This window comes from Canis aureus, chromosome 32 (genome assembly GCF_053574225.1).
Source record: "Canis aureus isolate CA01 chromosome 32, VMU_Caureus_v.1.0, whole genome shotgun sequence".
NCBI lineage: Eukaryota > Metazoa > Chordata > Mammalia > Carnivora > Canidae > Canis > Canis aureus.
In genome coordinates, this window is record NC_135642.1 from 31,749,740 (window position 1) to 32,326,455 (window position 576,716).

The 576,716-nt window shown below is 43.5% G+C and overlaps 1 protein-coding gene, 3 long non-coding RNA genes and 2 pseudogenes across 15 annotated transcripts; 3 read left to right on the forward strand and 3 right to left on the reverse strand.

Moving 5' to 3' along the window:
• The first annotated feature begins 3,436 nt into the window (after positions 1–3,436).
• Positions 3,437–5,467, forward strand: LOC144302880 (protein disulfide-isomerase A6 pseudogene; annotated as a pseudogene).
• Positions 5,468–40,037: 34,570 nt separating this feature from the next.
• TLN2 (talin 2) lies at positions 40,038–466,815 on the forward strand. 5 transcript variants are annotated; one of them, XM_077881335.1, is made up of 59 exons: positions 40,038–40,178; positions 112,377–112,466; positions 214,962–215,039; positions 273,367–273,538; positions 275,337–275,434; positions 276,637–276,766; positions 278,032–278,184; positions 279,988–280,130; positions 281,705–281,832; positions 295,878–295,941; positions 296,978–297,082; positions 311,713–311,868; positions 316,242–316,343; positions 317,307–317,383; positions 320,091–320,271; positions 321,134–321,247; positions 323,389–323,497; positions 324,205–324,413; positions 324,997–325,095; positions 328,901–329,068; positions 330,256–330,550; positions 331,877–332,043; positions 335,448–335,576; positions 336,729–336,842; positions 339,125–339,238; positions 342,185–342,319; positions 344,379–344,507; positions 346,685–346,787; positions 356,462–356,670; positions 357,773–357,892; positions 358,878–359,075; positions 360,154–360,293; positions 367,096–367,189; positions 369,293–369,382; positions 371,988–372,110; positions 373,418–373,561; positions 375,168–375,329; positions 381,331–381,471; positions 381,931–382,112; positions 383,205–383,337; positions 385,863–385,964; positions 391,029–391,199; positions 399,869–400,015; positions 404,401–404,502; positions 406,931–407,050; positions 414,136–414,282; positions 420,275–420,441; positions 421,332–421,515; positions 424,825–424,950; positions 425,157–425,273; positions 427,567–427,752; positions 431,700–431,807; positions 442,932–443,037; positions 443,893–444,017; positions 455,475–455,600; positions 457,849–457,911; positions 458,006–458,188; positions 461,189–461,314; positions 462,792–466,815. In XM_077881335.1, exons 4-59 carry the CDS (start codon positions 273,403–273,405, stop codon positions 462,918–462,920), a joined length of 7,629 nt encoding a protein of 2,542 aa, XP_077737461.1. In that variant the 5' UTR covers positions 40,038–40,178; positions 112,377–112,466; positions 214,962–215,039; positions 273,367–273,402; the 3' UTR covers positions 462,921–466,815. The 5 variants fall into 5 exon arrangements, with proteins under 5 accessions (XP_077737461.1, XP_077737467.1, XP_077737462.1 ...); XM_077881336.1 differs by lacking the exon at positions 40,038–40,178 and adding an exon at positions 41,436–41,475; XM_077881341.1 differs by lacking the exon at positions 406,931–407,050.
• A 26,294-nt stretch (positions 466,816–493,109) lies between these two features.
• LOC144303335 (uncharacterized) lies at positions 493,110–510,910 on the reverse strand. Of its 5 annotated transcripts, none has more exons than XR_013370409.1 (5): positions 510,811–510,910; positions 510,530–510,691; positions 509,146–509,297; positions 507,090–507,226; positions 493,110–494,359 (listed from the first exon to the last, which is right to left on the reverse strand). It is a non-coding gene; the product is annotated as an uncharacterized LOC144303335 (long non-coding RNA). The 5 variants fall into 5 exon arrangements; XR_013370412.1 differs by having other exon boundaries at positions 507,090–507,229; XR_013370411.1 differs by having other exon boundaries at positions 509,146–509,750.
• On the forward strand, positions 503,876–510,790 carry LOC144303334 (uncharacterized). 4 transcript variants are annotated; one of them, XR_013370407.1, is made up of 4 exons: positions 503,876–506,006; positions 507,018–508,752; positions 509,082–509,316; positions 509,395–510,790. It is a non-coding gene; the product is annotated as an uncharacterized LOC144303334 (long non-coding RNA). The 4 variants fall into 4 exon arrangements; XR_013370406.1 differs by having other exon boundaries at positions 509,399–510,790; XR_013370408.1 differs by having other exon boundaries at positions 503,880–506,006; positions 507,018–507,419; positions 508,686–508,752; positions 509,082–510,790.
• A 15,356-nt stretch (positions 510,911–526,266) lies between the features above and the next one.
• Positions 526,267–538,012, reverse strand: LOC144303336 (uncharacterized). Its single transcript, XR_013370414.1, has 4 exons — positions 537,790–538,012; positions 533,426–533,569; positions 530,608–530,785; positions 526,267–528,899 (listed from the first exon to the last, which is right to left on the reverse strand). It is a non-coding gene; the product is annotated as an uncharacterized LOC144303336 (long non-coding RNA).
• A 6,530-nt stretch (positions 538,013–544,542) lies between these two features.
• On the reverse strand, positions 544,543–544,939 carry LOC144302881 (histone H3.3A-like; annotated as a pseudogene).
• Positions 544,940–576,716: the final 31,777 nt, after the last annotated feature.

Consider the following 576,716-nt stretch of genomic DNA (forward strand, 5'->3'; position numbering starts at 1 on the left):
CCACTGATGATCTCTGAAGAGTTTCTGGTTGCAAATTACTGCCTGGTTTTACTTCAACATCACAGGAATCACAGAACTCAGAGCTTGAAAAAGATGGATTAACCATCTAGTTCAAGCACCTTATTTTAGAGACAAGCTACGACGCAGAAACTCCATCTGACTTCTCTTTGCTTTGTGCAAGGCTCCTGGCACAGACTAGGTGATCCGTAAGTACATGTGAGACAGAACTGAGTTCATTTCCCTGCTGAAAATTTAGTCAGTGCAAGGCAGGGACCCTATTGCCCTGCATTGTGAGATGGAAGGAGAAAAACAAAGGACCTGGGATTAAAGTGTGCAGGGGCTTTGCAGCAGTGCCTTTTAGATAGCATAGTTCAATTGCATTATTCTACATGTAAAATAATACATATTTGTATATGTATGTGTGCGAAGTGTGAGTGTGTGTGTGTATTTTAGCAAGAGGTTAGTGGTGAGGAACAAACAAGGCAGTCCTAATTCTTGCTGGTTATGCATCCTAACTGTGACTTTTCAGCTATTTTGGTTTAGAGGCACAGTAATTCTTTAAAAAAAAAAATCCCTCAGTTGAAAGTTAAATAATTTTTTACCGAAATATGACATTATATGTATTATGTATGCATGCATGCATATATATATCTATCCCATATAATTTGCATTTTTATGGTAAAAGACTGGCCTCACTAGCTGCAAAATTAACATTGAGTTTTATTCCAGTGCTTCAACATCCTCTTGCCTAGCTACTTCCTCAAATGACCTAGATACATTTTGATCCCTGGATGGGGATAGCATGCTGCCCTGGGGAGGATTCGGTATTAGAAATTATTCAGGAGGTCTGGGCTGCTTGTCAAGAGTCTGCTGTTCTTTACTTATGGACTTTGGTTTTCTCATTGGCGTTGGGGCAGGCAGGAGATATGTGCACTAGACTTATTTTATAAATACATATGTAAGTCTTGTTATCTGGCAAAAACTTTTCTAAGTGCTTGTGAATATTAACGTATTTAATCCTCACAACCACCCTATGAGTTACTAGTACTATCCCTATTTTATAGATGAAGCTAAATAATTTGTTCAAATTCTACAGCACTTGAGGAACTCCTAGAAGAGCCCTCTGCCAAGATCAGAATCACTCTGAAACAAAATAAAACTTACCTGGTGGCCTTTCTCTGTTGATGGGTGCTCTCAACTTTTAGGGGTCATACATTCCTTTCAGAATTTGATGACAGCTATAGATCCTTTCCTTGGAAAATAAACATGTGTTGATGATTAATCTACATCCCAAAGCCATCCATGGAACCCAGGTTAAAAACACCTAATATAGGGGCCCCTGTGTGGCTCAATTGGTTAAGTGTCTAGCTCTTGATTTTGGCTCAGGTCATGATCTCAGGGTGGTGAGATAGAGCCCCATATGGGGCTCTGCGCTCAGCAGGGAGCCTGCTCAAGATTCTCTCTCTCTCTCTCCCTCTGCCCCTTCCTCTGCTCGTGCTCTCTCTCTCTCTCTCTCAAATAAATAAATAAATAAAATTTGTTTAAAGCCTTAATATAGTAGAGGAATGCATCAGCACTTTCTTCAGCAACTTATTTCCCATGGGAGCCCCAAACCATAGAGACAGATGTTCCGGAATCTACTATCTACTTTTTGTGCCACATGTCCCGTCTTTTTCAATGACTCTAGATTAGAAATCATCTAGGCAGAGGTAATCTAGTGGTTATTTATGGAGGCCGGGATTCTTGGGTACTTTCACATTCTGCATGATGTATTTCTGCAATATTTAAATATTTCCCTAGAAGCATGTATCACTTTTATAATCAGAAATGGTATGAAATATTTTTAATAAAAAAATCACAAAATTTTCATTATGGATATAATAAAAATATGCAAAATTGTGTACATAGAAGAATATTCATCACTGTGTTGCCTGCAATCCTCCTAAAGGAGAGACTAAATAAACAATGGGGCTTTCTTCAATGCATTGCTGTGTGGCTTCCAAAAAAATCCTGTAAGGTAGCTCTAAATGAATGAACCTCAAGACCTACCATCTGGAGAATAAAGCAAGATTAGAATGGTGTACAGTGTGCTACAATTTCATGGAGGCAAGAGAAAGGAATGCTGTTCGATGCATCTAATGCTTCTGGAAGGATCAGTAAAACCTGGTGAATTCACTGTCTCTGGAAAGTTAGAGCAGAAATGAAGACTTCCTTTCACTCCATGCCCTTTCCTGGTTTTTAACTTTGTTCCATTTATGTATTACCCATTCAGTAAAATACTGTAAAAAAGAATGTGAAAGGTCATGGAGATGCCACTACCTAAGAGGTGTCTTCCCACCATAGGACCTGGCACTGTCTGTCCTTCTGCCTGGAATGACCCTTTCTATCCTCTCTCCCCCTTTGGATGTGAGTTTAGTTGAAAGTTTCTCATTAAAGTCTTCCCTGACCTTCCCAACAAGGTCAAACATCCATCTGTCTGCTTTTGTAATACCATGTGCCTTTCTATCCAAACACTTCTCAGTTGTAGTTTTCCATATATTTCTGTGATTATTTGATCCACGTTTGTCTCTTCCTTCTAGGCTTAAGCTCCTTAAGAAAAGGGTTTTGGGTTTTGCTCGTCAGTATATCCATAAAATTTGGGACATAGTAGTGGACCTGATGTACTGGTACATAGTAGGGTAAATAGTGAATGAGTAGGTGAGCATACATCCCCATCACCAAGTCCACCTACTTTCCTGTCAAGAGGTCAAAGGTCTTCTTAAACACCTAAGAACCTGGACCTCACAATTTCTTCAAGCTGTTCATTATACCTTTAGATACCTCTCACTCTTGGAAATTTCAATCCCATTTGTTCATATTGAGCTAAAATGAATCTTTGTGGCTTCTACCCACTGTATTTAATTCTACCCTTAGCAACACATAGAATGGAACTAATTCCTCTATATGATGATTTTTCAAATATTTGAGCACTTACAGTCTTCTTTTTACCTAACTACACATTTTCAGATTTTTTAAAGATTTTATTTATTTATTCATGAGAGACCCAGAGAGAGAGGCAGAGACAGATAGAGGGAGAAGCAGGCTCCTTGCAGGGAGCCCGACACGGGACTCGATCCCGCGCTCCAGGATCATGCCCTGGGCCCAAGGCAGGCGCCAAACTGCTGAGCCACCCAGGGATCCCCAATTTTCAGTTTTTTCAGCCATTCCTAGCTATAACTTCCTTGAGGGCAAGGAGAGTTTCATATTCATCTCTGTATCTCTAGCCCTCAGCTCAGCTATATTATTTTAACAGAGTCCATTTTTTTTTATAAGCATCGCTTACATTACTCACCTCTGAACATGCTGTACTTTGCCTATGTTCCTCTTACAGTACTGACTAAAATTCTGGACAAATATTGCAGCTTTGGTCTTGCTAGCATACTTCCTTTCTTTCATGGTTCATATCTCTAGTAATGCTGAGATCCCATAAGTTTTGGGGGCAGCCATTGATGACACATAATGAGTCCTGTTTATGAGGGTTTCTTTTTTCCTTCTTTGTAGAGCTCCTGTCTGTACCTTAGAGCATTGCTATGTGTGTGACCTTATGTATTAAAACACTGAACTCGAGTTCAGGCGACAGCTGGACTATGCAGCGGCCCAGGCGCTCGGCATGGCTCACCTGGTGCTGGAAATTTACCGTCGTGCTATTCAAAAAAGCTCCATTTGGAATCTTCCAGATACTATCTACAAAACATGTAAATGTGACTGTGATGATGCACATGCACTGCCTTAGAACACAGGGCAGTTTCACAGTTTATTGCATCAATAGATAAAAAGAAATACGATCATCTTCGTAGATGCTAAAAAGGAAGTAACAGGTCTGATGAGCTGCACCTTCTTCCGAGCAGCAAACGGTCTTTAGTCCTCCAGTGATGATGTGATTGAACTAACACCATCAAATTTCAACCGGAAAGTTACTAGTAGAACTCTAGGCTCCGTGGTGGCCACTGCCAGAGGTTGACACCAGAATGGAAGTAGCAACGGCATTAAAAGATGTTGTCAAAGTCGGTGCAGTGGAGGCAGATAAACGCCAGTCTCTGGGAGGTCAATATGGCATTCAGGGATTTCCTGCCATTAAGATTTTTGGATCCAACAAAAACAGACCAGAAGATTATCAGGGGAGCAGACCTGGAGAAGCCGCCACCGAAGCCGCTCTTGGGCTCTGCGCCAGCTGGTGAGGGACCGCCTTGCGGGGGGGGGGGGGGGTACAGCTCTGGAAAACCAGGTAGGAGTGAAAGTTCTAATACGAAGGACGTGATCGAGCTGCAGTAAGAACGTCCTCGATAATGCCGATGTTTGGATGGTTGAATTCTACGCTCCTTGGCGTGGACACTGCAGAAGCCTCGGCCCGAATGGGCTGCTGCAGCCACAGAGGTGAAGAGCAGATGGGGGGGGGGGGGTGGCCTCGCCGCTGCGGAGGCCACGGGGGTAACCAGCCTCCAGCCAGCCGATGCGGGCTCAGGGCATTCCCTACAATCGAGGTATTTCAGAAGGGACAGTCCCCCGTGGACTATGATGGGGGACCCACACGATCCGACCTCGGGTCCCGGGCCCCGGATTCGTTGTCTGAGACCACGAGATGCGCTGCCTGAGATGTCAACGAGGACATCGCTGAGACCCGCGAGGAGCATCAGGGTGTCGGCCGGGCGGCCCCACATTCTGGACACCCGAGCTGCTGGCAGAAATTCTTACTTAGAAGTTCTTTTGAAGCTGGCAGGCAAATACAAAAAGAAAATGTGGGGGTGGCTGTGGGCAGAAGCTGGAGCCCAGGAGGAACTTGAAAATGCACTGGGGATCGGAGGGCTTGGATACCCTGCCACGGAGTCATTGACGCCCGCAAGATGAAAGTTGCTCTTCTAAAAGGATCTTTCAGCGAGCAAGGCACTAAGGAGTTTCTCTTTGGGGCGTGGATCGACAGCTCCCGGCGGAGGTGGGGCTTTCCCCGCCATCAGCACCCGAGAGCCTTGGGACCGCAAGGACCGCGAGCTTCCCGTGGAAGACGACACTGACCTCAGGGACGTGGAGCTGGACAATCTGGAAAGACGTGAGCTGTGAGAGGCTTGGCACAGACTTCAGTTTTCTTTTCTTGGGAGCGGATCTCCCCAGCGATGAAGGAACATTCTCCACACTCAGATAAGTCTACCAGTGGCCTTTTGAACCAAGAAGCAGCATTTGATTGGTCCTGTGAAAACACTGCAACAGTGAACTTTGCAGCTCAAGAAAACAATGAAAAATTCTATGAATTGTTGTAGCCAGCGAATTGGGTTGTATTCTATCAAGTAATATTTTGAGGAAAACTCGTGGGCTGTTGACATACTTTTCCCTCCCTCTGACTGCTGCTTGAATGTTCTTGGAGGGTGTTTCTTATATTATCAAGTTTTTTAGTGTGATTCTTTCATTTGAATATTAATGCCTTTTTTCCATTAAAAAATAAAATAATATTTTGGATAATGCAAAAAACAAAAACAAAAACAAAACCCCAAAAAACCACTGCACTCAACTGTTAATATTATATTGTTGGTTTGTTTCTCAGACTTTCCAAAGCCAGACCAGCAGCTTGGTGAAACACTATGAGTTCCATGCCAAGAAGGATAATGCACTTTGAAAATATATCTGCTTGGTGTACCTGGGTGGCAAAGTTGGTCAAGCGCCTAACTCTTGATTTCAGCTCAAGTCTTGATCTCAGGGTCATGAGCTTAAGCCCCACACTAGTGGAGTCTACTTAAAAAAAAAAAAAAAAAGATACTTCCATCTGGTGTGGCAAATACTACCCGAGGCTGACTCATGATATTTCCCTCTACCCCATCTTTACCCAATGAGTATCTTCAGAGAAGAAAGAGAGTGTTTGAGTTGCAAGTGAGAATTTTTCAAAAGGCCAACCTCTTTAATCCTTAACTGTCACTAGATCCACTCTTGAGGGCTCTCATAATGCTGAATCTAAGCTCTTAGAGCTAGAGGCTCCTGGGTAAATGTGAGCATGGGCACATCATTGCTAATGTGCACAATGTTTGGCAGAATGCCATCAGGCCAATACATTGAATGTAGCTTCTCTGTCTTTTAGCCAAGAACAAGAGGAGAACCAGTCAATCTCCAACATCATAATAATTCCTCTATGGGGAACATGTTCTGACCTGGTAAAGGGATGCATGCAATGATTTAGTTTCTTTTTCCCATATTCAGCTTTCATGAGCTATATGACAAATGGGTAAAGGATCAGAGCATGCTGAGAACTAATGAACCAGAGGGAGAAATTCATTTAATGACTTAAGTGTGCTTTATCTAATGTGAAATGTAGGTCAATTCACTGTAAATTTATTCATGGGGATTATTTGTCCTTAGCCTGATTACATGGCATGTATTATAAGATTTTGGCCTTGTGTGAAACAGAACAGACCCTGCTTGTCCCTCCCCATCCTTCTCCACCCCTCCCCCTCCCACCCTTTCCCCCTCCCCACAGGTGGCAGGCATCTAGCCACATCCATCAGTGCTTGTCTCAGGAGAAAAGACTGCATTTCAAACTATTCAAAAAATTGATTTGGGGCTCTTTATTACATTTTTTGAGACACTGGAAAAATCTAAAGCCTGAACACCTACACAGAAATTCAGATCTATTGCTGAGTTAGCAGCCAATATAAAGATCAAGCAAAAAGAGGGGTATTTCAGCACTATGTGGGGCTAACTGACTATGTGTTGCAGACAAATTCATCAAACACAGCAATCAGGGAACACATTTTATGAAGTTTAGCTAGCAACTCTTTCTTAATTCTAGTTTTAGAAAGCCAAGACAGCAATCTTACAGGGCTTATTGTCATTATCATCACCAGCATCAGCATCATCATCATCATCATTATTTTATAAACTGAAAATTAGTAACTGAACAGGCCAGTTTGTATTAGTGTGCCGTTAGCTTCACTAGCTCCTTTACCTCTGAGAATCAAAAAGAATCTTCAGTCCTTGGTCCTAAAAGACAGTCCAGTAAAGCAATTTCATTAAAGATTTGAACAAAGGCTTAAGACATTTATTCGTTCAAAACAGATGTCCACGAGATCCGCCTTTTGAAAGGAAGAAATTTGTGGGGCTTAATTCACATTAATATAATTTGTGGTTTAGTGTAGCAATGTGAAAATCCTGTAGTTGTCAAAAAAAGAATCACTTTTCCGCCTTGAGAAAGAGAAAAATGGAATTTAAACTTTTTTTCCTTTTCTAATTTAAGCTTAGGGTTAATTTGACAAGGATGATGCAGGGAAATACTAAGAAACGTTAACTTGGCATTGTGCACTTAGCAAGTAAAGCCAAAAATTTCATACTTTTCCCCAAACCAATTTCATCTCCAAGATAAAGAGTGATGCCTTTTTATGATTCCATAAATTTCAATGAGTTTTACAGAAAAGAATATTACTTTTTGTTTTTTTGTCTCTCTAGTAAAAGAACAAAACTGTGAACTGAGGTTAAATGAGCTCTCCTTGTCTTCCCTGTGGAGTATTTGTATAAAGCCATGGAGAACTCTAGCAAAGTCTCCAAAGTTACTCCTTAAGTCCCATAAAAAGATGATATCAAATCGGATTGTTCCTGGAAGACTTGGCCTTGGAATATAAGTAATAGTAATGCCCTATATTTGTTTGAAACATCACAGTTCATAAGGTACTCTCACTCATACTGTTTCATCTGATCCTCATACTCTCCTGGTGATTTTCAGCAGAGTTTGGTCTTCTAAGGGGGTTAAAGTTCTGTAGCCACCTGGAAAGATCAAATCACACACATCTACTTGACATTTCCTGACTATAAAATACAGAACGAGTGGTTTGGGGTCTCTGTAAATAAGTTAACTTATGTTTAGAGAGTGGGGTATAACAAAACATTCCCTGACTTTAAGCCCAATAATGGGTACTAAGCCTGGGGGTCTCATGTCTCCCACCCCACCTCACTTGGGGGCATGGATTTATGGAGCGGAACGGTTAGCAGAGTTGCCAACCATGTTCAGATGCTTATTCTTTCCCTCTCCATTCCACCAAGCATCTGTTGCAGCAGGCAGGGTCCAGGCAGGAAAACAGAAACCATGCTAGGTATTTAAATAGAGGGGCTTCAATATGGGAAATTGTTTACATAAGTGATAGAAATGTTTAGAAGAAGAAAGTTGAGAAGCCAAACAAAAGATAGTGAAGCAAACTAGAGGTTCCCAATTTCTGGAAGCCTCTACCACTCCTTGACTAAGGGAAAACAGAAAGGGGAGGTATCACCAGAACCCAGGGGCTGGGATCATTAGAGTTAAACTGGGATGAGGTGGGCCAGTTCATCAGGAAATGGAGCCATAAAGATGCCACCCAAGAAAAAAAGGAGAGGAAGAAATACCCTACCCTGTCCTTCCTGCCCTCTGGTCTCCAGTAGCACCTCACATTGGTGGAACACACTTGGAAGATGCAGCCTGTGGGGTTTGGCCCCACTGCCCAAGGCAGAGAGCAGGTTGAGGGGTGAGAAATGGAGCTGAAGGCAAACAGAATCAGGGCCAGTGTAATAACAAAATTTCTCTTTGTGCCAATTGTAGCCTTGAATTCCTGTTAAATGTGCATATGTTGTGACATCATTGTATGTATTACCATGATTCAAGTCAAATAATTTGCCCAAGATCATACAAGTCAAGTGTTGCAGCCAGATCTTTTGATTCTTAGGTCCAGTGCTTTTGCCACTACCCCTGCCTGTTTCCTTCTATATAACTATACTGGAAGGGGCTAGGATAATTCGAGGGTTTAAAAACACTTTCATAGGGACGCCTAGTGGCTCAGCGGTTGAGCGTCTGCCTCTGCCTTCGGCTCAGGTCATGATCCCAGGGTCCTGGAGTAGAGTCCCATATCAGGTTCCTGGCAGGGAGCCTGCCTCTCTCTGCCTGTGTCTCTGCCTCTTTCTTTGTGTCTCTCATGAATAAATAAATAAAATCTTTAAAAAAATAATTAAAAAATAAAAACACTTTCATAGACTCTTAGGTTGGAACTAGCTCAGGGCATTTCAAACTATGTGTTCCAGAGCTCGGAGCTCCACAGAATCCCAAACTTCACCCCTCACTTCAAACTGTTTATCAATTTAATGTTATGCATGAGGGTTCCACTAAGATTTTTTTAAGATTTATTTATTTATTTATGATAGACAGAGAGAGAGAGAGAGAGAGAGAAGGCAGAGACACAGGAGGAGGGAGAAGCAGGCTCCATGCTGGGAGCCCGATGTGGGACTCTATCCCGGGACTCCAGGATCGTGCCCTGGGCCAAAGGCAGGCACTAAACCACTGAGCCACCCAGGGATCCCCGATTCCACTAAGATTTAAAGAAAGTGATACTGCTCAAAGAAAAACATAAAATTGTTCTAGTCTATCTCCCTCAAGTGAAGTAACTGAGGGAGTTAAATGAAATCACAGAGGGTCTTGCTAACAGTAGACTTGAACCCAAACTTACACACAGGTTTTCTGGCTTGTCACTTATCATTCTTGTCAGTGAACCATGCTGGGTGTGCTATAACCAGCTGCTAAGACAGAGTGACAGTGGAGTGAGGGAAAAGGGAGGAGTGATAGGGAAAGGCAGAAGAAATATAGAGACTACTCAGAAGAAGATGATCCAAGGCAAAAACAAAATGAAATCCACTTGAGAATGATGCTTAAAGGATTTAAAGCCATTGTGTTTTGCACATGGGGCAAAACCAAGGATATTCTGTTGAAAATGAGATCCGTTCACAGAAGGGCTAAGAGAAATCAAGGATAGTTGCCAGAAAGTGGAAACAATCCAAATGTGCATCAGCTGGTGAATGGCTAACTTGAAGAATACCCATACAATAGAATACCAATCAGCAGTAAAGGTGCAGGTGCATATTGCGACATGGATGCATCTCATCTACGTTATGCCGAGTGAAGGAAGCCAGACACGAACGACCACATATTGTTTGATTCCGTTTACATGAAATGTCCAAAATACACAAATCTATCAAGACAGAAAACAGATTAGTTGTTGTCTGGGAGTGGGGGTGAGTACAGGGAATGGCTGCAAATGCGCATGAGGTTTCTTTCAGGGGTGAATGGAAAATGTTCTCATACTAGATTGTGGTGACGGTTGCACAACTTCGTAAATCTACTAAAAATCATTGAATTGCACATTTAAAATGAGTGAATTTTATGGTATGCTAATTTTACTTCAATAAACTGCTATTGTTTTTTACAAGATAAAGCAAGGGCTGACTCTAATCTGTTGTCTTGAAGGTACAAAAACTAACCTCCAAAAATCTCATGAGGAAAGAAAAAAATTTTTTGCAGATTTTATTTATTTATTCACGGGAGACACACAGAGAGAGGCAGAGACACAGGCAGAGGGCAAAGCAGGCTCCCCGCTGAGCAGGGAGCCCTTATGTGGGACTCCATTCCAGGACTCCAGGATCACGACCTGAGCAAAAAGCAGACGCTCAACCACTAAGCCACCCAGGCACCCAAGGGAAGAAAAGCTTTCATCAGCTGCTCAGGTAAATGAGGCATGGCTGTTCTTACATTCCTGGGTTGGGTCATAGAGGGCACCAACCATTATTCTGAGCCCCAGAATGGCTCTGTCAGGTAGCACAGTCCTTCCCTGAGATTGCCCAGCACTGCCATTTCCTGGGCTTACAGGTTCTCAAAGCCACATCGCTGCAGATTTGGGGTGAATACAACATGAGCAGTAAAAAAAATTCTTCTCACACCAGAGCACTTGGCACCCCTCATTGTAACGATCTGATTAGGAGCCTACGTTCCTCTCGAGGCTGTCAACTTCATGAGAAAAAGGACAGCAAGCATCTTGTTCACTACTTTCTCCCACCACAGAACACAGGCTTCTCATGGTTCGTTCTAAATAACTATTTGTGAAAAGAATTTAAAAATTATTGGGAACGCTCTAAATAAATAGAGAAACTGGTTCAATGGCCATGGATTAATCCAACAAACATGTAATGGGAACACGACTATACTTAATTCCCACAATATTCCTGTTAGGTAGGTGTTAGGACACCATTCCTTACTGAGGAGCTGAAGTTCAGGAAAGTTAGGTTACTGGTTCAAGGTGGCCAAGAGTGATTTCAAACCAAAGTCTCCTGAAGCTAGATGCAGGGCAGTTTCTTTAAACTTGAGTTTCATAAAAGCAGAATTAGGCTCCTGTTTTTCCATCATATAATGCTTTAGATTTCTTTGATGATTTGTATCAGACATACCCAAAAGGACCATTTGTTTAAAGTTTGATACTTTTTTTATAAAAGATTTTATTTATTTATTCATGAGAGATAGAGAAAGAGAAAGAGAGAGAGAGGCAGAGACACAGGCAGAGGGAGAAGCAGGCTCCACGCAGGGAGCCCGATGTGGGACTCGATCCGGGGTCTCCAGGATCAGGCCCTGGGCTGAAGGCTAAACACTAAACAGCGCTCAACCACTGAACCAGCCAGGCTGCCCTAAAGTTTGATACTTTTAATCAAGATATGCCCATAGCTGCTCAATTATTTTAAAAAAATGTATTGATAAATAGAACCAAAAGGTGGACTGTACCACAAAGGTATCAATCAGTTAAGTAGCTATCAATGAAAGACAGTTTTTATATGTCAGTAATACGTCCCAGAAATGGGATGAACTAAAAATGACTGCATATGAAAGCCTGAGCTTTGCTTAATATCTCTAAAAATTTATTAAATTCTCCAATGGGAAGAGAATTATCTACTCTGGATACTTGACTGATCAACTTTTAGTAAAAGTATATGACAGACCTTACACGGATCACAGACATGGGTGAAGAAATTCAGGCTTCCAAAGGGAGTTATTACAACTTTGGAGATTATTCCTTCTGACTGTCCCCTCTTGGTGCATGGTCATCACCATGCTGCAGAGGGGAATCATTCCCTCCTTGACTCCATATTCTCACCTTCCAGGGTTAGCTGCTTACTCACAGGTGGTGACGGATACATTTCTAGAATCTTCTCTTACTCTCCTCCCTTCCACCTCCTTCTCTTTATCTGTTGATTATCTCCAGAGTCCATTCTTTAGTCTTTAGGTAAGTTGTCCAGGAATAATGAGACTCTTTGATATTACTACTCTTACTTGATAAGGAAGACGAAAAGCATAATCAACCACGTATACCTACAGGAAGAATGAGGCCCCCGGTGTCACATATAGTGTCAGAGGCCACACCGGAGTTGGTCCCTAGTCTCCAGAGTGCTGGTTCCAGCTTTCCTTTCCTCCTATGCTCTTTCTTAGCAAAAGTAAATAGTTGATTAAAGGCCTAGATGCCAGGGTGCTTGGGTGGCTCATTTCGTTAAGCGTCTGCCTTCAGCTCATGTCCGGATCCCAGGGTTCTGGGATCAAGCCCCACATCAGGCTCCCTGCTCAGTGGGGAGCCTGCTTCTTCCTCTTCCTCTGCCTCTCCCCACCACTTGTTTTCTCTCTGTGTCAAAGAAATAAATATGATATTAAAAACAAAGAAAAATGCCTAGCTGCTCAGGGCTCAGGAAGACTTATAAATCTGGTTCTGACCCATTTCAAAATGTATTTCCAATAAGATTATCCCTATTTTTCGTGTCTCAAAAAAAAAAAAAAAAAAAAAGACCAGAAAAAATGGTCTTATGACCAGTCCACTTTGGACCTCAAAACATTTAGGCAAGCCTAGATTATTAATTCAAACCCAGATATATCATATTGTATTTTTATATGTAATCCATGTTTCTTTGGAGAATTCAAAAATTGTACTTTCCTCCTTCACCATCAGTCTTGTCACAAGGGCCAACATTTTTTTAAAAAATATTCCCAATCATTTTTCTAGTGTGATCATTGGTAAAAGGTTTTAAAAATCACCATAAATGATCTCAGACCTAGAAATGGAAAGTAAGGGTCTGAGAAAACCTCCCAAAGCCATTCCATGTCTCTGATGCTCCTGTGGTCCCTCTCTGAATGGCTCTTCCACCTTGCCACAGTAACCCCACACAACAAAGGAGTCTTTCCCTTCTGATTCCTTGATTTCTGGCATTCATATCCTTCCCATGCTAAATAGGGAATTGCAAGAATGATGGGGTCTGCCTTCGAAGGCAATGTTCTTAAAAGGCACTGTGGCTTCTGTCTTACTCTCTTGTATGGCTTGCTCTGGGGGAAGACCGCTGCCAAATTGCGAGGACACTCAAGCAGTCCTGTGGAGAGGTCCACGTGGCAAGGAACTAAGGCTTCCTGCCAACAACCAGCACTAACCTGTCAGGCACATGAAGGAGCACCTTTGGAAGCTGCATCAAGCCCTTAGAAGACTCAGCTCTGGCAGACCTCTTGACTGCCACCTCATGAAAGCCCCTGAGCCAGACCACCCAGCTAAGCTTCTCTGGATTCCCGACCCACAGAAACTGTGAGATAATAGATATTTACTGTTTTAAGCCACAAGTCATCTGAATATGTGACTAATAATATGATAGATTTTGTCAGAAAATTAACCACTAGATTCTACTGGCTGAACACGCTCTCAGGTTAGGGAGATGGGAGGTTGCCGTGAGAAAGACAAGACCAGTACATTCTATGTCACTGATCAGCTTTTTAAGAGTGTAAATCTGTTCTTTCATTTTAGGGGCTTAGTCTTTGCTCTCTTCTACTTTCCATGAGCAGGATCTAAGCAGGCTAATGTTCTTTGAGGGGGGGCACACCTTACCCGGATGTAGAGCTACTCAAGTATCACTGGAAAAGTACTTGAGTGGGAATGAGGGGCAGAGTCATTTTCTTTCTTTTGCTCAAAAAAAAAAAAAAAAAAAAAAAGACTCTAATTCCAGAACCCACCATAAAATAAAATCAGCTTTGTCTTCATAAGGACCCTAGTGTCTTAAAAAAAAAATGTTCCAAATAGTAACAGTGGTGAGAAATGAGATCCTGTCATGGGATCTTTGTGGATAAAACTAGACGTACACACAAACACACTCAGGAAATTAATAGCCAATTTTCCAAGAGGAAAGGTTAATTGTGGAGACTATTTCAAGGACCAGTCCTGGGAATTGTGATACATTGGACAAAAGGAAAATGGGATTGCAAGTGAGCAGATAAAATATTTGAGTGTAGCTAATTTTAATTATAAAATTAAAAAGTTCAAGGATTTCCAAGTTTTAGTGCGCATAAGAATCACTTGGCAGGTGCAGGGGGCAGGGAGGCTTGTGTACAATTCAGACCATAGTTCCTCAACCCCAGAGATTCTGATTTAGTAGGCCTAGGATTGAGTCCAGGAATCTGTGATTTTTTTTTTTTTAATAGGTTCTACACTGGGTCTGAGCTGAGAACTGAGCTGAGATCAAGAATTGGAAGCTTAACCAACTGATCCACCCAGGCACCCCCAGGAAGGTGGTTTTAATAGGCATAGTGAGCTGTCTCTACTTGTGAAAGGTCTGCAGACTACACATTTAGAAAAATTGAGGTAATATACATAAAATGCTATAATCAAATATTGTATTGGTTAAAACCACGAAAGTTCAAGAAGTCAGAAATACTAGGCAAGGGTTGGAGAGCAAATAAGCCAGTGAAATGTCACACAGACAAGTGCCCATCAGACATTTCCAGCAGATATTTCAATTGTTCTCAACTCCTAGGTACTGCCTATCTTCTAAAATGGAACCATGTTTGATTTTTAAAGTCTAATCATTGTACAGTGACAATCAGGGTGTTTTAAAATAAGTTTACCTTAAGGGAAGTTAATAAATGTTTCCATAGATTTCAATGAAATAGCTTTTATTTTGAAATAGCATTTGACTTGCTAGTTCTAAAATAAAAAAGGAGAAATGTTAAAACCTACTTTAAGTAGAAAATTAACTTTATAAGTAAACATCTTTAATAGGAAGAGGATGTGGAATATAATTACAAAAATCCTGTTTTGCATGTGATTGGCAGAAATAGCTTTACTAGTTATTAGTAACACATGCAGTTTGGAGAAGAAAACCGCAAGGACATATGGGTATGGCACAGCTTCACTGTTCTCAGCATGGGCAATCAAGTATTTCCAGTCATTTCCACAGGTGACACATTGACAATTGGATTTGTGGAGCAGTGACCCAATTCAGTCATTCAGAGAGTTAAAAAACACAAACATGTCACAACACAGGCAAAAAATAGAAAAATGACAGTCTGTGGGATACAAGCATGAGAAAAGGAATAAGTTTTAGGACTGAAGGGAATCACAGGGGACCCTATAATCAGCTTGGGAGCCCCAAGTCCAGCACCTTCATTTTATGGTGGGAAATGGAGTCATGAACAGATGGAAGCTTGTCTTTGACCTCATGATGTCCTAGTGGAACTCAGACCTCCCAGCTTCCAGCTCAGTGGTCCAAGGATTACTTGGTTTATAATGATGATGGAGTCAGCTCTCACCTGCCCAAGTAGGCAGCCTCTGGGCATCATTATTGCCTCCCAGGGTGCAACTGGTGCCCTGTTGACGGGGTGCTGCCTAGAGTAGTTATTTATAAAAATCATATCTGTCATTTTATACTTATAGGAACACCTTTGCTATTTTTTTGAGTGACTTTCTATGATTATAAATCTAAAAATAAAATATTATATTTTGTAATTATACTACTTTTTAGCAATCATCATATTATGAGGGTTCTCAATGCACCAGGTCCATTGGTTCACTGTTTTCCAGGATGAGATATTGCCTATTTTGATCCTCTTTATGTCCCCAGCCTTTAGCACTGTGCAGGGCACACAGCAGGAACTCAATAAATTTGTGTTGAGGGATCCCTGGGTGGTTCAGCGATTTAGTGCCTGCCTTTGGCCCAAGGTGTGATCCTGGAGTCCTAGGATCAAGTCCCGCATTCGGCTCCCTGCATGGAGCCTGCTTCTCCCTCTGCCTGTGTCTCTGCCTCTCTCTCTCTCTCTGTGTGTGTCTCTCATGAATAAATAAATAAAATCTTTAAAAAAAAACAATAAATTTGTGTTGAATAAATTAATTAGTAAAATATATCATAGTTCTACTTATTCTTCATTGTGGCACATTGAGACTGAGTCCAGTTTTTTTGCAATTATAAATAATGCTGCAGTGAACGTTCTTTGATGGATCTTTGCATCTACTCCTTGTTATTACCTTATGATAAATTCCTAGAGGTGGAACTACTAGATCAAAGGCTTTGGATATGTATTACCAAATTGCCCTTCAGAAAAATGGGTCATTCCTCCATCCTGCCATCAACTTATTCTTTTCTTTCCTTTTCTTTTTTTTTTTCACTTTTGTAAATCTATTTCATTGCTGTTTTATTTTTTTATTTATTTTTTATTGGTGTTCAATTTACCAACATACAGAATAACCCCCAGTGCCCGTCACCCATTCACTCCCACCCCCTGCACTCCTCCCCTTCTACCACCCCTAGTTCGTTTCCCAGAGTTAGCAGTCTTTACGTTCTGTCTCCCTTTCTGATATTTCCCACACATTTCTTCTCCCTTCCCTTATATTCCCTTTCACTATTATTTATATTCCCCAAATGAATGAGAACATATAATGTTTGTCCTTCTCCGACTGACTTACTTCACTCAGCATAATACCCTCCAGTTCCATCCACGTTGAAGCAAATGGTGGGTATTTGTCATTTCTAATGGCTGAGGAATATTCCATTGTATACATAAGCCACATCTTCTTTATCCATTCATCTTTCGATGGACACCAAGGCTCCTTCCACAGCTTGGCTATTGTGGCCATTGCTGCTATAAACATCGGGGTGCAGGTGTCCCGGCGTTTCATTGCATCTGTATCTTTGGGTAAATCCCCAACAGTGCAATTGCTGGGTCGTAGGGCAGGTCTATTTTTAACTCTTTGAGGAACCTCCACACAGTTTTCCAGAGTGGCTGCACCAGTTCACATTCCCACCAAGAGTGTAAGAGGGTTCCCTTTTCTCTGCATCCTCTCCAACATTTGTGGTTTCCTGCCTTGTTAATTTTCCCCATTCTCACTGGTATGAGGTGGTATCTCTTTGTGGTTTTGATTTGTATTTCCCTGATGGCAAGTGATGCAGAGCATTTTCTCATGTGCATGTTGGCCATGTCTATGTCTTCCTCTGTGAGATTTCTGTTCATATCTTTTGCCCATTTCATGATTGGATTGTTTCTTTGGTGTTGAGTTTAAGAAGTTCTTTATAGATCTTGGAAACTAGCCCTTTATCTGATAGGTCATTTGCAAATATCTTCTCCCATCCTGTAGGTTGTCTTTTAGTTTTGTTGACTGTATCCTTTGCTGTGCAAAAGCTTCTTATCTTGGTGAAGTCCCAATAGTTCATTTTTGCTTTTGTTTCTTTTGCCTTCGTGGATGTATCTTGCAAGAAGTTACTGTGGCTGAGTTCAAAAAGGGTGTTGCCTGTATTCTTCTCTAGGATTTTGATGGAATCTTGTCTCACATTTAGATCTTTCATCCATTTTGAGTTTATCTTTGTGTATAGTGCAAGAGACTGGTCTAGTTTCATCTTCTGCATGTGGATGTCCAATTTTCCCAGCACCATTTATTGAAGAGACTGTCTTTCTTCCAATGAATAGTCTTTCCTCCTTTATCAAATATTAGTTGACCATAAAGTTCAGGGTCCACTTCTGGGTTCTCTATTCTGTTCCATTGATCTATGTGTCTGTTTTTGTGCCAATACCACACTGTCTTGATGACCACAGCTTTGTAGTACAACCTGAAATCTGGCATTGTGATGCCCCCAATATGGTTTTCTTTTTTAAAATTCCCCTGGCTATCCGGGGTCTTTTCTGATTCTACACAAATCTTAAAATAATTTGTTCTAAGTCTCTGAAGAAAGTCCATGGTATTTTGATAGGGATTGCATTAAACGTGTAAATTGTCCTGGGTAACATTGACAGTTTCACAATATTAATTCTGCCAATCCATGAGCATGGAATATTTTTCTATCTCTTTGTGTCTTCCTCAATTTCTTTCAGAAGTGTTCTATAGTTTTGAAGGTATAGATCCTTTACCTCTTTGGTGAGGTTTATTCCTAGGTATCTTATGCTTTTGGGTGCAATTGTAAATGGGATTGACTCCTTAATTTCTCTTTCTTCAGTCTCATTGTTAGTGTATAGAAATACCACTGATTTCTGGGCATTGATTTTGTATCTTGCCACGCTACCGAATTGCTGTATGAGTTCTACCAATCTTGGGGTGGAGACTTTTGGGTTTTCTATGTAGAGTATCATGTCATCGGTGAAGAGGGAGAGTTTGACTTCTTCTTTGCCAATTTTTTTTATAAAGTTTTTTTTTAATTTTTATTTATTTATGATAGTCACAGAGAGAGAGAGAGAGAGAGAGAGAGGCAGAGACACACAGGCAGAGGGAGAAGCAGGCTCCATGCACCGGGAGCCCGACGTGGGATTCGATCCCGGGTCTCCAGGATCGCGCCCTGGGCCAAAGGCAGGCGCTAAACCGCTGCGCCACCCAGGGATCCCTTCTTTGCCAATTTGAATGCCTTTAATGTCTTTTTGTTGTCTGATTGCTGAGGCTAGGACTTCCAGTACTATGTTGAATAGCAGTGGTGAGAGTGGACATCCCTGTCTTGTTCCTGATCTTAGGGGAAAGGCTCCCAGTGCTTCCCCATTGAGAATGATATTTGCTGTGGGCTTTTCGTAGATGGCTTTTAAGATGTTGAGGAATGTTCCCTCTATCCCTACACTCTGAAGAGTTTTGATCAGAAATGGATGCTGTATTTTGTCAAATGCTTTCTCTGCATCTAATGAGAGGATCATATGGTTCTTGGTTTTTCTCTTGCTGATATGATGAATCACATTGATTGTTTTATGGGTGTTGAACCAGCCTTGTGTCCCAGGGATAAATTCTACTTGGTCATGGTGAATAATTTTCTTAATGTATTGTTGGATCCTATTGGCCAGTATCTTGTTGAGAATTTTTGCATCCATGTTCATCAGGGATATTGGTCTGTAATTCTCCTTTTTGGTAGGGTCTTTGTCTGGTTTTGGAATTAAGGTGATGCTGGCCTCATAGAACGAATTTGGAAGTACTCCATCTCTTTCTATCTTTCCAAACAGCTTTAGGAGAATAGGTATGGTTTCTTCTTTAAACGTTTGATAGAATTCCCCTGGGAAGCCATCTGGCCCTGGACTCTTGTGTCTTGGAAGGTTTTTGATGACTGCTTCAATTTCCTCCCTGGTTATTGGCCTGTTCAGGTTTTCTATTTCTTCCTGTTTCAGTTTTAGTAGTTTGTGGCTTTCCAGGAATGCGTCCATTTCTTCTAGATTGCCTAATTTATTGGCGTATAGCTGTTCATAATATGTTTTTAAAATCGTTTGTATTTCCTTGGTGTTGGTAGTGATCTCTCCTTTCTCATTCATGATTTTATTAACTTGAGTCTTCTCTCTCTTCTTTTTAATAAGGCTGGCTAATGGTTTATCTATCTTATTAATTCTTTCAAAGAACCAACTCCTGGTTCTGTTGATCTGTTCCACAGTTCTTCTGGTCTCGATTTCATTGAGTTCTGCTCGAATCTTTATTAACTCTCGTCTTCTCCTGGGTGTAGGATCTATCTGCTGGTTTTTCTCTAGCTCCTTTATGTGTAAGGTTAGCTTTTGTATTTGAGTTCTTTCCAGTTTTTGAATGGATGCTTGTATTGCGATGTATTTCCCCCTTAGGACTGCTTTTGCTGCATCCCAAATATTTTGAATGGTTGTATCTTCATTCTCATTAGTTTCCATGAATCTTTTTAATTCTTCCTTAATTTCCTGGTTGACCCTTTCATCTTTTAGCAGGATGGTCCTTAACCTCCACGTGTTTGAGGTCCTTCCAAACTTCTTGTTGTGATTTAGTTCTAATTTCAAGGCATTATGGTCGGAGAATATGCAGGGGACGATCCCAATCTTTTGGTATCGGTTCAGACCCGATTTGTGACCCAGTATGTGGTCTATTCTGGAGAAAGTTCCATGTGCACTTGAGAAGAATGTGTACTCAGTTGGGTTTGGATGTAAAGTTCTGTAGATATCTGTGAAATCCATCTGGTCCAGTGTATCATTTAAAGCTCTCGTTTCTTTGGAGATGTTGTGCTTAGAAGACCTATCGAGTATAGAAAGAGCTAGATTGAAGTCACCAAGTAGAAGTGTATTATTATCTAAGTATTTCTTCACTTTGGTTATTAATTGATTTATATATTTGGCAGCTCCCACATTCGGGGCATATATATTGAGGATTGTTAAGTCCTCTTGTTGGATAGATCCTTTAAGTATGATATAGTGTCCCTCTTCATCTCTCACTACAGTCTTTGGGGTAAATTTTAGTTTATCTGATATAAGGATGGCTACCCCTGCTTTCTTTTGAGGACCATTCGAATGGTAAATGGTTCTCCAACCTTTTATTTTCAGGCTGTAGGTGTCCTTCTGTTTAAAATGAGTCTCTTGTAGACAGCAAATAGATGGGTCCTGCTTTTTTATCCAGTCTGAGACCCTGCGCCTTTTGATGGGGTCATTAAGCCTGTTCACGTTCAGAGTTACTATTAACAGATATGAGTTTAGTGTCATCATGATATCTATTCAGTCCTTGTTTTTGTGGATTGTTCCACTGAACTTCTTCTTAAAGGGGAATTTTAAGAGTCCCCCTTAAAATTTCTTGTAGAGCTGGTTTGGAGGTCACATATTCTTTCAGTTCCTGCCTGTCTTGGAAGCTCTTTATCTCTCCTTCCATTTTGAATGAGAGCCTTGCTGGATAAAGTATTCTTGGTTGCATGTTCTTCTCATTTAGGACCCTGAATATATCCTGCCAGCCCTTTCTGGCCTGCCAGGTCTCTGTGGAGAGGTCTGCTGTTACCCTAATACTCCTCCCCATAAAAGTCAGGGATTTCTTGTCTCTTGCTGCTTTAAGGATCTTCTCTTTATCTTTGGAATTTGCAAGCTTCACTATTAAATGTTGAGGTGTTGAACGGTTTTTATTGATTTTAGGGGGGGATCTCTCTATTTCCTGGATCTGAATGCCTGTTTCCCTTCCCAGATTAGGAAAGTTTTCAGCTAGAATTTGTTCAAATACATATTCTGGCCCTCTGGCCCTTTCGGCGCCCTCGGGAACACCAATTAAACGTAGGTTTCTCTTCCTCAGGCTGTTGTTTATTTCCCTTAATCTATCTTCATGGTCTTTTAATTGTTTGTCTCTTTTTTCCTCAGTTTCCCTCTTTGCCATCAACTTGTCTTCTATGTCACTCACTCGTTCTTCCACCTCGTTAACCCTCGTTGTTACGACTTCTAGTTTGGATTGCATCTCATTCAATTGATTTTTAATTTCTGCCTGATTAGCTCTAAATTCTGCAGTCATGAAGTCTCTTGAGTCCTTTATGCTTTTTTCTAGAGCCACCAGTAGCTGTATAATAGTGCTTCTGAATTTGCTTTCTGACATTGAATTGTAATCCAGATTTTGTAACTCTGTGGGAGAGAGGACTGTTTCTGATTCTTTCTTTTGAGGTGAGGTTTTCCTTCTAGTCATTTTGCTCAGTGCAGAGTGGCCAAAAAGCAAGTTGTATTGGGAAAAGGAGAAAAAGAGAGGAGAGAAAGAAGGAAAGAAAAGAGAAAGAGAAAAAGAAAGAAAAAAAGAAAAAAGAAGAAGAAAAAGAGAAAGAAAAAGAAAGAAAGGGAAAAAAAAGGGTGGGGGAAGCAAGCAAATCAAAAAGCAAAACAAAACAAAACAAAAGAAAAAACAAAAAACCACGGGGGATTATCTTCTGATTCTGTGTACTTTAAGTCCCTTGGCTTCTCCTGGAAGTTGTCCGTCTAGCTGGTCTTCTGGGGGAGGGGCCTGTTGTGCTGATTTTCAGGTGTTAGCACTTGGGGGAGCTGCTCTGCCCCTGCCTGGTGCAGGGCTCAGTGGGGGTTGTTCACCCCGTGAGGCCCCAGGAGGAACAACCGCAGTGGCGGGGCCAGCTCTGGAGCCCTGGAGTCAGCCCCTGCAGTAGCTCCGGAGCTCTCGGTCTGCAGGGCCTGGAGGCTCCGGGGCGGGGCCGCTGATCTGCTCAGCTCCGGGCAGGCGCGTCCTTGCGGTCCTGGGCCCTCCCGGCCTCTGCCTGTCCCGGAGGAGGCTGGATCCTGGGCTATGTCCCGGCGCCCAGTGCTCCCGGTCTGCGCTGTTGGATTCGCGCTCCTGGGCCGCGCAACCCCCTCCGCGGAGCCGCCGCCAGAGCCCCCCCACCCCGAGCTGCTCCCGAGGCCCGCTGCCCCCTCCGCACGGAGCCTCTTCCTGTGCCCGAGCCCCTCGGAGCTGCTCCCGCCCCGCAGCCCCCCCCGCGGAGCCACCCCCGAGCGCCGCCTCCCCGAGCTGCTCCCGCCCCGCAGCCCCCTCCGCGGAGCCTCTTCCTCCGCCCGAGCCCCTTGGAGCTGCTCCGGGTCCCGCCGCCCGCGCTGCAGCCCTTAGGGAGCTCGGCGCATCTCCCGGGGCGCAGGTGTCTGTTAGTGTCCCCGGGAGCCCGAGGGCATCCCCGCCCTCCTGGGTCCTGCTCCAACTCCCTGCGAGCCCCTTTCCGCCCGGGAAGGTTGGTGCAGCTCCTGCTCCTCCGGGACGGGGCTCTCCTGTTCTGGGGACACTCGCCCCGGCCTCAGCCCGGCTCCTCGCGGGCCCCTCCCCCTTGGAGGCCTTTTGTTCCTTTATTTCTTTTCCCCCGTCTTCCTACCTTGGTAGAAGCGCGAACTCTTCTCACTGTAGCATTCCAGCTGGTCTCTCTTTAATTCTCAGGCCGAATTCATAGATTTTCAGGATAATTTGAAGGTTTTCTAGGTAATTTGGTTGGGACAGGTGATTTGGGGACCCTCCTCTTCCACCATCTTGCCCTTCCCCCCTTCTTTTCTTTTTTAACAATGAAAATTTTTCTTCTATTTCACACATTTTTAGACATTTCAATTCCAGTATAGTTAACACATAGTGTTATATTAGTTTCAGATGTACAATACAGTGATTCAACAATTCTGTGCATTACTCAGTGCTGGTCAAGCTGAGTGTATTCTTAATCCCCTTCACCTGTTTCACCTACCCCCACCCCCCCCCCCATAACCATATGTTTGCTTTCTATAGTTAAGAGTCCGTTTCTTAGTTTGTCTTTCTCTTTTTCAGTCTGTTTTTTCTCTTTCACTCGTTTTATTTCTTAAATTCCACATATGAGTGAGATCACAAGGTATTTGTCTTTCTCCAATTGGCTTATTTTGCTTAGCATAATACTTTTTAGATTTATCCATGTTGTTGTGAATGGCAAGATGTCATTCTTTTTGTGGCTGAATAATATTTGTAAATATATGTATATATATATACACACATATATATCGTATCTTCTTTATCCATTCATCTATCAGTGGACACCTAGGTTGCTTCCATAATTCAGCTGTTTTAAATAATGCTGCAATAAACATAGGGGTGCATGTATCCCTTTGACTTAGTGTTTTTGTATTCTTTGAGTAAATATTCAGTAGTGTGATCACTGGATCATAGGGCAGTTCCATTTAAAAAATTTTTTTAAGATTTATTTATTTATTTATCTGAGGGAGGGCGGAGCAGAAGGAGAGAGAAAATCTCAAGCAGACTCCCTGTTGAGTGCAGAGCCCGATGCAGGAGCCTAATCTCACAACCCATGAGATCATGACCTGAGGTGAAATCACGAGTCAGATGTTTAACTGCTGAGCCATGCAGGTGTCCCTATTTTTAATTTTTTAAGGAACCTCCATATTGTCTTCCATAATGGCTGCATCAGTTTGCATTCTCACCAACAATGCCCAGGGTTCCCTTTTCTCCGTGTCCTCTCCAACACTTGTTGTTTCTTGTGTTTTTGGTTTTCTCCATTCTGACAGGTGTGAGGTGATATCTCATTGTAGTTTTGATTTGCACTTCTCTGATGTAAGTGATGTTGAGCATCTTTTCAGGCATCTGTTGGCTGGCCATCTGGTTGTCTTCTTTGGAGAACTGTCTTGTCTTCTGCCCATTTTTAAATTGGATTATTTGTGTTTTTTTGGTGTTGATTTGTGTAAGTTCTTTATATGTTTTGGATACTAATCCTTTATCAGTTATGTCACTTAAAAATATCTTTTCCTGTTGAGTAGCTTGCCTTTTAGTTTTTTTGAGTGTTTCCTTTGCTGTGCAGAAGCTTTTTATTTTGATGTAGTCTCATTAGATTAGTTTTCCTTTTGTTTCCCTTGCCTCAGGAGACTTATTTAGGAAAATGTTGGTATGACTGATGTTGGAGAAATTACTGTCTGTGCTCTCTTCTAGAATTTTTATGGTTTCAGATCTCACATTTAGTCCTTACTCCATTTTGAGTTTATTTTGTGTATCATATAGGAAAGGGGTCAAGTTTCATTCTTTTGCATGTAGCTCTCCAGTTTTCCCAGCACCATTTGCTGAAGAGACTCTTTTTTTCCGTTGTATGTTTTTGCCTCCTTTGTTAAAGATTAATTAGCCATAAATATTGTGGATTTGTTTCTGGACTTTCTATTTGGTTTTTATTGATCTATGGGTCTATTTTTCTGCCAGTACCGTACTATTTTACTTATTACAGGTTTGTAATATAACTTGAAATCTGGAATTCTGATACTTCCAGCTTTGTTTTTCTTTTTTCAAGATTGCCTTGGGTATTTGGGGTCCTTTTTGCCTCCATACAAATTTAGGATTGTTTGTTCTAGTTCTGTGAAAAATCCTGTTGGTATTTTCAGTGGGATTGCTTTAAATCTGTAGATTGCTTTGGATAATATAGTATAGTAGAGTAGATATTTTGTATAGTATAGTATAGACAGTATAGACATTTTGTATAGACATTTTGATAGTATAGACATTTTGACAATATTTTTCCTTCTAATCCATAAGTATGGGAGGTTTTTCCATTTCTTTGTGTCATCTTCAATATTTTTTATTAGTTTTTAGTTTTCAGAGTATAGGTCTTTCACCTTCTTGGTTAAGCTTATTCCTAGGTATTTTATTATTTTTGGTGCAATTGTAAATGGGATTATTTTTTAATTTCTCTTTTTGCTCCTTCACTATTAATATATAGAAGTGCAATGGACTTCTGTACATTGATTTTTGTATCCTGTGAGCTTACTGAATTCATTTATCAATTCTAGCAGTTTTTTGGTGGACTCTTTAGGATTTTCTGCATATAGTACCATGTTGTATGCAAATAGTTAAAGTTTTATTTCTTTCCTATCAACTTGGATGCCTTTTATTTCTTTTTGTTGTCTGATTACTGTGGCTAGCACGTCTAATATTATGTTGAATAAAAGTGGGAAGAGTGAGCATCTTTGTCTTGTTCCTGACCATAGGGGAAACTCTCAGTTTTCCCGCATTGAATATGATGTTAGCCGTGGGTTTTTCATATATGGCCTTTATTATGTTAAGGTATGTTCTCTCTAAGCCTACTTTGTTGAGGGTTTGTTTTTTTTTTTTTAACATGAATGGATGTTTTACTTTGTCAAATGCTTTTTCTGCATCAATTGAAATGATCATATGGTTTTTATCTTTTCTCTTATTGATGTGATGTATCATGTTGATTGATTTGTGAATATTGAATCACCCTTGCATCCCAGGAATAAATCCCACTTGATTATGGTTAATGATTTTTTTAATGTATTGTTGGATTCTGTTTGCTAGTATTTTGTTGAAGATTTTTGCATCTATGTTCATCAGAGATATTGGCCTGTAGTTATCTTTTTTGTAGTGTCTTTATCTGGTTTGAGTATCATGGCCTCATAGAATTAATTTGGAAGCTCTCCTTCCTTTTCTATTTTTTGGAGTAGTTGAGAAAGGCTAGGTATTAATTCCAACAATGAAGATTTTTTTTTCCTAAGAATCAAAGTTAGTGATGGCAAAACATTTTTAAGCACTCTGTTCATTGTGATCGAATAAAAATAGTTTTTGAACACTTTCTGTCTGTACTGTATTAAATCATACCAGAAATTTATCTAGAGGTGAAAGTGTGCTGAAGGCATTGCTAAATTGCTTATATTCCTTGGGTTCGTTCTGCCTTGTAAGTTTAATAAGGGGGAAAATGTGGTTTTTGCTAGAGAGAGAGCAAGTAATTCAACATTGGCTATTGCAGACCACTGTAGGATGAAGTGATGCAAGACGGGAGGCTTGGGTGGGGGGGAAAGCTGTGGCCTGGGGGAACTCTGCAGTGGTCCCATGCACATACATGTATCAACATGGGATGATCTCGAAGCATAATATCAAGATGGGGAGGGGGAAATACATATTTTTTGAGATGCATAAAAATGGAAACAATGCACATTAAGCACATCAGAATGGTTGCCTAAATGGAAGGAAGGAAGTTGTCCACGGGATCAAATGTGAGAGGGACCATGCCCAGACCAACGATGCTGCTAACATGTCACAAACTGAGTTCATGCAGAGAGAAGTAAGAAAGAAGGTAGGATGATGAATCACTAAATTCTACACCTGAAACTAATATCACACTGTACGTTACCTAACTGGAATTTCAATAAAAACTTGAAAAACACAGAAAAAGAAAGAAAGATGGAAGGAAGTGGAGGGAGGGGGTGGGGGGGAATGAGGGCTACGAAGCCCTCTGAGCTCTGATTCTGTCAGTAACTCAGGGTGAACTGCCCTCAAGTTCCCCACCCCTTCTGGGCCTCTGATGTGTCATACTGTGGAAGGAGTAGATGTTTACCAAGGTTTTGGCCATATCATGCTGTGGTTCAAAGCCCATGCAGGACACCGAAGCTGTGGCCTAGACTCTCACAGGTAAATGCAGGTGTAGCGTTTTCCTGTACATCCTGACAAACCCTACAAACAGAAAGCATTGATTGATTTGTAAAATAAACCATGTGCTTTACATAATACTTCTAGCACAGACTTCCATAATATTATAAGCAGATGTGAGCCGTTTATTAAATTTACAAACAGCAAAGTCCCATAATGACGGACCTCCCCAAGACGGCCAGCTCTGCCTTGGCAGAGTTCCAGCAGGAAATTTTCTGGTGTCGACCGTTCTTCTTTCCTCTTGGAGCCACACAGTATCAGACAATGTTTGAATTATTTAAATATGCTCGAAGTCTGCAGTTCATTGTCTTATCATTTCAAAGGACTATGCTTCTATAAATCATATATTGAATGTCTGAGATTCTAACCAAAAAAAAAAATGAAGGAAAAAAATTAGACACACATATTTCTGGCTATCCAAGGATAGTGTATAGCAGAAAGGAAATGGTATTGCATAACAAATGCAAGTATTCGTTTGAAAGGTTTATGTGAATGCAAGATGATATAATGCAGTCAGTTGGCTCCAAACGTAAAGCTGTGTGTGTGGCTGTGTGTGTGTAGATTCTAAATTAATCTAGTTAAAATGATACAACATCCTCATAAGAGCAAGGACAAAGTAAATGTATTAGAACATGTGGGAAACCAGGGGTTGCCTAAAGCAATTTTCCCCTTTATTATAGAAGGGAACAGCAAGCTTTACTGAGAGCCTTGACACCATCTATGCTGATGGATCCCAGACCATCACTGTGTGATCACTTTCCTCCTGGTTTCCATTTGAAAGAGGAAGCAGTTTGAAATCCAAGGTTTTTTTCTCTGGCTTTAGAAACACCAGGAGACCAGCCAACTTTTAAATTTTCTGTTAGTCTTAGTCAAGTTATGTAGGACCCAGTCTCTCCACTCTGGTGCTGCCAGGAATTAGGCATTCATATGAAAAGAGATGAGCAGGAACAAAACACTCCTGGTGCCTGACCGATGGAGAACATTTTCTCTGTCCTTGGCGTTGCCAGTGGAGATTTGGAACCCAGAAGAAACACTGTCAGTTTCAGTATTTGTGGAGACAAAGAACAGGGCTTCTCCTGGAATGGGCTTCTCTCCCACCTTGGTTGCTGTGGGCCGTGTGGACTTCAGTTTATTTCAGCCCACCTTGCATGGGGGTGTGATGGGTACATGAGGCTGAATAGAACATAGTTATGACCCCCAGAAAGACTCCAAGACTCTGAGATTCACATGCAGGAGTTTCTGGAGGATGGTGTCAGGCACCACACCTGTGAAGAAGTGGGGAAAGCAGGATACACAGAGGAAGAAGCTCATCTGTGATGTAGTGACAAAAGGACCTTGGGTATCCCAAGGGAAGCTCTGCTGCTGGGGCAGTACTTCAGAGTTGTCCCCCCTTGGCCTTTATCACCCCCCCTCCCCCATCAACCATCTAGTCATCAGATACTAGCTGCGTCCATCTCCTTGAGTCACATACTTCCTTCAAACCAGGAGGGGTGGAGAGAGACTCAGATGAGAGGCCTCAGTCACCAAAGCTCTCAGCAGCTGGGAGAAGTGCCTCCATGGATCCACCACAGCAATCACTACAAAGTACAGGATGCATTTCAGCCATTAAGATGCTCATGCGCTAGTTGAGGGAACAAGGATATGTTAACTACAGTACAAGGCAGCGAATTATAAGTGTCACATGTATGTCAGTCATACAGATGCATAGAGAAATGATAGGAAGCCAGAAGTGGAATTATGGATTATTTGACTCAAAGTGCTCAATTTGTAAATGAGAGTACTCTAATATTAAAAGCAAAAGGACATGTCCAAGGTCATGTGTCTACTGGGAAGTCACTGGGCTTCCTGATTCCCATTTCAATCTTCACTGTCCTCCTCAGTAAACAGTTCCTTTTGGAACCTAGTTACTTTTAACAGGGCTTATCTGTGTAATCTTGAATAGAACCAGGTAAGGTAGAAAACAGAACCCTTGAAATAGGTCCTCTGATGCACTAAGAATTGAATTCAAACAAATATCTTTGATTATAATCTGAAAAATGGCCAGTCAAGACACAGGCCTAGAAAGATTCCCCTCAGATTATAAGTAATTTCACATTTCATCACTTTTCTGTCCATTTGTGGTGATGTGGGAGGCCACTATCGTTCCTGAAGGAAAGACCAGTCCTGGCTATGCTTATTTTGTGGAAATGAGACATGGTTTCTGAGTCTTTTCCCTCAAAATACCAAAGAGCATATGGGTAAGAAACCACCAGAGTCAACACCAGACCACACTGGTGATATTTTGCCTCTGTTAGGGTTATTGGGTAAACCATAACTGCAGTCTATTATAGTGTTCACTGTTTTCCTAAGACAGCATGGCCTGCTAAAGTTCTCCTTTTATTCTAGAACCTTCCAGTTCTTACCTCTTCATATAATCATCAGACATGTAGAGTGCATTGCGGGGTGGAGAGGACAGAAGGGCAGCTTAGATAACACTGAACTGGGTTAATTTTAAAGATCTGGGTTCCTTCATAAGTGACTAGTTGTTCATTTTTTTGGATCATTCCTTCAATAGCTCAGCACCTACTTTGTACTAAGTATGATTGTAAGAACTGAAGACTTGGAGTTGAGGAAGACATGATTTCTCAGGAACCAAGCCATCAGGAAGCTTGATCTGGTGGACAAGACATCTATAAAAATGAACCAAGAATAAATGCGATGATTTAAAACACAGTGGAAGAATCACTAGTGGGATGGCGCTAGAGATGTCTGTGTTGCAAAGGGTTCCAGTCGTTTATTTTGCTTAGTGTAACATACCATTTAGTTTGAACTCCACCCATTATTTGTTTATTCATGCTGGAAATTTACTGGAAGCTTTCCATGTGCTTCACACAGTGCTAGACACTAAAAATATAACTACTAGGAATGACCCAGCACTATTTGCTAGGAAGTTCTTAACATTGAAGAGTTTTAATTAATTAAAACATTAATCTGGTTTGTCTTGCTTTGTTTTCTGAAGCACACACATGTCAAGGGAACCCAAGCATCCCATCCATTTCATACTACGTCCCAGTCCAGTCACTTGGGTAGATCAGAGCTTGGCTTTTCCCTAATTCCAAGTTCCTGCATCTCTTGCTCCAACATCTCATCTACTTTTGACTCTTCTGACTTGGGACATGCTCCCAGTTCTTTTCTACTGAGTCATTCTAGTGGTCATTCTAGTCTTCTTACTTCCCTAGAATCTGAGTTTCTCAATACAGTGTGGAAATAAACAAAAATATTCCATTCCTAGACAGTTTTTCCCTCTAGCCCTCTTCCATGGTTTAGTCACAAGTCTCCTTTCCCTAACCCATCCTGGGGGAAACTCCTGGTCCCAGCCCCTTTCAGCGTCTCTGCCTATTTCCTGGTCCCCACCAAGAGCATGGAGGGAGCATACCCAAACTCACCTTTAATACTTTGGAGCTTTTCCCTTCATAAATGGCTCATTATCCAGCCTAAAGCCAATGCAGTGATTTTGTGAGGCCTTGAGGGTGAACTGGGGTGAAGCTGCCACCCTGACTCAGACTGTGGTTGTTATCCAGGTGTGCCTGTGGAGGTAGATGTTCCCAGCTGCATGTGCTGGTGGCCCTCCTCACTTCCCTTCCAATCTCCTCTTGGTGCCTTGGGGCTCCCTTCCTATTTCTTGTTGGGCCATCCACACTGCTGCTACATCTCTCAATACCATTCATCCTCTGGAAAGTCTCTCTCCACCAATCGATTATTGCCCATTGCTACTTACCCTTTTCCTCAGCCACTTCTCAGGAGGCCTTGAGCCCCGTACAACATGCATTCTCTCTCCCACACTGGCTCTGCTTTTGCTCCTGCATGATGGATCGCACTCTCACTGGCACATCTTGTCAGCCATCATGGGTCACAACTTTGCCAGAACACAAAAAGAATGGCTGAAGCAGGGCATGGTGGGGTATAAGGCAGTTGTAGCTGGACACACTAGACTCAACAGCAAGTAGAGTGCTGTTTGGCAAGGACAGCCCCTGCTGCAAAGTGTGCTGATGGTCATTGTCAAGAGGGCTCTCCCTGTGATTTGCAAGCCAAGTATGGAGAGATGCGTACGTCCTCATAGTATAGTGTAATGGACTGCGGTTCTTAAGGAAGCCCTTCAGAGACAAACTGCTATAATGAAGCAGCTCTGCTAGACCATGTTCAATGGGCACAGATGTGAGACTCAGAATCCTCCATACTTAGGATAGGGGTTCCCCAAATGTGGTCTCTGGACCAACTGCATCATTATCATCTGGGATACTTTTAAAGGAAAAGACTTAATATATCTGAATCTCTCGGAGCAGGGCATTTGAATGAGCTGCCTGGTGAGTCTAAGTTTGAGACTTAGAGGCACACTTCCTTTTTGAGAAATACCCAATATTTAGAAAGCCACACAGTGGTTCTCTGCTTGATCTCATCTGCAATTCTGAGGATATTCATCTCCCTGGAGATTTCCTCTCCAGAGCGGACTGTTTCTATCTTTCTAACATTCTATAAATGGAATAATTCTATATTTAATTTCAGATTGGGTGAGAATATTTCTTCCTGAAGATATGAATGGGCCTATCATGCAAATGAGGAAAGTTCCCAATACATTATATTTAGGACATTGTATAACTGTAGAACTGCCTTCCTCCAAGTGACAGTATTAGCTGCTCGTAAATGGACCTAGACTTTTAAAATCGTTTTTTAAAAGATCTTATTTATTTATTTATTTGAGAAAGAGAAAGACAGAGAGAGAGAGAGAGAGAGAGAGAGAGAGCTCCAGTGGGGAGACGGGCAGAGGGAGAGGAAGAAGCAGACTCCCCATTGAGCTAGAGTGCCCAACCCAGGGTTTGAGCCTAGGACCCTGAGATCATGACCTGAGCAGAAGGCAGACACTTAACCATGCTGCTTAAGGGACTGACCACCTAGGCACCCCTAGACTTTTTATTTTTTTATTATTTTTTTTAATTTATTTTTTATTGGTGTTCAATTTACTAACATACAGAATAACACCCAGTGCCCGTCACCCATTCACTCCCACCCCCCGCCCTCCTCCCCTTCTACCACCCCTAGTTCGTTTCCCAGAGTTAGCAGTCTTTACGTTCTGTCTCCCTTTCTGATATTTCCCACACATTTCTTCTCCATTCCCTTATATTCCCTTTCACTATTATTTATATTCCCCAAATGAATGAGAACATATAATGTTTGTCCTTCTCCGACTGACTTACTTCACTCAGCTAGACTTTTTAAATCTTAAAAAGAAACAAGCAAAAACCTTTTGAAAGAATGGGCTTTCACTTTTCATATGAAAGGAACTTAGAGTGATTTGGAACCTTTTTAAATGCTGATTCTTGTGATGATGTTATTTCCATGAGCTTCATTGGAAATATCCCAGTTCAGTGAATTCTAAGATCTCATTAACTTTTCCACGGAAAGAAGGTATTTCTCAGCAACTATATAGTTTCACACAGTAATGCTAGAACTAGAAAATCCCCATTTTGTAGTCCTTAATGAGTCATTGATCCAGGCAACATTCATCAGTAAAGGAAACAATTGATAAAAGGCTGACGGGAACTTCATGACATTGGAATCAGGTTGGCACCATTGGTCAATTTCAGCTTCACTGAAATGTGGGCTACCTGACATTATGTGCCCCTTGATGTAATGTAGTAGGAGACATACAGTACTAGCTATGAAATATGCTTCTCCAAAAGTTAAACCAGAGTCTCATTTAGTTGATAGAAATAATTTCCAAGAAACATCTTCCAAGTTTACAAGAAATAGGGGATAGAGGACCAAGTTAAATAATGCCACAACGGAGCAACAGATACATCCAGAGTACAGAACATTCCAAAGGACAATTGAGCAGTTTTCTTCAAGTCAGTGCCATGGAAAACATAAAGATGGGCAACTCTAAAAGTCTACATGAAATGAAACATGGGGGGAAAAATCTGATGTTTGGCATTTTTAAGACATTAGAGAAATCTGAGTACAGAGTGGGCACTAGGTGGTACCATGGAATTATTATTATCGCTAATTCTTTTAGGCATTATTGTTAATTCTTTTAGGCATCTATCAGGCTATTATTGTTAACTCTATAATTGCAGTGTGCTTATATAAGAAAATGTCCATAAGATTTAAAGAGTAGAATGTTTTCAGTGGTTAGGGATGAAATGACATGATGTCTGAAATTTGTTTTACAATACGCCAAAAAAAAAAAAAAAAAAGGATAGCTAAAGCAAGCAGTAATATTTTGGGATTGTTGAAAAGGGGATATCGGGTACATGGGGTTCATTATGCAATTCTACTTTTGCTATATTTTTAAATATTTTCATGATAGCATATTAGAATAAAAAACTCCACGTCCCAAGAACAAAGAAAGTAAGCAGCAGAATAGTATGCCACTATTTGTGGACAGAAGTGAACATATGTCTGTGCTATAGACATAGAATACCTTGGAAGGATACCCAGGAAACTGGCAAAAGTGATTGCCTCTGGAGAGAACTGGGTGACTGAGGACAGGGATGGAAGAGAGACTATTCAAATAACTTTTTGAAGAGAGGATGGAGAATTACATACAGAGAGAAACTGGTTTTATGAACTTGGCCCTTGTAAGTCTGGTTTTATTCCTCCTAACATCCTAGTCATCTATTGTTTGTAAACTGGGCATTTATACTCTGTGGGCCATATTCACCTTAAAAAGTTAATTTATGTCAATGACGGAGAAATTTATTTAATAAACATTTGTTCAGTGCCTGCTGCATTGGGTGCTGGGTCCTAGGGGACAAAAAGATGAGTCAGACACGGCATCATCAAAATGATAGGGTTTAACATCAATTCACTAATGCTTTTTTATTTTAGGCATAAAAAGAAGGAACCTCAGAACAGCCAATTCTTTTATTTTGACAGTCTTTCTGACTCATTAAGAAATCTATTTAGCTGTGCCAAGTTCTAAGGATAATGAAGAAAGATTTGCATCAGTCAGTAATGTGGCTGAAATCCAGTGAAATGCAGAAAGCTGATGTGTTGGGTACTCTGTATTTAGGTACTATAGTAATAAGGGTCATTCAACAAAAGTTAGAATGTCATGGAGTAGAATTAGAAAGTTAAGTGATATTAAAATACTCCTTTATCCCACTGATTATGTAGAGTCCTTTTTTTTCCATAGTAGCCTGTGGTTCTGAACTACACATGAATACATTAAAAAAGATAAAAACCCTTTAATTTCATAGGAGGCCAAAATGATCTTTTTGCAAATAATCTTTCTGATATTAGGGAAGATGTTATTCCCTTGTTCCTATTTTATCTTTAGGTAGAAAAATTAAGCTAATTGAGTTGGTGCTGGAGGTTTTTGTTTTTGTTTTTTTTTTTTTTTTTTTTAATTTTTATTTATTTGTGATAGTCACAGAGAGAGAGAATGAGGCAGAGACACAGGCAGAGGGAGAAGCAGGCTCCATGCACCGGGAGCCCGACGTGGGATTCGATCCCGGGTCTCCAGGATCGCGCCCTGGGCCAAAGGCAGGCGCCAAACCGCTGCGCCACCCAGGGATCCCTTTTGTTTTGTTTTAATTTTATTCAAATTGTACTGGGGCAAATATTTAAAGAATAGTCCTAAGTGTTGATGCATTACAAATCATCTGAATGGTTATTTCCTTCCTTTTCCATCTCTTCCAGTTCCCTTCCAACTTAGTTACCTTTTGCATGGCTCTGTACCATGCCAGCTTTACAGTTTTGGTAATTATGGTTCTGACTATGCTGAAAAATCTGAGTTTATTAATATAAAAATAGAAAAATGTGATAGTGCCAAAAGTCTGACAAATCTCAATAGATCACCTTTTGGGGCAAAGTGAGGACAATAAATCTTCCTAACCTGAAGGAGATAGATCCAGCAGGGAGTAAAAGTATATTCAAAATAATGAGACAAATAATGTATAAGCCAGTTCACCAGAACTCCTGCTTTGTAGTTGACCTTATAAAGGTTTAGTTGGCTACCAGATGATCCCAGCTTGAAATCCTAAGACATCTGCTTCAGGCTGCTCTGGGCAACAGAACATAGGACTACAGGATCACAGCTACTTCTCGGTGCCTAGGACTGGTCTTGTCAGGAAAAAAAAAACATCTTTTTGGGGTGTATTCTAAACGTCTGGAACTTTATTTCTGAGGAAAGTGACTGGATGAAAGAAGACCTTTAAAGACCTCTTATCAACAGAATCAGTTTGAATATCTTGTGTACCCTGTCTCATCTTTCCAACCCTTCTGAAAGGCAAGGGTTGTATTTTATTCAGTTGGATTCTGCACAGCTGAGAAGAGTGTTTTGGTCATAATGGGTCCAGACCCTAGTTCAATGAATATTTGTTAAATTGATTTGAAGAAATAAGCAAGTAAAAATTGTGGTGTATTTATTTTTTTAAAATTTATTTATCTGTGATGTAGACACAAAGTCATGCTTATCTCTCTGAAGTCATATTAAAATTATGTAAGTTATTTCTATGTGTACTCACTATATTTCAATACATTCAATTCTGTAATAAAAACAATGACTTAGATACAATTTAATCATCTTATTTGTTTAAAGCAAGCCTATTCCATTCGATTTTGGAAGATTTAGGATGATATTTCCTACATGATGATAAATGTTATTTTTATTTAAAAAATGCTTTAGGTAAACTACACCAAAGTAGAGCTTGAACTTAGCACCCCAAGATCAAGAGTCGTGTGCTCTACTGACTGAGATGGCCAAGTGCCCCATTATATTATTTTTAAATAAACATTGGTCTGATACCTAAACAAAATACTTTGAAAGAGTTATATTAATACATCTGCAGAGACAAGGAAGCCAATTTTATTGAACATGTTTCAGTGGTAGAGGGGCAATTTGTTATGAGCACAGATTAAAATTTTTTAATTTAAAAGTCTGTAATACCTTGATATTGTGGAATATTTCATGAAAACATGTTTATATAACTTTTTTAAAAACCCCAAATGGCCAGAGACCTAAAAGTTATATATTTACCAAAAAGTCTTGATGATCCACAATAAAAATATTGTTAACCACAGCATAACCTTAAACATGTTTTCTCCAATCTATGAGCAAGCAAGCAAAAGAGAAACATCCTGCCTCACATGTTTATACTATTGTATTTAAAGATAAATCCAAGTTAGTACAATAATAACAATTATTGGTATTCTTCTAAATAGTGCATTTCTTCAGGGACATTAAAAAAATTTATCTATCCATTCTAGAAAAAGAGAGTGAGAGCAGGAGGATGGGCAGAGGGAGAGGAGAGAGAAAGAGAGAGAGAGAGAGAGAGAGAGAGAGAATCACTAAGCAGACTCTCTGCTAAGCACAGAACCCATCGCAAAACCCCAAGACAACGAGCCCAGCTGAAACCAAGAGTCGATCGCTCAAATGATTGTGCAGGCGTCCCTTCAGGGACATTTAAAGAACCTTTCATAGAGTGTTCTATATGCCATGGGAAAAGAAAAGTTATTATCAAGCATATCCTAATGGGTATACTAATAACAACATTTTCCTGAGTCTATGTAAGCAAATTCCTCTAAAAAAAATAATAATTTTGGGGGAATGCCTGAGTGGCTCAGTCAGTTAAGCATCTCCCTTGGCTCAGATCATGATTCAAGATCCTGAGATCGAGCCCCACATTGGGCTCCCTGCTCAGGAATCTGCTTCTACCTCTTCCTCTGCCCTCCTCCCATCCACCACCTCCAGCTTATGCTCTCTCTCTCTCTCAAATAAATAAAATCTTTTTTAAAAAAAAAGATATTTAGAAAAATGGAGAAAGGAAGAAAAAATAAAAAGAAGAAAAAGAGAGGGAAAAAGGACATTCGAATCTGCATTTTATCACTCCATACTGAATAGCGAAGAATGAGGTGAGACCCTATGCTTACAGGTAACTAAAAAACGGAAACATGAATTCTTGCAAAGGGTCATACATCTGCCTCTCAAATAAAATGAAAATAACTTTATTGATTATATGCTATATTGAAACTGAGATAATATTCCCTGAATTATTATTGGGTAATAGACTATCCTAGAACTTATAATAAGAAAAGAAATGGAGAGATTTCTGTAAACCTGAAGATGTCAAATGCGAATAGAGGCTTGAGTGTCTTGTTTTCATCTCTGATTCTGAGTAATAGGCAATTTTTAGAAAATATAGTTCCCATACCCACCTTGCTCCTGAGAATGGATACAATTTTGAGAAAGGGAAAAATTTTGTGAACTGTTGATGTATGTATGTATCAAGAATGCCCTAGAAAATATCTTAACATAGCACAAATTTTGATCATATAAACAACAGTGGAAAACAATATTTAGTGAAATTTCTTTTAGCTCTTCAATATAGACACAATTGGTATGCACATGTGCAGATAGGTTGTCAGGAGGTTAAGGCAAATTGTGCAATGAGAGGAGGGTAATAATTTCTTAGCTTTTGGCTCTGTAGCTCCGAGTGATGCCTGGTTTGGGATTTTACAGATTTTACAGTTCTAGCTTTGGGAAAAAATGGATTTTAGTTCCAGATGTATTTGTAAGTCAGTTGGAAGCTTTCTCTTTGATTTACTTTCCCAAATGCTGAACTCTATTCACAGAAAATGAATATTTTTTCAGTTCCTAATTATTTGCTTGGCAGAAAGTGGGACAATATGAAGGCTTGGTAAATTGCATAGATGGAATGAGTTTTACCTTGGGTCCTAGATAACTCTAAGATAACTGCCACCGTGTTTCCCTCTGCTGGGTGGAGACAAAGCCCAAGAATGCAAACTCGTTAAAAGAAGTATTAGTCTGCTCTATACTGAACTATGATCACTGTGACTGGTATAGACAGAGACTACTAGTAGCTGACTCTAAATTTAGAAATAACTGTCTTTTCAGGTCTAGGGTGGGGGAGTCTCAATTTTAAAGCGCTTACTGTAGGTTACTGGTAAAGTAAATTTTACCTCTATTGGGGAATCTGTTGAAAAACAATGCTAGGCAATAGACTGGTTAGAGTTGGTTTTTCTAAAGAAATAGTACATGGCTTTGAGATCATAAGAGAGGCTAGAGAAAATGAGAAATTATAAAGATAAGTGAAGTATCCAAAGTCATTTGGTTAGAAGCCAGGACTAACTAAGGCAAAGAATTCTAGGATTGATGTTCCTTCTCATTGGGAGATGGGGTTTCAGTGATCTTAGCCACAAATTAGTACTAATTGGATTAGTAATGACAGATATTCAGACACCTGCACCTCACTGCTTGAAATGTAGATTTGGCTGTCATTTTGAAGAGTAAGATTACTGAATTAAACCAGGGTTATGACTCTACAAGCTCTTAGCATCCCAGGATTATCCTGGCAGTCTAATAGCAGAGATAACTTTTCAAACATCTTAGGAACTAGCTAAGTTGACACTGAACAAACATGCTATTTTCATAAAATGAGAATTTATTGAGCACCCACTCTGAGTCAGGACCTCTTTTAGGCATAGAGATCCAGGTAAGCTCCGCATCTGATGGAACTTAACTTCTAATATTAAATGGCATTTCATTTGCAGGCAGTGGAAGGACACAGGATACTCTGAGAAGGATGAATTAAGTCATGTAAAAAATTCAAATCTAAGTTGGGGGAAGAAGACTGATTTCGAGACACTTGATGGGATACCATCGGGTGCTATCACCAAGGACTAAGTGGACGGGAAACGTAACTTTAGTTGCAAACAATTTTTCTTTCAGTGTTGATGAGCTTGTGTAAACCTGGCCTTTGAACTATAAAAATCTGGTTGCTTCTTGTCAGTGAACCAAGGGACAATTTAGGTGGCATTAACTCAATGAGCTTATTGCTAATCTCTTGCAGGAATCAATACACATTTACTTTTTAGCCATCCCGAGTGACCTGCTGTTATCACCAGTTATTGCTAGACTGGTGACCATTGAGAAGGTGTGAACAGAAACATTTCACCCGCGTGATTAGAAAGTCTGGGCCCTGCCACTTTTAGGGCTTTCTCAAGTTGCCAATTCAGTGGTTCTGATTGTGCTTTTTGATTTTAAAGTCTGTTCTCTGCAAGAAGTTACAAAGCTGTACTCTGATAATACATACATAATCAGCGTATTATGTATTATTCACTGTGGTCATAATGAAACCAAACTCCTCAGCCCAGACAAGAACAGGCTGTTGTTCTTATGGGATATCCAGCCTTATCCAATGTCCCAATAGACTTCCGGACGATAGTTTCAATTTACAAAATCAACTCGCTTTCCAGTGCATAGCAACACCAGTTTCATGCTCTGAGAAAACGTTCGGAAGTGGCTGTAGTTCCATTTGTGACTAATCTGGAGAAACTGCTATTTCTCGGGCAGAGGGGTCCATCCTAGTTATTTTGTATTGAGCTGGAAAAAACTTCAAGGTCTTTTACTTAAAAAAAAAAAAAATTTTTTTTTTAAAAACTACAAAAATCAGGTGTTCCTGACAGAAAAATCAGAAACTACAACTAAGCAGGAAAAGAAAAATCACCCACACTGCCACCCATCAGAGAGAGCTAGTTAACATCTGTCCAGTCTTGTCGCCTGTCTCCATCACAGTTCAAAAGATGAGATCGTAGGGTACACAGTACTCTGTGATTTGTCGCCTTGTCCCCCAAAGAGCCATCGTGTTGTTCAACGTCACGTCATCCTACACGTCCTGACACCTGCATATATGTAACAGGCGTGTAATTGACTTTATTCAAGGGTATGGTAAGCAGGAGACAAATGGTCCTTATTAATTGAATAATTAGTTAATTAATTGAATAGAGGGCCCCCGCTGCCCCTTCCTTAGTGACCCCGAAACCCTAAGTGACCTCTGACCACCAATTTCAGGGTCGCGGGGGCAGCGCGCGCGGGCGGGGCAGGGGGCGATGGCACCGCCGCTGGAGCGCACCGGCCCCACGTCCCCGAACTCCGCGGCTCGCTTCGGGGTGGCCAGGGCTCCGCGGGCGGCGCGCTGCGCTCCGGGGACCCCAATCCAGGGACGCCGCGCCCCCACCCCACTCTCCCTCGCATCTGAGCCCGAGTTCGGGGGGGCCGGGGTCACTCTGCGCCCCCTCCCCCCCACGACAGCGCGGCCGGCGGGCCGCCTGCCCCCGCGGACCCTCTCGGCCCAGGGCGGCGGGACAGAGACCCAGAGCGGCCCGGGCCGGCGCAGCCCGGGTGCCGCACGGCGCCGCTGCTGGACCGGAGCCGCGCGGGGCCGCGCCGTCCCCGAGTGATGACGCGCTTCCTGCCCTCCCGGCGCTCGCGGGCCGTGCGCTCGCGCTCGCCCTCGGCTCTTGTTCCGCGCCCGGAGCCAGCGGCGGCGGCAGCGGCTGAGGCGGCTGCGGGAGCGGAGCGGTCGCCGGGCGCGCGGGGGGACGCCGGCTGCACTCCGGGGCAGGCGCTCTGCAATGAGACAGTAAATGCATCCCCCGGTAAGGCGCACGGCTCACTCGGGTTTCCCTCTTCCTCCAGCTGCATGCACGTTGCATGGATTTCTCGTGTCTTTTCCCTCCCCTGTACAGAAGGAAAATGTGGGTGGTTTTTTTTTCCTCCCTTTTGCATCTCGTGAGTGATGCCAATGCAGAAAAAAACCCGCAAAGCTCCCAGATTTGATCTCCTAGGAGGGCTTTTTGCAAAAATAATAATAATAATAATAATGCTAATAAAAATAAAATTAAATTAATGCACCTGTCTATTGCACATGTATGTTTCACTGCACTCGACCCGGGCGCAGCGGTTTGCAAGCAGGCTGGCAGCCGGCGCCCGAGAGCGGATTCCTGGCGGCGGGCAGCCCGTCCCCTCCGGGGCTCCCGCCGGGTTTCCGGTAACTGGGCTTTGAAAGGCGGCCCCGCCTGCACGGAGTGTCCCCTCGGCCCCGGCCGGGCCCCCGCGCCCGCAGAGTTGGCGCGGGCGGAGCGGCTTCATTCCAACGCTGGCCGCCGCGACTCCAGCGCCACTTTGCAAACAAGTCTCCGGCCGCGGCTCGCGGCGAAGACAGCCCGCGGGTGCGGACGGAGCTGGTGCGGAGCTCGTGCGGCCGCGGACCCTCCGAGCTGCCGACTCCGCGACTCCCCCTCGGCGGCCTCGCCACCGGCACAGCTGCTGGCTGCGGAGGGGCCCGGGCAGCGCCCCCCCAGAGCGAGAGCGGGCTTCGGCTTCAGCGGCGCTGGCCTCGCGCCGCCCGTTCCTTCCTCGGCTCCGCCAGCGCCAGTTGCGCGCCCCCGGGGAGCCGGGGAGCCGGGGCGCCCGGACGCCGGGCATGTCGGGGTTCCCCGCGGGGCCCGAGGAGCGACGTTCGAGGGCGCCATATTTTCCGTGGGTCTTGGCTGCGGGGGCTCCGGGGACAGCGCGGGGTCCCGGCCCCGGCCGCGGCGGCGGAGGGGGCTCGGCCGGGAAAGTTTGCGCGCCGAGGCAGGCGCGGAGGCGGCCGCGCAGGGCGCACGCGGAGCCGGCCCAGGGGAGGCGCGCGGCGGCAGCGCGTGGCAGGCGGGCCGGGCCCGCGGGGGGGGGGCGGGCGAGCCGCCGTCAGGGGCTCCCGGTCCCGCCGGGACGCGGCGCGCGGGCTCCCGGGCGCACGGAACACGCCCCTCGCCCGCTCCGCCCGGGCCGTGCGCTCGGCGGCGTCCCCGGGCCGGCTCCTCCCGCGCGCCCCGCCGGAGCCGATCCCCGCGGGAGGGGAGGCGGGAGCGGCCCGGGGCTGTCGCCGCGACGCCCGCTCTCGGAGGCCAGGTAAGGGGCGGCGGGCGGCGGGCGGGCGGCGTTTCCCGAAGTTGGGGCTCGGGTGGGGCTCGGGGAAACTCGAACGGGCGCGTCCGCGGCGAGTGGAGGGCGGGAGGGGCATGCAGTCCGAGCCCGCGCCCCGAGGTAGCGGCCAGCGGCCGGGGACGCCGGGGGGCGGGCGCGCGGGCGCCTGGCGCTGCCGAGACGCGGGGGCAGGAGCGGGAGCAGCGGGCCCCGAGCGCGCCGACACGCGGCGCCCCGCCCCCTGCTCGGCTCTCACGGCGGCCGCGCGTGCCGGGCTGAGGCGTCCGTGCCGCTGCGCGCCCTCCCCGCGGCTCCCGGCTCCCGGCTCCCGGCTCCCGAGCCTGCGGCCGGCGGCTTCCCGGGACGGCGCTGCGGGCTTGCTCGGCGACGTGCGGTCGCCCGCGGCCTCCGCTCCGTGAGGGGCACAGGAAGGGCGTGTTTGCCGACCCGCCGTCACCCGCGCGCGGAGACCTGCCGGCCCCGCTCCCTGGCGTCCCGCCGAGGCGGTGCCGTCCTGTCGAGGTCACGTCAGCCCTCGGGGCTTCGTCGCCGGAGAGGCTGCGGGGGCCACCGGGAGGGGGCTCGGACGCCTTCCTCTGAGGCGCGCCCTGGGAGCGAGGGACCGCGCCGCCCCTTCGCCAGCCCCCCTCAGCCGGTGCCTCCGGGCCGAGGGCCCCCACTGCGCGTCGGAGGTTTGTCTTCCGTGATTGCAGATCTGGGGTGTCGGCGCCAACCCTGGGGGTGCGGGTGGGTGTCCCAAGGGGCCTTGACGGCTCCCTGCGTGAACGCTCCTTCTTTTTTCTTTTCTTTTCCCATTGAGCCCTGGAATAGTGGAAAACACCCAAGAGCCCAAGATACATTTATCCGAAATTAACATAACTAATTTAGGAGAGAATCAAATCAGTTGCAGAAAAGCATTTATTTCATAAAGTTCCCAGTCTTTAGCGGTGGTACCTTGAATCGCAAGAAACACAGGGTTCTTCAGATTGGGGAAGTCACTGAATTTTCTCTGCCTTGGTACTTGGTACCCACTTGGGTTATTAAGGATATACAAAATAGTGTTAATTAAAGTGTCTTTTTTTTTTTTGACATTAATGTTGTGCTTCTACTTCAATCAGAAAGCAGATTTTTAAGACTTAACTCTGTTAAATGAGTTACTGGCTTAGGCGAATAGGTGTGCCTTGAATTCACTAGTGCTAAACCTATTGTTTAGGGTTTTTCAAACCAAACGCTGTTTTTTTTCCTAGAGTATTTTTACAGGAAGTTGGGTTTTACAAAGAGGAGTGTGTGTGTGTGTGTGTGTGTGTGTGTGAGAGAGAGAGAGAGAGAGAGACAGAGACTGTGATGGGTAGAGATAGAGATTTCTAATCCAGGTTCTGTTTTGTACCTCAAAATTACACTGATTCCCATCTTCCTGCACCCCTCACTCACAGCAGATAATTAGTTCCCAAGAGCAGTTAAGGGAGGTTACGGATGGTGAACCATCTAAATTTTTACCAACTATGCTCGGAAAAAAAAAAAAAAAGTCTATACATCTAAAAATGTATTTATTCGTTTTAGCATAATGCTTTGTAACTACATATATTTCACATTGTGTGCATGTACTACATGTTGTATGATAAAAATTAAATTTAAAAAATCGCTGTCTTAAAAAATCTGAAATAAAAACTTAAGAGAAGTTGCAGACCCTTCAATCTTCATTCCCAAGTTTACTACTTTCATGTTTATGATTTCTTATGCCTCTCTTAACAAGGTGTTATAAATTGTGCTTTGTTGCCTCTTGCCTGATTCATATTATAACTTCGTGACTTGATCAAAGGTCTTGCATTTTTGTTGTTGTTGTTGTTAAGAAGGTTTTATAACTTCAAAAGATTAGAAAACGTCTGTGCTATTTGGAGAGTTGCCTGTCAGTTTACCCCACTGTGTGGTGTGTATGTTGTGGTGTGTGTGTGGCCCGTCCAAACTCTTGGGACAGTGTCTGAAACTTATGATCCATGACAGATATTATTGATTCAGAACTTTTGAGTCATGATGTTTTCTAGGAGATTTTAGGTGGAGTTTGGCCAATACAGGAAGTACTAAAAAAGAGTTAAATAATTCAAAGTCAGTTTTATTGGGTACAAAAAATTTTAAAGACAAGAAGGAAAACTTAATAAGCAGGGCCAGAATTACAGCTTAACTTAAGCAACTGGTGCCTTTTTAATTACAGTACTTTCCCCCAGAACTTCTTAATCCTATTATTTTTATATTTAATAAGGAGACTAGTTAAAACATAAGCCAAACAGAACTATTACAAATAATGGGGATAAGTGGTGGGTTCAACCAGATGTTTTGCCTGAAGTTAAAAGAGTTAAGGAATCTGAACTCTGTCAAACTCCCCCTGCAAGCCCTCCCTACAGGCCCCTCCTCAGTAAGCAGGGGATTTTAAGGGGCAAAAAATCTTGAAGGGGGTGGAGACAGAAAACCAAAAAAGAAATGACGAAATGCTGAAGGTAGGCTTCTCCTGACATCACCATCCTGACAACCTTTGGCTCTGTGGCAGGTGCCATTTGAATGACAACTGGTAAACAAGGCTGGGTACAAAATGCTTTGGTTGTAAGAGCCTTTCTTTATCGTCAGCCGGAACTCTGAATTAAGACTGGGCTCATTTGCCACCCATTTCACAGCGGATTTTCAGAGTCAATGCCAAGAACATGATTTTTTCCCTTAACCAACAATGTAATTTCAGCTAAAGTGATGCTGTTCTGAATATGTAGGAAAAATAATGAATATTTGTATTTCCTTTTTACTCTTCTAGCTTCAATCTTTTTTTTTTTTTTTTTTAAGATTTTTATTTATTTATTCATGAGAGACACACGGAGAGAGGTAGAGACATAGGCAGAGAGAGAAACCGGCTCCCCAGCTGTGAACCTGATGTGGGACTCTGTCCCGGGAACCCGGGATCATACCCTGAGCTGAAGGCAGACGCTCAACCGCTGAGCCACCCAGGTGTCCCAACTTCTAGTTTCAATCTTAACAAAATTCTCTAAGTCTCCTATTCACTTAGTCAGCAATTGTTTTGAGGACTTACTATGCACTTCATGCTAAGAAGACATCCCCTGTCCTAATCTCACATGCTGAGTTCCTAGGGAGTGATATTCATTTGTACTTTACATATCTAATAGATGAGGGGGGGTGGTGAGTATGTGATTAAATAGTATTTGAAGGACAACATAATAAACAAAGGATATGAACAGTCAGTTCCCAAAAGAAGAGAGATAAATGGTCAATAAACATGTGAAAAGATTCTTAACCTCCACAATGGTCAGGGTAATGCAAATTTAAAACACATTACTTTTCTGTCCACTCAGTTAACCCACTTTTTAAAAAATCGGTAACATCTTCTGTTAGATGTGTGTGGGGGCAACTCATAGACTCTTGGGAGTTTGAATTGCCAAAAAACTTAGGGAAAGCAGACAATTTCTCTTTAAGTTTGGAATGAACTATATGCCCCAGCAATCCCATATTTGGAGGCCTGGTTTACAGAAAGAAAAACATCAACATACAAAGATCTGTGTGTAAAGATGTTTATTGTGGGGTTATTCAAGTAAATAAGCAATATGAAATGTCCATCACTAGGATAAATAAATAGGGTTTATTTTGGATTATTTTGCAAGGGATATCCATGATGTATTAAATGTAAATAAAATCAAGTTATAGAGTATCAGATGTAGTATGATCCTATTTCTGATTTGAAAAAGCCCTATTATAGAACACTGGAGAAAGATATGGAAGGACACATAAAGCTTGAGATTGTTTAAAATTGGCAGTGGGAAAGGGGGAAGGGTGATTCATGTGTTTCATATACACCTTGATTGGTTTACTTAAACAAAAACTTTTCTATATGGAAGCACTTTAAAATAGTATTTGGTTCATGGATATGAAACTTTATTGAGACCCTTTTGGAAACAACACCACACCTGCTTTCTCTGATGCTTTCTGCAGCAATCTTTAATCTCTTTGGAAACTTTCAGTTAATTATCTTTTGATATTCTGAGATTTCTCAGTTTTGAGTCAATGCTTTCATTGTAAAGGATGGCTTTAGAAAAAGCTGTTTGTTTACTTTATCCCCCAGGAGAGAAGTGAGAATAAGAGATCAAGAAAGCTCTTAGCAAGCACTTTCCTTTTCCTTGACTTTCTCTGAATCCGACTCAGGGAAGGTCTGGCCAATTGCACAGTCTTCTCAGATAGCAGCAGCCTCTCCTCAAGCTTGGTTTTCCTGTCCGAGGCTCAGAGAGGTACTGTCTAATGGCTCTGCTGGCATTTGAACTCCCGTCTCCTTCTACAAGATCTCCAGCTTGCTGACTGCTCTGTACCATTTATAATCTTACCTTCTAGTGTGATTTTTGAAACTTGATAGAATTTTTTTTTTGAAACTTGATAGAATTTATGAATTCTTGGCAGTTAGCACTAAAATCAAACTTCGAAAAACAGTGGAAACTCCATCCACGTTTTAAGAAGTCCGTGCTACGTGACCTTGTGAGTCCTAGTGGGAGACTCAGAGTCTCAACCCACTGCAAGCCAGGGCTCTGCTGCACAATTTGAAAATCATGGTTTTAGATACCACCAGTGGTTCCCCAGCTAGAATGCATCAGAATCACTTCCAGGGCTTGTTAAAAGCCAGATTGTTGGGCCAGGGTTTTAGACTCTGTAAGTCTTGGGTGGAGTTTGTTAATTTGCATTTTTAATAAGTTCCCGGGTAATGCTGATCTTGGTGATCATGGACCATACTTTGAGAATTGCTGGTTTTGAGAAACCAGCTTCCTGTTTTACAGATCTTGTGTTCTTGTCCAGCCAGGGGATTAAAGTTAGAATGCCAGTTAGGGCAATTTAACTCACTTTTATCAATTTTACCAAGCAGAGAGAAATAAATATTTGGGTTATGTTATTTGAATGTTGTCTACATCTCTTGTACGTGTTTGGGGATTTAATGATGGATAGATGCATGTTTACTCCACAGTGAAAGTCAGAGTTCATTAGTATTGTTTTAATATTCTGTAATGGAGTCTCAAGCGAGAATGAAGAGGACTGTTAGCGATTGTTTCATTTTTGGTTTTTGGTTTTCAGCATGCATGCATATGGAAGATTTGAAGCCATTGATTTCTTTTAACAAAAGTTGGCTACATGTCAAGGGCATTGTGAAGAAAATGGTGACCAGATGATAAATGTTGCTTAAATTGTATTGTAATCTGGTCATTAGTGCATTTTTTTTTTTTTTTGGAGGAAATTAAGTGCAGTAGCCATTAATTTCAACAAGTGTTTATTTCACTGTTGCCAGAGGGGACATATTTCTAACAGTGCTTATCAGTGGCACATACATACTGTGCTGTCCTCAGGGACCCTTACTTTTGTATAAGTTCATAGAGGCTCAGATGACCCAAAGCTCAAGAAGTTTCCCTGAAAGGCTCCCTTCTCCACCGATCCCCTAATTCTAAAATTCTTTTTTTTTTTAACATTTCTTTTTTTTTTTAATTTTTATTTATTTATGATAGTCAGAGAGAGAGAGGCAGAGACATAGGCAGAGGGAGAAGCAGGCTCCATGCACCGGCAACCCGATGTGGGACTCGATCCCGGGTCTCCAGGATCAAGCCCTGGGCCAAAGGCAGGCGCCAAACCGCTGCGCCACCCAGGGATCCTAAAATTCTTTAGCAGATAAACATTTGTTCTGTTTTTAGCCCCTTAATTTTAATGCTTTTTATTCTCTAATGATTTCACATGTAAGTTATAATAAGCAAAGCAAAATTGGTAGTAGAGTGTATGAAAAAAAGTGAAATGAGAGAGAACTTTTCATGAAACAGACCTTGACCTTAAGCTTATAGAATGAATCTCTTTTGTAGGATTTTCCACCCTGACTCTGTGTTGGGATCCCTTGGGGATTCTGATGCTTTGGTTTGGGTGGGGAGTTGGCATTTATGGGTGAGTTCTCCAGGTAATTCTGATATGTAGCTAAGGTAGAGAGCCTGGATCTATAGTCCTCTGCCTCATGTTGCTTCATTTTTTGAAGACTGTTCATCTGGCCCATAGTTCTTCCTCCCTTTGACTGACTGACTGTCCTTCCTTCCCTCCCTTTTTCTCTGTCTGCATTCTTTCCTTCCCTGAATGGAATAAACCAAATGACTTTTTCTGGGTGGTGGGATTATAAATGTTTAAAATTCCTAAAAATTACTTTTTTTGGTATTTTCCAAATTTTCTCTGTATTGAGGGTATGTTTCTTTTATAATCAGAAAACTTTAATAAAAATCGTATTAGTGGTTGGATTTTGGTTTTATACATATGAATTTACATTCCTCTATAATGATCAAATAACAAAGCTGTAACATCTCTGTATATACAGCAGTGAATGCAGTGTGCTTCCCCTTCTGTAATCCTTAGCTTGCTTTTGTTCAGATATTTTGGGATTATAGGTGTGACTTAATTCAGTTTTATATTATATAGCTTAATTTACAGGAAAGACTTAGAATTGAATTTTATAAGCCTGTTTTAAAACATTTTTCCTGCTTAATTTTAGATGCTTTATTAGTTTTTCTGATAATCAGAATTTTTAAACAGTGAGTCCTGTGGTACCATCAGCATTTTGGGTGACTTGAAATCTATAGAGATTGTCCACTCAACTCAGTCCCTTGGCCACCTCTCATTGTTACCTTTTCCTCTACCCTACTTCAGCCATCTCTTCCATGGTTATTTCTAGACAGAGGGTATTTAGCATCTTCTAGAGACATTTTTGTGTAGCATAGGTTGAAGGGAGGAAGGGGCACTACTGGCATTTAATCCCTAGAGGCCAAGGATGCTGCTATATGTCTTACAATGTATAGGACTGCCCCCACAACAAATAATTCTCCAGCCTAGAAGATCAGCCATGCCAGTGTTAAGAAACCCTTAGTGTCCTTGTTTTTTGTTTTTGTTTTTGTATTTTTTTTTTTTTTAAAAACACCGGTCCACAAGGGAGAGAGATTTGGTGTGATGATCCAGCATGAAAATATGCACACACAGCTGGAACAAGTTTCCTCAAACGTTATTTACCCTTACTAGGTATAATGTACTCTTAGACTTTTTATTTTGTTCAATTAAAAAATGCTCATCATAACCCACTAAATTGATTTCACTTCCCACTAGCTCTTGGTTTGAAAAACACGGTTTTAGACTTTGTCATTACCAGTAACTGCACCTCCAGCAAAATCTTCACAAGCATTCCAGTGTGACCCTCACTTGTTTTTCATCTTACTCGCTTTAGTACCCAGTTCCACCTAGCCTTCACCCTACAAGGGCCTCTGACCTGGTGACCCTTCCACTTTTCATTGACCATATCCCTCTCTCCTCCCCTGAGTTCCCCCCGCCCACAGCTCAGGTGCTCTAACACACCCTCAACTCCCTTGACCCTTTCTCCTTTCATCTAACTCTCTTGGGAAAACCCCTCCGTCCACCTACCATGCTCCTGCCTGAGGCCTAGGAACCGGCTAGAGAAAACACCTGGCCATCTGTATCGTCTCTCTCTTTTGATTTATAACTATAGATCTCAAGGGGGACTGTTGGTACACTGGAATGCACTATTGTACCCCACCATATTTCTGTCCCCACCCCCCTTTCAGCTGATGACTTGGCTTATTTCAGGGAGAAAAACAAGCAATTACGAGTTTCATCCTCCTCCTTCCTATTAAATCTGCTAGCCTATCTACAACTGTAGCCACACAGCATTGTATCCACAGAGCTTTTTAACCACATGTGCAATGGATCCTGTACTCATGCATGTATCTCCTTTCCCTTCTGCATAATCGTCTTTCCTTCTCGGATGGATAATCCCTCCTGAGAGAGATGCTGTAGTAGTAGTCCTCATATTAAGGAAAAAAAGCAACAACACAGCACACTCATGACCCCGTCCCCCCAATCAGTGACTCTTGCAGCTGCGGAGGTAACATTGGAGCCAACTGGTAAATGAAATGCACCCTACTCTCCTTAATAGTAAACCTTTCTGGAAGAATTGGCATACATTCTGCCCCATTTCTCCCTGCTCATTCTGTCTTGAACCCACTCCAATTTGGCTTTTGCCCCATCCTTCACTGAAGCCACGCTTCTTCAGGTACCAGTGGTATCTGGTGGCCAGCTCTTCCCTATCACCTTCTACAGCCTCTCAGCAGCGGTTAACCAGCTGATGGCTCTCTAGGACCTTTCTTCACCTGGCTTCCGTGCCACCGTCCTCATCAGGTTCTCCTGATGCCCTGGCTGCTCCGCCTCCAGCTCTCCTGCTGGATCTCCTCATCCTGGCTCCTGAAGGTTGGGGGCACTCCCTCACACTTCATTTCATTTACCAGTTGGCTCCAATGTCACCTTCGCAGAGGTCTCCCTGGCATCTCCTAGCCCTTGCTCTCAAGCCTCTTCCTTTTTTGTTTTCATATCATTTATCATTCCCTGATATTACATACATGATTCATTTATTGTCTACCCCGCGGCTCTAGAATATAAGCTCCATGAGAGAAACTACCTGGCACCGTGTCCCCATGTGTCTGAAGCAATGGCTGGCACGTAGGAGTTACAAAAAAATGTTAATGAGTAATTGATGAAGAAAACTTGCTGGTTATGGAGGTTAGCCTTAGATGAGGAAAAAGAAATCTTTTCCAGATTTGAGCTAAGGAAGAGAGTAATATAGATGTGGAAAAACAGTGTCTCTTGGGACCAGTATTTTTTTTAGGTCAAGTGTTAAGAGTTAGAGGTTCCAGGAATGAGTGAATGCAGCCCATCCTTGCTAACTACTTGTTGAGTGATAGAAGGCGAGGATAGCTAGCTGCAGACAAATGGTTGCCTCTCATTTTTATCTCTGAAGGAGGGGCACTTAAGCAGTCAGCTTGGTAACTTTTGTCACTGAGTTGGACACAGTAAATTCACTTGTCTCAAGTACTTATTGACCTCGATGTTCTGGTGGATTGCTTTGGTGCATCACTCATCCCCAGAGTCCACTTGACTGCATGGAGAGAGGTCTCCTTTCTCTCCTGCCGTGTTTGAGCCCCTGGCAGACTGAATTTTCCTGCAGATCGGTGGCGATGTTCCCTGGTTCCCTCAATGCTGCTCTCTCAAGCACCCAGTTTAGGGAGTCCCAAAGCTTCGTGTACTTAAATGACAATCCCTGTCTTCTCTTTTTGCATTGCTGCAAGACCACCCATAATTACGTCATACTTGGGCTAGGACCTAGGTTGTTGTAAGTAAAGATACTTCCTGAGTATGGCCCGAGGTCATGCCTGGCAAATCTTCCCAGAGGAGTGTGGATTATTCCTGGGTTTGAGAGATTACATCAAGGGCACTTTAAGAGGCTTAATTTTCTCCTTGAAGGGCTTTCTATGGGACTCAGCACCTGTCACTCCCGGGCCCTCCCCAGCAGGGTTAAAGGGTAAGGCATCAGCCAGGGCAGCCTGAAGAGCAAGCACAAAGCAGGTGGGTTTAGTACATCCGAGAAGGAAGGGCAGATGTCTTCATGGGAGATCTTAGAGTCATTCCAGAGAAGTTAATTGCTTAAAAACTGGGAGGCCTGAATGGTTCTAGGTCAGCCTCTCCCTTTGACAGGGAAAGAACTGAAGCCCAGAAGGATGAGAATTACTGGGGCCGCTTCGCAAAGCTGGCACTGAAATTCCATGTTCCTGACCACCACCAGGTGCTTTTCCTTTTCTTGGGATATCTGGTGGGACCCTGACCATAATTGGTGGCTGTGGTTCTCAGTCATGTGTGTGCTTCCAAATCACCAGGGAAGCTCTTAAAAATGCTATTCCTTAAAAGGTATAATGCTAAGTGAAGCCAGTCATTCAGAGAAAAACCAATGCCATATGATTTCGCTCACATGTGGAATTTAAGAAACAAAACAACAAAGAGGCCAACAAAAAACTCTACTCTTAACTCTAGAGATTGGACTGGTGGTGCAGCGGGGCAGACGGGTGGGGGTAGAGGATGGATGAACTAGGTAATGGGCATTAAGAGCACACTTATCCCGACTGAGCACCGAGTAATATATAGAATTTTTGAATTGCTATATCGTACACCTGAAACTAATATAACTCTGTGTTCATTATACTGGAATTAACACTATTCCTAAACCCACCCAACTCACTGAATTGGAATCCCTGAGAGCGAGACCTAGGGACCTATGGTTTTTTAAAAATTACTCTAGGGAGACACCTAAGAGAGGTTGCCCGAGAGGGTGTGTAGGAGGTAGTCCCCCCGTAGGCCTTGCACACTGGATAGACACAGCTCCCTTTTGGTGCAGGACAACCATCCCAGCAGGATCAGGCTGCTGCTAACTCTCCCATACCCCCTCCGGTTACTGGGAAAGACCCTTTGGGTTCCAGGTTTTTTTTTTTTTTTAAGATTTTATTTATTCATGAGACACACAAAGGCAGAGACCTAGGAAGAGAGAGGAGCAGGCTTCCTGCGGGGAGCCTGATGTGAGACTCCATCCCAGGACTGTGGGATCATGACCTGAGCTGAAGGCAGACAGATGCTCAACCACTGAGCCACCCAGGCGCCCCTAGGGTTCCAGTTTTAATGCACATAAAAAAGGTCTTTTATTTTCTTTGAGGGCATCTCCGCAATGTGTTAGGTCCTACTAACAGGGAGAAAGAAAGGTGCGTTCAGTTTGAGGAACTCACCTCCTTGAGGGCCATTAGGGTCCTTTTGATCCGGATCTCTAGGTGCCTGAGTGCCAAGGGCGGCTTGCCAGCTCTCAGACCAGCTGGTGCCTGATGCGGACGGTGGGTGCCCCCCTGACAGAAGGAAGAGGGGAGTGTGAGTCTGCTGAGCAGGGATGGGTTTGGACAGTTTTACGAGGATGTTAAATCATTTGCTGGTTCTTGCTGGTAAACTTGCAGATGTTTTGGAGCTCTAATTTTGTGAGGGTTGCTACAGGCTCAAGACTCCACAGCAGAGCCTGCACTGATTGCCACCTCCCACCCTCCCCACCCCCCACCCCCACCCCTGAGCTGGCTCTCTCACTAAGTTGACAAGTAGTTCACATGGAGCTTTATGAATGTACTTGGTGATACTAGAACAAATCCTGTGGAATCTGAAACGACACATCAGGGGCCCGAGTGTCCCCCACAGAAGGAACAGCAGAAGGGCACTTTCCTCTTGAATTGCAAGCTGACAGATTGAGTTTGTTAGGGCTGCTGTAATGCAGTACCACAGATCCGCAGCTTCTACAACAGAAATTTATTGTCTCAGTTCTGGAAACTAGAAGTCCAAGATCCAGATGTGGGCAGGGTTGGTTTCTTTCGAGGGCTATCAAGGAAGCTCATCTGTGCCAGGCCTTTATCCTTGGCTCGTGGATGTCTTCTTCTTGTGCCTGTTTTCTGTGTCCATGTTTCTCCTTCTAAGAAGGACATCAGTCATAACGGATTAGGCACCCCCCCCCCCTTTTAATGTCTTCATTTTAACTCGACTACCTCTGTAAAGGTCCTGTTTCTACAGAAGGTCACATTCGGAGGTCCTGGGGAGTTAGGACTCCAATATACCATTTTTGAGGGGACACGAGTCCATGCACATCACAGGTTGTCAAACTGACCCGTGTCTTAATTAAAATCTGATGTGGAGTGCTTCTTATTGAAGCTACCTTTTTAGGTGAAGGGGACCCTTGTTGGTAATTGTTGTAGAAGTCTGTATCCACCAGTTTTACTACCACCAGTTTTACTGGGTAGTAAAACTTGTCTGTGTGGTCCAAGGTAACAGCCCTATGAAGTGGGTGCTGTTTCTACTTTGAGGAAGCTGAGGTGTTCCAAGGTTTATATGCCAAATACTGGGTAAGTTTGACTTAAGCTCAGATTTTCTACTGAGGATAGGTTTCTCCCATAACATCTGTGATTCTCAAACCTTGCTCTGTGTGAGACTCTTCTGGGAAGCTTGCTAAAATACAGGGTTAGGAGACCCTCTGAAATACTACTGAATCAGAAGCTGAGGTTGCAACCAAGAAATCTCTATTTTTATTAAGTTTCCCATGGAGATTTTGATGCATTCCAAAATGTGAGAATGAGTGCTACCCTACAATAGACATAATATTTTAGGGAGGAATAACCCACCCTCACCATCAAGTGCCCATTTGAGTTTTCGGCAGCTGACTTTCATGGGAGGCCCTAGGAGGCATCATGGAAAGGTACTCCTTGGACCAGGGGACGCTGAGAGCCCCGGAGGATGTCCTTTCATAATTACCCCTGCCACCATACGGATGTGTATGGTTGGAGCACTTTGGTTGTCTGGGCCATGCTAGTTGTCCCTCAGCTAGTGGGAAATAAAGCTAGCTCAGAACTTTCCGTGCCACATAAACCACAGTGGGGAAAGGGTGGGAGATAAGCTGAGAACATGCATCCTTAGCAGAGCAAATATAAAACTGGCAGTAGGACAAGGCAAGAAAAAGTTGTCATTATTAAGTATTTGTGATTATAAAACGTATTCGTGTTAACTAAAAACATGCTGGAGCATGTGGGTGAATCACCTGAAGAGATGTTAAAACATGGATTCCTAGGCCCCAGCCCCAGAGATTTGTTTCTAATTCTGAACTGCTGGTCTGTGGACCACACTTAGAGCAGGCAACTGCTCATTAATGAAAGACTGTCACTGTGTGGTTTCATCTGCTGCTACTACAATGACCAGCCTCTCTGCATAGTGAGAACATTTAGAAGCCTGGGCCATTGCCTGCATATTATAACCCATACTCAGGATCAATGTCCAAGTTACGTTACCATCTTAACTTCATTTTAGTGATTACATAACAAGACACACGCTCCCTTTGCTAGGGCTATATCTCTTAGGATATCCTTAGCACCACCCTCAGAATTACCTGGGACTAAGTTTAAACACTGTAGCTGCAGTCCCTAGAGATTCTAATTTGGTAGGTTTGTGTGGTGTCCAAGAATGTGGAGTTTTTATAATCAGAAGGTTGTTAGGTATACTGAAGTTTTGAGTGCCATTGAGCTAAGGCTTGGAAATCAGCTCTGCTTTAAACCAGCCCCGTAATAAAGGTGTAAACACTGTTTGATTGCATTGTTCCCATTTTCTGGCTAGGAATGCTGTTGTTTGGTCTCAAGTTACAAGGACCTAATTCTGCAGTGGAGATGTAATTTGAATAGATTGTTAGAGTTCTGTTTGAATAATCACCCCCTCCCTTTTTGACATAAGCTCACGCAGTTCATTTTAAGGTAAGTCTTAAAACAAAAGTTGTGTTCTTTGTCCAGGTAAATTCCTTTGGAACATTGATAGTATGTGAAATTTATTACAGACTTTTGGAGTTAATTCAAGGGGGCTTTGTGGTTTTAAACTGCTCAGTTAAGGATGACCTTTGGTAGAAATAGGTTTATGTTCTTAGGCTCTGTGTGCATATTAAAAAATTTTTTTTGGTACACTTGAAGGCGAGAGTTGGGAGAAGGAAAACTCTTTTATTAGTAAAGGAGATTCAATTGCATGGACTAATAGATCTTGGTACTCGATGCTCCCTAACAGATGTTTCTGCAAATTGATCCTCCCCACCCCCACCCCAACAAGATTCTCAATTCTTCTTTCTGGAAGAATGGCAACCTTGACTTTTAGAAAGAGGAGCTAAAATTAATTTTGTTTCATTGGACCATGCATGCCAGTCACTTTCTGTCATGTATTCTTGAAAAGTTAGAAATAAACTATTTTGAAAACCACAGCAGGAACTGCGTGTATTTCTTAAAATCAATACAGCTGTACACCTAAAAAGGATGACATTGACTATGGGTAACCTGACTCAAAAAATGTACCAGGGGAACTTGTCGTGCTAGCCTCCTTTTTGTGAATTAGTTTGCTAAGTAAAGATTTCTTTTGTGATGCAAATGATTCCCGTAGGACCCTCCTTTGTTTCTTAGTTGTTTGAAAACTATTCTGTGTGCTTTCTCTCTGTTGGTGTTCAGTGGGGTGGGAGGAGTGGAATTGGCGCAGGGCTGCTGAGGAATGGATTTGGTCTCTCATTCATTCCTCCAGATCGTTTTCTTCTTAGCTCCACAGCCAGCACGTGGTAGGAGTTCACAGAAGTTTGGGGGATGGATTAAACCATCACGTTGCTGGAGAAACTGAAGTGTGGAGAGAATGGGGTCAAGTGGCTTGTCCACATTGGAGAACAAGGTGGCAGGAACCGAAGAATCCTTCATGCCTTCTGTGATCCCCTTTTCACTATCTTTTCTCCGACTTATATCTTAAAAATTCATAATTTATTAGTTGAGAGTCTTTTAAACCAGGGAGCGCCTGCTTGTTATGGTTTCGGAGGCAGCCTGTTATCAAGGATAAGCCCTGGCTTTGAAGACATTCATCTACTTGGCAAATGTTTTTCTGAGTGTCTATGAGCTGCATGGTTGATACAGCCTGGAACAAAACAGACCTGGGCCCTGTCCTCACGGAAAGCAGGATCTGGCAGGGTATATGTCAGCAGGAGGCATTAAAACAAACCAGAACGGGGTTGAGTGTAGCGAAGGGTCATTGATAGTGTGACCTTGGGCAAGTCACCCAATCTCTGTAAACCTTGGTGTCCTCAGTAAAACAGACAAATCAAGGATTTGGTGCAAGGATTCAGTGAGCTGAGGAGTGTAAAGCAGACTGTGTGTTTCTGGTCCCATGGTAATTATCTGTCATTTAAATTGTTAAAGAGGTTGAGTATGGATGTATGTTTTTTTTGCCTCTCTGCCGCATTGGCCCTTATAGACGACCTCGAGACAGGAGTTGGATGTATTTATTTTTCTTTCTGTTTTGGATCATCTTCACAACAATGGGGAGATGTATTGGAGGGCTGTGCTGGTTGGTTTTGCCCATTGACTGATAAAGTTGAGGTCCAGCCAGGGAGTGGAGTTACGATTTAGAGGTGTGCTGCTATAGTGTGCCCTCAGGCTTTCTTTGGTCCCTGGGGGGCCTTACAAAGTCCTTTTCTAAGTGTACCAGGACTTGGGAGAGTTTGGGAGAACTGTCACCTCTCTCAGTGTATCTATAGGACCCCCAGAAGCAGGAATTAGTTTAGTGGATTTTAAGGAGCCTTAACAGAACAAAGGAAAAGGAAGCAAGGGCTTCCACAGGCTGTGAGAGCTTTAAATGAGAGATGCAGATGAGCTAGACCAGGTTCCCCCAAATTTCTCTGATAATAAAACTCACCCGAGCGCTTGTTACATTTCCAGTTCACCAGGCCTCCACTCATCTGGGCTGGGGCTCTGGAATCTGTGCATTTAATAGTTACCCATCTGATTCTTAGCGGGGATGTTTGGGAAACACCCGCTTAGATCGTAAATTTCCTTGTCCTTGCTATTTAAAGTTGGTTCATGGACCAGCAACATCCGTTCCACCTGGGAACTTGTTGATACTCTCCGGCTCTACCCAGATCTGCTGACTCAGAATCGGGATATTAATAAGACCCCAGGGTGAGTGTGCACACACAATAAATTTGAGGAAAATAAGGGCTTGTGTAGAAGGGCAGGGACACCTGTTAACATTTTAAACCAGAGAGGTGGTGGTGGGCCAGAGATTTGACTTCGTTTTCTGATTCCAGTTTGAATGCTCATCCCACAGCCTCTGGACTCCGTTCTTACTGACTCAGGGCCTGTCTCCAGCCTGCTGTCAGGAGCCCTCACTGTCCTGCTAATATTGCATCTGGGAAGAATGATGCCTGGGGACAGGAGAGCACTGCTGGGACTTCCCAAGTGTGTCATAATTCTTGGCGTCCATTAACCCTGTCAGGATACCTTCTTAGGGCCCCAGGGAGAAGACTGAGGTCCAAATGTAAAAGTCCGTGATTGTAAGTTTGGAGACCTGTCGGGTTTTGCATCATACCAGTGGTGGGTGCCTGCAAAAAATTGTTTTATCTCCATCCAAGGAAGGATCAGCTGGAGTGCAATTTTTCTAATGCTCCTCCAGACTCTTAAATCCTCCCTCTCCAAGCACAATGTCAGAGCAAATACCCTCCGAGGCACTTGCCAAATGGCTTGAAATAAGCGTCCACGCACATTTCCGAAAAGACAATTAGAAGCTTATTTGAGGAACTAAAGTCCTGCTGTGCTAGACATTATAGTCAGAGAGAGCTCAGTGCCAGTTGGGGAAACTCTCTATCTCATCCCAGCCCTGCTCTGAGAAGCTGAGTTTGGGAATTGGACAGGACTCCAGGCTTGGGAGAGGAGGATAGGGAGGAGGCAAAGGAGGATGGACAGGCCCCATAGAGGAACAGTGGCCGTGTCTCCTCCCCGGAGAATTGGAATTCTTACATATACAATCGAGTGGAAAAGTGAAGGTCGTCATGAATTCATCCACACTTGAATCCTGTTACTAGTTAGTACTGGTGTTGTGGCCTGGAAGACTCTTTAGGAAACTGAGCTCTGGAGAGATCAGGAACTCTGCCCAAATTCACACATTGGGCTTGTGGCAAAGCCTGGGTCAGGATCCAGGGATCTTGGTTTGTCCTCTATGCTGTCTCTGTGCTCTGCTCCCTTCCCTCTGGGAGGGAAGATGGGAAGACTATGAAACTTTACAATAATTGGATCCAGATGTGGTGGCCCTGCCCCTCCTTTAAAACTAGCATAATGCGGGCATCCCGGGTGGCTCAGTGGCTTAGCACTGCAGTCAGCCCAGGGCGTGATCCTGGAGACCTGGAATCGAGTCTCATGTCGGGCTCCCTGCAGGGAGCCTGCTTCTCCCTCTGCCTGTGTCTCTGCCTCTCTCTGTGTCTCTCATGAATAAATAAATAAAAAGATTTTTAAAAACCTAGCATAATGCTTTTTTGTTTTTTAATGGAATAGACTATTTTAATCTGCTGGTTTCACTTGCTAGCCTACCTTCCTCATAAAGGTCAGGAAAGAAGAATCACAAGCTGGTAAATATCCCCCTCGTCGGGGATGCTACACCAGGTCGTTTCTCTTGGCATGAGGCATCAGCTCACATGATTTACAGCACCCAGGATGAGGGAAACCTCCTTACTGGACATGGGTAGAATGTTTCTGTTCAAAGTCGGGGCATGGATTTATATGCTCTTGTCAATGTCCACAGGGACAGATGCATACTAAATTTTTAAAATTAAATTGTGAGAAGGCTGAAACTTTACCAGGACTTTTTAGCTTGAGTCAGGGACCCTAAATGGTCTCAGTGCAGAGGCAGGGGGAGGATGTAGCTGTTTCTGTGATGCCTCACTGCTTGTGTGGAAAAATCCGAAGCCTGTAATCATTTATGCCACACGGTGTAGCAATCCATTACACATTGCCTTGGTTTAAGATAGTTTAATGTGTGTGCCCATTTTATTTTGTCCAGTAGATTGAGTTTTGAGGTCAACCCAGACATTTTTTGGTCCACCAGCCCAGGAGCACGTTATTAGGTGATCAGGGCATCCGGGTGTAGTGGTCAAAGGAGGTGCCTTGTGAAGGTCAGACTTGATGTAGAGGCTGAGGGCTCTGAATTTTGGCGTTCCACCATGTTGTGTTGGCTGTGTCAGCCAGGCCATTACAACTGCTTCTTACTAATATGTCATATTGGTTGAGCTCAGTGAAGTCTTAACAAAACACACAATTTGTTGAGAAATTAAATACTTTTAGATTATAATAGAAGCAAGCAGTCAGTGGTGTCAGAGGTTTAATTTGCCTTGAAAACTGGAGAGAAATCCCATGCTTTAATATCAGTGATAGAATAACAGTGTTCCATGGGAATTGGGTTTGAGAACCATTGGGCTTGGCCTTGCCACAGTCAGTCCAATAAGAAGCCAGGGCCTGGCTCTGTTCTTCAACTGGTGGCTAAGGTGCTGTCTTCATCAGGTTACCCAAAGAGTGTTCTCGGGATCAGCAGCCTCAGCATCACCTGAGAACTTAAAAGAAAGGCAGCCCCATCTTCCACTCACCGAATCATAATTCTGGGGTAAGGGAATACAGAATCAAGCAAGTTCTCCAGAGTATTCTAATGCACACCAAAGTTTGAGAACCAGTACTGTACAGTTCATAAGCACCAAAAGCTGTTTGAATGTGCATTCTGTTGGGTCATTTCCCAAAGTATTTCATGTTGGGTTGGCTTCTTGTTCTGGTAACTCAGGCCAAGTGGATGGGGTAAATAAAATTGGATTTCCATTAGTGCTCAGTAATAATTAACAACAGCCAGCCCTACTGTCTGGTTGGATAGGACAGTCCAGCTCACCTCAGACTGGGCTCTGCAAAAAGCACTTTCTGGTTGTGACTTGAGAAGGAGTCCATTTAAGAACACTTACTCTCTCTCCAAAAAAAAAAAAAAAAAAAAAAAAAAGAAAAAAAAATTATCTCAAGGATGCCTTTCACAGTCACGTTCCTGTCAGGGATAGACAGAGATGGACAGATCTCAGGGAGGAAAAGGTGGAAGAGATGCCAAAACTGGCTGAGGGCCTTGCAAAGAGACGAGTTTCCTGCTGAGGGAATATCATAGCAAAGTGGCAGGGCTAAAACAGCCGATGTTTTTCACCTGTGTTTCTGTTGGCTGTGTGATAGCAGAAATGTTTGATGAGCATTCTTCTCTTGAAAGGACTTTTTTATCCTAACAGTTGAAACACAGCTCTTTGAGAAACATTTCCTCCATAAGGAAATGTTTCCACCTGAAACAAAATGAATGTGGAGATAGTACTGACTTTGAGGTAGAAGAGCAGAGCTAAAGGTTTCCATTCATTCATGCCTTGCTCTGTGCTAGGGAATGTACTGAGCAGAGTAAGACAGGATTCCGCTCCGATGGGGTTCACGCAGAGGGAGAAGGAGGGGTGGCTGCTAGGCTTTCCTGGCAGAGGGCACAGTAGGTACTGAGGGCTAGAGCCAGCCAGTTAAGGGGCTCTGTGACCTGCTGGGAGTGTGTCCCTGGAATTTGTGGTACTTGGGGACGTGTGGAGGCTGATCTAATGACTGTCCCCAGGCTACATTCAGAGGACCAAGTTCCATCTTTTCTTTCAGTATCTTAGTGAATTGTGGGCGCTCCTTCCCTGCCCATAGGATAAATCACATCCTAAAACCATAATTATACCCCTTTTAGTTGAAAACAGCTTAAAAATAACTTTAGGGAGGTCAGGTCTGCATGGAGGTTGGGGTGATTTTTTGAGGAATATTGGGGAAATATAATTAAAAGCAAAATATTTTCCCAGCCTAGAACACTTCTCCACAAAGGCAAAAGAAAAAGAAAACAATTTATTATTGAATACGCATTAAACCAGAATCTGATGAACATCACAGGCAGCCTGCTGCAAGGATTGCAAAGCTATAGATTGTAAAGATGGAAAGAAATCTCATTCTTTTATATAGCTCAGTGGATAACAGTGCATTATATTCATGTCTTCAAGATCAAATTGCTAAATTTATCCTGTTTTTACTAACTGGAGGTAGGGCTTGCAATTTAGAATAATGTGGCTACTGAAGCTAGGCCCTGGCCCTCGCAGGAAACTGGGGGATAGAGCCTTATCTTCCTTGATGATTGCATTTCAAAGAGGTGCTTCTTAGGTAGTTGCAAAAGAGGCTTATTTGATTTGCATTTGACCTTCCAGCAACAGCCCTGTTCCTATGCCCTAGTGAGAGTGGCTTAATTATCCTGGAATCAGAGTTTGCCCTTAGCTGGTAGGGGTTCCTAGCTTTGGCTGTAGACATTGCCCTTAGACAATTGTCGTTCCCCTCTGGCTTCAAAATTCTCATCTGAAAATAGAAGTTGTTGGACTTCTCTGATGAAGTGACTTGGAGGCTCTGCCTCTTTTCCCGTTTCCCAAGCTACCATTTCTTCTGTCCCCATGCCCAGAGCATCCTGGCCAGGCAGCAGCTGCAGCCTGGCTCAGAAATCTAACCAGCCTCTCTATATGCTAATTATCAAGTTACAAAACGACTTTTGGAGCTCAGGGTGGGGAATGAATTGGAGATGGCATCAGGTCTAGGGGTGCCTGTTGGCAAGGCCACCTGCTTCTCCTCCCAGGCGGGAAGGTCTCCGGATAATTCTGCACCTGACAGTTGCTATCTGATTTCTCGCTCTTTGTATTGGGCTCACCCTTGCCTCTATGAATTAGTTAAACTTGCTCACTTTGTCTCCCTCCCTCCCACCTGCCCTACTAGCTTCCTTCCACACCTTTGTCTCTTCTCTCCATCTCCAATCAGAATCAGGAAGAACCTTTGTTTCTCATCAGTTTAGTGCATGGGCTTTCTGTAAAGTGGCAAAGCTTTATATGCTTTGCAGACCAGGCATGTTATACTTCCTCTAATGTCTGAAGAAGCTTAGAAAATTGCTTTAGCATGGCCTTATTAAGGGCTCTCCAAGAAACTGAGTTAAATGACAATATTCGTGTATAGAAATTTCCTCTTGGATATTGTTAAAGTTACTTGATAACTCTTCAATTTCTGGATCAGAAAATTGTTTTCCCTGTTTATTCAGCCCTACTGTGGGAACCTCAGACTTGGCATCTGGGTTGTGGAAGAACTGAATCCAGTCTAGATGGACATTTGTGAATTTAGAGCTAAGGAAAGCTTCTGCGTTGGCCAAAGAAACTGAGTCTTGGCCACAACGGTGCCAGTGGGCAGTGAGGTGGCACCACTGTTTAATGGGACAAAAATATAAAAACTAGGGTTATCAGACTTTTCCATCTACTTTCATTTTCAGACCAATGTGTGGTTGTTCTTGTGCCTTGGCTTTGTCATCTCTGGTTACCTACATTCTGGCCTTCTTGGATTCTACTTGGTATTCAGCATAGAGAGGACACAGCATGACTACCCTTCTATCCTTGGATCTTGATGATGTGGTCTGGTGAGAAAGGAATGGTCTCCCAAGAAGTTGCGGGGCCTTGGAGCAAGTTCCCCATGGTGGCCAATCTTGAATTCTTTAGATTTTAAGTCCACTTAATGTTATGTCCCCCTCAAGATGATGGCAACCAAATGAGACAGTGGCTATTCTATATTCAGTGTAGTGCCTGGCCCCAGTAGGTGCTCTGCAAATTTGCTTCCATACCCTTTTTCTTGGAGAGCCCACCCCTATCCTGGTTGTACCTGGCAGACTCATTCATCTTTGAGAAAGGACATATTACAGTGATACGCTCTTCTAGAATCAGAAAGCCCATCAGCATTCACAGCAGCAGCAGGAACAGATCCCTCATGCTTTTGTCCTTTGAAAGCCTTCATACCTCCTGATGATTAAGGAAAGAAAGCTTTTGGTGTTGGAGTAGTTTGGAAAGACGTATTAAATCTGTCTGATTGTCGTAGCCACTGGCCGCAAAGGGGTGTTGAACACTTGAAATGTGGCTATTACGGCTAAGGAACTGCATCTCTGATTTTTAAAAATTCATTTAAATTTAAATTTAAAACCAGGTTTGGTTATTGGGAAACTTTTAAGTGTGTTTGGAATAACTTGGGTACAGCTTTTTCAGCTGTAAATGTTATGAAATCGAAATACAGCTCAAGCATTTCCAGTGAAGATTAAACATCCAAATTGAGATGTGTGCTCTAAATGTAAGAGGCACAGCAGATTTCAAAGCCTTGGCATAAGAAGAATGTGAAATACTTCACTAATGACTTTATTTTTTAGTTTCTTTTTTTTTACTTCACTAATGACTTAAAAAATTTTTTTAATATGTATTTTTAAAGATTTCTTTATTTCAGTTTGTGTGTGTGTGTGTGTGTGTGTGTGTGTCATGCACGCGTGCACAGGGGAAGGAGCGGGCGGGGGGGGGGTGCGGGGGAAGACTCTTCATTGTACCCGGAGCCTCTATGCAGTGCTCTATCTCCCCACCTGCCCACCTGGAGATCATGACCTGAGCTGAAAACAAGAATCAGACACTTAACTGACTGAGCCATCCAGGTGCCCCTCATTAATGATTTTTATACAGATTCAATTTCATTTGAAATGATAATATTTTGAACATATTGGATCAAATAATATATATTTCTAAAAAGCAAGATCACTTTTTTCCTAAGAAGTAAAAAAATGTGGCTACTAGAAAATTTTAAATTGCCTATATGAGTCATGTTATGTTTGTATTGGATGGTGCTATCTTAGGTTTTAGCATATCTGAAATTGGCTTGAAGGGCCCCAGGAAGCTGCTGTGTCTCAAGTTCCTGGAGAGAGTGATGCTTTCTGAGCCTTCTTCCGTGGCTTGCTTACATAAGGAGCAGAGCTGGCCACTTACAGATACAGACCGTTGGACATCCTCCCCATCTTAATTCAGTGCCCTCCTGGGGCCAAGTTGAAGAGAACATTCTTTTCTATAAAGGTTGGACCATTCTAGGAGGAAGCCTAAATTCTTTATTTCCTCACAGTTCCAGGGGCTCCTCTTTTCCATCAGCTCTCTTTCCTAAAAGATGGGCCTACATCAGGGCTCTTTGAGGTCCTTGTTGATCTAATTTAGTTTCATTTTGTTTTTTTCTTAGGCCCTCAGTTGAGGAACAACAGTAAAAGCGATGAGCTTGATCAAAGTGGGAAATTTAAATGCTGACTCACTCTATGCCAGACATGCTCAAAGTCATGTGGTCCAGACTTCCACCCATTCACAGGGAAGTCATGGGCCAGGGGAGGTACTCTGGCAACTAGCTGAATTGTATTTAAAAGGTTTTTAAATGCTTGTTTTAAAAGGTCCTGAAGTTTGAATTGATTACATATTTTCTTTTCTCTTTTTTTTAAAGACTTATTTATGACAGGCACATAGAGAGAGGCAGAGACACAGGCAGAGGGAGAAGCAGGCTCCCTGCAGGGAGCCTGGTATGTGGTACTCGATCCCAGGACCCTGGGATCATAACCTGAGCCGAAGGAGACACTCAACTGCTGAGCCACCCAGGTGCCCTTGATTACATATTTTCAATTGAATTTCGTATCACTTTTGATGAAATTGGTTAACCAGTCTTGATTTTTAAAAATTAGTTGTCATTCCGACACATTTTTTGAGCACCCTGTGTAGGGGGTGGAGAAGGGTGTAAAATGCCATTTCCTGGAGGGGGAGATTACAACTATACCTATACCTGCATATGGAGGAAAACAAGGTAAGCTTGCATGTGAAACTGACAGTGAATGTTAGTCATTCTAAAGATTTAGAAGAAGGAGTGATTGCCGTCTGTGATCAGGGAAGGTTTTGGGGATTCATTCTTTGCATCAGACTTAGCTATCAGGGGTTTTCTGAAAGTAGAGCCCATGCGTCACCTGCATTAGGGATAAATGTTAAAAGTGTAGATGTCTGAGATGGAGGTGAGGCCTATGATTGTGAATTTTAACTCCTCCCCAGTTGGATGCACTTACAGGAGCATGGTTCAGATTATTTCTAGTCCCAAAAGATTAAAAGCAGTTAGTTGCTATTAATTTAAAATGGTAGTTTTGAGGGTGCCTGTGTGACTCAGTGGGTTAAGTGGCATCTGACTCTTGATTTCAGTTCAGGTCAGAGGTCTCAGGGTCATGAGATCAAGTGTGCCTGCATAGTTGGGCTCTGTGCTCAGCAGGGAGTCTGCTTGAGATTCTCTCTTTCCGTCTGCTCCTCCCCCCTTTAAATAAATAAAATCTTTAAAAAAAAAAAAAAAGCAATGTTTGTCTTCTCTCAAATGATCTGAGCAGTAGGTCATTGACCCTGCAGCTTTTCAGAGCATGATAATCAGAGTTAGGAGGCATTCTGGAGGTCTCCAAATGGAAGGTACCAGGAATTCCTTCTCTTGAGAGTTGTTGTCGTCTTCTTACTATTGTCTGTCCTTGGTGATCCTGTCCCTGCTACCTCACAGCAATAGAGAAATGCCTGCCACAGAGAAGCCCCATGTCCCACTCCCATCCTCCATGCCATCTTTCATCCAGGCTACAGATAGTTGCTTTTATTCAATCGTCTTCAACAACTCGTGGTTTCTGGACGTTTTTCCTTTCTTTCTGTGGGCCACTGGTTTTCAACCCTGGCTGAGAAAGCAGTTCTCAAGTCAGCTGTAGAAACTTGTAAACTGGCAGTGCCTGAACCCACTCCTAGAGACTGATTTAGAGGGTCCAGAGTAGAGTGTGGGCACTGTTCTCAAAACCAGTATCAAATCACCACCCAGCCAGTCATACAAGCCCACAGTCAGCTGTCCTCAGAGGGCTTCTGGTTGTCTGCCCAGTGCAGAGCAGCATGGGCTGGACCTCTTTCACCAGCAAGAGGAGGAGGTTGTCCTAAGGCAGCCCAGGGTCACATTAGCTCTTAGAAAGTCACCCAGAGGGAATGGCTTGTATCTCCTTGTCACCAGCACCCAGCCCAGCTCCTGACCTGTACCTGCAAATGTGTATGAGTACATAGATGGTCCCTGAAACCGCAAATCTTCTCCACATGAACTGTCAGTAAAAATCAGGTTTTTCTTCATATACACTGTGAAATTGATTTTTCTAAGACCTCAAACTCAGACCTTTCGCTTGGTAATGGTCCCCCTCTGTCACAGCTGAACTTGCTGTTAATTATAACAAGATGTTATCTTAGTAGCAGAATGGGTAGAAACAAAGAGAGCACTACCAGCTGGATCTGAGTCCCGGTTCTACTGAGGCTACTTTGAGACGTTGGATAAAATTCTTAACTGGCCATGCCTGGCTTTGCTCATCTGTAAAATGGGGATAACAACTGTAACAGCCTCAGTGGGTTATGGTGGGATTAAAGGAGATGATGCATGCAAGGCACTCAGCTTGGCCTAGAGTACATGCTCAAGGACTGTTTCCCATAAGCCTAAAGATGGTGGAGACTGGGAGTTGTGGGAGCCCACTTACGGGCTTCTGTCCTGGTTTGCTATGCCCTCCTCACTTCCCTCGTGATGGCCTGGATCAGGCTTCTTCTCGGAGGTGCCTGGAATTGTGTGTGTGGCTCTAGGGAGGGGAGATGGGTGGGAAGTTGGGGGTTGAAGGCCTTAGATGGGCTTAGTCCTGTCCTCCTTGAGTGAGGCCTGTAGGGTGTGGACTCATGCTGGCAGCAGATGACAGGGGGCTGCCCCTGAACCAGCCACACTGGTGGTCGTGATCCACCCCTGTGCTTCTCTAGCTGTATAGCTGGCTTCCTCCTGGGGACCAGCCACTGAGTCTCAGCTGTGACTGTGTATTAGGCTCACCTGGGACCTTCTAAACCACATCAGTACCCAGCCCTGCCTGAGGCCAGTTAATCAGTAACTTCTGCAGCCCAGACATCCCTATTTATCTTAAAAGATCCCGTGGTTATTTCTAATGTGCAGGTGGGAACATGGTGCTGTAGGGCAGAGTGAATGCTAAAGACTCCTGGCGGTCTTGAGCCTTTGGGTGGGATGTGTGTCTGCTGGGGTGCTGGTGAGTCCCCTCACAGCGGTGGTAAGTGGCATTGACTTTAGTCTCATTCCCGTCACGAGACAAACCCTTCTATGCATCCCTGGGACTGAGTGGATATTCATAGGGAAGGGTTGGATTTCACAGGGGATGTTCCCCAGGAGAACTGGGGGAGACCAGCATACAGGTCTCTCAGCCCGTTAGTGGTTTAGGGAGGAAAGGTGTTTAATTTGATATGTGTCTTCTTCCATAGATAGGACAATGTACTCGTGCTTTGTTGCAAAAGGGTGGGAGTTTTGCACAGGATATGTCCCCTTTTGGGCTTAATTAAGCCTCACGAAAATGCTCCATGCACCAGGGTCAGGTGCTCGGCCAGCTTTCCTTGTGCTGCTCTCACTTAGTATAGAGCATTTGCATCATTGTTTGTAGTAACAGCTGTTGGAGTTAATTTGGCCTCACAGTTTTGGGGAGAACTTACTCATCACCCCCATCTGATAAAGTATAGTTTGTGGAGAGCCTTCAGCCCCGATGGGTGTTAGAACTCTGGGGAGGTCTGAGCAACCCCCAGCCTTCTGTTTGTATCTTCAGGTTCCCCTCAGGTCTCTTGACCTATTAACTACCTCTTCCCTGGGTGAGGTGGGGAGGATTTGTTACAGGAACTGGTTTTCTCCAGCGCTTGGAAAGGCTTTATGAAAACACAGTCCAGCCATGCACATTTATATGGATATGTCTGTTGTAGTAGGACCCTGCTTGGTGAAGGCTCTGGAGACACTGCTGTGGTGTCTTACAAGTGCCTCCTGCTGTCACTTGCATGCTCTTTCATGCTTTTGTATGGGGCTGCCAAAGACCCATGCCTGCATGATGACTTCAGGTGGGGGAAAAGGTACAACCTGAAATGGTTCACATTTCCTTCTCCACCCGCCCTACCCCGTTTCATTTTACTTTTTAGTAAACACTAACTTACTAGATCCTGAGGTAGATAGCTTGGGAGGTATAGAGGAATAAAGCTTTTGCTACCTTCCTGGGGCCCTGAGCTCATCTGGGAGCTGGGCATGGACCTCAGCACTGGAGCTTTGGAAGGGGAGGTGAGTCAGGTCTGGGAGAGGGAGGGACACGAGCTGTGGGCTGGGATTGGGATGGAAGGAGACAAGGGAATGTGGACAATAACCTTTAAGACCTGGATACACCTCAGACAGGCTGGAGAATTTTGTGATAATGGGGACTAAGCCTCAAATGTAGAAATTTGCCTAAAGTCACTGCTAGTGAGATTGTTGGCATTCCTGGTCAGTGGACGCTAGAGGCAAGCTGGCCATTCAGTTCTTTCTTCTGTGATTTCCAGTTGGTATATAGCTTCATGTTGGTGTTTGTTGGCTCCCCCCACCCTGGCACCCCCCGTACTAGCAAATGCTTTTCTGGAAGGCCCTGCATTGGGGTGAGGGTTGGGGACACAGAACTGACCACAGTGCCAACTCTCTAGGGGCTGGGAATCCAAAGTTTGCTGGGCCCGCTGGGGTCTGGGAGCATGTGGGTCAGAACCATTTTGTGTGCTTGGTAAAATGGCAGATTCTTTACCTCACCCTGAGCTACTAAATCTGTATTTGCATCAAGCCTCTCAGACACTGTCTCTTTGTAGCTTAGCATGAATGTTTGAAAAGCGTTGCTCTGGAGGTGTTGCCGCCACATTGGTGAGAAATGGCGGGGACTCAGGTTAACGGTAGCAAAAAGGCTAGAAGGGGGAGTGGGGGCTGGTTTGTAGGGTTTTTTATGAGGCAGGGTCCAGAGCACTTGTGAGTGAGTGGAGGTGGTCCTCAAGCCACAGCTGTTGGCTTAGATGCTTCGGAGGGCAGAACCTGGAAAGACAGGGGAAAGGTCCGTGTCTGCTAGCCTGCTGTAGTCCGTGAGTGCTAGGAATTAGAGGTCTGAAGAGAAAGGCTGGGATAATGTGTCTCCTTGGAACTGTGATGGTGGAAGCCATTTGTAGGCTCTGCTAGATTTATCACCAAGCTCATCAAGAAGCTCTGTCCAAGGATGCCTGAGTGGCTCAGCGGTTGAGCATCTGCCTTCAGCTCAGGGCATGATCCTGGGGTCCTGGGATTGAATCCTGCATCGAGCTCCCTGCGAGGAGCCTGCTTCTCCCTCTGCCTATGCCTTTCTGTATTTCTCATGAATAAATACTTAAAAAAAAGTTCTGTCCATATGCAGTTCCCTTGCTTTCATCCTCCTTGTTCAAGCTTTTGCTACCTTGACCTTGCTGTAGTCCCCATTCTGAGATACCACTTATTGAATGACTTGGGGTGAGCCTCTCAAGTGGGAGTTGATGGTGATAGGAAGAGGTAGCAGAAGGGAAAGTCGGGGTCGGAGTTGGGCAGATCTTGGACAGGAGGTCAGGGCACAGGTAGGTAAGATCAGCCTGACATTCTTGCCTCCCTCCCGTTGGCAGTGGGTCCAGTCCTACGGGTGCCAAGACTGTGTTCCTCATTTGTCCAGAGGTGTCTGTCCCATTGCTCACTGAGCTAGCTGCTGCCACTGTTATTAAATTGATTTAACTTGGGGTTTCTCAACCTTGGTACAATTGTCATCTTGTGTTGATAAATTTCATCTGGTGGAGAGTCAGTCCTGTGCACTTGTGAGATGTTGAGCAGCATCTGTGGCCTCCACTCACTAGTAGGTAGTAGCACCCTCCTCCCCCATATGAGGCAATCATGTGACTTCAGGCTTTGCAAAACCACCTCAGTTGAGAACTTTCCTTTCTTTTTCTTTCTTTTTTTTTTTTTTTTAAGATTTTATTTATTCATGAGAGAGACACAGATAGAGGCACAGATACAGAGGGAGAAGCAGGCTCCATCCAGGGAGCCTGATGTGAGACTCGATCCGGGGTCTCCAGGATCAAGCCCTCCGCTGAAGGTGGCGTTAAACCGCTGAGCCACCCGGGCTGCCCTAGTTGAGAACTTTCAATTAAATTAACCATGACTGTCCTTCATCTGTTCTGAGCACAGTGAACATCCTCAGCCCCCACTCCCTTTCTAGTAGAAACTGCAAGTCTGGTCTGCAGAGACATGTCAGCAAGGTAAATCGTACACTTCTCGGAGAGCTGTAATAGTTTGGGGAATCTTGGTATAACAGGTGTGAGTCTGGCAACAGGTGTTCACTCTACTCCTTATCCTGGAATCCAATTCATGGTGTTGCTGTTGAACTTGAGTTTTATTATTATTGCTTATGCTAACTGTTCAGAGGACAACATCCTGCTGCATCTAGAAAACAAGTCTTTTTGTTTTTTTTAAAATATCAATTGTTTCTTTTTTTAATTTTTATTTATTTATGATAGTCACAGAAAGAGAGAGAGAGAGAGAGAGAGAGAGAGAGAGAGAGGCAGAGACCTAGGCAGAGGGAGAAGCAGAGAGAGAGAGAGAGAGAGGGGCAGAGACATAGGCAGAGGGAGAAGCAGGCTCCATGCACCGGGAGCCCGACGTGGGATTCGATCCCGGGTCTCCAGGATCATGCCCTGGGCCAAAGGCAGGCGCTAAACCGCTGCGCCACCCAGGGATCCCTAGAAAACAAGTCTTAAGTCTTGCTTCCCTTCCTCACTTTTGCGTCTTACATGGTTTCCTTTTTTTGTAATGTAATGCCAAATTAAAAGTGCACCAAGCATTTGGAGCTCTTTTCCAGTAGGAGCTCTCCATCGGTGCTCCCTTAGCACAGCATTCATGTACCTCAGAGACCCTGCCTCTTCCCTCAGCCGCCCTGCTTTATTCTCCGGGCCAAAGTCAGGAGGACTTGCTCGGACTTGCAGGTCAAGTCAGACTGGCCCTTCGAGATTTCTGGCCTTTCCTTTGCTTCCGGACAACACCCTTGGGATCCGGATCCCTGGTGAGCCCTGCCCTGCCTCTGTGCCCACACTCTGGCAACTTCCTTTCCCCGCCCACTGGAACTGGCCAGATATCATGTAGATCAGATCTTGGCTTTGGGGTTTCTTCCTTGGAAAGTCTTCCTGGCTCCCTGTAATGTTGCCCCCCCCCGCCGCCCCCCATCTGCATTCATTGTCCTTCCAACAATTAAAATGGCCAGTTCCTTGCCTTTGAAGCTCCCTAATGGTTTTTTCTAGACCCTCGCCCTGTGGTGGATTCTTGGGAGGTAATAACCTCTGTAGGAGGACTGACAGGTGTTGTCTCTCATTGCAGCATGAGCTTGCCTTTTGGAAGAGAGGACCCACAGGACCCAGAAGTGGGAGAGCTATCAGGACCCTCAGCCTCCTGTTTTTTGTATATTCATCTCCACCCCTCCCCTTTGCTCCAGTCCCATTCTAATGGTCTCTAGTTTCTTCAGATTATTTTCACAGCCTGTTACCAAGAAAGGATGGGACATTCATTGCTTACTTAAAAGACAAAGTTTAATTCATCAGTGTTACCCTTCCTGGGTGGATGGGCATATTTATAGATTTCAGGAATTAGGTGGAGGGGAATGGATGGAATCCCATTAGACCATGGTGGCTTTAACTCCAGACAATTTGCAACTCAAATGTGATTAATGGGCACAACGAAGTGTTATAGCCAGAAAATGCCTTCTGTTTGTTTGTCTTCATGGTTGCAAAGACCTTTCCTTCTTTACTTGGTTTCTGTGGTCTGTGTTTAGTGTGGGCCTAATGTTTGTGCTTTAGAATTGAGGAACAGGAGAAGCAGAATTGTAAACATGGTTCAAGGAAGAAAAAGCACAAGAGGCCAACCTCCCTTGGCTGCTGGCCATTTCAAGGGCAGTTGCACCCCTTGCCCTCTATACTGGAGTAGTTAAGCTTGGCTTTCCATATTCACAGGAGAATCTCTTGAGGTTCTTTCCAACTTCTGAATATGGGAATACTTTTGAGAAGAGTTAAAACTCTATAAAAAGTCAACGTGTACTCATTCCTCTAAAAGGATAGCATTTGAAACCTGGCAAGTACCTCTGGGAAAGGTGGTGATCTATTAATGAATATGCCAGGTGTCCTATGTCCTGTGTTAAGCTGCAAGTATAAGAGTTCTGAGTGCACCTGTCCTGGAGGCAATGTTCTAATGTGTCCTTTGAATTATTAGTAATAGGAATTTGGTATGCATGGATTCCTGATCCTGGCTAATCTTCAAGAATCACCTTGGAGAGCTCCGAAAATGCAGACTTCTGAAACACCTGGAGTCATTGAACCAAAGCCTTTTGGAGTGTGATCTGGAACCCTGTTTTTATTTTTACCTCCTCAATGTATTAAGTTTTTTCTTTTTACACCCCTAACTACTTCCTGGGATACTCGAGACTCCCCAGCATGATTCTTAAATAATGTGAAATTGGATGCCAGTCTTTTTTATTTATTTTTTTAAACTTGAAGTATAATTGACATAACATGATTAGTTTCAGGTATAAAACCTAATGATTCGATATTTGTATTGTGAAATGAACACAAGTAGTTAACATCTATTGCTATAGTATTTTTTTCTCTTACCAAAACTTTTAAGATCTATTCTTAGCAACTGTCGAATATATAATAAGGATTATTAACTATAGTCACCATACTGTATGTTCCATCCCCATGACTTAATTATAGTTAGAGGTTTGTACTTTTTGACTTTCACCCATTTCACTCACCTCCTCACACTTTTGCCTCTGGCAATGGAAATTGTTTTCTGTATCTGAGTTCTATGGGGGGGCGTTGTGTGTGTTTAAGATTCCACATATAAGTGAGATCATATAGTATTTGTCTTTCTCTGACTTAGTTCACTTGGCATGATGCCCTCAAAGGTCCATCCATGTAGTGAAAATTGGCAAGGTTTCCTTTTTGATGAATAATATTCCTCTAGGTATAGTATTTTATTTATTCCTTCTTTCACAGGACCCTCCTCTTTTATTTATTTTTTTGAGAATGTGCGCATGCAAGTGGGGTGGGAGTGGGGGCACCAGGAGCAGAGGGAGAGAGAAAATCTTAAGCGGGCCCCACAGTCAGTGTAGAGCTTAACACAGGGCTGAGTCACCTGACCCTGAGATCATGACCTGAGCCGAAATTGAGTTGGATGCTTAACCCACTGAGCCACCCAGGCACCACCTCCCTTTTTTTTTTTCCTTAAAGCTTCTCAGCGGAGACTTGTGTCTTATGGTGGCACTGTGATAGCTTGTTAATTTTTGACAGGTTGCCAGCCTGCCCTTGAATACTCTGACCTGGGGATTGAGGGAGTCCTAAGCATCTATTCTGGGGCCTGGTGATCTGTGATGGGACTGTTTTAGGGAGGGGGTGGAGAAGGTACCTGATAGTGGCGAATGGGGGAGGGCTGTGTGGGCATGATAGTCTCACGTGGCGTATCTGAACTGGCTGTACTAGGCAGCCAGGAAGCCAGACTAATCCACTGGTTTGTGAAAATGCCTGAACCCTTCCCTTTAGGTGCTTGAAAGATCAAAAGTCTTAAAGTTTATAAGAACCACATGTGTTATGATAGCTTATAGCTAATGTTGTGTTGTGGTTTCTGGCAAGTGTGACTTAATTAAGAATGCCACTCCCCACCCCCACCCCACATCATACTCAAGAACTATCTGGACTGTCTAGTGTTAATTTTTTGGCTATGCCAGATTCCTAGTTCATTGGGGGAACTGCTTTGTGGCTAGTATCTTTACACTAACCACAAAGCTAGAGAAAGAAAGTAACTTCATTTGTATTTTAACTGTAAATTCCTAAATTCTTGCACACAGCAATATCAAAAATACCAAAAACATTCTAGAAGCAAATATAACTAGATGGTGGAGTGTTTGCCCCTATGTTCAACTTCCTTGGCAGGATGATTCCAGCCCATAATTTGGATATTTCTCCTGAGAAGTAGTTTATTTTACAAGTGAATCATTTAAGGTTATGGTTAAGATTTTTACAAAATTAATATAAATGCAGAAATTTCCTGAAACCTGGCACCAACCTATTTTTCTTAAAAATAGGTTTTGATTTTAGGATTACTTAAACTTAATGATTCTGAAAAGCTAACTTGCTCTAGCTGTGTTTGAGCTCTTTAGAAGGATGCAGGTTAAACAGGTCTTAGGGACTATGTTTACATATTCTGAACACTTTCATTAGACTTGTAGTATAAGCACAGATTTATACTGTTGGTGTGTTTCAAAGAGAATCCTGTTACAGTTGGAATTTGGAAGTTTAAACAACTATTGTTTCTTCCATTTCTTAAATGGAAAGCAAATTTCTAAGGGTTTGAATATACTATATTGTTTTATATCTATTTTACTGGGTCATTCACAGTCCAATTCAAAGCATAGAAAGTAACTGGCAAAACCAACTCAGCTGCTGTTTCTTATATCCAAACTCTCCCTGCTTAGAGAATGTTAGCCCCAATATAGTACTTTAGCTGTTATTTCTTTCCTAATACATCTGTCTTTTAAATGGCACTTAATCTGGATTACTTGGAAGTAGCAATCTGTATGGGGCAGTAAGTTTGAGTTAATGATTTACACCCACATTTTAGGACATGATGGCTTTACTTCTGCAGGAATTTCTATGTATACAAAAGAGTACCCATCCTCATTGTTTGAGATATAGCTGAACTAGGAGGGATCTATTGAGCATCTCCCGGTGCCCTGTGTTATATTTAATCCTAAGTGGATCCTGAACAAAATACAAAACATGGCTCAATACTTAAAGTCAACCAGTGAGACTGTTAGAAGGAACAGTTTTGAGATCATGTAGGAGCATGAATAATTCAGGTTAAGTTGCTTGGGACAGTTACTGAGTGATAATCCATTTTAATCGTTGGAGAACTCAGTTTGGTCTGGAAGTCTCAAAGGCTTCCTGGAAGAGACCAAGTTATAAAGCAGGGGGAACACCCCAAAATTTTTTTAACTACAATGATTTGGATAATCATGAAGGAGGAACTGAGAGATTGGATACCTTTCTCTGGGATTTTGTGGAGAAGTAGTAGCCTTAAGCAGCATGTTGACCCTGAAGGCCCAGGGAGTAAGGCCTGAGGGAAAACCGATCCTTCCTCTGTGGGGTTACTTGGGTTTAGCAGAGGACAGTGTCTACCCAGAGTCTCCTGGATTCCTGTTCACAAGCCTGAGGGGGACACAGGGCAGTGTATGTGCAGCTTTCTCCCTTGGAAGAGGGAAGTTGGCTTACGTGTGTGTGTGTGTGTGTGTATGTATATATACATACATACATACATATGTGTGTGTGTGTGTGTGTGTATGTATAAGACCTAGTTCAATAGCATTAGGGTATGCATCTGAGATCAGAATAGCACAGCCCTACGGGTAAACACCTAATTAGGCCCAACACTCTCCTCTACATATTTGTGGATATAATTTGACTGCACACTGATGACATATTAAACCCGAAGCTAGATAATTACATAATTAGACAATTGAAACATGTGACTTATCCCCAGGATACCAGAATAACCCCTCTGGGGTTGAATAACCACGATTCTGACTATACTGCTCGTGTTTGGCTTCCCAGGGTTTGTGCCCAGAAGGACCCCATGTGGTCTCAGACTCTGGAATTTTGAAACCAAACATTGACAAGTGGCTGGAGTCTGGTTTAAAGTTGGATGCTGAAGGAGTGTATAGAAGTCGGCAAATGCAGATTTATGCAGCTTTTTAAAGCTTTCCCTGTTGGGGAAATGTTCCAAGGGGAGAACAGGAAAATTGCATCAGATGGTCCTTAAATATATAAGTAAATTATTTGACTTGAAAGACCTGAAGCTTAAGCATATGCAGTTCTATGACCCCTTGGTTGTTTTACTGTTTGCTAGATTTCATCTCCGATGAACAAAATGTCAGAGATAAAAGTGCACAGTAGGTAAACTCTCCTGGGCATTGGTTCTTGGGTGTGACCCCAGACCCATCCCTTGCTATGGGGGGAACACTTAGGGAACACACACAGGAGGGGACACAACAAAATCACTGTTGATTCTTTTTTTTTTTTTTTTTTAATTTTTAAAATTTATTCATGAAAGACACAGGCAGAGACATAGGCAGAGGGAGAAGCAGGCTCCCTCTGGGGAGGCTGATGTAGGACTCAATCTGAGGACCTGGGATCACGACATGAGCTAAAGGTAGACACAACCACTGAGCCACCCAGGCATCCCTCACTTGTTGATTCTGAATACTGGCGGGTCTCCTTCTGGTGTTCTGTCAGCTGGGCCATGTGCATTCAATGTTTATGTACAGTTAAATTTTTTTAATAGTGTCATTATTAGACTTACCATAAGACAATATTTGGAAAAGTACAATCAGCATGATGGGGGAGATTATCCTCCTTTTGAAGAGAAAATGACTCAGTGTGACGGGAGGGGGGGGAAACCCTAAAGGACTGTTAGGAGCTGTGGAAGGCTACAATCCACTGTGAAACTGAGTGCATTTTATAAATTGAACCATCCTGCACAAAAATGGGAATGAGCTACTTGTCTTCTGTCTCCTATTTCTGGAAAACTGGCGTTTTCTACAGAGATCAACTAGTTTGTCTCCTTTCCCCACCATTTACTGAGCACCTACTATGTACCATGTACCACCGTGCTTCAGTCACACTTCTTTTGGGCTGGAAGTCTGAATCTCACGTATGTACACCATGTATACATGTGTGAGAGCACTTTGAAAACAGTCCTGCTGATGTGTGTTACAAGTCTTTGTTTTACTTTCAAATGTCTTGTGGCTTAGGTTCTAAGAGGCTGGGAGAGTGCGGGAGGTGTTCTAGTGAGCTTTTACCATGTTGCTGGCAACTTACTAGACATAGTTTAGTGCCTTCAAATACTTGTATTTAAAACTAGTACTTGGCTAATGTAACGAAATGAGTAAGTTCCTTTGGCTTGTTCACTAGAATGTGTATCTCGAACTCTTGGACTCCTTAGGAGACATGCTGACTCCAGGAATCACTCGCACAACTGGCCGGGGGAGGGAAGTGTCTGGGTTCTGTTTTACTCAGCACCAAGGAGAAGCTTTGCTGGGCAGGCATTTGGGAGTTCTCGTCCAGATGTGTGTGACATAATTTCTGAAATAGACCACAGCTTATGTCACTTGGTTTCTATTTTCAGATTGTTATGTCGAAAGAGGCATGGGGAAACAGGCCCCAAATAAATTAGAGGGACAGAAGTGGTGAGCTGTGTACTCCTGGGCTGAGGAACTCCGTGTCCCCACCTGGTCCTGTAGGTTTAAACTTCAGAGATTGAATGGTGTTTTTTGGGGAAAAAGACTGCAGTTCTCACAAGGCTGTGGCCTGGACAGTTCGTTCAGAGGCTGTCACCTGTAGCTGTCGGCCACAGAGACCCAGGGGGTAATCTTGACACAGAAGCCAAAGGCTTTTTGCTTTGTAACTTCTTGTTATGTATCTTTATTAAATTGACTCCAAGGCTGTAATAACTCTTGGGACTGATTTTTCTCTGTGCTCCAGGAGGACTGACTCCTCCCAAGTCTAGAACTTAAAAGGGCCTGAGTACCAAAGGACAAATGTTCTGTGCCAGTGACTGTCACCTACGCAGTTCTCTAAGGGCACAGCCTCCTTTTCTAGTCTTGGTATTACCAACCTGAACTATTTTTTGGAATTTATGCTCAAGCTCTCTTGGTTAGAGACTCCGTGTTAGCTGCTTGCTTGAGGGTCCACTCCCAGAGTGAATTGTGTGTTCTCCTTTCGAGTCAAAGTTGCCAGGGTCTTTGCTCAGCAATGGCCTCTGTACCTGAGGGCCCCAGGTCTGGTAGGAGGGATATTTTCTCTTCCTCATAGCTCTAGCCCTGGTTACTTGAAGCTTGAGTGACGCTGGTCTCCTGGTTTCTCTTCCCTCCTCAATAACTTGTACTTCAGGTTTATCTGTCCTTCCCAGTTCTTTTTTTTTTTTTTTTTTTTTAAAGATTTTATTTATTTATTCATAGAGACACAGCTAGAGAGAGAGGCAGAGACACAGGCAGAGGGAGAAGCAGGCTCCATGCACCGGGAACCCGACGTGGGATTCGATCCTGGGTCTCCAAGATCGCGCCCTGGGCCAAACAAAGGCAGGCGCCAAACCGCTGCGCCACCCAGGGATCCCTGTCCTTCCCAGTTCTTAATACAACTTTAATTTTTGCATTAGGTAAATTATGCATGGGGTGAAAACTTTAAACAGTAGAAAGGGGTATGCAGTGGAAAGTCTCTGTCCAACCTCTGTCTCTTAGAAATCAAGGTTTCTTCCTGAAGACTATCTGTGTTAGCAGTGTCTTAGACTGCTTCTGAAAAAATATCATGAATATTCCCTCCCCTTTACCTTCGCTACCTTTTTCCATCCTCAACATGAGTGAGGTGCTCATTATACTCTAATAAAATTCTTTTAAACTTGTAAAGTTTTTGTATTGGTATAGATCAAATTCATTCTTGAACTGCAGTGTTAGATTCCATTGGATTTCTTAACCAGCTTCCTTCCTATCAACTGACCTTGACTTCTTGGTCTCTCGTTTTGCTCAGTGCTGTAGATAGAAATGCATGTATTTGTTCATAAGTGTGTCTGTACCTGTGGGATAAATTCCTGGAAGTGCCATGGTTGAGTCTGAGGTTACGTTCGTCCTTAATTTGATACTGCCAAACTTCCTCCAAAGAAGTATCAATTGTCTCATCAGCAGGGTGTGAGATTACTGGTTTCCTGACTTCTTACCAGTGTGGTTTATTAGCACACTTTTTAATATTGGCCCATCTGCTAGATAATGATGATTCCTCAAGTGACTGTGCGTGAGGTTGAACCTGTTTTCACATGATTAAAGTCCTTTTGTATTTTTTCCTAATCTCTCAGTTGTTTGCCCATTTGTCAGTGTTGTTGGGTCTGTCTTGCTGGTTTCCATTTGCTTTTTTATATTGTTTGGAAATCAGTGTTCTGTTACATGTGCAAAGACTTCCTCCATTTGACTGTTAGCCTTTTCCCTGCAGAAAACTTAATTTTTATATGTAGCTAAGTTTACTTTATGGCATTGGGGTTTTGTATCCTACTTCATGGTATTGTTTTTGTCTGCCTTCTCCACTCTGTGAGGATGTTTCTTGTGCCTAATGGCTTCAACTTATAGATACACATCTCTTCTGACTTCCCAGCATGCTTTACATCACAAATCTGCCAAACTCTTTGACCTTCAGTTCTAATTTAATTGTCTGCCTCATCAATAGATGAATAAATGATCTTTGAATTTATTGAATCGGTGTTCCCTGCAGGTTCCAGGCACTGTGATACGTGTTGAATACTCGGTGAACACACTGGACATCTGAAAGCCTAGTGAAGATGTGAGATTCACTCTAAGTCCTTGCAAAACCGGGATGAAGGATGACTGTCCTATAGGATTGGAAGTCCTACTTTGATCTGAGATGGTCACGAAAGTGATCAGGGAAGGCTTTCTTGAGAGAAGGCATCTAAATGGTAAACCTACAGCTTACGTGGGAGTTGTCCAGAATTTAGGGGTAGGTAACAGAGTGTCCATGAAGAGGAACCAGAGAGCCTTCCATGTTGAGGGAGCTGCGAAATAAGGCTCTGGGGTAGATGATGGAGTGGCAAGGAGCTTACAGTGTTAGAGAAACCTGCAAAAGTCAGTTTTGCTGGACCACACCCCTGGGAGGAGGCTCGAGGGACTTGAAGGAGTCAGGTTATTGGCGGGGAGGGTGTTTTAGGTTGTATGTGGATTTGGTCATTTGCTCCACAATTCTTAGACTCTGTGACATCTCTTTCATGTAATATTCTCTAACATTTCAATAGAATCCTCAACACATTTGTTCAATGAACTTGTATCAAGTTGGCTTTTTGATGTTTGCATGGTTTTGTTTCATCTTTTATTGATCATAAATCGCTAAGAAAAATGCTATCATTTTTCTATCATGTTCCTAACAGAACATCTCCTCTTAGATGCAGGAGTATTTTCTGGTGAGCAAGTTCATCAACAGCAGCATTAGGAATTAAGCAGATACTTGAGTGGGTTTCATTTGGAGTTTTACTACCTAGCCATTAAATTGGCTGTTGAGAGCCCTGAGGTGAGCAGCTGAGGCCAAATCCCAGATGGGCTTATGTGCTCAGGGGTATAGTGATGATTAGTAATGTACCAGGAGGGAAGGTTCTTGTCATGGTGCTATTTGATCTAGAACAGTGTAAAGAAAGGTGCTCTTCTGTCTTGCTCCTAGATGTGTTGGTACAATACCCATGGGTGAGGGTCATAGACTTAGACTTTTGGCTTGGGAGCATGGGAGCCATCTACTTATTGACATGTGCTTTTAATCCCAGTCTCTGCCTAAGGATACTAAAGCCTCTGTTTTAGGTCAGGTTTACTCCCCCCTCCCCCCCTCACCATATAACTACATATTTTGAAAAAGTATGAGGATTTGTGTGTGTTTGGGTCCAACAGCTTGACACAGTAACTGCCCCCCCCCCCCGGGCATCCTAAACTATAATTTCTTCTTAAAGTTATCAGAGTTAATAGCATCTGCAAACGTGTCGATTAACACAGTTAAATCATTTATGCTACAGCTGGCAGTGCTGGCATTGACTTATAGGTGTGCTGGTAAGAGGAGCACCAGACCTCTGTAGTTTACCTGCTTTGCCACCCCTGTCTCTGGTGGGAGCTGCCTGGGTACCAATAGCTCATGAGGAAGGCAGGCATAGGAGAGGATGTAGTAGGATGAGCTCAGGGCCAGAAAGGATTCTGAGAACCATTGCAGGCCAGTCTTGGTCAGAAAGTCAAACTTAGTTCCAGGATGTTGGCAGTGAGCCATTGTTGGCTACTCTAGAATTAATCAACTACATGACTTAATCTAGTACTAGTTATAATTAATTCATGGAAAAAAGGGGGCTCTGGAGGGAGGCAACCAGACCTCCTTGCTTTTTGTACATTGAGCAGGATATTTAAATGAAAGTTATCCCATTTTACCCTCTGGAATTGTGTATGTTCTTAGAGGTGAAAGACCACCTTTTTCTGTAAAGCAAAGTCTAAGAGCTCTTCCTATAATAATTTCCTTTGGCCTTACTTCTGTCCAGAGAGAGAAGCATAGTTTTATGTACTAAAGTTTGGCTCTAAACTCCTACCATACTTTGAAACATTGATCTCCTCACTTCTGGGCCTTTGCATTTATTATTTGTTCCACACAGTTTGGTACATGATTGATCAGCCCTGTTTTACCATATAGTGGGGACAGGAGAGAAATGGGTGCGGAGCCAGCTTTCACCTTCTTTAGTTCCAAGCCTGGGAGTGGGGATGATTGCAAGGTTAGTAAGACCTTTTATAAAGCCATAAGAACAGTGCCTTGAGGAGTACATGGAAGTTTCACAAGGTATAGTTGTACTGTTCTTGAGTTCCCCTGTGAAAGGTACTCACTCCAGTGATCCCAAGAGCTTCAGAAAGAGTGTGCCTCCCTGGAGAATCTCTTCTTCATAATGGGACTTCCCCCTCTGGGGAGGGAGGATCCCCTGAGTGGTCAGGGCTGAATAGTCAAGTTCTCCCAACAGCTGTGCCAGCACATGTTGGATGTGGTTGAAGTCCTGCTTGCTACTCTAAATTTTTCTTTTGTGTTGAAGAGGACTTAAAACAGCATGGCTGCAATTTAGATGAGGCTGTTTGTAATACAGCTTTTATTTTTTAAAGTTAATCAGAAATCATATGTGGTATGTATTAGATATGTGTATTTATGTATAACCTATATAATCTATTTAAGTTAGGATCAGGGATAGTAAATCCTCTGGCCACGTGGTGTCACTTTGTCTTGTGCCCGCACTCAACAGTGCTAGAAGAAGAGGACCCTTTGCTACTGTTCCAAGTGACAGGCAGCCATTGCCAGTCAGTGGGAGTTACTGTGTGTGACAAAAACATTTTTCATCCTGGATCCAGATTGATCCTGAGGTGCAGGATACTTGACCTGTTACCCAGTTTTTACTGGTTGGATACGCATGCCACCAGCCTTTGGAAGCCTCAGTAGGAACACAAGGATACATTTCTGGTGAATGACCAAAGTCCATGAAATCTCATTGTAAAAACAGAAACCTCTTGCTCATGTTGGTCTTTTACCCTTTGGGAGTAAGTTGTCCTGTAAAAACACTGAGATATTTTGGCTTTCATTCCAGTGAACTTGGAATCAAGAAAAGTTGCCTTTGAGATGAAGTCAGAAGCCATTAGTTAGGGGACAGTGAGGTGTTTTGTCTGTTTCTCTTCCCGCTCTCTGAAGGCTAACCATGATCAAGGCTCTTCTAGGGATGGGAGCTCCTTGTGCTACAGTGGGAGCTCTGAAACCATGCAAGGCAGGACTCTTAGGTGCAGGACTTCTGGATTTGAAATCTGGGCAGGATAACCTTGTTGGTCCCTTCATTTACCTGGTTCTGACAAGTTCATGTGACTCTTGCAATAGAAAATCCTAAAGAACCCACCATGTGCCAGACATTGTGCTGTCTGTCCTAGGTTGATTCTTTATGTTATGCCTTTGCTCACCTATCTCCTTCATCTCCGGGCCTTCCTGTTCTGCACGTCTCCATTTAGGCCCCTCATGAGCTTGATTCTCCTGGTCTGTGAGTGGTAGTATGTGTCTTAGGCTTTAGCATCTAATGCTGAAACAAAACATTACATTTATGGTACATTTTGCAGTTAAACTTGAGATAGGGACCAAGTTGTCCCTGATTCTTTAGTATTTTCCCTTCTGGCTTCTCAGAGGCCTGACCATATGGGTAGGTTGTGCTCCTTGGGTGAAGTGCACCTTGAACTTGGTAAGAGCAGCATTCTGTCCATAGATCCATAAATACAACTGATAGGCAAGCATTTTTTTCTGTAAGTAGACCCTTAGCCTAGGGTCTAGTAGACTGGCCCTAATGCCCAAGAATGAGGACGACAGTGCTGGCTATCCTTCTCTGGGGAGTGTTTCCACGGTAACTTCTGGTTTCTCCCAGACCCCATCCCCTCTGCCATCCCTGGCTTGCCCTTGGTTATGGCCTCCTGGATCACCATGTCAAGAATTATTGACCACCTTGCTTCTACTTATGATTGATCCTTCCCTTCTAAAATGGAGCTGTCCTGCAAAGCAGTGTATGATATTGGAGGACGTCTCCTAGTCCTTCATCAGTTCAGCTTCTTGAGGCTGTTTAAATCCTTTCTAGATTCTCCCCATGTGGTGCTCAGCAAATGTTGAAAGCACAAATGAATGACTCTTATAGCAAATAAAGCAGTCTATGAAACAAGGCTATTTCTATCTTCTGGAAAATGGCCCATGGAAACAAAGCCAGGTTCTGGCTGTAGTCACGTTGGTGTATAATAGGTAGCTTGTTAGAGTACTTTCTCTTATCCTGTCCATTTCATATTCATGCTCTGTGACCATGTTTCCTGATGTGTGCTCTGTTGGACTAGTCATGCGTCAGACGTTGGTAAGTACAAAAGGGTTCTAATACAAGCAGGCATGGATGTGTCACAAGCTATGAAGTTGAAGCTTCATGGACCTCTCTCTTACGAAGTCTACTTCCAGTGACCTCCACCTAATTTTTTTTTTTTTTTTTTTGCATAGAGAGAGCTTTCTAAGTTGGTTGAGTTTCAAGTAGACATACTTATGAATACAAGTATTAAACACTGAGCTAAATTATAATTAGGCTTTAAAAAACGCTGCAGAGCTTGTTGTCACTCTTAATGTGTGAATGTCTGAGGACTATAGTACAGTTTCCTGAACTTGGATTTATAGAATTCTTTTTTGCAGGACTCCTAGTGCTCCCTCACTTCTCAGAATGAGGCATATATTAAGTACTCTGTGAATCAGAAAATTAGGGAATTAACTTCTCAGCTGGCTCATACCAGCTCATGTGAGCTGACTGTATCTATTCTAAACTGGGTATTTAGTGACATGATTTTTTGATATCTTGAGTTGGTACGGTGAAAGCTTTTATACCACAGAAATTTGTCAACTTGCCTATAGTCAGGAACTGACTTTGAGGTGAATTTTTTTTTTTTTCTGGTCCTTGGGCCAGTTCATCAAGAGGTGATACATGTTCACACTAGGAACATGTGTGACTTTAGAAATCTTTAAACAACTATTTGTGTGAAAGGCTGCTAAGATAGAATCGACCTACTGAAGTACTTCTGTTCTTAAAAATGGGTATGAGATTTCCTACTTTACAGAAACAAAGTGTTCCTCATTGAAAATGAGCTTAGGGGCAGCCCCGGTGGCACAGCGGTTTAGTGCTGCATTCAGCACAGGGCCTGATCCTGGAAACCTGGGATTGAGTCCTATGTCTGGCTCCTTGCAGGGAGCCTGCTTCTCCCTCTGCCTGTGTCTCTGCCTCTGTGTCTCTCATGAATAAAATCTTAAAAAAAAAAAAAAAAAAAAAAAAGCTTAAATATTTGAAAGACATGTACTTAAGCTTTGAGATCAAAATAAAACCTTTGCTACTAAAAATTACTATGGACTCAAGGAGCTTAAAGTAACACATTTATTTTCTTAAGGTTCTGGAGGTCCAAATTCTTGAAATCAAGGTGTCCATATGGCTGTGCTCCTTCTGGAGACTTGAGGAAATTCTTCTGGAGGTCCAAAGTCTTGAAATCAAGGTGTCCAGATGGCTGTGCTCCTTCTGGAGACTGGAGGAAATTCTATTTCCTCACCCTAAGTAGCTTTCAGGAATGCCACTGGCATTCCTTGGCTTGTGGCTCCATCTTCCGAGCTAGCAGCATAGCGTTCTCCAAGCTTACTCTGACCTCTGCTTGCAATGTCACATGCCCCTCCTTCTGACCTTGACCTTTCTTTCAAGGCCCTTAATTCTACAGAGTCCCTTTTGACATGTAAGGTAAAATATTCAGTGGTTCCATTGGGTGGTGGGGCTGATATCTTTGAGGGGCTGAAACTCAGCCTACCACAGTTAATTAATAACAAATTTTTTATATTCTCTAAAAAGCCAGTTTAATAAATGCCTTCTAGGGTGGGGGGTGGGGGTAACTGGGTGATGGGCACTGGGGGGGGGGGCACTTGATGGGATGAGCACTGGGTGTTATTCTATATGTTGGCAAATTGAACACCAATAAAAAAATAAATTTATAAAAATTAAAAAAAAATAAATGCCTTCTAGTATTTCTTCTACTTGCAGTGTTGGGTTTCTGTCCATGCCCTTCCTGCTTCTTTAACTGGTTCTACTATTTTGTCATTAAAATTTCTGTTGGACAGTGACTTTATTAGTAAAAGTTTCACATCCTTTGTCAAAATGTTAAAACTTGGGCAAAAGGAAGATATGTTGGGCTAGGAACGAGCTCTTTATTAAAGCTTTAACAGAGGGTTTTTCTGTTCAGTCTTTATTCTCCCCTACCTCAAAAGATATCTGAACAGAATCCACTAACATTCCTAACTCCCAAACCCCAAAGTTATGGGGCGTTGGGAGGAAAAGATACTTGGGTTTGATTGCACTGTCCTCATTTTTCCTAGATTCATTTGCTGGTTGGAGAGTCTGGGGATCAGTTTATAGGGTGCCTGTAAAGTGGGAATCCAGTCTCTAGCAGTTTATCTATAGGTGTCAACAAAGCTCACCATTCACTTAAGAAACCTTTGAGAGGCTATTGATGTGAGTCTTGGATCTTAATAGCGAATGGTTTGATAGAGCAAGGTGAAGGAGAGACTGAGTTGGCATGGCCAAAGAGGGATGAGGATGAAGGTGGGGGGTGGGGTATATGGAGAAGTGGATGAGGTTAGAAAAATTGTAGGTGCTACTGAGATGAGAAGATGAGGTAGTCTGAGAAGTGGCCTTTGCCTTGAATGACAGAAGGTCTTAGATTCCCTTGCTGTGTCTGAACCTAAAAAAACAGAAAAAACCCCCACATGAACCACGTCTTCAGATGGCCTTGCCCCATGGATGGTATGGTTCTTGGGAAAGGTTAAGTTTCATAAAGACATAGTAATAGTAGTCTTTTGTTTTTTTTTTTTTTTTTTAAGAGTTTATTTATTCATGAGAGACAGAAAGAGAGGCAGAGACACAGGCAGAGGGAGAAGCAAGCTCCATGCAAGGAGCCCAACATGGGACCCGATCTCAGGTCCCTAGGATCACACCCTGGGCCAAAGGCAGGCACTAAATCACTGAGCCACCCAGACTGCCCAGTCTTCTAGTTTTATAAGGCCTTTTTCTAGGAGCTTTTGTCAGTTCTCAAATTTCTGAACATACCAATCATAATTTACTCCATAAAATGCAGTAATGCAGACTTAGGAGATTTTTATTCCATTGATCCTTCTACTTGACAAAGGACCATCATTTCTTAGTCACCTTTATTTTGTATCCATTACCAACACTAACATAAGGCTATCAGTAACTAGTTAAGTCAACAGTTCTTAACAGCGGTGTCCTGACTAATATGGCACAACCAGTTGTGCAGTGATTTGCTACTAATGACTGATTAAAGAGACTAAACTTATTGATGACCTATTGGAAAATAGGAAGCAAGGTGATTGCTATGAGATTGTCTTTCTCTAGTATGGCTTTGGATATGCTTTGAGTGGGGCAGAAGGTGTAGAATCAGAACCAGCTGCTGCTGGGAGTGTACTTGGTGCCAGATCTGTGCATGGGGACAGGGACAGGGGGCTGTGCATCGTTGCCTGGCATCTGCAGTGTATGTGTTTTGGTGTGTGGGCTGAGAACACACTGGGGCTAAGTGAGGAACTACAAAGTACAAGGAACTGTAGTTTGGGCTTCAACAAATTTCTAGTTACCAGTGTCATGTCAATGGTCACAGTTACCAGGAGAATGCTTGGTGTTGGCTGTACAGGTCAACAGCTGAAGGAGTTCTGGGATGGAGAGTGCATGCCAGGCTTAGGGAAGCCAGGGTCAGGGAGGCCTTATTGGAGAAACTGACCTTTAGCAGTAAAACTAGATGTGTTAAAATACACAGGAGGCAGTGCCTGCCAGTGGGACTTAGCTGATGACCCTGGCAAACAGTTCTTATCTCCACCCTTTAGGTTGGAACTACCTGTGAGCTTTCCAAAAGCGCAGAGACCTACAGCTCTACCTTTTGGAGGTCTTGATTGTGCATCGGCAAATAACTTCTTCTTTTCCCACTGCAGGTGATTCTGGTGTTTATGCTGGAGTTGATTCCATGTTACTTTGAGGCTAGGGGAGGAATAGAAAGTGATCACAGTTTGATCACTGGCCTTCCTGTGGAACAAGCAGAATTTGTCATGTACATGCACATGTGCACAGACACACACCCTTATGTAGCATTTGTTTGAATATAATCAGGTCTTACACATATAAATGTAGCCCTCTAAGAAGTAAATGCTCAGATATTTAATGTAATAGTTGAGTGGTCAAGTGTCTTATTGAGTTCTGCAAACAACAGGTGTCCTGGTCTTTTCCTGTTCAGGATGCTTAGCTGTGAAGCCTGAAACTCTTAATAGGCACTGGGGAGTCTTTTAAAGAGTGCTTAACTTGTCTCCCAGCAGGCTCAGGTATTTCTTGGATCTTCTTGTGTTTCGGTTTTTTTTTTTTTTTTTTTTTTTTTTTTTTGTGCTTCGATGAATACCTTGTATTCTTGAACCTGCTGGAAAACCAGCTGGAGCTTGGAAGGAAAAACCTTGCTTAACCTATAGAAGGAACACTAGCTGAGGAGTAGCAAGAGCTGGGTTCTAGTCACAGTTGATAATACATTTTACATTTCTGGGCTTCATTTTTCCTGATGATCCCTAAGATTTTTAAAGCTATATTTTCAGACCCATGAGTTTATATCATTAGATCTAACCACTGTCCAATTATTCTCTCTACTACATAGAAGTTGCACTAGGGGCTATTGAGCCTTCAAAGACTTATAAGACCTCCTAGTTTCAAAGGATATTCTAGGGATCCCTGGGTGGCGCAGCGGTTTGGCGCCTGCCTTTGGCCCAGGGCGCGATCCTGGAGACCTGGGATCGAATCCCACGTCGGGCTCCCGGTGCATGGAGCCTGCTTCTCCCTCTGCCTGTGTCTCTGCGCCTCTCTCTCTCTCTGTGTGTAACTATCATAAAAAAACAAACAAACAAACAAACAAACAAAAAAAAAAACAAAGGATATTCTACAGAAGATAATAAGCCAGTGATAGTTAAATAACATAAGACTAGCCCTTAAAGTCCGTTAAAGAGCAAACTAAAATAATTAGATGAATGGGGTTGATTAGGGTTTCTCAGATTCTTCTCTCCATTCTGCAAGATGGTAATAGGTTTTTCTTCACAAACTGTTCTAGATCAGTTGAGTCCAGAAAATGTTGAGTCAAGCAAAATTAAACAGTTTACTGAATACCTTCTCAGAATCTTCAGTCTCTATAATGAATGCACATCTGCATAATCTTTGGTTTCCTAGACTTTTTGTACAAGAACCCCTTAATTTTTTTTTTTTTTTAAAGATCCTAGACTACTCATTCAGTTGAATGCAATTTGGGAAGTTGGTATCAATGATAAGTGTCTTAGGAATTTAAAGTGGGGAGAGGTGGCTTCAAGCTGGATAGCCAGGGAGGGTTTTAAGGAGATGGGGAGATTTGGGCAGAGTCTGGAGCACTGGGCTGGATTTGCATAGCTGCTGAGGATGGATGCATATCTGGCAACAGCCAGTGGCGGTGTTGGCCGGACAAGTAAGTGCATGGACACCTGAGACTTTCTCTTCAGTGGATCAGTCTCTCTTCTCAGAAGTGTTCCTCTGGCAGATTCTCCAGTTCGCCAGTGCCAGATCCCCTGAGGGCTTTAGGGGAACTTGGTTCCTACTACCTCTCATTACAATGCCTTTCTACTTTTGCCTCTGCTGTATCCAATAGAAATGAGCTGATTTCTAGCCTCACAATTTTCTAACATGCTACCATGGAGGGGCTCATGGTCCCAGTATAGAACTTGGCTACTCCTTACAGTGGGCCAGGGCTGAGCTGCCCCAAGTTGCCTGGGGGTGCCCTTCCCCAGAGCCACTAAAGCAGAAAACCTTGGAGAGGGGCCCGAGGAATCTGTATTTTTAATAAGCCCCAAGACTATGGATTTAGGATATGAAACTGCAGCTAACCCAGCCTCGCTCTGCTTGGGTCCAGGAAGCCTGCATAGACTCTCGCACTGTACGTTATTAGATTCCATCAGACCCCTTGAATCTAGGGTTACCCTGGGGAAAGCTTGGAAAATCAGGGTGCTGTGGACTCTAGGTCCTCAGCAGTGTAAGCTAGAGTTCCCATTAGGCCCAAATTTCTTGAAATGACTATATCCCCGTCTTTGTAGAATTAGCTAGCAGTTACTGAATTGAATCACCAATTGAATCACAAATGGGATTCTAGAAATGCATGATCTTGATAGAGCCATCTGGGGAGGGAAAAATCAGGCTTGCACAGGGCAGAGTCCAAGGGGCCTGGTCTCCTCATTCCATTTATTCTGTGGGTGTTCGTTCTTCCCTTCAGTTCCCTTCAGTTTCCTCAATCACGTAGCGCTTACAAAACCCAGGTGGAAAAATGCCTTCCAGAGAGCTGACAGGTTGATTATTCGTGATGAAGGGCTAGAGCACTTGAAATGCATGGCAGGAAAAGACATTTGTTTCAGTCACGTGGTACAGCTTATTTTAATCAGAGATGCTTTTTATTTTTTAAAGGAAAGCATGGGTATTTAATGGAGAGAAAAATAATAGTTATTTCTGTTATTTGCTTTGGTTGTTAGGAAGAATAATTCAGGAAGAGGTCTTGAGACTTACCACTCCTGTATCCCAAATCTGAAGCAAGGAAGTACTTTAAAAGCCCAACACCAGAACCCAAGTTCTGACCTCACTTAAAATGTCAAAATGCAATGTGTCCTATTAGCAGATGAGAAAGAGAATGCTCCATCTTACAATTCTTTTTGTCTATGGGGCTGCTTTTTCCCCCCAGGGGGAAAGGGCATTCTTCATCTAGTTTTGCAGGGCAACTGGCTTCTTATTCTTTTTATATTCCTTGGTGGTATCTCAGCTTTGCAGTTTTAGGGGAAATTGGCTTTTGATGTGTAGCAAAAATGATAACCGATTTTAATATAAAATACTGAATGCTGGGTATTAAACTGTATGGCAGTAGGAAAAAGAGTGTCACAGAGCATTAGTTTTCAAGGCTTGAAATGAAGTGGCTTACCTTATCAAGAGAAGCCTTAGAGGGACGCCTGAGTAGCTCAGCAATTGAGCCTCTTCCTTCAGCTCAAAGTGTGATCCTGGAGTCCCGGTATAGAGGCCCACATGGGGCTCCCTGTGGGGAGCCTACTTCTCCCTCTGCCTATGACTCTACCTCTCTGTCTCTCATCAGTAAATAAATTCTTATTTTTTTTTTAAATAAAGAAGCCTGAGAGAGAGGCCACCTCTTAAAGGAGGGGCCCAGATGGATGGTGGGAGATGAATGCAGAGGTGCCTGGTGCCGTGGTTTCTCATAAGGAATCTAAGGAAATCTTACCTATAACTGAATCCTTTGCTTCTGAAAGATGGTCTGCGCCAGCCTTCTCCTTGCTGCCACCCCTGCCAGGAGCCTAGAACTTGAAGGAGGTGCTTGATCAGCCAGAAAAAGGTGAGCTGGCCAGAGGCAAGGGAGTTGATAAATCACAGCACCTGCTCTATCGGGACCAGTCCAGTGCCAAAAGCCACTGGCCTTGTTTTCTTTAAAAACAAAAACAACAGAACCTTGGCCCAAACTGTGCATAGAAAGGACAAGAGAAAGTAATAAAGTGGCTGTATTTTCTAGGTTTAGTATTCACAATCCAATGTGTGTTGTTCCTTAAATTTCTGTCTTTATTTTCTTTTTCTTTCTCTTTTATTTTCTCTTTTTTAAAAGACTTTATTTATTCATGAGAAACAGAGAGAGAGAGGCAGAGACACAGGCAGAGGGAGAAGCAGGCTCCATGCAGGGAGCCCGATGTGGGACTCGATCCCAGGACCCCAGGATCACGCCCTGAGTTGAAGGCAGACGCTCAACCACTGAGCGGCCCAGGTGTCCCTGTCTTTATTTTCTTTACACAACACTCGCACCTTGGCTTCTTACTTGCAGTTTCGTCTGTCCTGATGGTAAAAAGATTGGGGTTCCCTGTCAAGGTCTGCCACACAGTTACATTGTGTGCTGCTGCTCATGAACCTTTCAGTGGCCCCAGCTACTTCTGTAACTGGATCTCGAGTCCCCTTGCTAACTGTCGTCTTCCATTGTCTAGTAGAATCTTTGCTCAGGCCAGCCCAGCTGACCTCCCACTGTATCTTGGGAGTCCTTGCCTTTCAGCTTTTACTCTGAAAACTCCCCTTGACTGGAATGTTCTTCTTACCAACCAGATCCTACTCTCAGCCAGAGTGGAGACAGGTAACTGGCATCACTCGGGTATACCACAGCTGATGGAACAGGCCATCCAGAAGCTGGTAGTATGCAAATCACTGTGTATGCAAGACAGGTTTCATGGTGAACTTGGGAGCAGGTTCAATTTGTGTATAAATAGCATAGATAGATCCCTACAGAATATATCGTTGGGAATTCAGCTTTTGCTCCACCTAACCTTATTTTGTGAGCAATCCCCTACATCATTATAAAGTCTTCATGACACTTGATCTTTTTAGGCTCAAATCTTTCTTCTCACTGTTGTATGTGGTGTGAGGATCCCTTCCTTGAGCATGGCCTGGGATTCTTGCCAAACCCAAGGATGGCTGCACCCCAATGCAGGCCAAGAGTAGAATCAGGATAGAAATGGGAATCCCTGGTACGATAATGAGGCACTGAAGGTTAGAAGTCTCCTTTCAGACTATCCTTTCTGATACCCCAAGCCTGCTGCACCCCACTCTGCATCTGCCCACTGGCTGTGAGGAGCACCTGTGCTCATTTAGCCATCTGGTCAGGCCAGGGGCAGGGTGGGCAAATAAGAGCTGAGGAGAATCTGGGTTCTTGTTTGTTGGTTTGTTTCTAAAGATTTTATTTCTTCATTTGAGAGCGAGCACAAGAGCTCTCATGTGAGCACAAGCTATGGGGAGAGGGAGAGGGAAAGGGAAAAGCAGGCTCCCTGCTGAGAGCAGGGCTGGATCCTAGGATGTAGACATGATGACTTGAGCTGAAGGCAGATGCTTAACCAATTGAACCACTCAGGTGCCCTAGATTCTGGGTTCTTTTTTTTTTTTTTTAATTTTTATTTATTTATGATAGTCACACACACACACACACACACACACACACACACACACACACACAGAGAGGCAGAGACACAGGCAGAGGGAGAACAGGCTCCGTGCACCGGGAGCCCGTCGTGGGACCCGATCCCGGGTCTCCAGGATTGCGCCCTGGGCCAAAGGCAGGCGCCAAACTGCTGTGCCACCCAGGGATCCCCCAGATTCTGGGTTCTTAAGAGGAATGGTCTACACAGTGCTGATAGTCCAGGGACTGACCAATGCTGAGCCAGGGAACCTTTGCTGCTGCCTCCAGCCAGTCCTAGAACCCTTTCAAAGGTTCGTGGGCTTCCACAATACTTTCTAGCCTTTGATGCTGTCTGTATTTCTCTTTCTACTTGGACATGCCAGAACAATATACGAAGTTCTCAAGTCTTGTTTTGGATCAACATCTTCCCCCAACCCCCTGGCCAAGGCTGGTGACCGGCAGCTTGAGGTCTGATATCTATATGAAGTGACCCCTGGTCTGGGTTCCCCAGAGTCACTGTGTGTGTGTGCTTGCGTGTGCGCGTGTGCACACATGTGCGCGCATGTGCACACATGTGCGCGCATGTGCCCAGGGGTCTCTGTGGGAATGAGTGAGGAAGAGCTCAATCTTGGTTTCGGAGACCTTAAAGTTTTTTCTCTTTGTCTTTCATTCTTTCATCCATGGTTGTGCTTTTTTTTCTTCGAAGGCCACTTCTGGGTCCCAAGGCCTGGTTGCTGCTTTGTTCCAACGTAAAAAGATGGTGTGGGGCTGTGAGCCTTAGCCTCTACCAGTCCCAGAGACCTCCCTGAGGCCTGTGGAGGTGAGCTCTCTGTGCTCTTTGGGCTCTGTTGTGGGAAGGTTTCGAGGGGATGTTGAAGCCTGGGCCTAGGATGGTGACAAGTCCTTAGAACACACAGGGGGAGAAGGAAAAGTGTGGAAAGAGGGGTGCTTCTGCAGGACACCCTGAGGCCTGGGTGGGTAGGACCGGGTGGGCAGAAGAACCAGCCTCCAAGCAGCAAGTGTGCTTCTTCCTTGTCTGTCTTTTCATCTGTGTCTTGCTGATCTGCTTTCCTCAGAAACAGGGAGATTGTTAGCAGCAGGTACCTGTTCCATGAAGGTAGAGATGAATCAGATCTGTGAGAGGGAAAAACCTAGCTAAACTGCAAATGGGAAGAAAATTGGCTAGTGGGGGGAAAAAAAGAAAAAAGGTGGTAAAATACACATAACCTAAAACATAGCTCTTGAGCCATCAAGTACATTCCCCAGGTTGGGCACCACTATCCATCTCAAGAACTTTCTCCTCCCAAACAAACACCGTACCTGGTACATGCTAAGTCCTTATTCCCACTGTCCCTTTGCCCCTGGCAACCACCATTCTACTCTCTGTTGCTATGAATTTGTGTATTCTGTACCTCATTAGGAGGAATTATAAAATATTTGTCCTTTTTGTGTCTGTCTTGCGTTTTTAAGTTGACATTTTTCTTGGTATTTTAAGTAAGCACTCCCGAGTAGAGGAGAGGAGAATGGGCTTTTCTCTCCCGTGGAGCCAGTCCTCCCCCTCCCTCTTGCCCATCCTTGTCCAAAGTGGCAAGGCCAGTGTTCTTCCTTAGCTAATCCTCTGTGTGGAATGAGCTGACAGCTGGGGGCTCCCAAAATTTGCTTCCAGCTGTTCTCAGGCTTCAGTGTTTTCTCTAGAATGTTGAACTGAGGTTGCCAGATTAAATACAGTCTTCTCGGCTGAATTTAAATCTGGATAACAGCACACACAAAAAAATTCAGTATAAATATGTCCCATATATTGCATGGAGCATACTTAGAAATTACTTGTGGCTTTTCTGCAATTGAAATTGAACTGGATATCTTGTATTTTTATCTGTCCCAATCTGGGCAACCCAGTGAACACAAAATAGAATGACTCATCAGTGAAAGGCCATATCGTTGGCTACAAAGATCTCAGAAGATGGGTGGATTTGATGGCAGGTTAAGAGATAAAGATGATTTGGTCTGTGATAGAATGTAAAGAAAAAAACTAGGATCCCAAAAGTTGTATTTTAAACTGTATAGACTTTATCAGTTACATCTGCAGACAGGCACTACTTACCTGCTGGTCAAAATATGGTCTGTATATGGCGGTACCAGAAGTAGGAGCCTTCATGTAAGGGCACTTATTCCTGGGCAGATGCCAGGATACCTGCTAGCATGGATCCAGGGGGAGTATTTGAAGGGTTCCCCAGAGCCAAGCTGTGTGTCCGCCCTGGCCGTGGTTTCTCTTGTTGACTGATGGAGCCAGCTGTTTTATGTTGTGTGAAAAATCGAAACTTGATGCCTAGTTTCCCTCTTGTCCCTTGCTGTTCAGCAGCGAAGGGTCCTCAGATTTATTCTTGTGGTACTTTGAATCAGCTTTCCAAGTGTGGATTCAACAAAAATGCAACTGATGATGAGTGTTTGCCTTGAGTAAGTCAGGCTGACGCTGAATCATTCCTTTTCTTTTTTCTGCGTGGCTGTTTTTGCTTGCCCTCCCCCTTGGATTTGGGTTCCTGGGGCTGGATGGCTTTTTTCCTTGGTGTTTTGGAGCAGAGAAAATAATCGTCTTCAGGGTTTGCAAACAGTGTGAGACCTTCCTGTAGTTGCTGGTGGGGAGGTGGAGAAAATCAGTGTTTGGCTCTGTTCTCCAGAGGCCAGGCCCATCTGCAGATGGGGGGGGGGGTCCCTGGTCCCTGGCAGCTGGCAGCCTGTGGGCAGGTGGAGGGGGCTGAGGCTCCTGAGGCTCAAGGGATGTGGGTGTACCCTTACTGGGTTCACAGCAAAGACCTACACGATTTATTTTGGGGTTTTGAAGCCCTAGCAGTTTGTGGCTCATTTTGGCCTCTTTCTTCCCCAAGGGACTACGTGATATTTAATGACTCAACTCTGATTGTACTCCGGACGTTTCCTTTCCACTGAGGTCAGTTTATAGAGCTGTCTTCAAGCAAACATTTGTGCAAGGGGAGGCAGAAATAGAAGAAAGAAGAGAAGCTCTGGGGCCCCAAAAGTGGGCTTCAACTGCTGACCCCATGTGCTGGGGATGCCCTGACATTTTAATGTACAGTGTACTGCCAGCTTCAGGCTTCCTGGAGGAATCTGGTTGGCAATGCTGACTGGCACTTGGGGGCCTACTGTCTTCAGGGCTGCTTGTTCTCTGGCTAGGTGCCCCAGCAAGGACTTGGGGACCCCGCAGGGGGACACCTTCATATAGGGTATGGGATCATTCTTAGGTCTGGTTAGGGGTGAGGTGTCCGGCAGGAGCCTCAGAGTGAGTATTTTAGAAGTTGCTGGGTCTGTACCACTACCTCCATTGATCTCCTCCTGCTTTCCCTCTGTAGGGCTTGAGCTTGACACTGGGAGACCAGGGCTGGGGCAGGAGCACATGTTGAGTTCTGAGCACTGAGGCCCAGCTCCTTAGTTTGGCTCAGATCCTGGAAGGCTGGTTTCCTTTATTCAGCACTTTAGAGGAAGAGTAGCTCAAGTAGCCTAGAAAAGACCAAATTCCTTGGGATAAAGGTGTGAGGAGATGGCTTGTAGAGCATTCTTCCCAGGGCCCTGCCTTCCTCTGACCATGTGAGATGGAGGTGGGGGGGGGGGGGCGGGGAGAAGAGATAGGTGCTAGCATCTTGTTTTCTCCCTCTCCCCCCAGACAGATTGATTTGCTGCCTCTGCTCTTCCTGAGGGGCTGACAGCATCAAACATGCTGGGGGAAATCGTTGACATTGGGGGTAATGTGTAGGCAGTTAAGTCTGTTACTAAGCACAAAGAATTTGAGCAAAGGAGAGAGACAAATAACTGGTATTAAAGAAAACAGTCGTATTTGCTGCTTTTCTTTGAGGGTCTGTCATGGGCAAAGGGATGTGGCACCTGCTGAGAGAAATTGGGAAGCATTGAGATGGTGAGTCTGCCTGCAGGAGTCTGTGAGGAGATGAGGAAACCAAATCCCTGCAATTTGCAGGTCAGGGAAGAGTCCCCAGCAGGGAGGGGGAGTGAGAGAGGCCTGAGGAGCTCAGAGGGGTTCATGGAAGTGTGGCTTCAGCTGAGCCTGGAGTTGTGTCAAATGTCTGAAAGCAAATGAGGGCATTCCTGGGGTGCCTGGGTGGCTCAGTTGGTTAAGCATCTGCCTGCAGCTCAGGTCAGGATCCTGGGATTGAGCACTGCATTGTGCTCCGTGCTTGGTGGGGAAGTCAGCTGCTCCCTCTGCCCCTCTTCCTGCTTATGCTCTCTCTCCCCCAATCCCCTCTCTTTCTCTCCAATAAATACATAAAAAATCTTAAAAGGATGTTCTGGGTGGCAGAGACTGAAGGAACAAGGACCAGAAGGTGGGAGGGCACAGGGGTAGAGCACTGGGTAGCCCAAAGGTTGTTAAAGGACTGGGACCCACTGTGAACTGATGGTGTGGGATTTTTTTATTTCACTTGTATGACTTGACTAGTGCCAGGTTGGATGTTGGTTGGTAACTTCAAAAAAGGTAAATCTCTACCTCTTACTTCTTGCCTCCACTCTTCAGCCTCTGCAGTTAACACTGCAGGAGAATACCTGCCCGGAAGGCCTCCAGCAACCCATTAGTGGCCAAATCTCACTGCTTAATCTCCGGCTGCCCTGCAGATTTTGCCATCCTTTTAACACCCTCTCCATTTTGCCTCTAGAACACCTAACTCCTGTGACCTGCCTTTTTCTGGGACCTTTCCTTCTTGGCCATCATGCTTGTCTCCTGCATGTGTCTGCAATTCCCCAGGCTCTGTCCTCCAAGCCACCTCTCTTCCTCTCCCTGCTCCCTGTGCCGAGGGCTTTACCCCAGGTTCATGGGGATCCTTGTTGACTAACTGCTCTTTGGCAAGCTCCCGGAGCCATACCACTGTCACCAACCCAGCTCCTGGAAGTTAGGGTTCTGCAATTGTGAGCCTCTGAGATGCAAAGAACTGAAGATAGTTCCACAAGTATCTAAGTAAACACCCTCTGGATATAAGCTCCAAGGGAGACCAGTAATAGCCTGGGATCATCTATTCCGTATCTGCTTCCCCTCCAGCCTTCTGTTTCCAAGAGCCTCTTCCCTTGAAAACTCTGAATGAGCTCTAAATATCCGGGAAGGCTGACACCCTACTGTCCTTTTTGGTAACTTGAAATTGACAACATTCTAGAGCATCATACTTCCTAGCCATGTGATGAGAGGCCAATGAGCATCTGCTGGATTTCCAGAGCTGCAGTGGGAGCAGCCTCTACCACACAGGGGGCAGATGTGCTCCTGAGTGGATCCTCCCCACTGCTTAGAATGTGGGGCTGGGCCCCAGGGATTTGAGTGTTCTCTGGGTCCACATCTTGCATAGGCGACTTTGAATTTGACACCTCTGTCACATAGCCAGTGCCTGGAAACCCTGAAACTATTCCTGGTATTCATAATTCACATCGGGTAGGCTTAGGTGGTATTTATAGCACTCCCCAAGACAAGTTACTGCCAGAGGAGGTAGTGACACTTATCAGGTGCAGCGTAGGAGACACAAGGCTGAATACATGCTTTTTCTGGCTAATTTTAGATTCCCAGTGGTTGGGGATGGGAACAAGGGCTTATCACATAGTCCGTATGCTTTGAGGCTCTGATTGCCCTGAGAGACTGGAGGTCCAGATACTTGTGGCCATTTCTGTTCCTAGGGCTTGCTGTCTTTTCTGTGTGTGCCTCCCTGTTCAGGTTCTCCCTGGCTCTGCCCTTTCTTGCTCTGCTACAGGGAAGTATGTGTACGGGGCTTGATGGGCTAGCATTAGGCCACAAAACTGTGGGATGGGGACTCGGAGTGGGACAGAAGTTTAACCAGTAGGACATTGTGCCTTATAAACTGTTGTACAACCTGTGAATGTTGGATAAACTGTTGAGCTTGCCTATGTACCGTAGTGTGTAGTAAAGGGGATCTCCTTGTTTCCTGGAGATTTTTGAGCTGCCTATACTTTTAAGGCAGAAGCGCGTGGCTGCAGAGGTGCTGGACCCCGTCTTCCTTGGGGGTCAGCCCTTGATGGCAGAAGAGCCTCTTCAAATGAACTGCCTCTATGGGGGCTGTGGCTCCAACACAGGGAGAGATTTTGCTGCGAGCAAGGTGTACCAGAATATGGAGGGTCAGGAGGCCGCCTGGTGTGTGTTGGTGCTTTCTACCATCCGTCCCTCTGTTACAAAGTCCTGACAAGCTGAGCTCCTTGACAGGCCAAGTGCTTTCATAAATGTTTGTGTGGACCAGCTGCCAGGTGGAGGAACCCAGGGAGAGTGGCCAAGTTTCGTTTTGCCTCCTCCCCTGCTTTCTATAGGTGGGCCTCTCGTTTGCCATCTCCCGCTTTGGGCACCCAGGACAGATTTTTCTGGGGTAGTTTTCTTTTGTGTGGCTTGTAATGACTTGAGCTACCTGTCTTGGTATAAATAAATAGCCATAACTTGGAAGCAGGTCTGTGAGAAAAAGCTGGGGGTTTGGGGGAACCCCTCTCCTCAAAGGATGGCGATGGGACAGTCAGATCTGATTCACTCTTCCTCACCAACAGTTGTTGGGCCTTGGCTTTCCCTCCTTGGGATTTGGAGAGATTCAGAGGAGGGAACAATGGAACCTTTATTGGCTGCCGGCTCCCAGAGCAGCCCCTGCTGTGGCCGTGCTGGCATTGCCCTCGGAGCAAGGGCTTGCGTAGGGATGGTGAGTGGGGACAAAGCTTGCTTTTGTGCCCGGGCCTTTCTCCGGTTTCTCTGCGCTCTGAGAATCAGGCAGTGTCCTCTTCCCGCCTCTCCCCTGATTCCTTGAGATGGGTGTTGGAAACGGTAAGTTCGCAGTCTTTCAGGTTGGGGTCCTTCTGTGCTTGTCATTTCTCCTTGTGGGTTGGGTATAATGAGAAGGGACACATTGGTTGTCAAGAGACGTGTCTGGTTGGTCCTGGTTTTTCTCTACCACTTGTGGGACGCCTCTGAAACCTCTGGGGGGGAAGGGTTGTACACGGTTAAGTGTGGGGTTGAGGGGCGCCTGGGTAGCACAGTTGGTTAAGCATCTGACTCTTGATTTTTGGCTCAGCTCATAATCTCAGGGCCCTGGGATCGAGCCCCATGTTGGGCTCTGTGATCAGTGGGAAGTCTACTGAAGATTCTCCCTCTCCCTCTGCCAAATGCCCCTTCTGTGCCCCCCTGCCTGTGTTCTCTCTCTCCAATCTTAAAAAAAAAAAGAAAAAAAAAAAAAAGACATGGGATTGATGGAGAGTTGATTGGTCCTCTCAGGCATCCAGACCTGCTCAGCCTGGGGCATTTCTTCTTTCTTGTTCTCTTCTCTCCTGCCCCCTTGCCTGGTGACAGGGGATGTGATGAGAGGCTATGGTGGCTAAACCACTGAAGAAGAGTCTAACTCAAATGGTCACCTGGCACAGCTACTTTGGCAAGCATTGGGTCTGGCTTCAAAAAAACAAAACAGTTTAATTGCTCTTTCTACCTTACAGGGCAGAAAAATAATAGGATAACAAAATATGAATGTGTGCTATTCAAAAAAGGCAAAGTATTTTTTTAAATCAGTAACTTGACCTTCCTACTATTCCTTAAGCCTTGACTCTTGTTTGAAATTGATTTGCCTCAGAGGGACCTCTTTTAGAGTTTGTTAGAAGCTCTGATGGAGATTGCTGGCCCACGAGTGGCCTGGTCAGCACAGAAAAGGGAAAATACAAGTGTTGGCTAGACCCTCTCTGGGTTAATGAAGTAAGGGCATAGGATACTTTGCTTGGTGGGAGTCAGGAAGGAGAGCTGATGCGTATTGTTAAGACTAAATCACGGAAGGAGCACTGTTGAGTATGGTTTCACAGAAGGCCTCGGGAGAGAGCCAGGTGGCAGGTACTGCTGGTGGGCTCTGTGCCGTCCACAGCAGATCCTCCCTTGGCTTCTCTCTCCTGAGAGGTCTGTGGGCGGTCCAGTTAAGGGAAGCCATGGAGTTGGCTGGTTGCTCCATGTGTTAGGGGTGTCTGCTTTAGAATCTACCCCTGCCAGTGTCTTCCAGGTGTTGAGCCAGTGACTCTCCTTCCTGGGACCCTGTGGGTGGAGCTTCCTAGTCTGGGATTTTGCAGGCATGGATGTTGGAGAGGTAGCACACCTTAGGGATACAGGAAAGTCTGCTGAGCCACAGGGGCTGCTGTTTTTTTAGGAGGAGGGTGGGGTAGTGCTGTAGGCTGAATAATGAGAGAGTGGGAGGGAATGGCCTTGAGCTGGGGGTGTGGCTCCTGCCAGCTGGTCTTGGCCTCCCTGGTAGGACTGTAAAACACAAAGCTAGCTTGGTGCAAGGCTTCGGTGGGAATGGGAACCACATGGAGGCTGCAGGCTGGACTGCATCCTCTGGTTTCTCTTTCCCCTTTGCATTGCTTTGTGTCTCATCTTTAATTGAAATGCCCTTGTTAGGAAATCTAGCTCTGGTGAAAAGCTATCCTGACCGCAGAGCAGCCACCCCCAGAGTAGGGAGGAGGATGTGGAAGGAGACACTAAAACAACTTGAGACTCCCAAGAATTGCCTTTTTGTTGTACAGTTGGGCTGTTGGCTGTGGCCATGGGCCCTGTGGCTGGTTGGGAGTATTTATTCCCCTTCAGAATAGGGGTGCCTCTTGCCTCTCCCCCAGCCCCGTAGCTCTGGTAACCCTTTTCTGTATTTCCGTTGATGTTTTTGTATCCTCTTAACAGCCTCCAATGTTAAGTGAGTAAAAAAGATAAGACTCTGCTAATATTTAATAAACTACTTAAAACTGTCCCTCTCAGAAACCGGGCTAAAGCCACCTATTCCCTTCTTTCTGACCCCGCCTCTGGTGGCTGAGGGATAATGAGATGCTCACTGGTGTGTCCCTCTGAATCCTTTCTTTCCTTCATCTCCTCTTTCCTTCCGAACAAATCACAGCTCTCTTTTTTCAGATATGGATGCTGAGAACTAGTGCTAGTGATTGACCAATCCTGTGAGTATAGGCAGTGGCCTTCCTGGGATTTTCCTGCCATTGCGTTCCAGCACTCAGTGCTTCTCCTGGTTGACATGCAACCCGTAGTGGCTAAACAAGAAGTGTTGAACATCTCAATATCTGTCTTCTGAGTTCTTAGAACAATTCTTCATTTCCTGATACTACTTTCCTTGTAAATGTGTAACTATACAGAAAGTAAAGTTAACTTCATGGAGTTTTGTGATCAGGAAGTTAGTTACATTTCATCCTTTGGTCAGTGTGATTGTACTTAAGTTCAAGTTCTCTCTGACTTGAAAGATGTGTTTAGCTGCAAGCGTTCCTCAGTCTACGAGGGAACCCAGATACTTGGCTGTGAGTAAATAATTAGAAACTGGGTATTGTGGAGGATCACTTTTATTCTTGTTAGCAGCCAAATATCAGGCATTCTTGGAAGGTCTGATGAAATGCTCATTTTAAATGCAAATTGTTTGCACAGTTAGAAGGAAAATGGAATCATTCTGGCTCCCAGCACTCAGCATTTTTGCCATTCCTTCTGATGGCTGAGGGGAGGGCTTGTGACTAAGTCCTTCAGCATTTTTATTATGATTTCGGATTTGTGTTTGCTGAGAGGAAGCCTTGCTCTGGAACATTAACCTTCTTTTGCCATCGTGGTGTTTGTACTGGTCTCGCTCTCCCCCTCCACAATCTCTGGATTACCTTTCTCATTTGGTTTATGGATGTTGGATGTACTAGGAAATTCATAGTGGTGTTTGTCCTTTTGTTCGAGGTGAATGAAATGTGTTCAACACTTTGGCTCCTGGGCTGTGTGTCTTTTAGTCTTACAAGTTTGGCTTCCCTCTTGTTTCTTCTTCTGGATGCCTTCTCCCATTTTTCCGGTTAGCCTACTACTCTGTCCTCACTTGAGATCTGGAGAACCCTTGGCCTTGGATGGCCATAGGAGGATGCCTATGCAGCATGGCTTGGTGGATGGTTCATTGTCCTGGACTGTGTGAAGAACACATGCACAGTGCTGAGCTTTGGGAGTCCGTTAAAGATGTTAATCTTCTCCCCACATCAGACAGGTTAAATTCCTTTTTCTGAAAGGGAGACTTTTACTTGGAAAACAACTTCTGTGTTCTTGAGTTCTAGAAGCCATTGGGCTTCTATATGGAGAGGCCCAGCCTCTGAGATAATTCCATGGGAGGTGTGTGCCTTCAGCTAGAGCCAGTGGACAGGTTTTGGGAATGACAAGGTAGTAGCATGTTTTCTCCATCCATAAAACAGTGACTTGATACTGAGTCTACTTCCTAAGCTGGGGTGGCAGGCTGATTTGTGGTTGCTAAGAATTATGAAAATGCAAAAACCATATACATCATTGAGTGCAGTTGTACCCCATGTGATTTCTTTTTAATTTTATTGTAAAGCTGTCTCACTTTGTTGCTTACACATTTTTGCAAAGCAGAAGATAGAATGTGAAATGCAGTTTCCATATTAGTCCTCAGTTTGTTGACTGCAACGAATCATTTTTAGAATTAGAAGGAGCTCTTCAGGTCCAGGAGCTCTCTGCTTTTCATTTCTGTGAACTGGGAGATCACCAGGGACTTTTTTTGGTGGGTGGTGATAAAGAGAAGCCAGTTGTTTTAAACAGCATTGCTCCTCCTCTCAGTGGAAGTGAGATAGGGCTGAGAGAAGACTGGTGGGGAAATGTCCCTGATCAAAGGTTATACCGTAAGAGACCGTGAATAGCTCCAGGCTTGAACTGCCATACTTACTGGAAGGCTTTGAGAAGTAATAGTTGAATCCAGTTTAGAAGTTGCAAAATCTGGGATCCCTGGGTGGCTCAGCAGTTTGGTGCCTGCCTTTGGCCCAGGGCGCGATCCTGGAGTCCCGGGATCGAGTCCCACGTTGGGCTCCCGGCATGGAGCTTGCTTCTCCCTCCTCCTGTGTCTCTGCCTCTCTCTCTCTCTCTCTCTGTCTATCATAAATAAAGAAATCTTAAAAAAAAAAAAAAAAAGTTGCAAAATCTCTGCAATGTGCCAACATTGTCATTGTTGAGTCACCATGAACTGGAGACCTAGGAATTCAGGTGCTATGTCCGGACCAAGCAGCCTACTAGGGGAAGAATTAGGACTTAGGACTTTTTTTTTTTTTAATTTATTATTTATGATAGTCACACAGAGAGAGAGAGAGAGGCAGAGACACAGGCAGAGGGAGAAGCAGGCTCCACACACCGGGAGCCTGACGTGGGATTCGATCCCGGGTCTCCAGGATTGCGCCCTGGGCCAAAGGCAGGCGCCAAACCGCTGCGCCACCCAGGGATCCCAGGACTTAGGACTTTGCCCAAGTATTTTTCCTGCTTCCTGTATTTGAATAAGGGTTCTGAGCTTCCATGCCATTGGCATTTGTGTTAGGTGATTCTGTTGTGGAGGCTGCCTTGTGTGTCCTAGAACGTTTAGCACCATGGCCTCTACCCACTAGATGCCAGTAGCATACATTGCTGCCCTCCCCTCCCTGGCCCCCCGATTCGGTTGTGACAGCCAAAAAATGTCTCCAGACATTGCCAAATATCCCCCATTGATGGAGAATTCTTCCTGGTTGAAAGCAGTGTTTTAGTTGTAGATGATGACCCTGGGAATTCATAAACACAACTCTTAGATAGCTTGAACCCCATCCTTTTTTGCTTGGAAATGTGAAATACACAGCTAAAATACTGTTTACTAGGGCTCTTACAGTAGATAAAACTGACTCAAAGGCCATTTACAGGAAAGTGATAAACATAGTTCTGAACTGAAATGCATTGTGTTTGGGATGACCGCTTGCCCTCAAGCAGATTTGATTGTGGTTTTCTCTTCAGGTTTTGGATTTGAAGGACTTGTCTTTACTAAGCAGCCTGTACTTTTGGAGCTAATGGTTGTGCTTAGGAAAATGTGTATAGTGAGTAGGGGAGAAAGCAAAATGCTCTGAGGCCAAGAAGATTTTGGCAATCTGAAGATGGTGATGGATTGGTCTCCCACTTTGCAGACCTTGGGGGTAAGCTTGGAAGAGTGCCCTTAACAACCTTAACTTCTCTAAATAGAGAGCAGGTGTGAGGGGCAGATGTTGAAGTAGACCATGGCTTTATGAAGTTAGGAGTTGCTGTGAATCAATAGATGCAAAGAGCTAGAGAGCCAATTGAGAGCCCAGAGACTTGGATACTATACCTGGGGCCTACCTTCCACTTTTTTGGTCAAGATGCCAAACAATTGGGCAGTAGGTTCCTCAGCCTTAAAAGGAATGGCAGAGTCAAGATTCCTGCTTCCTGGAGTGCCTGGGTGGCTCAGTTCGTTAGGCATCTGCCTTCAGCTCAGGTCATGACCCAGAGTCCTGGAATCAAGCCCTTCATTGGGCTCCCTGTTAAGTGAGAAGCCTGCTTCTCCCTCTTTCACTCTCCCTGGTTTTGTGTGTGTGTATGTGTGTGTGCGCGCGCGCATGCTCATAGGCTTGCAGGCAGCCTGCGCACGGGCAGGCTTGCTCTCTGTCAAATCTTAAAAAAAAAAAAAAAAAAAAAAATTGCTGCTTCCTGGATGGGGGTGAACTTCTGAGTGGTGAAGCAGAGTATATGAGACCACAGAATAAACCTAAGACTCTACTAGAGCCCTTGTTTTGCTCAGGAAACTTGGAAGAAGCAAGAAACAAGGTTACTTTTGAATGAAAGCAAGCATGCACTATTGAATGAGTGCAAAATTTTCACAATCTGAATTTAAGCTGGATCATTGAACTTCATAAATGAAGGCAATTTCATGCTTATTGTGAGTCCCTTCTCAATGCCAGGTGATCTCCCTCCTCCTCCTGTTTTGGTGAAATTTTGGCAGAGTTTGCTAAGTCATGGGCCCAGGAATCTCCAAAAATTACTTTTGCATCTAAAATTTCTAGAGGGAACAAAAGAAATCTTTGGTGTAGAATCTGGGATAAGTTCACATGCTCAACAACAGAGGACTTTAGGGAAAAGGGACCATGATAATAAAGGTTGTCTAACCTTTAAGAATTCAGGCACTTCAAAGTTGTTGACTTTCCTATGTTTTGGCTTAATGGAAAAGCTTTTTGGTTTGCATTTTGGAGTGTGAACCTGTAACCAACACTGCAAAGGGGATGGACCTAGTGCTGTTGTGGGATGCTGAGGATTTAAACACATTACCTGAAAGTTCACCTAATCTACAAAATGTGCCAGAAGAGATAGCCTGCTGTTATAAGCATATTTGAAATGCCTCTAACTGAATGGTGACAACAGGTTTGGCCTGTGGAGTCAATGTCAAAAGTTAAAACTACTGACTGGGGGAATTACCTAGCTAGGGGAAGTTAGAAGAGTAAGACACTCCAGTCAATTTTTGTTTCTGAAGTTATTTAATGTTACAAAGGAGGCTTTTTCTTTTCTTTCTGTTTCTTTTTTTTTTTTTTTTTTTTATGTTGATGTTCGTGACCATTCTTTAGAAATTTAACGTCAAAGGCTTCAGACAGAGCCCACATCCCCAAGCTGTTGGGTTTCTGGAGCTGCCTGGCAGACACCAAGGAATGAAGAACACCTACGAATAAAGCAGTTGTTGAGTAAAACTGCTCCTGTAACCATTTGTCAGCATTACCTTATGTGAGGCAACTCTACTTATATGACGTAATAAAGATAATTTATAATGTCTTCATGAAGGCAGGAGTGGGTGGTAGTGGGGTTTTTCTTTGTCTTGTCTTGGCATGTAATTGAAACAGCCTGGATCAAATGAGAAACACTTGTGTTCGGCGGGGGAAAAGATTCCAGAGGCTTCTTGACCGGGATCCTACATTGCTTCCTTATTTTACTTGGAGCATGTAAGCAGACTTCTCATCTGGGATGAGCATGAACAACATTGCCATTTCTGTCTGTTCATAACTAAATGCATTTTAGGACCAAGGGAACGGTCTAAATTCGAGACCCATGTGACACACCCAGTGAATCAGAAGAACTGTGGAGGTTGAGCTGTCTCAAGAAATCCATGACTACGGAGGGAATTTATAAATGCCATTGGTTTAACAATGCTACTTACCCAGGAGCTGGGTCCTTCGTAAAGAAGTGTGCCTGTGCATTCCAAAGTCACATGCTTTCTCAGTACGTCCCAGAGGAACATGGGGACAGGGTTTGCAGAAGTGCTGTTGTTCAGCCCTTGGGGAAATAGAGCCTGAACAGGATGGACTGATGGGATTGAATACTTGTGTTGGTGTAGAGGGGGGTAGGGGGAGAGGAATCTAAACAAACAAATATCCTCTTGTTCAGATTGTCAGCATGCTTGGTTTGATTCTAAAATTGGCTCCCTGAGATCCACCCATAAGAACCCTTGAAACACTAAGGCATAGTCATTTCATAAGCATCTGAGTCCTCACTGTTGGCCAAGATTTATGTTGGATGCTTTTAGAGTACAGAGGTAAAGGTGGTGGCATCCTGACCTGCCAGGAACTCACTCAGGGAGGTGAAAGGCACACAGAAGCTAGCTGTCCAGTGTAAGATCTCCCACAGTGAGACAGAAGCCTAGGACATGAAGGGGAAGGAAAGACTAGTTTTGATGGGGAGCATCAGAAGGGTTCTTGTAGAGGCTAGGGGTGGGGAATGTGAGCTGGATTTTGGGGGGGAAGGTAGATTTATATCCAGTGATTCTGGTTGGACTTTCCTGGACAGAGGGACTTGGGCCTAGCCCCCAAAGTGGGTGAGTGGAAGGAGGACGTGGTCGGATGGGGAGGATTCCAGATATACTCTAGAGACTGTTTTGTGGTTCATGGAGGTGTGTCTATGTGTGTCTATGGGAAGGGCCTGAGTCCAGGGAAATCAGGTAGGAGTTTGATTGTGCAGGATCTTCTATCCCAGGGTGAGAAAATTGAACTGTATCCTGAATGTGGTGGGGAACATACTCAGGGGAGAAGGGAGAAAGGAGGTCGAAAACGCAATGCTACAGGCAGACCAAAGGTACAGGAAAGAAGAAAATGAACACCTTCGAGTGTACATTTGGGTCTTTCTTCTGCTGTCAGACTGATTTTGGGGAAAGCCAGGCTGCTCACATAAGCTGGACTTTTGGGAAGACGGACTGTTGGATTTTTTTTTTTCTTGTATCTTTATTACAGTTGTAAGTTTTCAAACTTGAATGTGGAATCACAAAGTTAAACTGTACTCAGAAGAGGTCCAGTCCTATTCTTCTTCCTCCCAAACTCTTATTCTTCTTGTCTGCGAAGTCCTCCATACAGAATCCTTGCTCCCTCTTTTTACTATTCCCTCACTCTGAGCTTGACTGGGTGCACCATGTACGGTGCTAGGGATGCTTCTAGGAAAGGGCAGTCCTTATTCTATGGGAGCTCCAGGTGAGACAGGAAAGAAGCAGGGGTTCTGGAACAGTATGAAGGGTGCCCTGGTGGGGATTTCCCAAAACCTGCACAAGAAATTACAGGAGAGTGTATGAGGGGGTGCTGGTTGGGATGGAGTGCTGGAGAAGACCACCAGCTGTGGGAGATGATGCAGATTGTGGCTTATTTAAAAAATCTTTTTTACTTTTACATGGGGCCTAAAGTTTCCTTCTAATAGCTTAGCCTTGGAGTATGGCCAGTGTTTTGGGGCTTTTTGGGGGTCATTTTTTTAATCCCTCAACCACTACCCCAGCCCTAGATTGGGGCAGAACATAGGCTGTTGTGTTGTGGGAGTTATTCTAAGGATCATAATCCATATATGTCAAGTATTGCCTATGGAATAGAATTGTCCTGGAATTACTTTGCTATTTTAAAAATGTATGTAGGAGATAGTGGGATTAATTAAAAATTTATTTTAGAGCATTTTTGCCTTACTCTTCTATCTCCAAGGATACCAGAAGTACAGCTTTGTGTGTGTGTGTGTGTGTGTGTGTGTACGCACGCGTGTGTGTGCATTTGTAAGGAAGAATCTTCAAAACTTTTTAACCTTAAAAGGAACTGCTGCCTTCTAGCACTGAGCACAGTGCCTGTCCTCTGGGTGGGTCATAAAAGGGACAAACACAAGGGCTATAGGAACAGAGCTACGTTCATGCATCCTACCCACCCCTTGGGGACTCTGTACCATCCCATCAGCTGGGGCATGTAGGGAGAGGCACCATGTGGCCTTTTCCTGCTTGTGTTCTTGAAGGCATGTGGAAATCACTAGGAATAACAGTTGATCCCAGTCCGATGCCCTTGCAGAAATGCAGGGCTGTCATTGGAGGGTCTACTTGCAGTCCTGGCCCAGGCCTTGATTTAAAGGAACTAGCTGTTAGATGTAGTGACTAACCCCAGGGTCATGCTCCTTACCGTGAATGTCAGCCCCCCTCTTGGCTGAGGAGGCTTGTCCGCAGATTGTCTGGGTTAAACATCAAAAAGCTACCTCTGGATCTGTTTCCTGGTTTGGCTATACTCCCACATGGGTCCCATTGGGTGGAAACAGTGACTGTGCCTGTAAGTGAGCCCTCTGAATTTGAGAAGGATCCCACTTTACAGTCTCAGTGGGAAAGGGCCATGAGATCATTTTGTTCCCTTGTTAGTTGCTGAAATCCTTTGTCCTTCTGGAATTGGCAGGCCTTTACTTTTCCTGAACTCTCAGCAATGGTTTCCCTGGAAGCTATTGTTTTGAATCCATCAAGAAGAATGTTGGGCTTGTATGGATGTGTGTCCACACACACATACACAGATTCGCATCTATGCATATGCATACACAGGAAAGATATGCCTGTCTTGTGTTCGAGAGATGGCAGGTACCAGTGGAATGTTTTACTTTGAAGAAAGTGACCTATTAAAGAGTGAGTTCTGTAGTCTTTGGCTTTTGCTTTGCTTTTTAAAACTACAGATGCGAGGGATCCCTGGGTGGCTCAGTGGTTTAATGCTTGCCTTCGGCCCAGGGTGTGATCCTGGAGCCTGAGATCGAGTCCCACACCGGGCCCCCTGCATGGAGCCTGCTTCTCCCTCTGCCTGTATCTCTGCCCCACCCCCCTCTCTGTCTCTCATGAATAAATAAATAAAATCTTAAAAAAATAAAAACTACAGATGTGAGTGAGAAGAGATTCCTAATGGGGGTGAGAGACTACAGCACTTCCTTTATTAAACGCGAGCTACAGTGCCATCTGCCCAGGGTATATGTTCAGGTGGTCCAAAACTAGTTAAAATGTTGGATGTCACAATGCCAATGTTTGGCTATTTTTATTTTTTTAAGATTTTATTTATTCATGAGAGACACAGAGAGAGAGAGAGAGGCAGAGACACAGGCAGAGGGAGAAGCAGGCTTCTAGCAGGGAGCCCAACGTGGGACTCGATCCCGCGTTCCAGGATCGTGCCCTGGGCCCAAGGCAGGTGCTAAACCTCTGAGCCACCCAGGGATCCCCAATGTTTGGCTATTATAACCAAAAAAATAAAAGTGACAGCTTTATCTGCTGGGGAGATGACAAAACAGGGCTCGTTTCTGAATTGCGTGCTCTCCTTATTTGGCCAAGATGATATTGGTGTGTCGGAAGGGCTAGGATTTGAGACCCTGCTGTTCATGTCTCCAAACCCTTCATCTATTTTTGTAATGAGTGGGTGACTTGACCACTTCTTGAATGAGCAGAATTCTCCCGAGGAAGGTAATAAATTGATGAGACACCTGGAGAACACGTAAGAACCCTGGCCTTTGTATCCAGCTGAGGAGGGAGTAGTCAAGTGTTCCTCTAAACTTGCCCACACCTCTGGGCCTTCACTCCCTTCTCAGCTGGAGCTGGTTCATGGTGACAGAATGTGCCACGGGAAATTGGCTTGCAGAGCCTAAAAGAGGAAAGACCACTGGGCTTGCAGAAACCCAACACCAAGCTCCCAGAGTGACAGGCAGCACTGGAGGTCAGCGTGGCCTCAGCCCCAGAACTCAGGACTGTCCCAGGGCGTGGACATTTAAAAATGGAAATGTATTTATAGACGGTGTCCCCGGGGCCAGAATTTTAACTGTTCCTGTGTGAGCCCCACCCTTTCACAAGAACAGACCTCATTTCACAGGCTTACTGGCCTGTCTCAAATGGGGGCTGGAAGTCCTTGTCGTTGACCTGACCCCAACTCCCCTACCCCCCAAAAAGAAAAAAGGAAAAATTGCTTTGTGACCTACACATAGAAGAGCACATAAAATGTCGAGGTACAACTTGAAGAGTAAAATGAACATCTGTGAAGCCAACAACCAGGTTAAGAAATCAATGTTACAAATATAGACCAGGATCCCCTATCACCTCAGATGTGACAAGTGTCTTAACTTTTTATTTTGACCTATTTGCTTTCTTTACTGTTAGTACCTATATATGCATTCCTAAATAATGTGTATTTCTGTTCCCTGATGTTCATTCTTGGTTTTGAAAACTCAACCACCAAATCAATCAGGAACATAGCTTTTGGGAAGCTTCCAGGTGAAACTGCTCGGCAAAGCATCCCCAGAGGAGCAGAGCCTCTGAGTGTTGGGAGCATTGCTCGCTGTGGGTCTTTCTCCACGAAAGTGCTACTAGAAACCAACTTCCTCAGTTGTCCCTGCTCTCGTGTATTTCTTTGTAAGTGGGGTTGTCATTCACACCCCGGTTTATAAAGGAGTGGTAGAAAGTTCGGAGAGAATTATAAAACATTTTAATTCAGCAGGGGTCCTCAGCTAGATGTACATAGAGCAACTTATGAACTCATTGAAACTGTATGCATTATCCTCCCTTGGGTGAAAGAGTCCGTGATCCTTCTAGAGAAGTTTGTGGATTCTCCTCCTCTGTAAGGATCAGGAATAATGTAGCAATTGCGTTAGGTTTGTGTTTTTTGTTTTTTAAATGGATGCTGGAGCTGTTGAAGATTCTTGAAATATATTGGGTTGGCTTGTGTGTCTACATTGACTTTTTACATCTGAGCGTGCCTGAGTGTTGAAAGGAAAATGAGCGGTTCGTTATACCGTGGATTGTCCGGGGTGGAATTCTTGAGCATGCTGCCGGTGGCCTTGCAGGCCTTACATTCTCTCTGAAACCTGCATCTCTTTTTCTTGACCCAGAGTAACGAACTAGAATGCCAAAATGGGGGAAAAATTGGGATGGTTGCTGTAGTTTCAAAACAAATGACCTCACTGCCTAAGTTCCAATTGATGCAAGAGAAACCCTAACTTTTGCCTTATAAATAATGGACTCTGGGGAAATACATCCAAAATACCCATTTAGTGAGGGTGGGGGCACATGTATCACTGCTCAAGCTCACTCCCTAGAAACAGAATACAACTATTGTTATTACCAACTTCCTAGTTATTTCCTTAAGAGATACGGCAATTTAAACTTACAATGACTGACATTCACGTCTTCAAAGTAGGGGGGTAATTAGGCTTTTGTGAGCTAACTTGTGTGAGGTACTTTCAGCTTTGTTTCAGCACCTTAGCTGAGGGACACAGGAGTTTTACTCCATTCATTTTCTTTTTTATGGACGAGTTGACTCCTGGTCTGCAAAGTTAGGTGTGATGTGTCCATGTATGCATTGACTTGTCAGGGTCGGCTGGAACTAAAACCCCAGGGAAAGAGCTATTTAGATGATTACGGTTTAATATATAATTAGATGAAGGTTGATTTTTAAAAATGTAATCAGGAGACTCATTTCCTAGAGAATTAGCATTTTGATCATATTTTGACAAAATGACCATTGGCAACAGTCTTAGCCCACCCATTTTTGAAATGCCCTGCTTAGGGCAGTCTGGGTGGCTCAGTGGTTTAAGCGCCTGCCTTTGGCCCAGGGCATGATCCTGGAGTCCTGGGATCGAGTCCCATGTCAGGCTCCCTGCATGGAGCCTGCTTCTCCCTCTGCCTGTGTCTCTGTCTCTCTCTCTCTGTGTCTATCATGAATAAATAAATAAAATCTTAAAAAAAAAAAAAAAAAAAGCCCTGCTTAGAGTCTCAGCATTTCCTGGGTGGTTTCTGGTCTCTTGGGTCTGTAAACCTGATGGTATGGGAAAAGAGCTTTGGATTTGGCCTTGTGTTCCTTATGTCTCATAAATTGAGACTTTTTAGGTGTTAAGTTTTTTGTTTTTTTTTTAAACCAAGTTTTTAGACTTCTCATACTCCAGTGTGAAAGCTTTTAAGTTTTGTTTTTGAAGAAAACCAGGAGTTTCACTTTGGCTGTTGGAAGTCTTTAGGGAGTGTGGGGGGAGAATTTAGGGGAGGGGTTAACATTTGGAAATGCAGGCTGCTCTGTCTGGTTTCATCCATTAAGAGCCAGACAGAGTAAGAGTAACATTTAGAAACTGAGTTTTATTAAGGAAAGTAATTTACAGGTAAATTTAAGCTTTATAGACTTGGGTCTGCAATTCCATTCCTAGGGTTACCATTACTTGCTGCTAATTTTGGGCAAGGCAGCTCCTCTCTGAGTCTTGATTTTTCCTCCTCTGTAAAGACAGGAAGGGTCCAGTGACCTCCAAGGACTCTGGACAGTCGTCTGCCAGGGCCCCCCGTATTGGGGGGATTTGCAGAGAGGCTGCTTTAGAGCTGCTGGAGGTAGAATGGTGCCCCTCCCGAGACTGAGGGCAGAGCAGTTACCAGCTGTACAACTGCACAGTGCCTGAAGACCACTTGCCTCAGGTTTTCCTTTTCTAACCACTTTCTCATCTGAACCCCTGTCCTTCAGTGTTGGGAGAATATTGTGCACCCACTAACATGGCCATCTGCATTGACACATGTCCTTTGTCTCCTCTTTGCCAGCGCACTGCTGTAGGGTAACACCTGGATTGGGTTCCCAGACCCTTGGATGTCTTGCTGCCCACAAATTCCTGGATCAACTTGTTGAAAACTGTGAGTAATCTCCATGTTTCTACTTTGCAAGCAACTGTAGATATGTGGATCTGAGGGCTGGAGGGCTGTGGTCAGTAATCCCAGCATCCAGCCAGATCCGCCTGAGGGACTGCCTTTTTCCCACCCAGCTCCAGGAGCCTTCGAAATGGCAGCTGTGACCACAGACATGACCTTTCTGCCCCCAGCAGTCATAAAGGTAGAGGAGCCTTCTGATTCTGCCTCCTTGGAGCTGTTTTGTTTTACCACCAGCACCAAATATTGATTCTCCATCTTTACTAACCTATAGGAACAGATTCTTTATGGGGGCAAATGCAGGTGCTGTTTCTCTGCCTGACCTCTTCTCCCCTGTGTTCTTCCTCATTCATGTCTTATTCTCGTATTACCCTCCCTTTTAGAGAGGCCGTAGCTGACTTATTTAAAGACAACTCCTCCCCACTATTCTCTCTCTCTTTCTTTCTTTTAGATCCTTGCCTATGTTTGTCTTGGCACTTAAAAGAGGATTGGTCTCTTCAGTTATTTGATAGACTATACATTCATTCTTGAAACGAATATTTGAGTTTCTCATATGGGCACCAGTGATAAGTTGCTTCTGTTTTCTGCATTTGTTTCCTCAACAGCAAAAGGAGGGAGAGGACTGTCACCTGGCACACGGAGTGGTTGTAGATACGATGCTCTTAGAGTATGATGTGCACATCCCAGGCGCTCGTTGGAGAGCTATCTGAAGTGTCCTTTTCTACCTGTTTCTGGCTGCATCCCCTCTAGCTGGGCTCTTTTCTTTTGTTTGAGGCCAATTTCTTTGTAGAAATGAACCTCTCGAGGACAGGGATTATGCTTCATCTATCTTTGTATTCCCAGGGCGCAGCTCTCAGCTTTGAGCTCAAAAAACATTTGTTAAATGAACCCCACAAAGTAATTTTTTCTTCCATTTGCTTATCTAGAGTAACCTATCTGAAGAGCCATGAATTGATAGGCACTGCTGATGAATCCCAGAGCAAACACTAGAGTGGTAACAGTGGTCATATTGGTCTCTGGTAATTAGAAGCCTTCACAAGTAAATACAATGGTAGGCGTTTCCTGGCCTTTTGTGGACTTGAGAAGATCTCTCTGGGGTCTGCAATTATTTGTGGTAATGGGAGAGAGCAAATGGGGCGGAAGACGTTGGATAAGTATCTTAAAAAAACATTCTTTCCTCCAACAGGTTTTTATTTCTTAAAATATTTTTTTACTTGACAAAGTTCTAATAGTAATTTACAATCTGTTATTTTAAAAGAAGAGGAGGGGGCGGCCCCGGTGGCGCAGGGGTTTAGCACTGGTGATCCTGGGGCGTGATCCTGGCGTGATCCTGGAGACCCGGGATCCAGTCCCACCTTGGGCTCCCCGCATGGAGCCTGCTTCTCCCTCTGTCTGTGTCTCAGCGCCACCCCCCCCCCCCCCGAGTAAATAAATAAATCTTTAAAAAAAAAAATAAGAGGAAGGGGAAGATACCTAAACAGGGACCTGCTGATCCTTTGTTTTGATAGTCCTCATATTGGCCACATCTGCCATGGACTGTAGCCTTCTGCGCCTGTGTTGTATTCCAGATTTGAGACTTGTCCTCCTCTTTGTACCAGACTGTACTTTTTTTTTTTTTTTTTAATCACAATGTGACAAATCTTAGGATGCTAGGGGACAGAGCTACAGGCTTTTCCTCCCTTCAAATGTAGTATTAAACAGTACTCGGATATTTACTTGCCATCCTTCCTGCCTCAAGACACAGGATCCTGTCATGTCTGCCATTCAGAATTTCCCACCCTAAAGCCAGTGTTGCTTACAGGGCAGTTGGGGTTTGGGGGCGAGCAATTATTTTCCCTGCAGCCTATGGTTAAGCGCCCATAGGTACTCCTATTCTAGCAAACAGATTTTATTTTCTAAATGGAATTTAGAAAAATACCATTTTATTACCTTGTCTGAAATTGTGGATCCATGATGACATCCGATCACCATTCTTGTTTACATTTGGGGTCCTCCAAGGCATATTTCTTTTTATTAAAAAAAGAAAGGCAATGATTTCTGATTAAAGGAATGACTAATTGGGAATCTGCCAGCTTTTACTTCTTTCTCCTTGCAAATAGAGTGCTTACTGGCTTAAAAAACAAATGATATTGTTAGCTCTCTTTGCTTCTTGAGAGAAGAAAAACATTTTTCAAGGTGGTATCAGGAATCTACATAAAATCCTAATTGTGGTCCTTTGTGGGAAAGCAGTTTAGTTAATAAGAACACTGTTCTGCATAATGCTTTAAAAATGAATGTATTATAGACATTGATTCCATGCTAATAAAAATCTATCCTGTATTTAACAACTGTATGTTTCTTTGTTAACACCTTATCTTTAAAAAAAAAATTTTTTTTTTTTAAAGATTTTTGACATAGAGCACCAATGGGGAAGCTAGAGGGAAAAGAGAGAAGGAGACTCCTCGGTGAGCAGGGAGCCCGATGTGGGGCTCAATCCCAGGACCCCAAGATCACAACCTGAGCCAAAGCCAGATGCTTAACTGACTGAGCCACTCAGGTGCCCCTTGTAAAAAAAAAAAAAAAAAAATTTTTTTTTTATGTGACCTTTCTTTCTCCAGTTGCTGGCTGGGCTTCTTGCCCTCTGTCACCCCATTTACTTATTTACTAGGTAATATTGCAAAGAGCATTTTTATAATACATCCTTGAAGACCAGAGAGGCATTGTTATAGGATATCAAGGTCAAAAGATACCTTTTTTTTTTTTTTTTAGATAGACACCTTTGAAAAATTCACCTTTCAAGAGATGATTTAATTTATATTTCTAATGATTGTGTAGAGGTCCTCATGAACACAGAATGTGGATCCTAAACAATTTTTGTCATTTTGAAAGCTAAATAAATACAAAAAGCCTTCCAAAATATGCCCATGCCAGATCTGGGCATTCATAGGGCTTTGAACAAAGTCTCTAACCAGCTGGGGTTTATCAAGATGTCTTTGCTGATTCTGCAGTTCAGCCTTCAAGGGCTTATTACAGAGGCCCTCTAAGCTTGCCTGGTGTCCCCTCTGATGGTTCCTTTTCTCTGCATCCTACCTGTTCTTGTTTATACCCATTGGTGCTGAGTATTGATAAATGGTCAGGGGTGACTACTTCTGCTCCCACATGTTTGAGAGGGAAAATATGGCTCAGGCTGGAGGTTGCTCCTTGCTGCTCACAGTGACCTTGGCCGATTCCTTCCCCTCTGTCCTTGCTCCAGAGGGAAACTCCTTGACATGTTTGCTGTGGCCACCCTGGGAAGCCTCTGTCTGGGGTCTCCTGAGACCCAGAATTACTGACATTTGTTAAAAGCACAGTTTTCCATGGCAAAGTCATGGTCCCACTTTGTCAGGCAGCAGGCATCCGTGGTAGATCTCCTCTTTAACACAGGTGGATGATGACAAAGAGAGAAGGCTGAGACAATTCCCTGGGGGATGGGTTTTGCTGACTGGGCCACCCTAAAACAGGCTTTTTCCCTTTGTATAGCAGCCGGTTCCCTGTCCATTCCTGCACTTAGACCTCTTTGGGGCCAGCTCCACTTCTTGTGTGCAAGTCCCCGATGTATATATACTCTTGCCTTTAAAAAGTGTTATTCTCTATCTCTAGATGAATCTTCTGGGAGGCTTACTTGGTGGGCTTCTGTTTTGAGTAGATGCAGTGAAGATCATCAAAAGCAATTCTTTGCTCCTAGATCTGCCTTGACCTTGTTCCCTGGGAACTGCTCTCCCTGAGGGTATACATTCTGCCGCTGATAGTAAGTAAGAATGAAGAAGTGGAAGCTCAGTCTGTGCTCTAAGAAAACCATCTTGACAATGGCCACAAGGCTTGGCACCAGCCTTACTAATGAGACTTCATTGTTGTCAGGACAGTAGCTGCCTCCCCCAGATGTTTTGTTCAATAGAAATATTTCCATGATAACAAATGCCCTCAAACGCCCTTTTGAGAGTAGAGGCAATCCGTTAAGTAGCTGCGGCTCTGTAGCCAGAGCGCATCACTGCACCCATGGATTACATTTGGCAGCATGTCGTTTGGCCAGCTGCATGGCTCCCACGAGACGAACGGGTGGTTGAATGGAGAAGATGTTAGGGAAAGTAATGAGGTGGGAGGACAGAGGGCCGGTGACCTCTGTGCTGCAGCTGAATTTCCAGGGCTGGGTTTGAGCTTTGCTGTTTTGAGTTTGCAGGCCAGCTGCTGCTGCTTGGACCTGCAGTGGTGAGGATGACTCAGAAATCTGGAAGGAGGCCATGGTGATTTCACGACAGGATCAGAGGCAGCCCTATAGCCCTCCGGGGTGGGCGTGGTTGCTGGGGGGGAAAGCTTCTGACCGAGGAGTAATTTGGATGCTAGTGCTCTAGGTCACTGGGATCTGTCAATTAGTAACTTGGGACATACTCTATTTTTATTACGGAAAAAAGAACTCTGGTGGCAAAATATTATACAAAACAATAGCAGATGATATCGAGTAAGTTCAGTCTGTTATGGAGGTCATTCATTTGGTGAATTAATTACCTTTAGAAATCCTTTGTTTAAAGGGCCAAGTTTTCCCCCAGGGGTGCCTTGGGGCTTCTGGGAAGTCAAGAGGTAGTTTTTAAGCTACACTAGTTACATTTCTGAGAAAAGATGAAAACTCGCTCATGTCCAGATGAGGGAATAAGGTCTGGATCAGTTTTCCACTGCTGCTGTCAGAGGACCACACAGACTTAGTGATTTAAGACGTCACTGATAAATTACCAGATTTCTAATCTGCAGAATTATGTGTCTCACTGGGCTAAAATTAAGATGTGGGCACGGCTGTCCTTCTGGGGGCTGTAGGGGAGAATCCATTCCTTTGCCTCTTCTAGCTTCTGCAGGCCACATGCTTTGCTTGGCTGGTGACCTCATTGCTCCAACTTCAAATCCAGCTACGTAATATCTCCCTCTGACCACAGCTGAGAGATGTTCTCTGGAATTTACTGATTCCATTGAGACCATCTGGATAATCCAGGAAACTCACCAGCTCAAGGTCCTCAAGCATATCTGTGAAGCGAAGTCCATTTTGCCATGGAATGTAACATTGTTACAGGCCCTGCAGATGAGGGTATAGACCTCTTTGGGGGGCCTTTCTGTCTTCCACAGGTGTCTGTCACAGGGTCAAACAAATGTGGTTTCTTGGGCTTGCCGGGGAGGTTAGTGGCAGAGGTCGGTTCAAAGACATAGGTGTTCTGATGGGGATCAGGGCCCAAGTCTTGTCCTTCCTGCTGTTTGCTGCACTGTGTGATGCCCTGTGGAGGTGGAATGGTTTCTCTCACAGGCTGTACTGTTCATTACAGCCATTTCGTCCCTAGGTAAGAAGCTGTGGGGCTGAGGAGAACAAAAAGAGCCATCCTTTCCTAATGAGGATAAAAAGGGTAGAAGCATGAGAGTTGGAGGTCGGGGGCTACCGTTTGAGTTCTGCACCGCTTACAGGAGAGAGTAGGGTGTTGCATCGATGGAACAGACACAAGTGAGCTGTCTTAAATGAAACGGGTGGGGTTTGTGGGGTTCAGTGTAGTTGCTTATTGCAGCTAACCTTTATTGAGTGTTGTATACCTGGGAGAGCATACCAGGGACCCCCCAGTCCGTGCTCACTTGTGCTTCCTCTTCGAAAAGCAGCTCTGGGGGATATTTCTTTATGGTTCCAGCACTTCTCTGCGTATCAAAACCGGACCAGCTCTTTGCTTATACTTTCTGTGGAGACCTCACACTGGAAGCTCTGGTTTGCTCACCGCCCCACAGCTTCCTGGCTCAGTCCTTATATCTCAATTTCTAATTCCTAGGAGATGACTCTAAATGGCTGAGCTTGAGCCAGTTGGCTTGGAGGGTGGAAGAGGAGCACAGTCACTTGGTTCTGTAGATGAGTAAATAGTGATAGAAAAGTGTAGTATGGGGAAGGGTCCTTGCCTTATTTGATAGACGTAACCATAGAAACACTTTGTGATATGAATGTGTTGTTTTGAAGGATTTGCTTTTGAAATAACTTCAAACTGAGAGAGAAGTTGCAAGAATACAGAGAATTCTCATGTAGCCTAAACATAGATGATCAATTACAAATATTTTGCCGCATTTACTTTATCATTCCTTTATCACTTGTATTTCCTGAGTCATTTGAAAGTTACATCATCCTACTTCATTCCTAAATACTTCATGTTTTCCCTGTTAACAAGAACCTTTCTTTTTATTACCAGTTCAGTTTGTAAAAACAGGACTTTAACATTGATCTACTGTTACCAGATATACAGTCCATTTCTAAATTTTGCCAGTTAACACAATAATGTCCTCTACAGCAATTATTCCCCTCAACCTAGGGTTCAACCCAGGATTCTGCAAACTGTGTGCAGTTGTAATCTCTCTTTGTTCACTGGGAAGTTCCTCTGCCCCCCCCCTTTTTTTTTTCCTTTCATGACATTGACATTTTTGAAGAACGTGGGCAGATTATTTTATAGCAGTTTGGATTTGTATAATTCCTCACTTGATTTCTCATGATGAAATGTATTTTTGTCAGGAGGGCTGTGTAAATCACACTTTGCCTCTTAGTACATCACATTGGGAGGCATGTAATGTTCTTTTGTCCCGATATTGGTCACATTAGCTTTGCTCCTGTGGTTAATGTGGTATTGAACTTGTGTAATTCAGTCTGTGTTCTAGAGCAGTTGAGCGTTTGAATCTGGGCATTTAAAGAGGACCTTCTTTAAATACATCTAGTTTGCAAGTGCTTTTAGTTCTTTAGTGGGGTTTTCCTGCAGTGGGGCAACCTTTTTCCTTGTAAGGTGTGCACTTGAATATAGTTAGAAGAGCTGATGTCTTCAGAGCCCACAGCTTGTTGTGAGGAAACAATTGCCCGAGGTTATAACATTATCTATGCTCCTGTGGCAAGGGTGAGGTCCATCGCAGAAGTAGAAGCACAATTGTGGTGCTTCTCTTTTGACTGCATCTGACTGTCTTGGCTGTCTGAATTACCTAGGAACAGAATGATTTGGACACAGAACTCTTCCTCTTGCATACTTGACAGGTCTATATTGCTAAAGATGACGGTCCAGGTGCTGCCACTGTTTCTTTCCTGTAGATCTCTTACCTTGAGATGCTGATGGCAGGCTGGCCTAATGTGGTTTGGTCAGCTTGCATGTTGCTCCCATTTCAGCCGGTAAGACCCATGATGTTTGCTTTTACACTGATGATGCGTTCCCTTTATAAATGTGACTTCTCAGGACTCTGGAGGCTGCTGTGTGGGAAGGATGTGTGCTTCTCAGAGCCCTGAAAACTTTGTTTGATTTTGGAAAGTTTTATCCTGGATCGGTGCTTCTCAAACTTCTTCCAGTTTCACTGTTTGATGTTGGACATTTATTGGACCAACATCTGTTGGACATTCAACCTTGTTGACCTCTAGAGCTGTTGTTCCCACTTGTTGCTACAGAAACAAACAAAATGACTGCATGCAATCCACTTTAAGATTAATAGGGAAAATGGTACTTTTTATAAATAAAGGATCAAAAATACCCAAGAGCCACAGTGTATTCTGACGATCCTCATGTACTACTACTAAAAAAAAAAAAAAAAAAAGGTAAAAAGGAGAACATAAAGGAGTAGGACTTGAGCAATATCCTTGAGGTCAGGGGCTTTAAATTAAAGGGACCATTACTAAGATTTAATGGATTTATGGGTTCATTTGTTTCTCAAGTTTTTTTTGTTTTGCTTTGTCTGTTTTTTTTTTTTTTTTTTTTTTTTTTTTTTTTTTTTTTTTTTTAGATCTGAACAGTTTTAATGCCTGTAGTTTTTCATGGGGGTTATCTCTGCGTGACTTGGGGCGGGTTTGTCAGTGTCCTCAGCAGAATCAGTGGTGACAGCGGGCCTTCAGCACATACCAAAGACAGCTGCTTGGAGAATTAAAGAGGCCTGGGCATATATTCCCAGAGTTTGTGCTTGTGCTTGAATTAGAGTAAGAATTACAGGCAGCCTTAGAAAAACTAGATGTGGAAGCATTCTATCTTTCCCAAAAAGATGTTAATAATTTAATTCCTTATCTTTTGCCTTGGTATCCACAAGTGCTTCTCATACACAGCAAGGGCTGTGTATGTTCTTAATTATTAAAGATGCTGGTATGTCATCTGCTTTTCTACCTTTGGAGTTTTTGCATGAGGAGGGGACTTAGGTCAAATGTGTACTACTTTTTAAATTTTTTTAATGTTAAGTCTTCTGTGTGGAATACAGAAATACTGAATAGAGTTTGGTGCTGGTACTGGATGAGGGGGAGTGGCTGTTCGGGAGGATGTGGGGAGGGAAGTGGAGGTTGATGGAATATGAGTAAGATGTTCAGGAAATGCAAAAAAAAAAAAGAGGAGCTAGGCTAAACAAAAAGTAATGATGATGATAATATGTGGTACCTGATGATAATGGAGTGGTACCTCTTTTACTTCAGTGTCTTCTGACAAGGAGGAATTCAGAATTGAGTGAATGTTCCAAATAATTGAGGTTTCCCCCGATATAGGCAAAACCATTTTTCTTATAAAATGTCTGAAGTCTGTTATATATTTTCCCACTTTGAAAAGTAGGAGATAAGTATGATTTACCTTTTCCTTATGACTCAGAATTCTCTGCTGGGCCAAAATAGTAGCTCTCTCTCAGACAGTGGGCATGGGTTGCTGCCCTCTGATGTGTCCTATCTCGTTTGACCATCTGAGTCTGCTTTTTGGAAGCCTTATAGTTGTGCTGTTCAGAGAGGACCATGGTTTTCAGGCAGGATATAAAGTTGCCAGGATATATCTGATAACCAAGTTGATTCTGCACTCAGAGAGATTGCCCTCTTGTGACTTCACACACATAGGCCTAATATTGTGTGTTGACTTAGTGCTTAAGATTGTTTTCTGGTTGCTCAGGGCTGGTGGCTTTTATTTGCCCTGGTCATAAACCATAGAAAAATGACAAAACGGAGAGGCCCATTCATTGAAGGATGCTTATTACTTACATTTCCCAAGAATGGGGATAAGCACACCATGTAGGAAGCATTAGCATGGTCAGGAGGCAGAAGAAAAGAGTGTGGAGAAAGCAGTGCCTTTACTGGGGTTTCCATAAGAAAGGCAGGGCAGGGGAGTTTCTGGGTGACTCAGTTGGTTAAGCATCTGCCTTATGCTCAGGTCTGGTCCTAGGGTTCCTGGGATCAAGCTCCATATCAGGCTCCCTGCTCATTGGGAAGTCGGCTTTTCCCTCTGCCCCTCCCCCCAGGCTTGTGCTCTCTTGCTCTCTCACTCACTCTCTCAAATAGATAAATATTATTTATTTTTTTATTATTATTTATCTTAAAAGAAAAAGGCAGGGCAAGGGAAGAATTTAAAGATTGGCTAGTTTGAATAATCCTAGTGGGGTTTGGGCTAAATAGGGGTTGTGTCTTGGTGCCTTATGCCTGGTCCTGGACAACTTAGGACAGGGGAAGTGGGGCTTGGTGCCTGAGAGTTGGATAAAGGGGATGCCAGGGATTGGGGACTAGACTCTGGAATGGTTGCTTTTTTTCTGGCTAAGCCCTTTGCTGTCTCTAAGAATTGCTTAGTCCTGGGAGGGACAGGCCTTCCCTGAGTCTAGAAGGCGGTCTCCAAATGCCAGAGTATTAAGAATATAGAAAAGAGAGTTAATATAATTGGCTCTGTAATGAATGGATGCCACATTCGTGAATCCAGGAGGTAAGAAAGCATGGTGAGAGAACAGTGAGTGGCCTTGTAACAGATGGGTTGAGGTTGATGACTGTCTTAACTTGCAGATTGTCAGATTCCTTTGGGGTCCTTAACATCCTCTGATCTAACTCTGTGGTGCTTGGAGGCTTAAGGACAGTGGGAACCACACTTCGCTACTCCTTTCTGATAGAAGTATTTTCATCAGTGAAGGGATTTCCTCCATTCTTTGCCTTATTGAGTAATGAATTTGAGTTGAATGAAGCCTCATTTCATTAAAGAAAAGTAAGCAAATAACTGGTCTTTGAGTATTGAGGGAAACGGGAGGCTGTGCTGGTGGGGAATTTGTTTTTCCTCTCAATTGTTAGGTGTGTGTATATTTCAGTAATGTACCAAATGTCTAGGTCATTTTATGAATAGGCTATTAGTCAGATGTACCTTATAACTTTTGTTTAACATGTAATACATGGTATTACAGATAAAATAGAAAATTCATATTGATAAAAGAAAATAAAACTATCCCATAATCCTACCATCTGGAGAGATCTTCTGTTTTAAAAATAATTCCTCAATATGTACGTTCTTTTTGTTATTTTTTTTTTAAGAACCTCCCCCTCCCAGCCCCCACCTTATAGCTTGAAACTTTCCAAACACTGAGGTTATTTTATTTTACATTAATTTAAATAATTGCCTTCTGTTACGGTGGAATTCTTATAATTAGGGAACTTTATAATGCTGACAGCTCTAATGACCTAAGGGAAGGTGTTTGAGGTGGTGCTTTGAAACAAGTGTAAGAGTCGAAGACGAAGTCCTGGCCACCTTCCCACTATATTATGGTGGAGAACTTGGGATGTTCATGAGGCCTTCTTGTAAGGGATTGGGAGGATTGGAAATCTGGAAATAACTTACTAGCATTTGATTTGTGCTCCCTTCTGCCTTCTTTGGGACGTGGAGTAGGATGTTGTAGTTTATAGCTGAAAGGGCAGATAATGGGTATAAATCATGATCTGGGAAGTATAGTCCACGAGCAGCTGTTGGCCAGCTGCTGCACTGGTAACTAAGCAAACAGTAAACTTTCATCTTAGAACCTTAAATTGTGTCAGAAGCCATGCTGCCACACAGTTGTCATGCAGATCTGGGTTCACATCTTTCCTATATCCTCTAATGGCTTTGTGAGGACAGGCCAGTTACAAAACTCCTGAATTTGTTTCCTCACCTATAAAATGCTGGTAACTTACCTACCTTATAGGATTATTGTGAGAAGGGCATTAAACAAAATAATGCAAGTGAAACACCTAGTACCATACCTAGCTCCTAATACTCATGTAGTAAGTTACTGTCTTCCCCTCTCCCACACCTTCCCTTACTGATTTTTAGGATGGTAGCAGGGTTCGAGCAGGTTATTGTCAGGAGTGAATTTCTTCTAGGCATGCCTTATAAAAAGGTAACCCAGATCTACACAACCACAGCCCCTTTTATTTTCCATATGATAAGTTGGTCCAACAAAGGCCAGGCAAAAAAGTCTAAGTAAACACTGACCCTCCATGTCTAAAAGAAGGGGAGGACCCTGGTGAAGAAGGTTGTTTTCTATCTATCTGAATCAGGGATGCAGCCTTTCTGCTCTCTGGGTGATACTGGGATTCCTTTATTTCAAAGAAAAATTGAAGCCAAAGGACAGGAGACGTGCCAAGAGGTTTCATGTGCAGTTTCATATTTAGTGCTTTTAGCATCTTGAATTGTTCCAAGGATTCCGAATGCCCTGAGCTGGTATGTTCCCTTGGAGTGGGCACCGCCAAGGGGGCACTGTAATCTTTTACTCCCGTCTGACTTTGCCCCGGGCTGAGGTCCTGCGTGGCCCTTGGTGAAATTCAGTTACTCCGTCTGCTTAAAGCTGGACCTCAGCTGGCAGGGTCTTGCAGGGGGGGTGGGGGTCGGGGGGTGGTGGTTAAACAAAAGCACGAGCCCCTCCAGAAGTAGATTAGGTAGGTGTCCATTCGAGCAGGGGATTTGTGCATGTTAATTCTCAGAGCAGATATCTGGCTGAGAAAGGACTGGGTGACCTTATTTAGGAAAAAGGCTACACTTGGCTAACCTTTATTCCCTGGAGAAGGAAAAAAATCATTACATGGCAGAGGTTCAGGCCCCATGGGGGATTTTGTGGACGATTCTCCATTTCAAGAGTCTTATTTCCATAGATGTGATAAAATTATCAGGAACTTCTGCTTGTCCCCACTGTATATGCTTTCAGTCAGAAAAAAGAAAACTCTTCATATTTCTTGCATAGTCTAGGCTTTTGTCCCTTTCCAGCTGTAGCACTTAAGGATATTTTTTGTAAAAGGAAGAGGGAAAAAAAGACAATTATTTGAAAAGACCTTGCCCTGTACGCCCTTCCCACTCCCACGCTTAATACCGGTAAGTGGGGAGTAGCTTCTAAGCAGATGCTCTTAGACAGCTGCACAAGTGACACAGGGCCCCTTAGAGCCTGTCAGTTCAGCTCCTCCTCCAAGTGTAGCTCTGATGCTGCCCCCTCCTGATGCTGCTGTCCCAGGCCACCCCACCCCCAGCTTAGCCCTGTCTCTCTCTGTTCCTGTAAGCTGTTCACATCTAATGCCGAGAAGCAAGCAGAGTAAGGGAGAGCGTGCTCTTGTGGACTCAGAAGACCTGAGTCCAAAGGCCGGCTTTACCACCTTCCAGCTGTGCAACTGGGCTGAGCTGAATTTCTTTCACTGCATTTGGGATTATGCTTTGTGATGCCTTCTCCATCTCGTCTCGCAGCTAGACAAGACAACTAAACTCCTGGAAGACAGGATGTTGTTCATCCTGTTATTTCCAGTCATTTATCTAGTCATTCATTTCTTTATACGATTACCCTCCTAGGACCTAAGAATAGAGATGAACATGATACGTTGTGGCACGTGGTAGGAATTACAAGCTGTTCCTTTTTTTTTTGTTTTGTTTTGTTTAGTTTTTTCCTATATCTCCTGCAATACAAATAGGTAGTTAAGAAAGCTTTGGATCTTTCTCCCCAGACATTCAGAAACAAGGAGCAGTGCATGGCCCTGGCTGTTGACTTGAAGTGTAACACTTCTGAAACCAGTGTTAGGAAAGCATTTTACTGAGAAAAGGTTATTTCCAAGTTTAGAGGTCAAGAGAGAACTCTCTGTTTAAAATTTTCCTGCCCTCTGCTAGCTAAGACCAGGATAAACAAGGACTAGAAGGGCATCAGGGCATATAACTTTTAGTAAGATGGGTAGAAACTGAGAGCAAGAGTCTGAATACATGGAAAAGTACTTGAAATACTTTGATAAATGGAAAGTGGATATAGACAATTTCAGAGTGATGGTATTTCAAATGGGCTCAGTTTTATCACCTTATTCCACCTGGAGAGGGTAAACTGTTATTACTCTTCATTTTCCAGAAGAAACTTTGTGTGGGAAAGCCCTGAAGGACCACATTCCACTTGATCCCTTTTATTAACAAAATTGTACTTCGCAGTCAGGTGGGGTGTGGCTGGGGAGCCCTTTCAAGATTGGAGCCTGGAGGCTTTGGGCTGGTTAATTGCATGTTTGCCTTTTGGCTTCTTTCCAGTCTTTCATCATGGATAACCCCTTATCTATAATTTTTAGACAAAAAACAAAAAAAACAAAAAAACCCAAATCTGCCTTTCCTCTTTGTGTTTTATGAAGCTAAACGGATGGTGATAATAATCTAAGCACTGGGTTTGGGAAGTAATTATGGTGGATGAAAAGGGTCAGGATGGATTCTCCTACAGAGGTCAGCCTGTGGAGGCTGCATCCAGGCATCATGGTTGAGCAATCTGGCCAGCTTAGCTGGCTGTCCACGTCCTGACTCCTCTCCCCCCAGATATCTTCCAAGGCTGCTGGCTTTACCTGTCTACAGAGAGGATAGGCCTGTTTGCTGGAATTGGAGATATGCTGGGTGGCCTAATCTGAGAATGCCGGATTGACTATGGCTCATCACACCTGGATGCACCTTGCCACCACCTATATAGCTGAAATGAAATGACAAGGATTAAAAAAAAAAAAAAAAAAAAAAAAAAGAAAGAAAAACGACAAGGATGGCGTTTAAGATAAGTATTGGAATTTGTGTCACTCAGAGCCCCGTGCATGACTAGGGTGGTCATTCCGGGCTGAGTACTAGTGACTCCTGACCCTCACTACTCAGAGTGGAGGCCCTGGGTCCAGCAGCATGTGTATCACCTGGGAACTCATTTAAAATGCAGGCTTTTGGGGCAGCCCTGGTGGCTCAGCGGTTTAGCGCTGCCTTCAGCCCAGGGACTGATCCTGGAGACCAGGATCGAGTCCCACGTCGGGCTCCCTGCATGGAGTCTGCAGTCCCTCTGCTGGTATCTCTGCCTCTCTTTCTTCTCTCTGTGTCTCTCATAAATAAATAAAAATATTTTTTTTTAAAAATGCAGGCTTTCTGGCTCCACCTGAGCTTCCTACATTAGAACCTGCCATTTAACAGGTCTGCAGGGGATGTGTGTGTACATTAAGGTTTGATAACCTCTGCTCCCATACGGTATTGTGGTAGGATTAGTGTTCCTGGAAACGTGATGCTGACTATATGCACTTTGCTCTTCTACCACTACTTTCCCTCCTAAGGATTGGGCTGTAATTTGCATAGGTCAGTTTTAAAAAATTAACATTAGTGAATCCTCTCTTCTGGATTAGGACTTTTAGTTGCTTTGCCTTCTATTGTCTGGCACATGCACATAATGTGTTTCAGTTAAACATATGTAAGCTGTAAAACAAACTGTGTTCTACAGCCAAATAGAGAGGATTGTACTCTATCTTCATGATCTCTGCTTCTGTTTCATGGGCTTTGAGGTTGCCTTTGGCTGTGTCTCCCTCTCCCCAGATGATGATTTGCTCATTTTTTTTGGGGGGGGGGGTTAGGAGTCCCCTCACATGTGTGTGTGTCACTGCATTTGCCGCAGTGTGTTGAAATTCTTGTTTACATTTCTGACCTCTCTGGAGATGAGGCTCTTGTATTATTTACAATACCTTGTGTCTAGGGCATCCTTGAAGCATAGTAGGGATTTAACTAAATGTTTACTAGCGAAATGAGTGGTATCAATGATTAAGATCTCCCCATATACTTTTTTTTTTTTTTTTTTTTTTTAAGAAGAGAGAAGGGGAGAGAGAGGCAGTGAAGAGAGGATCTCAGGCCGATTCCCCACTGAGCAAGGAGCCTTGACATGGGCCTTGATCCCATAGTGCTGAGATCATGACCCGAGCCTAAACCAAGAGTCAGATGCTTAACCAATTGAGACATCCTCGTGCCCCTAAGGCTTCCCAGTATGGGAGTGTAGATTATATCTGTGTATTTGCATATTCTCCATTGTTCCCTCCCCCAAGAAATCTAGGGGTAGAGAGTGAGGGTTACTTTCTGTTAAAACTGTAGTACTTGATTCAAGAAGTTTAAATTTATGAAGGGGAAACAAGATTAGGCTAAATGGATGGATCTTCTGTTAGATGGTAAAAATGGCTATTTAAGACCTCTCTGGGTGACTTGCATGCCTGTTGATATTTTTCTCCACGACCTGTGGAACTTGTCATCTTATGGATGCAGAGTTCCTGCTTCCCTTAGATGGAAAGCAGTTTCCAGGTCCAGCAGTTTCTCTGATGGATGACCTTAGGAAAAGGTTCCTTAGAGTTCTGTTCTTATATTGCAGTCACTCAAAACTCAGCTAGCTATGGGTCATTCAGAGATAACTAGAGTTCCATGATAGTGATTTTTTTTTTCCTAAGCATGATTTTATGTGAAGAGATTCCACTCTGTTTAATATAACGTTAAGCAATTTATAATTGAAAATACTGATTTATCGAAAATTGTAAAACAAAACCAAATAAACGTGTTCCATTGCCTGAAAGTTCTTTCCTTGGTGATGGGGTTGTGGGTACATTTCTGTGTTAGACAGCATTCTGGCTCCTCAGTGCTGATCTCTGAGCACTGAGGGTCTTTTACAACTGTTTGAGGACTAAGGAAAGGCCCAAGTTCCTGTCTTGAGAGCTCCATCTAGAATTACATGGCAGTTACATTTAAGAATGAAATTTCGGTTTTTAAGGTAAATGTTCTGATACTTCAGTCTAACCTGAATGGGTTTTTCTAAAGATCTGTTTTTAGGCTTAGGATATGTTTGCATTTCTTGTGCACAGTGGGGGCAGCCCCTAGCATCACCCACTGACGCAGTCTGTGAGGTTGTTAAGACTTGGTGTCTTTGAGGTCATGAAAAGGCTCATAGGCTATTTATTTTTATACTTGGAGTAACTATTTGAAATGGCTTAGAAGCTTATAAACCCTGTGTGGTGGAAGTGAAAGGCATCTTTGGGTTTCCAAGGAGCTGGGATACTGTGAAGCAGTATCAGTGATAGCAAATAAGACTATGGTGGAGAATGAGAAGTTGAAACCACAAAGCTGCCAGTATCATTGTGGAGTGAGATGTTTCACATTGACCGAACTTTCTAAATAACAGGTTCTTAACGTTGAAAGCTCTTAAACTAATTTTATTTAAAAGCTTTATACATCTATCTAAATATTTCTTGAGCTTCTTTGAAAAATTGTGCTAGACAGTGCTTTTCCTGATGATTCAGAATCCTTATCACTTCATGCTAATGTGATGTACCCAGTAAGTGATTGGAGTACAATTCTTTGATCCTACAAAGCATGCCCCGAGCCTTTTACGTAGTTGGAGTGCTAACTCTTGGAGCTCTCTTAAGCTCCCTGGTTGTTACTGGTCTGTTCACCCACTGTCAACTTGTCTTTCTTTTCTTGTCTTCTTAGTGGCTACTTGTTTGGCAGTCAGGCCACTTGGCAAGTTTGTGGGAATTAGGCATATGTAATGATCAAAAGTTATGAATTCAGCCAAGAGGGACAGGTTTACATTAGAAAGTGTAGGGGCTGTCAGGTGATCTCTTCATATGCCAGAAGAAATTTTTAAAACCAGGTTCTGGGTTGGTGAATGTGTCCCAGAGAGCTGGGATAGCCACCAGTCTCACCTATATTCAAGCATCTATCACTGGAGTGTGAAGTAATCTTCACCCTTAAAATTGGTGACATGTTGTCCACAAAACCTTCTGACTAGTAGGATTTTTTTCCCCTTAAATAGGAGTTCTTTTTATGGATAAATATTACTCCTCAGGGATGCCTGAGTGACTTAATGGTTGAACGTCTGCCTTTGGCCTAGGTCATAATCCTGGGGTCCTGGGATTGAGTCCTGCATCAGGCTCCCCGCAGGGGGCCCTGCTTCCCCCTCTGCCTATGTCTCTGCCACTGTGTGTCTCATGCATAAATAAAATCTTAAGAAAAATTACTAATCCATTACATTTTAGGAAGGGTGGGGAGGGCAGTATACAGAGGGCATGAAAAATTGTTAAAAGAAGTTTGGCAAAACTTTGAAAGGAATGGATCTACTCAGGAGAGCTGTGTAAGGGTTATTGTTAAGCAGAGCAGAGATCTGTTGATGGGATGTAGTGGAGTCTGAAGCCATTAATGATTAAGTGACCAGCGCAAGACAGAGGATTTGATTTTTGCCATTTGAAACATTGTAGAAATAACTTGACCAGTTTTTTTTTTTTGTTTTTTTTTTCCCCCCTGGGCCTGCAATCTGTCTTTATGCTTCCTGGGACATTATTTTACTTACTACCAAAAAAAGGGAAGAGAAGTAGCCTGGATAGGACTTGAAACCAGGGCTCCTTTAAGCAAACATATTTTGCAATTGAGAAGAAGGTGGTACAAAAATGTCAACTAATTAGGTGTAGTTGGCCAGAATTTGCCATTCCTTACACATTCTTTCTCAAATTTTTTTGGAAATGACAATTCCAGTGAGAATCAGAAGGAATGTTCAAAATGGATGGGGGCCATTGGTGGGTTGTTTTCGTTTTTGTTCTTTAATATCTAAAATGAATGCAACAGAATCTTCCTGGCCAAAATGGCTCTACAGACCACATGGGGGAACAAGTATTCATTGTCTCTCATGTGCTCAGTGTATAGGCATTGTGGCTGGCCTCCATACCACAAAACAAGGAGACCCTGTTGTCAGGGATTAAGCAGGGGTCCAGTTGGGCAGGGCAGTGTGACGTACCTTTGGACTGGTGGTGCTCAAACAGGCAGGCTCATAGTGGTAAACCCTAAAGTGAGGGAAGAAGAAAAAGGTTTTTGTTGACTAAAATGCCCTTGAAATGGCCAGGAAAGACCAGGGATGTCTGCTCTGCCCATCTGAAGCCCCATCAGTACTGACTTGGAGTTTGAGGCACAACATGAAATTCCTTATTGAGGAAGTACTATTAGTAAAGGAGTTTGTGAGTTAAAAATAGACCTGCCCTAGGACCCAGCAATTGCACTGCTGGGGATTTACCCCAAAGATACAGATGCAATGAAACGCCGGGACACCTGCACCCCGATGTTTCTAGTAGCAATGTCCACAATAGCCAAACTATGGAAGGAGCCTCGGTGTCCATCGAAAGATGAATGGATAAAGACGATGTGGTCTATGTATACAATGGAATATTCCTAAGCCATTAGAAATGACAAATACCCACCATTTGCTTCAACATGGATGGAACTAGAGGGTATTATGCTGAGTGAAGTAAGTCAATCGGAGAAGGACAAACAGTGTATGTTCTCATTCATTTGGGGAATATAAATAATAGTGAAAGGGAATATAAGGGAAGGGAGAAGAAATGGGTAGGAAATATCAGAAAGGGAGACAGAACATAAAGACTCCTAACTCTGGGAAACGAACTAGGGGTGGTGGAAGGGGAGGTAGGCGGGGTATGGAGGTGACTGGGTGGTGGGCACTGAGGGGGCACTTGACGGGATGAGTACTGGGTGTTGTTCTGTATGTTGGCAAATTGAACACCAATAAAAAATAAATTTATTATTAAAAAAATAATAAAGGAGTTTGTGCCTCAATGGAGAACCTTTCCCCTGCTATTTAATATGCATGCTCTTCTTGAGCAGTTAAAGATGCAGAAGATAGATGCCATTTTTTAAAAAATATTTCACAGGCTGCTCTTGGCCATCTTTTCTGAACACATAGGCCCTGCCACAGTCCATATGTCAGCACGATTTTGATGGTGAGATTTTTGGTAACCTGAAGGGGCTTGCAGGCTTGCCAGAGCACTTCTGTCCCTGACTAACCAGTGCCACTGAAAAAGGGAGGTCATGCAAGTTTGGAGTTTAGAAATAGTCTGCTTAAAGGTGCAATATGCTGTGGGGCATGTTACAGACCCTTCCAATGAGCATAAGACAAATGACCTTGTTCAAAAGGCTATTGGGACAGGTAAACCTCTCTCAGTGCACTGTTTAAATAAAGGAGGAGGTTTTGTCTCTGCTCCTTGCTTTGATTTGGCTGAAGGAAATGGGTTGGGCCATCTGGGCACATTCAGAGTTTATATATACATCCCTTCTATTCTCCTTTGTCCTGAGCAAGTTGCATATGTCTCTTTGGCCTGGGTTTGTCAAGCCTCCCCTGAAGACTTGGGTGGATGGACACCCATGACTGACCATTGGGAACTTCCATGAATTACGTCCCTGCTGGGCCTGTACTGAAGGGGCTACCCTCCCACGAGGTTGCTGGATACCACCCTTAGTTTTGTTTGGTTGGCTGTTGCAGAAATGAAGCTTGTACTTCCATTGCTCCAGAAAAGCCTTAATTATTGATTGGAGCTTTTCATGATTCAGGATCGTAAGGCCACCTGCTATGGCAGAAGTGACTTTAAGTGATTCTTGGGAAGGAAAAAACAGTTTAGAGGGATACATTTACACTGATGGGAGTGAACCTCTGGAAAGTGGTTGTTTCTTTAATTGGATGTAGTTAAACCAGCAGGATTTTATAGTAGAAATGATTTTATGCTATACCTAATGAAGGCTCACTGATCTTTAAATATTTTTAATTTTGAAGGTCTGTTTTGAAGGAATCTTTTTTTTTTTTTTTGAGTCTCATAAAGGTTTATGACGATTTTTTTTTTTTTTGAGATTATTTCTCAGAGGGCTTATGAGTGGGCATTATTTTCGTAGAGGGTCAAGTATTAAGATACTAACAGAAAACCAACTAAGCATAGTTTGGGCATAATAGGGCCAGTTGAAACACAGCGTGACACAGGGGCATGCCTTTGTGATCTTTATTGCTTGGTTTTGTCCTCTGCCTATAGTGGGCCTGGACCAGTGACAGGTTCTTAAAGAACATGCTCGTCTAATGCATGAATTAAAGACCTTGCCACCACTTTCTTCAGCTGAATGAAGCTTTACAGAATCTGGGGGCCTTACTCCTGATGACCAATTGGCTACTTCCTTCTTATTTTTTAAAACAAAATAGTCATTGTTTTTCTAGGAAAAGGCATTATAGCTTGAAGTTACCAAATTTGACAGCTTTTCTTAAATTCCTTCAAAACACGGAGTTGCCAAAACAAATGCTTCCTCTTCTGAGGATATGGATTTAATTTTTAGGCTTTGAAGTTTCTGAGGAGGAAGGCTGTCTTTGACAGTAAGGGAAAAGCCATGGTTAAGGAGTTAGCCAGGATGGCAATCTTGTGCCAGCACTTCGTGTCTGACCTTGAATGAGATGCTCTAGGCTCTGACCTTTGGGTTCATTGCCAGATGTACCAGGCTTGGGGAGATACAGGTTTACCTTAAACCATGGATTTCAAAAAGGAATCCACTGTACTTAGGACTCTAAAATTGGTTACCACTACTGTATCAAACTATAAAGACTTAAGTTGCACATATGTTGCTTGGCTTCTGGCCCATCTGGAGGAGGAAAGAGGGATGTGGCTGTGGATCTAGTTTGGAGATGGAATTTGGAGACATGAACACACAGACACATAGGCATGCCATGAGAACTGCCACTTGAACAAATGCAAGTCAGTGTGAAATATAGAGGCTGGGTGATAAATGGTCTTGGACTTCTGTTTGCATGTCATCTGTCTCCCTTCTTACTTTTGAATATTTGGTAACAATTTTGAGACTAATTCTTTCATTTTAGTTGTCATGGAGTTCAGAGATGGGCCAAAGGAAAATAATTTTGTCAAGTCCAGAAGGTTTTGACTTTACAGCTCTGTTGGCTGTGTTACTAAATACGACTTAATGAGCTGGACACTTGGATCTGTACTGCCTCGATTTGTGTGGCCAGTTTTTGAACTCTGCTGCAGTAGAGTTAACAAACACCCTCCATAGTAATTTTTAAAAAATGTTACTTTTTAAATTTCAGAAGTAATGGGTATTTACTAAAGATATAATTTATGAGATGGACATAAAAATCGCCCCCTAAGAGTGAAACAGGATGACCCTCCTCAGAATTGACCCTGAATTCTAATCTCTAGCACTAAGATCTGAGCTAACCATCCAGACACCTGACCTCAACAAGGTCTTACCACATATCTTGGTGTGGTTTATAGTTGTTCCACACTGAGCTTGAATCTTGTACTTAATGAAACTTGTGGCACTGACTTCCCTATTTAATCCAAATGTGCTTTTTATACATTGAGAGGCTTCTTAAGTGATTAGTGGATTCACTCAATACCGCCACCTTCTAAAGCTCCTTAGGAAAGTGATTTTCTTTCTGTGGGGTGAAAAGGAAATTACAATGGCCACCCTCCTATTTAGCCTTTCCCTTCTTGGAAATTCCCAGGCACCCTGGCGGCCATGAGTGTACTCTTGGCTGCATTCTGTGGAGTTCCCGTGGTATGCCCTGCTCTGTTTCCTCTCCTGGCTCTTCTCCAGCTGAGGCCTTTCTAGAAAGATTTTTTTTCCCTTTCTTTGAGTTTATTTTCATCTCCTTTTATTGGTTCCTTCACTGTCTTGTGAGCTTGTCCAAGAACAAGGAAGAATAAGGAAGCCTTCTAGGAGCCAAATGGTCCTCCTGTAGCAGAGCTGACACTGTTTTCCCAGTTATTCTTGTCTCTTGACAACCTCCTTCTGATTAATGGTTTTCAGTAAGCTATACGTATCAAAGATATCAAAGACTGCAGGATCCAGGGATGCCTGGATGGCTCAGTGGTTAGGCTCTGCTTTTGGCTCAGGGCCTAATCCTGGAGTTCAGGGATCGAGTCCCACATCGGGCTCCCTGAGGGTAGTCTGCTTCTCCCTCTGCCTATGTCTCTGCCTCTCTCTCTGCCTCTCTCTCTCTCTTGTGTCTCATCAATGAATGAATGAATAAATAAATAAAACCCAGGATCTGAACTGGGGAAAAGAATACCTGGTTTGGGTTCCACCTTTGCCTATTTCTTAATCTGTTCTTTTTTTTTTTTTTTTTTTTTAGGAGGAAGGCAATGGTGGGGTGGGGGGGCGGGGGGGAGAGAATCTCAAGCAGACCTTGTACCGAGCATGGACCCTGACCTGGGGCTCAATCTCACAACCCTGAGATCATGACCTGAGCTGAAACCAAGAGTTGGATGCTTGACTGACTGAGTCACCCAGGCACCCCTTGATCTATTGTTCATTTTTGAACCTTTTATCCATCAGTAGAATCCACTGTATGTATAAGTCATGAGATAACTGTACATTGTAAATTAATTTGCAGAGATTTAGTGCTTACCAATTTTTCTTTGTTGGCATATAAGGTAGTAGCTCTAGTTTCATTTGTTATATTCTGATAGGTCCTTCAAGTAAATGGAGTTAGATATTTGTGGATTGGAAGACTTAAGATTGTCAAGATATCCTTCCTCCAAAGTGACCTAAAGGGTCAGTGCACTCTAAATCAAAATCCCAAAGGGGATTTTAAAATTTTTACTGAGACTTAAATGAGCTGATGCTAAAATTTACAGGGAAAAGCAAAGGACTCAAAGTAGCAAAAATAAATTTAGAAAGAAAACCTAGCTGGAGAGCTTATTCTACCTTATTTCAAGGTTTGCTCTAAAGCAACAGGAATCAGGACTGTGGCATGGTATCAGGGCAGATATCTTAGATTCGTGGAACAGGCCAGAGAGGTCCAGAAATGGATCCACACATACAAGGTCACGGATTTAAATTAAAGGGGCCATAGTAATTAAGTGGAGAATGGTTGCACTTTTGAACATGTGATGCTGGAACACTTGGGCATCCATATGGAAGAAAGGCACCTTGATCCTTAGATTATAGGATATTAAAAAAAACTCCAGATTGATCGTAGACTTAAAAATTCTGATAGTTCTTCCTCGCTATTTGATGTAATCATCATGAGGAAGGAATAGTGTGCTAAGTGCTGAGAGGTTAATGAAGGAAGAAATGTTTTTTCTTTTTCTTTCTTTTCTTTCTTTCTTTCTTTTTTTTTTTCTCTGAACCATTGTTAACCCGGCCCTCTTTTGATTAATAACCTAACAAAACCAAAAAGCCATGTTTCTTGGTGACCCCTTCAGAAGATAGATTTTCCTTTTCCCACTTCTTTGTCTCTTCCTCTTATTTTGCTGGTGAATCTTACTTTAGCTTATGCATAATGTTCAGGAAAATGCTAATGTGCTAATGTCATTTTAGCACATAAGTGAAATGAATGACTCCTTTTATTACTTTTTTTTTAAGTAGGCTCCATGCCTAGCACAGAGTCCATCCTGGGGCTTGAACTCATAACCGTGAGATTGAGACCTGAGCTGAGATCACGAGGCAGATGCTTAACCAACTGAGCCACCCAGGTGCCCCTCAGGAAAAGTTATCTTAAACCTGTATTAAAATGAACTAGGAAATCCTGTCATTTAAACAATCCTGTGGCATCATGTTAATAAGCAAGGAATCCTTCTGTTTAGCCAGTGTTTTTCCAGCTGTTCTGTCCCAAGGTTGTACTTGGCTGGAACCCTCCTGCGCTCTAACTATGGAACAGGGAGCATGCTGGTGGGCAAGTCTTGACTTAGATCTCAGTTTCTGTGGTCAGTTTCCCTGGTGGCCTTAAGCTGCAGCACTTCCTGGACTTCTGATGACTACAGTGTAAATGGTAGCTGAAACTTCACACCTGTATCTGTCTTCCACGTGCTGAGTTAGAGATTGCTTTGTGACATCAGTAGGGAGCCAAAGTAAGGAATTCATGACCATTAGCTGAGGAAGGGTGAAAGAATTTCCCCCCCAAATCCAGTCTGTGCCCTGCAGTGTGGAGCACCATCTGCCTCTGGAGTGGGGGAGAGCTCAGTGCTTTGGGTAGTCTGAACTCGGTTCTGAGGTTAACTAAAGGTCATTGAATGCCTTGAAGCCAATTACATGATAGCTAAGTCAGTGACAGACCAAGGATCATTATTTTGTTCTTCTAATTGAACACATATCCAGAGAACATTTCTTTTTTGCCAGGCATTGTTCTAGGCTTGGAGAAAGCACTGTTTCAAGTAAGACCCGTGAAGATTGGACTCTAATGGAGTCCACGTTCCAGGAGTACAAAGGCTTCCTGGTACTCTCCTCACTTGTTTCTTGAAGCACTCAGCTCAAATTCAATCAATCAAACATGGTATCTCCAGGAGGAAGGGACCTCTCTGTCCTCTGAAGTCATTTGTGTTCACTGTAGGTGCTAAGAGTATGAAAATTGTTAAAGCACCTCATCTAGTGGCCACCTACAAAAGGGCTTAGGATACCCTCCAGGAAACTGGACATGTCATACTGTTTTTTAAGGGTGGTAGAAGGACAGGCCTCCCCAGAGGTGCCATATGAGTTAGGAAATATCCTACAAATATTGGGTAAAGGTACCTTTGCATGGTATAATCACATGAATCCCACTACAAACATCCAGCCGATATACCCAGCTCTTCAGAGTAACGTTTTGAATTCCTAATAACTGTGCTGAACCTAAGTAAAATGAGGGCCCTCTTGCCAGCAGACCTTTTTGTTTATTTCTGGAGTGGTTTTTTTTTTTTTTTTTTAAAGATTTTATTTATTTATTCATGAGAGAGACAGAGAGGGAGAAAGACAGAGACACAGGCAGAGGGAGGAGCAGGCTCCATGCAGGGAGCCTAACGCGGGACTCGATGATTTCGGGTCTCCAGGATCAGACCCTGGGCTGAAGGCGGCGCTAAACTGCTGAGCCGCTTGGCTGCCCCTCTGGAGTGTTTTTAATGAGAAAGCTCTCCCAAAGATTGGGGGAATTTTATATTGGCAACGTATTTGAAACAGGTGACATTGTCTCCTGAGCTCTCTGGGGTCTTGGATGCTTTGATAGGCAGGAGCAGACCTTCCTCTATAGTTGTAAATACCTACCTACATAGCTTGGGGTGACAGTCTGGAGCTCCCAGTTAAAGAAGCTGATTCTACTCCCATTGTAGAACAGAAAAACATCCTTTGGAAATCCTGTATGAGTAGAATGGCATTTCAGTTAGGATATTAGTCTTCCTAGAAATTATACCAGGAAAGTAGAATGCTTCCTCTTAGGCTCCTCCCTCTCTCGTCCCTGGCTTTTGGCTTGTGTATGGATCTGTCATTTTAGCACATAAGTGAAATGTTTGAACTACAAATTATTTTTTGTATTTACTGATGACAAATGCTTAAATCTTGCCACTTGTTTTTAGCTTAAAAATACTTGCTGAGCTGTGTTTAAGTGACTTAAGGGTTAGGAGGGAACTTAAAACTGTTGAATTCAGTGTTTCCTAAGTAACTGATGCATGAATTGGTCTAAAATTCAACCTGGGAAAAAAATACATTTTCTTTTAAGATAAATTTATTCAAATAATTGCCTTTTATTGAAAAATGTTATCCTTCCTATTCTTTAGGTTTTAAAATGGCTGTTTTTGATGAAATGGTGGCATAAGGTGGTTTTTTCAGGGAAGGACCTCAAAGACAAAATTCAATCAGTCCAGTTTGGGAAGGAGTGGGGATTTCCTGCCCTGGAATACCAAAGTCTGGTAATCACTCATTGAGTTGAAAACCTTATTTGACCTTTGAGTTGTCCTCTTATTACCAAGTCCCCATTGATAGGGGTGTTGGCCACCCCAAGGCTGGTCCTCCTTTCCCCAGCTATAGCTTCGGTTGGAGAATTGGTGTTCTGTGGAACTTTCATAATCTTAACTCAGGCAAATTCTTGGGAGCCAGAGCACAAGCAGGTGAGGAAATGCAGGGTGGGCTTTGGGTCAGCTGTTTGATTCCCATGGCCAAAGCACAAATTGCCCGTGAGCTTGAGTTAGTGCCACCACTTAATTGCATGGTAATTAAATGCTAACATGGTTGATCAGAGGAACTGTGTAATTGAAGCATAATGAAATGTGGCATGCTTAGTAAGCAATTGAGTTGTCTTCCTAAGGATGTAGCCTGCACTAGGCAAGAGAAGCACGGATGTCTTTAACAAGTTGTGTGTTTTTTTGTTTTAATTTTTTTTGGAGTTCTGCCCTTTTGTCTCCTAAGGAAGATAAATAAGGTATTTGTTTAAAGTAAGGAACTCAACCCTTTATCTATCATACCTGAAAACCAGATTAATAATTAAAAAAAAAATTTTTTTTTAAGGATTTTTTCTATTTATTCATGAGAGACCCTGAGAGAGGCAGAGACATAGGCAGAGGGAGAAGCAGGCTCCATGCAAGGAGCCCGATATGGGACTTGATCAGGACTCTAGGATCATGCCCTCAGCTGAAGGCAGGTGCCCAACTGCTGAGCCACCCAGGCATCCCCAGATTCATAATTTTATATGAAATTTATGTTTCATAAAAAATTGAGGCCTTTCCCATGCATCATTGACCACAGGACCCCTGGCATGTGTGGGGGTGTTGGGGGATTGGGTTGCTGGGCCTCTTCCCACGTCTGTGCCTGGGATACCCTCCCTCTACTCTGCCTTTTATTGCTTGAGGTCCCTTGAGAGAGAGAGAGAGAGAGAGAGAGAGAGAGAAACCAGTGGCTTTGGATGGATTGTCCACATCCTGTTGTTCCTTAATCAGAAAAGGAAATGTTAAGGCTAGGGTTTCATTAGAGGCGTTAGTTTCAAATTAATTCTGTGTTTAAAAATCTTATTTTTGTAAGCCATGTGAAAAAAGCTATTCTTAGCACATAGGAAAAAATTTTAAGATTGGAATCCTCCCAGTAGTCTATACTTCCATTCTTCTTGATATAGTCACTGGCAGCTTTAGTTGAGCGATGTCCAAAATGAGCTGGTAAGATGTGGTCCTAGAGCCCCATATGGCCTGTTTGAGTGTCCTGCTCTTGGATAGGTGCAGCCTGTTTGTTGGGGTCAACCCTCGAGATCCACCAGAGCACGTTCTCTACTGAGGATCTCTGGGGAGTGGGTTCAGAAGTACCGGCCCCAGAGCTTCAGGTTCAGTTAGACTTGGGTACTCCTTAGTAGCTTTGTGTCTTTGAGCAAATCAGTTAATCTCTTTGAGGTTCGGTTTCTTAAGCTGTAAAATGGGTATTAATGCTTTCCTTAGGCAAGAGTTGAGATAATGAAGTTAATGAGATGATCTGAAAAGGAGTCTGTGATGATTACATAGGGATAATATATGGCTCTTGCCTGTCACATAGTGACACTTTGAATTGGGCCCAGGACCTAGCATTTCACTTAAGTTGTAAATTTTGCTTGCTGTAATCCGGGGTTCCACTTGAAACCTCTGTTCCTTTTTCTCCTTAACCTGTGCCTGGTGGTCATTTGCTTATTCTAGACTGATGCTGTGGAATGGTGACTTGCAGCTTGCTGCTGTAAAGGTAGACCATGAGTACCGGGGGTCACCAAGAAAGGCCTCTCTCTCTTCCACTGGATGCCTCCAGGCCCTTGAACAACAATAGAATGTATATTCTGGACACAAAGGAAAATATATATAGAATCCAAGCACATGGTATAAAGTTGACACCATGTGCTCTATGTAAGTCCTGAAAAAGTTTAAGGGGTAAAAGTCAAAAGTGCATGGTTTGTCCCTGGGCTTCTTGGCTCCAGATACATTGTATTTACAATTCTAAAGCACTCTGGCCCCTTCCCACAATATCAGAAGAGATCTTAATTTGTGATGTCTTTCCTGCCTAGTGCTAGGCTTTTCCTTTTCTCCTCATTTAGGAGCTACCTCTAGCCACTGCCCCTCCCCTTGTGGTTGTCCTATGTCTGGATCACATGATGACGCAGCTACGAGCAGCACTTGGTATCAATGTTAAATGAACATGGCAAAAAAAAAAATATATATATATACAGGCACTTGAGGAATCTGTTGGTCGTTGTTTATGGTTTAGGAATGTTTCTAAGTTAAGGGCTGATGAGAAACCAGGAATTATCCTATATTTTGTCACAAAAATCCAGCACCCAGCCCAGCCCCAAAAGAGTTGGGCTTGGCTCCAAACTGTGCACTGGAGGCTTGTGAAAATTTCTTGGGATTATCTTTTTTTTCTTAATAACATTTGGATTTTACATTCCATCCCGTAGTGGATTCTACTGTAATGTAAAAACGATATTTTTCTTCCTAAATACTTGAAGAGGATCGACTTGCCTGGAAAAGGTATCACATTCATCCCGCAGCTCCCTTCCTTGTTGTGAACCCCTGTGGGACTACCCTCAACCTGGGCAGCAGAGTCTTGTCTGCCACTGGCAGGAGGTTTTGTGCCAGGATGTAGCCATACTTCGTGGAGTTCACCTCTGAACATTAACGATTAACCTCAATTTCATTGATTGACCATTATGGAATTTCTAGAGATTAATGTAGCTAAGTCAGTGTGAGGCTGTTTATCTTCAAACCAGTCTTTTGAGCTAGAGTGGAATAAGCAACACTGTTTTCCTAGACTTCTTTGTGAAAACAAAAAACAGGTCTTCAGATGATCTCTTAGGGTGTCTTTCTGAGAAGCTACCATCTTAAAATAGTGGTGACTGTGGTTGGTTTTGCACCATCTGTGAGGGGGCTCTGACTTACCTCCCTCCTTGTGGGGCCCTGAGATTTAGTGTCTGGTTTTGGCTGATACCTGAAGGGATACTCTTCGTTGACTACTAAGCTTTTATCCTAGGTCAGAACTAAGTGGGAAGTTAGTACTGTTGGGATGGCTTGTACACATTTGCTGCATCACACACCCATTTGGCCCCTTGATGTCTCCACATGGTTTGAGTCTGTCATAGCAGTGACCAGTCTTAGTCTTTCAATGGTGAAACAGCTAGATTTCATTGAAGGAACTTATAGGGCCCTCTGGCTGAGTTCTGCCTCTTGTCTTTGGATTATTTCTGGGCCTCTCCTGGCTCAGAAGTATCTGTTGGTTGGAAGGAAAAAACCCTTGGTTTTCCTTTTTTTTTAAAAGATTTTATTTATTTATTCATAGACACACAGAGAGAGAGAGGCAGAGACACAGGGAGAGGGGGAAGCAGGCTCCATGCAGGGAGTCCGATGTGGGACTCGATCCCGGGTCTCCAGGATCACACCCCAGGCTGCAGGCGGCACCAAACCGCTGCGCCACCAGGGCTGCCCTGCCCAGGGTTTTCTATGTTGAACCTTTTCTTTAAAGATCGATCTATCTATCTATCTATCTATCTATCTATCTATCTATCTATCTATCTATTTATGATAGACCCAGAGAGAGAGAGAGGGGCAGAGACACAGGAGGAGGGAGAAGCAGGCTCCATGCCGGGAGCCTGACACGGGACTCGATCCCGGGACTCCAGGATCATGCCCTGGGCCAAAGGCAGGCGCCGAACCACTGAGCCACCCAGGGATCCCCCTTTTCTTTATTTTTGATGACCTATTGATCATGATAACTTTTTCTAGAAAGACCACGTAAGTGTCATAGAAACCTAGATTGCTATAGAGGCTTTTCATGACAAAATCAGCCATTTTGTCTTCCTGGTCAAGATGTTTATTACTATACTTAACTATGGATGATAATTGCTCAGAGACACAACTTTGCCTTTCAGGATTTATATATATTTTTTTCTTCTAATGGTTGACTTTTGAAGCTCTGTAATTGCGTTGGCTTGGTAGACATAGAAGCAATTATTGATAATTCTTGGGCTCCTTTACACGATAGTAAATAAACAGAACCAGGAGATACTCGACTATGTGTGATTTGTCCACAGTGGTTCAATTTCTCGATAGAGACCCCATGCTACCAAAATCCTCTGTATTGCACACCAGGTTTGGGTCAGGGTGTTTAGGGAAAAGGCACTCTGGACATCTGAGGACCTGCTTTGCTGTTCTCTTATATGTGTTTTTCCATGCGTCTGGCCTGGAAAATTTAATGCTCAGTCTCACTTAAATCTTCTTCCAGCCCTCATTTCAAGGCCCTCTCTTATGGGCTGAATGTTTATGCCCCCCTCGTCCTCTACTTTCTATGTTGAAATCCTAATCCCAATGTGATGATATTAGGAGGTGAGGCCTCTAGGATGTAATAGGTCATGAGGGTGGAGCCCTCAGGAATAGGATTAGTACCTTCTAAAGGAGGCCTGAGAAAACTCACCCCTTTTTCCACGTGAGGACACAGCAGAAAGACAACCATCTGTGCGGAAGCATAACCTCACCAGTCACCAAGTCTGCTAATACTTACCAGCCACCAGAACTGAGAGAGGGAAATTTCTGTTGGTTTATATGCCACCCAGTCAGTGGTATTAGAGCAGCTTGAATGGACTAAGATGGCCTCTAAGACTCTTTGTGCCCAAAGGGGTACCATATAAATCCAGTTGGCCACCAGAGTCCTTGTCCACAAGGATGAGCTTAAGTTCTCCTATTCTTGGCTCCTCTCCCTGTATCCCCCCCTGTGCAGCCAAAGTACCCTTCTCTTCTACTCCATAGGCCTTTGTGCCTTTGCTAGATTTTTCCTTTGCTTGTTGTGTTTATCCACCTGTTAGAGGGCATAGGTGTGTACCTCATCCCCCAAAGCCCAGCTTCTGTGAGTCTTCCTTTGCAGAGCCTCTTCTGGTCCACTTAATACCTGCTTTCAGGTGGAAGGTTGTATCTTCCTCGAGCTTCTGTGACGTATTGTCTCACCACAATGCTGGTGTCCCTTGGCTTTGTCAGAGAGCTCTTGGCTCTGTTCCAAGTGGTGGGTTTCCTACATCTCAGGCTGGGGGCAGGGCAGTGGAGGGAGTGCATCTGGTAGCTGTGTAGCCCTAGGTTTACTTCTCCCGATCCTGAGTTCTCTGTCCTTAGGGCAACTGGAGTGCTCACAGACTTGCCCATCAGTGAAATGGCCCTTTACTCTTTTCTTGTGTGGTGGTCTTGGGAATGAAAGTGAGGCATAACAGACATAAAGGGTCTGGTGGAGTGCTGGTAACATGGGAAGTATGTGATAAATGCCAGTTCTTTGCCTAGTGCCCAATCTAAATAGGACTTAGAAGAAACTCTGTGAAATTGGTGCTCAGTAAATACTGAGGAGCAAACCCTCCTAGAGCCTGGATGGTGTTTTGCACCTACAGATTCAAGTGGCATAGAAGCCTGTATCTAGCCTGTTGGAACTATGACTGGCTCTCTTTCCCTGATGTTTGTCTTTCCAGATCTCTCACATGTTAACCCCCCCCCCCCCACCACAACTGAAGCAAAAGAGAGAAGGACAACCCCTTCTTAGAGAGTGGGCAGAAATTCCAATTTCAATTTACCTGTGATTTGGAGAATGTAACTTTCCATTTTCTAATTCAGTCTATATGCACAGCACACGCAATGACTTGCCCCTGTTCCTCTTGTCACAAGTCTCTTGAAGGGTATTAGCCTACTATGTACACAGCTCCAACTTTTTCTCACTTCGTTTAAGTAATTCATTCCCCAGAGGCTCTTTTGAGAGCAAAACTTTTTGAATAGACGGAGTGAGGTTTTGCCCCATTCCATTATTTAGGTAGTGTTAGGAAAAAAATAACTAAAACTTCATCCATTGTGTCAGTGAAATATAATTCTTTTAAAACGGTCAAAGGTGTGATGCCTTCATCAAAGCTTCCCCGTGATCTCTCTTGGGAAATACATATATGTTTGGAACAAAGTTTTAAGGTGGCATTTCTTTTTCTCAAAGATCTTTGATAACTTGTGTTAGATGAAGTTAAGAGTGCTAGTGAAGAGCACCTGGGTGGCTCATTGGTTGAGTGTCTGCCTTTGGCTCAGGGCAGGATCCCAGGGTCCTGGAATTGAGCCCCACATCAGGCCCCCAGTGGGAAACCTGCTTCTCCCTTTGTCTATGTCTGCCTCTCTCTCTCTGTATCTCTCATGAATAAATAAATCTTAAAAAATAAAAAGTGGTAATGAATTCAGGGTAGTCACTAGCCTGTAAATGCAATCTGACCTTGAGGTACTTTGAAGAGATTGTAGTGGTTCCTAGGCATTTGACAGAAGGAAGAAGACTGAGATTGTACCAGTCGTTTTGGTGGATTACTTCAAATCAGGGAAGTAAATTTTGTGTCAGGTTGTGATTATCACTGAAGTGTTAAAGACTTGGAGAGGAGTATGTTGTCTTTAATCTATCGGCAGCCCCTAAAGTGAGTATTTGACAGATACCGTCACTAAATAACTGGCATAACTACTGAGAAGAGTTAAGTCAGTTGTTATCTTTATCCTGTTGGGATACGGAATTACCAAACTGGGGAGGCACCAACTTTACCTAAAGAAAGTGAATCAGCAATGTGCATTTTTCTTAAAGACCTCGTTTTCATCGAGGGGAACAGAAAAAAGTAAGGTTGGAATGTTGTGCTGTTGTGCAGGTTGGAATGTTGTGCTGTGGTGCACAGGTGTGGATCTGGTAATGTAATAGCATGTGTGGTTTTTGAAACTCCACCCCCCCTCCCCCCCACGTGTTGCCTCATCTGCCCAATGAAATGAACTCCAGGTCTGAGGCCCATCCTAATGCTAATATTTTATCATGGGGGGCTTCTCTGATTTTTGTGACCTTCTATTTAAATCAGTATGGTAGATGGCTGTTCCCAGCCATGTCTTCCAATATAATTTTAATCCCTGACAAAAGGGAATTGATTGCATTAGTTAGCTGTTGCAAACTTTAGTTGAGCAATGTCTTTGAGATTCATCCATGTCTATGTTACTATCAAAAGTTTGTTCATCTTTGTTGCAGGAGAGCAGTTCATTGTGTGCATATGCTGCGATCGATGCATTTTATTGCGGGTGGAAATTCTTGTAGTTATCAGATTGCATACCTGTGTACATGAATTTGTTCTTTTCCCTTTTCTTGGAGAGGTGACTACTGCAAGGTCCTATTTGTCCAGTTTAGTTTACTTTCTGATAAATAATCTCACTTAAAGAAGGGATGCTGGAGGTTTGTAAGATTGTTAAGTATGTAGACGTTATACTTAGGCCTATTACCTGTGTAGACATGCTACCAATGACTAATCAATATTACAGAGAAAACAGCCATATGGTTTTTGTTTTTTAATTTTATCTAATTTTAACTGCCTTGTATACACATCTGTGTTCTCCTATCAGGCTCTGAATTCTTTGGCAGTGGATAGATGGTAAAAGAGAAGCAAATCCAGGAGGACACAGCTGCATTCCTCCTGAAGGCCCTCTTTGCCTTTCCTTCATGTGTGTTGGTTCTGCCTCATACCAGCTACACTTGCCCTCTGTCCGTCCCATGCAGTGCCTGCCTGAAACCCTTGCTGGTAACCTGCAAGGGTCCTGAGCTGGGGAACAGAGCTCTGCCATGACAGGACTGTGGCTCAGAGGTCACCAACAGTCGAATAGGAGAATCCTCAAACTGAAGACATATGAATTCAACTATGGAAACAGAGGTTTAGAAAGTTAAAGTGACTTATCCAAGGAGAGCCCATGTCTTAGTCTGTTTCACTTGTACTTGTCTTTTATTACTTATTGACTAAAGATAAGGCTGTATTGAAAGAGGGCTTTAAAAAGAAAAAAGGGCTTTATGTGCTCATAATTGATTCTTGGTTTTACCAAATGAAAGCTTTTATTGTTGTCTTGCTGAAAAATCTACTTTAACTATATAGCTAACATATGGTATTATATTAGTTTCAGGTGTCCAATATAGTGATTCAACAATTCTGTACCTTACTCAGTGCTCATCGTAAGTGTATTCTTAATCCCTTTCACCTGTTTCACACCCCACCCACCTTCCCTGTGGTACCCATCAGGTCTCTGGAGTTTGTTTCTAGGTTTGTCTCTCTCTCTCTCTCTCTCTCTCTCTCTGTTTTCCTTTGCTCATTTGTTTCTAACATTCCACATATGAGTGAAGTCATATGGTATTTGTCTTTCTCTGATTGGCATATTTTGCTTAGCATAATACTCTAGCTCTGTGCATGTCTCTGCAAATGACAAGATTTCCTTCTTTTTTATGGCTAATACTCCTGTGTGTATGTGTGTGCACGCGTGTGTGTATACCACATTTTCATTATCCATTCATCTTTTAATGAACACTTAGGTTGTTTCCATATCTTGGCTGTTGTAAATAATGCTGCAATAAACATAGGGGGTGTACCTATCCCTTTGAATTCGTGTTCTTGTATTCTTTAGGTAAATAACCCAGTAGTGCAATTACTGGATCAAAGGGTAGTTCCATTTTTTTTCTTGAGGAACCTCCATACTGTGAAGAGAACCTCCACAGTGCCTACACCAGTTTACATTCCCACCAACAGTGCATGAGGGTTCTTTTTTCACTGAATCCTCGCCAACACCTGTTGTTTTTTGTTTTTGATTTTAACCATTCTGACAGGTGTGATACCTCTTTGTAGTTTTGATGTATATTTCCCTGACAATGAGTGATGCTGAGCCGCTTTTCATGTGTCTGTTGACCATCTGTAATGAGAGCTTTTAAATTGGGTTTGGAATAATGAGTGATTTTTCTGTTCTCTCCTCTGGGCAAATGACACACAGCATCCTGCCCTCCTGGGTTTATGTTCTCAGTGTTTTCCTGTGGGCTGTCCATTTATTTTGATCCTGCTCACATAATATGAACATCTAGTGAGGAGTTGTGCTGCTCTTCCTGAAGAATTCTAAATTTCACTTGAGATTGGCTTTGACTCCCACAAGGTAAAATTTGCCTGTTGGAGGAGGGAAGATGTTCACTGCACAGAGCTGTTGATGACCTATGGTTCTCTCTGTTCCTTTGATATCAACTTTGAGTGCTTGCTTGCTTGTAGACAGCTGCCCCAGTCTGCCTTTCTCTTTTTGCCTCTTATTTCTTGCTCTGATTGAAGGCTGGTGTCCTTCTGCCTTTCATGCCATCAGTCCCTGCCTGCCTGGCTAATTGGACAGGAGCTGTGGCAGGCAGGTGATCAATCCTGTTACTACTCATTTGCCTTACACTATGCAATCATTCTGACCAGCTTGCCTAGCATCCTTTTGATAGTTTTTGAGCTTTTTGTTGGGAATTGAAGATAGGTGAGGTAAGCAATTAGTGATAATGAAGAAGAATTTTATTTCCAGAAACTTGGTCCTGAGTTGTATTGCAAAGATGTGGAATAAAGAGAAAGGGTACTGTGGGTTTCATGTGGACCATCAAGTGATGGTATTGCTCTGGGATGCTGGAGCTTGGAAGATAGTGTGAAACCACCCTTCCCATTCACCATGTGGACAGCTTCTCACTGGTACTATTTCACTAGAGATCGGTCACGGCGGATGAGTGAGTTAGTCAGATTTTGATGGAGGGGAATGTTTCTGCAGCCAAGGGCATCTAGAAGTTATGTTACCAATTTGGAGTATAGTGACCTCCCTCTTTCTCAGATTCTTTACCTTCAGTGTCTCCCACCCCCCACCCCCATTGTTGTGTCTGTGCCTAACCTCTTCGAATTTACTGCTCAGAAAGCTCAGCCCTCTCCATTTGTCCTGTTTTTGTTTTGTTTTTAACATCCTGAGCTGTGCTCAGTGGGAAATGATGGTAAAATTTGAAGTATTCTATTTGAAATAAAATGGGTGGTTCATGTTTTTATTTGAAAAATGATTGTTGAGTCCATATAGAAACAAAGCTACCGCAAACAAAAATATTGTTTCCCTTTGTCAATTTGTAGGGGTTTTGGTTGTTTACCCCTACCCCCTTTCATAGGGCACTGGAGAAAAATGAGGTGGTGGTGGGTGTTTTGTAATGAATCTGACTAATTATTCCCTACTCCAACATTTTAATTTGGGGCCTATTTACTTTTTAGCAAAAAACAACTTTGCCCTGGAGGTTGTTGGGATATTCTACTTATATTCTAATTTGGTTAGAAAGTCAAACATATTGTTAGTGTTATTATGAGAAAAGTAAGAGCTTCCTGTCTTAGAAAATTTCCCACTGTGAAAAACAAACACACATGTTAACTCTTCTTTGGGACCTACTGATTTGATGGTAAAAAGATTGACTGGATATGTTGAGCAAATTGCTGAAACCATTACAAGAGACTCCACAGCCTTCTCCCCGGTCTCCTACATATGCACTTCATTTTCCTGCACATAGTACTTAAGCTTGAGCCATTGAAGCTTCTGTTTCCAGCCTCATCTGGAAAATGGGAGTGATGATTTTCCCTCTTGATGAGGTTGCTATGTGAGAGTGGTACACAGAACACTTAAATTGGTCCAGAACATAGTGAATACTCATTGTCTTCTGAGTTGCTTGTACCTGAGGCACGAGGTTGGATATAGGGCTTGGGGAGGTAGAAAGAGCATGGCTTTTGAAGACAAATGTACTTGTGTTCAGATTTCAGGTCACTAGCTAACATATTGAGTAAGATATTGAGTAAGAGCTGAAGCTTGTTTGAGCCTCAGGTTCTTAACATTATTACATTCCTATCTATCTCATGAGAGTGTTCTGAGAACCAGTTGGGATAATTCAGGCAGAAGTACAGTGCACAGTGCAGAGGTGCTGTGAGTGTTGCCTTTTTAGTGTGGGATAGAAGTATAGGATAAAAGAATTAATACTGGTTAAGATTTATTGAGCACTTTTGCCACACAAAGTTCTAAGTGGGGTTAGAAATATTAAGTTTCATAGAGATTTTCAGAGGTATTTTTCCTAGTATTCCCATCTTACAGATAAACTGAGGCATTAAATGGTGAAGCAACTTGGCCAAGGTCATAGAGCTGTTAGTGTCCAAGCCTGGTGAGCTCAGCCTGCAGGCTCCAGAGCCCCCAGTATTGACCACAGCCTGTATAACCCTGTTAAACCCTAGTCTCCTGACTTTGCTTTTTATATAAACAGAAGACATCACTGCAACACTTGAGTTAGCTGGCCTAGCACCCTTGGGTGGGGGGAAAGTATTTCTCACTTAAATTTGTAAATATCTCATAAATATTAACAGGAACCAAGTGAAGGAGGTCTTGGTCTGACCCCAGTTGGTTTTTCTGTTATTGCTCACACCCTTAGTTTAAGCTCCTTCCCTAGTGGCTCATTAAGTGAGACACTGAGGGAATTTGCTTCCTGTGCTTTTTCAATTTAAATCATTAGCAAGAGATGATGATAGCATATGAAATAAGCTTAACCTTGGAAGTTCTGCCTCTTTGCAAATCAAGGAAAATTGGAAATCAAGGACTCCAGCATTCTTCTATCGTCATAGGCTGGCTGATGGATGGTACACCAGCTGCTAGGATCAGGCCAGAAAGCAAAAGTGATGGGGAGAAAAAGGAAAAGTGGGTCCAGTCGGACTATAATTTATTGCAGCTAATTTGTTTGATGGTTGAAAACTATAAAACTGGCTATATAATTTTTAATAAAGTATTTCTGGAAGAGAATGTATTATGCATATGTGAAATTAAAATAGTACTTCCAAGAAAATATTCCTAAAGTTCCTAAAGTCTTTTAGTTACTCTCTAAAAAAGGAGGAAACAAAGTTTGAGCTAAGAACTGAGGAATATATGCCATCTTTTTTTGGGCAGGGGGGGAATCTGAAATCTTTACCATAGTAGAGTTGTAGGTCTCCCAAAATTATATTCATTAATTGTCCCTTCTGGAGAGGAATGGGAATGTCTAGCTCCTGGCATTTTGGAAGAACCTGAAATTTCCCTCTGAAGTTTGTTGAAGGCACAAGACCTGAGTAGGTAATGTGTGTACAAGTGTATGTGTATATATAGCACTCACACCAACTTACTGAAGTGGCTTAAAAAAAAAAAAAAAAAAAAAGACCCTCAAAACTTCCACCTTGAATAAAAAGGGAACAGAATTGTGTATCGCTTTAGTCCTATCCCTTTGTTGGCAGTGGGATAATAAAATCTTTCTCTGAAACATGAATGAATTATAGCCATAGTGCAGGGACCAAGGGGGTGGATGGAAAGCTGACCATATATGTTAAGTGGGAAAAGGAACATTTAAGAAGTTTGGTATTTATTTAGTAGTTTATTTAAAAGTCCATCAATTTTAGAAGTTGCTCTTACTAGTGGATATGTAGCATGGAATTGGACGACATCACAGCCTGCCATTCTGAGCCTGTCTTTGTTCATAACAAAATTGTTAGAAATACCCACCTCATAGAGAAGGTGTGCAGAAGCCACTGGGTTGATACGGGAGAAGAGTTCAAATTGTACCTGACATACACAGGTGTTCAGTTAGTAGCAGTAGCCATTGTCATGGAAAATGCTTGAAGTCACGGTCAGATTGTTTACTGGAGTTGCTTTGATAGAGGTGGGGAGCAGGAGCAGGATTCTGTTTGAATTTTTTTCACCAGCAAATTATACCTAAATTAGCTGGAAAATTAGAAAGATTAAAAAGAATCTGAGGGGGGCGGGTAGAGGGTGATGGCTTTTTTTCACTCCTGCTAGGTGAATTTGTTGTCAAACTCTGTCTGACCTCTGTGCTCCGGAGCCAAAATACATTACATGATGATCATGTAAAGTTTGGGATAAAGAGGAACTGTGGCTTTATTGCTTTGCTGGGCAAAGGAGGCTGGGCCAGGCTAAGGCCTTCAGAACAAGCCCACCCCAGGAATGGGCTGGGGCTAGGGGGTGATTAGAGGGAAAAACAGGATTTGGCTGATTTTGACATCAATTGTGTATGTTCTGTCAACCTTGTTTGTCATGTTTTCAGGATGGTACTAGGTTCCTTTAAAACAAAACAGTAAAAAACTGAGAGGAGGGGGGAGGTTGGCAGAAGAGCAGAAAAAGGGCTAAAATTGAGCTTTGCTGAAGCATTAGTGCAGCCATTTTGATTTTTTTTGTTCAGCTTTATATGCTTTTAAGCAGTTTCAATTTTGCTGGAGGAGATTTTAATTTTGTATGGAGTTGATTCTTGAGAGTAGTGTATATGTTTAATTCTTTACCTACTTTGTCCTCACCAGGTTGAAGGATTAAATTAGATTCCTTGCCTTGGTGGCCTGGTTGGGAGGAAGGAGAGAGAGCATTGCCCTTGAAGTCCTCACCTTCTTTTTGCTGTCATTCCTTTGTGCCTGACACAAGTTGAGAGTGAAGTATGTCTGGTTCTTTGAAATCTGGGCCAAGGGTGTAGGAACAGCACACCTGAAGCTCAAAGGGAGAGGTGGCCATAAGTGGTTTTTCTGTGCCCTGTAGATGACATCCCACCTTTGTTTCCCTGTGGCCGACTTTTTCATGTCTGTGCAGGAGATTTGAGGAGAGTAAAGAACTGGGGCCCCAGGAGCGAGGTAAGTGTGGCCCCTTATGGACATGTCACTCACGGGTTGACATTGGGCTCTAAGCCAAATGGTGAGACTCTTATGGATTAAAGAAAGGGCGTCTGAGTGTCTGACTTCTCTGTTTTATGAGAAGAAAGATATCAAGAATTAGAGAACCTATGTCGGTAAATCCTGGGAGAAAATTTTTTGGGGGAGACAAACTATACAGCTGGTTGGTTTCTGTATTTCATCAAGGGGTTAGTTTCCTAATAAAGTTTTAGGTTGTGGTGGTTGCTTACCAAGTTCTCATAAATGAGAAATGGGGTCAGCATGCCATGGTGTTGCCCAGTCAGTTGTGTGGTCAGGTCTGTACCGATTCCTAGCAGCTAGACCCAGCACCCTCCTTCACGCTCCATGGGCTTCCTGTAGTTATCTGTTTCTGATGCAGCTGGGGGTGAAAAGCTTTTTTGCAGTTTTGTTTTGCAGGAGTGGGATTTTTTTTTTCTTTTTAAAATTACTTTTTTATTTTTATTTTTTATTTTAAAGCAAATCAGTGACTTGTTAACCTCTGGGGCTTTCTAAGAATGTTCTTCTGTTTGGCAGGTTTCCTTGCTAGTTTATTCTGCCTTTTTTTTTGTTGTATTTTCCTGCAGCTGACATTTTCAGGACAGAATGACTCCCCAATGTCAATTTCAGAGTTCAAAAGCCAGAGAAGAAAATTGCATCTTCTTCCTCTGATGTGCAATTAACTTTGACTTTGACAAAGATTCCCTCCACCCTGCTGGGATGTGGGAGAATGTTATAAAGGATTTGGAAACTGTTAACAAAATGAATGGTCTGCCCTGAAATTGCTTTCACACACACATAATCCCCGCCCACCCGCCTCCAAAAAACACACACAGACACACAATTCCATGGATCCCAGGGCTGGGATAAGCCTTCAGAAGTTATCTACAGTTTAGGTCTTACCTTCTTTAAGTATGCCAGTTTCTCAGAACCAGAAATTTATAAAGTGTATCATTGCGCAGCTGTTTCAGTAGAGCCCTCAAGCCAGCAACAAGGGGCAGTCTGTCTCAGAATAAACTAGACTGGTCCATTGCAGTGCAGTTGGGAGAGATTGAGTGTTCAGCTGACACGTGTCTTAACATTCTCAGTGAGGTATGGACAAGGGTATATGTTATCCTGTACTTCTGTAACTATGAAGCCCTGAAATAAACACTTTAGATACCTCTGCCTCTTCCCACACCTCATCCTGCCACCTGATGGAGAGGTTAGTGTTCTACTTCCATACTGGCAAATAGCTGCATGATCTTAAGTCGTAGTCTGTTTTTTTTTTTTTTTTAAAGAATTATTTATTTATTCATGAGAAACACACAGAGAGAGAGAGAGAGGCAGAGACAGGCAGAGGGAGAAGCAGGCTTCATGCAGGGAGCCCGATGTGGGACTCGATCCCGTGTCTCCAGGATCACACCCTGGGCTGCAGGCGGCGCTAAACCGCTGTGCCACCGGGGCTGTCCCGTAGTCTGTTTTATTAGCAGCCAGCATTTTGAGACCAGGGTGCTATGCTAAGTGTACTACATGAACTGTCTCAGTGGATCCTCAAGAACTCTGAAGTTCAAGTTCAAGGTTATACCTTGTTTTTAGGGATGAGCAAACTGGGACTTAGAGCAGGTTATGGAGTTGGGACCTCACACCCCAGTCTACAGATTCTGAAGCTGTTTGTAAAATAGAAATCTGCAACACTGTTAATGTAGGACATGTAATAATTCTAAACTTGGTTGCCCTTAATAATTTCTCAGATATAGAGAAAGTAACTGAATGTCAGAGGGATAAATGGACAACACTATGGCATGATGGGAGAATTTCACACACCTTTCTTAGTAATTGAAATATCAGACAAAAGAGTAGACGTAGAAACTTAATGTAGCAGCATGTGTAGAACACACCTCCTATAAATGGAGCATACTTCTTAAAGCACACATGGAAAGCGACCATGTGTACCCTAAAATTAATTTTAAAGAGTATATATAGACTTTAAAAAATTAAAACCAGTTATAAATTAAAGATAAAAGGCAAGTTATCTAGTGCTCTAGGATTGTGAGATAACCTTCAGTTCCTTTGCCATATTGAGCATACAGATCTCAGCTGGGAAGAGCTCACAGTCTTGGGCGGTGACCTGGAGGCATAGCAGTAGGTGAGTGAGTCCACCATGCAAACCCCAACCCCTGCCACCCATGGTTACTGGGGATTAGACGCTGTTCCTATTTCCTTTCTGATGGTGTAGGGTTGTTTGACACAGAGACCACTCTTTGCTTCCCAGTTAGGCATTTTGTAAATATATATCCTACCTTGGCAGTCCCTTAAGAGGGAAAGTCCTTAAAACCACTTGAGACACCTTATTTATGAGAATTTGGGGGCTATTCCCAGCATTCCTGTGCCCTGATAACATAGCCTTTTCAATGTGGGGGAATTAAAGTGTCTTATTGGTACGTAAATTAAAATCCTTGCCTTAAAAAAAAAAAAAACTGAATAGGAAGAAGCTTTGTAAATGGAGGATTTTATACTTCACAAGTTTTTAACATAAAAGTTCTCATCCTCATAGGGATACGTGTAGGAAGTGGTTTTGACTTCCTCATTGGATCTCAGTGGTGATGAAGCAGAGTGGCATAGAGAGTGACCCCAGGCTAGAGAGCCAAGGAGAGCTGTTCTCCTGGGATAAAAGCCAGTTGATTTTCTCTGAACCTCAGACAGGACTTAAGACACCTCAAAATAAACTCATAAGAATAGATAAAATGATGTAACTTAGACAGCTCTGTGCCTGGCGTAGTGTCAGGCTGATACCTGTTGACATTATAGTCCCCTATGCTTTTATTCAGACTTCCGGCTTTAGAACTGACAATCTGTTGGGTTGCTTTCATACATGTGTTCTTTGTTTGCTTTTATCCATTTGTACATATGTTTGAAACTCTGATAAGATTTGGAAATTCTAGTCCATTTCTACTGCTCATGAGTCTCCAAGCAGGTGAATAGAGTGGAGTTTAGAATCAAAATGTGTTAAGTTAGAAAGGGTTTTTCTTCATTTTGTACTAAAGGAGGAAAAGAGGCCCTCAATGCAAATGATTGACCTCAAGTCATAAAGTTAGCTAATAGAGAGTAATGATGTTGTAGCCCTCACTCTTGTTGCCACTGGTATTTGTGTGCAATTAGTTCATGCCACAAATCTTTACAAGATTGCTGTTGCTCTTTCAGTTTTACATGTAAGGCAGCTGAGGCTTAGGGAATGTAAGGCGCTTCCTCAAGGTAGCATGGCTCTGTTCAGTCTGGCTGTAGATCTTGCCCTCTTAGCCAGAGCGTGTACTGCCCTGCATACCAAAGGATATGTTTGATTTGCTTCTTGAAACTAAATTGCTGAAGCCAGCCCTGGTGACAGATCTTCTGGCGCAAAATGAGGGTGATGTGTAAAATGTTCTGAGGACTTCCTGAAATGTTTACCAGTCTTTCAGAGGTGATTTAAAAGCCGCATGGGATTAGCTTGTACATATGAATTAATGTGACTTGGTTCTACTAGAATTGATGGAATATATCCCCATGTTCACTTTGGTAATGGTAGTGGGGTCATTGACTAGATGCTTAGGGATGTCCCCAGCCTCCCTCCCTAGTGATATTTTCTCAGGTCATTGCAAGGTTAGTACCATTTCTTTGCTGTGGTAATGTCAGAGTTCAGTTTGATCTTTTACTCCGGTATCTGAAATCTGAAAATTGGCTGCAATCAGCATTCTCTTGTCAGTTTTAACTTGCTGTACTTTGCTTGTATTATACATTTAGTAACAGTGTGTCACTTGTGCCCCGTGGAATTGGTTTGCAGCAGAACGGAGACTGGCTGGATGCCGCCCTCCTGCATCAGCTCCCCGCGCCCCTCCCTCTAGTTCTGGCCACCTTTGTCAGTATCCTTCCCCTGACATCCTGCCGAGGCTTTCTGATCCTCTCTGCTGTCAGGACTTTTTGTGGCGTGGTGTTGGATCTATACCTGTGCTACTGGTGAGAACTGCCAGGTGACCAGCTAAAGGGGAGCAATTAGGCATTACTGCGGGGAGTAGGCATGAAGGATAGGCAAGAATGGCAATGATGGGCTTGCTCATGTAGAACGTGCATTATTTTTTCTTGCTTAGAGGATACTCCACAAACCCCATAAACGGTATTTAAGGAAATGAGTCAGTATTTGCTTTTCTAATGACTGAAAAATACTGGTGCATTGCCTTTAGATATATAGGTGTGCCCATGTATAGCCATCACTCTTGGGCACTCTGGCTCACTGTATGCACACAGGCATTCCTGGGGCTGTGCTTCTGCATCTCATCGGGGTCTCCTTTGTGGCTCAATGAAGCCAACACCAGGACCCAACAGCGGCCTCTGTTGTGGGTTGGCCTGGCTCATTACAGTGATCTCAGGGAACTTTCCTGTGGTGGTTTAATGGACTTTCTTTGTTGGGCAGGATCCCTCAGATCCTAAAGGAAAGGATCCTCCAAATGGATCCTTCCACCTCCAAATGGAAGCAAAAACTTAAAATTTCAGATGCTATCAGCTCAGGATGCTGGCCCAAATGGATCTCTCATGGATTCTGTCCCAAGCAATTTCTAGTTCTTTTGGGAAGTTTGATAATGTTGTTTCTGTGTAAAGGGAATGGAAGGTTTACAGAAGCCAGCTCCTATAATCCGGGAGCTTATCCTGCATGTGTACAGAGGAAACCACATTTAACAGAAAGTTAGGCCGTAGAGTTCCCAAGCCATAAGTATCCTGTGTGGGTACTGCAGTATGTGTGTATATATATCAACAGATGGCTTGTATAGAGTCTGTTAGTCTATTCGTGCATCTACAGTGTACACACTTGCATAAACATACAGGTACATGCACACTGGATACCAAAGAGATACTGAGCCATGAGCTTCCCTTTAATGTTTGGGAAGTCTTCAAGGGAAAATTCTAGGGATATGGCCATTGGGAGCATGTGTTGGGATTTTGGACCCGTGGGTGAGGAGTGCATACTGCAGCTTGTGGAACTGGGGAAGCTATCAGGTCTTTCCAGTTACCTTTGAGTTCTCCAGAATCATTTTAGGTGATGATTATATGGCAAGGTTTGGTCTTTTCTGGAATATGCCAAATGTCCATGTGGTGCCCACTATAGGGCCCTGGCTGGTTAAACTGGTAACTTTGTCCTTGTACTGCTGGGGTTGGGGATAAAATTCCCCATGTTCTGCCTCAAGAAACTATTGGCCTAGGGGCGCATGGGTGGCTCAGTTGGTTAAGCATCTGCCTTCAGCTTAGGCCATGATCCAAAGTCCCAGGATCCAGCCTGTGTTGAGCTCTCTGCTCAGTGGGGAGCCTGCTTCTCCTTCTCACTCTGCCTACTTGTGTGCATGCATTCTCTTTCTCTCTGCTAATAAATAAATTAAATCTTAAAAAGAAAAAAAAAACACATTGGCTTGTATTGTGGGTGCTAAAACAAACCTTGCTTAATGAAAAGCCCACCTGGCTTATCACCTGTTCTAAGTACAGGTGTTTGAGCACAGCAGGAGGGTCACTGGACTCTTAGATTAGTAAAAACAACATATCCATCACTGACAAAAATGACTTCACATCCTTGGGGAAAGAGTGGTGAGTCAGTCCCAAAGATGAACACATAGTTTGGGAACTTTGCAGAAAACTTCTTCCATCTTATTCCCACAGTTGAGACAGGAAGATTCTAACAGATTTTATTTTCACCTGGAGTTTATGGAGATTTATAGCTGAATACAGTAAGGCTTTAACTCAGTTTCTGGGCTGATTTTTAGGTGGTGGTTTTTAACCACTGCCAGCCTTTTTTTCTCAAAGAGAAATATGTGGTTTTTGTTAGGTTTGTCTTTGTAAAAGTAGAAGATGATTATTACTAAAGTAATATGAAATTGGAAGAATAAAATAGTTACTCCAAAACCCACAGTGGTTTGCCATTTTGACAGATCTCCTTCTAGTCTTTTTCTCTGCAATTTAAAAAATTTATAATTTTTCTAGATTATAAAAACGTGTATAAGATATAACATATTTTAGACATGACATGTGTGTATTTACTTTGGAGTAATACATGCTTTTAATGCTTTTCCTTAAGTTATTTTTTTAAAGGTTTATTTATTCATTTATTTATGATAGACAGAGAGAGAGAGAGAGAGAGAGAGAGAGAGGAAGAGACACAGGAGGAAGGGGAAGCAGGCTCCATGCCGGGAGCCCAATGTGGGACTTGATCCCGGGACTCCAGGATAGTGCCCTGGGCCAAAGGCAGGCGCTAAACTGCTGAGCCACCCAGGGATCCCTCCTTAAGTTATTTTTATTTTATTTTTTATTTTTATCTTTTTTAAGTTTAATCTGTATACCCAGTGGGGCTTGAACTCATGACCCTGAAATCAAGAGTTGCATTCTAACTTGATTGAGCCAGCCAGGAGCCCTCGTGAGTTTTTTTTTTTTTTTTAAAGTAGATATTTGTATACTTGGAGTAAAATTGTAAATTTAAAATACAGTTTACGTTTTTATATTTTATTTTACAAATAGTATTGGCAATGCTTATGTTACTTCAAATCCTGTAAATGTGGTTTAAATTGATACATAATTTAAATGGATATATCAAAATTGACCTCATCTTTTCTATATTTGTAGTAGTGGGAAATTATCTTGATGCTGTGGTAGCTTTCAAAGATAATATCCTAGAAGTAAAAAACTGACCCTCAAACCAAATTAAGGTGTTTAAATTATTCAGGTTGAGTCCATTTAAATAGATAGTAAGAAGCAAGGGGAAGGATTAGGTTAATACACATAGGTCCAGCAGAAGAGGTAGGCCACATTATTTGTATCCTGGCTTGGCAGTGTTCATATATCCTGTTTATTGGCCACCATACCTTTCTCTGCTGATGAAGTAATTATAAGGATGAGATCTGAGAATAAGGGGACCCAGGAGACAGAAGGTATCTGGAGCCTATACACTTGATCTGTTTCAGAAATGCAGCAGCGGGCGCAGCCCTGGTGGCTCAAAGGTTTAGCACCGCCTTCAGCCCAGGGCGGAATCCTGGAGTCCTGGGATTGAGTCCCATGTTGGGCTCCTGCATGGAGCCTGCTTCCTCTGCCTATGTCTCTGAGCTGCCCTGCCCGCCCCCCCCCCTGCCATGAATAAATAAAATCTTAAAAAAAAATGCAGGAGCAAGTGTTCTGGCCACAGGTGTCTCTTATCAAAGCTCCTCTTGAACATTAAAGAGCTTTTCTTTTTCGTAATGGATGATTTGGGCCAGAATGGGTATCAACAGTGCGTGGCCAATTTTGGGTGCTAATGAGTACTGGGTGACCAATTGCTTATTCTGTCCCTTTATAGCACCTCCTTTATAGCTACCATGTGTCACAAGCTTTGTGCTGGTTTAGGCTCAGTAAGTTATGTATCTTGTAAGTTTCATCCATTCATTCTCCTGCTTAGCAGAACTGAAAAGCCTGGCCAACACACATTGTACTTGTTTCCATTTTTTTCATGATTATAGATAATACTTCGACAGACCCCTTTGTACATAAAATTTTTTCAGTGTTCTGGGACAGATAACTAAAAGTGGAATTAAGTGGGCTGAAGGAATGTTTTTAGGCCTTTTAATAGGTACTGTCAGATTACTACTAGAGAGAGATGTAAGGGAGAATGGGCTACAACTTAACACATACATTGGTTTCTTTATGTCATCCCATCTCCAATCTCTGCTTTTCTCATTATTTTGTAATTTTATACTTTTAGAGGAAATGCTAGAGGGGTGGGACGGTGGGGGGAGGGCAGAGAAGGAGTGGGGGGAGAGAGAAATCTTAAGCAGACTCTGTGCCCAGTGCAGAGCCCGAAGCTGGGCTCCATCTCACAACTCTGAGATCATGACCTAAGCCAAATTCAAGGGTCTGACGCTTAACTGACTGAGCTACCCAGGTGCCTCTCACTTGGTTGTTCTTAAGTTTTTTTTATCTGAATAAGCAAGCAGTACGTGCATGGAGGGGGAGATATTTGGGGCCAGTAATTATCCTTCCTACCTCTGTCAGGCACCTTATGTGTCCCTCTAGAGACCATCTATGTGTAGACAATCATGCATGTGTGTATATGTGTATATATTACAACTGTATGTATTTTAAAGCACAAGTGATAGCATTTTCTGCTTACTTTTTAGTGTTTTGCTCTGTATTTTGTAGCTCTTTGCATAGAAGTACTTGTAGAACTGCTAGGTGTTGCTGTAGTTTTATGGTTGCTTATTCTTTTTCTTTGGATGCATCATAACTTCCCTAGTTCCCTGTTGATACATTTTCAGGTCTCTAATATTTATTTTGTGATTCTTAATATCCATGAACAAGTAGGATTTGGCATACATGAGAACTTTTCTATACAATAAAAATCCTAAAAGTAGGATTGTAAATTTTTACAGCTTGATAGACACTGCCAAATTTCTCTCCTTGGAGGAAAGATGTAAGAGAAGTCTGATTTCCCCAATCCTGTATCCATAGTGTTGGACATTTTGATCTTTGTCTTTTCAACAGATGAAAAAGTGTCTTGCTGTAGTTTTAGTATTTTTAATTTTTTAAAGATTTTATTTATTTGATAGGCAGAGACACAGGTGGAGGGAGGAGCAGGCTCCATGCAGGGAGCCCGACGTGAGACTCGATCCCAGGTCTCTAGGATCACGCCCTGGGCTGAAGGCAGCGCTAAGCCTTTAAGCCACCAGGGCTGCCCTTGCTGTAGTTTTAATTTGAATTTCTCTCATAAATGGGGTTGACTATCTTTTTATTTCTTGAAGAACTCCTTTTCTGACCTTTCTTGTTCATACTTCTGTGCCTTTTTTTTTTGTTAGGTAGTTGGTCTATTTCTTGTCCGTTTGTTAGAGGTCTTAATAAAAAAGTCCTTTTTTAGAGTAGCAAGTAACTTTTTCTAGTTTATCATTGGTCTTTGAACTAATGTATATTGTGTATTGCCATGCATATTTTTTGGACATACTTATTAGAGCAGGAGCCAGGGGGAGGGGCAGAAGGAGAAGCAGACTCCCCACTGAGCAGGGAGCCTGATGCAGGGCTTAATCCAGGAACCCTGTGATCATGACCTAAGCCAAAGGCAGATGCCAGCTGAATTTATCCATCTTATATGGCTTCTGGTTTTTGTATTTTACTGGGCCTTCCCCACTCACTTGTAAGCATGAGAGGTCCCCCAGTGCTATTATGGATTTGCTTTTCATCTCTGAATCATTATCTCCAAGCTTGAAGGGGTTCAGGAGTCTATTTTGGGTGGAGCTTCAGAGGAGTTCCCTGAAGCCTGTCCATTTGGGTATCTGTTGTTTGAGAGTAGTGTGGATGTTCTCCAGATGATGAATGACCCAAGTTATATAATAGAAGGATCTAAGCTACTTAGAATAGTATTTACTGGTAATAGTTTGAATTTGAAGCTAAATGAACTTTAATCAGGCTATTGGGATGATAGATGGTGGTCATGCAGAGCTCCCAGCCAGCTGCTCAACACAGCCCCTTACAATGTGATATGTGATTGTCCCTATTGGCAGTTGTGGTCTCCTGGGAAGTAAGACACAGAACAGCCCCTGAAATACGCTACAAAAAAACCCAAATCTTTTTCTCTCCTCTCCTCTCCTCTCCTCTCCTCTCCTCTCCTCTCCTCTCCTCTCCTCTCCTCTCCTCTCCTCTCCTCTCCCCTCCCCTCCCCTCCCCTCCCCTCCCCTCCCCTCCCCTCCCCTCCCCTCCCCTCCCCTCCCCTCCCCTCCCCTCCCCTCCCCTCCCCTCCCCTCCCCTCCCCTCCCCTCCCCTCCCCTCCCCTCCCCTCCCCTCCCCTCCCCTCCCCTCCCCTCCCCTCTTCTTTCTTTAGTTCTTTTCGTTTTTTGAAAAATATTACTCTTGGGCAGCCCCAGTGGCGCAGTGGTTTGGCGCCGTCTGCAGCCCCGGGCGTGATCCTGGAGACCCGGGATCGAGTCCCACGTCAGGCTCTCTGCATGGTGCCTGCTTCTCCCTCTGCCTGTGTCTCTGCCTCTCTCTCTGTGTCTCTATGAATAAATAAAATAATAATAATAATAATAATAATAATAAAACAAACTTCTTAAAAAAAAGAAAAGAAAAATATTACTCTTGCTTCACATAGCAAATAGTGATTTGGCAACAGGACCGTGCTTCCCTCTTCTTTGGTTTGTGTGAATTTGATGCCTTGATTGAGTTGAAGAAGCCTAAATATGAAGTCATTGTTGCTTACCTGCTGTATGACCTTGGGCAAACACACTCAACTTCCCTGATGGGTTCTTCCTCAGAAAATTGGAAATTTTGATGTTTCATTGTTGTGAAGATAAGATTAATGAGTCTGATGGTTCGCCTTGAACTGTACCTGGGCCAGGTGGGCAGTTGGCCTCAAATATTTATGTGTGCAGAGACCCATAGGGAAGGGATTATTAACCATGTGACTTGAGCCCAGGAACATGCATTTTTAATATTGGTGTGATTCTGAAGCAGATGATCTGTGACCCACACTTTGAGAAATTCCAGATTTGAGTCAGGGAAAGCTGATGGGGTTGTATTCCTTTGATGATATCTGCTATCCCTTCCCTTGTTCCTGACAGTGATCTATTTGGAGCTGGCTTTCACGTAATTATAGGAGCCCTAATTCAAATTTCTAGACTCTAAGGATCATTTTATTATATATTTATATATATATATATATAATTTTATATATAATGCATATATATATTTAGAGAGACTAAGATAATTAGCTGATTTTTGTTCTGAGAATATTCTTCTCCCCTTATTATTTTACAAAAAAGTTTGCCTCCTGTGGGCAATGCTTGGAGGATTTGTATCATGACCGTATTTGTTTTTATGGGTGTTTGCTGATACTAGCACCAGGATTATCGACTATCCTGGCACTCTGCCCAGGGAGCGAAGTTGGTCTTTATGTCTTGCAATCTGTGGTCAGTGGTTAAGAAAGACCCCATGCAGCAAGACCTGTGAATTACTACGAGTTAGTCATAGGACAAACATCCCATTCTGGTAGCTTTGGGGCTTAGGTGATTGACTCCTGTCTGCTCATGTCATGAACCAAAGAGGTTTGCTGTTGGTTTTAATTAATGGGAGCTGGGTCATTTGGCTTTGGGATAGTGGATGCAGGGCTTCCCAGATGTTAGTGTGGACATTAATCACCAGGGATTAAAATGCAGGCTTTGATTTAGCAGGTCCAGGCTAAATCAGGGGTCTGCATTTCTAAGCTGCTTCAGGTGGGAGATCCAAGGACCTCACTTTGAATAATAGGAATTAGGAGTCAGAGCTAGACTTAAAGCCTGGCTCTGCCTACGTGGCTGTGCTACCTATATGCTTTTTCCCCCCCTTCCTTGTATGTTAGGAACAATGAAATTAAGTAGGATAATCTATATAAAACAGGTAGACAAATGTTAGTCTCCTCCAACTGGACAATAGTTTAGGGAGAAAAAACACTAATAATTGGGTCATTACTGAAATGTATCACAGCATTACATTTTAGGAAGATGATTAGGAAGAAGTAAGAAAGAACAATAATTGGGTCATTACCAAAAGGAATCATAACAGTAAATTTTGACATAACAGTCGAATCGGGAAGTTTACTCTCTGAATAGATTTAAATAACCACAAGAAATATCTTGAGTATTAGGTGATGCCTGTGGTCAGGATATTTTTCCACTTAACACCTGTTTGTTTATCCTGTTCTGAGATCTGAGAAAAAATTAGCTGCATAAATAAACACCCTGAATCGGCCAGTGTAATCTAGCCATGCTCATTTGGTCAGAGTAGACATTAATGAGGATTAGGAATATGAGATATCCTGACTTGGTATGAAGAAACTGACTTGTGATTTATTTTTTGATACCCTCTTTTCTTGGAATCGTTTGCAATTTTGATAGAGTCAATCTTTTGTATTGTTTCTACTACTATATAGGGTTTAGGAGACATGAGTTCTAAACCTATCTCTACCACATTGGCTCTGTGGCCTTGGCAAGTCCCACAGCTCTGGGCTTTAGTTTTATCCTTTACTCCATAGATGCTCCAGGAAGGCAGAAGCTTGTTGGCCAGCCCATTTGACTGGTTGGTATTGTGCAGAGTGGGAACTCAGCAACTGTCTGTGGTGTGAGTGAGGGAATTGGTCAAACCAATTTAATGTGCATTTAATCCCCCTGGAATCCTATTCAGTGTCTGAACCAGTAAGGTTTGGGGTAAGGCCTTAGATGCTGCATTTGTAACCAGTACTAGGTGATGCCAATGTTGGTTTGTGCATCACCCTTTGAGTAGCAAGATGTTTCTAGCTGAAATAATGTATTCTATGGTACATGCAGATCTTCGTAATGTCTTCCTGAAGGTCAGTATCTAAATACAACTTGTTCACTGAAACTGACCAATAAGTTGTGCTCTCTGGCTGTCCTGGCTGGAGAACTGTCTGGTTCAGCTTCAGCCTTGGCTTTCATGTCTCTGACCATTTATTTAGTTCAGATTTCCTTAGAACATGGTGCTCCCAACAGCAGCACCTGGAAACTTGTTAGAGATGCAGGTTCTGTGACCCTACCCCGACCTTACCGAATCAGAAAACTCAGAGTGGAGTCAGCAATCGGTGTATTGGAACCTCCTTTCCAGGGGATTTTAATGTTTGAGAACTACTTTCTTACCTGAAAACCTATCAGCAAGTTTTGTGGCACTGTCGTGTGCTAATATTGGGTATTAAGGCATTTCTTTTGTTTGGCTTGTTGGGGCATGGCAATATTTTGAAACCCAACAAAAGTTGATAGAAAGATTTTAGTTAGTGAACTTCCCTGGATGAGTGGAAGGTACCCAAAGATGGCTCTTAGAAGCCACACTGCTATGCATACATTGTTAACATGACTTTGGCCTGATTTTCCCTGCCATTCTGGGAATTAGGAAACATGGCTGCCCATTGGAATCACCTGTGGAGTTTTTAAAAGGATGCTCAGGTCCTACCAGAGGTTCTGGGGTGTAGCCCAGGCAGCAGAATTTTTAAAAGCTTGCTGGGTGATTCTAATGAGTACATCACTTGACTCCCCCCACCCCCCCGTAGGTTTTTAATTTATTTTTTATTTACACACAATAACTCTGTTGTGTGTATGTATGGGTTTTGACAAATGTATAAAGTCATGAAATCACCACCACGATCGATTCCTAGTATTTGGTTTTTGTAAATGTGCTTATGGACTTTTCCTCCTTAAAATGACAAACTGAATACACATGACCTTCCCTTGGTTTCTATTATTGTTACTGTTTTCTTGTTGTTGATTGCTGTTTCTTTGGGAATCGCACATCTTAAAATTCATGTTAAGTTTCAAAACTTACTTTCTTTTTTTTTTTTTTAAGATTTTTATTTATTTATTCATGAGACATAGAGAGAGGCAGAGACACAGGCAGAGGGAGAAGCAGGCTCCATGCAGGGAGCCCGATGTGGGACTCGATCCCAGGTCTCCAGGACCACACCCTGGGCCGAAGGTGGCACTAAACTGCTGAGCCACCTGGGCTGCCCGTTTCAAAACTTGCTTAACGCTCATTTGCTCTGTAGTTTGAAGACCCTCTTTTTATTATTATTATTATTATTATTATTTATGAGAGAGAGAGAGAGAGAGAGAGAGGGGCAGAGACACAGGCAAAGGGAGAAGCAGGCTCCCTGTGGGGAGCCTGATGTGAGGCGCAATCGTGGAACCTGGGATCATGCCCTGAGCTGAAGGCAGACACTCAACCGCTCACTGAGCCACCCAGGTGTCCCCCCCAAAAAAGATTTTATTTGACAGAGCATAAGTGGAGACAGAAGGAGAGGGAGAAGCAGGTTCCCCACTAAGCAGGGAGGCCCATTGTGGGGCTTAATTCCAGGATCATGGGATCACGATCTGACCCGAAGACACATGCTTAACCAACTGAGCCCCCCCAGACGCGACGCCCCTTGAAGATACTCTTAATTAGTGGTTTGCAGTGTTGGGAAGCATGCATAACTACAAGTGCCCAGGCCACAATCCATACCAGTTAAACCACAATATGTAGGGTGGGGCCCAGGCATTGGCCTATTTATTTATTTATTTATTTATTTATTTATTTATTTATTTTTATGATAGTCACAGAGAGAGAGAGAGAGAGAGAGGCAGAGACATAGGCAGAGGGAGAAGCAGGCTCCATGCACTGGGAGCCCGATGTGGGATTCGATCCGGGGTCTCCAGGATCGCGCCCTGGGCCAAAGGCAGGTGCTAAACCGCTGCGCCACCCAGGGATCCCAGCATTGGCCTTTTAAAAGCTGCCCAGGTGTTGCTAATGGACAGGAGGCCTGGAACCACTTTTCTGTGATTCTCCCTTAAAATACCTATGTGTCAAAGATCATGGGTTCTTGTTAAGATAGCCTTTTCTCAGCCATGGGTGCTTCTGATACTTCATTTTTATTCTTATGGGGCACCCTATTTGGGTGCCTTTTATTTATTTATTTATTTATTTATTTATTTATTTTTTGGGTGCCTTTTAGAAAAGAATTCAAGGAAAATGACTTACTGATTAAAGAGGCTACTTGAATACTCACAAATTTTGTATTTTTGCCTCCTTGTGGTGAATGACCATTGGCCTGTACAGTACATTTGTTGTCTTCCCTCTGGGCCATCTGAGCAGCGTAACAGTCATGTGGATGTCTGAGCAGCAGTGGTCTGGAGGTGGCCTCAGTGCTGTCATTATGGGGGAGGAGGGAAGTGATGGATGGATACTCTCTTGCTAGCGCTTTATCAAGTCTGTAGAATACTTTCCTGACCAATCTATTTCCAATAATAGATGCCTGTGATGTTGCTTTTAAAAGATATTTTCTAAATAAGCAGTATTGAAGGAACCCCCTTCATCTCTAGGACTGATAGTTCCTTGATTTTCAAGGGGTGAGGGGTTCATCTTCATACAATGCTTACTTAATCAATCCATAGGTTGAACTAGTTTACCTGAGTTGAGAAGACCTCAACTCCTGGAAGGTAGAGTAATAATGCCATGCTTTATATAAACTTCTGAAAGATTATCATCTCACTGGAGGCTTGAAACTAACCCATTTCCTAGATGAAGCAACTGAGCCTCAAAAGATGAAACAACTGAGCCTCAAAAAAACTGAGCTGATTGACTTGCTCAGTCCCTCAGCTGGGCCTCACTCCTAGCCCACAGTCCTGGATGGTTTACCCGGTGGTGAGGCTCATCCAAGTGGCTAGCTGCTGCATCAGAAGGGCCCAAAGGGGAGTTTTAAAGGGGTAGTTCTAACCACTTCAAGCCTGATAGATGGCCCGGCTCTTGTGCTTTGGGGATTTTTTGGTCTTAAGAGCCCAGTTCAGATGTTCAATCAGGGCACCCTTTCCTTAGAATGGTGTTTGGGAGGCTACTTAAATGTCTTCACTTTCTCTCTCTACTGCAACTCTGCTTTTCCCAGGCCTTGAAGAACACCAGCCTTGTTTTGGTTGTTACCCTTTGAAGACTACCTCCCTACTTTTACCAAGAGTTTAAGGATAACAGTAATGAGCGGCCGTGTGGTATTGAGCAGTGATAACATTTCTACTCCACTAGCCTTAACTATTTGTAGTTTCCCACTGCAAGGTATCATTTTCCGTATTTTGCATTAGATGTAACAATTCATCCAGAGCCTCAGAAGTGTGAGATTGGAGCTCGTCTTTGTCAGAAGAATAAACTGGTGGCAAATTTTGCAATAGAAAAGTCTCTTCAGGAACATGTACATACAGAAGCAAATTCTGTCTCTTGTGGCTTGAGGGGCCTTGAGAAGGTCCTTCCTCCTTGGTTTTAGATTTGGGGTCTTAGTTTGTACATGTGGAACTGTGTGGATGTAGAAATCAATCTGTAAGAGACAAAGAGAGCTGAGTTGTACCTGTAAATGAAAAGATTAAATCCTACCCTCTGACCCCTTTCTGTGTGAAGTAAAATATCCCTATTTGACAGACTTAGGCCATTTGTGAATCAATAAACCTAGTGCTGTCACTCTAAGAGATATTAGAACTTCTGAGAACTAATGGAATGCTTCAAAAAAAAAAAATCTAGGGGAAGATCTCTCTGATTTGATTTACTCTGGAAAGAAGGTGAGTGCTTTGTAACATGCTGATTACCATAATAAAACATTTTTATTTTTTAGGAGAACATAAAATGACAATAGGCCTTAAAGTACAGTATCCTGTCACTTGCCTCCACAGGGGAATTAAGGATGGTTTAGTCATGATTTGCAAAGAGAATACCAGTGGAATCTAAATTTTAAGGCTAACCTCCTAGTAGAAACTATAGCTTACTTGCAGGGAAAGATTGGATTTCCTCTCCCTGGTACCCTGCCACTCACTCCTCCACCACAACCTGAGTCAAATGGCAAGTAGACTACTTCCCAGGCAGTGCTGGCAGACGAACTTTCTCATTTGCATGTTTCTACGGGTGTAGGATTTTGGACATGAACAGGGTTGTCCTTTTCTATATGTGCCAAGAATGGGTGGGATTTGTACCTGGACCAGCACACTGTGCTTTGAATAATCGTGGTAACAGTGGTGTTTCTACCACATGTACCGCTGAGTCAGGTGTGGAAAAGGACTGTGCATGTGTGTGGGCTGATAGTTCACCTTTAGTAGGGAGGGACAGCTGGAGGGGTTAGAAGTCTGCATTTCATTTCAGACAAGGGCTTGGCAGACAATGTGATAAAAGTCAGCATTTCACGGTGGAAGGCAGGAGCAGGGTGAATACAAGCCTGTCTATCAATCCTGTGAACCACCTGTGAAACTGGAAGGAGGGAGTCCTAGTGGATGGTGGGTGATGAACCCAGGGGTTCCTTCTCTCAGTGGGTGACATCTCAGCACCGTCTGGCCATGAAACTGTTTGGAGAGATTTTTAAAAGTTGAAGGTATGCTCCCTGCTATCCATCTGGCCATCATCTCAACGTTTCACTGGCTTGTTTTATTCCATAAACCTTACATGAAGACCTATGTGTCAGGCCCATTGTTAGACATGGGACACTAAAAAAAAAATGAGCAAAAGTAAATATTCGGACTTAACTACTAGACCTTTAACTGCTTACTATGCAGATACATACAAATGGGCATGCTCACACTCAGTCCAAATGAACTCATATGCCCTGGATTTCCACTAAATGTAAACAACAGCAAAAAATTAAAAAGTGAGTAAATGTTTCTCAAGGATCACTCTATAATGGTGGGAGTGGGGTACCTAAGAACCAATGACTATAAAATGATGTGGTGGGTGTGAGAGAAAGATACATACAAGCATCATGGGACTGCAAAGCCATGGTATCTGACCCTTTCTAGGATGGGATAGGTTATCACAAGGGCTTTCAGAGTGAGATAAGGAAAGGAATGTTAGCCAGGCTGCTTGGGATGCTGGCCGGTGGTGGTAAGGAGGGAAGACCTTCAGTCAAAGGATAGGAGGTAGGAGAACATGTGCAGAAGGCTGGGAGGTAACGGTAGAACCTCAAAATGTTCCATGTCCATGGAGAGTTAGGATGCTGACAAACCAGAGAGCTAAGCAAAACCCAGAGTGTGGCAGGCCTTTCTGCCTGGGGGCAGCACTTTGGATTTGATCGTGAAAGGGTTTAGACAGTGACTTCCAGGGGCACAGTGCATGATCTAGTTGGACAGACAAAATTCACATACCCCTAGGGAAAATCACCAGTGAGTTCAATACCAAGATACATTCGCTTGTCCCTAATGGGATGTATGGAGGAAGAGAGGGATTCAGAGATCTTTTGCTGATCCCTGGGATGTGGAAACTCTGGATGTTTGCTGTGGTAACTGTTGATGATGGAGACAGATGCTGTTCTTATTCAGGTGAGGGGAGATTGGCAGGTTTCAGGAACCAAGCCATAAACTGATGAAGTCAGAATTATTAGGTTGACTCACATTTTTGCCCAAGCTTGTTGACATAATTTGATGATGCTTTTTTAGTGCTGGAGGCCAGGGGCAGCAGTGAGAAGTAGGTAGAGGGAATACAGATACATTAAGAATCTACCTGCACAGAAGACTTTCATAGCTATGCTATAGTGATGTTTTATTGAACTGTTATCCATGCTTTTGTGGATGTTTAAAATTTTCCATAATTGAAAAAATGGGAAAAATAATAGCTTCACTGGTTTTGGTGAGGATTCGGTAAGAGCTAATGAGATTGAAGGTCTGGCATAGTGCTGTGCTTGCAAAGTGTTGACCGTTGCTATTACTGGCCACTATCTTGGCCAAATTCCACTTTTCCTTCCCCACTCTGTTATTTCTTGCTCTTGACTTTCTTGGCCCTTTCTCTTGTTTCTGGCCTGGAATTTGCCCCATGGATTTTAAACAGTTGGGCTTTTCTGGTTTTGTCGCGGATGGTTCTCACAAGGACATGCCTGTATCTCTTTTTCTCTGCCTCATCTTGCTCAGGGAAACATGTCTGCGGACCACCCCAGTGCTAGGGTCCACCCAGGGGGCCTGCTTGACTGGTACCTTGCCCACATACCTCCTTGTGTATCATGTGCGTGAGGAGTGGGGGAGGGGCCGTGATGGGAAGAGAATGAGCCAGACACAGCACAACAGATAATACCCCCCTTTATACATTGGTTGTCATCTTGAAATGTTGGGTTAAAAATGAGACTTTATTATAGTGTCATGTTTTTGTTTATACATGTCTATAAAGTCTGTGACTCTGTGGCTGTAGACATGATTAAATAAATATTTCTTGTAACTTAAGCGATGCTTGTTTCCATTTTGTATTGAACCTTTATCAGTGACTTTCAACCTTCTTAAGCCTTTACTGCTGGCTATTCTAGCTGCTTTGATAAGTCGCAGATTATTCGTAAACAATTTTGTTTACTACACTAAGTGAAAAGATTATTTAGAGGAACTGGGTGATGAATTTTTCCATAACAAACAGAATGCTTAAGACTTGTGAAGTACCAGACATTGTGGTAGGCTCTTTTCACTCGTTGATCTGTAAGATCCTTTGGGGTTTAAAAAAATTATTTTATTTTTTAGAGAGCAAGAGTGTGTGGGGAAGGGGCAGAGGGAGAATCCTATGCAGGCTTCCTTCTCCACTCAGGGCTTGATGCAGGCTCGATCTCATGACCCTGAGATCATGACCTGAGCTGAAATCAAGAGTTGGGTGCTCAACTGACTGAGCCATCCAGGCACTCCTGTAAGATGTCCTTTTGAAGTAAATGTTCTCTCTGTTTTTACTTTTTCAGTGTCATGCATCAAACATATTCTAGGATTCTTTTGGTCGTCAGAAAAAGAAAACCTACCCCGTACTGGTTTAAACAATAAAGGGAATTTAGTGGTTCTCGTAATTAAGAAACCTAGCTGTGGGATGGGCTTCAGGTATGGTTTGATCCAGAGATGCATGTTAGTATTATATCTAGATCCATGTCTCTAGCATTTTCTTGGCTCTACTTTCTGCTATATTTTGGCCTCACCTGCAAACGAGCTGTCTACAACTCATGGAAGCAAAAATACCCTCAAGAGTTCTAGGTCTTAGGAATGAAGACCGTCAGCCCTGGAAGACCATCAGCCCTGGAAGAGCCCACCAACTTTGAAACAGTAGAAGTCTTGAAATGTATTAAACTTGGATGTTGAAGTTGTGCGTCTGCTCTCTACCAAATATTGTGCCGAGGGAAATGGACGTCGCTGCTGGGCTTGACCCTAGGATGTGTATTCTGAAGCTGAGGAAGTAAAGTCAGCATTCTGAAGAAGCACAAATATAAGCAGGGACTGTGAAGAGGAAATGAGTACTTGGAGACCATCCATAGGTGTCCACTGCTTTCCCCAAAGCAGTATTTGATAAACTTCACCCTCAATGTTCCTGAGGAAGCCTTGGGTTGTGGTCTTTTGCACGTTACTGTCTAGGAGCATGACTTTGTCCCCATCATCTCATTGTTCAGGAACTCCCTATACTCTGTAGTAACGTGGTTGGACTATATTTATCCAATATTTATCAAATGCCTCTTCTTTCTGGCTTTATGTCAGGGGCTGTGGTTATCATTCTATACAGTATAGACATGGCCTCTGCCCTTATGGAGCCTATTGACTAGTGGAATGGTCAAGCATTAGTTACATGATGGAAAATGGAACCTCTGATACATGCCTGGACCTTAGGAAATAGTTACTGAACCAATGAAGCAGTTACACAAATGCATAATGTTCAGTTCTTCTATGAGCAACCATGAGGACTGTACTGAATGAGAAGAGAACCCAGGATGGGGTTTTGGGAATGTGTGTGTGCAGAGGTTGGGGCTGATATAAAGGGCAGCGTGGACTTTGAGTTTGTCTAGCCCTGAAGGACTCTGATGTCCTGCCAGCCCTAACATTCTCAGAGTAATGAGGCATCATTTCAGGCCCCTCTATGATCCTTGTCTCTTAAAAGAAAATCAAACCCTGAGGGGAAGTTATCTGTAGTGTTCTGTGTAGTTGTTAGAGTTGATTATGCCCCACTTGAACCCTCTCTTAATTCCTTAAATACTCTAGGTTTTAAATTCCTTAACAATGTTTCTTGAAGAGTGCATAAAGATGCAGTGTGGATATGTATACACTGGCATATTAGTCATGAGAAAGAAGGAAATCTTGCTCTTAGTGCTAATATGGATGAGTCTTGGGGGCATTATGCTAAGTAAAATAAGTCAGAGAAAGACACATACTGTCCAATCTCACTTATGTGCAGAATCTAATAAAGGTGAACTAGAAACAAAGTAGAATGGTGGTCACCAGGGACTGGGAGGTAGAAGAAGTGGGGAGATGTTAGTCACAGGATACCTTATAAGAGGAATGAGTTTTGGACATCTAATGTACAACATAGTGATTAGAGATAACACTGCAATAATGAATTTTGAAAAAATGTTCTTGTTTTTCTAGATCATCTAAAAATATGGAAAAGTTGTAGAAGGTGGAAAGTTCTGCCCAGGGAAGGTATGTACTAGGTGCCCCAAGCCCAGCTTGGTGTGGCTTCTCTAGTCCCCACTTCTCTAGTCCCCACTGTGTCCTTGAGCTTATGGCACCTTGTGCTTCCTGCCTTCCCTGGGGCATCTGTGTTCTAAGCATCTTTCATGGTCTGTCCACCTATTGTAAGCAGTGAGAACTGGGAAGGAAGGCTTCTGGTTTACCATGTAAGTCCCATAGCCTTGCAAGTATTCTAGGCTCTTACCTGCTTTGGGACATCTTTCATTTCCTGGAGCCATCTTTCCTAAGTTAACCTTCCACCCTCTGATCTTACATTTTTTGGGGGACAAAAACCTTTAAAAAGCAAGTTTCAGTAGAGTTACCAAAAAACCAAAACAAAACAAAACAAAAAACCTCAGTGGAGATTTAGAGGTGACTGTAGGGAGTGGCTCACTATGCGTGTTATGGCTTTTCTTTTATTGGCTGATGCATATGGGAAAATTGTGGGGTAAAGAACAGTATAGTACATTTCTTTGCCCTTCCTTCCATAAATTGCTTGCTGAAATAACGATTGAGGTACTGGAAAAAGTCCACATTCTTGTGTGGAGGAGGAAAAGGGGAAAAAGGCAGATGAACAGAGTTAGAGATATTTCTAGTGGAGCAACGTCTTTGTAACCTTGTATTGGCATAGCAGAGGTTGCAAATATTTGGCAAATTGGGAATTTTTTTTTTTTTCAAGTAACTCAATAAGGGACGGTGGTGGTCTATTCCTGGACGTTGGCCTTCATGAAATCCATATTGCTGTGTGCACCTCACCTGGTTTGGTGTATTGACAGTGACTTATTTTGACTAGGTGCTCAAATACTTGTTGGAGTTACCCAGAATATCAGCTTGAAGCTATGAGTGTTTATGCCCTAGATTGATCCTGTAGCTCTCAACATGCTTTGGAAAGAACACTCCAGAGGCATGACTGTATCTGTGAATTCCAGGTCTGTGGATTTTGTTTCCTTTCTATATTCTGCTGATCCTGTGAAGTAACAGAGCCAGATATGCAGGACATTGGGTGGGGTGGAACATACTGGAAGCTTGATGAAGGGGTTTGTAGGGGAAAGGAGGGTAGCTGGGCAGCTGTTTCTGCTTTTGGCAGAAGAGCAAGTCCCCTGATAGGTGTGGCCAGTCTGACTGGCAGACAGTGTGAGGAGACAGGTAGGCACTGAGTTCAGTCCTCACCAGCATTGAAGGGAGTGCTTGTCTGACCTTTCGTGGCCAAAAGAAGCAGTTGCTGCAAACCACATGGCTTTATTGAAATATTCTTACTGGAGACTGCTCTTATAGTTGACCTACCTCTGTGTTGGAGTCATGGAATGGATTTCAAAATGTGGACAGCTTTAGGGGTGGTTGATATGTGTTTCCCTTGATGGGATAGAGTTCACCCCTCTGCTTTTGTCCTATTAATTTTGGTTCTTTGCTATCTCCCCGGCTCACATCTGTGGGACAAATTTTTGAAAGGAGAAATAGGGAGGTAGTGGCTAGACTGTTTTGTCAGGAGACAGTCTTTCTGACATCACTTTGTCCTAAGGTTTGCTCTTTCCGTCCAAGCACAAGGATAGGATAGAGGGCCCCTCGGCACTCAGCTAGGGAGAGTTGGAGCCAGAGATGGCCAGTGTGGATGGAAGAGCAAAGCCAGGTCCCTGGCACAGGGCCAGAGCAGAGTCCCTTAGAGCAGGGGTGGTACTTTGGCAGCCGTCTCTCATGGCCACATGGCTAACAACAAAGCACAATTTTTAGAGCATTTACAGACATGAGCATCTAGAACTAAATTCCTTGTAGTAATATGATATGCAGAGATCATGAGAAGACCTACACTTCAATGGACAAGCTTTTGATCTGTTGTATCACAATTCCTTTACCAGCCCCTGCAGACAGTCTGTGAACCTCTTCAGAATCTATTTAGGGCCTAGGAAGAGGACAGTGTTATCCAGGAAGAGAGAAGATAAAGAAACAGTTATAGAAAGAATGACTCTGGCTCTTTATCACAAAAACCACGGGTTGCTCAGGGGACCACTGACAAAGTCTCAATCATTGTAGATATGTGTACTTATAAGGTAAGGCTTTACAGATCATAGATAGTCATCTAAATTTTGTCAGGTAGCCCTTCCATTTCTATAACCTGTTGAAAAATATGTTCGGGTGCTATTAATATAGCTCCCAACTGGGACGTCAGAACCTGTGTGCAGGTAGAGCTGTCATGCCACACACAGCAGGGTTGGACTTTGAATGGCCAGGGTAACATCAATTCTGCGGCTGTATTGACATCTTTGTTGTTTGTGTGTGAAGACCCACACACATACCCCAATGCTCCCACTAACTTGACCTTTTCCTATATTCCTTTTGTCATCCTCAATGAAAATGGCACTTGGTCCTGACATCATTTTTCAATTTACTCGTTGTCTCCTAACCATTTTTGTGATGGGGATAAATCTCAATCTGTTTATTTCATGTTCCTCATTTGAATCTTATTGAGTATCCCGAGGCCCTCTAAAGGGACCTGCAGTACAAATATTAAAAGGGGACATAAAGACTTGAGATGATCAGAGCCTGTTGTTTGTCAATGCCTTGGGTTGTGTCTCTATGTCTCTTACTCTGATGTTGCCCCTAAGATGATTTTATACACATTCTGAAAGGTACAAGACTCTACTTCTTAAAACTCAGAGTCAGTCTGCAGCTTCTTTGGAAGGACTTCAGTTATCTGTAGATGGGAAGACTGCCTGATAAATTTCTGATCTTCATCCAGCTGTTACTGCCAGTCTGGTTGTGAAATGTGACAGGACCATGGCCAACTGTGTAATGTTGAAATATGTTCCATTTGAAATTCCTTTCTATCCTCTGCATTGCTATGTGAATTAAGAGAGTATGACTGGCAGTGATCAGAGGCTTAAATCACATTTTGAATTTGCCTAAAGAGGATTTGTTGGGTTTTTCTACTAGTCACAAGACATTGGGCGAGGGGCCATTTACAAGGGATTGCAACTGTATGGAGAGCTTACAATCCAGTGCAAGACTTTGTGAAAGGATACTTAAAGTATAAGGTAGAATGTGGATGACAACTAGTATCGATAATGTACTCTACATGGCAGCTCAGAGGAGACAAGAAAGCCATGGTCCTCAGTGTCTGCCTTCAGAGAGACTAAGGATTCCCGCCTGGATCTAGAACCAGATAAAATATGAGCAGCACAGTGCAAGGGAAGAACATTTTAGGCAGGATAAATGACACATGTAGTGTGGAGGTGGGAGTGGATGAGGTATGTTTGGGGACCCTGTATAGACTCTTGAAACAGTGGATTTATGTGATAAGAGAAAAGGGGAAGATGAGTTTGAAAGGTAGGAGTGGGCATGTATCCTGCTGCTTGGGACAATAGAAAATCCAGTTTAGCTTAAACAGTAAGAGAGAACATGTTGGTTCATTAACAGAGAAATGGCTCTCTTTTCAGGTTGCAGGCATGGTTGGTTGTCTGAGGTCTGTTTTCCTCTCCGTAGGTGCCTGGATGTTCATAATCTGGCTGCCAGCAGCAACCAAGGCTATATGCTTCTTTGTTCACATCCATAACAATCAAAAGACCTGAGCTTTGCTCTGGCCGGTCCAGTCTTAACCATCATGGCAGCCAGGGAATGCCATGTGCTTAGGTCTGGGTTTCTGCTCATCCCACAATGAGGTTGTGCTGATTGGTTTATGCCAGGAAGGGTCAACCTCTAGAGCTCAGTTTTGGGCCAACACCACCAAGGACTGACTGCAAGTCAGTCCTATGGCTGCAATGTAGTGATTTCTCAAAAGACAATCTAGAAAGGAAGAAGAGGCTGGAGGAAAGGTTGACAATGAAAAAAAATGTCAATTCCAGCTTTAAATTATGGGCAACTTTGAATTCTAGGATAAATGATCTCTAGTTGAATCTAGGCTTTATTCTATACACAGATCCTCTTGGGCTATTTGTCTTGGTTCTTGATGAGTAGAATGTTTAATTATAATCTGCTCATGCCCAGAAAATTTGGTAACCAATTTTTCTTCTTGTTCCCATCATCTGTTTTTGCTCCTTGCAAGGACTGTGGGTGCTCAGTGAGCTGACTTGTTTGAAACTTTATAGAGTGCCAGACTTGAAGGTCTCTGCAGAAGTATGTCTCTCTACAGTAGGCTCTCTAAGAGAGCTACTCCACTCACTTAAGATGGCTCTTTTTGAAAGTTATTCAGTTGAGTCTATCTGTTCACTTTAACATGAATCACAAGTTAGGTAGAATTGTTGAAGTTTACAAGTGCCCTTCAGAACTGAGTATACCTATTATGTGCCAGAAATGTGCAGGTCACTGGGAATGAACCCAGGTATGGCACATAGTCCCTACCCTTAATCTCCCAATCTGGTTGGTTAAACCAGTAAATCCAGAATTCTCATTTTATATGGTGCATGTCCAATGCAGCATGCTATGGAAGCTGAGAGAAAGAATGTTTCTCTCATTTGGAGGCAAAGCAGATGACATTTCCTAAGTTAACTAGGATGTTTAAAATGGGTTTCAAAGTTAGGGCTAGGCAATGGTTAGGTGTTTAGAACAGAGGGAGGGGATTGTGATAGATAAAGGATATGTTGATGTATTATCAGAGAGTCCTAGGTGGTGTGTTTGGTGGCCGGGGCTATAATTCTTTTAAAAAAAAAAAAAAAAAAAAAAACAGGAGGAGGAAAGAAAATGCAGACTCTCGACTCCTCCATCCAAGATTCTAATCTGCAAGTCAGGAAGTGGTCTGGGAATCCCATTTTCATTTCCAACTCCTTGGGTGGTTCTGATCGTGGTGGTCTGAGGAGTACTGGTCTAGAGTGTATTGTGGGGGTGCAGGGCTGCAAATGTAGGCTGGGGAAGGGGAAGAGCAGGAGTCCCAAGTGGACAGAGAGGATGGAGGAGAATTTCTAGGTCTGGTGTTCAATAGGATCCTGGAGGAAGTTGAAGGCATTTGGGAACAGAGCATATTTAGAGCAGGATATAATATCTTGGGCATATCTTTGCACAATTGAGCTAAAACATCTTGCCAGAATGAAGACTAGTGAAATAATTATTTGGCTGTAAAATGCCACTGAGAATTCAGGTTCCAAATTTTAAGTGCAAATTCTTGGTCTGCTAGTCTGTGTCCCAGTTGGGAATTACTTATCCTTGTTCTGTTAGCACAATGATTTTGTAATGCTCTTGAGTAATCTTGGAGGCCATTCTACAGATTATTTGATTTATTACTTAAAAATAAGATTGACTCAAGACTGAGTAAATGTGTGGTACTGATTCCACATGGGGGGAGGCAGTTGAGGGAGATGTGTAGCATTTATATAGTTAAAGTATTTGCAGTCCACATAAATTGGGTGAATCTCTTCTTAGAATCATTGAGACTTAGACATTTATTTTTTTTAGGACTTATTTGAGAGAGAAGAGAGAGCTTGAGCATGCTGGGGGAGGGGCAGAGAGAGGAGGAGAGAAAATCTCAAGCAGACTCCCTGTAGAGTGGGAAGCCTGATAAGGGGCTCATAGAGGGGAAGTCCTATGACCCTAAGATCATGACCTGAGCTGAAATCAAGAGTAGGACACTCAATCAACTGAGCCACCCCTTAGTAAGATGTTTTATTTGTCTTCCTCAGGGTAGCTTTAAGAACCTTCTCATGTGTTCCTGACTTACCCTGAAAGCTTGCAGGGAGTGAGCTGGGTCCTCCATCTCTTGGGCACTAGATTTCTAGATGGCTTATTTCCTATGCCATGATGATTTTTACTTGGCGTTAAAACAGAAACAAGATTTTAGACTGGCTCTGTGCTTTACATTTATTGTTGGAATTAACCCAGTTACCGTTCTAAGCTCCATGGGAATGGAAGTCCCACTTCTCAGTATAACTTAAAACTATTTGGTTTCTTCAATTGTGTTTAATAAGAATTCATTAGTTAAATTTGAACTTAAAGGCCACCAAGAAACAAAGTATGAGGCACTCCTTCCTTGGCAATTATTTGTCTTAGGCATGAAAGTATACCTTGAGAGAAGGTGGAGGAAGTTACATGTAAAAACATGTATGTTGATAGCAGTTCCTCACAGGACTTCTCAATGCTGGCACTGTTGACACTTGGGGCAAGATCATTCTTTGTGGTTAGAGGGTGTCTTGTATATTATTGGGTGTTTTGCAACATCTCTGGCCTCAACCCACTAGACCCAGTTGTGACAGTCCACATTTGTCTGCAGATATTGCTAAATGTGCCCCAGAAGGAAAATCGCCGCTGGTCAAGAACCACCAAGTTAACAGACAAGAAAACTTTCCTGGATATCTCTCTCCTCGGCTCTTAATCAAATTTTTGAGAATTTTGTTGTAACTATTAAGCCATATATAGTTGATTATCAATATACACAGATTCTATACTTGCAGATTTGTATACTTGCTAAAATTGATCGGTAAGCATAAAATCCTTACTCCAGGCACTTTTACAGCCTTGGACACACATGTGTGCAGAGATGCAAAAAATTATAGAGTCACCTCATGCACCCATTCCCAGCTGAAGTCAAACAAGGTGATGCTACTTATTGCAGCTGTCTTGACTGTCCTTTCCATGGCCTATTGAGTGCCACATTTTTCAGATTTTTTGTGCTTTTTATTAGTGGTTTTGCTTTTAAAAATGGCCCCCTAGTATACTGCTGTGTAGTGTTCATAAGTGTAAGAAGACTATTACGTGCTTTGCAGAGAAAATACATGTGTTGGATAACTTCCCTCAGGCCTGAGTTATAGTGCTGTTGGCCATGAGTTCCACATTAATGATAGATCTTTCTAGCTGTCTTTTTTTTTTCCTAGCTGTCTTTAAACAGAAATACACACCAGACGACAAGACTATTTCTTTTTTTTTTTTTGACAAGACTATTTCTTAATCAGTATTTTGCCTTGGAGGAACCTGACCCTATATTTCGCCTTGGAGGCAAATACAGTCCAGTATTTGCCAATTCAGAGTTAGTGGTAACTTCGTAAGAATGTAACTAACCACTGCAAATAATGGGGTTCGACTATCCTAGTATTTACCTAGCCTACATTGCCAAAGCCTACATTTTAGGGATGCAATGTGTGAACGTATTAAGCTGTGTTGTTTTTTTTTTTTTTTTTTTTTTTTTTTTTTTGTAAAACTGACAGCTGCATTATGAAAAACTTACAAAATAAATAATTGCTGAGCCAGTGGCTATCAGTATTTTTAAAACCATTGCATACCTTGTGGAAAAAGGTTGTACCAATTTATTGTGCCACAAGAAATTTACTTTTCTATCCAATGTCCTTTTCAGTACATCTTATCCAGCATTATTTCTGCATTTGTCTTATTTTAAAAATGACAGAATTGTTGAAAACTCAAATCCTACAGATACTTTAAAAAAGAATGTAAAAGTCTAATTGTTACTTTTCCCACTTTTTCCTCAAGAATGTTAAGAATTTGATAAGTCATTTCAAGCCTTTTAAGAAAATGCACATAAAAAGAAATACTTTATATATCCATAATTTAACATGGAAGAGGCTGAGTATTTGCTTTCTGTATACTGTTTGCATTATGCTTTGGTTAACTTCATATAATTTAGGCACAAAAATATTTTCTTGCTATTTTGAGCACTTAAGTTGTCGGCGGGAGAAACAACACAAATGATGCTTCCCAATAGCTGTTGTTTAATTTTTGAGCTAAGTGACTATTAGCTTGTGATAAATATCTTTTACTCTAATTTTTGTTTTTGCCCATAACCTAAGTGACAGAACACAAACCAGATGCCATCTTGCAATTTTATTTTCTCTCACTAGGCTTGACAGAGGATTTAAAAGAATTGAGCTTCCTGATAGAAAAGTGGTTAATAAATGAATGCGTACAGGTAAACATTATCCACGATCAGTCAAGATGCTTAGTATAAGTTGCTGCAGCAGATGTTCCTGGAATGATTTCAGTGTGAAGAACACATTTGTGATAGTGAGTCTGGAACCCTTGTCCTTACCAGGACTGGAGGACATGTGAGAGATGTGCTGTTGATCCCTCTTGTGTCAGTCACAAAGGGACTGTTTGGAGTGAGGAAGGATCCTATGGATGAGTTGATCTGGGGTGGGGGAAGTGAGACCTCCTTGTGCCAGCTTTTGATAGTAGATAGAGGATTTTGTGGGATTTTCTTTGTTTTTGTTTTTAAAGATTTTGTTTATTCGTGAGAGAGAGAGGCAGAGACACAGGCAGAGGGAGAGCAGGCTCCCTCTGGAGAGCCTGATGTGGGACTAGATCCCAGGACCTCTGGGATCATGACCTGAGCCCATGGCAGATGCTCTACCACTGAGCCACCCAGGCGCCCCTAGATAGGGGATTTTGATTGCATTTTAAAACCCTGTATCTGTTAGAAAGCCATAGTTCTCACTTAGGATGATTTAAAGAGGTACACAGTAAAAATGCTCCTGGAAAAGAAAGACTAAAACATGAGTAACTTTGATTGATGGAAAAACTCAGCAAAATTGCAGACCTTCGAAATCAGAGGCATATTCTGTTTCCAGGATGGTGGGACATGAGAAATTGTACAGTTTTTGGGTTACCTGTTAAATACTTAGAAAAAAAGATAAAATAAGACGTATGACTTTACTAAGTTCGGGAAGGATTATTTTCTGGAAAGAAAGGAAAAGATGTCGGTTATACCTGAGTGTCAGTTTCTTAACCTAACGGTGAGACACGCCTAGGTCCATAGGATTGTTTTCCAATAAGGAAGTATCCCTTACGTGATAATTTTGCACCTCAATTCCAAATTCCACACTCCAGCAAGATTACAGTAGGTCTCCTTAGAAATACGGAGAAAGCTTAAGGGTTTAGCAGACGTGGATTTTTTAAAAAACTCTTTCATAAAGCATTAGCGATGAAAAATTCACAGAATTTAAATGCTGTTCCCATTAAAAAAAAAAAAATCCCCAAAAAGCCCTTCCATATATTAGAAATTACAAGGTCTTTTCCCTCTGAGATTCTTAGTTTACCCTTGGGATGATATTTTTTGTTGACTGTTGCAGGCATTCAGATAATCATCAAAAGCCTAGAGGCACACCCTTTGAAGTGCATAGTTTCTCTTTCAGAATGTCTATGGGAGAGCCACTAAGAATGTTTAAAGTAAAATATTTCAGATAATTATCCACATTGCTCAGACTTATTCCTGAAAAATAGCAAGTAAACTTTACTGCTTAACTCTAATTTGAATGTTTATGGAAGGACTGAGTTGAAGTGTTCTTTTAAATTAACCTTTCTTGGGTAAACTTCTATAAAAAATGTCATTAACAATATTTGGATTAACTTGTGATGACAAATTTAAATATTATTCAAAACTTTAGAGTAAAAAGTAGTGAAGTTAATTGAATTCCCCCCTCAAAAAACCCTTTGTAAATAGCGTCTCTGTAGCCTGTCTTTGTGTTTAGAAAACTGAAGGTGTGACTTTGGTGTTGCTCTATCTGTGAACTTGTGTCTTCTGGGCTTTGTAAATATAAATTATCTTTTTCATATTTTCTGGTTTAATAGTTTGTTGTTTTAACTTTTCTCTCTCTTATCCACCTGACATTTGTTTTTGTGTCTCACAGAGGTAAAGCGGTAACTTCATTTTTGTTTTTGTGGATATTCACTTTTGTGCATACTTACTTTTCCTATTATAATGGATCAAACAGTTGGCTCTTTCCATACTGATTTAAAATCTAGGGGCAGCCTGGGGGGCTCAGCAGTTTAGCGCTGCCTTCAGCCCAGGGTGCGATCCTGGAGACCTGGGATTGAGTCCCACGTCTAGCTCCCTGAGTGGAGCCTGCTTCTCCCTCTGCCTGTGTCTCTGCCTCTCTCTCTCTCTGTGCGTCTCTCATAAATAAATAAAATCTTAAAAAAATAAAAATAAAATCTAATCTAATGGTTTGCTCTACAGTAGTCTAAATGATACATTGATTGTATCCTAAATATATGTTCGCTTACTGCACTCTTTATCCTATTAAATGATCTATTTCTGTGATGACAACAGTTTTTAGTTACTGTAGCTTTACAATATTTAGCCTTGTTTGGATAGATTTCCCTTCATTGTTCTTCTTTATTTTTTATTTATTTTTTTAAAGATTTTATTTACTCAGAGACACAGAGAGAGGCAGAGACATAGGCAGAGGAGAAGCAGGCTCCTTTCAGGGAGCCTGAGGGTGGGACTCGATTCCAGGACCCTGGGGTCACGACTTGAGCCAAAGGCAGACATTCAACCACTGAGCCACCCAGGTGCCCCTCATTGTTCCTTTTTAAAAACATTTTTCAGTCATGTTGAAGCTTTCTCTTCCAGCTCAACTTTAGAATCAGATTTGTAAGTTCTACAGAATACCCTGTTGCAACGTGAGTTGCATTGTGTTGATTTTATAAACTGTAATGGAAGGAGAATTGCCATCTTAAAATGTTGGGTCTTCCTGTCTGGGCAATGGTAGTGCTGTTACTTGGATCTTCTGTGTTCTTCAGTAAAACTTAAGACTGATTTGACATATTTATGTTTAGGTTTATTTCTAGATATTTACTTTTTCTCCATCACCCCCTTCCTTACCCCTTTTTGGGATTTTTAGATTTTTAAGTAATCTCTATACCTAACATGGGGCTCTAACTCCCAACCCTGAGATCAAGAATAACGTGGTCTATAGACTGAGCCAGCCAGGTGCCTCTGGAATTTTTTTTTAACGACATTTTTGAGCATTTTTCAGTTTACTCTTTCTGACCATCTGCAATCCACTGAGATTCTAGGCAAATTGACATTTCCTTTTCAAAAAAAAAAAGGAAAAATTATACTGCCTTTTCCTAACATTTTAACATTTTCTTAGATTTCCCTGGGTTAGAGGATGAAGTAAAATGTTCAATAGTAATAGGCATCCTTGTTACCATCCTGACTTTAATGGAACTTATAATTTGCTATTTATTCATTCATACATTCCTGATTTACTTTTCTATGTAAGAATATATTTGCTTTTTATAAGAAAGTGTTAAATATAATGGGGGGTCATACACAAAAGTGTTAATGATTCCTTAAGGTTCTACTTGTTTTTTTTTTTTCTCACCTTTATGAGGTAGGAGTATGTTGAGGCATTTGGGGACTCCCTAGAACACAGGACCTCTGCAGAAATCCTAGGAGTACACTTTGGACAAGACTGACTTACTTTATTTATTTATTTTTTATATAAATTTATTTTTTATTGGTGTTCAATTTGCCAACATACAGAACAACACCCAGTGCTCATCCTGTCAAGTGCCCCCCTCAGTGCCCGTCACCCAGTCACCCCCCCCCCCCACCTCCCCTTCCACTACCCCTAGTTCGTTTCCCAGAGTTAGGAGTCTCTCATGTTCTGTCTCCCTTTCTGATATTTCCCACTCATTTTTTCTCCTTTCCCCTTTATTCCCTTTCACTATTTTTTATATTCCCCAAATGAATGAGACCATATAATGTTTGTCCTTCTCCGATTGACTTATTTCACTCAGCTTAATACCCTCCAGTTCCATCCACGTTGAAGCAAATGGTGGGTATTTGTCGTTTCCAATGGCTGAGTAATATTCCATTGTATACATAAGCCACATCTTCTTTATCCATTCATCTTTCGATGGACACCGAGGCTCCTTCCACAGTTTGGCTATTGTGGCCATTGCTGCTATAAACATCAGGGTGCAGGTGTCCCAGCGTTTCGTTGCATCTGTATCTTTGGGGTAAATCCCCAATAGTGCAATTGCTGGGTCGTAGGGCAGCTCTATTTTTAACTCTTTGAGGAACCTCCACACAGTTTTCCAGAGTGACTGCACCAGTTCACATTCCCACCAACAGTGTAAGAGGGTTCCCCTTTCTCCACATCCTCTCCAACATTTGTTGTTTCCTGTCTTGTTAATTTTCCCCATTCTCACTGATTTAAATGAACCTGTTGGCCTTCTGAAGCAGACTGTGGGTGGAATACAGTGATTTAGCCAGTCACGATAACCCAGACTGGGGTGGAGTCTTGGGCTCTGGAAGTCCTGTTTTCCTTAGGGCAGATGGAGTCACATTCTAGATGTGCCCTGAGAACACATTGGTAGGGTTGAAATTCAGAAAACTCTCACTTAGTAGTCAGATGTAAAGGGACTTTGGGGGTTTCTCAGGAGCAGGGCATTTAGAGATGGAAAAGGAGAAAAGAATAGCATACAAGATGTGAGATGTGATGCCCCAGGGCTCTGACACTTTCAGGTGGTGGTGGAAGGGGGGCAGAGGAGTCCATATCTTTGTTGCCCGGAGATCCGCTGGCAGAGTAAGTTTCCATTAGGTAAACTTCAAATTACCGTGTGTGCCTGAAAGCCATAAGTCCTTAATACATTTAAAAGAAGGGTTTTCCAGCTGTGATTCCTGGAGCTTTTTGTGTGTTGGGCAGAGGCCCCTCAGGAGCCGGCAGGACCCTGGGATTCCCATTCCCCCCATTTAAACCAGAGCAGCTCTGCTTTCATGATCCTGCATGGCTTATCAGGTTTCTGAGTAAAATAACATTAGAAGACAAAACTTAGCTGCTTAAAAAAATAATAATAACAATAAATTGAAAGCCATCATAATTCATCTTAGTAATTAAAACCATGTTTGTATACTACTATTGATCTTGCCTATGTTAACCACTGGCCTTTTATGTTTCAATTGCATTTCTTAAGGAAGATTTCCTTGCAGACGCAATTTAGAAATGATTTCTCTTTACATGGACTTCATAGTGATTAGGATGTGCAGGCGTGATTGGGTCAGTTGTGTACATGTCATATTTCCTCTGATAATGTTAAACTTCTTAAGGACCTGCTTATGTTGTATTTATGTTTTTCATCCCACCCATCCCACCCCAGTCTCTGATGGCCTATTCATACTGGCTCAGGATGTAGCTCCGGATTGCATGCAGACTGTTGTGGGTAGACAATCCCCTTTCTCTTCTACTAATGATGTGAGCAACAAGGAGACTAGGAGAAGCTCAGAGGCAGGACTTTTCCAGCAGCCTGACTTGGCTCTTGTCTTTGAGAGTGCAGGCAAGTTAAGAGAGCTCTAAGTAGCCTCCTTTGGGGATTGCTGTATTTTACTCGGATCACCAAAAATCGAAACAGGCTGGCTTGCCAGCAGAGCCTCTCCCAGTTATGCGTGGGCTAGAGTTGAAGGAATTGAGGCCAGCGGATGTGGACTGAGCCCAGAGGAATTGTGGTAATGAAGCCTGGCTTCACAGGGAGATTAGTAATGTGGTCCTCACTGTTGACCTACGCCCTTCCTGCTCCTCGTGGGCAAAGTGCAGGCCTTTCTCTTCTAAGGAGCTCTCTCTGGCAAAAGCTCTATCTGGTCCAAAGCGAGCTTTGCTGTCTGTTCTTCAGAAAGACCGTGTGTATTCTCTCATGAGCAGTCATGCTACCATATTTTGCAATTACCCTCCAAGGATTTTTACCTGTTATACCAGCTCTGAGAAGACACTATTATAACAGTGCCAGACCTATATCAGGTGCTTATTTTAGGCAAGGAGGTTTGGTTGTGATAGAAACCTATTCACCAATTTGATAAACAGGGAAGGTGTTAGTGTGTCTTGAAGATCTCCCAGGATGGGAAATGAAGAGCACAAGGGTTCATGGGAATTGGGCTGGGCGACCATCAAGGTGCTCTCCTGGGCTCCTGCATCCCTGGTTCCTGTGTTGAGGTATCCTTCATCTCCTTGACATCCATATGAACTTTGGGATGGTCGGTTTGCCCCCTATGGTTTCCTAGCCCCAGGCTTTCTGACATCATCATCTTCCATCCTCCCAGCTAGAGTTCCACCACCTAGAGTGGCTTAGAGTTACTGGAGAATCCCATTGGCCAAAATTGGCCCCTTTGAACCAAGCCACAAGAGCATGAGGTCCCTGTCCCGACCAAAATTGCTTCCTTTTTTTTTTTTTTTTAAAGTTTTTTTTTTAATTTTTATTTATTTATGATAGTCACAGAGAGAGAGAGAGAGGCAGAGACATAGTCAGAGGGAGAAGCAGGCTCCATGCACCGGGAGCCCGATGTGGGACTCGATCCCGGGTCTCCAGGATCGCGCCCTGGGCCAAAGGCAGGCGCCAAACCGCTGCGCCACCCAGGGATCCCCCCAAAATTGCTTCCTTAGGGTCAGAGCTCCAACCCTGCCCAGACAGCTTTGGTGGAGGCAAGATGAGAGGTGGATCCCATAGCACCTACGGCTTCCCCTTCAAGCTACACACATCACAAAACAGGTTTCATTCCACTTGCTAAATAATGAAGTGATTCATTCTTTTTCCCAATTCTAATCTACTACTTTGAGATGAAATTTTCCTGTACCTGTCTCTCATTGTATGAGTGAATCATTCTGGATTATGTTTACCAGCAGTCTGGCAGGTGACCCCTACTCTGCTCCTCAGCCCTTCTTCGGGGTTGGTGGACTGTATAACAAAGGCCAAATAGCATCACAGTGTTGCCATTCCTGCTGGGAGGCAGAGTAAGGAGCAGCAGTCCCACCAGGAGCAGCATTTTCAAAGATCCGAGGGATGGGGATTGGAGGCCTCCTTCACCCCTTCCAGCTAGCTGAGTGTGTGGAGCTGCAGCCTGGACCTCAGGGCCAGGAGGCAGTGAGATGCTGTGTGCACAGCCTGGGGAGCAGTCCCTTGGGCTTGCATGGCTCTTTCAGAGAGTAAATACGATTTGCTTTTCCATTTATATAAAATGTCCCTGCTTCCCACTCTTCTATAGAGCAGGAAATGAAAAATCATTCTAAAACGAGAGAAGAAAAGAACTAGCAAGGCTGATTCACAAAACTCTGTTTCTCACTGTGCCGTGCACTGTAGCTTCAGCAGACCCATGTGTTATTTTTGAGTGGCGGGAATAATAGGGCTTACACCTAATCAAGGAAGAGAATTCCAAACAAAAGCTTGGGTGGGGTTTCCTGGGCAGGAGTATGATATTGTAATAAATGGGCCACAGTTGTGCAGTCCAATCTCTGGTCTGATTATACAAATTATAGCAGGGGCCCTGTTTTCAAAGGAATGTAACACACCCCATGGAGGCCCCTCCTCAGTGGGTGTGTCCACATTTCCTCAAGTGCTCTCCTTCACAGTAATGCTTTCACCAGAGGAGCCCAGAGCCTCCTGTGGAATAATTAGGATGCCTTCATTAGGGTCTCTGCCATGGGACCATTTTACAGGTGAGTTTGCCTTATGTTAAAGTCCTTTAGGGAATCCTGTGGCTAAATTCTCCACTCCTGTCTTACTGAACAAAAAGTGCATACAGGGCTCTGACATTCCAGGAACAATTGCCAACATTTCCAAGCGCTAATGAGCCAGGCACTTGATACGGGGTAGAGGAAAATGTTGGGATCAAAAGTCTCTTTTCTTGCAAAAGGGGGTATCCATTTCTGTGACTATGTCCGGAGGCCTGCTGCTGTCCTCTGTCTTCAGATCGCCACTCCTGGCTCATGTTCTGGAATATTCCTGACCCCCTGGGCTGGCTCAGCCTTGGTGAGCTGCTTTGAGAGTTCCCTCAAGTGCCAAGTTCCTGTTCCTTCAGGAACCCTGTCCTGGTTGATCTCCCTGGCAGCCCTTCCCCCTTTTCTCTTGCCTCTCAGTCTTCAGAAGGAAACATTCTTTCCCTTGAGAAAGCTTTCCTGGCTGTCCCTCCTCTCCTGAGTCCCAAGTCTGTTAGATGCCCCAGGTTTACCTTTTTTTTTTTTTTTTTTTTTTAAGATTTTATTTTTTTTGATAGCACAAGCATGGGGGAGCAGCAGGCAGAGGGAGAGGGAGAAGCAGACTTCCCGCTGAGCAAGGAGCTAAATGTGGGGCTCCATCCCAGGACCCCAGGTACATGACCTGAGCCAAAGGCAGACACCGGTGGGTTTATCTTTTTTAGCTCTTACCACTCACTGTTGGATGAAGGCTTTGCTACTTTTTCTTCTTGAATTTCAACCCTCCTGGAGGCCAAGGCCGTGTCTTAATCTGATGCAAATTCTTGATACCTGGCATATAGTAGGTACACCTGAATGGTTTGAAGTTGTCTTTTCTTAAACTAGCTGTGTGCTCTAATTTTATTTTTATCTATAGCCAATTTATGCCTCCTATCATGTAAATACCTTGCTATTACATGTTTGTCTACTTAGAATCTTAAATCGTTTTACTCTAAACCATTTTGGTTTGCTCTTTCTTACCCATGTGTCTTCCTGCCTTATCTGATTAACTTCATGCTGGGAGCAGAGTGATTATGCTGCAAGGCGTGGCTGAGATTGGCCTCTCTGTCTAGGTTGTAGCCCTCTTTTTTAACATGGGAATTCTTAGGGTCACAGAAGAATAGTGAGGGCAAAATGCAATTAACCCAGGTGGTGGTGCTTGCCCCCAAGTGCCATGCTGACTGCGCCTTCACGCCTCCTCTTGCACATCATGCCCCATTTCCATTGACCCTCTGCTGAGTTAGGCATCTGTCATCCTTTCAGAGTCCAGCCCTCCTGGCCTCCTATGGGAAGCCTTCTGTGGTTCCTTCAGGGTACCCCACCAGTGTCCCGGCCAGGATCCCTGCAGAGGAACACTTTGGATGAACACTGCAATGTGCATCACATTTTATTGACCTCATTAGTTGGTGGGTCTCCCCTCTCCTGTCACTGAGAGACTTGTTCTATGGCAAAGCCCTAGGCTTACTCCTTTTTTTTTTTTTTTTTTTTTTAGATTTTATTTATTTATTCATGATAGACACAGAGAAAGAGAGAGAGGCAGAGACACAGGCAGAGAGAGAAGCAGGCTCCATGCTGGGAGCCCGATGTGGGACTTGATCCCGGGACTCCAGGATCGCGCCCTGGGCCAAAGGCAGGCGCCAAACCGCTGAGCCACCCAGGGATCCCCCCTAGGCTTACTCTTTTTCTTATTTCCCAGTGCCTAGCTGATGCCATACATGTAATTCCTGCTTGCCTAGCCATTGTAAGAGTCCCTAAGCAGCTTTTAATTAAAAACGAACAAACAAACAAAAAATGTGCGTCGCCTCATTGGTGGTGTTTCAACTTTCAAAATTATTGCTCATGTCCCATGGGGCTTTAAACAGTGTGTGTCAGATTTTACAGGTGAGGGATGGAGACTAAGGGCTCAGAAGCTGGAGCTACATGTTTTGTATGAGGCAAGATGATGACAGACTTGGTCCTTCAGAGGCCTTGTCTGGGCTTTTCTCTGTATGAGATGGACCTCTGGATACTTGCTGTGTCATAGAGTGGTAGGGGTCAGCCAGCTCAGGCTTTTGGTTTCCACATGGGGTTCCAACCCCTGTGCTGGTCTTGCAGGCAGTGGGAGGGACCCTCAGAACCTTCTTTGGGAAGGGCTGAATGGGCCTTTGCCTGTGGTGGCAGCAATGCTCATTTCAATCTGGAAACCAAGATTTTATACGTGGATAAAGAAGTTCTGCACGTTAGCCCCTGCTGCACTCTATACCTTATAGCTTTCCTTACAAATCATTCTTCTGGGTGGTTTTTCCTGACCACATTAGATTTATCATGCTGTGGAAGATGCTACATGCCTCCCCGTCGACACACATGTTCTCCAAAACTCTTACGATACTTGTTTCTTGCCTGTGCACATAGCCCCAAGGAGGGGAGAGGTGCAGCCAGGGATCTACGAACATGTGTGTCTACTTGCTGGAGACTGGCTAGCAGTGATCTCAGACAAGCTGTTAATAAGTGTGGAAACCCTGCAGGGCCATATGCTGCCCTGCTAACCACTCAGGTGCAAACTTTCCCTTGACTTGCCCGGGTGAGCAAAGTTCATAACTAATTTGAGAAGCATTAACAATACTCACTTGGGATAGTGAAAGATTAGTTTGGAATAATGGAAAGTTCACCTGATTTAGAGAATTCTAGGGAAAGTGTGAAAACATTGAAGCATTTACATAATGAATTGCATCAGATGACAGATGATGTGCCTAAAAGAGCTTTTTGAAATACAGTCTGTGACAGAAATTTGACATTATTGCCCAATAGTGGGTTTTGGGGGGATCTATGCTAATGGATATTTGAGAACAATTAACATAGCACTTCTAAATAAGTGCTTCTGATTGATTGTTTGGGGTGAGGGGCACTGTCTGGCAACAGTTGCACCCTTAAATTCTTCCCATAGCCATGTGTTAATCTGAATGAATTTGAACTTGTTTTGATTACTCTTGTTTGCCAGGCAGACCACACCAGACTTGGTGTGGCTGCTGCTGCTAATGTGGCAAAGAGATGACTAAACGTTGAATACCCTCACATATTCATATTCACATAATGAATCAGCCCACACTAAAACTGCCTTGCGGCTTAAAGCTGCGAGAATCGGAATGTCTATGTGCAGCAATATCAGCCACCTTTCAAGAACAGCAACATGTAGTTCCTGCCCACAAGAAGTTGACAGTCCACTGCAGAGGACAAAAACACTGACTCTTGGGCTCAGCAGAGCATCGTCAAGTCCTGGGCTTCACAGTGAGACAGCCTTATTTTTTCCTGCTGTGGGAGTGAGGTTGCTACTTGACATACTTAAGCCTCAGTTTCCTTTGTGAAAGATTGATGATGACCGGAGCCACCACCTCTGGGTTATTGCGAGGGAAGGGGAGATGACATGCACAAACTCTCAGGTCTAAGTGGTCATTGTTGACTTGGTGTGGCTGCTGCTGCTAATGTGATAAAGAGATGACTAAAATAGAGCACAGCAGATGTTTGAGGAGGCCAGGTAAGTGTTCCATGAAAAGAGAGGTGGGAGCCCATAGCTCCTGGTAGGGTGTAAGAGCCAAGAAGGCCAGGCCACCAGGGAAAGGGTTAGCAAGGAGGCTCCAGGTAGTGAGGTGTTCAAGGCTTCTCTATTCATGCCTTCTGCAGACACTGATGGAACCCCAGGATGTGCCAGAGACTTTGTTAGGCTCTGGGGTTACAGGAGTGACTCGTGAAGAGATGAAATCCCATGCCCTCTTGGAACGCACATCGTAGTGGGAGAGAGAAGTGAAACACACACCAGTGTATGTAGAAGCACTGACAGGAAGGGTGTAAGGCAGATGCTGGGAGCATGATGGAATTATATGGGCCAGAAGGGTAGTACATGGGGGATGGGGAAGTAGCCATGGAGGCAGAGGAGGGAAGTCAATGAACTTTGGCCAAGGGCTCAATGCCAGTCATTCTGGACAAGTCAGCAGCCATAGGAATTTTTTTTTTTTCTCCCCTAAGTTCATTTTGTTCTCAACTCTAATTGTGATGCATATTCATTACAGAAGATGCATGAAAGAATTCAAAGTAAAAGAGAGAAAAACCCTTGGCTCCACCATTCAGATTTGTATTTTGATTAACTTCCTGTCCTGTTTTTCCTGGTGAGAGATTGGTTGGTTGGTTTATTTCTTGGGTTGACATAGCCAGGATCATGCTGTAAGTACAATTTTGCTTTCTGTTTTCTCCACTTATGGAGTAAGCAGTTTCTCAAGTTCTCATAAACAGTATTTTTCTGGCCATGTAATACCCAGTCAAGAAAATAAAACACCATTAACTTAGCGCTTTCCTTGGATCATGAAATTGTTTTCAAGTTCTTAGTAGCGTAAAGAGCGAATGTTTAGCATCTTTATATTTGAAAACATTTCTGCATCTAAGGTGATTCTGTGAGGATAGATCTCCCACCTTGCTCTTACTGGTTCAGTGGACTTGGCATTTTTAAGATGTTTGAAACACATTGTCAAAGTATTTTCCTTAAAGGTAGCCCTTAGGGGAAAGGTTGTAAACCTTTGTCCTAGAGACTCAATGGAACTGTGGAGGGGAGGGTGGATTTGGGCTGAAAGAGGTTGGAGTCCTAGTGGTTAGCAGATAATGCCTCCCCTGGGGTGGTGGTATTTCTGACAAAGAGTGTCAGGATCTTTCTTGAATACTGTGTGACTTTATAGGGGGATCATAAACTCTGGCAAGAGTCTGAGCTGGTTTGTAGCTGAAGAGGACACGTTTGGTTTAAGACCTCTGGAACTCCCTCTTGTCCCATGTAGTTCTTATGATGTGACTACTCAGTTGTCACTGTTGTCTATTGAATTGAGTTCTCTGAGCCCTTGATCTAGGACATGAGCATTTATATATACCTAGTTACTGTTTAATTAAACTCTGTAAGGTATAGGGGCCAAGGGAAAGGGGGCTGGCAGTGCCTAAGGCTTGGGGCCCTTGCTGTTGTGGGGCTGGGGCAGGCCTGGTAGCGCTGCGGGGTGGTAAGGAGTGGGCTGGAGGGGAAGGGACATCCTTCATGGCCCATAGGGAGGCAGAGTAGAGTGTGGGCATGGGGCTGAAGACCTGGGCTTCAGAGTTGGCTCAGTTAATGGTACTGGCTCTTCCACTGACTGGCCAAGTGACTTGGTGCAAATTACGCAAGCCACTCTATGCCCCAGTTTCCTCAGGAGCCATACCAACCAGAGCATTTTCTTCTTAGGAGCTACACTGAGCAAGTGTTTTCAGGCCTATATATGTAAGAGGTGGCAATTTAAAGAAAATGCAGAGAATGATGAAATCAAAACTCAGACCAAGTAGTTACTTCCTAATGGTGTTGAAAGCATTTAATGAAGCCCATGGGAGATCCATAGTAAATGACAGGAAAGGTGGTTGATGATGACTGTCTCTTATCAGAGAGCCCACAAGGTGTTGGGGTTATTCTCACAGACCCTTTGAGAAGAGTTGTTTTTTTGGGTGGTGGTTTGCCCTATGAAAGACCAAAACACTCTATATCATGCCCCAGAGCTAGTTGTGTGGAAGAAATCCATGGCCTTCAAGGCTGACCACCTGTCCCCAGCTCCATCTTCCTCAGCTCTTCAGGGACAAGGAAGATGTCCTTGTCCTAGGTGTCCTTGACCTAGCCATTCTGAGATGCTGGGGCTGGATAAGCCCAGTGTTAGACCATGTAATAGTTCCCTACAGTTGACTTAACAAGTTACCACAAACTGGATGACTCGTGTGTGTGGGATAGTATTTTTTCCTCTGCCCCTGTGATTTGTTAGTGGAGACCCCCTGTAATAAAAGATTAAAAAGAGAAAAACAAGTTTATTAGCCTGTATACTTCATGTATATGTGAGAGATACATAAGGGGTAAAATTGAGTAAACTATAAGAGGTAGTTTAGAATTCAGGCTTAAACATCATGTTAATAAGGAAAGGGAGGGGGATGTAGGCCTCTTAGAAGAATAAGTGATTTTTAGGAAAGAGGAATGGGCCCTTTGAAGAATAGATGGGATTTTTTTGTCAGAATTTGGGTGTGGTGTTGACTTCTAGTCTCTTTTCTTGAATAAGCCAACCTTCCCTAGTTGATAAAACTCCTGGGGAGGAGATTTATATAATTGAATTTCTTTAGGATATTTTGTTTATTTAGGGAGATAAGAGGAGTTGACAGAAAGCCTCTCCTTGTATTTACTGTTTTTCACTTGCCTATAGCCCAAGTGCATATTTTGGGGTGGCATATTTTGCTACATTTCATTTACAACAACAGAAATTTATTCTCTCACAGTTCTGGGGGTCAGAAGTCCAAAATCAGGGTATTGGCAGAGCCATGCTCCCTTCAAAGGCTCTAGTGGAGAATCATTCCTGATTTCTCCTCTTAACTTCTTGTGGGCCCCTCGATCCAAACCTATACCTCTGTCTTCATATGGACTGACGTTCACCTTGTCTTTTGTAGTTCTTACAAGGACACTTCTCATTGGATTTCAGACTTACTCATGTAATCTAGGATGATCTATTCTCATATCTTCAATATCAAGATGTAAATGTATAAAATTTTTCCAAATCTGGTCACATTCACAGGTTTCAGAGATTATGACATGGCCATATCTTTTGGCGACAGTGGGTGTGTGCGTGTGGGGTGGTGGGGGCACTATTCAACCATTACAGGCTAGAGATTGAGTCTGTGTCCTTATGGGAGGACCAGAAAGTCTGCTCTAACATCGTCCTGTGTATCTCAAAGTCATGGACACTTGGAGCCAGGCACCTCTGGCCTGAGCTTTTTGGTTCTAGAGCCTCAACTCCTTTCTAGGAGAAGCCAGGAGATTGAGAAAGTTTTCTCTAGAGGCAGGAACATTTGTCCAAGCATTTGGTCCCCAGGATTGCTAGGACATTAGGATTGTTGTCTCAGGCACACTATAGTGCCCAGACTTTCTTGAAGGGGTAGCATCTGGAGTTTACATGTGAAGTTGGTACAGTCTTTAGAAATCATTGCTACTTATGGAAGCAGGTGAACTTCATGATAGTTACTGTAGCTACAGTTCAATTTTTATGGTAAAGGGCAATGACTGTGAATTACAAAGTCTGTGGCACATGAGAAATCTGGTGATTGTGAGGGTTAGGTACAGCTGAATTTCTGTTACCACAATTCCTTAGGTAAACACACTACATAAGTATATGCAAACAGTAGAATTCAAATGAGAAGTTGTTATTGGTCATTGTGGAGGTCAGTTTTGGGTTATATCTCAGAGTTAAGCTAAAGCTAGTCCTCCTGGCTTTAAAGTTATAGTGGATGGAATGATAATTGTGACTTTTCCTTTCTGCTTTCTTCAGGTCAAAGCACTGTTAAATTCTTCAGTGATAATTGTTCTTTCTTTCTTCTTCCCCACATTCCTTCTTCCTGTGATCTCCCCCTTGTCTTTCCTCTTTTCAAGACTCCAGAGCTATTGAAAATGTTAACAGGATTCCACTCTTGATAGGAGGTTGTTTCCAGAGTGATTTCAGGGTGGTTCATCTAAAACCTTAGGTGGTTTTTCCAGATTGATCTTCTTGGACCACACTCCTCCTTTTCCTCCCATGGGGAAGGGTGCCAGACTATTCCCTGGCTCTTTACCAAGTGTGTCAACAGTTGGTTTCTAGTTCACCAAGAACAGAATAATCTTGGGTAAACATGGCTGTTGGAAAAAAGCAAATATTAGTCTTGGCAATTGTAGTCTCTCGAGTGTTTGGCCCCTCATGTTAGTGGACAAAAGAGAGTTACACTAGAGAATGTGGCATCAAATATCACATCTGTTTAAAGGATATTGGTAGAAATATATAAAAGACTTGAAAAAGACCATGTCAGTTCTTTATCTTTTTCTCTTTCATTGTCTCTCCTTGTCTCCCTTTCTTCCCTTCCCTCCCTCTCTACAATATTTGAAAATACCTTTAACACTTAATTCTACTTGCTTAAACCAGGTCTTCTACTTTAACTTTCTGACATTGTTTTAGGCCAGATAATTCTTTATTGTGTGGGGCTCTTCTGTATATTGCAGCCTGTTGAACAATGGCCTTGATCTCTAACCATCTGATGCCAGTTAGCACCCCTCCCTAGATGTGACCACCAAATTTTTTTCCGAACAATGGCAGCAATTTTCCCCAGAGCCTAATTACTCAAGGGTGAAAAACACTGGCCTACGACCATTCTCCCCAGAGTGGTAGCATAAAATGCCCTGAGTTTGGGGACAGAGGGTGTCTGTCTGTCTGGAGGGGTGGTGTTTGGGTCCATTGCTGTTACTTCTTGAGAGTTTACCTTCTAACCCAGCTCAATGGGGTCATGATGTGGGTCTCAAAAGTGAGGGCTATTGGTGATTAGCAAGTCAACATTTTGCTATTAACTTTTATTTATTTTATTTTATTTTTATTTTATTTTTTTTTAGATTTTATTTTTTTAATTTTTATTTATTTATGATAGTCATAGAGAGAGAGAGAGAGAGAGGCAGAGACACAGGCAGAGGGAGAAGCAGGCTCCATGCACCGGGAGCCCGACATGGGATTCGATCCCGGGTCTCCAGGATTGCGCTCTGAGCCAAAGGCAGGCACCACACCGCTGCGCCACCCAGGGATCCCCTGCTATTAACTTTTAGAGTAGATAGTCTGTATTTTTTTTTCCTGGATTATTGCCATTTTTCTGGTGGTTTTAAAATGGGGATGCCAATCACAGTGATAGTGCTCCAGAGATGGGCCTGACACTTGGCACCTTTCTATTGCTTGATTCCTTAACTGGACATCAAAGCATGACAGAAGTTTATTGTCCATCATACCTGCGAATCAGTCAAACTTAGTTCGTGTCATCAGAGGGGAAGGTGCCAAATTTTGATGTCAAGGTGACACCCTGTTTGGGAAGGTGTAGTCCCTGGACATTCTCAAGTATGACTGCATGTACGTACAGTCAGCAAGTCTTGCTTCTTGAGAAAACTTGAAATACTTTATCCCAGTGCAACTGTTAGAAGAACTACCTTTAAAGCCTGAAGCATCTTCGTCAGACTTTCAGAGTTAGGAGTTTGTGCAGAAATGTCATTGTCCTAACACAATTAGGTTCAAAACAATGTGTTCACATGTTGAACACATGTTTGCTCATGTGTTGCTTCCAATTTGTTTTCTAATTGGAAATGGTGGTCATCTGCAGAAGTAGGAAAAACAGCGGGCACCCCCATGTGCCCATCATCCAGCTCCTGTGGTTAATACAGGATCCATTTTGTTTTGTTGAGAACCCCTCCTTCTCCACTCAATTATCTTTTAAAATATTTATTTGAGAGAGCTATCGAGAGGGAGAGAGATCACAGAAGCAGAGGAAGAAGCAGACTTAGCACTGAGCAGGGAGCTTGATGTAGGGCATGATCCCAGGACCCAGGGATGGTGACCTGAGCCTAAGGTAGCTGTTTAACTGACTGAGCCACCCAGGCGCCCCATCCACTGGATTATTATTATTTTTTTAAATATTTTATTTATTTATTCACAAGAGACATAGAGAGAGGCAGGGACACAGGCAGAGGGAGGAGCAGGCTCCACGCAGGGAGCCTGATGTGGGACTCGATCCCGGGTCTCCAGGGTCACCCCCTGGGCTGAAGACAGTGCCAAACTGCTGAGCCACCCGGGCTGCCCTCCACTGGATTATTTTGAAGTAAATCCTCAACCTAGCATTTTGTCTGTGTGTGTATGTATATATGTTTCAGTATGCAGCTCTAAGACGTTGAGGTTCTTTTCTAAAGTGTAATTATGATCCTTAAAAATAAATGAACCAGTATTAAGCCTAACAAATGCTTCATACTAAATCTCTCTTCCACTTGGTTGATAAGTTGCTCAGGTCTCTCTTAGTACTCTCTATCCCTCTCCATTGAGTCACAATATCCCAGGGTGGGACAGACTGCTGCCTTTCATTCTTTTTGTGTCCTCATCCTCTAAGGTGTGTGGATGCTGCTTCTGTTGCCTAGCACTTGATAGGAACATAACAGGTACCTGTTTTTCTTCTAGTTCTGTAAGTTCAATTCCTCCTCTTAGGTTCTCAGGCACAGCCCTTTTCTCAAAGGAAATACTCAGGTGGCAGGTGCCTTCTATTGCCTGGAAGCTTCTCCCCACATATGTGCCCTTAGCTGGGCTACTGACAGCCCCCTCCCCTCCCGAAAATGAAGCCTTTGTAACCCACTCTCTGCCAGACTTTTCATGCCAGTCTATGTGGTACCAGTCAGAGGTCTGGGAAGTCCCTGAAAAGTTAGTATCTGATGACTGCATTCTGTCAGTGACAAAGTTGTGCCCAAATGCTGCTTGCCAGCGCTTTCATTCCAAGCTCCTTTGACAGCCCCAGGCTTTCCTGCCCTGTGGCCCCCCGACTCCCCAGTGTCACCTCACAGCTGCCCTCCTGTTGTGTCCATCTATTCGTTCTAGCTACGTGTGTCTCTCCTGGCCAGCCCTGGCTTCACCAAGAAGCTGCTCTGTGCCCTCCTCAGTCTCTTTCTCTCTCTTTCCTCAAAGCTATTGTTCATTCTGTACAAGATTCCACTGTACATTAGACATTCTTCTCCTCCTGCTTATACCGTCAACAAGTGCACACCAGCCCTTGGCTCGAGTTCACAGGGCTTTCTGGGCCCCAGTGTGTCTTTTTTGGATGCCTCCTCCTGGGAGCATTGGCAGGCTTTACATCTGGGCCCAGCTGTGCAGATGCATAGGGCTCTGGTCCTTGCTGCTGGAACAGCTTTACTCTCTGGGACAGCACAGAGTTTTGTCCACCTGCTCAAGGGCAAAATCATGCCCATGGGCAAGAATCCTACAGCTGAGGCAGGATATCTCCAGACACCCTGGCTGCAGTGCTCTTGCCCCTGTACCCATTAACATCCCAGCTCCTAAAGTGACTCTTGACTGGCTCTCTGTTCCTGCCTTACCCTCCAGTTTTCACAGCCCCCCCCCCCCCCAATGAGGTGTGGTTTGTCCAGAAATTGTGCCCCTTGACGTGGTTTGTCAACCTGATGGTACCCCAGTTTATATGTCTCTTGCCTGCTCTTGGACCTCACTATAACCTCCTTATTGAAACTCCATCTGCTTTGTCTTTGGACTCTGTTAGGCTCTCGTGCTTTTACTTCTTCCTCTACTAGGCCTGTGAGGAACTCAAGCTCCCTGATGCCCTGAGCCTTGGAGAATGAAGGCTGCACAGCCACCTCTGGGGACCTACCAGAGATACACACGCTATGACCACCACCTCTGCTCCACCCTCTTGCTATGTGGTGTCCTTTCAGGGGCCTCTGGTTCATGGATGCTTGGGGGCTTCCAGGATGTTTGCAGACTTATCTCTTTGCTTTAAGCCCCTTTATGCTAACCCCTCCCATCTCTCCTGGAAAATATAGGTCCCCTAGTTGCCACCTGTTAGGCTTCCCTCCTCTGTTGCTGCCAATGTCCAGGCTTGGGGAAGTGGTCTCAGGTGTGAGTGTCTCCCCCTTACCATCTCTATAAGGTTCCCTTTCTCCAAGAATCCCACTTCTCTTCTGGGCTGTGGTTTCCTGGCCTTTCAGTCTACAGCTTGCTGGAATTCCCACATCTTATAACAACAAAACTGTCCCTAAACCCCGAGAGGTATTCATTACTAACCCTGTGTCCAGATGAGGAGGCTTTGAGGGGAAGTAGCTGCCCAGGCTCCTAGACTGCTGGTTAGTGCTGGCACTGGGGAGGGAGCGCAGCTGCCTACCTGCCTGGCTCCCTGGCTCCCTGCTCAGGTCCTCAGCTTCCAGTCAGAGCTACCAGAAGGACACAGCCTTGCTAGGATTTTCCGTTGGCTGGAGCCAGGGCTAAGGAGCGAGTGATGAGACCAAATGTAACTGAAGTGACTGCCTGTCTGAGAGTGATTCCACACTTAAGCTCTTGACTCCCTGGTACTTCGGGGACTGTCTTCTGGGCTCCACTGTGACTTCTTCAGAGGCTGCCTCTCCATTTTTCTGTTGCTCCGAACACTCTATACGTGGTTGGTGCCTACTGATCGGCTCCTTACCTAGGAATTTTTAGCTTCTAACTTCCACTTGGCTTTTGAAAAACACTGATTTCCATCTGTGGATAATGAACACTTGACATTTGTGCTTCGTTGAGGTGTAATCATTCCACATATGAATTTGACTTTGTATATAATTTAGTATTTTTGAAATTAGGACCTATCACCACTGGATTATAGAACCATGTAGTATATTATCCATGGCATTATATATTTGCAGAAAGAGGGTGTTATAATTGTAGATGTACAAATATGACTATATTATGGATCCTCATCCTAGCTATGTCATGGAAATTGTTTTAATCACCCTATTTTTTTTTTTTTAAGATTTTATTTATTCATGAAAGACAGAGGCAGAGGGAGAAACAGGCTCCCCGCGGGGAGCTTGATGTGTAGGATTCGATCCCAGGACCCCGGGATCACGAGCTGAGCTGAAGACAGACGCTCAACCACTGAGCCACCCAGGCATCCCTCACTCTCTTCTAACTGGTAGTTTTCTTTCCTAAAAACACAGTCCTAGCTCCCTTTCCACATGTGTTCCCTTCTGCCCCCAACTCTTAAAATTGTAGAATGATATGACCAGAAAATTGAGGATTCAGGTGAGTTGGTTTAGTGTTTCTGAAATGAAGGGTCATCCAGTTTATAATTTGTGTTGGGCTGGCCTAGTTCTGTAAAACTCAAAAATATTTGAGAAAAACATATGAAATAAAAGCATTGTTATTTTTATTACATTCAGCCAACATAAATTGTTAAATTGCTATAAAAGTTCCCAAATGTGTATTCTCCATTTCTGTACTTCATACCAGTCCCATACTGGTGGGCAGACCATCCTTTGGGTACCACTGGGCTAAATAATGGAGGTTTTGCTTAGTTCATCTATTTCCATGGAGTCATAGAGAAAAGAAAAAAGATCCAACTTACTCTGATCACTGCTGACAATTAGGGAAACATAGTTGGGAGGCACTGTAAATTCTGACCTTCAGAGGTGAGGCATAATGTTTGATTTTTCATTAAAAAAAAAAAAAAAAATCAGAGGTGCCCAGGTGGTGTAGTCAGTTAAGCATTCAACTCTTGGTCTCAGCTCAGGTTGTGATCTTGGGGTCCTGGGATCAAGCTCAAATCAGGCTCAGTGCTCAACGTGGAGTCTACTTGGGATTCTCTCTCCCTCTTCCTCTGTCCTCACACTCATGCATGCATGCTCTCTCTCTCTCTCAGATAAGTAAAACTTAAAAAAAGTTCAATCTTCAGGTAAGTCAGATGTTCATGATTTTATCCACTGGAAATCAGTAGAAGGCAGGTGAGTGGCTCTCCTCCTGATTGATGAAGAATGCCCAGCCCACCCATGTCTTAAAGTAGAAATGTGGGTCTGTATATTTTCTCAGCTGCATAGAGTGTAATTCTAATACCCAATGTCTTAACAGCCAAAAGAAATGTTATCATATTCTGATTGTGAGATAAAAAATATGGACTAGGAATTGCTTTTTTAAATAGCACAGCATTTAAATGTTTTGATTCACATTTTGAAGGGGTCTATCTGATGATTACATGGTATTTTATGCTCAAGGTAGCTGGAACGGTCTTATTGGAATACTTAAATATTTAAATCTTAATAAGAATTGGTAGGAACCATTAGGAGAAGTATACAAGATAATTAAAAACAAGTCCAAGTGAATTAAACTTAGCTTTAGGGCTGTATTCAAACAACACTAGTTGTGCTAGGTTAACCTGAAACATATTTACACCATTATGGAAAGGAATTAGAGCCTAGAGAAACACTCTATTAGAAAGGTGACTTAAAAATTTAAATTTTCGGGATCCCTGGGTGGCGCAGCGGTTTGGCGCCTGCCTTTGGCCCAGGGCGCGATCCTGGAGACCCAGGATCGAATCCCACATCGGGCTCCCGGTGCATGGAGCCTGCTTCTCCCTCTCCCTCTGCCTGTGTCTCTGCCTCTCTCTCTCTCTGTGTGTGACTGTCATAAATAAATAAAAAATTAAAAAAAAAAAATTTAAATTTTCTAATAGCCACATTTTAAAAAGGTGAAATTAAATTTATTTTACCCATTACATAAAAATGTTAAGATTTCAGAAGACCTAAGAATTATTAATGAAGTATTTTACTTCTTTGTACTAAGACTTAAGAATCTCTGGATTTTTTTTTTTTTTTTTTTTTTAAGATTTTACTTATTCATTGAGAGACACAGAGTGAGAGAGAGGCAGAGGCATAGGGAGAAGCAGGCTCCATGCAGGGAGCCTGATGAGGGACTCGATCCTGGGACTCCAGGATCACACCCTGGGCCGAAGGCCGGCACCAAACCGCTGAGCCACCCAGGGATCCCCAAATTTCTGGACTTTATACTCACTGCACATACTGATATGGAGTAGGTATACTGCCAGTACTCTTCAGCTTTGTGTGTCTAGTAGCTATAATACTGGGTAGTACAGATACAGGGAATGAGAGTCCACAGTGAGGTAGACCAGATGTACAATGCCCTGAGTAGTTTTATATTTGAATTATGAGTTGGTTCCAAGTAACTTTATTAAATATTTTTATTCATGAGAGACACAGAGAGAGAGGCAGAGACATAGGCAGAGAGAGAAGCAGGCTCCCTGTGAAGAGCCTGATGCAGGACTCGATCCCAGGACCTGGGGATCACAACCTGAGCCAAAGACAGACGCTCAACCCCTGAGCCACCCAGGTGTCCCCAAAGTAATTTTTTTTAATGAGTTTAGTTACCTTAAAGGGGATGTCAGTGGACCCCTCTGGGGAGTCATCCTTCCACAGAGGCCTTGTTCTTTCACCCCAGGGAAGGGGAGAGAGCATGAGAATTGCTTTTACTCATTCCGTAAGGACAGAGACAAGAGACTCAAGCAGGATTCTACTTTTTTTTTTTCCCCCAAGAGATTGAGGAAGAAAAAGGAAGGTTTGTTTTATTTTTTTTTTAAATGTAAGGGTAATATGGAAGAAACCTGGACTTTGTGAAAAAGAACAAATACATATTCTAGTAGCAAAGAGCAAGGAAAGGCTAAGTTACTCTGGTTAATGAAGCCAGTCCTGGGAATGACAGAGAAACATGTAAGAGTAGAAAGTCCTAGTTGTGTCCATGCAGATCATGTGGAAGCGGCAGAGGCCTCATGTCCTGGTTTCCTCCTTGGTAGCGGCGATCTCTGGGCAGAGAGGGGTGGGGCATGATGTCCTGCCCACCCTCAGCCAGCCAGCTCCTGTGCTGCCAGCAATCCTAACTCAGGCCAGCTGAATCCCTATTAGGTCATCTGTGTCTTGCTATGTGCAACTGGGAATGAGGTGGCTGTGACTTCCATAGGCATAACTGGAATTTTTTTCTAAGTGACAATAGCTTTATTCATTTTCTGATTAAAAGTACTAGTTTTATAAAACCAAGAAGTTGAGGGATCCCTGGGTGGCACAGCGGTTTAGTGCCTGACTTTGGCCCAGGGCGCGATCCTGGAGACCCGGGATCAAATTCCACGTCAGGCTCCCGGTGCATGGAGCCTGCTTCTCCCTCTGCCTATGTCTCTGCCTCTCTCTCTCTCTCTCTCTCTCTCTCTCTGTGACTATCATAAATAAATAAAAATTAAAAAAAAAAAACAAAAACAAAACAAAACCAAGAAGTTGAAATGGTATAGTGCTTGGTATTTGCTTCAAATGATTGGCCAGTGAGGGTGATTGACACAGAGAGGGGAAAAGCTCTGAATGAAATGAGTGCCTTTCAGTTACTGTGGAATCAGAGGGATGTGTTCTTAGAGGTTTGTTATAATACTCTGTATTTCGTGGGTGTTCAAACTTTTTAGCAGGAAGTTTTCAGTATTTAGATGGTGCGTGAAGTTGGAAAGAAAAGATCTGAAACTCCATTACTCAAAAATCACATTTAATTTGAAGACATTATTTTAAAACCACATACTATAATTCTGAATGGTGAAAGTGTCCTGAGAGGAATACAGGAAGGCTATGAGTCTTTGTTTTCTTTTATTTTATGTTTTTAAGAGTTTATTTATTTATTCATGAGAGAGAGAGAGAGAGAGAGAGAGAGAGGCAGACACAGGCAGAGGGAGAAGCAGGCGCCATGCAGGGAGCCCAATGCAGGACTCGATCCTGGGTCTCCAGGATCACGCCCTGGACTGAAGGTGGATCACGCCCTGGACTGAAGGTGGCACTAAACCACTGAGCCACCCGGGATTCCCTCTTGATTTTATTTTTAAAAAATCTCTACACTCAGTGGAGGGCTTGAATTTACAACTCGGAGGTCAAGAGTTGCATGCTCCATCAACTGAGCCAGTCAGATACCCCGTGAGCCTTGATTCTTGATCTCAGAGATTTTATGCCAGTTAGAGAGCCAGGAGGTGTCACGGGAAGGCAAAGAAAGTTGGCATTTACTGCAGGAATGTCTGTCCCCAGCCTTATGCTTCTGTGGCCCTTGGGTTGGCTTGTGAGGGAAGTTCTCCACTCTGCCTTTTGCACAGGAGTGAGGTAAGGCTCAGAGGATGCACACTGCCCATGTTCATGCCACATGAGTATTACGGAACTGGGACGCCACTGGCCCTGGGTGACTCAGCACCAGGCTCTGTACTGAGCATTGGAGTATACCTTATCTTTCACAGTGGTAGAACCCTGTAGAACCTGTAGAACCCTGTAGTAGAGTGAGTCCAACCTGACATAATGAATTGCCAAATGACACTGAGAAATCTACAAGATTCATGGAAATTGAGAGGAAAAGCAAGAGTAGGGGGAGGCCCTGGGGAAGGAAGGTCTTTTGGGACAGGAAGGAGACCTGGCTAAGAAGAATTTGGATACGTTCTGAGAAGAGGAGGAAATTTAAATGACCAAAGAACTGTTTGTTGGGGGGAAGGGAGGGTGTTTGGGTTTTGAATGAAATGTACCATAACGAATATGAAAAGAATCTCTGGCCAGATGAGGAAAGATAAGGATTTAATTTTTTGAAAAATAGGTCAGGTGGCAATTCATGGAGATCCGAGTGAACATAGTAAGAGATGTTAGGGGAGCAGAAGTGCTTTTGAAAGATGAAGTTTGAGGGATACAACAGCTACTAATCAGAGGCAAGTGATGATAGGTTCTTACTTATTAAAAAAAAAAAAAGTGTCCCTGATTTTCACATTGTGTATACCTGAGTAGCTAATTTGCTCTTGATGAACCAAAACATCCACCCAAATGACCTGATGTTCTTGTTTGTGGTCCTTATTTTATGTTACCCAGAGGCTGATGAAATTTCACAGCACACCTTGATTCTTGCCATTGCTTTTATGTTGTCATATGTTGGCTCACAGCACCCAGGCAACCAGGCTTTGAGGGCTGGAGGAATGAGCCATTCTGCATGTTCATAGGAGTTCAGCATGTCTCCTAAATAGGATGCCTATTCCTTCTCCTGGCTACAGCCTTGGGATATTCTATTACACTTGATGGGTTTTCCACTGCAGAGGAAAACCAGATGGCTTAGGGAAGTCACATTTTCTCTTTGTGTCCTTTAGTTGATTGCTACGCTATAGAAGCAGTCCTTAAGGTGCTAGTATGATGAAATAACCCTCAAATTACAGGCTGAGGTGGCAGTGGTAATAAAAGGAGGGAGAATCCAACTTCTTAGGATCAGTTCTTGCAGGTTAGAACACTACATAGGCAGCCCCTGCTCAACCTCACTACTCTGATACCTACAAGTAATGTATAGGTGATCTCAGGTTCTTTATCACTGTTTCTAACACCTGACCCCCCTTAGTCCCACCCTGAGTCTGTCCCTGGGCTCTTCCCTACAGTGTTGAGGGCCTCTGTAAGGATTTCCCTGGCTTTTGTGCTGGATTGAGGGAGGGGGAGGTGCAGGTGGTGTATAGAGAACCAACACTCACCTTCTTTTCTTGCCTTAAAAAAAATTTTTTTTAATTTGCTTTTTCATAAACTTTTTTTTTTTTCTAGAGCCCTTTTAGGTTCATAGCAAAATGGAGCAGAAAGTATGCAGTTCCCATATATCTACCCTCCACACACATAACACAGCCTCCCCAACTACCAGGATCCCTTACCAAAGGGTACATCTGTCAGAATCAGTGGACCTACATGGATACATCCTAAAGTCCATACTTCACATTAGGGTTCACTGTTCTACATTGAACATGTATTGTACATTCTGTGAGCTCTGACAAATGTATAATCACATGTATCCACTATTAGAGTATCATACAGAGGAATTTCACTGCCCTAAAAACTCTGTGCTCCATCTGTTCATCCCTCCCTATTTCCCAGTCTCTGGCAACCACAGGTCTTTTTACTGTCTCCATAGTTGTACCTTTTCTAGAATGTCCTATGGTTGGAATCCTATAGTATGTAGCTTATTCACATTGGCTTTCCACTTGGTAATATGCATTTAAGTTTCCTCCGAGTCTTATTCATGGCTTGATAGCCCATTTCTCTTTAATGTGGAATAATATTCCACTGTATGGTTTCCTCTTCTTGATATCTTCACTATAGCTTTTTGCCCCACCCTTCTAAGAAATGTTCAGATAGCTGATTACTTTGGCCTCTTGTACATCTGGTTCTGCTGTTGGTACTCTGCATGGTTTCATGCTCTCCTACAGGGTCCACGTTAGAGTGACTGAGAAAACAAATTTGTTTTAGGGGTTAGGGATGGGATCGTAGCTTGTAGAGGGTTATCCTCATTCTCTGATTGTTAAACCTCATAATTGTTAAATTATTGTTAAATTCTCTGATTGTTAAACCTCACCTTTGTTTGTTTTTGGGATAGGAAAAAGGGAATAATTACAAAATAGTACAGTTCCCTGATTGACACCAGGTCAAACAGGAGAGAGGCTTACTCAAAGGTTTGTGGCATAAGAGTGAGTCCTCAGCCAATCTCTGGTATTAAAAAAAGGAAAAAGGGGCTTTATCTGGGACCTTGACTTTGAGGTGTAGGCATGGAGGGTGATCACAGAACAAGGCAGCCCCTTCTCTTCTGTACATGTATGAATATACACATATACAGGCACACACATGTGCAGACCCCTGACTCTACCCTGACTGCATGGATGTACCCCAGCCTTTTAAAGCCCAGTGTCTTAGGGTTATTAATCCTATAAGATGTATTTGTTGATTCAGGTGTTAGGAGCTCTGCTGTAGCCAAGGTCAGGACCATGGGGGAAGCCACAGTTCTTGCCTCTAAGAGGTCACAATATAATGATTTCAATATAACATGGATAAGTACAGAGAGAGAGAGAGTTGTGGTTGATGAAGTCTCCCCAGAGTAGGTGGAACTTGAGGGGCAGCCAGGTGAGTAGAGGGTGGAGAGAGCACATTTTAGGCTTGGGATACTAGAGGTCAAAGGCCACTTGAGGGGAAGCAGCTCAGAGGGTGCAGGCTTCTAGAAGGAGCGCTTACTTTTAGGACAGGTGAGGTAGGAGGTGAGGAAGTAGGCCCTGAAGGTTTCTGCAGCCTGAGCTGAGTATACAACTCTAGTGCTTGTCCCAGCTGGTTTACTTTGGGGCAGGGAGAGAGCTGGCATGCGGGTGTAGGGGCGGTCCGGGAGACACTGGGCAGGCCCGCTACAAAAGCATAGCCCAGCTGAGATCAGGAACTGCCAGAACAACACCTGGCCATGTAGCAGAAGTGGGAGTAGGGAAGGGTCCAATAAGTTTGACTTTTAACAGTGACCGAGGAGGAACTAGGTCAGTATTTCCCTATTCTTTTTTTCTTCCCTCTTCCTTAAAGAGAAAACACAGTTGTTAGAAATTTTTCTAAAGTACCTTGACCGATTTTGTCATAGTGCATTGAGCTTGGCAAAAACATTGAAGTTTTTATTTGTTCATTTGAAGATACTGTAACATCTCTGGATTATTTTCAAAATCACATTCAGACCCTTGAAATTCATAACATAGGATATTTCTTGATGTCTGTATTCCATGCTCAGTTGCTTTTTCCCAGAAAATTGGTGATAAAAGCTTTTTGGTGTGTGGTTGCAGCCTTCTGGAAGATAAATGTGTTTGTTCTTCCTTTCCCCAAAGGAGACTCTCTTCATAGCTTTGATTAATTGGAATTTGTAGTCATTTGAATGTTAGTTAATTGGGCTTTTATTGAGAACAATTGGCTGTAACCATATACTGAATGAGGTAGTCTAGAGACAAAAATTTCCTTCTAATCCAAAAGTCATTTGGAAAAATACATTTTTGGGGGGTGAGGTGGGGTGCAGGAGATGATGGTGGAAATGAAATGGGGGAAAATAAAACTTTCTGAGAAAAAGAAATAGGAAGTTTGAGCATTTTAAAGTCAATCTCAAGTGGAAAACTGTACAGTGCATATCTTGGCCAGTTGATAAAATGGTGAGTTCATGGTACACTTACATAAGCTCTCTTACTCCTCTCTTCACATAGTCCAATATTGGTGGGACACCTTTGTACTCAACCTGCTTACTACATTCTAGTTACTCATATTATTCGTTTTGTCTGATTCTAAGTGTCTTTAAATTTTTGAGAGAAGAACAGTGAATGACAGAACAAGAAGGAATTCATGGCATCAGGTTTTTCTATGTGTGATAAATGTATAGAGGGAGTGAGGCAACGTAGTATAATCCTAGCACTTCTCCGGCCCTTATAGTAAACACATGTTTTCCTGTGCTTTGCGTTAACACCATTTGCATCAATAACTGATCTTTTAAGGGCATCATGCTTAGTCATGCAATTGTGAATGTAGTAGAGCAGAGTAAGCCTTCAATAATCATTTGCATAAAAATCTAATTATAACATTTTCCTAACTGTTGTGTGAGGTACTTATCCCAGGACACACAGACCGTGGGAGTAAAGGAATCTGTACAGATAAGGTTGGAGCTACCTATTCACAGTCAATATTAACACATCGAAGGGTCCCAAATGTTCTGCATTGGAGAAACTAATGTTTAAACCAACCTTTCTCGGGATTCTTGGGTGGCGCATTGGTTTAGTGCCTGCCTTTGGCCCAGGGCGTGATCCTGGACACCCGGGATCGAATCCCATGTCGGGCTCCCGGTGCATGGAGCCTGCTTCTCCCTCTGCCTGTGTCTCTGCCTCTCTCTCTCTCTCTGTGTGCCTATCATAAAAAAAAAAAAATAAAAAAATAAAAAAAAAAAACAAAAAAAAACCAACCTTTCTCATATTTATATTGAGAAGCTTTTTTTGCATGTAACATCCCTGACTTCCTAGTTTGCTGGAATACTGCTTTGGGAGGAATACAAAGAGATTTCTGGAGTTTTTCTCTTTGCACAGAGCAAAGTAGCTTATCATTTCTCATCTCTGAATGCCTTGGGTATTGATGCTTTGAGCTTGTGCTTTGTTGAGTGTCTTTTGACACCAGCACCCAGCCTCTGCTGGAAAGTCAGCAGGGAGGAGGCCAGGAAAATAGAATTGGACACTTCCCTTTAGAGTCACATACCTCCTGACAGAGATGACTCTAACATGGAGCTGTACTTAGACTGGAAAAGTTCTCATGGTTTCAGAAAAAAAGCAGGACAAATCCTTGGCAAGTGGTAGGTGTTGTAGGAAATGGGGAGAATTTTGTTTTCAGAATTTCCCTTGTTTTTTCTTGTCTGTATTTTAGGGCTCCTGAAGAACTTTTTGTTTTATTTGCTTCTTGGATTTTGATTTGAGGAATTACTAATCAATGTGTCCAATGTTAGTATTACTTCAAGCTAAAAGTAATACAGTTACCTTATGAACAGTACCTGGGTTAGGGTTGCCACCCCTACCTCCAGTCAAAAATCTGCATGTGATTTTTGCCTACCCCCAGATTTAACCATGGACAGCCTACTGTTGACTAGAGGCCTCACTGATATCATAAACAGTCAATTGATACATAGTCTATATGTTACATGTATTACATGCTACATCCTTACAATAAAGTGAGAGAAAAAAATCATAAGAGCAAATATACTTAGAGTACTGTATTGCACCTATAAAAAAGAAAATACACATATGTGGACCCACATAGTTCAAACCCATGTTCTTCAAGGGTCAACTGTATACTCTTCTCCTAGCACTTTTGTTAACTTTGAGATGTGTTCATATGAACCTATTTCCTGATTTTCATGCTCATGTAGATGGTGTTAAGGGAAAGCTTAGGTTGTTACACTATTCCCTGTCTTTGTTGTTGTTGTTTTAAGATTTATTTATCTGAGAAAGAGAGCATGAGCAGTAGGGCGAGAGGAAGAGAATATTCAAGCAGACTCCATGCTGAATGCAGAACTGGATGTGGGACTCACTCTCAGGACCCTGAGATCTCAACCTGAACTGAAACTGAGAGTTGGATGCTCAATCAACTGAGCCACCCAGGCACCCCACTATTCTCTGTCTTTTAATGAAATGTTAGGATGGGAATTATCTTAGCTGCTTCAGATCTATACCCATAGTAAGATTTCAGCCATAAGCTTTGTGAGGGCTCTTCATGGGAGGCAGCTTTGCCTTGGCAGATCCCCTTCACCTCAACCCTACATTCCTGTGTGCATTATGCTGAGTAAAATGTGAAAAACAAGTGGTCCTAAAACCCTCATAGTGAAAAAAGTACCTTGAATGGGCTCGATTAGATTACTTAATATACGTTTTATTTCTTTAATGCTGTTAAGAGGATAATCAATATTGGATATGCCATTTTCGGGGCACTTTGCTCTAGGCACTGAGTTAAGAACTTTATCTGTATATGCCCATTTCATTTCTACATTTGAAATATCTAAGAAATAGTATCTCTGCTCTGGTGATGAGTGACTGAGGACTCCCAAGAGGTGTGTTTAAGCTTCTTGGAGCAAGTAGCAAGTGGTCTGTGATACAGAATCAGTTAAGTCCAGCCCTAGAGTCCTGCTGTTGGTGACAAGTCAGTAGCTTTTGCTGCCTTTTGGTCGCATCTACTTACGCCCCTCTCAGAATACTCGGAAAAGGTACAATGTGGGAGCTGCCATATGATGTATCAGATGATGATTCAAAGACTATTTTAAGGCAGAGGTCCTTAAATAATATGCTTCTGCTACCTTTAAAATAAGTTTCTATTTAATTTGAAGGGTCTTATTCATGTTAAAAATCACTTTAATAGGTAAGTGTCCTATGTAGATACATATTATGTTTCCAAGTCCTTTTAGGCACCTTATTGTGATCAGGCAACAGACAATGAGTTTCTTCCATGGACCATTCCCATTACTGCTCCCACTGAATTGGAGCTCAAGCAAGCAAGACTATGTTTTATTCTTGAGCATTGCTGGATTGCTTTAGATACACTATCTTTAATCCTCACAACGGCTCTTGTGCTGGGCATTATTACAGAGCAGGAAATGGAGGCACAGAGAGGTTAAGGCACATCAAAGCCAAATGACTAGTAAATGACAGATCCAGAATCACTCACCTTAGCCATTGTGCTCCTTTATTTTTCTTTTTTAAAGTTTATTTATTTATTCATGAGAGACACAGAGAGAGGCAGAGACACAGACAGAGGGAGAAGCAGGCCCCATGCAGGGAGCCTGACGTGGGACTCGATCTTGGGTCTCCAGGATCACACCCTGGGCTGAAGGCGGCGCTAAACCGCTGAGCCACCAGAGCTGCCCACATTGTGCTCCTTTAAATGCAGGAGGAGGAGCACAAATTTTGTCTCAAATCCTGATGTGTCTCAGCCCCAGATGTGAACTTGTCTGGCTCCCCATCCCCCTGCCCCCAACCATCCTTTTAGAAAGATGCCCTGGGACTGAGGAGGGGGTGAGGAGAGTGGATGGCACTGGGTGGCTTGTATGTTTGTCTGAGTTATGCCCTGGAGACCCAAATACTTACTTAAGTATCATGATAACTCATTTCTGAGATTGGATAGAGATTCTTGTCCTTTTGTGTACTTTCTAGGGACATTGTTTTTGGGAGAGAGGGAGCCTCTAGGAGATGGAGGAGGATTAATTAGATTTGTACTTTACATCCAATGCACCTGTAAAGGGATTTGTATGTCTACAAGGGATTATAGCTTTTTAACCAGGTTTATAATTATGGTATTAGGAGGATCCATGCATTATATGGAACTTCTCAACCTTTAAAAATAGGGCAATGAGAAGAATAAATTTGTTTGCTGGAGATAAATTGAACATAATGGTTCCATAATGGGAAGACATTACTGTATTTTATAGTCTAAATAGAAAAGAAGGCTTTTCATAGATAAACTAATCCAATAAAAATAAATCAATGATATGGTTAAAACATTATAGTGGAGCATAGTTTAACCATAGAAATGGCCCATCTGGACAAGCATGTCCCATTTGTTTTTATTCTTATTCAAATACTCTTTTCATCAGTTCTCTTATTAGGAATGAATCTACCTGTCTCTTGAAATAGTTTTGCCTTTGTTATACTAGCTTTGAGTCTGTTGCTTCAGTTACTTCAGCTGTAGGTCATAAGCATTACATGACATTGTGTGTGATAAATCACCATTCATGTGATTACAGGGTTTACTCTTCTGTTTTCAAATGGAATGGGATGATTGAAAAGATAAAAAATAAAAAGCAGCACTGTATTATGTGGAACTCGTTTGGTCACAAGAAACCAACTGAATTGAGCTGCTACCTTAAAGCTGGTGTGTGTGTGTGCGCGGGGAGGGGGGGGCGGCATTTATAATAAAGATGCAGGTGTGTCTTAGAACACAAATGCAAGGTTAAAATGGCTCTAGGAAATGAACAGGAGCTGGAGATGAAGAAGGGAACTCTCATCAGTGTTCATTACAAGCACATTTGTGATACAAATGTCAATAAGATGAGAGGAAAGCTGGCAAAAGGCAAGTAGAAATCTATGTAATACTTGAGCATGGGATTAGGATACAGCTCCATTCTTTGGAAAAATCATGCTCTTTATAAGAAATTGAACAGTATAAGAAGTCAAAATCCTTTAAAATTCTGATAATCAGGGGTGATCATAATTATTTTGATAAACATCCCTCTAAGTCTTAGGACATCTGGGAAAACACACACACAAATGAAATCACTGTGCATGGTCCTTTACCTATTTTATTCTTGTGGCATCTTATCAGTAAGTACAAATCTCCATCAGTATTTCCAGTGTCTGTATTGTTTATTTCACGTCTCCTCTATTTGTGAACTTTGAGGGCACTGATTCATTTTCCCCTCATAATTACAAATACTATGGAAAAAAAAAATTACAAATACTATGTATGTCCATTTTTCTGCTTACACAATTAACTATGTAGGGTAAATTCTTAGAGTTATTAGCATTGCTGTATCAAAGAATGTATCATTTTACATGTAGACAAAGTAACATAAGTGGTATGCTACCTCATGAGCTACATCTGAAATATTGGTTATTGTCAGTCTTTGACATCTTTATCAGTCTGATAGGTTAAAAAAATCTCCATTTTCTAAAGGTGTTCTTTAAGTTGTATTTTTTGTTAGTGTAGTTGATTATCTTTTCATATGTTTATTGCTATTATAATTCTTAAATTTGTTTTTTAAAGATTTTATTTATTTATTCATGAGAGACACACAGAGAGAAGCAGAGACACAGGCAAAGGGAGAAGCAGGCTCCTTGCAGGGAGCCCGATGTGGGACTTGATTCCGGGTCTCCAGGATCACGCCCTGGGCCGAAGGCAGGTGCTCAACGGCTGAGCCACCCAGGGATCCCCTGCTATTATAATTCTTATGGAAGGTTTATTGACTGTCCATCTCAAGGAGAGTATTTTCTTACTGCTTGATTTTTTTTTTTTTTGGCTAAATATGGATAATAACCTTTATGTCTGCTGTATAAATATTTTACCTAATTTCTTATTTCACCTTTTATTGGAGCTGTCACCTTTTGTTCTTTTAGTTTTGACTTAATTTTGCCATTCATAAATTTGAGATTTTTTTTCATAATTTGGAGATTTTAAAAAGGTAGCCAAAGGGACACCTGGGTGGCTCAGTGGTTGAGCATCTGCCTGTGGCTCAGGGTGTGATCCTGGAGTCCCAGGATTGAGTCCCACATTGGACTCTCTGCATGGAGCCTGTTTCTCCTCTCTCTGCCTGTGTCTCTGCCTGTCTTTCTGTGTCTCTCATGAATAAATAAATAAAATCCTAAAAAAAAAAAAAAGGGTAGCCAAATGTCTCAGTCCTTCATGGTTTCAGAGTTTTGTTTTGTTTTTAAGATTGTATTTATTTGAGATAGAGAGTGAGAAGAGAGCACAAGAAGGGGGCAGAGGGAGAGAGGGAAGCGGACTAGACTGCCCACTGAGCAGGGAGCCCAACGTGGGGGCTTGATCCCAGGACCCTGGGATCATGACCAGAGCTGAAGGCAGAAGCTCAACCGACTGAGCCACCCAGGTGCCCCATGGTTTCAGTTTTTGATGTCAAGTTCATTTTTTATTTATTCTTTAAAAGATTTTATTTTTAAGCAATCTCTATGCCCAATGTGGGGCTTGAACAACCCCAAGATTAAGAATCATGAAACTTTACCGACTAAACCAGCATGTTTAGAAAGCCCTTTTCTGTGTATTATAAAATTAATGGTATATTCTTTTAGTACTCATCTGATTCTATTCTGAGTTTATTTTTTCATAGGTAGAGATCTAGATTTTTCCCTCCTCATTAGCTAAACATTTATGAACCGGTCTCACACACTTACCCAGACAGATGATTCCATGTCCTTGGTCTATTCATGTGGATACTTGGTTCTGTATATGGGTATTCTGTTTCATTGATATGTATGTTGTCACTGAGATATCTATTAACTGTGGCTGAGACGTTTTTGCGGTTGATGGTGGTGCTTCTGTTTTAAATTGGGTTTCCAAGTGCTAATAATGGTCAGTTGTGAATGGCTCAGAGAACTGGGAATGAGATGAGATCACTTGAAGCAAGAAGGGGCTGCTTCGCAGACACATTAGAGGAACTAAGTTAGGAAAAGGGTGAATGAGATAAGAGCTCATATAAGCTAATTTATAAAGACTGAGAGTGCCTTGTTTTTGTTTTAAACACTGGGGGGATGGGGGCAAGTGGGTGGGGAAATGTATCTTTGTTTAAATTCTAAGCCATTAAGCATTTCTACCACAGGGAAGGGAAAAAATGTGTTTTTGCCTCTTTGCCAAAAGTAACATAATTTTGGTCTTTGAAATAACTGTCTTGGGACCTCAATTCCCTGTTGGTAAAGAGAATTCCCAGCCCATGTGTTGTAGCGGAAATTCATTGTTTCCTGAGTTACTTCCTTTCATGCTTAGTATGGAGGGAAATGGCCAAATGTATAGATGAACATTTTTTATTCTCCTAAAACTGACATCTATAACATTACTTGATCCTGATAAATTTTTTTTTTGATCCTGATAATTTTTATTATTGTTTTAGGTATTGCTGCTGAAGGCTTCTCAGATGCTTTAGGATATCTTCAGGGAAATCAACTCTTTACGTAAACTGAGAATTCAGGTGAGTCCTTGAAAAAAATGTATCTTAGCAATTAGCCACTCCCTGAATTGATAAAATGTAAGTGTTGAAACATTGTCACTTACTGTCTCATTTGACATATTCTGAGGCAGGCATGTAGCCACCTAGTCTTGCCACTTACATTGCTATTTATTTTTTCCACCTAGTCATTGGGTGAGTGAATACAGGGGCCAGCAAGATAGGATGAGAGGCTGTCTTTTAGCCTTATTGCATAAATTCATATTTATTCACACTATTTATAAACTTTTCATTTTTGAGGTGTTGGATAAGGAATTAATGTAGAAAATTTTAGTAGTCTTTGCCTTGTGAAACTGCTTGGTGGTTCTTGGAGACCTCCATGGATGGCACACAATTGCTCTACCATGAGATAAACTTTGGTTTATAGGTTTGGGTTTCTCCCTTTGATTGTCCTGGGTGGGGCTGCATGATGCCAAGTAGCGTGTGTGACGTACTGTTGGCAGGGGACAGAGGTGATCTTCTGCAGGTCCTTAGTATGCCTGGATTGACATTTGACAGGTTAAGGGTTGGTTTATGCCGCTATACTCAACAACTCTATTGTGGCTCACCAGGCTTCCCATTTCTGTTCCTGACCAGCTGCACAACTGGGGACAGGTTGATCTTTGCCAATTTTGTACAGTCATCTGTGAAACGTATGCTGACCCAACCTACTCGTTTCCTTTTAGATTTTATAAAACAGGAAAAAAATGTCACGATCAATTTTTAATACATATTTTTGGCTATGTGTATGCAAAGTTGATGATTACTCAAGCTGGATGAGTGCATGAAACTTCACTATATTTATATCCTATTCTTTCTATTTTGTGTTTAGAATTTTTCATAATTAAAGATTTAAAAAAATAACTATCATCTAACATTTCATGAAAGAAGTATTTTAATACTGGAAGAGTAGGAATGTCATAAATTTAGATTACACGTTTTTAGCATTATGAAAATGCTCTTCCTTTGCCACCTCTTTCTCATTTCTCTGCTGACCAGGGACTGTTGGCCATGAACTAGCCAGACTGGCCTGATGACTGACATTTGGGACAGATTGGCATGTATGACTGACTGCTAAGGGTTCTTCTGCCTCTGAAATTGTGTCATTCCTTTGCAGCAGGATAGAAATGTACTCTGGTTATACATCAGCTATCTCTAGAAAATGCTGACAACTAGTCTAGTTGAAATGAGAGGTCAGAGGTCGAACAGATGAGAAGGAATTGTTCTGTTGGGAAACCCCCCAAAAAAGTGGCTTATTTACATGAACAGGAGATTGAACTGTGAGCCACCTTGTAGCCAATGTAGAAATAAACATGATAGTGTTTTAAGATGTTGAGTAAAAGGGTATAGAATCCTCCCTTCACACCAGTATGGGCAGCCTCTGGCCAGGTGGTATCTTTTTTTTTTTTTTTTTTTTTAGGTGGTATCTAATAGATAAGCATGCACCTGCGATGTGAGGACACTGGGAGCTAGGGATGGGGTGGGTGGATGCCTGACTCCAGGGAGGCCCGTGTAAACATTGTGTGTGAGGAGCGTAGAGCTGGGTGGGAGTGGAGGGGTATGGCTGAAAGTTCTGAGCTGAGAGCAAGGGGATGACATGTACACAGGGTAGGGAAGAGGAAGGGATCTGTCTGGCCCAGGAACCATTTGGTTGTCTTGGTGTGCCTCTTATCCTATGGGGAATTACTGGGGGCACTAGGCGGTCCTGTTTGTCTAAAGGGCCTGGGCACAGTGGGCAGGAAGCATTTCAGATCCAAAAACAGTGTGCCAAGTGCATTCTTATGCCATGGGTCCATACAGAATGGGAAACTATACTTTGCACTTACATCTCCATGGGGTGTAGGGATGTGTATGGGGGCAGCACGGGTGGAAGACTGAATTACTAGGACAGGAAAATAATGTGGGGAAGGAGCAACAATAACGCCTATGTCAAGAGGCCCACATAATCCTGGCTGCTTTGGAAAGTTCTGTGAAATTATACTGTGGCTTACATTGTTTGGAACACGGTGGTTCAGTCCTTTGGAATTGCTCCTCCAGTGATTTCTGGCTTTCCTTTAACGTTCCTATTTTCTGGAAACTTGAATGAAATTTGACAGACTTACCTTGTATTCCCTTCTGTCAACCCCACTTTCGGTTTACTGCTTGATTTGTATGGTTTAATTGGGTTGCTTCCTGGGGATATTTACTTCACTGCCCTTTTTAGGAAAAAATTAAAACAACAACAGAAGAAACATTTGTCTTAAATGTATAATAATATGAAAAATTACCTGAAATCTTGACACTTCTGCAAGTGTCTACAGTCAATGAATAAATGCAAGCAGGATCTTTTATTTTGATATAAACCAGAGAGAAGAGAATTGCTTTAAGGGACACGAGTCTGGCTGAGTCTAAATACAACTTAATCAAAAATACAATCAATCAATCATGTTCTGAGTATTTCAGAAGGCCAGGCACTGCTGGGTGAGATCTTGTAGGGATGAACAATTAAGAATTGGAGACAGCCATGTTTCATAGGAATAAACATGTGCTTTTTTAGAGGGTTGTTTGCACAAGAGAGAAGAGATTGATAAAGTATAGAGGAAGAGGGACATATATGATAAATGAGTTGTTGAATGTGTTACTTAATGACTTGTGATATATTCCGGATTTAAGAATAAGTATAATACTCTGAATTTACCTCCATTTTCCCTTCAGGCTTGTAAGAGAAATATTTAAAAACTATTTTTAAATGAAAAACATTGTCTTTTACTCTCTGAGAATTTTGAATTCCCAGTGCTGTTTTAGGGGGACGGCCTTGAATCTATAAAATTCAAAGCAGGATCTATCTATATAGCTATTTGTCATTCTGTATCAGTCCCTTAAAAGCTATGACATCAGGGAAGGTGCATTCTTATGCTTATTTTTCTTCATTAAAAATGTAATGTTAGGCACTTGTGTCTTCCTGCCATCCTCCATTAGCCAGATTCTCTGCTTGTTTTTTTTTTTATATATATTAAAACAGCATTTATTTGTTAATGTAACATAGGAAATTAAAGCAAGTTACACTACCTTTAAAAACACAGCTAATGCATTTTAAGAGAAACCCATCCCTCCCACCCCCCAGCCCCACATGAATTAAGAATCTAAGAGAAGGAATAACCATAAAACAAAGTGTTGTGGAATCCTTCATTCAAGAATGCTTGCATAATGATTAGGTTAATATTGCCTTCTTGCAAAATTTCTCTTTTCTATTAAAATGTTTTTGTAGCCTTGACTGTTTATTACAAAAAAATTTCAGTACAAAAGTTGGTGCTATGAGGGGATTACTCCGCTTGTTGATGGAAGGTACAGGCACTTGCTCTCCCCCCATGGGGCCCCTGAGTGGCTGGGAGTCCTAATTAGCATCATCCTAATTAGCATCACATCCTTGATCAGGATTCCCTGACATGTACTAGGCTCTTCATTCTACTGTCTGTGCTTAGTAAATGTTTCAGAACAACAACAATTTCCAGATTGTTTTTCATAATTAAACTTAGGAATACATGGGTATAATAGAATGAGCTGTTTCCTTACACTTTTTGGCTAATTATGCTCATCAGTTAATTTCTTTCAAAGTTAGCCCTGTGGAGAGCTCAAGATTTGAGCCCTTTCTCAGAATTGATTGGGTTTCATGGACTTAAGGGCTCTGGAATATTTGTGTCTGTATTTAAATACTCTCCTATAGAACACAAACCTTTAAAAATTCCATATTTTTGCTGCAACGTCTCATATTCTGAAGACCTATAATGATCATCAAAGCTGTTCTGTTTACAACAAATTAGAATTAGACAGCTTTCCAGAACCATAAAATGACTAGTTGACTTGCAGAGTTTACACATGACTTTAAAACAAAGCAAGCACACCGTAAGGCCAGCTGCCATGGTCTGAACACAGCATGGTAAGGCCTGGTATGAGCAGAGAAAAACCCTACTGCTGTGATCTAAGTAATAGTCTTAGGATCTTTCATTTAAAACAATGTAAGTCAAAGTAATGCATGCAAAGAGTTAAAAAATAGAAAATACTACAGAACAGCTCCAAATGAAAAGCAGCAAGGGTTTTACCCCACCTCTTCCTTCACTTAGTCTTCCTTTTCAGAGGCAACCACCTCCTCCCTGTAGATCATTTTCACCTTTGTGACTTGCACATGTATGAATATTAGGCTTGCAGTGCCATTTCCCATGTTATCAGTTTTAAGAGCTGTTTATGGTGTCTTGTTGTGATTGCTGATGAGCTCACCCTGACCAGCCCGTTTCCCTTCCTCCCTGCAGCCGATTCACATTTTCAGTCCTAAAGCTGCTGCTTCTCTGCACCTCAGTTGGCCTCCTTCGTTGTTGTTCTGTCTCTTACATAGCCTGTTTCTTGTTTACCCCCCACACCTCTCAAAGGCAGCTGTACCTTTGATTTTCTTATTTTTTTTTAAAGATCCATTTACTTGCTTTAGAGGGAGAGAGAGCATGCAAGCAAAAGGGAGGGGCAGAGGGACAGTGAGAGAGAGGGGCAGAAACGCACACTGTGCTGAGTATAGAGCCTGAAGTGGGGCTCCATCCCACCACCTCCATCATGACCTGAGCCGACACCAAGAGACAGAGGCTTAACCCGACTGAACCACCCAGGCGCCCATGTACCTTTTGATTTTCTAATGCTCAGGGTTGGTGATACTTAGTATTCTGTTGTTAAGCGAGGGCTTCCGTGATTTACCTATGACTTGATTCTGAATGTGAAATCCAAGAAGCAGCATTTATGCTCTTGCAATCAGGGTAGCAGCTATTGCCGTCACAACCCAGTATGTGGTGAGATTATAGCTCTTCCTCTCTAAGCCTAATGACCCGCACCTCTGGCACCTCTGTGGAGCGCGTTTGAATGGATTCTCCATTTTATGTGGTGGCATTGGCTGTCTTGGGCTCAGCCTCAACTTTTCCTAGCCTCTCGGTCTTCCCATTCTTCCTGGAAACCTGCTTTAGGTTTGGAGGTCTTACGCCCACAGTCCCCTGCCTTCCAATTTCCATCAGAACCGTCTGATCTCAAGGTATGCTTTCTGCTTCTAAGCAAATGTTCATGGCCCGGGAAGCTTACCACTGTTAATTAATACTGTTGGAAAAATAGCCTCAGGCTCTGATGTCTTTGAAGGGTCAGTAACCTAGTGTTTAAAATTAGCCATCCTTAAAAAAAAATTTAAAAAAATAAAATATAAACTAAACTAAACTAAAATAAATAAAATTAGCCATCCTTTATGGAGGACCTGATATGTTAGACACCTAGGTATCAGAGACCTGGAGTCTGATGAAATCCTCATACCAGCCCTATGGGAGAGACAGGGCTGTTGGCAGGGCCTCTATAAAGAAGTTGAAATCTGGATCAGAGACTCCTTGAAGGCCTCCACTGGGAAGTGGTTCTTAGATCCTGGGGTGAGTTGGGGGCATGATACCAGCTGTGGTTTCATCGATGAGAAAAAACTTGTCCTTTTCTGCAACCTCTTCCACTTTCCCCTGACCCCCTCTGGAGACCATTGCTGCTGCTCTAAGGAAAATCAGCTCTGCTTAATTCTGGCCAAGAACTCATTATGCAGAATTCTGGAATTAGAAATGGGGCTATCCTTACCTACTCAGGTGTTCTGTTTGTGACTCTGAAATGAGAAATGGGGCTTCATACTCAACTCTGTTGTTAAGAAGGGAAAAGGAGCTTTGATCCTTTGAGTTGGTCATCTGCTTTCTAGGCAGATAGCCCATGAATGAGTTGGGTGGAGTTACTCTTTGTTACCTCTGTTAGGTCCTGGTGGTGACGCCCACTGCCTAAGTGCAAATAGTGCTTATTTTCCAAACCATCTTGACCTATGAAGTTAATGCTCCCAAGTAAGTAGTGAATGTAAGGAAAATCTTTATAGAGCGGTGGCGCCTAGTTTACTTATGGACGAGATAGTTGGCCTTAATGAAGCCGAATCTTAATGTATAGATTGGAGTCAACATGGACTTTGTGACTGTGGTTACCAGGAGCAATTTCCTACATTAAAAGTTAGTAGTGATAAGCAGTCCAGGGTTACCCTGCTAAGGACTTGGAACAACCTAATTCTGTGTTCGATATTTGTAATTTTTATATTTATTGATTATTAGAACTGTGATATGGTGGTAATCAAGTAAGGTTGTAATAAGTAGGAGACATTTTGGTTCCCTTAAACAAAGATCACTAATCTTCAGTTGTATCGGTCCTGTGACACTTGTGTAAAAGTGATTTGGCGGGGCAGGGGCACTGGGGTGGCTCACTTGGTTAAGCATCTGCCTTTGACTCAGGATCCTGAGAATGAGCCCTGTATTGGGCTCCCTGCTCAGCTGGGAGGCTGCTTTTCCCTCTCCCTCTGCAGCTACCCTCTCTTTTGTGTTCTCGCTTGCGCTCTCTCAAATGAATAAATAAAATATCTTTTTTTTAAAAAAGTGATTTAGGGGGCTAAATCTGCTTGGGCAATTTAAATCTTGATCAAAATTTTCTCCCATGGTTAGGAATGCAGCTTCTAGAACAGTGGGACAGAACCCAACCCTTTAGTAAGAGAAGGGAATAAGATTTAAAATGCTTTTTAAAATTACTTGATGCCAAATATTCCCCAGACTAGTTGCATATTCTTCCATTTACTTACCTCTAAGTAGTGAAAATGACTCCCATCTCCCCTGTAGAAGAACTTTGGCTCCAGGCACTGGGGTCATGCAGGATGCTCAATTTATTTTGCTGGCTCTTTGGAAAGTTTGATGCAGGCCAGGGGCATGAACTGTGTGAAAGTGAGGCCCTGGTCCCCTCCATTGGCCACTATTCTCAGAAGTTTGTATTCAGAGGAAGCATATTCAATACTTTGAACTAGGAAGGACAGAAATACAAATCAGCACCAGAGCATATATAATGAGGTGGGCCTTGTTGTGTTTGGTCTACACGTTTCATGGATGCAGCATCTGACCTATGAGCAGAAGAGGAGCAAGTTTAGAGGAAGGAGATATTTCTAAGGGGGTAGAATAGATTTCCAAGAGAAAGTAGCATTTATTTCTGGGTTAATTGGTTTTAGTTTTGCTACTTCTAACAGAATAGACTATTAACCACAGTGGGTTGTATACGATAGAAGTTGGTGTTTTCTTGCTTAGAATGAGGTCCTAAGGTGGGGTTTGTGTGAACTTGGACTCCTTGCAGGGTGAGTAAAATTTCACATTTCACTTGGGGTAAACTTCGTTTTTTTGTTTTGTTTTGTTTTGTTTGTTTTGTTTTTCATTTTAACAATACAAAAAGTAAGGGCAAACTTTTAAAATCAGTGCTTAAAGCAAAAATCCCTTATAGACAAAATTGATCCGAAACATCTCTTGGGAAGATGTCACATGAGGGACTAGTATTCTCTCTCCTAGTTATTCCAACAGAATGGGCTTTTCTCTCTCTGTAAGAGCTTGCTGCTAAGTAGTTGGCACCTGTATTTAAGGGCCATGTTAAAAACTATAGAATGACTTTCAGTATCCAGATAGGACCCTTCTTCCCCAGGCTTACTCTGTTTCTGAAAAATTCTTATGCCCCTCCCATGGTCTTTCTGGGGCTTGCTTGCTCACTGAGAAGAGTGGGAGTGGAACTGCCTGCCAGATTGATTATTCATACCTTTTCTCATGGAAGCTTTCAAAACACATTCAGAGGTGAAGAGAATTTGATAGTCAAATATGTGTCCACCACCAAGGTTCAACAAGGATTAATCTTAGTTTTGTTTCGTCTCTGCCCTTCTTTCTTCCCACTCATTTTGAAGCATATCTTTGCTATTTTTTCTTCTATCAGTATTTTAGTATAGGACTTAAAAGATAGGACTTACTCTGTATCACTATAAAAACATAAAAATTGTCAGTATTTCCTTAATATCATTAAATAGCAAATTACTGTTTGTGTTTTCACAGATGTCCTACATACTTTTGTTTCTTTGAATCAGGATTCAAATACGGCTTATACATAGCAACTGACAGGTCTTTAATCTCCTTTTAATCTGTACTGACCCCTCCCCCCTCTCCATGATTTGTTTCTTTAAGAAACTGGATTATTTGTCCTTTAGAGCAGAGAATCTCAAATGGGAGTGATCTCCCTCCCCTATCTAGGGACATTTGACAATGTTGGGAAATACTTTAAGTTGTTACAACATAGAGAGTTGGCATCTAGTGGGTAGAAGGTGAGAATGCTGCTAAAATCCTACCATATGCAGGTCAGGCTCCCCACAGCAAAGAAATAACTGGTCTAAAATGTTGATAGTGCTGAGATTGAGAAACTATGCCGTAGAATTTCCCATAGTGTGAATTTTGATGATTTCTTCCCCCTGGTGCCATTAAACGTGTTTCTCTGTTACTTTCATTTTCTATGATGTGTTAAAAGCTTGAGTTTTGGTCAGATTCAGATCTGGATTTTTTTTTTTTCTTTTTAGTCAAGGCTACTTCATATGCAGGCAGTGTCTTTCCATTAAATACAAAATCACTGCTGGTCTCTCTTTTTGTGATATTGGTCTTTCTTTGATCATTGCCTATATCTTTTTGTTCGTTAGTGATTGTAGAGTAGTGATTGGCAGTTCTCTTATTCCTTCCTCATTTCTCTTTTCTTTTCTTTTCTTTTCTTTTCTTTTCTTTTCTTTTCTTTTCTTTTCTTTTCTTTTCTTTTCTTTTCTTTTCTTTTCTTTTCTTTTCTTTTCTTTTCTTTTCTCTTTTCAAGATTTTTATTTATTTATTTATGAGAGACACACAGAGGCAGAGACACAGGCAGAGGGAGAAGTAGGCTCCATGCAGGTAGTCTGACATGGGACTCGATTCCGGGTCTCCAGGATCAACGCCCTGGGCTGAAGGGGGTGCTAAACTGCTGAGCCACCCAGGCTGCCCCTCCTTCCTCATTTCTATATGAGAATACTTAAATAAACAGAAGTTTAATGTTAATTATTTGTTAACCTTGAGGTTCATATAGGAAAGGATAAATACTTGATGTTTTTCCTGTTTTCAAAACAATGAGTTCCCTGGTGGCATCCTTTGAAAGTGATCACTGAAGTTTTATTTTTTTGTTTTTTCTTTTTTTTTTCTGTGTAAATACAATTGGTGCATTTCAAATCTTTTTTTTATTTATTTATTTTTTATTTATTTATGATAGTCACACAGAGAGAGGGAGAGGGGGAGAGAGAGAGAGAGAGAGAGAGGGAGGCAGAGACACAGGCAGAGGGAGAAGCAGGCTCCATGCACCGGGAGCCCGACATGGGATTCGATCCCGGGTCTCCAGGATCGCGCCCTGGGCCAAAGGCAGGGGCTAAACCGCTGTGCCACCCAGGGATCCCTGCATTTCAAATCTTATTGGTACTGAAATTGTCCCATATTTGGTCAATAGAAACTAATTCAAGATGGCTCCCAAGTCCTTTGGACAAGATGTTTTTGGAGGAGGTGGGTATTCTTTTTGTTGTGACATAATGTCACAGGCTTGTCTTAACCCATTTCTTATTTCAGACTTAGATCTACTACTTCTCCAGGGAACCCTGGTTCCTTTGAGTATTTAGAAGGCACAGTGCGAAACTAGGAATGTTTATTGTCATTGGATTCATCATTGTTTCTAGATCTTTTCAGTGGACCAAACTAGGGAATATGTATATATATGTGCATTTGTATTTATGTGTATGTTATATATAAAGACAAAACCAATTATTAGTGCATATGGATACTTCTAAGTAACATTCAGATATATAGGGTTTTACTTAATCAATTTTATAGCAGTGTTCTTTGTTTCACCCCAGTTCTCACTGATATCATATTTTTGCATTTGCTTTATCTCATGCTGTATACACAATAGACCTAGTTGTAAAGATGTCTAGAATAGTTATGTGTGATTGTGCCACCAACTAGATATATAAGTTAGGCTCATTGTTTGGTTTTAGTTTTGGTTTTTAGAGATTCCCTTTTTCAGTTGAATATTGTGCAATATTGTCATGGTTTCCAAGTCTCATCTATAATATGAGGCATATTCAGAGGTGTTTCGTTTTACCCCTGTTGTCTTGCCATCCCATTTCCTCTCTTCCCACATGTAGCATTTGAAAAAAAATCTGGTTTATCCTTGTATTGGTTTTTGATATCAGGAAATATGTGTGTGCTTTCATATTTACATATCCCTCCCTTTTCTAGTACACCATAGTATTCTGTACACTTTTATTTACTTTTTTTTTTCCACTTAATCTTCCCTGGTTCTTGTCCATGGTGATGCACAAAGATCACAAAGATCATGGATTCATACTCCTTTGCACAGCTGCATAGCCTGCCATTGTGTGGGTTTACTCTGACATACTCAGCCTGCCCTATTGGTGGACATGCTTTTTTTCATCTTTTACTTATTACTAGGAATAGTGCTGTGTGGAATAGCTTTGGGAACTCTTTTTCTTTTTCTTTTCTTTTTTCTTTCTTTCAGATTTTATTAATTTATTAGAGAAAGAGAGCATGAGCAAGCAGAGCAGCAGGCAGAGGGAGAGGGAGAAGCAGGCTCCTTGTGGAGCAGGGAGCCCAATGTGGGGCTAGATCCCAGGACCCTGGGATCATGACCTGAGATGAAGGCAGACATTTAACCAACTGAGCCACCTAGACACCCCACCTTAAGCACTCTTAAAAATCATTTGTCTTTTCCAATGTTATGGAAGTTAAATGGATGTATAGTAGGACTCTTCTAATGAAGAAAGTAAAGGATGTCTGCAACTGTTGGGATGAACTGAGCTTTGGGATAGGAAAGGGAAGTTAGGTTTGGGACAAATGGAGAAGAACTTTTGAGTGGAGTAGACTTTCTGTTTTCATGTAGAAGAAAATCAGTCTTAGGAAGGTTGATGGAATGCAGATTTCCACACATTGCATTGCCAGGCCAAGGACTTTTGATCTTCTACTTCAGGGCAGGAGTTGGCAATCTTTTCCAGCAAAGGACCCAGGCTATAAATATTTTAAGTTACCATCGATGTTGCAACTACTGAAGTCTGCTGTTGGAGTGTGAAAAGCAGCCATAAACAATTCATAAATAAATGAGTGTGACTGTGTTCCAATCAAACTAGATTTACGGGCACTGAAATTTGGATTTCATGCTGTAAATCATGTATTATGAAGTAGAATTCTTAATCTTTCCCCTCAACTATTTAAACATGTAAAAATCAATCAGAACTTACTGGCCATGATTTGCCAAGCTTTGCTGTGGGCATTGGGGAGCCATAGAACATTCTTGAGCACAAGAAGGACCTACTCAAAAGGATTATTACCAGTGGATTAAAGAGGGCTCCATCAGAGGCAAGGAGTCCAGGCTGCCCAGGGAGGCTGTAGTTGTTCTCAATGTGTATGTAATTGGAATGTGTCTATGGGAGCAGATTTCTTTTCTATTACCTGAAATTAAAGAGTTATTGAGAAGTGATGATCTCATTATATGGTTTGATAGGAAACTTGCATTTATTTATAAAATCTGTATTCTCCAATCTTCCATTGGTTATATACAAATAGAGTACCAAACTCGCCATTCCACATTGTGAGGGCTTAGGGCAGAATCGTCTCATTCCTATCCCCATTTTCCACCCTCACTCTGTTGAGAAACCCGATTCAGCCCATTTACCAAGGAGTCTTTTGTGTCAGCTGTCTTGCACCTCTCGTTTCCTACGACATTTGGCAGCTAACTATTGAGAAAACAGCCTTTAGTTTGTGGGAGGAAAATCAAAAATGATATAAATGAAAAAAATGCATTTTCATATAATGGAAATTATTAGAACAACTTTTAAAATGTCACTGAAGATTAATGCAGACAAGAAGGAGCTGAATATATTAGAAAGTAGGTCAAGTTATCTCATGTTTATGAATGAGGTGAATTAGAGTGCAGGTTTAGGTTTATAAAATTGTGTGATACTATGGTTTATATGAATTACCCTAGCCCAAATGATATTATAGCAAAATATTAAAATAAATTGAGTTTGTTTCTTTATCCTTTGTGGCTAAGTATTTTATACCTAATATTTTATGAATTTAATAAACTAGTAAAAGTGATGAGCTTCTTGTTATTGCTCACATTTCCTGTACTAGACTCAGAGTCTACTCTAGGGAGTTACTGCTGAAGTAGATGTAATCCAGGGGATGAGTGCTTCCAGAATCACTGGAAGGTGTGGAGGAGGAATGGCTCTAGGGTAAGCCTCTAGGATACCCACACCCAGAACCATTTTCTCTTACCAGAATCGAGAAAACTGCCATGGCTGCTGTTGTAGGAAACTGTTGAATTAGAAACCCACTATTTGAGCTACTAGCTCCTGTACTATGCCTCCTCTGCCAAGAGACCTTGCTTTTTTGTGGATACCCTTACATTCTACCTTTTTGCCCCATGACTCAGTTCCAAATCAAAGTTCCCATGAGCCCATCTCATCAGTGGAGAGTCTGTCCCATTGGATTCCATAGCAGCAAAGGAGTCTGGGCAATATGTAGTATTTAGCTGTCCAGCCTCTCCATGCTACAGGCCAGCCAATCTCCTGTATTTGCCTCGATTTTCATTTTCAGGAAATATCACTTCAGATTGGCATGCTACCACACTTAGGAATTTGAAGGACAGAATATCAGAATCTCCCTTACTTGGATACATAGGACACATTTTGATAGATTTGCATAGTGATAATAATAATGGGAATAACAAGTGCCACACCAGTGTTACTAGATCTTTAATTTGTATCCGTTAACAGTGTTAATGATGATAGAGAATTTGGTAAGGAGACATTTGCTAAGTTGGAAAGATCTTCTGGGGGGTTGGAATTACTGTAATACTGGGAAGGGAGAACCTGTGGATTACCAGTAAAAAGTTCAATGATGGTGGAATCCAGGCCTAGAACACATATTGTCTCCATGAATGATAAGTAGGTCAAAATAGTATCCTGATCATCCCTTACTTGAGCGTTGGTTGCACTAACCCAAGCATGAGGTCAGTGGTTAGGCTTTTGTTGACCACAGTGTTGGCCAGTGTTGGATGCTGAGCTGTGGCTCGGTGTGGAGGCATCACCACACTGCCCTCTGCTACCTTCTCATCTCCTGTTGCATTTTCCATGTGGTTAGGCTACCTCTGTTTCTGCACAGCTATAATTTTGTCATCCTTGTCTGAGTGTCCTTTGGATGTTGCTTTTCTTTTTGTATTTGTAGGGTTTATTCTGCCTTTTGAGCACCCTGGGATTTCTCTCAAGATTCTCTTTTCTTTCTCTGGGGACTAGATCTTTCTTAGTGCTTAATAGTCATCAGAGCCATTGTGGGGTCACAGAAGTCTTGGTGGCTTTTTATTTGTCACTCAGACATCTAGGGCTCCTCCTGAGACTTGAAAGGCTGATGGCAGGGCAGCCCATCTGTGTGACTCCTCCTCCTTAATGAGATTACCTTAATGAGATGCTATTTCAGTGATGGTTTTCCCTTAAGTGGCCTTAATTCCATTGCCTGCGCATGTTTTTTTCTTGACTCTATCTCTCCTTTGACTTCTCCGTAGGACCTAATGTAAAGTGGGTAGCAGTAATTGGGAGCATATTGGCCTCATCCAGTAAGCCTCCAGAGTGGTCACATATTAGTGGAGTTTTAGGAAAACATGGGGAATAATAAAAGGTACAAAAATATCCTTCTACACCGTTGTGTACCAAGTGAGTGTCCATAAGTGTTTCTCATTTGATTTTTTACCTCTAATTTGGTTTTCATGCCTTTGGATTTATTTGACCTGTTGGTGGAACTAACCTGACTCCCTCTGGGCCCTGAGTGCATGAGTGTGCATATGTCTCTCCTGTCCCTGGGTGGGCCCACTGTCCCTTCTTCCTGAGTTTACTATCAGCACTCCATAGGCACTGGTCCTTAAATAGTAAGTAAAGTGGAATTGCATCCTGCTATGACATGTGACCACAAGAACCACTATCTGAACAGCTGTGAGCAAGTATGTCTTTCTTCTTCCTCTGTAAAGTCTAGCCTCAAGGACCTTGATCTTGAGCTGCTCATAATTTTGTGCAAACCCTGTCTGACATTTTTGTTGAGCCCTAGCCCAGGATTTGAGTGACCTGTAATACTTCTATATATTTGAAGATTGGTGGTTTCTTTTTTTTTTTTTTTTTAGATTGGTGGTTTCTTAAAAAAATATATTTTATTTATTTGAGAGAGAGAGAGAGAACGTAAATGGTGGTGTGGGGGTGCAGAAGGATGAGGGAGAAGCAGGCTCCCCATTGAGCAGGGAGCCTGATGTGAGACTCAATTCCAGGACTCCAGGATCATGACCTGAGCCAAAAGCAGATGCTCAACCCAGTGAACCACCCAGGTGCCCCATGAAAATTGGTGTTTTGTGTTAAAAATTAGTTTGAGCTATCCTCCCCCCTTCTAACCAACTCATCCAACAAGCATTTATTGAACCTCTACAAAATGCCAGGCATTCTGCTGAATGTTGGGGCATTGTTGCCAGAGGTAGAGATGGAAAATACTGAATATAGTTGGTGCAGAGGGTTTAAGATAGAGTTGAAAGTAGATCTTGTAATACCTTGTAAGGGATGTGGACTTTTTCTAAGGACAGTCCAAATCCTTTAAATGGCCATAGCTGAGTAGGATATAGTCTGATAACTTTGGGAAAGGCTGCCAAGTGAGATGTGGAATGTGTATTCAAGAGCAGTAAGAGGAAAAGTGGGGGGCCCAGTGGGAAGCTATTGCAGTAATTTGAGCAGGAATGATGGTATTCTGGGGTGTAGGAGACGAGGACAGATTTGAGAGATTCTTAGAAGGTAGTGATCAGGAATTGGTAATTGTCCATTGTGGGAGTGTAGGAGAGGCTCATGTCAAGCATGACTCTCTTTGCTGTGGCTTTGGCAGTTGGATGGATGTTGGTTCTATTGAGATCGGGAACACAGGAAGGAGGAGCAAGTTTGGGAGGGGTGGTGGCAGGGAAGAAGAGATGAGTTGATTTTTGGGTAAGATGAAATTAATATATGCTCGTGAAAGGGCTTGAAGACATGATAGACTTGAATAAAGAGCATAGAAGGCAGATCTGTAGATCTGGTGGATGCAAGTCCTAAGAGCAGATGAGATCCACCAGGTGAGGGTGTACAGGAGAAGGGGCTAGGAGAGAACTCACAGGCCATGAGATTAAAGCAAGGGTGAGAGCTTGTGGAAGAGACTGAGCCAGGAGTGGGTCAGACAGATTGGGAGAATCTGCTAGAGTGGCCAGTGTTGTCCAGGGTGGTGCACACAGATAAGAACCGGAGAAGGAATGCCTGAAGCCCCGTGGCAGGACTCAGCAGAAGTCAGATGAGGAATACAGTGAGTAATTAGAGGTCTGAGTGTAGAGAACTCTTGCAGGAAGGGTGGCTGTGTGAGCGGATGAGGCAGTGCAGTAAGCCTGCAGGGCTTGAGGGCATGTGGCTTTAGGAGTGAATAGTTAAAGAAGAATGCCCCTCATGTGCTTCGTTCTTGTCATGCTTATTGCTCTGTTACATATCTTTTTCTTTTTAATACTTGGAAAGCTCCTTTAAATAGTCCCAAAGTTGCAGAAATGCTGGAAGTACAGCACAAAGAATGGTCCCTCGAACCATCCGATTGGAAGTTGCTGACCTAATGCACCATCACTTCCAATTATTTTTACTGTAAAAGGACATCTTTGAACCTGACCATAGTACAATCATCAAAATTGCTACCATGTAATCTTGGGCACCCTTCACTTTTCCCACACATCCCTTGCACATTCCTTATAGCTGGAGGATCACATTCAGAATCATTTGCTGCAGTTACTTGTCTCACGTCTTTTGTCTTCATTAGTCAGGACAGTCCATGAGTCTTTTCTTGGTTTTCATGACCTAGATCCTTTTGAAGATGAAAGCCCAGTTATTTTGTAGTGTAACCCTACATTTGGGTTGTGTCTTGACTCATGATTAAATTCATGTTTTACCTCTTTGGCAAGAGAATCATAACAATGAGGCTGTATGGTTTTTGCATCCTCTCATGTGTGCAATCTAGATGTGTCTCATGATTGATTATGATCACATCACCCCATGATTCAGGTGCTGTTGGCCAGGTTTCCTCTCTGAAGAGGTTTATCCCCCCTGTTTTCAGGAGATACTTTGGAACTAACAATGTAGCTTTCTCATTCTTTATCTAACTTTGATTTTATTTATGCATGGATTTATATTGGTATGGGCTCATGTTTTCATACTGCATTCATCAAATCATGACTATCATTCTGGTGTTTAAATTGTTCTTGATTTAGCCAGTAGGAGCCCCCTCAAACTGGTTTCTGTGTCCTTTTGACCCATCCCCATCATTCTTTGGGCAATTCTGGACTTAATAGGAGATGCCACACTTACCTTTCCTCATCCCTGTATTCAGGCCTTTCTTGATGGAGCCTGAGTAGTTTTTATTAGAGAAGGGTACTTTGAAGCCAAGATCTAGGCTCTAAGTGTGTTCCTTGATACTGGGATATCCTCAATCCCAGGCCGCCTCAGTGGATAGAGCTATAGAATGCATTAGGTTCTTGTTATTCACAGTAATTATGTCCTACAGTGTCTCATGGATCCCTGAATTAGCGAGCATGGAGCCATTGCTCCTAGGGGAAATACAGGCTTGCCAGCCTCTGGTCACAATATTACCTTGTTTTAGATGTGTTTCTTTCTTTCTTTCTTTCTTTTTTTTTTTTTAAAGATTAATTTATTTATTTATTCATGGTAGAAAAAGGGGGGGGGGGACACAGGCAGAGGGAGAAGCAGGCTCCATGTCGGGAGCCCGACGCAGAACTCGATCTCGGGACTCCAGGATTGTGCCCTGGGCTGAAGGCAGGCGCCAAACCGCTGAGCCACCCAGGGATCCCCCGATGTGTTTCTTTTTAAAGATACCATATTTAGTATATATTGGTGATTCACTAACATTGAACTCAGTGGTCAACAGCACCTAGGCCTGAATGAAGCTTATCTAGCTTATCTAACATACACATTTTTTCACAGAGGCACATCATAGCCTCTCTGGGTTTAGGAACACTACAGACGGTGCTCCACTATGTTTGGGCCATTTTAAACAGCTAAGTCATCAACAAGACTGCAAAAGTCATGACATTAAATACACTGCAAAAAAAGGATATTTGTTAGGCTGACAGCCGAAATGGCAATAATGTCCTCTTGTTAGACCTCAGCTGGAACTTGTACACAAGATGACTTCATTTTTGCCACTTTTTTGTGTCCACAAATAACCAGGAGAGTGCTGTTGGGATTACAAATAGACTTTAGCAAGTAGGTGAATTTGCAGATACAGAATCTGCAAATAATGGGGATTTACTGTGTACCTGTCTTTGCATGCATGTGTTACCACTAACCACACACAGCTGTGTCTGTGTCTGTCTGCATGTGTGTCTGTTCATCTGTTTGTCTTGAAAACCATGAATTCACGCCAATACTTGAAATTCCAGTATAACTCCATGGGTTCTCTTGAAGTTTTTCTCTGTTCTAGGCCACCATGGCACCCCCATCCCCACACCCCCACAAACTCCTTTGCTGCCACCTACCTTATTCTTTCCCACATGACTTTAAAGCTGATTTCTTCTGGACAGGAAGGCTGGGAGCAAGAAGGGGAGTGGATGTAATTATATCTTATTATTTCCATTTATAGTCTACATGCCAATTTAAGGTAGGCTGATATTAAAATATTTATGAGGCCTCCTTTTCATCTTCTAAGTAGAAATAATGCAAATAACAGCAAATTTGGGGGAAAATTATTTTAAAGCTATTGAGTGGTGAAAGAACCCAAAACTGACTTTATGTATTGACTTAAAGCAGTGCCATCTCCTCTGGTGCAGAGAAACACCTCTTGACATTCTAGGCTCAGGTATGAATGGTGGGGGTAGCTACTCCAGAGCTTCAGGAGTATGTCCTGCCTGAGAGATCCACTCTCTCAAGCCACTTGGAGGTGTCTGCCTCCCTCAAAATTGCTGTCACTAAAGCCTGGCATACAAAATGACTGGTATATGTTGGTGACATTGTTTGACTACATCCCGCCAAGTGGTTGCCCAGTCTTTGAAGGCCTCTCCTTGTCTTACAATGTTCTTGATTCTTTCCCTTGAGTTTTTCTCGAAGCTCATCCCCCTCCTCCCTGTGGGAGCCTTCCAGGCTCTCACTAACCACAGAGGGATCATTCTTGAAAGAGCATCTGAAGGGTTGGTAGAGTTTTTGTAATTTAGTACCTAGCATCAACTTTGGAGCTGAATAAAGTGGCTTTGGATTTCCAGCTATACCACTTTCTGGCTGCATGGTCAGGAGCAATTCTTGGACCTTATCCCAGTTTAATAATCTGTGAAATGGAAATAAGCAATGCCTATCTCACATGATTTTGGGAGGATTAAATGAGGTGTGTTTTGAAAGAACTTAGCACAGGGGCTGTACTTAGTCAATGTTAGCAAAGATGTTGATGGTGGATCATTATTGTTCTGGTACTGGGTATGTCATCATCTTTTCTGGAGTATAGGCCTTTTCTCCAGCTTGGTGATGAACTCCTCATTGGGTTAGCAATCTGGTCTCCTACTTAGTGCATATATCTAACCATCTGCCCCGTGTGTCACCTACTCCCCTCCAATCTAGCACAGTGCTATGCACCTGGTAGGCTGTAGCTAACTTTTGATTGGTCATTGAACAATCCTTCTTCATGCTCAAAGCTCTCTACCTGACCTAGTCTTGCTAGTAGAGCAGTTTGCTTCCCTTTTATCAGAGTGCTGGGAGATGCTGATTATTTTTTCCAACTTTTTTTCTTTTTTTTGATTAAGAATCAATACTCTGTATGATGTGGTCAATGTCATGGTCTGCTGCTGGCAAGAAGTGGTGTTTTCCAGGCTTTCTCTTTAGCATAAGCACTGTCTTCATCCCTGTTGGACTCTCAGGCTCTATTTACACAAAGAAGTGGCTGCACAATTACTGTCTGTTTTTACCCTTGAGAAACGATGGCAACCAATGCCAAGAAGTTCTTAACCAGGTCAGCAGTGTGTTGTGTTTTATCTTCCAGCCCTGGGTCTTTATGGCAAATCTGGATTGGGTTTTGTAAAACTGCAGCAGCCTGAGATGTAGTGGGCAATGAATCTCCCTGCTCCTGAGACTTTTCCCCCCTCCTTTCCACCGGAAAAAGCACTTTGTTAAAAATAAGTATGCTCTTCGAAACGTCTTCTCGCTCTTTAGGACAGACTTACACACTTAATAGGTGGTATCTACTGGGTTGATTTTTTTTTTTTTTTATCAATATCTATTCTGTCTTGCTGGGATGATTTTCTATTATGTAGAAATGTCGGTAGAGGAAGGAGCCAGCATCTGCTTTGACTGTTTAGCTCAAAATGATATTGTAAGGCTTATTACCCACTTTCTTTCTTGAAGATTTGAAATCTATTGTCTGAGGTGGAACTGGAAAGAAATGTATAGCTTTGGAAGAGAAATGACCAGTATTCAGGACTGTGTAGATGGTAGCAGGGAATACAGATAATAGTAAAGAGCCAAAGCTCAGGGCTCGGATTTCTGAGTTTATGTCCTGCCTCTGCCAATTCATTAGTTCTATGACCCTGGGTAATGAATTTGTTCTCTCTTTCCCTCAGTTTATTCACATATAAAATGGATTTGATGGTTTTATTTTAGTACTTCATAGGGTTGTTGTAGGATAATTATATGATGAAACACATAAAATGAAGAATATGATAATAAATGTATATCATTGTTCCTATCAACGTACTTTGGTGCTTTTCCTTATGGTCTGTACTACAAGGAAAGGGCAGAAATTAAAATTTCACCTTCATGAATATTTATAATGGTCAACTTATGCTCCAGTTCTCTTAAAGTAAGGAAAGCGGTGTATAGTAAGTGTGGTATGGACAAGGGGTCCTGTGTCCTACAAAACTACTTGGAGCTGACATGGAATTCACACATTGCTGGCAGGAATGTAAAATGGTACAATCTATTGGGAAAAGGAGTGAGCAGTTTTTTCTGTTATTCATGTCCTGTACTCAGATTTTAAAAATCTCTTAATTCATGACTTTCATCATAAATGTGATGGTATGAGGTGTGATATAACTTAATTGCTTTTCAGAGGAACAATTTGCCCAGTACCACTTTTGAAGAAACTAATGCCTATCTTATGTTCCAGATATTCAACCCTTGGTGTTTACCCAAGAGAAATGTAAGCTATGTCCTTACAAAAGACTGGTATGCAGATTTCAAAGGCAAGACATTGGGCACATGCACCTGTTACTATGAGCTTTATTGATAATAGTCCCAAATTGGAAACCTCAAATGTTCATCTACATGTGACAGGATCAGTAAATTGTGCTATATCCCTTCAAGGAAATATGATTCCATGATAAAAAGAAATGAACTATTGACATGGATGGCTGAAAATAATGACACTGTGTGAATAAAGCCAGACCAAAAAAGTACATGCTACATTCATGTAAGATCCTAGTTACTGCAAGCTAATGTATGATGAGAGAAAACAGATTCCTAGTTGCCGGAGTATAGCAGAAAGGGACAGTTGGGACTGAGGGCTTACCAGGGGGGTACAGGAAAACTTTGTAAAAGTTTTTTTTTTTTTTTTTTAAACTTTGTAAAAGTTATGGATATGTTCATTATCTTGATAGTCCCGATCATCTCATAAGTGTATACCTGCATAAAAATTCATATCCTTTAAATATGTATGTTTTATTGCCAATAATGCTTTAATAAAAATGTTTTTAAGAATTGGGCCTAATATATGGAATAACCAATACATTTGCTCAGCTCCCATAGCATGACATTTATTGGCTAGCTTAAAGAACATTTGCTAAATTGGGGCATGTGGCTGGCTCAGTTGGTGGAGCAGGTGACTCTTGATCTCAGGGTGTTGAGTTTGAGCCCCATGTTGGGTGTGGAAAGTAAAAAAAAAAAGGGGGGGGGGGAGGATGCCTGGTTTAGTTGGTTAAGTATCTGACTCTTGATTTTGATTTTAGCTCAGGTCATGATCTCAGGGTCATAAGATTAAGCCCCAAGTCAGGCTCTGTGCTTGGGCAGGGAGCCTCCTTGACGTTTTCCCTTTCTCTCTGCCCTCTTTGTTTTCTCTCTCTACAAAAACAAAATAAAATAAAACAAAACAAAAGCCAAAACAAAACAGAGGTTTAAAAAAAGATCATTTGCCAAATAGTTCATAAGCTGTTTTGTTTTCTTTTGTAATTCATAGTGCTTTATTAGAATTTTTTGGAACAATATGCCAAAAAATTTGAATTGATAATTTTGCTGTCTTTTGATCAAATCCCCTGTGCCAGGTAAAAACATTTGCATTACTGCATTGACCTTATAATTAGCCATTACAGCATCTAAATGTTGTAAAATTTCTGCACAGGCTTTTGGTTTTGCTGCTTAGAATTCTAAAATAGCTTCTCATTCTGGCTTTTTTTTTTTTCCCCCTCTTCTCTCCACCCCACCACCCTATCACCTTGCTACTCAAATTGAAGAACATTTCCTCCTCCAATGTACAAAGGGATGCAAAGGAAACCACCTTATTTACTTCATATGACCAGACTTAAAATTTAGCTTGTCAAAATTAGTTTAATTACACTTGTAATTAAGTTGGCAAAAGTCTGTTGTTAAAGGTGAGGATCATAAAATGTTTTAACGTTTAAATGTGGTTTTAAAAAAATACATGTCTTTTTTTTTTTTTTTTTAAGATTTTATTTATTCATGAGAGACACAGAGAAAGAGGCAGAGACCTAGGCAGAGAGAGAAGTGGGCTCCATGCAGGGAGCCCGATGTGAGACTCCATCCTGGGACTCCAGGATCACGCCCTGAGCCACAGGCAGATGCTCAATCACTGAGCCACCCAGGCCTCCCACAAATACCTGTCTTTAAGAAACTTCTCGGGACACTTGGGTGGCTCAGCAGTTGAGTGTCTGCCTTTGGCTCAGGGCGTGATCCCGGGTTCGGGGATCGAGTCCCACATCGGGCTCCCTGCAAGGAGTCTGCTTTTCCCTCTATGTCTCTGTGTCTCTGTGTCTGTCTCTGTCTCTGTCTCTCTCTCTCTCTCTCAAATAAATAAATAAATAAATAAATAAATAAATAAATAAATAAATAAAATCTTAAAAATAAAACTTTTCTGATGTGTGTATAACTGGAGTTCTGTAGCATCTTTCCATCATGAGCCACTCCCACACTATGGAGTTCATCATCTGCAATTTGGGATTCTTTATTATTTTGTTATTGGAGAATGATTGACCTACAATGTTAGTTTCAAGTGTACAGCATATTATGTCTGTCTCCTAATTCACTTTATTTTATTTTGCCCATCCCCAAACTCACTTCCCCTCTGGCTGTCATTAGTTTGTTGGTCTCTGTATTTAAGTCTGTTGGATTTTTTGCCGCCTTGTCTTTGTTTTTAGATTCCACATGTAAGTGAAGTCAGTCCTGTGGTATTTGTCTTTCTATGACTTACTTCACTTAGCATAATAATCCTGTAGGTCCATCCATGTTGTATATGGCAAGATTTCTTTATGTTTTGGCTGAGTAATATTCTTTGTGTGTGTGTGTGTGTGTGTGTGTGTGTGTGTGTGTGTGTGGATTCTTTTTTTAAAAAAGAGAGTGATTGAGAATTGTTAGAGATGTAAGAAGAGTATAGATTGCTTTTGTATTTGAGAACATTCTCTCAATTTGTTGAGAATTGTCTGGCACTCGCCTCCTCTGGCAGCATTGGTCTTTTTTAGCAATTCACCAAACATTTTATTGAATTTTTATTCAAACAGCAATTCTTTCCTTTAGTGCTCATATTTCATTGTTCCATATCATATTTAGATTATAAATATATAATAAAAATGGCTTGAACATATTTAAGAACATTCTGTATGGGCCTACCCCTCAATGATAGATAAAGCATACCCCTCTTAGAGCTGCTTTAATTTGGCATGTTTTTTAAATTGACCAGGAGACTGTCCACTGTATATACACATGATAGCAAACTGTAGATCACTTCTAAAGCCAGAATTTAAAGACAGTAAAATTCTATAACATTTCGGTGGATTTTCTTTCAGTTTCTTATGTATATGTGCATCTTTGTATGCAGCTTATTACATTATTTTGTTTAGTTCCTGAAATCAGTGATGAATGTCCTCAAAAATAAATACTTGTCTTATCTCTGTTTCATTTCAGTAGACTCCTAGAAATGAAAGTATCAGTTTAAACAGTGTGACCATATTGAAAACCCTTAAAGAAGCTCGTCATACTGACTGCCAAACAAAACAAAACAAAACAAAACAAAAAATATATATACCTCCTATGGAAGGAAATGTGTATTTCACTGTTTCTTTCCAAAATGATGAGTGTTCATATCCTGGCTAACATGGTAGAGAATATTTTGTTTGGATGTATATTTTGAAGTTATTATTGAAGATGAATCCCCCCGCTTTATTTTCTTGCCACTTATGGTCTTCTGTGAAAAATCTGTCAGTGTCCTTTAACCATTTTATATTAGGATATTTCATTTTCTGAGCTTTTTAAAGGCTCTAGCCAATATCTCCCTGATAGTAACTTTTTGTCAAGCTATAGATATGTTTTCAAAGTTCATTGTCTCTCTTTGTACTTAGCAATGTTTTTACTTTTTATATTGTATAAAATAAAATAATTTGTGATTTCTTCTCTTGCATTATTTTTAATTTTTAGACCTTTCCTAGTCTGTCTCAGGTAAATGATGTAAATCTTACTGTTTTATGCTTTTATTTTTGAAAATACAGCTCTCAATTCATATAAATCTTTATTGCAGTGTAAAATATGAAGCATGATTTAACTTTTTTTTCCAGATCAATTTGCCCAGCACCACTTTTTGATGATCCTCATTTCTTGATAGGGTTCTGATGAAGGTTTTTTCACCTAGAAACATACTATATGCAGTAGACATTGTGTCTGTTTTATTTATCTATTTGTCTTATACCAGCACAAGAATGTAGTCAATTTATGTTTTTATTTTATTTTTTGAGGATGTAATAATTTTAGCTTTATTGTTGATATTAGTATTGGGTGACCAAGGTAACATTTTCTTGCAACATTTTTGTTACTATTTTCAGTACAGTTTCTTTGGAAGTAACTATTTCTAGATAGGTAGTAGCCCAGACTTTGGGTGATTTGTAGGTTTTTCCCACATTTTCATCTCCCTGGGTAATATCACTGGGAATCTTGTGTAAGTTTGAGGGCCTTTGCTGTCCCATCTCCCACCTGAACTTCTGTCGATTATGTTCTTAACATCCTTAACCTCAACCTTTACTCAAAAAGATGCTTTTTGCTATTGCTCTTTGGTCTAGCCTGAGTTGCCTCATTAATCTTATTTTCATAGAAAGCACTTGATGAATAATAATTACTTTGTCAGAAGACAGTGTTGAGATTGCAGGTTCCTATGGCCTTGTGTGGTCATTGCCATCTGGACTAGTTGTGGCAGAGTAGAATTGTCACTCAACTGGGTGTCTTCACATGGTATTTTTAACTTCTCAGAAAAGGAGACTTGACCATGTAGTACACTATATGCCTGTAAAATGTCTCTGTCGAGGTGCAGAGTTGAAAGTAAGGCTTCATGAAGCTCTGATTGTTTAGACTGTCGATTTATAAATCACATTGCACAGGTATTATCAGGAGCGGGGTCAGCTGCTTTCTTTCCAGACTGTCAACGTCATGCATTTGGAGAAAGTTGTACAGCAGCTGAAATATGTCAGAGTAGAAGGCAGAAGTTAGCCGGGCCAGCTGCTTTTGCCACCTCTGTGTTATGGGTGAGATTGGAGGATCTGCCTGAAGGTGACTCCAGTAACTTGCAGCCCATCCTTGGCATGTTCTCCCTCTGGAACCATCCCCTGAATTCCTTTGGGGGATCACTTCCAGGTTTTGACTTCTCAGTCTACCGTCTCCAATAGTTAAATGATACAGACATTTCACCTCCCTAATCCATTATGTAGAGGTACCCACTTATCATTGACTTCACGTTTATAGAGAGCTGATGGAAGGCTTGAAGAAAGAAGAAATAGAACTATACCACAAGCAGGGAGATGCACTGGCTTCTCTCCCCTTCGTCATGCCTCTGCGAGCAGCCCTGTGTGGGCTGTCACACCTGGATCAGAGAGGCCGCCTGCCATAGCCACAGCCCTGGCTGCCACGTGGCACCTCTGACTGCTGAACTGCCTGTCTGTTTGAAGTGTCTGTCACACTGAGCGGCTCTCCACTGGGGTTTCCTTTCATTTTAGTTTGCTAGAACTTGGAAATCAAATGCCTGGGGGGAGTGGAGTAGATTTTAGTGCTGAAGATATAAAGGAAGAAACTGATTCCTTCTATTTAGAGGAAGCATAATCTAGCATTTCCATACGACACTAGGAACAGAGTTGGTAGTCTTACGGATAAAAAGTCTTCTCTGAAAAGGCAGGAGAAACTTTGAGGAGGTCAGCTAATCCAGGCTGATTGTCTCCAATGATTCTTCAGATAGGCATCTCCCTCTTCAGTTAACAACAAAATGGATCATAGTTGCCCAATACCTTGAGAAACATTTTTGCAGACTTATATTTAACTTGAAACTTAACTTGAAAGATTCCTCTCCACATTTTGTTTAGATATTCTGACTTATATCCAACCTCAAGGACTACTTTCTAGTACAAGATTTGAAAAATGCTTACAGTTCATTCATTTCTCTTCCCACTCCCTAGCCTTCCCCACTGCCCCCATGGCCTAAAGACAGGCCCGTGGACACGGGCACCTTTTACTGTGAGTTTTTGATGGAGACCGTGGATCCCCAACATTGAGAGAAGACTCAGTAGGAGCCTCCTGTTCAGAGGGCTGGGATGTGACCTTTGTGAACTGGTTGTGTGTTACAGTGCTGTGTATGCATATTGAGGGGCAGGGTTCTCATGGAGGCAGAAACTTCCCCTGAAGTCTAGGGTGCTGGTGCTGCTTGTGTTGAGGGAGTTTGAGTCTCCACCTGCCACTGGAGGAACAGCAGAGTGCAGTGAGCTGGGTGAGTGAGACATTGAGCAGTTCCCTTCTTGCAAACACTGTATGTAATGATCAAGGTGGTGGTTGGTTAAGCCCAGGGAACTTGAAGATGTGAAAGGTTTTCTGAAGCTTTTTGGTTGATTATTCTCCTGATGTGTTCAGTTTTCAGAGTGAAACATCATGCTGAAGACACTGAAAACCTTTCCCAGCTTTTTATGTGTAGAGAAGGAAGGTTTCAGTTAGAAAATGTGCATGAAAATGGCTTCCCTGGACTTGCTATGAAATCTGTGAGTTAAACCCTCAGCATATAAACTAGTTGACAGTATTAAACAGTTGAACTTTTAATTTTTGCAGAAGAACCCAGAAAAACAAATGAGCTGTGGCTTATACTATGACCTGTTCCCTGTTCTCAGTTTGGATTGTAATGTTGCCTGAATGCTGAAATGTTTGATTTTTAAACTGTGCAGCATAGCAACGAGTCTAGGTAAACATGTAGTATGTATTGCCAGTGAATCTTCATTGGGTTAAAGGTGTGAGGAGGGAGGCGGTGCTGTGTGTTTTTCCTGATAAATATCATTTAATTTCCATATTTGGCTCCAGCAACACACCTCTGTTACGTTAGAGAAGAGTGAGAGAGAAATGGACACCGCTGGTGTTGCTTTACTCATAGTTGTGGCTTTTCTTAGCTCATCCTTGGTTTTCTTAAGATGAGGTCACTCACATGCCACACTATTCATTTATCATGGATATGTATATAATATTTTGTATTTTCATATTTCTGCCAAAAGTATTTTTATATCAAAATGGGAGTTGTCCTAAGACTTCAACTTGACTGTTCATTAATTACTGTAGTGGGTTGAATAGAGTCCCCTCCAAATTCATATCTACCTGAAAACACAAAATGTAACCTTAATGGCAAACAGTCTTTGTAGATGGAGTTACTTAAGGTTGGAGATGAGGTCATACTCGATTAATCCAGTGATTGGTGTCCTTATAAAAAGAGGCAGGACACAGAAGAATGCCACGTGAAGATAGCTCAGAGACAAGGAGTGGTTCTCCTTAGAGTCTTCAGGACACCCCCACCCGACCCCAGCAGCTCTTGATTCCAGATCTAGCTTCTGTAGTTATGGAAGAATAAACTATTGTTTTTTTTTTTTTAAACTATTGTTTTAAAATACACATTAAGTGGTAATTTTTTTTTTTTTTTTTATGGCAGCTCTAGGGAACTAATACAGCAACCAATGCAGAATGACCGAGACTGAAGACCCTACCACTTACTGAGCTTTTAGCTAAAGGTGCTCTGATTTGAGCAAGGTTTTAAACTACAGTGTGTATAATCAAGGCAGGAAAATTTTCCATATGCTAGAAGCTCGTTTGGTGTACCTTCCATTTTCATGTGGTCAACATAGCGTAAAAGGTAATTTACTAGAATCTCTGTTGAAGGAACTTCCATGGTCTTGTTAATCATGACCTTTGGAATTTGTGGGGAGGGATGCCTGCTACCAGTGTTCTACCAAAATGAATTTTCAGTTCCTTAAACCTGCTTCATGGAGCACCGTAGGATTTCAGGAATTGATTGGGTCTCTATAAAGTACTGATTTATTCACATGATCAGTGCTTGAGGACTCTGGTTAGAGGGTCAACAAATTGCAAACCCTGCAAAAGGTGCAGGTTGATGCTGTGGAGTGATGTCCTTTTTGAGTCTTCAGTGAGAAAGACAACATCTGAGACACAGTTTGCTGCCCCACACTAGTAGGCGAGGAAAAAGGAAAGTCAATACACAGTTACTGGGAGCAAGGGTAACAGTGTCTTTAAAAGAAGAAAGGACTCATCTGGTCAGTAGAGATAAAAATGTGGTATCTTGCTGACACTGATTCAACCACCCTGTATGCCCCCAGCCCCATATTCTCAAATGTATTTTGGAAGCTTAAATTGTCATAGGTTAGGTTCTCCTGCTGTGAAACTCAGCTATGCAGCTGCTGTATGTTCACCTGAAGTGGTTGTGGAGGTACTTAAATAATGGCAAAGTGTTAGTGAGATGATGCAGTCTTGTACTTCAACATGATCTACTTTGGTTGCATTCATTGGGACAATAGCCTTCTTATTTTCTGTGAAGATCACCCTGACCACAGAGGAATTGGCTCAATATAACAAAACCTCATGCTTCCATTATTAGGCGTTCGAAAGGAATGACTACATTTGGAAATTTCAGCACATAAAATTTCTAGCTAATTCTATAAGGCAGCCTCTCACCAATGAGAGTCAGGATGTAAAGCCAGTTTGGAATGGAGAATTGCTCTCTGCGTAGTTTCAGATAGCATGTATGCACATTCAGGAAAAGCTTACTGTTGTCCAGAAGAAAACCTCCTCTGTCATCCTTCCTAGGAGGCACCACATATGAGCCAGGCTTTTCTTGGTCTGTTTGGGGTAACCTCTGGAGTGTTAATGTCCTTCCTATGCTCCCCTCTGTCCTTTAGATGTAAACCCTACCAGGCATTAGTGACTTTATTTAATCTAGTGTCCTGGGTGTTCCCGTGATTTGGAGGTATTAGTATTCTGAATTCAGAAATGATGATTAGTCTTAATTTGGAAACTGAGAATCAGAAAGTTAAAAAAAAAATTACTTCAGCTTATACAATTAAAATGAATAAGGACTTATTAAACAGCACAGAAGGAAAGGAATAGAAGAGTGTGTGAGTGAATGTGTGTGTGTGTGTGTGTGTGTGTGTGTGTGTAAATATAGGGGAATTTTTCTCTGACGGTTTCTGATTTCAACCATTGGCAACTTTTAGAGGACTCTTCTAGGTCCAGAGGGATTGGGGTTAGGAGATAGCTAGCAGCCAGTCTCCGTTCAGTCTGGCCTGTCAGGATGAGGGCTGAAGAGTGATATGTTTTTCCTTATCTGTTAAACAGGTGCGCCTTCATATGCACAAAGGGAATGCAGAGAAAGTCATGGCTCCTTTCTTCTTTTCAGCAATATAATTAATAAAAAACACAGATTAAATAGTGTAAAATTAGGTAATTTGTTTACTCAAGAATTTTATGTATCTTGTTCTTAAAGTGCAGACAAGTAGTGTTTTGTAATCCCCATCTAACACATACACTCACTGAGTTGTCTAATATATACATTGATTTTTTTTCTGCGTGTGTCAGTGATAAAAGAGACAAAAGCTTCCTTAGTTCTGCACTGTATCATGACTAATCTAACTTTATCTTAATAAAACGAGATGTAGTTTGGGTTTCTCTTGGGCCAGTTCTGTATCCTTAATAACCCCATAAGCTGTCCACATAGCATCCATCACTGCCCAGACCAATTGCTGGGAGGCCTTCGATGTTGCCCATTGCCTCTGTGTACCCTGCACAGCTGGCCCTGAGTGCCAGCAAGCCTTTTTCCAGCTGACAGGACTAATCAGGATGATCAATATGGCCTTACCTCCTCATGGCACAATCACTAAGTGGATTTGCTTTACTTAGTATCCATATGGAGTGACTGTTTGAATGGGCATTGGAGATTTTAACTGAGCCTTCTGCTGATAAACCCATGCCAGGATGGGAAAGAATGAAACATTACCATGCCAATGGAAGCACCCCTCTTGGAGACAGAGTATCCCAAATCAGGTGAGTGTAGGTAAATACTACAGCGCTGTAGAATGTTTTCCAGAGAGTTTTTCATGACTACAGATGAAGGGGGCTATTGGTTTGAACACATGGGGAAAATAATTTGTTTTCATTGAAAATCTCATAGCTTGTAAACCCAAAGAAAGCCTCTCTTCCATGGTTCACCCAGTGATTGACTAATAGTCCCATTTACCAAAACCAAGTGTAAATTTTTAAATGAGTTTTTGCTGGCTATGTCGTTTTAAGAAAATGGTTGTAAGTCCACTCTGTGGTTCATACATGAAATACTAGATGTGGAATGTAAATGTATCTTAAGTGTAAGTCATAGCCAATCCACACCAATACACTTAAGTTTAGACCATTAGCTGTGAGGTTACTGCTAATACTGATGTGGAAAAAAATTCAGAATACATTTTCTTCTAGTCCTTTGTTGCTTAAAAAGTTGACTGTCATCATTAGGTAGCTTTTCATTAGATTTAGAACCTTTAGTTTTTGCTTTTGAGTTCATATGTTTCATTTGGGGGTGAGAAGATAGCTGGTAAGAGAGTAAAATAGGGAAGAGAAATATGGACTCTAATTTTTGGAAGTACTGTTGATTTGTCATTCCCTCAAAGAGTTGACCCATCAAGTTCATTGCTAATGTTAGATCTGCCCTTAGTTCATCTTTATTGGGTATATTATTATAATTTTCCTGTCAACTGTATAATGGCTGAGATTCTGGATTTCCACTGTTGCCCTAACCACAGCAGTGAGTAAGGAATATGATATCTCAACAGGAGCCTGAGGATATATCTTAAGGGCCCTACTCCAAGTGGTTTTATAATAGAACTACATGAGAATTTTGTATTCTACTTGGATATAATATATTGGTGTTGGTTTTAAATGGCTAGTTTAACCTTCCTTAGATCCAGGAAGATTGACCCTGTTGGGCCTGCAATTTTATATACTTTTTGCAAAGGGTTTTATATTTATTTATTTGTTCCCAGATATGAAAAAAGTAGTCTTCGATGGCTTGCAATATTACTTCTCTGATGTATTTAAAAGTTACTGTGGTGGGATCCCTGGGTGGCTCAGTGGTTTGGCTTCTGCCTTTGGCCCAGGGTGTGATCCTGGAGTCCGGGGATCGAGCCCCATATTGGGCTCCCTGCATGGAGCCTGCTTCTTCCTCTGCCTGTGTCTCTGCTTCTCTCTGTGTCATTCATAATAAAAAAATAAAATCTTAAAAAAAAAAAAGTTACTGTGACGCTATAGGAAGTTTGTTGCTTCTCACCTCATAAAATAAGCTATCTTGAATGAATCGTCCTTTCTGTGCACAGAAGGATGGAATGTTTTGGCCTGGGAAGGGCTAGAAGTAGGAAGGTCTCAAACGTGGTGTAGGCTATGTCAGGGTGCTGTTGTGTTGCTTTGTCTCAGACACTGGTCTCTTGAAAAGCATATGGTTTTTCTCTTGGGGGGTGGTGAGAGAGGAGATAAAATATCACAGTTAAGAGGGAAGAACAGAAATGGAAGAAATGGGTAAGCTTTGACAGTTTCCCTCTGCTGCTTTGTCAAGCTTAGAGCACCAGAGTGCTGACAATTCCTCAGCAGTCCTATGTGTAATGTCAAAAGTGTGTGTGCGTGGGCAGTTATATACATAAACACATGATGAGAGGAAAGGCAAGAAGAGGACTGACTTCAAAAAAAAAAAAAAAGTTGGAGACTAGAAATATACCACGTTAATGTGACATGTACTGACCAAATAGGAAAAAAACAAAAACAAAAACTAAAAAACAAAACACACAGCACAGCTAAGAAAGATGAAGCCCATTTCAGAGGCTGTTGCCTTGAACTGCTGGAGCAGTGACCAGAAAGTTCCTGGTTCCAATAACACTCTAGATTTCCCTTTTTTTGGCTGCCTAAGGGGGATTATTGTCAAGTTTGGGGAATAATTAGAAAATGCAGGAGTGTGTATTGTCCTTCTGCTGGTCGTCAAGGTTGATGTGGGGGTACCAGTGAGGCAATATTGGGAAAACCCATCTGCAGATGTCATTGCTTACATCTTGCAAACCATGTAAAGCCCCTGGGACTTAGCTTTTGACTAGCAGATGTGCATATTGGCCTTCAGACTGACTCGGGCCCCTGACCTACTTTTCTGGTTACACAGGCCTAAATGAACGTGTTAGGAAAGCTTTTCCAAGTTGGAGTCATCCTAATCACAACTGGAACTCTTCAAAGTGCTGACTGTGGTGGCGCCCCTTTCAGTGAGGTATGGCCAGGCTTTGGTGGCTGCCTTGTAAGCTGAGGACTTCTCACTATGAGAGACCTAATTATACATTATTCATCCATGTAATTGAATTAAAGGTGAAGAGGGCATAGGCTGTGGTTAGGACAAGGACTGGGAGGAAATGCCTTTTGCCATGAGCTGATTTTAGAGGTTTCAGCATCCATTCCATTAGAGTGCAGTGTGCTGGAGAGCCAGGAGGAAGCCAAGCAGCTCCTGGGAGCAGCTAGGCTCCTGTGCCCTGGTAAGGGCAGGGAGAGGACAGGAACTCCCATAGCATATGTTTTAGGGGTGGTTGGGAGGAACTTGGGCTAAAGCTGATGGGCAAGGAGGAATTTTAAATACAGCCACCTGTCTTCTCAAAGTTTAGGACTCTTTCAAATCCAGCCAATCTGGGTTTCCGTGTCATCAGCCTGGCTTTCAGGCTGTGCTCTGCTGAAGTCATTTTGCTGGAGAGATGCAGAGATCCAAGTGTGTGCAGATGAGAATGGATCTGGAGGAAAGATGGTAGGCCACTCATCTATGAATGTACAATAGAGGGAGGCCAAGGACATGGAAGCTCTAGGGAGGGTAGACCTGCATCCCCCATGAAATCCATTTACATTTGGTGCTGGACAATGGGCAGATACCACATTTTTTCCACAGCCAGAGGGTGAGTTTGAGAGCACATGTCATCCTACAGCCCTTGCCTTCTAATCATTCATTCTCATGGTCTTCAAGCATTTGGAATAATAGTTTATATAAATGTACAAGGGAGGCAATTAGCACATAAAAGACCTTTTAACAGGAGCTGGTCAAGCATTGTGTCAGTTACTCGATACACATAGTTTTTCAGAGTAAAAATTCAGTGTAATATCTGATAGAATTGTGTCTTCTGTGGCTTAGGAAAATACAATTTTGTTACTTTTCATCCATTTGAATGGACAATTTAAAAAAGGGTGCTTAAAGTCCACTTTGCTGGGATGATAATCTAGTTTGACATTTATCAACACCTCCCCCATGGAAGTTAACAGTCAAAAGCCTGGGCAGGCCAAAGCATTGTGGACTGCAGTGTGGAAAATACATGAACATAATCACGACTACCCTTTATTATTTTCTTCTCTAATTCTAAAATCTGAGTCCTTTGAGACAACTGAACACAAGTACCTGAGGCCAAAGTCCACTTTCTCCCTGCTACCGGCAAGCTTGACAGCCAGGTTTTGTACCTCCACGTAAGCACTGGATGTTGGCAGGCCATTCTGAGATCACCTTGTCCTTACACAGAAGGAGAGGGAGACTTGGATAATAAATGTCTTGTCCAAGGACACACAGTTCTTAGCGGCCCATGTCCTGCGAAGTCAGATGAGAGCTTTTAGTTGGATCAGGTATCTGTGACTACTGGCATGAAGTTGGCATAGAGAGGAAACTAAAGATGTCATGAATTGTGTTTGGTACTGAATGGCAGACACATAGGGGAAAGGCTTCAGGAGTGTGGGATTTAGTTTCAGCACAAGGACAAATACCAATACAAATACAAATACCAATACTTTCTTCTTGGCAGATACTCAATTTTATTAAAAGTATTTTAAACTCTGCCCTACTAAAATAAGATTGCGGGCTTGTTTTTTGAGGGTTGAAAGGAAGGACTAAGGTGAGTGCTGGTGGTAAAAGAAGCAAAGAATGTCTCATTTTATGAGATGCTTATGCCAGCCACGCCTTTAATACACATGCCTTTTAAAATTTCATTATCACCAAAGGCTAATGCAGTTCTAGTAGTTAGATCATTTTGTTTCTTGGCAAAAGAGAATTCTTAAGGGGATGATCCATCGTCTGGATGTGCAAGAAGAAAGGTTATATGTTAAACTCTCTATATCATTCTGCCCTTTGGTAGGATGCAGTTGTACCCCAGATACTTCAGTTGCTCTCATCATGAGAATTTATAGGTATGCCATTTCTGTCTGGATTTCTCTTTGTCCCTCCTGATAGAGGGAGTTGATGAATTTTGGGAGCCAGCCAAGCAGGGAATTAGGTAAGCAAAGTCTTTATTTCTGCTTTTACCTTTTATTCATAGAATAGTAACGTTTGATAGTTGCAATTATACTTGAGATAAGTGAAGAGGCTTGCCACATACAGAATCATATTGTAAAACATTGATTTTGCTTTTTAGAGGGTAGCAGAAATTGAACTGCTGTTGCATCAGAGACCTTATTTTATCTTATTTTATTATTATTTTTTTAGAGACCTTATTTTAAAAATAGAGCCATACTGAACACATGCAAAGGGTTTTGTCTCTTAGCTATGCCAGAATTACCTCTGTTTATTTGAATTTTAAAAATGGGTTATTTTGCCGTTGCAGTATCACCAAGTACATTAATTTTCTTTGCCTTTTCCAATTTCTCCAAGGTTTTATTTATTTATTTTTAAGAAAGCATCTTGTTAAAACTTCCAGAATGAATTATTTTTATTAGGCAGTTTTCGGCTTGCTTATTTGCCCCTCCAATTCTCTCCATGTAGAGATGGCATTTTTTTTCTGTGGCTTATGTCCAGTGAAGCTTGGAAGTATTTAGCATTGGATTTAATCCATTAAGATTCTGACTGTATTGTGACTTTAGTTTTCAATAGAGTAAATTACAAAAAGGATGAAATCATACATGAGCTATCAACATGGAAAGTGAGCATTCTTCTTTTCTATAGTCCTGATGTAGAAGTCAGCATTTCACATTTGTTCCATAATACATAATACTAAGCCTCTTTCTACTGAGAAATTTAACAAAGATGCTAATTGATAGTCATTGTTCTATTTAAGTCTCATGTTGCAGATACTTAGTCTTGGTAACAAGGTGAGAACTGTAATTTTTCACGCTTATACTGATAATTCACTGTATACTTCTGGGGTAAGAGGAAAATTATTGTAGTTTTCAAACTGTTCACATACCCACTGAGGCATCCTTGGCCTTTGAAAGCAACACATTGGGATTTGACTGCATTGTTATTCTGAAGTAGCTTATATAAGTAAAATACCAAGTAGACAATGCTGTTGAAACAGGAACAAAAGTTGAAATAATACTTAGCACATCATGTACAGTAAGCTTTCAATAAGTATTTGTTGAATTAAATGTAATTATTATAATTATGTACGAATTATCGTAGAGGTCATATGCTGTCTCCAAATCTGTCCTAAAAGATTTTTCTAAGAAAGTTCTGGATATTAAGTAAAGTCTTGCTGTTTATTGTAGTTAAGATCCAGGATTAGAAGAAGGGTTGGATGTTTCTGTGCTCTAAATATGAGGAAAGAGCAAATGGGAAATTGACCTCCCACTCATAAACCCTTGTTCATTGAGGCTAAGTAGACATTAAGTGACCCGGGTATAAGAGGTGTTTGGTATTTTAGAGCTCTTCAGAGGAGTTTTTATTTGGTAACCTCTTAGAGGGCCAGTCAACTGGTAAGACCAAAGTTCTTATAGAATCAGAGCACAGTCCTGGGTGTCCTAAGAAGAATTGGTCCTAAAATAATCGGATTCCATGGTACCATCTTCTCTCTGGAATTCCATGTCTTGATCACCTGCATGGTTTCCCCCAGACGATCCTGGTTACATAACTCTAGTATTATGTAACTTTCAGTTTTACATTTCCCAGATTTGATAGTGGACCAAAATTTAGGTAGACTTCATCTAGACTCTACTGCTTCCTTGGTGTCACCAACTGTTTGTGGTCCCTGGATGGCATAAATGAGATAAATATTATATGCCTAGCACATCATGGATGATCAGTACATGGTGTTTCTCTCTCTGTGTGAGATGGTGCTTCTCCTTGACCACATGTGACTCTTGCTGAGATTATACCAATTTTAAGGGCTGGCTTCTTCTTAGAAAAGAACCCTGAACCTGAGCTTCAGGACTGGTGTTACCAGTCATGACTTTTGTTTTTAAAGTTTCCTATTTTTTTTTTTTTTTTTGGCCTGTCGTCCTATATTGATATCTACTAGTTTTGTGGAGTTTCTATTTTCCCCAAACGAGGCATTTTCTGAAGTTTTCCTGAAATTCTGAGAGAGATCAGCATGAGGCTAAGCTATAAGCTGAGGGCCACAGTTTTATTTGGATTGCAAGATCGTGGCTCAGAGCAGATCTTCTCAAAATGTTGTTTCCCCTAAGAATAAGGGATATATTGATTCTGTATATTTTCTGCTCACCCTCTCACATCTTTCCAAATATGTTTTTGAGTACATTGTGCTTTCCTTCACTTTCGTAGTGTTTGGAGAACACAATAAAAGGTAAATATTAAGCTATTAAAAAATAAAGATCCAGGCAGCTGATAAAACAGAGTTCTAACCCACGTAAGCCTTGGAAAAGTCCCTTAGAAAACACATGAACATTCCTACTGAGGATGCATAGGCCATTTTAACACCTCCTTATTCTTAATTCAGAGATCTCTTCTTTCTGTATCTTTGAGGAAATTTACTATTTATTTGGTGAGGTGATAGCCCTTTGTATGACATGGAGATTTGTCAGGATGGTCAAAATTAAATCTAGTGTCACAGAAGTGGCCCTGTTGGAATATTTTATTAGCTCTGTTGGCTCCAGCATATTTGACTTTTTTTTTAAGGACTTACGTCATTAACTGCTTAACTCCTAGAGATTGAAACACTTTCTGGGAAACCATCCTTACTTCTAAGCTAGTTGATTAGGTCTTAGGGTTAGGGACTGTGACTTAGGTATTTATATATTAGGGTTAGCAGAGTGCAGGCTGTATTACTGGTATTCAGTACTGTTTATTTCATTGATGTTGATAGTTTTAAGGTGGTATTCCTTAAGCTGAAATCTTCTTTCTCCTTGGCTAGTCATTTGAAAATCCCAGAGCACTGAACTCCATCCCAGTGCTCAAAACACTGAATTTCTGTAATTACTGAAGGGAATTTCAGATGCATCAAGGAAAGTTCAGTTGCTGTCCTCTCTTCTTGTGTATATAAATTAAACTTAGATATGGAATTCTCTGGCTTTTCCCTCACCTCCACCATTCAGTGAAAGTGAAGAGAAAGCTCTTTCTTAGGTTTGAAAGCTGATAGTGAAGTGCATGGCTTGCTCAGTCCCTAGAGCATATAACTCTTGATTTATGGGTTGTGAGTTTGAGCCCCACTTTGATGTAAAGCCTACTAAAATAAATAAATAAATAAATAAATAAATAAATAAATAAATAACTGATAAAAGACTAAATTTGGATCCTTTCCTCAAACTATACATAAAAAATTTAAAATGGATCAAAGATTCTAAGTTGTAGGAGCTATAAGACTACAAAACTCTTAGAAGGAAATATAGGTGTGTAAATCTTTATGACCTTGAATTGGGCAATGATTTCTTAATTATGACACCAAAAGTATAAGCAATGAAAGGAAAAAATGGACTTGATCAAAACTGAAAGAACATTAGGGCATGAAAGGACAGTCAAGTAAGTGAAGAGACCATGTAAAGAATAGGAGAAAATGTTTGCAAATTATATGGAAAAAAAACTCTGATGATGTAACAACAAAAAGGGAAATAATCTTTAAGATGAATAAAGAATTAGAATAACTATTTCCAAAGAAGATATTCAAATGATCAATAAGCACATTAAAGAATGTTCAAAATCATTAGTCTCGGGGAAATGCAAATCAAAACCATAATAAGAAACCACCTCACCTTATAGAGTGGTCATAATAAAAATGACAATGACAAGTGTTGGGGAGAATTTGGAGAAACTGGAATCCTACAGATGTCTGGAGGAAATGTAAAAGGTGCAGCTCCTTTGGAAAAAGAGGCAGTTTCTCAAAAGATGAAACAAAGAATTACCATATGACCCAGCATTTCCACTCTGGTATATGCTCAAAAGAAGAGAACTTTGAGAATTGCATCTCATGAAAAAATTTTTTGAAGATTTAATTTTTTAGAAAAATTTGAGATTTATAATAAAACTGAGAGGAAGGTACAGAGATTTTCCATGTACTCCCTGTTCCCACACGTGCACAACCCCCCTCAGTTACCAACATCATCTAATAAAATAGTATGTGCATAGCCTTTTTTACTACAGATAAACTACATCATAATCATCCAAAATCCATAGTTTAAAGAGTCACTTTGGTGTACATTAAATCAGTTTAGATAAATATATAATGACATATATCCATCACTATAATATACAGAATAGTTTCACTGCCCTAAAAGCTCTTTGCTCTACCTACTTAACTCCACCCTTGCAACCACTGATCTTTTTATTGTATCCTTAGTATTATGTTTTCCAGAATGTCATATAGTTGGAATCACATGATATGTAGCATTTTCAGTTTGGCTTTTTTTCACTTAGTAATATGCATTTAAAGTTCTTCCATGTCTTTTCATGGCTTGATAGCTTATTTCTTTTTAGTGTTAGATGATAATTCATCATCTAAATGTACTGCAGTTTACTAATACATTCATCTACAGAAGGCACATCTTGGTTGTTTTCACGTTTTGGCAATTATGAATAAAGCTTTTAACAGGTTTTTTATGTGGATATAAGTTTTCAACTCCTGTGGGTAAGTGTGCAGGTTCATATGTGGACATAAGTTTTCAAGTCCTTTGGGTAAATACCAAGGAGTATGATTGCTACATCGAATGATAAAAGTATATTTAATTTTGGAAGAAACCACCAAACTGTCTTCCAAATTGGCTGTACCATTTTGCATTCTCTCCAGTGTGGGGATAAGAGTTGTTGTTTTTCCACATGCTCACAAGTTTTGTCAGTGTTCTAGTTATTGGCTAACCTAATATGTATGTAGATATGTATCTTGTTTCAACTTAGATTTCCCTGATGACCTATACTGTGGAGCGTCTTTCTTTTCTTTTCTTTTCTTTTCTTTTCTTTTCTTTTCTTTTCTTTTCTTTTCTTTTCTTTTCTTTTCTTTTCTTTTCTTTTCTTTTCAAGATTTATTTATTTTTGAGGGGTTGGGGAAGGGGCAAAGGGAGAGGGAGAGAATCTGAAATGGAAAGTCGGACACTTAACCAACTGAGCTACCCGGACATCCCTGTGGAGTGTCTTCATGTGTTTATTTGCCATCTATAGATCTTCTGAGATGTCTGTTAAGGGCTTTGACCTATTTTTAAATGAAGCTGTTTGTTACTGAGTTTTAAGAGTTACTTGTATATTTTGGATAATAGTCTTTATCAGATGAGTTTTTGGCCAATATTTTCTCCCAATCTGTGGTTAGTCTTCTTAGTCTCTTGATACTGTCTTTGAACAGAAGTTAGGAAATTTTATGAAATCTAGCTTTTCAATAACTTTTTTCATATGTCATGTCCTTGATGTACCTAAAAAGGCATCACCATATTCAAGGTCATCTAGGTTTTCTCCTATGTTCTAGGAGTAGTTTAGTTTTATTTTAGATTTAGGTCTGTGATAATATTTTGAGTGAAGTCTTGTTAAGGTTATATTGTCTATTATCTAGATTTTTTTTTTAATGTGGTTATCTAGCTGTACCAAAACCATTTGTTAAGAAACTATCTTTACTTCATTGTATTGCTTTTGGTCCTTTGTCCAAAGATCAGTAGATTATATCCATGGAGGTCTATTTTGGGGCTCCTTCTGTTCCACTGGTCTATGTGTATATATACTGTGAAAGGATCCTGGGTTAATTAGATAAATATATAATGATATATATCCATCATTATAATATACAGAATAGTTTCACTGCCCTAAAAGCTCTTTGCTCTACCTACTTAACTACACCCTTGCAACACCTCGATCACTTCACATATTTACCTTTTACCTTTTTTCCCCTTTCTTCTTTTTCTTTTTCTTTTCTTTTTTTTTGGTAAGGACATTTAAGTTCTACTTCCTAAGCAAATTTCAATTAAGCAATACAGTGTTATCAACTATAGCCACACTTAGACTCTAAGACAGTATTCTTCTTTAACAGAATATTTGTCCCTTTTTTTTACCAGCCTCTCCCTAATTGCCCTGCCCCCAGCCCCTGGCAGCTACTTTTCTACTGTGTTTGTAAAGTTTGACTTTTTTCCCCCTTATTCTATGTGTAAGTGAGATCATGTGATATTTGTCTTTATCTGTCTGGTTTATTTCACTTAGCATAATGTTCTTTTGGTTCATCTATGCTTTCACAAATGACAGGATTTCCTTCTTTTTAAAGGTCAAATAATATTCCATTCTATACATAGATGCACCGTATTTTCTCTATCCCTTTATGAACACTGGAGTTGTTTCCATACCATGGCTATTGTGAATAATGGTGCAATGAACATGGGGATGCTATAGTCAGTCTTAAAGTCAAGTGTTTCTTTAATAGTGTATTGGCTACTCTGGGTCCTTTGCCACTCCACAAGACTTTAGAATCACTTTGTTGATATCCATAAAGTAACTTGATGGAGCTTTGATTGAGATTGCTTTGAACCTATAGACCAGGTGGGACAGAACTGACACCTTGATAATATTGAGTCTTTTGGGGCAGCCTGGGTGGCTCAGTGGTTTAGTGCTGCCTTCAGCCCAGGGCCTGATCCTGGAGACCTGGGATCGAGTCCCACGTTAGGCTCCCTGTATAGAGCCTGCTTCTCCCTCTGCCTTGTGTCTCTGTCTGTCATGAATAAATAAATAAAATCTTTGAAAAAAGGAAAAAAATATTGAGTCTTTCCAGGAACATTGATTATCTCTCCTTCTATTTACTTCTTTGATTTCCTTCACCTGATTTTTGTACTTCTTTTCCTACAGATCTTTGTTAGATTTATACCTGAGTATTTCATTTAGGGGAGGTGCTAATGTCTATGGTATTGTGTTTTTAGTATTAGTTTCCACTTGTTCTTTGTTGGTATACAGGCAAGCAGTTGACTTTTTATATTAGCCTTGTATCCTACAACCTTGCTGTAATTATGAGTTCCAGGTTTTTTCTGCTAGCTCTTTTGGATTTCCTACATAGTGGATTATGTCGTCTGCAAACAGTTTTATTTCTTCCTTCCCAGTCTGTATACTTTGTTTCCTTCTCTTACCTTATTTATTGCATTAGCAAGAGCTTTCAGTGCAGTGTTGAAAGGAGTGGTCAAAGACGATATCCTTGTTTTTTACGTGATCTTAGTAGGAAAGCTTCAAGTTTCTCACCATTAAGTATGATGTTAGCTGTAGGTTTTTTTGTAGATAATCTTTATCCAGTTGAGGAAGTTCTATTATTACTGCCTGACAGTTTCTATTGTGAATGGGTATTGGAGTTTGTCAAAGGCTTTTTCTGCATGTATTAACATAATCAGGTGATTTTTCTTTTTTGGTTTGTGAACTAGCCTAATAGAAAGCAAGACAGTTGAGAAGGGCCAACCAAGCATTTTGAGAGCTCAGTGAGGTCTTGACAGCGCCCTCCCTGGATTTTGGTTTTATAATCATCTCACCAGAGTTTCACTCTTTCTCACCAACCCAGTCAGGCTGGTAGAACTTAGCCTTAAGAGCATCTATCTCAGAGGAAGAGTTCCACAGACTTAAAGGCTCTGATCACAGATGAAGGTACTCAAACAGCCACTCTTTAGTCATCTGAGCCTGAGTTTGTTTTGACAGGAATTTTTTGTTTTTCTTACTGCTCTCTGTGGATGTATCTCAAAGCAACTTAATATTTGTTGGGGTGGGGGTGGGAATCTGCATTTAGTTGATGCGTGACCTGGTGATTTGCGTTCTACCGTTAACCTTTTTTTGCCTTCTGATTTTTATGTACCATATAACTAAATCAATAAAGAGAATGGAAAAATAGCTCTGTTTAACATTTCAGGGGTGATGGAGTAATGTTGTCTATAAATATTTATATATTCCTGAGAAGATGCCTTTTTCTTCTGACATTTAGACTGACTCATGGAGAGATTCACCACTGGGGAGGAAAGAGAATAAAGAAACTTTTTTTTTTCCTCAGTAAATTTATACGTGTCTTTCAAAGATAAACAGAAGAAAATTCAAAAGGATTTTTCATTATAATAGGTTGTTTTTTTTTTTTTTTTCTGGAGCATTGAAATATTTAGCCAGTCTTTTCTCATCTAGGATAGTAACTGGGGAGACATGAATGTGTAATTGAATGCTTCCCCAAATCCAAATAGATGAGTTTGGCTTCTAGCTTCTTGTGTGTCCCACAGCTTCCCTTCTATCCAGCTTACCCTCTCTCTCTCTGCACCTGGTCTCTCCTGCTTTCCTTATGCCTCCTTTCTCCTGGTCTTGGCTTCATTCCTGTCTGCCTGAGTCACTGCCTCCCACATTACTGGTTTGTCAGCCTCAGTAATGGATAGAGACTCTCTGGGCAGCCCAAAACCCAGCCCCAGTAAGTGCTCACCTGCCTTTCCTGGGGAGGGTAGAAGCCTGGTCAGGGAGCCTTGGATGCAAAGCTGTGCTTCCTTGCTTGGAAGCTCCTTGAGCATGCTTTCTGCATTTCAGAAATCTGTCAGGCAAAGAGAAAGCTATGCTCCTTTATTTGGCTTGAGTTTCTGCAGCCTGGTATGGAGAAAGTGGTTATATACCTCCTCATCAGAGATAGGTCTTCAGTGACTAGAAACTAGGAGGTTGATTTTTACAAACATACAAAGTTTGGGGAGTAAAAGTCTTTTTGAAATGTGGGGCCATAATATTTTAAAATTGAGACCAACCCTGAGAAAGTTGACATCCACTGAAATAATGGAGCAGACTGAGCACTCTTCTGCTGGGGCCGGGGGGTGGGGGGGTGTTCTCATGACCTTCTTTGGTGCAGGGGACCCAGAGTTAAAATGTAGTAGTCCTCTGAGGACTTTATGACAAAAAGTGGGACCCACCATGTGAAATTTTAAGAGGGCTTGCTCAATGAATTCTTACTAAGTCTTATTTAAGCCTTCTATAGCACAAATAATCATCTATCATCTTTTCAAGTTGAGAGTTTTATAGTGAAGTATCTTTAGTAGTCAAGTATATGTATATGTGTGTGTATATATGTGCATGTGTGCATACATATATGCACACATGACGGTAATGATAAAATCTGTCCACTCTAGGTGGTGATGTGAGGACCCACAAGATTACAGCAAATGCTGCCCTTAACCACCAGTAACAAGTGGTTAATGGTTAGAAATCCTGGTTAGAAGTTACATGTACTTTCTTCTTCTTGCATATGAATTTAAATTTATTCTCTCAGCTTTCAGGACAACCCTGTTTTGAGGCTTTCAGTTGTTATAGGCAAATAATTAACATAGGTCATAGCAGTGTCATGCAGATGACTTGTTGCCACCATGTTGGGTGGCACTAAAGTTGGACAGCTCTTGCTTGTGCTGTGGTTTCTTCTTATTCTGATGGTATCTTACCCATTTAGATGTTGCCTAGGAATATTCAGAAGGATCCAGACTAATCCTGGAGCCCTTCAGAAGCCTTAGGGATTCCCAGCCACGCAAATTCTTTGAGCCCTGACATCATCCTGGAATCACTGAGGCACTAGAAAAACTTTTGTGATCAGGGTGACATTGGCCCTTATTACAGATTCATTCCCCTATTTTGCTTGTTGGGGTCCTCCCTGTACAAGGAGTAGCATCTGGTCTAGTGAATGGTAACTCAATGAGTATATATGGGTGAATAAATGAATGATTGCATTCTATAAGAAACAAGCATTTTGTACACTATTTCACTTTAAGTAGTTGGCTTCCTGCTGTCCTGAGAAGCAGTCAGGACTGAAACCTATGGCCTCTTTTTTTAAATCAGTTCTACGGAAGATTTTAGAACTAGAGTACCCATAATATCTCTCTGGTTTAAAGTTTTTGCACATCTAAAACCTGAGTCATAAATTATCCCACTGACCTCCTTTTAAGCAAAGAAGAAGAAAAGGAATAGCATAAGCAGGACATGTTAGGCTGGTTTTCAGGGAAGAGCCATGACATTACCTTTCCTACTCTCTCTGCTGGCTTGACAACTGTCAGTTACTTGATTTTCTATCATCTTGGGGTAAAGAAAAACCTTTCAGATTCTGTATTTTAGTTTTTTCCAAACAGGTCGTGAAGCATTAACAATAATGGTAGCAGCATATACTGTGGTTTAGCTTTGCTAATAATAAGATCTTTGCTATGTGTTAAGTGAGTTTTGCAAGGACTGAGACATAGTGTGTTTATGCATAACTCTGGAATCATCAGGTCACACAGGCCCTATGTTATGGTACTGCTGTTCAGACAGTGGCCTCCCAATCCAAATTTGTGTTCTGACTCCCAGTCCAAAAGTGTTGTTGTTGTTGGGGTTTTGTTTTTGTTTTTTAACAGAGCTATAATTTCTTTTAGATACTTGTTCCTCTGTAATAAAAAGGAAAGAAATCAGGTGGAGGAATTGCATCCACCTATTTATCAAATAATTGCTGAAAATCTGTGCAGTGTTGAGAAAAGTAAATAATTGTGGGCTCTGGGGACGCCTGGGTGGCTCAGCAGTTAAGCATCTGCCTTCGGCTCAGGGTGTGATCCTGGAGTTCCAGGATCAAGTCCCACATCAAGCTCCCTGCATGGAGCCTGCTTCTCCCTCTGCCTGTGTCTCTGCCTCTGTCTCTCTCTCTCTCTCTGTCTCTAATGAATAAATAAATAAAATCTTTAAGAAAAATAATTGTGGGCTCTCAAGAAGCTTGCCATTACATAGGGAAAGTAGGCTCAGAAACAGTTACTCAGTGTTGAGATTTTATGGAATACCTACTCATCTGACAGGCCCTGTACTAGGCCCTGGGGTCACCAAGTCCTGGGTGGTGAGTACTATCTGTGAGGGAGTAGAAGGATGTGACAAACTGAGTCATGAACAAAGGGTAGAACTCCCCCCAGGTGGAAGGGTAATTTTTTCTGAAGCCATCTGGAATGCTGCCCTTCTCCTTCATCTATCCAGTCCTGTCCATTGTGTAAGACTGAACTTCTATCTCCTCTTCAGCCTGATGTTATTCTTACCTGACTCGACCCAAAGTTTGACTCTTCCTCCCATGGATCCTTTTGGTTCTCTTGCCATTGAGTCTACATTCCCTGCCATCCCCCCACCCCTGGTAATTTCTACATGCAATGTGGGGCTCAAACTCATGACCCTGAGATCAAGAGGCCTATATTCTCCTGACTGAGCCAGCCAGGTACCCCGCTACATTCTTTTTTGGAATATTGTGAATTTCCTGGCATCAAAAGGCCCAGGGAGCTTCCTGTTTCTTTATACAAGGGAAAGGATGATCTTACAAGGAAGAGAACCATTCCGTTTCATTAGAATTAGAGTAACTGAAAGTTGTCTTGTGTTGTAGTTGGATTTATTTATTTATTTTTTGAAGATTTTATTTATTCATGAGAGACACAGAGAGGCAGAGACATAGGCAGAGAGAGAAACAGGCTCCCTGCGGGGAGCCCCATGTGGAACTTGACTCCAGGACCCCGGGATCACAACCTGAGCCAAAGGCAGACACTCAACCACTGAGCCACCCAGGTGCCCCCAAAGTGGATTTATTTAATTCAAAGAAAAGTGTGTATGATGACTAAAGCTGAAATCAGTCAAACTCAAAAGATGTTTCACCACGCTAATAAAATGCTTATAGAGTCTCATCCATGCCTGCCTCTCAGGATGCTAGGTACTACACATTTTCTGTCATACCATCCTACAATGACCAGCGTTCTCTACACTGCAGTCTTGTTTTGTTTGGTAGTAATGAAGCAAGGCCCTGAACCCTGGACGTAGATATACCCAGATTAGAGCCCTCCACAGCCCCTCCATGGCTTAGTACTATTTTAACTGTGGACAGAAAGTATCCATATGCATATGCCTGTGTGTTTTGCCTACACCAATATCTGCATCTATGCCTACATGTACATGTTAATAAGTACAGCATATATATAATTTCCCTGCAGATAATAACACATATTTGACTACACTGTTAGTCAGTTTGTGTCAAAATTGTACTGATTTCCTATAGTTAAGAAAATTATACTAATTAAAATCTGAATTGAACCATAATTAGCCTGATGTATTAGTTTACTGAGGCAGCCATAACAAAGAACTGCGAACTGGTGGCTTAACCAACGAAAATGTATTGCCTCTCAGTTGTGGAGGCTAGAGGTCCCTGATCAAGGCATCCTTCTGAGGGCTATGAGGGGAGGGTCTGTTCCAGGCCCCTCTCCTTGGCTTGACCACCATTTGGTACCAGTGTCTGCTCCCATTGCCTTTCTTCTATGCGTGTCTGTGGGTACACATTTCCCCTCTATAAGGACACCAGTCATTTTGAATTAGAACCCATCCTAATGGCCTTATTTTATCTTGATTATCTACCCTAAATACCCTATGCCAGCAAGGTCCCCTTCTGAGGTTCTAGAGGTTAAGACTTTGACATATGAATATTAGGAGGGTGGGGGGAAGGAAACCGTGCCAGCAATAACACTATGTTAGGTATCATATTTGATGAGTATCAATTTTACAAGCCATCGCTGGCATGACAAAATATTGTGGCATAATCCCTATAGATAAACACTTTCAAAGTCAGAAAATTATTTCATCTTGCCATTTCTTTAAGGATCCTTATCCTTTATTATTATTTCTTCTTCTTCTTCTTCTTCTTCTTCTTCTTCTTCTTCTTCTTCTTCTTCTTATTATTATTATTATTATTATTATTATTATTTATTTTGGTCTCTGCATTTCTTTTATTTTTCCAGGCTATATCTTAAATTTTATGTTTTCCAAGAATTAGTCCAGGTTGTAGAGAATAAGTGCAATACTATCTCAAAATAGTACTTGAAAATATTTTGTTACATTCAACTGTGCTGTTAAGAGTTGACCATTCAGTGTCCTCTCCATGGGATATGTTTGTTTCTTCCCCATGTTCTTGATGAAGTACTATTTATGGATACAGACCTAAATTTGATTTGGTTTTATTATTTGGAAATGTAAGTCTTATCCATAACTCACTGATAAAATTGGCCAAGACTTTTGATTTGGGTTTAGTAAGTATAGGAAAATGGTACCCTGTCAGAGTACTTGAATTTAGTTAATATCTTCTTTGTAATTCTGACTTGATCCACTAAGCAGTTCTAAAAACTTGAGTTTACAGAAAACAGAGCATTGATATTTGATATTTACTATATGTATATGTCTACTATTTTCTTTAGTAGAGTCTAATCCAATCATTTCTTCTGTCATTTCTGTTAGCAATCTATTTTGAAATTTATGTTAAGCATCTGTCTTTCCTCTGCCTCTTTTCTGTAAATCTGGTTTATTGCTATGACAAATGTTTTTCCCCTATTCATGCTTGTTGTCAGTTCTTTTGATATGGTCCCTTGCAGCCTGAGCCCTTGCTAGCAGAATCGTTCTGTAGGCTACATTGAACTATAAAATATAGATTGATTATTGGCTTTCTTGGTTGTTAATGCATATTCATTTATCTAACCCATAAATCAATCTGCTAATATCTGTAGATTCAGATTTTTTTTATTAGCGTAATATCTTCTGGGTTGCTCCTTAAAAATACTGATGATTCCTTTAAAAAAAAACGAGCTTAAAGTGTGAAAGAATAAAAGTTTTTAAATAGAAAAATCATACTGCAGTCTTACTTTCTAATGGTGAAAACTTACAAGTCGCTGATATATACAAAATCAAAGATACAGCTGAGTAAATTATGATGACTTGCATTGCAATATTATGTATCTATTTTAAAAAGTTTCTAAATATTGTACAATCCTGTGGGAAAAAAATTATAATGTAATTACAATGAGGGAAACATCAGAATACAGAATTACATAGAGCATGTCATCTCAACTACATGAAATAATGCATAAACAGTGGAAGATGTGTCAAAGTGTTAGCAATGCTTATGTTTGGGTAGGGTAGGATCATTCAATGAAGCCTGGATAAGACAAATTTGAGTTTAAACCTCCCCTTCTCCTGGATGTGCCTGTTACTTAGGAGACATAACCTTCTAAGCTGGATTGAGTAACTTGTCAGAATGGGACACATGAAAATTCAATTAATAAAAACCTTACAATATATATATTTCACCCATTTTACTGTTCTCTTAACACAAGCACTATGTTCATTTTTTCCATGTTTCTTCCTGTTTAAACACAGTAGGAGACAGAGCCCCCAGTACAGTGTCCTGGTCACCTTATCTGGGCGAAGTCTTTGCTCCTTAGCATAGTGTGATGTTGAAAATTCAGCGACTTGACAAACAGAAAGGGTTTTTTATTATTATTATTTTAAATATTGGAGTTCAATTTGCCAACATACAGCATAACACCCAGTGCTCATCCTGTCAAGTGCACAGAAAGGGTTTAGAATACATGCAGGCACATAATTGTTTTATATGTTTGCTGCTACTAATTAAGAAATTGAAAAATAGATGTTTTAACTCCTACACTGAGAAGGGTAAGCCACAGTAAAGATTTACATACCCTGCAGACGGCTGGACTTGATGACTTCTGTGTCTGAGATCAGGGATACCACAGGCTAGATTTAGTTTAACGGAGATGTTGCAATTTTCAGATATAAAATGGAGGTGATCTTGGAATGAGTGGCCACAGAAAATAAGGCTAATCTGGAAAATCTAATCTAGTGTGTGAATGCTGGATTGGTACTGTGGTGGACTCTGAATCTCCAGAAATATACATTTCAATGAAGTTCCTTGCTTTGCTTCAGTTCTCCGGGCAAGCGCTAGATTTTTAGGTCTGGACTCTAACAGAAATGCCCTTCTGATTTATAGTTAATGGATTAACAGATAAGCCTCAAGAATATGTTCTTTTAAAAAAAAAAGATTTTATTTATTCATGAGAGACACAAAGAGGCAGAGACACAGGCAGAGGGAGAAGCAGGCTCCATGCAGGTTGCTGACATGGGACTAGATCCGGGGTCCCCAGGATCAGGCCCTGGGCTGAAGCGGCGCTAACCCGCTGAGCCACCCGGGCTGCCCCAAGAATATGTTCTTAATATTAATTTTTCTCCTTAGCATTCACCGTTGCCAAAAACCATACACTATTGCCTCTTTCAGTGATGTATGTTGCTGTGAGTTTGCAGTCTTGAATTCACTGGTCAGAGGTGGATGCTGAAAACCTTTGTAGTGAAAGGGATTTGGAAATAGGAAGTAGGAAATTTCTCCATTTCTTAATTGAAACCAAATATGACAGTGACCCTGTTGCTGCACAGCCCAAGCCCACACGGCTTTGGCAGATAGTCCTCAGTCCAGTGGATGCTTTCTTAGCATCAAAAAACAGAAGCAAGGGATGCCTGGGTGGCTCAGTGGTTGGGCGCCTGCCTTTGACTCAGGTCGTGATCCCAGTATCTGGGGTCGAGTCCCGCATCGGGCTCCCTGCAAGGAGCCTGCTTCTCCCTTTGCATGTGTCTCTCATGAATAAATAAATAAATCTTTAAAAAACAAAAACAAAACAGAAGCAGGAGGAAGGTGACCTGAGAAGGAACTTGGAGTTCTTTTCACTCATTCTTCCAGGGTCAGTTTACAAAACACTGAATATTGTTTTTCCAGATCATTGTAGAACAAAGCTCTTTATTTTTTCCCAAGTAAAATCCAGTCCTTCTGTACCCATCCCCATGGCATGTGCCATATAGTGACCATGCTTATGTTTATCAGCATCAGCAGTAGTAGCCTGGAGAATCTGCTTTTATGGGATTTTTATAGGCTTGTCACCAGGGGTCAAGAAAAGCAAATAATGGGAGGAGTTTATTACCAGTTATCCAAACAAAGAGTAAATAATTCACAGTTCTTCTGGTCTTGACCTTCACTTTCATTTTTCTTCTGGTTTTCTTTGGACTTGACCTTTTATTTTTCTGCCCTCTGTATTTTTGTGAATAGCCTCAAATCATTTGAATGAGTTAAAGTTCAAAATAAAAAATTTGAAATCAGAATTCAGTTTGCAACCTACTTCTTTAACTTGTGAGAGGAAGCAAATAACAGGGCTGCAAGGTGGACTCCAGAGGGACTAAGATGTGGGGATGATTTATTCTGCTGTCTCAGCAACCACAGGGGAAAAGTGTGACATTGCCAGAAAGCAGGCACAACCTTCTTAGTGGTCTGAGGGAAACCAAGATATATTCCACAGGAAAACTCCTCCCAGATTTTCTGTCTGTGAAATGGGGATGCAAAAAATAAAAATAAAAAAAAAATCTGTTTTACTTTGTAAGCTGTTATGTACATCAAGTGAGAAAGATGTCTGTGGCAGGGCCATAGAACTCTTCAATGCCAGATAAACACTAGATGTAGCATCTCTTGTCATTTCAGGGGGGACTTGAGCCCTGGAGGGCGGGCACTGGAGCACGGGTTACAGGTGAGTGCTCCATCGAGTTTAGGAGAAGAGAGGGATCCTGCACTGAGGGAGAGGGGTTAGAAAGACTAGTTTCAGAAAACCAAGCTTGATGCAGGGCTTGCAGGGTGGGTAACTGGGAAGACCAAGATGGGTGGTGCATTTCAGACAGAGGTAGCCACAAAGGCTCAAATAATGGAGGCAATTTTGCAGAAGTTGAAACCACACTGTTCCATTAAAATGGTGAGTTCTTACAGCATGAATGAGGGAAGGCAAGTGGGTGGATGGGAGGCCATGACCCTGGGGTTGAGCGATTTGAACCTGATTACCTGTACATTTCAATTTGGTGTCTATTAAAATCATCTCTCGGCACAATTATAACACTACAAACACGTAGGTGTCTCCTCCCCTTCCTTTTAGCAGGTTTTCTTCCCAATTCTTTGCTCACTGCTCTTTATCAGAGTTCTGAATTAGTCTGCAGGAACTCTCTACCTCCTCAGAATTTCCTGAGGAAAATGAGGCATCATATCATCTTTAATAAGAGTCAGCTCTCAATTTGTCTGGAAGTTCTGAAATGTAACATTGTAAGACAGTGATAAGTGATAAATCTAAATGTCCGCTTATATAGCAAGGTGTAACCGTCAGTGCATCCTTATGACCAATGATAGACCTAATGATGGAATTTCATATGCCTGTGCCAAGAGCTGAGTATGGGTGGAGGGTGAGTTGGAGGGATCCCTGGTGGGCTCTAGTCATATCACATATGTAGCCAACTATTGTGGCAGCATGGGAAGGTCAGATTATGGTTTCTAGCAGTGTGACCTTGGGAAGGTCACTTAATCTCAGGATTATAGTTTCTTCATCTGACGGTGGGAAAACAGTGTCAAAGATCTTTTCCCGTCATTCTGTACTTCATCTTGTGGGCACTGCCTTCAGCTTTGTTCTTGGAGGTAGAACTGCTGACTTGCTTCTCCATCCATGCATTAAACACATCCTGAGGCCCTCTCTGCAGCAGCAGGTACTTTACAGTGAGCAATGCACATAGTCCGTCCCTGCCCTCAGGGTACCTTCGAGAGTTCTTGACTGATGGTAGGTAGCCTTGCTTCTTTCTTGAGGTTCCCTTTTGCCAGGCTGGGGAACTTCATCTCGTAAGCCATGAGTTTAAGCTGCTGTGATCTGTGAAACAGATTGTTGATGAGTAGAAATAATAGGGCCTGCTGGATGTTTGCCTTCCATTCATCTTTTTAAAAAAAATTTATTCATGAGAGACCCTGAGAGAGAGGCAGGGACATAGGCAGAGCGAGGGAGCCTGCTCACGACTCAGTCCCGGGACCCTGGGATCACGACCTGAGCCAAAGGCAGACGCTCAACCACTGAGCTACCATTAGTCATGCTATTCGTGTGGGTAATTAATTGCTAATGACTAATTTAGGAAAAAATCTGTTTAAGTCTTACCCTGCAGTACCTGTTAATTCCACAAACATTGATGAAGCATCCGCTTTGTGGTGGGCATTATACTTGGGCCTTGAGATTCAAAGTTGGCTGTGATGATACAGTCCTTACCTTAGAAGGACAGGGAAGGAGACCCGTCACCACAGATGTCCTCCTGATACCATTGTATGTGTGTCTTGGGGTGAGTGTCCTGAGGACAGGTGAGAACACTGCAGTAGCCCTGGGTTAAGGGGCAAATGGGGTGTTGGCAAAGCAGCTCTGGATGCCGACAGCTTGGCTGGAATTTTTATTGACTTGCCGGACCTGCTGCTGAGTTCACACCTGTGTGGGTGGTTAATCATTTCCCCTGTTCCTGTATCACCTGACCTTTTAACGGTTATTTCTAGTTGAAGTATGCAAAGTCAAGAGATTGTCCTGGCTTTCCATGCCTCTGTGAGGGAGAACTGAAGAGAGATCCTTGTGTGAATGTTCTCTCTGCTTTTCTCCCCATTCTGGCTGCAAAGGGGGAGCATACTCATTCTGGTCTTTTTCTATGTGGGCGGTTATGGGGGGTTAGGGGAGTAGCCCCTCTAATCAGACTCTGCCTTCTGAGCTCTCACTACTTGGGAAGAGGGAGGCATGAGGGGCCCAGTGAGAGGAGAGGCAGATTTTAAGGAAGGCCTGTGGCTCCCTGATAAAGCTGGATGCAGGTGAGATGACAATAGGAAGGAAGCTCTGCCCTCTCTCCTCCTCATTCCTCCCTAAATGAAAAAGCTTGCTCCCAGAGAACAGTTGATTTGACTCGCTTCTAGATGGTCACACATAGACACCTGGATGTGCCTGGTGGGCTCAGCATTATATACGGAAAAGTTCTGTATGTGTGAGCTCAGCCCCAGTGTACCTGAGCACAGACAGCCCAGGAAAGCAAGATGAAGGGTGAGACCCTGACTTTTGCTTTTGAGGCACCTTTGTATAGCTGTGACCCCATCATGTGATGAGTTTTACTTGTTGGCTGAGCTGTTTACCTTCCTCCCTTGCATAAGAGCAGGTAAGGAGTGGAGAGAAGGAAAGCTCTTCACTGGGCATTTCTCCAGGAGAGCAAAATTGTTTACTGGAGATTGAGGTGAATAATAGGCCCGTGTTTTATACTGACTTTTGGTTATAAAATGTGTTCTGTTACCACGGCTATATTTTGCCTGCTGAGGGGAGAACAGATGTAAAGAAGCAGGGGCAGGTATAACCATCGTTATTGGATGCAGAGGTCTTCCAGTGGGTGAGAATGGAGCCAGTGGATGGAGGTAGAGAGGGGAGAGGGATGATGGGCAGTTCTTACTCTTCAAGGTCTGGGGTCCCAGTGACGCATGGTAGCCTGGCCCACTTGTCCTGTCAGCTAAACACGATACCTCTGCTCTGTAGGGGAGTGTGCAGGGTCCCTATGGCCCCTCTCCTGGGATGCTCCAGGGCAGGGGTCTACTTTGATGCTAGCCCTGATCCATACCATAGGGTTCAATTCTCTCCGTTAGGCTCTTGGATTAAGGGAATCGGACTGATGTCCAGAAGGACAGCCTGAGTGCAGGAGTTCTTGTCCCACAAACACATTTGGCTTCATGGCTCATCCTTGGATACTTCTGCTTCTACAAAACAAACAAACAAAAAAACATTGAATGACTTGAATAAGGATGAACACAGGAACTGTACAGGGAACAGGGTTACCAGAAGGGGTGTGCTGTTTAGACAAGAATCTTGACCGTCTTTGCTCCCTAATGTCTGTGATAATGTCTACTACATAATAGATGTAAACAGTAAATTGAATTTTGCAGCTTAGATGGTGGCTAAATAGAATATGTTGGTTCCAGTGTATCTCCAACCCAACCCCTGTGGCTAAGACGAAAAATAACAAACTCTTACCTGGCACTTTCTTTGTGCTTTGGCATGTGTCAATAGATTTCTTTGGTAACCTTACTACAGGTTAGGTCTATTACTATCTCCCATTTCACGGAGGAAGAAACTGAGGCAGACTGCAGTTAAGGAACCAGTACAGAGCCATGAGCTAGTAAGGCAGGAGTAGAGTTGGAGCACCTCACCGACCTCACTGGTCAGGGCAGAGATCCGCGGGGTGGTTGCTCATCTTAACCAATAGTGGACATTTCTTGGGCAAGGAGGAGGCCTTGGCTGAGCTGGGCTAGTTTGTTCCAGGGTGGAGTGGCCTGAGCTTAGGCAGCCTGCACTGCTGCCACCATCCTGAGCTGTTTACAGCTCCTTGGGACCAAAAAGTATTGACTTTAAAAGGAAAAATGTCTGGGTTTTACCACCGGTTCCATTGGCTCATCTGCCACAATGGATGGCACAGGCAGATTTTGTGTTGGCCCCAGGTGACCTTCACTCATAAAATCCGGACCAAAATGGTTAGAATGAGAAGAAATTATGAAAAGGAAGATGTTGTATGTTTTATGAATTTTATACCCTTTTACCCTTTCCTCTTTAGGAAACCAAAACCACAACAAAAAAGGACTTAAGATCCAGCAAGATAGCATGCATTCAGATTGGGGTAATAGAAAAACAAGGATAGGATCATAAAATAGAGAAAGGGGTTAGACTATAAAACAGTCGGCTTAAGCCTTCTTGCAGCCAAACCAAAAAAGGAAACCTATTCCTCTGTCCTAGGCTCCCTGCCTGTAGAGGCAGCAGTTAGCCAAAAGGGTTTAGGATACAGGGAAGTAGAAGTAAGGCTCAGTTTGCCGCCTACACCACTGCCCTGAGAACATCTTGCTGGAGAGGGAGTGGGGTGTTAGTCTTTATCATGGCGTGTCGTCTGAGCTACGTGATTTTCTCAGGGCTTTTGTGGATATAAAGTGAGACTTCTCGTGAGAGCTGAAAACACTCATTTTTTATTCGACGTATCTAGGTTCCTATATGCTTTGATCCTATGATCTTTTTGCCATTAGTTTAGGACTGTTAATTTCAGCGCGTGTCTGTTTTGCAAGTATCTCACTGTGTTGTGTGTGGAGCTAGAAACAGCTCAGTGCCGTGTTGTGTTCCCTATGGAATAAGGTTAAATCACCATGTATTTTGATTTCAGACCTCATTGACAGTTGCCTGTATGGATGATGATCTTGCATAATAAAAATAAAAATACCTCGTCTTTTGCATACACACAAATAGATAACCTGAGAGTTGATAAGACATTTTTTATGTACCTTATTTACATGTTTCTGACATTCCCACAAAGGAAATCATTGGTCTTATTTCGTGTTCCATATTGGGAACACTGGGAGCCAGGAGTAAGAAGAAGAAACTGGAGCCTTTTAGTCTTTGACCACCAAGCAGATGCTGTATGCTGTGAGAGTGATTTTGGTTGGTTGGTTTTGCTGTACAATATGTACCATGTTGCAACATTTGAGGTGGTAGAAAAGTTGAGAATATGAGTCTCACAGTGAATCTCCTGTGTCCCTCCTTATGTTGAATGTCTACCTTGAGCTAAGGATAGTTGTCTCCGTGGCTTCACCTGTGAGAGGTTGGGATTAGAGCAGAAGGGAATCCTTTGGGAATAGTTGGCTAAGCATCAGTGTCCACTGGGAAACTCCTTTCATGGGGAGCCAGTTGTCCCCTGCTCTTTGAAGAGCAAAAAGAGGAGAGATAACAGGCCTGAAGGTCCACGGCATCGGCAGGTCTGGGAATGAACCTGAACTGCAGACTCCTTCCTAGTCCAGTGCCCTTCCCTTGAACTGAGACTTGCCTGCTCCTCTTCTCTCTCACAGGCCGAGAATGGAGATAATGCATGCTGGGCAACTGCCTCCAGGAAGGGCACTTAGCTGTCTTGGGACTGCCTTTTGGGCCCTCATCTGGTGGAAGCCGTGTCTGTACAGATGCTATGTAGATAAGGAATTTGTAGCAACCACGTCATACATACTTCTGGATAAAGAGCCTTAAGGGCATAATTCAGAGCTGCTGCCTTTTCCTCTGCTCCTTCCAGTAGGCCTCCCCCAGAGACAGAGAGACAAGTCTGTACTTGCTAGGCTGGCCCTCTCCTCCTCTCTCTCCTAAACTTGCTACTCTGGCTTCCCCCCTTTGCTAGCTGCTTCTTAACTGAGCTACCAGAGACCTCTGTGCCAGATTTAGTGATATCCCCATCCTCATCTTCCTTGAGCTATGATCATCACTTAGCACAGGTGTGCTTGGCACACCTTCTTCCGGGCCCATGGTCTCTTGGTTCTGTTTCTTCACCTACCAATGGGCCTCCTTGCCAGTCCCTTTTGTCCTGAATTTAAAACATTGTTACAGGACTCTGTCCTCAGGTTTCTGTCTTGAGCACATCCCTAGGTGATCTTTCTAGTCCCAAGGAGTTAGATAGGATGAGCTCCCCCTACCCATTATGTGTCCTGCTTAGTCTTTGACCCTGTTCTACCTCTTCACCGAACATATCCTAAAGAAACTCATTAGAGAATTTTCACCCCAAACCTGCATCTCCAGCAGCTTCCTACACATCAGTCAGTGGCTTCTTCATTTTTCCAGTTGTTTTGGATAGAGATTTTACTTCACGGCTTCTCCTATGTTCTTTGTTGACCTAGGTTTTGTCCAGTCTTGCTTGTGTCTGCTCCCTGCTGCTCTATCTGCCTCTTTCTCCTCACTCCCCGTGTGTCTTCTGTTTCCTTCTGAGCTCTAATGTTTACTGTCTTGCTGTTATAGTCTCCTTTCAGCCCCTGTCATGGCTCCGTATTTCCCTTTGATGGAATCCTGCTTGGCTTGGCTTGAAGGACCATTAATTTGCTCTGCAGAAAGCCCAGTTATTAGCCTGGGAAGGGCAGCCTTCATGCAGGGACACTTACAATACTTCCCCTTCCCAAGGAATGGAGGAGATGAAGCACCCTATTCTCTCTGGTGCATTCTATAAATGGCACCCATGACAGAGTTCCAGGGCCTTTATCACTGTTACTAGCAGCCATGCTCATGAATCTCAGTGGTTCAGGAAACCCTACAGCTGTCACCAGCCCCAGGGGGACAAACTATTCCATGCAGTGATCTCTACATTAAACTTGTCAATTTATATCTAGAGTTTAAATTTTTTTCCCAAATTGGGGAGTTAGTTGGTTAAGCATGCCAAAAACAGAGTGGGGTAGACCCTTTCCTATATGGCTGTAAGAGTCCTTGATGTTATAGGTGGAAAATGACTGGATATTTTGAGCTCTTCTGCTAGGTCAGCAATCTAGCCACTACCCAGGCCATAGTGAATTGATTCAGTGTGGGGAAGATTCCCAGTGAACACTGCTGTTGTTTATTGAGAACTGTATCTTGATATTTTTCAAGAAGTATTTTCACAGGCTAGTCATTCAAACATAAGTAGAGGTCAAAATGACTTTATAGTTGGACGGCCTAAATGATTGCTCTGCGTGTCTTTATGTATAGCAGCCTGCCTGGGGACACCAGAATATCTGTTTAAAAATGTCCTCTGTATCCATTGGACCGGCAATCAATCAAGCATGTGAAGAAGTGATGCCCCAGAGGCACCCGCTCCCTGGGCTGGTCAGCCTGTGGCCCTCTCTGCCTCTTAGCTAGCTCATTGCTTCTTCACATTTATGTTCTTAAGTGGGAAGGGACTATCAAGGCAGCTGGGGTTCATGTTCACTGCTTGTGGGTTCTCTAAGAAAAGTTAAAGGATGAGAACTTGAAATTCCTGTGGATTTGTGTTCTCTCTGTAGTCCTGGGGTTCTAATAGGTGCTGACTGTGAAGTGCATTATTCTGTTTGCCACAATGACAGTCAGCCGGTGAGTCTGTGACTGTGAGTTTCTCAGATGCAGAGAAGAATCCTCCCTCTTGCCTCGTGCCTGAGGAACATGCATTTGATTGAGGCTGGCTTGGGTTGAGGGCAGGCAAAGATTCTGGCTACAGAATAAGTCAAAATAAGCCATTAGCCACCAACTCAAAGGAAATGAACTAAATTTTGGACTTAGGTTTTAAAAAGAAGTCATTTATGAAATAAAACCTAGGCTAGACCTGTGTACTTTCTAAAGTAGGATGTTGGGCTCCTATTGATAAACCTTTAGGGTTTAATTCTTTTAGGGGTTATACAGGGCTGTTACCATTGGGGCTTCTTTACTTGTGGGGAAACTGAAGAGTGGCCAGAGGGCCTTGCTTGGATTTACATAGGGTCCTGGTGTTGGAGTTGGGCCCAGATCCAAGTCTTCTGATACGAAGAGTAGTAGAACACTTTTACCCTGAGGAGCATCTATCTGTCCCTGTCCCCAGGAGTTGTGGGGAGAGAAACAGTGCATTGAGGCTGCTAACAGAAGCATCTTTAGGGGGTAGCTGTGGTACCCAAGGCTCTCTGCTTCTCACACTGAGGACGCCTTGTTGGAAACCCAAAGTAGGTAGGCACCATTGAGAAGGGGTCTTTTTTTTTTTTTAATTATTTATTTATTTATTTATGATAGAGAGAGAGAGAGAGAGGCAGAGACATAGGCAGAGGGAGAAGCAGGCTCCATGCACCAGGAGCCCGACGTGGGATTCGATCCCGGGTCTCCAGGATCATGCCCTGGGCCAAAGGCAGGCGCTAAACCGCTGCGCCACCCAGGGATCCCGAGAAGGGGTCTTGGTGAACTTCCACAGATTCTTTTTCCCTAGAGACTCGACTTGCTACTCTGTGATAGTGTCAACCCTGAGACTAGATGCTCTTGTCTTATTTAAAAATTTTTGAAATCATTTAATTTGTGCTTCTATCCAAAGCATTCTCTTTAATAGCTAGCTTATTCTTTCAATTATTTAAAGCTGATTTAGAATCTAGCAGTGTTTTTCAAGACTATTATGAATATCATGGTTTGTCTCTTTGTGTTTTCCAGACATTCTAAGTGAGAATCTTCAAACCATTTAGGAAAATGGTGGCCCTGTCCTTAAAGATTTGTGTCCGCCACTGCAATGTGGTGAAGACCATGCAGTTTGAACCATCTACGGCTGTGTATGATGCATGTCGAGTCATTCGAGAACGGGTACCTGAGGCACAAACTGGCCAAGGTAGGCCAAGGTTATTCACTGGCTTATTGAAAAGTGTTTGTATGTTCTTTGCTTAGTAGCTAAAGAAATGGCTGCTCTTAGTGGTACTCAGGGCCACTAGTATATATGTTTCAAATGAAGTATCTTCTTAGCCTGAGCAGTACATACTTCCTGAGTGAGTCTTGTGATGTCAATGGCCACAGCTGCCACTGAATCATCATTGTCACACCCCTCATCATGACCCTTCCATACATCAGCATCGATCTCTATAGTTTACAAGACACTTTTTTGATAAGTCACTTCATTTGCCCTATAACATACAAATGAAGCTACTCTCAACAGTTACTGTGTTTGTCTCTCCTTCACTCTGTTTTCCGCATATGCAGCCTGAAGAAGGCTGGAACTGACATCAGGGCTCAGGGCAAGCCTTACATTTCAATTACTTTGAAGGGGCTATTTTATAAACTTGATCTCAAACCTGAAAGGGAGTAGGGAGCATCTATGTTTTGTTTCTTATTTCTTTAAACCACTGAGCACGTTTAATCCGAATTTGAAGAAAAGCCATGCATACAATTTTTATTTCTCAATTCCTTCTCTCTACATTTCCTTCCTTTATTTAGTGTTTGGTGCTTGAGAAATTGGGTTACTCCCAAATTAATAAGCCTTTATTATGAAAATGGGATAAAACTTAAAAATTGGAAGCATGAAAATCAAATATTCAAAGATAGAGATAAACATTGATCTTCTCAAAGATGTCACAAAACTGCCAAACTTGTGGCCTAAAAGCATTGTTTATGTTATTTAAAAACATTGTTATTTCTAGATTACCCAAAAATAAAAATAAAGTCACCCCACATTCCCAACCTTTCTTCAAATTCTGGTTCTCCAGTCATTTCTGGTGCCTAGCTCTGGTGAAGATCAAAACCTTTACAGATCTTGAAGTTGTTTTTCTAAGAAACAACAGGAGCTCAGACCATCATCTGGGCCTCTGAGGTTACCTTGAATCACATTCAGAAAGACAGAAGTCTTTATTTTACTGATTTAATTACAGTCTTTGAAGACATATTTATTTAAGTAGTCTCAGCATCCATCTTGGGGCTCAAACTCATGACCCCGAGATCAAGAGTTGCATGCTCTATTAACTGAGCCAGCCAGGAGCCCCAAAATAGAAATCTTTAGACAGGAAATGGTACTGGTTTCCTCTTGCCACCATGCTCTTGTACTTCCTGATCAGATTAAGGGATTTCTATGGAGAACAGAGTTCTATTTTCCAACTGTATTCATAATTTAGTGGGATGGGGGACAGAGGCTTCATCTCACTGGGCCCTCCTGCTTACCTTTAGTAATGCTGTGTTAGGATGATGATGGAATTATTTAAAGTGTAAAGGCTCCATTGGCCTTCTTTGGCTGAGTGGCATTGGGCTTAATTGGTTACTTCCTTAGTTTCTCCATGGTCGTCTTGTCCTCCTTCACAGGTTCTCTGCCAGGTTTTTATATAGCAAGTGAAAGGGAACAAAGCTCAATTCAGAAATTAGAAATTTGGACCATTCTGTTCTTGATGTTTCTCTAAACTGTAGACACAGCTGCTGCCCACTGGTTTTAAGAATCACGAACCTTCTCTGTGGGTGTTGATGTTGCAGCTCAGGCTTCATTCCTCCTCTTGTGCTTTAGCCCCTTGGCTTGTTCATGTTGTCAAAACGAAACCTGTCTGGTGCAGAAGAATACCGACAGCCTGCCAAGTCAGCAGACTCAGGGTTTGAAGCTGGCGATGGCATCAGCGGCACTCTGTCTTTTATCCTCTCTTCTCTTTATCTTCCAGCTTCTGATTATGGGCTGTTTCTTTCTGATGAAGACCCTAGGAAAGGGATTTGGCTGGAAGCCGGCAGAACACTGGATTATTACATGTTGCGAAATGGGGTATGTTGTAGATTTTTTTCTTTTTTTTGGTCACTTGGTCTGTGGGCCTTCTATAGAAGCCAACATAGTAGTATTATACCTCAGAGAAAAAGGGAGACCCAACAGTCTATTCTGCATCAAGGGTCCCTTATTCATAGTTTTGACATGGTTGACTTTGTAAGGGCTGTTCAGGTAGTAATAGAAACTATCAGTAGTCCAAATTCTTGAAGCCCCACAGAGTAATTAAAGCAGCTTGGGGCTGGCTCTTCGTACATGCCTTGGTTGGGCTTGGTAGTTAGGAAATAAGATAGTGTCCTTCTGTAAGGATATAGGAAGTATCCTGGAGACTAATGATAAAAAGAAAGGGTAGATTAGAGGGAAAACAAAGAATTCCTAAAGGTAGTCAGAGATTAAATATTCATCAGTTTTGTTTTTGTAAAAGAAGGTCCATATTAGATGTAAGCTTGATAACAATCAGTTCAAGTGACAACAAAAAAATGGTTGTGTTTGGAATTTAGAGGTAGCGAGTAAAAAAGTGTTGTATATTCTGTTCAGCTTAACCTCAAAGATACTGGCTTTTAGTATATGGAATGCATGTATCAGATGGGTCACTATTCCATAAAGTGAGAATGAATTATGTGGTACCAATTAATTTTCCATTCATAAATCTATTGTTAGATGTAATTTAAAAAAAAAAGTCTCCTCTTTAAAAGTAACTTCCAACCTACTACCCCCATTTGATCTTGCCATTACTATAAAAACCATTTTGTGGCAAATCCCCACTCTAAAGAATTACAGGGGGGTATTATTTATTCCTCCATGACATAGATATTAAAAATTGCTTCTAACAGTGAGATAACTGGAGGAGTACACCACCGTCTTCTTCAGTGGCAAGTAAGACTTTTCCTCTGCTAGTCCTCATCAAAGCAGATCATCTACAGTCTTTTAGGAAGGCATAAGCTACTTTAAGCTTACAGAGATTAGTTTTCAAGAATTGTAAGCTATAAACAGTACTTCTTTGGGGGCAATGCCACCATCATATTTTAGGAGAGCTTGTTGGAGGCAGTTATTTAGCACTGGAGTTTATATATTAGTGACAAAAATCTCACGAGAACTTGGAGGAATTCAGAGTATGCTAGGGAAAATTCATTCTTTAAAGAACAGTGTCCAAATTAATGACCTGGTTTCCTAAGTCATGTGAAAAGTTTCTGTGGTTTCCCTAGGATATTTTGGAATATAAAAAGAAACAGAGACCTCAGAAAATCCGGATGCTGGATGGATCTGTGAAAACAGTGATGGTGGATGACTCCAAGACTGTTGGGGAACTCCTGGTTACTATTTGCAGCAGGATAGGTGAGTGTTCACATGCAGAAGTTCTGGTTCTGGTTTTGTCGTTAATTCCATGCCTGATCTTTTTTTCACCCCCATTTGACGACTTGCCAATCCTGAATGTGTCCTAGTTATTGATTTCTATCCAGTCCTAAGACAGTGTTGCTATTCCTTAGATAATGCAAACCCACTAACTGGTGTTGTAAACACTTGAACCATCTCGCTGAGTTGAAATTGAGAATTTTATTTCCCTTTCAAAAACAAAAGGAATTTTAAAAAATATTTATTTACTTTAGAGAGAGCACGTGTGTGCATGCACACGAGAGTAGGCATGAATGGATAGAAGGGAAAGGCAGTGAGAGAATATCTCAACAGACTCCCCACTGAGTTCAGTGCCTGATACAGGGCTGGATCTCAGGACCCTGAGATTCTGACCTGACCCAAAATCAAGAGTTAGACACTTAGCCAACTGAGCCACCCAGGCACCCCCCAAGAGGAATTTTTTAATTAAAAATAATATGATTTGAATCATATAATTCTAGTTTCCCTTCCATGGCTGAGATTCTCTATAAGCATCAATGACATCCAGTATTTCCTTGAAGACTGATAGGGATAGCCCGTACAGTTTTTAAATTTTTTTTTTATTTATTTATGATAGTCACAGAGAGAGAGAGAGGCAGAGACATAGGCAGAGGGAGAAGCAGCTCCATGCACTGGGAGCCCGACGTGGGATTCGATCCCGGGTCTCCAGGATCGCGCCCTGGGCCAAAGGCAGGCGCTAAACCGCTGCGCCACCCAGGGATCCCGCCTGTACAGTTTTGATTGCTACACAACTTTTCTTCTCGTAGCTTCTATTAATATCCACAAAAGAATAAGTCTGTCTCCTTTCTGCATGAAGCCCTTCAAATATTTGGAGAAAGTATCCTGCCCTGTCTTAGTCTTCTCTCTACCCAAAGGAAGACCAGTTGCTTTAGCCACTTGATTGACACAGTCTTGCCTTGTTCTTCATGGTCTAGACTGCTTATTTCTTGGAAATTAGAATTGAATGTGACATTTTCAATGTGGCTTCATTAGCTGAAAAACCTTCTTTTTGGCCAGAGTTATTTAATGTATACTCTGTGGATGGCCCCTGACCCTGAGCTTAGTAAAGCCTCTTTCTGTCCTTCACTACCAGGGACTCCGAGGAGGAGTCCCCGCAGGCACCCAGCGGGAAGGAGTGACAGCAGCATAATCGCTGTCCTAAATCCTAAATTACAAATTTATAAATTATCCTAAATTTATATTTTTAGGAATAACGAACTATGAAGAGTACTCTTTAATCCAAGAAACGATTGAAGAAAAGAAGGAGGAAGGGACGGGTACGCTAAAGAAAGACCGGACACTGTTGCGAGATGAGAGGAAAATGGAGAAGTTGAAGGCCAAGCTCCACACGGATGACGACCGTGAGTGTCTGTGAAGGGAGCGTCGCCCAGTGTGGGCGTGGTCAAGCCTCACTGCCCTTCCTTCACCTACATGACTCTGGGTGGGATTTTTCCCTTTGCTGTTGCTTCGTTCCATCTGTAAATACTTTAGTCTGTGACATGGATGGGCTTTTAAGGGAGGGAAGTGACCAGAGTGTCATTTCACACCTAAGAAAGTTATCTCTTAATGTGAAATATACAAATTATGTTCACAATGTCTTTTACAAAAGCTAATAATTCATTTAAACTGGGGTCCAAAAAAGACTGGACAGTGTAACAATTATTTTCATCTCAAACTTCTCCATCTCTCCCCCCACCCCTTGGAATTTCTGGGAAGAAGAAAACAGATTGTTATTTGTATCAAGTTTTCTACAGTCTGGATTTTATTGATTGTGGTATCCTCTGACATGGACTTCTCTCTCTCTTAATTCCTGAGATCTGGAAACTTGATCAGATTCATATGTATGTGTATACTTTGCAAGTGAAGACTCCTCCTTATGTGGTGGTGTGTACTTCCATCAGAGAGTTGTACTTGGTTGTTTCCTTTTTTGTGATATTAACAGCTATTAATGACCATTGCCCAGATCCATAATTTCCTGAGAGATTACAAAATGGTAATATCATTATAGGAGAGTCCTCTTCTGTGACTACACAGTTAATATTTGGAAAAGCCAGTATGTACACCCTGTGTATCCCCCAAGTATCCTATGTGCACCTGATTGCCCCACATCTCCTTCCTCCCTTCCTCCTCCCCCAATCAAGGATCTTACTTCATGCACAGTTCCTATAGACCTTCCCAGGCTCGCTTGCTCGCTCTTTATTCTTGCTGCTGCATTGGGAAGATGTCATCATTGTCATTATGTTTATTGATCTTCAGTGCGGCTTTCATTTCCTCTGACCCTTTCTCCATTCTTTTTTTTTTTTTTCTGCCTCATTTGATTTCGAGTTACGTACTTATTTCCAAGTGAGACAATGGTAGACAAATCCCAAGGATTTTTATAATGTGCATGATACTCTCCCAGGTACCGTGGGAGATGAGATCACTCCCACACATTCCCTGTGCTAAAGTTGCTTAGAATCCAGTGAGGGTTATAATACTTACTCATAATGTGTGTGTGTGCTAAGCTCGGGGATGGGAATGAGAGCTGTGGAAAGTGTAGAGGGGTGGTCCATTTCTGTGTGCCCAGATAACAGGTGAGCGTTTTCTGAATGAGATCCAAGCAGGGCCACGGGTAGGGTTCTTCCTCCCCTGATCCCTTAGTTCCTGTTATATATATCCACCTCACCCCCACTGCCATCGTCCCTATCCAGTTACTTTTATTTTCCTTCCTTTTCCTTTTACAGGTGGTGGCAACTCAATATGCTCAGTTTATAAATTATTTCACCTAATGAGACTGAAGTATCTACTGTTGCCTTAAAGGAAAATGCTAACTTAGTTGTCTTGGCATAAAGCATTGATTTTCTTATTCCCCCCCCCCCCCCCCCCCCCATGTTACAAGTTGACTGTGGGGCTTTAACAAACCTTTAGGAATGGCTGGAAATTTTCCCTCAGTTTTTTTTTGTTTTTGTTTTTGTTTTTGTTTTGTTGTTGTTGTTGTTTGGGGGTGTATCATATGGTACACGATAGTATATGTGAAACTATTTTGCAGAATTAAAAAGCACAGTTCTAATATAAGTAACTAACTGAATATCAGCATTCCAGAAATCCACTTCTCTTTTGATAAACCCCTTCAAACCAAGAGGAAGAATAAATAGAGTTCTTTCATCTGCCTTATTGTGTTGCAGTAAATTGGCTGGATCACAGCCGAACATTCAGAGAACAAGGAGTAGATGAACATGAAACATTGCTGCTTAGACGGAAGTTCTTCTACTCTGATCAGAATGTGGACTCGAGAGACCCCGTGCAGCTGAACTTGCTTTATGTTCAGGTACAGCATTTAATGCTCAGTGAGGGTGGAGAGAATTCAGGAAGCTCCTGGCTGTGGCTTGTGATGAGCTGGAGCTCAGCTCCAGCTTCTGTGGTGTTTGTGATCTACAGTTAGCTTCCAGGGGGCGCTGTTGAGGGATTCCTCAAGTGTTTGGTTGTGGTACACATTGATGCTCCACAGCGAAAGAGAACCTTTCTCTGGCCTCCCAGATTGGGACCTGGTGGCCAGTACTAACTCTTTGCCTGACTTGGAGACATTTGACTGGCTCACCACTGCAGTAAAGCTTTCTTAGCTAATATCTTAGGATACAAGTGAATATTGGTCAGAAAATCCATATTTCTCATTACCTGAAAGATAGTCTCTTCATAACCTTTTATGTCTTCACCATTAGCCTACTGTTGAGACTCAGACAAGTCATTTAACTTCTCAGAATTCGCAGTTTCCCAATATGTAAGATGTTGACTTCATATCAGACTGTCCTCAGTCTTTTCTTCGGCTCGAGGAAAACCTGATCTTTCTTTTTTCATTGTTTTCTTCCCTCCTTCCCTTTCCTCTCCTTCCATTTACCTAGTTATCTACCCATAGAAATAATGCAGGAGGTCACTAAAATGTTGTCATGGCATCATCTGTGTTTGTAAATAAAGTTTTATTGAAACAGCTCATTTGTTTGTGTTACACATTGGTAAACCCCTTCCATATCATGTAACTGCTTACATATTGCCCGTGGCTCTTTTCCTCTTTCAGTGGCAGAGTTGAGTAGTTGTGACAGAGACCATATGCCCCACAAGGTCTAATAAGTTTATACTGTCTGGCCTTTCACAGGACAAATTAGCTAACCTCTGAGTCCGTGGGTACCAGAATGCCATGGAGGGAGGGGGCTGGGAGGCAGAAAGGAGGAGAACAAGGCACCAAGAAAATGCTTGTTGGTTTAAGACTCAGAGCCATAGCTTAGAGTATCTGCTGGTGAGTGGTCTGGGAATCATTTAACTAGAGAAAGAAAAGACAAGAATAAAATAGCAACAGCAGTGCTGGATCAGGAACTGAGAGAAGAACTTCAGACACGGCGAGTTCCTGATTCTAGGACTATGCATTTTGTCTATTTCGCTTAAATGGGTGTAGTGTTGAGTTACTATCTCTCTCCCCCTGCCACCACATTACATTACATTGGCCTTTATCTTGGGATGGGGATTGGATTGATTTTACCTCTAGGTAATTTTTCTGTTAGCTTTAATGATTTAGGGCCATAAAAAGTATATTGTGAATCACAAGGATTTCCCTTTGCCTCTTTATTTTTCATGATCACTTCTAACTTCCTTGATGATATTAAAGCTTTAGTTTTCTCTGGATACTGCTGATGTTTTCTATCTATAGGCAGTTTGAGGAAAGGACTTGTTTTCCCTTTGCCTCACTCCTCCTGTGCCACAATCACCCGCAGTGTCCTGGCTGTGTCCTATTTGGCTGGCTCTCTCCCTTGCCACACAGAGGGGATGCACTCAGATGCAGGAATGTGTCCCTGGAGAGTATGCATGGCTCCCCCAAGCTCCTGATGCTTTTTGCTTCCTCTTGTCTTTCAGGCTCGGGATGACATCCTGAATGGCTCCCACCCCGTCTCCTTCGAGAAAGCTTGTGAGTTTGGAGGATTTCAAGCCCAGATACAATTTGGACCTCACGTGGAACATAAACACAAACCTGGATTCTTAGAGTAAATAACCTCTTGGGGTTTTTTTCCTCTTTTCTCCTCACTATTTATTTTTGAGCCAGCTACATAAAATACATACCCTAGCTTCAGTCAGTTGTAGGGTTGTTAATTTTGCCTCAGTTGAGTAGATGATCACATCTGTGGATGTTGGAGATAGCAAAGAGGCCTGGAAATTCAATGCTGGAATGACTGTGATGATTACTCCTCCAAGTTCTGGCAGAAGGTGATTCCATGGAGACCACAATCTTTAGCATCCTGCTAAGACATTGTCTCTCTGTCCTGGGATATCTCTGGAGTTGAGGAACTCAGGACCTCCGTCTTGTGAAATCTCTTCCCATTAGAACATTCCTTCTTCATATGAGGCCAGATTTTCTCATCTTTAATTTCTTTTCAATATTCTCCTATATTAGAACATCAGAGCATAAAAGAGCTTCACCTTCTTTATTACGATCTTAAGACTTCTTCATTGCTCTGAAAGTGCATCTGGTCTTTGGTTCTCTTGCATACATCTGGTCTTTGGTTCTCTTGCATAAAATGATGGAGTGTTTTGGGAGAGAGCTCAATATTTGGAGATTTGAGAGAAAACAAACCTACAGATAAATCATGGCCTCACAGAACATGGACCTTAGGGCTGGATTTCCTAGAAATACATAGCAGACAGGCCAAACCACACATAGACTCCTTTTGTTAAAAGTCCTCTTGCCTTCTGTTTTGTTCAGCTTCTCCAAGAGTTTGATGTATTTCTTCCTCTGGTAACATTCCTTTACCTGCTCCCCACCCCAACCCCCTACCCCTGGCACTTTTTTCTCTTCTGCTTCCTCTTAGAGCAGATGAAACATTTGGCTAAGCCCCCTCCACCACTCCTCACAAATACTCAGTGTCTTGACATGATCAGTATCCTGCTATCACTTAAAGTACAACTTGTAGAAGCTTTGATAGTGGGACCTGACCTGAAGGCCAGTTAGGAGCCAACATCACTTTTCTATAGGATATGCCAACATAGGATGTGTTGAGTAGGGCATCCATTGCATTACGTCCAAGTGTATTGAGGGGAGAGGATCACATAAGTGCTTCTATGGTCCTTGGCCCCACTTTTACTCTGGTGGGAAGTAATTGGGACCAGCATATGTCCTAGAGTAAGAAGAAAATCTGACTTCTTTCCTGGTAGTAGAGATGCTTGGCCAACATGGTGTTGGTTCTAAACTGAGTTGTGACCAAAAATTCTCTACCCTGTGGCTAATGAATCCCAAGGAGACTTTCCAAAGTGATGCTTTAGTCTAGAGTATACTGTGCAGTGACCTTGTGTCTGAGAATGACTCTACACATGTCCTGTCACTGACTTTGTTTATATCCTCCAAATAAATCATGTGGCCAAATGTTCCTCAGGACCCATTTCTACCCAATCAGTCTGGTTTCCTTCCTTCAGGAACCATGGGAAGTTGGCCTTTCTCTTTTCTGTGATACCCGAGATGACTTACTTGTATGGGGATTACAAACGGTATCATAGCATTGATATTACTATTACAGTATCTTCTGCAGTTTGGGGCCTATGGAATGCTGCACACCTACACTCCACTAAAGATGCCCCTTGTTTTAACTCTGGTAGGCAAGATTACATAATCGTATTCAGTCAGTTTCCTTTTTTTCTGAGATTATAATATGAAGCTCGTGCCTCTAGTGGTATGTGTATCCTTATGCAGGTTCCAAATTAAAACAAGCTTATGCCTAGTGGCAATTATTTTTCCTTATGAATATGATTTACTTTTTAATTAGACCAAATCTAGTCTAGGTAACGAGGCATTTTCATTTTATGTAGATGTTTAATTGTATACATTATTGCATGTATTGTACAGGTAAAATTTCCGGAGGATATTCATCTCCTCTTAATTAAAACAAAACGACGGGGTCACATTTCCCTGACTACATATTGGAAATTCAGAATCTGTTCAGGGATAATAAGCCGGAGCCGTCCCTGGTGACTGGCTGGGCCATGTTTGCCAGCCCTTGTTTTCCTCCAGCTAGCTTTCATATGTGCTATCCACTTGAATGAATTCAGAGTTTAAGAGAAAAAAAAAAAAGTAGAGAGGTTAGACTTGTCACAGAACCAGGTTGAAGATACAGCCAGGCCACAATATCACTTGCATAGCTTCTGGATGAGGTACATTCGCGAGTACGTGTCTTACTTGTTTGAAAATTTGTATAGCACTTTTGCTCAAGTCTGCCTATTGTGGACATTTCTATAAGGCCTTCCACATCCTTCTACAGACCCTTTAATGGTTTCTGGACTCAGTACCACCGAGGTGAAAGTATTTATTTAGAACAATGAAAATCAAAGACTATATAAGATTTTCAGAGTTTTCAGAGATTTAAGGATTATTGACTGTTCCCTGTCTACTCTATATGGGGAAAATAGGTGTGAGAGAGACAGAGATGGAAATAAGGTACAGAACCAGAAGAAAGAGCTAGGAGCCAGAAAACAGCCAGTTCTCCCAAATCTAGTCTGATGTACTCGATCTGCATGACACTTTCCTTCAAGTCCTCTGCGAAGAGTTTCAGAAAGGAATATTTCATCGGAGCATGAAATATGCACAACACAATCCAGTAATTATGTATATACTTCCTGCTCTTCTAAGTTCAGAAAATGATTGCAGAAAGCCTGCTGCATGGTGTTCTTTAACTCTGTGAGGACTTCATGTGTATGGAGATGGAGAGGTGGAGTAGGAGGGACAGAGAGAGAGAGAAGCAGAGTCCCTGCTGAGCAAAGGAGCCTGATGCCAGGGCTCCATCCCAGGACCCTGAAATTATGACCTCCTTTGAAGGCAAATGCTTAACCAACTGAGCCCCCCTTTAAAGGCACCCTTAAATCTAACTATTAATAAGGATTCTTGTATTGTCTAGCTCTATAGTATTTCTAAAAGACATACTTTTATTTTAAGGACACAGGAAACTTTAAAGACACATAGAAAATGATGTCCCAGGAAACTGGTTAAAACTGGAGAGGCTGTATTTAATGTCACACAAAGTAGGCTGTAAGACGAAGAAAACCTAAGTAAAAACAGAGAAGGTCATTACAAAGATAGACTCATTTGCCGGGATGATAAATTGTGAACCTGTGTGCACCTGACATTACTTAAGAATATTTAAAGGAAAGATAGAGTATAAGGAGAACTTCAGATATGAAATTTCAGTGGAATAATTTAACATATTTTCCTCAATGATGAGAAGAACAAGATGAAAACAAAGAAAGAAATTGTTTTAGTCAAAAGAAAGTAATGAAATTGAAATCATAAAATTAACACAACCCAAAGCTGCTGTTTGGAAAAATAAATCTGTAAATCTCTGGTAAGTTTGATCAAGAAAAACACAAGCAGAAAAAGGCAAAGAGTAATAAGCATTATTGGTAATGAAAATGGGGCAGAACTTCAGATAAAGAGATTTTAAAAATCATAAGAGAATGAAATGAAAGCTTGAAGCCAAAAAAATTGAAAATTAAAAATGGGTGATGAGAAAATCTGAGTAGATCTCTAATCTTGAAAGAAATTGCCTTATCAGTTTGAAATAAACCGCACAAAACAACAAATGAAAACTTAGGTCCAAGTTATTTTAGAGAATAGAAAGAAAATTTTAAAAACCCCTCCTCAACTTAATTTGGAACTAGTAGAATCAAATACCAAAATTGAATATAGATGTGGAAAACTTTTAAACTGGATAGAGATGCCCTCCCCCAAATCAATAAAACATTAACAGAATCCAACATGACATGTATTTAGATGTAGCTGCAAGTTAGAACTAGTATCTTCTAAGGATATAACATTTATTGAACAATTTATGGCATGCCTTCTAGGCACTGGAGTTGGAATAATGTAAAAATACAATTATTTCTGCCCTTGTGAAACCTACATTCTAGTACAGAGGAGCAGATAATAAGTAAACATAAAGAAAAAGATGAATAATTTCAGAATTAGAAAAATGGAACTGTCATTATTTAAAGATGATAGGATTATCTGCATATGTAATCCACTCAATCTACAGAGAAAGTTCTTAGAGCTAATAAGAGTAAAGTCCCTGGAAAAAAGGTAAATATATAACTGCTTATCATTACCTAGTTCCAAACAATAGTATTCGTACTCACCTACAGGACTGTAGAACAAAATTACATGTACATATACTATTTTAAAGTTATATATAAAATCATGTATTATATTTTAAGTTTAAAAAGGTAGACCTTTTGTAACCAAAAGTATGATTTATCTATGAATAGAGGTATCTAAAAAAAACTCTAGGATCTAACCAATGAAATGATAAAATTCATTGAAGAGAATAAATGAAGTGGTTTGTTACATTAATTTAAATTGATATTTTTGTTCCATTAAATACCTAGAAGTGGGATTGTTGAATTGGAATAGGTGAAGGGGATTAAAGGTACACAAACTTTGTTACAAAGTAAATAGGTCATGGGAATAAAATGTATAGCATAGGGAAATATAGTCAATGATATTGTAATAACTTTGGTGACAGATTATCTTATTGCAGGGGTCATTTTGTAATGTATAAAAATATCAAATCACTATGATGTATATCTGAAACTAATAGGACATTGTATGTTATACTTCAGTAAGTAAAAACTTATGTATATTTCAATAAAACTGCTAAAAAATTAATATGCATTAGGACTCAAGAATGACCAAGGTTAATTGAAGGACTCACCCAAATACCCCATTTCTTACAAAGCTATAGTAATTAAAATACTCTATTACTGATACTGGGTGATAAGAGTTCTAAAGGTTGATAAACATCTTTATTAAAATTAAAATAATAGGAAAAATATATTACCAAATTGAGTGAAGCTCCAGAGTGTGGGAAGAAGAAATTTGCATGTTTGCAATATATACTATGAAGAACTACTATTCAGAAATAATTAAAAAGAAAAAAAAGGGGAAGGGCCTGGGTACCTCAGTCGGTTAAGTGGCTGACTCTTGTTTTTGGCTCAGGTTGTCATCTTAGTATCATCATCAAATTCTGCACCAGGCATGGAGCCTCCTTAAGACTCTCCCTCTGGAAAAAAATAAAAATAAAAGATTCTCCCTCTGGCACTCCCTACCGCCTGCCCCTGTGCACGTGTGCAGGTTGCACACGCTCTCAGAAAAACAAAACTGAGAAAATGACCACCCAGGATAGCAACAGGTACTTACGAGGAAATTCAACTGGCTTATGAAGATATGGAAAAATATTCAGCCTCATAAGTAAACCAAATGCAAAATCAATAAGAATGTAGCATTTCATGTCTATTAGATGGGCACAAATTTAAATATATGAAAACATCAAAGTACTTTACAGAGGAAACAAGACATTTCAGAGAATGAATTCGGTAAATTTAAAAATACAAAGAAATAATAGATTTATAGGTACAAGGAGAAGTAGGACCATAATCAAACATGCATGGAAACTATAAGAAAGTGCAGTTAAGGAGAGAAAGAAGGATGGTATGTGATTTCAGCTAAATCTCTAATCTATTTCTTTAAAAATAAATAGCAATCATAAAGCAAATATGACAATATGTATTTCCAAGGTTTTCTACAATTAACAATTTTTTAGAAACCGTCACAAAGAGTACATGTGAGGTGAGAAAGCTTGTTTGTATTCACTGAATCTGGATCTCTGACATCTGGCAAAGCAAAATTACCAGGCCTTGAGGTTCAGACAGCAAGAGTTCATGGCTCTGCTGCAGGGGAGGTGACCCAGTGGTTGGATGCAGGCAGGTGGGGAGCGGGCTAGGACCTCTCTCAGCCTTGATGACCATAGCCCCTAGTCCTTTCGACATGTGCCTGGGATGTACCTACTGAAAGAACAAAGCAACCCAATCTATGAACCTCTGTTGAAGAATTCAGAGTGGACTTGGAAGTTTTTCACCACAAACTTAACACAATTAAGTCAACAAAGCTTTTGACGCAGTAGTAGGGGGCCTCGAGTCAGTTTTTCTCTTGGCATTTATTCAAACTCCTATTCCTCCTTTGGAGTTAGTCTTCAGAATAATTTGGCTATAGATCGTGTTTTCAAACTAATGGTGAAGGAGGCATTTCAGCTTGTGTGTTTCATCAGCTCTGCCTTAACCTCCTGTTCCTCACCCCTACCACCACCTCCACCACCCCCACCCCGTGGGGCTCCCATCAGTTTGAGGAGGTCATGGCCATCCAGTGGTACCTTCACTTTACCTGCTAGCAGCAGCCTCCTTATGTTGGTGCCTACCTCCCTAGTTATTTTCAGACTCCAGAACTTTCAAACCAGGTACCACTGAACTGATCTCATTCCATGTGCCTCTTAAGCCCTTCGATGGGTTCCTGTCTTTAGATAAAAGGGCACTGGGATTGGTTCTGGAGCACAGAACTGCTGTGTGGGTGAGGTTAGGTCCTCAAACCATTTCCTGAGCTTCTCCCATGCTGTCGTCTTTACTTTCCACCTCTTCCCCCCACTAAGTGCTTTCCAGCTCAACAGATGTTTCCTTTCTCCCACTTCTTCACCGCAGTTAGCCAGGTCTTAACCAGTACCCTCAGTCATGCAGGTATGTTCATCTTTGCATCTGGCTTCTAATTCAAGTGTGTCTAATCCATCATTTGAGCTTTCAGCTCAGTGTTGCTAGTGGTTCTCCAACGTCAGCATACATCAGAGTCATCCAGAGAGCTTGATAATACTGCAGTGCCTCATCTCCAGAGCCTCTCATTCAGCTGGTCTAGGACAAAGGCTAAAGCTTGGCACTTCTGACACATTCCCAGGTGGTACTAATGCTGCTGGGCCTCGGAGCCACATTTTAAGAACCTTACGTGATACAAAATTTGAGATGTTATTGTTGGTCATTTGGTGACTGTCCATGAAGGCTGGACTAAGGAAATCTGGGTGTTCCGGTATCCTGTGGCTGATAATGTCCCTGCTGTACCTCACTACCTACCTCCCTTCTAAGCTTCCACCCTTGCTGGATAAACACCTGATTCCTTTGTTGCTCCATTTATGAGCAATAACACTCCTAGGAAGGAGGCCTATGTTCTTTTTTTTTCTTTTTAGCTTTTTTTTTTTTTTAAAGATTTATTTATTCATGAGAGACACAGGCAGAGGGAGAAGCAGGCTCCATGCAGGGAGCCTGACGTGGGACTCGATCCCAGGTCTCCAGGATCACACCCTGGGCTGAAGGCGGCGCTAAACCCCCGAGCCACACAGGCTGCCCCCTATGTTCTTTTTAGACTCTCACACCAGCTCAGAGAAGTGGTGACTTGCCTGTGGACATGTACTTGTGGCAATTCTGGGATGGATGAGAAGTAGTTCACATTTCCCCCAAATCACAGCTGACTCTCATGTAGTTGTATACTTCTTGCTAGAGTATAGAACATTTATAGGACCCTTTAAAAAAATATTTTATTTATTTATTCATGAGAGAGACAGAGAGAGAGAGAGAGAGGCAGAGACACAGGCAGAGGGAGAAGCAGGCTCCATGCAAGAAGCCCGATGTGGGACTCGATCCCAGGACTCCAGGATCATGCCCTGGGCCGAAGGTGGCGCTAAACTGCTCAGCCACCCGGGCTGCCCTATAGGACCCTTCTTTTGGAATTACTTGAACAAACAGCTTTAATTTTATAAAAGAAAATGAGGTTTCGTGAACATCTAGATTTGAATCAAAACCCTGAACCCCCAAACGTGTTAAGTTCTCCTCTCATTTAATGGCTTCTGGGTATTTTTTTAAAAGTTGACACTCTTTAATTTTTACCATTATCTGATTGGATATTTCTCTTGTCCTAATCTTTGTTCCAAGGTTCTGAAATACTGATCACATATTATGTCTTTTGACTAAAGGGTAGTTCGGAGGGACCAGAGTGTTGAATAGGTAGGAGCATGGTCTCTGGAGACCATAGATGAGGCTTAAGTTGATGGTTGTGATTGTGGGCAATATAGTGTCACTGAACCTCATGTTCTTTGTACAAAATGGGATATTTTCTTGCATGGGCTTTTGCCAGAATTTAATTGACTTATACATGTAAAGCACCCGAAAGAGTGTTTGACTTTCAATAAACAGCTGTTGATAGCAGAAAGTCTCTATCAACATGGTTTCGACTGTCGATAATCCAAAAAGACATTTAAAGTACAGAATCCATGGGGCACCTGGGTGGCTCAGTCAGATGAGTGGCTCAGGTCATTTTAGGGTCCTGGGATAAAGCCCTGTGTTGGGCTCCATGCTCAGCAGAGAGTCTGCTTCAGGATTCTCTCTTCCTCCCTTTGACCCTCCCTCTGCTTGCACACACTCACTCGCTTTCAATTCTTAGACATCATGGATTCTGTATTTTTTTTTTAATCTCTGAAACACTATAATTAAACTTTCAACCTAACATTTACTTACTCATCTTTTGATGAAACACCGAAGATTTTTCTTGGTGTAGATCCCCTGGTTGGGGTTCTGTATTCTTTTCCTTGTATGAACCACATTATCTAGGAGAGAATTTAAAGACCATCCTGGAGCAATCTGAGGGTGAGCTATTTTTAGATTTTCATGATTTTTTTTCTTTTTAGTATTTTATAGTTGTCTCACATCTAATAACTTTTGGAAATATTTATCTTAAGCATTCAGTAGCTTTCTTTTTGTACTCTGTTAGCGGTTTATGGGCTCTGTTGGTTTATTACATTATTATGTGATGCATGGCCAACAGCAAAAGTGGAGAACAAATACAGCTGACTTGGCGAGAACAGAAGTGGGGCTCGTGAGAGAAGAATTTACTGGCTGTAAATTTTCAACTTCCCTAGGATCTTCGGGTATAAGAAGAGCTTGGACTCGCCTGCCCTTTTAGTGAAGAGGAAGATCTGTTCTTACACTGCTCAGAAAAGGTGCTATTAAAAGGCTGGTGGTAGCCTTTGGTGGAGGAGACTCCTTCCCTTTTAAAGTGGGAATACTGAAGGAGGCAATGGGAGGGACTTTGCTTGGCCAGAGCTTGCTTAATTAAGAGAGAAATTTCCAATCAGGTTTGACATTCTGACCCATTTTCTCAAAGAAGGCTGACAGATTTCACTTGTATGCCTGTCCCAGATGCTTAAGAGCTTTCCAGGCTTGGGGTTGGTAATCAAAACAACAAGTGAGCTGGAACTGCTGCATTGCTGGCTGGCAGGCAGTGATGACAGGCTGCATGCTCCTTCCAGCTTCAAGCTGACACTGTGCACTTTGCTGATTTATTGGGGAAAAATACATGCCACACATGGGCACACATACACTTCATATTTTAAAATACTGTACGATAAACGCCCAAATCAACTCCTGTGACATCAAGAGTAACACCTCTAGTGCAAGCTTTTGGAAGTTGTTTTTTGTACCTGCTGAAAAATGGGAGGGTTAATTTGCAGAGTTGGGATAGAAGGCAGCTTGTTGCCACACAGAACTTTCTTGCCATTAATGCCCAACATATTCTAACCCTGCCTGGTCCCTAGACCCTGTCATCTGGCAAGGTCCCCCTTGGTTGGTAGCCTAGCACATACTGTCCAGTGGCCCACTTGTGATGCTTTTTCACTATCATTTTCAGTGTGCTTTGGGGGAAAACTTCTGAAACATCTGGGCTGTCAGGTGGGTCTGCTCTTGTTCTGGGAGGTCAGAGGCTCCGGGTACTAACAAGTCCCATGACCTCAGCTACGTTACTTATTTCTCTGTGACTCTGTTTGTTTGTTGTGGCATTGGTGCCTTCCAGTGACCAATTCCATTTTTGTCCATGGAGTCACTTAATCATAGAAATCCACTGTGCTGCTGCTTAGATATTTCTTAGACCCTATCTCTCCTGCCTCTTGAGAAATCCGGATTGTTCTGCCACTAGACCCCTGAAATTCCAGAAAATGTACTTACAACTTTTGTTAATAGAAATAGTTTGCAAGTTGACCAGACTCCATTTTTCAAGTGTTAATGTAGTCAGAATCTGGCCTTACCCTACCTCCCCTCTACTTTTTTGCTGGGGTATTTGAAAACAAATTCCAGGCAGTGTATTATTTCATCTATAGATACTTCAGTATGTTTTCCTGACAAATAAAAAAAATTTTTTTTAAATTTCTAACCTATGCAACCACAAATCTGTCCTAACACCTAACAAAATTAACAGTAAATCTGTAATACCACCTAATATCCAGTCTGTTAAATTCATCCCCCACCCCCACTGGTCTCTCAAAAATACCAGTTTTACTTAATATCAGGATTTAAGCAAGGCCTACAAATTTTTTTTTGGTTGACACTTTTTTTTTTTTTAAAGAAAAGTTTTATTGAGATGCAGTGCGCATACCTTATAATTTACCCATTTATGATGTATGATTCCTTTTTTTAGTGTATTCACAAGATTGAGCAGCCATCACACAATCTAATTTCACTATTTATTTATTTATTTATTTATTTATTACAATCTAATTTTAGAGTACTTTTTTCCCTCCTGATATAAGCCTTGTGTCTGTTAGCAGCCACTCCTCAGTAACCCCACGCCCATCCCCAGCCTGTGCAAGCACTGATCCTAGCTATCTCTATAGATTTGCTTATTTTGTACTTTTCGTATAAGTGGAGTCACACAATTTATGGTCTCTTTTGATGAGTTTCTTTCACTTAACAGTGTTTCCATGTTGGAGTTTATATCATACTTCATTCTTTTTTATTGCTGAGTAATGCTCTATTGTATGGATCAACTACATTTTATATACCCATTCATCAGTTGACTGGACATTTGCACTGTCTATCTTTTGGCTATTAGGAATACTATTATAAACACTCATGTACAAATGTTTGGACATGTTTTCGTTTTTCCTGGATATGAGCCCAGGAGTAGAATTGCTGTTTAGTATTTTGAGGAACTACCAGGTTGTTTTCCACGGCAGCTGCACCATTTTCCATTCCCACCAGCAATGTATGACAATTCCAATTCCTCCATATCCTCACCAGCACTTGTTGTGCATCTTTTGTATTGTAGCCTTAGTGGGTGTGTGGTATCATACTGTAACTTTTCTTTGAATTGCTCTGTTGATTACTAAAGTTATATTTTCATGTGCTTTTGGCCAATTGTATTTCTTTGGAAAAAGGTTTCTATAGATAACCTCAACCCCCTTTTATTTTTTTTTTAATTTTTATTTATTTATGATAGTCACATATTGAGAGAGAGAGAGAGAGAGAGAGAGGCAGAGACATAGGCAGAGGGAGAAGCAGGCTCCCATGCACCGGGAGCCCGATGTGGGATTCGATCCCGGGTCTCCAGGATCGCGCCCTGGGCCAAAGGCAGGCGCTAAACCGCTGCGCCACCCAGGGATCCTCCAACCCCCTTTTAAAATTGTATTGTCTTTTCATTGCTAAGTTGTAAGTTCATACATATTCAGAACGTAGGTCCCTTATCAGATACTTAATTTGCAACATTTTCTCCCATTCTCTGAGCTGCTTCTTCACTTTCTTGGTGATATCACTTGGAGTTCCAAATTTTTCATTCTGATATAGTCCTACTTATTTTTTCTTTTGCTGCATGTACTTTGGTATTATATCTAAAGTGTTGGCCTGACTCCAGGTCATAGAGATTTACTCCTGTATTCTAAGAGTTTTACAGTTTTAGCTTAAATATAGGTCTCTAATACATTTTGAGTTAATTTTTGTGTTTGGTGTGAAGTAGAGGATCCAATTTCATTGTTTTGCTCGTGGATATCCAGTTGTCTCAGCATCATTTGTTAAAAGGACTATTCTTTTCCCATTGAAAATCAACTCATTGTTAAGTTAAAGATTAATTTCTAGACTCTTGATTCTATTCCACTAAACTGTCTATTCTTATGTCAGTATTCCACTGTCTTTATTACTGTAGTTTTGTAGTAAATACGTTTTTTTGAAACTCGATTAACCTGTTACTGTTTCCTCTTTTTCACATCTAACACCAAGCCATTTATTTGTGAGGAACTTGGGCTATTTTTATAGAAATGACCTACCATTGTATCCTGATGGTGTCACTTAACATGTTCTTCTCTCTCTTTATAAACTAATATTTAGATCTAGCATCTTAATTAAATTCAGGTTAAATTATATATTTTTTATTGCCAAGAATACTTCCTGGAGAGTGCTCTATACTTTCTATTGCATTAGTTAGGAGGCATATGTTGTCGGGGTTATCCCACTTTTATTAATAGTAAAATTGATTAAGTGGGTTTGAATCAGACTGAACTATTACTATAAAGTTCTCCATTAACTTGTCACTTAATTGGTTTTAGCAACTACTCAGGCATATTTTGATCTATTGCTTATTTCAATAGGAGCTATAAAATGATGACTTTGGACTCCTTTTATTCCTTCTGTATTTGTTAACTTTGTTAGTTTCCATTTATCAGTTTCCAGTTGGGATTGGTGGCCTAGCCACCTGCTAAGGTGGCCCATGATTACTTTAAAGGACTTTTATGGGATTTTATATGTCTGTGTTTTTACCCATTGCAGTCGTCATTCTTTCTGATACTTTAATTACCCCATCACAAGAAATTAACTATATGATGTGTAGGATTTTCTTGGAAATAATCCAGTGCAGGGGATAGGGTGAAGGAGTAGATGAGTCAGGAATGGCTGTGCATTAAAATTGTTGGAGCTGGATGGTGGGTTCATTATATTGTTCTCTCTTCCTTTGTATAAGGTTTAAAAAAAAAATCATCCTGTTATTGGCCAGTGATTACCCCCTTGATGCCAGTCTAGTGTCATTTTGATAGCTTCTTTGATCTCAGGCATAAGAAGCCCCAAGAACATTTGATACATTTCCTGCCCCAGAGTTAGAATCAATCACTTCTCCAGGGATCCCTGATTCCTTTTTAGTGGGAAATGGTATTCAGAGGCTGACTGAGGCCCTGACAATGCCACCAGATGGTCCTTGCCCTTAGCTTCCTCAGTAGACACACTAAAAAATGTGTTCCAGGAAAAGAATGAATCAGACATTCAGGTCAGTATTTCCAATTCAAACGAAAGACTACAAGGTTTACATTTTTTTTTTGCTTTATTTTAATCTATTTCATGCTAAAAAGTTTGATTTCTAATAGCTAAAATTATTACGCATTTAATTTACTCTATTTATGACATCCTACTTCTATATAATGTAATAACCTAATTTTATAGTATGTGTGTATTTATATGTTTAGAGAGAAGAGGGTATAGTTTTAAAATAATGTTATCAATATTTGATATGTCTTCTCTGGTTTATTTTATCTTTAAGACATATCTCACTAGGGATGTACAGTGAAAAGAGTTTTTCAAAGTTATTTGAAATCATTTTTCTTCTGTGGTTATGCAATCAACTTGATACACTGCTAAGTTCATTTGTTTCAGTTTGCTTTAGATTTTTAGGTGTTGAGTTTTTCCCCTCTGTGATTTCAGAGTGGCTCTAAAGTGATAACTGTAACACAGGGGATATCCAGAGGTTTTGTTTCTGTCCTTGTTCCCTTCTTTCTTTTTCCCAAAAAGAATCATTTAAATTAGTACTAGATGTATATTTGTATTGTTTTAAAAATGCATATATGTTTTTAAAGATTTACTTATGTATTTTAGAAAGAGCCTGCACACATGCGTGTGCAAGATTAGGGGGAAGAGCAAAGGGAGACAGTCTTCAGACTCCTCTCTGAGCATGGAATCTGACATGGGGCCCCATCTCATGATCCATGAGATCATGACCTGAGCTGAAACCAAGAATCAGATGCTTAAGTGACTGAGCCACCCTTGCACCCCTAAAAATGTGTATTAGCCATATAAAATGAAAAACACTTTCCTCCCTTTATCACAAAGGATAGCATACTGTACACTCTTTTATCTTTTGCTTTGGTACTTTACAGCGAATCATGGAAGTTCTTTCTTCTTTGTTAGTTTGATCCTTTTTGTCAGACTGGTTTTATATTTGTGTCCTATTTTTTAAGTGTATGGTGGGATGTGGCAGTCTGTTTTTAATTGTTCCATAAAATACTGGGAGAGTTAGTGACTTCACTGAGTTGTACAAAAAGTCTCTTCTTTCCTCCTCATCATAGAGTAAATGGCTTTTCTTTTTTATTTTCTCTCTCAGTCTAAAGGAATTCCTGCCCAAAGAATACATCAAGCAGAGAGGAGCTGAAAAGAGAATATTTCAGGTATTGGAAATGTACAGAACTTTATTATTCTCCTCACTCCCTAGCCTCATCTATTAGTATGAGAAGGGCCTCAGCACATGATAGTTTCATATCCCATGCATGTACTCTGCTTATATAATAAATGATTAGTGACTCAAGAGTAAAGAAGCTGACAGTTCTACTTTGGGCAGATTTATTATCTTAATCCATACCTTCTTGCTAAAGGTTACTTAGTCCTTCTGAGAAAAATGTGCATACATTTAATTTCAAAGGCATTATATCTTGGTAGTGTCAAAACAAGGTGATTTGCTATTAAAATGCCCTGTAAAAGCAGCTACAAGTAGCTTCTTTGTCCTGATATTTGTTTTTTTGAAGCTTAGAATTTGGAAACTGGTGTCTTTTTTTTAAAATTCAGGGGTTTTTCCCTAAAAGGCAGAGAGTTTTCTCTTCCAGGCAAACAGTAAGAAAAGCCCTATCATCAACTTTGCCATAAAACTATCACTCCTGTGAATCCAAAATATTAAAGTCTCCTTTGTTATTGAAATGTAAGTATAAGTTGAAGTAGAAATTTCATGTGTTTAAAATGCACACAGTCTTTTTTCTAAGCACTCTGACATGCGGGCATTTATATATCCTGCTCTTTGAAAAGCCATATATTTTGGATGGATGTTAGAATGATGCCTCTCCTGGAGAACACTGTTTTAGATCTCATTGAGAGCATTGGTCCTGAACCTTTAGGGATATGGAGTTCTTCCAAAAGTGAATTGCCCCTTTGGACTCTGGTCTACCATGCTGCACAGCAGGAATTGTTGCATATGGGTGTAAAATCTCTAGGGAGTTTGGACTCCTGTTTTAGTTAAGAAGCCCTGCATTCAACCTTTCTCTATGCTCTGATCCTTGGTCAGCTGGTACATGTGTCACAGAGGGGTCTCTCCAACACAAGCATTGATGATTGATCATTCATAGCAACTATACGTGCCATGTATCATAACCACCTCTGCCAAGTCCACCTGCTGGCAGAACTGCAATAACTGGTCCTTGCTGCTGTCACTTGTAGGAGCATAAGAACTGTGGAGAGATGAGCGAAATAGAAGCCAAGGTCAAGTATGTCAAACTCGCCAGATCCCTCCGGACATATGGTGTGTCCTTTTTCCTGGTGAAGGTAAGTTGGGCAGGGTGCAGAGGATGTTTGCCTCTGCCACCTCTTCTATTAAAGTGTTTGCTGTCAAACTTGCTCTGTTGTCCCGAGACCCCTAGCATTTGCAGAGGCAGCATCTGGCCAGTGGTCACTTGAGTTTAACCATGGGACAGACATGAAGCATGTAAGCTATAAGGCTGGTGAGTGATCCTGGCCACCCGTTGGGCCTCCAGGCATTTGTGTCTTGTCTTGGCACACTGTCGCTGCTATAAAGTCACTGAAGGACTGCATTTATGTCTACTTGTTATCACTTTACTCTGAAAATGTTTCACTTAAGATTAATGAGAGTGCTCTGGACTAAGTGAAGGCTGTTGATCACTGCATATCGAATTGAATCGATGTAGTAAATGCAGCACGCACTTTGTATACTTTTAGGTGGGCTTTGGGATTTTCTGTGGCCTTCAGATCTGATTTCATGGGAATTGTTTGCCTTCCTACTAGAGGGAAAGAGATGGGTCTTTGAAATTCAAGACCAAGGCCCTTGATGGGTATGTTCTTAGGTGGACTGATAAGTACTCTCATTAGCTTCATTTGTACACCTTGACCTCACACACTCTATTTTAGTCATCTCACTAATAGGTTTCATTGATTTCCACTTGTTTTGCTGTGACTCTTGGCTCCTTGCCTCTTGCCCTTGGCCCTGAAAGAAAACTCCACCATGTGGTGAAGTTTCTCATGTTACTTAAGGCAGAGGAGAGTGTTACCAACTGTGCTCTAGCTGTCTCCAGGAACAGAAATCCCAAGGCCAGAGTTTGGGTGGTTTAAGAAGATTACTTTCCTCACTGCTAAAGAGAACTAGAGAAAAAGAAAGTTATTCTGTCCCCTAGGATGTTTATGGGGGAAGAGATACTTTTCTTGACTCTACTCCTCATTGGAAAAAGCTGCTTCATTTGGGATGAGGAGCAACAAAGATAGTACACTGAAGAAGGGGACACACTTCATGCTGATGAGTTACTTAAGCCAGGTAGCTCTTAGTTTTACACCCAGAAATGCTGGGACTCTTGCAAATGATGAAAGCATAGGTGAATCACTTTGTTACTCAGAAAAATCTTTTGGAAGTTGAATTTTTCACATTTAGTGTGAGTCTTAAAGTATCAGTGAATTTTTGAATGGGGCTGATGTCTTGTAGGTACAATGGCTCCATTTCTCTGGAATGACTCTGCTGCCTTAGCTGAAGTGAGCCCATCTAAACTGTAGTCACCTGCTTTCATCGTCCTAGTTTACCCACCCTCACCATGAGCCGATGGTGAGATCTGCTTGTTTTAGAAGAAAAACACTGCTTTCCATTTATTATTATTCCAAAGAACGGTAGATGGCAGATGAATTGCAGTACCTATAGGGACAAAGATTAAACAAATTCTGAGCATGTCCAATGCTTTGGTCTCAGTTTCCATGCTTTCTTTCTTGAGTTTTTCTGTAGTCCTTTATGTATGAAATTCATCTCTTGTATTCATATTGTTTTCCACTAATACCATCACACATGATACAGTCAGTTTCAGTGATGTGCATATAGGTCAATAAATTTATAGAGCACAGATCTTCTGGTTATTGCAAAGTTTTGTAGATTTGGTTAAATGAAAACTTCTTTTACAAAAGTATTTAAGGCAAAATAAAGTAATGAAAATTTCCTTTCTTCCTCCCTTCTTTCCTTTTCTTTTTTCCATCTCTCTCTCTTTCTCTCTCTCTTTCTCTTTTTAACTTGCATGCCTTTGAAGAAAAGCCAGGATCAACTTTCATATATGTATTAGATGTATATGTTTTGGTTTTCCTTAGTGGTTTTTTTTTTTTTTTTTTTTTTTTTTTGGTTACTTGATGAAAGTGAGCACCCTGCTCACTTTAATTTTTTGCTCAGTGGTCTTACTTATATACATTTTATTTTAACGTTGATTTTGATAGGAGCACCTGGGTGGCTCAGTTGGTTGAGCATCTCTTGATCTCAGTTCAGGTTATAATCTTGGGATCATGAGATCAAGCTCTGCTGGTCTGGAGCCTACTGAGGATTCTCTCTCCCTCTCCTTTTTCCCCTTACATCTCCCACATGCATGCTCACTATCTCAAAACAAACAAAGAAAGTTGATTTTGATAGTTTGCATGACTGCAGATTGCTGTTTTGAAAGTAGTTCAACCGAGAATTCAGGATTAATTTAATACTATGGATTAATGAACATCATAAATCAGATCAATAGGTCAAATAAAATGACCTCATATACAGTGAACTGTCTGGAAAAGAAATACAGAAAATTACACTTACAATAGTATCAAAAATAATAAATTACTTAATGAATTTAACCAAGGAAATGAAAGATCTGTACACTGAAAACTTTAAGATGCTGGTGAAAGAAATTAAACACAATACAAATAAATGGAGAGATATCCCATGTTTGGAAGAGTTAATACTATTAAATAGTCCATTCACTTAGAATAATTTTCAACCCACAGATCTCTGTACATGCTATAACAATATATAGTCTTTAACTTTTACATTTATTTTTAAATTCAGCAAAATGTGTGGCTAAGGGATAGTAAGTTTTTTAAAAGCATAAGTAACAGATTTCTCTAGAACCCCAACCTAAACATACCATTAAATGGCATAATATAGGAAGTTAAAAGTGAGTGATTCTAGCATCTCATTCACTACTTGTATAGGCTATTAGAAATTTAAGTCAATGAAATTGTAACTTATGAAACATTTAGATATTGATGTTGAACACAATCATACCACATGACCTTGAGATTAATCATAGATATTCTCAGAGTAGTTAGATATATTTACAGGATACTTCTATCATACTTTCTTCTATACCCATGAACACGTTAACCTAATATTCAGAGCATTATACTTTATTGTTATAAAAAAAAAAAAAGTACTTGGGTATTGGAGTTAGAAGATGGGCCTGGAATCCAGGATAGCAACATACATCTATGTGGGAAATAGCAGAAACTCGTATGACTTTGAGAGACACCCATAAACTCCCTCAGCCTCAGTTTCTTCATCTGAAAAATGGGAGTAATAATGCCTTACAGAGTGCTAGTGAAGATTAAGTGAGGTGATGTATGTAAAGAAATGTAGTGCCTGGAAAGTTAAGGATATTTGATAAATTTTAGATTATCCTTAACCCTTCCCACATCTCCCTAATCCCTGGCTCCTGAATCTTCCAATTTGTAATTTGCTTATAGCAGCCACAATGTAGAGCAAGAGTTGCAAACTTTGCTAGTGAAGAGTCAAATGGTATCCTAGGCTTTGTGGGGCATACTGTTCATCTCTGCCTGTGTGGCCTGAAACTAACTGTATGCAATACGTAAACGAATGAGCATGATTAGGTGTCTATAATGCTTTATTTACGGGCTCTGAAATTTCAATTTCATATAATTTTCAAATGTCACATAGTTATTATTCCTCTTGTGGGTTGTGTTTTTTTTTTTTTTTTGTCAACTACTTAAAAATGGAAAATTCAGTCTTAGCTCTCAGGCCGTAAAAAAGCAGGCAAAAAGCTGGGGTTAGCACTTGCTGTAGTTTGCTGACTCTGATGTAGAGAATGTCTATAAGCCATATAATGAGTCCACAGGGAATAGCTTTATGTGGCAGTATTCTCGGTGGCTAAGAACATAAGCTTTGAAAAGAAACACCTAGATTTGGATTCTGGCTTTGCCACTTAGTTTTACCTTAGATAAGTTACTTTACCTTCTATCTATATGCATGCTTGCTCACGTATAAAATTGTGCTTTTTTAAGAGGTTTAAATGAAATAGTATTGAAAAGGGGATTGTGCCATAGAAGATCTCAGTGAATGGAAGCTATAAATATCTAGTTTTCCTCTTATATTGACTTGTTTTGCATTTTATCTTGATAACACTAATCAAAACCCCATAAGCAATGGTAAGCCATTTCCCATGACCTGCAGAGGACCTTGTTTCATTCCAGGAAATTCCTGTGTAAACCTTTCTCATTTATAAGCTTGTCTTTTAACTTTCCCTGTAGCCACAGCCAGAACCTTGAGGTGTGAGATATGTGGGGAGCTGACCCTTTTCTCCCCTTAACCATAAAAGCATCACAGAGGGCATTTGGAGCTTCTCAGAATCCTGAGTAAAGTTGGGGTAGATGACAAGTTGTTAGAGAAAAATGGCTAATGGAAAGGATCTTTAATACCATTTTGTTCTTTTTTTAAAAAAAGTTTTATTTATTTAAGTAATCTCTACACCCAGGGTGGAGCTTGAACTCACTACCCTGAGATCAAGAGTTGCATGCTCTTCAAACTGAGCCAACCAGGCACCCCTAACTAACACCATTTTGCTCTTGAGCAGCCTTTTCTTTCTGCCATGCCCCTAAAAGAGATAAGTATCTTGATAAGACAGCAAAACACACAAGCCAGCCCTTTGACGCCAAGCCAGGGTTGGCGAATTCTAGTGAGCACAGCTGGGTCACAGGTTTAGGCCACATCGAATTTAAAGATTTTATTTATTTATTCATGAGAAACGCAGAGATAGAGACAGAGACACAGGCAGAGGGAGAAGCAGGCTCCACGCAGAGCCCGACATGGGACTCGATCCTGGGTCTCCAGGATCAGGCTCTGGGCCAAAGGCAGCACTAAACCACTGAGCCACCTGGGCTGCCCCACATCGAATTTAGAGCCAGAACATGCCAAAGCGTAACCCACTTGCATCTCTTCACTCAATTCTAAATCTCCCATGTAAGAATCAGCCAGTCTCCATTCCAGTGAGAAGAGCTGAAAGAAAAGCAGGCTTGACCATAGCCAGTCACTGGTTTTGAAGCCACTGTAGTGGTTGAGCTGTGTTTGAAAGAGGGGCAGGGCTTGTTAATGAATCCTGCCTCTTCTTAGTAGAATGCATACATTCTCCTGCCTCTAAGTTATGCAAGCTCAAGACATCTTCCAAACAAAACCAACCTAATGAGGACCACCTGGAGAGAAATTTCTGCATAATAGCAGCTACAGCTGCTATAGCGCTCCTGCTTGGGAGACGGGACTTGGGCCTGCCTAGCCTGCTTTCTATTCTGCAGATAAAAGAGCGCTGATCTCTGTAGCTGAAGTTGGCAAGGCCAGGTGTAGGGTGGACTGGGATGTGTGGGATATGGAGAGGAAGAGGAAGCCCCTCCCAGTATGCAGGCTCTACCACTGTGGGTCTAAAGCAGGGCTTCATGGGGAAGAACCAGTGTAGCTAGCACTGAGCTGAGCCTTTTGCTCTTTTAACTTTCTCCAGCTGCTCTGTGTTTTATGGGTAGGCTGAAATAATATCCCTTGACAGTGGTCCCTGTTGCTGGGTTTCAGCATTTTCTGAGTTTCTTCTGTCCCCTTCTCCCTAATCCTGATCTGATGGAATGCCCACTGTAAGTTATTAGCATGTTCCCTGTGGCTTTCTCTCCTGTCCCGAAAACTCACAATTCTGTGTTCCCTCACCCCAAAGCCTCTTGCCCGCTGGGAGGTGCAGATGGAAAAGGCTGAAGGCAACAGCTGCAAACCATATTTTATTTCAGATCCCCTTCAGGGTCCCAGCAGCTGGGCTTGTGCCAACCCTGTGTGACTAACTGCCTAGAACCTCTTTGCCTAAATTTCTGAGTGGCTCCTGACACCAGATTGGACTAGCTGGCATCATCCCTGCTGCATTGCTTATTATCCCTTGTGGAACCGGCATCTCTTTACAAAAAAATCTTACTCTTCTCAGTATTTTCTTAAGGACTGGGAGGTTCTTCCACTTCCAATAATATTCCCCTGTTGGACACTCACTCAGATTCCTGGTCCTGTTCTCTTCTTCTCCTGGGAGGATGCTGGAGGTGTGCTGTGACCTTAACCGACAGATGGCTTATGAACTGCCCATGGGGCTTAGTGGGGATTTTTGTCTTCTCTGATTGCCTTTTTTTTTTTTTTAAGATTTTATTTATTTATTCATGAGAGACACACACACACATCGAGAGAGAGAGAGAGAGAGAGAGAGAGAGAGAGAGAGAGGCAGAGACACAGGCAGAGGGAGAAGCAAGCTCCATGCAGGGAGCCCAACATGGGACTTGATCCCGGGTCTCCAGGATCAGGCCGTGGGCTGAAGGCGGCGCTAAACCGCTGAGCCACCCGGGCTGCCCTCTGATTGCTTTTATCACAGTAGAGTACACAGTGGTAGACTGTGCTTTTGAAGTCAGAAACATTTTTGAGCTATTTAAATTTGTGTTCAAATCATGGCCATACCACTCACTAGTGCTTGCCTTGGATGGTTTGCAGATCTCTTCATTTGCAAATTGAGGATGATGAGACCAACATTTGAGGGATGCTCTGAAAATTAGTAGATAGTATTAAGTACCTAGCACATTTCTGTTATTTTAAAATTGCTTATCCCTTTGTATACATAATTTGTGTGTGTTGATTGGTATGTATATTCCTCTGAGAATAGTGATTTAGACATTGCTAAGTTTCAGGAAATATTTGGGAAGGTTTATTTTTTTCTCCTGATAACAATAGAAATAGATTTTTTTTTTTTTTTTTTTTTTGAGAGGGAGAGAGAAAAAAAAAGAGAGGACAGAGGAAAAGGAGAGGGGCAGCCCGGGTGGCTCAGCGGTTTAGCACCACCTTCAGCCCACGGCCTGATCCTGGAGACCCGGGATCAAGTCCCATGTTGGGTTCCCTGCATGGAGCCTGCTTCTCCCTCTGCCTGTGTCTCTGCCTCTCTCTCTCTCTCTCTCTCTCTCTGTCTCTCATGAATAAATAAATAAAATCTTAAAAAAAAAAAGAAGAAGAAGAAGAAGGAAAGGCAGAGAGAGAATCTTACGCAAGTACCACACCCAGCACAGAGCTGGATGCAGGGCTTGATCTCACAACCCTGAGATCATGACCTGAGCCAAAATCAAGTTGGATGCTTTAATTGACTGAACTACCCAGACAAATTTGTTTTAAGTGAAATTTGGAGAATAAGGAAAAGAACAAGAAAATAATACAAATCACTTGAGATGATCACTGTCCTTTTATCATGTAATGAAATTTTTATTTAAAAAAAAATCTGTTACGAATTCTATTTAAAAATTTTATTTTAAAAATTTTGTTTCATGTAGGGTTACACTGTACAAATGGTTTTTATTTTAGACCATATTGAAAATTTGTTGCCATGAATCTAGTTGTTTTCCATTCATATGGTTTTTACCCTAATTTACTTAATAACTCCCCTGTTGAAAATTTTGGTTATTTCCAGTTTTTCACTATGATAAACTATAGTTACACATAGTCTTTTCACACATTTAGAACTTCGTTTTGAGTAGCTTTCTAAAAGCAAGCTGTGTCAAAAGGGGGAGCATTGTTATAGCTTTGGATTAATATTGATGCATTTTCTTCCATAAAGATTTTGCCACTTTAAATTCCCATCCATAGTGATCCTTTTTCATACCTTCTTCAATTTCAGTATTTAATTTTTTAAAAAGCTCTCCATTTTATTAAGTGAAAACCTAACTTAATTGCTTGGTTTTTACTTTTTGTTTTAATTTTTTTCTTAAGTTTTTATTTTAATTACCTGGTATTAATTACAGTTAAGTGCACTTCTTCATCCTCATCACCTATTTCACCCATCTTCCCACCCATCTCCCCTCTGATAACCATCAATTTGTTTTCTATAGTTAAGAGTCTGTTGCTTAGTTTGTCTCTTTTAACCCCCTTTGTTCATTTGTTTTGTTAAATTCTTGAATTCCACATAGGCGTGAAATCATACAGTATTTGTCTTTCTCTGACTGACTTATTTCCTTATTGTGCTTTCTAGTTCCATCCTTGTCATTGCAAATGGCAAGATTTTGTTGCTTTTATGGCTGAATAATATTCCATTGTGTGTATACGTGTGTTTGTGTGTGTGTGTGTGTGTGTATACGTACTACCATTTTATATATATATATATATATATATATATATAAAATGGTAGTGTGTGTGTGTAAAACACACACTTCTGTATCCATTCATCAGTCAGTGGACGCTTGGGCTGTTGCTGTATCTAGGCTATTGTAAATAATGCAGCTATAAACATAGGTGTGTATGTTCCCTTTGAATTAATGTTTTTGTATTCTCTGAGTAAATACCCAGTAGCGCAATTGCTTAGGGTAGTTCTACTTTTGAATTTTTGATGAATCTCCATACTGTTTTCCATAATGACTGTACCAGTTTGCATTTTTACCAACAATGCAAGAGGATTATTTTTTCTGCACATCCTCACCAGCATTGTCATTTCTTATGTTTTTGATTTCAGTCATTCTGACTGGTGTGAGGTGATATCTCATTGTAGTTTGGATTTGCATTTCCCTGATGATCAGTGATAATGAGCATCTTTTCATGTGTCTGTTGGCCATCTGTATGCCTTCTTTGGAGAATTGTTCATGTCTTCTGCCCATTTTTAAACTAGATTATTTGTTTTATTGGGTGTTGAGTTTTAGAAGTTCTTTCTGTATTTTGGATACTAACCCTTTATCAGATATGTCATTTGCAAATATCTTCTCTCATTCCATGGATTGTCTTTTAGTTTTGTTGATAGTTTTCTTTACTGTGCAGAAGCTTTCTATTTTGCTATAGTCCCAGTAGTTTATTGTTGCTTTGTTTCCCTTACCTCAGTGGGCATATCTAGAAAAAATTACTATGGCTAATGTCAGATAAAATTTCTAGAAAAATTCTTTTAGAATTTTTATGGTTTCAGGTCTCACATTTAGGTCTTTAATCTATTGTGAATTGGTTTTTGTATATGGTATAGGAAAGTGGTTTAGTTTCATTCTTAGGCATGTTGCTAATTTTCCCAACACTATTTGTTGAAAAGACTGTCTTCTGATTGGATATTCTTTCCTTTTTTGACAAAGATTAGTTGACCATATAATCGTGGGTTCATTTGTGGATTTTCTATTCTATTCCATTTATGTGTCTGTTTTTATGCCAGTACCATATTGTTTTAGTTACTACAGCTTTTTAATATAAGTTGAAGTTCAGAGTTGTGATTCCTCCAGCTTTGCTTTTCTTTTTCAAGATTGTTTGGCTTCTCAGGATCTTTTGTGGTTTTATACAAATTTTAGAATTTTTTATTTTAGCTCTAAAAAGTGCTGTATTTGGATAGGGATTGCATTAAATGTATAGATAGCTTTGGGTAGTGTAGACATTTTAACAATATTTGTTCTTCCAATCCATGAGCATGGAATGTCTTTCCATTTCTTTGTGTCTTCAATTTCTTTCATTGATGTTTTCTAGGTTTCAAAGTACAGGTCTTTAACCTCTTTGGTTAGGTTTATTCCTAGGTATTTTATTACTTTTGGTGCAATTGTAAATAAGATGGTTTTCTTAATTTCTCTTTGTACTGTTCATTATTGGTACATAGAAATGCAATCGATTTCTGTACATTGATTTTGTATCCTGTGACTTTAATTAGTTTAACAGTTCTAGCAGTCTTTTGGTGGAGTCTTTCAGGTTTTCTATAGAGTATCATGCTATCTGCAAATAGTGAGTTTTGCTTCTTCCTTACCAGTCTAGGTGTCTTTTATTTATTTTTGTTGTCTGATTGCTGTGGCTAGGACTTCTAGTACATGTTGAATAAAAGTGATGAGGGTGGACATCCTTATCTCTTCCTGATCTTAGGGGAAAGTCTTCTAATCTTTTCCCATTGAGGATAACATTCGTTGTTGGTTTTCCATGTATGGCCTTTATTATGTTGAGATATGTTACCTCTAAACCTATTTTGTTGAGGATTTTTATCACGAATGGGTGTTTTACTTTATCAGATGATTTTTCTGCATCTATTAAAATGATCATGTGGTTTTTACCCTTTCTTTATTGACATATCTTGTTGATTTGTGAATACTGAAACATCCTTGCAGTCCCAGAATAAATCCCACTTGATTGCAGGGAATTTTTTTGATGTATTGTTGATTTTGGTTTGCTAACATTTTGTTGGAGGATTTTTGCATCAGAGATACTGGTCTGTACTCTTGTTTTCTGGTGTCTTTATCTGACTTTGGTATCAGGATAATGCTGGCCTCACAGAATTAATTTTGAAGCTTTCCTTCTTTTTCTATTTCTTAGAATAGTTTGAGGAGAATAGGTATTACTATTCTTTAAATATTTGGTAGTATTCACTTGTGAAGCTGTCTGGTCCTGGACTTTTGTTTGTTGGGAGTTATTTGATTACTGACCCAGTTTCTTTGGTGGTTATCAGTCTGTTCAAATTTTCTGTTTCTTTCAGTTTTAGGTGTTTATATGTTTCTGAGAATTTATCCATTTCTTCTAGGTTGTCCAATTTGTTGGCATATGGTTTTTTGTAATATTCTTTCTTTTTTAAAGATTGTATTTATTTATTTGAGAGAGAGAGAGACAGAATGAGTGAAGAGAGGGACAGAGGGAGAAGCAGACTCCCCACTGAGCAGAGCCCGATGGAGGGCTCAATCCCAAGACCCTGAGATTTTGACCTGAGCTCAAGTCAAATAATTAACTCATTTAGCCATTCAAGTGTCTTGTGTAATATTCTCTTTCAACTGTTTGTATTTCTATCACATTGGTTGTTTCTCCTCTCTCATTTGTAATTTTATTTGAGTACTTTCTCCCCCCCCCCTTTTTTTTTTTGATAAATTCGGTTAGACGTTTATCAGTTTAATTGATTTTTTTTTTTTTTCCAAAGAACCAGCTCCTGGTTTCATTTTTCTATTCCATTTTTTTTTGTTTCTTGTGCTTTTTCTAACACCTTCAGGTATAAGGGTTAGGTTGTTTGAGACTTTTCTTGCTTCTAAAGGTACGCCCATATTCCTGTATACTTCCCTCTTAGAACCACTTTTGCCGCATACCAAAGATTTTGAACCATGTATTTTCCTTTTCATTTGCTCCCATGTACATTTTTATTTCTTCTTTTATTTCATGGCTGATCTATTCGTTGTTTATTAGCATGTCCTTTAACCTCTGTATATTTGTGATCTTTCCAGAGTTTTTCTTGTGGTTGACTTCAAGTTTCACAGCATTATGATCAGAAAAGATACATGATATGACTTTGATCTCCTTAAACTTGTTGAGGCTTGTTTTGTGGCAAATATGTGATCTATTCTGGAGAATGTTCCATGTACACTTGAAAAGAATGTGTATTCTGCTATTGTAGGGTGGAATGTTATGAATTTATCTGTTAATCTGGTCCAATGTGTCATTCACAGGCATTGTTTTTCTTACTGATTTTCTGTTTTGATGATCTGTCCACTGATGTAAGTGGGGTGTTAAAGTCCCCTACAATTATTGTGTTATTATCAGTCTTTAGGTCTAAAGTGAGGCTTTTGTAGTAAGTCTATAGATGGGTCTTGCTCGTTATTCATTCTGTCACCCTTTGTCTTTTGATTGGAGTATTTGGTCCATTTACATTCAAGGTAATATGTATTTATTGCCATTTTATTACTTGTTTTTGGTTGTTTCTGAAGATTTTCTTGGATCTATTCTTGTCTTTCTTTAATGGTTTTCTTTGGTGATATATTTGGATTTCTTTCTCTTTATTCTTTGCATATTTGTTAGCAGGTTTTGATTTGTGGTTACAGTTAGATTTGTATATAACCTTTTCTGCATAAAGCAGTCTATATTAACTTGATGATCATTTAAATTTGAACGATTCTTTACTCTTCTCCTTCCCATGTCCTTAGGTATATTGTGTCCTATTTTTACATACTTTTATTTTGTAAGTTCCTTGACTGATTTTTTTTTTTAACAGAAATACTCATTTTTTTTCTGTTTTGTGTTTCCTACCTTCATGTTGTCATTTTTGGTCATTCATTTCTACTCAGACAATCCTCTTTAATATTTCTTGCTGGGCTGGTTTAGTGATCATGAACTCCTTTTTTTGTTTGGGAAACTATTCTCCAATTCTAAATGATAGTCTTGCTGGATAGAGCATTCCTGGATGTAGGTTTTTCCCATTCAGCACTTTGAACATATGTCATTCCTTTCTGGCTTGGAAAGTTTCTACTGAAAACCCTGCAGGTTTCCTTTGTATGTAACTGTCTTCTTTTGTCTTGTTGCTTTTAATATTTTTTTTCTTTTTCATTATATTTTACCATTCTAATTATGAAATGTCTTGCTGTGGATCTGCTTTTGTTGATTTTGTTGGGGGTTCCCTGTTCCTCCTAGATCTGGGTGTCTGTTTCCTTCCCCCAGAGAAGGGAAGTTTTCAGCTATTATTTCTTCAAATATATTCTCTGCCTTCTTTTCTCTTTTCTTCTGGGACTCCTATAATATGAATGTTATTGTGTTTGCTGGAATCACTGAGTTCCCTAAGTCTGTTCTCATTTTGTGGAATTCTTCTTTCTCTATTTTTTTTTTAGCCTGATTACCTTCCATTACTCTGTCTCCTAGGTCATTAATTCATTCCCCTGCTTCTTCCAGCCTGCAGTTCATTCCATCGAGAGTATTTCTCCTTTTATTAATTGAGCCCTTGATCTCTGCTATGTTATTCCTCATCTCTGTGTTAGCGGTCTCACTGATACTGTCCACTCTTTTCTCATGTTTACTGAGTATCCTTATGCTCATTGCTTTAAATTCTCTATCAGGCATATTACTTATATCTGTTTACCATAGATCTCTGGTTATGGCCTTTTCCTATGCTAATGATGCACTGGTTCCACATTTGGCACTGTGCTTGTGCTGAGCAGCATGGGAGGGAAATGTTACCAGCCAGCTCTTGTTCCCATAGGAGTCTCTCTTTGAATGCAGCCTCTCTGCTATGTGCTCCAAGATGATTAACTAACTTCCCCCACTGTGTACTCCCATCTATCTCCATACTGTATGTCCATGGGCTTTTTGCCCTGCCCTTTTCTCCAAGATCAGTCCCAATCCCCTTGAGACTCTTCCATTATGTCCATTGATCTTTAAAGCTCCAGGTTTTGGGGATCCCTGGGTAGCTCAGCAGTTTAGCGCCTTCCTTCAGCCCGGGGCATGATCCTGGAGTCCCAGGATCGAGTCTCACATCAGGCTCCCTGTGTGGAGCCTGCTTCTTCCTCTGCCTCTCTCTCTCTCTCTTTCTATGTCTCTCGTGAATAAATAAATAAAATCTTAAAAAAACTAACAAACAAACAAAAAACTCCAGGCTTTAAGCTCCACTGGTTGCAAAAACTCATGAGTTTTTGCCCCTTTCTCTTTTCAAGGCATTTGCTATGGGGATTCCTTTTCCCTGTGTGGTCCCCTATGTGCTAGTCTGTCTCTAACCCTTCTCTGAGATCACCTATCCCTCCCCAGCACAGTGACCATGATTCACTTCTCTCTCAAGCTGCATCCCCACACTTCCTATGTTCTTTATTGTGGCCTTTTCTCTACCTTTAGTTACAGAGTTTGTTCTACCAGTCTTCAGTCACTTGGAGGTATTTATGATGATCTGATAGTTGCCTAGGGTCCTCCTAGTCCACTGCCATCTTCTCCTTCCTCCCCCCTCAAATGAAAGTCTGCTTTATTATTTTGAATGTATTTTGTTGTGTTCTTTGCCAGTTGTTTTTGTTGATCTATGATAACCTTTCACATATACAGTATATAAAGTCTTTCACTATCATAATTATTGTAAATATTTATCCGTAATCATTTGCTTTTTAATTTTGCTTACGGTGAGGTTTCTTTCTTTTTCTCATATTTACCCTCTATTTTTTAGATGTATCAAAGTCTGTGTTTTTGTAGTTAAAGATGTTGATCTTTCCCTTTATGAATTTCCTTTGTTTTGGTGCTTGTGCTTAAAAGTCATTTCCATCCCAGGAATCACAAAAATATCCACCTATATATTCTTCCTCAATTATTAATCTCAAATTTTTTTGCCATTAGTATGAGGTAGGGGTCCATTATTTTAATAGGCATGATTACTATTAAATTATTAAAGCTAATTATAAAAGGCTTTTTCAGAGTCAGTAGATGTACATACAAACACCAAAACAAAGAATTCAAATAGAAGTATATTTAGGAGATTTACAAGAAAAGGTTTCTGTATCTTTTAGTGAGAAGATTCTACTTTGGCAGAGTTTTAATTAATTCTAAATAGCTAATATGCCATGTTATAATTCCACACTAAATCTTTTTTGTTATTTGCTCAGTTGGCTATTAGAAGTGATAATATTTGGAATTATATTAACTTCTATTTCTCTGGATATCTACTCAGTTCTGTCCCTTCTGTCACAGATTGGTTTTGGAACAATCTGCCCTCCTAAACAGCATCTCTTTTTGGGAAGCGTGCCTCTGGGCAGCCCGAGTGGCTCAGCGGTTTAGCACCGCCTTCAGCCAGGGCGTGATCCTAGAGACCCGGGATCGAGTCCCATGTCGGGCTCCCTGCGTGGAGCCTGCTTCTCCCTCTGCCTCTGCCTCTTCCACCCTCCCCCAACCGTGTCTCTCATGAATAAATAAATAAAATCTTAAAAAAAAAAAAAAAAAAGGGAAGTGCGCCTTTGTGGATTTTTCTAGTCTTCTCATGTCACTGTTTTAACTTCCATATCGTTAGTGAGTCATTCACCTAGTCCCAAAACCCTGGTTTTCTAGTAGCCCTGCCTATTTTGAAACATAGTTATGTAGGCAACCTCAGATAAAACACCATGACTTGGCAAAATCACATGTATTCAGGGAGAGCACTAACCCTTGGTATTTCCTGTTTCAGGAAAAGATGAAAGGCAAGAACAAGCTGGTGCCTCGCCTGTTGGGCATCACCAAGGATTCAGTGATGCGTGTGGATGAGAAAACCAAGGAGGTGCTGCAGGAGTGGCCGCTCACCACGGTTAAGCGCTGGGCGGCCTCACCCAAGAGCTTCACCCTGGTATGGACTGGCTAACAGGGAGGATCAACATCGCCTTGGGCGATATTGTGGGGTGGGAAGGAGAATACAAGTTCAATGGGCTTCCCTTGCCTTAGAGAGCAATGTGGAGAGGGACAGATGGTGGGAGTCCAGAGGGCCAGGACTGTTCCAGTCTTCTGTGTTCCCGATGCTGTCCCTAGCATGCCCTAAGAGGAAACTGTCTAATGCTCTGAGGCTAGTCAAAGGCTCCTTCATCTCTAGTTGTTTTAGAAGTTCCCAAGCATTATGACAACTTGCTGAAGTGTTTTTTCCCAGCCTGCCTGGAAATAGCATACTGTATAGGGAAATGGCATAGACTTTGGGGTAGTATTCAAAACCAGCTGGTCATCTCCCATTTCTTAGAGTTATCTTTCCTCCCTAAGCCTTAATGTCATTAGCTTTAAGATGGGAATCATAATACCTATTTTACAGAGGTACTAAGATCAAACAAGATGATGATGATAAAATTCTCAGTGTGAAGTAAATGGGAAATAGAAATAGGGAGAATGTAGTCATCTCAACCCTACAGATCTCTGAATTCCTCCTCCCAACCTTAATAGTTGCTCTTAGTGGATTCTATGTGTGTTGTTATCTTAACTATAGCCACACTGACACATGGGAATCAATAGCGTCGTTATTTTGTAGGGCAAGTTGAGCAATAAGAGAAATCAGTGTTGAAATTTCTGTATCTCCTAGCACTCCTGAAGTGTGCTATTCTAGTCTAGTGAGTACTTCAAATATCAGCTTGCATCTAGGTAGATCTCATAATAGGGCATCAGAAAAAAAGCATAAGGAAGGAGATTTGGAGGGAGTCTTTAGTTATCTAGTTTGATCATTGGTGGATAGACTCTTGCCAGTTGGAAGGAATCATCAGAAAACAGACCATCTTCCCTCCTATAGTCAAGATGGAGGGAAGATTGAGCTCTATCTACATGGCTCTTAAGGAGGGGTGTTTTTAGAGAATGATGTCCTCATCTTCCATGGTAGGAAGTTGTGGATAATTTGTAAAAGAGAAAAATCAAGAAATTAATATAAACGTGTTTTTAGAAATACTAGAATAAACTGCTGAAAGGATTCAAAGTAGTTGTCTTTGTGGATGGGAGAGATGGAAAGTAAAGATAGGAACGACCAGGGCAAGGGCCCGTTGTGTTTTGTTATGTATCTTTTAGTGCTATTGGTCTTTTAAAACTAGGTCCAAGTCCTGTTTTGTTGAAAACAAAAAGTTATTTTAAAGATAAATAAGAAATAGTTATGGGTCACAGTAACTACCTCAAGCACAAGAGAGAATGAATATCAATGCTGTTTATTAAAGTTGGATTTAAAGTTTGTAACATGTCATATTTCTTTGCTTTCCACGCCGAGCCTTAATTTAATTTCCCAGTGTCTGGAGATTTTCCTATTGTCTTCCCCTTACTGATTTTTTTTAGTTCAATTCTGCTATGGTCAAAGGACAGACTCTGCATATTTCAAGTCTCAGAATTTTAAGATTTGTTTTTTATATCACAGGATATGTCATTCTGGGAAAATGTTCCAGGAATACTTGATTAGACTATTCTGTAAATGTTGGTTAGATCCTGTTAGTTGGTGGTGGTGTTCCAGTCTTCTCTATCCCTACAACAGTTGCAGATTTTCCTCTTTCTTCTTTCAGTTTTCACTGCATGTATTTTGAAGCTCTGTTTGGTGCTTACATGTACATTTAAGATCCCTTGATCATCTTCATGGAGAAATTGTTTTAGTAAATTTGTTTGCTCTGAAATCTGCATTATCTTAATATACCCTCTCATGCTTTTTCAAATTAATGTTTGCATGATATATTTTTCATTCTTTTACTTTCAACCTACTCATATTTGAGACCAGTTTCTTACAGAGTGCATAAAGTTGGGTTGTGCTTTTTTTTTTTAATCCACTTAGTCTCTTTTAATTGACCTTGTTAGACCATTTACATTTTGATTTAATTATTGATATGGTAGGCCTTAAGTCTACCTTTTTTTTTATGTCTACCATTTTATAATATTTTTCTATTTATCCCCTCCATTTCTTCTTCCTGTTTTTCTTGCCTATTTTTGGGTTAAACATTCTTAGAGTTCCATTTTGATTCATTTATAATGTTTTATATTATCTCTTTACTTGGTATTCTTAGTGATCTAGATGTTACCATATATGTAAGAAATTAATTATAAATTTTTTAGGTGTGGATGTTTATTATTTCAAGAGAAGTGTAGAAACTTCACTTCTGTTTAGGTCTCTTTACACTCCCCACTTTTTAAATATAACTGTTCAAAGAAATACATACATTGAACACCACATGAGATGGTGTTACACCTTTGGTACAACTATAGAATATGATTAAATAAAACTCATGAGGTGAAGGAAAAATTACTACATTTCCTTCTATTTTTTATCTGTCCCACTGTTGTTTTCTTCTTAACCATCCCAGGCTCCTGTTACCATTTCTTTGTGTTTGAAGGACTTCCTTTAGCCATTCTTTAAAGGTAGGTAGATCTGCTAAAAAGAGATTCTCTTAGCTTTCTTTTTTCTGAGAATGTTCTTATTTCCCCTTCTTTCATAAAGCATCATTTTGTCAGGTATAGGATTGGACATTGACAGCTCTTTCTTTCAGCACTTGAGAAATGTGCCACTTCTTTTTGGCCTTCAGGATTTCAGATTAGAAATTGTTATTCAAGTTGGTGTTCATTTGTAGATAATAGGTCACTTTCTAAAGTTCTTGTTGTGTGTTTCTCCAGATTTATTACATTTGGAATATGCTCATCTTCTTGAGTTTGTAGGTATGTATCTTTAATTTGGGGATATTTTCAGCCATTATTTCTTTTAATACTTTTTTCTTAAAGATGTATCTATTTGTTAGAGCATGAAAGAGTAGGGGAGGGAGAGAATCTCAAGTAGACTCCCCACTGAGCACAGAGCCTGTCATGGAGCTCAATCTCACAACCCTGAGATCATGACGTGAGCCAAAATCAAGAATAGTCGGGTACTTAACTGACTGGGCCACCCAGTCACCCCTTGAATACTTTTTTTGTCCCACATTCTGTCACGGTAGGATTCGGATAATATAAATTTTACATCTTTTGTCATTGTCCCACAGATCCCTGGAGGTCTGGTTTGTGGGTTTTCTGTTTTTTGTCTTTGGTTGAATTTGTATTCTTTCTAGTCTTGAGATTGACTTATTAATCCATTTTCAAGCCTACTGATTCTATGCTCTGTCATCTCCACACTACTTTATCATGTGAGTTTTTAAAATTTTGGTTATTGCATTATTCAGTACGATAATTTTTATGTACTTCTTTCTACTGGCTTCTCTGTTGAAACCTCCTGTTTGTTTCAGAAGAATTTGTAATGGATTGTTGAAACATATTTTATGATGGCTGCTTTAAAATATTTATCAGATAATTCCAAAATCTGATTCATTTCAGTATTGGCATCAATTAATTATCTTTTATTATTACTATTTTGTCTTACTCATATCATAGTTGTTTTGTTCTTGATATGAGTAGTGATTTTTTAAATTACATTTAGACATTTTGATTTTAAGTTAGGAAACTCTTGATCTTACTTAAATCTTTTGTTTTATCAGTCACCTTGTTTGGATTTAATGTTGTGTTCTGGTCTCCTTTTGTGGGCTTTGGTTACAGTGACAGTTTTCAGAGCCCTTGCAGTGCTGTTCTGGATTGTTTTGACACTGCCAGGGTTCTTGCTCAAGACTTGATGGTGCTGTTTGTGAAGGTACTTCCTTGGACCACCTGCTATTGCTGGGTGACCTTTGTTGGGATAAGCAGAAGCTACGGGCGGCCAGTCTCTGTTCATGCCATTAGGTGGAGTTCAGGAGGACATAGGTTTCATGTGACCACTGTTGCAAAAGAACAAGGTCACCTGCCTGTCTGTGGAGCAGGGACTGGGATGGGCTGGGCTTTCATTGCTCTGCAGCTGCTGGTGAGTGCCAGCCAGCCCAGGTTGTGGAGCTGGTTGAAGACTCCCAGATAGATCTTCACTGGGCTTCTCCTCTCCTGGTCCTTTGGCGAAAAAGGACAGGCTTTTGAAATCCTGCCTGTTAAAGGTTCTGGGTTTCAGTTACTCACCTGGGGGTAATTGGATATAAGAGAAAATCTAAGAATTCACCATAGAGTGTTTTTTCAAGTACTGCATTCCCCAGTCTACCTTTCCAACTTTCAGAGCCTTTTACTATTGTTTGCTGAATAAATTTTAGGATATTCAGTTGTGTTTGGGGGGAACAGAAGGGGAAAGTGAGTCTGTACCATCTTGTTCTAGGACTGGACCTCTATCTTTACCTTTAAAACTGCAGATATATAATTATATTCCTTCTGATGTTGTTTTTTCAGGATTTTGGGGAGTATCAGGAAAGCTACTATTCAGTACAAACCACTGAAGGAGAGCAAATATCCCAGCTGATTGCAGGCTACATTGACATCATCCTCAAAAAGGTATTTCATACTGATGCAACTTGGAAAAGCTGCTTTGTTTTCTTTCTTTCTTTCTTTCTTTCTTTCTTTCTTTCTTTCTTTCTTTCTTTCTTTCTTCTCCTTCCTTCCTTCCTTCCTTCCTTCCTTCCTTCCTTCCTTCCTTCCTTCCTTCCTTCCTTCCTCTCTCTCTCTTTTTTTTTTTTTTTGAAACATTGACTTAGATGATGCTGTTACCTGGAAATACACACACAAAAAAAACAACCCTAATTTGAAGTACTTGATTCACTAATTTAATCTTAAGATTGCTTGAGTGTGCAATCTTTAATCTCAAGATCCTACAAGAGTTTCCATTTTAACTGCAGTTCATATTTATATTATTACTGCCAGGTAATGAGCACTAGTGGTTCACTTAGCTAATGAATGAGACTAGCAAACCCCTCAGCATCTTCCTCTCTAAGTAGTTATGCTTTCCAGCCTCTTTAAAAACCTAGGTTGAGGGTCTGAAAATGTTCTTCATATTTTTCGTGAAATTTTTGTTGTTAAGTAGGGTCCATGCCCATTGTGGAGCCCAAACTGAGCCACCCAGGCATTCCTCATGAATGTTTACCAAATTACCAAATTTTACAAATTTTTACCAAATTTAGTGGGGTTATATACTATCATGATATACAGACAGATTGCCTAAGACTTCAAGATACAGCTCACTGAAATAACCAAGTTCTCTTAGAACATCAGTATCTGTGTCTTGATTTTAACTGTTTGAAATTGAGTCAATGCAGTAATAAACACAAAAGGCATATATCTCTATATTGTGTTAAATACTGTATATTTTTATTGTTGCTTTTGTTTTTGTTCACCTATCACTTACTCCAGTAGAGGGAATTTTGGGTAAACCTCAAAAAGGTTTAGCTCCTTTTAAAAGGTATCTTAGAGGTTCTTGCATCAAGACTTGCTGAGTTTTCTTTTTCTTTCATTTTACCTCAGAAACAAAGTAAAGATAGATTTGGATTAGAGGGGGATGAGGAGTCAACTATGCTGGAAGAGTCGGTTTCCCCGAAAAAGTAAGTATTTTTAAAAGCATTGGAGAACCCAACTTCTCCCATTAAATGGGCAGGTTTCCTTGTGCCAACTCTGGTCTGTTGCTCTGAAGTCCATCAGAAAGGGAGACAACAGTGGGTAATATAAATGAATCTTGCTTCTCGAAGTGTGGTCTCCAGACCATCATTATCAGTGTTGAGTGTGTCTTGTGGGGAGAGGAGGCTATGGATTGTAGAGAGACAGAGCAAGATGTGGTCTTTAACTCCGTCTTCAGACACAGTGAGTGTTCATGAACCCTGTTCTGCAGTTGCTCGTTTAAATCTCCTAACTTGCATCATTTTGGTCAAAGGCTGGAGAGTGGGCTTCTGTTTAATTCTGTGCCTTTTGGGACAGGCATCTACCTAGTGGAGGAGTTATTGTTTATAGAGCGCTTGGTTCATGCCACATGTGTCATGAGGCAGTAGAGAGAAGTGGTTAAAACCTGGACTCTGGAGCCAGACCTACTGGGTTCAATTCTCCAGTGTTTCTCTCACTTTTTTTTTTTAAGAGGGAGAGAATGTGGGGAGAAGGAGGGAGAGGGAGAGAGAATCTCAGCACAGAGCCCGATGACAGGGCTCAGTCTCATGACCCTGAGATCATGACCTGAGTGGAAATCAAGAGTCAGATGCTTAACCAACTGAGCCACCCAGGCACACCTTGGGTCTCTTTTTTAATGTGTGGCCTTGGGGACGTTACAAATTTCCTCTATCCCTTTACTCAGCTCTAAAATGAGAATAACGATAGTACTACCTTATACATTTTATCTTGATGATTGAATTATTAATAAAGCACATAAAACAATGCCTGGCACATCATATGTATATACTATTCTTATCATCTTCATCATCATTTTCAATTCAGAACAGTCTCAAGTTAACTCCATTTTACAGGTAAGGAAACTGAGATTTACTAAAATTAACATCTAATAAGTGGTACTTTGGGGGAAATCTGAGCAGCTGCTCCCCTTATGTTATGTAGAGCAGTGTGATAATAAGTTTTCTTGCCCACACTTTACTCTGTATGTCTAGCATGTGGTCTCATTTCATCGTAATAACAACCCCTAGTGTAAGAGCTAGACCAGATGTTACCACTTGTTCATGACTGAGGAAACCAAAGCTCATGGAAGTGACTTTAGACACACATATGAGGCAGAGCCAGGAGTCAGTTCAGATCTTGTGATGTTTCTTACAGTACCCTGCCAGAAATTTCTAGCATGTTCTCCAGCATATTGAACTTACTAAGTCATGGTAATTGCTTCTCGAACATTTCCGTAAGCTATCATTTTGCCCTGATGTGCTTCATAATCACCTCAAAGGTGCTTTTCCATTTACCCCCTATTTTAGTACACAATTTGGAACTGAACCTCATGTGATGTGTTTCACATACGTGGTTCCCTCTTGAAGAGTACCTTAAGTCCTTGGAATTAGTTAATGACCCTTAGATGGAAATCAGTAAGGTAGTGCTTTCTGGCAGGGCAAATTGTTCCCCTTTAGAGGACTCTGCTGCTCTTGAACTTCTAAGAGCAGTTGAGTGTCTGAGTCCAGAGGACAAAAACTCTTCACTGCCTTTTACCTCTGTAGTCCCTTCCCACTGCCTAGAGCATCATGGTGGAGTCTGATCAAGGCAAGCAGGAAGAATGGCCCACCTGCCACTTCTCCCTGCATTAGACATTGGCTGACATCACAGAATGCAGCTGACTTCCTCCTGGAGCCCCCAGATGTACCCTCCCTCGTGCCAACTCCTCCACAGACATTACTCTTCCTCCATGGATGCCTGTTGTCTGGTATCTAACAGGGCTCATGAGCTTTGCCTTGGGCAATAGGGAGTGATCTGTGATGGTTGGAAAACCCTGGGACAGAGGCCTGGCCATATAATGCAGCTGCTCACCGAATCTGCCCTTACACACACGCACGCACACACACACACACACACGCACACACACAGTACTCCCCCAGACTCTCCCTGTGTGGGTTCTTTCCTCTGGGCTCCTGTGCAGATATACCACCCTTATATGCACAACGTCCCTACCACTCATCCTAAGAAAATATCAGAAGTGAGAAATTTTCTTTTGTTTTTTAACTAGATGTCTTAAGAATCTTCTTAGAGTTTTTTTGAAATCATCTGGAGGAGGTACCAAAGTCTGTCCTATCATCAAGGTGCCAAAGGTGTTTAAATGCCCTCTGTGGTCAGTGGCCTTGGGCCTATGGGAGTAGAAATGAGCTGTGGGAGATTTTCTTTTAGTTCCTTTCTATACTTCTCCCTTCAGTGCAAGACTAAATGACCTGTGTCCCCAAAGCCTAGATCGAACCTGGCCCACAGTGGATATTTGTTGAATGAATGCTATTTCAGGTGGGATTTACCAGCTCATAGATCAGTGTATCCAAAACTCTTCCTTACACCTGCAACATCATTGTTAGAGAGACATTAACAGTGGTTGTGGAGGGGAACTAATTGCACAATATCCTGAACTGATTAGTAATGTTTATTTATATTCATCCTTATAGAAAGAGTGACCTCAGGGTTCTTCTGAGTATTTTAGTGAGACCTGATTCACAGCTGGGTCTGTATATGCCTCTCTTGAATTGGCCTCCACAGCAGAAAGCCACCAACAGCTGTGCCACATGTGGCATTTTATCATTACACCATATGCTAGTGGCCACCCCACGGTGACCAGACCCCTGTCCCCTACAGGTCCACCATCTTGCAGCAGCAGTTCAATCGGACTGGGAAGGTGGAGCATGGCTCAGTGGCGCTGCCCGCCGTGATGCGCTCAGGCTCCAGCGGACCCGAGACCTTCAACGTGGGCAGCATGCCTTCACCGCAGCAGCAGGTCACGGTGGGGCAGATGCACCGAGGACATATGGCCCCACTGGTGAGGCTTCCCCGACGCCAGCCCTGGGTGTCAGTGCTGCCTCTGATGTGCAGGGAGAGACACTAGCCTGGCACATGCTCTCTCATTCCCATCTGAGCCATGGCTCTTCATGCATGGTCCCAGTACCTGACTGCCCAGTGCTCTCCCTAAATGGGGTGTCTTAGGAACTCCCTGTGTAGGCTCACAGGTATCCTCTGAGGCTGGAGGGCAACCGTGACCTGTCCACCTGACTAGTGATACAGAGGTACAGAGCCCTGCTTCCCCGCTTTAACAGCAACAAGCTGCTCATTAGCCCAGGGCACCCCTCTGAGGGTCTTAGAAATAGAGCAGGTCTGTAGTGATGCATAGTTTCCCCTGAGTGGATGGTTGCTGCTTCGCACTGCTGGTCTCCCTGGAATCATGTGCTGCCGGGGAAGAATTTGATAAAAGCTGAAAAGCCTGAAAGCTTTGAAGTAATTTGACCCTGAAGAAGCATATTGACTGTAGGTTTGGGTGGAATCCTTTCTTATTTACTAAGAATAGTTCTGGGATATAACACAGTTCCTATACCTGAGATCTTTTGTCCTAAGTACTGAAAGAGTGGACAAGCTCCCCTGCCAAGGACTCTTTCTGAGTCGTCTTGTCAGCTAATTAAGCTCTCCACACTCTCTTGATTATAACTTCTCTATTGCAAACACCCATCCTGAGCATTCTATTAATACAGTCTCTATTTCCAGCTCCCTGCTTAAAATGGGAGGTGCTTGGGGTTGTTGAGACACACCATGAGCCTGGAGTTTGATTTTGGCCTTGTTTCGTATAGAGAGAGGTGTTGGTTCCAGGAGTGGGGGGGTTATGACTGCCTCGTGGTCATCTGCCTTTGCAGACCTCAGCCCAACAGGCCCTCATGGGGACCATCAACACAAGCATGCACGCTGTCCAGCAGGCCCAGGACGACCTCAGCGAGCTGGATTCATTGCCACCTCTCGGCCAGGATATGGTAAATATTGTTCATGGTTGTCATTCAGTGTCTTGGCCTGGCACAAAGGAAGGCTTTGCATTCTCTCTGTGTTCAGCTGGGTGAAATCTTTGTCCAACTAGGTTTTTTGTTTGTTTGTTTTGTTTTCAATATATTGAGTCTTTGTAGTGAGGTGTACCCACAGGAAGAGAATTGTGGGGTGCTACTAGGCATGAGCAGTACCTCTCAAGGGCCAAGAACTTGGACTGTGAAGTCATATGATTTAGACTCAAATCCCAGTTCCACTGCTAGTATCTGTGTGAATCCAGGCAACTTACTCTCTCTAAGCTCCCATTTTGTCATGCATGCCTGGGGTCCTAATGAAGACTTGTAATCCAGTCGTGTGCAGAGTTGTTAGCACACTACCTAACCTAACCCAGCTCAATGAGTATTAGCTGTTATTATCAGTGCTTTTCAGACGTTAGCATACATCAATCTCCTGGAAGGCTTGTTAAAACAGATCGCTAGTCTCTGCCCCCTTTTTTCTCAGTAGATCTGGGTAGAGCCTGAGATTTTGTATTTGCTACAGATTCTCAGGTGTTCTCCTGCTCTCTAGGGACCATGCTTTAAGAACCACTTCCTTATTGGTCAGTTCTTCAGCAGGGCACAGGTAATTAGCTGTCTTTCTGTAGGTGCTGCTGCATGAAATTATCTAGCCCCTCCCTGCTCAGATTGTGGCCCATGGGCCAGCAGCATTGGCAATACACAAGATCTCTTGAGATGTGGAATTTTAGGCCTTTCCCCAACCTTCTGAATCAGAATCTGCATTTCATTGGAGTTCCCAACTGTTTGGTGTGCACATTACAGTTCATGGAACACTGGCTGGCACTGCCAACCTCAGCCCAGCTTTCCATGTTGGAAGTAGCTGTGAAGTTAAAAGAACCATGCCCAAGGCTCAGCTCAGACCAAATAAATCCTGTCTTTGTGGGTGGGGCCTGCTTTTTTTCATCTCCCCAGGTGGTTCTGATAGACAAATAGGACTGAAAACCACTCCATTAGGACAGACGGGTCCATCTTAGGCCAGGGCCAAGATGCAGTATGTAGTCTCATCTTGCCCAGCCACAATAACTGTCCTCTGAGTCCTCCCTACATGCTGTGTTTTCCATTTGTGTACTTGTATATTTGCAGGTGCTGTTATACTCAGTGCTTTGTCTTCCAAGAACCTGAACTCATGAAACATGTTTCATGGGGGACCTTCAGAGTAGAAATACATAAGGCAGACACCTTCACCTATCCAGCACTATTGTTTTGGGCTTAACACTCCTGCTTTACTAATTTTTAAAGCATTAGTATACCAAGAAAAAAATATTAGTGCTGGATGTATCCTAAATCTCAGTGAATATTTTGGGGATGTTTTGGGAAGTAAATCAGCATCATATATTACCATAGGGTCATCACTATGAATGTAAATGATCACTTACTGGCTAAGTCCAGAAATGCCAGGAAATAGAGAATTTGCTATTTATAGGTTCCAGTGAACATAAAGTATAAGATCTGGAAAAGTTTTTAAGGACCACTGAATTCCTGCAGTAGAAGAAATGTAAGGCACAGGACCTAGATGTAATTTGCCCGAGGTCATGTCGCTTGTCAGTGGTAGAGCTAAATCTAGAACAGAGGTCTTGACCCATCCCTCCTAGTCCTTCTGGGAAAGGTGCCACATCTATACCACATTCATGGTGTTTAACAAAAGTCTTTGTGCTGACACAGAGCACTCGTGAGCTGAAATGCTGTCATTCTAACCCTGCTCTCTATAAAACAAGGTGGAAAAAAAAATAAGGTGGAAATGCACAACAGTTGTTGGTGCTGATATGTAACATTATTATGAGACATTAATTCTTCTCATTTTTTATTGAATTTACTTAAAGAGAGCCATATAGAATTTGTCTAAAGTCCTAAAGAAAAAGCCATGGGGGGAGTATGGAGAATTTATATGCCATTCAGCATCAGTGAATGAGCCAGAAGCCTGTTAATGACATTGCTTAAGATGACTTAAAGGCTTTGTTGGTGCCAGCCCAGTAACAAGAGTACAGACAAAATGCTGGTCTCATTTTATGGCACGACCTCTCTGGTGTCCTGGGCAATCCCACGCAGTGACTGTGTCTTGCTCTTGTCTGGTTTTGCAGGCGTCACGGGTGTGGGTTCAGAATAAAGTTGATGAATCCAAACACGAAATCCACTCTCAGGTTGATGCGATCACAGCTGGAACAGCTTCAGTAGTTAACCTCACTGCTGGTGAGTCTCTGAGGGCTTTGTGCCGTGTTGTGGTTTTGCTTTAGAAACAATTACTGTTCCTTGATTGAAACAACAGATTTTCGTGGGACGAGAGGCTAGTCTATTTTTAGGTACTCTGAGTGCTTCAGGCACTTTTTCACGCTGACCCAGGAGAAAGGTGGGGAACATCTCATTCCTTTCTGTCGATATCATGCATCCTTCACCAAGCACTTCGTAGCTCTCCTTATTGTTCACTGGTCTGCTAGATGTACTTCGAAGTGTATGGGAGCTAGTTTCTCCCTTTTGAGAGCTTGTAGTCTAAAACTGGGTTTAGAGGAATCGATCTATCCTGTGGGCTTCTTTAGTCTTATCCCACAGTACCCTCGTAGCACAGCATGACTCCCACCTTGCACTGTTGGGTGAGAGCCCATGTATGTCTCGGCTTCACCGTGCAGTATTTCAGTGCTTCAGGAGCAGAGCTGACCTGCCTCAGCTGGTCCATTTGGAACTGTACAGGTGTGGGTGCTCAGTATTTCAGCATAGGAGGCCTCCGGGCAAAAGAACTTTGGGGGGAGCAGCACCTTGGAGCCAGGGAGTCAGGCATCTCCCTGTGCATAGGCAGCTTTGTAGTCTGATCCCACAGTGTGAAGGCTCATGCCATCACCCATCTGGGCTTTCCTCACCCTTCACCGCCTTCCTTTGATGGTGACAGCCCTTCTGTGTCCCAGGTGACCCTGCAGACACTGACTACACAGCAGTGGGATGTGCAATCACCACCATTTCCTCCAACCTGACGGAGATGTCCAAGGGTGTGAAGCTGTTGGCCGCTCTGATGGACGACGAGGTGGGCAGTGGGGAGGACTTGCTCCGAGCTGCGAGGACCCTTGCAGGGGCAGTATCAGACTTGCTGAAAGCCGTGCAGCCTACTTCTGGAGAGGTGAGCTCTGGGGGCAAGCAGTCACTTGGGTTCCAATGAAGCAGGTGCAGCCTGGAGCACTACTGGGCTCTTGCTCCCAAAGCTGTTCTTCCCATATTATATATTATCATATTATTATATGGGACATATTATCATACTTTGGGGTTTGGATTTGGAGAACTGGGCACAGAATCTATGGTTTGACTTTTGGGACCAGTTGGGCTGTTAGTAAGAAACCTGCCCTACCCCTCACCCCAGGGTACTTGATTAGATTCAGCCTCATAAACTAACACACATGGTCAGTACACATTTGAAGGGGATACATGTTGGTCCCCAAATTCCCATAAAGTGTATATCACCTTCCTACCAGCTGAGCAAGACTCATTGGTTGAACATTTCAAATCGATCTACCCATTACTGGTTTGTGAACCATCAGGCATTTCTTTGCACAGATTTTATCAGGATATTTAGGTCTCCCATCTGGCAGATAGTATGAGATTCTAGGTGCAGGAGAGCCAGTCCCTCGTGATTCCTCTCCCTGCACTGCTGTCTGATGGCACTGTGAGGAAATACATTTTCTTTCCAACCAATGTGTGTTTTTCAGCCTCGACAGACAGTTTTGACTGCTGCTGGAAGCATTGGACAAGCCAGTGGGGATCTTCTGAGACAGATCGGAGAGAATGAGACCGATGAGCGATTCCAGGTAAGATATTTGCAGCCCATAATTTTGGAAAGGAGTCTAAGTGATGGTCTAGACTCAAACAGGAAGAATGTATGAGAAACTAAATCTTGGTTGGGCTCTCAAGAATAAGATTGAGGAGGATTTTTAGGGGGGTGGGGTCTTTGTTAATTTTTTACTTAATTTTCAATTAAAAAACACTTCATTTACATATCATGCATCATTGTTGTGAAACGCTTATGTAGCTATTCTCACTGGTCAGTATGTTGGACATTCATTAAACACAAAAGTGGAGGAAATAATGACATGAACTCCCTTGTATCTACCGTCCAGGCTCTATACTTATCAACTCATGGCTGGTCTTGTTTCATCTTCTGGGAGCAATTTTTAACCTCATTATTCTGAAGTCCACAAAAAAGAGAAAAAAATGTGTACTCCCATAGCAGAGGTTCTCCTTTGTATTCAGAGATGGGTCTATTGTCTGCGTCTTATCCAAAGCCAGCATGGTGGGGACATTTTTTTCTTTCTGTCACTCTTCTTGTTCTGTACCAAGGATATATGCCATCTGTCCTCTGGTGCACAGCTGTAGCCACTGCTTGCAGCTGGTTTAGTGGGCTGCCAACTCAGAGAGGAGCTCAGCTTGTCTGCCTCTTTTCCCAGCCACCACAGATGAGAGGAGCTCCAGGCTGCAATGAACTTGTCTTCTCACGTACTTGTGGGCAGATGCCCTTCCTGCCTTTCTCCAACTCGTAAGACCTGATTTTAAGTAGCATAGAACTACATTCTAATGAAACTTACAGTTCGAGCCCAAGTTCTCTAGAACACGGCCTTTTCCAAATCCTATGTCAGGGAATTGGGGAATTTCATAGCATTCAGAATAAAAAGATCATTCAAGGTCATTCAGCTTTACTTGTAGAATTCAAGTTTCTTGCTTCATGAGTGGCAGTTTTGTGTGCTATTTTAATCTGGAAATACCAAGCTCCATGTATACAAGATGTGTCAGTTACATTAAGACGTGGTTATATATACTGTGATACACGGACCTTGCATCTCCTCTACTTTCCACACACCTGTGGTGCTGGGGCCTGAGGACTCATTAATATCCTGTAATGCGGTCAGTGCTGTAACATTCATGTCAGGATGGAGGGTGAACCCCGTATTGGGTGGTAGTAGTATTCCTGGAAGCCATTTCTATGCTGGGATGGCCAGCAGTCACTTAACTTGAAAGAGAATTTACAGCAGACCACATAAATAGATTCCACTAAATTCAAGCTAACTGCGACCCAGTCCTGATGTCCCCTTAGCCAGATCCCCAAACTGCATTTATACTGGCAATTGCTTTTTGTATTAGAGCAGGTAATTCTTTGTAGGCAGGCACCTACTTAGGAAAGTAAATGTGAGATTCAGCTTTTGGCTTACTAGGCTTAATTAACTTGAAGTAGTCAACTTACTTTCCTTAAAAATATTACTGCTTTCCCCAGACTGTTTGGAAAGTTTGAAAAGAAAGTCACAGTTCTTCCTGAAGACATTGCATGCGTCCTTGTATTGCTGAAGACTTTTTGTTTTCTTTTTCTCTTTGACAGACTGTTACCATCACATAAAAATGCAAACTCTGTGCTTCCTGTTGTTCTATTTAGACATGCTAGGAGAACAGGTTCAGGTTCATGGTATGGTCCTAAAGAGGCTTTCTTACCAGAGAAAGGCCTGGCTTGAATGCATAACATTTCTGTAAGATCTCTGGGCAAACATCAGTACAGTAGGGTAAATCCTGCACCCTCCTCCTGTTAGGAACAGCCCCTAGCTGACTGACACTGTGCTTCTTATGCACTATTTTTCTGATTCTTGAGATCTTATCTCAGAGCTTTTCTTGGGTTCTCAATGTACTGCATGTTCCCAGAGTTAACAAAGATTTATTTTACACAGGCTACATAATAGTGGTCTTGTTGAAAGGTTTGACAAAGGCCTTGTCAGTGACTATGGCTGTAGTATCACATTCTTTTTCTAACTGTATTTTTTTTGGACAATATTAATAGGAGGAACAGGATTTCTTTAAATTGGCCTAACAAAGCCCTTTAGAACAATCGTGAGTCTACACGACCAAATCTTGGTCCCTCTGTGAAAAGATGAATTCATATCACCTGAAAGAATACAATGACCCACTTTGGAAAGATATTTTTAAAAGTCTTGTAAATAATTTGTGACATTCAAGTTGAGAGTGTTCACTGAGCATTGAGATAGGTGTTTGAGAACTGAAACTCTGCAGGCCGTGGTTGGAGCACTTTCTAAAAGTTATGTGGCCACTGAGATCCCAAAGGGCATCTTCAGCTTTTGACACCTCAGGCTTTGCTTTTTCCTTGGACATTGAATAAACATCAGAAACCTAAAATAAAGACTGGACTAAGCTGTTCCTTTCAGACTGCTTGGTTTTTGTCCATTTTAAAATCTGCCTATGTGGTAGGTTTATGGGTTTCTGATTTGCCTGGATAGCATATAGTTTCTGCTCTGTGTAACGCTGTGCAGGCTGAGCACTCCAATCTATCTTCTCATAAAATATCTCCTTGTAAAGACTCTGTGGGTGCCCTTTGCATTCAGAATCAAAAGTGCTTTTCATTATCTGATGAATTAATAAAGACTTCTGACCACATTTCCTCTGGGAGAAAGCCTTGACATGTTTGTTCAAAATAAAAATGGCTCATATGTTTGGGATTTGTTTGGGAAGGCATTTCCAAACCAAATAAACTACCTTCAATACTAAAAGCAAAGAAGCAAATTAAATGTTAACAGTGGTTATATTTCAGGTCACACAGACGGGTGACAAATCTGGTGGGCTAAATCAAAGGATTCTCCATCCTGCAGACAGAATGCCTTTTTGTTGAGTTGAAGCATAAACTGATCTATAAAGGCTCAAAGCTCCTTGCATCTTCAGTGAGGTCGTAGCTTGTAGCTAGTTTATTTATGCAGGCTCCCTTTCCGCTTCTCATAATAATTTAATCCCTATCCAGAATACTACAGAACACTGAGAATAACTTATGTTCAGAGCACTGCTCGCTCAGCTCTTGAGCTGTAGGTATTTTCTGTGCGTGTCCAACATTGCCCTCTGGAGGCAGAAATGTGGCTGAATTTCTGATGGTAACTTGGATCCTTGTGCAAAACAGAAATCCTAATGAGAAATTTTCAAGTGGCGGGGCATGATGACTTGTAGGGCATGAATTCTATCCTTCCTGCAGCATGCTGTATTTATGGCATCTGGATATATTTCCAGCTTTTCTTGATCTACTGCATTGACCACATATTCAAGAGACTTAATCGAAACTCTCTATATTGGAGAAGTACATGAATGTGAATCAGTGGTTAAAAATAAAAACCCTCCCCTGAAATCACCCTGTTTTAGATTTAAACCTTATGCTTGGGACCACTGAGTGGCTCAGAGGTTGAGCAGCTATCTTTGGCTCAGGGCGTGATCCCGGGGTCGGGAATCAAGTCCCACATCGGGCTCCTTGCAGGGAGCCTGCTGCTCCCTCTGCCTGTGTCTCTGCCTCTCAGTGTATGTGTGTCTCTCATGAATAAATAAATAAAATCTTAAAAAAAAAACCAAACCTTATGCTACTTAATGTATAGGAGACTATATAATTAGGACACAAGTCTCTTTATGTTTAAGAAAAAGTTGACATTTTAGAAAAATAAGTGGAAAGAATATCCTTATGAAGCACTGGAAAGAAAAGTTCAAATGGGATTTTAATAAAATGTTTAAGTGGATAACACATTTATTTCTAGGCTGTGAAAAGTGATAAAAGAAAAAAGTAAATAACCTTTTTGTTCCCTACCTTAGGATGTTTTAATGAGTTTGGCCAAAGCTGTTGCCAATGCTGCTGCCATGTTGGTATTAAAGGCGAAGAATGTTGCCCAAGTAGCTGAAGACACAGTCCTACAGAACAGGGTGATTGCTGCTGCTACCCAGTGTGCGCTCTCTACATCCCAACTTGTAGCATGTGCCAAGGTAAGCTGGCTGGCAATCTGGGCCCTTTCTTCAAAGTGTCACATGCTCTGATTGGCCGCCAGTCCCTGGGGGAAAACGGAGGCAAAATTTGTTAAAATTGTCTGAGATTTAGAGCTTGCTTCAGGTGTTGTCTTTTAGATGACGCGATAGGATTTTGGTATTAACTGCCCCATTGTGCATTTATCATTTGCCATTTCTACTTGCAGATTACCATGTCTCCCCCTTGGACTCCTCACTGTGTGTTAGTTACACCTGCATACAAGGTGTTCTTGCACTGTACAAAAATGCAGTACAGCATCATGAATGGGTTCATAGGTAATCTGCCGATTTGGGAGAGCGCCTTTTGCGCTGTGCGGTGTTAAAGTGAGGGTAATCAGGATTAAGTTCATGGTTGCCAGTTAGACTGTGAGTGCTCTGAGTGTCAAACTTTATCTTGTTAAGCACCTCATCCCCAGTTTGCTAAAGAGGGAACCGCTGTCCCCTACATGTTCGTAAGAAGCTTGCGGCCAAACTCACAAGCGGCAGAGCCACAACCAGGGTAGTCTCAGGCCTGTCTGGATTCACATACTCTTTCCTCACCACCATGTATGTATTCACACATCAGAAGATGGGAGGCGTCTGTTTTCTCAACTTGTTGATGTAACATGTACTATAGATCCGGGACTGGCTTAACCTGGCATTTCCTATCCCATGGTGGGATTTGCAGTGTCAGGTGGAGGTGTCCTGAGTTACTGTTCCTGCTTTCCTCATGTACCCTCCAAGGACCCACAGATAACGACAGAATCCCCGTGTCCTTTAAAGTACCAAGAGATGCAGAGTTCCAGATGTCTCTGGAAAAGAAATACAATTCCCTTAGGTAGTCTTATTATTCCTGGCTCAGGGAGCTCAACTTAGAGGTTTCTAAAGGAAGAGACATGACATAAATACCAGAAATTTCTCCCTAGGGAAGAAGTCAGGAGTATAGTTACGTATCACTAATGAAGATAAAAATTAGTGGGCATCGAAAGTCACCAATATAGAGTGAAGTCATGAAGTATGAGAAACCGCAGTGATGGTTGAGTTTAATCCCTGGTCCTCTAAGTAAGGAACCACAACACGGAGCAGGAAAGGAGTTGGTGGAAATGTTCTTGCTCAGTAGGGACCAAGGGTTGACCCTCATGCCAAAACCTGCTCCTCTGTCACTTTAGGTGGTAAGCCCCACCATCAGCTCCCCTGTGTGCCAGGAGCAGCTGATCGAAGCAGGGAAGCTGGTGGACCGCTCAGTGGAGAACTGTGTCCGCGCCTGCCAGGCAGCCACTGATGACAGCGAGCTCCTGAAGCAGGTCAGCGCAGCAGCCAGTGTGGTCAGCCAGGCCCTGCACGACCTCCTGCAGCATGTACGACAGTTTGCCAGCCGAGGCGAGCCCATCGGCCGCTACGACCAGGCCACCGACACCATCATGTGTGTCACCGAGAGCATCTTCAGCTCAATGGGCGATGCTGGTGAGGGGACGATGATGTGGGTGCACGGGTCAGCTTGGGGTTTCACTGTGGTGACGATTGTAAGGAAGGTGATGGCTGCCTGGCGAGGGCGAGTTGTCATCAGCCCCTGTCAGAGATTTCCTCACTGAGGCAGTCGAAGACTCTGAATGGGCCCATCTGTATCCTCCTTACATGATTTAAGAAGATACAAATAATCGGCACACTTGGATTTTTGTTGGTTTTGTTTTTTAACAAACCTTTTATTTTGGAATACTTTCACACTTGCAGATAAGTTACACAGGTGTTAGAGAGTTCTTATATACTCTTCCCATTTTCCCTCCTGTTTTGCATCTTGTCTAATCCACAGCACACTTGTCAGAAATAAGAAATTAACCTTGGTGCTTAACTGTTCACTACTGACGTGATTCAGATTTCACCAGTTTTTCCACTTATGTCCTTTTAACATCCTAGGATCCAATCCATGATATCTTGAATTTAGTACATTTTGATTTTTAAATCAAAAGATTTAAGATTTAATCAAGAGATTTTAAAGCTTTTTTCCCCCCTTAATGTCAGAATGTTTTGGCATCCTTCTCAAATGATCTTTGGGAGAGGAAAAATCCCCTTACATTTGAGTAGCTTTATTTTAAATGTTTACTTTTATACCCCTCCTACTTCTAAAAGAAAATTGAAATAGATATCAGTAAAATCACAGGAACAGTAAAACCAAACACTTACTAATAATAATATCAAGACCAGTACTGGGAAGAAAAGGGTGAGCAAACAGAAAACTGAGAGGGAAAGCTGAGCCAAGGCAAATCTTAGTAATTGAGCATGAAACTGGGGTCTGTGCTTCCTATTAGTGAGAGCCAAATGACACAAATACAGTGGATCATGCGATATTATTCGTCTGGAGTTAGGCAACATACAAATGTTTTCAGATTTTAAAGATAATTTTATGCCATTATACAGAGTTTATTATAAGGGCTTTTATGTAAGTGGTTCTTGAAGTGAGATAAATAATATTTTCTAAATAAATATTTATTGAATCACATGGTAAATCCACATAATTTTGTTCCCTGCCTTCCCTTTCAAAATAATTTCTCTTTGCTTAGTTGTGTCCCATTTATTAGTTCAAGATGGAACTTGGATGTTTTGGGAGTCAATAGTCTTGGTAGCCAGTAGGAGTTATTTTCTGTCCTGGGTCTAAATGGACTGCATTGCTTAGGACCAGAGCTTGGGGGCTCCCTTCTCTCTCTTCCTCTTGCCAGAGTGGAGACTAGGCTGTGCTGGTTTTGAGCTTCAGAAAGCAGACAAACAGATGGCATTCTCAATCCCGTCCCATAGGTGAAATGGTACGCCAGGCCCGGGTCCTGGCACAGGCTACCTCAGACCTCGTCAATGCCATGAGATCAGATGCAGAAGCTGAAATCGACATGGAAAATTCAAAGAAGCTCCTGGCAGCAGCAAAACTCCTGGCTGACTCTACTGCTCGCATGGTGGAAGCTGCAAAGGTATGACATTGGATATGTTGAGTTGAAAATGGACATTATTAAGAGCTGGGATTTGGAAGGTACCCTGAAGATAAAGAATGGTCAGTTGAGTGTGCGTTTTTGTTGCTTAAAACCTATATGGTTTTGTGACCTTGATCCTTGTTGCATTGGGAAACAATGGAGAAGGGCATGGAACATGAGAAGAATACTTTTTGAAGGGAGTGGTACTGACTCAGCAATAGACAACAGAGTCTCTGCTTAGTGAGCCTTCCCTCTGTCCATTGGGTTATCACCATCAGTTTATTGCAAATGGTGATTAAACTTGAGATTTTCAACAGCAGATTCACTTAGGCCTGTTCTTTTGCCTGAAACCTTAATATACTTTGTCCTCCATTTGACTTCTCAACTGAACTCCTATCAAGATTTTACATAGTGGAGTGCTTCCTGCCTCACTGTTCTTCAAATCCCAGTAGCAGTTTTAAATATTATATAACAGCTTGAATGAATAGTTAAGAGTCAGCTTTCTGCTTTTTGACAGCTAGGCTTCAGCGTGCTGCTTCTAAAAGCCAGTGATTCTTATCCCAGGGCTCTGTTTCAGAGCCCCCCCGCCCCCTCCCCCCAAACCTTGAAATGCACGTGTCTCAGTTCTGCCCCCAAAGATCCTGATTCACAAGGTCACTGGTAAGGCTGTGTGTGTATATGCAAGTCAGTTCCACAGGAGATTCTGAGGCCTATCTCTAGGTGAGAACTGTATTAAATGGAGAAGGCTGTATTTTCCTATGTTTTTCTTTTTCTTATTATGCACCTAACATGTTTTGGTGGAATTAATAGAAAATGCAGATAAATTTAAATAAAATAAAAATCACCTTCAACTTCATATGCCTAAGATCACATGTGTAATGTATATCTAGGCATTTAAGATGCATTAAAAGCCCACACATCTCCCTGACCTCCAACAGAATACCAGTGCCTCTCAAGCTACCTAGCGTGTGAATTCTTGCATTTAAAATGTGTTATGACATGCGGCAAATCATATAGATCTTCCTTGACTGACTCACTATTATAGTCCCTTTGGTACTGTGGTTTCTTGGAGATACTTCATGAATGGGATGAAGAAAAACCCAAGGAGGGGTGGACAGGGTCTGAACTTCCTTCCTTTATGCCCCAAGCCCTATTTCATCTGAGAAGCTCTGCCCTTAACCATCCCTTTCAGCCAAAAATATATACTAGGGTTTTGTGCAGTAGTTAATTTCTTTATGGTTTTTACGAATTCTGCCCCCAGCCCTTCTAAGTCTAAGCATAGCCATTTTAAGCAAAATTTCATGTGCACAAAAATTAATGTGGCAGACTAGAAAGAACCTTAGTGTAAAATCTGATCAATCCCTATTTAACAAATAGGCAAATTAAAACTCAAGAAGACTAAGCCTACTCTCACATAATCAAGATTGAGCCAGGGCCAGTGTGTATATTTGTTTCTAGATATGCAGCGTTCACCAGACCTTATTGAATGTATCAAGTTACCAGAAACTTGTTTAAGTATTTATTTTTGATTATTTATATCAGATGGGACAATGGTTAAGTGTTTCCATAAATTCTTTTAGTTAAAATTTGTCACTTGGACTTCATGACAGTATTTTAATTTGCTGGATTTTGTTGAAAGTTGAAGAGCCTATGATGGTTAGAGCTCAAAAAATAGATTTAATGTGCAGGAAAAAAATACATTTCATAATCAGTAACTAAGATTCCAGGCCAAGATTAGTACCGCCTATCTAATGTACAGAAAGAGACGTTGCTAAGGAAGGATCCAGATGCCCACTTCAGAGTCAAGTGCAGGAATGGTTGTTCTGTGCTGCCCAAAATACCAAAGGAGGGTAAATTAGGAGTAGTTTAAATACCTGATGACCAAGAAAATAAAATGGTTTTCCTAAACTCCTGAAATAACACAAAAGTCGCCCAATCTTTTACATACGAAATACAAAACCAGAATTTTTTTAGTTGCTAGAAACACAAAATCAAGAGTACCTAAAGTGGTTACAGTTTGATTTTTTTTTTTTTTTTTGAGGAATGAACGGTATTTATTAGGTTACAGTTTGAAAGAATGGAAGATTCCCTTCAAAAGGATTACCAAAACACTTTTGTCACAGATGTTAAAACCATTCCAGCCAGGATGAATTCCTATAACTTTTATAAGTAGTTCAAAGAAATAGGTTCTTGTAAATGGCCAATTTGGCAAGTTGGGCATTTGGGAAGTGGAGACATTGGAAAATTGATTTTCGATAATTGGCGTGTGTGTTTCTGCTTCGTCTCCACCTTGCAAGCAAATATTATCACCTTAAAGTGTTCGTGAAAAGAAACTCATTCATCGAGTCTTACAACATCCAGACTCTGAGAGAAAAATCTCGATCTCTGCTTATTGCAGGTGGGAGTGGATGACTGGATGTGCTTTTAAGTCTTTGTTAATTATTGTGCCGTAAAATTATATCCTCTTCCTACGTTACTGTTAGCCTTTTCCCTACTTCCATCCATCTAAATAAAATCCATTTGCATTCCTAAGACACTTGCATTCTTTCTTTTTTTTTTTTTTTAAGATTTTATTTATTCATGAGAGACACACAGAGAGAGGCAGAGACACAGGCAGAAGGAGGAGCAGGCTCCATGCAGGGAGCCTGACATCATACTCGATCCCGGATCACGTCCTGGACTGAAGGCGGTGCTAAACCGCTGAGCCATTCCTAAAACACTTGAACAGCAACACAGTGTGGCCATGGGCTGTGCATGGTGCCTTTCTCTTTCCCTGCCAAAATAAGGGGCATGAGATAGCTCTTGTTAGTTCGGTACAGTGGAGTACCAGCTCTACTTTGCTCTACTCTCCAACTCAGGTTTTCCAGGAAAACAGTTTCTAAGCATGGTCTTTCTTGAATAAGACTTCCTTGTAGTATTTTGGATGGAGTTCCCAGTCCACCTGCTCACTGCACCCATGCCCCTGTTTATGCTACATTCTTAGCCCATTCACATTAACCTGCACTGCAAGACAGGAGAATCTTTCTGTAGTGATGTGTGTCTGTCATGCCAATTAAAATAAAGTTCTCCCTGAGAGATTTGGGCAGGGGTGAGATTTATCTTAACATCCTTTACACCACGGATATCTGACGGCAAGTTAATTTACAAGGTGATGATCTCAGATGTTTAATTATTACCATTGGATTTCTCCTGTTTACTGGTGCAGTTCTGAAACACCTCCTGGTAGATTTTTATGATGTTGGGAGATGAAACATCTTTATGATGTGAAGATCCTGCTTGAAGCATTTGCACTCTCCCAGATATTGTGTATTACCAGAAAAAAAGTAAAGCTGAAGGCATGAGCTCTGCATATGTGGCATGCTATTCCTTGAACCTCTCAGAATCTTTCTTTTCTGCTTTCCAAGGGGGCTGCAGCCAATCCAGAGAATGAGGACCAGCAGCAGAGACTGAGGGAAGCTGCAGAAGGTCTTCGAGTGGCAACCAATGCCGCTGCCCAGAATGCCATCAAGAAAAAAATTGTCAACCGCTTGGAGGTGGGTAGAGAGGCTGGTTTTCTCAGATGTCTGTTTTAGATTGCGAGGAATTATTTGAAAGAACAACCAAATTAATAAGGTAATGCCCTTACAGAGGAAGCAAAATCAAGATTAATGATACTGTTGAACGGTTAAGGTACTTCAACAATCTGAAACGTTGCTTTAGGTACATTGTACATTTAGGTCCAGTGGCACATTGACACTTTGAAAAATAACTTCAGCTCATGATTTCAGTAAGCAGAATCTTTCCTGAGTTTAGCATTCTTGAATGGAATTCAATTTTTTTTTTCCCCTAACATTAAGGGATGCCCATGTTCAGAAAGGACCTTTAGCTGAAAATGTGTATATTTTGTCAGAGGCAGTGACTCTTTCAGGACCCCCAGTAGAAAATACGGACTTGGAAATACTGCAGAACGGGAATCAGGCTTTGGTGGAAGGTGCGGGAATAAGAACACATTCTTGTCATTTTTCAGAATCTGTATTTATTCTGGGGCAAAAAAAAAGGGGAGGAATAGCAATAGGCACAAACTCTAAGAAAATAAAGTTCTGTCACAAAGATATACGAGAGACTCTCACACTAAAATTTGGGAGGTTGGAGGCTGAGAATGTACCTGTCTGATGAATCCCTCCATGTGAGTCTGCGGGATTCTGGAACAAAACTGGCCTCCTTGTTCTTGAAGGGATGTGAGAGAACAAACACAGTTGAGTACTCCAGTGGTGAAGTCTGGGCCTTTCTGAAGCAAAGCTTCCCATGGGTGGCAAGAGGAGAGCCGTGAGCATACCAGCGTTTGTGCTTCTTGTGGGGGGAAAAAAATCCCCTAAATCATTTAGACTTGATACCACTTATCAGTGCCATCATGGTCTTGGAATTAATTGTCTCTTATCTTTTTGAGAGAGACAAATGAACACTTGAGCTCTCAAGCGTGCCTGTCTTTATCACTTGTCCCAGGGATTGTAAACCAGAAGGAGATAACAGGACATGGTTAGATGAGGCTCATCAGTGGCCTTCAAAAGGCAGAGTCTGGGCCCGGAGTGCCCTTTCCTCCTCATGCAACTCTTCTGTGCCAACCCCGCGGTGGGAGGGGCTTGTAGAGATGTGTGTGTGAGGGCACACTGAAAGCCTGGCTCACCTCCTGTCCCTCTCCTCTCCAGGTGGCAGCTAAGCAGGCTGCAGCCGCGGCCACGCAGACCATTGCCGCCTCCCAAAACGCAGCAGTGTCCAACAAGAACCCTGCCGCCCAGCAGCAGCTGGTGCAGAGTTGCAAGGTGAGCCTCTGGCTGCCGGAGAGCCAGGTCTGCTGTAGATGACACTGATAGCATTAGAAGGCCAAGTGCTAGCATAATTCAGTTAAGGCTGATCATCTGGGCCCCTGATGCAGTTTGTTGAGGCTCCAGTGTTCCAGGTGTACACACACACACACACGCACGCACGCATGCACGCACACACACATCTAGTTTTTCTTTCATAAGTGGATGGCCTGCGTTTGAAGGGAGAGTATAGTACTTTTTCCAGCATCACCTTTTCTTTGTCTGGATTCTTTACTTTCTGTTCAGGAGACCAAATCAAGGAGGATCAATAACAAGGCCATTTTAGGGCTCTGAAATAGTAATGAAGCATTGAATTTCCAGAGTGCCTTTCTCCCTATGAAAGGTGGGCCTTTGCCTTCCACGTGTGCTCATGGGAAGGTTGATTCCCTGCTTTGTGCTGATTGCACCCGGAGGGTTTATTTCATCCTGTCTGGCCCAGTGACAGTGTGCGCTGGAGCTTTCTGTTGTTGTGCATTTGTTCTTCTAAGGGCCAGGCTTTGGTAGCGTGTTGAGGCCAACATGCTACAAAGGGCACAGTGAACATCGTTGTTGCTGCTTCCAGGGAGTTCACTCTCCCGGGACACCCCTGAATGGTGCCAGTCACAACAGATAATTGCATAACCGTTGCCCGCGTGTTGGCAATATGTCTGGAGTCTTCCAAAGATCTTTGCAGTGAGCACTGGGGACTGAGCGGAGAGCTATATCTGTGCCAAGGTTCTGAGAGTTGACTGCAATCCCTCCTTTTTCACATCTGCTCTGTGATATGGTTCCCATGTGAGTGGTGTTGCCTCTTCTACCTCAGAGATGGCTTTACTTCTGAGGAACACCACCCAGAGCCCTCCAGGTCCTGATTCTGGATTCTCTGAGCTAGCCCCCCTCCCCCTCCCCAGCGAGTGTGCTCAGGAAAGTCTCAACGATGCAGTAAGGCTCTGTTCTCAGCACTGTTTGCAGAACGACAGGGTTTTTCTGGGCGCCAGGCCCCTGTAGGGTGTGTGTTATTGGCGCCTCAAGTCTGCTGCCAGCATGGGTCAGAAAACCCTTCTCAGAGAGCACTTGCTACTTGTGTCCAGGATAATACTAGAGGGTGAAGTACCCACCCACCCCCCCTTTTTTAAGATTTTATTTATTTATTTATTTGACAGCACAAGCAGGTAAAGTCGCAGGCAGAGGGAAAGGGAGAAGCAGGCTTCCTGCTGAGCAGGAAGCCCGATGCAAGGCTCAGTCCCAGGGCTCTGGAATCATGACCTGAGCCAAGGCAGGCACTTAACCAACTGAGCCACCCAAGTGCCCCCACCACCTCCCCTCTTTGCAGAGCCTGAAGATACTCAGTGTCTGGGTGTCACTGTCAGGAAATGAGAGCTTTACAATTTATCAGATTACAGTGGAGAGAGGAAAGTGAACCACATTACTGGAGCCAGTCCTGAGGAAAATCTCATGGCAATATTTTTTTTAACCCTTGCTGGTATGGGTTCCAAAAAAAAATAGGTCACCATGCTAGGATACTCTTAGGACCTTCATCAGCAGTGGAGGCCACAGCGCTGTGACCGTTGAGAACCTGGTCAGTTAGGTGTGGAGTGGCCACAGAGGGGAGAACACAGAGAAGGTAGGAGGCTGGTCTCCTAAGGCATTGTGGGAGACTGACCCTCGAAGTGGCCTCGCCTCAGAAATGCTGCTCCTCCCTCCTCTACCCTGGGCATTCGAATTGTGAGTTTGAGAAATGAGGAGGGCTACTCAGAGAACGAAGACCCATAGAGATAGGAAAGGTGATGGACAGAATGCATACCTGCAAAGTGAGAACTCGAAGCACTGACAGATGCTAGCAGTTAAGTATTTTTCTTTTTCTCCATCATTGGACTGTGTGACTTGAGTTTATCTGCTGGTAAATTGTATAGGTTCTTTAATGGTTTGTGTTGAAGCTCTAAACCGTAATCAGCCAGGGTGGTATTAGTTGCAAGTGGGCAAATGCATGTAAGACCTCCTTACAGAGACTTGTACTGTGCTTTAAAATGTGGGGACCTTCAGGAGCAGAGGGTAGAGCATGTGTGGGCAACGGCTACCCCGAGGTATTGTCTTAAGATTCACCGACTGGCTTGAAAGTGGTGGATAAATCTCAGGTTTGGGACAAGCATTGCCCAGGTGGAAGAGCACAGCCCAAAAACATCCATCACTGGGGTCATTACCCTGTTTGGGTAATTCACCATGCTGGGTGTGCTCTGTTTTAATTTTCCTGCTTCCTGTAGGCGGTGGCTGATCACATCCCCCAGCTGGTCCAGGGAGTGAGAGGGAGCCAAGCCCAAGCAGAAGACCTTAGTGCCCAGCTGGCTCTCATCATCTCCAGCCAGAACTTCCTCCAGGTAACAGAAGCATTCACCTTGATTGTGCCCAGAGTACTGCCATGGGGTAGAGGGTGCCCTTTATCCTCAAGGAGAAGAATTCCTGGTTCTTTTTTTTTTTTTTTAATTTTTATTTATTTATGATAGTCACACAGAGAGAGAGAGAGAGGCAGAGACACAGGCAGAGGGAGAAGCAGGCTCCCTGCACCGGAAGCCTGACGTGGGATTCGATCCCGGGTCTCCAGGATCGCGCCTTGGGCCAAAGGCAGGCGCCAAACCGCTGGGCCACCCAGGGATCCCAGAATTCCTGGTTCTATAGCCACAGCAAAGTCTTTGCAGTAAGCAGATCTTTGAAGGCCTTCCCATTATATTTCCATGTTCAGGAGAGGTGAATTTAGCTTGGCAAGCAAAATGCTAATATGCTGGGAAATTGCCCTGGGAGACAGCCCATAATAATTTTTTTTTTCTTGGGAGTCTCATCTTTATTTCTCCTATGTGAGGGAAAATGTATAATATGTTGCAAGTTTTGTTGAACAGCCTGGTACTAGGTATTGCTCTACATTTGCCAGTTTTCAGAGAGTTTAATGCTATTATTCACCGACTGGGGAAAAAAGAAGTGGTAAGTATATCTTCTCCAAAGGTGTGATCTTTTTTTGTGGCAGTTGTATAATTAGTAAGTGTTGCCAGTCTTTGTGAATTAAGGGGTAGATTCATTTTAAGAAAAATAAAATGAGACAATTAAGTGGTGGAAAACTCCCTTTTTACATACTACTTGTATTCAAATCCCTTGGCACTTCCTGTCTACTTGTATCTCCTGAACAGTTCATGTGATGGAGTGATACCCCTCCTCATCCTTTTCAAGTTGAATCTATGGTTACAGGACTCACTGATACATCTGTTGGGCTAATTTTCCAAGTGCTGTAGCTCCAGCATGCAGACGTAGGACATGAACATTTTAATGTTATTTCCTCACATTATAACTACATGCACACATTATAATAACATGAACATTTTAATGTTATTTCCTCACATTATAACTACATGCACACATACATGTATATGTATAGATTTTTCTAAATTGGGATTTGTTGTGTGTAGGCTCTGTTTCTCATGTTAATGTTTTGTATTATGAGCATTTATTATTTTGAATAATCTATCATATGGGTACAGCTGTACTCTGGCTATTCCCTCACCAGTAGACATACAAGTTGTTTTCGATTATTTACCATCATAAACAACCTGTGATAAGATAAAACTCCTTATGTGTGCTCAAATATTCATACGCCTTTTGAATTATTAGGATAAATTCCTAGAAATAGGATTGCGAGTGGCTTATTTTTATCTTTGGGACATTGAGAATTGTGGCTTAGACAGGTGTTCCTCTTTTCATTTAGGTGGTTAGAAGGCCTGGAGCTATTGTGTTGTCCCCATCACTGGCAGGCTTCGGGGGTATTATGACAGAGCCATGCAGACATGTACATGTTCCAGAGTCCACTCTGTCCCTACTCTTACTTATCCTTTTCTTTCATCCTGTTAATTTTGCTATCACAGACATATCAGATAATTATAAGGCAGAGTTAGAAATAAGTAGAAATGGAATTGGCCAAAAAAACTGGTAGGTTTTAAGCTTCATTCTTCTTGCAAAATTGCTCTTCTGGAAGGCTGAACGAATCTAAATTTACATGCAGGAATGCATGGAGCACATTTTCTAATACATCTTTTCCAAGCTAGGGAATCAAGCATTTAAAAAATAGGTTGTTGGCAATTTCTCAGTGAAGTTCTTATTGTTTGATGTTGCATTTCCTTGATTGTCACAATGTTAAATATTTTTCATGTTTCAGTTTTTATGCAGTGAGGTTATCTACTCACATTTCAGGCTGGTTTTTTTAAATGAATTCTCATGTATTATTTAAATATTAAAAATATTAACTTGTGTCATTAATGTTTATTTTCTGACACTTAAGTTGTTTCAACTTTACTAAGAGCAGTTTTATAACATCTATATTAAAACTCCTAAAAATGTATATTCTTTGGTCCAGACATTGTACTTTTAAAGTTTTATATAAAGAAAATAATGAATGAGAATTTTAGCTACAAAGCTGTTTATCATACTATTTAATGCACTGAAAAGGGAATAGCCCAACAAAACAGGATTGAGAAATATTAAGAGGTGCATACAATATTGGTGCATACAATATTAAGAGGTGTGAATACTACACAGCTATTAAAAATATAGAATATGTGAGACAGGGAGTTTGAAAAATAGAATAAATAATATGATCTTATTTTTGGAAATAATGCCCACAGACATCCATGCATGGTGAGATTATCCTGAGTAGTGAGATATGATGTGACAGGTTATTTTCTTTTATTTTGTCTGCCCATGTTTTTTAAAGTAGTCTGTTGGATATATCTGAGACACATTAAAGAGCTATTCTAAGAAACACAAGAAATGTATTTAATAAACTTTTTGAAAAAAAATAATAAACTTTTTGAAATCTGTTTTTTATTTTTTAAAGATTTTATTTATTTATTCATGAGAGACAGAGAGAGAGGCAGAGATACAGGCAGAGGGAGAAACAGGCTCCAGGCAGGGAGCCTGACGTGGGACTTGATCCCGGGTCTCTAGGATCATGCCCTGGGCCAAAGGTGGCGCCAAACCGCTGAGCCACCTGGGCTGCCCATTTGAAATCTGTTTTAAATGAGAATTTCAAGCCCCTATCCTAATTTTGCCCCTCTCAATGACACACATCTTTTTTTTTTTTTTTTTCTTAACATTTCTAGAACATACTGCCCTAGAGTATCTGATCTGGGGTAGTGATTTTCAAGGGTAGTCTCGATGGTTTTAATATTCCTTGTTTCAGGGCAAAGTAAGTTCTGGCTGATTTGCAGCATTGCTGTTTGCATCTCTACTCTCTGACTTCTGCTGCTTAGGAGCCATCTCACTTTCCACTCATCTCTTTACAGCCTGGAAGCAAGATGGTGTCCTCTGCTAAAGCAGCAGTGCCCACTGTGAGTGACCAGGCTGCAGCCATGCAGCTGAGCCAGTGTGCCAAGAACCTTGCCACCAGCTTGGCGGAGCTGCGTACTGCCTCGCAGAAGGCAAGTGAACCCTTATCACAGCATTTAGCTCATTGGGAACAGAGCTTTAGAAGCCTTACTACTGGGTATGACCTGGGATGGGTATTACCCAGGACCTGAACACTGCCAGGCTTATTTCTGGGCAGAGTTGTCTGTTCCATTTGCTTGATCAGTAAAAGATTCCCATATATAAGATTAGCTTTTACCATTTTAAGCCACTATCTCCCAGACTTAGTTTATCACCTTCCAGTTACACATGACTTTTGTTAAACTATTTTAGGTTACGTGCTCCCCTTCAATACCCCAGGACAAGGAATGGTCTGTTTTTCAGTCTTAGGGGAGATAGTCATCGGTTCCTTGATGCCAGGTAAATTGTAGGCCAAAATAAGTGATTGTATCTTCCAGGTATTATTTTGTGAATTTAATAAATTATTTAGGCAGCAGATTTATTCAGGGGAGGGATCATTTATATTATCTTTCTCACCCTGAAAACTTTTCCCATCCTACATGGAAGCATTCACCTTAACAAGATCCTCAATAGAACAGAATTCAGGATTAATGAGTTTCTGCCTCTAGCACTTATTAATTACCAACGGACCTCATTACTGTACTGTTTGATATGTTATTAGCATGGAGTTCTGGCATGAATTCATTTCTCCTCATTGTAGTGATCCCTTTATTGAAACAAGAGGCCTCATACATGAGCAAGGGAAGAAGGTTAGAAGCTGATTTGAATTCTTAATATGAACAGTGTACTATATCACCAAAGAACAATATCCAGAGCTTTAGGATTATATTCAATTAAAAAAAAAATCTTGAGCCGTGTTTCTCAACAAGAGGTCCAAGGACCATCTGCACTGGAATCACCTGGAAGCATTCAGAATGCAGGTTCCCGGGTCTCCCCACTGAGCAACTAAGAGTCCCTGGTCATAGAGCCTGAACATCTGCATTTTACAAGTTTTGTCAAATGAGCCCTAGAGACATGCACCCTTCAGTTGCTCTGAAACAATGAGCCTCACAGTGGGACTCAAGCTAGACTGTCCACTGGGTGTAAGAAGATACTGAGAGCTTTTAAATATGTTGTTTTATATGGTAGAAGGGTTAAGAGTAGAGGCTCTGCAATCAAACTACCTGCATTCAAATTCTAGCCTTGCTATTGACTAATTTTTTGTGATCTCAGCAAGTTAATTAACTCTATGCCTCAGTTTCTTCACTGTGTAATATTGGCACATATCAATGAGTCAGTATTTGCTGCTGCTGTTGTCACTGCCACCTAAAAAGAAGAAATCAAGATTTACCAATATTTGACAATACTGATCAATAATTATACACATATAATTTATTAACATGTATATCAGGGGATGTGATCAAAGCATTTGGAGGCCAATATTTTTTTTTTAATTTTATTTATTCATGAAAGACACACAGAGAGAGAGAGAGGCAGAGGGAGAAGCAGGCTCCATGCAGGGAGCCCGATGTGGGACTTGATCCCAGGACTCCAGGATCACACCTTGGGCCGAAGGCAGGTGCCAAACCGCTGAGCCACCCAGGGATCCCTGAGGTCAATATTTTAAATGATCAAGAGAATTGCAGTCGTTTTCTGAAAACAATTGCTAAGGGAAGAAAATCTTTTGTAAATTTCAGTATTAGGGGAGACAATGGTTTATAGTCTAGAAATTTGTAGAAAATCAGTAAGATTGAGAAAGACTTGTTCCCATAGTCCTGGGTTCGTTCGTTCATTCCTTCTTCAACCATTCACCATGTGCTTCTCAAGCTTCTATGTGCCCACACAGTGAAGAAGGATCCTCTTAGTCTGAGCAACAAGTGCATTTTGGATAAAAATAGCTTCAAGGAGACGTTAAGTATATGTACTTATGAGACCTACATAATTGATTATTTAGAGAAGTTAGGACTGGCTGAGGTTGGTTTTGCTCTATTAGGAAATGCTCGCTCCACTTGCTTCCTGTTGCCAGGGTTGGAGAATCACTGGGGACATCCAGAAAGACATTTTGTACATTGCAAAGTACTAGGAACACTTTTCCCAGGCAGACTGTACACATATTCCCAACTCTGTTGACAGGCCCACGAAGCCTGTGGTCCTATGGAAATTGATTCTGCTCTGAGCACCGTGCAGACACTCAAGAATGAACTGCAGGATGCCAAGATGGCTGCTGTGGAGAGTCAGCTGAAACCACTTCCGGGGGAAACGGTAAGAGATATTAGAGCCCACTGCAGGGTGGGACTCTGCCTCGTGTTAAGATCATGGTGAGGCATTTTTTAGAAGCTGAAGTTGATATGCCTGAATCTCACACATTTTGAAGGCAAAGCCCTAGAATAGCCCCATTTTTAAGAACTGTGTTGAGATAAAGATGTCCTGGAAGGGGCCCCTAGTAATGGTTCTGTGTCTTGCTTTCCTGAAGCTTGGCTGGGGTGAACAAGTGTCTGTCACTCTTTTTCATAAACAAGACACATCCTAGTGTTTGAGGCCAGTTCTGATTCCACAGCCATTTTCTGAAAAGAATGTCTGGTGTGGCTGGAGGATCTAGTTTTAAAAGTAGGAGTTCTAGCGTCTAGCTCTAGCTTGTATCCTCAACTAGCTGTAGACAAGTCTTGGATCTCCTCTGTGTCTCAGATATTTTATCTGTTAAGTAGATAGCAATGAGGTTATAAAGGTAGACATAGATAATATTTTCAATAGTCATGTTTCCAAAAAAACATTTAGTGCAAGACAACTAGGAAGGACAAAAGGAAGATATTTTAATACAGTACAACCATCATAGCCAGTGGAATGGTGGTAACAAGCTCGCTCTAATCTGATCTTATAGTGCCTCTTGATGCCTATGCCAGGGTTTTCTTGGCTAAAATTGTATCAATTCTTCTCATTCATGTGTACCACCTTTTCCACATTATTGAACATTGCTAATGAATACCACCACTTGGTAAGTATCTCATAAGTGCTGTCAAGGCACATCAGTGTAATTTATCCTGATGGTACCTTGATGAGCGAGTTTTGTTAATCCCATTTTACAGCTGAGAATACAGAGGTGAAGAGGTAGTATCTGTCAGCTGATAGTAGAGCCAGGGTTTAAAGCCAAACCAACAGGACTTCACAACCCATGCTCTTGATCCTTCACATTGAGAGCTTCTACTCTTGACTACTGCTGCCCTTTGGATGAACTGCAAACTTGTAGGATATAAAGAGACTTATGGAGCACCTAATTTACCATGGGAAAAGTGTTCATAGGAAGCCCTCAGAAAATATTTGTGAAATCAAGCTACTGCTAATTGTAAAGATGAAACTCAGGTTCCGAGAAGCCAAGTCACCTAAGGTCACCCAGTAATGATAAAGACAGGACTGGCTGCAGGGCCAACAGCTTTGTAATGCAGTCCACATGTCCCTTGGCAAACTCCTGTACTCCAGGGACCCCAAGACAGGCTGACAGGACATGAATTCCGCCTTCACAGAAACCTGCTGGTCCATTAGAATACAAGAAAGCCCGTGTAATTTCTAAGGAAATTGTTTGCCCCAAAAGAATGTATGTGCTGTGTTAGAACAGATTGTTGGCTTGAACATGCTGTTGGCTACAGGTTCTTTCTTATTGGAAGGCACTGCCTATCTTGGGAAGCATGTTGTAGAGTTAAAAAATGAACACATTCTCTGATGCCTTTCTGCCTCTCACGGTATGCCTGGAGGTTCTGTTCCAAAATGTTGCCCTCATCTAGTAATCAAATAATTATCCTTACCCCGGGCTTTCAGTAACTTTGTTCTCTGAATTATTTATTCAGTTTACAAAGCAAGATGACGTGCTGTTCATGGGAAGCAAGCACTTTGCCCATTTTCATAATCTCATTTACCACGGCAAACCTCTCTTTCTATTGCATTTCCTTCTGGTTAGAACTCCTCGAAGTATAAAGATCGAAATGAACAATGTTAATGGTCCCACATGCCAGGAAGGCGGTACCGCTGGATGTCTGCCCACTTCCTGCCAAGGCATAATTAATTCTCACTAAGGATTTGTTGCAGACTTTCTAAATTAGCTTCTAAAGACATGATGCTAATAGCTACCATTTGCTGAGTACTGTCATTTATTCTCAGAACTTTCTGAGCTGAAGTATTAGGATCTCCTCAGGAAACTGAGGCATGGAGAGGTTCAGTAACCTGCCCAGTCTCTGACAGCTAGCATTTGGGAGCAAGAACCAGAGGGCAGGGGCATGAACCCAGATATGTTTATTCTGAAGGATGGGCTCTTTCCCCTCTGTCACACTATTTACTCTTAGGTGGGAAAGAACTAAGAGCCACGGTCTGACCTGCATTGTTTGTGTGCTAAGACTTCAGTGTATGTTGCCATTCTTCTAAACTGTCTTCCCCCTTGAAAACTCTTCTAGCTGGAAAAATGCGCTCAAGACCTAGGAAGTACATCCAAGGCAGTGGGCTCCTCCATGGCACAGCTCCTGACCTGTGCTGCCCAAGGCAATGAGCACTACACAGGTGAGACTCACATCTTTTGTGCTGCCCTGTGGCCAGATATAGACTGCTGGGGTGGGTGTTGGGGGTCAGCAGCTGAAGTTCGTTGGTTTGACCATGAACCTGACTTTGTCTTTCAACAGCAATTTACAGATTTTTTTCAAGCACTTTCCATGTGCTTCATTATTGAGCTTGATGCTAAGCATACAAAGAGAAATAAAATATGAATGCCCCAAATTATTTGTGGGTCACCCCTTCTAGACTCTAAGAGACTGTAATTATAGACTTCTAGGACTATCTCTGTATAACTCTTGAAATCTCACTAAATTAAAGGAATTAAAAAAAAAAAAGGTCAAAAAGAAAAAGATGGCAACAAATAAGATGCCAGTGAAATTTGTGAAGATGGGAGGAAACATGAGTGGTAGCTGATAGAGCCAGTGATAAGACAGCCACAAAAAACAATCTAGTTTGTGCTGCAAAACCCTGAGGGGTTTGAGTATTGGAGACATGAGCTATCCGTATGGACAGGAAACACCCCTAATCATGAGGCTATAAAAGATACAGATCGTATAATTATCAACTCTAGGAAAAACACCAGGTTATGTAGGGAAATGTCTTCCTAGTAGGAAGGTAGGTATAATAGGAAGACTCTAGCTACCTAAAATGGAATCATTGAGAAGTTTCATTACAGGCCCATTACTCGGAAACAGGAAATGTGTCAGAAGAAAGATTAAAGAGCTGAGTGGCTCTAGGAGGGGAATGGGATGGGAAGGAGTGGTTCTAGATTGTTGCTTTTGTTATACAGTAGTACTGCTTGACTTCTTAAAATATATGTTGTTACTGAAGTAAGCATCTAGAAGAGAGCTGTTAAAGTCCTAAATGTATACCTTCATGAGTTATCATACTTTGAATGCACACAAAAAAAACACCACCAAGATCAAGCAGTGGAACATTTTCAGCACCCAGATATGCTCTGTGCTCCCTGCCAGTCATTATATTTCCTCCTGTCCCCCAGAGGTAAACACCCATGACTTGTAACAGCACAAGTTGACTTGCCTATTTTTAACTATGAATGGAATTGTGTAAGGTGTGTTTGTGTGTTTTCACTGCTTTCTCTGGCATTCTGATGTGCGATGCATGTGATGTAGGAAACAATTCTTTCCTTTGTGTTGCTTACTGTAATATTTCATTATGTATATATACCTGTTGGTGACTCTTTATACCATCGATGGATAAAGCTATGAGTTGTTCTAGTACATGCTATTTAGTGAACATAGATAAGCATTTTCTAAATAGATACCTAGAATGGAATTGTTGGGTCCCAGACTATGCTAATGTCCACCCAAGTCCTGCCAGCCATGCGTGAACATTACAGGTTTTTTTTTTTTAAGAATTTTATTTTTATTTATCCATGAGAGACACACAGAGAGAAAGAGAGAGAGGCAGAGACACAGGCAGAGGGAGAAGCAGGCTCCGTGCAGGGAGCCCGACGTGGGACTCGATCCCGGGTCTCCAGGATCAAACCCTGGGCTGAAGGAGGCGCTAAACTGCTGAGCCACCCGGGACTGCCCAACATTACAATTATTCACATTCTTGTCTTCACTTTTTGTTGTCAGCCAATGTTGTTAGCCGTTCTGCTGAGTGTGTAGTAGTATCGTATTTTGGCTCTAATTTGTATTGTCCTGATGAGCAATGCAATTGAGGAGTTTTTCACATATTAATTGGCCATTTGGACATTTTGTGAAGTGTCTGTTCCTGCGTTTTGCTTTTTTTTTCTTTTAAAAAACAACCACCTTGAGTTACCTTTGTCTTAGTTATAGGAATTCTTCACTTATGTGTATTTTTTTTATCTTGGGGCTTACCTTTCACTCTCAAAGCTTTTTCTTGATGAACAAATTTTTTAGAATTTTAATATAGTTCAATTTATAATGCTTTTCCTTTGTGGTTACTAACTTTGTCTTTTTAAAAAAAAAAATTTGCCTCTCCAAAATCATTAAGGTAATCTCTTCTATTACAGTCTAGAAGCTTTGTTGTTTTACTTCTTATACTTAGAACTGCAATTCATCTGCAGTTGGGTTTTGTATATGAGCAAAGAGGGTCCTTACTGCTTTTTCCCTTGGATATCTGTTTGACCCAGCGCCACTCACTGAAGAAATCTTCACTTTCCCAGTGGTCTTCAATGCCACTTTGTTGCTAAGTGAAATCTACATGAAAATTGGTTTTTAATCTTTTGCTGCTTTTCCAGTAACTTAATTGCTTGTCCCTCCCTTAGTAGCACATTTTCCTAATTACTGCAATTTTTCACTATTAATATCTGGCTATGTAAGTCCTCTGACTTTGTTATTTCTCAAGTAGTGCTAACTATTCTTAGCCCTTTGTGTTTCCACATAAATTCTACAATCAGCCTGTTAGTCTCTACTCTCCTGTTTTTCTTTTTTTTTTTTAACTGGATTTACACTGAATCAATTTGGGAGTAAGTGGCATTTTCACATTCTTGAGGTTTCTTATCTGCAAATATGGCATGTCCCTCCACGTACTTAGATTTTTCTTATAATATTTTATAGTTTTATGCATATAGTTTGCACATTTGTTTTCATTGTAATGTACATGATGTATCTCATTTTATCATTTTCAGTTTTTCTATATGCTTTTTTTTAACTTGTATCTTGTGGGCATCATGTAGTTGTTCTTTTGCAGAGGGAGAGGTTGTTGATACAACAATCTCTTTAAAAAATTTTTTTTAAAGATCTTATTTATCTGAAAGAGAGAGGGCATATGCAGGAGTGGGGGGTGTGGGTGGCAGAGGAAGAGGGAGAAGCAGACTTCCCGCTGAGGAGGGAGCCCAACATGGGGCTCAGTCCCAGGATCCAGGATCATGACTGCAGCTGAAGGCAGATGCTTAACTGACTGAGCCACTGAGGCTCTTCAGTCTCTTTTCAATTTGAATATTTCTTCCATTTACCTGTAATGTAATTACTGATGCATTGGAGTTTGAATCTATCCTTTTACCCTTTGTTTTCTGAATGACTTATCTATCCTGGGCTCCTTTCTTGCCTTTCTTCAAATTCATATGTATCTGTTAGGTTCTGTTTCTCTCTCCTTGATTAGCTTGTTAGTTTTATATTCATTGACTATTCTATGATTTTTAAAAGTCTAGTATAAGTTAGTATGTGTATACTTCCTGGACAGTGTAAGAGTCTTGGGACACTTGAACTCCCTTTACCTTTCTTCCAGCTCATTCTGTGTTGTCACTGTTGTGTACTATAATTATACAGATGTTTTAATCGTCTCCATACAGTCTCCATATTGTTTCATACAGTCAGTATCCCTTTAGATTTGCCTCCACATTTACCGTTTTCAGTGTTCTTTAATTAAGCTTACTCTCTTACCATGTGCCCCCAGCAAGGATTATTTCCTTTCTGCCTGAAGAAGTCCCCTCACTTCCTTCATTGTGACTTTAACAGTAACAAAGTCTGTCCATTTTTGTTTGTCTAAAACTGCCTTTGTTTAGCCTTTATCTTTGGTAGAGAATTTCACTTATAAAATTTAAGGTGGTAGTTCTTTTCTGCCAGAACTTTGATGATGTTATTCCATCGTCTTCTGGCTTCCTTTATTTCTGTTGTGAAGTCAGGTGTCAGTCTCCTTTTGTGATGGTAATATGGTTTTATTTTTCCCCTCTACTAACTTTTTAAAATTTTCAGTCTGTTTTAAAGCACTGTGCATTTAGAAGTTTTATTGGGTGTTTATCCTGCTTTGGTTTGTAGTACTGCTTGAAAATGGGATTAGTTGTCTTAGGTCAGTTTTAGAAAACTCTCATGCTCTGTATTATCAAATAGTGTTTCCACTCCAGTTTTTTTCTCTTCTCTGTAGATTCCAGTTACCATATATGTTGGGCATTTCCACTGTTTTGTGTGTCTCTTAATCTTGTACTTGCTGTGATTTTTTTCTTCCCCATGCTTTATCCTCCATATTCTCATTTGATCAGTCTGAAGCTCACTGTTCCTCTCTTTAGCCTCTTTAGCCATGTCTATTCTGCTTTTAACCTCTTCTTTTTTTTTTTTTTTAAGATTTCATTTATTTATTCATGAGAGACCCAGAGAGAGAGGCAAACACATAGGTAGAGGGAGAAGCAGGCTCCCCACAGGGGAACCCAATGCAGGACTCCATCCCAGGACCCCAGGACCCCAGGATCATGACCTGAGCTGAAAGCAGATGCTCAACCACTGAACCACCCAGGTGCCCCTTTTCTGAGGTTCTAATTTAAAATGTCCTATTTTTCAGTTTGAGAATAGCCATTTGATAGTTTTCTTAAATCCTCCTTTTTTCTGCTGAAATTTTCTATCTTGCCATCTAATTTCTTCAACATAGTTACCATGAGTTATTGAAAGTCCTGGTTCAGTAATTCTGATATTGGGATCACCTGTGGGCCTGAATTCCTGGTTTGTCATTTCTCTCCTCTTAGTTTTCAGCTGCTGGTCTTCCTCCTGGTGTTTCTGATATTTTTTAATTTAATGCTAGACGGTGGTATTTTAAACTAAAGAGATAGTTTGAAGCTCTGGATTGTGTTTCTTTCCCTGTGGAGGATCATTCTTTGTTTCTGGCATGTAGTGAACACCTAGGCAGATCAACATAATATGAGTAGGGACTGTGCTGGTTGGAAATTGTGCTATTTCCATTTGGTTTTACAGGGCATAGCCCTTTGTGTATCCCATAAGAACATCTGTGATGTTTACCAGGGCTGTTCTCTTCCATGGGCTTAGAAGGGTGGCTTTTAATCCTCCTATCCCCATGAGACTGCAGGAAGTTTTGCTCAGCTTCTGGGCAACAGTGTACAAATGAAGGTATGCTTTTAGGGGGAAACTGTATCTGCTCCCCAACCCTGTGCTTTCTTCTTCTTCTTTTTTTTTTTTTTTTAAATCTTATCCCTCTGTGTATATTTATTACTTTCAGAATAGGGACAATAGGAGCACAAAAAGGGTTCTTTAGAGTATAATACCTGCAGTAATAAGAATTTTATCCTAATAGGAGAGTAAGGGAAAGTGTAAAGAGTAAACTGGCCATCTGATCAGGGTTTAAAGAACTGCTTAGTGTTCGTTTAGCATTCAAGGAGAAGGAAAAGTATTTATAAATTCCTACAGAACAGAGGGCACATGAGAGGTACGAGTTTCAAAAATTTCTACACATTTTGGAATCTTGCCAGATTTGGTGTAGCTGATGAAATGACTCTTTAGCAGAAGGAAGGCTGCTTTACAGGTTGCATCATCTCATACTGATAACATCCAGGATGACAGACTGTCTAGTCTGTGTGTGAAAAGCAGCCTAGAAATAGTCCCATTTAGTTTTGGCAGGTACTGAATGGGTGGTTGGGAAAGTGGAACAGTGGTAAGTTCCAAAGGTAAAAGAAGGCTGACAAAGTGATCTGAAGAGGATTCATGTAAAAGGCAAGACATTAAGCCTGGAAAGGGCAGCTAGATCAGATAAACCAACTTAAATCATTGAAAACTTAATCTAGGAGCATGTGAAAACATAGAAGAGTTTTCATCCATGGACATGGTTTAGATTGTCTTTTAAATAGGTTGCCCTTCCTCTTGTATGCAGGTAAATCAGAGGGAAACAAAGTTGAAGGCAGTGAGACCAGTGTGAAGGCTGCTGCCTTCATCCATGTGAGAGATGAGCGTGACCTGTAGCAGGAATGAAGGGATGGATTAAAGAGAGACTTAAAAGCTGTTAGAGACTGGTCAGGAACTGGCCAGAATGGGAGTAGGGAAAGCAACGTGGACAGCTCTAAGTGTTTGGCCTGGGCCAAATGAAGATGTGTGTTTATTACCATGATGGAAACATCAGGCCATGGGCAGGTGTGGCATGGGCTAGAGTCTAGGGATGCTAGGTTCACCTGTAAATGTATTCAGTTTGAAGCATCTGTAGGATCTCCCAAGTCCAGGTGCCCATTAGGCAGCTAGGAATTTGCCTCTGGAACTCAATAGAGAAAGCTGGGCTGGAGACAACGATTTTTAATGTTAATACAATGATAATAATTGAAACTGTGGAAGAGTAGATAAGTTTGCCTGGGGGAATAATAGAGTAAGAAGAAGGTTGTCAGATGTAACCCTGCAGAACCCAAACATTTAAGAAGAAATCTAAGCAGCATTAGAAATCTTTGAAAGAAGTGAAAACATATAGAACCTTGGAGAAGAGCGAGGAAACTGGGAAAGAGATATCTCTAGAGTCAGAGAAATGGTTGCTACCCAGAAGGTCGTCTGAGAGACTTAGGAAGAAGCATCCATTGGTTTTGAGGAAAACAGTCACTCTTCTTGTTGAAGGCAAGTGCAGCAAGTTGGCGAATGGATTGGAAGCAAGGAGAGAGTGCACATGTGGACATCTCCCCAGGGCCTCAGCTCTCCTTGCATCCTCAAGGGAGGTATGTGGGATATTCAGGAGTTACACGTGAGCTGCCTACTGGCTGGATTCTAACACAGATGTGTTTTTTTTTTGGCCAGGGCAGTATTCAAACTACATTTCTGCTTGGCTGAATACAGTTGTGCATAGACCCCTTTTCAGATTCTGTGTAACAGATTAAAAACCTATGTCATACCAGGTTTTTACCTTGTAAGTTTGCCAGGTGGTCTAGTGCTGTCTATACACAACCTACATGAATGCTAATCAACAATAAGCACCATTACAAAGCATTTCACTACATCGCATATCACTGATCTATCTTCCTAAGGCTCTGTTCCTAAACATAATTTAAGGTCCAGATAGCAAGAAGACTGTGAAAGTAATCTGTGTCTTCAAAGAATTGTAGTTATTCACTGGTTATTGCCACAGTGATCTGCTTTTGTATTTCCCACTGGTATTTCTGGCTTTGTAATGTACCATGGACTCTAGGAACATTTTCATTTGGTGTTTGCCTGGAGACCTGACCCATATGAGTATCATCACTACCTTTGAGAAGTTGCTCTGAACTGAGCTGTGTGTACAGCCATAGATGTTCATTGGGCTCCCTGGCCTCTTGTCATCTTGTTTCATTCTTTGATGGTGTAGCTTCCTCTTTTTGGAAACCTGATCCCTCCAAAGAGGATCCTTGAGGTGCCTTGAGATTTCCTAGTGAGTCCTCAGCGGAAAACACATGGGATAAATCAGCCTAAGCTTTGGCATTCAGTTCCTCTGGTTTCTGCCTTTTAAAAAATTGTCTGGCTCTATAAAAGGTTTTTCAGTAAATGATTTTTGCATAAACATGAATTTTCTAATTGTGTATGATAAATGTTTTATTCTTTCAAAGTCATATACAGCTCAAATAGAAATGGCCTCAGGAGACTGTATAATAAATGGAAAGGCAAGAGATGTCTAGAAATCACACCCAGAATTTTCAACAGAGCAGTGATCTCAGCCTCTCCTAAAGCCTGTGGGAACCGGAGGCCCCGAGGGAAAAGGCAGCAGTCTAGGCCACACAGCTAATCAGCAGCAGAGCCAGAGCTAGATGAGGTCTTAACCACATCTGGTGCCTTTCTGAGCAAGGGCATCTTTCAACTCTGCGCCAGAAGCTCAGACATAAAAAGGAATTGACTGTTCTGCTCAGCTTGTTTCTCTCCTTCACCTTCACTTTATTTATCTTTGTGTTTTCTCTCCTGAGCTTCCCCTTTGCCATAAAAAAGAAAAAAAAAAAAAAACCACTTTGTTTAAAATTCTTCCATCCCACATGTTCCATTCAGAAGTGCCGTGTGATAAATGGTAGATTGGCAGCTTTGTAATTTGCCCTGATTAGATTATAGAGTTATGTCCCAGCTGTGTGACTTACTAAATATTTACAGATTAGCAAGTCTGCAGCACTGCAGAGTTGTCTTGTTTTATGGATGAGGGGGGGCCTTTCACATAATTGTATTATGGTGCCTCGTCCTCAGTAGGGAGAGGACCACCTGCTGTGTCTCTGCTGACACAGCAGAAGCAACAGCTGGTGAAAGGTGGTCTCATTGGCACCCAGAGACCATCCAGCTGAAGCCTTTGGACAAGTCACCTCAAAGCTGAGAGAGAAATTAATGTGTCATTTTCATATGGTATATGTTCTAACAAAAATCCCTCATAGTGGGGCACCTGGGTGGCTCAGTGGTTAAGTGTCTGCCTTTGGCTGGGGTCATGATTCCTGGGCCCTCTGCCTCTCTTTCTGTGTCTCTCATGAATAAATAAATAAAATTTAAAAAAAAAGAATCTGTCATAATTCTCTACCCCAAAGAGCACTGTGCAGAGAGTCTGACCCAGAAGTTAAGGATCCTCAGATCCTAGCTCTGACACTGCCTCTGAAAGTGTGTCATGGACAAGATACCTCTCAGTGCTGGACCTCATCTAGGAAGCAGTTTGGTGAGATACGCCTTAAGGTGGGCTCCTCTGTGTTTCTCAGGGTGTTCAGATTCTCTTGTTACCCCCTCTGGCATTTCTAGCCTTCACCTCCTTGGGTATGCCAAGCACTGGGTGCCATGTCGGGAAGATTGTGTTCATTCTTTGGGGGGTGGTGCTATAGTTTTTGAGAACTAGTTTATGTTCATAGTTTATCACCAAATCCCATCATCCTTAGAAGTGAATTTAAGGATGAATGGGCACTTCACAAAGGAAGCTATCCAGATGGCCACTAAGTGTATAAAAAAGTGCTCAATGTCATAATTCCTTAGGGATATAAGAGTTAAACCTCAGTAAGCTATAATTGCACACCCACCAGAATGGCTAAAACAAGAAGTCTGACAATAGCTAGTTTTGGCTAGGATGTAGAACTGGGATGCTCATACGTTGTGGTGGAGTGTAAAACCATTCTGAAAAATTTTTAGAGTGTCCTTTAAAGTTAAACCTGCTCTATGACAGCAGTTCAGTTCCTAGGTTTATATCCAAGAGAAATGATTCCATCTGTCCACCTAGATGTATGTATTGGAACTTTCTTGGTAGCTTTATTCATAATAGCACCAAATACAAAACAGTCCAAATGTCCATCAGCAGAAGAGTGGATAAACAAATAGTGAATTTGTATAATGAAATACTACATAGCAAGAAAAAAGAATGAATATAACAACATGGGTGAATCTCCTAGCATTCTGGTAGCAAAAGAAACAAGACACAGAAGAATACATGCTTGAGGTCCCATCATCAAGGCGTTGGAGAACTGGTAAAACTAGTCAATGGTGATAAAAGCTACTTTTGGTATGAGAGGTTCTTGACTGAGGATGGGCACAGGTGATGGAACTCCTCTGTCTTCCATCTGGATGGTGGCTACGTGGTTGTAAATGTGTAGAAATTCACTGAGCTGCACATGTGGACTGTTCACATTATTGTATATAAGTCCTGCCCTAATATAAAAACAGTTGGGAAGAAAAGTGCATCTGAATGATCCATCGGTATACTTGATCCCCTGCACATGGTGTTTTAGGTCTGCGGACCTGCAGGGAAGACTGTATGAGGGGAGCCAGAGCAAAGTCATTTTTAGCAAGGCACTTGTTTAGCCTGTCTCTTAGAGTGGACCAGAGCCAGTGGTATAGGCTGCTACTTTGAGAAGCATAACAATTCAGATTTTATGTAAAGTAATCTGAACCCCACCTGGACCACACAGGCTCAGAAGGTTCTCTCCTTTCTAAGAAGCTGTGTTCTAGAGGCTTATTTTCAAGTACAGTATGACTTTTAGATGGAATCTAATAGAAAGTGTGGTGGACTTTTATCCCCAGGAGTGGCCGCAAGAGAGACAGCCCAAGCTCTGAAAACACTGGCCCAGGCTGCGCGTGGAGTGGCCGCATCCACAAATGATCCTGCAGCTGCCCATGCCATGTTAGATTCTGCTCGAGATGTGATGGAAGGCTCCGCCATGCTCATCCAAGAAGCCAAGCAAGCCCTGATTGCACCTGGGGATGCTGAGAGTCAGCAGAGACTAGCCCAGGTGAGGCCCAGAACTGGCAATTATGATCATCAGTAAGGTGGTCGTGTTCACAGGCTGTCCCCTGGGCATTCTTTCTCTGGTGTGAACATTTTTCAATCAGTGGGTATTTTCAAAACCTCCCAAAGTGCTATGCCGATGCTGGCCATACACAATACCCACTTCTGTAAATCTTGCCTGGTACCCCCCATAATAGATCTGCTTAATTGAGTCAACAAAGAGTATAGGCAGGGCGGTGGGGGGAGGCTTTGTTGAAATTTGTCCTTGGAACTTTGGGAGCCAGGACACAGCAAGTTTGTTTGGGATCCGTATATGCTTAAGTATATTCCTCTTCCTAGTTTGGGAGGGGAGGTAGATATACTTAGTCTGGTCCCTCAAAGTTTTATACTCGCTCTACTGCCTCTTTGAATGAGCCTTTGCCAGCCTAATGAAACTAGCGGGCTAGACACCATCTAGGCAAAGTTCTAGACCAGAAGCTGGGAACATGGTTTAGGTTAAAGGAAATGACACAGCCCACTTCCAAAGATCTTACCCTTTACCCGAGGACGCTGAAGAGTGCAAATGGTGAGCCCTCACATGTCCTAAAGAGGCAGCATGTGGGCAACTCCCAGGTTGGTCTGGAAGCCACCTGCTCTTGGGTGGGGTATGGTATGAACGTGATGGCACCAGAGTGTCACAGAGAGAATCATACCTAACTCTGACCTGAGGAACTCAGGGCCTCCCTCCATTTCTGTGTCCCCAACAGGGCTCTCAAGAAGGGAGCCCTTTCTATTCCTCTTGGTGGTGGCTATCTTTGTTGTAGAACCTGATGTAATATTGGAGACTTTTGTGTTTGAGTCACATAGTTGTGCTTAGCCCGATGCTGGGGTGCATGTAAGGTGTACCGTATCACTGTGCCTGACCCTTTGTCAAGACAGAATGTTAACCCCAGTGAGAGGCCCTGATGAGGTGATTTAATGTTAAATGGTGTCAGCTGGATGCTGGCAGATAATTTCCCCATCCTTTCCAGCTCTGCATACTGTCACTGCTGGTTCCACACACATCTGCAACACTGTTTGCACCGAAACTGCTCTCTTACTGAGCTTTTCTCCCTCTGTGTATTCAGGTGGCCAAAGCCGTCTCACACTCCTTGAATAACTGCGTGAATTGTCTCCCTGGACAGAAGGATGTGGACATGGCCTTGAAGAGCATTGGCGAGTCCAGCAAGAAGCTGCTTGTGGACTCGGTGAGAGGTTTTGCAGTGAGAAGGGGCATCTGGGGGACTGAGCTCACTTGAGGTGTGAGAGGGAATCTTCTCCCTTCTGTGGGATCTCTGAACAGCGAACCTGTTTCAGGAATACTGTTTTGTCTCCCAGTTTCCCTTTCCTTATTTTGCTTTGCCATCAGCAAAGTTCCTAGGTGTTTACTTTTTCTTTGAGTCCTTGTTGCTGTTGGCTCTCTGGTCATCCCAGTGAAAACAGGAAAGGTGGGTATGCAATCATCTGACTTAATACCAGGACATCTCTGGTGATGACAGTCAGCTGGTGGAGGGACATGTGTTTCCAAGACGTTAGAGTGAATAGCCTAAGGAATCTACTTGCTCTTGGAGCTTGTTCCATGTTCTGTGAGCCCCTTTCAGCGGCAGGCTCGGACTCATTTCTTCTCTGCCTGGTGCCAGGAACATACCAGGTATGCAAGCAGAGTACATGATATGACTAATAGAGCTTAGCTTCACTCTCTGGAACTCCCACCAATGACACTTCTGATCCACCCAAAAGCTATGTTAGCAAAGGTTACTAAAAATTGATGGCTCTTAGTTTGGAAGAATAGGATTTGACATTTAAAGGCATCTGTCTTTTTATTTCTAGAAAGCTAAACCTTTGAGAGTTTCCATCCAAAATGGAGTGGTAGCTCAGAGCATGGATCCTGGAGTCAGACTGCCCAGGTGTGAATCCTGGCTCTGCTACTGAGGGGCTCGTAGCCCCCTCAGGTGGATTTTTAAATCCACCATGTGTAGCACTGAATAGATGTTGAGTAAATTTAAGTGAATGAAACAATGTCTCTATGTTAAAGGTCAGACTTAACAGAAGTGGGCTCAGACCACCCAGAGTCTTTGAATCAAGATGATTCAACAGTGCATCCCTGGAGTTTTTCCCTCCACAGAGCCTTCCTTCATTTCCCTGATTCGAAGTAAAATGTCTTAAGGGGTTTGCCTTTTCTCTCCGTTGCAGTTACCTCCCAGCACGAAACCTTTCCAGGAAGCCCAGAGTGAACTAAACCAAGCAGCGGCTGATCTGAACCAGTCTGCTGGGGAAGTGGTCCATGCCACCCGGGGCCAGAGCGGAGAGCTGGCCGCAGCCTCTGGAAAGTTCAGTGACGATTTTGATGAATTCCTTGATGCTGGCATTGAGATGGCAGGCCAAGCTCAGGTGAGTGTGGTGATAGCTGACTAGAGTTGACGCTTGCCTGTCTATTCTGGTAGACCGTCTGCCCTCAAGGCCAAACAAATAGGAACTGGGCAAACAAATAGGAAACCTGTCAGCAGGTCACACCGTTGTGTTTCCTTTGCTGCTTAGAAAGCTCTGACCTCACAGGACTGGCATTCCTAAAGATGTGTGAAATGCTTCTTAGAGACGAGGGATAACTTTTCCCACGATCATCCAGCAGGATTCATGGTTTCCTTAAGCTTTTTGGAGGGAGGGCAGCTCTGTGTCCTCTACTTCATATGTGGTATAATATAGTAAAAAAAAAAAAAACAAAAAAAAAAACCCCGTGGTTTTGAGGTTCATTGGGCCCATTTGAGGGAACCATGTCTAATACCAAGTGTCAAATGATTAAAAATTACCTCCTTGAGATGAACAGATAAACCCATTATTCAGAACAAGGGGACATGACTGGTCTGGTGTCAGCTTGCAGAGCTGTTTTTTCTTAGCTCCTGTGAACTCCCTAAAGGAGACTCCCACAGTGTGTCTTGCTGTGTTATCTACACATGGTTGTTTCTCAGACAGGAAGTAAGCCAAGTGAGAAATGTGTCTTTCCCTGAGTCAGGAACTTCTTGCGGGGGGCGCGGGGGGGTGGGGGTGGCGGTGCGTGGCGTCAATCAGCTCTGAATATCTAGACAGTGCCGGTCATTTGTGCCAGGCTGAGATGTGTGAGCTTCTTGACAACTCCAGCATTGTTGGGCAAGATGCTGGAATCCTGGCCTGGTCTGTGCACTGGGGCACTTGTGCTCTCCTTCCCTCCCCCACATTTAATACTTGCACTTGTGAGACTGCACAGCTCTTGGCTGACCCACTTGGGGATGGATTTCTGTCCTGTTGTGTGCATCTTGGTCTGGATATCTGTTTGGGGAAGGGTAGATGCTGGGCGGTGTCTCTACCAGTTAGGCATCTGCAGACGAATTGGGCTTTAATGCGGTCACTATAGATAACTTGCTTCCATTTCAAGATGCTTCTCCTAGCTCTCTGAATGCTGCCCTAATTACTCTGCCTCCTTTTGACTTTCCAGACGAAAGAAGACCAGATCCAAGTGATAGGAAACCTCAAGAATATCTCCATGGCATCCAGCAAGCTGTTGTTAGCTGCCAAGTCTCTATCTGTAGATCCAGGAGCCCCCAATGCAAAAAATCTCCTGGCAGCTGCTGCAAGGTAAGAGTGGAACAAAACGTGCTTTCATGTGTGGTTAAATAATGTCAGCGTGTGAGAAATAGGCCTGACATCCTGCTGCTTTTGCTGAGCAAAGATGTGCTGTTTTTATGTTGTCAGAGGCAGAGTCGCAACTCTGACATTTGATTAAACTGGCTCATCTTCATGTGATTTCCCCCACTAAATATGTTTTCTGTCTTCTCTTATAGCCTTTCAGCTTGCTTAGACTTAAGGCCGCTATTGATTTATAAACAGGATGGCTCAAATGGATGTTTTTAAAGGAGTGTTGTATCTTTCAGATGATGAAAGTAATATGTGCTCATTGAAAGAAATCAGAAAATCCAGAAAAGTATTAAAAAAAAAAAATTCATGACACCCAACGAGCCATTCAACATTTCTGGAGCGCTTACTGTGTGCCTGGCCTCAAGGTTAATTAGATGAATTTAAATGTATCCTATTTGTCACATGTAGAAAGGTTCCAGTTTAGGATGAATGGGGTAGTGGTGGGAATAAATTGTTTTGGGAAATATATTAAAATATGAATCCAAGCTTTGGGTGGTGCCAGTGTCCTTCTTTCCTGTTGTTTTCACCTGAGGAGGCAGTTAATACAATACAATGTCTGCTCCAGGGCCACTCAGGCAATTAAGTTCAATAAGTAGTGATTGAATGCTGGTATGTGGAGAAACTGCAATGACAGCCTGGGAAGATTTTGTATTAGCAATCCCACATTCGTTTTCCTGAACCAAGAGGGCGTAGGATGTTTTATGTTTCTCTGGTGCTGTAGGCATGTTTTCTTAGCACTACTTGACATCACTCTATATATAGGAAAGCTAACAGCAGTCAGAGATGAAGTGTGGGTAATAAGGATATATAGCGCATTTGGAAACCTTTTCAAAATGATCAGTGATTTTTAAAATGCATAGCTTGAATTCTACTTTTCAGGTTTTTTTTTTTTTTTTTTTAACTTGATTTTGCTTGTTTACTTGCTTTTTTTTCCTGTCTTTCTCTTCCCTGGGTGCTCAATGGCTATCTTTTTGAGTTAAGTTCAGAGTCAGGAGACCTGAATTCTAGTCCAGGCTTTAATGTTTGACATACTTGGGATACATTGATTGGATTTCTCAACCTGTCTCAACTTTCCCATCTGCGAAATGGGTATGGGTACTACATCATCTTTAAGTTCTAAGTTCTTGTTAGTTCTCAGTACACAAGATATCTTTGTGCTTATGGTTAAAACTGGTCTGTGGTCCCCTCTTGCCTGGAGTGCTATTTTATGTATGCATATAAGTATGTGTGTATTTATTTGCAAGTGGTAGGGGGTGGAATTAGATCATTTTAGAGCAGGTCCCTTGGAAACACTTGAGTTTCTGTAGCTATTCCTAGGTGTGTATACTTAAGCTTTGAACAATAGCAAGAGCCACTAGGAGATTGGAAAAATCTCCCATCCCCCATCTTATGCTTTGTGACTGTGCCAGTGTGTGCCCTCCGAGGGGTGGGGGCTGAGGAAGGAGGGGTGATGGCTTGTCTGTTGAGCAGCTGTTTCTCATATAAAACCCTTCCTCGATTCCTCTTTTTCCTACAAACAGCCTTTGGATAAGGCAATTGATGTTTCCAGGTATCTGAACTCAGATGTTTTTCATTATCTTCAATTTTGTGCATCATTTCAAAATTACAGTTGCCAACTTAGAACTCACTGTTCACTCTCTGAAATCCTGGAAGAAGGGGAAAGTGTAAACTGGCCTTTCGAAAGCCAGGTAAGGGAGGAAACACAAGCCCTGTCAGAAAATGGCTGGTAGCACAGCTCTGTGAGTGTCTGAAGGCCCCCTGGTGGTGACATTGAGGAAGGGGCCTGGAGACTGAGGTGACACTTCCTGTGCCTCTGTCCTGGCTTTCAGCAATTGACTGGCAGTTCCAGCCTGATGGTTTCACAGCCAAGTACGTCCTTAAAAATTATCACATGAAATGCTTGTCTCAGGACAGAACTGTTGCCAGAAGATGCTGGCACATTCTCCTTGGTTTCTTGGCCCATGTTGGGAACCACCTTGAGGTGGTTTCCCAGTGGAAGCTCCAAACAGGTCCAGTGAGTCAGGCAAGCTGTTCTTCAGAGGTGAAGCTCTCTGCACAGCTAGGATGCATTCATTCATTCATCTGGCAGATTTTTATCACATGCCTGAAATGGGCTAGGCCCATCACTGGGTACTGGGCAGGCCCACACTGTGATGAGACAGAGATGGCCCTGGTGGCGTTAGGGCAGGGGAAGCGCATACATTCACACAGCATGCTCCCCTCATTTCATCTGGACACCGCGGCAGCCCTGCACCTGAGCACCCTTGGAGCGGCAGGGATCTGACTGCCATTGACTCTCATCTACAGTCCCACTGCCCTCTATTCCTGAGACAGCCAAGCCCTGCCTGTGCTTCCTGTGGATGGCCCCCAGAGGCCCCAGGATGCCATTGTCGGGACCTGGACCAATGTAGCCCATCATTGTCTCCTATGTCAGCAGATTTGAATCCTTTGTTCTTGACAGTTGCCATGTTCTTCCTGCTCTGAAGCAGCTGAGTATCCCCTTTCCCTCTGCTGTTCATTCTGTATCAGAGCCCAGGTACATTTAAGGAGTGCAGTCCTTTGCTTTCTGGAACTTAGTGAGGACGAAGCGTATTGAGTGCCCAGCTTGTTTGTCTTCTTCCTGTGTAATTGTTGAGCTCTGGCTCTCTTCTGATGAGTTACGTAGAGCTGGAGACTCCTTGCCAGCTGTTCCTCAGCTTTTTCCCTGGCCAGGGGCTGGCCTGATTCTCCCTAAACTTAGTCAAAGAAATAGAAAACCAAGGTGCAGTTGCAAAAAGGAGGGAGTGGCCTACCCCTGAGCACCTCCTCTGCATCACTGCTCATACAATAGTCACGCTGGCCCAGAAGGCCTCCCTGGCTGAGAAGTCTTCATGCCCATGGCTGCCAGCATTGGGACCCAGACAGTTTTTGAGCTACTTTGTCTCCTGAGGGTTCCCTAGAACTTTGCAGGTGATTCCTCTTCCTGGGCTGCCCTTTGTTTTGAGGTTCCTACCAAGCAGATTTCCTCCTGTCTCCTAAGATGGTGAAAAAGAATGACCCAGCAAGCAGCACTTCCACACTACAGAATAGAAAAATATAAACTAGGTTGTCTGTTGGTCTCCTCTAGAATGTTGTCTTCCTTTTATCCAAATCAGTCTCTCACTGGCTTTTCCTATTGTTGCGGTCCACATTGAGCTCTCCCATGCTGAACCTGTGCCCTCTGTCTGTGCTCCCAGCAAGCCCAGAATGTATCTGTCAAGCGTCTTGGAAGTTCGGGATCCCGTCTGACAACCTACCGCCTTCACTGCTTCCTTTGGCTTACCTTCTTTGTGCCTTATCTGTTCATTATCCTGCCTCTCCAACCAACCAGATTGTAATCACCTTGCTTTCCTAGAGAGACAAACTATATTATTTTTTAATTCCCATACCGTGTACAGAGTAGGACCCAGTGGGTAGAATTTGGGGTGCTGTTTTTTTTTTTTTGCCTGCATAAGGAGGCTCTCCCTTGAGGAAGGGAAATGTCTGATATCAATGTTTTCCCCGCCAAGCTCCTTAACAGATGATTTATACTTAACAGATCATCAAAAGCACAAATTAGTTGACCTTCTTCTCTCACCCCTCGTCCATCTCCATATCTATTGAGAATTTCTCTCCAGAGCTCCCAAACTAGTTGAATCAATTCAGTCAGAATCTTTGAACGCTAAACAATTTGTACGTTAGAAAGCCTTTTTTAAGATCTAAGGTTATAAATTCCGATTTAAAAAAAAAACAACCGAGAGTGGCTGGATATGCCTAGATAGATAACAAAACACAAGAAAACACTACTTCTGGATGGGGGAATTACTTTTAACTTTTTTGTATTTAAAAAAAAAAAAAAACTTGTGTAGCTTTAATCATTTTTTTTTTTAAACTGGAAAAATATTTTAAAACTGCTGTTCAGGCTTATTTAGATTCATATAGAACAGAGGAGGATACTCTCTTTGGGTCTTTGTGACAATGTAAGTTGACCAAATCATAATTTTTATTCGATTTACCTAAATTTTTCTATTTATTTTTTTTTTTAAGATTTTATTTATTTATTCATGAGAGACAAAGAGAGAGAGAGAGGTAGAGACACACAGGCAGAGGGAGAAGCAGGCTCCATGCAGGGACTCGATCCCGGGTCTCCAGGATTAGGCCCTGGGCTGAAGGTGGCGCTAAACCGCTGAGCCACCCGGGCTGCCCTAAATTTTTCTATTTAAAAATAAAATTACTTTAAAAATATTATAAATCTCACATTTTGGTATGTTGTTCTGTCATTTTTTTTTTCCTGAGTATATATGTTTGTAAATTTTGTTTTACTTAACTGTGAATCATGAGTATTCTTCTGTGGTAGGAATATACTGTGCATTATGACTTTTAATGGGCACCCAGAATAGCATTGTAGGCTATGTATTTATTTAATCAGTCCTTTGTCATTGCATATTTGGGTCGCCTCTAATCCTTTGATATTACAACCAACTGCTATAGTTTGAAACATAAAAACACTATTTTTCATTGTCAAATCTACGTAACCTCTTGCCTCTGGGCCACTTATTTTATTATTGGCTATCTCATCCAGACTCTAAAATGAGTTATGAGGATAAATAATACCTAAATCATGCTCCCTAGTCATGGATCACTATTACCCAAGTGACTCATTCAGACATCAGTGCTGTGCTGGCACTTTTATGGATTGTCTAACCACAGACTGCTGGTCTTTTGAGGGTTTTTTACTCCAAGTTTTTATTTGAAAATTTTTCACATCTAAAAAATAGTTTAAAAATGAGGACAATAAGCAGCTATAAAGTCTCTGGATTCTCCAGTTATAAACAGTTTTTAATGGAAAAATCCTTATGTAAAAACTAGATTTTAAAAAATGCAGATTCACAGGAAACATTGAAAGAAATAAGCTAAATGGAACACTGGTGTGATACGTGGAAATATCCTTATGTGTTGTGTCATCACTGTTGAGGGCATTTGGCTCCCTTCGTACATGAACATCACATATGCCAGCCTGCCCCCTCGGAGGTGTGTCTTGAAGCCTATCACATGGAACAAGGCCCTGGACTCTCTGAGGGACCCCTCTAGAGAATATATCAGGGACCACACCCTCCAAGATACCCAGAATTGTCCTGCTATCTCAGTTGTTACTGTTTTGCTTTCCACCACAGAGAACCCAGTGCTGCTCTGACACCTTAATTAAGCACTTTGCTCCAAATAAATGAATTGCTAGAGTGAATCTTACAAAAACTATTTTGGGATTCTTTCTTGAGTTCAGGAATGTTTTTCTTCTTCCCATCCTCCTTAGCTAAATTTAAAATTCAAAGCAGTATCTCCTCATCAAATAATTAAGCTGATTGCCTTTGTACATTGGCAACATCATTTTCCATCTAATTTGATATTCTGTGGGAAGCTGCAAAGCCAATTTAATAAAATGAGGCCTCTTTTATATTAGGCAGCGCTAATGATTAACAGCAAGTGTGCTCTATCTTGTTTTTGTTTGTTTTATTTGAAGTTGCAGGTTAGCTGCAGTGGTTAGGATCTATGAATAGAGGTTAGGGCCCTGCTGGAATATAGACAAGTTATGACCGTGCTGAAAAATGGTTACAGGTCTGGCTTTGGAGTCGGAGAGTCATGGGTTCAAGTGTGGTTTTTGCTTCTTATTTGTAGCATCCCCTTAGAAAATTCTCTCCTATCTCTTGGTTTGTTTTGTTGTGTTTTTTTTTCCATTTCTAAAACACAAGAGTATTCAATTTTAAGAATATAAAAAAAACTGTGGTATTGGCAAAGGATTAGACGCATAGGTCAATGTAACAGAGTCCAGAAGTAGACCCACATAAACATGGCCCAGGGATTGTCAACAAAGTTACAAAAGCAATGCAATGTAGAAAGAATAGCCTTTTAAATGAAGGGTGCTGGAATAATTGGACTTACATAAGCCACCCCATACCCACAGAAAAAGAACCTGGGCCCATATTTCACACCTTATACAAGAATTAACTCAGAATGGACCATGACTTTCTAAATGATCTGTAGTCTAACCTAAGCAGGAGTTAAGCAGAGGCTGCTTAGGAGAGGTGGAATCCTTGCCAATAGAGAAAAAACTCTGAGCTGCCTCTCAAGTTCTAAGAAGAATAGACACATATATAAAATCATGAGTCTCTAATTCCTATTAATGTTAAAAGAGCTGTTTTAAAGATAATTTGGGGATAGCTTCTAGGAACTAGCGAATCATGTAGAATTTCATGGAAAGAAGAGATTTTAAAATCATGAGCAGTTTATTGTATGTATGCCTGCTGTGTTTTAAAATATATAAAACATTCTAAGCTATACAAAAGCTATCCAAAATAGCCTCAGATCATCTTATTCCTTATGGGTTGCTAATGAAGGATATTTAAAAACAGTGTTAATATGATCTCTTTGCTATTTGCAACTTTGTTGTGAATTCTTTCCTAAGAATATATTAAAAGATAGTCATACTTTCCTAAAAGAACCATTAGTACCCTTTAAAGGGAAACCAAATGAGTAATCACAGGCAAAGTGGGGACACTCATTCTATCTTTGCTGGTTGTGGTTTATTTTTGGTTGTTCAGAGCCTTGTCGAAGAGCTCTCACGGGGACCTCAGCCTTTATAGTGAATTCCTTGTATTTCTGGTGATCTTACAAAACATTGTTTGGGAAATTGCTGTTGATCTTTACAAAATAAAACAAAACAAAAACCCTTTATCTGTTTCTGTTACAGAGCTGTGACAGAGAGTATCAATCAGCTCATTACTCTGTGCACCCAGCAAGCTCCAGGCCAGAAAGAATGTGATAATGCCCTGCGGGAGCTGGAGGTAGGTTCCTAGAAAGGTCACTGGGATTTAAGAGGGTTTGACTCTCTGTCCTTCCCAGAAAGGGTCAGTTTCTTCTCCTCTGTTTTTGCCTTATATCCTTACTGGAAAACTACTAGGAACCAAAGTTTTAATCCTAGTGGAAAGATATTAAAGATTTGGTGGAATTATCTTATCATCTCTGCTTCCCCTTTTACCACTAGGATGAGAGTTATTTTGTTAAAGGCCTCTATTTCAAATAGGAAGAGGCCTGGGTGTAGGCTGAAGATGAGCAATTTCTACCTAAAAAGTTTTGGAGTCATTGTGTTGGGGCAGTTGGGAGAAGCCAGGATAGATGTTCTTTTTGAATAAAATGATTTTGCCATACATTTTATTTTAGTCACTGTAGGGGGCACATTAGTGGAAACCTAGGAATAACACTTAACTACACAATCAAGGTGACTATGCGACCTGTAGTGGCCCAGAACACAGTGTGCATGCTTTTCAATTTACATTCATACTTAAGGTTTATTTATAATGGAAAATTCGTCTGTGCCCACAGGATGTATGCGGTAAACAGAAAATCAGTGTACCCACTTGTATGCAAAGCAGTCGTAACCAGTACAGGTTGTATTGAAATAGCCAAATAGATATCTCAGTAGATACGGATTGGTTGTGCCTGGCTTACCTTTAGTTTTCTGGATGATTAGCACGGGAATACCCACCATGCCAGAGGGGGTCTGATTGCAGCTTTTGAAGGGCTTGATTGAGGCCCTGTCTGCTGGTGGCGATCGGCCAGTGTGCACAGCTGGAGGCAACAAGAGGCTTGTTACCACAGGACTCAAGCATTCTGAAAACAGTGGAGGCTGTTTCCTACGTTGGGCTAATTACTATCCTGTCCTGGTCTGTTCACATTCACAAACATGATATGTGGGCTTTTGGTCTAAATCAAATCTATAGGCCCAGATACAAAAACTCTGTCCTTCAATGGTACCCTTGGTTGCCAAAATCATGACTCAGGACTGTTACTAAAACCATTTTGATTGTGGGAAGGGTGGGAGGAGGTTCTTCAATGAAATGAACTCCTTTATGCTGCCTTCTTTCCTGAGATCCTTAACTTCTTAACTCAGCAGTTTCTACCATGACCTCCCCCAATCCTTGGTAACTCAAATGACTGTGTCTTTTTGTTGACTGTGCCCCAAAAGCTGCTGGGTCCTGGTGGACACACTCACTCACTGGGGAGAAGGTTGGATGGCTCCCCTGGCAAATTCCCTCATACATGACTGTTAGAGATGTTACAACATATGACCCAGAGAGATTTTTGGTGGACTAGAGATGATGGGGCAAGCCCCATACCCTGCTACTCCTAAAGAGGACTAAATATTTTCTGTACTTTTTAAATTAAAAACAAATGAACCATCCCAGTGGGCAGTTTGGGGGTGTTACCTTCTTTCATGCCCATGCATTAAAAGATTCCAGAATTGAAAACTGAGGGGTCTCTTCACGTAGAAATAAGTTAACATATCCTTGAAAGGTAAACTCCTCAGAGTTACCCAGCAGAGAAATCATGCTAGTTGACCATTGTCTTGCATTAGCTTTTAGATTTTCTTAAGGAAAAAAAAAATCTCTCCCTTTTGTGGATACCATGCTTCTCCTTCACATTAGTAAACAGGAGATTCTCTGTCGAAGCTAACCTGAGACATCCTCCTCCCTGCCATCAATGTTAATGTTGGTAGGAGGAAATCTGAAGTCACACATAAAACCCTCTAAATTCCTCTCAAGGATGTGGATAAATGAATGATCATGACCAGGATGCTATATGTAGAGTGCAAGCGAATAGTTAGTATTTTACATTGAATCTCTTGTTCTTTTTTTTTTTTTTTTTTTTTTAATTTTTTATTTATTTATGATAGTCACACAGAGAGAGAGAGAGAGAGAGGCAGAGACACAGGCAGAGGGAGAAGCAGACTCCATGCACCGGGAGCCCGACGTGGGATTCGATCCTGGGTCTCCAGGATCGTGCCCTGGGCCAAAGGCAGGCGCTAAACCGCTGCGCCACCCAGGGATCCCTGAATCTCTTGTTCTATATCACTTGCTTGCTCTTTAAGTTGTGTTTTCCTTCTGTAGACTGTCAAGGGGATGTTGGACAATCCTAATGAACCTGTCAGTGACCTCTCTTACTTTGATTGCATTGAGAGTGTGATGGAAAACTCCAAGGTAAGCCTGTCTATGCTATTAATGTTGCTCCTCATTGTGGGGAAAAATCTAGACCTGCTCCAGGTGCATCTGCCTATGGCCAGTCTGTGTGGCTGCATCTATTACAAAGCCTGACTCTGGCGCCCTTTGCTCAGATGTTTCTCAAACTTGGCTGTGCATCAGAATCACTTAGAAGTCTTGTTAAATGCAGACTGCTGGACCTTACCCCTGAGTTTCTGATCCAGTAGATCTAAAGTGGGGCTGAGATTGGACATGTCTGACAAATTCCCAGGTCCCTGCCATGCCGTCCAGAAATAACACCTTGAGATTCAGTGCTTATACCATGTCATAGATGAGTCTTACTGTAAATCAAGTCATAGATTTCTTTCTCTTGGGACTGAATTCCAAGGGAAAGCCCATCAGTGGCGTTGGCTTTTATAAGACCCTCTCATGTATTCTTTCTGCCATCTATTAATGGCATCATTCTCAAGGGAATTGAAAAATTGGGGGTTCTTCTGGGAGGTGGGAAGAATGAGAAGATGTAAATATTGCAATGGTGTGTGTCCTGCCAAATCTTAACCTTGCTCAACAATATCTTATTTCTTCATATTTGCTTTGATGTGGGTAGCAATTGAGGGTGGTGAGACTAAAAAGATTTCTTAATGGAGCAATAATGATTTTTTTTTTAAAGTCAAGAAACACCTATGATGGCAATACCCAAGTTTTTGAGAATGATTCAAAACCGAATTAATATTAAATACAAGTGAGACGAGTGGATATTGAGCAATTGCCAATACCAAGTTTGTACTTGGAGCACATGTGCATGTTTGTGCAGATCACTCTCATGTTAGCTTTGGGGGCACATCTGTGTTGATGATGTCAGGCAGAGTATGCTTTGCATTGGGCTAAGACTAGAGTTTGCTCTGTCTAGGATCCTTTGTGGAATTTTGGGTTGCCTTAGGGAAGGGTGTATGTGTCTTACATACTTAGATCCAAAAGAACTCTTCCTTCTTAAAGAGGGACACAGGGTAATAGGAAGGACAATACTGTGCATACAGATATCTTCTAACTTCCCCACTTTGCAAGTTTTCATGTATGCTGGACTATTTTGTATTATCTAAGCAACTTCAGGGAATTTTTTTCTCTATCCAGAATGGCTTATTAAAAAAGAATTAGGTATTGGCAATGCCCTAGTCTCTCTAAAGGATTGTGTTCAACATCTTCCATTCCACCATCTGTGACGCTGGGAAGTAGACTAGGACCTGTCCTTTTGGGGCATAGAAGACAGAGCACCAGCTATGGGGCATGTGTCCTGCATCTGCCCATGTGACCTTCTGCTTGACCTCTCTGGGTTGATTTCTAAATATTAAAAATCCCTTTCTGCTGTTATTTTTTTTAAAGATTTATTTATTTATTCATGATAGACATAGAGAGACAGAGAGAGAAAGGCAGAGACACAGGCAGAGGGAGAAGTGGGCTCCATGCAAGGTGCCCGACGCGGCACTCGATCCCAGGACCCCAGGATCGTGCCCTGGGCCAAAGGCAGGCGCCAAACCGCTGAGCCACCCAGGGATTCCCCCCCTTTCTGCTGTTATTTTAAAGCCCTCTGGGGAAAAAAAAAGGACATCAATGATTTTCAAAATAAGGGGAATACTTATAAAATTTAGGAAATAGGTTTAGGGTTCAGATCACCTATCTGTTGCTATCTATCTATCTATCTATACATACACACACACTGTTTAACAAAGACATATTTAAATTTTACTATCAAGTAAATGAATAACATCAGCTAAGGTATGTCTTCTGCTTTCTGAGGTGTGACTACCTGCAGTTCAGTGTACATGTCTGATTTTTACATTCTGAGATCTGACAGGTCTCACTTGAGACCATTTCACCTGTGGGATGCCCTGTATAGGTTTTACTTTATTCATCTGTGTATATTAACTGTACCTCTTTGAGATAAAGATATGCTTTTCCTTTTTTTTAAGAGAGAGCCATGGGATCCCTGGGTGGCTCAGCAGTTTAGTGCCTGCCTTTGGGCCCAGGGCATGATCCTGGAGTCCCAGGATCGAGTCCCACATCGGGCCTCCTGCATGGAGCCTGCTTCTCTCTCTGCCTGTATCTCTGCCTCTCTCTCTCTCTCTCTCTCTCTCTAGGTCTCTCATGAATAAATCTTAAAAAAAAAAAAAAAAGAGAGATTGAGCAAGCAGGACAGTGGTGGGAGTTAAGAGAGATGAGGCAGAGAGAGAGGGAGAAAATCCTCAGCAGACTCCACACTGACCGTGGAGCTGCCCAGTGCAGGGCTCAGTCTCATGACCCTGAGATCATGACCTGAACCAAAGTCAAGAGTTGGACACTTAACAGACTGAGCCACCCAGGTGCCCCAAGATAGAGATAACTTTTGAATGAAAGGTTCATACTTTCATTATGCATTTCTCTTTCTGGAGCAGAAATGTTATAATTCTCTTAAATCTCCTCTTAATGCAAATAAAGAAAAATAATGGCAAATATCGTATATTAAGTGGCCTTGAATGTTAAAGTTGGAAGCATGGCTCCCTTTTCCCCTTTTCCAACATGGCTGGAAGAAATTGGGGTTTAATAGTGTCACTGCTTGGTTGTTTTGCAGGTTCTGGGCGAGTCGATGGCAGGGATTTCGCAGAACGCCAAGACTGGGGACCTCCCTGCCTTTGGGGAGTGTGTGGGGATTGCGTCCAAAGCCCTCTGTGGGCTGACAGAGGCTGCAGCCCAGGTAAGGGCCGGGCCCCCATGGCCCCCAGGTGTAGGACTTCCAGCCTTAAGGCCTCTCTCCTATGCTAGAGTGAGGATACCAGGAATACCACACCCCTGTGAGAGGCATGTGTGAGCTCCAACTGAAGCTTCTTCCCCAGCCACCATCATAGAAACCATGGCAAAGCAGAGGTTCCTGTGCTGGTTGGGGCATTTAGACAAGGCAACAGCCAGTTACCCCCCAGGAGCAGAACAACCTGATGAGGACAGTGACATTCTGAATATTGTGGGCCCAGCATAAGAGTTCAGAGACCAGATTTGGGTTTTTCTTTTAAGACCACTTTTACAGAGGAGAAAAATGAATATTACATAATTCCCATTCTCTCTGAGGCTTTAAAATTGCAAAAATCTTCGTCATGCTCTTTTTAGGATCAGAGGGAGAAAAATTTTGATACCATCCTGCAGAGACGTAATCGGGCATGTTCCTTGCTTTGGTGCCACTGTCCTCTGCATCTCTAATAATAATTCTTGGGGTCATGTGACTGAAGCTTCAAAAATTGTCGGCATTTACCTTGAAGGATTTACCATTTGACAGTTACCCCGAGGCTGAGAGATTTTACTGAACCAAAGGGAAACGTCCCTAGTTTGGGGGATGAAATTGTTCTTATCCTGCCCCTCAAATCTCTCAGGAATGACTTAAGGTTAAAATTCCCGTTAACAGTTTAGTTCTTTCCCTCTGATTTGACTAACACATCCACAGGGCTTAAAAGAGAAGACCTTCTCTTACAGCCTCTTGTCCTCTTCGAGACCACATAGTACCTCCCCCACCAGAGACATCATACTCATTCTCCTTACTTACTATTGGATATACTGGCCTCAACAATAAGGAAGCTGTTGGCTATGAGATGAGAAACTTTCATGCATGGCAGGCTCCAGGGTTGGCCGACCCAGCAGCTCTATGCCGTTGGTCTCCACTCACATTTTTCTGTCTCTGCCATCTGCCAGCCAGAGAGTCAGCCTCACACTGAGCCTGGGTACCCTCATGGTCCCAAGATGGCTGCCAGCAGCACACAGGGCTGCTTTCATCCTTATTCAGGCCCCATTGGAAAGCTGCTTGAGGCTTTCTTAAGAACAGAGAGACTTTGTTCCCAGAAGCCTGCAGGAGACTCTGCTGCCATCAGCTCGTCTGTCCTTAAACCCTTACTGATGAGATTACCCTGACCAAACCTACACCAAGGAGCTCCTGAGTATGCTGCAGGCGCATTGCCAGGCCCTCGTCCCCTACAGGCTCATCTGGGTCTAAGCTGTGCTTTCCTCCTCCCTTTCCAGGCTGCATACCTGGTGGGCATCTCCGATCCAAATAGCCAGGCAGGCCACCAGGGCCTCGTGGACCCCATCCAGTTCGCCAGGGCTAACCAGGCTATCCAGATGGCATGCCAGAACCTGGTGGACCCCGGCAGCAGCCCGTCACAGGTAACCACGGGGTGAGAGTGTGAGGTCTGTGAGTCCTTAAGCTCCTGGAAGTGGTTTGTGGGAGACTGTGAGAAATGAGTAAGGAATACTGTTCTTTCAGAGCTTGCAAAGCCAGCTAAATGCAGTGCTGTGGATAACAACTTGAGGGGGGAATATTACAAAATGTGGTAAGCGTGGCAGTGTGTCAGGGCTTTCAAACGAGGTGCTGCTAGGCAGTAGGAGTAGAGTAATTACTGTGAGATTCATCGGGAGTCTCATGATTTCATTCAGGTCAGAGAACATGGGTGGAGGGCTTGTTCTGTGCTCAGCAGTAAGGGTCAACACAAGTAACCTGATCATGTAGGCCCTAGCTCTAACTCTGTTGGAGAAAGCTTGGAAGATGGGGGTTGCCAGGATGTGATGAGAGCACCAGGGATGCACAGAGAACATATGAGGAGCTATCAAGGTGCACGTCACAGAGATGGTGGCACTGAGCCAGGCCTCAAAGTCTAGTTAGAATCCAAAGTGCCTAAAGGACCCACAGAGGCATTTTAAGACTAAACAGTATGTGCAACGCTCCATATCCAAGTAGCAGGGAGCCCTGTTTAAGCAGCTTGTGCTAAAAGGAACAAGAACTGGCCCGTAGGATTACCAGAGGCAGCCCGTGAGTGCCATGTCCACTGTGAACCCCAAGACCAGCATTCTTTAGGCAGGAGGAGGAGCCAAGTTAAGGAGGCACTAGAGGGACCCTCTGACCTGCCTTCCAGCCTGAGAGCTGATGTGGAAGATGTCAGGGCACCTGACACTCGTCTCTGTCCAGTTAAAGACAATGGGGTGTTACCAGCCTCAGTAAAGTGGGTCAGGTGGGTTCAAGAGACTTGTTGGGGTTAAGGGTGGGGCCTGGGAGATGCTGGACCCAGACCCCTTACTAGGGCCTGCAGTCCCCCTGTGGGTGAGGAAGGAACTGATGCACGTTGGTGTTTATTTTCCTCATCTAGACCTGGACTCCAGTGTGGTGGCCATGAGCTGCACGTGGCCATTAAGCCCTTGAAATGTAGCTGGTCCAAACTGTGATGGGCTGTAAGTGTAAAATACACACTGGATTTTGAAGACTTGATATGATAAGAAAAGATAATGAGATCTCAGTATTCTTAAATTGATTACCTGGTGAAATGGAGTATTTTGGATCTATCAATTTAAATAAAAAGTTATTGAAATTAATTTCTCTTGTTTCTCTACTTATTTCAATGTGGCTACTAGCAAATTTAAAATTTCATGTGTCGTCCACATTATACTTCCGTCAGGCAGCACTGGCCCAGACCCTGGACCATGTGCCTCCTGGCCAGGGATCCTGAAGCAGAGCTGATCCCCTCTCCTTTCAGACTATCTGGAGTCCAGCCCTCTCCCACTCCAGCAGCACCTCCTTTCCTTTTGTTTATTCTCTCTTACTTAGCCTCTCTTGGCATGGTTTTGGGGCAGCAGAGCTAGACACGCATGTTGTAATCACATGGGCCCTAGATATGTGAGCTGAAGAGGAACACGGGGCTCGGGACCAGGGTGGACTCCTCTGACCTGCACCCCTCTGCACTGACCATGGGGTGCTGCAACCCAGCTCCATGCTTTGTAGGTTCTGTCAGCGGCCACCATTGTCGCCAAGCACACCTCGGCCCTGTGCAACGCCTGCCGCATTGCCTCGTCCAAGACCGCCAACCCAGTGGCCAAGAGACACTTTGTCCAGTCAGCCAAGGAAGTTGCCAATAGCACTGCCAACCTAGTGAAGACCATCAAGGTAAGTCACGGAACAGAGGTCTTAGGTGATCCCTGTGTCACCTGTTACAGTGGGGAAGGAAGTATGCAGGATTTCAGTTTTGCTCTTCTCAGGTTTGTGTCTCGTGAAGCCTAACACCTGATAGAAATCATTGAGATATTTATCATGAAAAACCAACAGCCTTGGTTGGTCTCCACTAACCTTCTTAAACTGGAGGGAGCAGGGTTGCCAAATTCTGTACTTGAGAAGCTTGGGGGCAGAAATGTGAAAGAGGTTGGCTATGAGGCATTGCTTGGCACTGTGGATAGCAGACACCCTGTGTTTATCGTAGCTGCTGCTGCGGAGTGATTTTGAGCTCATTGGCTCCAGGGAGTTGCTGGTAGGGGGTCTGCCATTGTTGCTAGATATATCTGGACCTAGAGAGAAGGTGAAGGGGAGAAGGGAATGGGAAGCTTTGGGGAAATCACTTGAAAAAAATCAATTTAATCTACCCTGTGATTTCTGTTCTGTTTATAGCTGCTTGAATGTTTGAAACAGAGCATCAGGTTTTTAAAACAGAGCATTCCATGTTCATACCAAGTTCATCTTTGTGTTACAGGCCGTGGACTGATTGGGGGAGGGAAGTGAAGTAGCAGGTACCCTGTGAGGAAGGAATTGTAGCAGCTGGCCTGGAGTAGGTATAGGCGGGTGATAAAGCCACAAACCCAGTCTACCCCAAGTGGGGATCAGGCAGCCGCTGGCAGCTAACCTCAAAAGGAAACAGCCACATCTGGGAGAGCAGGCCACAGGCAAGGAACCCAGAACCCCCTTCCAAGCCTCCAAAGCAGTGTGTCACGGAAGGCAGGCTACCAGCTCTGTGTAAACCCAGATCTGAGAGGGGAAGGCCAATGGAGGGTTAACACGTATTTAGGGATTGTCACACACATTGAGGTGGGGCGACCTGCTTTGTTACTGGGCAGGCCCTTGTGTAGTGCTACTCTGTCCTCTCTGGAGATAGCATATGACACGCATCATTTTCCTTGCATGATGCTAAAGCACTTGAGTCCTGTGGAGAAATCAGTCCAGAGGCGGAAGCTAGGGGAGAGCACGCAGCCCAGCAGCAGTTAGGAGCTGGCAGGTGAGAGCACAGGACGGTTAGCCCTGTCAGCAGTTTCTTACCGTTTAAACAAAGAGCCTTAAAAGAGTAAAGCCTGCCTATTTGAAGACCATAATAAGATAGGTTGGAAATAAATTAAAGCCAGTGAGCAGGTGCCCCTGGGATCGTGGTGGCTGCTCACCTTAATTACCATCATCGTTCATATTATTCAAAATTAACAAAGCTTACATTTTTAACTCTTTGGTTTGTACAAAGCTCGTTTCCAAATGTTTGGTGTAGATTACTCATCCCAGTTCACAATACCACCCTGTGCTTGTCATCCTCGTTTTACAGTCTGGATACTAGGCGCTGGCAGGTTAAGTAACTTTCCCAAGGAGACCCAGCCAGTCAGTGACACATAGAAATTCAAACCCAGCTTCCAGAACCCCCACCCTTTCTACTCTTGATCCTGCTCTCACCCTGCCATGCTATCCAAATCCAGACTAACTTAGGACCGAACACCTCGGTGTGTTTGCACTCCTTGTGTGCAAACTGGGGGAGGCCAGGATGAAAGACAACAACAGTTGAAGGGAATGACATCACGCACGGGTAGTTGCTGTATAATTAACCGACTTCAGTCACACTTGGCCATTTTCTGGTCGTTAGGAAACAGACTATATTTAGATGGAGCAAGGGAGGGGGAAAAAAAACTGTTCTATAGAAACTCCTGGGGACCTTTCTTTTGTGCCTCCTCCTGCTCTAAGTCCTGACCTATCTCTGTATAAAGCATCTCTGCTAAGATCTCCTCTCCTTTTCAGATTCTCCTCACGGTGTCAAACCCTCTTTGCAATTCCCGGCGGCAAATGAGCTCTTGTGATGGCCTGAAAGATAGGCCTGTGCAGGAACATCAGAGGAGGGGTGCGGGTGATTGTTAGGTGGGGAAGATGAAGGCGTCGTCTCTGTGAGCTCCCTGGGAAACAGCAGCTATGCACAAGGAACAGAAATGAACCCATTGCCCCTCGACTGGTTGAAGTGTGCTTGGTTTTTCAATTCTCACTGGGTGGCAGGGTTTGCCAGGGACAATGAGCCTTGTTTTTAATTTACTAATAGGAAGACAGTAATAGTCCTTTCCCTGTAGCTCACCATACTGTATACTGAATAGATTTCCTGTTTCAAGGAATTGGTTAAAAATCCTATCCTAGAACAAAACAAATGAATATTTAATTCTTTCAGTGTTTAAAACTACTGCCCTCATAGCTGCATTTTGCTCTAAGTTTTAGGCTGCTTAGTCCCTTTTTTTTTTTTTTTTTTTGCTTTTAACCATGAGGATGTGCCCACGCTGCCTAAATCCCAGCTGCCACACCTTTATAGACACACAAAAAAAGGAGGGACCCCAGCCAGAGGAACATTGAAGACCAGGGAACAGACCTTCACAGTAGGTTATCAGGACCATTAAAATATGTGCCCCCAAGAATCTTAAACTTCGGGGCACCTGGGTGGCTCAGTGTTTGAGTATCTGCCCTTGGTTCAGGTCGTTATCCTGGGATTGAATTCCACATTGGGCTCCCCACAGGTAGCCTGCTTCTCCCTCTGCCTATGTCTCTGCCTCTCTGTGTCTCTTGTGAATAAACAAATAAAACCTTAAAAAAAAAAAAAAAAAAGAATCTTAAACCTCTACCGATAGCAGTCTTCAAAATCCCGAAGCTTGGCTCAGCAGGAATAAATATCCTCACCTTCCTCCCTGGCAGATTGCCCTAAATGCCAGCTCTGGTAGAAGCACACGACCCCTACCCACAACTGCTGTCTTTCCGCTGGTCACTCCACACAGGGTCACCTGCTTCTCTGTTTTTCAGTCAGCTCATTACTAATCTCAAATCACATGTGTGGAATGTGCTATTTCAGATGTGCGCTCATTCAGGTTTGGGTACCAAGTAGAAATTGTACAACAGCTTTTCTTTTTGTGAGGAGTTGAAGCATGGCCTTGCCTCTAACAGCAGAGAAGAAGCTCAAGTTTTGGGATTAAGCATACCCACGGTATACCAAAGATACCAGATCTAGCTCTTGTTAATTGAAGTTGACTTGACTATAAGTATGTCTTCTTGGTCATCCTTAGGTTTGGATTGGTAAAGAAGGTTGGTTTTTTGTTTTTCTCCAGAAGAAAAAGAAAAGGGAAAACTTCTTGGGCTTTTCTTACTCCTATTCTCAATGCCTTTGTCTAAGGTCAGAAGAGAAGGGAGCCAGGGCTTTTGGGTTGTGGTTTGAAATGTGAGCTTGGATAGCCTGCCACTTTCTAGGTGTTGTTTTATATTCTAATATTGGGGATTTGTGATTAAGGTCCCAAATCTTGAAGGTCTTAAGGTCCCTTCCAGCTTCCCAAAGTCCATGAATCTTTGATTCTGGTACACATGCAGAAACTGTTTCTCCCAGACTCCTGTGGGATTTTGCTAAGAGAACATCCAAAAGAGCTGGCCAGGGATGAAGAGGATCCTCGTCCTCATGGGCCCTGGACATTTGGCTAACTGAATTTACCCCTTCATTGTTGCAGCTGCTGTCCTAGATATTCTGTGACATGGAAAGTCCATATGAAAACTATCATATCTACTTAAAATTTCACCAATGAGCAGATTTGCATATTCAGTTTACCTGGGTGGCTCCACCATCCCCAGAGTGGAAGCAGCATTCAGAAATGACATAATATCTGTGTAAACCATCCTCTCTGATGCCACCTCTAGTGGAAATAGCTTTTCCTTTTTGAAAATGAAAAAAAAAAAGTGGTTGATAATAGCTTCGGTGTTGTGTTCCACATTCAAGATCCTGTCCCATAAATAGCAATGGGCTGCATGGTATGTGATTTTAGTGCCCAGGCTCAAAAAAATATATATATATCCTTTCTTCATCTATTGGCACAGTCTATGAAACTGCACAATTAGAAAACCATTCCTTGGGATGTACCTTGACCAATCATCTTTTCATTTTGATAATGTTCAAGTAAAGGTTGGTGGCTTGACCAGACACCTGCCTTCCTAATAGGCCAAGAGGGCTGTATAAGGTAGAAAAAGGGGACAGGAAGAGTGTAAGGAGATAAGAACAGGAGGAAGGAGTGGTATGAAAGGGAGGCTTGTCATCTTCCATTGAGCTAGAAGCCTCATCATCCCTGCTGGAGGGAGTGTGATTGGCCACTGGTGCAACTGGGATTTGAGTTCCTTTGACACCGAAGTCCATTTCTGCCATCCGTCTGCTACTGGTGTGCCCATGTCGGGGCCACTCATGTCAGGTCCTGCTGCGTAGTATCCACCCTGCCTCCCAGCATATTTCAGGTTGCTCTGAAGCCTCACCTCAAGGAATCCATGATGTTCATAGTGCAATAAGATTAGACTAACAAGATGCCGTGTGGGTGACAGGTGCCAACTCCCCATTTACTGAGCACAAAAGTGACGGTCAAAATGGAGGCCATGTGTGAGCAAGAAATAGCACGTAGGGTTGCCACTGGGTCTGGAAAAATGGCAGAATTGGTGAGGTTAGAATAGAGGTCAGTGCCTACAGATGAGTAGAGGCAAGCCATGCATGGTATTAGTGAAGATGATAAATTAGCCAGGCTCCTGGGAATTCCTCTGAAAATATGAGCATGGTGGGATGTATAATTATTGTACTAAGCTGCCACAGCTTGATTGGAATGTAGTTGTTATTCAGAAATAGCCGTTAGAGCACACGTGCCAGCCTACTCTTGGCTTAACTGAAAAATAACGCTCTCATCTCAGATCTGGTTTGTTTCATAATGCTGGCGCCCTGGTTTTTTGTTCACTAATTGTCTAAATTGGCTTTTATATATTGCTCAGAACAGTTGCATTAAAAGTTTAATTGGTCATTTAATGGGGAAATTTATATTCTTCTACAGATATAACTGCCTTCTCAAATGTAACCCTTTGCCGAGAGGAAGGGACCCTGTCGTTGTAGTGTGTCCCCTCCCCACACAGTCTGCAGGTTCTAACAGTCTTCTTCGGAAGGTGGGGTCAGGTGTTGGGGAACCACAAGTCCAAGGGTTAACCCTTTGTTAAGCAGCCTTTCATGAATTACAGGATGTGTTCCTGGATTCTTCTCATCTAGGCCATTAGTCAACAGAGTGATTGATCACTCAGTGCCACCTGCTATTTAAAAAAAAAAAAAACTGAAGCATAAGATGGATAGACAAAAATGTACATCATATAAATAGAGGTCCATGAACTTAAGTTGAATACACCTAGGTGACTATAGCTAGATCAAGATCTAGGGCATGATCAGCCCCCAGAAGCCTCGTTTGTGCCCCTTCATCTTCTTTGCTCTGAAGGATGACCTGACTGCCAACACCCTAAATTAGTTTCATCTCTTTTTGTACTTGGCACACATGGAATCATACAGTAGGTGCATTTTTGTTTCTGGCCCCTGAAATACTATGTGAGATTTGTCCATGTTACTGGGGGTAGTTCTCGTCCATTCATTCCCTTTGGATTCATTCCACTTTTCTCATTTCAGAATGGTGGATGTGGACACTTTACCTCCATAATTCATGCAGGGATATCCAAGTAAAAGAAAAATTGGAAGTGCTATGCAATGTAAAGTATTTTTATAATTTGGGAGGGAATAAACTTAAAGTAAAAATGGATGGGGAAGAGCCCAAGGATTATGGTGTGAAAAGTGGGGAAGAAAATGGTTCAGCTGCAAAGTCATATGAGCAGGAAGTTGGTGGACTTTGAGGTCAGCTGCCCTGTGAACCACATATTAAACTTTATTTCTTATAATTGCTGAGGCGCTCTGCTTAATGGCTTGATCTCTCCAATTATTTTTTATGAATTCAACAAACATTTTCAGTATTCCCATTAAACCACATACTTCCACTAGGAGATGATTACCTTGGCCAGGAGTGGTTTGTGCATTTCAATGGGATCATGTCTCTGTGTTTTCTTCTATCAGGCCCTGGATGGGGATTTCTCTGAAGACAATCGCAATAAGTGTCGCATTGCCACCGCACCCTTGATCGAAGCTGTGGAGAACCTGACAGCATTCGCATCCAACCCTGAGTTTGTCAGCATTCCTGCCCAGATTAGCTCTGAGGTAGGGAGTCTTTGCAGCAAAGATAATACTGGGGTCTTTGGCTATTTCGTGTGGCACCAAATCCACATGAACAGTTAAGAACTCCAAAAGTTCTGTCTCGTAGAACGTTGCTGTTGTCAATGACAATACATGCACAGAGTTAATGAAACTCAAGATATACACGTATCTTAAGTGCTAATGCCTTAGCTTTATGTGTTGAACACAAGCTCTGTACTTAAGTTTGGGGCTGATTCTTTTCTTGGTATGCGCCATATTTGAAAATGATACTTACAAGTGAACATGGACCCACATCCTTGCTATCCAGGCTCTGTGTAAACCAGCCTCCATGGTTTCCTAACCTCTATGTCTCTTTCTGAAGAACACAGGTAGCGACTTGGCAAAGAATAGAACCTTCCAGAGCCCAACTCATTCACTTAATCTGTGCACCCTGCCCTTGACTCTTCTGCTGTTTGCTCCCAGGGTTCTCAGGCACAGGAACCGATCCTGGTCTCAGCTAAGACCATGCTGGAGAGTTCATCATACCTCATTCGCACTGCACGCTCACTGGCCATCAACCCCAAAGATCCGCCCACCTGGTCTGTGCTAGCTGGACACTCCCACACTGTGTCTGACTCTATCAAGAGTCTCATCACCTCTATCAGGTTAGTTTCTCCTCCAGAAATTGCTGGAGCCTACATCTAATCAGGGTGGAAGGAGGATAAGCCCAATAGGACTTTGATTTGATAGATGTAGCTGATCATTATCATCTTTTTATTTGGCTTTTTGGGACCAGTGGTAGTTCTGGACACAATAGCTAACCTAAACATTCACTCTATGTCAGAAACTGTTCTGAACATTTACCTATATTACTTTATTTCATCATCACAACAGCCTTGTAAACACTGCCATGGTCACCATTTAACTGATGAGAGAATTCAGTCAGAAAGGAGTTAGGTAGTATTCTCATGATCATCCCCAGGCCTGATGGCCTAGTCCCACTCCTAACCATTGTCTAGACCTAGGAGCTTAGGCAGAGAATACCAGTGTTTATTTAGCAGGATTTGAAGTTACTTTATTTTGTTAATAAGGCAAAAAGAATATTCTAGGTCCCACAGTAACTCTGGGCATCTCTGAACTCCCTGGCAATAGCATGAACCTGAAAAATCCCCAGAGTCGGTGTAACATCTCTAAAGTTGACCAGTTAGTACTCCACAACGTGGAATACATCCTTTTCCTTAGCCATACTTTGGTTTTTTATTGCTTTTGAAACTCAGCCCCCCCCCCCCCCCAAAAAAGAAACTCAGCCCCACTGTTCTCTCACCTAATGCCTTACAAGGAAAAATCCACTAGATATTTTAACTCCTACCATAGGACTTTGTGAATAATATGTAATGTCAAGAGTATAGTATGTTTGTATAAGAAATAGCTCTGACCTTTTAAGAAAATAATAAGGGACCTATGTTGAAGTCAGTGAAGTCTAAATAGTTTGATGAGTGGTTGTCTATCATCAGCCTGAGATGAGGAACAGCATCATGTCTTTCTCACTCAAAATAAATAGAGCTCACACGAGTGTTAAATTAAGAAATGCATGGGCTCTGCAGAGAGACATTCCTAAGCAAGGCTCAGGGGTTCACTCCTTAAATAAGCAATCAGACATGGTAGAAAGTAGATAGGGGCTCCCGGCCCACCATTGCTGCAGCAAGTTGTGAGACCTGAACACTGAGGAATCTGTTTGACTTGCCCTGTCCTTCCAGGGACAAGGCCCCTGGGCAGAGAGAGTGTGACTACTCCATCGATGGCATCAACCGGTGCATCCGGGACATTGAGCAGGCCTCTCTGGCAGCTGTCAGCCAGAGTTTGGCCACGAGGGATGACATCTCTGTGGAGGTAGGCCGGGGCTCGGTGTCTGAATCAGAGGCCTCTGAAAGTACTTAAGAATCACAGCTTTGGGGAATGGGGCCAAACACATTTTTGATGCTGGCATTTCATCACAGAATTACCTTTATCCCTGGAACCCACCTGGGAAGTTTGTGGAGGGAATAAGGCAGATGCTGAGTAGAAACGCTTTGGTGAAGGAACACATGTACTGCTGGAGTGGAAATTACAAACATGGCTGAAATTTGGGGGGAAATGATCACTGTCAGATGAGAGTGTGTCAGAAAAGTGAGGTTACCGTATTCAGTCTAACACATCAGTAGAGCAGACCAAGACATGTAAATTTTGGAATATTTCCTTGTCATGTTTTATCAGTGCATTTTTTGACTAATGGGCATATTTAGCATTAAAGTCTACACATTTGGTCTACTCAGAGGTAAAGGATTCTGCACTAAGTTGCCCGATATCCAGTGCTGGGAACCTTTTGCACTATATTTTTAATTCAGAGCCATGGCCCTCTTTTGCCAATTTTTTCAATTAACCTGTCCAAAGGCCCTTGATTCATACTTCCTTCTTTCTACTGAAAGAACCTGACACTCAGGAGGTGCTTAATAAATATGGATGGTCTGTTTACTGACCTGTCCCTTACCGCCAACGAATTCATCCACGGTGAACTTTGCTGCGGTCTCTAAGCAATAGGCCCAGAGTTGCTCATTTTTATTGATAGAGCTGTCGATTTTACTCCAGCTCTGCTCCCTTCCCCCCACTGTCAAGAAAAGAAGAAGGGCACCTGGTTGAGCATCTGCCTTCCGCTCAGGTTGTGAATCTAGGGTTCCTGGACTCGAGTCCTGCATCAGGCTCCCTGGAGGGAGCCTGCTTCTCCCTCTGCCTATGTGTCTGCCTTTCTCTGTCTCTCTCTCTCTCTCTCTCTCTCTCTCTGTCACACACACACACACACACACACACACACACAAACACACACAAATAAAACCTTAAAAAAAAAAAAAAAAGAAAGAAGAAATATTCTCATCCTATGCAGAATGTTAGAATTATTGTCAACTTTTTATTAAAGTCAGGACATGCATACAGAAAAGTGTGCATATCCTAAGTGCAGAGCTTGATGAATTATCACCAACCAAACACAGCTTTTAGTTAGTGCCCAGATCAAGAAGCAAAGATGACCAGCACCTCGGAACACCTGCTCAGGCCCCCACTCTTTCACCACCCCTCCCAAAACATCCTCTGTCTTCACTTCCTCCCTAGGAAGAAAATCTCTCCCTTTGAGGAGTTCCCTTTGAACTGTGTGTACTTCCTCCTTATACCATGTTCATTTTAATAAGCCATCTGTAATAACATTGCTGAAATATTCTTGCATTCTTGACTATAATCACTTCGAGCAGATAGACAATAGTGAACTAAATGAGATCCTTGGAAGTGTGGATGTTTCTACTTTCCTCCATCTTTCTATTTCTGTCTCTCTTTTTCCTTTTTATCCACAGAATTTTGTTTTCCATTTGGCATGTTAGATTGCTCTTGTCATTAACTTCTCATTAAGTCACCTCTGCCCAGAAACCCCAGCCTGGATACAGCATTGTTCAGAGGGAAAGCAGCACAGGCCAGAGTCTCATTACTGACAAGCAGAACAGTGTCACTTTGTCAGAAACTACCCTGTACCTTGCTAGTCTATGGTGGTGATCTATTAATCCTGAATCCATCAAGCACATTTCCTAGGGCGAGTCCCACAAAGGATCTGGTCTGTTCTGCTATTAGCCACTAATGTCCACCTTGGAATTCTCCATCTCCCTCATGCACCAGCGTCACCCAGATAGTTGGCCTCTTCACAGCATGAGTACAGTTCTTCTCTCAAATCTGAGAAAGAAATACCTTGGGGGGTGCAGTTTTTAGTATTTGCATCCACATTGCTGAATACAATGCACTTAGAAGCTGAGCTGAGTTCAGGGCATTTTCACAGTGTGCTTGTCTGGGAAATGGTCCTACTTTCCAAAAGCTGATCTCATTTTTTATATTAGCCTTTCTCTCCCCCGCCCCACCTCCCCTTTCTTAAGGGTTCTTAGTTCTGAGGACACAGCCACCTGGATGTTCCCCCAGACCCCACATTAGCTCTCCCTGTTTGAACAAAGTTTTCTTCCCTCCTTGGAAGGGAAATGTTCCTTACTTCCAATAGTTATGCTGAATAACTCAAAGTAAGGATATTGGTGACATCACTGAACACTGTGGTTGGTGTGAGTGAGGAGCCAGGAGGAAAAGTATTCTTCAGACCTGCCTTTTGTCACTCATGGGTGGAAGTGTGGGGGCTCTAGTCCAGGGGAACTCCGGGACCCTGCGAAAGGCAGGGTGGAGTGGTAGCTACGTGGCTCACCCAAGAGAGGGATTATCCGTTAAGGATATAGTAGATATTTTGGTATCCATTTCTCATGGCCTGCTTGTCTTCTGCGTGGGCCTTTTTATTTTTAAATCAATGTGGCTACATGGTGAATTGCCATAGGGGGAATTTGACAGCTCTCTCTCCTTATCAGGCCCTGCAAGAGCAGCTAACTTCAGTGGTCCAAGAAATCGGGCACCTTATCGATCCCATCGCCACAGCGGCTCGGGGAGAAGCAGCTCAGCTGGGACATAAGGTAATGTGCCCCAAGGGGATCCTGCTGAGGATCTGTGTGAACGATGGGGGGGTGAGTGATATTGATCACTGACCACTTCAGGATCAGTTTTCACCTAGAGTTCAAACAGAAACTGGAATGAGATCTTTCTGGTTATAGTCAGATTTTCCAAGACAAGACATCTGCTGCCCTTGACCTTCACTGAATAAGCCAGAAATGAACGTTGACATTGCTAGTCTGCTGTCTTCCATCTTTTGTCCCTGGCTGGCTGACCTCATTCTCACATGTTTAGGGGTACATTGTTCTTCCATGGTTTCTAACAGTGTCTGTTTTCACATATAAAGGAGCAAAGCAAACTTGCAAACTGCACTCTAGATAACCAGGCCTCCCGGGCCACTCCAGAGGAACCCTTCAACTGTGAGCTCATACCCACATTGTAGAAGTACTGAATAATATTTTACCTGTTTTGGGGTTCACTTTACAAATCCTTCAAGGCTAGTTGACTTGTCTAGCAGCCTGTGCTCAATAGAGGGAGGGCAAATAATTGGATTTTTAACCGCCTTCAGGGTTTCCTAACATTTATCAGTGCAGACATCAGTATTGATGTGCATATCAAGAAAACCGAGTAACCAAAATCTTTTCAGCAGGTATTGATTTTAGAAAATCAATGTTCTTGCTTTTTCACATTGTGGAACAGCTGAAGGGCCTACTAAGCTTCCTGCTGGTTCGAAGGAAAGGTTTTTGAGATTTAAAATGACCAGTGTGTCTGTATGCTTTCAAGTGTGGCAAATTTCATTTCTCAGCTGAGTTCCTTTATAATGAGAGAGGAGGGCTTGTCCACCTGTACGAAGAGGTTTAGAGAATGTGGGGGCTGGCCTGAAGGTCAGAGCTCTCCCAGCAGGTGGGCTGGAGCATTGCCCATGTGCCTGCTGTTGGGAACTGAGTCTGCCAGAGTAGCCAGACTTCATTTCAGCAGTTACTTTTGTTTCCAGTAAGCATTTTGTAAGAAAATATATCTAGATTTCTAGAGTAACAATCCTTGTCCCTGTCCATATGGAGTTAGTATGGAAGATTAATTCCTATGTCAATGGGTGGCATCAAAAGAAAAATAAGATATTTGTGTCACGTGAGTTACAAATTTACTCTTGGCCCTTTGGCTAAACCAGTCTCACTTTCTAAAAGAGAGTTCTGGACAAAGGAAGCCTCTGCCCCTCCATCCAGAAGAACCCTGGACTGAGAGTTGATACCTACCTGGTCCATTTCTTTATTACAACACTCAGGTGGGGGCCCAGAGATCACCTGGAACTGATAAATGCAAATTCTCAGACCACATGTATTAGTTATTTAGAGCAGCTATAGCAAGTTACTATAAACTGGGTGCCTGGCACCAACAGAAATGGAATCTCTCTCAGAAGTCTAAAAACAGGGTGTTGGCAGAGCCCGACTCTTTCTGGAGGCTCTATGGGAGAATCCATTCTTTGCTCTTCTAACTTCTGGTGGCCCTTACTGTTCTTTCACTATTATCATGCCAGTCTCTGCCTCTGTGGTCACATTGTCTCCTGCTTTTCTGTTTGTCTTCCCTTCCTCTGTCTCTTACTAGGATACTTCTTAACAGATTTAGGGCCCACCCAAGTAATCCAAGATGATCTCATTTTGAGAGCCTCAAATACATTGCAAAGACCTTTATTTCCCAATAGGATCATATTCACAGGTTCCAGGGATTTGGACACAGACATATCTTTTTAGGGGGGCTACCACTCAACCCTTTCTGCCACCCTAGGCCTAGGGAAACAAGATCAGGTACCACTTACTCAAAATTCTGTGTTAAACTTCTGTGCTAACCCAGGTAAGGATATTTCCTATTCTTTCATGTTTAGGAAATAGAAGTTGTTATAGTCTTTGCTAAGCCCCCTAAATAGAGGAAAAAGCACATCCTTTCAAAAACTTTTGCCCATAATACATGAAGAATAGTAACACCTGGCATTTATTGAGTGCCTACTGCATGGCAGGCATTGTGCCAACCACTCTTATGTATGCTAATTTAATCCTTCTGACAATCTTATGGGTCTTAGTGCTATTATTAATCCCCATTTTGTGGAGAAGGAAACTGAAGTTTGGTAATAGGAAGCAGATTGCCTAAGACTTCTCATTAAGGAATTGGCAGATGGGATTCAAATCCAGTGGCTCTGAAACTAGAGCTTTCTCTCTCCATCACCCAGCCATAATGTCTCCATGAGGGCACCAGCTTAGCTGTGTTTGATTATTCTCAGCACACAGCAGCCCTTGACATTTTATGGTTGCATTGGTGAAATGTACTTTTAAAATTAAAAAATGAATCCAGAGGGGCTCCTGAGTGGCTCAGTCGGTTAAGCATCTGACCCTTGATTTCAGCTCGGGTCATGATCTCAGGGTCATGAGATTGAGCCCCACCTCAGGTGCCATGCTCAGAGCAGAATCTGTTTAAGATTCTCTCTCCCTCTCACTTCTCCCCCACTTGTGCGCACTCTCTCTCTCTAAATTAATTAATTAAACCTTTGGGAGAAAAAACAAATCTAGAAAATATGTAAGGTTCTAATGCATTAAATGTCTTAACTCCTTTAATACATACAGTACCCATCCTGAGCCCTTATAACCCATCAGTGCACTGTGGTTCCCTTTGGTGGCGACACTAATACCCTTCCAGGGAAACAGGGTGAGATCCAAGGCAGATGTGTAAGGGCTGATACCTGCAGTTGTGCAGGCTGGGTCTTACACAAAGGTGTTTGGCCAAAGCAGAGACCAAGGCCAAAATCCAGCCAAGTCATGTGCTTTGACATCAATCATGTCTGCCCCAGGCATAGGGAGCCCCTTTAAAATTCATACAAAGTGGGCAGCCTGGGTGACTCAATGGTCTAGCACCTGCTTTCGGCCCAGGACATGATCCTGGAGACCTGGGATCGAGTCCTATGTCAGGCTCCTGGCATGGAGCCTGCTTCTCTCTCTGCCTCTCGCTCTCTCTCTCTCTCTCTCTGTCTCTCATGAATAAATAAAAAAATAAAATCTTTAAAAACTAAAATAAAATTCATCCAAAGCACCGTAAAGGCCAGCAATAGCCATGCTCAAGTGCTTTGAAACTATCTGTAAGAAAACTATATTCGAGGATAAAAGAGTAAACGTACGTTTATTGCTGGCTGATGGTCTGTCTCATTGTTAGCTCTAATGAACTTTAATATTTTGGACTCCCACTTTGTCCCAACCACCACCAGCCCCACAGACTCCTGCCCCCTGCTTCATTTCTGACCCACTGACCGCACAGCTCATGTGAAGTGGCCTTCCTGCCTATGGCCCCATCACGTTAATTCTTCCTCCACACGATGAGAAGCATTAAGGGAAATTGCTGGCCAAAGGCTTGAACTTAAATACGCTTGATGGAAATAATTAAGCAATTAGTAATTGGCACACATAGGAGTAGAATAGAAAAGTGTGATCAGGGTCATTGTGTCTTATCTGAGTGGGATTGGATGGTGGTATCTGAAGCAAATATAGCAAAACGTTAAAATCTGACATTCTAGATGCTAGGTAAATGGGTATTATTGTATTATTCTTGGACTTTATTTTGAATACAGAACAACAAAAAAACAAACAAATAATAAACGTTTGTAAAACCCAATATTATAACCATAGTGGAGCTGGACTGAGAATGAGAAGTAGTGGCCAGTGGAAGAGAAGGCAGGAGCCTGGGCTGTGGATGAGGACATCTGCTTCTTGTCACCGCTCCACATCTTGGCTGCTTGGGGTTGAAAAAGTTCTTTCACCCACCTAAGCCTCAGGCTCTTCATTTGTATGTACCTCTTAGAATGTGGGGATTAGATGAAGCATGGTAAGCTTCTAGCAGAAAGCCTGGCGTGTGAGATGTACCCAGTATATGTGTGTGACATGTGGCCCTGCAGCACCCAGCTGGTGGGCTCCGGTGAGCACAGAGGTAACCATGTTGTCACCTGCTGGGGAGGCCTAAGTGAGAACAGTGGTGAGCCATCTGGATAGACTTTTTTCTTCTCCTGGGCTGGACCAGTCATGAACGGAACATCTAGACTGATGTGAAATCATTTTTGTTTTTATTGCAAATCCGCGTCAGGTCAACATGCTCAGGGCAGAAGGCAGTTGGATTGGCTTTCTTGAAAGCCTCTGCTCTCAGGCTTCTTCTCTCTATTGCCCTGTTCCCCTGCCCATCCCCATCCCCCTTCCTTCTGCATTCATAAGATGATTATCTTTGTTTCTTTCAAAAGCTTTACTGTTTTTATGAAGTTAAAGTTTGTAGAGCTCTCACACCCAACTCTGGATCACAGAACAAATTTTGTAACATTTCTGCCATGATGAGAGGTGAGACGAAGGTCTCCCCAGAGGAAGTAAAATCCGAGCAAGAGTTCATTAATGAGCAAGTACTGGGATCCCTGGGTGGCGCAACGGTTTAGCGCCTGCCTTTGGCCCAGGGCGCGATCCTGGAGACCCGGGATCGAATCCCACGTCGGGCTCCCGGTGCATGGAGCCTGCTTTTCCCTCTGCCTGTATCTCTGCCCCTCTCTCTCTATGACTATCATAAATAAATAAAATTTTTTAAAAATCCATTTATAAAAAATAATAATAATAATAATGAGCAAGTACTTCTAAAAGTAAGATTGAGGGCAGCCAGGGTGGCTCAGCAGTTTAGTGCCACCTTCGGCCCAGGGTGTGATCCTGGAGACCCGGAATCGAGTTCCACGTCGGGCTCCCTGCATGGAGCCGGTTTCTCCCTCTGCCTGTGTCTCTGATGAATAAATAAATAAAATCTTTAAAAATAAATTAAATAAATAAAGTAAGATTGAGTGATGAATAAGGTCTGAGGGTCTCATGTATAACATGATGGCAATAACTCATGATTGTGGATTAAGTAATAGAAAAAAACAAAAGTAAATTTTAGCCAGTGAGTAAAGCAGAGTAAACTTTAGCAGGTCTGCCTCTCCGCTGTGTGTCATTCCATTCCTTTCTCAGTCCCCTCCCCACCGGTGGGGCTCCTAAAGGAGATACATGTATTTACATGATACATCTGTGGCTTTTTTGTCTTGAAAGGTGACACAGCTGGCGAGCTACTTTGAGCCCCTGATCTTAGCAGCCGTTGGAGTCGCCTCCAAGATCCTGGATCATCAGCAGCAGATGACAGTGCTGGACCAGACCAAGACGTTGGCAGAATCTGCCCTGCAGATGTTGTACGCAGCCAAAGAAGGTGGTGGAAACCCCAAGGTACAGTTGAGGATCCCAGGGACTCACCAAGGGCCACTGAGGGGTCATCAAATATTCCTCAATGTTGAGTTTCCTCCAAGGAAAATCCTCTAGTTCTTGGTGACCATATGTAACTTCCCACTCAAAAGGTGGGAAATAATATTTGATTGGCCTTCCTGGGGATCTCTAAGAAGAAAGTCAAGACATAGACATAATGAAGCCTTTTTGTAATCTTTTCCATGACAGAATCTGGAGGCAAGCGTCCTTGGGAAAGAAAAACATTGTGTCGTTATTGCAGGAATGAAAATTCATACCTGCCAGGCACCTTGCTCAGCATTGACACCCAGCCTGTGCAGAGCAAAGCTCAGTTGTTTTCCAGTGAATATCATTTCCTTTCCTGGTACCCAAGTTCAAAGCAAAGCATGGTGTAAGGCCACCCATGGTGTGTGTTTCTCTTGTCTTGGATCAGCAGTTTAATATGAAAATCTCCCTTCCGAGTTTGCAGGTAGAACATTTCCTCAGCCTGATGTGTCACCCAGCTACTTGAAGTGGCCGAAGATGGTGACAGCATGCCATTTTCTCTTGGGGATGATACTTGTGTCAGAGTGATGGTTTCCCTTATTGAAGCCCTCTGTGCTTTAAGTTCCCCCAGGGTTCTGATACCTTGAGAGGAGGTTTGAGGCTCCTCCTGCTATTTATTCTTTGTAGCAAGTGCCTCCACATAGTCCATCTAAACTCCCTGGGTCCTCACCTGAGCAGACTACATTGCGGGAACACGGACTGGAACAATCTGTGCAGGATACTTGCCTATAAGCAATAGGAATCCCTATTATGTACGTATTCTTTTTAGCATGCTTTGTTGCAGCTCTCAGGTCTACACATCAATAACGTGGTACAGCAGAGAAGACTCTAGATTAAGAACCAGAATCACAAAATAGTAATTTGAGAGCTCAAAGTTACTGAGTCCTGGTTCTGCACCACCTCTCATACCTTATATCCTCTTGATATTTAATCTCCTAAAACTCCCATGATATAAGGAGGTTCCCAGTGCACAGATATGAGAACTGCGACTGCTTAGGTAAGTTGTTGCACATCGCAGGACAGGTGGATGTGGAGTCAGGACTGAACCTGCACCCTATGGAAACACTGGCCCACTGCCCGAAGCAAGGGCTGGAGGGAGGTCAAGCAAAGTTACAGGGAAGAGGTGACCTGTGACTAGTCAGTCTCAGAAAAGGAAGTTACTTGGCACATAAGGGTAGCTTGAGGCATGCCAGCGAGGAGGAACAGCATATACAGAGGTATACATGGGGTCGTAAGAGGATTGCGGTATCTTTAGAGAACAACGCGCCATCCAATGTGTGTGGAGCATGCAGAGTGGGGACAGCAGGTGGGGGGGTAGATAGGGCTGTGTTGTGACAGATCTCCTCTCCCACATTCTTAAGGAGTGTGGGCTTTACTGTCAGCAGTGCGGCAACCCATCCAGGGCTGAGAAACAACCATTCTGGTAGTGGCATGAATGATGTCTTAGACTTGCATTTTCTGTGTTCAGTTTTTCCAGCCAAGTATCTGGCAGCTCTTAAGAGCCTAACTTGGGATGCTAAAAATATTGAGAGCCAGCCAGTGCCCTCAGGTTGTTCTCAGTGTCCCGGAAAGAAAGAAGCCTTGTTGCTGAAATGGGGAGGTTGATCAGCAAGAACGAGAGTGCCCTTTTGGCTGACAGCTGAGAGATAGGTGCCCGAGTAGGCCCAGCCCACTTTGCACCTGCCCCACACTGGGGGAGCCAGGACTTGCCTTCTGGATCCAGTTCAAGGGTCTCTTTTTTTCTGAGAATCAGTGCCACATAGCTCCTCCACCCTGACCCAAGAGGATTTCATTCCCTGCAGAATAATCCAGATTAGGAGTTCTCTGGGTTTTTTGTTTGTTTGTCTTGTTTTGTTTTGTTTAACTATTAGCACATCTGCTTAGACCACAAGGTCAGAGCTCCTTGTGGAGCTCTGTTTTATACCAAGAAACTCGTGGTTTGGGAGCATGTGCAGCCCGCACCATAAGCTTTAGAGGACATCCTCTGCTTGGAAGTGGGGGCAGAACACGAGAGTGGGCCAGTTGTCCGTGACTGACCTGAGGTATTGGAGACAGGCTGAGACATGATGAGGGAAGGCAGGACAGATATGTGTGTGTCTTCCCTCCCTGGCATCCAGCATTCCACCTGCGCTCTGTCCGCAGACCCTGACAGGCTCCTCACAAGGGATGCCTGGGACACTACAAGCGGGTTTTTAGGTCCTTTCCTAAGAGGCTTATTGCATAGACTCCGTCACCATGGGTACTATTCTTTGGGCAAACATTTCCTAGGGGTTACTTGCTAGGTCTTAGGTGTATGTATGTGTTAGATGCTGTGTGTCACTGTTTGCAAAGAATATACAGTTAAATGATCATCGCTGGCTCTGATGTGGTAGAAAAGAGGATAAGCTTTGGAATCCACGTAATTGGACTCAAATCCCAGTTCTGTCTCTTGCTAGCAAATTACTTCATTTCGTTGCTTCCTCATCTAAACAGTGGGGTTAATAATGAATACCTCTCAGGGGTCGTTATAGAGATTGACTGAGATAATGTGCCTGACACAGTAGGTATTTTTTAAAAAAAGAAAAAAGTGACAGCCCCAGAGTCTGGTGTTAATGAGTCCAATGATTACAAGGCATTTGCTGCATAGCCTAACCCTCACCCCACTGAGCCCCCGAGACCTATGCTCATTCTATAACCCCCGAGACCTCCCTTCCACACTCAGCCCTATCCCACTCAGTTCCTTCTTACATCCTCCTTAAAGGGCCCCTCCTTCTTCTCCTGCAGCAGCTATACAGCCCTGTGCGCTGTTGGGCAGTTCTAATTATTGGTTGCCTTTGTTTCCCTTCTGCTCACATTGACGTGTGTCCCCCAGCCCCCTGTAGCCTTCTCCCATTTTCCAAATTGCTGTGATGTCTGTGTCTGCTCTACTGGGCTTTGTAGTTGAAGCACTATAATCCAGAAATAAGGCTCCCTTGGAGGTAGACTTCAGACATGTTTCCAAAAAAGAACCGAGTTTGATTTTTCTCCTGGGTTGTGCTGTGAGGAGCAGTAACAAGGAGCCCCTCCAGAATCTAAAATAACGACCTCATTGTTGAGCCTTCTGAGTCTACTTCCCAGATGGCTGTTGGGCTTTTAAGCAGGCCTTAATTGAGCGCCTACTGTGTCTTTGGGTGTCTGAAACTAGTGTGCTCAGGTGGCCGGCATGTGTGATTTGGATGCGGCTGTGGGGTAGAGGTGAGATTTGCCATTGGAGTTGGAGGAAGTGGTCCTGGGAGAGGCTTGGGGTAATGGGAGGAGGCTTCACAGACTCTCAGCTGACCCTTTAAGGATCTGTGACTTAAATATGCAGAGGGAAGGGAGAGCAGGCTACACAAGCAGATGGGCAGGTCATTGTTTCTGGGACAGCCAAGAGCAAGGATGTGTTTTTTGTAGGTTTGGATTGCCCCGGTGTGGAGAAAGTGTCCTTTACATTTTCCAGGGAGTCAAGAGAGCAGTGTTGTGGTTTAATGCTGCCACCCCCAGAACTTGCCTCTTGTACCTTCCTCAGCCCATATAGGATAGCAGCTCAGCCCATATAGGATAGCAGACACTTGGCAAGCAGCACTCACTTCTCCCCGAAAATGTGCACTTGGCTTTAATATGGATATATAGAATTGCTGACATTTTTGTGCCACCAGTGATCATCTTATTGAAGTGGAATTTAGAGAAATACACACCTTCCAATTTTACCTTTCTCATCAATATTTGTGTGAGGTGCTCTCTCTAGAGGGTAATGTGCAGGAAATGTCACCTTTCAGACTTCCATCATCAAAATAAAGCAATCTGCACATTTTATGTTTTACCTTCTCTGTACCATGAAATCAGCAATCAACCTAAATTACCAGTTTCCTCCATCACATCCCTGAGAGCGTGAGCTGTGCCTTCCTGACATACTCAAGACAACCACCCAAGATCTGACCAATGCACATCTCATCAGAAGTCGTATGGAAGGCCTTTTCTTGATTCCCATGGCTCTTCAGTGCCACAGACTGAGTCAGTTCATGTGGCTCACACAGCCTCCCCTTTAGAATTCTTTTTTTTCAGCTAGTCAGTCAAAAGAGTTGCCATTTACCTTCCCTTCCCTTTGCCTCCTTACCTTCTATCTACCAAAGTGAAGGTGTAATTTCGCAGGACTTTGGAAGGGTCGTCTCCCCCGAGGAGTGTCAGGACAGCTGTGGCCACTGCGAGGGGGGTGAGAGGGGGGGCAGTACCTGGGGCAGTGCAATTCTGGCGTTAGGTTAGATTTCCCAGGTTAAAGGCATTGCCCTCACTTCAGGCACCAATCATAAGCTCCAGAGTTCCCAGGCCATCCTCCCTCTGACCAGGTGACTCCAAATTCAAGAGGTTCTCTCTACCTCCTCAGGTTCAATGATGTGCTAGAATGACTCCCAGAACTTGAGAAATTGCTCTCCTTTCACCATGTTATTGTAAAGGCTACAGACCAGCCAAAAGAAGAGACATGCAGAAGGCAAGGTCTATGAGAGTCCTAAACATGTCCCAAGGATGTGTCACCGTCTCCGCTTAATGCTATGCATCACCAACTGGGGAAGCTCACTGCAACTTTGCCGCCCAGAATTTTATTTGGATTTCATTATGTAGGCATGATTGATTGAATTTAGTCTCATGATCAGTGATTCAGTTTACAGCCCCGTGAGGTCCCCTGAGGTCCCCAGAGGTCAGGCTGATACTATTTTGCTCAAAGCCACAACCCTCTAATCACATGGTTGGTCTGTCCAGCATGGCCAGCTCCCGTCCTGAAACTGCCCATAAGCCACCAGGAGTCACTTTCTTAGCCTAAACTAATGTGTGGTTCAGGGCACCCACCGTGAATAATAGCAGAGGCAGTCCTTGATCACTTGGGAAATGCTAAGCACTTAAAGGCTCCCTCCTAGGAACCTACAACAAAGATCATCCAATATTTCACTATTCCAACCTGGGTAAGCTTCCAGGGTTGGGCTCATGTGGCAGCAGCTACCAGGTGCTGGAAGTCATATACAGGCTAGGTCCTGAGCAGATTTGGGACCATGGCTGGCAACAAGTTCATGGGTGAGAATGGAGCGCACAATGGCAGATGGAGCCAAGAGAGCTAGAGGCTGGGTTGATGCTGAGAGGCAGAGGAAGGCACTGAATGCGGGGGGGCGCAGCCAACTTCGGGAGTGGTAGCTAGTCCTGCAGCCCCTTTTGCCTTTGCCACATGGCATGTAGGTGCCATCACTCTGTTTAAAAGTACCCCCATTTGGGGGGGAAAGGCTGAAACTTCCCTTGGTAGATGCCGTATTCCCTATGTTGAGGTTGCTTCTTCAGTAGTGCTGATAAATTTGGCCTGATCTGGCCATCTGCTCAGTTTCCTTTTGACCAGTGGCATCAGTTCAGCAGATGGCCAGCCAGTCAGTGGCACTGGTTGTCCACCAGATCCAAAAGCTTTAGTGCTTAAGCTCCCATTTTCAGACTGTGATCATCAGAGGGGTCCCTGGCAGAGCTGTTAGCCAACTCTCGCCTTCTGGTGGGCTGTGAGGATGAAGAGGATGTGCACAACGGTGATGAACACAGTACCTGACGCAGAGGAGGCCCTTGGGAAGGGTAGCAGCTGTCTGTCCTTCCTGCTATTCCTGGCTCTGATATTTATTGTTGTTCCTGGTTCCCTGCCTGTCACTCAGGAGGAAGCATTGTCAGTCAAATGCTAAAATACTTGACCCAAGACATAAGAACATAGATTTTGCAACTGGATTGACAGTCACATTGGGCCCACAGCTGACTCTTGCAATGTATAAAGTACACACTAGCCCTGGGCCTCCTGCCAGCATTCACCTGGATATGGTCGAGGATTCTTGGTCTAGTCCGAAGAGCTGGAGCAGGTCACTACAGCCTGAGTGAGGCCAGCTGAGGGCTTGAAGGCAGGGAGGGAGGCCCAGGCCCTGTTCTGACTCCCCCACAAGCCCTGTCTCTGCCCTCAGCTCTTGTGATCCATGCCTGTTTGGCAGCATCAAAACAGATGGTTCCATTTATTTCTACACAACCTCTCCAGAGGAGAATTTTGCACCAACAGCCCGTGAAGGTTATCCATCCTTGTAAAAAAAGAGAGAAGAAAAGAAAGAAAAATTACCTGTGAATACCTGTGAAAAGGGAATGTTTCACCCTTTACATGAGCCCCACCTGGTGACTTGATCAAACCCTTCATTTCCTGTGAACACTGCTTCTGGAGGGAAGGAAAGCCCACTGGTGGCAAGGAGCACGCAGTCTTGTTGGAGAGGGGGCTGGCTTCATTGAGAGATAATGCAAGGGGGCAGGAGCTGTGTGCCAGGCACCATGCCCAACACTTTGCACACAGTACGTTTCTCAGCTCATCGTCACAGTCCGCATCCTTTCTGCCTCTGGACCTTTGTACAGGCTGTGTCCTCTGCCCAGCACCCTCTCCCTTTCCTCCTCTCTTCACCCTGCCAACTCTACCAGATGCTGGATTCTTCCTCCAGATCTCCTCTTCAGGCAGGACACCTCCTCTGAGGAGTCTTCTCTGACCCCAAGGCTGGCTTAGGAGCCCTTCTTAGGGGCTGTCATATTTAGCTGTTGCTGCAAACAAGCCATCCTAAAACTTAGTGACGTAAAACAACACCATCTTAGAATGATCTCTGGTGGATCTACAGACCCACTGAGCCCAGCGAGGTGGTTCTCCCTCAGAGTTCCTCCTGCCACTGCTTCCAGGTGATAGCTGGGGCTTGAGTGACCTGACGTTCACTCGCTCCCAGGTCTGTGTCTGACTTAAAATCACTGAGGCGTTCAGGACCTGGGGCTCCGTGGGCAGCCCTTTGTACCTCTGTGTGGTCTTACCGTGCGGTCTGCCCAGCACACAGCCTCGAGACAGCCAGCCTCCTTACACAGAGGCCAAGGACTTCACAAGCAGCTGTCCTGAGAGAGAGCCAAGCAGAAGCTATATCATGTTCCAGAACTGAACCTCACTTTCCCCGCATCCTTCTGAGGCCTTCACCTCCGATGACTCTATGACTCTAGAGTTGGTTCTCAAGGCGGTAGGAATCCAAAGGAAGGCCAGTGACAGCATGAGGACAAAGTCACCCGAGGAGGTGGTATTTAGGCCAGGCCTTGAAAGAGGGCTAGGATTTGCATGGGGCAAACAGAGAAGGCAAACAGAATAGACCCAGGTCCTGCAGGCCGAGGGTGAGAGGTCAGAGCCATGAGGGGGCCACTGGATGGAAGCCTGGACTGTGCCGAGGAAGGGGGTGGAAGAAAGAGGTCCAGTGAGGGACTTCCCATCATAGGTAAGAAAAGAGTCAAGGGATCTTTCTTCCTCAAGGCTATGTGTCACTGTTAACTTCTCAATTAATTTTGTTTGTAATGGTCAATAATTAGCATTTGCATCCTGACACAGTTGCCTCGAGGTCACCATCCACAATCTGCATATTTCATGTCTCATCAGATGTCATTTTGAAAGACCTCTGGTTTGCCATGGCTTTCAGTTCCACACAGGGCCCGTTCCTGTGGCTCACACAGCCTCTTCAGGACAGCCATGGCCACTGCGTGAGGGTCCCCAGAGCCTGGAGCAGTGTGATCCTGATGCTGACTCACTGACATTAGGTCCAGCTTCCCTAGGCTCAAGCACCTACTACTAGACTGCTCAGATTATAAATACACCATACATTCATCCATAGCATCTCAGGAGAATTCTGCTGCAAGCACAGTTATGATAATTCCCATTGTGCTGAGGAAACCACACTCAGGACCACTTAGCTAGTAAGAGGTGGATCCAGAGCTAGAACCCAACTTTTCTGGTGGCAGGACTTTGGCTCCTTCTCCTGCATCTTGCTACCACTGGAGATGTTTTTCAGGGAGCCTGGCACCTTCACTATTTCATCTTTTCATTCATTCATTTACCCAGCACTTCTCCTGTGCTTGCCACACATGTGGAATTCCAGCAGGTGTTGGAACATGTCCGAGTTATAGTCAGGGAGAGCTTGTGAGCGCTCGTGAGACTGCCTGCAGAACATCTGACCCTGGAGAACTTTGCTCACTTGTCCCTCCAACCTCATGGCAGTGTAACCTGTGACATAATTCCAAAGCCCATATTCATTTTTCTGCAGATTTCTTCTCTATGTCGCTGCATTTACATAATCAACCTAATTTGTGGGAAGAAATCTAGTGTGTTAGGCAGCTTTGACAAGAAGTACATTTGTTGTGAACATGTTTTTCCTTTATATTAGGATTTTTTTTTTAATTAAACCTGTAAGCTCGTGTCATTGGGAATCAGTGGCATTCTCTTCCTACCATCCTGAGCAGAGTAACATAAAACTGGCCCTGCAGAAGATGCTGTTTGATACTACAATTTTATTTTTCCTTTTGACTGTAAAAAGATGTCCTTTTTCTCCCTTTCTGTTTTGTAGTGATTTTGCAAACAAATGTACCAACGGAAGAAAAGGAAAATTCTAAAATCACTATTGTGCTCCAAAATGGGGATATAGTTTTATATGATACTTTTTATGGTTATACTTAAAAGAAATGCAGTTATCTCTGAGGAGAGTGAGCACCATTTTCTTCAGCTTATGGAAACCTCTCACTGTCCTTTTTCTCCTTTACCTTCTTAGGCTCAGCACACCCACGATGCCATCACAGAGGCTGCCCAGCTCATGAAGGAGGCTGTAGATGACATCATGGTGACACTGAATGAAGCCGCCAGTGAAGTGGGGCTGGTGGGAGGCATGGTCGACGCCATTGCAGAGGCCATGAGCAAGGTAGGCCTGGGTGCCCAGATGCTTACCTTCACCTCTTGGCCCCAATTCCTCCTCGGTTTCCCTCACACGTGCTCCCCAGGTGCTTTTCTTTCAGGAATGATCAGTCAAAGCAGATGCTAGTGACCCTCCTCTTTTCCTGAGGGTTCCAGTCATTTTACACACATCCTGTCCTCCGTCCAACATGTTATTCATTCTTGATTATTCATTCATTACTTTTGTAAACCACTCTCCCCCTGCCTTCGTTTTACGTGGGGGAAAAATACTGGAGATGGAGAAAGTATCATGGGTTCCTTCCCTTATAAAATGAAGATAGGTATTTACCTCCCTTCTTTTTTTTCACAAAAACAGATTACAAAGGGAAATAATGAAGGGATTCCCAAGGGCTGGTCTTTGGAATGGCTACTTTGGAATCATGCTGTTCCTAGGCCCTACCCCAGGCCAATAAATTGACATTTCTGTGGAGTTGAGCCTAGGAATCTCTAGATCTTTTAAATTTCCACATGGTTTTGGGAGCCAGATGTAGAAAGCACTGATGGTAGTACATGTGAAAGCCCATTGTGAACTCTTGCCAGCAATGGGCATAGGAGATAGCATGAGAATCATTTCTCCTCTAATGACTGCTTGGTTGAGTTGGAGGAGTAGAGAAGTGTGACTGGAGAATATCTCCTGCTCTTTCCCCCAAGGAATCTTTTGCTAGTCATGTCAGTTTGATAGTCATTAAAATTAACAATTGTTCATCAACATCTAATTTCCATTCTGTGATAGCACAGCCAAGAATTTCAGATTTTTGTGTTTTGAAATGTCCATTGTCAGATTGTGAATGCATTATTATGGCTTTCAGGATAATAAGTGGTCTTTAATTGATAATTTAGAGTAGATTGGTTGGTTCATATCTCCATAAAGAGGTGATAGCCTGAAACTATAATTAGGATAATTTCCCTTAAACATTACGCATTTTCAGACTGAGAGTCACAAGCTGGGCAGGGATGCCGGGGGTTCCTTTAGAGACCCCAGGCATGCCTTGTCAAATCACTCTAGTAATTCCTGCTGTGGGCTTCTTGTGCCTCAAATATGGACAGTTTGGCAGAAAATGAGTGAAGTTTCCCACTTTCTAAAGGCCTTTGGGTAAGTTTCAGTAGGTTTGTTTGGTTTTCAGAATACCAGCGCTTTGAAAGTTAAGCCATATGTCTACCAAGGATATTAAATTAATGGAGCTCAAGTTTTCTCAATGCAAATTAGAAATTCAAATGACAACTTTTCTTCCTAGGAGAAGGTATTTTTCCAAATGACTAATGATAGGGAAGAGTTCCATAAATCCCTGGAATATGGAAGTCAGATTCTTGAAGTCTTTTTTTTTGATAGTCGCTGAACCTTGCATATCAAGAGGGATTTTCAGTAAAGAAAGCAGCTCTTGTACTGTCTGATGTCAGTGGTGTGACAGCTGCGCTCTGACTCAGCCCAGGACACACGTGATTCTTTTGGAAGGGCTGGGAGAGAAGTCTGGCATTACCTGAGAGCAATAATTAGTAACTGCCAATGACAGGAGCCACAGAGGCCAAGAACAAAGGAAAGATCGTGCATTCTGCAGAGCATACAGAATGCCAGGGTTTTATTGGTACCCCTAAACTCCTGTCTACCCAGACCTACACTTAAGTTTCTACTCAGTGCCTCTTCCCCATTCTCCCTTCGTTGAGCCTACCACAACCTGCCCATTGCTGCATATTCTGTATTAAGTGATATTCCGGGGCCTTTGAGCCCCTAAGCAGTGACATGTTAGAAATTGGGCATTTCCTGAGTTTGGGTTAACTTGTTTCAACATTGATAGACTGTTAGCATCATTGTCAGAAATTCTCAAAGGCATAGAGTGACTGGCAGAAAAAATGAGTGTACCCAAAGTTGACTCTAAGTTGGACATAATATATGCCACTTTTGGTGCTCCAGCTGTGGGGTTCTTCCTGGAATTCTCTCTCTGTGTTTAGGCACAGGAAGTTTGGGAAGTGATAGGTTAATATGAAGTAATCAGGTTTCCAGGTGACCTTGGACAAAGCTCTCTGAACTATTCAGTGATGTTAGTGGTTCTCAGTCTTGGGGATTTTGTGACCCACTACCTTTTCTTTGTTTGCTTCTTTGTTTGGGTTGTTTGGTGTTGGTGGTGATGGTAGTTTTTTCTTCTTTTTTGACCAGGGAAGGAGGTTAAAGAAACAAAAAAATCCTGCTGTGTGCATCACTACTATTTCGTATAAGAAAGGTCATGTTAACATCCCCCCTCAAAAAAAAAGTAGAAAGGCTATAATCCCAGAATAAAGGCAAGTTCTTTGAACTAACTAAATTTGAAATCCACAAAAATTGACCCCTTTGTTCTTAATCTTTCTCATTGTCTTCAGACTGGCAGGTGGTGTCCTATGCTGCCCTCCAGTTCTGGCATCCTGGTGTGTTAGCAGTTAGGCCACAGCTCATATGAAATCTCCCAGCACATTATTGGACACTTAGAAGATGCCCAATCAGGGTAGCCCTAGTGGCTCAGCGATTTAGCGCCGCCTTCAGTCCAGGGTGTGATCCTGGAGACCCGGGATCGAGTCCCACATTGGGCTCCCTGTGTGGAGCCTGCTTCTCCCTCTGCCTGTGTCTCTGCCCCTCTCTCTCTCTCTCTCTCTCTCTCTCTCTCTCTCTCTCTCTGTCTAAATAAATAAATAAATAAATAAGCCCAGTCAGTTTATACTGAGTGAATGAGCTCATAGCTCAGTCCTCATTTGACTATCAGAGCCCCCATAGTATGATGGAGATATTTGGCAGCAGCTATATCCCTAATAAAGAAACCTAGAAAAATCTAGCCTGGAGTCTATGTTGATACTTTGATGGAAATTATAGTCCCAAACTAAGCAACCACATCACACACAGGCTACAGTAATATGTTCCCTCAACTCATATTGTAGTTAGCACCTGCTTGCAACATGGAGCTCTGATTGAAGACTGCATCTAACATTTCCTAATTGCCCCTGTGGCCTCTAGTCTCTGCCCCAACTGCAAACTATCTCTCAGAGAGCTCCCAGGACAATCTTCTCACATATGTCATTGTATACTCTGCATCCCACCATTTTCCTCATGATTTCAAGTCTCTTCATCGGACAGCTCAGCCTCATTCCCACTGCTCTCAACAGCCCCTCTTCTGTTCACTATACTCACCCTTCCTGTATTCACTTCTCCTTATTTTGTCTCCTCAACTGGAATACCTCTCAGCAATCAACAGTGATGGTAACAATGATGATGATGGTGGTGAAGATGGGTTGCATTTTCCTTCATCATAGTCATCATTGACCTTATCATCATCTTCATCATCCTGATCATCATCTCCTCTTTTGTGGAGCTCTTGGCCAGGTATGGTCTCAGTTGATGTATATACTAGAACCTTCTGATGCTATCAAGTTTCCAGTAAAGGACCTGAAACTCAGAATTTAAACAATCAGCTTGAGGGCTTTTCACAAGCCCTGGAACCAGGTCTCAAATACAGGTCTTCTGAACCAATATGTCCTTAGCTCTTCAAGGGACAGAGCCACTGTCCCACTAGCTCCAACTCTCCCCAACTCTCCCCCTGCCTCCCCCTGCACAGTGACCTCTCCCACCTCTCTAAATTCTTATTGCTCTCAGAGTCAGATGAGCAACAGATTATTCCTACTTCTTCCAGTCTCTTGTCTTCCCCAACTTAGATCAGAAGCGAGGGTTCTAGGGTATAGACCTCTATGGACTACACCATTCCTAGAGAAGCCCTTCATGATATAGGTTCGGCCTCCCCTCCTGGCTCATCTTCTGCCATTCCGTGCTTCTCTAGAAGTGTCTGGCTCAGGTCCACCACCTTTTTTTTTTTTTTTTAAAGATTTTATTTATTCATGAGAGACACCGAGAGAGAGAGAGGCAGAGACACAGGCAGAGAGAGAAGCAGGCTCCATTCAGGGAGCCTGATGTGGGACTTGATCCCGGGACTCCAGGATCACGCCCTGGGCCAAAAGCAGGTGCTAAACCACTGAGCCACCCAGGGATCCCCGGCCCACCACCTTATACTTGGACTCTATTCCACTTCTTGGAACCCCTTCCCTACCTTTTGTATGTAGCAGACTCCTCTGGTAAGACTTGGCAGAAATGTCATTCCTCTGGAATGCCCTCCCTCTCCTCTCAGACAAGGCTTGGGGTCTCCTTGCCTGTGTACCCCAAGTCCCATATTTGCATCTCTCTTGAAGTCCTTTCCACCAAAGCTGGGTTATACTTTTGACTCTCAACCAAAGAAATTCTGTGGGCATCTCCATTTTTCAAAGTTCCCAATCCTAATAAATATAGCCCACACTTCAACTGTCCTCTCCTGACTTGTGGGTTCATTTTTCTCTCTTCTGTAGCTGGATGAAGGCACTCCTCCAGAACCAAAGGGAACATTTGTCGACTATCAGACGACTGTGGTTAAATACTCCAAAGCCATTGCGGTGACAGCTCAGGAAATGGTAAGAGGAAAAGAGTGGCCCCACCCACTGTCGGTTGCCCTGGTGTCCAATAGTACCACCACTGAGTCTTCAATTTGGGGTCTGTGTTGGAGAGAGTCTACCCCGTGTTTCTAGTTCCTTCTGGGTCCCAGCTCTGTCCTTTATCTGTGGTCTCTCTGGCTGCCTGTGGCCTAGACAACCCTGTCCACTGGAGCTCCCATTTCATGGAAAAGCTGCAAGAGGGAATTACAGATAATTGTAACTTGGTCATGAGGATAGGCGAACAAAGGAAGGAGAGAAAATGAGAAGGAAGTTGGACGTAAGGGGAAAGAAAAAATCCTATTCACCTCACAAAGGACTTGAGGTGTTTCTAAAAAGTTATAATACAAAAGAAGATGTAGGGGTAGAACAGAGATTGTCTAATGGAATCAAGTTACAGTACTTGGACAGTAAGGTTGTCTTTTAGGCAAAATGAAACAGCATGATTACATAAAGATAATATCTCTGACAACAGAAGACATGAAACCTTTGGAGGCAATTTTCAACATCCTTTTTTTTTTTTTTTTTTTTTGGCTAAAATATATTGCCATTAGAATTGTATCATGTGCATCTTAGGTACAAATGGCATTGAGAGAGAATGCTTCTGATGTGTTAAAAAGTTGTACAAAAGGTGTCCTCAAAGAATAAATAGGAGTACATAGTAAGAAAGTTCCTCATGACCTTCCAAGGCTCAGATGTCATGGAATAAAATTTTGGAAGCTGCCTCTCTGCTGCTGCCACGTGAGCCTGAGTTGAGAGATTCAGTAGCCTCCCAGCTGGAGGGACCACCAGACTAAGCCGTGGCGTGTTTCCTGCCCCACCCGGCCAGCACCTCGGGATGATTTTGTCATGTAGTCATGTGTCCACTAGAGGTTGAGCTTGGACTACAAAGGCTTCCCTGGCTGCTGCTACTCCTCCTTAGAAACTCTGTGATCATGCCAGGCTCATTGTTGCTTAATAGGATTTGGGCTGGGAAGAGGAATAGGAGCAGTGCCCATCTCAGTGACTCAAAGAGCTGGAATCAGGCCCAAGCTGGTACTGCTCAGGGGGCTCCGGGACAAGGCACAGGTCAAATCAGGCAGACCTGCAGTGCCAAGTCTTCTGAGCAGGGAGCACAGCGTAGCAGGAGATGAAAATATTTTGAGTGGCCTCATCCTGTTTCTAGAACATCTCCTGGCCTAGGTTCTCAGCAGGTCCATTCTCTTTAGTAGCCCCACTGGGGGCTACATGGCTGCTCTTAGTTTAGCTGGCCCAGACCCTGAGTTGGCAAGGATCCCCATCGCCACTTCAGGATGCCCCAGAATCGCTGTGCTCCCCATGGCAGGGTGCAAATGAAGCAGCTCTAAGGTGCAGCCTCTCTGTCTCTCAGGGTTCAGCATGTGTTCCTTGGGAACCTACACCTAAGCCTGAAAGCCTGTGACATTTCCTGGCAAACATGCCTTAGACTGCTACCCATCCTCATCCAGCCTTAGTGGATATGGAGCCATTTAAAATATTTTTTTTTAAGCCCTTTAAAGTCAAGGTCTTCTAATGCCACCAAGAAAGAGAAGAAGTGCAGCAGGGGAGAAGTCTTTTACTCAGAAGGATCGAGGACACCTTTCTGGGTGGCAGTTAAAACTGCTGTTGGGAGCACTGAGAGACGTTCTGTCAGAGGACAAAGAAAAACTAAAAACTGGTGTGTTAGTTAGGTAGAACAAATTTAGGTAAGTTTTTCTATGAAGCAGGTGGAAAAAACTGAACTTCCTAAGAATGAAAAGAGCTGGACCGTTTAGGCTACAGTGTACTCTTAACCAAATTTGTGGCTGAACCCTTGTCATCCTTTGGTATAAACTTACTACAAAGCTGTATTCTCAGAATATCTTCCACCCAGACATTGGGCTCACCCCTTACTTCTCAGTCAAGATTTCCTTAAAGGCCTTATCCTCATGCTGTCTTGCCCATGTGGGATCTGCTTCTGGGTTCCCAGAGACCAGGTCAGCTCTCTGCAGAAGCACATGACCAGGGATGTGCCCTGCCCAGGGCTCACGCCCCCTGCACTTCCCTAGGGGAGTCTCCTGGTGACCCTCGGGGCCAGGAGGGCTGGGGCTGCCGCACTTATCCCCGAGGGTGGACCATTGTTGGGGGGAGGTCTACTCAGCCTGAGCCTAGCATGTCACCCACTGGCCCCTCCAGGACCTGCTGGCCCGAGAGGGGCCCTGGCCTGTTGTGCACGTTGCAGCATGGGCTTTGCTTGAATTGCCCTCTCCCATGTCCAGCCCCAGATGCAAGCCCAGAGCTTAAAAGTGAATGAAACCCTTTGGCTTCCAGTGGTATTAACACATGGTTCTCATGCTTTTTTCTGTGTGTGTGTGTGTGTGTGTGTGTTGTGTTGTGTGTGTGTGTGTGTGTCTTGCTTGTTTTCTTTTTCCAGATGACTAAGTCGGTTACTAACCCGGAGGAGTTGGGAGGACTGGCTTCACAAATGACCAGTGACTATGGGCACCTGGCCCTCCAGGGCCAGATGGCGGCAGCCACGGCGGAACCAGAGGAGGTCTGCCACCATAAGCCCCTGTCTTGAGAAGCACATGCACACTGGTACCCACTCCCGGGGGATTCTTCATAGCTTAGCTCCACCCTAGAAGATTCCAGCCTGATAGCTAAAACCAGGTTCAGACCCAGTAGCCCCAGGCTGTGCTCAGGGCTCACTGTCCTTTCTGAGGCCAACAGGTCCATCTGGGGAAGCGGGCTTTCAGACAGACACCCTCTGTTCAGAGCGGTCAGCCCGGTTACCTGTCTCCCAGCCCATCGCCTGACTCCCAGGGCAGAACACACGCTGCCATCTTCTTCTTGCTTGGCACATCCTCCTCCTCAGTGATTTTCCTGGTTTCCAAAGGCTCACAGCAGTATTGGAAGAGCCAAGTAAGAAATTTCACTGCCAAAAAAAAAAAAAGAAATTTCACTGCCCCATCTGAGAAAGGGCTGGATTGCCTACATTTGAGACCCAAAATCTTGCCTGACTACTGTTGGTGGCTTTTTACAAACTGTCCCCCTCCTCCACATCTCCTGTAGACTCCTCTTTATCACCTACCTGCCTTCCCTAAACTCGCTTTCCTTAGCAGCCAAACATAGACTTTGCTTAGAATGCCTACACCCATAAGAGTCATTTGGCAAAAGTTTAATCCCAGAGGCCACTTTCTAAGAGCCCCCTTTCACATCCGATATGCCTGAGTAATCAAGTGGTCCACTGGGAAGCAAACAGGCTGGCTGGAGCTGTGCATGGCCAATCACAGCCGTGCCAGTGTTAGCACGCAGAAGGTGTCCATGCTGAGCTACCGTATGACTCCTTAGAGACACAGAGCTCAGTCTGTAATAAAGAATAGTGGAGCAGATGGCAGGGACACTGGGAAGATGAAGGTAACTGCATTCTGTGACATTCAGGGAGCCTTTTATTAAGCACAAATCCTGTTTATGATACTCCCAAATGAAGTAGACAGCTTGTGACAGTCTGTGTTCCCAGGTCACTTAGTGCTCTGTCTGCCAGGAGTGCATTCTAAGCATGTCTTCACAAAGACCCCCAGAGATAATGCAGAAATGACCCAAAACAAAATCACTTGCTAACACATGTCATAACAACGCATGTAAACAGGAGTTTCATATGTATGCACTTGCATACATATATATCTAGCATGGGATGACGTAGGTTTCTAACAGTGCCTGCACTTGTAGATTTTAGTTCCATTGAGTATTTAGGCTGCAGCATGAAAAACTGTGTTTGTAATGAGTCTGTTAAGTCACTACCCCGAAAGAAAAATCAGCACACACCCCCTCCACACATATCAGCATTCTGTGTAATTTTGAATCTCCTAAACAAGCCTAAGGGAACTTACATTACAGGAAGGAACAGTTTGGACAAAAGGAAGAAGTGTTAGGCTTGTGGGACTGAAAAAACAAAGAGGCTGTTGGCAAGATTTAGATCTGTTTCCAGAAATCTTTAAAAATGGAATCTATGGCCGTCTGGTGGGTTCAGATGTTGCCCGACCTGAGTTACTGAGTGAGGAGGCCCCTGATCCATGGAGACCTTTCCACATCTGAGTTCTTCAGAGCTCCCTAGCCTGTGTGTGAAACAAGCAGATATTCTTCCTGCAACCCAGACCATGAAGCATAATACGAAATATTGCCAGGGCAGCCAGGAAAGAAAAGGTATCACTGAAAGCACAGCACAAAATTACTTTAGTTCCTGGCCCAGTGTTTGTAGCAGCTGACGTTTTCATTAAGATTCTCCCTTTACACCATTGTGTCCTGAGTTATATTTTACATTCCAGACACAAGAGTAGTGTGACCTGGAGCAAAAAAAGGGGCAGAGAGAATATAAAATTACCAGTGGCTTGCTAAGGAAAATTCTTTGTGTGCATTTGCCAGACAGATATTTAGGAGAAAACTGAGAAGGTTGGGGAGATCCCTAAAGCAATGTAGTTTTTTATTCCAAGACTGTGGAATTAGTTTTCTATCCAAGAGGGCCCCACATCACAGCATGTGAAAGTATTTCTGTCCAGGGCAAATAAGAAGCTGCTCCCTTGCTGCAGTCCTGCAGGCTGCTCTACCGAGTCAGCATTCTGGTCTTTTCCAGAATGTGACAATTACAGGAGAGGCACTAGCTCTGCCCTCTGAACATCAAGCAGGAGCTTTATCTGCTGCTTTTGCCATGGAGAACTCAAACCCCCGTTAACATCATTGTGAAAACTACTTTCTTCAGGAAAGTTTAAAACCCTTAGGCAACTGCACAATCTAAAATCACTGTTCTTCTTTTAAAAAGAGGGAAATGTAGATCCTGTGAGCCATAAGGGCTAAATATAAATGCTGGGGGGAAAGATCTAGTGACTACAGCTTTGTCTCCAAGGGAACTCTACTGTGACCACTTGTAATACTGCATGTCTTCAAAGCTGGCAGGACTATTTGTCAAGAGCCTGTGGCAAAAACCACAGCCTTTTCCCAAAAATGAGATGGGTGTCTACACTAGAATTCTCTAAAACTTTCCGCTCCAAGACACACTTTTTGTAGGTGGCAAGTGATGGCCTGTTTTTGTTGTGCACTCGTGGTTCTTTCCTTTTTTTTTTTTTTTCCCAAAGGAGAAATGTAAAGCCCGTCAGCCAGCGTCCACTATTGCCTGTTCAGTATTCACAAACTCTCCAGGCAAATGATATTTGACCGGGTTTCAGATGTGATTGTTTTGAGAGCCTGAGAAAAATTTGTACGTTTTGTTTAGTTTGCAGCAGTAAAGACAATCTGAATTTCTGAGACCTCCTCCAGTTGAAACTTGATGCAAAACTTCATAAAGGCCAGACTTGCAATTTCCCCCCAAGGCATAAAACCAGGAGACGATGCCCATTTTACTTTTATTTGGGCAAGAAGGGAGTTGAGGGTTTTTCTTGATGCTCGAGTCATGCTTTGCTGCAGTCACCAATTTAAAACCCCAAGTCGAATGTCTCTGAGCAACATTCCTTTATAATACACACTGGTGGTAAGTCCAGTCACCCTGGGGGCTGGTCAGATTTGCTGAGAAACTTAGTGTCACTTTGAGAAGTTCTTGTTGGTTTTTTTTTTTGTTTTTTTTGAGAAGTTCTTGTTTTTAAAGCCTTTACCTTTTCATTGGCAGACTTAAAAATGCATTCCCTTTCTCAGATGTTCCTCCAGCAGTATAGAATGTTCTGGGAAGTTGCAGTAGAGTGTGTTGCTTGTGTTGTCCCCTTTAAGCGCCTCCCCTTAGCTAGCCCATGTACCCATGATAAAGAATAATAGAGATGTTCAAGTCCATACAACGCATCAGGTCCGTGCTGGGTGCTAGCCCATTACCCTCACAGCCGTACGATCCTTTTTCTTCCCCATTTCCCAGGTTAGCAAACTGAGGCTCAGGAAGTTTAAACTGTCCAAGGCCACCCAGCTACAAGAGTCAGTGTGGAAGCCACTTGAAATAACTTTCTGGAATAAGTGAAGTTTCGAGTGAGTAAATAAGGAAACATAGCAACATCAGGATTCAAACCCAGGGCATCACAGACTGTGCTGCTTTTTCCTCAGCAGGCTGCCTCTCGTCACAGCAGTGAACGTTCACCTGGCACTTTCTACTTTGAGATGTGTTCACATATAACCTTTCACTTGGTCCATCAGCCCTGGGTCGTAGGGCAGGTTCTGTCCCATTTCATAGATGAAGGAACAGAGGAGGTTAGCCAGCTCACCCAGGGAGTTGGTGGCCAGGAAGGGGGCTGGGCCAGCAGTAGGACCCATGGGCCTTTCTGCTGCCGGTGCTGCCCCTGTGGGTGAAGGGCTGAGAGCAGAGGTGGGGCTGGCATCCTGAGATCCCGCCCCTGCCTGTTGTGTTCGCCCCTCTTAGTGAAAATAAGTGAAGCCTGTTTCAACATGCCCTTCATGATGCCCTCCCATGTGGCTGTCCTGATAGGACTGCACAGCCAAGCACATAGGAGGGTTGCATAGCCAAACCTCATGGAGGCCTCCGGGCACCAAGAAGGTAATTGTGTGATTACCTTCTGGCACAGGCTCGACACCAGGACCAAGCCCTGGGTTGGCCAAGAACCCCAAAGGCTTTGTACAACTGTTGCTTTATCTTAGGCTTATACCCTTGTTTGCTGGTGCTAATCTTTGTGCTTCCTAATTGGAATCTCCTCCATAATGACCACTGTCCCAGCTCCACAAGCATTTATAGGATCCTTTGCTGCGTGCATGGTGTCCCCTCCAAGGAAGGGGCTGAGCACCAGGATGTTGAGGTGTTTTTCATAGCAAGGCCTCTTGCAAGGGGGCTGAGAAGTTTGAGGATGTCATGGAGGATGTCCTGTCTGCCCATAGGTTTCAGGCTTGAGACCTGGCGGCAGCAGGTCCCTTCTCCCTTGCACCTCCAGATGAGAGTGATTTAAGAGGCCTGTGCTTACCCCAGTGCCCACCATTGCGCAGACAGGAAGTCCAGGCGTGGTTCCAAGCAGGGAGCAGAAGTGGGACACAGAGAATGTTCTCAGCCTGGTCCTTCCTAGCACAGGGGTTTCCCACCTTATTCTTCAGAGCCCTGACCCAGGGAGGCGCTTTGGAAGTTCTGCACATTTGACTCAAGGCTCACTTTTTTAAACAACTCTTTCTGAAACTATTAGGGAAATCTGTGTGTGTTTTTTAATAAACTCTGGGCTGAGCCACATAGTAAGCCATTGGGAGCCTACTGGCACCTTACCATGAACCCCTGGGTGGTTTTATGTAGACCTCAGGCTGATAAGCTGCTCTCTGCTACGGTCAGAGGGCTACAGGAAAGCTGCTCTTGTTTGCTTTATACACAGAACAGGATTTTCTCAACACTGCAGCCAAAGCAAAATACAGAAACGAGTCAGTGGCTAAGGCTCTATAAGTCTTGTGAACCCAACTTTTTTTTTTTTAATTTTTTAATTTTTATTTATTTATGATAGTCACAGAGAGAGAGAGAGAGAGAGAGAGAGAGGCAGAGACATAGGCAGAGGGAGAAGCAGGCTCCATGCACCGGGAGCCTGATGTGGGATTCAATCCTGAGTCTCCAGGATCGTGCCCTGGGCCAAAGGCAGGCGCCAAACCGCTGTGCCACCCAGGGATCCCTGAACCCAACTTTTAAACTTTGATTCACTTAGTCTCATTGACTGTTTATGGAGCCAATGATGTAAATTTTAGCTCATAGAAGAAGGGTATACTAATAACAAATTATATCAATTTTACATGTTGCATTTCCATGAGAGATTTGGTGATGGGAGAGTAGAGGGTGGTACTGATGCTAAGTGGTGAAAAAATGAAGTTAGTAAACAGTGATCTGATGGGTGGAACGCTGTGCTGGTAGGAGCAACCTGGGTTCTCATCTGGCTTTGCCAGGCACTGGCTGTGTGATCTTGGGCCAATCACATCACTTCTCTGAGCCTGCACCATTTCTTCATCTATCAGTGAGGAGGTTGAACTAGTGAGGTCACGTTTATTTTGAAATTCTGTTTCTTCCTCTCAGTGCCCCGTACCTGGCTTTCCCAGCAATGCCTGCCATTTAGAGACCTATCTATGGTCATCTTGACATGCAACCCTTGCCTGTGGATTAGCTCTGACCCTCAAGTGTGTGGAGTTAAAGTACATGGATCTGAAAAGCCTTAATAGCCAGGTTTAGTTTTCAGCCTTCATGGAGCATCCCCCTGCTTCAACTTGTGTTTAAGCCTTGTGTTTAAGCCAGCAGACATGCCCAACAAATAGCTACATTTTGTGCTGATGGGTGGCTGAACTGGAGTGCCTTTCCCCTCCTCAGTGGTGGGCTGGTTTGCAGAGCTGCCAGCTTGTATGATCCTCGTGTTGTATTCCACATGGAGGTGGTCCACAAGCAGTCCTCCCTGATTGTGAAGCTTGGGCAGCACCCCAAAACAGGCAAAGCTCCACCTTCTGAACCAGGAAAATTTTCTTTTAAGTGAATTTAAGCATCCTTTGGGCCTTGGGGAATTACTTTTTTTCACTAAAGTATTAGGTGTTTCAATAACAGAGCTAACATTTGCAGCACCTTTCACTACCCCAAGACTGCCCTGCCTTGAACTCAAATCAGATGATGCTGGAAGATAGCACCTAAGCAATTTAGATCTCCCAGCTTTTACTCAACATACCTGAGATCTTAGTAGCTGTTCTTGGTATTTACTGGAAGGAGAAGCCACAGCTTCTTGCTATCATGGAGTCTTAGGAAATAACATTTACTAACTTAAAGCTTAAGGTGTTTTTTTAGTTGCTTACCTGGGCTGGAGGACAGATTATTTATGGCAGCCGTATTGATCAAACCAAAATGAAAATTAATGTGAAACAGCAAAAGGAATGCAAACTTTGGGAAGGTGGAATTTATTATGCCTTAAAGAGACAGCTGGCAGCCGATCCATAGTGGAGCTCATTTGGGTTCTTTTAGGCAAAATACCTTTTATAATCACACACCCCAGGGGTCATTAAAAGAATGCGTGCCTGCTGAGCCTTTAGCTCTAAAAATGTAGCTTTTTAAGGAAAACTTAACCTGGCCTGATAGGAAGGCTGGGCCCAGCATGCTGGCCCTCACCACGGGACACAGCTGAAGAAGGGGGTGTTATTATAAACATAACAATTTTGCAGGAATCTGAATGTTTTATGCTGCTTACAAAAGCTTTATGTTTTCAACTTCTAATTACTCTAGGGCTGGGTGCAGAAAAAAATGAAAGTAAATGCAATCCCTGCTTCGAAGAGGCCCTGACACACAGTAGGGACTCAATAAATGCATGAATGAATAATAATTATCCCTCCCCACCCCCAGTTCATCTAACTACCATTTCTGTCAGGTGGCTCCGGATACAAGTAAACAATATACCAGGAAAAGTAACAAATATCAGAAAGGCATTAGGCTAGGATGATGAGACACAGGCTTGCTTCCTGGGGACTCTGGGCATTTTACAGGCTCTAAAAAGGGAAGTCAAATCAACCAAATTCCATACTCCAGCAAGCACAGACTCCCCAGAGCAGTGGGATTTTCCTAGCCAGGCTCCCATAGGACGTGGAGAAAATTTTCCACACAGGGGAGACCTCAATGGTAAGAATCCATCATGCTTCTCCCTCCCCACCCTGGGCTTGCCTCCACAGATCGGCTTCCAGATTCGCACTCGTGTGCAAGACCTGGGCCACGGCTGTATCTTCCTGGTGCAGAAGGCGGGGGCGCTCCAGATATGCCCCACAGACAGCTACACCAAAAGGGAGCTCATCGAGTGTGCCCGCGCAGTCACAGAGAAGGTAAGGAGCAGCCCCAGGGCAGGGACAGAAGCAGGAAGCCAATCCCAAATGGATCCAGTCGGGTCTGGTGGTCTCCTCCCTCACGCAGAGATTCCCCAGGGAGGGGGCACCTCAGGGGGCTGGGGTAATTCAGAACATGAGAGGGACCATCCCATAAAAGTCAGGGCCCTGGTTTGTGGTACACCTCCTTGGTGGACTTTCCTGCAGACAGACTGGACAGGACTGGAATCAAAGTCACATGAGCACCAGGAGCCCCTCCTTGCTACCCCTTATGACACTAGTCCCCTGAGCTTCCTTCTCAGGGAAGCTCCCAGTTCCTGGGAACTAAGAAGGGCCTGAAGTTCTGTTGGTGTAATAACCTTCCTCCCAGAACAGACTGTGAAGTGGGGGGAGGACTTCTGCCCGAAGTCACACGGCACCTTGGTTAAAAGAGCAGGGACAGGCTGGAGGTTGCTGATCTCTAGCAGCAACTGTTGGAGAGAATCCCACAGTGTTGTGCGTGGGGTCTAGGGGTTCAACTGACTTCACCCTTCCTAGCCTCGATGCCCTCATCTGCAGAATGAGCACAGAGAAATACAATGCCTGGCCCCTGGGGTGTGAGAATGAAATGTGGTGATGTGTGTAAAAGTGCTTGGCACAGTGCCAGACTGTGTATTATATAGATCCTAGCTGCTGTTCTCTGTAAACCATCTCTGACACTCTTCTCCCACGGGGTTCCCTGCTGGAGAAAGCCAGTTCTCGTCGTCCCTTGATTCCCATGGCTGCCTTACACTCCCCACCCTCACCCCCTGAAGTGTACTCCTCTCCTGCTTTGCTTAGTTCCCCGAGTCCTTTTTCAGGACCACTGTTGTGCAGGCAGCTCGGAGTGCAGGCTGAAGCCTCTGTGCTTTGCTGGCTTTTCCCTCCCTTCACTCAGGTTCCCAGGACATAGAGCTCTTCCCTGTTTAGAAGCTGGCAACAGGGGTCCCCTCACCTGGCAGCTGCCTTACAGACGCTGCTCTATATGTGATCCCTCGCCAAAGCTGAGCGACGTCTGGCCATCTCCACGGCCCACAGGACCGCCCAGGCCTCCTTGGGACAGCACAGGAGGACGAAATCAATCTCTCCGCTGGAGGAATCTCTCCCTCCTTTCAAAGCCCTTCCTTGTTGTTGAAGTTACCCTGGCCAAGTTCCCCTGTGGAAGACCTCGGAGCTGGCACCCAAAGGAGGGGAGGCGGGGGGTCCAGGCTGTATGGTGTTGGCCAGTGGAACCAAGCAACATGATCCCCCTGAGCTGTTCTCAGTCTTCCTGCCTGTCCCAGCAGATGGTCCCTGACGTAGGACACTTGGAGGTGGCTCACAGGCAGGGAATCGGGCTGGCCAGACTCAACCATTTCAGTGTTTTCTTGCTACGTGCTCCTGTCCTCTCATCTCTACCTGGTGTGTCTTACATGGCTTGTTTGTGTCTATAACTTCCCACCATCCGTGATCCCCTTGACATGTTCACCTTTGTGTCCTCATCCCCTAGGGCCTAGTCGCTGCTCAGTACACTGACTTGCATGCCTTTTGTAGCAGGCAGGACACTGTTTCTGAATTAATTCTCTTTCTTCCAGTCTGGCTCAGAACGTTCCTCCCAGATTCATGATTACTTGTCTTGGCCTTTGTCACCTGTCCTCTGGGAATTCTTTCCAGAAACTGGATACTTCATTCCCAGGCCAGCTCTGTACCATCCCGACTCTTCCTGGTGGGACATAGTGGCATTTAACTCTGGGAAGGAGGATCAGGCAAATGAGGAAGAGGAACCAATCCTTGTGGGCTAGTCTTGAGACATAGCAGGTGCTCAGGAGGTGGGCGCTCTGCCCGGCCTGCTAGGCTGTGTCCACCACCTCTGCTGAGATCTGAGCAGCACAGGAAGAAGAGAACATACAAACCATGTGCCTCTCACTGAGGCTGTAAATCCTCATCCTGGTCAGTGTGTTTTTAAACAGTGCATTCAAGAAGTATTTTCAGACTCTTCTTTGGGCCAGCCATAGTCAAGAATGGTGGGTGTGTGCACACACAGATGAATATGACAGCTCCAGACTGTCTCCAGACTCAGTCTCCAGTCACTAGCCAGAAGCATGCTGTTTTAACCCATGCTAAATGGGCTGTCCTGAGGGCAGGGACAGTGCTGTGGAACCCTCAGGAAGCACAGCTGTGTTTCTGGATGAGGACAGTGGAGACTTTGAGCCGGCTTTTGCAGGATGAGTAGGTTGGTGGCTGGGGAACAGGCAGGGGCAGACTGCAAGAGAGGAGGGGGATATTTGGGGAAGTAAGGAGTTGGTTGATGTGGCAAGAGTGTGGTGGGAGGCCAGAGAAGTTGAACTGGTTGTGCAGGGAGCTCATTTTCCCTTGACAGCAGGGGAAAATTGTACCCACAGGTGTGGTGGAGTTAGCTTTGTGTTATAGGAAGTGTCTCTAGGAACAGTGAGGGTGTTCTGGAGGAGGTGATGGGTGGCAGGTGGCAGAAAAGGGTTTCTAGGGGATCCCTGGGTGGCTCAGCGGTTTAGCGCCTGGTCCCGGATCGAGTCCCACGTCGGGCTCCCGGCATGGAGCCTGCTTCTCCCTCCTCCTGTGTTTCTGCGCCTCGCTCTCGCTCTCGCTCTCTATCATGAATAAATAAATAAATAATTTAAAAAAAAAAAAAAAAAGGAAAGGGTTTCTAGCGTGGAAGTCACTGAAGTGAATACAGTCAACTTGCTGGACTCTCAGGTCACTCAAATTATTATTTAGTGCCTGGTGATAGCTCAAGGGAGTGTTAGGGTAGAGAGGTGACATACACAGGTACACTCTGGGCTCTAGCCATGATAGGGTCCACCCTGAAGAATTTCCAGTCAAGAAGCAATCAAGGACAGGAATGATGAGTAGTCACAGAAGGCTGTTCTAGAGAAAATCTGATTAGAGGGGGCAGAGATGGCCACGCCTTTCACAGAAGCCAAAACCTCTCTGTGATCTCAGGAACGTAATCCTATTAAAAGTATCTGCTCTTGGGGATCCCTGGGTGGCTCAGCAGTTTAGCACCTGCCTTTTGCTCAGGGCATGATCCTGGAATCCCAGGATCGAGTCCCACATTGGGCTCCCTGTGGGAAGCCTGCTTCTCTCTCTCTCTCTCTGCCTGTGTCTCTGCCTCTCTCTCTGTCTCTCATGAATAATAAATAAAATCTTAAAAAAAATAAAAAAGTATCTGCTCTCTACTGATCACTTACTTTATGCAGTGCTAGAGAGCTGATAAACATCCCTCCCCCCCCCCATTATTCCTCCCAACAACCCTGATAGGCAAGAAATAATATCCCCATATTATAGATGAGAAAACTAAGGTCAAACAGCTTGCCCAAAGTTGTTTAGCCAGCAAATGATAATGCTGGTACTCAGCCTGACATATTGACACCAAAATATGTGTTAACCCATCAGCTGTATTGAGTCCCTGAGAGAAAATTCACTTTTGGTTAGCTTTTCACTTTTTTCCCCTGGTTTTGAGATCTAATTGGCAAACTGTATTAAGTTTAGCATCTACTGCGTGATAATTTCCTTTCGTGTTACTACACCTGGTTACCACAATAAGTTAACATCCATCATCTCACGTAGATACAAAATACATATATATATATTTGTTCCTGATGATGAGCTCTTAGGATTTACTCTTAACACTGCTGTGTGACATATATGAAAGTTAATTGTAGTCACCATGTTGTACACTATATCCCTAGTACTTATTTTGTAACAAAGTTTATGTTTTAAACTTTGATCCACACCTTCCCTCCCACCAGAAAACTGATCCCTTTTTCTATGAGATTAGTTGGTTAAGTTTTGTTTTCTCCTGTTTTTTTTTTAATTTTTGTTCGATGCACTCAAATAGAAAAGTTCAGCCATTTCTCCTAACTCCCATCCCCTGCCTCTGGCAACTGCCAGTCTGTTCTCTGTATCCATGAGCTTGGGTTTTTTTTTTTTTGGGGGGGAGGGGGGGTTAGGATCCACATATGACAGAGATCACGTAGCATTTCTTTCTCTGACTTCCTTCACTTAGCATAATGGCCTCCAGCTCCATCCATGTTGCTGCAAATGGCAAAATTTCATTCTTAAGGCTGAATAATATCCTACTGGATAATCCATACCATATTTTCTTTTATCTATTCATTTATCATTGGACATTTAGGTTGCTTCTACTGATTAGTTTTTGTAAGTGATGCTGCAGTGAACAGAGAGGTACAGATCTTTTTGAGTTAGAATTTGTCTTCAAATACGTACCCAATACTACAATTGGGTAGTTCTATTGGTAATTTTTTAAGGAACCCCCATGTTGTTTTCCCTAGTGGCCGTGCCAGTTTACATTCCCACCAATAGCACATGAGGGCTCCCTTTCCACTGCATCCTTGCCACACTTGCTATTACTTGTCTTTTTGATGATAGCCATGCCAGCAGGTGTGAGCCGATACCTCATTGTGGTTTTGATTTGCGTTTTCTTGATATTTAATGACGTTGAGCATCTTTTCATGTTCCTGTTGACCATCTATTTGTCTTCTTTGGAAAAATGTCTATTCAGATCTTCTGCCCAGTTTTAATTGGATTGTTGTGTTTTGTTTTGTTTTTACATATAGCTGTGTTATTTTCCCAACATCATTTATTCAAGAGACTGTCCTTTCTCCTGTGTCCATGGCTCCTTTGTCATAAATTAATTGACTCCATATGCTTGGGTTTATTTCTGAGCTCTCTGTTGATCTATGTGTCTGTTTTTATGCCAGTGCCATACTGTTTTGATTACTCTAGGTTTGTAATACAGTTTTAAATCAGGGAACGTGAGACCACCAACTTTGTTTTTCTTTCTCAAGATTGTTTTGGCTCATCAGGGTCTTTAGTTGTTTTATAGAAATTTCAGTATTGTACTTCTATGAAAAATGCCATTGGAATTTTGATGGGGATTGTGTTGAATCTGTAGCTAGCTTTCTGTAGTATGGACTTCTAACAATATTGATCCTTCCTGTCTGTGAGCGTGGAATATCTTTCCATTTATTTGTGCCTTCCTCAACTTCTTTTTTTAATGTCTTATAGTCCTCCATTTGGAATCTCTCCCCCCACCCCCACCTTGGTTAAGGGTATTCCCAGGTGTCTTATTCTTCTTGAAGCAATTGTATAAATGGGATTGTCTTCTTCATTTCTCTTTCTGATAATTCAGTATTCACTATAGAAACACAACAGATTTTTGTGTATTGATTTTGTATTCATCAGCTTTACAGAAGTGATTATTTCCTGACAGTTTTTGATGGAGTATTCAGGGTTTTCTGTATATATTATGTCATCTGCAAAGAGTGACGGTTTTACTTCTTTTCTAATTTGGATGCATTTTCTTTCTTTTAACTGCCTGATTGTTCTGACTAGAGCTTCCAATATTCTGTTGAAAAAGGTGGCAAGGGTGGGGATCTTTGTCTTGTTCCTAATCCCAGAGGAAAGGCTTTGAGCTTTTTACCATTGAGTATAGTGGTAGCTGCAGGTTTGTCATATGGAGCCTTAATTACATTGAGACATGTTCCCTCTTTACCCACTTTGTTGAAAGCTTTTATTATCAGTGGGTATTGAATTTTGTCAAATGCTTTTTCTATATCTGTCGAAATGACCATAAGATTTTTATTCTTTATTAGTGTATCACACTGGCTGATATGTGCATGTGGAATCATCCTTGCATCCCTGGTGTGTTGTGTATGATCCTTTTAAATGTATTCTTGAATTCAGCCCACTAATATTTTGTTGAGGATTTTTGTACTATGTTCATCAAGCATACTGGCCTATAATTTTCTTTTCTTATGGCATCCTTGTCTGGTTTTGGTATCAGTGTAATTTTGGCTTTATAAATGAGTTTAGAAGAACTCCCTCTTTTTCTATTTTTGAGTGGCTTTTTTCCCCCCCAGTGATATATGAATCTGAAAACCTTTGGGTTACATGTTCTCCATTCCCCCATTCACCCTGACTTCCCTATCTATAGGTGTCCTTGGTGCTATCAGCTCTCCAGGCTGGGAACAAGGGGACTCAGGCATGTATCACAGCCGCCACTGCTGTGTCTGGGATTATTGCCGACCTGGACACCACCATCATGTTTGCAACCGCGGGGACCCTGAATGCAGAGAATAACGAGACCTTTGCAGACCACAGGTATGGGAGTGGAGGTCATCCTGGGGGCTTCTGGATGAGGAGAGATTCAGGCTGGCCTGATGGGACTTTGGAGTCTACCCAGGAGCCAGAAATGTGGTTAACCATTTTGATTTCAATAAGATGCTCAAGGAGAGAAAGTGAACCACATAATCAAAACAAGCCCCTTTGCCAACTGTAAACACATAGTTATGTTCCAGCTTTGTGCCTTTGGCAGCCTGAATCCAGCCTGCTCCGGCAGAGGACAGCTTTTTGATCTTCTACTTTCCAAGCTAGAGAGATGTGGCTCTGATTTGCCTCCAGCCCCTGTGGGAGTGGGAGTGGCCAGTACAGGCCCATTTAACTTTGACATAAATGGAGAGTGGGGTTCTGAGCCTGCTGGCTCTTCAGGCCCTGCTCCTGGAGGCTGGTGCTGGAGAGCCCTCCCCATAGCCTTGCCGTGTGTCTGGTACCTTTCTTTCTCTCTCTTCAGTCCTAGGGCTGGGCTAGGGAGGAGATTGCTAATGCTGTCACCCATTCTAGGATGTGGACCCTTGGGTGCGCACCCAAGGTGATGACCCACAGGCCCTCACAGCTGCCCATAACTGTGAAGTATTTGGGGGGAACTACAGGAAAGGAGTTGAGTTCTGCAGGGTTGGGAGGAGAGGGCCAGAATGATGGGCCTGAATCTTTCACTGAAGTTTTATTGTTATTAACTATGTGGGTATGGGGCTGACTTTCCTTGCCTCTTCGCACTTTCCTACACAGACAGTGAGCACGCTGATAAGGAAGGGGAAATCTGTCCTCTCTGTTCTTCAAAGCCCTTTAACAAAAAATCCCATAGGAAGGATTTCTTTGCTTCCTAACTACCAGTAGACAAGCTCTGCCCTTTGTCTCCCTTCCTGCCTTCTCAGGGAGAACATCCTGAAGACAGCCAAAGCCTTGGTGGAAGATACGAAGCTGCTGGTGTCAGGGGCTGCGTCCACACCAGACAAGCTGGCCCAGGCGGCCCAGTCATCAGCAGCCACCATCACCCAGCTCGCTGAGGTGGTCAAGCTGGGGGCTGCCAGCCTGGGCTCTGATGACCCCGAGACACAGGTATGGGTGGGCCTAGGGACACAGATCACCCTCACATTCCTGTAGACAGACACTGTGCTGCAGCAGGCCTCAGAAGAGGCCAAAGGCATAATAGAAACCCCAGAAATAAACAGTAGGTGCGGGGGTGGCCTGGGGTCTGGAGTATGGTAGGAAACAGTTATCCGGGCAGGACAGTGGCACAGACTGTGGTGGCAGCCATGGTGGTAGAAATGACTGGTGGACAATTAAGCACAGTGAGTGAGCATTTAGGTATAAGGGAGAGAGAGAGGGCCAGGGTGATTCTACATCTCAAGCAAAGTCAATGAGTAGATAGTGGCTCCCTGGCAGGAGAATGGGCTTGGCCGGGAAGGTGAAGGTGAGCTCAGCATGGGACAGTGCCAGAGAGCCATTCAGATAGAACTAGAGAGGGGACATAAGCCTGCACAGGCATGGGGATACGGATGCAGGGGTAGTGGCCATACAGACAGTGACTGCAGCCACAGAAGAGGAAGAGTATGGGTTGAGAGGAAAAGGAGGTTCAAGGCAGAACTGAGGAAGCCACCATTTAAAACCATAGTAAAGAGAAAGAGGTTCCTCGGGAGATTGAGAAGCAGCAGCAGCTGGTAGGAGGAAAGCCAGGAGTCCTGATATTAAGAGAGGGGAGAGAAACAGCTACTTGTCAAGAAACTGAAGGTCTGAGAGCTGGCCACTGGCCACCCTAGCAAGCGCTCTTCATGTGGAGTGGCCAGATGAGGGTAAAGGAAGGAAGCCAGCGTGTGTAGACACCCTTTGAGAAGTCTGGCTCTGAAGGGGAAGGGAGAGACGAGCTGGGGGTAGGGTAGGGCTCTGTGCTCCTGTAACTTGGCTTTGGGTTTAGCGGTTTCACCGATGTTACCTTCCCACTCCTTCATCCTCGGCCTGGACCACCAGCTCCTCAGGGACAGCACCCACAGGTTACTGATCTTTGAACGCTAAGCATCCAGTGCAGCTCCAGCACCTAGTGGATGCTCAACAAGGATGTGTCAGCTCCTTTTGAACATAGAGCCAGCCAGGGCCCCCGGTAATAGGCTCTACTCATCCCCAGGGGCAGAACTGAAAAGCCGTCTGCTCTGTCTATCCTAGCACCATCAGATGGCAAAACCTGTTGTCACTGCTTAAACCACACTTGGTTAACTTGTCCATTTGGCCCATGTGGACAAAACCGGACAGGAAGCCGCCTACCATCCAGTGCCCAGGTTGACGACAGTTATTGTTATAGTTAACACAAGGCCACCAGGTTGGCTCCCATGTGGCCATGACCCTTCCCTGCCCAGCGTCCTCCAGTGGAGTAGAGCTCCATGAGGAAATGTTCCACATGTGGCCATTCTACTCCTGCTAGATTTCTCCCTGATAACATCCAGGCTCAGATTGGCTGCCCCCTGGAATTCGAAGCATTCACAGAAATCTCTCCCTGCCCACAATATTGTTCTTACCCCCGTGGAGAAAGGCAAAGCTTGAAAATGCTCAGTGAGATTGGAATCCATACTCTGGGAGCCTGGCTCCACTTTAGGAAGAGTGAGCAGGCTGGGGGAGGATTTAAATCTTTGAACATGAAGAAATGTTTCAAATTATTTAGAGTCTTGACTCCCAGATGCTCTGTTATGTCCTAGAGCCCCAGCTTCTAATGTGACCTCTAGTGGAAAATATCCCCTCACAAAAATGTACCTACTCTCCAGTCACATCCTAGTGACCAGGGACAGGACCGTGCACGCTGGGTGTTGGCAGTAGCCTGGGCTTGCCATCCCCTGCCCTCCACTTGCTTTACCTCCCTGCTGCTGTGATGGCCAGAATCGGGCAGTGTGAAGTGCACACCCATCAGCCCTTCCTCACGAGCCCCATCATGTCCTGACCTGCCCTGTGGGTTCAGAGGTTGCCAGAGGATCCATGTGCCCTGGGCGTGAGAAGGCACAGGACGGAGCTGGAGAAGGTGGGAGGGCCAGAGGCACAGCGTCACTCTGCTGCTCAGATGTCTGGGACATAGGAGTTTCTAATGTACATTATGTAGTCACCCTCACAGCAGTGTGGTGAGATAGGGTTGGTGCTACTAATGCCATTTGTACATGAGGAGCCTGAGCCCTAGAGCATAAGCTAGTATGAAGGTTAAAATCATGACTCTTGGGCTCATGCTGACTAGAGTCTGAATCTCAGCCCCGCTGCTCCCAGGCCCTGGGAATGTGGACAGGAGCATCGTAGCTCCCACCTGGCAGGGCAGTGGTGAGGATAAAGCAAAGTCACGGGAGGCATGCATGGCTCAGGACTGAAACACTGCCCTCAGTAAGAGGAAATTGTTGCTGCTCCAGAAGTAGGGGTTCAGAAGACTTAAACGTGTAAGGTATGTCATGTCATGTCATTCCTAAGTATGACTAGTGCTTCAGACCCCAGGTCCTGCACACCGTAAGGATGGCCTGTGGCCTCTGCTCAATTACTAGAGTGTAGCTACCATATTATCTCTATTGTCATTAGGGTGTGCACTTGTCCAGTCATTCTGTGACTTATCGTGAGTGCCTGCGACATGCCAGGCCCTGTCCTGAGTACAAAACACAACAGACAGAAATCCAGGCTGGCCCTCCTAGAGCTTACACCCACATTGGGGGAGAAGATAGTAATTCCACATACTAATAAGTCCTATCCATAAAACAAGACTCGCTGCTAGAATTTCAGGCGGGGGGTGGTCAGGAAAGGTCTCTGAGCACCTGCATTTGTGAGCAGAGACCTGAATGAAGAGAAGAGCTGGGTTCCAGGCAGAGAGAGGAGCAAACGCAGAGGTTCTGAAGTAGCAGTGAGTGGGATTTTCACTGGACACAGACAAGACCCATCTGCCCATCTCATGTGGAGTGAGTCAGAATCCTACAAGCCAGAGCTGGAGGTGCAGGCGGGCTGCCACAGAGGCTCTGCAGGCCAGGGTATGAGGCTAGCATTTGCTTCTCCGTGTTTTTGGTTACCAGCTCAGGGTATAGGTGAGCGGTGTCGGCTCCCAGATGTCTGGTTAGCTGCCTACATCCTTTCTTAGGAGGCTTGTCATCAGAGCTGCCAGCTGGAGCTGTTTGAGCATGCTGAGTATACGTGGGGTCTGTATTCTGGCTCAGTGTCAGTCCTACTGGCTAGGAGTCTCTTGCATCAGCATCTTCAGGGGTGGCTCCTGGAGAATCTTCCTTGCTGCAGCCTTGAGAGCTGCAAAGATAGAGACCTTGCCTCCCAGATGCCCCCACCTGACCCTCAGGCCATATGCTCTCTGGGAGGCCAGTAGGTGACTGCTGGGGCTGCTCACCTGGACTCTCTGCTTTCTTTCAGGTGGTATTGATCAATGCCATCAAAGATGTAGCCAAGGCCCTTTCGGATCTGATTGGCGCTACCAAGGGAGCTGCCAGCAAGCCTGCTGATGACCCCTCTATGTACCAGCTCAAGGGGGCGGCCAAGGTAGAGTGGGACCCCAAGTCAGGGGCAAGTGTGGAAGGGGGAGTGCATAGTGAGAGAAGCATATACAAGAATAACAGAAGCATATGCATCTGAGCTCCTTCCTTACTTAGCAATAGTTTTGCTCATGGAATCAGATCCAGAACAAAAAGGATGGAGCAGACCTCAGTGTGCTCCTCATTTTCTCTCTGCCTCTCCTTCCTATGCAGGTGATGGTGACCAATGTCACCTCCCTCCTCAAGACCGTAAAGGCAGTGGAGGACGAGGCCACCCGAGGTACACGGGCACTTGAGGCCACAATCGAGTACATGAAACAGGAGCTCACGGTAAGGAGCCAGCAGTCACCTCCCTCAGGCCCCCTGTGCAAGAGCTGACACCCAAAACAGATTGCTCTAAGATTCATAGCATCAAGCTCCAGTTTTACCTGGAGCACCTGAGCTAGGGAGGCCCACTCACCTACCTGCTGGTGGCTTTGTATAATTGAGGCCCCAGGCATAACTCACCACGTCAGGGTTTGGCTATGATTGATGTGTAATTAAGAAATTAATTAAAATGTGTCACTTAAGACTATATAGGTTTAATCCCACCAAAATCAGCGCATGAAACAAAAGCATTACAGAAGATGCCTGGGAAAGAGAAAGTGACTATTTGCTCTCACCTTGAGCTTAAATGGTGTGCATACCACGTGGAGCCACACACGGCACCTCTTGATTCCCTTTGCTGTCAGGAACAGCTCACACTGCTGCACCCATACAGATTCCGGAGTTGGAGGTTCCCTATTAGAAAAACCTGGATGCCTTTGCCTGAGATACTTCCCTTTCAAATTCAGCATTCTTCTGTTGGTGATCCTTGTGATCTCAGAGAGATCAACCATACGTTCTTTCCTGCCTTGTTCCATGGTTATAGAGTGAGGGTGTCCTGGTGTTCCTGAGATATGGATACTATCCCTGTTCTTTTGATCCCATAATGGTTATGGATTGACTTATCCTAATCCCTAGAAATAGAAGTATGCTGAAAATGAGTGGTTTCAAATGGAGTTTTCTTTCCAATAGGAGGTCTAATCACAGATTCAGTTTCTCTTTTGGGGTGGGGAGTGGAAGTCCTGCCTTGCTGCCAGTTATTCTGCATCTTTAGAGGGTCACCTATGAAGGCCAAAAGCCCATGTGGATCAGCCACAGAAACCAGTGATTCTGTTGGGTTTTGGTGTTGGGGCCTTAGGTTCTCTTGTCCTGTTTTTAACGAACCCAGTCTTGGTTGGTGTTATATTGGATTCTCACACAAAGAAGGAACTAAAAATTGTAGGTGGTGTCCTTAAGCCCTGCCACCTGACGCTTACCCACCTGCGTTGGCTCAATGGTTCCTATCAAAAGTCAGAGCCCACATTCTGGTAGGCATGGGTGGGGCTCATGGTGGCAGTGGAGGAATTTGAAATTCAGAGCTCTCCTGGGAAGTTACACATGGTCAACCTAAATAGACCAATGTGGTCTGGCATTGACACAGGTTATGCATTATTTCCACCGACATAGGAAGTTTCCAAAGGAGCATGGGCCACGTGGGCCATATTAGTGTGAAGGGCCCTGTACAGGTCGCCCTCATTCCAGGTTAGCATTCAGGCATGGCCCTGGGCAGCTTGATTGGAGCTGCCCATTTTTAGGGGGGTGGTAATGTTTGACGCTCCTTAACACATGACAGGGATAGGGACACTGGCTGGATTCTTTCCTTTGCCTCAGGAAAAACTAGCTGGCTGAAAGGTGGTTGCCTAGGGCTAAAAACAGAGTGGCCCCAACCAGTTTAGGAGTCCTCCTTGCAGGGGACAGCCTCACAGTGAACGTACAGCCCTGGCACCAGTCACTCAGAGAGACAAGACAGATGGGCTTGAAGCAGAAATGGCTGCCTCGACTCACAGGTGGAATTTTAAAGTGGGATATTCACTTACCATGGTTAATTTATTTCAGCTTCTCTAAAGGGGTGTGTGTGTGTGTGTGTGTGTGTGTGTGTGTGGTTTTAAATAATTCACAGTGTCACTGTGGCGCGCTTGACACAAACGCCTCTGCACAATTATGCAGTTATATTTGTAAGACAGGCTAAGAATAGAAGAAACCAAATGCTCCGTTTCCCCCCAACCCCACACCTTCTTAAAGAGGAAGAAAGAGGTGAGTCCACAGGGATGTATCCAGGTCCATCCAGCGCAGGAACCAGCCTCAGAACTGCAGAGTTTCTTGGACCTGCTAAAGCACCAGCGGGGAGGGGCAAGAATTGGGAAGCCACCCCACCACCTTCCCCAGGATGGTTTACAAATGCTGAGTGTCTGTCTGCAGATGAACGGTTAGTGCTGTAGACATGTCTCCCTCCCCCTCCCCGGATTGTTAACCATGAACGCTGAGTACAGGTGTACAAAGCTTCTCCGTGCTAGAATCTTGAAAGCAAGAATAATATTACTCAAATTAAATTTCTAATTTCCTGCCTTTTGATGGTTTCTTCCTGTTACTGGCTCAGTTTTCAGACTGTGAGCAGCAGCCCAGTCGGAGAAGATAAATTATTTTTGTCCTTCCTTTTTTTGTTGTTTGTTTTTGTTTGTTTGTTTGTTTGTTTTTCACCTGTTGTATTTCGAACTTTCAGGTGTTCCAGTCCAAAGAAGTACCTGAAAAGACCTCCTCACCTGAAGAATCCATAAGGATGACAAAAGGCATCACCATGGCGACAGCCAAAGCCGTGGCCGCTGGGAACTCATGCAGGCAGGAGGATGTGATTGCCACCGCCAACCTGAGCCGGAAAGCCGTGTCAGATATGTTGACAGCTTGTAAGGTAAAGGCCTTGGAGTTGTTTCGGATGGAGAGAGAAGGCGATGTTGTGCCTGAGTATTTGGTTTGGTGTGGAGGAAGGGAGAGGCTGGCCACACGGAGAAGGGAGCAGCTCGGTACTCTAACTCTGTAATGAAACACATGCTGGAGGGGTACACACACCAGCCCATGGGAAGTGACTCTCTAGAGGAGTTTCGTGTTTCAGAGGGGATGGCCTTGGCTTGGCCTGCTGACTAACTCTTCTACTTTCCCTCTTCCTAAGTAGACAGGATGCCTCCTCAGGGAGGGTGTAGGGGAGCCACTCTGACAGAGGCAAGGAGGGACCATTCTGTGCCTGGCCCTCTGAACAAAAATCGCCTCCCATTCTTGCCTGTCTCCAGTCCTGCCTCCGTGGGTCAGCATTCCCTGCTGGGAGAGATGCTGCTATAACTGGGTGAGAAAGTGAGTTGGGAGAACAAAACAGTGTTAGGAAATTGCCTTTTTCCTATCTGTGCCAGACATTTTGCAGAAACCCTTCTGATCCTTGGCTAAGCAAGCAGGGTGGCTGCCTCAGCTGAGCCCAGCCTTTGTGAAGGAGCGGGCGGGACCTGAGTTGTTATTTCCTTGTCTGTTAAGAAAGTGAGCCGTAAGAGCCCCCCCCCCCCCAATTGAGCACCCCAAACCAGACCTTCAGCCTTCTAGGGACATCTGTGTCCCAGGGACCCCGGCTTCCACTCAGTGATGGTTTGATAACTCCCTACCATGGTGAACAGGTGGAGAGGAGTCACAGAAGTTGAAAAAGCAGCTCTTGCAGCTTTGGGGTCTGAGGAGACAGGGCCATTTTTGTGGCAAAATTGCTTGGGTGGGAGAGCAGGGCAAGGTCCAACTGATGGCTTCTCGGGTTCCTCAGAGCAGGTGGGATGGAATAGAGGTACCTGGGTTGCGGGAGGGCGAGGCAGCCAGCCTGAAGGAATGGGCATGGAGGGCTGGGCAGGGGAGACAGCACCGCGTTTACTGGCCTCCTGGGTATGATGGAGGCCAGAGCATGGGGGGGGCGGGGTGCGGGGAGGAGAAGAGGGTGATAAGGTGGTAGGGACACTTTCATGGGGCCCGTGTGTGCCACAGGGCCAGGGAGTTTAGACTCTCCTGAGGCCACAAGTACTTGCAATTATGGTGTGCTTCATGGAATCTGCCCTGTCAGAAGTGACAACTCCCAGAGGGGTTACAGCCTCACCCAGAGAATAGTATTTACCTAGCAGGATGGGGCCTGAATGCCACCTATGGTGTTCCATAGGGCACCTCACAGTTGTGGAAGGGCTGTCATGCATATTCGGTCATTTGATCCTGGATGCGAAGGGCAAGGGGAATTATCCCAACTTGATGGATGATGAAGCAGGCCTGGAGAGATTAAGTGGCATGACCATGGTCACACAGCTGTTTACTCTCAGAATTAGAACTGAAACCGGGTCCTCTGATTTCACGGCTACTCTGTTCCTGTTTCCCATGGCCTCCCAGCTATTAATGGTTAGGGCCACTGAGGATGATGAGTGACCAGTGCTTTGTCTCCTTGTTACAGACAAGAAATGAAAAGGGGAAATTAAACAGATTAAGGTGGCAGTGGAAGGCAGCTTAGATTTTCAAGTCTCTTGATAATGCACATACCCTTGTGTTTAGGGGAGGAGGACAAGGATCCAGGTACAGGCACAATTTGCCCTGCCTCTGCTCCTCCCTGTTGTCCTGCCCCCAGATCAGACCATCCTGACTTTACAGGGTGAAATAACAGTCAGAATTTTACACCTCAAAGCCAGACTTTGATGACAAGAGTTAGCGCTGAGCCCTGAGACTCCTGTTAGGATAGGACTAATGTAACAGACTTATTGACTTTTGCATTTCCTTTGGTCCTGTCTCTTTTGCAGAAAGAAAATGAAGCAGCTTGCAGGAAAGGGCGTGCAATAAGGAATATATAGAAAATCAGGGACACTGAGTGGTAGACCAGGAAGAAACCCTTATATCCAGGCAGAGGGCCAAGTTGCCATTTTGGAGCGCTGCCTTTGGGGCTGAGCAGGGTGGCGAGGGCAAAAATGCAACTGCAGTAAGTTACATCCTGGCCCATTTCATCAGAAGGAAAGGATTATACTAATTATTCAGGTGGAGACAAGGGCTTCCCTACACCCTAAGTTAGTTCTCCTGTGTTTCTTGTCTTACTTGCATGTGTATATGTCTACTTTAGATACATGACAACCAACTATTACAACTAATGTCATATGGCTGTTTCTATGTTGCTGTGAGTCGTTATAAGTGACTATTTCATGACCACAAATACTTTGTTAATGAATACAATCTTACCCTATTATCAGATATTACCCTATTGTCTGCACTTTTTATCTGTACTTTAAACTCTACTGCCATGAACATCTTTGGGCGTACCTGTATTTGCTTTGCTTTGGATGATTTCCTCAGGCAGGACTCCCAGGAGTACAATTAGTCAGATGGTATGACATTTTGATTCTTACCAGATGGCTATCCTGAAGAGTTCTGCAAAGTTAGAGCCACCGGCAGTGGACAAGAGTGCCTACCCTCAGTCCCCACAGGACTCTAAATAGGGGTTGTGCATGCTGCCTATTAGAGGTAACATTTGGTAGCATTATAGCCTGCATCTTCCCCCAGATGTGGGTTCCATCCTCACCTTTAGAGACAAAAGGGAGCAAGGACAAGTAAAAAAAAAAAAAAAAAAAGGTGGTAGTGAGGTAATGATAGGCATGGCCCATTAGTCCTCAGATGGGCAAAACTGAGCTCAGAAATGATAGATGCTGGCCACTCAGATTGTCCCCACTCATTCTGGGGTGTGCTGGGGGAGCAGGTGAGGGGAGAGCCCTCAGGTGTTCCCACCAGTACTCCCCAGTCCTAGACAGTGTGGCTTGTGTAGAACAAACATGAAGGCTAGCCACTCTTCCCCCCACTTTGACTTTTTATCCTAATATGTGATTCATATGTATCTTGATTTGGGATTTATTTGTAGTTTTCTCTTTTATGTGTTCTGAGAAGCCCCACGTTCTTTCCAGAGTAAGGCCGAAGAAGGAAGAAAGGCTGGGTAGTGTTGCCAGATTGAGCAAATAAAAAATAGAGTTTCTCAAACTTACATTAAAAATTTTTTATTGTTTATTCAAAATTCAGTTGTAACTGGGTTAACTGTACTTAATCTGGTAACCCCATGAATGGGTGTGCCATCAGATATATCAGAAGTGAATGAAACCAACAGGTCATAAGTGCAAAAAATAAATAAATAAAGCACAGATGGCTGTATTAACCATATGTCCTTGTTTGCTTATCTCACCGTGTATAATGTGAGATGAGTTCTTTATGGCACCTCTGAGGGTAGTGGGGAGCTTACGGTCTGAAGTTTCCCAAGAGCCACAGGACCATGGCTGGGAAACACTGTGAGTACACCGTGGTCAGGTCGCAGAGTGAGGATCTGAGTGTGATCAGCCTGTGAACACAGAGAGGCTTCAGGACGCCTCATGCTACTGGAGAAAGGCAGGCAGACCCTGGGAGAGTACATCTGCTGTAAGCACCTCATCCATGAATTTTTCCTGGGCTTTTTAGTGCATGTGGAGTTTCTTACATTTCAGTGAAAGAGGGCAGGGAGAAAGGAAGGAAAGAAGAACCTGATTCATGTGCTTTTGTCTGGCTCCAGGGCAAGACCCAAAACATTGTCAGAGAACCTACTGTGTAGACAGGTGGGAGGTAGCAAGAGAAAGTGGAGGAGGGCCACCTTCTCTATCCAGGGAATCAGCAAACGTTTCTCAGGGAGGTCATGGAGGGCAAGGCAGAAGGTATTCCAGAATGGAGGTCTCCTACCTGTGGGTGCAGGGCTTCTCTGCGCTCCTGGGCAGGTAACTGCTCCCACCCCTTGGTCCGCTCACCAACTGGCTTTTCCTGTTTTAAGATATCAACATTCCTTTCTCTCTGCAGCAAGCCTCTTTCCACCCTGATGTCAGCGAGGAGGTGCGCACCAGAGCTTTGCGGTACGGGACGGAGTGCACCCTTGGCTACCTAGACCTTCTCGAGCACGTCTTGGTGGTGAGGAGAGGGGCGTGGGCTGGGCCAGGGCTGGGAAAGAGCTAAGTCAGATACAGACCATCCTTTCATCAGGAAAATACCTCGGAGAGCACTGTGCAGGCTCCACTTGTGAGTCTGGGGCTGGATTGAGCTGACATGTGTCCAATATCGCACTGCTCCAGCATGCTGATGTCAAAGGGTCTAAAAGAAGTTGTTAGCATCCAGGAGAGCCGAGTCTCTCTTTGCACCAGAGAGGCAAGAATAGCATGCAAGAGGGTGGGATAGGCAAAGCCCCCTCTGAAATAATGTTGAGAGGTCCTGTTAGAAAGAGCCTAGTCCTTCAAGGACAGGGAAGCCTCCAGAAAGAGCCACACCAGGCTCCATGACAAGGAAAAACATCACCAGTGCTCCAGGTGACCTACCAGCCTCTTGGGATATCCCCTTGTCCTTGAGTGAATACTGTGGATCACGCTGAGAATGCTTCCCTCCCTCCGATGACTTTCCTCCAGCCTGGAATATCCACATGTAGCTGGGAAAGAGGGCTGATAGGGAAGATGCCAGTGCGGGGGTTCAGTGATCATGGCTAGGAAGACTGTCCACCTGGGAGCCTCAGGCTTGCGCTGACAGTCCCAGCTCATAGAGTGGCTTGGCTTCCTGCAGCCTGAAGGGCCAAACCATACACAGCTGAGAAATATATTTGCTGTATGTCTCTGTCACTTCCTGGGAACTACATTCAGAACCGTGGGAGATCTGGGGCAGTCCCCAAGAGAATTTGTCCAGGAATGAGACAACCCCAGAAGAGAATTGATGGTGTCCCACATTCCATCACTGTTTGCTCCTTCCCAAACCTTAAAAAGAAAAAAAAAAAATCAACGGGCCACAGAGAACTGTAAGTCTTTCATTTGTGGAGCACTGAAAATTTTCATTTTGTCCTTGCACTACCATGAGGCTAGCAGAACAAAGGAACGATCCAGAGAAGTTTGGTCCCTTGGTTGAGGTCACCCAGCCACCAGGACAGATCCGGGACCAAGTCACAATTCTTATTATATCCAGCCATGTGCTTGTTCTGGCATTTCACTGCCACCTTAAAATTAAATTACCTTTTAAGAGAAGGAAAAATAAAGACAAAAACAGAAGGAGGCAAGAGATTCTTAACTATAGAAAACAAACTGAGGGTTGCTGGAGGGAGGGGCATGGGGGGTTAGAGTAACCGGGTGATGGGCATTAAGGAGGGCACGTGATAGAATGAGCACTGGGTGTTCTATGCAACTAATGAATCATTAAATTCTACCTCTGAAACTAACATTACACTTTATGTTAATTAAATAGAATTTAAATTAAAATTTTTTAATTAAATTACCTTATGATATTAAGCATTTTAGGTCTCTTAAGGGAGCAATACTTTTATTCTTCACCCATGTTAAGTGTGGTCCATGTGAAAGTGTACCTTCTGTGAGAAGGGGCAGGCTGGCATTCCTAACGTTGAGTTCGAAAGCCTGAACCCTTGCAAACAGACAGCAGCGTATTGCATGAGGGCCAGGGAAAGAACATCTTGGCCAGTCAGTGTTCACTGGCACGAGCCGCTCTAGCCAAACCCACTTTCTGTGTTACAACATAGTTAAAGTGGTCAGTCTATGAGCATGCTTAGCAGGAAATTCAGGGTCAGGAGAATGAAGCCAGCAAGGCTTCCAACATGTGTTTTTTCTTTCTTGGTGGGACAATAGTCTTAGTCACATAGAACCTTGTTCTAGATGAAAATTAGAAAGTTATGGCAGAAACAGTGGTAGGCTTAGGTTTAGAAGCTCTGAGTTCAGATCCCAGCTTGGCCACATAAATAGCCCTCAGGTTGTCACATTCCACCTTGGCTCTTGATGAGCCGTGTAAGAGGAGTGTCACCACGGAGGGGTTTACCTCCAGCTGTGCACCTGACAAATCCACAAACCTGAATAAAAAGAGGCAACAGCCTTTAAGGGTGTTCATTGGAGGGCAGGTCTCCCATTTCACTCTCCAGCAACAAGACACCTTCTGTCTGGGAGAGGATTTGCCCTCATGAGGATGAGCAGGGGCCACTGCGAGGAGTTAACCCCAGTGGGGAGGAAAAGCAGAGCCCCCTCGGGTCCTCTCCCTGACCTCAGGACAACTTTGGACCCGTTTCCAGTATCTGGGAACCAGGTGCTGCATCACCAAGGCACCTCCTCTCCCCCTGACCTCTCCTCTCCATGCCCACCTTGTTTGGGTGAGCAAAAGAAGACAGGGCCTCCAGGGGGGTGGGAGGATGGTGGACCTCTTTGTCCAAGAAGAGGCCAAGAGATCTGGCGCCTCCATAAACATTAGGGAAGGTGTAGGAGCCATTCCCACCCAGTACACACATTCGGAGACCCCAGCTTTATGGCCACTTGATTACAATGTCAGGCTTCAGCCCTAATGATAATCATAAGGTTTTTCTGGAACAGAAGGTAGGACACCTGCTCCATGGGAAGCCCCCACATCATGTGTGATTGGTGAGGCTTAACTGCAGGGGCCAGAGGCTGGCAAGACAGGGGAGCAACCACCTCCTCCTTTTTCTGGGCCTGGCAAGAACAATTACATTTTATAACTGATGTGCTTCTCCTCTGGCTGCTCATATTAGTTGATTGATTTTCTGTTATGAATTCTCCCTTGTGTTTATTAGGGAAACAGGACTCTTAAGCCTATGTGTTGCAGACTCAGATGGTTACATTAAAAGCCTACCATCTGAGTTTCTTTTCATCTTTCTAAACAGTCATATCATTGTGACCCATAATCCTGGTAGAAAGAGAAATGCCCTGTTTCCCCATAGCTGTTTTGAGGTACATGGTGTAAAAGTAGCTAGTGCGCAAATGGAACCGTTAATAGAAAGGAAAGCTGAATGGCAGTGGAAATTACGTTAAAACATGCAGAATTTATCTCCTCTTTTCCAAGGATATTTTTGCCTCTTGATGACATGTGTTGATGGTTCTGACTTTCAGAGAAATATGAGTGAATTAGCATCATACATTTATTTGTTCATATATTTACTTTTTCTCTTTAGAAAGCAAGTCATACTCTTTGGAGGTTATTTTTCTCACAAAAAATAAAGCAAGAATGCAAGCCTTCCGAGGAGATTATCGTAACCATAGGAAAAATACTCGTTCATCACTGGAAATTGCAGAAGCCTCGTGACAGCATTCTTTCACCCACGCTGTGGACATTTGTGGTTTTCTTGGGCCTGCAGCTGAGAATAAGTTCATGTCTTGCATTGTTAGCCCTAATTCTTCCTCCCAGACAGACTTGGAAGAAATCTGGGCTAACATGAGGCCAAGAGGAAGGAAGATTGCACAGCAGTGAGAGGCTCAGGAGCCACAAGACTGTTGAGGCCAGAGCTGGTGGAGAACCCAGCAAGAGATAGGGGAAACAGACACACAAACAGGGAAACTAGCATTCATTTCAGATATTAAGATTTGCTATTTGAGGGTGATGAATAAACAAGCAGTTAAAAAACTAGAGACTTTCATATGAATAAACACATACACAGCATCCTGTTCTCTCCTTCATTTCTCTGGTCTTCATGGGAAGGCCATGAGTACTAGGATGGCTACAGCATCTCTGTTATGCAAAAAAAAAAAAAAAAAAAAAAGTCAACCTAAGTCGAAACTGTAGCAGGAGATCTTAGGTTAGTCCTCTTGGATCTCTTGTAAAGGTGACCTCTTGGTTTAATTGATCAAAGAGAACTGATAAGATTCCTGAAAGCTGAAGTAAGGCTAGATCCTTGTCCAGTTTTTACCAAAAGAAAGAGAAGTTAGAAATTAAGGTTCGGAGATGGTGTCCAGCAACTTACAGAAATAAGTTCAAGTCACTTTCAGGTGATACAGGGACATGCAGGGATCTTCAGTGAGCTGCTTTTCTTAAATTTAGGCACATAAAAATGTGGAAGAGATTACACTGCTTTAGCCTTGTTCAGTTTCAACATGTTAGAGCCAAGAATTCTTAACTTTTTTTTGCTGGTTTGTATATTTCAGGTTTACTTTAGAAAAGGCTTAAAAATAGAGAAAACCATATCAACATCCATGTGCCCATCATGTATAATTAATTAACTTTGTTTATGTTTGTCCTATTTGGTTTGGATCCTTATTTTTTTTAAAGATTTTATTTATTTATTCATGAGAGAGAGAGAGAGAGAGGCGCAGAGACACACAGGCAGAGGGAGAAGCAGGCTCCATGCAGGGAGCCCGATGCGGGACTCCATCCCAGGGACCCCAGGACCATGCCCTCGGCAGAAGGCAGGCGCTAAACCGCTGAGCCACCCAGGGATCCCCTGGATCCTTGTTTTTTTAAGAATATATATACACATATATTTTTAAATTTTGTGTCATTTATCACTCCCATTCTGCTTTTTTTCTCTATCTAGGTGCAAGTAACTCTCATGATTTTAGCATCCTTAGACCCTTTGGAGCTGAATGTCCATTTCCTACCTCCCATTACCATCATCAAAGAAACAGCAGCACAAGCACACAAAATGTTCCTTAAACTATTAAGAGGGTCCCAATGCCCAGCTGGATCCTTTGGGAATTGAGAGACCAAATCAAGAACCCCTGCTTGGGTGATCTTTTCCTTTGGAGAATCCAGTTAGTGATCTATAAATAACAGGATCCAATTTAGGCAGAGCCCTGACCTACCCAAGGAGCTTTCTGAAGCTTTAGATGTGGCCATTCAAGCAGTGTTGGCCTCCTGTATTTGCCGTTTGCTAGTTTGTCCTGGAGGATTTTGCAGGGCAAGAGTCCGCCTCATTGCTTCTGCAGCATTCAGTTCAATATTGCATCTAAACCACAATGTGAGATCTTTGACAGGCTTAAAATTACCCTCGCTTCCACTAGCAGAACTTTAATTTGGTTCTGTCTCTTGTCTGCTATTAGGAATCATGTTGACTTAATGGCAGAATAAAAATAGAACTCCTTTCCACCTGCTATATTTGAATCCGATACTTTACTATAGGGCTTGTCCCTTTCTCAGAGCCGGAGTATATGCAGGAGCAGTTCTCTCTGTCTCTCCATCCTGCTCTTCTTTTAAAGACAGAAGTCTTTAATCACTCCATTTTGACAATATAAGTGAATTTACCCACCACACCCCTAGCTTTTTCTAGCCTTATTGAAGCCTAACAAACATACAATAAACAGATATTTAGAGTATACAGTTTGAATACTGATCTCTGAATACATCTGTGACAGCATCACCACAATCAAAATAACAAATGTGTGCATTACTCCTCAGGATTTCTAGGCAACTGCTGATCTTTTTGTTACTACAGATTTCTTTGCATTTTTCTAGACTTTTATACAAATGGAGTATGTAGCATGTACTCCTTTTTGTCTGGCTTTTACTCAGCATCAACATTTTCAGTCCCATCCAGGTTATTATGTGTATCAATAATTTGTCCTGTTTTATTGCTAAGTAGAATTCCATCAAATGGATGTGCCATACTTATTTATCTCTTTACCTGATGATGGACATTTAGGGTGTTTCCAGATTTTGATTATTACAATTAAAGCTGCAAAGATCATTCTCTGTACAACTCTTTGAGCCTATATGTATTCATTTCTCTTGGATGAGTACCTAGATGTAGGATATTTATAAAATAGGGTATGCATTTTTAATGTTGTTTAGGAAATTTTTAAAGAGTCATTATACTATTTTACATTTCCTCCAGAGTATATTAGAGTTCTAATTGCTCGACACCCTTGTCAACACTTGAAATGATCTTTTTAATTTTAGTCATTCTAGTGGGTAAATAGTGGTATCTTGCTGTGGTTTTTAGTATATGTGCTGCCAAAGTGAGCATCGTGATTTTAATTTACAATGTCAAGTATCTTTTTTTTTTTTTTTTTTTTAAGATTTTGTTCATCCATTCATGAAAGACACACATACACAGAGAGAGGCAGAGGGAGAAGCAGGCTCCATGCAGGGAGCCTGATGTGGAACTTGATCCCAGGTCTCCAGGATCATACCCCAGGCCGAAGGCAGGCACTAAACTGCTGAGCCACCCGGACTGCCCTCGAGTATCTTTTTTTATACACCTCTTTGCCTTCTGTATGTCTGTTTTGATGAAGTGCCTGTTCAGATCTTTTGCCTGCTTTTTATTGGATTTGTCTTACTATGGAACTTTTAAATTTTTTTATATTTTCTAGATGCAAATTGTTAGATTTTTTTTTTTTGAGAAGGAGAGAGAGAAAGCATGAGCAAAGTAGAAGAGAGAGGGAGAGAGGATCTCAAGCAGGCTCCACATGGGTGCTTGATCCCACAACCTGAAATCAGGATATGAGCCAAAATCAAGAGTCAGATACAACCAACTGAGCTACCCAGATGCCTCTAGGTTTTTGGTTTGGTTCTTTTTAGTAGTTTCTCTTAAGGTGTGCTTTACTTTTTCATTTTCATAACAGTGTCTGAGGAGGGAGGCAAATGTATGTTAGAAAACAGTGCAGCAAAAAAAAAAAAAAGAAAAAAGAAAACAGTGCAGCAGAGAGTTGAGGAAACAAAAAAGAGCAGATAAGACTTGGAAAAATAGAAAAGGAAAGCTAAAATATGTCCTTTTTTTTAAGATTTTATTTATTTATTCATGAGACATAGAGGCAGAGACACAGGCAGAGGGAGAAGCAGGCTCCCTGCAGGGAGCCCAACGTGGGACTCAATTCCAGGACTCCAGGATCACGCCCTGGGCTGAAGGCAGGCGCTAAACCACTGAGCCACTGAGGGACCCCCCTAAAATATGTCTTATATCTCAATTAAATATACAACATGAATTGAATGTTTCTGTTGTATAGGTTATCAAATTATTTTTAGGGTTATATCCCAGTATAAGGGAAGGAAAAATAATTTTCTCTCTACCTTTCTGAGTTCTTGCCTGTGTGGTAAGATTAACACAAGGAAAACAAATCTATTAACTTGTGCACCTCGTGGATACAAGGCAGATATCCAGGGGAAAAGAGTAACTGCATAGGTGACCTAGGCCACCAGCTTAAATACCATCTTTAGCTCAAGAAAAGAAAGTTTGTAATTGGTTGGGGGAGATCAGTGATGGGAGGTTACCAGGAAAAGCTCAGTAAAGTAAGGTAAGGTGGTTATGTATATTTAAACCTATACCTTTTCCACTGATTCTCTTGTGATAAAGGGAGAGGGAGACACCCTTAACAAATGAAGATTTGCTTTATAAATGTAAATTTCCCTTTCAAAAGTGTAACCTATACTCTGTTTTCAGAGCTTCTCCTGTATCTGCTCCTTCTCAAAAAATTAGCTCAAAATAATCCTTAAAAGAAGTAGATTTTGGGGTGGTACAGTCTGCTATCCCCTTCACCAGCTTCCTATTGTCTATCATTTGCATGCCAGATTGATTCTCTTTTTAACAGATTTATGAACTATAATTGGCATATGACAGAATTTGTCCACTTAAGGCTTTCAATTAATTGGTTTTTACTGTATTTACAGTGTGATACACCTATCATAATAGAACATTTCATCACACCAAAAAGACCTCTCATACCCTTAAGCAGTCATTCATTGCCCTCATCCCCACTCCAAGTCCTACACAAACACTAATCTCTTTTCTGCCTCTGTAGATTTGCCTATTCTAGACTTTTCATATAAATGGAATCACACAGTATGTGATCTTTTGTGCCTGGTTCTTAAACTTAGAATGTTTTTAAAGTTCTAAAGCATAAACTTCCAAACTCATGGTTTTTGAAATTTTTAAGCATAATTTATATGTTTTGTCTTCTGAGAATCCTTACCAAATCTAAGATCACTAAGATTATTTTCCTGTTTTCTTCTATATAGTTTTAATTTTTATATTTGTTTATATTCCATTTCTAATTTATGCATATGGTGTGGGTTAAGAGTCAAGGTTCATGCTATTACATATTATTCCAATTATTGCTATACCCAATTATTCCATCACCATTCATTGAAAAAAAGTATTGTGTCCCCATTGAAATAAAAATGTTTTAGCATCTTTAATGAAAATCAGTTGACCATTGATCTGTTTATCAATGTATACCAATTTCATATCCTGATTCTCACTACAATTTTATATGAGTCTTAAAATCAATTAGTTTAAAACTTCAACAGCTTTCAGTAGTCTTAGATATTCTGTGTGCTTTGTATTTCATATACATTTTAGGATAATCTTGTCAATATCTAAAAAAAAACTTGTTGGAGTTTTGACTGGGATTGTGAGGGAGATTTGAGGATAATATCTGAAGAGTGTTCTAATCCATGAACATGGTATATATCTCCATTTACTTAGGTCTTTAATAATCTCAACAGTATTTATAGTTTTTAGCACTCAGGTCTTACACATCTATTGTCACATTAAACACTAGGTATTTTTTTTTAAGATTTTATTTATTTATTCATGGGACACACAGAGAATGATTGAGAAAGAGAGAGAGGCAGAGGGAGAAGCAAGCTTCATGCAGGGAGCCCGACATGGGACTTGATCCTGGGTCTCCAGGACCATGCCCTGGGCTGAAACCGCTGAGCCATCTAGGCTGCCCAACACTAGGTATTTCATAATTTTTTATGCTATTATAAATGATACTGCCTTTTTCAAATTCCCAATTTTTTATTATATATAAAAATATAATTGCTTGTATATTGACTTTATAGCCTGTAACCTTGCTATACTCACTTATTCTAGAAACTTTTTTTTTTTTTTACAGATGCCTCAGAATTTTCTACATGGACATTCATGTTATTTATGAATAGACTATTTTACTTCTTTTCTGTGTGTCATGTATTTTTTTTTCTTGCCTTACTGCACTGTCCAGGAATTTTAGTATAATATTGACAGGAGTGTGAGACCAAATATCCTTACCATATTCTTGATCTTCAGGGGAGAACATTCAGTCCATCATTTACTATGAGTCTCCCCATCATACCTTTAATACTTGACTTATTTTTGTTGTATTGACCACTATGGATAAACCAATTAACCAATGAACAAGACCTATGGACCACTTAGCTCTTCAAACCCTGAGCCAATAATTATAATTCACTTGGTGGCCTTACAACATGCATTGTTACAGAAAAAGACTAGTACAAGCCTTTTACACTTAAGTAGTGCCAAATGCCACTATTTAAGTTTAGAGTGGTTCACAACTCATATATAGGTTCACAACTATATATGAGAATCACATGGGGGACTTCTAAAATCCTGATGCCCAGGCTATACATCGGTCCCAATTCTGTCAATAGCCTTGATGAGATTATATATTAAATTACATATTAATTTATATGATCTTACCACCACTCTGTAACAAAAGGACTGTTACTATACCTATTTAATAGGCAATTTACTTAAACTGAGGCTTAGTGAGAAGATAAGTAACCTGTACCTCTCCATGGTTCTAGTGTTGTTTTGGAAGTGTTCCATGAAGCAATCATTTTAGAACTTGTCCCAATAGTATGTTGTTTTGTTTTAATTCATCCATTCATGTTTGCTTATTCACATGTTTATACTGAGTTCTTTTTTTATTCCTAAAGATTTTAGCTTTATGTAATCTCTACACCTAACTTGAGGCTTGAACCCACAACCCTGAGATCAAGAGTCTTATGCTCCACTGACCGAGCCAGCCAGACACCCCTATACTGAGTTCTTAATATCTGCATAGTGAAACATATAAGTCCAAGGGTGAGAACAATAAGAGCAGAGCAGCTAAATTCATAGAATAATTGAAAATATAAAAGAAGTGTAAAAGATCACAAGAGGAAGAAGGATGGGGATAGATGCATGTAAAATGGTGCTCAAAAATCTATGACTAATCAGTTTGAGCATTTAATATAATGTCTTCTATGCTCTGACGTGCCTGGGGCTGGTCTAAGTATAATCCCATTAACTACCCCAACCCCAGATTTTTTTTTATTTTTTATTTTTTATTTTTTGCCAAGCTTCTCTTAGAGTCTTCTTTTAGCTCTGGGGTCCAAAAGACCTCTTTTCCAGATTCCTAAGAAAAGAGTATGCTGCCTGGCCCAAGTGAAAAAGGTATGGGACACCAAGAAGGGAATTAACATTGGATGAATGCCTGTTGTGTTGCAGGCATTGTGCAGGATGCTTCTCATGTGTTACTCCATTTGATCTTTATGCCAGTCCTGAGGGATAGGCATTATCCCAGTTTTACAGTTGAGAAATAGGTTCTGAGGGGTTCAGTAACCCGCCTAGTATCTTAAACAGAGAGCAAGTGAAGCCAGGTGTGATCACAGGTTTGTCCAGCTTCAAAGCCTATGCTTTGTCCCTGGGTCAGAGGCCTCAAAATTGTCCATAGAGACACAGCACTTGTGCTTTCTTCCTGAATGGTCTCGCATTCCTAAATCTGAAGATTACTACTGTGATGCATAGGAAAGAGGTGGAGAAAAAGAATGTTGGAAGAAGAATTTCAAAATTAAGAAGGAGCAAGATGATTTAAGTCAGAATGTAAATTCATTTCTTAGTTTCATTCTTGAGTGACTTGAGAAGAAATCCACACAGGATAGCCAACATCTTTTTTAGTACCATAAAAATAACCAAAAATCAAAAAAAAAATTTAAAAACCTTGAACTAGTTTGAAAGAAGCAAAATCCTCAAGACCTCCCCCCAGGAGAGCTTGTAGTCAAAACTGTGAAGATGGATTATTCCTTCAGGAACAGCCCTCTGATCAGTTGGTTGCTCTCTTGGGGACTTTGTCTCTAAGACCCCACCAGAGTCACATACTCCTGGTCCCACTGTTATGTTGTCACAAGTACCAGCTGACCTGTAACTTCAGACTTTCACGTTTGCTCAGAATGTTCTTACACTGTGGGTAGTTTTTGTGTGCAGGTGTTTGCTTTATGTACACATGAAAGTAGAAATAAAAGACGAGTAAGGATCTCATCTCACTTATGATCTTTGGGGAAATGTGTCAGAAAGAACCTTAAAGAAACTCCTGGATCCCAGCTTTTCATTTGTCATGTGAGGCAACTGAAGGCCAGTCAATCTTATGTGATTTCCCCCAAGTTTCTGAAGTCACTTGGTGACAACCGAGTTGCAACTTAACACCTGGATGGCCAACTCTTCATCTACCAGGAAGAGTGTGTTTTCTGTCAGAACGGCTGCCATCTCTCTCATGCATTTGTCTTCATCCATAGATCCTTCAGAAGCCAAGCCCAGAACTCAAGCACCAACTGGCTGCTTTCTCCAAGCGCGTTGCTGGCGCCGTGACTGAGCTGATCCAGGCCGCAGAAGCCATGAAAGGTAGGCCGCATTCTCTTGTGTCCAGACAGCACTAGCACAGTGAACTGATCAGAGAAACTGCAGGGCCAACCCGGGCCTTTTCTTGGCAAATGCAATCAGAAGGAATACAGTGAGGTACTTTTTTTTTTTTTTTTTTTAAGCAAATGGGAATAGAGTTAGATTTTCAAAGTTATACCCTCCCAAAGCAAAGCTTTTTTTCCAGTCTTTGTGAAGTACTTAAATGATATAATCCTTCTAGAACTGCTCACTTCTCTAAAGAGTCTTGCTATTTATTTTTATCTGCATTTTCATTCCTCAGAATATTTATCCTTGTTCAAATGACACACTTCATGTTTAGGAAACGATGTTCTCTGGGTACATTGATTAAACACCCCTTCACAGTAACATTAGAAGCAGTCCCTTCATCAGAGAAAGGTGTTCTCACCAATTTCCCTTCCTTTGAGCTGAGGTGAATGGCTATTCTCTTTGAGTCCTGAGAGAAGAGAATGGCAAATCTGTGTGGTCCGCATAGTCTCAAGTCTTTTGAAAATGGTTTCTTGCATTCATGAGCTTTAAGTTAGAAATCAGAATAAGGCTTGAGCTGGCCTTGGACCATGAGATCTGGACTTTTGAAACTATCACTGATGACTGCTCCTGTGGTAGAGCTGTATCCACAGCTGACTTAGAAAAATAGGAGCTGACAGGAGCTCCCCTGTACCCAGCTGATCTCTGTGAGAGCTAGAGAAGACCCCTTAGGACCATGCAGCAAGTAGGCTTATGGAGCTTCCCTACATGTCAATCCAGATAGTGTTTGTAATGAAGCCAGTGCCTTGCAGTCACAGCTACCAAGAATGACCCTCTTTGGACTGATTTTAGGAACAGAGTGGGTGGATCCAGAAGACCCAACCGTCATTGCAGAAACAGAATTACTGGGGGCCGCAGCATCCATTGAGGCTGCTGCTAAGAAGTTAGAGCAACTGAAGCCAAGAGCAAAACCAAAAGTGAGTGTCCATGTGTGGCTGCTTGTCTGATGTCACTAGGTCTTCCTGTAGATGGCTGTGAAATGGAGCTCTGTGTGCCACAGGAAGCTTATCTCCTCTGTAGTTAGACTAGCAAGCTGCAAACCTGCTCTACTGGCCTAGCACTTTTTTACAGGGTATAGAAAAAAACCCACGTGTGGATCCTTCAGGTTAACCACCAGAAAAATATCTTTGGGTATCCAGAGGAAGAACCCAGGCATTTACAATCTGAGTTTAGTTTCATTATATATAATAAAGCAGGTGTTGGATGCTTACTATGGAAAATTCCTGTCACTGAACGTGATATCATCACCCTCCAATTTTCTGGTTTCCATAATGTAATGCAAATAGCAATGCTGGGTCTCTCCTTCCCTTAAAATCATTGGAGGACAATGTGTACCTCAAAAGTGGACCCTGTGGCATGCTGGAGGCTGTGGTGGGCTGTATGTTTCCTTCATCTGTGTTTGTCATCTAGATAAATGTTTGAAACTTAAGATCATGAGTAGATACTAAGATTAACAGCCATTTAAAGAAATATTTTAAGATTGGGCAGTAGAGAGGACAATTATTACATAAAAGGACAGTGAGCTAGTGCTGTCCAGGGGCAAAGCCCAACTTGTTAGGACACTTTCCTGTCACTCCACCCTCCATGGCTGTCTTCAGTCAGAAGATGGTGGGACTAGAGGAGGCCTCTTTTTCTTTCTATTCAAGCAAGTCACTGCAGGTACCTAAAACCTCCCTTTCCTTCCAAGGACCCACATACATTTGGAAGTAAAATCTGGGTTTTTCGCTTCAAAAAGGTTGGATCAGATTAGGTATACCTAAAATTCTACCTATTTTATAAGACCAAAGGATGGAGCACTAGAATACACCACACCACTCAAAAGCAGCGCCTGGGTTCATGTAGTATATAAAATAGACATGAGCTTGTAGTACATGTATTAAGCTTGGAAACCTTCTCAAAACCATGAAATTCTTAGAGCCAATCTCCAATCTCCTAATAGTTGCTCTGGACTTGGTACAGACATTCTTTAAATTTCTCATTAAAATGTAATTTAAGAGTTATGGTTTCTGATTTGGGGGTTTACCAGGGTTCTCTCCACTAGCTTCTAACCTGAGGGCTTTATGTGGTCTGAGATTGTCCAAGTTGTTCTGAACAAGCTTAAGAACTGAGTGTGTATATAGCGGCAACTCCCATTTTCTGTGTCTTTATTTCTGCTTTATAAACCAAGTTAATTGCGAATGGAAAATTACTTTCAGCTAAGAAGCAAGCAACCATTGACTAAGATTTAGAGGCTTTGTGCGTAATTGGTTTTTACTCTTCCTCTCATCTGATTTAGCACAAGTAGCCTCTCCTGGAAAGCTTTCATCTGCTAATGCTGAAGTCATGTCAGTTGGCGCTCTTCTGGAGAATTAGCCTGGTGCTCATGTAATATTAGCACTTCACCAGATTCTGAGAGTCCTATTTCAATCCCTCTCCCTTTGTCCTTTTGCAGGATCCCTTGGAGCTCTGTCTCTGAATCCTAGTTGCCCTTTGTCCAGCCATTATTTATCTTACAATTCTTGAGCTGAAAAAAATAATTAAGGCCCTACCCCATAGGATTGTTGTTACAACAATAAAATGAGATAACTTAAGAACACAGTGCCTAACTTAATAAGCAGTAACTGTGTCGCCATCACTGAAAATATACTTCAGAGACTTTTATCTACTACCTCCTAGGAGAATGCCTGCAATAAAAGTTCCATAGATCGACCAGCTGATGGCTTGGTGGGGGGAGGGGGGTACAGAAAACAAACGAAAAAAGACTCATATTGATTGAGTACCTAATAAGCATGTGCCAGCAGTCTTCTAGGTGCTTTGCATGGAGTAACTCATCTGGGCCTTGCAACAAGTCCACAAAGCAACATGTATTACCATCCCTGCTCTATCCATGCAAAATACCTTGGCAGAGTCAGATGGCTTGACTGAGCTGGAAGCAGCGTATGTGGGCTCTGGGTGGCAGATCTTTGGGTCTAGTCAGTGTCAGGTTGGTGTAGCCCCACAGGGGATGTTTTGGTTTTGCCTGTACTCTTTGAGCTGTTAATGCTACTTCTGGGAATCTGTGCTGAGGAGTAAATCCAGAGAGAAAAAAAGCTCTATGTGGGGGAAAGAGCTGTTCCTTATAGCTTAGTTTGTAGTAGGAAGAAGTTAGATGTGACCTGAGTGTCTCCTTGAAGAAAAAGTATATGGCTATTGAAAATAATGCTTGATAGAACTGTGTAGTATGAAGAAGATGCTCAGGGATAAATGTAAAGTAAAAAAACAAAAAACAACAGGATACAGAATTATGTGCTCATTACAACTCTGTAAACAACACTTGCATATGAAGGAGGCAGGTAGGGAATGTACAAGTGTGACTGTAGAATTAGGGGAGCCCTGTGTTTTAAAATTTTATAAAACAATGTTTTAAAAATAACAGCACTTAAAAAATGAGTGATGGCTGCTGAGATGGACCAGTGAGCATTCCCTGCATTTCCTTGATCATCTAGCCTTTGTATTTGCACTGTGGGTCTTTATACAAAGCCAAGGAATCCTTTGGTTAAGGTCAAAATAGACATAACTCTTGATTGAAGTCCCTTCCTTGGGGATGCCTACTTTAGGTCCCTCCCCTCTTCATATTGGGAAGGGTGCTTGGTACCTCCTGAGTGCCTTACAATGACGTGAGGTCCCACTCCACCCAATGGCCAGAGGTTCCTGCCACATGGATTATATTCTCTATAAAACTGTTTTAAAGAAACCATCAACCCAAACCATGGTTTTTGCCTGTGTCAGATTACCATCTGCTTTGTGGAAATAACTACATGAACTAAAATATCTTCCTTGCCTTTATAAAGGAATTTATTTCCCCGGTTAAAAAAAAAAATCTCCAATCTTAACACCAAAATTGACCAGTCTTTGTGGTTAACTGGTTCTCTCCATCGCCCTTCCATAACTGAAATAAATAAGGAATCCTCAGGATACTATGAATAAGCATTTGCTATCACATTCCTACCCCTATAACTACATACAACCACACCAGCTCTCAGCATAGAGTAAATAATGCTTTCCTTTGTAACCAAGGAGCATTTATACTGCTTTGAAGAACAGTGTTGGGGAAGGGCCGTGGTTTTGTTGGTTTGTTGGTTCAAATTATTTTGCTCACCGCATTCTCAGGTCGCCTGTCTTAAAAGTAGAATGCTCCATGGTTTATGAAGATGATTCCTGGTATATTCCCAGCTCAGGCCCTTAAAACTTAAGCACCTCTTTTTGCCTAGAATCTCCCACATATGAATAACAAACTCGCACTGTTGAATCCACTGTTTGCTTGGGAAGATGGCTTAAAGGCAAAAGGGGAAGGTCGGTGAGCTCTGGTGCATGTGCCTCTGATGTTGCTAATGGCGCCGCTTCCACACTTCCAGACGGCCAGTGCTCCACAGACAGGTGATGAAGTTCCTGCAGTGGTGACCGCCCCCTGCATCTGTAGCCTGCAGTACGGTGCCTATTCTCGAGCCCAGTCAAACCTGGATGCCTTTTCTGCAGGCCTCTGTGTGATATGTTTGATATATTAGGTTGTTATTTAATCCAACTATATATCAAACATATTCCTACAGTGTCTTGCCCTGTCTCCGGGGGTTCTTAATATAGTCGATAAGGCAACAGGAAAGAACATGTTAAAATCACAAGCAGATTTAGAAGATGGAGTGCTCATTCCATTTCATGATGTTATATTCCATTTTTTTTCTAGTGTTTCAGACCTGTGTCAGTATTGCTAGATTCCTTTGTTTGTTGTAGAAGCAAATCATGATTATGGATGTTTTCATAAGAGCTTGAGATATTATGTATAGCTTAGTTTTGTGCAGTAATGAATCCTTAAGGGATATATGCTCAGTGGAAAAAAAAAATGGGAGATTCTAGACCATGTGTGCAACATGGGATAAACGTCAGGATTATAATCCCCAAACACATCTAGACTTGGCATTTCATCTTAATTCGCTTTTGCTCTGATCTTCAACTTAGAAATTAGTAATTTTCATAATCAAGTTTTCAGCAAAAATTCAAGCACAAATCCACTCTAACTTTCCCTTCAACCAATAGCATCAAATTGTATAAACCGAATCAGCCATACCAACTGTAGGAATGGTGAGTCACTGGGCTTTATATAAACCTTGGTTAGGACTAAATGTATCTAATAAAGATAATGTAATGCAGACTGTACTCTGTCTGTTGAATTTCCTGTAATTGGTTAACTGGTCAGTAGAGGTTGATAATATTTAGAATAAGCTGACAATCAGAAAGTAATTCCATAGCCTAATTGGGTGCAACAGGAAGTTTAGGATTATGAAACATTTTTTTTTCTGGCACACAGCAGCCGCCTTTGCTTGGCTTTGACCTCCTCCTCCTAGAAGAGCCTGCAAAGCATGTGTGAGTTCATTCTGATCTGTTTCAACAAAAGACTGTGAACACTGCTTTCTGGAAAAAGAACTATTGTGCCGGTAGCTCAGTCCTTTGGAGCAGAGAAGAAGCGCTCTTTTAAGAGCACTTTTGTGTATATGCATGTAAGCAATGCCCCCACACAGTTGGTGAGACAGTGGTTTGAACAAATGGGTCAGGAAAGCTTCCCCTGGTTATGTCTAGAAGCCATCTCCAAGTTGCTTGCCACAGTGAATGCATAGTGACAGGTCACAGCAGCAGCGAAGTGATGGCACAGGGGAGGGAAATACAGAGTTGGAGTCCCAGCCACTAGAGCGATAAAGTGGAACCTGTCCCTGGGATCCTTCTCCACTTGAGAACAGATCAGTAAGTGTATGTCAGCAGGAGCTCTTTCAGATGGTTTGTAAGATGCTGCCAAAATCAATGCCACCTTCAACACAGCCGGAGAACAGTGTTTGGGGGTTTGAGTCCAGTTAAAGTTGCTAGACCAAAATGACAAATTGTCATGGATGAGAGACAGCATGTTATTATGAATAAAGGAAAACGCAGTTCAGGGGGCCTTAAGGTGAAACCCATTTGTTAAAACTGATAGGATTTTCTTGTTTCTTTCGGTAATCTTGCTGTTGGCCAGTATGCTGTGCTGCTTAGCTGAGGGGATGAGAAAAGGCAACGGATATTCAGGGAGGATTAGGAGCAGATACAGCATTTCTGTATGGCTCAAGTGTGGGCTTTGAGTTCATCTGCCACTAGTTGCTTCCAGTCCAAGAGATGTAAAGGGTGTGAAAAGCAAAGGTGTGTGGGGAACTCAGCCAGTTCATGCTCCCGGGTGACTCCTGTCAGTGTAGAACAGGAGGTCTTGTTGTCAGACCCTCCTTAAGTACGTAGAGGATTCATAGCAAAGGAGCTTATGATGTAGTGAATGTATCCAATCAAATACATGAAAGCATTCCATTATCTTTTTTGTCCATGCTTCCTAAGTAAACATCCATGTGGCTTTTTTGAAAGCATGATTATCTTTAAGAATTTTTCTGCCAAACAGAAGTAGCAATTAAAAGATCATTTCAGTGGTATTACTTCTCACCCCCAAAAAGAAACCTAATAAAACAATAGCTACTATGAGAAAACCACACCTGAGAAACTGCAAGCTCGGACCTTTTCCAAAGGATGCTGCGTGAATATGCATTCATTTTTTTATCTGGGTACAAAGGGTGGTCTCTCCCCAGGTTGCAGGCAAAATCATTTGGCACTGCTCTCTCTCTCATCCACTTTGACTGTTCATTGTTTCTCTATGACTTTCAAGAGGACGAGGCCAGCTGTCCAGGTTTGGCCTCTTGGAAGATCTTCCCATTTATAAATTCCCATTTATAGTAAGGGTGGTGGTCCTAAAGACAACCCACCCATGGGGCCTCTAAAAGAAAAGTTGATTTGACTCCTACACAGTTGAGTCTTCGAGTACAGGCTAAGATCTCCCCCAAGGCACCTCTCAATTCAATACCAGAAGCAAACTGGTAGCAGCCAAACTCACTACAAAAAAAAAAAAGGAGAAACATGGCTGCCTTTCCACTCAGGCTTCCAACTGGCAAGAAAATGCTTCACTGGTGTGGTGGGAGTGCTTGGTGCTGGCCTTCTTTTTTCCCTCAAGGACGTTTAAATTATATGCAAAGTGTCCACACTTTTAAGAAATATATCTAAAAGGCTTTTTTTTTTTTTTTTTAAGTTTCTAGTGTGATATGACCTTGTTTTGAGTAGCAAGTATTCTGCAGGACTTCCAGTAACACAAAGCGCAGCTTCTAACTGGAAAGATGGTACCATTGAGTTGTGATGTGGTCCTTGTAGCCAGTTGTGAGAGGAATGACCACTGTGTTGAGTAGCTCACAGCAAGGCAGTCCCTCAAAGGAAGATTTTAGGGAGGGAGGCAGACATCAGGGCAGCGACCTTCAGGCCATCTCCTATTTGTGCCTTCTGCACCACACCTTCAAACTCATTGGGGAAGGTGCTATGGGGATGTAATTCACAAAGAAATGGCCAAGTAAAAGGATCACGAACAAAAACGTCCTTCCTCTGTACGCCATATGCCCCAGACCTGTGAGGGAGGAGGTTGGCAAAGATGCTACAAGGGGAAGGCAGAGCTTCTCCATGAAGGAGGAAAAGAAGGAAGAGAAAAAAGTAGTGTCTGCTTATTTTAGTGAGTACCTTCTTAACAAGGAAATGTTTAATTTGGAACCGTAACATATCTGAGATAAAGGACCCAGAGGCTTGAGATTCCTCCTTCGGTTACTGACAGGAAACTGATGGATACCTGGAGAAAGACAATGAATGCTCGAAGTCACGTGGTCAGAAAGGGTGGGACACCCTTGTTCTGGAGAACCCAGATGGCCCATCTTCTGCTCAGGTGTTGAGGGAGAAGCTGGAAGCAATGCCAGTCTGTGGTCTGTATCATGTGTTACCTGACACTTCATTCATCTTCGGTTTATGGTTTTTATTTCTAATTATTTTAGGTTATCATCAGAACTGATGGTTAGAACCTTTCTCCAAATTATGAATGCAAAATGGTCCAGAGAGAAAAAACAGACTAGCTTAGCCCAAAGTCTGAAAAACAGTTTTTAAAAACACAAGAAAAATATGTATAGTAAGAGAAGTAATAGTGAAATTCATTGCTAGGAGTTATTGAGCATCTACTATGAGTCAATATTGCTCTAGTATATTTATACTTTACTTATAGCACCCCTATCAGAGAGGTAGGGGGGAAGGCTGGTTCAGAAAATGAATGAGTTACTGCAAAGATGATGTCCGCAGAATCCCTAAAAGGCAAAACACAAATAAGGAAAGGCCTCCCCTTTCCCTTCCCTCTGTCTCTGCTCCTACCACACTCCTACCCCAGAGGAAGTCAAGCTCCTGAGACATTAGACCGATGAGAGCAAGACAGGAGCCTCATGTACTCTCCTGAGCATACAAAGCCGGCAGCAAGGGAGCCAGCCCAAAATGTCCCTTCCCCAGAGGGACCTCAGCAGACCTCTCACTTAAAAAAAAAAAAAAAAAAAAAAAAGAGGAGCTCTGCAGGAGATCACTGGAGAGGAAAAATAACAGCAGAAGGGTACCTGGACCTTTCTTCAAAGGTACCAGAAAGCCAAAATGAGACTAAGTCCATCCTCTGCTGAAGCTTAGGAGGCAGTCCAGAAGAGACCACTGCGGAAAGTTGATGGTGAGCTGGCCAGGGGCCTTCTGACAGCAGAGGGGAATAAGGAAGGGGGCAGTGAACAGAGGACGAGAGGACAGATTCAGCGCTCAGAGGCTGTAGCTGAGGTGTTCATGGAGCAGAGCAGATTAGATTCTTGGTTGGCACACTCAGTACTCTTCCCCAGCGCTGCTTTGCTAAGAGAGCCTCTTTGCAAAATGCTGGAAATACTGTTTACTTCTGTATATGCATACAGAAATGAACCCCTCAACAGACTGTAATGCAGGTTAAGGGGTGCAGGCAGAGCGGACTGGTGACAACCCATAGCCTTACACGGGGCAGGAGCCAGCACATAGATGTGTGCACCTTCCTCCCCAAGGACCACAGAATAGACAGTTACTGATGTGGACGCTTCCTCGATGCGTTTCTCCTTCTGCAACCATGTCAGTTGTCCTCTGGCTGAACTCTAAGACTTGGGAGACTCATTGTGAATGGATACATTCATTCGGCAAACATTTATCATGTAGTCTACACTGCCTGATTGTGTGCTCGAGAGACCACATCAGTTGAATAAAACACAGTCCTTGCCCTGGAAGAGTTGACAGGCTGGTAGGCCTCAGTTCACAGGGCTCTGTTTTCCTTTACCCAAGCCAGCATTTCCCATGGAGTAGTCTGCCTCCATTAGAAATGGAGATTCCCAGGCCCCCCTGCAGACCTGTTGAGACACAGTCTGCAGCTTTAACCACATCCTCAGGTGATTCTGAGCCAGGGCATTTTCTTCAGTTCACAGGGCCCTGGGTCTCAGCATCCTGCAGGGTCTCCTTATGGCAGCTCCACATTACTGCCCTCATTATTCTCCGTCTCCCAGCTACCGTGGGGCTTAGTCTGTTGATAAATCCTGCAGTTTCACTGTGATCCTTTTCTGTAAGAAGGTCCTTTGAAGACCAAACCCATTCTGTTTCCCTCTTCTTCAATGTGGTTGAGCATGAGCCGCCTTCTCAGTAGCTCTAACTGCCCTCCTCCCTGATGCCATCACACGTGCTGGTGAGAGCCAAGCAGACCGGCAGCACTGACAGGGACACTTCAACATTTCCAAGTCTCCTTAGCTTGGGGAGAATCCCATCTTGTAGATGAGAAGCTGTGTATGGCATGAGAGACACCCAGTGATGGTTTATTTCCAGAAGGAGAGAGAGGTGGGCATTTAATCTTAGGGATAAACCTGGTATACAGTGTCTAAACATTAGCCCTCCAGGGACGCCTGGGTGACTCAGCAGTTGAGTGTCTACCTTGGGCTCAGGGCATGATCCTGGGGTCCTGGGATCGAGTCCCTCGTTGGGCTCCCCCAGCGAGCCTGCTTCTGCCTCTGCCTGTGTCTCTGCCTGCCCCCCCCCATAAATAAATTTTTTTTTTAATTAGCCCTCCGCTGTTGTAGTCCTCCCACTCAGCTTTATTAAGCCTTTCTTGGGAAGCTCTCTAGTACTTTTTAGTCAGAGCAAATGTCTCCCAGAGATGAGGCTTTGTGCCATGTCCATTTTAAAGCATAGAGATGTTATAGAAAGAAAACAAAAATTCATCAGCGGGCATTTATAACAGTTGCCATTGCAAGAAAAATCTGTGGGTGTCAAAAATATTTCAAAACCAAATATCTCTTTCAAGTATGTGTTCTACAAAACTTCAGGGCAGTGGAAGGCGTGGGACAAGCCTATAAAGTTGGGTGGAACAAGATGATTCTATCAGATTTATCCATGCTGAGAGCATTCAATTTTAAGAAAATCACATTTTTGTGGACCCTAAAATTTGGGAAATCAGAAATCTGATGGGGTACTCCACCCTGTCACGTGGACACACCCTGGAGGCCACCAGAAACAAGGACCTGAGACACAGTAAGAAGCCACCATGGGCTTCCGTGTCCTCTGCCCCAGTAGAAGGGGCTCCCTTTGGGCTCAGAATTTACATGATTTCCCTGGTGCCTTAATCTGTTACATGCTTGAGTTTCTTTTGTAGAATAAGTTTCCAAAAAAGCTCTTAATTCAAGGTCACTGAATAGATATCCATAGGTATCAGAGCCTAATGCAATTTCTTGGAGCCTATCTATTAATAGTACCTCTTATGCCAGAGTGCCTTGTAATTGTTTTTCCATTTCAATCAATCTTACACTCCACCAGTACTATAAACTCCCCTACTCCAAAATGAATCCACTGCAACTGAACCCATTTCTGTCCTGAATGCTCCCAGAGCAGGACTTTGTCAGATAAGAATATGTGTCTTCTGTCCAAGAACTTCTAAAATGCTGGCATCATTCATCAGATTCACTAGATGTGCACCGAAATGTTATTTTGATAACATGAGTTGTAAAAATAAAAATGAGTTCGGGATCTCTCCTAGTTCAAGGTGCAGCCATAATGAATAGGAACTGGAAAAAAAAAAAAGTTGTATCCATTCTCCGTGATATTTCATATGGGACGGTTAGTGGCCAATTCTGAGCCTCTGACACAAGGCGAGGCCTCACTGATGCCCCAGGGGGTGGCCAAGCTAGTAAAAATATGTCCTTACAGAGTCAGAGAGATTGAGGTTTAGATTTAGTTTAGAGTCTTCATGCAGCCACATGACTTTGTCCCAACACTCTACCTCCCTAAGCCTCAATTTTCTCACTGTGAATATAAGAACGAATATATAGTTTAAGATTTGTTTTTCTCTTGCTTGGTGAGAATTAAACAAGTAACCTACATGGAAACGCCTAACAAGAGACTTGGCACATAGTAGGTGCTCTTAAAAACCTATTGCTATTGCACAATATTACAGATGTACTTAATGACGCTGAATTATTCCCTTAAAATTGGTTCAAGGGGTAAATTATGTATTTTAACACATGAAGAAAACTGTTGCTATCCCTGACCATCATTGCAATGCCTGAAAGGTACCAGCCACATCTTCAACCTTCAATAATCAAAGGGGAACTTAACCTTACTTAGATTCACAGAACGTGAGTGCTAAGGGGACCTGGAGGGCATCTACTCTGATCACCCCAGAGTGATGCCCCATCCAAGCCGGCTCAGGACCAAGGTCCTTACACTTGTCACACTTACCAGAGCTTCTCCAGCTTCCCAGATTGTTCTGGCAGCATGGGGCACGGTACTGGTGAACTTAGAGTAGAGCCCTCGTGGCCTGACAGCACCTGCACAGGGGTGGCCGGTTCTCTTCCCCAGGTGGAACCAGACCCCAGGTTTTTGATGTCATGATGCCTCACTGTTTTTCCCACCCCTGGTGATCTGTGGTTGGTACATAACTCTCCTTGCCCAGCCACAGAAAGTACAGATGCTATTTTGCTTTTGTTTTCACCCAAGAAAAATGAGGCTTTTCACAACTCGTAGCCACTTTTTTCTTTCTTCAACCCATTTTGGAGTTAAGCTCTTGGAAGAGTGTATCACCACCCACTCTTTGGATTTTAATTATTGATTATTTAAATTTTGGTTATTGATGTTAATGGGACATATTTGAGCATATTTTATTCACAGTGAATTTAAATTGTCTGTATAAAGATTCTGCTTTGGAAAAATAGTCTGTCTTAGAATTTCCTGATTTGAAATTTGTGTAGAATTGTCATTGCTAGCAGCTTGTACCTTTTAGAATCGAGGTAGTGGGAGGCAGCAGATGGAGAATCATTTTGCCAGCTTAGGCCTCTCTACCCTGGGTGTGGTTTGTCAGCATAAAAGTCATAACGGATGAAGAGCCAGGTGACCAAGCAGTAAGTAGTTTGGCAAAAGCACCCTTCGTGGATGTGAATGGCATGTGACATCATTTTCTTCTGTTATAGCAAGCAGATGAGACCCTGGATTTTGAAGAACAGATTTTGGAAGCTGCTAAATCCATTGCTGCTGCCACAAGTGCCCTGGTCAAATCGGCCTCGGCAGCCCAGAGGGAGCTGGTGGCCCAAGGAAAGGTGGGTAAACCTCGCGGGCCAGGTGCTGGAACGTTCACACAGTGAGAGCCTCTGAGGGCCGAGGAAAAGATGTGGAGGCTTGTGGCCTGACCTGCGGAAACCAGTGCTGGGCCTTCCCTCACTGACTTGCCCATCGCTGCCCCATCTGACTGAAGACTCTGTTAGCTTAAACCCGACAGCCAGAATGAAGGGTTTGGCTTCTGGGACTCTCATCTGCTTCTTGTTAAGGAAAGCATCCTGTTCCAGGCAGTGATCAGGGCCTGAACAAGACATTTCTATTCCCACTGTATGTTAAGCTATTTAGAGATGTAAACTGTCATATTTTCCTAGTGGATGACTACAGGAGCACCATTGTCAAGGGCTTCGTGGTACAGTTTTCCAACTCCAATGGCTCGATCCATTTGTTAGGACTGTTGAGCGAAATGCCATCTAACTCTGTAGTTAGCATTTTCCTGAGCCCATTGATCAGAAGGCCAGTCGGGTTTTAAATCTGAGATCTCTTTGATCTGCCGCCTCCTCAGTCCCCTATTCCATCTGCATTAGCATGAAAGCATAGTTCTTTTTCAGTGACCCAAAGGATTCATTAGTATATTAAACTTATACTGCATATGGAAGGGTCTTGCGGTCTAAAATATTCCACGTGTTGTTCCCATATGCCACAGAAGGACCCCATCCATATTGCCTCTTGCAGAGAGACTATCAGATTGAGAGGCACTACAGAAATCTGTGGGTCTGGGGAGTTGGGTCGCCATAATTGTCAGTCACTTCTGTTTGATATTAAAAGGCCTTTGCTGTCAGTATACAGGTGGACAAATAGGATTGTGTCTTGACCTAAGAACTTGTAATAGAGACAGGAAGTTCTGCCCAACGAATGGCCATGTATATTCCTCTGCGAAGTCTCTTGTGAGCTAAACCTTGTCTTGATCCAACCCACATACTTGGGCTCCTCCTTCTAAACCATCGTGTATTATATTGTTCATTATTAACATATGTATTCCTGTCTCTCCGCTGACGTGCAGTCCGTCCCTTTGTGCTTTTCACTTACGCCCTGTGGATGTAGCAGAGCATGGAGCTTATTTAAGTACTTGTCGACTCATCAATATGTAAAGCCTAAAAATGGATCCTTAAGAAGAATATCCTACCTAAAAATTTCAGTCTCTTGATAAAGGGCCGACTCTGTGCCAAATTGCTAGTTACTGAGAGAATTTAATTTAGTCAAGCATGTGTGGAATATATTCAAGCATTGAAGAGTGCCTGGGGGGCTCAGTCGGTTGAGCAGTCTACCTTTGGCTCAGGTCATGATCTTGGGGTCCTGGGGTCTCATCCCACATCATCTCCGTGCTCAACGGAGAGTCTGCTTCTCCCACTCCCTCTGTCCCTCCCATCCTTGTGCTCGCTTTCTCTCTCTCAAATAAATAAGTAAAAATCTTTTAAAAATATATATGTAAAGAAAAAAATATATATATACGTAAGAGGTAATAATTGCTGACGCCTAATTTCATAGTCAAGTTGAAGTACTCCTCTCTGATCTCTCCAGGCACCTCCCACCATGTTAAAAAAAAAAAAAAAAAAGATTTTCCCTCCCAAAGCCATTCCCTCTTGCATCTGGACAGAAAATGTTTCACTTGTTGCTATAATTTCTAGACAGAAACAGAGCTCATCTTACACCCAGCTTCCTACTTCTCTCCCCACCCCTGGCCAAATAGTCTGTTATTTTCTTAAGGCAAGGGTCGGCCATCACTTGCACTGAAGAAAGGCACCAGCTTTCCTTTTTTTTTTTTTTTTTTTCCTCATCATCTGCCATGAAGTCACAGCATGGCTTTAGGATCAGTAATCTGCAGAGATGCAAGTTTCCCTTGGCCCTTGAAAGCAGAAGCCTCTATGGCTCCTGTGTTTGAACCAGAGAAAGGTCGGCAGAGGAAATAAGCATGGGAGGACAGCCCCACTCCATCATTCCTGAGCAGTTTTCCCAGAAACACAATACCTAGCAACTAAATGGAGGCCACTCTGAGCGTTTCAGATTAAGTCCTCGGGGCCCAGAGGGAGCCCAGCCAGGATGTGCTGGCACAGTCTCGGAGTGGCAGCATCCTGTGCAAGAAAGGCTGTTCCATTCTCATGCTGGTGGTGCTGCGTGTCTGATGAGGTGTTTTTCTCTCTAGTTCCAGAGTGAGGTAGAGGCTGAGGGGCTGCAGGTCCACCCTCTGCACCTTCCAGCTCTCAATTCAGATTTCTACACTCCACTCTCTAGGTGGGTTCCATCCCTGCCAATGCTGCGGATGACGGACAGTGGTCCCAGGGACTGATTTCTGCCGTAAGTCACCTCTTCCTCCATCCTTCCCATTTGGGTTTTGGATCCCCTGAGGGAAGTGTGGGCCTGGGGTCACTTCTCCATCAACTGTTTGCAGGCCCGGATGGTGGCAGCTGCAACCAGCAATCTCTGCGAGGCGGCCAATGCCTCAGTGCAGGGACATGCCAGTGAGGAGAAGCTCATCTCATCTGCCAAGCAGGTCGCTGCCTCCACGGCTCAGCTGCTCGTGGCCTGCAAGGTGAAGGCCGACCAGGATTCAGAGGCCATGAGGCGGCTACAGGTAATGGTCACTGATGCTGGTGGGAAAATACTCCTGTTGGAGCGGGTAAGTGTCGCCAAAGGGGACAGTCTCACTTCCTTGGCATGACCCACCAGGCCTTCCATCAGCCCACTCTGTCCCACTTTTCTCATGTCCCGTACAGCTGTGCATCTCACACCTGCTGCCCCAGCAACCCAACATTCTCCATGTCTGCCTTCTGGTCTCATGCCTTGGGGCCCTCACTCACCCCAGAATGTCCTGGCCCTCACCACCAGCCCCACCTGGTGATCTACTTGTTCTTTGGGACTCATCTCCAGAGTCCCCTCTTCTGGGAAGCCCTCCCAGACTCCTGCAGAGTACCACTCCACTCTTATGGCTACTTTCACCTGGTACCACCACATTTATTTTTAGATCAGTCTTTGACAAGACTGTGAACCTCTCAGGTACAAGCACCACATCTTTATCTGCATATCTCTCACACTGAGATGGTGCCTGTTCCAGTGGGTCCCTCATCCACTGTTTGCAAAAGAGAGGAGAGGAAAGGAAGGACTGAGGAATTCCTATAAGACTAAGAGGTATCCCAGAGCCCAAAGAACATGATCATGATGAAGGTTATAATTGAATCCCTCCCAGCACATATGTTTTCCTGATTGTTTTAATTATAGAAGCATTTTAAACACATTGAAGGAAAGGTTTGAATGAAAAAAATCACATAGCCTCAACCTCCTCAACGTGTCAAATGGTACCATTTTTTTCTCTTCCTGTTTTTATTTCTACACAAAATAACTGTCTACTTGGCATCATAGCAAGAGACATCTGCTTTTTTTTCCCACTTAACATTTTATCATACACACCTTTTTACTTGAATAAAAGGCTTCATAATTTCTCTATGCAAAGCTAACTGGTCCATTCTTCATGAGCCTCATTTTGAATGATTGCATGATATTACATCACTTGATTATGCCAGAATTTTCTTATACAGTGGATAATTTGTTTCCAATTTTCTAGATTTCTTAGATATTATGAGTGTTAGAATGCAGACTGTTTATGTGGCTGAAAAAAATGTTTAAGTGCCATGAATAAAATCATAAATGACAGAGATATTTGAACAATTTCATCAACACTTGGAACTTTTGTTTCATTTTGAAAGTCCTAAAGTGTATTTCTGTTTCTCGGTCCTCCTGAGTCTCTCTCACCCACTGCCCTTACCTTCATTTGACTCTGGGATAGACCCAGGGGGGGAACAGGGGGCTGCATGTTGGTGAATATAGGATTTGAGGAACACTTCTGGGGGAAACATCCTGAGTTAAAAGAGACCCAGGTTCAAGTCCTGCCTCTGCCATATATTAAGTGAGTGATCTTAACACAGATCATTCAAAAATTTCCAGGCCTTCACTTGCCTTGGCTATAGAATAAGGATAGAGATGCCCACACAGCTCTTATCAAAGTCAAGAGATATGATCTTGCTTGTACGAGCTCTAAGGACTTACATGGTCATAGCACAGCATCACTCTCTTTGTGATCATTCCTGATTTAACTAGATGCTGCAGTATCGTGTCTGAGTCCCTTGCAATGACCCAGAGGTTCTCTGGGGCTAGCTCAATCTGTGTTCAAATCCCAGCTCTGTAACGTACGAGCTGCAGGGTCTCAAAGAAATTACTCAGCCCTGATTTCTGCATCAGGAAAGTGCAGTGGTGACCCCTGACCTCATAAAGCTATTTTGAGAATGAACTTGTCATATAATAATTGGCATTCCCTTCCCATGCAAGCCCTCATAGTTCCCATCAGTCACTTTAGATCACCCACCAGATGAACTAGTCACTTTGAGAAAAACTCAACTTTCTGATGGCTAATCCCCATGCACAAGTCCTTGACTCTGAGGGGGCCTGGGGAAGTAATATGGGAGGCTTCATGAAGCCTTGACCACCAGTAGAAGAAAATGCCAGATCTCAGGGGGCCGAGGACAGGTTCCCAGGCTGTGCTTCCTGAGCATTAAGTCAGTGTGGGCAATAGCCCTTATGAAAGATCTCGACTTGACATTGAAAAGCTTTTCTTCTTCCCTTTTTTTTTTTTTTTTTTTTTTAAAAAAAAGGTTTCATTTATTCACGAGAGAGAGGCAGAGACACAGGCAGAGGGAGAAGCAGGCTCCATGCAGGGAGCCCGATGCAGGACTCAATCCTGAGACTCCAGGATCATGCCCTGAGCCGAAGGCAGGCGCTCAGCCACCGAGCCACCCAGGCATTCCGAAAAGCTTTTCTTTACCCGTCTCTAGCAATTTCCCCTCCTTAAGCATTTGGCATCAAGTTCAGCTGTGACTCAGAAAATACACCTGTAGAGGCCCAAGTTACTGTGGGGCTCCCCACCTTCCCATGCATAGTGTGGTTGTGCTTTCTTACCCTTAATTCCCTCAAGAAGCACTCAGCGAGCACCAGGCCTGGGCACCCACTGCACCAGGTGCTAGAGATAAAAGGACAAAAGTCACAGCCACTGCATCCTAGTTACTCACTGTCCAGAAGGAAGAAGGACAACCACAAGTGTGGGAGGGGCCACAGTGAAGGCAGCGCAGAGCATTGTGGGGAGGTGTGGGTAAGGCCAAGGCAGACGGGCAGAGTGCTGTGTGAGCCAGTGAGTTTGTCTAAATTGGATGGGGCTGAGGGTGGGGAGTAGTTTGTAGACCAAAGAGACGAGCCCTGGCCGTGCTTCTGTTAACAGGCATTTCACATTGCTATAGTCATTTGTTTACATAAGTATAATTCCCCCTCAGAAGTATGTGTTCCTTGGGAGCCGGGAACTCTATCTCATTTCTGTGTGAATGACCGAAGGTTAGGTAGTGCCAGTGTTGGTACAGTCGATGGACCGCTGGACAGACAGATACCGGATACTAATGAAAGAGAAATGCTGTGTTATAATTGGATGACAAATCGATTCAGAGTTCCATGAACTGTGCTTTCGTGTCTATTCCTGCTGAATCCAAGTTGGCTGTTTCTAATGATATAATGTATGTTTTTCCCCCCTCTCCAGGCAGCAGGAAATGCTGTGAAAAGAGCCTCAGATAATCTCGTTCGTGCAGCCCAGAAGGCAGCATTTGGCAAAGCCGATGATGACGATGTTGTAGTGAAAACAAAGTTTGTAGGGGGCATTGCTCAGGTTTGTGAAGAAATCCAGACAGCGTTACTCCGGACATGGGAATTGTGTTATAACAGACACACAAAGTAACAACGACTGTGACAGGATGGAAGTATATTTCTCCTTGGTGAAACAGCCGGGGTGTGAGCAGCCTGTGGCTGATGTGTTGGTTCCTTTGTTTCTGAGCCCCAGGCTCCCATCTGCCTTATTGCCCCACCATCCCCGAGATACTGATTTGGCCAGTTGGTCCAAGATGGCTCAATATCCACCTTTGCTTCCTCTCACAGGCCATTGGTCAGGCCTTCATCACGTGGCCAACCAACCCAGCTGCAAAAGATGCTGGGAAATATAGTTTTCTTTCCTGAGGAGCCCTGTACCTAGCCCAAATCAGTATCGTGTATTCAGGGATTCTGGGATAGAAAAGGGAAGAAGTGAATTAGAAGGCAGCAGTATTATCATTTAAATAAAATGATGGATTTGGCCCTATAGAGAGAATGAATAGTAACCCCTTAACAGAACTTAACAGAACCCCTTAACAGAACTTAACAGGAGACGGGCTTCTGACTTATGCAGGATTCCATTCTTGTGCACGGTAGTGAAGAGCAAACTTCAGGAGATCAGGGCTGCAGTTTGGAATATGTGTTGTTATAAATCCGTTATACAAGATTGGTTTTCTTAGCAGTGCCAGGAAGTTACTCATCCCCATGCCTTCCTTAGCTCTTCCTGAGCCATTCCCTGTGTTTGGAAATTTACTGGATACATTTTTACCGGGATCTATTTCTTGATACAGTAGCTCCATAAGAAGTTCCATGACAAGGGTCACTGATCAAATAAGTGTGAGAGATCCTGCCCTCTGTACCTCCACCTCCGACTATCACAGTGATCATTAGCCTAGTGAAGGCTCTGAAAGGTCCACAAGAAAGAAATCCATTTGGCTTTCTTGAGCACAAACTTATCTTTTTCACCTGATATCTATTCACTAATATTCCTCAGCTTATATCTTAGAAGCATGAAACAAAAACATGAAAGCTATCAAGTGGCTAAGGACTCCAACTCTAGCTTCAAGAACACTTGGACAGGTCCTGCTCCACTAAGTGGATGTTCAGGGAAGTAGACCCACCTCTCTCAGCTCCAGGGTCCTCATTGGAAAAATAGGACATGCAATAGGAACAACTTCACTGTGCTGCCACAAAGATGATGGAACAGTCCACGCAGAGCGCTTACACCAGCCCTGGGGCATAGTAGGGATGCAGTAGATGTTTGCTATTAAATCAGTGGCCAGAAGTCAGCTTATTTTCTTGGGTCAACTGGGTCATTGGTCTCAAAACCCAGAGTATGGCCCAAATGCTGGTCTCCAGAGCTAGGATACTTAGTCCCGGTGTATTGCTGTGATGTCCTATCGCAGAGGCACTGGGCGTTCATGAGATAAGCAGTGGAGTTGGAGAGGGTGGTTTCCTGAAAGTTTTTAGATCCATCCAACTTGTTGCTTTCCTTCTAGATCATTGCTGCCCAGGAGGAAATGTTGAAAAAAGAACGAGAACTGGAAGAAGCAAGGAAAAAACTGGCCCAGATCCGCCAGCAGCAGTATAAATTCCTACCCACTGAGCTGAGGGAGGATGAAGGCTAAGGCCAGAGCCAAGATGGCATGCCCCAGGGGATGGCTCTGCGAGAACTGGCCGAACAGTGTTCCTGAGACACTGGGCACTTACCAGGAAACTGCCCGCCTCCCCCTGGGGCCAACCCAGAGCCCTGCGTGCTCACTCACGTCTCTGTCCTGTAGGGCACCGGCTGCATGATCGTGATGTCACACGGTACAGTGTCCCACCCACAGCTCCTTCGCCACCTCCCCTCATGCCTCACCGGATCTCAGGAGAGAGGGGCGCACGTTTCGTGAACTGTTACCAAAAAAGAGAAGTCAGTATTACGTCGTTCTCAGACACTTTTGTTTTTGTTGGTCTTTCTCTAGGCCCCCCCCTCCTGGGCCTTCTGGGAAATTATAAGAGGAAAAAAATAATGGCTTGGGGAAAATCGTTGACATCCTAGATATTATCCTCCCTCTCAGGAGAAGATGGAAGCTGGAGTTGGACACGGTTAATAGAAGCCAGAAGCATAAACCAGTGTGGACTCCAGGAGGACAACTCGGGTCCTTCTGTGTCTCTAGCACTGGCTCACCCAGAGGGTAGAGAATTCCTACTCCCATTTGCACGCTTTCTTGCCTCCGTGTGTAAGCTCCTTGTACAATCTAGACCCATCTTGTATTCTGTGGCCCAAAAAAAATGAACATTTATTTTTTCCTCCATAATCCAAAGGGCAGAAGTATGGGGGACTGCCAGGGCTTGGTAAGCAGGGGTGGTAATAAAATGTGTGGGCTCCTTACTCTGCAGAGCTGTTTCAGTTCATACAAATTCACCCACACAAACCCACATCCTCCAGGTGACCCTTTGCACAACATCCCCCTCCTAAGCATTCGAGGTGGGGACTCAGCTAGAATAAAGCAATTCCCTGGTGTCTCCACCTTCCTGGTCCTACATTGGCTCCTCTGCTCTCAAAATGGTTAGCTTTCAGGATCGCAAGGCATCTGTTTCAAAATCTGTCACCTGTCCTGCATCCCAAGATGGACATTTTTTTCTGTGTCTTGATACTCTCAAAATCTAGATGCACCCTACAATCAATATGAATCTTTAACAAGATAGTTTTGCTGACTCTTGTGTCTTATGAGTAAAGGCACGTGGTGTTTCCAGAGTCTGTCTTCTGGATGCCACACTTCCTAGATTTAATTTTTCCTTTCAGAGCCCCTCCCCCATTTTTAAGGGCATGGTAAGACCTTGAATTTACCTTTAATCTGAGCCTTTAATCAAGACAGTACATGAAGGACGAATGACTGGTGGAATAGGTCCTAATGCCAGGTAGCCAGTGATTTGGAAAGAATTCATGAGGGGAAGACAGTGGTAATGGAGGTACATGGGTTTTGAAGACAGCCATCCTCCTGCTCTGCAGTGACGTGGTGTCACATCTCCTTTCTCATCCACAGAATGGCTTCAGGATTCCACCCAGGGTAAAAGTGGATGCTTTGGTCCTCAAAAGGCACCACTTCTTTTAGGCCTCGCCCCATGGTGCTGCTTCGGGAGACTCTAGCCCATGTTGTAGTTTTAAAATCTCATTAAACTTAGGACAGCACCCCATATTTATGAGAGACTTGTAAGTGCTACACATAGAGATGTTTTTCCAGATAAACAGGCAGTTAGAGAAGATATAGTGCAAATAAAAAGCAAGTGGGAAGAGTATGTAGGGGATAGGGGTGGGGGAGGTGGAGGCACCAACTCTGAAGAGGAGGGAGCCACAGAGCCCTGGTCTCTCGGAAATGCCGGCACACTCTCGGCTCTCCCCGAGGGTAGCTAGTACAACCCTTCATACCTGCCCTGGGATAAAAACTGAGGGCTCCATGGATGGACGGGCACAGGGTGCCTTCTGAGGCTGTTAATCAGACCTGAAGGCTCAGAGTCAAGGTGTGCTAATGGCCTCATGTAGCAGCACCTGGGGAGCCCCTCTTCCCTGTGGCCCACCCTCACTATATTCTCTTCCAGACTATGAGGTTGCTTCTCCCCTTGCCCATGTCCCCTGTCCCATCCTGGCATCCCGGGAGCCGGGCAGGTTTGGGCAATGAGTTCTCTCTCCCTGCCTCGGAGTGGTTGTAAACTTCTACCGCACTTGACACAGCAAAACCTACCAAGACAGGCCAGAGGAGAGGCCTGTCCTTGATGACTTGAGAGAGCAGGTATGGAACAAAGTTTATTTTTGTAGGACCTATGTACATATGCTCCTGTCTCGAGTGTTCTGCTGCTAGGAGCTGGGGGAAGTCGGTTCCCAGTTCTCACTGGGCATGAGGCTGGTTTTTCCTCTATTCCTTTCCTTGTCCACACTGCATACGTGTATGTGAATGGCCTCGTGGCTGCCTTGGTCTTTTCTCATGTCATAAATTGATTGAGAACTGTGCTTTGAGTGTTATTTAATAGGCACGTGACCCCAGATGGCATCAAGGGGGCTGCTGGCTCTTCTTCAAAGGGAGATCATGCAGATAGGAGTTGCATTTGGGGTGTGAGCTTTCACTCAGGAGCGTCTAACGAGGAGATGGTTTCAAGGTAAAAATGATGCCAGGCCTGGAGCATAGTAACGTTTCTCTCCATGTGAAGGGAAAGCAGGTGTGGGCTGCCTGAGGGGAACCATCACTGGGCTTCAAAGCCTTCAGCTGATCTTCGTGCTTAGAAGCTTCTCTCTTGGAAGGTCAAGAAAGGAACCTGAACTGACTTCAGAACCGCTCTCAGTGATGTGGGAGACTCGGTTTTGCTTGGTGCTGCCCTTTAAAGAGCTTTGGGTAAGGATGCTTAAAGCCACACTCAGTTAAGGACCAGCCCTTATTCAAACTCTGCCGGTGTCCCAGCAGGTGTGGCGATGGTGGTTGGCGTGAGCGGTGTCCTGAGTCCTGGGCAGCTGTGTAGTCGGGTGTCAGGGGCCCTCAGGCCACCTGCAGAGGAGCCACCTGAACCACAACAAATGCTTTATCACTGCAAACTCTTTGGGCTCCTCAGGGATCTCCCAGTGTGCTGCTTGGGTGTTTCATCGGTCCGTGAGTTTCTAGTAACCAAAGCCCGTTCCTAACTTATCAATGTGTTAATACCAAAATTTACCACCCCCCAAGAGAGTGAACCCCACCACCAAAGTGATCCCTGGTCAGGGCAATGGTGGTGAGCCGGCTGTGGTCTCCACTCCTGGGGGACTAGACTAGGGGTTCTCCTCAACAGTGAGCCCTACAACTCCCCCAGCTCTGAGGTTCTGGACTGTGGCAGGGCCTCTGGGGGTTCTGGCCTTGAGACCCCAGCACAGACTATGAGCACGTTCAGCTCTCAGATTCCTGGAAGAAGTGTCCCCTCTGCTGACCAAGGGAGTAGCCACCTCTGAGACTCTTCGGGGTACCAGGGAGCTGAGGGTAAACACATCCTCCAAGCTAAGAGGCAGTAGCATTCAGAAACCCAGAGATCCTGACAGCTGTGCCAGGGGCTCAGTTCCAACTCCCCAAGGTCTCTTCAGGATGGTGGCCTCAGGGGGAAGGTGTCTTTCACCCACAGGGCCCCCCAAGTATGACATTTAAAAGTCCCTGAGACTACAGCTCCATCTTTCTGAGCATCTTCTTGGTATGTTTATGGTCATTGGGAACGGGCATGTGACAGAGCTTCTGTTGACTCATTTAAAAAAACGTGATGAAGAGACATTTCTGTAAAAGAGTTTGGGTCGTGGCCTTCCAACACCCCCGTAAGCCACCAGTGTCTCAGTCACCCGGTCAGCGTTGGCATCTCCTGGGTCCACAGAGCACGAGGCTGGGTTTCCCTCGGCCACCTTCTCACCTGGCTACAAAAAGTAGAAGCAAACAGGAAAGTTAAGCTCTGCCCCATGTCATAATGTCTTTATTGATCTGATCGCATAAATTATTTTTTTTTTAATTCACCAGAAATAAACTTTTAAAGGAATGAACCTGTGTGAAAGTCTCATGGTAGTGGGAGGAAGGCAGGGAGGGGGGAGGAGGCAGCAGAATGTGTTTTTGTCACGGGAAAGAAATCCCACCTTGAGCTTAACCTGACTGGTGCCAGAGGAAGTGTGTGCGGGCGCACGTGACCGAGGTGAGGCCGCGAGGACCGCTGTATTCCTTATAGCTTTGCTGACTCCAGAGAAAATTCAGAGAAATAGGCCATAAGTAGGAAGAAAGGCTTCCATGGCACGGAGAGGAGAGCGGCCAGGAGCACAGCACGGCAGTCCCTGTGTCAGGCTGGAGCTCTTGGAATTGTCATCAGGAGTTTGGGGCTTGTTGACCATGGGCGTTACCTAGCTGGAAGGTCGCACAGCTAAGCACAGGGTTCGTATGCTGCTCTCGGGCCCTGTCGGGGCCTGACCCCACCTCTGACAGCCAAGGCAGAAATGCAACCTGCAGGGATTACACTTTCTCCTTCCTGTAGGGAGGGGGTGCAGATTGGCCAAGCATCCTGGTTTGGGGAAGCCAGGCTCAGAAAACTGCAAGGCATTTCTCATCTGCAAGAGGGCGATGTCAAAGAATCACCATGGCGACAGAGAGTGTCACCGGTGTGTGTCACAACTAAGGATTATTTTCTCTTAAAATGGTGATGTAGGATCTCAAAGCAAATTAGTGATTTTTTTTTCTCTCTCGACAAAAATGGGAGTGGGACTGCTTCCTGCCAACGTGAAGGTGGGAAGGCTGAGGTGCAGTCTAGGAGGGAGGGGAGTGAGCGTTCATTCGTGGGGGCCCCCTGGGCCTGCAGGGGCTGAGTGCGCAGCTTCCTCAAGGGCCACAGGGAAGGTGGCATGGCCATTTTGCAGAGGGGCAAACCAGGCTACAGCAAGGCATGGAAGGGGCAGGTGAGGGACTGGAAGCGGTCCCTGGGATTTCATGTCCTCTGTGCAGCTAAATCAGATGGACCCACAAAGAACCGAGTACCCACCACCTGCCTTGTGCAGGACACTGGGGACTTTGGAGAAGGTCGCAAACACTTGAGCCAGGGCCCTGAGCAAAGAGGGCAGAGCCCTGACACTGGAACAAGCCCTCGTCAAGAGGGGATTTGGCCCAACTCCTAACAGCCAGGAGTACAGGAGTGTTTCGGGCAGAGAAGACACGGGAGTTAGCATGTCAGCCCAAGGGGCCACGCCGTGCAGAGGCCTGGCTTATGAAGGGTGGATTGCTTAGGGGAACGGAGGAAGGCAGTGTGGTCAGGGCTTGGGGCGTGTGGCACAGAGAGGAAGGCGGCCCGGAGTGTGCCCAGGGGGCCCTGTGTCAGGCTGGAGCCCTTAGAATTGTCATCAGATGGGGGCACCTGGGTGACGGGTTGCACGCCTGTCTTTGGCCCAGGCATGATCCCAGGGTCCCGGCATCGAGTCCAACGTCGGGCTCCCTGCATGGAGCCTGCTTCTCCCTCTGCCTGTGTCTCTGCCTCTCTGTGTCTCTCATGAATACATAAGTAAAATCTTAAAAAAGAATTGTCATCAGATGGATCGCTCTGCAGGAAGATGAGAAGAGAGTTTCTGACCCCCGAGAACGCATGATCAAAGTGGGGAGTGCGCTCACGGAAGTCGGCACCTCAGGAGCGAATCCGGGCCCTGCCTTCTGTGCCAGAAAAGCTTGGAGCAGGGAGAGGATGGGAGCCAGCTGCTCCAGCGGGAGGTGGCGCAGCAGGAGGGACCGCCCCTGGGAGGCAGCGCCGGGAGCGGTGTCCCCCCTCTACCTAGCTGATGCCTGTTAGACACTTGCCCCCTGCCGGGACCGGACCTTTACTACCCCGTGGAATCCCCACCACATCCGTGTAAAGCATGACACATAAAGCACTCTTTTATCTTGCAGATGACAAGGCCGAGGCACAGAGAGGTTAGGTGGCGTGGCCACGGCCACACAGCTAGCCAGAGCCGGGCTCTCCCAGCCGCCGTGGCAGTGGTGGATCGTGCAGCTAGAGAGGGGCCGAGTGGAGACGCCAACTCCAGTTTGCATCCAGAGCTCCTGGTTTGTTTTTTGTTTTTGTTTTTTTTTTTAAGATTTTATTTATTTATTCATGAGAGACCCAGAGAGAGAGAGAGAGGCAGAGACACAGGAGGAGGGAGAAGCAGGCTCCATGCCAGGAGCCCGATGTGGGACTCGATCCCGGGTCTCCAGGATCATGCCCTGGGCCAAAGGCAGGCGCCAAACCGCTGAGCCACCCGAGGATCCCCCTCAGAGCTCCTGTTTTTAACCAGCTGCACGGAGAACCTGCCCGCGTGGCAGAGGGGACAGACGTTAGGCGGGCAGAGGCAGGGAGGGCCTGGACCTGCCGGAGGGGCTGCAGGGCGGGGGCAAGGGGGGGGTGAGCGCCGGGTGCGACGGGGCAGCCCCGGCCACCGACCAAGCGCCCCAGGGCGTCTCCTCCACCGCCAGGTTCCCGAGAACCCGCCTTGGCCTTGTTTCCACCTGGTGCCTCCAAACTCCTGGTCGGGGTCCTTTTCCCTGAACCCCCAGCCCCGCAGTCTAACCCCCCAGTGTGGAGAGGGACTCCCCCGCGGGCCTCTCTGGGCTCTGGGGTCTGATCCCCTTTAGCCCAGAAGCGCACGTCCAAGGCGGTCTCTGTGCTCCCGGGAGGGCGAGCGGCGGGCCTCGGGGCAGCCGGGGCAGCAGGCTCCCCTGTGGGTTCCGGGCACCCCACTAGTGCAGGGCGTGCGGGGCAGCAGGAAGAGGCGGAGGGCTCCGGCCTCGCGAGGTGGGCAGTGTCCTGGACGGGGTGCAGGCCCCGGGGCTAGGGAGGCCTGGGGGGCGCGGGCCTGAGAGGGCAGGGCCCCTGGGGCCGAGGGGGCGGGTGGGAAGCCGTCGGCCTAAGCACGCAGGAAGGGAGAGGGGTGGGCAGGGGGCCTCGAGGACGGCTGACACCGGGGGTAAGTCGAGGCGGGGCCTCCGGGGCCACTGACCGTTCCAGGGGTTCCAGGGAGGCAGGCCCTTTGCACACCCTCGGCCCTGGCTTGGTAGGCGTCCTGGCCGGTTTTGGCCGCAGGGGGCAGTGTGGCTCCATGGGACACTAATAGGGCCTTCTCCCTGCGCAGGAAAAGGGGCCTTTCCCAGGCACAGACATCTAAGCACCGAGAGTGCCTTAAGCAGTGTCTAGGAGGTGTCCTGAGGGCCGGTAAGGTCCTCTCCGAAGGACCCTATGATATGTGATGTTGCCAGAATTTTTCTGGCCTTAAACGAAGCCCTTTCTGTGTTCCAGGATACCGTGAGGACACGGGTTCCAAGCAGGGAGGCTGGGGAAGCCCTGCTCCAAAGTCCCATTGGGATGACCACCTCCCTAACCCCCTTCGCACGCATGGCACACCCTGGGTACTGTTACCAGGGAACATTTGTGCAGAAGCCTCATCTAGGTCACAGGGATCACATCTTGTCACATGGATCTGCCCCAGCTGTGGACATATGAGATATGTCATAAAGACTGATGCGCTGGGCGTAAACTTGAGACCATGTAGTTGGCACCAGCGTTTATGACCTGGGGATCAGCTCTTTTGGACTCTGGCTGATTTGAACTCAAATAGGATCAAAAAAAAAAAAAAAAGAGGGGGATTTGTTCCCAAACAGTTCCTACAGCCCCCAGCAGCCCCCCTCCTTCCCCACCGCTTCCCATGGCCCCGCCATGCCACAGGGCAACACTAGTGCTCACTCAGCGTCTCTGCAAATCGCTTTCCTAGGATTCCCTTCCTCACCGAGCAACACGGAAACAACTTGATCCCAAATATCCTGAAACCTCCTGGTAACACTCGCCATTGTTCAGCAAAATCCAGAAGATGTGCTCCGGCCAGAAGGGGGTTGTTAATGAAACACTGAAAGGACCTCAGATGCTGTGAGCTGATCCCTACAAAATGAGGCCCGGGGCCCAAATCCCAGTGGAATGCAGAGGCCATCTGGAAGAAAAGGGAAAGGCTGGGGGACATGAGAGGCAGGTCCTTAAATAAACCAGAGTTTCCTCCGGCAGCTCCATCACCTCAAAGGGGCACCTGAAATCCAACTCCCAACCTTTCCTTCCCTTGTCTTGCCTCAGAAGGCAGCACGGTGAAGTGAAAAGAGCATCCACTCTGGACTTCAGATAGACCTGGTTGTGAGCAAGTCCTTTCCCCTCCAAGCCCGTGGAGATGGACAGTGGACATTACACTGCACACCCCATTCCTCTATGGAGCTGCGGCAGCATCTGGGGGCAGTTGAGGGGGTGTAGGAACTGTTGGGTGTAGGAACCTAGTCAAGGTTGGGCCCAGCTGGTCTAAGGACACCATTCCCCTGATTGGCAATTGGCGTAGAACCTGGTCTGGCCAAGAAGCTGGGAGGAAATATCTGCTGAAGGCGTCAGCCTCCCCCTGCCACATCAGTTGTGAAGAAAGAAGCTGCTTCTGACCACAGCAGAGTCAGCCTCAGGATGGAGCCCATCCCAAGCATGGACAGAGCCAGAAGAATCCGCGTCTTTGGTGACACTGTGGGTCGGCTTGTCTAACCCTAATTCTTCCAGAATTCCCAGTCCCTACCCAGTGCAATCCTGCCGCGTCTAAACCAGCAGAGTTGGACTTTGCTGCCAACGCACTGTCACTGGTCCCAGGCCGCAGTCGTATCCAAAAAGGCCCACAAGCATCTGGCCACACATTAGGTGCCCGGCAAAATCTTGCTTCCCCTTTCCCTCACATCTACATGAAAGAAACCCCCTTTCAGGAATTAATTCAAGTGCTCCCTTGAGCCTTGTGGGCCTAACAGGGTGCCAGGCTCATAGTAGGTCTTCGGTAAGTTTTTGGATGACTCTTACCCCCCCTCCAGAGTATGATGTCCGCAATGCCTGGATTTGGGTTTCTGGCTTGCTGGATGGGGGTGGAAATGGTAACAGACAAATTTGTTGCAGAGGTCCGAGTCCTGTCTCCAGACTCTGAGAGAAGCAACTGGAACACAGGCCTCCCCCTACCCACCCCTGCCCCCAGGTCCCTCTCTTGCACTTCCTACACCCCCAGTCTCCATCCCTGTGCTCTCAGATAGACATCTGCCCTTGGTAAGCTCCGGAGTCTGGCCAATCACCTACAAAGCAAACCATCTGAGGAATGTCTGGTATGCAGGGTATGCAGTTTGGTGTAGGTCTGTTTTTTCTGTTCATCACTTGGCAAGGAAATCCTTCACTATTTTGTCTGGAAGCATTAGCATGGAGGACCCAGGGAGCTGGAGGTAGGGGGAAGCAGCGGGACAGTCCTCCCTCTCCGTCTGCTTCTAGGACTGCATCCTTAACCTGCTTCCCTCCACCCCCTAACTCTCCCCCGCCCTCCCCCACCCCCCAGGCGCCCCCATAGAAGACAAAGTAAAACAGAAGTAGGGGTGGCAGCAGGGGAAGACCTTTCCCTCGGGAGGAGAATAACCAGCAGCTACAGGGGAGGACGGCGCAGGCAGGAGGCTGAGCCATTGCAGGACACAGAGCAGTGTCCTTCACCTTCAGTGTCTGGCTCCTTAGCTTTGTACAGGGGACCAAAGCTGGGCTGGGAGTCATGAGACCAGGTTCGAGTTCTGGCTGGGCAACCTTGGGCACATTTCTTGACTTCATGGAATGTCTTTATTTTCATCAGTGAACGGGCAGGCCACCTTCCGCCACGACTCCAACTGGGTCTGGATAGCGGACGTCCCTGATGTTTGACAGCTAGCAACATTTTTGAGTATTAATTATATACGAAGAGCTCTTCTAGGTACTTTATAAGCATAATCCTTTCCTTCGTCAGACCTAACACTCACCAAGTACTTACAATGTGCCGGTCACAGTTGTAAGAACTTTGTGTTGCCTCATTTAGTCCTCACTACAAACCTACAAGATAGATACCCCATTTTATAGATAGTATTTGTCTTTTTTGTGCCTCAATTTCCCTTTCTCCAAGCTCACACAGCTAAAGAAGAGCACATCCAAGTGAACCCAGGTTGCCTGGCTCAGAAATGTATCGTCAAACACTGTGCTCTATTGTTATTCATGACTCCTTTTTCATTAAAAAATATATATATATGGATAAAAAAAATATGGATAAAAAAACATGGATATATTTTATGGATAACAAAAATGAGAGGGAGAGAATCATACAATTTGTCCACAGGCTTTACATGGTAGAGCCAAGAGCCAAATCTCGATGTGTCGTTCAAAGCTTTTCCAGTTTTTCCACCACCATGGACTACCTCCCACTAGACACACTCAAAATTCTTCAGACTCCCAGGGAGATTTCTGCAGCTGTGGGTTTGATCTTGGAAGTCCCATTTGTAACCGTGATGAGAGTGTCCTAATATGATTTGCAACAAAGTCAAAAACGTGACTCCTATAAACATGTGGCCAATGTGAGTCAAAGATTTATTTCACTTATTAATGAAGGGATCAGTAGAATGGCAAAATTCATTCAAAAGTTATAGAAAACCACGAAGCATCCCTGAAAGAATGCTGGAATAAGATTGCCAAACTGCCTACGAGATTGATTACCTGAAAGGCAATCAAAAGCTGGCCTCTGAGTTATAATCTATTGCGCCAGACAAAATCATGGCACCTAAGACAAGAATCACGTGCATGACTATTGGTCTCCTACAATCTCACATAATAAAATGGCCCAAATGCTAGTAAATAGGTCAAAATAAAGGAATATATCACCAGAGAAGGAGATAAGCTCCAAATGGCTCTGTTAGATTATCCCCCAGTCATTCTTTTGCCCAACTCCAAGTTTTGGATACTTCGTCTAAACACAGAGCAGTGAGATGATGACCACCCAGAGCTGTTGTAACATGATGTTGTAAAGCACGGTATTTAGGATTAGGAGACCCCTGGGTTCAAGGGGTGCCCCACCATTCTGCGTGCCTGTGCAAACCTCTATACCCTGAGCCATAGTTTCATCATCATCTGTAAAGATTTTTTTTTTTTTTTAAATTAGGATAACGATACTCTCTCTTCAACCTCACAGAATTTTGGGGAAGATCACATAAAAGTGATTATAGCATGACTGGGTCAGTTATTGTTCCGGCCTCTGATTTAAAGGGAGCCACTGGCCACCACTGGAGGTCCCTGATGGAGAACCTCTAATGTGGCAGGATACATTGCCAAGGGCCTAGCCCTCCGTGATGCGCCGGCAAACACAGGTGCACCCAATGAGCGTGTGGCACCTGCAGACTGAGCCAGCAAAACCAGTATTGCAGAAGGCTCTGGAGACCTGAGTCACGTTAAGGAGTCAGAGCTGCTGCAAGGGCGCTTTTGACAATGAGGCTTTGGAGAGAGACGCAATGATCCTGAATCACTTCACCGACCGTTCCAGAGTGAGCTCAGAAGCAGACATATGTCACAGTCTTAACCAGGGCTTGGCAAACTCTCCCCCCAGATGGTAGATATTGTAGGCTTGGCAGGCCACAACAGCCTCTGTTGTTGTATATTCTTTGTTTTCATTTTTATTTTTGTTTTTCACAACCTTTTTTTTTCTCCCTTTTTTATAACCTTTTTAAGATGTAGAAGCTATTCTTGGTTTCCCGGCTGTACTAAAATAAGCAGCGGCCTGAATCTGGCCCACGGGCCAGGGATTGCCAACCCAGATGTTAGTGGCTTTGGAGTGGCGAGAACTGCCCCTGAATCCTACTCTCTTCATTTTCCAGCTGTGCGAGTTGGGGCAAGCAGCCTCGCCCCTCTGAGCCTCAGTGTCCTCGGTGATGAAATTCTTTCACAAAATTACCTGCTGCTCCTCAACTCCCTTCACGAGCACAAAAGAGTGTCCTTGAGGCTGAAACAAAATGAAGAGGCCCTGGTACGTGAAAGGTACGTGAAACCAACTCCCCAGTCCGCTAAGGGTGAACTCGTGCCCGAGGCCCCAGCTCGGAAGACTGCTCCACATCAAAACCAGTAACAAGGGAACCCTGGGTGGCGCAGCGGTTTAGCGCCTGCCTTTGGCCCAGGGCGCGATCCTGGAGACCCAGGATCGAATCCCACGTCGGGCTCCCGGTGCATGGAGCCTGCTTCTCCCTCTGCCTGTGTCTCTGCCTCTCTCTCTCTCTCTCTCTCTCTCTGTGACTATCATAAATAAATAAGAATTAAAAAAAAAAAAAAGAAAAACAGTAACAAGGGTTTCTCCGGGAGCCCAGGAAAGGGAACCTGCATGGTGGCCGGTCTGCTGTGACTGTCACAGGAAAGGAACCTGGCATTTCGGAGCAAGGCCTGATGCGGGCCCGTCGTCTGCCGTGTGCCCTAGCGCCTGCCCCTTTCACGGAGCCGGAGCCCGAGGCCCTGGAGGTCCCGCTGGCCCAGGCCACAGGCTTCAGCAGCAGTTTTGATAGAGAGAGAAGTGCCGTAGCCTCCGACGAGGCTGGTTTCTCCCGCTGTTACCCTCCTGTGCTCCTACCAACACTCCCTTTATGGTATTTTCCTGTGGCCATAAGATCAGAACCACGTGGGGCGCCCGGGGGGCTCAGCCGTTGAGCATCCACCTTCGACTCAGGTCACGATCCTGGGGTCCTGGGATCGAGGCCCACATGGGGTTCCCCACGGGGAGCCCACTTCTGCCTCCGCCTGTGTCTCTGCCTCTCTCTGTGTCTCTCATGAATAAATAAAGACAATCTTTAAAAAGTAAAAAAAAAAAGTGACCAGAACCATGGAACATTTAGGCTAAAAATTCCAAGGGGATTTTTTTTGTTTTTACTCTCAAAGGCTGATGATTCACTCTTATTAAGAAATAAATTCCTCCTCCCACCACGGAGATTCAGATTTGCGGCAATTCTGAGCTAGAGACATCCAGCTTGTCACTAATTCTCTGCTATATCCCCAATTTGTTCCTGAAAAGACTGGATTTTTAAAAAATCATTATATGATTTAACATCATTTAAAGGGAATTTCTGTGTGTGTGGTAGGTTTTTTGGTTGGTTTGGATTTTTTTGTAAACAGGAGAATTCCTCTGCAAAGAGAATAATGTGGTTTGCAAATTTGAATTTTGACGTATTTGGTTTTCTTAATTATGTCAGTAACTTCAGCTACTGTTTCTTTAGTGACAGTTCCTGAGTTCCCACAGATGGGGAGTTTGTTCTGTGTGAAAAAGGACTCTTTAGTACCTAGAATGAAAGCAGAAAATCGGGACGCCCGGGTGGCTCAGCGGTTGGGTGCCTGCCTTCAGCCCAGGGTGTGATCCTGGAGACCTGGGATCCAGTCCCACGTCGGGCTCCCTGCATGGAGCCTGCTTCTCCCTCTGCCTGTGTCTCTGCCTCTCTCTCTCTCTCTCAGTCTGAGTCTCTCATGAATAAATAAATAAATCTTTAAAAAAAGAAAACAGAAAATCTTCACTGCTGGCCAGCCACTCTTAGACCAGATCACATATGCTTTCTCATTTGCTACTCTCAAAAAATCTGCAACGTACTGTCCCCATTTTGTAGATAAAGAGCCTGAGGTGCAAGCAAAGTGGTAGAAATGGCCCAGTTTGTCTGACTCCAGGGTAAGTGCACTTTCCAAGTCAAAAAGCATGAGATTTTTTTCATCATTAAAAAAAAAACCAAGACAGAAGAACTCCATCCTCCACCCCTGCATTCCCTCACCCCAAATGCCTTCCGTAAATCCAAATTCTAGGTTGACATGAGAGCAGTTTACGTTAACCCTGTACTCCTCTTGTGCTTTGAGAGAAAGAGCTGGGTTGAGCGCACAGAGAACACCAGTGTGGCTGGCTTCCCCCGAGTCGGTCAGGTCCTTACCAAGCCACAAGAAGGAGCAGGTGTGGTTCAGATGCGTCCAGACTTCACCCCGAGCCCTGGCACTGTCTCTGCCGGACGAGTCTCTTGCTCTGCTACCCGCACTGCCCAGCGACCAGGAGGGGCAGAGCTGTCCTTGCCTGTAAGAGCCCCCTTGTAACCATGATGTCCTGACCGATGGATGCCCTCCCAAGCCACCCCGCTTCGCCCTCCCCACCAGGCACGCCCTGCACATCTGGAAGGACATTTTTAAATTTTTTTTTTAAGATTTTATTTATTGATGAGAGAGAGAGGGAGAGAGAGAGAGAGAGAGAGAGAGAGAGAGAGAGAGAGAGAGGCAGAGACACAGGAGGAGGGAGAAGCAGGCTCCATGCAGGGAGCCCGACGTGGGACTCGATCCCGGGACCCCAGGATCACACCCTGGACTGAAGGCGGCGCTAAACTGCTGAGCCACCCAGGCTACCCCAAGGAAGGACATTTTTTAAATGAAATTTCAGATCCAGCCTCTGACTTGAACATCTGGGCAGGTCTCAGCTGAGTTTCCCTTGCTCGCCACCAAGGCAGTCCCGAGGATCGACGTGCTTACCGCAGAGCCTTGCCGCTGCGACTGTCGTCAATACGGTCTTCGTCTGTTTCCCTGGAGCCAGTGCAGTGCTTAGTGCAGGGTAGGTGGTTGCAAAGGGGACCAAACTGGCCAGCAAGGGGGCTTCGAAGGCAGCCTGTAGCTCTGCTGCCCCGTGATTACCAGTGTCATAGCCCCGTTCCAGGCTTGCTGTTAAATGTAGTCCTGGTGGGGTACCAGAGGGCCTGATGAGCAGGCCATGGGGACGCGGAGGACAATGACTGTGGTGATGGGCTGCATGCCAAGGGCTTGGAATCAATCCAGGAATCAGCAAGCCTCTCAAGAGGAAGGAAGTTTGCTCAGGACAGGGAAATCATGGAAGACTTTCCAGGAAGGTTGCCACAGTCCTCTAACAAACCCTTCCTGAAAGAGCAAACCCACTGGCGAGAGCAGGGACCCGTCTTCCCGACCTCGGCCGACACCCTCGCAAAGTCCTCTCGGGGTCTTGGCCTCCCCAGCTACAAGGTGGGGGATTTGGACTAGATTGGCAGTTCTCACACTGAATTTTCTTGGAGCCCGAGGTTTTCAGGAGTCTCCCCAGGCAGGCGGGTGTGAAGACCTCCTTTGAAAGAGCTGCTTGTTCCTGCTGTTTGTACCGAAACTCCATGGGTAATTCCACTTGCAAAAGGGTCTGGTGCTGGAGGAAGGCTTAAAATCCAGGCAATGTGCAGGTCCCAGCAGCCCTGTCCACCGGGGGAAATGTGTGCCAGGCATTGTATTCTCTGCGGAGCAGGTGCCCAGCTGGGGTCCCTGCCCTCTGAGCACACGAAAGCAGATGGGTAGGCCGGGGGAGAGGTTCCCTGGCTCTTCCTTCCCAGGGAACCTCTCCGGGCCCACACTTGCCTGGCCAGAGGGCATGTCCCTTGGCGGGGGTGGGGGTGGGAGGTGGCAGGAGAGCTGCGGTGTAGGACCCTAAGAAAGAGTAGCTGTGGGCCAGGAGTCAGGATTCCTGACTTGCAGTCTGGTCCTGGCTCTGTCCCTTTCTCTCTATGACTGGCATTGGCCTTTAATCCCCACTGAGTGTCATCCTCTTGAGTCAAGGGCTCCTTCTGAAAATGAAATTGAAGGTAGACACGAGACTGGACACTCAGACATCAGTGTCATCGCAGGAGGAAAATCAAGGTGGAAGACTTCATTTGAAGCCAACTAACTCCAAGCTACAGATCTGTACTCTGGGCTCTGCCGAGAGACACCGTCTGCTGAGGCAAGGGCTGCCGGGCACCCCAACCCAAAGTGCTTTCTAAGCACGCTACCTTTCCTTCCTCCAGAGGGGTGCATGACTGGTGATGCCCCTGGCAAACTCTGAGCACCCCACCCCTACCACAGCCGCTTCTGCATGTATTTGGGGGTAGTAGCAAAATGGCTAGGAACCAGGCTGCCTCTTCAAATCCTTCCCTGCGCCTTAATAGCTTTTATGCCTCTGTTTCCCCACTTGCAAGAGAGGAATCAAACTAGTACCTATGTCAGGGGGTATTGGTGAGATTTAAGTGCACAAGTCCACATAAAAGGCCTAGAACAGGGTGCCTGGGTGGCTTCAGCGGTTGAGCATCTGCCTTTGGCTCAGGGTGTGATCCCAGGGTCCCAGGATCGAGTCCCGCATCGGGCTCCCTGCAGGGAGCCTGCTTCTCCCTCTGCCTGTGCCTCTGCCTCTCTCTGTGTGTCTCTCATGAATAAATAAATAAAATCTTTTTTAAAAAATGTCTTTAAAGGCCTAGAACAGTACCTGGCCCTTAGAAAGGCCTTGCTATGGGCGAACCACCATCACGCTATCGTATGATGTACACCTGTCTGTCTAGAGCAGTACATTCGGGAGCTGAGAAATATCATCCCAACACGTGAACAGCAGCTAATGTTTTCTTATGTCTATAGGAAGCATTTTACATATATTAACTCACACAATCCTCACATAAGCCTGTGAGATAAACCTTACCATTCCCAATTTCCACATGAGGAGGCTGAGGCCTGGAGAGGTTTGGGGTGTCCCCCAAAGGCACAGAGCTACAAAGTGGCAGAGTCAGGATTGGAGCCCACGCAGTCTGAGTCTGTAACCCTTACTCTTTCTGCTGGCAAATATTTTGTTTCTCAGAATATTTACAGGCTTATGCGACTAATATATACTCAGCGTAAAATATTTAAAACTACAAGAAAGCATAATAAAAAAAAATCAGTTTACATTCTGCTCCCCAGAGATGAACGGTTGGCCAACCACCCTTTTCTGCACGTGCTGGGCTGTGTTTGTGCGTATGCCTAGTGCTTGCATAGTGAGATCATGACGGAGATGCATTTTTTCTTTATCGTAAGCGCTGTTACGGGTTGCGTTGTGCCCTCCCCTCAACATTTATATGTTAGAGTTCTAACCCCCACACCTCAGAATATGACCTTATTTGGATGGGTACTTAGCAGTGGCCATCAAGCTGAAGTAAAATCATTTGAGTCGTAATATTACAAGGGGAACTGCGGACGCAGAGAGACACAGAGAGGGAAGACCATGTGAGGAAGCATCTTCTCCAAGCCAAGGAGAGAGGCCTGGCACAAATCCTTCCCTCTCAGCCCTCAGAAGCAACCAACCCCACTTTGGTCTCCGGACCTCTGGCCTCCGGAACTCTGAGCAAATACATTTCTTTGTTAAGTCACCCAATCTGTGGCATTTTTGTCACAGCAGCCCTAGAAAGCGAACACAAGCACCTTCAGTACTTTTTTGGTCTCTGCTTACTTGCTTGTACCTTCTCTCCAGCACCTCCCCTACACCTGGATTCTACTCCATTGGATCCAACATGGTTGCAGGGCCCCTCAAATTTTTCTATAGGATCCTTTTTTTTTTTTTTTTTTTTATAATTTCTATCATGTCCTGCTCTGGGTGATGGGACCAGAAAGGCCTTTAGAAAATTCCTCAGGAGTATCTCGATGTGGTCTACCTCTGGCCCCCTCCTGAGGCCTCTACTTTCGTAAAAGAAAGTCAGGAGTATGAGGGCGCTGGTAAGGAGGTGTTCCCAGCTGTGGAGTAGTGGAGGAGAAGGGATGTCCACAAGCCCTCATCAGCATTTCAGAAAAGCCTAATAGAAATCATAGCTTTAATTCCAAACGGAACCAAATGAAGTACTGGAACAGCTACCCGGGTTGCCAACCTACGAAGGCTCCAGAACATCACCGAACTAATGTAGAAAGATGGCGCCACTTAACTCCGCTCTCCAAGGGAAGAACCTGCCTCATGCCGTCCTGGAAGACACCAGAAGCCCCGAGCCCTGCAGGGCCTGTGTCAGTTGGCTGGGCATGAGACACCAGTGATGCCCTCACGGTGCCAACCACTGGAATGGGGTTAGCCAGGGTTTAAGTCCCTTTTAGGTGCCTTCCAGGAAGTTATCAGCTCAGAACATCAGAAGAGACGACAAAAGAGCAAATGAAATCTATGAAGTTCAGCTTATAAAAGAGAGAACATTTAAAGCCGCACAAATAGACTTTGTAACCACAGCCAGGTTAATGCCTCTGCCCTCGGTGAGCACGTGAGACCCAGGCCATCCGCTTGTGAATGACAGAAAAATGGGCTGGCCTGGTGGGCATTGATATGTGCAGCTGTGGGCGACGAGAGAGAAATAACATTACCAAGGCATCAGGCTGAGTACTTAGAAGCTTTCAAGATGTGAAGGCTCATGTCGAGGCTGGGAAGAGATGACTAAAAAAAATGCATCCTTGATGGTGCAAAAGATGGAACCCACCAGCTGGGGATCCAAGGGGTGGTGGATAACCCAAAGGCAATAAATAGAAAACCTCCTATGACCTGGTGTCATGCTTGGCCAGCAGTTCTCAGACTATGTGGTCTTTGGACCCCTTTACTCTCTTAAAAATTATTGATGATCCCCTAGAACTTTCTGTGTGGGTGGGTTCCATTGACATTTACCACTTTATAAATCAAAACTGAGGAAAATTTAAAAGCAAGACTACTCAGCACACATTCTACTAGCAATCAGAGCCAGCAGCCTTTGGAAAACTCTACTGTGCCCTTGTGAGAGTTAAAAAGGCAAATAACATCTTAGAATTTCCTTTTTTTAAAAAAAAAGATTATTTATTATTTATGATAGACATAGAGAGAGAGAGAGGCAGAGACACAGGAGGGAGAAGCAGGCTCCATGCCGGGAACCCAACGCAGGACTCGATCCCGGGACTCCAGGATTACACCCTGGGCCAAAAGCAGGTGCCAAACTGCTGAGCCACCCAGGGATCCCTCCCCCCCTTTTTAAAGTAAACTCTATGCCCAATGTGGGACTCAAACTCACTACCCTGAGATCAAGAGTCACATGTTCCACCGATTGAACCAGCAGGGCACCCCGATATCTTAGAATTTTCAAGAAGATAGCTGTGACCTCACAGCCCTCCAAGGGCCTGGGGAACTCTCTAGGGCGCCTGGGTCACACTTTGGGAGCTCCTGGGCTAGGCCATTTAGAGGAGTTCATTGAAATCTCTTACCCGGAAATGTGGAGATTACTATTCTCATTTTCCACGTGAGAAAACTGAGCACTGGAAAGGTCTAGGAGCCTGCCCTGGCTGGCGAGGGCCACCAAACAGCAGTGGTACCAGGCTTCAGCCCCGCTCTGGCTCCAGAGCCCGCGTGTGAATCAGACTTGACCAGTGGCAGGGCCAGGCCCGGGAGGGGAGCAGCTGGACAGTCCTCGGGCACCCACGAGGGACCACGCGGTGGGAAATCCAGGCCCCCCCGTCAGGGAGCTGACTGGCCATGAGTTGCCACTGGGGTGTCCAGGCTGAACCCCACCCCTCGTGCATGCCACAGGGGCACCAACCTCTGACCGTCTGTGGTCCGGGGTGGAGGTCATAGAAGGAACGGGCCAGGGGAGACCGGGCTGCCAGGCCGGGCCTGGCCATCGGGTGGTGGAGGGCTGGGCGGTGTGCACCCCAGGGGGGCTGGGCCGGATGGGGCCTTAGGGTAAATCACTGGGGACTCCCTCCCCAGGCCTGAGGCCTGTCCCAGATGGTGGGGGGGGGGGCAGGAATGTCAGGGTCACAGTCAGCCAGGGCGAGGACAGCTCTGCTGCAACCGCACGGGTGAAGGATCAGCCCAGAGAATCTGGGGCCTCTTCCAGGACCATAATAGGTGATTTCGTTCCAAACCCTGACATGGGGAGTATCGCTGAAATCCGCGGAGAGCAGAGAGCGAGAGTTTTCTATTGGAACAGCATTCCAGAGCTACTGCCGCAGGGAGCTGTTCCCAGTCTCAGAGCTGTCAGACAGTTAAAGGCACAGGAGCTCCGTTCCCCCGCAAGGCCGCGGAGCGTCGGTGGGTGCCCAGCGCTTGGCCAGGCCGCACCCCACCCCAGCCCATCTCAAGGCGACACCACAGCCCCGCAGCCCCACCCCGCCCAGACCTTGGACTCTGGCCCCGTGGTCCCCAGCCCCCCGGGGATGCGGTGGGGGAGGCTGGGGAACATCCAGTCTGGAATTGGCTACCCATTCAGACCCTGCAGGGGAGGGGGTGTCCACACCTTCAGGCTTGCCCACTTACCCACTGAGCCCCTGGGCACACTGTTTGGGATCCCCGGCCCCAGCCGGTCCGTGGCCCCCACCCCTGCCACCCCGGTGGAGCCTGCAGCAACCCCAACACTAGCAACAGCTCGCAGCATGTGTGCTGCCCTTCACCCTTCGCACCTGGCCCCGCACCTGTCTCCCGGGTGGGTTTCGGGTTACACAGTTGCCCCCCTCCAGAGAAGAGGAGGCTGAGGCTTGGGTGGGGGAATGAGTGCTCAAGGTCGCCCTGGGGAGAGAGGCACCAGGCCCCGATCTCTCCCTCTAGGCCCTGGGTTCTCCCTGCTGCACAGGGTGGTGTTTTGGGGCAGCGTAGGGAGCAGGAGAGGCACAGGGCATCGGACCCCATACCTGGGGGGAGCTGGGGGCCCCCTCCTCACCTCTGTTTGATCTCTGGTGGCTCACCTGCCTTGAGTCCTGGGAGAATCATTCTTTGGGGTTAGAAAGGTACCAGTTCCGAGTGTCAAGCAGCTGAACAGTCTGACTGGAGTTCTCTCTCCTAAAGAGCCACCCCCTGCAATCCCACTTGGGCCCTGTGCTCTCTGGTTTCTGGGAGCGAGGAGCCTCCCCGTGATCTCAGGGGCTTCAGTGGGCAAGGCTAGCCTTGGAAATCCTTCCTGGGATGTGATCATGGCCCCTCAGCAGGTTATTTAATAACGTGCCCTGTGGGAAGGAGACCCTCTGACCTTTTAGCCACCGCTTGGTAGCCCTTGCGTCTACCTTTCATGACAAGAGAGGAGCTGACCTCACCATGGGGCCTAAAGGGAACGCTTTCCCTGGCAAAGCCACCTCTGGGAAACAGCTCTCTGCCCAGACCAGGGATGGGGGAACTTCGGGGAGCCCTGCCAGGTACAGGCCTGGAAGACCTCTGGGGGCCCCTCTAATCATGCAGCCATGGGACACGAGCCCAGGAATATCCTGAACCTTTGCACTGAATGGGCCTTCAGGTGTTTGCAGGTGAATGAGGCCCAGGGCAAGGCAGGCAGGCCTGGGAAGCCTCGGGAGGGGGGCCCAGGTGTGATGTGGACGCTGCCATCCCTGACGCTTTACTCGGATGGATCACATGCAGGTGAAGCCAGCTCACCTGTGGCCTGGCCGGGGACTCTGGACCCCGTGTTGAGAGTGAGTTGTCAGAAAGGAACTGATAGGGGAGGGTCGTGGAGCAGCAGAGAAACCTCAAAATAATCTCGTTGTCGCTCCCACTGGGCTTGCCAGCTTCCTCCAGCAGTTACAGGATTCTGGGGTAGACTGAGGCATGGAGATGCATTCACATGGGCTTTTTGCCTCTAGGAAAAAATGTTACACTCCACCCAGAAGCTGGCTAGGTCCTGAGCTCCCGGTAAGGGGCCTTGGAGCCACTCTCTTGTGCTGGACATAAAGCTGGTGGACGAGTCCAACCTCTGAGCTACCCTGCCGGGGACAATCTCTGAGAACCTAAGGAAAGACGCTCCACCAAACAAACCCTAAACTTTATTCCAGGAAAGCCAACCTTGCCCTTCTGAAGTCCCTCCTCTTTGTAGAACTGTGTTCTTCAGCCCTTGGCTCCACACGGCCGTGTGAGAAGAGCACATCTGGGCACCTGGGGGGCTCCGTGGTTGAGCATCTGCCTTCAGCTCAGGGTGTGACCCTGGGGTCCTGGGATCGAGTCCCGCATCGGGCCCCCCAGGGAGTCTGCTTCTCTGCCTCTGTGTCTCATAGATAAATAAATAAAATCTTTAAAAAGATAGATAGATAGAGAGAGAGAGAGAGAGAGAAGACCACATCTGTCCTTCAGACTTGGGCATGTTTGTGTTGGGGTCAGCTAGGGTGTAAACTGCTTCCTGGATCACCACCCATGAGTCAGTCCCTGGTGGCCCAGAGCCCTGAGAAGAGTTGGAGGGAGGCAGGACAGAGAATGGATTTAAAAAAGCAGCAGCAAGGAAAACATGGTTTGCATGCTGTTGGGGGTGAACACAAGTCCGAGAGAGTGGAGGTGTCGCGACTAAGGCCTGTGGGATCAAAGGAGGCTTGGCAGATGCGCCGTGCACTGTGGGGCACGGCCCGGTGAGGAGGCTGTCCGTGGGCCCGGCCAGGCCCAGAGCAGCTAGGGGGGAGGTGGGGCTGAACGTAGGAGTGAAAGCTGACCCCAACATACTGGTGGCCCCCGAGATGGCCCCTGGGTGGGATGCCTGGCCTCTACGTGCTCCCGAGAGAGGATCATTAGAACAGGCTTCTGCTGAAGGCGTGGGAGTGAAGTGGGGTCATGGGGTACAAGTAACAGAAACTCACGGGCCACCTGGAGCAATGAAGAAATCTGTAGGGAGACCACTGGGGTGCCCACAGAATCAGCAGGACACCTGGAGAGACCAGGCTTGGGAAAAAGACAGGAACCAGGAGAGGCAGGGCAGCAGCCCCCAGATGAAGGGCGTGTCACAGAACCACTCCTGCCCAGGAAGGATCTCCCAATTGTCCCTGCGCCTTGGCATCTTTCCTTCAAAGGTCTAAATCCCAAATGGTAGAGACACGAATCCCTTCTCTGCATCCCAACTGCCAGGGGACAGAGAGCAGGACCCTCTGGCTCCTGGAGTCTGGGGACGGGAGGCTCAGAGTTCTCTAGGGACAGCCATCAGCCACTCTCCTAGTGTCCTTTTCTCAGGCACAGAGCTGCTTCCTGTGGGGAATGGGCAGCAGGTCTTTCTGGTGTTTTATCCCAGGTCCTTAGCTATGCAACTTCCTCAATGTCCTGGGGGACCAGGAGGAAGGGAAGGAGAGGTTAGTTTTCAGGTTTCTTCCTACCTTTTCTAATGAACTAATTCATTTCTTTCTATGGCCTTTTGCAAAAAATGTCACGATCATCGGTAGGCATCGAGAGCCCACTCTGACTTACATGGTGTAAGGTAGGGGAATCCTAACAAAAAGGAAGGAGGACATCTCTGTAAAATACTTATCATAGTTTATTCAATGTCTACTGTATGTCAGGCTCTGGGCTAAGTACATTAGTTAATGTAGCAGAGAGAAAAACTTATTTAAAAAACTTGCTACACGCTGTGTGTAATAGCCTCAAACTGCAACTACCTCAAAGTTCACCAACATTAGAATAAATAAATTGCCGTACATTCATCTAGAAGAACACCTTCTAGCAGTGTTCTCAGGGGTGGTCTGCCCCTGTACCTGCCCCAGACCCTTTCAGGAAATCTGCAAGGTCAAAAGTATTTTCATAATAATTCTAAGGCATTATTTGCCTTTTCCACTTTATTGACATTTGCACCGATGGTGCAAAAACAAAGGTGGGTAAAACTGCAAATGACTTAGTGCACATCGAGGCAAAGACACTCAACTGGAGTAGTCACTGTGTTCTTCATTATCATACATTTTCAGAAAAAAATATGGCAGTTTCACTTAAGATTGTATCTTGATGAAACAGTAAAAATTATGAATTCTATTAAACCTTAATCTCTGATATGCCTCTAGTATTCTGTGTGACAAAATAGGAAGCACACATGAAGCTCTTTTGCAAAGTGAAGTACAATGATGTAGGCGAAAGGCATTCATGTGATTGAGTTGCAAGCTAAACTAGCCACTTCCTTGGGTGTGATTCTTGATGCACATTTGCAAGACACTCTTGCACTAGGAATGGAATCGCTGGATCATGGCTTATGTACACGTTCAACCTGATGAGAAAATACTAAATTGTTTCCAAAGCATAAGGAATGTATATGAGATCTTGTGAATCCACATTTCAACACTTGTTATTGTCCAACTTTTACATTTTTTTTTTGCCCAAATGAAGGGCTATACAATGATATCTTGTCATGATTTCCATTTGTGTTTTCCTAATTGTTAATGAGTTTGGATGTGTTCATTGGACATATGTTTTGCCTGCCACTGCTAATTTTGATTCAGCCTTGTCAGCCAATGTCCCAGAAAAATATGAGCATGTGTGGCACCAGCGAGGGATGGAGGGATGGCTTAGTATTACCATATTTAATATATTATAAGATGCCATCAATTATAAGATACGTCTTCAATTTAATACAGGTTTCTAGAAAAAAAAGAAATGTCAAACCAAATTATACCTTTTTTAAAAAACTAATAATAGTATATATTATCCGTATAATCACACACCATTTTCTTTTTTAATGTCACCATCTATAATCAGTCTTTGAATTCAGGGTCTAAAAGTTCCTCCAGTTGAAGCAAACACTATCAAAGAAGTGTAGATGTATGGAATCTGTTCCCATGAATGGATGTCCTGAGAATACTTAATAAAGACAGTTAATATGCCAGGTTTTTATTATTGTTAAAAATTGTATTTATTTATTTGAGAAAGAATGGGCATGTGTGCGGGATGTGCATGCACATGCTAGTAGAGGGAGGGGCAGAGAAAGAAAGGGAAAGGCAGAGAATCTCCAGCAGACTCTGTGCTGAGCATGGAGCTCAATATGGGGCTTGATCCCACGACCCTGAGAACATGACCTGGGCCGGACCAAGAGTCAGATGCTCAATGACTGAGCCACGCATGCGTCCCGATACACCATGTTGCGCATGCATTTCCTATTTGGTTAAACTCATAGTTTCATTTTCTCTGTAATTGAATTGCGTATCACTGGAAATTTGAAAGTCAGCCAGACACTTCTGACAGATGGATGTGTAACGTCTAGTGACAATCTTCCATAAGGCACAAATTAGCCACCGCAGCCTCTCACAGTTCTCCATTCTGTGATCTGCGCAGAGATCCTGGCTAAGTTTGCACAGCCCTGCAATGACAACCATGTCAGGACTCAATCCTCTGATTGTTGCTAGAAAATTTTGGCTGACATCAATTAAAAGACACAAGCCAATCCCAGAAGCATTCAAAAGTGAAAGTATGAGTCTTATCTTTCTTAGTCACTTGTTAACTAAATTGTAAATACCTATGGATCTGTGTGTGTATATGTGGCTAAAATTTATTGAGCATCTACTAAGTGATAAATTCCATGTCAGGGACTCTCCATCCATTATCTCGAATCTTTAGTAATTTTATGACATAGGTAATATTATCCTCATTTTAAAGAAAACTGAGATCCAAAGAGACAAAATAACTTGACCAAGACTCCTTTTTTTTGTTTTCTTTTGTTTTGTTTTTGTTTTGTTTTTGTTTTTGTTTTTGTTTTGTTTTGTTTTACCAAGACTCCTAAGAGGGAGAATCAGGATTCAAATCCAGCTCTCTCTGGCTTCAGAGCCCATAAACCTTCTACCACCCATAAAAGGCACAAATGTTGAAGATGATGAGTCTCTTTTTTTAGGTATTGAACTCCATGGACCACTGGGTGAGATCTCAGACAAATCACTGGCCAATCTATGAAGGTTAGTGGCAGGGACAATGAGAGATTTACTAGAGAGTTGAACTACGTTAAAAATAACAACAAGGTATTTACTCCTAATCCTGTTAAGCTCCTCTGAGCTGCATGCAAGCTGAGCAGGGGAGGGCATGTTCATTGGCCCCAGCACAGGTGGGTCTCATGTGGTTGCTACCACCTGCCGCATTTTCCCACCCCAGCCAGGGCTCTGTGCCACGGTTTCTAGAGTCGGTTAGCGCAAAACCCTAACATTTTTGGTGTGATGAATTGTCAACACATTTTTTGGTTGTCAACAAAGAGGCTCAGGTTCAGCCCTGGAAATATACTTCTTTTCCTTAGGCACATCCCGTGCGGAGGAAGGAGGTACTCTAGACAGAGAGCTGATAGGCGGTATCAGAACCCAGGGGACTGCGTTTTTGCCAGCTTCCAGTTTACACACAGGTCGGGTTTGGAGCTCCCACAGGCCTGAGCCATCTGGGGAGGGGGCAGGAAGGGGCCGGTCTGCCTTTAAACAGAATAGCCCTGAGCTATCTTGGGCAAGTAAAAGCTTGTTTGGGTTTTCAGACTTTCCCAAAGGAGCATGTTCCTTCATCTCCCTCCAATGTGTGGCTTAGTCTGGACTTTTCACAAACTTTTCATCACCAAGAACCCATTTTATAATTTCTCCCCCATGGGCCTCTTCTTTTGAAGGACTTTTATCCACCAAGCTGTATGTTGGCTTTTAAACCACTATGAAGGGCACCTGGGTGGCTCAGTCGGTTAAGCATCTGCCTGCCTTCGGCTCAAGTCATGATCACAGGGTCCTGGGATCGAGCCCCACGTCAGCCTCTCTGCTCAGTAGGAAGCCTGCTTCTCCCACTCCCTTTGCTGCTCACTCTGCTTGTGCTCTGTGTGTGTCAAATAAATAAATAAAATCTTTAAAACAGAAAAACACAACTCTCTATGAATTAGGTATGATCAGCAGGAAAAAAGGAGTCACAGCCTAAAGCAAAAGAACTTGAGATTTTACTCTGTACAGGTTTTCATGTGAAAGTTTCTGTTTCTCTTGGATAAATGCCTGGAAGTGGGATTGCTGGGTCATACGATAGATGAGTGCTTCTTAACTTCCTAAGAAGCTACCCAATTGTTTTCCAGAGTGGTTGTACCATTTTGCCTCCCTACCCATAATGTCTGGGAATTATAGCTGTTCCTCAGCCTCACAAGGACCTAATATCATTAATTTTCCAAAAAAAATTGTAGTCAGGCTAACAGGTGTATAGCATTAAGTTGAATTTTCCTGATTACTCATGATGTCAAGGGGTAGTGGAAGGGGAGGTGGGTGGGGGGATGGGGTGACTGGGTGATGGGCACTGGGGAGGGGCACTGGACGGGAGGAGCACTGGGTGTTAAGCTATATGCTGGCAAATCGAACTCCAATAAAAAAAAAAACCATCTCATGATGCTGAGCATATTTACATATGCTTATTTGCCATCTATATATGTTCCTTGGTGAGCTGCCTGTCCAAACCTTTTGCGTATTTTTAAATTAAAGGTTGTTTGTTTTCTTACTGAGTTTTGAGAGTCCTTTTTATATTCTGAATACAACAGGTCCTTTGTCAGATATGTGTTTTGCAATAACATTCTCCTAGACTGTGGTTTGTCTTTTTATTTTCTTAGCAGTGTTTTGTTTTTTGTTTTTTTGTTGGTTGAGTTTTTGTTTTGTTTTGTTTTGATTTGCAGAGCAGAAGTTTTTTATTTTGACAAAGTCTGATTTACATTTTCTTTTATGGATTGTATTTTTGGTGCATTTCTAAGAAATGTTTGTCTAACTCAATATTACAAAGCTTTTCTCTATATTTTCTGCTACACATTTTAGAGTCTTACGTTTTACATTTAAGTCTATTATGCATTTTGAGTTAATTTTTGTTTAAAGTACGGAATACGGATCAAGGGTCAAGTTTCTTTTCTTTTTTCCAAATGGATGTTCAGTTGGTTCAGCATGAAGTGTTGAAAAAACCATTCTTTCTCCATGAACTGTTGTTGTGACTTTATCAAAAGTCAATTGACCATACACATGTGGGTCTATTTCTAGACTACCTTCCTTGTTCCATTGCTAATACCACCTGATCTGGATTACTTTAGTTCCGTAGTAAACACTGAGATAAGTAGTATGAATCCTCCAACTTTTTTTCTTTTTCTGTTGTTTATTCTAGGTTCTTGGCTTTCCATATAAATTTTAGAATCAGCTTGTTGATTTCTACAAAAAGTCCACTGGGATTTTAATTAGGATTACATTAAATCTGCGAGTTTGGGGAGAATTGCTATTTTTAGCAGTATTTACTCTTCCCATCTGCATATTCTTTCCCTCACTTAGTTTTCTTTAATTTCTTTTATTAGTGGTTTGTAGTTTTCAGCGTACAGGTCCTGCATATATTTTGTAAAATTTATACTAAGACATGGGTTTTGCTGCATTGGTGCTATATGTGGTACTGTTTTTTAAATCCAATTTTTTAATTATTCGTTGCTAGCATATAGAAACAACTGCTTTTTGCCTATTGACCTTGGGTCCTCCAACCTTGCCAAACTTACTAGTTCTAATTGCATTTTCTAAGATTGCTTGGGATTTCCTATGTAGACATTTGTGCCATCTGCAAATGGAGACAGTTGAGTGTGTCTGTGTGCGTTTTGCAATCGACATTTTATTTCTTCTTCTTGCTCTATTACATTGGTTACATTCTAATGCAATGTTAAACTGGCCTACGATAGCACTTTGATGGGAGGAAAGGCTTTGTATACCTCAAAGATGATGGTGGAATTATTACATTCTCCTGAGGAATCCTCATTCTAAGAAAATAGCAGTTGACATTTAGCTCATTAATAACAATAGTTAACACCTCTTGATCATCTGTTCTACTCTGCAGTTTACCTGTATTATTTTACTTGATCCTGATTTCAGCCTTATGAGATAGATATTACTAACCCCTCTTTTAAACTGAAGAAATCGAGGCACCTGAGTGGCTCAGTGGTTGAACATCTGCCTTCTGCTCAGGTCATGATCCCGGGGTCCTGGGATCAAGTCTTGCATTGGGCTTCCTGCAGGGAGCCTGCTTCTCCCTCTGCCTGTGTCTCTGCCTCTCTCTGTGTGTCTCTCATGAAAAAATAAACTTTAAAAAATCTTAAAAAAAAAAAACTTGCCTAAGAATTTCTCCTTCACAAATGGTGAATTCAGATCTCTCACTCCTCATCTCCAGAGTCTGTGTTCCTTGCACTACACTCTACTGCTTACGGTCCAAATCATTTTGAGCAGATCTCAGGTTTGTCTACACATGACAGGCCTCTGGGGAGCTGTTAAACATTATGGCTACCTGGGTCCCACCAGAGCAACTCAGCCTGAAACTCTGGGGCTGGGGCCTGGGCCTGGGTACTTCTTCTAAAAACACCCAGTTGATTCTGAGCTACAGACAGGGCTGAGGACCCTGGACCTGTCACTCCAAAAGAGAGTGGTCCTCCTGTCCTTACAACACAGTGACCTGAGGTGCTTGGCCTCTGGATCTGGAAGCCGTGGGTAATGAATGCTTAGCAGGAGGTAACTGCTATGTCTGCTTTGGGCCTGGGAGGCTCAGAGCTATAAAAGGCAAAGCTTTCTCCTTCATTTCTTAAATGCTAGTAAATCCAAGGAGTGTGTCATGGTATTTTAGCATCAACTTATCACACATGTTTGTGCTGGCTTACAGTTGAAACCTTGATGGAAAACAGGTGGGACTCCTCAAAGCTGCTGTTAAGGACTTAATGGGTTACAAAAGGATGCTAATGAAACAGTTTGAGGAGAGGAATGTTGCTGTTTCAGAGGATGTGGGGGGACCCTCTTTTCTCAGAGAGGTTTGGCCTGCTGGGGCATTTTTCAAAGCAAAAGGCAAAGTTTCTTGCATCACTGTGGGAGGCAACAGCATCCCTAAAATGTGCTGCCTGGAGTAGCCATAGTTTAAGAAATGGAACCTTCTCTCTGACATGGCAGATGGAGTCTGAGGCTGAATTATTGGCAGGATAAAATTATTTCGGGGCCAGCTATTACTAAAGCTTTAAGATGCCTTTAGAAGTTTTTCCACCCCAGATATGGCATCTAATCTGGGTAACGTGGCCTTCTTTGAAAGATCCCTATAACATGGATCATATTTTTGTTGTGATTATTTTAAACTTATTTTTTTCCCATGCTAAGGGTAAAATGCACCATCATGGAAAATTTAGAAAATTCAGAACAGTAACCAGTGTAAGGATGAGGAAAATTGTTGCAAAACTAATACTGCACTAGAGCTTTCAGAAACGTCATCCCCTCTAATCCTCATGAGAAACCTTGGAGGGGATGAGCTTTACTCCTGTGTTCAGATGAGAACCCTGAGGGCTCATGGATACTCAGTGGTTGGCTCAGGGCTCCCACATGGAGGTAGGAGGCCTAGCCTGGAAGTTCCTTCTCACCCTCAAAACCATAGTACATTCTGGAATATTTTTTTCCAGCCTTTCTTAGGCAAGCATTTTTTATTTTGATGTGATGTTTGGGTCCATACTTTTGAACACATAAAAAATTCAGTTTTGCTTGTGCCTGTTTTTTTCACAGAAACAGTTTTCTGGGTAGTCTTTAGCCTTGGGGCGTTCATTTGGTAGATGGTACACTACAAGAACAGGCTTTGAGGGAAATTCCTCCCAGGTGAAGTTTTGTCTTGGCAAACCTGACTGTGGATGAAACTCGTTCAAGGAAAAAAAAAAAAGAAAAAACTCATTCAAGGGATACACCACTGTCACAGACAGGAGCCGGGGGCTGTGGGAGTGAATGCTGGCATGGTAAGGCCCACAGGAAGGAAAGAACCGGGTTTTCCCACCACTTAGAATGATTGCAGTTCAAATTATTTTTTCATAAACCACTCTCCTGATTGCCCATGAGAACAGACACTTTTGAATAAGGATTTTTAAGATTTCATTTATTTATTCATGAGAGACCCACACAGAGAGCGGCAGAGAAGACACAGGCAGAGGAAGAAGCAGGCTCCACGTAGGGACATGGGACTCGATCCTGGGTCTCCAGGATCACACCCTGGGCCGAAGGCAAACACTCAACTGCTGAGCCACTGGGCGTCCCAAGATTTTTTTAATTTTTTTTAAAGATTTTATTTATTTGTGAGAGACTCAGAGAGGCAGAGATGCAGGCAGTCCTGCAGTCCCTGTACAGGACTCAATCCCAGGACCTGGGATCCTGACCTGAGCCAAAGGCAGACACTCAACCACTGATCCACCCAGGTACCCAGATTTTATTTTTTGAAGAGACAGGATGACATGGAAAATAAAAACAGGGCAGCCCAGGTGGCTCAGTGGTTTAGTGCTGCCTTCGGCCCAGGGTGTGATCCTGGAAACCTGGGATCAAGTCCCACGTCAGGCTCCCTGCATGGAGCCTGCTTCTCCCTCTGCCTGTGTCTCTGCCTCTGTCTCTCATGAATAAATAAATAAAATCTTAAAGAAAAAAGAAAAAAAATGATCTGTCCACAGTTATATGCAAACCCAGAAAAGGGGAGCCAAGGGCCTGTGCCGGCTGCCTGGAGGAGGTGCCTTGGAGAGCCCCCCATGCTCGCTCTGCAGGCTGGAGCAGGCCGAGGCTGTGGGAAGCAGAGCAAACAAACACGGCAGAGAGAATCAGGCCCTGGGGACACAAGGGCAGGCCGTGGAGAGGAGGCAGGCCTGGATTCCTGGCCAGAAAGGCAGGGGCGAAGACCACATTCGTTTTAGAATCCTAAGCGGTAGTGAACATCCCCAAGCCAGGATGGTGGGAGTCGGCAAATCCTCTCATAACCTCTGTTTCAGGTGGAAAGGACAAAACCCACCTTTACGTGGTTCTGGCCAAGGCCTTGCCTTTTTCTTTACTTCGCTGTAGCTTCATTGACCTCCACTGGCCTCTGGGGGTGGATGCGTGGGGACTGCACCCAGGGACACTGCAAGGACACAGCAACCAGCTTCCCCCCACCCCCGTACAAACTGGGATTCCCTCTGTTTTCTGTCAAGGGGTGAGCTCTTTAGCTCCCGGGGCTTCCAGTGGGTGACCAGCCCCAGCTCCCCACCCAACGTCCTGAGTTTTCTCTCTTTCATACTTTGACCTGGTGCATTTTGGCTGGAGAATAAAGAAAAGAAAAATCTGAAATGCTTTCTCGGACTCTCAGGGGCCCGATTCCTACAGGGGAGAATTGAAAACAAAGCACGCTCGGACTCCAAACCCAAGTGGCAGCAATATCTCCGCTGCGAGATCTGCAGGTGAAGGACGGAGTGAGAGCGTCTGGTTCTCATTAGAATTCTTGGCAAAGCCCGTGGAGGCGCATCTGGAAAAGAAAGGGGAGGGACTGTGGGTGAGGTTTGTTGAAGAAACCCCTCTCCCCCATCACAGGTCTCTTGGCTTCGACCCCTCAAGGTCACCTGGGGCCAGCTTTCCGATCCCTCTGCGACTCCCTACATGTGCGGGTACATAATCTGAGTCCCTGGACTCTAAAGTGGAGAATCCAAATAAGGAAAACCCAGTTCGCTCTCATTTTTCTAAATGTCAGCTGAAGTTCTCCTGCGGACAATCCCACTTTCACAGATGCGGTGGATTCCAAGGGGAAGGGTCAGTAGTAAGGATCTCTTATATTTACTTGCGTGGGATTACCGTTTTCAGGGTGATCTCAGCCATTGCTTTCATCTGAGCATCACACCGTTTGCATGAAGCAGCGGATCTCCATTTTACAGATGGAGGGAAAACCCAACAAACAGAAAAAACTCTGAGTCCCAGAGAGAGTGGGGGACTCCTACATACTAAGTTTTGCAGCCAGTGGGAGCCAGAGCTGGGGGCTAAGCATCTGATTCCTGCCACCACAGCGTCTTACAGGTCACACCACGGCTCATCCCTCCTTGGAGTAGCCTCTCCCCAGCCCCCATCTCCTTCCCTTTCCTGAATGTCTCAGGTCTTAGCTTAAATGCCACTTCCTCTGGGAAGCTCTCCCTGATTGAGCCTCACCCTCACATTAAGTTAGTTCTCTCTGTCAGCACCCCGTGCACTTTCTCCTTAGGGCACTTATCACAATTTTTTTTTAACTTATCACAAATTTTAATCAGATTTGTGTAATTATTTACTTAAGATCTCCTCCCTCTCTGGCAAGACAGCCCCCGAGGACAGAAAGTGTGTCCAGGCTTGTTCATCGTTGTAAGGTGAAAGAGACACCACTCAGCACAGTGCCTAGGACATGATGCCCACGCCTCCCCCCCACAAAATGTTTGTGAGAGAAATGAACAAAAACTTAAAAGTTGCCCAACACAGTGGTGAAGGCTGAACCCAGGCCAGCTTCCTAACTTCCTTGGTGACCTAGTCAGGAAGGGATTTTCCAGGGAAATTGCCGGAGATTCTCAACAAGGCTGTGTGAAACCCTTTGCTAAACACTGAGAGAGGTCCCGAAAGGTTAGAGGCTGGAAGACTGAATTGTGCAGGATTTCTGCTTGTCGCCAGACTTGGGAGTATCAGGGATAAATAGACCAGGGGAGCCTACGGAAGTTAGTTCATGCCCCACGGGTCATTTCTTTTTTTTTTTTTTAATTATTTATTCATGAGAGAGAGAGAGAGGCAGAGACATAGAGATAGAAGCAGGCTCCATGCCAGGAGCCTGACGTGGGACTCGATCCCGAGACTTCAGGATCGCACCCTGGGCCAAAGGCAGGCACTAAACCGCTGAGCCACCCAGGCTCACTTCTAGCTCCATCCTCCTGTGTCCTGGGGGAGCCATCGCTGCTCCCTCTTCCGGTCCCTGCCCGCCACGACGGTGGCCTGGGAGAGTCTGGCACTTAGCTGGCCAGAATCAAAGGGTGACCAGAGCACACATCACCTAGTTCACATGGGCAAGCAGGCCAGAGAGAGAAGGACCGGTCTGGTAAGTGGAAGAGCTGGAGCCAGCATCCAGGACTCCTATTTGATATTCTCTCCACCGCCGCTCAGCCCATCGGAGGCTGTGCCCTGACCTTGGGGAAACAAAGTCTTGAAAATGAAACACACAAAAAAGAAACATACAAAAAAGTGCAAGGTATGGTCCCAACTTCCAGAACTTACAATTTTGTCAGACAGTGAAAGAAATTTCTTGAAATGGTGACCAATGAAACCTTGCAAGTTTAGGCCATTACGCTCTATGCTGTGTATAGAAGAGACTAAGTCCTGAGAAGTCAAAGAGGAAACTTGACAAATGTACCCCCAACTCTACAATACTCTACCTTCACTAATTTTTTAAAAATATTTATTCATTTATTCATGAGATACGTAGAGAGAGAGGCAGAGACACACAGAGAGAAGTAGGCTTCTCGAGGGGAGCCCAATGTGGGACTCGATCCCAGGACCCCGGGATGACGACCTGAGCCAAAGGCAGATGCTCAACCACTGAGCCACCCAGGTGCCCCTGCTTTTGGTATTTTTTAAAAGCAATCTCTACACCCAATGTGGGGCTCAAACCCACACCCCCGAGATCAAGAGCCAGGTGCTCCCCCGCCAGAGCCAGCCACGCGCCCCTGCGCTGCGTGCGACTACAGCACAGTGAGAAATGTGTGCACGTGGGGAAGTCCTCCACGGTGCCGTGAAGGGCAGTCTTTGGAGTCCGACATCTAGGCTCTGCTGCTTCCAAGCTCCACGACCTTAGGCCAGTCTTTGGGGCTCTCTTTGACTTGATCTCCTCTTCTGTACAATGGGTTGAGAAGATAGTAAAGGTACTTCCCTCGTAGGGGCGTTGGGGGAATTGCATGATGTGACAGTTGTCAGACATAAGCAGATACTCAGTCTGATTATTAAGTAGCACTAAAGCTGTATGGAGCGAGAACGGGTTATCTCAGGAAAGCAGGGGGGCTCCCGTCACAGTGGCCTTCAAACCCTGGTTCAAAGCCCCGCACGTGCGGGCTTTGTCTTTTGAAGCCACCGACAGAGGGGTCAGTCCTCTTCCTGCCCCACAGGGGAAGCCGGATGGAAGAGCCCATTCTGCCCAGAGACGTGAGGCCCGCGACAAGGGCAGGCCCACCCTGGCTCGCAGCAAGGACTGTCATTCATCGGGCGGCCCCAGCACCAAGGACAGTGCCTCCACAGTGGGCGCTCCAGAAGCTCTGGTGGTGTGGGGGGCCGCTCTGTGCACTGAGGTGGGGTCCCCGGCTGCACCGAGCTCCAGCTGGTGTTGCGGGGACCAGGGGGTAGGGAGGGTTGTGCTGGGTTATGCTCGTTTACAGAGAAGTAGGTTTACTGGGAGGTGGGGGGGTCCAGGAGATGGGGGGGGGCGGTGAGGGCCCTGAGAAGCACGCATCCTCTCCCACAAGCTCTCCTCCCTCATCAGTGAGCAAAATCTCACTTCCTGCCGTAACTGGGAGCTGTATTATTTCCTCACTCATCCTTAAAGGACAGCAGAACATTCCCTGCCTAACCCCCCAAAGGTGAAGGAAGATAAATGGCAAAGATGAGATGTCACACGGATGCTGACTTCACTGTGACGACAGGCCAGCCCCTCCCAAGCACTAGTGCGCAGGAGCTGCCTGGCATCCTCAATGACTGAGGCCGGGCCGCAGGGACCAAATGCCATCATCGGGGCCTTCATCAACAGGCACTTGCTTCTCACAGTTCTGAAGGCTGAGAAATCCAGGATGAAAGCGCCGGCAGGTTTGCTTCCCTGTGAGGACTCTCTTCCTAGGACGGCCTCCTTCTCCCGTATCCTCAAACTCGGAAAGAGGAGCAGCTCTGGTCTCTTCCTCTTCTTCTAAGGGCACTAATGTCATCAAGGGCGCTAATCTCACCCTCATGATCCACCTACACCTTCTTACCTCCCAAAGACCCCACCTCCAAATACCATCACCCTGGGGGGGGAGGGCTTCAACAATGCGAGTGGGGGTGGGGAGGAAACACATTCCGTCCTGGGAGCTTAGAAACCCTTCCCAGAGCGAACCAGGGTATTGACTGCTGACTGGTCAGTGAAGGTAAAGGGTCCTAGGCTGCCTCTTGCCCCTCACGTGCTCAGGCTCCTGGGGACTGAGAGCAGGCCCAACCAAGGGGCATGAAGGAAAGCAAGTCCAAGTGTAGTCTGTTACATTCCGCACAGGTGGGCGGGCTTGAGGGGCCAGTAAGGTCAAGGACCCTCCTTACCCTCTTCCCTTTTACAGATGAATACATATGCCTGAGCAAAGAGAAGTCAACCTTGAGTACTAGATTTCATTTTTGGGGTCTTTCTCTAAATGCAAGACTCAACAAGAAAAACTCTGGGGCTCACTCGAATGTATAGACTTTAGGACTAAAGATGGAAAAGTCAAATAGGACTCATGATATTTAACTGATTATGTACAACAAACTTTGCAAACCACACGTCATATAAAATAACAGAGAAAGACTGCTTTTTTTTTTTTTTTTTTGTCTCTTGCATCTCATGAAACAGTTTTGTTCAAACTCTTTAGGCTTATCTCAACATCACTGTCATATCACAAGAGCCACTTTGGGTTCTCCCCACTGTCTCCCAGAGCCCATCACCTTTAATTACTACATTGTTTGAAAGCAAGCATTTTGTGTTTTTTTTTTTTTAAGATTTTATTTATTTATTCATGAGAGACACACACAGAGAGACAGAGTGATAAGCAGAGGGGGAAGCAGATGCGGGACTCGATTCCAGGACCCCGGGATCATGACCTGAGCCAAAGGCAGACACTCAACCGCTGAGCCACCCAGGTGCCCCAAATCAAGCACTTTTTTGAATTTGTATTTCTTGTCACGGGAAATTTATTCTGAGCCACAAGTACCCACTTGCATGACCCACTGTAAGACAAACTTTCTAAGCTACAGGTATGAGTATATACAGGACTTCTTTGACAGTGCCGTGGTGATCGATGATCTTTACAAAGTTTGCACAGAGGGGTGTCTGGGTGGCTCATTCGGTTAAGCATCTGACTCTTGATTTCAGCTCAGGCCATGGTCTCAGGGTCCTGGGCTCTAGCTCTGGGTCGGGCTCTGTGTTGGGGCGGCGGGGGAGTCTGCTTGGGAGTCTCTCTCTTCCCCTCTCCCACTCCCCTCCCTTAAATAAATAAACAAATCTTTAAAAAATAAAAATAAAATAAAAAGTTCCCAGTACTCCAATCTGTGAAGACCTTGCCCAGCTGGGAGAAATTAGTACATTTCTATTCATTTCTTTGCTTCCTCAACAAATTCTGTCAAGTGATCTCCTTACCAATCTAAAAATAACATTGACAGAGTTCCTTTGGGGACTTTGTATATTCTCCAAATAGTATTTTGTTATTCAAAAATACCATCATTGAGAGAACACCCTGTAACTAAAAGCTTATCTCAGGCCACTCCCTCTTTTCTGAAGGATAATTTTAGGGAAGTGGTACATCAGCACGACCTTTGGAAAAAGTGATACTGTCTAATTACTTAAGTCCTTGTTTCCTTCCAAGAAGATTGATGATGGAACTCTCTCGATGCCATTAAGGTCTTTCAGAAGGCAGCTGCCATCAAGGGACCTCACTTCTTGACTGATGCATATTCCACCACTGCTGAGCTCCTGAGCCCAGCCTCTCACCCATCCAGTGGCTCAGGAATGTGTTCATGTTTAATCTAGACAGAGGACACCAACATGAGCTGGAGAATGTATATTTCTGGAATATTATTGGACTATGCAAAACTGTGTAAGATTTAATTTCTGGAGTCAGGCACAGAAATACCTCTGCTTGGTGCTATAGTTGTAAGATTCTGACACCAACCCCAGTGTGGGTATCCCCCCCCCCCCCGACCAATTCTCTGACACCAGCTGGGTGTCCTACAATTCACCTCAATTCTGACTCTGTCTACTGGGAGATAGCATCAGATGCCCCAAGTTAGGGGTTCAGCCCCACAACATTGGCATTTCCCCGACTTCAGACACCAATTGCAAATCTGGATTATCACCTGGGCCTCTGACTGACCAGCTATAGATCAGAGGTTCCCATAACTCCCTCTTTGGGTTCATTTAATTTGCTGGAGCAGCTCACAGACTCAGAGGGACTTTTCACTTCCTAGATTACCAGTTTATTATAAAAGAATAAAGTTCAGAGATGGCTCAGTGCTTCAGCATCTGCCTTCGGCCCAGGTTGTGATCCTGGAGCTCTGGGATCCAGTCCCTCATTGGACCCCCCGCAGGGAGCCTGCTTCTCCCTCTATGTCTCTGTCTCTCTATGTCTCTCATGAATAAATAAATAAAATCTTTTAAAAAAAAAAAAAAGAATAAAATTCAGAAATAGCCAGATGAAAGAAGTACATAGGGCAAGGTATGGGAAGGGAGTGCAGCTTCCATGCTCTCTGAGCATGTCACAGTCCCTAAAATTTCATAAATTCACCAACCCTGAAGCTTTCTGAACTCCAACCTTTTGGGGTTTTATGGAGGCTTCATTGCACAGGTGCAATTCATTAAATCATTGGCGATTGCTGATTGAACTCAATTTCCAGCCTCTCCCCCCTCCCCACCCAGGGATGGGATCAAACCTTCTAACCCTCTGATCACATGCTTGGCTACCCAGGCCACCAGTCCCCAACCTTAGGATACTCAGAGACTTTCCAAAAATCACCTCAATAACACAACAAGAGACAACTTTCTGGCTCTCAGTGCAGGAAATCCCAAGGGTTTTAGGAGCTCTGTGCCAGAAACAGGGATGAAGACCAAACAGATATTTCTTTTTATAAATCACCTTAGCACAAGTTACTTATGAAATTTTTACATAAACCTGGAAAGAAAAACTCTCTTAATTGGAAGATTATGGGCAGAATAAATACAAGTACAATTTCTATTTAAGTGCCTTCCTCTACTGAGTATTTACTGTAGGGTAAACATTATGCAAAGAATCCTAAATGCAGTATCTTGTTTATTTTCTTGTTCTAGCATCTTGTATTAAAATGTCAATTATTTATTTTCATTCTTGTTTTTCCAGTAAGGTAGTTTAAGGCTATACATTTACCGCTAGGTACTGTTTCATCTGCATCTCTCAAGTTTCGTTATGTAATCCTTCTGCAATTCTTCAGGTCTAAATATTTTATAATTTTTATTAAGACTTTCTCCTTAATCCAAAATATATTTAGGAGTATGTTTGTTTCCAACTTAATAACATTGTGGAGGGAAAATATAATTTGTGGGATTCCTGGGTGGTTCAGTGGGTTAAGTGTCCAACTCTTGATTTTTAGTTCAGGTCGTTATCTCAGAGTTGTGAGATCGAGCCCCAAGTCGGGCTCCACACTTGGGCATGGAGCCTGCTTAAAATTTTCTGTCTCTCTCTGCCCTTCCTCACCTCAAAATAAATAAATAAATATATATATATATATATATAATTTGTATATTATAAATAATTTAAAATTTATCAAGGCTTCCTTTGCTAAAATGGTCAACTTGCTTGAAAAGGATCTATATCCTCCATTCAAAGGCAGGCTTCCATACATACTGATCCATACCGGGTCAGGTTTACTGAATTAGCTCTTCATATCCTACATACCTTTCCTCTTTTTTGGTTGCTTGATCTATCAACTCCTGATAAAAGTATAGTAAAAATATTTTACTAGGGATCCCTGGGTGGCGCAGCGGTTTGGCGCCTGCCTTTGGCCCAGGGCGTGATCCTGGAGACCCGGGATCGAATCCCACGTCGGGCTCCCGGTGCATGGAGCCTGCTTCTCCCTCTGCCTGTGTCTCTGCCTCTCTCTCTCTCTCTCTCTCTCTCTCTGTGACTATCATAAATAAAAAAAAAATATTTTACTATAAATATGAATTAATCAACTCCCATAATCAACTTATAAATGTACTCATGTTAAGCACACCCAAATTCATAATTGTTATATATTCTTAATGGGATGTTGCTTTTATAATTATTATCTTGGCTTATTCTTCATATGCTTTGATCTTAAATTTTATTTGGTCTCACATAAATATTGCTGGACATATACATTAATTTCCTGAACTTGCCATAGCAAATTATCACAAACTAGGTGGCTTAAACCAATTGAAATTTATTCTCTCACAGCTCTGGAGACGAAATGTCAGAAACCAAGGCATTGACAGGGCAGTGCTCCCTCCAAATCCTGGAGGAGAGGCCCCTTCCTGCTTCTTCAGCTCCTGGTAACCCCCGCAATCCAAGGTTGTGGCACTATCACTCCAGTTCCCGCCTTCACTGCCACGTGGCTGTCTTCCCCTGGGTCCGTGTCTCTCCCCTTGTTCTCAGGGCACCAGTCACATTGGATTAAGACTCTGACATCATAATAACGAACGATATCTGCAATGGCTGCCTCCGAATAAAGTCACATTCTGGGGTGCTGGCAGCTGGGACTTATTGGGGGGGGTCACAATTCAACCATAACAATATTTTCTTGGTCTGCGCTGGCTGGATCTATCTTTTGCCAATGTCTATTTTCCATCTTTTTTTGTGGTTTTGCTTTAGGTATACCTCAGAAATTCGTTTACCCTAATCTAATAGTCTTTTGATGGGTAATCTATTTACATTTATTATAGTAACTAATATATTCTAATACATTTCTGCCATATTTTGTTTCTATTTACCATCCCCCCTCTTTTTTTTTTTTTTTTTTGCTTTTTTTTTGTCTCCTTCCAGTTGTCTTAACTCAGACTCCCCCCCCCCCCAAAAAAAAAAAAGCAGAGTCTGAGATAAGGGCTTGTCTGTAGCTTGTTTATTTTAGGAAATGATTCAAGGGGTAGGAGCAGAGGAGGGGGCTGGGAAGAGTGAAAGGAGGGTGAAGAGAAAGCCAATCGCCATCCCCCTGGGACCTGGGTGGGGGGGAGGGCTACAGAATCCATCACAGTTGTGCCCACAGACGTGTTAATGTTGTTTTTTGAATGCAGCTGTGTCATTTTCACTTCCTCTCTCTAGGTCATAGGTGGCGGGCATGTGTCTGGAGCAGAGGGTATTCCTCACAGCAGAACCACCACCTTGGCTGTCGGCCATTTAACTTTCACACAATCCTAGGGGGCACTTTATCACCTCTGTTTTAGAACAAACTGAAGCTCAGAGAGGTGAAATCACTTGCCCCAAGTCATATGGCTAAAACCTGATGGAGCCAGGAGTCAGACTCTGGTCTGTTTGATTCCACAGCCATTTCTCTTGACCAGGAGCTCCACCGCCCTGCATGGCCCTGGGTGTGCCCTGAGGCTAGCCCTCCTGTACTTGAGTTTCAGTGTCCTTTATTGCAGTCTCATCAGGGCAGATGTCCACAAAGAGAAACAACAACACAACCACACTACTACATGGTCTCTGTGTGGCTTTGAACCCATCTCTGTCCAAACAGGAGTGTTCTAGAGAGACTGGGAATGACGGAAGCCAAGAGATGTCTTAACCTCTATTCAAAGAACTTCTGTTTTTGTGTTTTGTTTGCTTTTGGCCCACAGCTCTATCCACTCCCCAAAGAGTATGGTTTTCTAAGTAAATCAGGTAATTATTGACTAAGGCAGGGGCTACCGTGATTGAGAAATTAGCCATGTCTGTTTTTCTTCTGCAGACTCACTGGAAAAGAATGTGAGGTATTCTCATCTCTTCCTCTCCAGGGGCCCTTGTGTTTTGCAGGGCCAGGCTTCTCTTGCCCCCAGGGGGCAAGTTAGAGGCCTTTCTTAGATTGTCTAAGCGTCTGGAGACTTAACACTAATTCTTAGAGATAGAGAGGGCTGGGGAGGGACCCAGGGCTCAGAGGTCATTGAGGCCTGGCAGGACGCATGAGTGCAGGGCCTCTACCCGGCACCCTGGGGGTGGCAGGGCTCTGGGAGTGGCTAAGATGGGGGGAGGGACATGGCTAGGACTGACAACACCCCCCCCCACCCCATGGCCTTCGATTCGGGGAGCAGCAGGATTCAACTGGCCACCAGGGCTTGGACAATGAGCAACTTAACACTGACCAGAAGGGATCTGATCAAGGTTCTGCCAAGGTTCTTGGAATCCCCAAGGTTCTAGAATCCTCAAGACCTCAGAGTTCTGTGTGGCAGGAGAGCGAAGGCCCTGAAAAGTGGCTGAGATTGACTTTTCTGAGGGTCTTGTAGGTGGGTCTTAGTATGACTTAATTTAATTTACAAAATCCGCAAAATGTGTCATGGAACACATTCCCAAGTGTCGTGGACTATTTATATCAGTTACGCTAATAATGACCAAATCCTGAAGGGAATTTTTCTAACATACTCGGTAAAACAGGTCTTAGTTGTTGTTGTTGTTTAATCCTTTGGAAATGGCTGATCAATAATTGACAGGCTATAATGATTCTAAGCCCTTCTACTGGTAAAAATATCTGCTACCCTGGTAATTTAAATTCCAAATTACCTCCAGATGAGGCTTTAAAAACACCCTGTGATTAAATCCACACCAAATGGAGTTTCTGTGGGAACCTTTGCTGACTCTGAGGACAGCCTGAGTTTGTGGAAGGCTGGGATCTGGACTGGGCTAGAAATGAAACTTGGGGCCCCGAGAACCTCATCTACAGGACTCGGCCAGGGAGCCATTAGCCCTGGAGGCTGGCCCAGAGCTGAACAACCTTTACCTGGAAATGCCTTAGGAGGAGGCACTGGGAAACCTCTCTAGAAGCTCACAACTTGTCTCACCTGCTCTTATTAGACCATAGAGGTAGGACTCGGGGGTGGGGGCCACCGGGCAGGAGGCTGGGCCCAAGGGTTGGGAGCAGCTGCCTACATCTGTCTGTGCGTCTCTACAGCCGGTGAGTGCCAGACAGGCTGTATATGTGTCTCTCTGACACTGCAGATGTGTCTCTGCACGTGTGTGTCTGTGGGGTCAGGGATGCATTGAATCAAGTCATAGTTTTCTAAGCCAGGTGGTTCACAGGACAGGACAGGTGGCCCAACTTCTCAGTGGGGAAGCCACCTCCGGAGGCACAGACCACCTGCAGCCCAGCTGGGGTGGGGGGTGGCTGTGGGCAAGGAAGACAGGGCGGAGCAGTCTGGAACTTCTGCTTGGCTGAGGGGGAGGAGGAGGAAGGAGCAGGGCGGAGGGCGAGCATTGAGCAGCACATCCTCAGCAAGGGGCTGGGGAAGCCCAGCAGCCACAGGGAGGCCAAAGGGCTCTCAAAATATGACCTCCAGTTTCTAGGAGAGGAGCTGGGCTTCAAAGGTGTCCCCTTCCCTGCACGGTCACATTATCCCCTCCTTCCCAGTCCTGCCACCAGGAATATGGGGGGAACATCTTTATTTTCCGGTAACTGCTTTGCTTAGGCTCGGGGCTGGGCATTTTCCACTTGCAATCTCTGTGCGCTTGCTCACCGTGACCTGTGCTTTTTTCCCCCCTATCCTAAAGACCAGGAAACTGAGGCTCAGAGGGAGTAGGTGGGTTGCTCAAGGTAACAGGCTGATGGGTGTCAGCTGAGGCGAACCTGTGTATGCTGAAGGCCAGAGTAGAGGTATCACTTGACAGTCATCTACCTCTGGGCTGCCCTCTCTCTGCTGTGAATACCCCCCTGCCCCCCCTCCCCCCGCCACACACACACACACACAGACACAGTCAGGCCCTTGATGGAGGGTGACAGCCCAGATGGCCAGGGTATCCACATGACAGTTGTCTCTGTTTATGATATACACACAAAACAACAACAACAACACAATATTAGACCTAGTGAAAGCCATGCTTTTACACCCTTCTCTTCTTTCTGGGTATGATGAGGCAGTCGGGGGCCAGGGAGCCTCTAATTAGCATAGTGTTAAGAACATGAACTTTGGAATCAGCCTGGAACCTGAATCTCCGTTTATGAGCTCTGGGACACTGGATGAGTCACTCAACTTTTCCAAGCTCATTTCTTCATCTGAAAAATGGGATAATAGTATTTACCTCCTTGGCTACTGTGTGGATTAAATGAGGCAAAGCGTATGTGTGCACAGCATTTGGCAGCCAATAACCACCCAATAACTGGAAGCTCTAATTATTCCTAATAATAATGGTGGTGGCAACAAAACCAACCAAAGCAGCTGGATGATCACAAAAAACAAGGTGAGCTGGGTTCTATGCAGAGACAAGGTTGTGACATCTGTGTTGTTGACAAAACCAGAGCAAAAGAGGATGTTGAGTAGCCTGCTGCCTGGCCTCAAAGAGGGAAGGGGCAGATGTCGGGGACCCCTAACCTTGAAGTGGAAAGTTCTGGCATTGATCTGGATGCATGGCCTAATTTTCACCTCTTCTGCTCTCAGAGTTTTAATGGGGCACGCTGAGTGCTGGGCATTGACATAGATAGGACAAGTGTGACCCACACTATGGGCTGGAAGCCAATACTGGGAGGGAATGCAACTGGCACCAGGTGCCACAGTGTGTCTGCTCTTTGTCCCGACACCTGTCAGCTGGGAATTCTGCATGTCATCAGTGCAGCGGGGTATGACCAGCCCAGAGTAAGACCCTACTATAGACCAGCAGTGGCGTCTGTCAATGCCAGTGTGTCTCAAGGGGGGATGCATTTTTAGTGGTTTACTGTCTTGACTACCAAAAAAGATTCATGAAAATTGTGAAAAAAATATATTAAAACAATGTATAGAAAGTATGAAGGTAAAACAGTAAATGGATATATATATATAACTTTTTTTTTTATTCTGGAAGTTTTCAAAGACAGAAGTAGTATGAATGGCATAGTGAATCCGCATGAGCTCATGACTTGCCTTCGACCACCAGAATAGTGTGTGCATGGGAGTCCCAATTAAAGCAACGTGGCTTTAACATCTTCCCAGTGAGTTAATGAGCTCCAGTGATCCCTGTAGTGCAAATATGTTAAATTTCCTGATTATCCAAGTGCCTGAAATTACTCCCCATCTCCTTTCCCAACTGCCTTGAGCATCACAATCTGAATGAAGTAAGAAAGAGCGAAGTTAATTTACCCCAAATCATACAGGAAGCTCAAGCAGTGCCTGAAACATGGGTATTCCATAAGAATTGAAGTAAAATAATAATGCTAGAACAAGAGCTCCTGTGTATTGAGCACTTACTATGTGCTTGCTCACTGAATTCTCACACCAGGCTGTACCACGTATCCTATCTTCATCCCTGTTTTACCAATGAGGAAGTTGGACACAAAGTTCATCCACTTACCTAACCTCACACAGAGCAGAGCAAGGACTTTGACCCAAGCATTGAGGACTCCAGCATCTGTCTTCTTAGCCAGCACACCAGGGGGGCTCCAAATCAGGTGACCCCTGCACCAAAGCCCGACACGGGCAAAATGAGTGCTGCTGGGAAAGATGAGGATGGAGAGAAAGCCGCTTGTACGGAGCACTGCTGTGGGACCAGGCGCTGTGCTAACTGCTCCCCTGTAATGTCCTCACAAACCCCTGCCACGGAGCTGGGATCGCTCAGGAGGCGATGACACTAGCACTCTTCCAGATGAGGCACCCTCCTGGCTTCCTCAGTGCCAGGCCTTGGGTGAGATCCCGTATTTTTTTTGGGGGGGGGGGCACCCTATTTGCAACTATGCATAGAAAAAATTCAGAAAAACTATCCACCAAATATCAACAAGTGCTTACCCTCACCCGCCCACAGTAGAAGGGTAAGGGGAGGGGGGCTATAGGGTTTTTCTTTTCTTTTTTGTTAATCTCAACTTTCTAATCTCTCTACAATAAATTCTTTGTGTTACAGAGAGTAGGGGAGGAAAAAAGGGGGAAAAAAGAAAAAAAGAAAGGGAGAGAAAATGGCATTCCAAAGCTGGCGTCAGCAGGCCGGAGCTGGGGCTGGGGTGGGCATGAGGGCAGTAGGCGAAGCGGTTGGGAGAGTAGGGCAACATGAGATGGGCAGCCCCAGGGGATGGCAGGCTCAGGTTAGGCCCAGACTGGCTTTAAAGGTCATGGTGCATGGGTGCACACGTCCTCATAGGACCCGGGGGCCCCCAGAGGGCACAGCAAGTCAGCCCGTGTAAAAATACGCAGTATGGCCAGCTAAGGTTTCTGGGGGGGCCGCTGCCACGGGAAGCAGCCACCTCACCCTCGGAGGCCTCCAGGCCCACGCTCCCTTGGCAGGTCCTCTCACAGCCCCAGAGCCGGGGCTGTTTGTTCTCAAACGCTGCATCTTTGGGATTAAAAATAACCCTTGGGCTTGGCTGCCTTCTCCCTGCCCTGGGGGCAGAGATGGGCCATGCTCCCAGTCTGGGCATTTTCCGCCGGGATGGCGCTGTGACCCACCAGACCCTGCCCGCTTAGCCACCCTCCGTCAGGAACGCTTGATGGACAGGGAAAGGAAGGGACTTGCAGGGTCTACCAGGAAGGAAAGTAACCTCCCCAGAAGAGCAACACGGATGCCACCAAGATCACAACGGAGCTTTCCTAAGAGAAATGACAGGCCCCTTATGGGCCGCGCGGGGCCATATGGGTGTCAGTTCTGCTGCAGCGTGGAGAACATTCGAAGAGGGCATGGGCCTGGCCGGCCCCCACAGATGTGCGCCAGTTTAAACTCCAGCAAGAGGGGCGCATGGGGGGCTCAGTGGTACAGAGCCTGCCTTCGGCTCAGGTCCTGATCCAGAGGTCCTGGGATCGGGTCCCGCATCAGGTTCCCTGCAGGGAGCCTGCTCTCCCTCTGCCTGTGTCTCTGCCTCTCTCTCTCTCTCTCTCTCTGTCTGTCTCTCTCTCTCTCATGAATAGATAAATACATCTTTAAAAGAAAAAAAAAAAAGTCCATCATGAGCAATACTCCTTTCAGATGAAAAAGTGGTGCGACCAAAGATCCCTGTTACGATGTCCGGGAGGGCTGGTGCTGGTGACTGCAGGTAAGGCCACCTTCGGGTGGGCGAAGTTACTGTGATTTTAAAATCTCACACACACAGGCCTTCCTCCGTTCTGATCCTTAGTCCCAAGGCTGAGGATCCCCGGGGGAGCCTAGCTCATCTGCTCTGCAGCTGGGGAGCCTCAAAGAGGACAAGGCCTCTGGGGAGGCGCGGTGGCGGCGATTAGAACCCTAGCTCCCTCCCCCTCGGGGGACTCTGGGAGCTTCTTGGCTCTCCTTAGGTGGGGGCAGAGAGCCCACCTCTGGAGATCTGGAGGAGGGGGATGCAGGGACAGCCAAGGACACACCTCGTGGCCTCACCCCACCTCACAGGTGATGGGGGAGAGCCGCTGCTGGAGCACCCCATCCCACACTCGGGGTGACCAAGAGGGCTCACCTGGAGTTCCAAGTGCAATCGTTTGTGATGCTGCCAGAAGCGCTGTGTTGAGAAATCGGGCATGATAGACTGTTGACGTGTGCCATCGGTGCCAGGTTGGGACGGGAGGAGACATGCGTTTCAAGTGTTGGCCGTCCCTGCCTTGTCCCCACCTGGAATCCCACAGCAAGGGTAATGAGGCAGTGTCCCCGTGGGGGAGGGATCAGGGGGGCCAGACCACAACCAGACGCTTCGTGCCTTGATACCAAGACAGCTGCTTAGACAGCCCGATGCCTTGACGCCTCGAGTGGATGGCGCAGAACCTGAGTCCCCTTCGCATCAGAGAGATGGAGTCCCAGCTCACCCACTGCCCACTGAGACACCTAGGCGAACACCGAGGGAAAGGCCTGGAAACGAGGCATCACACGAGGGGAGAAAGCAGTCAGGACTCCACAGCCGTGCCTATCTTTAGCCACTGATGTTTTCTGGAGAATCCGTGTGGAGAAGGAAGGGGTGTGCAAGAAGGTGAGCGAGTGCTCCGAGGGGTGGAGCCGCAGGAGCCCCTTGGACGAGTGGGAGGGTTCCACCTGCTCTTGGGAGGTGGCTCTCCTGGCCCCTGAGAATTTCTGGATGGGGAGGAAGAATGACTCTTAGGTGGGTAGGACAACTCCCAGAGCCCCAGCCCTTGGGGATGTCATGGGGAGAGCGGGGAGGCTGAGTAGCAGGTGTGAGGCCTAGCAGCGTCCCTGCCTGTGCCACCACCTTTGCCACGCACCCCGGCCCAGCCTGGCTTCCCTGGTCCTTCCCCAGCACGGCCACCTGCAACTTCAGCACACTTCTTTGCCTCTCTTGCTTTCCTTTCTCAAGGCCCCAAACTCACTCCTCATGCCTTTAACATGATGCCCTCAGCTCCTTTTTTATTGTAAGGACCACGCTAGGGCCCCTGTGGCCTTTCTCTTTCCTCTTATGCCCCACATTCACCTGCTCCCTCCCGCCACTGTGGTGGAAGGCTGTCCCCTCTGTTCCAAGGAGAGCCCCCCACCCAACTGGGTCTTCCATCCCATCAGCCCGCTGTTCCCTCCTCCAGGACTTTCCAGCTCTGTCTCTCCACAGACACCACCCTGCTTCAGAGAGCTCCCCTGGCAGCTGTCGCCTTGCACCTGGGGCCTTTGGAGCCACCTACCAAGAGCTCCCTTCCCTTCGTTGCCAAATACAACATGTCTCTGGCTTGATAAGTTGGTTGGCTGCTTGCTCGCTTGGTTGATTGATTAATTGCTGCCAAAGCCACCTCCACCTTCCCGCCCCTGACTCTGCCTCGGAGCCTCAGCACAAAGGGTTCCTTATCTCCACCCCTGGGCGCTGGCCAGCCCTGGAGTCTCTTCCCTCCAGCCCACAGACGACTCACCTGCCTCTTCCCCACGGTTCCCATGCTCCGCGTGACCTCAGGCCCCCAGATGTTCCTGGAATTCTGAGCGTGACTCAGAATGGACATCTGTCACTCCACACTGAGGCTGCCTCAGCTTGTCACAAAGCCTCTGTTTCCTGAGTCAAATGGTGATAATCACACCTGCCTCACAGGGTAAAGACGAAATAGAATAATAACTGTAAAATGCTTAGCATGGTGCCAGACAACATTAAGTGTTCAATAAATAATAATAATTGTGAATTATCTTAGCTCATGCATACCTCTGGTTATGGGCAGCCCAGTCCCCCAGAAGGTAGCCTCTTCACCGCCGGACGTCACTCTGATTTTGAGCAAGCTTTTCCCTTATTGCTTTAACAGATATGACCTAGCACAATATTCCAAGCACCCTCCCAGTGCTTTACAAATTTTAACTATTGTGACCCTTATGACAACACTATGAGGTATCCCTAATTTATAGATAAGGTAACAGAGGCACAGAGAGACTAAGTAACTTGCCCGAGGTCACAGAGCTGGCGAGTGGCAGAGCCAGGAACTGAACCCAGGCAGTCTGACTCCAGAATTCTTGGTTCACACTGTACACAGCTGTCTGTTGGGTCACGTTTAATTAAAAGGACATAAACTAGCCCCTGCTCATGGGAGTGCTCTGAAGTAACACAGAACGGTTCCCAGACCGACTTCATTCAAGTCCGGGCACTGCTTTGTATTTATCTTTGTTTCTTCATTCATTAAAAAAGCACTTAGGGAAATTCTAGTATGTTCCTGGCCATATGGTGCCCTGAGACCCCGGGGTGAGCGGGCAGGCCGTGCCTCTCGCAGCACTCCTAGTGTCTTTTGGCAGCTGACAGTGCCTGGCACCCAGTGGAGTTCTGGGGACCAGAGTGGGCTCAGTCTCTGCATAAAAGCCCCCAGCTCTGGGGGGGCCCAGGGATCCCTTTACCCAGAGGGCTTATGGCAGGAGCACAACGTCCATGGAAAGCGCAAGTTCAGTAGAGATGCCTTGAAGCCTCACGTGCAACCAGGGATCTTTGAAGATCAGTGTTGGTCAGGCTTGTTTAGTGATGGGGCGGGGGGGGATCACTTACATTCTAGAGAGGTCCCGGAGCGGAGCCAAGTTCCAGCACCCTGATGGCCTCACCAACTCACTGGGCCCTGGGGAAACCTCCTGGGAGACACTGGACTCCCTCCCCACTTGCTTTCTGGATCAGCCAGCCCAGGGATGGCCCCTCCCTCTCCAGGCCTGCTCTCAGGGCATCCCCCCCCCGCCCCAGAATCTCTCAGCCACACTGAGAAAAAGGTGGGGTGGAAGAAATAACGGACCCCAGGCTTGGAGAAGCTTGGGGTAATGGGCTAAGGTGACCCAGTATCAGTAGGACTTATTGAGCCAAACAGAAGCGGGAAGAGGGCTCCACTTACATAGGAAGCTTGACTCGAAGCCCGAGGGACTTCCTTTCTTATTATGAGGATGGAGCAAATTCCTCAACATCAGTTTCAAACTGGGCCTGATCCTCTGGCATGGCTGCATGGCTGGCAGGGTCTGACCTGGAACCTTCCAGACTTCATCTATTCCCACTCTCTCCTTTCCTGCTGCCCCAGCCACACTGGTCTCCTCAAGTCCCCAGGAGCTCACCTGGCCCTTCCTGACCACTTCTCCTACCAGGAAGACTCTTCTCCCTGGTCTCAGGGTGCCCCTTCCTTCTCAACATCCTACTCAGATTTCACGCTCTCAATGATGTCTTCTCTGAGCAGTCTAAACTACGACCGGCTCCAGCCGCCTCTACCTGCTTGTTCTGGTCTATGTTCTACATAGGGTTAAAGTATAATTTTTAAAAGTGAAAAACATGGCTCTCACACAAAAATAGAATAGATACATGTCAAAGATTTGTTAACTTAGGGGCACCTGGGTGGCTCAGTGGTTGCGTGTCTGCCTTTGGCTCAGGTCGTGATCCCAGAGTCTTGGGATCGAGTCCCGCATTGGGCTCCCCTCAGGCAGCCTGCTTCTCCCTCTGCCTCTCTCTCTGCCTCTCTCATTAATAAATAAAATCTTTAAAAAACTTTTTTTGTTAACTTGTTAATGAAGGAACCAGTAAGATCACTTAGTGCTGGTTCCAAGAGCATTTGAGGATTGTGTATGGGCATCAAAATAAACAAAAATGCTGTAGGATCTCTAGGTTAGGTACAAACACATCTACCGTTGTGCAGGATTGTACAGCCATAGCCTTTGAGATAATCTTTCTATGGGCTTGCAACGTACAAGTTAGCATATACCTTTGGTGTCTGAGTTTTAATCAACTAGCAAGGAGGTAAGTCGAACACAGGGGAGTCCTCTGGAGCATTAAGTGATTGTTGTGTGGTGCTATTCATCAAAGCCCACGTATGACTTTCAAAGGACAGAGTGTACTCTCTTTTGCCTCTCTCGAAGTTCTGGATAATTTTTCTCAGCAATAGTATGCATCTCTATCTGAGGTTGTCTTGTGTATCATTTACTTCTCACCAGCCTCAACCTACTAGCATAAAAGCTCCAAGAAGGCGTAAGCTCTGTCAACCTTGATGATCACCAAGTAGAATCTTGGTGTCCCCAGATTCTACTTCAGTCCCAGGGGCAAAGTAAGTGTTTAATAAATATTTGTGGAGTAAAGAAAATAAGATATAATCAAAAGTTGTGCTTGGAGCCAGAATGTAGAATAGAACCTAGAAGGCGCTGGGGGTGCCAGGAACGGGGAATTATTGTTCAGTGGGAAAGAGGTTCAGTTTGGGATGACGAAAAAACTCTGGAGATGGACGCTGGTAATGGTTGCACAGCAATGTGAATGTACTTAACGCCACTGAGCTGTACCCTTAAAAATTGTTAAAATGGTAGGTTTTATGCTACATATACTTTACCACAAAAAATTACATAATTTTAATGGCAGCCTCTTGTCAAAGACTTGTGCTCTGCCGACACTGCCCTGAGCACCTTCTGTATATATAAATCCTGTATTTCCCCACAACTCTGTGCCTCGGCATTTTTCACTATTTTCCTAGCCTAAGAAAAGGAATGAGGTCGAGAGAAGGAAAACAACTTGCCCAAAGTCACACACCTAGTTGATGGTAGAGTTGGAATTTGAGACCAGACAGACTGTGCTCCTAACCATGGGTACACTTAGGGTCCAGGTTATCCATCCTGTGTGACTCTCTAAGAAGGAGCAATCTCCTTGTCTAGAGAAGTCAAGGAAGCCTTCCTGGAGGAGCTAGAGTGTCAGGCAGGAGCTATCACACAGAGGAGCCAGGTCAACTTGCCCTCTACTGTGGCTGCTCTACCTGACTCATTCCTGACTCCAGCTCACTGATGCTAGTTCTCCTCCCCTAAAACCCAGAGCCTCCCCAAAGCAGAGTGTTGTGGGCGGGCTCAGGAGCGGCCAGGATGCAGGCGCAGCCTGTGCCTCTTCCCTTGCTTCTGGTATAGGGATAATGAGCAGAACTCGGTGAACAGAGTGGCCAGCACCTGCGTTCAAACCGTGGCTCCCCCACCCCAAGCCCGCCCCCATTCCTCTACAGCTGCACGATGAGATTGCCCTGTGCGCTGCTGGGCCCCAAGGCCCAGGGTCAGGCAGGCAGCACTTAAATACTTTATTAGCCAGACAATACCCTGCATCTGGTCCAGCCCAGCAGCCCACCAGCGCCACACCTGCTTCTAGGGCCTGAGGGAGAAACGTTGACGTGTGCTCCAGAGTGTGGGTTATCCTTCTCTTTCTGACCCAAGCCAAAGAGGCGATTTCCCTGCAGATGGTTCCAAACTGGAGCTCTCAAAATCTTGATCCTGCTACTGTAGCCATTGGACTGCATGGACCTGCCCCTGGACCCTGAATCAGACGGGTCCTACCCATGGAGAACGCAGGCTAGTCTGAACCCCAAGTACACATTCTAGGACCAAAGGAAAGGAGCGCGGGGGCATGGCTGTGATGGCAAGGTATGTGGTGTTTCTGTGTGCACAGAGGTGCGGGATGCCCCCATCCTAAACGGTAGTGCCTTCTCAGCCACTCTCCCCTGCAAGGTGCAACCCACCCCACACGGCTCCCTGACCACCAACCACTAGTGGCTGGCCTGGAAGGGGGTTCTCTGGGGATTGAGGAGGAAGATTCCAGAGCTCCCACAAGAGTGATTATTTGTTTAGTCATGTAAGCACGCTCTCCCCCAGGCAGGCGAGGGGCCGAGGGGGGCATCTCTCTTCTGCAGGCTCCAGGCAGGGCTCATCCCAGACCCTGAGACCCTGACCTGGGAGCCACCTGGGCGCCCTCCCACCAGCTTTTAAAGAAGGGTGTTGAGCAAGCAATGTCCTGGAGGCAGAGCTGGTAAAACGAAATCTTTATGGGTCAAATCTTATCTCCCCCCCGCCCCCCCCCCGATGATACAATGGTTCTTTCTCTCAAGTATAACTAGGGAAGCTGGCAAAGACAGAGGGTATCGTCTGCCAATTCTGTTTGCTTAAAAGAAGGCAAATTGGGCTTTTGGGAGCTGGGAAAGCATTTTATGGCCCCAGCAAGATGCAGCCCCTCCCTTGGGGGCCCGCTGGGGCTTGCACCCTGGGCAGACGCGGGAGCCGGGTGAGGGGACGGCCCCTAGCAGGGACAGGGACGGGCCTGGTGGCCGGCACGGGTCAGGCCCACCTTCCACAGCTCTCCTCTCTCCTCTGTCCTCGCCTCAGTCTTGCAGCTGAGAAGCTGAGGTTCAGAGTCGAGGTCCTTATTGGCTTCTTTAGACCAGAAAACCAGGCCAAGTCCTCTGCACTCTCTTTTCCTTGAGGTCACAGGAGAAAGGCCTGCTTGCCCTGCCCGTCGCCCGCTCCCACCCGCCTTGGGGACCAGCTGGTTAGTGGCTCACTGGGGCTGGGTTGCTAGTAAATCCCCAGGAAGCGCCCCAGTACGCTGGAGGAATGTGTGAGTGTTTGGGGGGGGGGATGTCTTCTGAGCACTGGAAATCCCAAGGAGGCTGGGAGGCTGGGGCCCGGGGAGGGAGGAGTGTCCCTGAGCTGACAGCCGTGGGCCTGGTGCTCTGACACCTGGCCGCTCAGTCCACAGAGCTGGGGGTGCTCCCGGGGAGGATGGACCAAAGGGCAAGGCACCCAGCTCTGCTCCGGGCACAAGACCAAGCCCTGCAGGTGCTTAACCATCCCCGGAGAGCGATGCCGGGCCACCTGCAGGCCCGAGACTGTGACTGTGACGTGAGCTCCTGTGGGATGGCTGCCCCCCACCCCCCCCCAGGCTTTCTATCTGAAGTTGGGCCAGGAGACCTGAGTTTTCCACTCAGAACGAGCATTCGGTGCCAGTCCTCTGTCTGTCCTTGGCCAGCCTCTCCTTGGATGGACACCGTGGCCCATGAGGGAATCGGTTCACTGGTCTTGTACCCCAGTCGCTGTGGCCTTACTCTCTGCATGAAGAGGTTCCTGGGTGCACACCTGTCCACCTGCTGGGCTCCCCCTCAGCCTAGGCCTCCCTCAGCAGTCAGAGCCTTGGTCACAGGCCTCAAGGGTTTCTCTCATCACACAAAATGCAAGCACAACTGGGGAAGAGGCCTGTTGACTCTTGGGCTCAGGAAAGACATGTGTTCTAGAAAGCCAAGGTCAGAGGCAAGCAGGGCCCCTTTGTTGGGTTAAATGCTCTGCTGCCACTGTCCTAGCATTCTTTTTTTCTTTAAGATTATTTATTGGAGAGAGAACTTGAGAGCAGGGGAGGGGCAGAGGTGGAGGGAGAGGGATAGGCAGACTCAGCTGGGTCCCGATGTGGGGCTCCATCTCACGACCCTGAGATCCTGCCCTGAGCCGAAGCTAAGAGTTGGACACTTAACCAAATGAGCCACCCCGGCACCCCCATCCTGACATTCTTAATAATTGTATCTTCCAATTTGTGTTTTGCAAGTGAAGCCCAAAGGACGATGAGGAAAGCCCGTGGGCAGAGGAGACACGCAGGCACCGAGGAGCCTAGCAATGTGCACGGGCCTGTTCCTTGCTGTTCCACATGCATAGAGCATTCCAGCTGCCCTGTGAGCACAGAATTCGGGGGGACAACACATGGGAACCCAGCAAGACCCAGTGCAAGGGCAAGATAAGCATGTTCTGTCTCTGACACTGAAAATGCCAAGAGGCCACGCTTTCAAATCAAATGAGAAAGGAGGCAATGGTGGTCTAAGAAGAGGGAACCTCTAAGCAGGTGGTTCCTCTCTTTTCTCGCTCGGGTTTCTTCCCTGTAGGAACCAACCACTTAGGCTAAGAATGACCCGATGATTTGGCGATTCCACAGACCAACTAATGACTCTTACTTGCATGTAACACTGGCATTGCACGCTATAAAAACCAGTAAGATGGACACAAATAATTTAGATTCTTAATTTCTCTTTACCTAGAATGACATTAAATAGCAAAAACAAACTCTCAAGTCTATACAAGAGGTAGACCCTGAAAGAAAGGAAAATCTTTGTATTTTTGTTCCCTTAATGGTCCTTTTTCCTGCTTTTTGAGCAAGGGGTCCCTTGTTTTCATTTCGAAGGAGGCTTGGCAGTTTACGGAACCAACTCTGGAAGCAAAGCTGAAGTCAAAAATCTTGCCTGGTGCTGAGGCAACCTTGGGCAACTCTTCACTCATTTGAGTTCTAGTTCCGCATCTGGAAAGTAGAGGAAGAACTTCAGAGCTGTGGAGGGTTACGCTGAGTGATAGGACAGCCGCACCTTGTTGACCCCTGGAGCTGGACAAGGTGCTGTGCTAAGTGCTTCACTGCTCCATCTCCTTTCTTCCCCAGAGCAGCCCTGTCAGCGGGGGTATCAGCTGCTATGCTGGGCTCCCGTGGTGTTTGGGCCCAGCTGGCACGCGTGCTCTCTGCTGCTGCTGTACCCAGCTCTGTCCTGGGGACCATCATGGTATTACGTGTACAGTTTGGTGGGACGGTCTCATATCCTTTCTTAGCCACAGGGCAGGTCTGTGACCCCACAAGCTCGGTCAGCTCTGTCTCCCAGATCTGTGTTCATGAGAGGCCATACCCCCCACCCCCAACTGGATGCAGTCTTGGTTGGTTCTAGCTTCTGGGATCTCGGAGTATACCTCAGGGGCCTGAAGTCTCTGAGACCCAATTTCTGCATCAGCTCCCCTCATTCTGTGAGCCACCTACATCCAGCCCCCAAGTCGGCCTTTGTTTAAGTGAACCAGGGTCTGCTTCTGATGCCAACTCAAAACCCCTAAATGCTTACTCCTCCTCAGTTTCCAGATAAGGATACCAGGCTCAGAGAAGTAAAGCAATCTGCTCCATGCCCCACAGTAAGTGAGTAGCAGAGCCAGCATTTGAACCCAATAATGTCAGGATGCAGGATGCTCACCTTCTGTCTCTAATATAAGGTGCCCCGTGCAATGCCCTGAATGGACGCTCCCTTCTACCCAATCGTGATACAGTAGCTGCTGTGCCAGGCTCATTGCCTCTCAGCAACCTCCACCTTTAGTGCCCTCAGCTCACAGATCTTTGTTCTGTGGGTCCCTAACAGAAGAGGCAGGAGGGGAATAGGGCAGGAGGCTCTAGGCCTGCACCAGCGTGGGAAGCTAACCCTGCCTCCAGCAGAGGAGGCCTTGTCTGAACTGTCTTAAAGTGGAATGTTACAGGCTCAAGCCCTCTCTTTAGGGCACCAGGGGCTGTAGAGGAAGACCGAGCCCCCACCGTAACCCACCCCAGGCTGGCTTTGTGACCCCTTGGGCTCCAGTGGGAGGTCAGGCTCTGTGTGGCTAAGGAGAACTAGGCCCGTGGCTGCCTTGGATGATGAAAGGCACAGTCTCCTACCCTCCAAGCCCAAATATGGGACTCATCCGTCCGGGTGCAACTGACTTCTGGCCTGGCTGGACCCATATCTCCTACAGGAGGACGTTTGATGGTTTATCTGTTACACAGAGCAAACCTGCACACCTGCCTCCCCACATATATCATCTCCCACTCTCCTGGTTTTTATAGTCACAAATGCAACTGGCTAGATTCTGGCCCAGACACAGCTTTGCAGCTTACAGGAGGTTCCATTTTCTCTACAGGGAAAAATCATGGTTCAGGGGAAGATGATCAGAGTGTAATATGACATTAACTTACAGACCATGAGACAGTCCTGAAATGATATGATTTTTGTTAAATGTTGCATTTATGTGCTTGTGTATGTTTGTTCAAGGAACCCTCTTGTTACTTTCTTTGGTCCTCGTAAAAATCCCATGGTCAGGAGAGCCAATGACAGTCTCATTGGGAGATGAGGCCACTGAAGGGCAGAGAACCAGGACTATCCGAGGTCAACAGGCAAAGCTGCTGTAGGATCAAATGGAAACCCAGCTCTTTGCTGGCCAGCCAGGTCCCACCTCGGGGTGCATCACTGCCATTGGGCTCTGGGTGGAGCATGTGGCCAGGTGCCTCCCCACTTGGCTCTCTGGGAACCTGAGGGCGATGTGTTCAAGTCCTCTGTGCTGGCACCCCCTGGTGAAACACTTTGCAGATCACATGCCCCTTCTGTCTGTGGGGCCCGGACAGGCATTCTGTTGGGGGCAGCTCCAGAGCAACCATTTCACGTGGCAAGCAAACACTGAGAGCAGATTCAGACTTAAATGACAGCTTACTTCTTTCCCAGATGTCAGATAGCAATGAAAATAAGGCAGAGGTTATAAAATAAAGCCAAGCCTACTATGCTGTGTCAGAAGAACAGGTCCACGTCCATATGCTGTGTATGACTTCATGGTCCCTTGTGTTGTGGGAAGAGTCCTGTGATAAGGGGCACCAAGGCTGGAAGATGAGTTTCAGGAGAGCAGGGACCTTGCTGGTTTGCTCAGTGCTCTATTCCACATCTAGCACAGGACCTGGCCTACAGGAGGTGCTCTGTGAATGCTTGCGGAATGAATGAATGATTGACTTCCAATATTTCTAAGCAAGGTTGATGAGATCCCCAGGCAGGGGGCACTTTGCCATCAGAGTTTCTATTTCATTCCAGGATAGAACTCTGAGGTGGGGGAGACAGTAGAGGCAGAGAATCTGAAGCTCTGTTTTGCTGAAAGTAACACAGTAAAATCAGTAACCGGAAGGGCTGTCATCAATAATGCAGGTCCAGCTGATTCCAGGCCTCCTGCTCCCCACACTGAGCCACACCAATAACCCTCGAAGGCCCTTCCAGGCTCCCACGTTGACAGCACTGAACCCTCTCTTATCTGCAAGGCAGCCAGCGGCACGTCCTGCTAACTGCCACCGAGGTGGCCTCTGTGTCCTACTCCAGCGCACTTTTAGATGCAGGGAGAAGAGCAATGACCACAGGGTCACAACTGGGGAAGGAGTGAGGATGTGTGTGTGTGTGCACAGGCACATGTGTGGCTTTAGATGTCATCTCTGGATTCTCAAGGTAGATGAAAGTGAAATGTCCGTCAGTCAGTTCCTGTACACACAGCCCTGAAGGGCGTACAAAGCACTGAAAATGCAGTAAATTAGAAAATAGAAATCATGCGATCTTCATCTTTATATCACTTTTCTATTAGCCATTATAGTGGCTAACACAATTTCTGGCACATCATAGGTTCTTAATCCACATTAAGTAGGATGAAAGGGTTCATGGGAATAATCCAACATTGACTATATAGCAAAATAACAATAATCCTATAGCACTTTTAGCTTTCAAAGCGCTCGGCGTACTCAACTTCCCTTGACCCCAAGGGATAGACAGACCTCAACCCCATGATAACAGATCAGCTAAAGCAGAGACATGATATGATCTGGCTAAGGACCCCAGAGCTGTCACACCCAAGAGGCAGAGCTGAAATCAGACACCGGTCACCTGTCTTTCCCACTCCACACTTTGCCCCACACCCTGCTCTCTCTCTGTTTGCATTTGGTCAGACGGACCTCTGTACCCCGAACAGACCCAGCAGGGATCTCCTTTTTGCAAACACCACACCTGCACCTCCAGCGCACCTCTGTAGAGACCCATGCGGGTCCCGTCTAAAAAACAGCATCAGAAAGAGAGGCTTCACATGCGAAAAATGAGAACCCTGGAGAAAATTTTTTTTCTTTTTTTCTTTTTTTTTTTTTTTTTTTATTTATGATAGTCACACACAGAGAGAGAGAGAGAGAGGCAGAGACACAGGCAGAGGGAGAAGCAGGCTCCATGCACCGGGAGCCCGATGTGGGATTCGATCCCGGGCCTCCAGGATCGCGCCCTGGGCCAAAGGCAGGCGCTAAACCGCTGCGCCACCCAGGGATCCCAAAATTTTCTTACTTTTTAATCAAGAAGCAGTTTCTCATGTGAGCACAGACTATCCTGTAGTGCTGAAAAAACCTACTTCTTAAAGGCATTGCTGGCAGCAGGAGGCCGGCAGATCTCAGGAGGTAGGTAGGGAGGCCGCAGCTGTTAATCTGCTGCCCTGTGAGAATGTGAACTGGCAAATCCACAGGGCGGGATGCTCCCTCCAGCTTATTCCCCAGACGGCTAATGTTACTGGGGACAACTTTGATTGCTCTACCCCCCCACCCCCCTGTGGGGAACCAGCCTGGTTCCCTCCCAGGTATGTGTGAGCCCAGCAGAGCGGTCCTTCAGCATTAAATGCCTTTCTAAAATAAACTGGCTCAGATTTTATGGGCAAAGCAGCTGGGAAGGGCAGGCTGGCTCAGTCACTCTCCCAGCACCGGGGACACAGGCTCCTCTCAGTGGCCTGAAACCCATTCACAGGCATAAAAGACCATCACACTTCCCTGGGGGCAACAGGCTCCTGGCCTGGGTGCTCGGGGCCTGCGCCCCGGGTTCCTCCCCTCCCGCACTCCCGCCTGCTGCCCACGTTTCAATCATTACAAGGATTTTGTAAAAATGACCTCATTTTCCTGTGAGTCCGCCAAGTCTCATGCCTGTCAAAGAATTGTGGGGCCAAGAATCTTTCCAGCAATTATGATGCTCTGTCAAGAAGGCGGAGTGGGAGTGGGGGATCCTCGCCAAAGAAAAAGGGGAAGGAGGCACAGAACAAAGATTTCCAGGAGGTATTGATGGAATAAACACTGGCATTTATCTCCCCCATGCCACCCACCCACACGGAGCCAGAAACCACTGCCCTCTCCCTTTAGTGTCCAGATCTCTTATGCACGTTTCGGCCGCAGCACTTCTCCAGAACCACTGCGGGGCCCAGCTTCAGTCCAGCCACACCTCGTCCTATTGTACTTCGCTTTGTTGCGTTTTGCAAATATTATGGTTTTTACACATCAAAGGGGTTTTTTGGGGGGGTTTTGGTTCTGGTTTTTCTAGCATAGGTGACACACAATGTTCTATTAGTTTCAGGTGTACAACTTAGTGACTTGGCATATATTCCATTATACCATGTTCTCCACGAGTATAGCTACCACCTGTCCCATTACCGCGCTGTTACAATATCATTGACTCTGGTCCTTATGCTCTGCCTTTTACTCCTGCGACTTACTCATTCCATGTCTGGAGCCCTGTACCTCCTACTCCCCTTCACCCACATTGTCCCCTCTTCCCCTCTGGCCACCATCAGTTTGTTCTGATTCTGCTTTTGGTTTATTCATTTGACCTTTTTTTTTTTTTTTTTTTGGTTCCACTTATGAGTGGGATCCTATGACATTTGTCTTTCTCAGTCTTATTTCACTTAGCCTAGTACTCTCTAGGTTCATCCATATTGTCCCAAATGTCACGATCTCATCCTTTTTTATGACTGTGTAGTATTCCATTTTCTTTACATATACACACACATACCGCATTTTCCTTATCCGTTTGTCTGTCAACAGACACTTAGTTGCTGCCGTGTCTTGGCTATCGTAAATAATGCTGCGGGATCAGAGGGGTGTATACATCTTTTTTTTTTTTTAAAGATAGATTTATTTATTTATTTATTTATTTATTTATTTATTTATTTATTTATTTATGAGAGGCAGAGACACAGGAGGAGGGAGAAGCAGGCTCCATGCTGGGAGCCCGATGTGGGACTCGATCCCGGGACTCCAGGATCAGCTCCCTGGGCCCAAGGCAGGCGCTAAACCGCTGAGCCACCCAGGGATCCCCGCATACATCTTTTTGAGTTAGTGTTTCTGTTTTCCTTGTTTCACTAAATACCCAATAGTAGAATTACCAGATCATATGGTATTTATATTTTTAATTTTTGGAGGAACCTCCCTACTGCCTTCCATAGTGGCTCTACCAATTTCTATTCCTACCAGCAGTGCACAAGGGCTCCTCCTCCTCCACATCCTTACCAATACTTGTTTCTTGTCTTCTTGATTTTAGCCACTCTAACAAGTGTGAGGTAATGCCCTATTGTGCTTTTGGTTTGCATTTACCTGATGATGAGTGATCTTGAGCATCCTTTCATGTGTCTGCTGGCCATCTGTTTATCTTCTTTGGAAAAATATCTATTCAGGTCGTCTGTCCATTTTTGATTGGATTATTTTGTTTTTTGGTGTTGGGTTGTATAAGTTCTTTAAATATTTCGGATACCAACCTATTATCAGATATGTCATTTATAAAAATCTTCTCCACTTCAGTAGATTGTCTTTTTGTTTGTTGATGGTTTCCTTTGCTGTGCAAAAGCTTCTTGTTTTGCTTTTGTTGCCCTTGCCATATGCCCTTGACATATATAGAAAAATGTTGCTGTGATTAATGTTAGAGGAATTTCTACCTGTGTTCTCTTCTAGGATTTTTATGATTTTAGGTCTCATATTTTCATTTGTCTCCATGTATTTTTTAACTTCTTCTTTAAATGCTTCATTGACCCATTGGTTGTTTAGTATCAGGTTGTTTAGTCTCCATATGTTTGTATTTTTTCCAGTTTTTTTCTCGTGATTTATTTCTAATTTCATACCATTGTGGTCAGAAAAGATGCATGGTATGATTTCAATCTTCTTAAGTTTATTGAGGCTTGTTTTATGACCTAATATATGATCTATTTTGGAGAATGTTCCATGTGCACTTGAAAATAATGTGTATTCTGGTGTTTTTGGATAGAAAGTTCTGTATATATCTGTTATATCCATCTGGTCCAGTGTGTCATTCAAAGACTTTGTTTTCTTATTGATTTTCTGTCTGGATAATCTATCCACTGATATTAAGAGGAATGGTAAAGTCTCCTACCTGCTACTACTATATTGCCATCAACTTCTATCTTTATGACTGTTAATATGTGCTTTTTGTAATTAGGTGCTCCAGTGTTGGGTATATAGATATTTATCATTGTTATATCCTCTGGTTGGATTGATCCTTTTACCATTATGTAGTGCCCTTCTTTGTCTCCTGTTACAGTCTTTGTTTTAAAGTCTATTTTGTCTGACATAAATGTTGCTACGTCAGCTTTTTTTTCCACTTCCATATTTTTCCATCCTTGCCCTTGCAGTCTCTATGTGACTTTAGGTTTGAGGTGAGTCTCCTGTAGGCAGCATATAGATGGGTCTTGTTTGTTGTTGTTGTTGTTGTTGTTGTTTTTGATAGAGCACGTAGACCATTTACATTTAGAGTAATGATTGATAGGTAGGGACTTATTGCCATTTTAAAATTTTGTTTTCTAGCTGTTTGTGGTTCTTTTTTCCTTCTCTTGCCCTCTGTCTTTGTGATCAATGAGTATCTATAGTGTTTGGTTTGGCTTTCTTTCTCCTTATTTTCTGTATATCTGTCATAGGTTTTGGGTTTGTGGTTACCATGAGGTTCATATTTAGCATTCTAAGTAAATAGCATTCCATATTAATTTGGGCATTTAAGTACAAATACATCATTAAAAAGAAAAAAACTTTTTTTCCTTTTCCCTTCTCTTCCCTTTTTGTTCTCTTTTCCACATTTTATGTATATGGTATCATAGTTTACATCTTTTCACTCATTTTTCTTATGTCTAATTATGGCCATTTTTTCCACTTAAAGAAGTCCCTTTAAGATTTCATGTAAGACTGGTTTAGTGGTAATAAACTCCTTTCTCTTCTGTTGTCTGGGAAACAATCACTTCTTCAAATCCGAATGATAACCAGCTGGATAGAGTATTCTTGATTATAGTTTTTTCTTTTCAGCACTTCCAGCACGACTATATCATGCCACTCTCTTTTGGCTTGCAAAATTTCTTCTGAAAAATCAGCTGGTAGCCTTATAGTGTTTCTCTTGTGTATGACTTTTTGCTTCTCTCTTGCTCCTTTTAAGAATCTCTCTTTATCTTTAAGCTTTGAGATTTTAATTATTATATGCCATAGTGTGGGCCTCCTTGAGTTCATCTTGTTGAGAGCTCTCTGTGTTTCTTGAACTCAGATGTCTATTTCTATTTCTATCTCTAGGGTAGAGAAGTTTTCAGTTATTATTTATTCAAATAATTTTTCTACACCATTCTCTCTCTTCTTCTTTTAGGACCCCTATAATGTGAATGTTTGTTCTCTTAATCTTTTCTAAGAGGCCTTTTAATCGATTCTCATTTTTAAAAATTATTTTCTCTTTCTGCTGTTCATCTTGTGTGCTTTTCATTACCCTTTCATCCAGATCGCTGATGAATTTTTCTGCATCATTTAATCTACTGTCGATTCCCTCTAGAGTGTGAGTTTTATTTTGGTTATTATATTCTTCAACTCTGATTGGTTCTTTTAAGATATTTTCTATTTCTTTATTGAAGGTCTCACTGAGTTCTTCCATTCTTTTGCTCTAGCCCAGTGAGTATCTTTACAATCATTACTTTAAACTCTTTATAGTATATTATTAATCTCTCATTTATTTTTCTAAGTTTTTTTTCCTTTTTCTTTCTTTTAGAGCATATTCCTCTGTCTCCTCATTTTGCTTGATTTTCTGTTTTTCTTTCTATGGATTAGGTGAAATGACTACTTCTCCTAAAGTTGAAGGAGTGGTCTTCTGTATGGTGTTCCCTGTGCAACCACACATAAGTTGTGACTTTTGCTGGTTGGCTGGAGCTGCGGCCGTATATACTGGTTACTCTTTTAAACTGTGGCATGGTCCTGTCTCTGTTGAGTTCTCTTGCCATTCTCTCTACCTTTAGTTGTTCAGTAGCTGTTGAATGAGCCCTCAGTTCTTTTTCAGGAGGAATTGTTCTATTAAAAGGTGTAATTTGGTATGTTCCATGGAGGAGGTGAGTTCAGAGTCTTCCTACGTTACCATCTTGAGCTGGGATTCTATACGTTGAAGATTTTATGGCCATCTTATGTCAAGCAACTCTATTGGCACCATTTTTCTTTTCTTTTATAAAAGGATAGTTGACATATAATGTTATATTAGTTTCAGGTGGAGAACGCAGTGATCCAACAATTCTGTACATTACAAAGTGCACACCACAATAAGTTTAGTTACCATCTGTCACCATACAATGTTGTTAAAATATTACTGACTATATTCCCTATGCTGTACTTTTCATCCCCATGACTTATTTGTGTTTCATAATCCCCTTGACCTAGTTTGCTCATTCCCCCACTCCTCCCTGCTGGCAACCACCAGTTTGTTCTCTGTATTTATGATTTTCCAAACATATTTTCCCACTTCATGTCTCCATCAGTTTGGTAATTCTCACAATATTTCAAACCTTTTCGTCATTATTATATTTGTTATGGTGATCTGTGATCAGTGATTATGACTTGCTGAAAGGTCAGATGATGGTTAGCATTTTTAGCAATAAAGAATTTTAAAATTAAAGTATGTACTTTTTCTTAGAAAGCCATTGCACACTTAATACTACAGTGCAGTGTGAATATAGCTTTTATAAGCACTGGAAAATTAAAAAAAAAAACCTTTTGACTTCCTTTATTGTGATATTTGCTTCATTGTACTGGTCTAGAACCAAACCCTCAATATCTCTAAGGTATGCCTGTATCCACCATTCACAGGTCCAGTGGTTTGGGTGACTGGGACTTGGAGCTATGGAGTAGATAGCCTACATAGCCACATCTAGTGACCTTAGTCTTATCTCATTATATTAGCAACTATAATCTTACCCTAATCCCAATCTCCTGTACCCCTATTTACCCAAGACTATACTACTGAACACAGGTACTATAACAATATGTCTTATTCATTTGACAGCATGTCAAATAGTGTTTCTATATAGGACATCTTCCCCAGGTCTTTGTCCCTATTATAACCAATGTTTTTGTCTGCGTATCCTCTAGGCTTTGCTCTAATAATCCAGAGCAAAAGGATTCTTAGAACAAGGATCCTCGGGATCCCTGAGTGGCTCAGCGGTTGAGTAGCAGCCTTCAGCCCAGGGCATGATCTTGGAGTCCCGGGATCAAGTCCCACATTGGGCTCCCTGCATGGAGCCTGCTTCTTTCTCTGCCTATGTCTCTGCCTCTCCCTGTGTATCTCTCATGAATGAATAAATAAAATCTTAAAAAAAAAAAAAAAGAACAAGGATCCTCCTTGTTCTGTGTCACCAGGTCTGACTTTGCTGCCATAGCAAAGGTTGCAGCAGAAAGCTGGGTCCTGCCTAACTGAGACAGAAGTGTTTCTCCCCAACACACAAATCCTGATTTTCTTCTTCCTACACTATCTGTTTGGCCTTTATCCATGAATAATACTTAAATGCTTAAGCTTAGTGGAAATGAATGGTTGGTAAGGTGTGATAACCCTCTAGAAGATCAAGAACATACATCTAAGGCCATGGAGTTTTGCTCCAGATAGACTTGAGATGGAAGGGTGCTTTTTTGCAGTTTGTGCTTGAAATAGGCAATATTTAAGCAGTCCCCATTTGGGAGAAGTCTCTAGACTAAACTCTTTGAATTTCTTTTTTTTTTTTAAGATTTTATTTTATTCATTTGAGAGAGAACACAAGCAGGGGCAGGGGAGGGGCAGGCTCCCCACTGAGCAGAGAACCTGATACAGAGCTCAGTCCTAGGACCCCAACCTGAGCTGAAGGCAACACTTAACTGACTGAGCCATAGAGGTTCCCCTCTTTTTTTTTTAAAGATTGATTGATTGATTTTTGTTTTAGAGAGGGAAAGAGAATCCCAAGGAGACTCTGTGCTGAGCGTAGAGCCTAATGCAGTACTCTATCTCATGACTCTGAGATCATGACCTGAGTTGAAACCAAGAGCTGGACACTTAACCAACTGCATCACCCAGGCGCCCTGTAATCTGTTTTCTTTCTTTCTTTCTTTTTTTTTTTTTTTTAAGATCTTATTTATTTGACACAGAGAGAACACAAGCAGGAGGAGCTGCAGGCAGAGGAAAATGGAGAAGCAGGCTCCCCATGGAGCAGAGAGCCTGATGACGGGCTTGATCCCAGGACTCTGGGATCATGACCTGAGCCAAAGCCAGCTGCTTAACCAACTGAGCCACCCAAGTGCCCTCGAAATATATTTTCTTATTTTGTTCTTGTCACAACCCTAGGATAGAAAATTATTATTCCTATTTTACGGATGAGAAAAATTAAGGCTCAGAATGATTCAGGAATTTGCCAAAGGCACATAGCCAGTAAGTAAGGGAGCAAAAGCTTTTCAGATCTTCTGGCTCTAGAGCCCAGGCCCCTTCCATTCCATGATTTTCAAGCTATACCCTTCCTTTGTACACCTGTGGAACAAGACACAGACCTGTGGAGGACCACAGACCCCTTCAGCACTGTGTCTGTGATGAAGTGGGTCATGTCTCACCTGGGCTTGATTATCAATAGCACAGAGTAGGGGATGAGAGACCACGTGCCCCCCCTAGCGAGAAACTCAGCACCAAGCTGTCTCTTTAGACTAATGGATAGGAAAAAGTCAATTGGACAGAATGAGGAAGGCAGGATTCTCCATGGAGATCAAGAGGCAGGAACACTGTTCCCAGGCCCATCAAAGTAGGATCCATACCAGGGAGTCTCCCAGTAAGACAGTCAGGGTCCCATCCTACCGTGGATGTGGCCTCCTCTCTTCCCTTAGCCTGTCCTGGATCTGCACCATGCCTCCTACTCCATTTCCTCCAAAAGACACAAGGAACAGGTGGGACCATGGTCGACTGGCTGCTTCCCAGGCCAGACCCTGTTAGCCACAACAGAAGCTTACCTGTGCCTCTCCTGTCCATCACTCAGGGATGCCTACTGCCTCTTTCCCTACTGCCACCCCTGGCCCCATGGCCTTTCAAGACATTGATTGCCAAAGTCCTCTTCCAGTGTCCGAAGTCATCTATTTATTTTATTCCTCTACCATCGTGGTCTTTATATTGTTATTTACTCCTGCTATTCTTTAAAGCACTTCTTAAAAGACCTTAAAGACCTATTGCTGAGACCCCCAGGTACAGCTAGGAAATAGGTTTTATTGTTCTTCAGACTCCTAGTGTCTTCATGCTGAATGAGCCCTTAGCAGTCATTTCTCAGAGGAGGGAACTGAGCCCAGAAGGCTGGATGGCTTTCCAAGGACCCCATAGTGTGTTCATAGCAGTTCAGGACCTGTGATGGGAAATTACCAAAAATAAATTCTATAAAATAATTTTCATAAAATAATTAGCACTATTCCTGTCATTGACTTCTCTGTGGAGTCAGGCATCATAGGGCAGTCAAAATCCTTCACCCATGACAGTGGACAGAGCTGGGTTTTGACTCCACCTCTTTATTGACTATAGGCAGGCCCACCACCAATATTTGCAAGACCCAGGCAAGGACACAAATGAAGGCTCCATGCCACACGCCTCGATACTGAAATTATAAAATATACATATAACAAAATGTTAAACGTGTGAATTCTACCCTCCGATCTCAACAAACATACCTTCATAATGACCTAGAAGGCCAGCTTTGAGAATTTTCAGGCTACTTGGAGTTCTGCTCTGATGTGATAAAATGAGTAGACCCAGCCTCTAGCTCCTCCTCTGTCTGTACATGACCCTCCCTTCTCTTCCCATCCTCTCCCCACTCAGCTCTATCCTGCATCATAAGAAGCCTCATGTGTATGTGTGCAGAATGCTAGCCCACACACCCCTGCCAACATGACCCCCTTGGCAACCCCGAGGCCTAGGAATACACATCAACACCCCAGTACTCGCTGAGGAGTATGAACCCAGGAAAGAGGCTGTGAAAGAAGGCTCGAGGCTATTTGGACAGAGAATTCCAGGGTTCTAGGTACCTGGAGCATCATCCAGTTGGTAAGCACATCCCTTGCCCCTGGAACTCTTTACTTCATGGAGAGTGACGTGGCCAGAGGAAGGCCAAAGCTAGGTCCTCTAGAGCATGAGGCCCACAGTGCAGACCCCACTTGCTTAAGGGAAGGGAGACTTGCCATGAGATTTTAGGCAAACATTAAATCCTTTGTCCAAAAAATAGGACTGTTGCCTACTTTGCAGAGTGGGTTTGAGGATCAAATGAAATACTTTATATAAAAAAACCTAGCACAGAGTAGGTACTCAACTTCCTCTTCCTTTTTCTCTACCACGACTCCCTCCCTGCACCCCCCACCCCCACCCTTTTTCTTTTCTCTATAAAGCCTCAGTGGGATTGGGATTGGCACACTTAATTATGGTGGCTCTGGGAAAGGGTCATTGTCCCCCTTTCCTGCAGGAGACCTGTGACGCTTTGAGTTCTTTGTCCATTTATAAAGTATTCTTGGGTCTTCCTGATGTTAAGTAAGGAGAGATACTATGGCTTACAGAGTGGGTTAGAAAACTCATACTACTCCCTGGCTTGCTAATGAGAAGCTTTAAAAAGTCCTTTGGGTCCTGACCAAAAACTCTTGGCTTTTCCTTGGCAGAAACTTGATTTCCTGTGAGATGTCAAAACTTGCCACTTAGCTTAACTCGCAGAAGTTTATATTTCATTCTATCTGGTTTTGAAATGGATGAGAGACACTTCCTTCGTGTTGTCCTCAGCAGAAATGCACACGTCTGTGTAACTTGCTCTCAGTTGGCTTAGGCCTGAGGGTCTATTGAGGGATTCAAGACGCTGTCAAGTTCAGATTTCTCTGGAAGCCCTCCTCTTCTCTAAAAATCCTTTTTAGGAAAAGCCTTGACATCTCATCTTTGTTCCCTGTGACTTAAGCCTGCCTTTATGAATGTTGTTGCTGCATAGACAGCAGCTCAACCTTAACTCCTAAAAACCAGATCCTGGCCCAGAGGTCAAACCCCCCACTGTCTTGTGTCCCCCCCCCCACCAGCCCACACCTTACCTGGAGTTCTTGAGGTTGGGTCTCTTAGAGATACTTGTCTTTGCTATTAATAAAATTTTCCAAATCTTGTCCCTTGCATCCAGTTATTAAGGAATGGAGTTTAGCCTCCAGTCACTCAAACTTGTCCATTCTTCAGTTTTACATTGTTTAGGATCAAGGTGAGAGATCCAGGATTTCTCTGGGGAGAAGTGGCCACAAAATTAATAAAACATGTATGTTGCTTTCCTTATGTGAAATGTTTTCCATAAGTTGGATTAATACATGTTTTCCTCCAACTTTTACCCAGACTACATTCATCTTGTTTTCCCATCTCAAAATGTACTCTCCTTTGAGCTGTATGTGATATAACCAATTCATGATCATTTCTATCTTGATTCCATCCATTTGGCAAATATTCATTGAGCACTTCCTAAGGGGAAGGCACTGTGTTAGGTACTGTGAGTGATACAGAGTTATGAGACATGACCTCTGCTCTCAACTTTTCAAAACAATCTTGGCTTAGCTATTCTTTCTCTTGAGGTGTTTTTTCTTTCCCACATGTGCCCAAAGTCAGTGACTCTTTCCTAGAAACAGAACCATGTCTATGCAGCTCCTTGTGCATTCGAATAAGAAAGCATTCACATAATGGGTACTCTGCATCCAGCCCTGAGCCCCCGGTAGCATGGACATACAAGGGCAAACCAAGTCATGAGCTGCTCCTCAATGATGTAGCTGCAAAGATAGTTATACAGCATCTGTAAAGCAAATGCCCAGATATAAACAAATGCAAACTTTTATAGTCAGATGATTATTTTATTTTTTAAAAGATTTTTATCTATTTATTCATGACAGACAGAGAGAGAGAGGCAGAGACACAGGTAGAGGGAGAAGCAGGCTCCATGCAGGGAGCCCGACATGGGACTCGATCCCGGGTCTCCAGGATCAAACTCTGGGCTGAACGTGGCACTAAACTGCTGGGCCACCAGGGCTGCCCTAGTCGATGATTTTTATATTTTGATAGCCAAAATTTAAATTTGACAGTAAGAGTATCTACTAATTTTTCACATATACATAGCCTAAAACTCAGTGATCCAGCTTAAATATGTATTAATATATATAACATATATTAAACATATATTTAGCAAATATATATATGTGAACATATATTCATCAAAAGACACCTAAAAGAATTTTCATGACAGCATTCTTGAAAAAAGCTCTGTACTGGAATCCACTCAAGTGCCATTGGCATCTGGTAGAAGGAATAAATAAATGGTTGTGTAATCATATAATGGAATACTATACAGCAATGGGGATGAACAATCTATCTGAATATGTGATAATATCGATGAACCTCACAAAAATATTTAGCTACAACAACCAGAAAAAAAAATGTTTTTCCATTTCTAGAAAATACAAAACAGACAAAAGTATTCTCTGCTTTTGCAAGTCAGGATAGTGGTTACTTTGGGGGAACAGTGACTGGACTTCTGGGGCTGGGAATGTTGTCTTTCTTGATCTAGGCACTAGGCAGGTTGGTGTGTTCAGTTTCTGATCCTTTGTTTAGTTTTCTGCATGTATATTATACTTCATCTAAAAGTTTTAAAGATCCACCAACTTAAAAATAGTTAGAACTTGGGGTGCCTGGGGGGGTTCAGTCATTTAAGCAGCCGACTCTTGATTTTGGCTCAGGTTTGATTTCCGGGTCCGAGGATCGAGTCCCACGTAGTGCTCTACACTCAGCAGAGAGTCTGGTTGTGGATTCTCTCTCTCCTTCTTCTGCCCCTCCCACCACTTCTCTCTCTCTCTCCCTTTCTCTCAAATAAATAATTTTTTTTTCAAAAAATAGCTGGAACTCTGAATTGCAAATCAAGAAGCCTGAGTCTTGCTTTTTTTTTAATTTTTTATTTATTTATGATAGTCACAGAGAGAGAGAGAGAGAGAGAGAGAGGCAGAGACACAGGCAGAGGGAGAAGCAGGCTCCATGCACCGGGAGCCCGATGTGGGATTCGATCCCGGGTCTCCAGGATCGCGCCCTGGGCCAAAGGCAGGCGCCAAACCACTACACCACCCAGGGATCCCCAAGAAGCCTGAGTCTTAGACCTGATTCTGATGATTATTATTTACTCAAACCCTTGAGCAAATCATGCTGGGCAGTGTTTAATGTTGTGTTGATCATGCTCTAGGATTTTTCATCAGTGAGAGGAAGCGAAGGCTTTCTTCCTATGTTCCCAGCTAGATGCTTTATTATATATGGAGAAACCTGATATACCAAGAGGCAGGTGTGGGCTTCTTTGCATTATTTCACTGTATATTTAGAAGCCTGATTTAAATTGATGTAAATTCATTTTGTGCAGTCTAGCGTTTTCAATGTAGGCTCTGACTTGCTCTTTGAATCATGCCTTCCGTGCACTGTTTATTCCCTCCAGCTCCTCCATCTGAATGTCTTACCTTATGATGTTATGGTATTTGGCCCCGAAAATATCAAACACAATATAGCATCTGCCAGGACGATGGAAGCTTGATTGGTTATGTCCTGGGATAATGCACATGAATGCTAACGCTAGAGCCTGTTAGAGGAAATTCTACAAGAACCCTTTGGCCTGTTCTTAGTTCAGTTCTGAGTCTTAGAGACTGGGGCTTGTTCAAGGCTGGATTTGTCCTCTTCCTACACTCCCTGACCCCACAGTGCTGCATGACCAGGCAGTGGTGCCCACCTCCTGCCCAGGTCCCTTCCCAGGAGTTCTGCTCACCAGTGTTCCTGACCTCTGTCCCCCCTCATCTAATCTGTTCCTCTCTAACAGTCCCAATGGAAAGCACATGGGGCCTTCCCACTTACCATGTCTGCCTCCAAGTAGGGTTATAGGAAATTTTGCAACAGAACGGCTCCATTTCTCCATCCCCTGCTTATGTCACACACATGTGTCTACATATTTTATAAACTCCATGCTTCACTGTGATTATTTTTGCTCAGTCCAATGTCCTTGAAAGAGAGTTAAATAATTTTAAAATCTTACTTAGCTGTGAAGTTAACATTTCTGGAACTGTTTGTTCCTTTGCTTAGATCCATAATTGCCATCAAGGGCCATTTTCCTTCTGTCCATAGAACTTTCTTGGATGTGTTTATACAGCAGTTTTGCTGGTGATGGAGTCTTTCAGCATTGGTATATCTGAAATGACTTTTTACCTCCCTTCAGCCTTGGAAAGTATTTTTGCTAGATACGGAATTCTAGGTTGATAGGTTTTTGTTTTGTTTTGTTTTAACTTCAACCCTTAAAAGATGTTGTTCTACTCTTCTGTCACATTTATTTCCAGAGAAAAATAACTGCTGTCATTCTTATCTTTGTTCCCCTGTCCGTAACTGCTCTTCTTTCTCTCCACCACTGGTTTTGAGCAAAGTGATTACGCGCACCTTGACATAACTTTCTTCGTGATTCTCAAGCTCATGGTTTGTTGAGCTTCTCAGATAGGTGGGTTTAGTTTTTAATCAGGTTTGGCATATTCTTGGCCATTATTTCTTCAAGCAATCCTTTCTGTTTCCCAGCTTCCTCCATTCTCCTTAGGAGCCTTCTGTTACACATATCAGGCTGTTTTAAATGGTGTCCCGGCTTACTGATGCTCTGTCCATTTCCTTCCCATCTTTTTTTCTGTCTAGTTTCTATTGGATCATTTTCGATAGTTCCTATCACTGCCTTCAAGTTCACTATTCCATCTTCTGCAGTGTCCAGCCCTCCATTCATCCAACCTCAGATATGGTAGTTTTCATCTCTAGAAGTTTGATTTGAGTCTTTTTTTTTTTTTTTTCGTATCTTCCACACTACTACTTGACATTTTCCTTTTCCTTTAGCTTCTTGTATGTATGGAAAACAGTTATCATAACTGTGTTAATGTCCTTCCCCACTGACTCTAACATCACTGTCACTTCTGGGTCAGTCTCAATTGATGGATTTATCTCCTGCATGTGGGTATTATTTTCCTACTTCTTTGAAGGCCTAACCATTTTTTAATTTGATACCAGACATTATTGGACACTGGATATTTCTGGATTCCTATAAATCTTCTTAGGCTTTGTTCTGGGACACAGTTGAATTACCTGGAAACAGCATATTGCTCTTAGGTCTTGCTTTTATTATTTGTTAGGCAAATCTGGAGCAGTATCCCACCTAGAATGAGTTATTCCCCACTACTGAAGCAGAACTCCTATGTATTCTCCCCAGTGCCCTGTGAATTAAGAGGTTTTCAGTCTGGCTTGTGGGAACAGGCAATATTTTCAGTGCTACGTGACCTCTGAGGATTATTCCTCCTAATCCTGTAGGGTGGTTCTTTTTCCAGCCCTGAGTAGTTTGTTCCTATGAATGTACTGTTCATATGTACTTAGATGGCTCCTTTATCGTTCTCTGCAATTTCTCTCCATGCAGCTTTTTCCTACCTAGTATTCTTACCCTGTAAAATCTAGTCGCCTTGGCCTCCCTGGACTCTCAGCTCCATCTTTTCATCTCAGAGAGACCACTAGGACTCCACCCGGGTCCCCTCTCCCTGCACCCCTAGAAAACACACAACAAGCTAGGATAATTACAGAGCTCACCTCTACAATGGTTTCCCTTCCTTGCCTGTTGTTCAATGTCTTGAAAACTATTGTTTCATATATTTTATCCAATTTTTTAGTTATTTCAAGTTGGTGGGTACATTCAGTCCCTGCTAATCCGTCTTGGCTAGAACAGAAATATGTAAAGCCAGTTTACTTGAAGATGTTTATGACTTCTAATGGTTTTTTTTTTTTTTGACTTCTAATGTTTTCCTCATAATCTGGTAGAGTTTGCAAGGCTAGTATATGTTAAACTTTTATTTTGAAATATTTTAAAAGTTACAAAAGAGTTGCAAATATAGTAGAGAATTCTGGTACACCCTTCACCCTTCACCCAGCTTCCCCTCATGTTAGCATTTTTTTATTTGTACTTTCTTTTAGTGCACAAGTCATGAATGCTAATGGTAAAAAAAAAAAAGAAAGAAAGAAAATATAAAGAATAAGTATGCTTTAATGTTATAGTTTATATTTACGAACATAAATAATAGAATAATCACATTATGAATTTTCTTTCCATGTTAATATATATTGGGGAGGAGGGGACACTTCTTCTTTTCACGTTCCTACTATAGCAAATAGAAGGGGGAGTATCTCTTCTTCCTTGGAGTGTTGGAAGGACCACAACCTCCTGTCTTTTGTTCTATGCCCTCACTTACTTGCTGGGCAGAAACAGATCTTTTTTTAAAAAATGATTGCTTGAGGGCAGCCTAGGTGGCTCAGTGGCACCCAGGCTGGCTGGCTAGTGCAGCCTTCAGCCCAGGGCCTGATCCTGGAGACCCGGGATCGAGTCCCACGTCAGGATCCCTGCATGGAGCCTGCTTCTCCCTCTACCTGTGTCTCTGCCTCTCTCTCTCATGAATAAATAAATAAAATCTTTAAAAAAAAAAGAAAAAATGATTGATTGGTTGATTGATTGAGGAGAGTGAGAGAGTGCGTGCACACATGGGTGTGAGTAGGGAGGGGCAGAGGGGGAGGGAGAGGGACAAGCAGACTTTGTGCTGAGTGCAGCGCAATACAGGACTGATGTTCAGCTCTATCTCAGGACCCTGAGATCATGACCTGAGCCAAACCAAGAGTCAGAGATTTAACCTACTGAGCTACCCAGGTACTCCCAGAAATAGCTCTCATGGTAAGGCCCAACATTGGGCCACATTTTTGCTAGTGTGCAGGGTTTAACATGTTAAAAGTTCAGCTCTTACAAGGTGGGCTCATTTGACCTCTCCATGTGGTGAACTGCCCCAGGGCAAGGCCCAGCACCTGCTTCTCTTATCTTCCCCCTTCTGCCATAATCAAGCCAATGAGACAGGCCAATAGTCCAAGAAGCCAGCTGTGGAATGGGACTCAGTCAATTCTGGGGGTCCAGCTCTCCCTATAGTCAAGTCCTTAGGTCTCTATCCGGGGGTAAAAGGAAGCTCTACCTTGACTTCCAGTCCAAGTCTTGTTGTCCCAGCCAGCTTATCAAGACAGCCCCACACTCGTGGCCATGGGTACTTGCCAAATCAGTAATAAAGCTATTATTTGACTCCCATTAGCCTAGTGATTTTCCATTGGCTAGTATCCTCAGGACAGAGGGGCAAATGGTAAGATTTGTGTACCCAACCTCACATCCAGACGCCCAGAAATATGCATTACATCATCATTTTTAATGGCAATACAGCCCTACTTTGTATACTCAGTAACTCAATTGAGTAATAACTTATGCTGATAATCTGTATAATTCTCTGTCATTGTACATTTAGCATATTTTCATTTTCTTGCTATTATAAACAATATTGTGATAATCATTTATACATATATGTATTCATAGTTGTCTAATTTCCTTCTTTTTAAAAAAGATTTTATTTATTTATTTATTTATTTATTTATTTACTTATTTACTTACTTATTTATTTGAGAGAGAGGGAGGAGAGAAAGCAAGCACAAGTGGGGAGAAGTAGCAGAGGGGGAGGGAGAAGCAGACTCCCCACTGAGCAAGGAGCCCAACATGGGGCTTGATCCCAGGACCCCGGGATCATGACCTGAGCCAAAGGCAGACACTAAACTGGCTGAGCCACCCAGGTGCAACAAATTATTTTCTTATACCTGTCTTTCAGATAAGCTCTACCAACTGAGTATTGATGCCTATAGCTAATCTTGAAATCTCACAGATAGATCTCCCTTAAGCCTGGATAAATAATCCAGAAAATTCTCTTCAGTTATGTTTTCATAGAAAGATCATTTTTAAATGTCAGAAATGCAGAGAATGAGCAATTAAAAATAAATTTTGACTCTATTATATAAAAATACGCCATTTTAAGTGAGACTTAAACACACAATTTACAGCAACATAAAAGACACAAAATCTCCAGTTCAGTGTGGTAAGTTTCATGCGAACCTTTGACTCTTTGCTTTTACTACAACATTTAGTGTAGGTTGTCACTCAAGCCCAAATAGAAAGAAACCCTCTGATTTACCTTTTATTTGTGTAAAAATAATCATCTTGGAGACATTCCTATTTTTAAGGTATGGAAATTGAGGGTTTTAGGGAAGTCTGGCAGCCAAACTTCTTTCACAGTGTTCTTTTAAGTTTTGTTTCTCTGTAATGGATTTGCCTCTCTCACTGTCTACTCAGGACTTACCTCAGATGGACTACCCTGTCCATGCAGACTCCAAGTCTGTGCCATACCTTTGCTTGCAGTACACAGAAAGAGAATAGCAGCCAGGCCACTCACCATCCCCAGGGCATAGCACCTGACACAGGGCAGGCACTTGCAAACATTTATCCAGTTTCTTACAGCAAACACTGCACCCAGCCGCAGGCTGAGACCTCAAGAATGTGCTCTTCCAAGAAAGACTGTTGTGCTAACTAGTTCCTGAGCATTACCCTGGCTCTGTTCCCATGAGGAATTTGATCATGAGTTCAGAGGCTACACTGCAGGCACAGTGCAAAAATGTCTCTAGATATGCATGTTGGTTTGAACAAAAGAGAATCACAAGACCCCATTTCAGGAGAGGACTTTGGTAGGGGGTAGGGGGGTTCCCAAGTTGACTACTTTGAGGCATTGAAAACTCCAGGTTTCTATGATGGGGGCTATTTCTTCAGAGCTGAATTATTAAAAGAAGCTGGGTGGGGTGCAGGGGCCATTCCATTCTGTCCACCCTGTAAGCCTAGAATCACTGCTGGTCTGGCCTGTGTGTGCAGCAAGGGAAGGAGCCCCAGAGCGAATCTTCCCACCAGAACCAAGAGTCCATGATCCACACCAGGGCAATGTGGGAAGAGACATAGAAAGGTCAGTAATACAGAGAGGTCTGAGAAAAGAGGTTGTGTAGACTAAGGACCCGGGATCCTGAAGGCCCTCAATAAGGGGATGGCTTTCATTGCTTAGATCATAAGAAAGAATGACTTTCCTAGTCTAAGTAATCTCTCCATCTCTTCCACTGTCTTCCTCTTCCTCTACCCTCTCAAATGCTCCTTCCTACTCTAAGCTTTCTCATGGAGTTATCCCTCTGACACTTCCACAAGGATCCCAACATGCCCAAGGCCAAACCCAAACCAGGCCTGCCCCTTAGCCTGTGACCTCCACATTCTGGGGTCAGAACATGGGCTCTGACCTCACCAGAATCACGGACCTATTTGTCTCTCCTTCTCCATCACCCTCATGCCACCAAGGTCTATTAGCTCTATCCCTGACATGCTTCTTAGACTAGCCCTTCCCTTCATCTGACCATCCCAACACTGGCACAGACTCATCCCGTCTCCCTGGACAATTGCAGTCTTCTCCAGCCTGGCCTCCATGACTCCAGTCCTGCTCTTCTCTGCACCAGACATCACAGTGATGCCATGATTACTTAGAAAATGCCAAGTCTCACAATACGCATCCGGCTTCCAAATCTGCTATGGCTAACGTCCAAGATCTCCAGCAGGCATTCACCATGTACTGCCCAGTGTAGGGCTCACTATCCTAGTGTGAATATCCTGTGTTAAAGTGTTCCACGTGGGTTACCACTTGTTCAACATTCTGCATCTGGTATTTCTTTTCTCGGCCAGTCCCACGGGATTTCAGTCTTCTCATTTCTAATAGTTCTTCTCTTTCTTCAAAATAAATAAAGAGCGTTCTTCATTGTAGAGTTTCAAATCTGTCTAACTGCCCTCTCCTTTAATGTTTAATTAATATTTCTTCCACAATTTCTCAAAGTTCCTACCATAGTTTATTTTTATACTTCTTACAACGTTCAAATCCATAATTAAACAAATAAGAGCTCCAAAGACATAAAATTCTTTGATTAAGTAAATATACAGCCCCAAATACCTGCATTTCACACACTTTCATGTGCGGTTCAAAAAACATTACACAGAGTGGGAATTCTAAGTTTAAATTCAAGAAGGTTAACTACCTAAATGATCAGAAATGTATACACTTCTTATAAACAGCTCTGTACTTGCCTGTCACCTCCCAGTGTCAACATTTACAAATTAACAGACATGCTTCTTGCATGATCACTGGATGTTTTGTATTCTTTGGCAGAAGAAATCAAGGTAAAAAATGTGACCAGATGAACTCTGAGAAAAAAGACTCAGTGTTTCATGTAGTCATATCACAGCCTGGAGCCCATTGTGTTTTAGTGAGGAGTGGCTCAGCCTGTCTCCGGTTACCCAAGTACAGTTTGGGCATTAGAGGGTGCTCCGTAAATGCCGTGGGGCCTTGGAGAGGGACAGTGCTGATATTTTTACAGCCAAGCATGCTGTCTCTAACACAGGACTGAGACACAGCCCCTCAAAAAGAATAATTGCTCTTCTTGACATAACTTCAAAATTTGGGAGTATTTCCCCAAACATCTGTGTCTCCCTTTCTGGTCCAGGGGTCCAAGAACTTATGTTACAAGCATTTACCTTCCCCCACCTTTTCCTTGCCATGAGAAATCCAATGATATTGGTCAGGTGCTTCCTTTCCTTGGTCCTAGAACTACATTGTTTCAAACCCTAGGAGACTTCTCTAGAACTGATCTCTTGAGAAAGCCAACCAGGTCTACCATATATGCTTCTTCTTGACCAATACCTACATCAGCCTAGTCTAAGATGGTAACATGACTTTTCCCACCTGGCCACCGCCCCTGGCACCTGGCACGGTGCCTGCCCTCAGTTGGCGCTCAATGCATGCTTATTGAATGAATGACTGAGAACCAAGTGAATACTCCTGTGACTCAGTGCAGACCATTTTATGTGTTAAAACCAGCTTCCTTGGACATATTTCTTCACGAGTCAACCATGGCTGGGTTAACGTGACTCAGGATTAATCAGTGACTAGACTCCAAGCCTCTGGAGGCAGGAAGGCAGAAGAGCAGACTTCCTGCCTGAACACTAGGCCGCAATTTGCCTGTGTGAAAAAAAAGACCATATGAACTCCTGACCTCTCTTCTTTTTATTCCTCTGTCCCTTGGAGCCCACGTAGGAGAGACAAGCTGCTGTCATCTACCAGGCAGCCCGGCTCAGCTGCTTGGTGTTGGGTCACAAGCAGGGAACCATAAACCGTACACAAATCCTTGGGCTGTTGTCATTGTTGAAATTTCTAGAGAGGCCTCTCTAGACCAGAGCTGGCTCCATGCAGGAACATTTCCTCAACACCCCCTGCCAAAGCCCATGCCACTGAAGATCAGTCTCGAAGGCTCTAAATAGTGGAGTTGCTCCGTCATGAGGCTGCCATCGAGCTGAGCTGTCATTTTTGACTCTGAGCTGTCTAATATAACATAGGTGTCAAGATGAGGCCTGGCAGTTAGCAGGGTGTGTACTTGCCTCTGCTCGGCCTTCTGCTTTCCACTAGTCACAGAGTCCACACGGAGGTAAGGCTGCTCTTTGAGTCCTGCTCTGTCACTCCTGGGCAAAAGGTTAAGCTAGGCTGTGAGATCAGATGCTGTTTCATTTTAAATGTAGCAGGTTACTCCTCACTCACTGAACAAGTGTTGAGCGCCTACTAAGTGCTCGCAAGGCGGTAAGGGAACATTCAACGTGGCTCCTGCTCTCACATAACTTGCATTTTAATGTAACCTGCTGATAAACACTATGATAAGAGAAATGGGAAATGGTATATGATCTACCTTTTTTCTTCTTTCATTGGGCAGTATTCATAGAGAAACTCATGGCCTATCCACCATACAACCTAACAAACAATGACAAAGTGGACACGGATAAAACCATGACCCAAGTCTAGATTGAAGATAGTTGCTAATACCCCAGAGGCCCTCTGTCTGCTTCTCCCTAATCAAAAGCAAATCGCACCCCCAGCCCCCCACTATGGTTTCCATTCTCCTGCCTTTTGAAGTGATCATTTTCTGCCTTTTCTTTTTGTTTTATCCCTGTGTATGCATCACTAAAGAATGGAGCTTAATTTGGTCTGTTCTAGGTATGGAGTCCTCCTCTACATTTTCCTTAGCATCTGGCTTCTTTCATTCAAACCATTTTTTGTGAGATTCATTCATTTGGTTATGCAGGGTTATAGTTTGTTCACTTTAATTGCTGTACAGTGTTCTATCATATTACTATATAACAGTGTGTCCCTTCAACACTGACGAGCAATTGTATTGTTTCCTAGTCTTATCTGTACACAGTGGGGTCATGTGATAGGTGTGTCAGCTTTAGTGGCTATAGCCAAACAGTCCCACAGCAGAACCCTATTCCTTACGTGTCCATCCTCAGTATATGTGAGTTCCTGTAGCTCCACGTCCTTACCTGCACTTGATACTATCTCATTTTTTACTTTTTGCTATATTTTTCACCATAAAATATTTCATTGGGATTTTATGTAATACATCCCTGATTACTAAAGAGACCAAGAGATTTTTTTTTTCATATGCTTTTGGACTGTTTGTGTTTCTTCTCCAATAATGTCTACTGTATCTTTGCCTATTTGTCTATTGAGTTGGTTTTTTTCTCTTGATGATTCACAGTTATTTTTGTGTTCTGGATGCTAATTGTTTAATGGTGATTATATATGGGGCACATGTCTTCCCTTAATTTTAATTTTTTGTATGGTTTCATGAGGAAATTGCTAACTCTACGATGTAATTGTGTTTATTACCCTATATTTATGATTCCTACATCTTCAGTCTTGACTAAAAAAACTTCTTTGCACCTTGAAGTCATGCACATTTTATACTGTCTTCTAAATATTTTATAACTTTTCCTTTCATTTGTTTTTAATTTTGAAATAATTGTAAACTCAGGAAGTCGTAAAAATAGTGCATGAGTTCTGTGAACCCTTCCCTCAGCATTTATCAATGATGATATCTTATCTAACAATAGGTAAAACCTAGAAACTGACACTGGTAAATGCTGTTAACTACACTACAGACCCTATTTTAGTCTTCACCAGATTTTATATGCACTTTGTGTGTGTGTGTGTGTGGTTTTTATTCAATTTAACCCATGTATAGATTTGTCTTGCATTGTTTAGTGCTTAATCCACATGGAATCTAAAATGGAATTGCTTTTGTATATAGTGTGAAGCAAGGATCCTGTCTACCCCTCTCTCCCCATGGATAACCAATTGTTCTAGCATCATTCATTAAATAGTTCATCCTTTCCCCCACTGATATGCAATGCCTACTTTGTAATAAATTAAGTTTCCACATATGTTTAGGTCTGTTTCTTATCTCTCCTACTCCAATGGTCTATTTGTCTCTGCTCCTACATACTGTCTTAGTTACTTCATATGAGTATCTTGCTATATGGCAGTATCATTCCCAAGACTTTGCTCTTCTTCAGGAGTGTCTTAGCTACTCCTGACCTTTCTCTCTCCAGTGTAAATTTGGAATTGGTTTTTCAAGTTTTATGGATGCGTTTGTTAGGATTTTTATTGGAACATCATTGAACGGCATTGTGGAGAACTGCCATCTTTACAATAGTGAATCTCCCTACGCAAGGACATGACTTCACTCTTAATTTATCTGAGTTTTCTTCACTGCCTTTTAGGAAATTATTGCAATTTTCTCCATAAAAAGCCTGCATATATTTGTTTAGGTTTATTCCTAAGTAAACCTTTACTTTGCCTCTTTTGTTTCTTATATAAATCCTATCATTTCAAATACATTTCAAACTAATTATTGTTGGCATGTTGATGATATATGGTTGAATTTTGTGTATTGATTTTTTATCAATGTTGCTAAAGTATCCTATTAATTTTAAGAATCATTTATAATAATTCTAATAATTATTTATAAATTATTTTGGGTTTTCTGAGAAAATAATCATGCAGTCTGCAAATAAGGATGGTTTTACTTCCAATCCTTATTCCTTTTATTTATTCTTGTTGTTTTACAATTTACCTAAACAAAATTAGAGAAATAGTGATGGTACCATCTTTGTTTGAATTTGTAAAGAGAAAACATCTAACATTTCATCATTAAATATACTGCATGCATAAGCTTTTGCAGTTGCCTTAGATCAAGTTAATAAATTTCTTTCCCTTCCTACTTTATTTGTTCATTTCTTTTAACATCCCCAATCTTCTTTTTCATATATTTTTTTCTTCTTGCTAATGTATGTCTTCTAAAACTCCTTTAATAAAAAAAAGTCTCTTGCCAATGACCTGCCATGACTTTTGTCTCTCTGAAAACATTTTTAGTTTTACTTTCGCTCCAGTTCTTAGAAGAAAGGTCAGCACACATAAAAGTCTATGTCTTTTAACTTTTCCACTCAATATCCATTTTCTCTCCACCCTGAAAAGACAACTCTAATTTAATGTTGTGTTCAGGGACGCCTGGGGGGCTCAGCAGTTTAGCGTCTGCCTTCGGCCCAGGGTGTGATCCTGGAGTCCCCAGATCAAGTCCCACATTAGGGTCCCTGCACGGGATACACTTTTTATAGTGTAATATATTTTAACAGCAAATTTACAGGAACAGCACAAAAGACAAACAGCATTAGAAACATGTGCTTGCATATAGGACAACTAGAAAAGTATAGTGAATGGTTGGAATCTACTGTATGATAAAAATGTTACAAAGACCATTTAGCTGCCATCAATAAGAAATTTACTTGTTTTAGAAAAAATTCAGATTCTGGCATTGGCCATGTTTATAATTATTATAAAGTTGAACTGCTGAACTGTGTTCACTGAAACATTTTGACTTGCATTAATGGTTTTATGTCCCTGCATTTATATTAAAGATTCACACACAAATTAAAATGGAAAAGCTAAAAAAAAAAAGAAAGAAAGAAAGAAAAGAAAATGGAGAAGCTGCCAATACCTGATTTCTTTACCCTAGCCTTCCACATGCAGTCAAATACGTAAGTACCTATTGGCCCCATGGGAAGAAAATATCTAACATTCAGAACTACCAACAACAGGAAGAAGAGAATTTTTTTAATAGAATGAAATGTTTTCCATCATAGTGGATTCTTAAGCACATTCTCCATGTATGCGGCGTGCTAGCTGGATGTCTTTTGGCAGAATTGTTACGTTTGGCATGTATAGCATGTAGGTTGGTATCTTCAAAAAGGTCCACCAGATAGGACTCACTTGCCTCCTGCCAAGCACTCTGGAAGCACAGATCTGTTTTGAAGCCCTGAGCAGTTTCTTGCACCAACAGCTGGAAAGGAAGTTTGTGGATCACAAGTTCAGTGGACTTCTGATAATGTCTAATTTCACAGACAATGGCAGTACTGGGTCTGTAATGATGTGGTTTTTTCACCCCTCCAGTAGAGGGCGCGCTCTTGTGAGAGGCTTTTGTAGCCAGTGGCTTTCTAGGTGCTTTACCATATGAGGATTTGTGGACCGTCTGCTTTGCACCAGCCATGGTACAGAGACTTCCTTACTTACCCCATCTTCTCTTTTAGCTGGAGTTCAGTGAGCTGGAGGTGGTGACGGCATTAACGAGCAAGAGCGGTGTGGCAGTGACTGTGAGCCTATATCTTTTAACTTTATTGAGCTATAGTTCATATACATAAAATTCACCCATGTTTTGCATGCAATTCAGTGGTTTTTAGTGAGTTTACCAATATACCAGTTGTGTATACATGCATTACCATAATTGACTGTTAGAATATTTTTTTTAAAGATTTCACTTATTTATTTGAGAGAGAGGACACAAGCAGGGAGGGTGTCAGAGGGAGAGGAAGAAGCAGACTCCCCACGGAGCAGGGAGCCTGACAGGGGGCTCTATCCCAGAACCCCAGGATCATGACCTGAACTGAAGGCAGATGCTTAACCAACTGAGCCACCCAGGTGCCCCTATTAGACTTTTTGTATTATCCCAGTAAGACCATTTACACCCATTCATCCCACTCTCAGGCACAGGCAACCGCTAGTCTACTTTCTGTCTTCAACAATTTGCATTTTCTGGGCATTTCACAAAGATGGAATTCTATAATATGTGGTCTTTTCTGTCTGGGATCTTTCACTTAGCATTCCACTTAATATTCCATCGTATGAATATAGTTCATTTGATTTATCCATTCCCTAATTGGATGTTTCCACTTTGGGCTATTATGACTAATGATGCCATGAACATTATGCAAGTCTTTCTGTGACCATATGTTTTCATTTCTCTGAGAGTGGAAATGCTGAGTCATATGGTAAATTTAATTTTTAAGAAACTGCCAAATTGTATTTTCAAGTAGCTTCCCACCAGTAGTAGTATTTGAGGGTTTTGACTTCTCTACATCCTTGCCAGTGTTTGTTATTGTCTGTCTTTGATGGTAGCCATTGTAGTAGGTGTGAAATAGTAGCTCACTGTGGTTTTGATTTGCATTTCACTGGTGACTTTGAGCATCTTTTCATGTGCTCATATGCTATTGGGTTATCTTCTTTTTTTAAATTTTTTAAAATTTTAGTTTAATTCTATTATAGTTAACCCACAATGTTATATTAGTTTCAGGTGTGCAATATAGTGATTCAACAACTCCACATATCACCTGGTTTACATCACAAGTGCACTCCTTCATCCCCATCACCTGTTCCCACCAATCCTCTCACCCACCTCCCCTCTGGTAACCATCAGTTTGGTCTCTAGAGTTAAGAGTCCATTTCTTGCTCTCTCTCTCTCTTCTTTGCTCATTTGTTTTGTTTCTTAAATTCTACATATGAGTGAAATCATATGGTATTTATCTTTCACTGACTGACTTATTCACTTAGCATAACACTCTCTAGTTCTATCCATGCCATTGCAAATGGCAAGATTTCATTCTTTTTGTGGCTGAATAATATCTTGTTGTGTATATATACCGCATCGTCTTTATCCACTCATCTATCTATGGTGTCTTGGGCTGCTTCCATAATTCTGCTACTGCAAATAATGCTGCAATAAACATAGGGGTGTGTGTATTCCTTTGAATTAATGTTTTTGTATTTTGGGGATAAATACCCAGTAGTGTGATTGCTGGATTGTAGGGTAGTTATATTTTAACTTTTTGAGGAACCTCCATACTGTTTTCCACAGTGACTGCACCAGTTTGCATTCCCACCAACAGAGCACGAGGGTTCCTTTTCTTCCACATCCACACCAACACTTTTTTCTTGTGTTTTTTTGTTTTAGCAATTCTGACAGGTATGAGGAGGTGGTATCTCATTGTGGTTTTGATCTGCATTTCCCTGATAAGAAGATGCCAAGATTTAAGAATCCATACAAAATTCTAAGCCTTGCTCAGGATTCTTTTTCTTTTCTTTCTTTCTTGCTTTCTTTTTTTTTTTTTTTTTTTTGGTAAAATGTCTTTCCAAATCTTTTGCCCACTTTTTGGTTGGGTTGTTTATCTTATTATTGACTTGAAAGAGTTTTGTATATTCCAGATACAAGTGTGTTATGGATTGAATGTTTGTCTCCCTTGAAAATTCATATGTTGAAATCCTAACCACTAGTGTGATGATGTTAGGAAATGGAAACTTTGGGAAGTACTAAGGCCATGAGGGTAGAGTCCTCATGAATGTCCTCATGAATGGGATTAGTGCCTCTATATAAGAGTCCCAGATTGCTTTCTAGCCCTCTCTCTGCAATGTGAAGATACAAGAAACCAGCTGTCACGAGAACCTTAACCATGCTATTTCTCCTATCTCAGACTTCCAGTTTCCAGAGTTTTGAGAATAAATTTAAGTTGTTTATAATCAATGGTATTTTGTTATAGTAGCCCAACCTAAGATAAAATCCTTTGCCAGATAGGTGATTTACAAATATTTTTTCTCAGTCCATATCTTGCCTTTTACTTTGAGTATATGTCCCTTGGAACTTTATCTGTGGAATTCATTGAGGCCTGAATAGACATTGCATTGTTCCAGGAATGAATTGTGTTTACTTCTGGCAATCACCTGGGACACTTGCTTGATACAAGATGACTCCCCCACCAAGTTTACTTTTCAGACAGTAGGAAAAGGGAGAAGGGCAGGACACACTTCTTTACTTTCAGGACAGATGAGGAAGCTGCACACTTACTCCCACTCACAATCCCAGGACTTAGTCGTGTGGTCATCTACGGCTGGAAGGAAGATTGGGGAATGTAGCCCTCACCTTGGTGGCTGTGTGCCCAGCTACAAAACCTTTGCAAAAGTGGTATCACAGTCTAGTAAATAACAGACTCATATTTGATCTCAGATCTGTATGATTCCAAAGCCATGCCCTTTCCACTATGTTACGTTGCCTTCCTAGGAAGGAGCCAACAGGAAATTATTTGTAATGGGCTCCTGAGAACCCTCAGGTCCCCCAGTCAATAAGTAGCAGAGTTAGGCTTGGACATGGATCTTCTCAAAGGATGAGCTTCTCACTATTCCACCCTGCCCTCTGGACTATTCCTGGAAGGGAATTTGCAGGGTAATCTGGGTGGCATTAGATTCATTCTGTATTTTTCCAGAGAGCTAGTAATTATCCTCCCAAACTTCATCCCTTCTCTTCTTTCCAGAGAACTAACTTTGTCCTGTGGCCTAGCATTGGGATTTTTTTCCACCTGCTTTGTGGTGCTCATCCCAATTTTGCGGCCCCCTGAGCATCCTCTAAGCCATGGGGCCGGAAGGTGGGGAGTCAGCCTGGAGCCTCCCTGCTAAGGACAGTACTTGGAAGACGATGCCCCTGCTGGAATGTCCGCTGTGATGGTCAGGCAGGAAATGCCACTGGCCTCCAGGCTGCACCTAGAAACATCTATTTTGGCTTGAGAGGGTGACTAAATTTGCAAATTATTGTTTCCTTTTTTTTTTTTTCCTTTGAAGATTTTTGCAGATGTTTGAGAACCAGCTAAGGGGAGATAATTTCAAAAGCAGTTTCCTCCTATTGACCGAGCTCCTGTTAGCTGTATAAGTATGTTTTGAGTTCCCTCCACTTCACTCTTTTATCTTTTTTTTTTTTTAAGAGATCTTATTTATTTATTCATGAGAGACACAGAGAGTGAGAGAGGCAGAGACATAGGCAGAGGGAGAAGTAGGAGTCCAATGCAGACTCGATCCTGGGACTCCAGGATCATGCCCTGAGCTGAAGGCAGACGCTCAACCACTGAGCCATCCAAACGTCCCAACTCTTTTTGTCTTATGTATGCTCCGTCAGGTCTAGTTCATGAGTGGTTGAGATCTCTCTACCCAGAGATGACAAGTGCCATTTAGTGCTAAGAAAAAAGGTTAGAGAGTCTGTCTTCACATAGGATAGACGCCATAGACAAAATAAAGCAATTGGAGCTGCTCAAAACCAAGGAGCTCACATTGCATCTGTACAAAACAGACATTCATGCCTTTTGTTCCCACCTTCATTAGGTTATTAACATATCCTAAAATTGGAGGCCATAATGAATTTGACTTGTCCCAGAGAGAAACTCTAAAATTTGAGATTATTCATCTCTCCCCAGCATACTAGAATTCATCCCCTGAGCCAGTAGGCAGCACTGGGGTAGGTGCTGTTGGATGGGTGAGGAAAGCACAAAAGAATAGGAGGACACTGCTTGGTTCAGCGAATTATTTATGTGGCACCTCCCATGTGGCAGGTACCATTCCAGGCACGGTGAATAACAGAGCCATTCTCCTCCAGGGAAATGTGGTTTCCTGTCAGAGTTACTCATGCCAACAAATAATCAGAGCAAAATACACTAATGCTCTGCCAGAAAAAAGAAATGCCAATTGGGGAAGCCCCCCCTCACCCTTAACCCCTGGAGATATATGTAAGCTAGGATTGAGAGCCGGAATACAGAATGAGCATCCATAGCCCAGGGAAAGTATTCAGAGTCCTTCAGTTCGCTCAAGGACTGAAGAGGAGGGGAGGGAGGGAGGGAGACATATCTGGGGAAGCGGTGGCCTCTGTGGACCCAGTCTCAGCCTTTCTCTGCCCTGCTCTTGCCCTGGAGGCTGACCTGTAGGGACTGTGTTACCTGGGCTTTCACACTGCTGCCTGCCAGCTGAGTTCAGCAAACAGGAGGCCCAGTAGAAAATTAGATGGAGCACAGAGAGTGAGGTTGGCATATTGATTCCTGCCTCCCACCAGCGCCCTCGCTGCAGGCCCTGCTGTTGGCTGTGGCTGCATTCTCTACCAGGCCACCCACCAGGCGGCCTCCTCTCTGTGGCTACAGTTTTCTCCAGATTTCACTAACACTGCTCCTCCTTGTAGGCCTAGAGGTGGGAGCAGTGCTATCATTTCTTCATATTCCACCCTAGTTATTTATTATCTGCATTTAACAGTTTTTTTTTTTTTTAAGATTTTATTTATTCGTTAGAGACAGAGAGAGGCAGAGACACAGGCAGAGGGAGAAGCAGGCTCCCTCTGGGGAGCCTGATGCAGGACTTGATCCCAGGACCCTGGAATCCCAACCTGAGCCAAAGGCAGGTGCTCAACCACTGAGCCACCCAGTGCCCCTGCACTTGACAGCTATGAAAACATTAGCTAACAGTTACTGTGTGCTTCCCACAGTCCAGGTACCAGGTTAGACACACAGAACCTGTAATCTCATTCAGTCCTCACAATGCCTCCTGAGGGAGGTACTGTGATTATTACATTTTGTTAATAAGAAACCCAAAGCTCAACTGCATAGTATATGTCAAATCACTATATTACATCCCTAAAACTAATATAACATTGTATGTCAACTATGCTTCAATTACAATAAAATAAAAAGAAACTTGAAGCTCAAAGATATTCCCTGACTTGGTATATAAATTTAATTTTCTACCTTGCTATAGTTTGGATTTTTTTTCATAGTATTTCAGAGTTCCATATTATTTTTCTTATTTATTTTTATTTTATTTTATTTTACTTTTTTGACACACAATTACATACAGTATTAAATTAGGTTCAGGTGTCCAATGTTTATTCAACACTTATATACCTTACAGAGTGATCACCACAATAAATCTAGTTACCATCTGTCGCTGTATAAAGCTGTTACAGTGTTATTAACTATATTCTCCACATTATACTTTACAGTCTTTCTTTTTTTTCTTTTAAGATTTTATTTATTCACGAGAGACACAGAGAGAGAGGCAGAGACATAGGCTGAGAGAGAAATAGGCTCCTTGTGGGGAGCCTGATACAGGACTCAATCCCAGGACCTCAACCACTGAGTCACCAGTCCCTATTTGTAATTTTTTGAGGAAACTATATACTATTTTCCATGGTGGCCGCACCAGTTTACATTCACACCGACAGTGCACAAGGGAGGATTCCTTTTTCTCCATATCCTTGCCAATATTTGTTATTTCTTGTCTTTTTTGACACTAGCCACTCTGACTGGTGTAAGATGATGATACCTCATTGTGATTTTAATTTGCACTTCCCTGATGGTGAGTGATGTTGAGCATCATTTAGTGTACCTGTTGGCCATCTATATGTCTTCTTTGGAAAAATGTCTATTCAGATCCTCTGCTCATTTTTTTTAAGATTTTATTTATTATTAAAAAGATTGTATTTATTTATTCATGAGAGAGAGAGAGAAAGAGAGAGAGAGAGAGGCAGAGACACAGGCAGAGGGAGAAGCAGGCTCCATGCAGGAAGGCCGACATGGGACTCGATCCTGGGTCTCCAGGATCACACCCTGGACTGAAGGTGGCGCTAAACCACTGAGCCACCCGGGCTCCCCCTCTGCTCATTTTTAATCAGATGATTATTATTTTTCACCATTGAGTTGTATGAGTTGTAGCCTTAGATGTTTTCCTCTTTTTTTTAAGATTTTATTTTTTATTTATTATTGAGAGACAGAGACAGAGAGAAAGAGGCAGAGATATAGGCAGAGGGAGAAGCAGGCTCCATGCTGGGAGCCTGACGTGGGACTCGATCCCGGGCCTCCAGGATCATGCCCTGGGCCCAAGGCAGGCACTAAACCGCTGAGCCACCCAGGCTGCCCAGATGTTTTAATATTAACCCTTTATCAGAAATATGTTTGCAGATATTTTCTCCCATTCAGGAGTCTCCTTTTCATTTTGTTGATGGTTTCCTTTGCTGTGCAGAAGCTTTTTAGTTTGATGTTAGTGCCACTGGTTTATTTTTATTTTTGTTGCTTTTGCTTTTGGTATCAAATCCAAAAAAAATAATCACTAAGACTAATGTCAGAGAGCTTATCACCTATATTTTCTTCTAAGAGTTTTATGATTTCTTCTAAGAGTTTTATGTTTTCTTTAATCCATTTTGAGTTAATTTTTGTGTAATAGCTATAAAACAGTGATCCAGTTTCATTCTTTTGTGTGTAGATATCCAGTTTTCCCAATATCATGCAATGAAGACACTGTCCTTTACCTATTGTACATTCCTGGTACCTTTGTCATAAATTAATTGACCATATATGCATGGATTTATTTGGGGACTTTCTACTCATTCATCTATATGTCTGTCTTTAGGTCAATGCCTTATTGTTCTGATTACTATAGCTTTGTAATATATTTTGAAATCAGAAAGCACTTTATTGCCTCCACTTTATTATTCTTTGTCAAGATTGCCCTGGCTATTCAGGGTCTTTTGTAATTCTGTACAAACTAGGATTATTTGTTCTATTTCTGTGAAAAATGCTATTGGAACTTTGATAGGGATTGCATTGAAACTGTAGACTGTTTTGGGTAGTATGGACATTTTAACAACATTAATTCTTTTTAAAAATATTTTATTTATTTACTTGACAGAGAGAGTGAGAGAGAGAGAGAGAGAGAGCAGCAGGCTGAGGGAGAGGGAGAAGCAGGCTCCCCACTGAGCAGGGAAGCCAACGTGGGGCTTGATACCAGGACCCTGGGATCATGACCTGAGTGGAAAGCAGATGTTTAACCAACTGAGCCACCCAATATTAATTATTCTAATCCATCAGCATGTGATACCCATTTATCTGTGTCATCTTCAATTTATTTCATCAGCATCTTATAATTTTCAGGGTACAGTTCTTTTAACTCCTTGGTTAAATTTATTCCTATGCATTTTTTGATGCAGTTGTAAATGGGATTGTTTTCTTAATTTGTCTTTCTGATAGTTTGTTACTAGTGTATATAAATTTCTGTATATTTATTTCTGTATATTGACTTTACATCCTGCAACTTTACTGAGTTCATATATTCTAACAGTTTTTTGACGGAGTCTTTAGGGTTTTCTATATATAGTATCATATCTGCAAATAGTGATAGTTTCACTTCTTCCTTTCCAATTTTGTTACCTTTTATTTCTTTTTCTTACCTAATTGCTATGGCTAGGATTTCTAATTATTGCAATGTAAAAGTGGTGAGAGTGGGCATCCTTGTCTGGTTCCTGATGTTAGAGGAAGAGCTTTGAGCTTTTCACCACTGAATATGGTGTTAGCTGTGGATTTGTCATATATGGCCTTTATTTTTGAGGTATATACCATATATTTTACTGTATAGTTTGAGACATGAGTCTAGAAGACTTTTTCCCAAACTGTTACTCAAATTTTCCAATGCTGAACTTTACTTCTCTCCCTGCTGTTTTGTTTTCCAATGCTGAACATGACTACTTTTCCCCACTGTATATATTATGACAAATAAGCCCTTATCATATATTATAGTTTATAAAAGTGTCCATTTTGCTTCAGAACCACATGATCTTAATAATTTTTGTTTGGAAATATGCTTTTGTATTTAGTAGGTCTAAAAAATCTCATCTGTTCCTCCTTCTTGTAAGGCACCCAAGTAAACAGCAGAAAATATGGGTCTGCTGTTCAACACAGGACACAATGGAAGCTGTTGATAAGCTTTGGGGGGCATTCTATGATCCTGGGGGTGACTGAGACACCCAAGAAAAAGAGTGAGCAAGCAGCCTGGCCCTGAGATGCTCAGAACTAACAATGCCAGAAGAGCCTCTCAAGATAATGTCATCCAATCCCTTGAATTTATAGAGAAGAAAATCTAGGCGAAGAGATTAAGCTTTTTGCCCAAACCCACAGAGGAAGTTAGTGGTAAAATTGGGACTAGATCTGTGTCTCTTAACCACTGGTCAGTGGATCTCTAATGTTCCCCAAGAAAGAAGGGTTCATGACTGGGGGAGAGGTTCCACATGGGGGTACAGCATCAAGGAAAATTAGTAATCATGAAGATGGCTTATATATGAATGCCACTTCACTGAAGTCTTTCACACCTGGTGTCTACACTTGATCCTCACCTCAACCCTCTGTCAAGTCCTGTCAGAGCTGCTTAACCACATTCCCCTTAACCAACTGATCAGGTTAATCAGCCCCCTCTCTCTGTCTTAAATTTACCAACTGATGGTCCCAGCTAGGAGCTTACCTGTGATACACTTCTGTACATCTGCTCCCAACAAATGTTGACCAAGAACCAATTATTTTTGTTCCCAAACCTGTTTATGCTACTTATACTTGACATTTTAATTATGCAATTTAACTAAAAGAGAGGAGTGTAGAACAAAAGAAACTCGTTGCTGTTTTATGATAAACATATTGCCTTGGGAAAAGCTTGATGAAGGTGAATCGCTAAAAATTCTTGTGGAATAAAGTGAACAAAATAACTGGTAAAAAAAAAGGGGGGGGTAGCTTTGTATAAATCTAGAAGAATTCTGCATTCACACTATTTTGCAAGAAACTTAAGTTCTTTCTTCTCTTTATAAAAACAGAAACTGGAAATCATGAGCTTATATAAAACAGGGAAAATTGTCATCAGAGAAATCTTTTTTAAAGGAGAAGCCTCGGATCCACATCAAAATAATACATACTTATATGTATCCTGTTTTATGATTTCCCAGTACAAATTTTTTGATTAATCAACCAACTACTTGTCCTAGTCACAAAGGATACAAGGCTTCCATTTGCTATTAATATAAAATAATCCTTATTTTCAGATAGGTTGTCCAGGCTCCCAGCACTCTGGGAGACAGACTCTGAGAGGGAAGCATGTGAATGTGACACTGACCATAAGGCCACAGAAGTAACTAGGTCCATATTCCAGCTCCACCCTAACCAACAGTATGGCCTTGGGCAAGTCATCTATGCTCTTTGAGTTCTGCTTTCTTATCTGCAAAACAACCTCCGTGTCTTGGGATTATTGTCTAAATGAGGAAATGATGTTGGTAACCACCCAGTATAGGGTCAGACCCACCTTTGCTAATGCTACATGAAAGAAGTGAAAATGAAAAAAGACTTAGTGGGTAGATTGTATGTGAATAAACAGGAAAAATGGGTGGCATCCCTACTCACTGGAAAATTCCAATTCACAGAATGAGGCAGTCTTTGGAGAGAGGCACCTGTCAAATGATTCTGGTAGGTTCATGTTCAGACCCTGTATCCAAGGGTCAAGACAAGAGGATCCTGGCAACAGAAAATGCAGGACTGTACTGGAACCAACTAAGGGGATAGCTTTAGGAGCCTGAAAGAAGGAGCTGCTACCCAATTGGCATTGGAGGAGTCCATTTGCAGGGATCCTAACACCTTGCAGGTGTGCTCTGTGGTACACTGGAGGGCATTATACACTGTTTTCCCTGATAGTCAACGCCCTGTGATTTCCCCAGCTGTCAGGTCAAGAACTGAGGAACTCCCCAGCTCCAGCGCTAGAAGCAGCCCTACTCAGACCAGAACATCTCTCTCTGTCTATCTGTCTTTGTGTCTCTGTCTCTCTCCCTATCTCTGCCTCTCTCTCTCTCTCTCTCTCTCTCTCTCTCTCTGTCTCTCCCTTAATGGCTGAGTCAGATAGACAAGTCCTCACATTTCACTGCTTGGCAGTTCTTGCTCTTCCCAGTATACACGTTTCCAGCCCCCAAGATGAAGAAAGAGCCTCTGCCAGCATGAGTTATTTTGGTCAGCTGCATCACCACACCAGAAAATAAGATATGACCCCACCTGTGTCTGGTCAGAGGGGTTGGAACCGGGTGGGACCACAGGATCTCTGAAAGCCCTAACTGAGCCATCACCCTTTGAGTCAAGTGTCCACTCCCCACCCTTGTGACCCAACCCCTAACTGGGAAGGGGCAGCCCACCCCCTGCCCTGGTGATAAGGACTCGCAGGCTTTCATGTTGGGACCACTGCTCCCTGATGCTCCGGATTTGTATTATTGGGCATGGTACTCTGGGACTGGGCTGCCTGCCCCACTAGACACTGTGTTCCCTTGGTGAGGAGCCATACGTGTTTATGTCCTTCTACACAGTGGCTAGAACATAGTGGATATTCAACAAACATTAGCTTTCTTCCCCTTATTGTTCCTCTATGAACAAGCTGTCTGCCCTCAGCTCCCTCACCTTCAGGAATCTCTTCTGTCTAGAAGGATTTCTCGTTTCCCCTGTGTAGCCAAGTCCAACCCCCGGGCCAGGCCCCAGTCCACCTGGTCTGACTCTCCCAGTTCCTTCGGATTGCTGCCCCTCCGACCTTCTTCCATACTTGCTGCCTTATATCTGCAGCCCTGTGCACCGCTGCACCTCCTGAGAGCATAAGTGGAAATGGTCTGTACGTGGGCATTGGCATTCTCTCCTGGGAAATCTCAAAGGAGTCCTTGATCCCCACAAGGCTTAGAAGTCTGGGGAGGGGATGAGGAGGCCTTGGAAGGCTGAACAAAGCAGCCCTTTAGCCAGACTGGCCTGGCAGTGTGCATGTGGGTTCTCCTGGCACCTTTTGTTAACATTCACTTTTCAGGTGGGGAAACTGTGTGTGTGTGTGTCGGGGGGGGGGTGCTTTGGCATTGTGTCATGTCACTGTGTGTGTGCTCTTCCTGTGACAGCATTCAGATGTGACGAGTGATGGTAGCTATCAGAAGAGCCACTTGATGGTACACCTGGGTAGCTCAGTGGTTGAGCGTCAGCCTTCAGCTCAGGGTGTGATCCCGAGGTGCTGGGATCCGGTCCCACATCGGGTTCCCCATGGGGAGCCTGCTTCTCCCTCTGCCTATGTCTCTGCCTCTTTCTCTCTCTCTCTCTCTGTGTCTCTCTACTATGAATAAATAAATAAAATCTTTAAAAACTAGAAATAAAAGAGAATAGCTTCTTGTTAGGCTTATCATCTCTCTAATTTTTCCTTTTTTTTCACACTCTGGACATTTTTAAAGCAGAAAGCCTATTAGCTTGGCTGGAGTGGAAACCAGAGATGGAGTGAATTACCCTGTCTCATCTAAAATAGATAAGGAGGCCGAGTTTGGTGAGAGCTGTAGTCAGCCATTTGCTTGGACATCACACACAGTGGCAGGGAATGATACACCCTTGTAAATAAATCACCTGCTGGCAGCCTCACCTTGGAATATTTATTAGGAAACAGACCTGGAAAGGAAGACAGTAAGTCTAAGGCTACGAGAATTATTGGAAGAAGGGCTTTATAGTGTATCTAGAAATTTTGATTCTCGGTTGTCTTTAGGAAGATAGGAGAGAAAGAAAGGAAAGCTGCCAATTCCATCAGAAGGAAAATAGTGTGTGGGATTTTATTTCATTTTCATCAGGTCCTGTCCTTGTGTATGTCTGGGAGTATTTCACACAACAGGAGAGTGGAACCTAGTGGGGGGAGTCTGATTCTCTCCCTAACCTCCACGCTTTCGTAAAGCAACCTGGGGCAGGATTGCCTCAGATGTCTGAGGGGTCCCCAAGTTTCCTCTCAAATTATGCCAAAGCTCTGGCTCTGCTATGGGCCCCAGGAACACTGAGCTGCCCGCCCTCCCCGCCCCCACTTTCTCTGGTTCTAATGTTGAGAAAGCACCTTGGATGAAAGGGAATCTGCCATCGAGAAGAGATACAGCTGGACCTGGGGAAGTATCAGTGTGCACTTATCTCGGTGCAGAGTCAGGTGCTGCAAGTGGACCCCAAAGTGCAGTGACCCCCAAGTGTAACCTTAAGTATGCATCTTCCTCTCTGAGCATCTTCCCCACCTGCACCCCTCCAACTACACAGTCTGTACCATCTATTAAATTCCTCCAGGGATAGGACACCTGGGTGGCTCAGTGGTTACATGTCTGCCTTTGGCTCAAGTCCCCTTGGTCCTGGGATCAAGTCCTGCCTCAGACTCCTTGCAGGGACCCTGCTTTTCCCTCTGTCTCTGCCTCTCTGTGTGTGTCTCTCATGAATAAATGAATAACATCTAAATTAATTAATTAATTCCTCCAAAGAAGATGGGGAATCACATCCCTCCCCCCACACGTACACCAGGAAAGCCCCAGAGAACCCCAGGAAAGGAATGTCTTGGTTTAGTAGGTACACTGAGCCAGGAACAGGGAGCACTGAGTGTCATGCCCTTGACCCATTGATTTAGATCACACTGAATCCTCTTCAGCCAGAGTAGATTTAGCAACAATTCATGTGTTGCATTCATAACCCACATGGTGTTCTAGGTATGGGTAATGGGGACAAAAGATGTAAACAGCAAGATCCCATGCCTCGTGGGAATCAGAGATGTAGGGGAAAGAGTGATACACAAGTTACAGCACAATAAACTACTGACAGAGATACATGGAAGGTTCTAGGGGGTTGAGTGGGGGGATGTATCACCCAGCCTAAGGGGCGGGGGTTGTAGCAGAAGGTAGCATCTGGGTTGAGAGCTAGAGGGTGAGTAGAGGTGAGCCAGGCCAAAGAGGAGTGGCCTTCCAGGTGGAGAGAGAGTGGAGACACTCCCAGAGGTGGGAATGTCACAGTACATAGGAGAGCAGTTGCGTGTTGCGGATGGAAGTGGCAAGAAAAGGCTATGGAACAGTGGTCATTTGCAAATGACCTATCAGATAAAGGACTAGAATCCAAGATCTATAAAGAACTTATTAAACTCAACAGCTAATAAACAATCCAATCATGAAATGGGCAAAAGACAATGAACAGAAATTTCACCAAAGAAGACATAGACATGGCCAACACGCACATGAGAAAATGCTCCGCATCCCTTGTCATCAGGGAAATTCAAATCAAAACCACAATGAGAAACCACTTCACACCAGTGAGAATGGGGGAACTGGTGAATGAACAAGACAGGAAACAACAAGTGTTGGAGAGGATGTGGAGAAAGGGGAACCCTCTTGCACTGTTGGTGGGAATGTGAACTGGTGCAGCCGCTCTGGAAAACTGTGTGGAGGTTCCTCAAAGAGTTAAAAATAGACCTGCCCTACGTACCATCCAGCAATTGCACTGCTGGGGATTTACCCCAAAGATGCAGATGCAGTGAAACGCCGGGACACCTGCACCCTGATGTTTCTAGCAGCAATGTCCACAACAGCCAAACTGTGGAAGGAGCCTCGGTGTCCATCGAAAGATGAATGGATAAAGAAGTTGAATGAATGGATAAAGATGAATGGATGAAGTTTTTCCAATAAAAAATATACATATAAAAAGAGAACAGTGGTCAGGGACAAAATATAAAAGACCTTGAACCTCAACCTAAGGAGCATGACTCCTAGAAATGATCTTTTTAAACTGTGACCCAGAGCCTGTCATTCCTCTGCTCAAAGCTCTCCAATGCCTTTCATGTTCCCCACAGTAAAAGCCAAAGTCCTTACAGTGGCCCACAGGTCCAGCATGCCTGGCTTCCAGATGCCTCCCTGACCTCATCTTTTTCTATTGCCTCCCACAGCAATCTGACAACCTCCTCCCTAGTCCTCAAAAAAGTGTCTCCTGCCCCAGGACCTTTGTACTGTCCAGACACCTACATGTCTCATTCCCTCACCTCCTTTAAGTCTTGCTGAAATGTTGCTTCTTGGTGAAGGCTGCCCTTACCCTCCCCCCTTTTCAAAACTGCAACACCCTCCTTCTCTCATTCCACACTCGTAAGCTCCTGACTGATTTTGTTCTTTCAGAGAACTGTTTACCTTTTAACATACTATATAATTTTCTTGTATTTATTATGTATCCCCAACTAGAATATAAACTGGACCAGGGCAGGTGTTTTGGCCTACCTTCTTTATTGCTATATCCCCAGCTAGCACATAGTGGGCTCTCAAAGAGTATTTCTTTTTTTTTTTTTTTCTTTTTTTTTTTCTTTTTTTTCTCTTTTTTTTCCATTTCAATAAATTTTTCATTTATTTATTCATGAGAGACACAGGCAGAGGGAGAAGCAGCCTCCCCACAGGGAGCTAATGTGGGATTTGATCTCAGGACTCCGGGATCACACCCTGAGCCCAAGGCAGATGCTCAACCACCTAAGCCACCCAGTTGCCCTCAAAGATTATTTCTTAATTAGCAGGTGATGAGCTAGAGAGCCACTGACAGGCATTAGGTAAGGGGAGTAACACACACTAGCTACACAGCATAGACTCGTGGCGGTTTTTCCACTCCTCCTCCCGCTTTTAACATGATCCACAGTAAGAACACACTATAAACACACAAATACACAAAAAAAAGCCTAACAAAAATAAAAGCTCCATGAAGTAACAGTTATCCTTTTCACCTTTACAATACTCTGTGATCTATTCTATCTATACGATGGCTACTTCATTTTTCAAAAATACATAATAGTTGCACATTATTAAATTGATTTCAAAACCCACCAGTAGATCAAGACCCATAGTTCCAAAACCACTGCTACAATATTCTGGAATTAGATAATGAGGGTGGGTGTATAACATTGTAAAGATACTAAAAATGGCTGAACTATACACTAAAACGGTTGAAATGTGAGGTTTATGTTATATGAATCTTATCTCCAAAAAATTGTTTTGATGATATTGAGGAATAATTTGAAAAAGGCCAACCTGGTGACAGGAAGGCCAATTTGGAAATGATTATAGTAATCCAAGTAAGAGGTGATGAGTGGGGATGGCTCAGTGGTTGAACATCTGCCTTGGGCTCAGGTGATGATCCCAGGGTCCCAGGATCCAGTCCCACATCAGACTCCCTGCATGGAGCCTGCTTCTCCTTCTGCCTATGTCTCTGCCTCTCTCAGTGTGTCTCTCATGAACAAATAAATTAAAAAAAAAAGAGGTGATGAGTGGACAGAGACAATCAAAATAGAGAAAGACAATTCAGGAACTATGTAGGAGATTAAATTGGAAAGCATGAGAAATAGGAAGAGTCAAGGATCATTCTAGACTTCTGCCTCAGGAACTAGGGGGTAATGGCACTATCGTTTGAAATCAAGAACACAGTCGGTAAAACTAGTCCAATACCACTTTTATCACAAATAAATAACCCATGTGCGTGCACACGTACTGTGTTGATGCGTGGAACAGCCACAAGGCTCCGCACCACTGCTGGCCAGCCAGGGAAGCCCACAGTGGGGGACTAGACTAGAGGTCTGTGGTGTTCGAGAGGGTGTGTAGAGTGGGAGGAAAACACAAAGGAGGCCAGAAGGAAGTGACACAGAGAGCCCAGCAATGTGTCACGGTGTAGAAGCCAAAAAAGCAGAGACTTCTAGAAGGAAGGTGACTAGCCAAGACATCCAGAGACATGGGTCCTGGGAAGTGAGGAGACAGCAAACACAGAGGCAGAAGGGCAGGAGGTGGGAAGATTAGGCCCACCTGGCCAGCCTCATTGCTTTCAGGAACAGGTCCTCCAAGTGGTGCTCAACCTGAGAGTTGAGCCTTGGGCCGTGATGGGCCAGCTTACCCTTCATTTCCTCCACGCTCAGCCAGGCTGTCCCTGGCTCCCTTTAATGGCCTTCCTGCATGGAGGTCCAAGTAGCCTCTAAAGGAAATTTCCTATAAATAAATTTCCTCCCTCTGAGTGGGGCAAAGAGTGGGTAGTTGTCACCGTAACACCACCAAGGGCTGGATTAGGTGGAAAGAGGAAAATAGACAGTCTTCCCTCTGGGGGAAAGAAATGCATATTTATTCAGCTAGACTCAGCCCTCCCATGATTCTGGTGATACAATCTTCTACCAGCCACCTGGTGGTGTGGTTGAGCTCAAGGACCCCACCTGAGGCCGGATCTGAGATCCTTCCAGAAAGAGGTCACAATGTCAGACAGAGTTCTTAAAGGCTTTCAGAGAATGCAGCCTCTTCAGAATAGCAAAGTAAATCACCCAAGGACTTCCCAGAGACAGAGCTGAAAAACAGGGCAGGAGGGCATGACCAGTGGCAGTCGCCTTGAGTCACTATGCAGCGCTTACATCAAAGAACAGGACTGTGTCGATCCCACGAACATTCATGAAGCTCCTGTCACCCACCAAGCAAAGCTCAGGTGTTAAGAAGGGTACAGAACTTGCGTGAAACAGAAAAAAAAAAAAAAAAAACCTTTTCCTTGGGGCCAGTACAGACCCTTGCCAGGGAGCACAGCTTGGTGAGCCACAGGCAGGCTCCATCAGATCCCCTACCTCCCACTTCCAAACTGTGTGCTCTTGTGCAGTGCGCAACCTGCACAAACATATACAGCAGCCCCAGGAACAGAGATGAAGATGGCAGAGTCTTCCATCCCCAGAAGCTCATAAACTGGCTGGTCAACACACACACATAACCGGCCAACTAACAGAAGCCGTCCCTGGGAAATGCTGAAACAGAAGTGCAAAGGGTGGCGGGAGGTTCCTACCGACAGGAGGGATTCACTCCGTCAGGGAAATCCGAGAAGGCTTCCTGAGAAGATGGAATTTGAGCCTTGAAATGTGGCCACGCAGGGGAGTGGAGAAAGGAGGCACAAGATTTCAAGGTGTCTTCTGGGAAAAGGGGGGGAGTAGATGGTTACAGCTGGGGGAGACAAGAGCTAGGGGTTGGCAAAGGACCGCTGGGGAGATGTGATGGGAGATGAAAATACGGATCAAATTGTAGAGACCTTTGAGTGACTTACTGGGGAATGTGTGCTCGGATGGAGCTGGGGAAATGTGGGGAATGGGACTCCGCCTCCAACCCTCTATCCTGGGCCTTTCTCAGAAGCGGGGTTGCCTTGTGAGAGGAATTCACACTGTGGCCTTCCAAAGGGGGTCCCAGATGCTCTTTAGCGCGGCCCTCAGTCAGGTGTTGGCATGACCCCATCCTGCAGAGGGTGGTGTGACACATCCGGTCAAATCAGCCTTAGGAGCAGGAAAGGGGGAGTCTGGAGAGTGCCCGCCCAGCTGCATCAACTGGAGGTCATCTCAGACAGCCCTGGCCTTGTTCCTGCAGTAGAGGGGACACTCCTGCTCTCCTGGAGGGCCCGAAGGATGTCGCACACTCCACCTGGGAGTGTGATCCCAGAAGACCCCAGAAGATCACCTGGGAAAGGCTTGCCTTTCAAAACCCATAGGATGGAACCTAAAGTCTGAGGCATCACCTCGTCCAGGTAAACGTAGATAACGTGAGGCATCCAGGATGCCCCAGTCCCCCCCACCCCTTCTCTGCTCCTGCTGAGGCAGACAAGCCCTGCAGGGCAAAATCCCATGGCCAACCACTTTCTCCTTCTGAAAGGCCTCTGCCCTGATTCCTCCTACACCCTTGCTTCTCCGAGTACGTTCTGCGGACCACTAGCATCAGCATCACCTGGGAGCCTCGTGGACCTGCGCAGTCTTGGGCTCCATCCCAGATTGACTGAGCCAGGTCTGCACTTTCACACAATCCTCAGGCCATTTGTGTGGGCCCTGAGGTCTGAGAAGCTCGACCTACACCATTCCTTCCCGCTCAGGCTTAGCTCCCTGACCACCCTTGCTCAGTGGCCTTACCTTTGCACTCACCTCCCCCTTTTAATGCTAGGGATCCTCTGCCCCCCCACCCCTCCACCTGCCCCTCTCCCTCAGTGATCTCTGCCACTCCCACAGCTTCAAATACCCCACCTTTCCCGGACCCCCCAGTCTTCACAAGCAGCACAGACCACACTTCTGGGTGTCGCTCCCTGTCCCCTCCCTGTCACATAAACCCAAATCCCTGTGAGGAGGCTCCATAAACAAGCCCTCAAATTCCACATGCATCTCTCTCTCAGCTCTGCAGCGCATCTCCTGTGCTCCCTAGGGTCCTCAGGCACCCATCCAGGGATTCCTCCCAGACTCCTCTCTCATGCTTAGTTCCTACATGCATGCAGGGAGTCTACTTCCTAGACCATTTCTGATCTGAACCCCCTTCTGTCCTCATTGCCACTGACTTGGTCACAGCCTGAGGTCTCTGTCCCAAGTCCTGCCACAGGTCTGGCCACCTCGCCAGCATCACTGCCCTCCAAGTGGCAGCTCTGCTATCTTAGAGCTACTGGAACATGAAGACTCCTTCATTGTTGCTGCGAGGGAAGGGAGTGCTGGAAGCCCTGGCACCAACAAATGCTTTAGCTTCAAACTGACTTGTTCCTAAGGCTCACATGCCATTGGTCAGAACGAGTCACATGGGCCCATCTCCCTGATGGGAGGAGGGGGCTGTTGGATATAGGTGAGCACTGGAAACCTCTACCAAACATCTCCCACCTTTCTCCAGAGCCCTTATCATCATCGACATACTGTGTATTTGCCCGTTTGCATATTTTTCTGCTGCTCCCCCACACACCCCCAAACACTACAGCGTGTGAGCTCTCTGAGGGCAGATAACTCATTTTGTTCATTATTCTATTGCCAGTACCTGGGACAGGGTCTGGTCCATAGTAAACACTCAATACATATTTGATAAATGAGTAACTGATAAAATGAGTAAATGAATGGGTTGGATGGTATGTGTTTATGGGGGCCAGAGGTGGGGGCAGTGTTGAGAAGGAGAAGCCTGGAAAGTAAGAAGAGGTAATAACACAAAAGGCATTATAAGCCATTTAAAGGAGGTTTTACTTTAGCTGGTCGGGTGTAGAGAACCACTAGGGGGATGTTAAAGGGGAATGATGTTCTGCAAGGGCCCTGAAGGTGCAGTTTGGAGGATTCATTGGAATGTGCCCCATGAGAAGCAGGTAGACCAACAGGAGGACGATGCGTGGTGGCTTAAACCAAGGTGGTGAAGGGCTTGAAGGAGGAAAAACAATGCTGAGAGCTTGAATGTGGATTTGAGAGGAGTGGAGATGACGTTAAAGGGTTTGGCTTGAGTTCCTAGAAGGATGGAGTCCCTTTGTTCATCCCCAAGTGAGGAGGACTGAGCCCTGGTGCAGATCTGGGGAAGGTGGGGATGAGGCCTTTGTCAGAGACCCTTGAACTTTGACACCTGTTCAACATGCCCTGGCCTTGCTAAACGACACGCAACTCCCCACACATGTGATGCTCTTCTTTGCCACTGAAATTTTGCACATGCCATTTCCTGCCCGTGAATAGGGTGCCCTCCACCTCCGCCAACCACTCTGAGCCCTGACCTCAGAGGACAAATCAGAGAACCTTAAGAATTTGGGCCTTCCCTTCTGTGTCTCCCTGAGCACTCCCACCTGCCCTGTGGCCACAGAACTGCTCCTCGCACCCTCAGGTGGGTGGAGAGGTCCCCAGGGCTGGAAGGGAGTGGCCAGCCTGGCCCCATGCAGACCAGGCCGCGTGGACCCACAACCTCCAGGCAGGGCCAAAGCACCCACCCTGTTCAAAGGCAGCCACTTCAGCCTACTGTGGGTAACGTAGTGATTTCTGGGTGAAATGCAGCTCTCTCTCTGACACAGCTGCTCCCTCTCTGGATTCTGGTCCCCACCTTTGGCTCTCAGCAATGCCCCTGTCAGTCCTCTTCTCTGGCCTCAGCTGTACGGTTGGGAACCAGTTCAGGGTCACAGTTCAGCCACAGCCCGACTCTGGTCATCGTCAGGATAGTAATTTGGTGCATAGTTAGCTGCTCTCCTGCTTCTAACTGCTGTGCTGGCAGGTGATTGAATGTCTCCTCATATATTAACCATGCACAGGGGAAGGCTGCTGGGGCTCCATTACCCTCCCCTCCACCTGCCCCATCCCTTCGTCACAGGCCACCTGGATTGACACCTTGATTGATTAACAAGGGTTCCATTATGTGGAGCTGCCACAAGCACTACTGGGGGGTGGGGGGTGGGGAGGGTGCTGGTAGCCAGCCTCTCTATACGGAGTGTCCCCTCTTTTGAGACTTGGACACATCACGCTGGCATATTCATCAGAGCCCTTGTTTCGTGGGCACGTGTCTCCAGCTAGGACAGCATCTACCACCCTGCCAACTGCTCCAAATTCTATATAGAAGGGGCTTTGGCCAAAAGAATCACAATTCAAACTTAAAAAAAAAAAAAAAAAAGATTCACAATTCAGCAGGTTTAATCACCACCCCCCGGAGAAGATCCTCCCTATCCCTGGGCCTGTTCGAGGGTGGGAAGTACTGCCCTTACTTGGGGATCCTAAAACACAGACGCAAAATAAAGGGTTGTTAGTCTGCAGGGGAGTTGGCACAGCTGGGAAAGACAACTTTTCCAGGAGAAGCAGCTCCGCTTCCCAAATATCAGTGGGCAAAGAAGTAGCAAACCCTGCCCTCAAAGCTTTTGGAAGACGAAAAGAATTCAAAATTGTGAATTTTGGTTGACGTGGAAAGGGCTGCTGCCTGGAGATGGGCAGGAGGGGAGTCAGAGGAGAGAGGTTCAGGGGCGCCTGGATGGCTCAGCGGTTGAGCATCTGCCTTCGGCTCAGGGTGTGATCCCGGGGTTCTGGGATCGAGTCCCGCATCGGGCTCCCTGCATGGAGCCTGCTTCTGCCCCTGTCTGTCTCTGCCTCTCTCTCTGTGTCTCTCATAAATAGATAAATTAAATCTTACACACACAGAGGAGGGAGGCTCGTATTTGCTGAGTTCCTGCCATGGCTCAGAGGTGGTGCGGGCGCTGTCGTGTGCATCACCTCACTGCGTCTGTACCCCAACCTCGAGACAGGTGTCTCTGCGCTCATCGGTCAGGTGAGGTGACCAGCTCAGAGGGGCCGCAGAGCGGCCACAGCTCGCAGGTTGCATTGGCCAAGCAGTGACTCGGCCAAGGCGGTCTGGTTCCAAAGCCCACCCTCCCTCCTGTACCAGGCTCCCCCAGTTCATTTCAGGCCATTGGGAACGATGAAAGGATCTTAACTCATTAAAACAAAATCAGAACAAAAAACTTGAGAGTGAGTACCCCTGGCTAAAAAATAGTTTGAACAAGCTATATTTCATTGAGGGTCTCATGAGGCATCCATCCAGAAGGGACAAATAATGGAGCCTCAGCACATACTGCGTTGAGTAAACCTATTTCCGTCAAGTACAAGAGTTATTGTCATTGAACACTCCTACTGAAGCTATTTTTTTTTAAGATTTTATTTATTTATTCATGAGAGACACACAGAGAGAGAGAGAGAGAGGCAGAGACACAGGCAGAGGGAGAAGCAGGCTCCATGCAGGGAGCCCGACGTGGGACTCGATCCCAGGACCCCAGGATCACACCCTGGGCCAAAGGCAAGCGCTAAACCGCTGAGCCACCCAAGGATTCCCCTACCGCAGCTGTTGACCCTGGGGGGACTGGACAGGGTTTAAAAGAGACACCATCGGCAGGTGAATCACAGGGAACTGAGACCTTGCCTGGTGGCCCTAGTACCCCTGAGGCTCTGAGGCTTCCTTACCAAGGTTTGGATGCACCGAGCCGGAAAAGGGTTGGGGGACCTTGTACCTGGAACTGCTTTAAACTTTTTTTTTTTTTTAACTCAAGTATAATTTAAATGGTGTTATATTAGTGCCAGGTGATTAGTGATATTAGTTTCAGGTGATTAGGTAGTGATTTGACACTTCTATGCATTACTCGGTGCCTGTCATAAGTGTACTCCTTGTGCTCTTTATTCCTGCATCCGCCACCCACCTCCCCTGTGCTAACTATCCATTTGCTCTCTTTAGTTAGGAGTCTGGTTTTTGGTTCATCTCTTTTTTTCTTTGTTTCTTTTGTTTCTTAAATTCCACATGGGAGTGAAGTCATGTGGTATGTGTCTTTCTCTGACTTATTTCACTCATACCCTCTAGGTCCATCTGAGCTGTCGCAAATCACAAGATCACGGTCTTCTTTATGGCTGAGTAGTATTCTGTTCTGCATATTACATCACATTTTATTTGTCCATTCATCTACGGTTGGACACTTGAGTTGCTTCCATATCTTGGCTATTGTGAATAGTGCTGCAATAAACACAGGGGTGCATATAGCTTTTCTTTTTTTTTTTCTTTCTTCTTTCTTTTTTCTTTCTTTTTTCTTTCTTTTTTCTTAGGGATGGGGGAGCAGAGGGGCAGAGGCAGAGGGAGAGAGAAAATCTTAAGCAGGCTCCATATCCAACATGGGGCCCGACATGGGGCTCAATCTCACAACCCTGAGATCAGGACCAGAACCAAAATCAAGAGTCAGATGCCTTCACTTCTGAGCCACCCAGATGCCCCTACATAGATCATCTTGAATTAGCATTTTCATTTTCTTTGATGGTACATACCCAGTATAAGAATTATTGGATCATATGATAATTCTATTTTTAATTTTTTTGAAGAATCTCCATACTGTCTTCCATAGTGTCTGCACCAGTTTGCATTCCCAGCAACAGTGCAAGAGGGTTCCCTCTTCTCCACATCCTTGCCAACGCATGTTACTTCTTGTGTTTTTGATTTTAGCCACTCGGACAGGTGTGAGGTGATACCACATTGTGTCAACCTCCACTGTGTTGAAGAATCACACTATTATGGTTAATGCTAGCAGTAACCATTGCCATGGGCTGCATGTGTCCCCACATGATTCATATGTTGAAATCCTTCACCCCCTGTGTGATGGTATTTGGAGTTGGGACCTTTGGGAGGTAATTAGGTGATGAGGATGGAGCCCTTAGGAATAGGATTGGTGCCCTTATAAAAGAGGCCCCAGAGAGCTCACTTGTCCTCCTTCCATCATGTGAAGACACAGATAGAAGTCAGCAACCTGGAAGAGGAGCTTTACAAGAACCAGACTGTGTCCGCACTTTGACATTGGACTTCCAGCCTCCAGAAACTGTGAGAAACTTCTGTTCTTCATAAGCTACCTGGTCTGTGGTACTTTGTTTTAGTGACCCAAACAGACCAGGACAAGCATTATTTTTCAGCTGCTCTGAAAGCAGTATGAGACCATGTTGGGGATTTCAGCAGTGGTAGATGGTCTACAACTCAGGTATCTGTGAAGGTGAAGGGCTGGGAGGAGAGGGGTACAGAGATTCCTGGAGACGGAATGTTCGCAGAACAGCAGATGGTATCTGAAGGCAAAGCGAGATGCCGACTTGCCAAAGGAGGAGACATGCGGAGGAAGAAGAGGGAAGGCACTCTGAATACTTCCCCCTCCTCCATGCTCACGTTCTAGCCACATATATTGCCACATAAATAAAGCTCCGGAGTAGTTTAGAGCAGCACTGTCTGATAGAACTTTCTGTGATGATGGAAATATTCTTCATCTGCAATGTCCAATATGGTGCCCATTGGCCACACATGGCTACTTGGCACTGGAAATGTGGTTAGTGTAACTGAGGAACCATATTGTTATTTAATTTCAGTTAATTGGGGACACCTGGGTGGCTCAGCCATTGAGTGCCTGCCTTCGGCTCAGGGCATTATCCCAGGTCTAGAGATCGAATCCCACATCGGGCTCCTTGCAGGGAGCCTGCTTCTCCCTCTGCCTATGTCTCTGTCTCTCTCTGTGTGTCTCTCATGAGTAAATACATAAAATCTTAAAAAAAGATTTTTTTTAAGAAAAATAATTTTAATTAATCTAAATTGAAAATATAAATGGCCACATGGGAGTAGTGGCTCCCGGATTGGATGTCACAGAGAGGAAACTAACCTAAAATTTGGGGAAATTATGGAACATAGGCCCATGTCTAGAGGGGATTGATTGGGCACCACACTGCAGCATGAGCAGCTCTGGGCGTCTGAGGCAAAGAAGGGAAATTCCAGAGGCAAGCATGTGGCTGAGGGGTGTATGAAGTCAACCTCACCAGCTCAGGTTTGTCCAGAAATGGCCCTATTCATTCAGCATCTGGAATTTGACTGGATAGATGTGGCTCCAGGGTATGTGACTGACCTCCTAACTCGATTCAAGCTCTGGGAGGTACACCGTTGTGCATGAGGCAAATGTGGCTTGACACGGAATCTTCTTTGATAATGGGCTGTTCTGTCCATGCCATTTGATCCCACAAGCTGGGAGAGTCACTGCCCACTCCACTATTTTCCTTGATCCCTGTATGTGCCTCCTAGAGAGTACCCACTCTGTGATTCCTCCTTCTTTCCTTGCTTCCTTCCTTCCTCCCTCCCTCCCTCCTCTCCCTTCCTTCATGTGTTCCTTCCTTCCTTTTGTTTAAAAAACTTTTGATGCAATGAAATGGAATTTATTCACAGGCCCTAAATTTTGCTCTGTAGGTCCCATTATCCTAGCAATAGCCTCTCTCAATTAATGTTTCTATCATATTTGCCTGAGGCTTGCAATTGTAGTCATAGAGGACAGTTTGTGTTTTCTTCTTAGACCACACAGGGTGCAATCTACAGAGCATCTTAGAAATCGATGTGTCCAGATCCCTTATGTTCTGTATGTTATGAATGAAGCTCAGAGAGCAAGACTCACCCCAGGCCTTGCTGTGAATTGGTGGAAAGAGAGGGATTAGAAACTGCACATGACATACCCAGGCCCTTCCCATCCAGGAACCACTCACCCTCCCTGGCTAGGCTAAGACTTCAGATTTTGTCATCTTCTCACGTGTTTCTACAGTCTCTGGTCTCCTCAAAAAGGTATCCTTCACCCTGTGTACAGGGATGCAGCTGAAAGACTTAGAATTCCCAGCACCATCTTCCCTCTTATCCAAGCTCCCAGACTCCAGGGGAAATTAGGCCACAGAGGAATCACTCTCCCCACTGTGCTCCATTCAGAGCTCATAGCGCTAATAATCTAGGACACCCTTCCGAGGCTGTACTGTGCACACACATCTCCTTGGGAGCTTGTTAAATTACACATGCAGGTTCACTGGGTCTGGCATGGGGCCCAAGACTCAGCAGCACTAACCAGATAGCAGATAATGCTAAGGCTGTCCATCCACAGACCACACTTTGAGCAGCAAGGCTCTAGACTCTAGCTTTGGTCCTAGAGAGCTGGATCTGAAAGGGATTGTCAGAGGTCAGGTTCTCTAGAAACAGAGCCTGAGCCAGCAATTCCTGTAGAAATGCTCTCTAGAGAAACTTGTAAGACAATGTAGGACGAGACCGGAGAAGAATCTAAGCACAAAGGTGGTTCAGATGAACTTTAACCTCAGCCTGATCCTCAGGGCAACTCTGGAACATAAGTGACACCACAGAGGTATCCTACCTTGAGGCAGGGGAGCCCCGGGTTTATACCAGCAACAGTCAATCGTTGACCATGGACTGCCACAGGGAAAAAGCAGTACCTCCCGTATAGCCAGGCATGTCCAGGGTGGGGGGCTCCAATTTGGTCAAGGGCAAGTGTCTACAGAAGTATACAATGGTGAGCCATCAGCATCCAACATCTAGCAGCTGCGGGTTGCATACTTCCATGGTATAGGAGATCTGGGCAGGCCACCCACAGTCTACTGCAGAGGCCTCAAAGTCTTCCAGGCCAACTGCCCCTTCCCTACTTATTTTCATGTCAGAGATTTTATCTTTGAAAGTGTGTATATGTACATAGAAGAAGAAAACTAGAAATATATATATATACTCAACTGTTCATAATGATGACCTCCCTAAGTTTTTCTATATCTTTCAAACTTGCCATAATGGACATGCCTCAATAGCAAGCAACAATCACAGTAAACCACTGATACCCCAGCTCAGGCTCTTAGAGGTGACTAACTCACAAACTCCAGTGTTTGTGTCATAGTAGACATGACGATCATATGGCTGCATGATTCTGATCCATGTTCATAATGCAATACTAATGACAGGGCAGTCTGAAATGCAGTTTGTCGCAAAGAGAAATTATAGACCCTTTGGTATGGTTTTAAGTTGGAATTTATTTACTCGTATTTTTATTTTTGTTCAGTTCTTTGAAAATTGCTCATATATATATACATATATATGACAAATATATATATGAGCAATTTTGTATATCTATAACATATATATAACATTTATATATAACAATATATATTTTTATATAACAATATATAAACATATATTTTTATATAACAATTTTATATATATATAACAAATATATACATATATTTAACTATATATATATATAAAACAAATGTCCTAGTAACAGGAACAGCCCTTTCATCAACCCCTGGTTTAGCAATGCTAACCTCTGTGCTTGACATGGGTCTCTGGGTCTTGGCAAAAGGACAAACAGAACTCAGACCTCCCAACTAACGCTGGTTCTCAAAGACCACACAGTCTGTGTGCCATGAGCAATTTTCATTTTGAGGATTTCCACTGCTTAATTAAGCAATCAAGTTAATTGAGATTAATGACTGGCTATTTAATAGGGATTAATAAGTTGCCAAAACTCCCTTGGGTTTGGGAACCCAGCTCAGAGCTGCAGAAATGCTCCCTGGGAAAGTTGGAGATGAGGAGGTGCTAAGTCTCAGCCGTTGGGCCTCTCTGGTTGCTTTTTTTTTTTTTTTTTTAATTCTGGTACAATTAATATACAGTGGTATATTAGTTTCAGGTGTATAATATAGTGATTCAACAATTCTATACATAGCTCCGCGCTTCTTATGCTAAGTATACTCTTAATCTGCTTCACCTATTTTACCTCATCTCCCCCCACCTCCCCACCAATTTGTTCTCTGTATTTCAGAGTCTGTTTTATCTTTTTCTTCGTTCATTTGTTTCTCAAATTCCACATATGAGTAAAATCATGTGATATTTGTCTTTCCTCTGATGAATTTATTTCACTTAGCATTATACCCTCTAGATCTATCCATGTTGTTGCAAATGGCAAGATTTCATTCTTTCTGGTTAATGTTCCTGAGTGTGTGTGTGTGTGTGTGTGTGTTTACCATATCATCTGTATCCATCTATGGATGGATACTTGGTTTGCTTCCATACTTTGGCTATTATAAATGATGCAATAAATATAGGGGTGCATATATCTTTTCTAACTGGTGTTTTCATATTTTTTGCATAAATACCCAGTATTGGAATTACTGGGTCATATGGTATTTCTATTTTTAACTTTTTGAAGAACTGACATTATCTTTTCCACAGTGGCTGCACCAGTTTGCCAACCGTGCACATCCTCACCAACACTTGTTATTTCTCGCCTTTTTTATTTTAGCCATCTGACAGGTGTAGGTGATATTTCACTATGTTTTTTATTTGTACTTCCCTGGTGATTGGTGATGTTGAGCATCTTTTCACGTGTCTGTTGACCATCTGTATGTCTTCTTTGAAAAAATGTCTTTTTTTTTTCTTGTGCCCATTTTTAAATTGGGTTATTCGGTTTTTTGGTGTTGAGTTGTGTAAGTTCTTTATGTATTTTGGATATTCACCCCTTATCAGATATGTCACTTGCAAATATCTTCTCCCATTCAGTAGGTTGTTTTTTAGTTTTGTTGATTGTTTCTTTTGCTGTGCAAAAGCTTTTACTTTGATGTAATCCCAATAGTTTCTGCTTTCATTTCCCTTGCCCTAGGGAGTATCTGGTGAAATGTTGTTATGGCGAAAGTCACAGAAATTACTGCCCATGCTCTCTTCTAGGACTTTTACGGTTTCAGGTCTCACATTTAGATCTTTAATTCATTTTGATTTTATTTTTGTCATGTGTATGCCAAAAGCATGGTATAAGAGAGTGGTCCAGTTTCATTCTGTTGCAAGTCGCTGACCAGTGTACCCAGAACCATCTGTTGAAGACTTTTTCCCATTGCATATTCTTGCCTCCTTTGTCAGAGATTAATTGACCATATAATTGTGGGTTTATTTCTCTATATTCTGTATTCTGTTCCATTGATTTATGTGTCTATTTTTGTGAGTGTATCATAATGTTTGGATTACTATAGCTTTGCAGTATATCTTGAAATTTGGGATTGTGATACCTCCAGTTCTTCTTTTTCAGAATTGCTTTGGCTATTCAGGCTCTTTTGTGCATCCATATAAATCTTAGGATTATTTGTTCTAGTTCTGTGAAAAATACCATTGATATTTTGATGGAGATTGCATTAAATGTGTATATTGCTTTGGGTAGAATGGACTCTTTCACAATATTTGTTCTCCCAATCCATGAACATAGAATGTCTTCCTATGTGTTTGTGTCATCTTCAGTTTATTCCATCAGTGCTTTATAGTTTTTGGTTGATAGTCTTTCACCTCCTTGGTTAAGTTTATTCCAAGATATTTTGTTATTTTTGGTGCAATTGTAAATGGGATTGTTTTCTTAATTTCTCTTTCTGCTACCTCATTATTGGCGTATCAAAATGCAATGGCTAAAAAAAAAAAAATGCAATGGCTTTTGGTATATTGATTCTGTATCCTGGAACCTTAGTGAATTCATTGACCAGTTCTAATAGTTCTTTTTCGTGGAATCCTTCAGGTTTTCTATATAGAGTATCATGTCACCTGCAAATAGTGAAAGTTCTACTTCTTCCTTGCCAATTTGGAGGTCAGCCCTCTTTGTTTCATTCCTACAGCTCAGAACTTCTGGAGGCAGTGGGATGCTGAGGGCAGAAAAGGCCAGAGGAAGGAAAGCGGCTGGATTCTCCTGGTCTTCAATGCTGCTTTCTGGTGGCAAGACCCTACATCTCTCACCCATGCCACAGCCAGCGCCTCTCTGAGCAAGGCACACCCCTCATGTCCAAAGGCTATGTCCCCCACTCTGAATGTGCCCCCAGGGGCCTGGACTCGTGATTAATGATAAGGAGCTTTCCAGTCCTAGCTGCTTCTGGGTCTCATGGTCTCAACCCAGCATGTTTCTTAGAACCCCTTGGCAGAGCTTTTAAAAAGTGCTGTTGCCCCAGCCATACCCCCAGACATCTGATTTAATTGGTCTGGTGACTGGGAACCCATTATCTGAAAGTTCCCCAGATGAGCCGAATGTGCAGACATGGAATATGAGATCCAGGAGTATTTTTAAGTATTTTGAACCACCACCCCCAATAAACCACTGACACAGAGAAGTTATCAGATTGAGAGGACTGAGCAATCAACAGGACAGGAAGTACACGGAATCGTGGCTGCCCCCTTTTGTGTGTCAGCTGTGGAAGGACTTTGGTTGCTTTTTCTCACCTCCAGTGGAAAAAGAACCAATGACCTGGGTTTTCCTGTCCTTTTTTCTTTTTTTCTTGACTGCCCCCTTGACTCTCAGTAGAGGCTTCACAGAGGTGGGGACATTTGTCTCAGGTAAACGGCAGGCAGGCTGCATACTCAGATGAAGGGAATTTTGTATCTGCTGCCACCTGAACCCCTCCCCATGTGGAAAGGCTCCATCCCCTCCTTGCCTATGGCCTCTCGGCCTGCAGGTGTGACATGGACACCAGAGCCGGACTCCAGGGGGCACATGGATCTGCCAGCAGGGTGAGGATTCTAGTGTTACCAAATCCTGGCCCTAACCTCCCTGTCCCTCCTCCCAAACAGCTGAGGCTTCACAAAACTTAAGAGTGTGACTCTAGGGTCAGAGACCTTTCTGGAAGGAGGTGGGAGCTGTGCTCACAGAACTGAATGGACAGGGAAAGCTACATTGGCTGTTGGTAGGAGAGGTGAAGAATTATCCTAAGAGGGAGAGGGAATGGTGAGAAGAAAGTTCTTGAGAGTTTGAGGGTACTTCGATGGGTGCTGAGAGATCTTGGCCCAGTCGCCCTGCTCTGATGAGAAGGGCTGGGGCAGATATGTGTAAGCACATAGTTATCAACATTTTGCAATGCTTCACAGATGGATGATCCTCTTCAATGCTTCTCAAGTGACGGCAGAAACAATGTAAGTTGCTTTTCAGCTATATTTGGATGTAGGATTGTTGCTACTTCTGAATGCAATACCTTGAGAATGAGAGCTGAAGCTCAGACCAAGAATCCCCAGTTTATTCAGGACCCAGACATCTGCCAGGTGCAGGTGAGGACTGAACAGATGACGTAGCTACCGATGCCCAGCAGCACAGTGCCTGGCACAGAAGGGCAGACACTTGCCAAGTGCTGGATCTCACTACACCCTCCCACAGCCATCCTTCCCAAAGCTCATCCCATAGAACCATGTTTTGGCTGAATTGCACAACACAGGGTGTATTTCTCTAAGGGGTGACTGAGAGCGAGCCCTCCAGACCCTGGAAGCTGATGGAGGTTCTGTGGGATCCTAGGAAATGGCTCAGGGCAGTTGTGACCTGGTGGGAGTGGAGGGGGTGTATATTGGATGTAGTGTGAGCCTTCTGGGCAATTTACTCCAAGTGCCAGCATCACCCTTGGCAAGGTCAGACCCCCGGCAGCTTCCTCTGAGCAGCGGTCACCCCGATGACCTCTGTAGCCACCACAGGTCAGCCCATACCCATCCCTCCCCTGGCTCACTCTGCTTCTCCTGGCAGGCTGGGCCTCGGCCACAGGACCAGTGCTGTGGGAGGAAGCAGTGAGCTGCCTTGGCTCCTCCAAGAACAGTGTCTGTAATTTGGCCTAGAGAGAGTGGTCAACCAGATGCAGGCAATTTTGACTTTGATGTGAGCAGAATTATAAAGAGTCATAAAAGGAGCCTACAATTTGGGCTGAAACCCTGCCAACCCAGTCTGGTCCCAGCCCTGGTTTTTTTCCAAAAAGAAATACTTGAGAAGTCAAAATCCTTAATACTGGTTGGCAACAGACTGCTGGATTGACCCCTGCTTGGCGCCTCAGCCTCATTCTCCAGCCCCACCCCCCCCCATATCCTGACACCCACATTAGCCCTCCCTGGCTCCTCAGACTGACTGGGCTCTTCACCCCTTCCAGCCTTTGCCACCTGGTGTTTATTTTGCCTGAAGGTCCCCCTCCCAGCATTCACCCTTCTCCTGGCCAGCTCATCATCTTGTCTATAGTTCCATTTAAACATCACTTCTCCAGATCCCTGGGTGGCTCAGCGGTTGAGCATCTGCCTCCGGCTCAGGGCGTGATCCTGGGGTCCTGGGATCGAGTCCCTCATCGGGCTCCCCGCAGGGAGCCTGCTTCTCCTTCTGCCTGTGTCTCTGCCTCTCTCTGTGTGTCTCTCATGAATAAATAAATAAAATATTTTTAAAAGATAAAAATTAAAAAATAAATAAACATCACTTCTCTGGGTAAGCCCCCCTGACTTCACCGTCCAGAAAAGTCTGGAAGTCCTAGTGTCCTTGCTCACAGCACCCACCCCTTCCTTCACTGCACTTACCACCTGTTCACTTCCATCCCTATTGGGGTGATTACTTCACCCTCTTTTCCCCTGCTAGTCTGCATTGTCCACAGAGACAGAGACCATGACTGTCCTGCTCACTTGAGAGCTGGCCCAGGGCCGGCACGTGGCAGGGACTCAGAGCACATTTGTTGAACACACAAATGAATGAAAACGAGCTGGTTTT

Coding starts and splice junctions, on each gene's coding strand:
- TLN2 (XM_077881335.1), top strand. CDS start 273,403: ATGGTGGCCCTGTCCTTAAAGATTTGTGTCCGCCACTGCAATGTGGTG. Junction 356,671..357,772: donor GTCAGCAGAGACTAGCCCAG/GTGAGGCCCAGA, acceptor CTGTGTATTCAG/GTGGCCAAAGCCGTCTCACA. Junction 375,330..381,330: donor ACCTAGTGAAGACCATCAAG/GTAAGTCACGGA, acceptor TTCTTCTATCAG/GCCCTGGATGGGGATTTCTC.